This window comes from Hyperolius riggenbachi, chromosome 2, assembly GCF_040937935.1.
Source record: "Hyperolius riggenbachi isolate aHypRig1 chromosome 2, aHypRig1.pri, whole genome shotgun sequence".
NCBI lineage: Eukaryota > Metazoa > Chordata > Amphibia > Anura > Hyperoliidae > Hyperolius > Hyperolius riggenbachi.
The window spans coordinates 159,533,105-160,057,636 of record NC_090647.1 but is presented as its reverse complement, the minus strand read 5'-3'; the positions used below and the strand labels follow the sequence as shown (position 1 = coordinate 160,057,636).

The window sequence follows — 524,532 nt, the reverse complement described above, 5'->3', positions numbered from 1 at the left end:
TTAGGTATGTTTCCATGCAGTCTCGGGTCTATATCTGGGGTCTGTACTGCTCGTTAGGGGCACCTACCTAATACGGAGCACATCTGGCTGTCTATAATGGCGGGCTATCTAATAGGGGGACATCTAGCTGTCTATAATGGGGGGACACTTACCAAATTAGGCACATCTGGCAGCCTATAATGGGGGACCTGCCTAATATGGGCACATCTGTCTGTCTTTGGCCCAGTGCACACCAAAAACCTCTAGCCGAGATCCTCACACATTTTTGAAACAGCTCAAATTAATTGATGGGTCTGAATCAGGAAAGGTGTGGTCCATCAGGTAGAACACATTCTTTTCTTTCTCAGTCCATCCTAAACACTGGCATGGATCTGGCCCTCCAGGCCTGGAGTTCGACACGTGTGCTCTAGCAGATCTGCAAAACTCCAGAGGTTTTTGAAGCAGATTTCAGAGCGATTCTAGGCATGTTTAGAGACGTTTTGTAAACATGCCTAGTGTTTTTCGGAGCGTTTTTGTTTTGCATATTACAAATATTGTTACAGTAAAAGCTGTTACTGAACAGCTTCTATAACAAAAACGCCTGGAAAACCGCTCTGATCTAGTGTTTTTCAGAGCGGTTTTCCACTTTCCTATACTTTAACATTGAGGCAGAAACGCCTCAGAAATCTAAAAAATGCAGCAACCCCTGAGTTTGCGTTTGTGGAAAAAACGACTCGCTCTGGTGTGCACCATCCCATTCACTTTCATTAGCCAAGCAGTTTTCCCCCTGCAAGCGTTTTAAAAAAACGCTTCAGAACCGCTCTGGTGTGCACCAGCCCTTTAATAGTGGAAAACCTGCCTGATAAGGGCCACATCTGACTGTCTAAAGGGGCGCTACATATTATGGCACATCTGGCTACCTATGCTGGGTGGGAGAGCTACCGTATAGGAGCACAGGTGGAACCTGTATAGGGGCCAGCAAAATTTGAGGGGAGAGGGGCACACAATGGCATCTCTGTCTTTGTTGCTGGGGAACATTGTCCCGGTACTGCTTTTACTACATATGCAGTGGGTTGCAAAAGTATTCGGCCCCCTTGAAGTTTTCCACATTTTGTCACATTACTGCCACAAACATACAAACATACATCAATTTTATTGGAATTCCACGTGAAAGACCAATACAAAGTGGTGTACATGTGAGAAGTGGATCGAAAATCATACATCATTCCAAACATTTTTTACAAGTAAATAACAGTAAAGTGGGGTGTGCGTAATTATTCGGCCCCCTGAGTCAATACTACAATACTACCACCTTTTGCTGCAATTACAGCTGCCAGTCTTTTAGGGTATGTCTCTACCAGCTTTGCACATCTAGAGACTGAAATCCTTGCCCATTCTTCTTTGCAAAACAGGTCCAGCTCAGTCAGATTAGATGGACAGCGTTTGTGAACAGCAGTTTTCAGATCTTGCCACGGATTCTCGATTGGATTTAGATCTGGACTTTGACTGGGCCATTCTAACACATAGATATGTTTTGTTTTAAACCATTCCATTGTTGCCCTGGCTTTATGTTTAGGGTCATTGTCCTGCTGGAAGGTGAACCTCTGCCCCAGTCTCAAGTCTTTTGCAGTCTCCAAGAGGTTTTCTTCCAAGTTTGCCCTGTATTTGGCTCCATCCATCTTCCCATCAACTCTGACCAGCTTCCCTGTCCCTGCTGAAGAGATGCACCCCCCGAGCATGATGCTGTCACCACCATATTTGACAGTGGGGATGGTGTGTTCTGAGTGATGTGCAGTGTTACTTTTCTGCCACACATAGAGTTTTGCATTTTGGCCAAAAAGTTCCATTTTGGTCTCATCTGACCAGAGCACCTTCTTCCACATGGTTGCTGTGTCCCCCACATGGATTGTGGCAAACTGCAAATGGGACCTCTTATGCTTTCTGTTAACAATGCCTTTCTTCTTGCCACTCTTCCATAAAGACCAACTTTGTACAGTGCATGACTAATAGTTGTCCTATGGACAGAGTCTCCCACCTTAGCTGTAGATCTCTGCAGCTTGTCAAGAGTCACCATTGGCCTCTTGACTGCATTTCTGATCAGCGCTCTCCTTGTTCGGCCTGTGAGTTTAGGTGGATGGCCTTGTCTTGGTAGGTGTACAGTTGTGCCATACTCCTTCCATTTCTGAATGATCGCTTGAACAGTGCTCCGTGGGATGTTCAAGACTTTGGAAATCTTTTTGTAGCCTAAGCCTGTTTTAAATTTCTCAATAACTTGATCCCTGACCTGTCTTGTGTGTTCTTTGGACTTCACGGTGTTGTTGCTCCCAATATTCTCTTAGACAACCTCCGAGGCCCTCACAGAGCAGCTGTATTTGTACTGACATTAGATTACATACAGGTTCACTCTATTTAGTCATTAGCACTCATCAGGCAATGTCTATAGGCAACTGACTGCACTCAGATCAAAGGGGGCCGAATAATTATGCACACACCACTTTGCAGTTATTTATTTGTAAAAAAATGTTTGGAATCATGTATGATTTTCGTTCCACTTCTCATGTGTTGGTCTTTGTGTTGGTCTTTCATGTGGAATTCCAATAAAATTGATTCATGTTTGTGGCAGTAATATGACAAACTGTGGAAAACTTCAAGGGGGCCGAATACTTTTGCAACCCACTGTATTTGGTAAGAATGGACAAGAAAAGATTGGATCATTAGTGGCCACCATTAGAATGGAGCTAACATTCCACAATCAGTTCTTGTTTTTAGTAAGGCTGGATGGAACCAGCTTTACTTTGCCCCTTCACCATTTTCATAAGGATCTCCTTAGCCCCCTCCTTTGTCAGTGTGTCCCTGTACTTATGCTTGTACACATATGATGTAATCTCACACAACATATAAGTAGGGATGGGAGAACTCATGGTAGGGATGGAAGATGGCAGGAGAACTCATAAGAAGTAGGGATGGGAGAACTCATAAGTAGAGCTTAGGAGAACTCATGGAAAAGTATTTGCTCAATTTTATCAGCTGATAGATTTGTAAGGTTCTGATTTGCTCTGATGACTTCCTAGTTTAACTCCTGATCATGGCAATCAAATCAGAGTCATACAAATCTATCAGCTGATTAAACTGACCACATGCTTCTCCATGAGTTCTCCTAAGCATTGTTATCCCTATATATATAAGGGCACAGCCTGGTCTGCCAGGTTGTTCCAGCACTGGTGTACCTCCCTATGCACCAAATAAAGGGCAGCAGAAGAAGTATGTGGTAGGAGGGAAACCTGAAACAAGCATGTGCCAAATCCGCTCAGACTTCACTCAGAAACATCTGATCTGCATGCTTGTTCAGGGTCTATGGCTAAAAGTATTAGAGGCAGTGAATCAGAAGGACAGCCAGACAATGTGCATTGAGAAAAGAAATATGGCAGCCTACATTGGTATCTCACCTCAGACTTTCACACACACGTTTTCATAAACTGCTCATTCGTATGCATTAAATTATGCACGCCCGCAGCTGCTAATGATTGATTTTATTGCAAAACTGCATTGTGCAGGAAAAAATGAACAGGTCCAATCCTTTTTTTTTAGTGAGGTGGAAAACGTAGATGTAAACAAGCCAATTGATTGACATTGACTGTCAATTCCAATGCATTACTGCACCAATGGAAAATGTGGAAAAACACACACACTGTGAATGAGATGTACTACAAGACCAGTGCCTGGGAGGGTGTTGAATGTGGACAACAACACCTCCCTAACACTTACTGAACTCCAAGGGGTCTAGCTGAAAAATCCCTGTCACTGTGCTCCTGCTGGGGAACAGTGTACAGATTCCTATAGCATCTCGAATCTCGGCTCTGCCTGTTCAGTAAGCCAGCACCTATTTAGTAAGGAGTTCTTTGGGCGAGACTCCCTAACACTGCTACTGCCTACTGAGTGCGCTCTAGTGGCTGCCTCATAAGCAATTTGAGTCCGACAGGAGAAAAGCGCTATACAAAAAAAAGCAATTATTATGTAGGAGAGGACAAGGAGAGCTGAGAGGCGCTGGAGGAGGTGGCTGTTGTAATCTCTAGTAATAATGGCTGCCCAGATTTCAGAGTCGGATCAGATTAAACAGTTTAAAGCATCCCTTAGCATCTACATCAGTATAGCCAGTTGGGAATAACTGCACTGGTCCTACTGGACAGTGCAAGGTGTATGCTCAAAGACAAAGTGCTGCCATACACCGCTAACTACCTAACGTTTTGCCCTGAGATGGGGTCAGAAGTAGAGATGTCACGAACCTCCGATTCGGTTCGCATAAAAGTTCGCGAACCGCAATAGACTTCAATGGGGAGGCGAACTTTGAAAACTAGAAACATTTGTGCTGGCCAGAAAAGTGATGGAAAAGATGTTTCAAGGTGTCTAACACCTGAGATCTTTCAGTGACTACAAGAGGGGGGGAAAAAATTGAAAAATACCTTTATAGTTTTTGAGAAAATCAATTTTAAAGTAACTCCTTTTGACCATGGGAAAATTAAGCGCCCGCCGACTTTAACAGTTAATAGCAAAGCCGCTTTAAAAGCTAGAAACCCCAAACTTGCAGAAAATGTTAAGAAGAACAGTGGGAATAAGAAGAAAAAAACATTTTTTCAAAAAGACCTTATAGTTTTTGAGAAAATCAATTTTAAAGTTTCAATGTAAATTGGGGGACAAGGGGTTACAGAGGCTCGGGAGGGGACACCCCACGTTGTCATTTTTTTTTCAGATTTCCCACACTCAGCACATAAAAATAATAAAAAAAAAAAATATATATATATATATATATATATATATATATATATATATATATACACATATATATATATTTTTTCAAAAAGACCTTATAGTTTTTGAGAAAATCAATTTTAAAGTTTCACTGTAAATTCTCCTTCTGACCGTGGGAAAATATACCCCCGCCGACTTTAATGGTTAATTGCAAAGCCCCTTTAAAAGCTAGCAACACCAAAATTACTGGGAAAGTTAAGAAGAACAGTGGGAACAAGAGGAAAAATTTTTTTTCCAAAAGACCTTATAGTTTTTGAGAAAATCGATTTTAAAGTAAAAAAAAAAGAGTCGATTCATAAAAAAGAACCGATTCATTAAAAAGATCCGGCTCATTCATGAGCCGTTAGTATAGCAGAGAATGCGTCCTCGGAAGGACGTGAAGCTGCTGGCTCCCACTGCTATCTCTCCCCACCTGCCTGCACCTGTCAACCCCCATGGGTGCACTGAGTGCCAGCCTAGGTGGGGGTTGACAGGTGCAGGCAGGCAGGTGGGGAGAGACAGCGGAAGCTAGCAGCTATGCATCCGAAAGAACGCATTCTCTGCTATGTGGGTGGGGGGCTTCGGAGATCTTCAATCAACTTAATAGAAGATCGCAACATAAGAGGATACAGTTCGTTGGATCAATTACCGTGGATATTGGCGTGGGAAATTTTTTTTAAAGGTACAGGTAAGTATTTCTGGTTAATTAAGAAAATTAAAGGACTTTTTTTCGTGGTTGTGTTTTTATTTCATTTAACCCTTTGTGGAAATGGGTAAGGGGTACTTTGTACCTCTATACTCATTTCTCCTGGGAGGGGGTGGGCATCTGGGGTCCCCTTCTTAAAGGGGACTCCCAGATGCCACCATGAACCACCCCAGGGAGTCATCGCCCCCACCTCCTCCTGGGGCACCGGAGGTGGGGAAGAGCCCCTTGTCCATGGATTGGACAAGGGCTCCGGTGGGGGGGAGGGGAAGGCTTGGCCATCCCTCCCCCCCCTGGAGCCCCCCATACCATGGACCATGCGGGCTGGTATAGCTCAGGGTGCGAAGCCCCAGTCGGCCGGGGCTCCGCATTCTGGCTATCCCAGCCTGCATGGGGGACAAGGGGTTACAGAGGCTCGGGAGGGGATCATAACAGGTTTTTGTGACCCTAGGCTATGACCTCTTCGGCCTAGGGGCCCGAAACTCACCAGTTATGATCCCCCTAACAGCTCCTACAATGCTAGAAAATTTGCCACTGCTGAGCAATTGCCCTTTGAAAAGGTGTGAGATTTTGGAAAGTGAAATAGGGAGCCAATGAAAGCCTATGGGGGATTTTACCAATTTTGCACCCCTGTAACTCTGGTTTGCAGAGATGTAGGGACCCCATCTTTGAAATCCAAGTCTAACAATATGTCTTCTACCTGCATGAGACATTTCGTGAAATTCAGACGTTGCTAACGGCCATGGCTGCGATTTATGTACGTCAGCATCACTACCATTGAAATTGCCCAAATAAACAGGTTTTTGTGACCCTAGGCTATGACCTCTTCGGCCTAGGGGCCCGAAACTCACCAGTTATGATCCCCCTAACAGTTCCTACAATGCTAGAAAATTTGCCACTGCTGAGCAATTGCCCTTTGAAAAGGTGTGAGATTTTGGAAAGTGAAATAGGGAGCCAATGAAAGCCTATGGGGGATTTTACTAATTTTGCACCCCTGTAACTCTGGTTTGCAGAGATGTAGGGACCCCATCTTTGGAATCCAAGTCTAACAATATGTCTTCTACCTGCATGAGACATTTCGTGAAATTCAGACGTTGCTAACGGCCATGGCTGCGATTTATGTACGTCATCATCACTACCATTGAAATTGCCCAAATAAACAGGTTTTTGTGACCCTAGGCTATGACCTCTTCGGCCTAGGGGCCCGAAACTCACCAGTTATGATCCCCCTAACAGTTCCTACAATGCTAGAAAATTTGCCACTGCTGAGCAATTGCCCTTTGAAAAGATTTGAGATTTTGGAAAGTGAAATAGGGAGCCTAATGGAAGCCTATGGCAGAATTCAGCACTTTTGCACCCCTATAATTTTGGTTGGTTATCATCACCCGCCGACTTTAGCAGTTAATAGCAAAGGCCCCTTACATCCTAGCAACACCAAATTTGCAGGATATGTTAAAAAGATAGCAGGAAACAATATTTAAAGGACTTCAGAGGCCACAAATCTGAAAAAAGTTAAATACCTTTTCATAATCCAGATCCATGTAGGACGCCATCCGCGCCCTCCCGTTCATTCCCCCATGGCTCCCGCAGTAATACCGGCCCCGGTCGGGTCCCAACTCCCGACCCCTCCGAACAGGTCGGGTTCTCATTCCCCACTTAATATGGCCGCCACAGATTGCCGCGGCTGCGCAGTCCGCACAGACGCGATTGCACCTGCGCAGCTCTAGGGCCTCCTCCTGCCACGTCATCAATATGCGTGCATACATCGGACGCATCAGGAGGAGGACCTAGAGCTGCACAGCCACAATCGCATCTTTGCGGACTGCGCAGCCGCGGCAATCTGTGGTGGCCATATTGAGGGAGGAATGAGAACCCGACCCGTTTGGAGGGGTCGGGACCCGACCGGGCCGGTAGTACTGCGGGTGCCATGGCGGAATGAACGGGGGGCGCAGATGGCATCCTCCATGGATCTGGATTATGAAATGGTATTTAACTTTTTTCATACTTGTGGCCTCGTAAGTCCTTTAAAAAAAATATAAAAAATATATATATATGTGTGTATATATATATATATATATATATATATATATATTATTTTTATGTGCTGAGTGTGGGAAATAAATGAAAAAAAAAATTACGTGGGGTCCCCCCTCCCGAGCCTCTGTAACCCCTTGTCCCCCATGCAGGCTGGGATAGCCAGAATGCGGAGCCCCGGCCGACTGGGGCTTCGCACCCTGAGCTATACCAGCCCGCATGGTCCATGGTATGGGGGGCTCCGGGGGGGAGGGGCAGCCAAGCCTTCCCCTTCCCCCCCCCCCCCCGGAGCCCTTGTCCAATCCATGGACAAGGGGCTCTTCCCCACTTCTGGTGCCCCAGGAGGAGGTGGGGGCGACAACTCCCTGGGGGGGTTCATGGTGGCATCTGGGAGTCCCCTTTAAGAAGGGGACCCCAGATGCCCACCCCCCTCCCAGGAGAAATGAGTATAGGGGTACAAAGTACCCTTTACCCATTTCCACAAAGGGTTAAATGAAATAAAAACACAACCACGAGAAAAGTATTTTATTATTCTAAATTAATTATAAATACTTACCTGTACCTTTAAAAAAGTTTTCCCACGCCAATATCCACGGTAAACGATCCAACGAACTGTATCCTCTTATGTTGCGATCTTCAATTAAGTTTATTGAAGATCTCCGACGCCTCCCACATAGCAGAGAATGCCTCCTTTTGGACGCATAGCCGCCGGCTCCTGCTGTCTCTCCCCACCTCCTCACCTGTCACTCTCACCTAGCCTGGCACCAATGGCTGCGCTGGGTGCCAGGCTAGGTGAGGGTGACAGGTGCAGGCAGGTGGGGAGAGACAGCAGCGAGCCGGCAGCTTCACGTCCTGCTCAGGATGCATTCTCTGCTATACTAACAGTTCTTGAATCATCCGGTTCTTTTTAACCTATTTTGGTTCCTGGACGTAGTTTCTACGTCCAGGAACCATGCGCGCTACCTCCCGGCCGCGGATTCGGTAGCCAGGGAATCAATGTATCGGGCTATGGTGCCCGATCATTGATTCCTCTACCCCGCTGAAAAAGCGACAGCTTCTCTCAGAAGCTGCGCCTTTTCTGGCCGTTCCCTTCCCGATGAGTCACTGTAAGCGTATGTCACGCTTAGAGTGACGTCATGTAAACAAACTCATGGCCGCCATCTTGTGGCCAAAAAGTAATACTACACCTGTAAAAAAAAAAAAATTTAAAATTAACACACATTTACATTATAAATCTATTGTTTACCTCCCACCCTCCCAAAACTACCCAAATAAAATGTTTACAATAAAAAAAAAACCATTACAATAAAAAAAAACAAAACATGTAAATATTTACCTAAGGGTCTAAACTTTTTAAATATCAATGTAAAGATGAAATATTTCTATATTTTTTTTATTTTAAACTTGTAAATAGTGATAGATGCAAAACGGAAAAAATGCACCTTTATTTCCAAATAAAATATTGTCGCCATACATTGTGATAGGGACATAATTTTAACAGTGTTATACCCGGGACATATGGGCAAATACAATACGTGAGTTTTAATTATGGAGGCATGTATTATTTTAAAACTATAATGGGTGAAAACTGAGAAATAATGAATTTTTTCAGTTTTTTCTTATTCTTCCTGTTAAAATGCATTTACAGTAAAGTGGCTCTTAGCAAAATGTACCCCCCAAAGAAAGCCTAATTGGTGGCGGAAAAAACAAGATATAGATCAGTGCATTGTGATAAGTAGTGATAAAGTTATAGGCTAATGAATGGGAGGTGAACATTTCTCACGTGAAAACGACGGAACCTGAATGGGTTAATGAATCGGTTATTTTTTTTATGAATCGGCTCATTTTACTTTGAATCTTTAACATTGATTTTCTCAAAAAGTATAAGGTCTTTTTGAAAAAAAAAAATTTCCTCTTGTTCCCACTATTCCACTTAACATTCCCAACAATTTTGGTGTTTCTACTATGTAAGGGGACTTTGCTATTAACCGTTAAAGTCGGCGGCCATTAAAGTCTATGGGGCGAATCGAACTTCCGCAAAAGTTCACCTGGTGCAGGCGAACGCGAACCCCCAAAGTTCGCCTGGAAGCGTTCGCCGGCGAACCGTTCGCTACATCTCTAGTCAGAAGAACACCAGGGTGTATACGTAAGACAAATATACAAAATACTGCAACATCCCACCACCACAAGTATAGAGACCATTACAATGAATGCACTGTCTTCACCATCCATTCCCTATTCAGCCCTGTGATTGCTGTGATTAGTTTACAGTAATCACAGGGTAAGGAGACAATTAAATTGGCTTCTGACTGAAATGCAGAAGCTCTGTTGTCTCTGAGACAGCAGAGTGTGCGGGTGGCGAACAGAGGCGTAGCTAGGGCTTTCAGCGCCCGGGGACAAAGACTATTAATGCGCCCCCTAAGGGGAAGGCTGCGCCGCGCCAAAAAGGGGCGTGACTATATAATAAATGTGTGCGTGGTTATGGGTGGAGCCAAATGTACAGGAAGTTAGCAGGCTCACGCTCACCCACCCTCCCTCAGTATGTACCTTCCAGCATGTTCCAAGACAAATTCAGCAATCATGAGCCCCCCTCCCCCCCCATCAAGACAAATTCAGCAATCATGAGGCCCCCAACATGACCAACTCAGCAATCATGAGGCCCCCAACAAGACAAATTTAGCAACCATGAGGCCCCCAACAAGACAAATTCAGCAATCATGAGGCCCCCAACAAGACAAATTCAGCGATCTTGAGGCCCCCAACAAATCATGAGGCCCCCTACAAGACAAATTCAGCGATCTTGAGGCCCCTAACAAGACAAATTCAGCGATCTTGAGGCCCCCAACAAATCATGAGGCCCCCAACAAGACAAATTCAGCAGTCATGAGGCACATAAATAGACAGCATTTCACATAAATGGGCAGAATGCCCCCTTAATATGGTAGACACCTCTCACCTGTCAGCAGTTCCCCAAAATACACTCAATCCGACAGCAGTGGTTCCCCAAAAATAGGTAGCCCCAGGTCTATAGGTGTCCCCAGAATAGGTGGTCAGCAGTATAGATGTCCCCAGAATAGGTGGCCAGCGGTATCGATGTCCCCAGAACAGGTAGCCAGGGGTAGAGATGTCCACAGAACAGGTAGCCAGGGGTATATGTGACCAGTATATGTAGCCAGGTGTATATGTGTCCAGTATGTGTAGTCAGGGGGTATATGTGCCCAGTATATGTAGGCAGGGGGTATATGTCCCCAGTATATGTAGGCAGGGGGTATATGTCCCCAGTATATGTAGTCAGGGGGTGTATGTCCCCAGTATATGTAGGCAGGGGGTATATGTCCCCAGTATATGTAGGCAGGGGGTATATGTCCCCAGTATATGTAGGCAGGGGGTATATGTATCCAGTATATGTAGTCAGAGGGTATATATGCGCCCAGTATATGTAGTCAGGGGGTATATGTCCCCAGTATATGTAGGCAGGGGGTATATGTCCACAGTATATGTAGGCAGGGGGTATATGTCCCCAGTATATGTATGTTTTTGGGAGGGGAGCAGCGCATAGAAGAGGGAGAGCTGTGAGCAGCCGTGGAGAAGGGGGGGCCATCTCCCCCCTCCTTCTCTCACCTTAGGTGCTCTCCCTCCCTCGCTGTCCCCTCCATAACTAATGTCCGGGTGGCTGGTAGCGGCGGGCGGGACTTACCTGCGTCTCGTCGCAGCGCCGGATGGATCTGGCGCTACTCTCTGGTCTAGTCCAGACCAGAGCAGCGGCTGCAGGACCCGAACTTCCGGCGCTGGAGCGAGACGGAGGTAAGTCCCGCCCGCCGCTGCCAGCCACCCGGACATTAGTTATGGAGGGGACAGCGGGGGAGGGAGAGCACCTAAGGTGAGAGAAGGAGGGGGGAGATGGCCCCCCTTCTCCACCGCTGCTCACAGCTCTCCCTCTTCTATGCGCTGCTCCCCTCCCAAAAAAAAAAAAACTCTGCAGCTCAGCTGGGCGCCCTCGGGGACCCGGCGCCCCGGGGCACCTGTCCTACCCCGACCCCCCCTAGCTCCGCGTCTGGTGGCGAATAGTTGAAATCTACGTCCTGTCAGAGCCACACAGCCACAAGCAGGACGTAGATTCCAACTATGTCAGCCCGGAATAGGTTAAAGAAGGCTTGGATGCTTTCCTTGCATTGAAGGACATCTACGGTTATAATAGGTAACTCTCAGCGGTATTGATTTTTATCTGATTGCCATCTAGAGTCAGGATTTTTTCGGACTTCCACCTGGAAGGTATTTTTTCCTTTTTAAGGCTAATTGGCCAAAGCCTACTAAGGTTTTTTTTGCCTTATTCTGGATCCACTACGTCTGTAACTTTGCAGGTGCAGAACGCTCTTGGCCATGGCTGCAGGATATCTTTACCATTCTGACTGGACAATACAGATTTCTGGAAGAAAAACTGTTAGCGTGTATCTAGAAAGGAAGTGTTTCAAATGGATAGCATGGGGCAGCATACCTAGTCGCCAGGCAAAACATCTCCCAAGCAAGATTTCTGAACAGTGGTTTTCCAATGTGAGGAATAAAGTGTGTAGGGAAAGGTGACATGAGTACAGTGCTACTTATGGATTGAATAACGTGTTAGTAAGAGAGGCTTTTACCAAACTAGCAGTCATGTTAATTTACTAACTGCATTGGCACCTTGATTGCTATTTGTCATGTACAGACAAAAGATTTCTTAGGGCATTAGTTGCGCTGGTACAAACTTTATAACCACTAGAACTTTTTGATTACTGTAATTTTTGGATTAAAGGATTCCAAGGCACTAGGTGTGTCATTAAAGAAACTATTATTATTGATCACTACCTATGCATAGATGATTATGAGATAAGGACATGTGTACTAAAACAGGTCAATTCAGAAGCACTTGTGCCATAAAAGACACTATCACTGCTACAACTTTTATTGCTGAGTATTGTGCATACGCTAGTTTTGTGGATTACAGACACTTGTCATTGTTTAAAGTAATATTTTCTTTGCACCGGTCATGTACCGTATTATCATCATTACTGCAACTTTAAGGCTAGTGGCACACCAGGACGTTGCGTTTAGGGGACATTATAGGGCACATAACATGCCCCTAACGCAACGCCTGGTGCTCTCTGATGTGGACGTCAGACTGAGCCGCGTTGTGCAGCTCACTCTGGCGTCCGTGATGCCATGATGCGTACTCTTGGACGCATGCGGCATCACGTGGTCCCGCCGACCAATCGCCGCACAGAGCGATCCAGGAAGTAAACACTGCACGTCACACCGTGCAGTGAATATTAATTAGCCATGTGCCTGGCCGCTCCCCACTCCTCCCCAACACTACTGAGCATGTGTGCACAGTCTAACAGCATAGCCGCGTATAACGCACAGCATGCAGCACTCTCAACGGATGTGCTGCGTTACAGTGTAACGCAACGTGTGCACTGTGAATGGGCTGATTGATTTTTCATTACTGTGCGGTGGGGCTGCGTTACAAGCTGCACTAACGTGCGCCTGTAAAGTCTTAGTGTGTAAGCAGCCTAGGCCCATATGCAATTCACTTTTTCTCCATAGTTTTCTCCTAGGAGATATTTTTAAACTTGTCAATAAAATGCATTTTAAGCCACCAGAAAGCAAGAAAATGCTCAAAATAATTTTGACAGTACTTTTTCATCTACTTTTTGGTATTTTTTTGTTGAAAAGTGCCGGAAAGTTATTTCAAATTGAAGATGAAAAATTATCTCCTAGGAGAAAACTCAGATGAAAAAGAGAATTGCATATGGCCCCTAATGGCTTGTTTACCCTATGTGCTGTGCTGTCCAATACAGCGTATGACACATGGGCCTGATCCAATTCACTATTTCTCCTGAGATTTGTCCTTGGAGATATTTTCAAACTTGTCAATAAAATGCCTTTTAAATCACCAGCAAGCAAGCAAATACTTAAATAGTTTTAATAGTATTTTTCCACCTCATTTTGGGTACATTTTTAATTACAGAGTGGTGAAAAGTTATTCTAAGTAGAAGAAGAAAAATTATCTCCTAGGAGAAAACGCAGGAGAAAATGTTATGGGCTATGGTGTGTGATTTTTATACCCAATGATTGTTCACATCCAACTTCATTTTATTATTAAATCTAGACCTTACTATTAACTATTGTGTATGGACTAGTTTAGTGTGTCAATAACCACTGCTGGAACCGTTATAACTGGTAGCTATCAATGCAAAGAGGATTGTAAGGTGTGAATTGGTTTTTAGTTTTTTATTTTGTTGCTTTTTATTTTTTGAGACAGTGTAGTATTAAAAGATTTGCGTAGTTAAAGTCGAGGGACATCCAGCACTGCTTAAGGCCCGTACACACACCTGACTAAAGTTTGCCGAGGCAGCCGATAACAACCGCCTCAGGCAAGAAGCAGGCATGTGTACAGAGGCAGCCAACCTAAGACGCGCAAGCAATTCACCCGGCAGATCGACTCACCTCCAGCGACGACCAACTTCACTGTTCGCGCTTCCCCGTCTGCAGCCTGCACACGTGCTGCTCTGTCGTGCCTCCACCACCCATATAGCAATACAGCATGTTGTCAGCTACTCATCTGTACAGCTGACCCCAGTGATGTCACCCAAGGAGATCGGGTGCTGATCCCTGACGAGCAATATGAGTAGTTTGGTGTGTACGCACCTTTAGACCTTATTGGCACAAAAGATTGCTGGTAAACAATGGGTTACCATACCAGGTGGAGGGGGCGGGTGCAGGGCACTGGCTAGCCTGTCGGCCATTTCTCTCGCAGAAGTTTCTTTCAGCATGTGCAGAATGGTCCTGGCCATGGAATTGCAATCAAATCTGCTGTAGTGTGTGTCTCAGCCAATCGTGGACTTTAATTGGGGTGAAAGCAGCACCACAGAGGGAACCCGAGGACACAGAAGGACCTTAAATGCTATGGGGGGCTGGAAGAAGCTCGAGGTAAGTAAAAGTCAGCTTTAGTTTAGTGTATCAGAAATTGTCATACTCAAGCATATAAAGCAGGGCTGCCCATTGTGTCGATCGCCATTTACCAGTAGGTCGTGAAAGACTGCTGGGTAGATCGCAATTGGCATTTTAAAACAGTACGCAAGACGCTGACTGTGTACCGTCTTGTGCTGCTCTGCTGCCCAATGCAGAGCAGCACGCAGCCAATTAGAAGAGGCAAAGGGAGAAGTGCGGCAAGTGAGAGCCCCATCCTGCCCACCCCCCTTCCTTCCCTGCCCACCTCCCTGGTCCGCCCCCCTTCCTCCCCGGACGACGCTCTCCTCCAGCACATTGTCGGGATTCCCCCTCTCTGGCACTGCATGCCCGGACCTCAGATGAGCGGCGACCCGCAGTGGAGAGGAGAGCGGTGGGTAAGGGCGCGTATACAGGAAGTGCTTTTCCTGTATACACGCCATTACTCTCCGCTCTCCTCTCCACTGCAGTTTGCTGGTGGAGGGATGGGGCACCTTTGCCTAGCTATCTATGGGGGGGGCACCTATGCCTAGCTATCTATATGGGGCCCCCTATACCTAGCTATCTATATGGTGTGCACCTATGTCTAGCTATCTATATTGGGGGCTCCTATGCTTAGTTATCTATATGCGAACACTGGCAATCCAGCGCAAAAGACTTGGGCGCAGCCGACGTCACCATAGACCGTAATAGAAATTATGGCTATAGCGGCGCACAGTGAGTAACCTCGACGCCATCAGAAGACGGAGCTGATGTTACTTTGAAACACTGTAATTCGGCCGTCAGCAATAGCTGGAAGCCGAATTGCATCATTCCCCACCATCCACGTCGACCTAGAGAGGGAATAGTATTTAACACGGCCGGGACTTGTGCAGCAGCAGTATCGGCCATATACCAGCTGTATCCTGCGCCCAAGTCTCCCGGCGGCGATTTCTCTCGTACGCATGTATATGGGGGGCGCCTATGTCTAGCTACCTATATTGGGAACACCTGTACCTGACTATTTTAAATGTTGGTAGATCTCTTGAGCTCGGGAATTTTCAAAGTAGCTTGCGAGTCAAGAAAGTGTGCGCACCCATGATATAAAGTATACCACATTATTATTATTTATTGTATTTATAGAGCACCAACATATTACGCAGTGCTGGACAATAAATAGGAATACATACAATGTTAACAAGAGGTGTCATACAGAGAGGTAGTATAGGGCTATACACGCAAACAGGGTATAAGATACATGATCATGCAATTTTACAGAGACCCAGCAATTCAATCCAAGTAGTCCTTGGGAAGAGTGTCATTGGTGGGGTTGCAAGTTCAAGATGGACACATTAGGGTGGGGGGGAGACCCTGCCAAAGGCTTACTATCTAAAGAAGTACTGTAGTACTCTATCTTAATTCAGTCAATAATTGGGAATCATTTTATTTGTTTCAATGCTTCAGGAAGTGAGCACAAACAAGGTTCTAAGCTGGATCAAAATGCACAGTGCTCAATATGCAGGGATTTGCATTCAATAATCACACAACAGCGTGTACAGAAAGCATAGGTCTCACTAGTTAGTGTAGGTACAGTACTTATATTGTACTGTTCTGTCCACATTTCTGTGTAGTCTGCATGATGCTGTAGGGTTGCAGCCATACCCAAGCAAGTCACAGATAATAGGTAATTCGCTCAGTGATCAGGCAGCAGCTTGCGCAAGAAGCATAGGTCGCATCAGCTGGTGCTTTTGAGGTAATCCACGCAGGCCCATAGAAGTGTGCAGATAGCTACAATGTGCTGCCAGCCTGACCACCAACCATGGCTCATGGGTCTCCGAATAACGTATGATGCATGTGCACACCCACTTTCCACTATAGCCGGATACAGAATAACACAGGGGCCAAAAAACAGGTTATATATAACAGAAGTTTTATTTGGGTTTACTACACCAGGGGTTACTCTCAAATACTTATAAGGGTGCTTGGCCAGCACCTGGACATTTAGATCATTACAATGTTTATTATATCAGTGTTTAGAAAAACAAGATTATTCTGTAATATCTACTGGACCCCACACTCATAAAAATGTCTACAGTACACCATAAGTGTAATTAGAGATCACATGTCAAGGAGCTCTAACTCTCCCCTGCAACATCCACTTGTTAAAGAATACTGAGTGCTAGTCTGTTCTATTAGTAGCTTTTATGACAAATGAGGGGGTGGACAGCAGAGAACCCGAGGTGGGTTCTAAGAATCCAATTAGTATACAGAGGCTGGTTCTGCATACAATGACCAGCCTCTGTTGCTATACTGTTTTCCCCAGCCCGGCTCTGCGCTCTGCTGTCCCCCATAAATCAATCGCTGTGCTGGCGACACGCAGCGTGTCGCCAGCCGGCTGTTTACATGTGAAGTGTCAGTCTGCCGCTCCCCCGCCTCCTCCATAGCGCCGGTCCCCGCCCACCTCCCTTCTCTCCAATCAGCAGGGAGGAAAGGGACACGGGCGGGGACCGGTGCTATGGAGGAGGCGGGGGAGTGGCAGACTGACACTTCACATGTAAACAGCCATCGCCAGCACGGCGATTAATTTATGAGGCATAGCAGAGCGCAGGCGGGAGACTGGGGGAGACGGTATAGCAACAGAGGCTGGGTATTATATGCAAGCCTAGCCTCTGTATGCTAATTGGATTCTTAGAACCCACCTCGGGATCTCTTTAACCACTTAAAGGGACTCCGAGCTCACCCAAAAAAAGAAAGTTGTACTCACCAGGGGCTTTCTCCAGCCCAGTGCTTGTCGGGAGGTCCCACGCCGGCGTCCTGGCTCCTCTCCTTCTCCCCGCTCCGGAATGTGCATGCGCAGTACTTTCACGCCGGCCGCCGTGATGACGCGAGGCGGCCGGCGTGTGACGTCAGCCGCGTCATACGCGGAAGGAGCAGCCCGACACTCTGCCAAGTGTCGCCCGGGCTGCGGCCTGTCAGCCATTCCGGAGCGGGGAGAAGGAGAGGAGCCAGGACGCGGCGTGGGACCTCCCGACCAGCACTGGGCTGGAGAAAGCCCCTGGTGAGTACAACTTTCTTTTTTTGGGTGAGCTCGGAGTCCCTTTAAAGAGATACTGAAGCGAAAAAAAAATTATGATATTATGATTTGTATGTGTAGTACAGCTAAGAAATAAAACATTAAGATCAGATACATCAGTCTAATTGTTTCCAGTACAGGAAGAGTTGAGAAACTCCAGTTGTTATCTCTATGCAAACAAGCTATTAAGCTCTCCGACTTAAGGTGGCCATACACTGGCCCGATTTGCGCCCGTTTTGACAGCAGATTCCATCACTGGGATCGAATCTGCTGCCAATCATTCACGCTACACGCCGAATTTCGATCCATTCCGTCCGATCACGTCGATCGCGCCGTGCGGAAAATAACCGTCGATCGACCGCGGGTAAAGAGCGCATCGCTAGCGGCGTTCGAGTGCCCGACGACCGACGCAATAGAGCCGCATACATTACCTGCTCCGCCGGCGCGACTCCCGGGTCTCCGCTCTTCTCCGTCTCCGTTCTGGTCTGCTCTGGTCTCCGGCATGCTTCCCTTCTTCCTGTCCCGGCAGGAAGTTTAAACAGTAGAGGGCGCTCTACTGTTTAAACTTCCCCCAGACAGGAAGAAGGGAAGCATGCCGGAGACCAGAGCAGACCAGAGCGGAGACGGAGAAGAACGGTGACCGGGGGCAGTCGCACCAGCGGAGCAGGTAATGTATGCGGGCGGGGGGAGCGGCGGCAGCACCACCACAACAGATTGTGATCGGTTTCAGGCTGAAATCGGTTCACAATCTGTTTGCAGTAAAGGTAGCCATACGATCCCTCTCTGATCAGCTTCGATCAGATTTGGATCTGTCTGTTGGTCGAATCTGATGGCAAATCGACCAGTGTATGGCTACCTTAAGTTAGTCCTGGAGAGGGCTGTTATCTGACTTTTATTATCTCAACTGTAAGTGTACTGTTTACTTTTTCTCTGCTAGAGGAGAGGTCATTACTTCACAGACTGCTCTGAAAGACTCATTTTGAATGCTGAGTGTTGTGTAATCTGCACATATTATAGAATGATGCAATGTTAGAAAAAACACTATATACCTGAAAATAAAAGTATGAGAATATTTTCTTTGCTGCTAATCTTCTAGTAATTATTTATAATACACAACCAATTCACTATATCATATATTTTTTTCGCTTCAGTGTCTCTTTAAGGACTGCAGTCTTAAAACCCCTTAAAGAGGAACTGCAGTGAAAATAATGTAATAAAAAAGTGCTTAATTGTACATTAATTATGTATAAATGATTTAGTCAGTGTTTGCCCATTGTAAAATATTTTAAATCCCTGATTTGTATTCTGACATTTATCACATGGTGACATTTTTACTGCTGGCAAGGGATGTAGCTGCTGCTTGCTGTTCTGGCAGTTGGAAACAGCTGTAAACAGCTATTTCCCACAACGCAACAAGGTTCACAGACAGGAAACTGCCAAGAGTACGTACTCAGAATTTCTTTGTGGGAGGGGTTTCACCACAATATCAGCCATACATCGTCCCCTGATGGTCTGTTTGTGAAAAGGAATAGATTTCTCATGTAAAAGGGGGTATCAGCTACTGATTGGGAGAAAGTTCAATTCCTAGTCGGAGTTTCTCTTTAAAGAGGAACTGTAACATGAAAAGATTCCCTGGGGGGTACTCACCTCAGGTGGGGGAAGCCTCCGGATCCTAATGAGGCTTCCCACGCCGTCCTCCATCCGTCAGGGGTCTCGCTGCAGCCCTCCGTGGAGTCCGTGCAGCGGTGACGTCAATATTTACCTTCCTGGCTCCTGCACAGGCGCTCTGACGGCTGTCGGCTCCGAACTACACGGAAATACCCGATCGCCGTCGGGTCCGCTCTTCTGCGCAGGCGCAAGTGTCCTGCGCCTGCGCAGTAGAGCGGACCCGAATGAGATCGGGTATTTCCGTGTAGTTCGGAACGGAAAGCCGCCACAGCGCCCCCGCTGGAGCCAGCAAAGGTAAATATTGAACTGACAGTCGGCACAGTCGCCGGCTGTTCGGAGGGCTGCGGCGAGACCCCCGTGGGACATAGGACGGCGTGGGAAGCCTCATTAGGATCCGGAGGCTTCCCCCACCCGAGGTGAGTACCCCCCAGGGGATCTTTTTAATGTTACAGAGTCTCTTTAAGGACCAGACACTTTTTTTCCATTCAGACCACTGCAGCTTTAACGGTTTAGTGCTCGGTCATACAACCTACTATCTAAATTAATTTTACCTCCTTTTCTTGTCACTAATACAGCTTTCTTTTGGTGCTATTTGATTGCTGCTGTGATTTTTAGTTTTTATTATATTCATCTAAAAATACATGAATTTTGTCAAAAAAAAAATGATTTTTTTTTTTAACTTTCTGTGCTGACATTTTTCAAATAAAGTAAAATGTGTGTATGTATATATATATATGTGTGTGTGTATATATATATATATATATATATATATATATATATATATTTGTCTAAATTTATTGTGCTACATGTCTTTGATCAATACATAGACACTTATTGGATTTCTTTTTGTTTTGTTAAAGTTGTAACATTTACAAATTACTGCTACATGTCTTTGATTAAAAAAAACCATTCAGTGTATATTTATTGGATTGGGTAAAAGTTATAGCGTTTACAAACTATGGTGCCAAAAGTGAATTTTCCCATTTTGAAGCATCTCTGACTTTTCTGAGCACCTGTCATGTTTCATGAGGTGCTAAAATTCCAGGATAGTATAAATACTCCCCAAATGACCCCATTTTGGAAAGAAGACATCCCAAAGTATTCACTAAGAGGCATGGTGAGTTCATAGAAGATTTTATTTATTTATCACAAGTTAGCGGAAAATGACACTTTGTGACAAAAAAAAAAAATAATTAAAAAAAAGTTTCCATTTCTGCTAACTTGTGACAAAAAATGAAATCTGCCACGGACTCACCATGCCCCTCTGTGAAAACTTTGGGGTGTCTACTTTCCAAAATGGGGTCATTTGTGGTGTGTTTACTGTCCTGGCATTTTGGGGGTGCTAAATTGTAAGCACCCCTGTAAAGCCTAAAGGTGCTCATAGGACTTTTGGCCCTTAGCGCACTTAGGCTGCAAAAAAGTGTCACACATGTGGTATCGCCGTACTCAGGAGAAATAGTATAATGTGTTTTGGGGTGTATTTTTACACATACCCTTGCTGGGTGGGAGAAATATCTCTGTAAATGGACAATTGTGTATTTTGCTATTGTCCAAAGAGCTGATAAGACTGATAAGTCAATCCAACTGTTGGATTGACTTCTTATCAGTCTTACCAGCTCTTTGAACAATAGCAAAATACTTTTTTTAGGTGTTTTAACTTGTTTCACAACAAAAGTTGTGAAAGTATAAAAGACCGTGGTTGAGCGTGTGTATGGGGCTTTAGGGAATTATGGCAAATCACATCCCCACTTCTACCATTTACTACCTACCACAGATAAAGAATGGACCACTTTAGGAGAAGCTAATAAAACATGTCATCCACTCCTTCTAAAGGGCACATACCTTACAGGGAGTGCTGTAGGCATTTTTGCCTGGACATCAAAAACATAGTCTGGTGCAGAGCAGTTCCATCTATTTAAATTCCTTTACACATGACTGAATGTTTACTGACAGGTTCATATCCTATACGTTCTCTTTACCAGGCATAATGTTATCTTGTCAGTAGCAATGTCTGAGTAAACTAGTAGCGCCTAGTAAACTAAAAACCATGGTGGGCATCTTATGACATATGATTGATAAGCCTGCTGTGGAAAGTTAGTTGACAGAGAAAGTATCAGACATTCTACTCAGGTTTTACAGCTGAATATGGAGAGATATTGCTACTGGAACGCTTGAGAAATTGACGTGAAAGATGCCTGGAAAATAACCCTGAGTACTTTTGTTTACTTTAGCTTCATAATGATTGGCTGCAATGTATTAATAATGTCTTGTGGTAGAGTATCTTAGTAAATGGAAATCAACTAAAATAGAATTAGAACTGAATTAATGACAGCGTTTTTGAGAAAGTATTACAGACCTTTTGCAAATATGCATTAATATGGTACACTTGACACCTGTAGAGCAGGGACGGATCAAGAGCGCCTGGGGCAAGATACCCGCTTGCCCCCCCCCCTGGATCCGTCCCTGCTGTAGAGCAAAACCTGATCCATAGGGTCAAAAGGTTTAACTGAGCTTAATGACACAGCCTTTTGCTGCACAGACATTGATGTGGTAGGTACTTAGAAGGCATACTGATGACTGGTAGATAATATTGTTCATGCAGGACTTTTGAAAGGTCAGATGGACCAATGAGTCAGAAAAAGTCAAAGGTTCTTCTTTTTGAGGTAGGCTTAGTAACAAAATAAACACAGTGTCAGTGGTCTATACCTGAGAGTCTGTAAAGCTCAACTAATGAAACAATGGGGGGGAGGGGGGTAAACATATACGCATAGCTTTAGAAGACTCCTACTGGTACATTCCAAGTGCCGTATTGCTGACACTAATCAAAGATTGAAATAATTCTGGGCAAATTAGACAGAGAATGATGACAGCTGATCCTACTGAAAATGAGATGTTGTAAAACATTTGCCAATCATACACTTGAATTTCATGATAGATGTTCATCTTTGCTATTATTACTAACAGAAACCCTTGAAACCTTGACATAAGAATCGTGGTCCTTGAAGACTGGAGGTGGACAGGTTTGTCATGCTAAGGTTTATAATCATATGCAGTAAAGCATAGCAATTAGTTCTACATCACCTTCACTAGATCACTGACTACCAGATGATTTCCTGTGATCTGCTGCACCATAGCTCTTGTAGCATTATAAATGTAAGTTTGCATCAAATGATGGGAAATGTATATAATTATATTTTCATCATGAAATTCCACCTGAACATAACAGCATAATTAGTATACTGTAGGTAATGCCGACAGCTGCATCCAAGATGACAGCAGTATCTGGATAGTAATAGGAGACATAAACAATTATTGTTAAGTAAGTAAAATATAGCTTAGTTTTCTATATGGTTTTAACTGTTTGTTGTCCTTTTTAATTTGTATGTATCGTCCATATATAAATACAATAAATATTTCACCAAAGCCTTTGGAGTATACTGATTGGGAGAGAATACACCTTTCAGGAAGTCCCCTCTGTGGCCTCCACATGTGTGGCTGCAATGGTGGATGAGGAGGAGCCAGTTTTGCCAAAGTTGGCTTTGCAACAGAAATGGCCATTCTGCTTTAGCATAATATTGAATGAAAACAGTCACAAATGTCACCCTGATGTCACCCATTTCCTGATGTTCCCGATTTTTTGAGAGTGCTGACTTGTCTGCATACCATATACCCCAATGCGCTTAATTATATTTCACAAGGGTGGACCATCAGATTTATACAAACCTCTGACTGACCACTCTAATAACGACTTATTTTTTGGCTGATCTATTTGGCTGCAGTAGTATCTGAATCACACCAGAAACAAACATGCAGCTAATCTTGTCAGATCTGACAATAATGTCAGAAACACCTGGTCTGCTGCGTGCTTCTTCAGGGTCTATAGCTATAGCATCTATAGGTCTATAGCATCTCTACGCAATTGCAATCACCGGTAGCCACTATAATCATACTAAATTCTCAGAACATGCTCCGAGCCTCGAGTTTTGATGTAAATGTAAATATAATCTATGAAGGTTGTAAGTATGTACAGACACAGCTGCGCACACACTACAACCTCCGCACTAACCCTCTACCCATATTAACCACTTAACATCTCAGTCGTTTTCAGCTTATGCATCCGAGCAATGTTCACCTCCCATTCATTAGCCTATAACTTTATCACTACTTATCACAATGAACTTATCTATATCTTGTTTTTTCTGCCACCAATTAGGCTTTCTTTGGGGGGTACATTTTGCTAAGAGCCACTTTACTGTAAATGCATTTTAACAGGAAGAATAAGAAAAAAAATGAAAAAATTCATTATTTGTCAGTTTTCGGCCATTATAGTTTTAAAATAATACATGCCTCCATAATTAAAACCCACGTATTGTAATTGCCCATTTGTCACGGTTATTTCACCATTTAAATTATGTCCCTATCACAATGTATGGCGACAATATTTTATTTGGAAATAAAAGAGCATTTTTTCCGTTTTGCATACATCACTATTTACAAGCTTATAAAAAAAAAATATAGAGAAATATTTCATCTTTACATAGATATTTACAAAGTTTAGACCCTTAGGCAAATATTTATGTGTTTTTTTTTTTGATAGTAATGTTTTTTTTTGTTTTTTTTCATTAAACATTTTATGTGGGCATTTTTGGGAGGGTGGGATATATTTGGGGAAATATTTGTGTATTGTAATGTTTTTTTAAATGTACTTGTTTTTTTTTCTTTTTGGCCACAAGATGGCAATCTCGAGTTTGTTTACATGGCGTCACTCTAAGCTTACAATGTACGCTTAGAGGGACACAGCTTCAGAAAGAGCGAAGCTTCCGAGAGAAGCTGTTGCTTTTTCAGCGGGGGAGAGGAATCAGTGATCGGGCTCCATAGCCCGATACATTGATTCCGTGGCTACCGAATCCGCGGCCGGGAGTGCGCGTGCACGCGCGCGATCGGCCGCGGGAGCGCGCCTGTCCTCCTTGACGTTTTTATACGTCAAGGAGGACAAAGTGGTTAAACACAACTGCAGAGACATCAGGTGGGCATCACACTGGGGAGGCAGCAACAGGGCTTTATGCTTGGGAGGTTAGAGGTGGCATCATGGTTTTACACTTGGGGGGGGAGGGGGCTTGTGGATATGCAATTCATTAGAGAATCAGGGGTTTCCTGGTATTCCTGATTTTATTTTGTACACATTTAGGCTACGTAACACTGGGGCATTGCATCGGACAATTTAATCATATTGTAATGATACGTTCACATCAGTGCTTTAGCATATTGTGAGGCATGTTGTGCAGGACTGGACAAGGTGTATAGTGGCAGTGATGCATACTTTTTATGAGCTGGATGCTTCACTGTATGTATGCATCACATTGTACAGTGAAATTGCGAAAGTTTGGTCAACCTTGTTAATCGTTGTGATTTTCCTGTATAAATCGTTGGTTGTTGCAATAAAAAATGTCAGTTAAATATATCATATAGGAGACACACACAGTGATATTTGAGAAGTGAAATTAAGTTTATTGGATTTACAGAAAGTGCGCAATAATTGTTTAAATAAAATTAGGCAGGTGCATACATTTGGGCACTGTTGTCATTTTATTGATTCCAAAACCTTTACAACTAACGATTGGAACTCAAATTGGCTTGGTAAGCTCAGTGACTCCTGACCTACATACACAGGTGAATCCAATTATGAGAAAGAGTATTTAAAGGGGTCAATTGTAAGTTTCCCTCCTCTTTAAATTTTCTCTGAAGAGTAGCAACATGGGGGTCTCAAAACAACTCTCAAATGACCTGAAGACAAAGATTATTCATCATCATGGTTTGGGGAAGGATACAGAAAGCTGTCTCAGAGATTTCAGCTGTCTGTTTCCACAGTTAGTTACATATTGAGTAAAGGGAAGACCACAGGCTCAGGTCAAGTTAAGGCTCGAAGTGGCAGACCAAGAAAACTCTAGGATAGACAGAAGCGAAAAATGGTGAGAGCAGTCAGAGTCAACCCACAGACCAGCACCAAAGTCCTACAACATCATCTTTCTGCAGATGGAGTCACTGTGCATCGTTTAACCATTCAGCGCACTTTAAACAAGGAGATGTCGTATGCGAGAGTGATGCAGAGAAAGCCCACAGCACAAACAGAGCCACTTGAGGTATGTTAAAACACATTTGGACAAGCCAGCTTAATTTTGGAATAAGGTGCTGTGGACTGATGAGTTATTTGGGCATAACAAGGGGTGTTATGCATGGAGGAAAAAGAACACAGCATTCCAAGAAAAACACCTGCTACCTACAGTAAAATTTGGTGGTGGTTCCATCATGCTGTGGGGCTGTGTGCCCAGTGCAGGGACTGGGAATCTTGTCAAAGTTGAGGGACGCATAGATTCCACTCAGTATCAGCAGATTCTGGAAACCAATGTCCAGGAATCAGTGACAAAGCTGAAGCTGCGCCAAGGCTGGATCTTTCAACAAGACAACGACCCTAAACACTGCTCAAAATCCACTAAGGCATTCATGCAAAGGAACAAGTACAACGTTCTGGAATAGCCATCTCAGTCCCCAGACCTGAATATAATTGAAAATCTGTGGTGTGAATTAAAGAGAGCTGTCCATGCTCGGAAGCTGTCAAACCTGAATGAACTAGAGATGCTTTGTAAAGAGGAATGGCCCAAAATACCTTCAACCAGAATCCAGACTCTCATTGGAACCTACAGGAGGCATTTAGAAGCTGTCATTTCTGCAAAAGGAGGATCTACTAAATATTGATTTCATTTCTTTTTTGTAGTGCCCAAATGTATGCACCTGCCTAATTTTGTTTAAGCAATTATTGGCAGAGAGAAGGAGGAGAGCGCCGGCGCTGCTGTCATTCACTTTATTCAAAGCTCCATTACAAAAAACAGTACATATACGTGCATTTAAAAGTTGCAACACATACCAAAGATGACTGTGGATAGGGGCGGTTTGTGCAGGGGGTGAAGAGCTTTACAGCCGTTTTGTGCACTTGCGCTTCTACGGAGGTAATTAAGCAATTATTGCACACGTTCTGTAAAGCCAATAAACTTAATTTCACTTTTCGAATATCACTATGTCTGTCTTCTATATGATATATTTAACCAACATTTTTTATTGTCACAACCAACGATTTATACAGGAAAATCATGAAGATTAACAAGGTTGCCCAAACTTTCACACCCCACTGTACGTGTAATTCACAGTGCGACTTTTCCCCTCCATTGTGTTGTGATACTGCAACACCCCAGTGTGAACCTAGCCAAAAAAAAAATGTTGCTTTCATTATAAAAATGGCCATAGACATAGGTCAGTGCTTCACAAGCCTTTTTGCAATTTAATGTTATTAAAAAGTATCTGTTTTAGTTTGCAGCTCAGTACAAATTTACAGCTTTGACTGCTACAAATAACAACTTCGACCGTCAATTAGCAAAGCGCTCAAGAATCGCCCCAATGTGAACCAGCCCTTAGAGACACTCACTTTTTTTTTAACTATACCACCTTCATGGGGCAAACTATGTTATTATCCATCCGGTGTTAAAATTGTTCAAATAAACTTTTGAACCCAAATAAATTTAATACAGTGCATTTGATACATGTTTTATATGCACATAAAACAATGTAAGCAAGCTTAAATAGTGTTCACTATTAATCTCTTCGATATGTAGTGCAGATCTCAATGCACTGGATTTTTAAAATTAAAAGAAGGGTTTACCTTTTCATATAATTTAAAGTGGAACTGAAAGGGATTAAAAAAAAGTGTTTCACTTACCTGGGGCTCTGCCAGCCCTTTGCAGCCTTCCTGTCCCACACCGGTCTTCCACGATCCTCCGTTCTCCCACCGCCAGCTAGTTTCATTACGACTTGTAAGTCGACGGCAACTGCGCCTGCGCGCCCCAAGCCACACGTATCTTTCTGTGCATTCCCCGCAATAGCTTCCTGCGCTAATAGCACAGGACGCTATTGCAGGTGGGAACATGAATAAAGATACGTGTGGCACGGGGTGCGCAGGCGCAGTTGCCGCGTTGGCAGTAAGGAACTAGCTGGTGGCAGGGAACGGAAGATCATGGAGAACCAGCGCGGGACAGAAAGGCTGCAAGGGGCTGGCAGAAGCTCCAGGTAAGTAAAACACTTTTTTTTTTCTTTCAGCTCCACTTTAACCTCCCTGGCATTCTGGGTAATGCGTACATAAGTACGCATTACCGTTTTTGTTAAACATTTTTTTTCCCTTGCTGTAGCTAGTGTATTGCTAGCTACAGCAGTACGCCATGCCGTCTGCGTCTGCATCCACCCTCCCAATCCCTGCCGGCCATACTTACACGTCAGAGATCCCGCGAGAAGCGTGACTTCCTATCGTTGCTTCTCCCGTCGCCATGGTGATGATCGGACATTATGTCATGACGTCATCGACTTCATGACATCATGGGGCGCTCCGACCCCTCCCATTGCGCAGCCTGGCGGTAATGCGCCAGGCTGCGCTAGGCGTTTCTGGGGGGGGGGCAGCCCCTTTAGCGGCGCATCGCGGCGGATCGGCGGGTAGCGGTGAGCTCGTGCATACTGCTAAGGAGTTTTATGTAATTGTATGTGGACCTTAAGTATTGTCTCCAGTAAAGCATTTTTCCCCCGTTAATCTCATTATAATTTTGCCAGTAAAATAATACCTTGTTTAGCAGAACAAATAAAAGGTACATTTTATAATATAAATAAATATATTGTATTGTAATTCTTGATACAGTAGAGTCTTGGTTATTTGGCACGGACGGGGTTTGGCTGATGCTGGATAAGATTGAGACTTAAACTGATCCTGAGATGGGGATTAGCCATAAAATATACATACCTGGGGCTTCCTCCAGCCCCCTCTAGCCTGATCCTGTTTACCTTCCCCGCAATCCGGGGCTAACCTGTGCATGCATGGCGCTGCGCCGAGCGCGCTCCCGCCTCGTTCACGTCGCCTGGAGCAGGTGCAGAACGGTCCTGGCAACGGGAGGGAGGTAGGGGAGCGTGCTGGCTGGACTGCGATGCGCCGACTGGCCCCAACTGACGGATTTTACAGGGCCAGTACCGGGCGAATGGAGAGGGAGAAGAGGACGGCATGGGAGCGATTAGGCCAGAGGGGGCTGGAAGAAGCCCCAGGTATGTATATTTTATTGGTGGGGTCCCCATCTCTGGTACACTTTAAAGGGAACCTTAACTGAGAGGAATATGGATGTTTCCTTTTCAACAATACCAGTTGCCTGGCAGTCCTACTGATCTCTTTGGCTGCTGAATCATACACCTGAAACAAGCATGCAGCTAATCCAGTCTGACTTCAGTCAGAGCACCTGATCTGCATGCTTGTCCTTCTCAGTTTAGGTTCCCTTCAATGTTAAAAATAGGTCTGGCTATGGTTGGATACCCCGTGTTTACCTGATTTTTCTTTGATTCAAGATAGACTGTTTGTTGGCCTTAGCTGAAATCCTTAGTCTAATGCAGTTGTAGAACTTAACATCACTTGATTTTTTGTATGTTTTGTGTTTGTCAGCTATTACTCTTTCTCATGATTGGATATACTAAATTTTTGATACCCTGTATAACCTTGGTATAAAAACTGCTCTATCGTCAATATAATGATTATTTGTCGCATTTAAAGTTACACTATAACACTGTACTGGATATGTGATACGTCATCATGCTGTTTGTATTACTTTATTATGTTTAATGAAGGCTGTTAAAAAAAAAATAGGTCTGGCTAATACAGTACTATACCCCACTCTACATACAAGTCATGAATTATGTTTTCAATGTTAAAATGAAGTATATTAACCACTTCAGCCTTCAGTGTATTTACACCTTATGCATCCAAGCAATTTTTACATTTCAGTTCGCCTTCCAATTCATTCACCAATAACTTTATCACTACTCATCAAATCTAAATGGTTTGTATCTTGTTTTTGCCACCAATTAGGCTTTTTGATGGTGGCATTTGTTTTCAGTAATTATTTACTTTTCTATGCATTTTAAAGGGAAAAAAGAATGAAAAAATTCAGGTTTTCTCCAATTCAATCCCCTATAGTTTTAAAATAAACAATGCTATTCTAGATAAAACACACACATTTCTTTGATTTGACCATTTGTCCTGGTAATCTCAACATTTGAATTATTTCCCTAGTGCAATGTATAGGGATAATATATAATTTGGAAGTAATGGTGTATTTTTTCTCTGTTGTGTTTCTTGTTTTCACACTGTACCCTAGCAATAACTACAAGCCCTCATTTGCAAAATAAAACACTAATATACCCACATGGCATACATATTAAAAATGTTGAGTGCCTAAGATAAGAATGTATGTATTCTGTTTTGAATTCTATCTTTTTTTTATTTCTGCAAGCTTTTTATTTTGGTACTGAATATATGAAAATAAAAAAATGATTGTTTTTATTTAGTTTGTCACTAAAAGTTTTTCATAAGACATAGGTCTCAACCCAAAAAAAAACATAAAATCTATTCTACAACTCTGGGCATCTAGTATGCCATTGACGATGAAGTGTCCATGGGGCTTTGGACACAAAGGGCCTGATTCACAAAGCGGTGCAAACACTTTGCACGCCTGTAAAAAGCCCTTTATCACGCCTAAACTTAGTTTAGGCGTGATCTGAAGGAATTCGCGCGAACTCCTGCGCGCAAAGTTTTGCGCGCGCAGCACACCGTGCTTCGCGCGAAGCGCCCATTAAACCCTATGGGACTTTGCGCGCGTGCTTGCGCGTTTGCGAGCGCAAAACTTTGCGCGTGGGAGCTTCGCGCGAGTTATAGCACAAAGCGGTGATAACTTCGCTAGTGCAAAGGTTATCACGCCTAAAGTCTTTTAGGCGTGATAACTGAGTTATCACCGCTTTGTGAATCAGGCCCAAAGTATTTTAGCGCCATACTTTGTTTGCATAGCCCCAATGTCTGGACAACAGAAAAAGTCATAAATGTAATAATTACAGAAAGCTAACAACCGGGGCTACTCAAAAGTGGGTGTTTTGTAAGCTACCGACTCGTGTAATTTTGCTGAAACTTTCCCAAGTTTGATCATAACTTAAAAAATGACATCTTTTTTTCATAATGGATTGAGTTTTTCACTACCTATTTTTTATGTGACAAGGGTCCAAGCTGTATAAGACACATCAACATTCATTCTACAACTCATTATTATTAAAGTGAGGTCACATATACATCATTTGACAACAAACGGGATGCACAGCAATGTAGTCATGTAGTTTTGCTGAAACTTTCTTTTTGATCATAATTTGATAAAATTACATTTTCTTTGAATGATGGATTTTGTTTGTCCCTATCTCCTTTTTATGTAACAGGGGTCCAAGCTATAAGACACATCAAAATATATTCTACAACTCATTATGAATAAAAAATTTTTTAACAATAAACACATACATGTCATTTGATAACAAACTGGATGCACAGCAATCCATTATTCTCAAGGACCACCTATGGCTTTTTTTGTAGCCCCCCCTTTTTTTTGCACTAATTGTTACAGTGCCATTCTCTGTTTGCATTGCCCCAGAAGAGTCAGGGCATCAGAAAAAGGCCACAAATGTCACCACTGTGGAAACCTAACAATTAGGGCTGTTCAAAAGTGGGTATTTTGTAAGCTACCGACTCGTGTAGTTGCTGAAACTTTCACAAGTTTGATCATAATTTTGAAAATGATATTTTTTCATGATGGATTGAGTTTGTCCCTACCTATTTTTTATGTGACAGTGGCTCAAGCTATAAAACACATCAAAATGTATTCTACAACTCATTATGATTAGAATGATATCACATATAGGTAATTTGATAACAAACTGGATGAACAGCAATCCATTATTCTCAATGTGCGCCTATGGCTTTTTTGCAGTTCTTTTAGATAGGGACTGGTTAGTGTTAGGAGCAGGTGGTGGGTGGTTAGGGTTAGGAGTAATTGAGGGGTGGTTAGGGTAAGGCATAGTGAGTGGAGGGTTCAGATGAGAGTTAGGTACGGTGGGTAAAAGCTGAATATCAGTTAAATTACCGAAATTCTACTATAGTCAGATAAGGTTAGGAGTGGCACACCTTACCATGTAAATTCAGGGTGCAGAACCTTGGATGCAAAGCCAACATCCCATAAAGTTCAATAAAGTCTAAGGATAGGTTCGCACACCAGCTTTTCAATAAGCAAAAGGGTTATTTATTTCTTCATAATGTGTCAAACACTATGTATGACAATTGTTTCGGAGCCACTAAGGGTCCCCTTCATCAGATAGGTGCAGACAAACATCTAAAATTCTACTATAGTGGATTATAGAATATCGGTAAAATTACAGATATTCTATTACTATTATTTCATGCCCATTACTATCATTTTTGCGCCAATTTTTCCTCATGGTGCGATTATAGTTTATGCTTAACACCAACTTTCCCCCATCTAGGCCTAACCCCAGCAACCCCACACAGACTCCAAACACTAATCCTCCCCAATCTATACCTAACACTAAAGGGTGCCGTCATAGACACCCATGTAAAACGCTGCTAATAGCAGCTATAACAGTAAATTTGGGTGCCAGAGTCGCCCGATTAAATAACAGGCACGAGACCACCCACTACAGGATTAACTGCAGCTATAAATAGCAGGTGTCATGGCACCAGCTATTTGTATATTTCTATATGTATAGCAGCAGTTTTTATTGTGGGTGGTCCAGTCGGCAACTATTTTATGGGGCTGATCTTGGCAACCTAATTTACTGTTATAGCTGATATTACTGGCATTTTACATGGGTGCCTATGGCAAGACCCAAATTTAACAGCGCGCACTGTGCCCAAATTTAGGTGACCCCTCGAAGCAGCTCATGCCACCTCAGAGTACAGATGTGAGGTAACAGAGAACTGCTGTTAGAGAGGCACAGTTAGAGAGAGGCCACACTTGTGTCTGTGGAAAACACTGGCGTTTTTCCATGGTCAATTTTTTGCATCCTTTTTGCGTTGTTGCACATGCGTCATCCACCATAGACTGCCGGCACCTGCTAGAGGTCTATGGGAATTGAATGCGCGTCAAGATTTCATGTGGCAAGGAAACTTTTTTACTCACGCGAATTGCAGCCCGGAAAATAAACATGCACGTTGCCATTTAAGAGCATTATGTGCTATTTTGTATTGTGCTTTTCAGGATGCATCGCGCTTTTCAACAAAGCTTGACTATTTAACATTGTTACTTGTTTCTATGAATGACGACAGTTATAACTGGCTGAAACCATTCAAATATAAACCATCTTAACTACTATCCATCTTAAAGAGGGACTCCAGTGAAAATAATGTAATAAAAAAAAGTGCTCAATTTTTACAATGATTATGTATAAATGATTTAGTCAGTGTTTGCCCATTGTAAATTCTTTTAAATCCCTGATTTACATTCTGACATTACATGGTGACATTTTTACTGTTGGCAGGTGATTTAAGCTGCTGCATGCTTTTTTGGCAGTTGGAAACAGCTGTAAACAGCTATTTCCCACAATGCAACAAGGTTCACAGACAGGAAACTGCCAGGAGTACCACGGTCGTCAGGGTTTCTTGTGGGAGGAGTTTCACCACAATTTCAGTCATACAGTGCCCCCTGATGGTCTGTTTGTGAAAAGGAATAGATTTCTCATGTAAAAGGGGGTATCAGCTACTGATTTAGATAAAGTTAAATTCTTAGTCAGAGTTTCTCTTTAACTTCTGACGTTAAGATGGATCAGGGATCAGCCGCGAACAGCAATCGTTAACCGATCCATCTTCACTACCATGGTAAGAAAGGAGCAAACAAATGTTTTAACACATTAAAATCATCACGCCGATCTGAGTGATCAGTCATGACAGTCTCAAACGCCGCACATCGATAAACTTCGTTTAACTAATTGTCATTAAACAATGTTTGTGATATAGCAAAAACATTTATAGTGAAAAAGTTGCTCGGCGCAAAAAAAACAAACGACACAAACATTGTATCGTGGGTACGGACCTTCATGGACACTGATTGGTTCAGGGACCTCATGATCCCTTGGGGTGCATGAAAACGTTTTTTATTCGTATTATTGTTATTATTATTTAAAAAAAATTCACATTAAAAAACATTAATTTTATTTTATTTTTATTATTTTTTTTCCCTAAGAACACTATCTCTTTCAGATCATTGCGGCTTTGTCACGATCGCTTCTGCAGCGTGTACTGCTGGCTGCAGTCGTATTGCAGCCCAAGCAGTTCTGATGTAATTATATGCATTTGCTTGCATAGTTTGGTTTGCACTCAAACTAGTTGCTGATTCCATCTGCAGTTGCTCTGCAGTTCTGGCCAGCTCAGGATTGAATAATTACCATTCACCTGTGTGGGAATCTGCATGTCTGCTCCCACTGGATGACCTCAGTATAAAGATCTGCTTCCTGCAGGGCTCCACGGGCTATCATAGTTTTAGATCAGTCTGTTACTCTGTCTGGGACCCCCTCGTTCCTAGATCTCGCTTGGACTGCACTGACTCTTGCGAATGGGTCAGTGAGTCCTTCTAGTCCTGATCCTGTTAATCAGCATTTGTTACTTTGCTGGTCTTGCATCATATATTGGTTCATCGCCGATATATACGCATACTAGCGTGTTTGTTATTTTCCTTGTATTCGTGTTACGTTAATACATCAGTGTCACTGATATATACGTACTCGAACTGTTTATATCCTGTGTTCAGTCAGTCAGTTTCTAGCACGCTTTGGTAGGTTGCGCATATCGTGATCACCCGTGCTTAGTTAGTTCAGTCCTGTTCCTGTTACCTTGCGTGGATTGCGCTCACTTCTGCGTAGAAGTAGCGAATCCTTCTGAGTCCTGTTTCTGTTACCTTGCGTGGATTGCGCTCACTTCTGCGTAGAAGTAGCGAATCCTTCCTAGTTCTGTTCCTGTTACCTTGCGTGGATTGCACTCACTTCTGCGTAGAAGTAGCGAATCCTTCTGAGTCCTGTTTCTTGTATTGTTCCAGTTCCTAGCTAGTGTTCCTTGCTTATGTTATATATCGGTTCATCGCCGATATATACATTTGTTAGTCAGTCATTTGTAGCTTAATTGATAGCTGTAATTGTAATACACTAGGAATATCGTATCCATTGTATTTAAGTATTGTTTGTGGTTGCTTGGATCTACACCTGCTCTGTGCACCACATCTCCTACGGGAGTCAGTCCTCTCCTCCACTAAACTGGGAATATCCTGGTTCCTTGTGCTAGCGTGTGTACCTCCTTCACGTCAGGATATACACTATGTGCTGACTGTGGAGAATATACCATTTTGCAAAAAGGCTGTGTGCATCAATCACCAAGTGAACCCTTAAATACCTGGCTTAGCAGATGAGGCCTAATTAGATTATTAAATGAGGCATAGCTCCAGCAAATCTGCATTCGCTTTCACATGCCAGGATTTGCAGGGTTTTGCCAACTGATTCACCGCAAAATTTTTGCCCTGCGGGGGATTAGTTTGCGCAGCATTTAGCACTTATCCAGGATCGCCACGTGGAGGCCCCCCCAGGATCCCAGGAAAAGGGGGGCCAACAGGGCACTGGGAGAATATACCACCAAGCCTAACAGGCTGAAAGGGACACCGATCAGATAGAGGGACCACCTGGACATATATGTGATGCTCACATGGTTCCAGAGAAAACCGCGTGTGCACCATTTAAGTAACAAACACAAATTTCATTGCAAAAATGACATTTTCTTAAATCATTTTTTTCCTACTTCCTGACTCTGCTAGCAAGCACTGGCAGTTTTTCTAATTACATAGTCTCGCTCACCCAAGTGTGAAGAACGGGTCTCCTGGCCACATGGGACACCCTAGAGAGTTTATAAGCCATCCATCAGTTGAAGTCCGATATGGGCTTGACAAAACCTCATAAAGAGCATCCTTCTTATCAGGAACCGATCTCAGCAGTGGGGTCTCTTAGGGTTCCCTCAGCTGGGAGATCAAAGGAGGTAATCTCCCAGCTGGCTCAGCTCAGATAATACATAGACTACTATTTTTGTAATATTTTGTGTATTACAAAGATACCAGGTTCTGTGTTGGACTTCACGTGACAATGGTTCTGAGCAGACGCGGAGCTAGGGGGGTCGGGGTAGGACAGGTGCCCCGGGGCGCCGGGTCCCCGAGGGCGCCCAGCTGAGCTGCAGAGTTTGTTTTTTTTGTTTTGGGAGGGGAGCAGCGCATAGAAGAGGGAGAGCTGTGAGCAGCGGTGGAGAAGGGGGGCCATCTCCCCCCTCCTTCTCTCACCTTAGGTGCTTTCCCTCCCTCGCTGTCCCCTCCATAACTAATGTCCGGGTGGCTGGCAGCGGCGGGCGGGACTTACCTCCGTCTCACTCCAGCGCCGGAAGTTCGGGTCCTGCAGCTGCTGCTCTGGTCTGGACTAGACCAGAGAGTAGCGGCAGATCCATGCGGCGCTGCGACGAGACGCAGGTAAGTCTCGCCCGCCACTGCCAGCCACCCGGACATTAGTTATAGAGCGGACAGCGAGGGAGGGAGAGCACCTAAGGTGAGAGAAGGAGAGGGGAGATGGCCCCCCCTTCTCCACCGCTGCTCACAGCTCTCCCTCTTCTATGCGCTGCTCCCCTCCCAAAAACATACATATACTCGGGACATATACCCCCTGCCTACATATACTGGGGACATATACTCCCTGCCTACATATACTGGGGACATATACCCCCTGACTACATATACTGGGCGCATATATACCCTCTAACTACATATACTGGATACATATACCCCCTGCCTACATATACTGGAGACATATACCCCCTGCCTACATATACTGGGGACATATACCCCCTGACTACATATACTGGGCGCATATATACCCTCTGACTACATATACTGGGCGCATATACCCCCTGACTACATATACTGGGCACATATACCCCCTGGCTATATATACTGGGGACATATACCCCCTGCCTACATATACTGGGGACATATACCCCCTGCCTACATATACTGGGGACATATATCCCCTGCCTACATATACTGGGCACATATACCCCCTGACTACATATACTGGGCGCATATATACCCTCTGACTACATATCCTGGGCGCATATACCCCCTGACTACATATACTGGGCACATATACCCCCTGGCTATATATACTGGGCGCATATACCCCCTGGCTACATATACTGGGCGCATATACCCCCTGGCTACATATACTGGGGACATATACCCCCTGCCTACATATACTGGGGACATATACCCCCTGCCTACATATACTGGGCGCATATACCCCCTGGCTACATATACTGGGCGCATATACCCCCTGGCTACATATACTGGGGACATATACCCCCTGCCTACATATACTGGGGACATATACCCCCTGCCTACATATACTGGGGACATATACCCCCTGCCTACATATACTGGGCACATATACCCCCTGACTACACATACTGGACACATATACACCTGGCTACATATACTGGGCACATATACACCTGGCTACATATACTGGGCACATATACACCTGGCTACATATACTGGTCACATATACCCCTGGCTACCTGTTCTGGGGACATCTATACCGCTGGCCACCTATTCTGGGGACATCTATACTGCTGGCCACCTATTCTGGGGACACCTATAGACCTGGGGCTACCTATTTTTAAATACCTGGCTTAGCAGATGAGGCCTAATTCGATTATTAAATGAGGCATAGCTCCAGCAAATCTGCATTCGCTTTCACATGCCAGGATTTGCAGGGTTTTGCCAACTAATTCACCGCAAAATTTTTGCCCTGCGGGGGATAAGTTTGCGCAGCATTTAGCACTTATCCAGGATCGCCACGTGGAGGCCCCCCCAGGATCCCAGGAAAAAAGGGGCCAACAGGGCACTGGGAGAATATACCACCAAGCCTAACAGGCTTAAAGGGACACCGATCAGATAGAGGGACCACCTGGACATATATGTGATGCTCACATGGTTCCAGAGAAAACCGCGTGTGCACCATTTAAGTAACAAACGCAAATTTCATTGCAAAAATGACATTTTCTTAAATCATTTTTTTCCTACTTTCTGACTCTGCTAGCAAGCACTGGCAGTTTTTCTAATTACATAGTCTCGCTCACCCAAGTGTGAAGAACGGGTCTCCTGGCCACATGGGACACCCTAGAGAGTTTATAAGCCATCCATCAGTTGAAGTCCGATATGGGCTTGACAAAACCTCATAAAGAGCATACTTCTTATCAGGAACCGATCTCAGCAGTGGGGTCTCTTAGGGTTCCCTCAGCTGGGAGATCAAAGGAGGTAATCTCCCAGCTGGCTCTGCTCAGATAATACATAGACTACTATTTTTGTAATATTTTGTGTATTACAAAGATACCAGGTTCTGTGTTGGACTTCACGTGACAATGGTTCTGAGCAGACGCGGAGCTAGGGGGGTCGGGGTAGGACAGGTGCCCCGGGGCGCCGGGTCCCCGAGGGCGCCCAGCTGAGCTGCAGAGTTTGTTTTTTTTGTTTTGGGAGGGGAGCAGCGCATAGAAGAGGGAGAGCTGTGAGCAGCGGTGGAGAAGGGGGGCCATCTCCCCCCTCCTTCTCTCACCTTAGGTGCTCTCCCTCCCTCGCTGTCCCCTCCATAACTAATGTCCGGGTGGCTGGCAGCGGCGGGCGGGACTTACCTCCGTCTCACTCCAGCGCCTGAAGTTCGGGTCCTGCAGCTGCTGCTCTGGTCTGGACTAGACCAGAGAGTAGCGGCAGATCCATGCGGCGCTGCGACGAGACGCAGGTAAGTCCCGACATTACTCTCTCTCTACCAAACCGATCTGTTCTGCCGTACAGGTATATTTGTCTGTGGGTTAAATTATACTGTGTGTATGTAGTTTTAGAATAAAACTAACGATTTTATCGTTCAGTCTTGTGCCTCTTCTGGTCATCTGATTGCTGCTACAACGAACTTACCCTGAGGAGTCATTCTACCTCATTGTTTTATTATTTTCTTATAAATTGTTGATTTGCTAGCTAGGTTGTAAATAACCATTTTATTGGTGGACAGTGGTGGCAGTGAAATTACCCGATTTCCAGCGTGAAATCGATATTTTTAGTTTACCGGTTGTACATACAATTGTGATTGTACATGTATGGGCACTTCCAACCAATCTTAACCGTTTACTACGCACACAGTGAATTTGCCTCCAGAAGTCTCTAGTGCATGCTTTTAGCAGCGGGACGTCCCGGCCTCGGGACTCTGGCCACCGTACAGTGAACTAGCCGCAGCGTCTACTAGACGCTGCGCTAGTTCATTCCCCGCAGCCCCGCTCCAGCCTGCAATGTTCTCCTCCGGCAGGCACAGGCAAAGCAGGGCTACGGGAAGATGGCATCCGGAGGCGGAGCCCTGTATTGGAGACTATTTGTCTCCAGTACAGGGCTCCGCCTCCGGACGCCATCTTGCCGTAGCCCTGCTCTGCCTGTGAGAGGCTGAGCGGGAGATTGAACATCGTCCAGGCCAGGGGGAGCTGCACCTGAGGCACCAGAGGCCGGCTGCGTGAGGGGACGTCTTCTGCCAGGTGAGTAAATGCCTTTTCTTGCAGGTGAAGTGTTTGGCCGCATTGCGTGTATTTTGTACTGACATGTTTGCCCGCAGTGCGTTCTTGTACTGACATGTTTGGCCGCATTGCGTGTATTTTGTACTGACATGTTTGCCCGCAGTGCGTTTATCTTGTACTGACATGTTTGGCCGCATTGCGTGTATTTTGTACTGACATGTTTGCCCGCAGTGCGTTTATCTTGTACTGACATGTTTGCCCGCAGTGCGTTTATCTTGTACTGACATGTTTGCCCGCAGTGCGTTTATCTTGTACTGACATGTTTGTCCGCAGTGCGTTTATCTTGTACTGACATGTTTGCCCGCAGTGCGTTTATCTTGTACTGACATGTTTGCCCGCAGTGCGTTTTATCTTGTACTGACATGTTTGCCCGCAGTGCGTTTATCTTGTACTGACATGTTTGCCCGCAGTGCGTTGATCTTGTACTGACATGTTTGCCCGCAGTGCGTTTATCTTGTACTGACATGTTTGCCCGCAGTGCGTTTATTTTGTACTGACATGTTTGCCCGCAGTGCGTTTATTTTGTACTGACATGTTTGCCCCCATTGCGTTTATTTTATGCTGACATGTTTGCCCGCAATGCGATTATTTTGTGCTGAAATGTTGCCCATTGCGTTTATTTTGTGGTGTTTGGGGTAACTGTTGCTGCATTTATTATTTAATGGTCATAGTTGGCTGTGTTTGCTGCTTTGCGGTTATGGCATACTATTAAATAGCATCACACAGTTTCTGCACACCTATGATGTGAATCCACGTTTGACCACATCACGGCGTAAACACTGCTTTCTTATGCCTCGCTGTTGCATCATTCTGTTAGCTCCGCCCATAGAATGTCATGACCACGCCCATTTTTCGCGCGCGCTGCAGACATCATGCGGGCGCGCTTTACGGCTCTTTACGACGAGGAATACGGAAGAAGAGGACGCTTTGCCGGAGGACGACTGGCGGTCGGCCGAAAACGAAACTTAGCGGCGGAGGGAGACCGGAGGGCACCGAAGGACCGGCGCGGGCACAGGACGGCTGCAGGAGGCTTGGGAAAGCCCCCAGGTAAGTGAATTTATTTTTGCCCGCCGGTTAAGGTTGGTAGGCCTTATTTATCACTTCACTGGGGAAGCCTCTCTGTTTAAATCTTTTAGTTAGAGTACCACATTCACTTTCAAAACTCAATTCGTCTGAACAGTTTCTACGTGCCCTCAAAAACTGTCCTACAGGGATGCCCCGACGCAGTGACCGCGGGTGTGAACTCTCCCATCTTAATAGGGAGTTGGTGGACGTGGGTTTGCGAAAGATGTCTGTCCGTAACTTCCCATTATCACTGATTTCAATCATTAAGTCAATAAAATGGATATACCTCTCACTAATTTCTGATGTAAATTTCATTCCTATCTCATTTCTGTTCAACAGGGACATGAAGTCATCGAAAAGAGGTTTTGTCCCTTCCCACAAAATAATGACATCGTCAATAAAACGGACCCCAGTACACAATATGAGATGTATAAAATTCCATATCTTCAATAAAGACAATGGTGTCTTCCCACCAGCCCAGGAAAAGATTTGCATATGAGGGGGCACACGCCGTCTCCATAGCACTTCCCCTGAGCTGGTGATACAGTTTTCCACCAAAAAGGAATACGTTATGAGTCAGTGCAAAACGCAGTAGATTAAGCAAAGTATTGTTATGTTGTTGCAAGTGTCTTCCTCTTGTGTTTAAGAAGTATTTGACTGCCTTAATCCCCAACTCATGTTGTATACTGCTATACGAAGACTCCACATCAATGCTTGCCAGGAAAATTCCTGGTGTAACCTCAACATCCTGTAAACGCATTAAAACATCTTTTGTATCCTGTAGATAAGATGGCAATGATTCTACAAATGGTCGTAGAAATCTGTCGATATATTGGCTTACTTGGTCAGTAAGATTCTCACAACCTGACATTATCGGTCTCCCTGGTGGGGGAATTCTGTCCTTGTGAATCTTAGGAAGTGTGTAGAAAACAGCTAAAACAGGATGTTCTGTTGCCTTTTTCAACCTATCATAGTTATCAGTGTCCATCCCTCCATTCATAACACACAATTTTAACAAATCCTGTAATTGTTTTTGATGTTCACGTAAAGGGTTCATGGGGAGAACTTTGTATTGACTCTTATCCCTCAAAAGTTCTAAACACATTCCTTCATACATGGCAAAGTCCATCACCACTATATTTCCTTCTTTGTCAGCAGGTTTAATAATAATTTGATTATTTTTCTTTAGGAGGTCTAAAGCTTTTCTTTCCTCACCACTCAAATTGTCATGGATAGGAACTCTAAAAGTGTCAGATTCTAATTTTCTAAGTGCTCTCACTACCATATCGACAAAGGCGTGTATCTGCGGATACTGTGTGATAGATGGACAAAAAACGCTTTTATTCTTTAAACCACTTGGTGGCGCTAGATCTTGTGTGCCCTCAGTATTTTCCCTTAACAAATCCTCAAGGGCCTCTAAGGCCTCTTTTTCACCCTTAGAGGTCTTTTTATCTTTGGCCTCTTTGGTTTCAAACATTTTAATTAAAGCCAATTTCCTGGCGAATAAATGTAAATCCTTCACCCAATCAAAAGCATTTAATCTAGCTGTAGGTACAAAGGACAATCCTTTGGACAAAAATGAAGTTTGAACAGGGGATAACAGATAGGAGGACAAATTAATAACGCGCAGTGTAGTGTCTTCATTTTTGTTAGACTCTACCACTGGTGATTCATCCGGCCCCTTCTCTGGCCAGTGTACCCCCCAGTGGTTTCTGTCTCTCAGTTTTTTCTTGGTGTGTATATCTGCATTTTCTACACATTGTGTACTTGGTATCGTTGGAGTAGTGTCTAAAAAACCTTCCTGTGGACTTGTTTGTGGATGTTGGTGTGGAGGTTTCTTGTTTTTAATATGTGGTCGTCTCGGTGTTTATTTTTTGTTGTTCCTTCGTTGGCCTTTCGGTCTGGAAGGTTCAGTGGACGTATTAGACTCATTGCCCGATTGGGTCTCAGTGTCAGACACATGTGTTTGTTGGTTGTTAGGGGGAGCTACAGGTTTTTGTTTCTCTGCCCACGTATAGACTTTGTGATTTTGCAGACTTATAAGTCTTGTGATGTAATACTCTTTTTTAACTTTACCTATATTATGAATTAAAATGGCCACTGTTGCCATAGTGATAACACGCGCATATGGCGTGTGGTTGTTATGACTACAAAGCATTGCTACGTTTACAGCGGAAGTTCCTTTGTACGCATGACTTGTGGGGACACGTACGCTGTGACGCATGTAAATTTGGTAAACATGGACGCCAGTGACGCGTACATAGCGTCGCATGCAAATTTGGTGAACTACAGTACGCATGACAGGAGGTGACGCGTACATGACGTTGCATGCAAATCTGGGTCATACGTACGCTAGTGACGCGTACATTGTACCGCATGCAAATAGGTTCACCTTTGTTATACACAGAGAGGAGGGCTGCATCCCTTCCTTTTCGATCAGTTATATGGGTTCTATCAACCCTGAAACAAGCATGAATGAGATACGTGTACACACCCTGTTGGGCGTCTCCCTCTCCAGTCTCCAGTATAAAAACCTGTGCCTCACAAGGCAATTCAGCTCTGACTTGGGCTTTTGCTGGGGGAATTACTGTTGGTGGGGGGCTTGCACTTTGTAAACAATTACTGTATATATGTATAGCACTCTTTGATAAAGCCGTAGGGTGAAACATGTTAGAGTTCCATATTGAGCACTTTGTAAATAGCACCTCACTATCCGCTCTGTAATTTCTCCAGAATGTTTACTTTGCAGCATGTACCACACTATTAAGGGGCTCTGTAATCAGGTTATCAAGCCTATACCTGAGCTTTCCTTTTGTATATCCTGCATAGTTTAGTAAGTTTATATGTGACCTATATGTGGAATAGCTACACCACAATTGTTTTTGTGGGGGATCAGCAAAGACCTCCACATCATATATTGGTCTCTACCTCTATTATATTATAATTGTTTACACTTACTGAGGATTCATTGGATATGTATGTTTCCTCCTTTTGAGCAAGTAGCTCTTTTACATACAAGTTACTCACTTGTGCTCTTCAGTACCTATAGGGCCTGTCCTTTTGGACTTTAGTGTTGGCTAATAAGGATTTAAACAATGATGCTGGCCAGCTTCCCTGCTCGCTACACAGTTTTTTGGCATTCACTAAGTGCTTTTGAAAATAAATAAATCCCTGAGAATCCCCCATGAGACTAGGCGAAAACCTGTCACTTCTGTCAGATTTCTACTACCTACAGTAAGTGACTGCAACATAGGAGAAAAGTAATTTATGACTCATTTTAAGATGGAAAAAACATACTTTTTATTTGTATATGTTTGCACATATTTTACTTTTTACCGGTATGTTATTTTGTTATTTTAAACAAGTGATGCAAATCAAACATAACAGTTGATTGTGTGATTTCAAATGTTTGTAAATAAACATTACAATTTTTCGCCATAATGCCCCTTTAAAATACACCATAATTAAAAAGCATCAGATTAGGTATTTTAATTATTAAATATTTTTCCATTTAAATTTGCAGCCAGCAATGAATTTCTTAAATTGCGTGTAAGCTGAAATGACTTTCTTCCAGCAGGGAGTACCTCGCTGCTTTATGTTACCAATGTTATCTTTATAATCAGTAATACACCTACAATTTATTATCTCATAAGTTTTTTTTATTTCACTTCAGGTTTGCTTTAAAGCATAATCTGTTTAAAAAAAATTATGAAAGAAAAGTCAATCTGTTTACAAACTATTACTTTTTCTAAATAAGAGCCATAATATTTTAATTTTATTGTCAATTTAATAAACCTTGATAAAGATCATAGAATTGCTTCAAGAAAATTCTGATTGGCTGCATTGAAAAAAATACAAATCCCGATGTTTCTATGATTTTTCATTAACATTATGCTTGTTCTTTTCACTTATGTAAGAAAGTCAACCTGTTTACACTTACTGGTGCAAGAATACAGTGTCTAATATCCTGGAACCAAGATGTTACTGTTTGTGTGTTTAGAAGCTTTAAGGCTCATTTTCCACTCTACGTGCTTTGCTCTTGTGATCTACAAAGTGCAAGGGCACCATGCCAGCCACTGAAATAGCAGTGCCCTGTTTCCAGTGAGGCAATTTTATTTTGCCTCAAACCTAGCAGTGCATGTTGCATTTTTCTTGAATCTGTGTGGGGGTTAAAGGGACCCTGAGCAGGACCATAAAACAGGAAAATTAACTGACCTGGGGCTTTCTTCAACCTCTCGTAGTCAGTGAAGTCCCTTGGTGTCCTTAAGGCTCCCTCCGTTCTGCCCCTGGCGGCTCCCTTAGAGCGGTGACTTCATCCGAAGTTGTAGGCTAGGGCACATGCTTGGTGTAAGGATCCCTCCTGTAGCGTATTCTGTCCGTTGCTTTGGAGCTGCAAACGGACAGTTCAGACTTATCTGTTTGCATTCGGTTGTGCATTTGCAATGGGTCTCATTGTCATTTGCAATCGCTCTGCAGTTCTGGACAGCTCAGGATGCTGTCATCATTCCACCAATTGCTTGTTGCAGCTGAGCTGCGGACAGATAGCCCTGGATTTCCTGCATGCATGTTGTTACATAATTCTGCATGTATTTCTTATGGGGGTCCTTTGCATTCAAGCCAGCTCAGGATTGAGTGATTACAATTTAGCTGTGTGGAGATTTGCATATCTGCATCCATTGGCTGATTGGCTTGTTACTCTGTATAGTTCTGTTATTGTAGTTCTATGCGACCTTATTACTTGTGCTTTAGCTAGTTCTTGATAAATATATATGCAGACTTGCTAATATATATTTATCCGTTAGTTGAGCCGTTTTTTATTTTCCTTATTATTGTGTATTGCCTAGTTCCATGCTTGATGGACGTTCGCTGCATCTGCGGTGGATCAGTGAAGTCCATTATCCAGATAGCTTGCATTCTTCCATCACCACGTTGGTGACTGGCAGTATTCCTGCTACTCTAGTTTCTGGGAACGTAACTATAGGCTACAGTTGCTATTAGTTACGTTCTATCCCGTAGTCTTGCCTGGGTGGATGCTTGCTGGTGACTGTTGTTAGCCAGCTTGCTCTGCTACTGTGGACGTGACTGTAAGCTGCGGTTGCTACTAGTTACGCTCCAATCGTTAGTCCTGTCTTGTACCTGTCTGAATACTTGCTATCGCTAAGGCAGCACAGTGCGAACTAAGGCAGCGCAACATTGCACTGCGCTGCCATTGTGTTTTATTTGTAGCGATATCGGAAGCTGCAGTTGTTCTGGGCAGCCCGTGTAACCTCTTCCATTATCCAGCTCTTAGCCTTGTTGTGCTGAGTGGTCAGAAAGTATGACCCCCCAGCATTACACTTGGCCCCTCCACATGCCCGTCTCGCTTGCGCGCCCAGCGCCGAGAGCGTCCATGCTATATAAATAATAGATAAATAATATCAATAAAGCTAGGATATGACACTAGCTATGGTAGGAATTACAGGGGGATGAATAGAGGGTGGCCATGGAAGGAATGCACAGAGGGTGGGCACAAAAAGAATGCACAGAGGGAGGGGGTGGGCACAAAAGGAATGCACCTTGGGGCGGGCATGGAGGGAATGCACAGAGGGTGGGCAAAGGCAGAAGATGCTCAGAGAATGGGTATGAGGGGGAAGCACAAAGGGTGGGTGCAGGGGGCACACAGAGGGGGGGCATGGGTGAGGTACGCACAAAGCGTGAGCATGTGGGGGAAGCACGGGTGGGAGACGCATAGAGGGTGGCTATGAGGGGGAAGCACAGAGGGTGGACAGAAGGGGAATGCACAGAAGGTGGGCACTGGTGGGGTACACACAGAAGGTGGGCATAGGGGGAAGCACAGAAGGTGGGCACAGGCAGAGTACACACAGGGGGTGGGCATAGGGGGAAGCACAGAGGGTGGGCACAGGCAGAGTACACACAGAAGGTGGGCATAGGGGGGAGCACAGAGGGTGGGCACAGGCAGAGTACACACAGAAGGTGGGCATAGGGGGAAGCACAGAGGGTGGGCACAGGCAGAGTACACACAGAAGGTGGGCATAGGGGGAAGCACAGAGGGTGGGCACAGGCAGAGTACACACAGGGGGTGGGCATAGGGGGAAGCACAGAGGATGGGCATGGGGAAGCACAGAGGGTGGGTACAAAGATGGGGGGCATGGTCTGGGTACACACAGAGGGTGGGCATGAGAGGGAAGCAAAAATGGTGGGCATGAGGTTGAAGCACAGAAGGTGGGCATGAGGGGCAAGCACAGAGAGTGGGCACAAAGAAGATGGGCTTGGGCTAGGTACACACAGAGGGTGGGCTTGAGAGGAAAGCACAGAGGGTGGGCATGAGGGGGAAGCACAGAGGGTGGGCATGAAGGGGAAGCACAGAGGGTGGGCATGAGCAGGGTACACACAGAGGGTGCTCTGGGTGGGCGCACAAAGGGTGGACTGGGCATAAGGGGGAAGCATAGAGATGAACAGGGAAGCAGAGGGTTGTAAAAAGAGTGAGTAAAAGCATAGTGAAGAAGCCAGGCAGAGTAGATTACCTTCTCCCTCTGTCACTGTATCATCCTCTGTATATCCCCATATTTGAAGCAGGCAGGCTGATCTCTGGCTGTTTTTTCTGCTCTTCCGACTTCTGTGTGCTAGCTGACAGCTCTTTTGATCGTCTATGTTGCCCCCCTCCTCCCCCTCCTCCCTGTGAGGCTCAAAGTGCTCCTGGATCAAGACATGCTCCAGTGCTCCTTCACTCTTCTTAAATTTCGCGCTACAGCTACAGCTGTCCATGTGACATGCAGGCAGCCTGCCCCGACATTCACTACACCAGAGGAGGAAACAGGAAGGCGGTGCTCTGCAAATGTTATGATGCCAAACAGCTCTTGCCGGGACTGCTGCAAACTAATCCGCTCCATAGCAATAGCTGCCCGCCTGTCTGCACGCTGAGTAATTCACTTACTTCATGTATGGTGCAGACAGGCGGGCAGCTATTGCTATGGAGTGGAATAGTTTGCAGCAGTCCCGGCAAGAGCCTAGCCCAGCCCCGCCACGTCTGCCATGAGCCTTTGTAAAGCAGCCGCTAGGACTGGAGAGCTGAGCCAGACGCAGAGCGGTGAGTGACATCGCACTTCCGCTCCGCTCTGTTCAGAGAAGGGGAATGTCGGGTACTTCCGCCTCTGTGAGATAAGGCGCCTGTAGGCACGTGCCTACAGTGCCTTATGGTAAATCCGGCCCTGGATCTATATCTTGGTTTTTTTCGCCACCAATTAGGCTTTCTTTGGGTAGTACATTGTGCTAAGAATTATTTTTTTCTAAATGCATTTTAACATGAATATTAAGAAAAAATTGAAAAAATTAATTATGTCTCAGTTTTTGTCCATTATAGCTTTAAAATAATACATACTACCATAATTAAAACCTATGTATTTTATTTGCCCATTTGTCTTAGTTATTACAACATTTAAATTATGTCCTTATCACAATGTATGGCGCCAATATTTTGTTTCGAAATAAAGGTGCATTTTTTCAGTTTTGCATCGATCACTATTTACAAGACCCTTAGGTAACTATTTATGTTTTTTTTTGTTTTTTTGTTTTTTTTTAATTGTAATTTTTTTTTCATTAAAAATTTTATTACGGTAATTTTTGGTGTGGTAGATAAACAGTTAATTTTAAATTTAATAATCCTGCATACAAGTGTTGTACTCCTGTCTATAGCCTGATGAAGTGGGTTGAGCCCACGAAACACGTTGCATTTATTTGGAGTATGTGATTACATTTTTTTATGTGTTGAAAAATCAACATTTTCTTGTGTTTGCATTAAGGGGGTGAGTCCACCTACCGCCTCCCTATTTTTAAACTTTTTACCTATTTTTATACTACTGGCGCCTCTGTAACTTGACAAATGAAATGCCTAACCACCACCCTGCAAGATAATACACAACATGATTTTAAAAGTACTTTTTCAACTACTTTTGGTACTTTTTCAATTGCAAAAAGCTGAAAAGTTATTTTAAAGAGAAGATGAAAAGTTATAACCTAGGAGAAAAACTCAGGAGAAAAAGTTAATTGCAAATGGGCCAATATGTCAAAAAATAAATACGTAAATTACCGTAAAACAATTGGGGTATTGGCACAAATTAAGAATTGGATTTTAGATACATGATGTCTGGAATGCAATGTATTTTGTTCAACCTATAATTTACAACATACAGGCAAAAGACAAAGAGACATTTTTCATTTACTTTGGAATGTCCTTAGGTCTAATCCCGACATGAACACTACCGTAAGAAATAACATTTCTATTAGATACAGATGCATGTTTAACATCAAAGATTTTTTGTGATCCACTTTATCAAGAAAAATATTTAAAAAAAAAACTTTATGTACAGCATTCAGCATCAGGATTACAGCTCAGCATTCCTGTCTCTGTGGAATATGGGCTTGTTCTACTCTACAGTACAAAGGAGGCATTCATTTTTACACTTCAAATGCTATGATTTATGTGGCAAGATTTAGTTTATGAGAGAGCATTTCTAATTCAATATGAAAGAATTAAGGAATTTAGCGATTAAATAGCGCACAGAGTTTTTTGGATGGGCTCTCCCCCATATGGTGGCCGTCAGGCAGGGCTAGAAGTGAAACCGGACCTCGGAACGTCTCATCCCCCTCGCCGCTGATCCACCACGCCAATTCACTTCCTCTCAGGTGTCCCCGCCCTACTAGTTTCGTCGATAACGACTCATCAGGAGCTCCGGTCCGGTTTCACTTCTAGCCCTGCCTGACGGCCACCATATGGGGGAGAGCCCATCCAAAAAACTCTGTGCGCTATTTTATCGTATGGACATGTGAGTGTGCAATTTTAACTTTTATTAAACTAACTGAACGGTTTTACACTATGAGAGGCTTTGTGCTTTACTTTGAGGTGCATGCTTTATGAAGAAATTGCTTTACCATTCAAGTGTGGATCGTAAAGGCTGGGGATCACCTAAGAGTATCCCAAGGCGCAATTGACCCATCTGGCAGAGGGTCTGTGGATAAGGGTGAGTGCCCAGTCTTAAGGGTGTGGTGGAGGTGTATATGCACAGAAGCCTAAGCATTATTGAACGCCCACGATCGAGCTTGAAGAAATATACGAAACCGCACCGGATAGGTTATGGACAATTGATTCATGTATATGGTAGCAAGGACTCATTGAAGCAGTAGCGCGATCTAGTTTGTATAATTGTGTTAATTGTGATTGGTTGTTAGAACGCGCACCACCATTAGTGTAGACATTGATTTAACTTTGCTAGCGCTGTGTACTTTGTACGAATTTAAAAATAATATACCATAAATAGAACCCACACTTGTTTCCATTCCATTCAATGTCCACCAGTAGTTCATCCTGCTTTTGAATAAGGACATTTTGATGTTGTGCTAGTGGTAGGGGTTCCAAACAGGGAAGAGAGACACAAGCAGAATTCCTTGTAGCAGATCTTGATGTATATGCATCTAATTTATCAGTGATAACTGATGTTGCCTGCTTTTTGCATTTTAAATAAGTCTACAAAAATAAAAAACTTCCTTCTAATGTATCTTATATTTGACTTTTTTTGGCAGTATGGGACTGTCCATTTCCTGAAAAAAAGCTTGGTCTGTTGTAATTGAACATATTTATCCCACCCAGCATGGGTATGTGTAAAAATACACCCCAAAACACATTATATTACTTCTCCTGAGTACGGCGATACCACATGTGTGACACTTTTTTGCAGCCTAGGTGCGCTAAGGGGCCCAATGTCCTATGAGTACCTTTAGGATTTTACAGGTCATTTTGAGGCATTTGGTTTCTAGACTACTCCTCATGGTTTAGGGCCCCTAAAATGCCGGGGCATTATAGGAACTCCACAAGTGACCCTATTTTAGAAAGAAGACACCCCAAGGTATTCCATTAGGAGTATATTGAGTTCATAGAAGATTTAATTTTTTGTCACAAGTTATTGAAAATTGATTTTTATTGGGTTTTTTTTTCACAAAGTTTCATTTTCCACTAACTTGTGACAAAAAATACAATCTTCTATGAACTCACCATACACCTAACGGAATACCTTGGGGTGTCTTCTTTCTAAAATGGGGTCACTTGTGGGGTTCCTATACTGCCCTGGCATTTTAGGGGCCCAAAACCGTGAGGAGTAGTCTGGAAACCAAATGCCTCAAAATGACTGTTCAGGGGTATAAGCATCTGCAAATTTTATTGACAGGTGGTCTATGAGGGGCCAAATTCTGTGGAACTGGTCATAAGCAGGGTGGACAGGTTGTATTGGCACTGAAGTGCAGGAAGCGCAGGATGTTCTCAAATCTTGACCTGGACATGGCAGCAGAGAACATGGGAATGTGATGTATTGGGTGCGTAGACCAATTAGACCGCAATACATTCTTTTTGACTAGGCCCTCGTTAAGGAGAAGGCCCCAAAAAATGTTATGTTCGGAAACTTGGAGTGGTTTCCACCGAAAAGGCTGGGCATGGTAGTTTCTTGGATTGGCGGTTGCGTATTGTGTGGCATAACGGTTGGTCTAAGCCACAATGAAGTAGTAGAGACCAGCAGTGATCAGAAAAAAAAATTCTGTCACTGCGGTGGGGCAGGTGAGGGTTTGGCCGGGTGATCAGAAGCCTGCAGGGGGCAGATTAGGGACTGATCTGATGAATAGGAGTGCTAGGGGGTGACAGGTGGTGACAGGAGGTGATTGATGGGTGTCTCAGGGGGTGATTAGAGGGGAGAATAGATGCAATCAATGCACTGGGGAGGTGATCGGAAGGGGTTTGAGGGGGATCTGAGGGTTTGGCCGAGTGATCAGAAGCCCACACGGAGCAAATTAGGGCCTGATCTGATGGGTAGATGTGCTAGGGGGTGACAAGTGGTGACAGGATGTGATTGATGGGTGTCTTAGGGTGTGATTAGAGGGGGGAATAAATGCAAGCAATGCACTGGGGAGGTGATCAGGGGGGGTCTGAGGGCGATCTAAGGATGTGGGCGGGTAATTGGGTACCCGCAAGGGGCAGATTAGGGTCTGATCTGATGGGTAGCAGTGACAGGTGGTGACAGGGGGTGATTGATGGGTGATCAGTGGGTAATTAGAGGGGAGAACAATTGTAAATAATGCACTGGGGAGGTGATCAGGGGGGGTCTGAGGGTGATCTGAGGGTGTAGGCGGGTGTTTGAGTGCCCGCAAGGGGCAGATTAGGGTCTGATCTGATGGGTAGCAGTGACAGGGGGTGACGGGGTGATTGATAGGTGACCAGGGTGTGATTAGAGGGTAGAATAGATGCAAGCAATGCACTGGCGAGGTGATCAGGGGGGGTCTGAGAGCGATCTGAGGGTGTGGGTGGGTGATTGGGTGCCCACAAGGGGCAGATGAGGGTCTGATCTGATGGGCATGATGGGTAGCAGTGACAGGTGGTGACAGGGGGTGATTGATGGGTGATCAGTGGGTGATTAGAGGGGAGAACAGATGTAAATAATGCACTGGGGAGGTGATCGGGGGGGGGGGGCTGAGGGCGATCTGAGGGTGTGGGCGGGTGTTTGGGTGCCTGCAAGGGGCAGATTAGGGTCTGATCTGATGGGTATGATGGGTAGCAGTGACAGGGGGTGATTGATGGGTGATCAGTGGGTGATTAGAGGGGAGAACAGATGTAAATAATGCACTGGGGAGGTGATCGGGGGGGGGGGGGGGTCTGAGGGTGATCTGAGGGTGTGGGCGGCTGTTTGTGTGCCCGCAAGGGGCAGATTAGGGTCTGATCTGATGGTTAGCAGTGACAGGTGGTGACAGGGGGTGACAGGGCAATTGATAGGTGATCAGGGTGTGATTAGAGGGGAGGATAGATGCAAGCAATGCACTGGCGAGGTGGTCAGGGGGGGTCTGAGGGCGATCTGAAGGTGTGTGCGGGTAAGTGGGTGCCTGCAAGGGGCAGATTAGGGTCTGATCTGATGGGTAGCAGTGACAGGGGGTGATCAGTGGGTGATTAGAGGGGAAAACAGATGTAAACAATGCACTTGGGAGGTGATCTGAGGGCGGGTCTGCGGGCGATCTGAGGGTGTGGGCGGGTGATCAGGTGGGTGGCAGTGACAGGTGGTGACAGGGGGTGATTGATGGGTGATTGACAGGTGATCAGTGGGTGCTTACAGGGAAGAATAGATGTATACAGTACATGGGGGGGGTCTAGGGGGGTTCTGGGAGTATCTGAGGGTGTGTGGGGGAGTGATCAGGAGCCCCCAGGGGGGCAATTTAGGACCTAATCTATAGGATAGCATTGACAGATAGTGACAGGGGGTGATTGATGGGTGATTAGGGGGGTGATTGAGTGCAAACAGTGGTCTGAGGGGGTGATCAGGGGGGGTCTGAGGGGTGCTGTGGGCGAACAGGAGGCGGGGGGCAGGATCAGTGGGGGGGGGCAGGATCAGTGTGCATACTAGGGGGGCTGCCTCCTGCCCTGGTGGTCCCTCAATCACTGGGACCACCAGGGCAGGAGGCAGCCTGTATAATACACTTTGTATACATTACAAAGTGTATTATACACTTTGTAGTGGCAGATCAGGAGTTAACAACCCGCCGGCGCTTCTAAATAGCCGGCGGGTTGACGTCACGGGTGGGCGGAGCCTAATGCCGGCGGATGCGCGTGCGATCCCCGTCTAATTAGTCCCCCAGGTGCCGCCACCGCCGATCGGCGTTACGCGGTCCTGGGGGTGCCACTTTGCCGCCGCCCAGAGGTAGTGGGTGGTCAGCAAGTGGTTAAGGACTTTCAGCCTGGGATCCAGCAAGGTCGCTGTCAATTGTGTCATCTTAATGCTAGGAATACACAATGAGTTTTTTTGGCAGATTTACTTTCTGATCGATTTTCCGATTGTTTTTCGGATCGATTTCCAATCACTTCTATGAGAAAATCGATCAGAAAAATGATGGAAATCAGATCGAACCTGTTGGAAATTATCTATCGAGCCATCTATCTGCCAAAAAAACACATGGTGTATTCTCAGCATACCTGCAAAGTAATGATCAACGTGATCTGTATAGTGAAGGAATGGGGCCCTCGGCAAGATAGCAGATTTGGTTCTGCCTGGCTTCTTTGGTAAGACAAGATGAGGAATAGTGTTCAGAAAAGGTGCCAACCAGGTCTCAGGGCACCTACCAGGCCCTAGGGACCTGTGTAAGTTGCCTTGCGTCAGGATCTATGCCTTTGTTATCCTGCTGGTGGCAGCACTGGTGAACTTTGGTGCGGACTTCTTCTGTCCACCAGAAGATGGCTCTTGTCTTGCTGGGAGTTGTGCAGCAGATGGAACTGTGAGGTTATTCTGGACGTCACCTGATCAATGTTCTGCATATTTAGGGGGGCCTTCCTAGCAGCACATTGCTAGATAATTCTGGTACTCTTGCAGTGTTGGCCATTTTTTTCTGTGCTCCTTGATCCTTGTTCCTGTACTCTGAACTCCTGATATTGACCCTTGCTAGTCCGACTATTCTCTTTGCCTACTGTGTCTGTATTACTGTATATTCTGATTGCCTGGTTTGATTATTGCCTGTCTGTCTTCTCTCTTGTATGTTCATTAGGTTTATCCACTTCTATATATTGTGTGATCCGTGTTCCTGTGTGCGGCTATTGTATATATTGTGTGATCCGTGTTGCTCATTTGATATTGTAAATATCTGTATAGTTAGTTAAGGCACGTGCACACGCCTGATTCCTTCAAACGACAGAACGGCTGCCCTGTGGGCGGGTCTGACAACCCATCGTCTGGTATTGTAATTCATCGTGTTTGTCACTGATTGTATGTGTATTGTGGTTGCATATTTGAATTGCTGCACCTATGTAAATAAACATGTTTTCACCTTCAAATCCAGCCTGTGCAGACCTCAGTATTTTCTTATGTGATTTCTTGCTCCTGCCTTGTCTTGATAAGAATCTGCATGTGCAGATCCTTACGCCTTGTGGATGATCCTGCTCTGGATTTGCAAGATGATTTCTTAAAGATGCTATGACATGACTGTCAGTGGTTGTAACTGTCAGATGACACTTTGTTGGAACAACCAGTTAAAGCCTCTCTATATTTCAACAGTGCTTGTACTCTACTGTTACTACTTTGTTGCACAAAAGGCTTCAATTTTGCCAGTAAAACACCATTGATTGAGCACAATTTGGGCTGCAAATGTTTGTATAATTCTTCTTCAGTGCCCACCGCATATAACTACAACTCCTTCAGTTTTGTACATACCTACAGTATGTAGAGGGAAGGCTCAGGATGCCAGAGAGCCTTCCCGGGCGTCAGTCCGTCCCGCCATTCCAGCGTTGATCACTTAGGGTTAGGTGATCGCTTACAGCACCTCCACATCAACAAACAAATAGCAAATAACAAATAGACAAAGACACGACAGAGAACATTTATATTGTGCATTTCTTCTGGCAGACTCAAAGCACCAGAGCTGCAGCCACTAGGACACGATCTATAGGCAGTAGCAGTGTTAGGGAGTCTTGCCCAAGGTCTCCTACTGAATAGGTACAGGCTTACTGAACAGGATAAAACCAGTTTTATTAAACTGAAACAGCAGAGTATGGCTAATTGTATGTTGACCCTGATTGTAGCCTTTCTTTCCTTGCTGTGCTGGATTTTTCAGTGTGTAAGGTGGTGAAGAACTTGCTAAGCAGCCTCAGTGTACATTAGTTTTGAGCACTGCATTCCTTTGCTTCAAGCTTTTGAGAACATTTTCTAATTTCCATTTTAACTAGGCTTGTTTTTTTTAACTTTCCTAATGTTTATCTTAAAATATCCAGGACTTAGAATTTGTAAGGACTTTCCCTTTGTGCATTCAGTGATGCTTCATTTTCATTTAATGAAAGGCTTTCTTGATAACAAAATACATGTGTACCTAACATACACTGTTCCCTGACGCATTACCTTTTACCCAATAGCCAATCTGCTACTCCAATGTTACTAACAATGTTTCATTTTCTGATAATGCTTCCCTTTAATTTAAAGGCAAGTTACATATTTTGTAGATTAGAAGTAAGGAAAGATAAGATATACAAATGCAATGCCAGGCTTTTTTGATTTTTTTTTTTTAGCAGCTTATTCTTAACCTTCCTGGCGGTAAGCCCGAGCTGAGCTCGGGCTATGCCGCGCAGGAAGATATCTCAGCCCCTGATGGAGCGATTTGCTCCATTTAAAATGCTGTACGCGCAGCTAGCACTTTGCTAGCCGCGCGTACAGCTTGATCGCCGCCGCTCTGCGGCGATCGCCCGTACGCAGCGGCGCAAGAGGCCCCCCCCCCCCCGCCAGAGCCCTGCGCTGCCCGGACCAATGAGTTCCGGGCAGCGCTATGGGCTGGATCGGAGGTGTCTGACGTCAGGACGTCGGCTGACGTCCATGACGTCATTCCGATCGTCGCCATGGCGACAGGAGAAGCCAAACAGGGGAGCGCGTTATATACGCGTTCCCCTGTTTGCTATTGATGCCGGCGACGATCGCACTAGAGGGACACATGCGCCCTCTAGTGGTGTTTCATGTAGCTACCACTCTGGTAGCTTTACATGAAACACAAAAAAAAAAATTTAAAAAAAAAGGATTTTTGCCATTTTGGCAAAAAAAATTAACCGCCAGGAGGCTTAAAGTAAAAGTCGGCAAAAAGCCCTGATGCCCCAGTACACAACACAGCTTTCTGTTGTCCGCTACAGCTGACATCTGATCATGGTGGCTGTATATTGGAGGATGGGAGCAAGCAGTGCCTGCTGTCATGTCAGTCGAGCCCTTTTCAAGTACGTGGGGTTAAGGTTAAGCGTCCACTGGGGGGGAGTAAGGTTAAGTACCACTGAAAAGGGGTGAAGATTAGATACTATGGGGGGGGGGGGGGTCAGGGGGTAAGGTTAGGTGCTACCAGGGAGGGTGGATTAAGGTTAGGTGGCACCAGGGAGTTCTGTGTGAGAGTAGGGGAATTTGGGTCAGTAAAATATCATTAAATATTATCAATATTTTACTATATGAATGAATATCAGTCAATTTACCAAAATTCTTCTACTGACTCTTCCTGCCCCCTTTTCAATGGGTCCCTTTATTAAATATATGCAATGGGAGAAGGGAATGAAGGGGTACTTTGCAGGTCTTCAGATCATATCAGACTCACTTTAACCCCCCTGGCGGTATGAAAAATTCCGCCAGGGGGCAGCGCAGCACTTTTTTTTGTTTGTTTGTTTTTTTAAAATCATGTAGCGAGCCCAGGGCTCGCTACATGATAGCCGCTGCTCAGCGGCATCCCCCCGCCTGCTTCGATCGCCTTCGGCGATCTCCGATCAGGAAATCCCGTTCAAAGAACGGGATTTCCTGGAGGGCTTCCCCCGTCGCCATGGCGACGGGGCGGGATGACGTACGTCGGGACGTCATTGGAAGTCCCGAACCACCCCTCAGCGCTGCCTGGCACTGATTGGCCAGGCAGCGCACGGGGTCTGGGGGGGGGGCGCGCACCGCAACAGATAGCGGCGATCGGGCGGGGGCCGGCGGCGATCAGAGTGCTGGCGCAGCTAGCGAAGTGCTAGCTGCATCCAGCAAAAAAAAAATTATGAAAATCGGCCCAGCAGGGCCTGAGCGGCACCCTCTGGCGGCTTACCCCGTGTCCAGCACGGGGTTACCGCTAAGGAGGTTAAAGTCCAGTTCCAGGCACAATGGGTTTTTAAGTCATTTGCAAGTACCTAGTGGCATAGTTCATTTTTATTTAAGTATAATAATCTTGATTGTCTAACACCAGTTATGCCATTTTAATTCCTTTGCCAGGAGCCTCTTAATCAGACAATTCGTGTTGCACAAAATTCCAGAGCTGCAGGCTGAAATCTTCTCCCACAACTGTGCAATCTGATCAGCATGATGATACCCAGGTAAGGAGCAAAGCAGCTTCATCCACAGAGCCTATTGTTAACTGGTCCAGCTGGTTCTACTTCAGGAACACCTGCAATAGCCTCATTTGACACAAAAGGTAACAGCTGATCACTTTCTTTCCTAAGATATTAGATTATACACTATATTTAGATATCTGCCTAAAGTTGGATGTGCAAAATTAAGTCCAGGCAAAATAAACAGTGTCACGGACGGTTGCGGGGCCGCAGGCGCGTCCTGTAACCGCCCGTGAAGAAAAAGCGATCGCACTCGATTCCCTGCATCGATTGCGCTTCAAATCGATACAATCTGGGTTGAGTGTGTAGGGGGAGCTGAAGTCCTTTTCTTAGCAGAGAGAGCACCATCCTAAAGGCTGGATGGCTCTTTTGATATGCTAATGAGCCTGGGCCCAGAGAGTCCCTGGCTTCAAGCTGTGCGGATGGCCCATCCATCAGGTATAAGGTGACACCTAGCTGATCTCATGTAGATGTTAATTAACCAAGGGGTGATCAGGATGCCTAGGTGCAGCCAAGCAGGCTACAAATCTCCGGGAGGTCTTGACACCTTGCTCACTGGTAAAGATCAAAGGGGAAGTCAGCTGTTAGCAGCTAGAACACATCCTGAATAAACCTGAGTCTCATAGCATAATCCATAACTTCCCAGATCTGTCATATTTCTGGGGTTCCTGAGATGGCAGCTTCGCCAAACGTGGGGGAAGTGTAGCATGAGCCCCGGTGCTGGTTCTGAGGAAGTTTCAGAACATTCTGAGGTAAGGACTGCCAGTTAGGCAGTTTGAAAGTGCCTGATGATACCACAGGGGTCCCACCCCTCATGTCTGGTATCAGGGCGCTGAGTAAATCGAGACAGACCTGAAAATGTTAATAAATCTGCCCTGACCTGTACGGTTCTGTGAGATAGAGCCCATATATGGGTAGATATGATTTCTAGCCCCCAGGACAAGGGGAGGGCTCATCTCATCTTCTAAGGGGGTGTATGGCTCCCCGCCCTCACTCCCTCCTACTGAAGCAGGGGCATAAGAATGGCAGAGGACCCAAACTCAGTGTCCTCCACACTGAAACATCTTGAACTCATCAGATGCCAGCTTGAGGATATGCTGGCATCCACCTGGTCTGAACTCTGAACTCAAATTGAAACCCAGAACTCTGTTTTCCCACAAAAGGGACATCTTTCCAGGAACTAAGTATTTTTCTCCCTTCTTTTATTTTTTATACTGGCTATTACTGTCTTAATAATTGTGATTTTAATAATTGTCTGTATATATTAATTATTTATATTGCGTGAATAAATGACTTTCTCCAAGTCATTCACTGTCCGCTACCCTGCTTATCAGCACACACACAGAACTGATCCCGGGTCTCTGAAGATACGCTACTGTTTGTTTGTTGTTGGCTAGACAGAATACCGTGTGTTTAACCGTTTTATTCGCAGGACTAGTCAGTCAGTTAGTGGGCTCCACGGTCCCATGGTAACCGCGGTGGTGGCAGTTTACTCTGAACCAGTAGGTGACGTTGTAATTACCCGTGTCTCACAGGCTCCCTTCTGAGTTGTCTGCGGCTAATTCTTAACGGTTCCTGCGCATTGACTGCGACCAGAGTTCGCACGATCTGTGCGCTGGCACCGTTTAGAAGGCTAAGTGCGGTCAGCCACTAGGGCTCCTGTGACAGTGTTAGGCAGCGGTTGGGACCTGTGTTGTGCTGAAAGTATCTGCGATAGCGCTAGCGCTATCGAGAAACGAACTAATTCGTTGGTGTAGCTGGAAGGCAATATATTTTTTATATATACAGAGAGACTGTGTAGCCAGTACCCCTCCCCAAAAGTTTTATTTTATTTGGCATGGAAATGTCCGGGAACTACAAGAAAATGTGCCTGGCGGACCTGCAAAATCTTTGCCAAGAGAGAGGCATTGATGTCGGCCGCAAGACACAACAGGACCTGGTAACGGAATTGTTTCAATGGGATACCCAGCAACTGCGGGAGCCGGGGGTGTCCTCTGAAGTGGATACCAGCCCATCTGACCCAAGTCAAGGGGAACCAGAGACTGAAGATTCTGCGCATACGGAGGTTGAGCATCCTGCGGGCCCTGCTGCAACAGTTACGCAGGAGAATGTCAGTGTGGACCCCAATCCCAGAGTTTCTGAAAGTACTCGCCTGGAACCGGCCAGTACTGGACTGTCCGTTTGTACTGATCCGCTAATGCAGCAGGCATTACAAAAGCTGATGGACACTGACCTGGACAAGTACCTGCAGTACATGCGTGAGGAGCGCCAAATGCGGGAGGAACGGGAGCGGCAAGCCGCTGCAGCCGCAGAACGCCACGCAGAGAGGGATGCCGCTGAGCGAGAACGGGAGCGCCAATCTGCAGAGGCGCGGGAGAGACGACAGCATGAGCTCAACATGGCAAAGGTTCAACAGGCCAGCCGGAGTTCACCGCCCAACCTCCCTGCTGAAGGAGCTGCACCACCCGTAAGTGCAAAATTTAAATTTGCTAATATTGAAAAAGACACAGACATTGACTTGTTTTTGCGGTCTTTTGAAAAAGCATGCCGTCAGTATCGTCTGTCCCAAGACCAGTGGGCCAGACATCTGACACCTTTGCTGCGCTACAAAGCGCTTGATGCCTTCGCAGAATTGCCTGCGGAGAAGGATAATGATTATGCTGCTATAAAAGACGCTATCATTACTAAGTACCAGCTGACGCCAGAAGCCTATCGGAAAAAGTTCAGGGCCTGGCAGAAAAAGTCTTCTGATTCGTACCGAGATGTGGTCAGCAGCTTGCTCACCACACTCCGCCAGTGGACACTAGGCCTCACCAAAGGGTCTTATGGCGTCCTGGAGGACTTGATAGTCCTCGAACAATTTCTGAACATTTGCCCTGCTGATGTACGACAGTTTGTGTTAGAACGCAGGCCGGCTTCAGCCACTGTCGCTGCAGACCTTGCTGAGACTTTTGCAACTACCCGGGTGGCTGATACCCGCAGAACTGTCCCATCCAGCTGGAGAGGAGGTCAGCCCAATACCTCGGCAGACCCTCCTGCCCCTGTGAGCCGTCCGCCACAGAGGCCACCCAGCGCAGCTGCTGCACCCAGGCCTGCAGCGCCTGGAGAGGTCACCTGTCACTACTGCTGCCAGCCCGGACACATGAAATTCGACTGTCCGGAGCGGAGACAGACACCACCAGCACCTGGATCATCTGCATCACCTGTACCTCACCCACAGCAGAGGCAACCCGCCAGCGAACCACAGCCTGGATCATCAGATTTTGTCCTGTTTGCCCGCGGAAAGGAAATCCGCGACCGAACCGACCAGCAGCAACTTGTTAGAGTGAACGGCAAAGTTGTCACCGGATTTCGAGACACCGTAGCTGACATCACGTTAGTTCACTCACATCTTGTGTCAAAGGAGAGCATCAGCTCCAGCCGATCCCTTGCCCTTACTGGAGTAGAGGGCACCCTTTTTCACATAGCCCACGCGACAGTGAAGCTGGATTGGGGAGTGGGAGGAATCCAAGAAAGGGTTGTTGGGGTTATGAAGGATCTCCCAGTCCCTGTGTTGCTGGGGACTGATTTGGGCAAGCTTGTGTCCTACTATGAACCTGCCACGACCGCCTTGTCGCTCACGGAAGGAGACGGACTCTCCACCCACCACCAGGTACTTTATACACTTGGGGGAGCACCAGGGGGAGGCGGGTTGAATGTGCCCAGTTCAAGGGTACCAGGTTCAATAGTGCCTGCTTCAAAGGCACCTGAGTTTGATGTACAGACTGTCTGTTGTGATGATGCTGTAACTGTACCTGAGTTTACTGTACAACCTGTCTGTAATGAAAAAATGTCTATACTTGTCAATGTCATTACTGCATGCAATGATGACTTGAGTAATGTCCGTCTGTGCCATTCTGACAGTGTACCTGTGCTAGCAGTACCGCGCCACTGCACTGCTCAGAACCCGAGCTCAGAACAGGTGGAGGGGGTTCCGGCCTCCTCCCCCTCCTCTGACCGCAGGGATGAGACCTTTCAGCCGCTGGCCTCGTGTGACATGAGCCAGTTGGCTGAAACTAACAGCGCCGTATTCTCAGCCGCACTACAACGTGACCCAAGCCTGGAGGTGCTCAGGCAGCAAACCGCTGAGCCCCTCGCAGACGGGGCCGCTTTCAAGGTGTACTGGGAAGGTGGGAGACTGTACAGTGAGTCTGTACAGCCCCCTACAGGTAGATCCCACGCGAATACCAAATGGCTTGTGGTCCCGAGTGCGTTCAGGGGACGTGCTGAAATCCGCACATGGTAATCCTCTGACAGGGCACTCAGGGGTCCGCAGGACACTTGCCGGTATTCGGAAACAGTTTTATTGGCCCCGGATGAACAGGGATGTAGCAAACTACTGCAGAGCATGTGTCGTCTGTCAGGAGCTGGGAAGGTCCAGGGATCCCCGCGGGGTTCCCTTAGGTCCACAGCCACTTAGCAGGGGAACCCTGCGTGGGCTGGCTGTTGACCTAACCAACCCACTGCCCGTTGTCAGCAGTCCCGGCAGACACCACGTCCGACTGCAGTGGCGCAAACGCCCTGTCCAGAACGGTCCATGTCGGGTCAACCCTGAGGGTAGCAGACCGCGACCGGTCCAGGGGAACCGAGCCACAGGCTCCAATAGGTTTTCCCGCCGCACCAGCAACCCGAGACCCGTCAGCCAGGTTGGCCGACACGCAGCGGGCAGCCGACCCCAGAACGCCAACGGGGAACTAGATCAGATCTCGCAGGTTAGCGGCAACGACACACATCTTGCTGATGAATGTCTATCTGCCTTCTCCCCAGGGAGGGCTGTCACGGACGGTTGCGGGGCCGCAGGCGCGTCCTGTAACCGCCCGTGAAGAAAAAGCGATCGCACTCGATTCCCTGCATCGATTGCTCTTCAAATCGATACAATCTGGGTTGAGTGTGTAGGGGGAGCTGAAGTCCTTTTCTTAGCAGAGAGAGCACCATCCTAAAGGCTGGGTGGCTCTTTTGATATGCTAATGAGCCTGGGCCCAGAGAGTCCCTGGCTTCAAGCTGTGCGGATGGCCCATCCATCAGGTATAAGGTGACACCTAGCTGATCTCATGTAGATGTTAATTAACCAAGGGGTGATCAGGATGCCTAGGTGCAGCCAGGCAGGCTACAAATCTCCGGGAGGTCTTGACACCTTGCTCACTGGTAAAGATCAAAGGGGAAGTCAGCTGTTAGCAGCTAGAACACATCCTGAATAAACCTGAGTCTCATAGCATAATCCATAACTTCCCAGATCTGTCATATTTCTGGGGTTCCTGAGATGGCAGCTTCGCCAAACGTGGGGGAAGTGTAGCATGAGCCCCGGTGCTGGTTCTGAGGAAGTTTCAGAACATTCTGAGGTAAGGACTTCCAGTTAGGCAGTTTGAAAGTGCCTGATGATACCACAGGGGTCCCACCCCTCATGTCTGGTATCAGGGCGCTGGGTAAATCGAGACAGACCTGAAAATGTTAATAAATCTGCCCTGACCTGTACGGTTCTGTGAGATAGAGCCCATATATGGGTAGATATGATTTCTAGCCCCCAGGACAAGGGGAGGGCTCATCTCATCTTCTAAGGGGGTGTATGGCTCCCCGCCCTCACTCCCTCCTACTGAAGCAGGGGCATAAGAATGGCAGAGGACCCAAACTCAGTGTCCTCCACACTGAAACATCTTGAACTCATCAGATGCCAGCTTGAGGATATGCTGGCATCCACCTGGTCTGAACTCTGAACTCAAATTGAAACCCAGAACTCTGTTTTCCCACAAAAGGGACATCTTTCCAGGAACTAAGTATTTTTCTCCCTTCTTTTATTTTTTATACTGGCTATTACTGTCTTAATAATTGTGATTTTAATAATTGTCTGTATATATTAATTATTTATATTGCGTGAATAAACGACTTTCTCCAAGTCATTCACTGTCCGCTACCCTGCTTATCAGCACACACACAGAACTGATCCCGGGTCTCTGAAGATACGCTACTGTTTGTTTGTTGTTGGCTAGACAGAATACCGTGTGTTTAACCGTTTTATTCGCGGGACTAGTCAGTCAGTTAGTGGGCTCCACGGTCCCATGGTAACCGCGGTGGTGGCAGTTTACTCTGAACTAGTAGGTGACGTTGTAATTACCCGTGTCTCACAGGCTCCCTTCTGAGTTGTCTGCGGCTAATTCTTAACGGTTCCTGCGCATTGACTGCGACCAGAGTTCGCACGATCTGTGCGCTGGCACCGTTTAGAAGGCTAAGTGCGGTCAGCCACTAGGGCTCCTGTGACAAACAGTCAGTAGTTTTATGGCATATAACTATAAAAAAGTAGAGGATTGGCTCTTGGGTGCATGAGAAAATACAAAAATGGCAGTTGGCAGTTGACTGTGCCATGCAATCATTACTTCTTGCCCTTGTATGCAATCATTACTTTATGCCCTTGTAAGCTAGATGTCACATAATAAAGTCACATGGTCCAGCTTGCAGACAACCATTTCAGGCTGTTTTAGCCTTCAGGAGTGTAAAGTAGGGCTTATGAGAATGGTGTTGTAGATGTAGAATACCAGTCACTTCTGTAGACAGCTCCTTACACTCCTCTGTCTGTATCAATGTTACATAGTACTGGGTGAAGCATCTTCTTATCACGTTTACTATTGCAGCTGTGTATTTGTCCACCATAAGCATAGTTCCTAAGCATAGCACTGATTAGAAACAGGGCTCACTTATAAGGGTTAATACTTGTGTACAGAGCATAGAGCAGCAGCGCGTGTACAGAGCATGGAGAAGCAGCATGTGTACAGAGCATGGAGCAGCAGCATGTGTACAGAGTATGGAGAAGCAGCATGTGTACAGAGCATAGGGCAGCTCTGGGGAGTTTAACAGAGTCAGGTATCAGCACAGCCCTGTGCCCTGCTGTGTGAATGCTTCACTTTCCCCTTCATTACCAATGTTGCTGTCCTTATTATAATCTGTATCCAAATTGCTCCTGACCAACCCTGTTGTTGGTTTGTCGGTCGGACGGTAAATTGCATTATGGGTACCCTGCATAATGTCCTAGCATATTATAATACTATATTGTGCATGGCTGCGGGAGACTTTTCAGGAAACCCCCCTTGAAAATCCTGGGTTTGCCCCTGAGGTTAAAGGTCAGAGCAGAGAACTGAGGAGGACATGTATAGAGTTATTGCACAAAATTGGCCATATACACCTAGTACCTCTCAGTTATATAAGTGATTCTTTATTAAACATATAGAGCTGCCGGTATACACCTTTAGCGACCAAACTACAGACAGTATTAAAATCTATTTCTGCGCAGAAATTAGAACAATAAAAACCAAGGAACCATCCCACATTTCCCCTAGATCAATGCTCTAGGTTTGTGTGCATGGAGTCTGTCGTGGACTCCTCTGCTCCATGCACACAAACCCAGTCCACCCACAACTCACACACCACCCTGCACCATGCATACAGCAGCTGCCTCCCCCTATTGGGGATAAGTCCTATGTTATAAAGCAAAGCTAGATTTCTGGACCAGTTCTAGCCATCATGTGTACATAGACAAAAGCCAGTCTTATCATTCGCTTTCATGTGGAATATATAGAAGCTTCTATAGATTTAGTCAGTGTATATTGTTTAAATTATGCAAGATCTGATTGACAGTACTAGATACATTTTTTTTTTAGAAAACAGCTATTAACTTGAACCTACTGCTAACTGTGAAGAAATGTCCTTTCTTTAATTCATCCATATATGATATTAAAATGGGTCAACATATTCCTGTGAAACACTATAGCAATTGCTGAGTTTCAGTGGGAAACCATTGTTTCATTCATGTGAAATTGGGATTTACATAAGCCCTTCTTGGAACACATCCCTGTTGTAAATTGAGACACCAATGTACTATTGTCTATATTTGTTCATGAACATAGCCACTGCACAATGCCATTAGCTCCATTAATAGATCACACCACATTTACATGTCATATCACTGCAAGTCTCTTCACACTTGCTCACACCCAAATTGTAACCTTGGTACACAGAAATCCTCAAAAAACTAGATAAGTCATATATGTGCTGCATTAAGAAATCTACATAGAGATCAAAGCAGCAGGGACAGTCATACTATCCCAAGAAAAAAAAGTAGATGACTATACATAGAATATGTATTGTGCTGTCCTCATTTTGATTTAAGTTAATTTTATATAGCAAATAAAGAGAAAACTGTTTCAGGCATTTTCCATCTTCACTGCCTCAATCCTGATGTAATTTCCACCATTACTCTTTTTCCTCCCTTACTCTTTTCTTTTCTCCTAGTAACTGCATTGCCATATCTAGCTTGCTTTGTAAACACATGCAAGCACAGCATAGATGGGATTTCAGCAACTTTTGAAGAGGGGTGAGGTGTATTTTCCTTCTCAGCCTCATGTCATTCTGAGCTGCTTTCAGCCAATCAGTAAAGAGCAAGAATGTGGGAGGGGAGATAACAAGCTTTCTTCTCCCCGGCAAATTTACCAGAAAGGAGCTAAACTGACTGAGATAAGATTAATTACAGCAGAAATATTTATGATGACTACATAATAAATACAAAGCACTGCAGTGGGTAAATATAATTTGATTTTGTGGCTAACAATCCCACTTTAAATCCCACTTTAAAGGAAGTGGAATTGCAGTGTGGCATAACATTCAATAAAAACTTGTTCCCCTACCATTTACATATGGCCCAACTTGCTTTGGTCCCAAACTAATACCATCTATGTAAAAATCAAGGGTCTCCCCAGCATAGATTACTGCAAGGCTGCAAAGTACCACTACAATGGATATAGTCTATCAAATTCATTCAGTAAGCAAACCCTTTTCTTCTCTGCTTACAGTCACACTTAATTCTGAAAACAAAAAATGTTTGCTCACCCTCATCAACGGCAATTAAGAGATCAAAAGATGGCTAGGAAAGCTGTGCAGCATATAGCCAATAATCTTGTGAGCAACAGCCTATTGGCTTTTCAGTAATTATCCAGCAAATTATTGTTTGTTTGTAGAGTTTCTTGTAGTGTGGCCAACCTACTGGAGCAGAGGGATATTTTGACTTCAGTTCCACTTTAAGTAAATGTTTTTTTTAGCTACCAATTGAATGAGTGGTTTGCAGGTGCTCAAGACTGATTCTTTTTAGTATTTTTTTATATTCATAAAATTTTCTTGGTATTAAGTAGCACACTGAAGGTGCCCACTAATGGTACAATCGGGATTGTGATATGAGGGACTATCAAAAGTGTCCATGCAAAGTATATTCACTCAGTTTACCTTCCACTACATAGATTTGGTAAGATTGTACATTCAAGATTGTATAATTAGTGGGCACCTTTAGGCAGGGGACACACTTGCCTAAATTGTGCATATTTGCCACATGGCGTAAAACACACACCTGCGTATCACCTGACCTGCACCAGGTGACATGACATGCCAGAGCCATGCACAGACTCTGAATAGCTGCTAGGAGCTACAGGAAGGAATTATAGTCCCCGACTCCCTGTTATCCTCTCAGGCATGCCGGTTAGTTGAGACTTCCGGTTTCCTGAGTTCTGGATAACGGGGACTTCACTGTAGTAGGCAGTGTAGGAGGCAGTATTGTACTGTCAATACCCCACTAGAAGGCAGGAGAAATAGCAAAGGACTTCTGCAATCAATTCTCGTACACTCCAAAGACAAGTGATCACAAGATCATGTGACCGCACAGCATTCCAAGTATACTTGTTGGTGGCGGTGCTGCACTGTTATGTGCTATGAGACAACCTGTGCGCTGTGCTGTGCCTGTGCCTGTGAAGGTTAAAGCAGAATTACAGTCAAGTAGTCAGCACAGGCAGAGTTCATCAAGTCAGTTTTGCACAGAAATAACCTGTTTCAAGCAACATTATTTGTGTATATTTTTATATAGCATAAACCAGTGTGGTTCTTCCTGCCTTCCAGACCCACAAGCAATGACTCTCCTGTTAAACTCTACAAAATGCAAGAAACCATGTTGACTATGTAGTGCTCTTTACAGGGGGAGTATTGCAGTAGCTAGCTCTCCTGTCTCTAGCCATTGAGTCTCTTCACTCTCGTGTTGCCTGGCTGTGTGTCCTCTGGGCCCGCTGCCATGTCTGCTCTCTGCTGTTCCTCTCACCAGTGGCAATATTCTGCTTTATCCCAAAAACATACAGATAAGTTCATCGCTTCCCCCTAAAATTGGCCCTAGTCTATGATGGACATATGACTATGGTAGGGATTAGATTGTGAGCTCTTCTGAGGGACAGTAAGTAACAAGACTATATATTCTGTAAAGTGCTGTGGAAGATGTTTGTGCTATATAAATACTTAATTATAATAGTTCATTGTCACAGAGAACTAGCAGCAGAGAACAGAGTAAAAAGCTATACTGGAACACAATGGCAAGAGAAGAAGGCAGAAGACGTCAGTGGGATCATCAAGGGGTCCCTTTTCATACAAAATTCAGTTTACCATATATTCGAGTATAAAAATGCAGAAAAGCAGGTCAGACATGACCCTCGTTCTTTGGCACATATGTCTTTGCTTCTCAGCATGTAGTAATAATGTTGTCAACCCCTGATATATTTCACAAATCAGTCTTATAATGAAGTAATCAAATAATGGGCGTGAAATCAGAAACTGGATTTTCAGCAACGATTGTAGTCAACCCTTGCTGCTCAAGTGTGACTTATTACAGAGTCTGCAGGAAGACTAACAATAGAAAAAAAAAACAATTTATATTTGGTCTCGCCAAGAGTTGCCTGAAATTATTTTCAGATATGCGACATTACTTTAACTCAGCACAAAACACTGGCAACAGTCATTGCCAGTTGACACAAAAAGCTGAAAGTTTGATCTGTGAAGAGCTGTGTAAGGGAATAGGATAAATGTAAGGGAATAGGAAAAGGATAAATATTCATTCTGGGGCATCAGGAACTGGGGTCTGGTCAGTGGCGCAGCTAAGGAGCTGTGGGCCCCAATGCAAATTTTACATTGCCCCCCCCCCCCTAAGCACTCTATATGTAACAATTGATACGGCACACCAAAACCTGCCAATGGCTCCTACAGTGTCAAAGGTGTAAGAAGGGGATGGGGCACAGTTTGTTAATGATTATATGATGATACTGCAGTTGAAGGAAGGCCTTTCGGGACCCATCTGGCCCAAGGGCCCTGATGCATTCACAACCTCTGCAACCCCTATTGCCTACCCCCTCAGTCTGTGACTCATACAGAGCCTGGAGGGGGCGTGGAGAGGATGTGTATAACTTCTACCTATCACAGCAGAGCAGCACATTCCTGCCTGAGCTGACAGAGCTGACAAAGGAAAGAAGATTAGATTATATAACAGAGATAATACAGCCACTGTGCAACTATGAAAGGCTGCAGTAAGCCAGAGCACATTAGAACAGGTATAGAAACCTATAGGATAGAAGAAATAAGGCTGCAAATTTTGTTACAGTCTCTTTAAAACTTAAATGGTGTGTGTGTGTGTGTGTGTGTGTGTGTGTGTGTGTGTGCGTGCGTGCGTGCGTGCGTGCGTGCGTGCGTGCGTGCGTGTGTTTGTGTTGTTTTTTTGTCTGTTTGATACTCTGAAAATCAATCTGGATGTTAAAATATGGAAATACTGCATGTTGAAAGTGAAAATAATTTAAATGCTAGGGGCACCAAAACAATGTAATTTATTAAGCAAGTACAACAGACAAACTCCGATGATGTGGAGATATTACAAATAACAGTTACATTTGAATGAAATACAAATATTACCAATGACAAGCAAATAAATAATACCAATTATAGGCAGATATCAACAACATACAGATATTAACAACAACAGACAGATATTACCAAAAATAGGCTAATATAAATTACTGGCAGACATTGTCAACAATAAGCAGTTAACCTATTTTGGTTCCTGGACGTAGAAACTACGTCCAGGAACCATGCGCGCTACCGCGGCCGATCGCGCGCGTGCACGCGCACTCCCGGCCGCGGATTCGGTAGCCAGGGAATCAATGTATCGGGCTATGGTGCCCGATCACTGATTCCTCTCCCCCGCTGAAAAAGCAAAAGCTTCTCTCGGAAGCTGCGCCTTTTCTGGCCGTTCCCTCCCCGATGCGTCACTCTAAGCATGTGTTACGCTTAGAGTGACGTCATGTAAACAAACTCATGGCCGCCATCTTGTGGCCAAAAAGTAATACTACAACTGAAAATAAAAATAAATTAAAATGAACACACATTTACATTATAAATCTATTGTTTACCTCCCACCCTCCCAAAACTACCCAAATAAAATGTTTACTATAAAAAAAAAAACATTACAATAAAAAAAAACATGTAAATATTTATCTAAGGGTCTAAACTTTTTAAATATCAATGTAAAGATGAAATATTTCTATATTTTTTTTATTTTAAACTTGTTAATAGTGATAGATGCAAAATGGAAAAAATGCACCTTTATTTCCAAATAAAATATTGTCGCCATACATTGTGATAGGGACATAATTTTAATGGTGTAATAACCGGGACATATGGGCAAATACAATACGTGAGTTTTAATTATGGAGGCATGTATTATTTTAAAACTATAATGGCTGAAAACTGAGAAATAATGAATTTTTCCATTTTTTTCTTATTCTTCCTGTTAAAATGCATTTACAGTAAAGTGGCTCTTAGCAAAATGTACCCCCCAAAGAAAGCCTAATTGGTGGCGGAAAAAACAAGATATAGATCAGTTCATTGTGATAAGTAGTGATAAAGTTATAGGCTAATGAATGGGAGGTGAACATTTCTCACGTGAAAACCACGGAACCTGAATGGGTTAATAACAATGATAGTCATATTGCATAGACATGCAGATAATAACAACACAAGGAAGATATTATAAAGCAAAGAAAAAAATAATACCAATAATCATCAGATAGGTAGATTCCAGTTACACGCAGGCTGTGAAAGGTAGATTTTAGTGACAGGCAGGTAGTGATAAGCAGGCAAATGATAACAAGTAGCCACAAGCAAGTAGTGTTTGGTATGTAGTAACAGGCAGGAAGCAACAGCAGGTTAAAATGGCATTTAGTGATACTGTCTAGTAATTTGGCAGGTAGTGGTGAACATGTAGTGACAGGAGATAGCAAGAAGGCAGGTAGTGATGGCAGGTAGTAATTGATAGCTAGTGACAGCTAGTGTATTAGTGATATGATATCAGGCGTGGTAGTTTAGGCAGATAATGATTGTCAGCTGGTGATAGGAAAATCAAGACAGCAGCTAGTAATACAACAGTTAGCAATTGCAGGTAGTGACAGCAAATAGTGATAGGTAGGTAGTGAAAGAAGGTAGTGATAGGCAGGTCACACACAGCAACACCTTCCAAAGCCACCTGGCATGTGGCTCCCTAAGTCCCAGCTCAATGTCCTCCTCTCAGGTAATAACACTGCAGTTCCCAAATGTTGCAGTGCTAAAACAGCTCATCCCCCACCTCCTCCATGAATGGAGCTCCTGTAGCAGGGAGAAGCTTGCTGGTGACCCAACCAGCAATGAGGAGCAGCAATAGCTTCATAAAGCAGGGAGAAAATGTTCTACATACCACCAACCATGCTCTGTCAGTTGGCTTTAATAACTGGGCAGCTAGAAGAATATTATTATTATTATTTATTAGATTTATATAGCGCCAACATATTACGCAGCGCTGTACAATAAATAAGGTTACAGACAATGATAACAGGGGTGACAGAACAATACAGGTAATAGACAATAGTTACAACTAAATACAGGTAATAGCAAAAAGATACACAACACAATGCAGACAGTAGTACAATGCCAGATCATAAACTGGAGTGGTAGTGGTAACAAGTTCCAAATTCTGGGTAAAGTGCACACAGTTATGTATGATACACAAGGGGAGAGGGCCCTGCCAAAGGCTTACAATCTAGCCAATGGCGGGGTAGGGGAGATGTCCAAGGCACCATAACATGTTTTGAGGCAAAGGCCCTGTGCCGAAACGTTCAACTTAAAGTGCCCCTGAACACTCATATCATTCTGATCATTCATATGAAAGTAAACCTATAGCCATGTACTTGGTGCTTTGACATTGCTCAAAGCCACCTCTGTACCTTTCAGTGTCCCTCCATGTTCCCGCAATTTTTATTTAAATTATTTGACTGGGAAGCCCGTCTAAGGCCCGGTTCACACTTGCGGTGGCCCTCCGGAATCGCCGTGCCGGAGCCGCACCGCCTGCAGAACGGACGGAACGGACGCACGGCATAGCAATTAAAGCCTATGCGTCCGTTCACATGGGTCCGTTCTGCAGAACCGGAGCCGGACCGGATCCGGGCCGGATCCGGACTCCGGCCTCCGTTCCAACATGCGCTATTTTTTCATCCGGCCCCTCCGGCAGCCGTATCCGGGGCGGAGCCGGACTGCACCATCCGGCCAATACAAACAAATGGGAACCGGAGGCCGCACAACACACTGGCTGAGAAATCCGGATGTTCTACCCCACTTCCTATGCGGATTTTTGCGGCGATATTGGCTGGGGACACATGGGCAAGCATTTTGGAGTGGAGCAGCACGAGCTGGAGGTGTTGGCAGGATGTTGGCAGCATGTCGGAGGTGGAGGTGCGTGCTAAACAGCAGAGGGCCTGATTCCACAGGTCCCCCTTCTGCTGACCTCCCAGAGCCCAACATTTTTTTTTTTTTTACGTTAACTTTGCCAAACGGATCCGGATCGCATCCTGATTACCACCTGATGCAACCTGATCGGATCCGGATCAGAACCGTACGGTTCCGATCCGGATCCGGTCCGGATCCGGTCAGGTCATCCGGTCCGTTTGGCAAACAACCGCTAATGTGAACCGGGCCTAATACCGTTGAGGAGGAAGAAGCAGTCCTCCTTGCATGTCTGTGCCCAGACCAGTGTTGGACTGGGAGGTGGTAAGATGAGGAAATCACTAGCAGGCCAAGCATCAGCAATCATGTGCTACTGCTCACAAAGGATAGTTACAGGTTTCTACTGGGTGTGATAACACATGGCTTCTGCTGCTTGGCCAGCAGATGGATTTCCTCAGCTTAATCATCTCCCAGTCCGACACGGGCCCAGACCCTCCTAGTTTCCACCCTTTCCCAGTTCCTCATGTATCACGCTCCTGTCAATCTTCTTAGCAGCACGTCCCAGATCTCACTGCACAGAGAGAGCAGAGACGCATGGACGCTGCTGGAAGTGGAAGCGCTGGCCCGAAGCTGCTGCGAGGTCTGTGCCATTTTTAAAATGGAGGCGCTGTTTTTTCTCGCAAAGACAGCGGGTAAACAGGACATGGGAGAATTGAGAGAGATGCTGGGCTGAATTTGTGGGAAGTACGTATTTAAAATATATGCTTATTTCTTTAGTTTATTTTGAATTTGGGAGTACTTCCAGCGTGGCACTGGGCCACCCTGAAAGTAATGATGTGCTATTTCTGTGATTTGGAGATACTCTTCAGAATCTATTGTACAGAGAAGCATGTGCAGTCCTGAACATGAGTGATTTCTCAGGAAATGGCAAATCAAAACATTTATCAAATGAAGGCAAACCACAAAAACCATAAGCAGAATATCTTATTTTGAATATTTAATTTCCTTGACTTTTTCACTTCCTGTTTTGCATGTAATACTGAAGAATGCTGAAAACCTACTCACATTTCTCTGTAAAACGGTTTCAGCATTATACAAAACTAAGGAAGGCCATTGAGTTAGCTTTATCCCGTCAGTAATATACAGAATAAAAATAATATAACTAAATGACATGAGGAATTCAAAATATTACAGAGAGTCTGTTGTTGGTGCAAATTTGTGCTGCCCAATTAAATGAAATTTGAACCCAGTAGAATATGGATGGAGTCTGCCGCCTGTAGTCACTTTTTAAAGGACACCTCAAGTGAGAGGGATATGGAGGTTGCCATATTTATTTCCTTTTAAACAATACCAGTTGCCTGGCAGACTTGCTGATCTATTTGGCTGCAGTAGTGTCTGAATCACACCAGATCAAGCATGAAGCTAATCTTGTCAGATCTGACATTAATGTCAGAAACTCCTTGGTCTAATATATATTGTAACAGTTGTGCTTCTTGGACTGTTTTTCTCTTCTGGATAAGGGTACGTACAGACATACGATAACGATCGGTCGTTCTGAACGACGAACGATGTTAAAGGAGGTATCGGCCGATGATCGTTTGAAGAAAGGCTACTTTGAACATCGTTCGTGTACGAACGATCTTGGAACGAGCGTTGCGTGCGCAACATGATTTATAAACTGATTTCAAACACAAGTGTCAAAAAGAACTGTTTGAGCATATGCAAAGCTTTGAGAACGAACGATCAACGACCGATCGTTGTACAGACATTACTTTTTGAACGATGGTCGTTGGAAAAGATCTGGCAGAATGGATCGTTCTTTACCAACGACATATCTCGTTGGTCGGTCGTTTTAACGATCGTTCGTGCACTTTTTACGAACGATCGTCGGGCAATGCCGTCGGTAACGATCGTTTTAAACGACTATAGTCGCATGTCTGTACGCACCCTTAGTCAGAAACACCAGTCAGAAACACCTGCTCTGTATATACTTGTTCAGGGTCTATGGCTAAACGTATTAGAGGCAGAGGATCAGCAGGAAAGCCAGGTAACTGATATTGCTTAAAAAGGAATCAATATGCCGCACTATCTCTCTTGATTCAGTTGTCCTTTAAAGTTGAAACTAGCCACTAGCCAGGCTGTAATGCTGAACTTTTAAATTCTTTAGTGCCTGAGTGAGTTGTTTTCCTGAAACAAATATGCAGCCAGTAAAGTTAAGATCACACACTCATTTAGCTGGATCCTGTGGGTGACACGGCAGTGTAGGAGTGCTGCTGCACAATAGTGTCCTGAGGGATGCCTCTGTTTCTAAGGACAAGGATGAGTGACGTTGGCACAGCAGGCGATGGAGAAGCATCCAGTGGACGAATCTTTGCACAATCTGGGCCCTGGATACCTGGTGGACTTGTTACAACTGTATCACATCTCCCACAATCTTGGATCAAAAGGATCTAATAACTTGGTCACCCCTAGAGTCCATCCCAAAACCTTTGGAGACAGAGCCTTCTGTCATGCTGCCCTACACTTTGGAACTCCTTCCCATGCCGAATTAGAACATTTCCATCCCTGCAGGCATTTAAGTCCAAACTGAAAAGCCACTTGTTTACTCTGGCATTTACAAATCTTGACTATTTCCTCTGTAACACAGTCCACTCTGCAACTGTGTATTGATCTGAGACATATCTATGCGCTTTGAGTCCTGTGGGAGAAAAGCGCTTTACAAATCTTAACACAGTGTACTGGATCTTTAAGGAACGTCAAGGGGCCACCTTAACACGCTGTTTTCTCAGCTAAGACAATCCTGAAAGGTTGCCCAAAGTGTCCTCTTGTGTGTATACCTAGTCTATGTTGACAGTAAAGACATCAATCTAAATACTTATTCAAGGTCATTGATTAAGGGCGAAGGATAAGCCAAGCAGCCAGGCAAGTAGCATTTGAAAAAGGGATTCAGCAATATCTCTTTTCATACCCCTTTCAATTTTGGTTCCCATGTTAGTCATATTCTCCAATTAGAAGATCCTTCAAATGGTTTACAATATGCTTCCATTGATTTAGGGCAGTTTATTAAAGGTCTACTATCATAAAAAAATGTAAAATACATACACATATATACAGTACATTTCTCCCATGGTTGTGGTTGACTCATTTATGGCTTACATTATTTGTCCATTACTGAAGACTGGTTAACTGTCTATGTGGCTAAAACACAGTTCAATAAATGAATGTACATTAGAAATAGGCAGATAGACACCAGCAATATCAGCTGTTGGTGGCTTCACTGTAAAGCGGCCACGTCCAGCATGTTATCGCAAAGCATGCTCTGGATTAGTGAGGAAACAGTTCATATGTGTATGCTTTAACTTTTATTAACGAAGTTTCAACCGCACTTTGGGCTTGATTCACTAAATCGTGATAACTGCTATCAGAGCAGTTATCACAGGAACTGGCGCTCGCAAACGGTTTCACGTGATGGGCTTGATTCACTAAACCGTGATAACTGCTATCAGAGCAGTTATCACAGGAACTGGCGCTCGCAAACGGTTTCACGTGATGGGCTTGATTCACTAAACCGTGATAGGACAAATATCACACCTTATCAAAATTATCACACGTTATCAAAAGTTATCACACGTTGGGCTTGATTCACTAAACCGTGATAATACATATCACGGCCAAGCACGTTTTGACGTGCAATCGTGAATTTTTGCCCACGATTGCGCAAGACAATTTGCGCAATTGCACGTGAAAATTCTAGTGCAGCTGTGAGATGAGTTATCACGGTTTAGTGAATCAAGCCCATTATCAAAGTTAACACACCTTATCAGAGTAACAGAGCGAGTGCTACACACTTATGCCTGCTAATTGGCAATGGCACTTATCCTGCCCTGAGCCCCTGCGGGTTCGTAGCGCTCACTATGCTACGTTGATAAGGTATGTCAACTTTGATAACGTGTGATAGCTTTTGATAACTTTGATAACGTGTGATATTTGACTTATCACGGTTTAGTGAATCAAGCCCTATAAACGAACGTTTGCGCGCAATCTCGTGCCCGTTTTACATGAAAAGCGCACGTGATCATGCGATAACCATAGTTTATCACGTGAACTAATGCTGTGCGCGTGTAAACTTTTGTGAGCAGCAGAGCGCGTGATAACTGCTGTGATGGCAGTTATCACGTGATAATTGCTGTGATGGCAGTTATCACGTGATAATTGCTGTGATGGCAGTTATCACGTGATAATTGCTGTGATGGCAGTTATCACGTGATAATTGCTGTGATGGCAGTTATCACGTGATAATTGCTGTGATGGCAGTTATCACGTGATAATTGCTGTGATGGCAGTTATCACGTGATAATTGCTGTGATGCCAGTTATCACGTGATAATTGCTGTGATGCCAGTTATCACGTGATAATTGCTGTGATGCCAGTTATCACGTGATAATTGCTGTGATGCTAGTTATCACGTGATAATTGCTGTGATGGCAGTTATCACATGATAATTGCTGTGATGGCAGTTATCACGCTTTAATGAATCAAGCCCATTGTGCACAAACATAGAGCACCTGCACAGGATGAGCAGATGACAAGTGCAGAGCCACTACCCCCTCATTGGTACCTAACCCTTAACCCTTCCCCTGCTGGTAACTAACCCTTAATCACCCTCGTGGCGCCTAACCCTTACGCCCCTACACCCACCCCCCTTCCTCAAAGCCTTGATTAGCAGTAGTAAAATTACATTTAGACACCCAAGGCTACCGATAAAAAAGCGGGCGCTGGGGCTACCCACTATTAAAATTGTGGCCATAAATAGCACAATGACTTAGTTGAGATTCCTTTAAAAGGTATAGTTGCGTTCTCAACCATTTCTTACACAGAGTTGAACCAGAACACATAAACAATCCTATTTTAGAGTCACATCTTCTTCTGTGACCTCATGTTGACTCTCTCTACTGTAATGTAATTTTCTAGTTAAGGCCACTGCTGATCTTGTATGGCCTAGCTGCAGAGGCGGGACAAGGTCCTCCAGCACCCAAGGCTGAGACACCAAACTGCGCCCCTCCATCCATCCCACCCCAGCCGTCACACACTGATTGCTATTAGACTAAGAGGGCTACAGGGCCCACAACCTCCCCAACACCTTAATATCTAGTTATCTGGCTTGCAGTCACTGCCATGTATCCCCTATTCTTATTTCTTTCTGCTTCAAACACAATTAGGAATGACAGCTAAATGAATTGTGCGCCCCCTCCTACACTGCGCCCTGAGGCTGGAGCCTCTCCAGCCTATGCCTCGGCCCGGCCCTGCCTAGCTGAGTACCACATACAAAGCTGCCCTTCTCCCAGTACATCAGCTGCCTCTAACACATCCCTCTAGGGCTACTGTTGTCCTATAATGCTGCATTTAAGCAGTTCCTTTTATATTGCTCTCGGTGAGAATGCATTGTGAATTCATAACAAATGCATTACAAAGGCACCTTAATCACGTAGCACACATATAGTAAATCATAAAAGCAGGCTAATTCTTCTTGAATCATTCTTTCCTTGTCTCTGTTTAACTTGCTTCAGAGTCTGACATCTGACATCCATGTAAACTTTCCCTTATATTGTCAAAGTCTTTTTCATCATCCATCAATTTTCAGTAGCAGCTTAGCAGACCTCAAATGGATCTCTGCTTCTGTGGATCCAATCGCAATTCACTAGTCACTGAAGAAAAACTTAACCCACACATACCAATTGATTTAACAGTAGGGCTGGGTCACACAGTTGCCTGCTGGCACATAATTTTGCTGATGTCGAACTTTTGATCGACAACCGCGCAAGCGCATTCAACAGCAATCGATGGTAAACTCATTGAGATAAATGCTCTCATTCCTCTCAATGCAGGAGGTGGTGGATTCCAGCCATAAATGATGTGCACAGATGATGGTAGCATCTTATAGCTGTCTTTTCTTATAGCTGTCTAAACAACTTACAGTCTAGCTAGCCCAATCGTTAGAAAAAGGTTAAAAATACCTTGAGCAGGTTGTTTAGATAAGCTGTTATACTATATAAAAATAAGAATGAGCACTATTGTTTAATCAAGGTAGCATATGGTCAGCTTTACCACCTTCCCTCATAGTTACATGGTTATTTGGGTTGAAAAAAGACATACGTCCATCGAGTTCAACCAGAAAAGTTCAACTCTCTATTGCTGCATCTTTCATTCACCATCCTTCATGTTGATGAGCTGTGAGTCCATCCATGCACAGTTCATTCTTTGGAATTCCAGGCGCTTTCTGACAGACCTTTGGAAGTAATATGGAGGGTGGAGTCTCGTCAAGTATGGTTTGTTGGAAGGATGAGAACATGGCTCATTGGGACATGGTCATGCTCTGCCCTCCCATGTGACTATAAGACTACTTCTGCTCCAATGGAGAGGCTGGAGGATAGTCAGATGGGTGGGCAGGAATGTGGCAATGTTCACTGCAGGTTACACTCTTATATCAGGAAGTTTTCTGTTTTTTTTTTATAAAAGCCAAAGAGATTGTTTCACACATCTCCACAGAATGCAGATTTACTCCTAGTAGTCAGTCTGTGTTAGTCTGGCATGGGTTGATTTTAAAGGTGTACACATTTTTTGACTGTGATCCGGACTTTGGTTTAATTTCCCACTAAGTCAACTTTATTGACTTCTCTGGCTTAAAAAGATCCTCCCACCAGCCTGAAATGTATCATTATGAATGTGGCCTTTTAAACCCCTGAAAATAAATTGTGTTTTAAGAAGGCAATAGCTGGATTTTGCAATTCCTCGTCAGTAGAGGGCTTTTAAGTTCACTAGAAAATGACCTTGTGGTTCTGGTTTCCTATAATGTAATCGGGTACCTTGCTACTGTCACAAACCCTAAATAGTAACTTCATGCATTGTCCTGATTTAAGCCAAAAAGCAGAAACAGCTGCCTGCAAGTTGGGTTAAATGACTCTACAATATATAAAAGCTATAGGTGTGCTGGAAATCTCTAGTTCTGTTAGTTTTTAAATCTTTTTATTGTGGCACATATACAACATATCAGTAATACACATCAATATCAATAAATTACTGACAACATTTTAACCACTTAAAGGAGTTATCATACTTTTTAAATGAAAATAAGTGCTACTTACCCGGGGCTTCGTCCATCCCCATTCTCCCAGCATGTCCCTCGCCGCAGCTCCGCCGTCAGCCGTTTGCCGCCGCTGCCTCCCGGTCCCCGGCGATGACTTCAGGCCGACGTCCAGGTCGGCCTGTACTGCGCCTGATGTCAATCACCGCAACGTGGATCGGAGTGTACTGCACAGGCGCAGAACTATTGCACCTGCGCAGTACACTCCGGCCCACATGGTGGTGATTGACAGCGCCGCTCGCGCAGTTCAGGCCGACCTCTAGGTCGGCCTGACATCATCGTCGGGGACCGGGAGGCAGCGGCGACGAACGGCTGACGGGGGAGCTATGGCGAGGGACATGCTGAGAGATTGGGCTGGATGAAGCCGCGGGTAAGTAGAACTTATTTTCATTTAAAAAGCCTGATAACTCCTTTAAGGACCCCAGGCTTACACCCACCTAGTGACCAGGCTATTCTTTACAAATAAGTGCCCTTCAGCTTTAACTGCTCGCTGCAGATCCATACAATGTAGCACACAAATTATTTTTTCTTGCCACCAACAGAGCTTTCTGTTGGTAGGATCTGATCACTGCTGCAGGCCTTTTTTTATTTTTTTTATTTGTTATTTAATTTTAAATGTGTAACTTTTTTTTCTCTCCCCCTCTCTCCCACCCCCCAAAAGGAAATCAGGGCAATTGTCTCTCATAGGCATCAGCCTATGAGAGGGGATCGCATTCGGAGCCGCTCCAGGGGACAGCCAAGTGACAGGGCCGTCCCCAGTACAGCGCTGCAATAGATCGCAGCGCTGTATAAGTGTTAAAACCGGCCGTTTTGGGGTTTTTTTGTACAGTCTGCCAGCGGCGATTGCCTCTGACAGACTGTTGATGGAGCTCCACTCCGTCACTCAGGCAGGGATGCGCAACCCCCGCTAATCTCCTCCCCCAGGACTTGACTCCTTTCGGTATAAGGCGGTCCTGGGGGAGCCACTCTGTGGCCGCCAATCGGCGTTAGGCGGTGGTAGATTGGTTAACAATAAAAAGAAAGTAAACATAGCACATGCCATAGATAGGTGGTATATGGTGTTATCAGCAGACTTTACATTGGTAAATACTCTGACTATATCAAACACATATATATATATATATATATATATATATATATATATACAGTGTATATATATGTATGTATCTCAATGTGTTAGTCTATAGTGCTACAGGAAATATAACTTGGCTAAACTTGACCATTCAGAAGGTCAAAATAAAAGATCTAGTAATAAAAATAAAAAGTAGTAAATTACAAAAAATAAATATATACATGGAGGAGAAGGAAAGTAAAGCAGAGGGACACCAAGAGCCCCAATAGTGTAATTCGTCTTGGGGACAACAAAATAAATGAGAAGTTAAAATTATACTCACAAACCAGGGTTACCAATAGGCAACCACTGTATAGGCAGGTGGGGAGAACAATCCTGACCCCACTCAGGAATAAAAAGTCGCTCTCTGTAGACAGGAAGATAGGGTAACAACCCTCCACCCAGGGTGGACTCAATGTAGTGTACAAGATACAGAGGCGCCAAAAGAATAAAAGGTAATTAAATGAACTTAAAAAACCAACTGGTTAAACAGAGGAGGCAGCGGTGGTCTTACCCCCTCCAAACAGACACAGGCAAGGACTGCGATTCAGACAGTCAACAATTTATTCGGAACTCCAAAAAACAATGCAACGCGTTTCACGGGCCATACATCCCGCTTCCTCAGGCAAAATACAGTAGGAGTCACAGCATCTGTATTATAGGCGCCGAGCTCGCTGATATAATACAGATGCTGTGACTCCTACTGTATTTTGCCTGAGGAAGCGGGATGTATGGCCCGTGAAACGCGTTGCATTGTTTTTTGGAGTTCCGAATAAATTGTTGACTGTCTGAATCGCAGTCCTTGCCTGTGTCTGTTTGGAGGGGGTAAGACCACCGCTGCCTCCTCTGTTTAACCAGTTGGTTTTTTAAGTTCATTTAATTACCTTTTATTCTTTTGGCGTCTCTGTATCTTGTACACTACATGGAGGAGAAGGAGAACACATTATTCCCGTTGTGCCATGGGGTAAAAATAAGTCTTCCCTAACAAACTCTCATTGTGCTTTCAAAAGTTTCAGTCATGGTACCTGTAACACACTTGCCTTATGTACTAGTTCTGAATAAATACTCAGATTATATTTAGCAATCTTATCTGTAGTAGAATGTTCCATTAAAAAAAAAAAAGTTTCACTCTTTTATCAAAAAGAGGGCTTCTGCCAGCCCCCTGCAGCCACCCTGTGCTCACAACGTTACCAAATGATCTTCCGTTCTTCCGACACAGCTCAATTTCACTTCTGGCAGATGAGAGCGCGTACGAGGATGCATGTGGCCAGGGCCACGCAAGCGCAGTGGACGTCGACTTACGAGTCGGCGTGAAAGAAAGTGAGCCGCAGAAGGGGGATGGAGGTGTCATGGATGAACCATGAAAAAACGCAATCAATCGGTTTTCTGATAGTGTTTCACAATTCCAATCCAGATTGCCTGTCTGGGGACAGCAGAAGGCAAAACCTGGGTTCTGGTCTTTTTCCAGCTGGACACAACTGTTCCTCTGGGGATTACAATCTTTTATTTAATTACCAGGAACAAAAGGATCTTCCCTTTAGCAGCTAAATGTGAAACTATGCCACAAACAGTACCAAATGGTCCCCTTTCATGGCAGAGGGAGCTGAGCACAGCCAGCAAGCTTTCAACTCAGCATGAGGGCAGACTTGTAGGCACCGCTCTGGGCATATTTAAAATAAATGTATGGAATAATTTTTGCTTTTTTAAAAGGTACCATACCTATGCATAGGTATGAAAAGTATATCATTTGATTGGTAAAGTCCTGCTGACTATCCTCATATTCAATTGATGAAGCTGGCATAACCAGCAACCGAGTTATTAAACTTCTTAGTAACAGAAGTTACAATATTCATTTCTGCTATCCGTGCAATCTATATTCTTTGGGGCTTGTGGGTTTGTTATTATTATTTGTGTACGATGAACATGGTCTGAGATATAAAAATGTTGTATATTTTGGACCTTAAGATTCTCTCTGAGCAAATCTGTATAAAAGAAACAAAACATTTTCAGCAAACGGTCCTCCGTTTTTTAACATCACTGAAGCTAGCACAGGACCGTGAGGCTGGCTTTCTGAACATGAAACACAGGATCCCTCCATTTTGCTTTGATCTTCCACACAAAGGACATATTTCTTTCAAAACCTTAAGTATTCATTTTCTTTTGCTTTTCCCTTTTATTTTATCTGGGTCACTCTCTCTATAGTATTGTTGCTTTCAATAATTTTCTGTATATAATAATTATTGATATTGCATTTATAATAAAAGACTTTGAAGTCATTTTCTCAGCTGCAAACCTGCTTTAAGCCACACAGAAAGAATCCTAGCCTTTCTGAAGATTCGCAACCCTGAAGCATTGTATTGTTATAGTCAGAGATTTTCTCTCAGCCTGTAAATGAGGGTGGTGGCAGCCCTGTACCTAAAATGTTGTATAGTAAAGTGTTTGTGTCACTTGCATGCTCCTTCCTAGCCTGTTTGCAGCCCAATTTCAGCGGGTTCAGCCCATCGATTGCATCCACGAGGTTGGACAGTCTGTGGGTTGGAATAGATTGGCAGGCATTGAGTGGTCTGGCCACTAGGGGGCGTGGGACAGGAAGGAAGATCGCTTGGAAACGGAGTGGGCACAGGGTTGCCGCAGGGGGCTGGCCGAAGCCCCAGATAAGTTAAATTCTTTTTTTTTCCTCATCTTCAGGTTTGCTTTAAATACTTTTTATCGTATGAAGGCACTACAGTACTTCTCCATAATTTTCCTAGGTACAAAAGGCAAGGTCCTGGAACTTGCACATTTGCAACAATTCCATCCTGGCAGCTCCCATATTTTTATTCTCACAGATTCTTGTTAGAAGCAATCAATTTGTTGAACAGCAGCAGACTACTTAGAAAAGCCACTGGATAAGTGTTTTTTTTCCACTGAAGTTTGAAAAAGAAGTGAGAAGATAAGTCAGACTAAATTATGTTGTACTTATGGATTAGCGGTTTTGTCTCTAATTAAACAGAAGATGAGGTTTTGTTCCTTTGATCTGTTTTTCTGTTCTTAGTTTGCTACTATGAAATGTTTTAACTGAAAATGTGCTTTAATCCTTATCATTCCTTTGTAGACTTCCATTCACAGAATATGCAAAGTTAATTCTAATTAAAATAATATTTTGTAGGAAGATTAAATACTAAATGTATGTACCGGTAGTTATAGCCAAACACTAAATGTACTAAATCCTCTGCTGAAAATCTAGTGTGTGTACAGTGGCTCCGGATCCCTCTCAGTGCCCCGGTCAGCAATCTGCCTGATTGTTTGTCTCAGCTGTGTGCAGATTGAGGGCATTGTTCTCCTACTCATCCCACCCACTGCGTTCCAGTCCACCATGCACCACGCCATCGGCACTCCTCCACAGCAACAAACTGCATTGGTAGCCTGCAAGCTAGAGACATGTCTGCACAGACTTGGCCCCAAGCTGTCACCTGAGAGATTAAAAAGAAACCGTAACCAAAAATTGAACTTCATCCCAATCAGTAGCTGATACCCCCTTCCCCATGAGAAATCTTTTCCTTTTATATAAACGGATCATCAGGGGGCTCTGAATGGCTGATATTGTGGTGAAACCCCTCCCATAGTGTGATGTCAGGACCATGGTTCTGACATCACGCTGTGGGAGCCTTGTTTCATTGTGGGAAATAACAGCTGTTTCCAACTGCCAAAAAAGCAAGCAGCATCTCCTTCCACAGACTCTGGATCAACAGGGATATGTGAGGGAGCAGGCTGGAGTTGTACTTTGTACTGGTTGAACTCGATGGACGTATGTCTTTTTTCAACCAAAATAACTATGTAACTATGTAAGACATTACCTGCCAGCAGTAAAAAATGTCACCAAGTGATAAATGTCAGAATGTAAATCGGGAAGAGGAACTATTTTACAATGGGAAAACACTGACTAAATCATTTATACATAATTATTGTAAAAATTAAGTACTTTTTTATTACATTATTTTCACTGGAGTTCCTCTTTTAGCTCCAATCCCTGTCAGGTGACCGTCCTCATATGTGTGTAAAAATAAAAATAAAAATAAAAACCATTTATATTCAAATTGCTTTGGTTTCAAAGTACTTTAGGGCTACAGCCACTTAGAGTGCGTTCCACAGGCGACCAGGATCATTAGGGAGCCTTGACCAAAGACTCCTTACTGTTTTATGTATTGGCTTGAGCCAGGACTCAAAGCCTAGTCAAAGGCTCAAACCCTACATCAAAGCCAACAGCCTTGACCAGTACGCTATCCAGCTGACCGTGGGTTTAAGGCCTAGTACACATGGGCAGGCACTCAACTTCAATTGGATGAAGTCATCAGACTGCCTGATGATCAGAAGCTCTGCAGTATATTAAACTGAAACAACTTATAACTGATGTTTTTATCAGTCGTTTAACAATCAGACATAATGGTGCATAAGGATCAGTCCTGCATCTGAGATATAGTGACAGGAACAGGAAGGCACAGGAATTTTCTTGCGAGCACAAAATGAACAGAAGAGCCATCATACACATGTATGTTAGTAAGGCATTCCTGTCTGATCACTTACCAATAAGGAAATTGATCAGTTTGATTAATATACAAGACATTGGCAGTACATCTGTACATATGTAGTAGGCCTGAAGTAGGGGATAGGGTTAGGAATTAGGAAAAAATGTATGTTGGGGTAATACTGCTGTACTAGGATTAGGCATCACTAAGGATTTTAGGTTGGTGAAGGTTAGGGCGAGGCATCAAGAAGGATGTTAGTTTGGGGGGTTATGACTCGGCATCAGGAAGAGGATTCATTTACAGAAGTTAAAGTTAGGCACCAAGAAGAAAGTAGGTGTCAAAAACCTGAAGAAAAGATCACCACAAACCCAGTAGTAGAATATCAGTAACTGCTGCTTACAGATCTGCCGCTGGCTTTAGATGGCACCTAAATGAAGGACCACTGTAATCAAGGCTTGTCTAGCCTCTCAAAGGACCCCTAAGTCTTCACACATGATCAGGCATCCCCCTCCCCCCATTCACATTCAAGCCTTGACTAATGCTGCATACAATATAAACGGCAGCATGTTACTTCTGGCTTGTTATTCCAATTTAAAAGTACAGTTTTTCTGTACCAGAATTTATGGTCTTCCAAAATGATGTTAGTGCACAGGCCTAGAGATGCTGCATGTACAGGTAGTTTCAGTTGCCACTTACAATAGTTTGGGAGGTCTAATATCCATGACACTCCAAAAAGCAATGCTGCCTCAACACCTATATGAAAAGTAAATCCTTTGTCCAGTCCCCCTCCCACTTCTTAAAGAGAACCAGAGATGAAGCACCCTCTTGTATTTTACCTTATAAATCAGTGGGAACATGACAGTAAACACCTAATCTGCTCTTTGTTTCATTGTTTAATCTGACTGTTATCACCTCTGATAAGAATCCCCGACTGAGCACTCAGTCTAGCTTTGCTACGGAAAGATTATAGCTGAGTCTGTCTTCTCTGGTGTCTTTTCAAGCCCAAGCCTGCCCCCTTGTGGCTCTGCTATAATGACTCAGCTATAATTATTCCCTGCAAAGCCAGACTGAATGCTCAGTCTGGGATTCTTATCACAGCTGATAACAGACACTTTTAGCAGTGAGGATGAAACAGAGAGCATGGTAAGTGTTTTCTCTAATGTTCCCACTAATATATATGGTAAAATACACAAGGGTGCTTCGTCTCTGGTTCCCTTTAAATGACCCTTTTAGCCTGTTACATCCAATAGAGAGGCTTGAAAGACAGGAAGTGCAGGCTACCTTCTGGAGGAAAGGTGATATTAGGGTACTCTGGGGTTTTGATCCTCTTGAGGCTTTCAGAGTCAGAGGTTACTGTATCCCAAGTTAGAAGGTTTTGGACTTTATAAGCTCTAACATAAAGAGTGGCATACTTACATTAAACTGTGCATTCTTGTGTCTGAAAATACATACTAGGTTGTTTACAGGGCTTGGTGTGTGAATCACATAAAAACAAGAGCATTTTTGCTTTACTTGCAATTCATAGCTTTTATTTTAATACTGCCCTAGGGATACGGTTCTAGATAGAGTCAGACTCGCCCGTAATGAAACCAGATATGATTGAGCTCAGCCATTCTGTGTGTTTTTTAGTTTACTTTATGGCCATCGGGCCTAAGCCTCACCAGTCCTGACAGCTCCTCTATCCAGACTGCACCTCTCCTCCACCCTTGGGTCCCTCTATTTCTCTCACAGGTTAGGGGCAGACAGGAGTGGTCTAAGAGCATGGATGCCATACAGCCTTCTGTGTCACGTCTGTGTTTATTACAGTGTTGCTATTGGAGAAATTTACTAATTTCTTATATTGTCACCAGCAAGTGCAATGAAAGAGAATCTTCCTAATGAGTGTGTAAGCAGCAAACCAGACTTCACAGGGTGCTAATACTTCCTGGCTATCCAAAGCTAAAAAAAAAAGGAAAAAAGGAAACATTTTAATGAATAGTTCTATTTTAAAGAGAACCCGAGATGGGTTTGAAGAATATTATCTGCATACAGAGGCTGGATCTGCCTATACAGCCCAGCCTCAGTTGCTATCCCAAACCCCCATAAGGTCCCCCTGCACTCTGCAATCCCTCATAAATCACAGCCACGCTGCTGACAAACAGCTTGTCAGAGCTGGCTGTGTTTATCTCTATAGTGTCAGTCTGCTGCTCTCCCCGCCTCCTGCAGAGCTCCAGTCCCCGCCTGCATCCCTTCCCTCCCTGCTGATTGGAGTGAAGGGACGGGGGCAGGGACTGGAGCTATGCAGGAGGCGGGGGAGCAGCTGAGACTGACACTACAGATGTAAACACAGCCTCACAGCACGGCTGTGATTTATGAGGGATTGCAGAGTGCAGGGGGACCTTAGTGGGGTTTGGGATAGCAACAGAGGCTGGGCTGTATAGGCAGATCCAGCCTCTGTATGCAGATAACATTCTTTAAACACACCTCGGATTCTCTTTAAATTTTACACTTTCTATTTCTTCTTAGTTCAGACCAATATTTCGAAATCACACATTATTGACGAAAAAATACTCTTTATTTGCTGTGATAGCAGTTGGATTGACGTCTTATCAGTCTTATCAGTTGTCTGGACAATAGCAAACAACTTTTTTTGGGTTGTTTCAACTTGTTTCACAACAAAAGTTATTTGGTAATTGAGCTGCATAAAAGACCGCTGTTGAGCGTGTGTATGGGGCTTTAACTCCCTGTGCTCCCTGCAATGTTAATCCAGTTAAAAGATTTTTTTTCGCTAAAGGTAATCATGCTGTGCCTAATTTTTTAGATGCACAGAGCAAGTTTTGAGTTTAGATCCAATTTAAACTACTAGTGGCTGGAGGTATAAAGAGAACAAGAGAACGTTTCTAAACACACATTGGGTCTGATTGACAAACCTCTGGTAACATATTAAATGCACACACAGCAGCACCAGCATTTACACTAGCAACATAATGGGAATTTCACAAATAGCACAACCTGCATCACGTACACAACAATCGCGTTAGTAGTATAATACGTGGTATGCAAATAGCGTGGTACACATTGTACAAGCCATACTTGCATTATGTACTTAACTCGTGTAACCTGCATAGACACTGGTAAGTTTAACCAGACGTTCTTGAATCAGGTCTCTTGAGACTGACAGGCTATTTACATTAATCTGATTTCTTTCATACTATATATGTAAGCAAATAAAATGTAAAAAACTACAGATCTAAGATGTGTTTAAACTCACAGGCTGTGATGACTAATAAAGAAAGAGATCCTTCCGTTTACCCGAGACAATCACTTGTAGCTTTGTTTCTCTACAGCAAGGCAACATCCATATGTCACCACTTAATCATAAGTACACAGTGTAACCAGACACATCGAGATGTCAGACAAATGTTAGCTCAGTTAGGTAAGGCTGTAGTGAGACACCATGGTGCACACTCACTGTTGACATAAAACAGACATAAAGGTGAAATATGGGAAGGTTGAGCAAGCCAAGCATTATAGTGTAAACAGACATGACTGTTAGCAATGAAATCTGCTGCGTATGTAAAATCACTTTTCTTCCTCTCTCTAATAAGTTGTTCCCACACCTGCAGAAATTGACCAGTTGACCTGACTACTTAGTTACTCTATCTTTAGCAACTTTTAACAATCTGTGCATAAAGCAAACCTCTGGATTACCCAGGTCATAACGTTAATGTTCTTAAGATTACCACAGGACCATAGAAATTCAGTCATCCTTCCTGTATAGCCATATGGTGTCCAGTCATTGATGACTTAACATTGATAAGTAACAGGAATTTCAAATTCATACAACTGAGAACATTATTATTATTATATTATTTATTGAATTTATAAAGAGTCAGCATATTACACAGCGCTGGACAATAAATGCATATAATATTACAAAAGGATGTCATGTCATATGTAACATAACAAGGTTATACAACATAGGACAAAGTTATGCAAGGCAAACATGTACAAAATACATGATCATGCGATTTTGGGCTGGTAAGTTAGGTCAAGTAATTCAAGTAGGAGACAGCCATAGGAAAGGAGTACAATGATGGGGGCACACGATCACATAGAATACACTAGGGAAAGTGTGACGATTCAACACCGCTGTCCCATCAACGTGCTCCAGTTACCATTGGGGTAAAGTCGCATCCAATGGCTTGAAAGACTGTGAGCAAGCTGACGTTAAAAAGACCAGGTGCTGGATCACAGATGATAACGTGACAGAACACGCCAATTCCGTCTAATCTGCTACTGTTGCCATTTGGGGAATATTTGCATTTGAAGACTTAAAATATGGTGAAGAGGCTGACATTAAAGATTGGTCACACCGCTGCCGACAATGTGACAACCACCAATCCCTTATTACTAGGCTACAGTTGCCATGCAGGTCTCATGCACTAGAGACTCTGGTGGTGAATCCACTGTGTGTACAGTAAACGGTTAAGATTGGTTGATGGTTGTCGCATTGTCTTCAGCGGTGCAACCAATCTTTAATGTCAGTCTGTTCACTGTATTTTAAGCCTTCGGATGCAAATATTCTCTGAACGGCTACGGTAGTAGATGGAATTGGCGCGCTCTGCCACATTATCATCTGTGATCCAGCAACCGGTTGTAAGACCTGTCAGAATATCCACTCACGAATCAGCCCCAATGCCCCAATCTATCACCACACGCTTCACCCTATGTGGCGCGTCCCCGCTTGAACAGGAGGTGAGGAGACAACACCTACCCGACTTCGGTTACACCCAGGCCTTAAGTGTGCAAAGTATTGGGGCTGAATGCAGGGTGAGTGAATAAACCTCCAGGCCAAACAGGATAAGAGGTAACACAGTCCAGCACAATCAAAGGTCATACACAGTAGATCAGAATTATCGCGGTACAGAGGGAACAAACGGTATCAGGGTCAGAGTCCAGGCAGAGGTCGGTACAGGCGGCGTTCAAAGAGTAGTTATATTCCAAGCAAGGGTCAGTTCAGGCGGCAATCAAAGAGTAGTTATTTCCAGGCAAGGGTCAGTTCAGGCGGCAGTCAAAGAGTAGTTGATATCCAGGCAAGTGGGTACACAGAAAATCCACAGTAGTAATCACACCCAGCAAGCATAAGCTAAAGCTATCACGGGCAATGTGCTAGTGAGGAAGTAAGATTTAAATACACTCACTCACCCAATCAGTGGCCGGCCACTCACACAGCAACCAATCAATATGCAGCAAACCCCTGCCTAAGTGTCAGCTGTATCTCCAGCTGACACAACCAACAGCAGCCCTCTATCATGTCAGCTGACTGGCAGTGTCAGCTGACTACAGGATACGTCTTCTGAGCGTATAGGACGGGCGCTTGCCTCTATGCGTCCGTCCCCGCTCGTTACCTGAATGCGCGCGCACACCCCTGTTGCCATAGACGCTGGGGTTGCTGTGCGCGCGAGAGGACGGCGCGGACCCGGAAGTGCCAGAGTCCGCATGACTACCAGCGGAGACGGCAGCGTCGCGGGATCCCTGAGGTAAGTCCCTGACATTACCCCCCCCCCCCCCTGAGGAGTGGCCCCAGGACACTCTAACCGAGGTTTGTGAGGAAATTTGTCATAAAATTCTTTAATCAATTGATCAGCATGAACCTGTCTAGCAGGAACCCATGATCTTTCTTCTGGCCCATAACCTTTCCAGTCAATAAGAAATTGTAATGATTTTTTAACGATACGTGAATCTAAGATTTTCTCTATCTCATATTCAGGTTCACCATTGATTATTACAGGATCTGGAGGAGTAACTGATTGGTCGCAATTAGCAGCAGATTTCAAAAGCGACACATGAAATGAAACTACCCCCCTGAGGGAATTAGGCATCTTGACTCTATAAGTCACGTCATTGATTCTTTGAGATATTGGATAAGGACCAATAAATTTAGGTCCCAATTTGGTAGAGGGTTGTCTAAGAGGAATGTTTCGAGTAGACACCCAAACCAAATCCCCAGGAACAAACTGTGATTCGGAAGACCGATGACGGTCAGCGAATGACTTTTGTCGCTGCCCTGCCACCCTTAAATTCTCCTGAACCTGTTTCCAGACCAACTCCATGTGAGCAACCCAACTGTCAAGATCGGGAAGATCAGAGGAAGGTGGAGACAGAGAACAAAATTTAGGATGCAATCCTGTAACAATTTGAAAGGGAGACATCTTAGTTGAGGTATTTTCAGCATTATTGATAGCAAATTCAGCAAAGAACAAGTAGTCAGACCAAGTCTCTTGACAGTTGGCTACAAAACATCGCAAAAATTGCTCTAAATTCTGATTGGTCCTTTCTGTCTGACCGTTAGTTTCTGGATGGTACCCTGAAGAGAATGATAATGAAATTCCTAAACAATTACAAAAAGCCTTCCAAAATCGTGACACAAATTGGACCCCCCTGTCAGATACAATATTTTCAGGTATCCCATGTAACTTAAAAATGTTGCAAATAAAAAGTTGAGCTAATTCTTTAGCAGACGGTAATCCTGGCATTGGTATGAAATGGCACATCTTACTAAACCTGTCCACAACGACCCATACAGCAGTATTCCCCTGAGAGATGGGCAGATCTACAATAAAATCCATGGAAATATGTGTCCAAGGTTTTAGTGGAACAGGTAGAGGCATCAGAGTGCCTTGGGGACTGGTACGTAATACTTTACTGCGGGCACAAACTGAACAGGATTTAACATACGCACACACGTCCCTGCTCAGAGAAGGCCACCACACAAGTCTTTTTAACAGATTAAGTGTTTTCTTTTCGCCTGGATGCCCTGTAGTTTTAGACTCATGAAATTGTTGCAAGACCTGTAACCTGAGATGAGGGGGTACAAAAAGGCAATCACTCGGCTTCCCCGGTGGAACTTCCCTTTGCTCAGACTTTAACTTTTCTGAGAGATCTGGGGACAAATTAATAACCGCAATGATATATTGTTTAGGAATGATAGTTTCAGGAGACCCGGCCTGCGGATCAGGACTCCCAAAACTACGGGACAGAGCATCTGCTTTCACGTTTTTCGACCCAGGTTTGTACGTTATGGTAAAATTGAAACGCGAAAAGAACAGAGCCCATCGAGCTTGTCGAGGATTAAGTCTTTTAGCGTTCTCAATGTATTCAAGGTTTTTATGATCTGTAAAAACCGTGACAGGATGAATGGCTCCCTCTAACCAATGCCTCCACTCCTCAAACGCCAATTTAACCCCCAACAGCTCTCTGTTACCTATATCATAGTTCCGCTCAGCAGAGGAAAACTTTTTAGAGAAAAAGGCACACGGGTGGAGACATTCAGGAGAACCAGTGTACTGAGAAAGTACTGCCCCTACTCCTAATTCTGAGGCGTCTACTTCCAAAATAAAAGGTCGTTGCACGTCAGGATGGGTCAGAACTGGGGCAGAACAAAAGGTTTCTTTCAATTCTTTAAATGCTGCCTGTGCTTCAGGGGTCCAAATGGAGGGATCTGCACCTTTCTTAGTGAGATCCGTCAATGGGGACACTCTGAGGGAGAAATTCTTAATTAATTTTCTATAAAAATTAGCAAAACCAAGGAACCGTTGTAAAGACTTCAAGTCAGTGGGTTGGGGCCAGTTCAAAACTGCTGAGAGCTTGGCAGGGTCCATAGCTAGGCCAGAACTAGACATAACATAACCTAAAAAGGATACTTCTTGAATTTCAAATTCGCATTTCTCCAACTTAGCATATAAACAATTCTCCCTGAGTTTCTGTAAGACCCTCTTAACATGTTCCCGATGTTCATCTAGAGAGGAGGAAAAAATTAAGATGTCATCCAAATACACCACCAGGAAACGTCCTAAATAATCACGAAACACATCATTAATGAAATCCTGGAACACAGCTGGAGCATTACATAATCCAAACGGCATCACCAAATACTCGTAGTGTCCATCCTTGGTATTAAAGGCCGTTTTCCATTCATCCCCTTGTCTTATTCTTATAAGATTATAAGCGCCCCTGAGGTCTAACTTAGTAAATATCTTAGCCCCGGCTACCTGGGCAAACAGATCCTCAATTAATGGCAAGGGGTAGCGTTTTTTTACGGTGATTTTGTTTAAACCCCTATAATCAATACAAGGTCTTAATCCACCATCCTTCTTTTCGACAAAGAAAAACCCGGCACCCGCAGGGGAGGAGGAGGGACGTATGAACCCCTTGTCTAGATTTTCCTTAATATAGTCCCTCATTGCCTGGTCTTCAGGCCCTGAAAGGCTATATAACCTTCCCCTAGGTGGCATGGTTCCTGGAAAAATGTCAATATGACAATCATAGGACCTGTGTGGAGGTAACTTGTCAGCGGCCTGAGGAGAAAAGACATCAGCAAATTCATGATACACTTCTGGTAACTTCTCCTCCACACAAGTGGCACCTAGACATAAACGTGTGAGACAACCATTATTGCAATATGAGGACCATCTAACTAATTGACCAGACTGCCAGTCAATAGTGGGATTGTGCAACTTCAGCCATGGTAACCCCAAGATGATGGGGCTAGAGGGAATATTCAACACATAAAATTTCAAAATTTCAGAATGTAGTGCACCAATCTTTACAGTGATACCGGGTGTGACAGAGATTGGCTGACCAACTTGCAATGGAGTGTCATCAATGGCTGTCACATACAGTTTTTCAGAAAAAGCAGAAACAGGAATGCCGAGCTCCTGTGCCAAAGATAGATCCATAAAATTACCTGCAGCTCCACAATCAACAAACGCTTGACCTTGGTAACTCTTGCTACCCCAGACAATATCAATAGGTAACAACACACGATCATATTTGAGAGGAAATACCTGCTCGCTTAGGTGAGTTTCCTCGGCCTCACCTAAGCGCTGGAGTTTTCCTGTTTCTTTCTTTTAATAGGGCAGTCCTGAGCATAATGCCCCGAGCCCCCACAATAGAGGCATAATCCTTCTTTTCTCCTCCTGGCTTTCTCGATCACAGAAAGTCTAGAAACACCTAGCTGCATAGGTTCAGGATCATCAGAGGTGGATGAGGAAGGAACAGAAACTGGAACAGGAGCTGGAGGAACAGACAATGACCATGCTGGTCTAAAAGATGAGGATCTCTCCTGACGTCTTTCCCTGAGACGTCGATCAATCTGGATGGAAAGTTGGATCAATTCCTTCAAGGTAGCAGGAACTCCTACCCTGGCCAATTCATCCTTTAATTGCTCTGAAAGTCCCAACCTGAACTGATGTTTTAAAGCTGCATCATTCCATGCCGTGTCCCCGGACCAATGGCGGAACTCAGTCACGTATTCCTCCACCGGTCGCCTGCCTTGGCGGAGAGCTTGCAGAGCAGTTTCGGCAGAAGCTCCTTTACCGGGATCCTCATAAAGTTCAGCTAAGGCCTCAAAGAGTGTGGTGGCATTGGTAAGAGCTGGATGTTGTTGCTCTACTAGCCGAAGTGCCCAGGCCTGGGGTTCTCCCTGAAGTAGAGAAATGATTGCTCCCACTCGAGTGTTTTCACTAGCATAGGTTCTGGGGAGCAGTGAAAAATGTAGAAAACATGCGCTCCGAAAAAGTCTGAATTTTGAACGATCTCCAGAAAACCTCTCTGGTAAAGGAAGTCGGGGTTCTGGCACTTGATGGTCGAGAGGTTGCACATGAACAGGTGCAGCCTCAACTGGAGGAGGTAGAGCAGGTGCGGGTGCGGCCGCGGCCGCAAAAGCCGGGGTGGGAGGAGTTCCTGGAGCACGTAGCTGTTCCTGAATCTGCGAATAACTTTTCTGAACTTCTTCCACCGAAATTCTGAGTTGAGCCACCAGGTCACAGAGGACCTCCATTTGAGAACGTTCCCCGTCAACGTCCATAGCCGATTTTGGGGATGAGGCCCGTGATAATGTAAGACCTGTCAGAATATCCACTCACGAATCAGCCCCAATGCCCCAATCTATCACCACACGCTTCACCCTATGTGGCGCGTCCCCGCTTGAACAGGAGGTGAGGAGACAACACCTACCCGACTTCGGTTACACCCAGGCCTTAAGTGTGCAAAGTATTGGGGCTGAATGCAGGGTGAGTGAATAAACCTCCAGGCCAAACAGGATAAGAGGTAACACAGTCCAGCACAATCAAAGGTCATACACAGTAGATCAGAATTATCGCGGTACAGAGGGAACAAACGGTATCAGGGTCAGAGTCCAGGCAGAGGTCGGTACAGGCGGCGTTCAAAGAGTAGTTATATTCCAAGCAAGGGTCAGTTCAGGCGGCAATCAAAGAGTAGTTATTTCCAGGCAAGGGTCAGTTCAGGCAGCAGTCAAAGAGTAGTTGATATCCAGGCAAGTGGGTACACAGAAAATCCACAGTAGTAATCACACCCAGCAAGCATAAGCTAAAGCTATCACGGGCAATGTGCTAGTGAGGAAGTAAGATTTAAATACACTCACTCACCCAATCAGTGGCCGGCCACTCACACAGCAACCAATCAATATGCAGCAAACCCCTGCCTAAGTGTCAGCTGTATCTCCAGCTGACACAACCAACAGCAGCCCTCTATCATGTCAGCTGACTGGCAGTGTCAGCTGACTACAGGATACGTCTTCTGAGCGTATAGGACGGGCGCTTGCCTCTATGCGTCCGTCCCCGCTCGTTACCTGCGCGCGAGAGGACGGCGCGGACCCGGAAGTGCCAGAGTCCGCATGACTACCAGCGGAGACGGCAGTGTCGCGGGATCCCTGAGGTAAGTCCCTGACACCGGTCTTTTTAACGTCAGCTTGCTCACAGTCTTTCAAGCCATCGGATGCGGTTTTTCCCCGATGGTAAAAAATTGCTCCAATTTGACAGAACCACGGTGTTGAATCGTCACAGAAGGGAAGACCCTTCCAAAGGCTTACAATGTAAGGGGAGGGGAGATGGACACATAAGGTAGGGCTGTAGAATAAGTATTCAGCAGAGTTACTGTTTGATAGGGGGTAGGTAGGCCATCTTAAAAAGGTGAGTTTTGGAGCATACTTGAATGCGTTGAAGGAGGGGGCAAGTCTGATGGACGGTGGAAGGGAGTTCCAGAGGGTGGGGGTGCCTCTTGAAAAATCCTGCAGGCACGCATGAGAGTGGGAAATGCGCAGAGCAGTTAGGCAAAGGTCATTGAAAGACTAAGGGTGGCCTAAAGTATACCTGTGAACAAGCTCTGTGATGTAGGTAGGGCAGGTTTTGTGCACAGATGTATAGGCTAGGCACAGAATCTTAAAACGGATAGGGAGCCAGTGCAGGGATTTACAGAGGGGAGTGTGGATGCGGCTGAATCGCCTCAGAAATGCTGCAGGACCCGTTTGCATTTGGGTAAAAATCACATCGCTAGTGTGATCCATCCCGTACAAATACATTAGCCAAGCACTTTTCAAAGCGCTAGCATTTTTCAAAGCGCTCAGAAGTGCTCTAGGTGTGCACCAGCCCTTAAAGTGAACCAGAGATGAAAATAAACTAATGAGATAAACAATTGGATATGTCCTTCTACTCCTAAAAATAGCTCTTTTAGATACCTCAAGGTTTTATTTTATGTATAAACATTTACAAAGCAGATTTAATGTTACATAGTCTCTGCTCAATTGCAGTGTCTCTAGAGTCCCAGAGTGAAAATACAAGAACTATTGATCTTGTTATCTTTTCCCCTCACAGTAAAAAGCGCATATATCTGCTTAGCAAAGTGTTTTATAGCTGTAATTTGTTATTAGTGAGCTGACTGAGTCCTGAGTGAAAAACTGTCAGTTCCATAGCTAATTATAAACTCTTTCAGGAAGGGAAAAAAGAAAAGGAGCACATAAGTGTCTGTATACATGCTTGCCGCTTTATATGCACGTCTATCTCACCATGCCACATGTCATTTCTGGTACGCTGCATACTTTCATCTCGTTACAAGTTTATGGATTTATGACCTAATTTCCAGTGGTCTAAGTTTGCCTTTAAAGGGAAACTTAAGTCAAGTATAAAAAATGAGATTAACTCACCTGGGGCTTCCCTCAGCCCCCAGCAGCCGATCGGTGCCCTCGCAGCCCCGCTCTGACGCTCCAGGAACCGCCGGCGAACACTTCCGGTTTGGCCGTCACCGGCCGACAGGCATGGGAACGCGAGTGATTCTTCGCGTCCCCAGCCTGTATATCGCCCCCTATGCTGCTATTGCGACCAGCTGGCCGCAATAGCAGCATAGGGGGTGATATACAGGCTGGGAACGCGAAGAATCACTCGCGTTCCCATGCCTGTCGGCCGGTGACGGCCAAACCGGAAGTGTTTGCCGGCGGGTCCTGGAGCGTCAGAGCGGGGCTGCGAGGGCACCGATTGGCTGCTGGGGGCTGAGGGAAGCCCCAGGTGAGTAAATCTCATTTTTTATAGTTGACTGAAGTTTCCCTTTAAGCTTTTCTGTAATATACCAAATAGTGAACTAAAATGGGAACATAAATGACTAAATGTGAAAGCAGAGAACGTTCAGTAGCCAGCTAAAGTGACCGGGCACAGAATCTTTTAGGTTGCATTTGAGCATTCAAGGAGATACTCAAAAACAGGCATTCCACAGGGATGCCCCTAGCAGGACTAAAGATGTCTTCACCTGTGATAACTTTCACAGTGTAAATCAGGGTGAGGAAAGATGTTACAATAGGCAAGCACTGACTAAATAATGTATACAAGAATATTGTAAAAAAAAAAAAAGCAATTTTGTTTATTATGTTATTTTCATTACAGTTCCTCTTTAAAGGTCATTGTGCAGGTGCACAGCTTGTGAGTCAGACAATGGCAGCTTCTCTCACACTGTTATTTGTATTAGGATCAGATCATTGTTTACTATATATCAGAATGGAAACAGGTGATCAGCTGTGTGATAGTGAATGTAATTAACAGCATCTGAGGTAAGGGGCCCATACACCTAACGATTTTCCTGCCGATATACAGCAGATTCGATCACTGTGATCGAATCTGCTGTGAAATTGTTGCGCAAACGCAAACAATTGATTTCCGTCCGAAATCAATCGTACCCGTCGATTCCCGTCGAGCCGTCCGTGTGGAAGATTTGCTCGTGTGCTCGATCGCCGGCGGGTCGGGAGTGCGTCGATAGCGGCGTTCGAATGCCCGACGACCAACGCAATACAGCGGCAATACATTACCTGCTCCGGCCGGCGCGAGTCCTCGCGTTCACCACTGTCTCTTCTCCGCTGGGCTCCAGTGCTGCAGCTTCACTGAACTTCCTGTCCCGGGCAGGAAGTTTAAACAGTAGAGCGCCCTCTACTGTTTAAACTTCCCCGGACAGAAAGAAGTGAAGCCTGCCGGTCCGGAACCCAGCGGAGAAGAGGCAGCGGTGACCAGGGGGATTCGCGCCAGCGGAGCAGGTAATGTATGCTGGGGGGGAAGGAGAGGGCAGCAGCACCACCACCACAGATTGTGATCGGTTTCATGCTGAAATCAATTCACAATCTGTTTGCAGTAAAGGCAGCCACATGATCCCTCTCTGATCAGATTCGATCAGAGAGGGATCTATCTGTTGGTCGAATCTGATGGCAAATCGACCAGTGTATGGCCACCTGTAGACCTGATTCTGAACTCAGAACTTCCTCTCTGCTCTAAAAAATAAGCAATAGTATAATAACCTTTAAAGAAAATCATTTCTTTGTTACAGCTTACAGAACTCCTGCAGTAAATCTGCAGTGTGGCTACTTCCTGCTTTCATGGAAGCAGACAAAGGGCTTGATTCACAAAAGGGTGCTAACTTAGTTAGCACGCCTAAAAGCCCCTTAGCACGCCTAAAGCCCGTTAGTGCAAAGTTTCCCGGTGCGACGTTTTAGGCGCACCCGGTGCGACGGTTTCACCGCACCCAGTGCTACGTTTCGTGCACACCGCGCAGCGTTAAACTTTGCGCGCGACCAATAAAAGCTTTGAGTCCAAAGGGTTCACTTCCTGTGTTTACATATTACATATTAGCTGTGTCTGCCGAGGCCTGCCAAATTTCTGTGCTGACACATTTGAGAGATCAAATTACACTTGTGATTACCTACAGATGAGGAGGAATTAGACAGGTTCTTCTTTCTTTCTCTCTGTTTTCCTTGTGTCCTGTGTAAGAGTTCAGGTCCTCTTTGAGGTGCACTCCTCTTAATTTATGTCACCCGTCGGGGATCAGGACCGCTTGGGCGTCATCTCTGGCCGGCGCGGTTAAAGACACGTGTCTGCTGTGTAGCTGACAACGCCTTCACTGGGAGCGAAGGGACAATAGAGCGGCGCATGCATGATGTCACTCGGCAGGTGGGGGAGTGCCATGCACTGGCATCGTCAAAGCGATTAGCCATCCGTCAGGTTAGTAGATTCGCCAGGCGGATCGCTTGCGCGGTAGGCTGTCATGGGGTGTATCAGCACTGATTGGGATAAAGTTCAGCCCTTGGTTAAAGTTTCTCTTTATTTTTTTTCCAGTTCAGGTATGCTTTGCTAAAGTTTTTGTGTCTTATTTGAAAAGTTTTGTTCTAGTATTCCAGTATTCCAGTTTCCTTGTAAAAGCAAAAAATATGATTAATGTATACCTGATCTCAGGAACTATGGGCTTGATTTGCTAAAAGCCATTAAACCTGATGCACCCTGTCAATTTTACCGGTACATGCCTGCGTGCGTTACGTTAATAAGCGCAACCCATGGAACATGGGTGTGCATGCAGCAATGCTGCTTTCACTCATGTACCACAGGCCATGCTAGCAGTGCAATGCACACTACTCTGCTGGCATTAGTGCCATTGCCATGTGTTGTCTCTCATAGGGCTGTTGGTATGGTAACCTGGGCATTATCTTTTCATTAAAGAACAGGGGCTTCATTCATGAGCACAACCATTTTCTGGCACATAGCCACCCCCATTTTTCTATAAGGGTTGCAGGTTACCTCCGCCCAGGGGTGTTGCTAGCCCTAAAGATCAGTGGCACGTGCCCCGGATCTATTCTGGGGTGCCCGGATGTCCCCCAGGCAGAGTCAGCTGTGGTATCTCAATGGCGGGCATACTGGGAGCTGTGGTGCATCAATCTAGGGTATGCTGGGTGCTGTGGTGCATCTATGTGGGCATACTAGGTGCTGTGGTGCCATGCTGGGTGCTGTGATGTCTTTATGGGGGCATACAGGGAGCTGTGGTTCTTCTATGGGGGCATGCTGCGAGTTGTGGTGCCTCAATGGGAGGTCTATAAGAGCATGGGAGGGGGTGCACTAGAAGGTCAGGCAATTCTATGGGGGATCTGCCAGATAACCTGGCGGCAGGCCAGCCCACCCAGCAGAAAGCCAGACCAGCCAGCACAGAAGCCAGATAACTCTGCCTAGTTATGTTTAAGTGCCTATTTATGTGATATGCTGCATTTTTTTTGTATTCATGGATGGGAGCTTCATCCAACATTTTGCTGGGCAGGCCTACTTAGACCGCTATTAAATTCATGTAAATTTGGCTCCGCCCATGACCACACCCACATTCTGGTGCATGGTCACACCCATTCTCGGCGTGAGTGCCCAAAATTCCCCCGGATCTCTAAAGGTGGCCACTAATGATCCAATCTTTTCATCCAATCTTACCAAAGGGTAATTGAGTGAATATATTGAATGGATAAAGTAGACAGTTCCCTTATATTACATAGAAATTGTAAGATTGGATGAAAAAGATTGGATCATTAGTGGCCACCATTAGGATTCTAGCAATGCCCCTGCCTCCGCCCTGTTGCCCAGGGGTGCCACAGATCTTCCAGGATCCTAGCAACACCCCTGGTAACAAGTAAATAGTGTCAATCAGGACATAACTGTTCCAAGAAGTGGTTTGACTTCAGTGAAATCTTCTTGACTAATAAGTCAGAGGCTGTTTTTTGGGGTAATGATTGCTGCTTAACAGCTGTTATTTCAATTGGGCACTACCAATCCTTAGCCCAATAAAGCCATCATTGACCTGTCTTTGTAAAGAGGTCAGCAGATGACTTGTAAGTGGCTGTGTACCAGGCGCGGAGCTAGGGGGGGTCGGGGTAGGACAAGTGCCCCGGGGCGCCGGGTCCCCAAGGGCGCCCAGCTGAGCTTCGGGGGGTTTTTTTTGTTGTTTTTTTTTGCGGAGACGTGAGGAGAGCAGCGCAGAGAAGAGAGAGAGCTGTGCGGACGGTGGGGAAGGGGGGCCATATCCCCCCTCCTTCCCTCACCTTAGGTGCTCTCTCTCCCTCGCTGTCCCCTCCAATGTCTGTCCGGGACGGTGCTGGCAGCGGCGGGCGGAACTCACCTCCGTCTCGCTCCAGCGCCGGCCGGAAGTTCGGGTGCGCAGCCGCTGCTCTGGTCTGGACCAGACCAGAGTAGCGGCAGATCCATCCTGCGCTGCGAGAGACGGAGGTAAGTTCCGCCCGCGGCTCCCAGCACCGTCCCGGACAGACATTGGAGGGGACAGCGAGGGAGAGAGAGCAGCTCTTCCTCTTCTCTGCGCTGCTCCCCTCCTGCTGGGGAGGGGGACACCTGACCTGGCTACCTACTCTGGGCACATATATACCCCTGGCTACCTACTCTGGGCACATATATACCCCTGGCTACCTACTCTGGGCACATATATACCCCTGGCTACCTACTCTGGGCACATATATACCCCTGGCTACCTACTCTGGGCACATATATACCCCTGGCTACCTACTCTGGGCACATATATACCCCTGGCTACCTACTCTGGGCACCTATACCCCTGGCTACCTACTCTGGGCACATATATTCCCCTGGCTACCTACTCTGGGCACATATATACCCCTGGCTACCTACTCTGGGCACATATATACCCCTGGCTACCTACTCTGGGCACCTATACCCCTGGCTACCTACTCTGGACACCTATACCCCTGGCTACCTACTCTGGGCACCTATACCCCTGGCTACCTACTCTGGGTTCATATATACCCTTGGCTACCTACTCTGGGCACATATATACCCCTGGCTACCTACTCTGGGCACCTATACCCCTGGCTACCTACTCTGGGCACCTATACCCCTGGCTACCTACTCTGGGCACCTATACCCCTGGCTACCTACTCTGGGTTCATATATACCCTTGGCTACCTACTCTGGGCACATATATACCCCTGGCTACCTACTCTGGGCACCTATACCCCTGGCTACCTACTCTGGGCACCTATACCCCTGGCTACCTACTCTGGACACCTATACCCCTGGCTACCTACTCTGGGCACCTATACCCCTGGCTACCTACTCTGGGTTCATATATACCCTTGGCTACCTACTCTGGGCACATATATACCCCTGGCTACCTACTCTGGGCACCTATACCCCTGGCTACCTACTCTGGGCACCTATACCCCTGGCTACCTACTCTGGGCACCTATACCCCTGGCTACCTACTCTGGGCACCTATACCCCTGGCTACCTACTCTGGGCACATATACCCCTGGCTACCTACTCTGGGCACATATATACCCCTGGCTACCTACTCTGGGCACATATATACCCCTGGCTACCTACTCTGGGCACATATATACCCCTGGCTACCTACTCTGGGCACCTATACCCCTGGCTACCTACTCTGGGCACATATACCCCTGGCTACCTACTCTGGGCACATATATACCCCTGGCTACCTACTCTGGGCACATATACCCCTGGCTACCTACTCTGGGCACATATATACCCCTGGCTACCTACTCTGGGCACCTATACCCCTGGCTACCTACTCTGGGCACCTATACCCCTGGCTACCTACTCTGGGCACCTATACCCCTGGCTACCTACTCTGGGCACATATATACCCCTGGCTACCTACTCTAGGCACATATATACCCCTGGCTACCTACTCTGGGCACCTATACCCCTGGCTACCTACTCTGGGCACCTATACCCCTGGCTACCTACTCTGGGCACATATACCCCTGGCTACCTACTCTGGGCACATATATACCCCTGGCTACCTACTCTGGGCACATATATACCCCTGGCTACCTACTCTGGGCACATATATACCCCTGGCTACCTACTCTGGGCACCTATACCCCTGGCTACCTACTCTGGGCACATATACCCCTGGCTACCTACTCTGGGCACATATATACCCCTGGCTACCTACTCTGGGCACATATTCCCCTGGCTACCTACTCTGGGCACATATATACCCCTGGCTACCTACTCTGGGCACATATATACCCCTGGCTACCTACTCTGGGCACCTATACCCCTGGCTACCTACTCTGGGCACCTATACCCCTGGCTACCTACTCTGGGCACATATATACCCCTGGCTACCTACTCTGGGCACCTATACCCCTGGCTACCTACTCTGGGCACATATACCCCTGGCTACCTACTCTGGGCACATATATACCCCTGGCTACCTACTCTGGGCACATATACCCCTGGCTTCCTACTCTGGGCACATATATACCCCTGGCTACCTACTCTGGGCACATATACCCCTGGCTACCTACTCTGGGCACATATATACCTCTGGCTACCTACTCTGGGCACATATACCCCTGGCTACCTACTCTGGGCACATATATACCCCTGGCTACCTAATCTGGGCACATATATACCCCTGGCTACCTACTCTGGGCACCTATACCCCTGGCTACCTACTCTGGGCACATATACCCCTGGCTACCTACTCTGGGCACATATACCCCTGGCTACCTACTCTGGGCACATATACCCCTGGCTACCTACTCTGGGCACATATACCCCTGCCTACATATATTGGGCACATATACCCCTAACTACATATACTGGGCATATACCCCTGGCTACATATACTGGGCACATATACCCCTGACTATATATACTGGGCACATATACCCCTGACTATATATACTGGGCACATATACCCCTGGCTACATATACTGGGCACATATACCTCTGGCTACATATACTGGGGTCACATACCCCTGCCTACATATACTGGGCACATATACCCCTGGCTACCTGTTCTGTGGACATCTCTACTCCTGGCTACCTGTTCTGGGGACATCTATACTGCTGGCCACCTATTCTGGGGCTACCTATTTTTGGGGAACCACTGCTGTCAGATTGAGTGTATTTTGGGGAACTGCTGCCAGGTGAGAGGTGTCTACCATATTAAGGGGGCATTCTGCCTATTTATGTGAAATGCTGTCTATTTATGTGCCTCATGACTGCTGAATTTGTCTTGTTGGGGGCCTCATGGTTACTGAATTTTTCTTGTTGGGGGCCTCATGATTTGTTGGGGGCCTCAAGATCGCTGAATTTGTCTTGTTAGGGGCCTCATGATTGCTGAATTTGTCTTGTTGGGGGCCTCATGATTGCTAATTTTGTCTTGTTGGGGGCCTCATGATTGCTGAGTTGGTCATGTTTGCTCATGATTGCGGAATTTGTCTTGATGGGGGGGGCTCATGATTGCTGAATTTGTCTTGGAACATGCTGGAAGGTACCTACTGAGGGAGGGTGGGTGAGCGTGAGCCTGCTAACCTCCATGTACATTTGGCTCCACCCATAACCACGCCCATATTTGGCCACGCCCCTTCACCTTAGGGGGCGCATTAATAGTCTTTGTCCCCGGGCGCTGAAAACCCTAGCTACGCCTCTGCTGTGTACAGACACATATAGAAGCTTTGGTGATATATCTTCTTCTTCTTACATCACTGTCAGGTTGTATATACATTCTGATCTCTCATGTGACTGTGGTAGCTGGTATCAGGCAATACATCTTTATATGACACATTATTAAAGAAAAAAAAAGCCTCTTGCCATGCAACAGGAAACCTTGCATGTGGTGCAGAGATCTAATCTTCAGATAGCTTCAGGGTACAGTGAGAAAATACATTTATGAAACAAATACCTGCTTTTCAATATCAAACAATGCAAATTATGAATTTGGTTGAAGGCAGATTTTAATGTAATTCTGAGTAATGCAGTTATTTCACATTAGAGCTGGCACAGAATGGAGGTATTTCCATGAGTGTGAGATACAGCCTGGGACATAATGGTTTAGAGAGGGCAGAATGGTTTAGAGAGCACTCCTTTATTCCTTCGCACCCAGGCTTCACACTGCGCCATTTTATCCCATCTCACCTCTTCTGCCATTATCCCTATTCAGCCTCCTAGTACACTATAGAAGTGCTGATGCCACTAACTGCTTCTTACTGGCAGGTGGCAGTGAGCTCAGTATTGTCTCACTCATTCTATCTTTCTCTCTATTGTATTATGTCCTCTATCCTTACGCTCAATGTTTGCCTCTCTCCCCTCTTACTTTTGTTTCCTTTTTTCATGCTCTCTCTTTTTCTAATATAGGGTCAATTCATAAAAGGCTGTGCGGTAAAAAAAATCTGGTCGGGAAAATAGCACATTCGGTATTTTAGACTTTTGTGTGCTAATTCATAAAAATTTTCACAGCTGCGATAAAAGTGCGGTGATTTACCGAAGTAAACAGTCGGTATCATCAAAAGAGTAGCTGCCTGAGTTGTTACATTGCTGTTCTCCATGCAGAGACAGCAGCACAATAAAAGAAGCATCCCAGCTTCCCTTTAGATGTGCATGTTTCGTTATACTGCCTCTGCTTGCCCTGAATCTGTCTATTAGTCTTTCTTAACAATATATTTAATTGCCACCTGCTTAGAAGAACTTCAATAAACTTCACACATGCCAGGCTTTGTGATGTTCACCTCCAGCAAATACACATCTTAAAAACAGGAACCCAAGAGGTTAAACAGCCAACACAGCCGAAGGTATTCAGGGGAAGCCTTGTTTGTTCCTTTCGCTCTGCTGCTGCCTGGGGGGGGGGGGGGGGGGGGAGATCTCACTGGTTCTGATTGTGAGTCACACAGTCCCGCACAGACTTTGCTTTCTTATCACCACTTCAAAGCAGGCGGTATTCTTCTGTGCCATTATCGCCTGTTCTAATCTTTATGAATTGACATTTACTGACGTGTTGAGGTAATATCTGCACAAGTTGGTAATTTACCTCACTGCTCGGGAATTTCAGCTTTTTATGCGGTAACATCTTTTATAAATTGACATTTTCCTAAGTGCTCGGTAAAATCAGCTGTTTTCTGCATTACCAAATGCTTTATGAATCGACCCCTATATCTCATCTCTATTCTCACTTTTCTCCTTCCCATCTAATGTTTCACTCTTCTGACTCACCGCTGGTCCTCATAGCTCTCCTGTGTCGCACCTCTCCCTCTTTGCATGTGTTTTTGATATGTAATATGTTTGCATGTGAAGGTATCCTGGGACACAAGATGACAGTTACTATTTTGGTGGACAAGCTCATGTGTATGTGTCCCCTCCAGGCAAGATGCTGTAAACGGGCAGGATATCAAACAGGTTGGAAAACTTTGTCCAGTTGTTGTTCTTCCTCTGATAAACCAGCACCAGTGTGTCCATCAGTAGTTCAGCTCTTTATAACAGGAACAGCTGTGTGATTCTTTTTGTAGTGAAGCCCCCTGATTAAAATCTGTGAAGGTAGCGAGCCATGCATGGAGCCCTGATTGCCCTCTTCTGTTTTGGAGCGGCCTTAATGTTTGACCCTCACTATGTGCAAGGATCATTTTCTTTGGAATGGAAATCTTGCATTGCCAAAATAGCTAAAATGTTTAAGTCATTACTCCTATGCCACACATGGTTATATGGGATATTCTGAAAAAAATTACAAAATTAACTATAGCATCTGGTACCCTCAATTGTCTTGCTCATTATTATGTCACTTATATCGCTTGTGCTCACACAGTGTTAAGAAATCACGTTTTATTAAATGTCAGAAGAAAAAAAAGACAAATCAAGGTTATTGTAAAACATGTGGCCCTTGGATCTATCTGATCGGGAGACCGAAGGGAGACCTTATATCCCACACCGAGAATATGTTAATTCATATATTGATGACTGCTTATTTGTCACGTGCTTACTTTTGAAAAAGGAGAACCTCCCAGGGTGGAAGATATCCATAGAGTCAGATGTGTGAGGTCAATGGAACACTTGATGTCACTAGTCCATGAGAGATAAGCCCACTTCCGCAAGGTCTGGGACTTTGGGGATGTGAATTATGAGCAAGGAGTTGGTTAGGGTTCCAGAGCCGGGACAAGGTCCTCCAGCACCCAAGGCTGAGACAGCAAAGTGGGCCCTCCATTCCTCCCACCCCAGCTGTCACACACTGATTGCTATTAGACTAAGAGGTGCCCCAGGGCCCCCAACACCTTAATCTCTCGTTATCTGGCTTTCAGTCACTGCTATGTATGCCCTTTTCTTATTTCTTTTTGCTTCAAACACAAGTGGGAATAACTTGGTTTGTTTTATCATTTGGTTGATTATTGTGATATTTTGATTTTAAAAGGAAGGATTTATGTCAATGTTACTTTATCATTCAAGACATTTTCAGTATATACTAGCTGATATTGAAACGGTCTTATTATTCCTTGTCTGAGCAAGCGGTCTATGTGTTGATACAGTATGCATTTTGATGTATATCTGTCTTGCTATTCTTTCCCTGCCAATAAAAAAGTTATAAAAAAAACATTAAAATAAAAAAGTTCCTTAGAAAAAGAGAGAGAGAGAAAAAAGGCAAACACCCAACAGCTCCAGGCTCCTCGGCAAGCATGTATGTAAAAAAAAAAAAAAGATGCACAGCAATCATAATCTTCCACATGCTTCAGCAAGCATCATCATTTCTGCAAAAACATTCATTTTCATAAAGGTTCAGAATGTGCTCTTACACTAATGTAGACTTATCAGGTGTCCTAAACTAAACCCAACAACAAGCGTGGGTGAGTAAGTTCTGTGTGTTCTATATCTGCATAAATACTTCCCCCACACTAAATGGCAAGAAAAACTGTGTATATGAATGAGCCATTACCTTTTTTAAAATCAATGAGAATTACAGGGACACCTCAGTGGGTCAGCACTTTTGTGAACCAGGACTCAGCATGCAACATATGAAAGTGTTTGTGCTTAAAGGTAATGTTCAAAGTGATCGATCAAGACAGATTTCTGAACGCAAGTTCTTGAAAACTTGGCATTTGTGGACCTGGCGTTATGACACCTTGTTTAACACAAGTATCTTGAATTCAGTGACTCCTGCCTTCGGAACTCTGGTCACCTCACTGGTAAAAAGAAACTGGAACATGTGTCATAAACATGTTTTATCTGCAATGCACTAAATGTTTCAATTTCTTTTTAACAGAACAACTTTGGGAGCTCAGAATCCTGACACCTCACTTCCATAATAGACGCCTGTACAGTTTGCATTGACTTGCTTGCATTTTTCTCTATAAATGCACTTGTTTTTTGTATACATATATGTTTGATAAGATGCAAATTATTCCAGCTTGGATGCAAATGGTATGCAAATTTTAAATCAGATGCATGTCTTACCTATTTTGATTGGCCCAATACCTACCTGCATACAATTTGCATGTAAGCCAGACTTATTTGGCCATTTGTTTATGTTTTCTCTTTCTCTCAGTGTGGATTGGCCAGGGGGTGGGATGGAGTGTATGTAACACCACAAAAAGCCTTCCTCTTCACAGTGAAGCTTGCAAAGTGCCACTGAAGGTTCACCGTGCTAGTGCTGGATGTTTGCAGCTGTCTGCAAGCGCTCAGCAAATAAATAGGAGTGGCTGACAAGCAGTTAAGTGTATTCATGAGGCTCCAGGACTTTTCCAGAGCAGCCTCTACTCCCTGAAACTCCCTTCCATCCCCTATCAGACTCGCCCCCACCTTCAACTCATTCAAACAGGCAAAAAAACACATTTGCGCACCCTCGCCTACCCACCATCTTCCTCATTCCAAACACCTCCCCTTAAACTACATGCCATTCCTTCCACCTTGTGTCCTCCCACTTCCTCCTTAGATTTTTAGCCTGTTTGGCAAGGCCCTCCTCCCCCATGTTTTACCTCTTCACCACTGAATGGACACTATGGCAATTGGGTTCTAGAATTTTCTTCAGTCATAATAAAAACTTTACTTTAGAATACAGCAAAATCAGAAAATGATGCAGTAAAGTTACATTCAGTTTGTTAATTACTGTACATGTTCAGCTTTCCAATACTTGACTTGAATAGACAGATGGAGAGACATTCTCCTTCAGAACCCTTGACATATTTTCCATGACTTATTTGATGGTATGATGTTACAATATCAAACAGATGTCATTTGCACTAATAGCGTTGGATTATTTCTGTACCACTTCATCTTTCTGAAACTCATATTGGTAATGACAGAAATACATTCATTAGTACCTGTGAGTGGTGAAAAATCACTTTCAGATCACAGTTGTTCTTGATTTTGTTGGTGAGAATATGAAATAGTTATAATTGCCATAGGGTCTTATTTTCAATTAGGCATATTGGGCATATCCACAGGAACTAAAGTCATTTCTACATGTAAGCATCATACTCAAAAAAGGGTTTCCCAAACTGCTAAGTCCAACCACAAGTCACTATAACCAAAGGCACTGCAGCCTACAGTTGCCTTTTCCTCACTAGTTATTCAATGTATCTTGCTCTCTGCCCCTCCTGCTCACTGTGCCCCCCCCCCCCCCAATCCATGTCCTCCTTTGCTATCTCTTCCACACATTTCACCACTGAACTTAAAGCGGTATAAAACCCTGACATAATATTCAATAAAAACATGTTTTCCTACTTTTTATATGCCATACGGTTATCAGATTTGCTTTTGTGCATAAGTATTATTATTAATTTAGAAATTACAAGTTTCCAAAGTACACTTTTTTGCTTTGAGAGCTGACTTTGCATTTTATTCATAACTTTTTTTTTTTATCATGTTGAAATATAGTAGTGGCTGGATGGTGTACTGGTTAAGGGCTCTGCCTCTGACACAGGAGACCTGGGTTCAAATCTCGGCTCTTCCTGTTCAGTAAGCCAGTAATTCAGTAAGGAGCTCTTTGAGCGAGACTCCCTAACACTGCTACTGCCTACAGAGTGCGCTCTAGTGGCTGCCTCGCAAGCACTTTGAGTCCGACAGGAGAAAAGCGCTATACATACATAGGTATTATTATTATTAAATATAAGCTGAAATACTTTCTGACTGTCTGTCTTTGTTCAGGAGACTCTGCAGTGTCAGAGAAGTGTTTGTTTACATTTCTCACTTGATACAATTAAACACAAGATAACATTATCTCTAGTTTGGATTCTCCAGCTTTCCAGGCATTGAGCTTTTCTGTTCTGTGTTTAACTTTTTGAATGCTGTTCTAGTAAAACAAAATGCTGGTAGTATATAATATGCTGTAAATAATGTTTTAGAGCAAAGAAGAATTGCTGGGTTTCATTTCGATTTAAGAGCACATGGCTCATATTGCACTGCATGTATTATTGTGAGATTTACGGTCCTAGGCTGTTTTTGAATGTATATACTACTGAGATATAATTCTAACCTTGATGTCCTATCCAAATCATATTAAATCAAAAACAGCTTTATTGGCATGACCAAGATTCATACAGGCATTGCCAAAGGAAGTTGAAATCATGGACACGGAAGGAGATGGGATATCGGTAAAATGGGTAAGCAGTCTGTAGACCTTTTTATGTTTACAGTTCATTTATGCTCCTCTCAGTCTGTGGCATGTTGAGACATAGGCCTCGATTCACAAAGCCGTGATAAATGCTATCACGGCCCTGATAAACTTAGCACGCGGGTTAGCGTGCGTAGGTTTGCATGTGTAATAGTAAAAGTTTGCTGTTCATGTGCTAACATATGGGTTAGTGCGTGAACGGGGAAAGTTAATGTGCGCAAACCTTTACTATTACGCGCGCAAACCTGTACGCGTGCTAACCCGCGTGCTAAGTTTATCAGAGCCGTGATAGCATTTAATGCTATCACGGCTTTGTGAATCGAGGCCATAGTGTGCAAAGATTTTTGCTGTGGATTCTTTTTGTATGTATGTATGTGTGTTTCCCAGACTCAATTTCAAGGTTGTGAGCCGTCAGTCTGTAGACACTTAGTATTTGCCTCTCTTGAGAGTTTTGGAGATTTTCCAAGTATGGGGCCATTTTATATTCTCCCTGTAGGGAATGGTATATGGTTAGCTTTTGTTTTATTTCACTCCTCATAGTCCTATTTGCTCTTGGCTGTGGTGTGTTTTATCTGGGCTCTTTTTAGGACCCATGGATCCGTGTTTGGAGGGAACATAGGTTGACCGTTTCTTTCAGGGCACATGGCTTTTCTTGCTCTTCATTGTGCAACATGGCTGTGTAATGCGGTGAGTCAGGGCTTCTGCTCTGTAGGTGGGCCCAGTAGTACAGCACTCTCTTCTGTATCTCAAGCAGTAATGAGAATCTACCCAGCTCAGCTTGTCAGGCAGTGTTTAATGTACTCTGATGAACATGGTGGAGGTGTTTGCAGATTTCCAGATGGAATATTTCTGTTGAGCTAGGTTCCCATTTTGATTGATCTAGGTAGGTGATAAGGTCCCATACTTTCCTTCAGTAGAGTAGGATTGGGATGATGAGACTGTCAAAGACTTTCAGCTAGTCCTTTACAGGTGGTTTGAGGTGGTATGGTTCCTTCCTGAAGCACAAAACGTTCAGCATGCTTTGTCTTCTAGGGCCTCTATGCAGGGCCGGATTTGTACCTTTTACCGCCCAAGGCCCACTGTCACCAGCCTCCCCCCCCCCCCCCCACACACACACACACAACATCTCAGCAGCCCCAAACTTAACCTTTCCGCCAAGGAAAAGGTCTTAACATGAACCTGACACAAAATACAAAAAATACCTTAACAGATCCTCTCGGCGCCCACTGTTCCTGCCCTGGTATCCTCTGAACATATTCAGACCCCTCACTGCTGCCTGGGACCCTCATCTACCCTGTGGCTGCAACACTCCCATCTGTGTGCAACCATACTGGATCTGCACAAGCATGGTCCACACATGCCCAGTAGCTCAAAGCCTTTCGCGCATGTCTGTTTCCTCTGTGCTCAGGTGAGGCCTGGGGCACACTGAGCGGATTTAGATGCGATCCGCCGGCCGCATCCGCTTGCAAATCCGCTTGGCTAATGTATTTCAATGGGCTAGTGCACACCGGCGGTTTGAGGTTTTTAGCAAACCGCAAACGTGCCTCCTGCTGCACATTTTCTAAAAACCTCAAACCACCGGTGTGCACCACACATTGAAATACAATAGCCAAGCGTTTTCACTGCCTGATGCGGCCGGCGGATCGCATACAAAATCCGCTCGGTGTGCACCTGCCCAAATATCGGCTCTCTGCTCCCAAAACCGCAAGCGTTTTGCAGATCTGCTAGCGGTTTTGGTGTGCACTGGGCCTGACTTTGCGCTAATGGGAAAGTGAGGACCATATTCATGCGTGCCCTGTACAGTTGCACTTGCAGCCATGAAAAAAATAGGGTCCTGGGCAGCAATGAGGGGGCTGAATATGTTCATGAACCCCAGTATAGGTAGCCAGATTCTGTCCACCCCCTTAGTATAGGTAAACAGGTGTGTGTCCCCTTTTTTAGTATAGGTAGCCAGATGCTTCCCCCCTCCCCCCACAGAATAGGTAGCCAGATGCCATGCTCTCACCCCCTTTTAGCATAGGTAGTCAGATTCTCTCCCCCCCCCCCCCCCCCTGTATAGCTAGCCAGCAGGCATGTCCCCCTCCCCCCCCCCTTAGTATAGGTAGTCAGATTCTCTCCCCTCCCCCAGTATAGCTAACCAGCAGGCATGTTCCCCCCCCCCTTAGTATAGGTAGTGAGATTCCCCCCCCCCCCCCCCAGTATAGCTAGCCAGCAGGCATGTCCCGTTAGTATAGGTAGTCAGATTATCTCCCCCTCCCCCCCCCCCCCCCCAGGTATATTTCCCTGGAGAGCGGCTGTCCGATGTTGTCCCCTGTCAACTGCCACCCCACTCCCCCCGCCACCAGAAACCAGTGTGGATGTCTTCTCACCCCTTCCTCCCCCCAAACCCCGAGAGAGAGCGAGAGCAGAGTACCTCTCCAGCCTCCAAGCGCAGCCGCCGAAGTTTCCGCTGTCAGCCGCCGTGCATCTCTCCCTCTCCTGCTGGCGACTCCGGTCATGTGACTCACCGGTAACTTGCCAGCGAGCCACACATGTGAGAGACGCCAGCAGGAGAGGGAGAGATGCACGGCGGCGGCTGACAGAGGAAACTTCGGCGGCAGCGCTGGAAGTCTGGAGAGGTACGTACGTTACTCAGCTGCTCCCGCTCTCTCTAGGGATTTGGGGGGAAAGAAGACTTCCGCACAGGCTCCTGCTGGGGGCGGGGGGGTTGTCGAAAGTTGGCAGCATCTGGCGGCAGCCGATCTCCCAAAGGATGGGGGGGAAGGGGGTCTGGAGTGCGAAGCGCGGCTGAGCTGCGTGACCCTACTGCACGCACCTCAGGAAGCTTCTCCCACACGCATACTGTCTCCAAGCCATTGTAAAGGGGCTGGCGGGGGCGGCTGCTGATTTGCGGAGCGTTCTTCTGGTGACAAGTGCAGTCGGCCTGTCACCACCTGCCGCCCTTTAGATTCTCCTGGATTCTGGCGCCCTAGGAACAGGCCTTGGGGGGCCTTTCCCTAAATCCGGCCCTGCCTCTATGGCTGACTTAAGGCTTCCAGATTGGTTGATTTACAGACCAGAAGCAAGCAATCACATGCAAGGTAGATGTATTTGTCAGTTCTGATGATATCACAGTCATTGAGTGTAAAGGATGGACTCTGGGCTGACCTTTTTACTCTGGAATACCATGGTTTTGGTTTTATTTAAATTAATGGGGAGTGCCCATGTTGTGCTAAATTTCTACAGGATTGCCAGGCTGACTTGTAGATTGCTCTCTGTTGGCAATAGCAATAAGAGGTCATCTGCATACAGTAGGAACTTCACTGTTGTGTCATGTCGTATGAGTCCTGGTGCTGGTGAGGTGAAGCATCTAGGGCAGAGGCCAATTTATTGGTGTATATGTTGAAAAGAGTTGGACTCAGGCTGCAACCTGCATATTTCTAACCATGTGCTATGATCCATACAAATAATGCAGTGTGTAGATTGAGCTGCTAATTTATTGGCTGACAAAATTATTAACAATAGGTGCATGCAACAAAGTATTTCTGTCATTTTAGAAAAAAATCCAGAAAGGTATTTGTAGCTGTTAAACTTTATGTGAGCTTTATGATCCCGGCGTGTTTTTTAATTAATTCAACCTGACAAACCCTGAATGGATGAATGGATGATTCGAGATCCTAACAATATTTTAATTTTTGTCTCCATATTCTGGTAGAATATCGTGTCACACCTGAAAAGAGGTCTTTCCATGAGTGAGGCCAAGCAAATCTCCTGCATTCACTATATGCCAATCGCCTCTATATTCTTTACATGTATCAGGCAAAGGTCATTTACAGCAGGTCAGGAGTTCATGGTATTCAAGGGTGAGCCAGGGTGCACAAGCAGGCGTCAGTAGAGGCGGCAGTCAAAACAAGGTCAAAGGTCAGGCAATCCAAAATAATCACACCCAGCAAAGTAGCACACAGGTAACTAAACACTATCATGGGCAAGGGATCACTGGACAAGGGAAAAACTTTATTGGGACAAGAGACAAATCAGATGGGTCTATAATTATCCCTTGGTGGCACTGCTAGCAGCTAGAGGGGAATTGTTTAATCAATGATTTGTGAGTGGCCAACTGGCACCTATATTACGCTGGCAGTCAACTTGTAGTCCTATCTGGTCCCAAACCCCCAACAATTCTGCCTACATGGCCGCTGGGGATGCTGCGCAGCTCGAAGAGAAAGCTGGCTATTTGGCCTGGCTCCCAGAAGATCCAGTTACACCATGTTCATCCTTATTTTTTTTTATTTATTTTTTTTAGAAATATTAACCACTTCACCACTGAGGGGTTTTACCCCCTGAGCACCAGAGCAATTTCCACCTTTCAGCGCTCCTTCCATTCATTCGTCTATAACTTTATCATTACTTATCGCAATGAAATGAACTATATCTTGTTTTTTCCGCCACCAATTAGGCTTTCTTTAGGTGGGACATTATGCCAAGAATTATTTTTTTCTAAATGTGTTTTAATGGGAAAATAGGAAAAATGTGGGGAAAAAAATAATTATTTTTCAGTTTTCGGCCATTATAGTTTTTAAATAATGCATGCTACTGTAATTAAAGCCCATGAAATGTATTTGCCCTTTTGTCCCAGTTATAAAACCATTTAAATTATGTCCCTATCACAATGTTTGGCGCCAATATTTTATTTGGAAATAAAGGTGCATTTTTTTCAGTTTTGTGTCCATCCCTAATTACAAGCCCATAGTTTATAAAGTAACAGTGTTATACCCTCTTGACATAAATATTTAAAAAGTTCAGTCCCTAAGGTAACTATCTATGTATTTTTTTTAATTGTAAATTTTTGAATTTTTTTTTAATTACAAAAAAAAAAAATGGGGAGTGTGGGAGGTAATGAGTTAATTTTTTGTGTAAAAGTCATTTATTTGTATGTGAAAAATGTGTAGGGTGTAGTTTACTATTTGGCCACAAGATGGCCACAGTAACTTTTTGTTTTAATGCGACCTCCAAGCGTCCTTCCGGAAGCTTGGAGGAAGTATAAGGAGGCTGGACACGTGAGTTTTTTCTCACAATGATCGCGCTGCCCATAGGAGAGCAGCGGATCATTGTGGGGCTTAGATTAACGAACGGGAATGGATTTTCCCGTTCATTGATCTCCGGGAGAGTGGGCGGCGGCGTATTTACTAGCGGCGGGCGGCGTGTTTACAAGCGGGAGCGCGGACAGCGTCGGGAATGCGGAAAGTACGGATTTCTCCGTCCCTGGGGGTTAAAGGATGGAAAAAGGGACGGAGAAATCCGTACGGGCGGGGGTAAAGTGGTTAATGTCCAGTAATGTAGTCCTTGTTTTCTGTTTGCGCAAACAACATTTTGGGTCAGTTATATACTTTTCAAAAGTTCCTCTGGTATATTAACGAGATTGTTTGAGAAAATAATAGGATTTTTTGAATTTGCATGATGTAAGTTATTGCTATACATCATACAACACTGAAGACAGAGCAATTCTATGTTGGTTTTAGTTTTTGGGCTTTTAGGTAAACATGAATAAATATTAAGCAACTACTTATTTTATTCCCCAGTGAGTTAAAAGAATTGAATGGAAGCCTACATAGCATTGTAGATTGTTGATTTTCTCTTGTTTACATCCTTTATTCAAGATTTTAGATCTGAGAAACTGCCAATATTTTTAAGGAAGGCTTAATTAAAGCCTGAGAATGGAGTAATGCCAGGAGAATGCCATAGGAAGTAATGCCAGGAGAATGCCATAGGGGAACAAGGTGCCTGGTCCACAATTTGTAAGCCTTTGTTTCCCAGAATCTTTTTGTATGTGAGAAGTCAGAATTTTTTTAGAAATAAATTAAAACAGAAGATCTGACACTCTTGTCTACTACTATTCATTCTAAATACCTTTGTATTCTACCTGCTTAGTTGAGAGAAAGAGGCATAACTGTTGTAATGAATAGCTCACCTAGACTGTACTGTTGTAAAACAAAATGTGTTTAGTTGTTTAGAGAGCCAACAAAAGCCTTTTGGACATTCATTGTTACAAAAATAGTTTAATTTTTTTTTTTTTCAAATATGGATAAAGTTGATGACAGCAAATATTAAACCTTAGTCTTGTCTTTATCGCCTAAAGCTTACTTGCTGATCTCCTAAAAACAAATCAAGGGGTTTTTTTAGGCAGGTAGGCCCAGTGCACACCAAAAACCTCTAGAGGTTTTTGAAGCAGATTTTCAGAGCGATTCCAGGCATGTTTAGAGAGGTTTTCTAAACATGCCTAGTGTTTTTGGTAGCATTTTTGTGTAGCAGATTTCATAAATTGTTACAGTAAAGCTGTTACTGAACAGCTTCTGTAACAAAAATGCCTGGAAACCACTCTGATCTAGCATTTTTCAGAGCGGTTTGAGCTTTTCCTATACTTTACATTGAGACAGAAACGCATTTGCAAACCGCAAAAATGCTGCTGGATCCACCTTCGCGGTTTGCTAAAAACCTCAAACCACTGGTGTGCACCATCCCATTGAGATACATTAGCCAAGCGTTTTCACAAGCGGCAGCATTTTTGAAAATGCTACCAAAAACACTTGGTGTGCACCAGGCCGTAGTGAGGATTTTAAAATACATCTTTTGCAATACATGTTCACATCTATAGTAATTAAAGCTATTGGCCTGTAATTTAGTCAATTGAGCAAATTGTTATCTGATTTTGTTATTAAAGTTATAAGCACTTGATCAACTCTTTCTAAAATTAGTCTGCCTCTATTAGAGGACCACCATCATGAAAAATAGTACAATGTAAAATACTTGTCTACGTTATACTAATATGTTCATTTCTCCTAGATTAAGATGCACTGTTAATTACTTTTCTCCTATGTTGCTGTCACATAGGGCTCGCTTCCACTTAGAAATTTGCAGCATTTCCATGTACGTTAATTTAAATTAATAGACTGCTTCTGAATTTGCGTACAGAGGAATGAAAACATACTGCCTTTGGTATTCTTCCAGACAATGCATCTGAATCCATGGCACATATCCGAATGCATGGCCCAGCTAGAGGGAGTCAGATGGGTTTTCATGTCCGCTTAAGGACTGGCTTCTGTCTCAGACAGATGCACAATTGGAAAAGGGCCCTACAATAAGCAGTAAAAATCTGACAGATTTGACAAGTCTTGGACTTTTCCTTCTCCTCATGGAGGATTTGCAGGGTTTTCATTATTTTCAAAAGCACCTAGTGGACAGCAGATGCTTACTCCAACTGTCAAAATAGTGTGTAAATAAGAAGATAGCCTGGGAGAAATCTTTGTCTAGATCCTTTCAAGGAAGTATTTTTGTAATTGATAAAATAGATATAATAAAGCATCTCCCATGGTGAAGTAAGTAAGTCACAGGAACATATGAGAAAAGTAATTTATCTGGAAGACATGTACATTTTATAAGTATGTGTACACATTTATTTTAAATTTTAACATTTTTCGTGATAGTGGACCCTCGATTTTTGTATCTTTTATTACACTCTACTGGTCCTAGACTTTGACCTGCTTTCATACCTTTTAACAGGTAACATTCTTCTGAAATATTAATCTTGAATCCTTCCCAATTCAGGTCTCACCTAGGAGGAAACTCAGGTGAAAAGGTGAATTGCATATAGTCCCTTGACTCTTTTAGCATCTCTATATTTTCATGAGCATCACCTCTCCTTTTTTAACGCTCTACCACAGCCAGCTCATCATGCTTCGAGCCTGGAAATCTTCAAATGTTCTCTCAAAACACACCTGATCAGATAAGCCTATAATTTTCTATCGGTAGCAGTGGAGGCTAAGGGTTGGTTCACACTTGTTTAAAAACGTATCCGTGGCTCCGTTTTTGTCCCGGATCAAAACTGTAGCCACGATTACCAATGTTTAAAATAGCGGCCGTCTTCACACACTTTAAAAAACGGATCAGTAGGATCCATTTTGAAAAACCGAACGGAGAGTCCGGATTTGCAGGTTTTTCACGGACCCCGGATACATGCAGGGGTAGTGAAAGGCTACACAAAAACGGATCTCCCTCTACACAGAGAACTTTTGCACACAAAACAGAGGCAAAAAATGGATTGCCTGCTGCCTGCTCCTCCCCTCAACATAATTTCTTATCCAACAGAAACACACATGAAGAAAGAACATACGTTTAAATGGACTGGAAACGTATGCTACAAAAGGACAACATTTTGAAAAACTGATCAGTTTTGCATCAGTTTTTTAGAAAAACTGATCTATTTGAAACGGATCCGATCTGCAACTGGACAAGTGTGGACCGAGCCTTACTGCCTCATACTCTAACTCCTATGTCTCCTTCCCTAATGTTTCCAACCCACTACCCTCTAGACCAGGCATGGGCAAACTTGGCCCTCCAGCTGTTAAGGAACTACAAATTCCACAATGCATTTGCCTTTATGAGTTATGACTGTGGCTGTCAGACTCCTGCAATGCATTGTGGGACTTGTAGTTCCTCAACAGCTGGAGGGCCAACTTTGCCCATGCCTGCTCTAGAATGTAAGCTCGCAAGGGCAGGGACCTCCTCCTAGTGTCTCTTATTCTGATGTAGTCTATCTTATGAACATGTATTGGTGATGTCTCAAACCACACATCAACATTGTCTGTATATGTATTGCTGGTTGTCCTTATTGTACAGAGTTTTGAACCTCTTGTGTTTGGCGCTATATAAATAAATAATAACAATAATTATTATATTCTAATTTTTATTCAGATGATGCATGTGTTATATATGTGATATAGATCTATAGATTACCATGACTTTATTCTAATTTTTCAATTGTTTTCCATGGCTTTCCTACAGGGCAGGGCCGAGGCAGAGGCGAGAGAGGCTCCAGCCTCAGGGCGCAGTGTAGGAGGGGGAGTACAACTCACTCAGTTATCATTTCCCTATTGTGTTTGAAGCAGAGAGAAATAAGAAAAGTGGTTACATGGCAGTGACTGCAAGCCAGATAACTAGAGATTAAGGTGTTGGGGCCCCTGGAGCCCCTCTTAGTCTAACAGCAATTCGTTTGTACCGGCTGGGCTGGGAGGGATGGAGGGGCGCACTTTGGTGTCTCAGCCTTGGGTGCTGGAGGACTTTGTCCCGGCTCTGCTTCTCTGAACCAGGTTACCTTACATTTCGGGCTCATACCGACTAGGACGATTAGCGGTTGATTCCCACTAATCGCCAAAGCGCTATCACAGTTTAAAAGTGCTAGTGCTATTCTACCCTATGGCGGTGTTTTCACTGCCATGATTGGCTCCGATCACAGGCTTTTTGCGATTAGCGCCAATCACAAACGCATTACCTGCAGCATTTTTGGAGCGTTTCTGGAGCGATCGCGGTGCAGTGCTTATAAAGTGCTGGCCTCGATCGCTCTGAAATAGCGGAAGTGTCCAGTGATTTTTACCGTGCTAATTGCTATAAAATCACTCCGGCAAAGCATTTTGCAATATTTACTGTGTTAGGCCCTTCAGGGCATTACTTTTCAGACTCTACTACACTTAGTTTTTTTTTTGTTGTTTATGTGAGTTTTTATTGCTTTTTTTTTTTTTATGCTGTTCATTTACCACCACATCCTCAAGTAGCTCTGTCCTTAGCTTCCATATTGTAGCTGGGGAAATCTCTTCCACCCCCCAATGACTTTTTTTTGGGGTGGGGGGTGTTCATGAATTTCCTGGTATTCTTGATGAGAACGTACTGTGTATGAGAGGCAGCACACCGTCCAATGAGACAAGAAGGATGTGCCCTGGCTATCCGGTCACCAGTCGGATGTTCAATGTAGAAAAGTACAGCCGGCACCATCCAGTAGTATCATGCTCTTTTATTAATAATGCATAGCAATCACAGAATCACAGAAAATGACGTTTCGGGGCGCAGCCCCTTTCTCAAGTTGGTGACAGCCTGAATGAATTACAACAAGATACACAATATATACCCCAGCCCAAATTCAAAATAGCCAATCCTGGGCTGTGAACAGTAACAGCCAATCAGGGATGTCAGGACACAATGCGGACCTGACGGAGAACAGATATATCAGGGGGAGCCAATGGTACTGTGGGGCACCTTACCTGTGTAAACACCGCAGCTACAGATGAGTCCTACCGCTCACCACGATGGACGCCGCCATCTGAGCACGCCCCCCGCCCCATAGGGAGAAGGAGACGTGCGCCGATCCCTAGACCGAGTAGGCCGTTTATAAGGTTGTTGCCATACATAGATGTAGCCTGTGGAGTAATCTGCTGCATCACGTTGGAATTTTTGCCTCCTAATGGCTTCCGTTTTGCTTCTAATGGCTTGTCTAAATTCCTCGAGTTCTTGATTAACCTTCCGAGTTTCATCCTCAGATAAGAGCTCATGCAGTTTAGATACCAGCTCATCAAGTTGTTTGGTTGTTTGGTCAGTCCAAAACTGACCAAACAATTTGATGAGCCAGCTGCGTTGTCAGATCATTGAGGGTATCCCTCCTATGAAAAGAGGGGGGAGCAGACTGAAAAGGCTCCTTTATAGAGAAGCATTTTGGATAAAAACTCTTGATTGTTTAGAGCCTAGGGGCTTAAACAGAGAGTATGACCTGACACCGCTGCTGTGACCTGTTGTCCCTCTGTTTTGTGATATTTTTTGTTTAATTCTGTTTTGTTTTGCGTGTTGCACGCTTGTGGGCAGATAGCTTCGCCTTTATTTTTTTATTGTTTTGTGTTTATCATATTGCTAGCCACATCCCACAACAGTATTCCCTGGTAGTCTAGTGGTCTCCTTATGCCCCACAATATTTACTGGGGGTCTAGAAGCTGCCCCCCCCCCCATAGTATTCCCTGGCAGTTTAGTGATCCCCACACATCTCTCACAGTATTCCCTGGTAGTCCAGTGGTCACTGGTCACGTTACACCACAGTATTCCCTGGTGGTCTAGTGGTTTTCCATTTCCCCCACAGGATCTTCTGACAAGTGTGCACATGACTCTCTATATTTAATGAAAAATCCCAAATAATTTGTTTCTCATTTTTTGTTTTCTTCCTGGTTGCAAATGACATTCTTGTGTTTCATTCTCCTATTAAAATTGTGCTTAGCTTCCAGGAAAGTGTTTATGGATGCACATTAGATTAAACCCAGCCCTTTATTGATAATGCCTTTGTTTGCAAGTTTATTTAGTATTGCATGCATCTATTGCCTTATGCAACAAATGTACATTAACAAAATAGTACATCAACAAATCAGCCATGTGGGCTGCCAATACAACACAGCAATCACTAATAGTACTCCTTCTTGGCTTAGCTGCTTCCACACATTTGTAATGAACCATTAGGCCTGGAACCCCCTGAAATCAGCAAACGCAAAACGCAACCGCTAGCGTTTTGTCTGAGCGGTTTGCAAGCGGATTCATGTGCGTTTTTGGTCATGTTTTGCAACATTGTATTTTTTTGCCCAGCGGGTGCGTAGCGTTTTGTGTTTTGCGTTTTTATCCTGATTGGTCCTGTGAATTATTTTTGATTTTGTTACAGTGTGCTGAACCGCAAAACGCTAGCAAAACCGCTCAGTTTAGGTTTTGCTGAGCGTTTCCGCTAGCGGTTCAATACTTTACATTGAAGCGCTAACGCTCCCAAAATGCTGCAGGTCCTGCGTTTGCGTTTCTGAGAAACGCAAACGCTCCTGTGGAAGTTGCCCCATCCATTAACATTAGCCCAGCGTTTTGGCAAACTGCTAGCGTATCGCAGTGCTACCAAAACGCTGCCAAAAGCGCTCCTGTGGGTTCCAGCCTTTAGGTTGTCAGCCATTATGGATGTGTAGCTTCAGTGGGAACATCAGTCACTCCCTTCCTTCTGTTATTCATGTCATAGCACAAGGCTGGCTTTCAACTGTGGGAAGGAGTAGGAGAAAATGGACAGAAACTATATCTCTCATGTGGGGAGACCATTACCAATTACCGACTGCAACAGGTATTTTACATCTTTTATTACAAAAAATAATGCATTCAAAAGATTAAAAAAAACACACCAAACACTACCCATAATGCATCCAGGAAAAAGCTTCCTAAGCTACAATTAACCAAATGGTAAATTGGAGTCCTGCTAGCTATGCAACATTTCAGACAACTATTATGAACACTATGAAAATACAGTATGCTGTATTTGTATTGCAGAAAATGCTGAAAAATGTGGTGACAACAAGATCATTAAATTGCCATATTCATCATTAATATCTCTGGGCCTGTTTGAGTGGGAATTGATTGTTGAATTGTGTATAATAATGAATTGTTTATAAAATGATCTATTAACAAGGCAAAGAACTATACATATGCAACAATGCGGATTAATCACAAGCTCTAGATGGTGAAAGGAATTATTTAACAGCTAAACAGCTACTGTACAGAAAGGAACAAGTCTGATGAGCTCTCGATATTCATATGAAAATTGAAATATAATTTGTTTTAGATCATTAGACTATAAGCCATGAAACACAGTTCTCTGTTGTTTTTGTTATCTCATTTCTATTAAAACCCTATTTCAGCCTCTCATTTAAAAAAAATGCATATGTAATCAGTTTACACAAATTAGGTTTATGCTGTGCACTGCTGTACTAATTGTTAGAAATATAATTACATCTTTTCACATATTTAGATTACCTGGCTAGCGGAGTCCTGCGGCTTTATTTTCTGCTAAGAGCAATTTTACCAGAGAGACAGAACTGTCCACACTCCTCCCCCATTCTGTCATCATTTATACACGTAGTCAGGAAATGAAAAGTCAGAGGCCATTTTCATCCCTGCATACACAGATCAAGTGACCTCTCCCACCTGCTCCCTCTGCTCATAGATTCACTCTTTGTGGACAGCACTGCAGCTACAAGTCAATTTTTTCCCTGCAGCCAGGGAGAAATCTCTGGGTCACATGAATCACTTTTTCAAAAAGGACCTGCTGCATCAAATATAAACATTGTGTGAGTAATAGTCCCTTCTTTCACTTTACTAACAATGAAAAATTCAGGAGGGTGAACTATGGCCTTAAATGTAGTTAAACTATATTTACCCTACAGGTGAGTCATTGTACACATGTATACACCTTTAGGCAAATAGCAAGACAGAGAAGGTTTATCTTTGAGGAGCTGATGGGGTGCAGAGCAGTTACAGAGAGTGATTATGCTGGTATGACATAACACCGTATGCTGCCTATTGTAGAACAATTGTTTGATATTCAGTCTTTCATTTCTACATACAGGTTTATGAATGTAAGGGCTATAATCATAATCAGGCAACAAGGATGGTGAGACATAAGCTTCTGCTGGAAAGTGAGAGCATCCTAGATCAGTATGATCTCCAAATGCAGCTCTGCATAGAAGGTATGAATGGATAGTGCTTGATTATCTCTTTTGATCTTTGTTTTATGAGCGACGATGAATAGAACACCAGATGAAGGTTATAGGCCAGCCAGAGCACTAGAGACACAGGCGAATACTGGACTGGCGGTACAATCCTTCTGCAGGCATTGAATCTGCAAATAGCATCTAGTGTATATTGAACCATTTGTTGGTATTTTATTTAGTGCAGGCCTTTTGAACTGTGCACTGAATTCGCTGGTCTCCACACAGTTTTGGGCCTAAGTAGCACTTGACAAGATGAATGGTGCACTCCAAGCACTGGCGGATATCCCTTTCATGAATCTTGGCTGAAGTGCATTAACATCAAAGTTCTCTTGGAGCATTGCAGCTGTACTAAATCCACGTCTGTCACAGACGTATCAAAGGCTGCAAAGTATAAGAGAGATTAATTAGCATTTGAGAACACAGAGAAATGTTAAGGCTACTTTTAAACCAGTTAACATAATAAAGAACATTTCTATGCATAATGAGCAGATTTTTCATATATCATCCCCTAAAAATGATTTTCTTTTTGTCACAGTTCTGTTTTAAACCTATTAGTAATAGTTCTTATTTGAAGCAACAATCCTAATATGGTTAATTAAATTTGCAGGAATGGGTATATACCATGGGAAAGAGCTTTCACATTTAAAGTCATGAACAGAATAATACTACAATGTAAATAAATGAAGAATCTTGTTATAGTAAACGTTGATTATAGTAATCCTCTGGCTATAGACAGGAAACGTTTCCAACTAATGTAGATGGGCCATTGCTCTAAGATGGAAAGACGACATTGTACCAACTATAGCGGAATTCAAGCCATCCATTAATAATGATCTTCAACTATATAAAAGTGTCTATGAGACCAGAGGCTCCTTTAAGAAATTTTACAGGATCTGGACTCCCTGGTTATCTTTACTTGAGATAGATATGTGATGCCGTCGATACTATGTTTACTGTATATTTGTCATATGATGTGACATAATTACTTTATTCATTGTATTGGAAAGGGGTGGGGAGGGGTGGGATACTCCAAGGAAAAAGCGGAATGTACTGTTGTATTATGTTGTGTTATTTAGTAATGCTAAAACAATAAAAAACTGTTTTACACAAAAAAAATCCTCTGGTTATAGTAAACTCAGTCTCCAGGTCCAGACCATGCACCTGTATGAATATATAATGTATGACCAATTCTGATATAGTAAACTTCTGATTTACTAAACTACTTCACCAGGTCCCCTGAAGCATATCATAAAGTGGTCTTAGAAGATCAATACAATACAATACAATCACATTTGTAAAGCGCTTTTCTCCCATAGGACTCAAAGCGCAAGATCAGAAATTAAAAGTTTAATACTGGGACAGGGTTCACCCTTGTCAAATATAGAGTCCGAATTGCAATTTCCCGAATCGCGATTGTGGCACATTTTTGTTCGTATGCAAATTTGTGATCTTTCTGCTTTTAAAAGGTCAGGTCTGTTTCATTTCATGCTTCAATGCAAGTAAATTTAATTGTAAACAATTTCTCAGTTAATGAGATGTACTGTATTTTTCATGAAAATTAACATCATGGAAAAATCGCAATGTGAACTTTTACATAGAAACGCTTATAAAAATCGTAAAAACACGCATGAATATTAACCCATTATAGGCTTCGATAGAGTTATCTTGTTTGAGATTAGTGCACTGCTTTTGGCCTCAGTCTTGGAATGCTTTGATCTCTCAGCAGAAACTACAGAAACTGAAAGCAGAAGTCCTGTGCTACTGTCTCACAGTGCTCTCTAGTGACAAGTGGCCATAAATACACATTACAGCAGTACTAATTAAAAGCAAGGAAATGTAACAAAGAAGAAATAGAAAAATACTACAACAAATCGGCCTGGTGCGCTTGCAAGTCTCAAAATAAATTAGCTGCTAAAGGTTTAATTCATGCATAAAATGCAATGATAATTGTGAAGAGCCCCTAATATTTGTTTTTAATACAATTGTTCATTATTTGCCACTGCAGAATGTAATACACCTGCACACATTGCAACAGAGGTGCTGAAGTCCAGAAAAGATGGCCCTTGTAGTCACTCCTGCTTTCCTTGGTAATAAGTTGCAGAAATAGTGTACACATGTAGAATTACGGAAGTTATTAAACTACCTACTGAAAACATTTAACACAGCAGAAACAATGACTAAAACAACAAAGCACACCCAAATACAAAGCTGATGCACAGCATGCATGATTAGATTTCTGTACAATCTTCTTTATCTATCAGCTTTTTTAAATGCTCGTCTGTTCGACTTTGAGCAGATACAATCATTTTATGGAATAAAAAATGCCTTTGAACAATGACAGTTGAAACGTATGGTAAGCATAAGAGACAATACATAAAGGATATGTCATGTCAATGAAATGGTAGCCAAAGCTGAAAGGAAGGAAATCACTTTAAACCACTATTTTGTAAACTGCTGCTCACAGAAGCCGTGACACAGATCTATAGTCACATATCACGAATGCACATCTGTATTCACTTATTTCTTGATTGACAGAAGATCATTTTATCTTCAGTTCCTTTATTATAAAGCATAGCTGTTATTAGGATAATCCTTATCAGAGCTATTTATACTCAACTGACAGAATTGCTCTTTGAGCCAAGTCTAAAGGTCAAAAGATACAAGTATTGGGTGGCAAACATTACCCCTGTGGCATTTTGCCATTTGGTTCCAAATGCGTGTCTAAGTACAATCAGGAGTGCATTTCTGCAGGTATCTTCACAAATGCACCGACTGAGCTACTGTTGTTTCAGAAATATGGCGGCATAGTGGATAGCACTCTCGTCTTGCCGGGCACCATCTGTATGGAGTTTGTATGTTCTCCACCATGTCTGTATGGGTTTCCTCCGGGCACTCCAGTTTCTTTCCACATCCCAAAAACAGACAGTTAAGTTAATTGGCTTTTCCCTAAAAATTGGACCTAGAGCCTAGACTGTGATGGACATATGACAATACAGCAAAGTCCCCATTATCTGGAACTTAGGCAACCGGGAGTCTCAACTAACTGGCATGCCTGAGTAGGATAACGGGGCTCAGCTTTTGGGGGGCTTGGAGCATCAGGATGCATAGAATATGGCGCCTAAAATTCCATTCCTCCGATCCAGAGGACTATACTTTAGATCAGGTGTTTTTATGGCTACTAGAAATGGTCCGAACGGTTCGCATGCAAACGTATTTGCGCAAACCTCGGTGGTTCGCATTCGCGGACGAACGCGAACTTTATGGCGGTTCGACCCGCCCCCTATACTACATCATTAGGGTCAACTTTGACCCTATACATCACAGTCAGCAGGCACAGGGTAGCCAATCAGGCTACACTCCCTCCTGGAGCCCCACCTCCCCTTATAAAAATCAGGCAGCGTCACCAATTTCACTCACTAGTGTGGCTGCAGAAATTAGAGAAGGGAGAGGTGCTGCAGAGACATTAGGGAAAGCTTAGTTAGACTTGCTAGGTTGCTCTTTCTTGCTGATCCTTATTGCTAAAAAGCACTCCTCATCCTCAACAGCTGTTTTGAGAGCTAATGTTGTTCTTGTGATCTATTTTTTTGTGTGTGTGTGTCCCACCTCCTCTCCTCCTGCTACATCCTCTTCGCTGTCGTCGTCCTCCTCCTCCTTGGCTGAGTGGCAGTTCAACTCTACTGGTGCTGCGATCTCCTCTCCAGCTACACAGCCCCAGCTCCCCAGGGCCTATGCTGCATGCCACGTACGACGGTGTCACGCCATCTTAGACATGTCTTGCCTCAAAGAGGGGGGTCACACTGGAGCAGCTCTCCTGGCTGCTCTTAACAAACAGGTGGATCAGTGGCTGACCCCACACCAACTGGAGATCGGCAACGTGGTGTGTGACAACAACGGCAGCAATCTCATTTCGGCTTTGAATTTGGTAAAGTTGACACATGTACCTGCATGGCACGTGCTGAATCTCATAATTCAGAGATTTGTGACTAAGTACCCAGGCTTACAGGACGTCCTAAAGCAGTCCAGGAAGGTGTGTGGGCATTTCAGGCGGTCTTACACGGCCATGGCACGTTTTTCCGGTATTCAGCGGAGAAACAACTTGCTGGTGAGACGCTTGATTTGCGATAGCCCGACTCACTGGAATTCGACCCTCCTGATGTTCGACCGCCTGCTACAACAGGAGAAAGCTGTCAAACAGTATATTTACAACTACAGTCAAAGGACACAGTCTGGGGAGATGGGGATGTTCTGGCCGAAGTACTGGACACTCATGCGAAATGACTGCAGGCTCATGCGGCCATTTGAGGAGGTGACAACCCTGATGAGTCACAGTGAAGGCGCCATCAGCGACTTGATCCTATATTCTTTCTTCCTGGAGCGTGCCGTGCGTAGAGTGGTGGATCAAGCTGTGGAGGAGCGTGAACAGGAACAGGAGGAAGAGTTGTGGGTTCAATTCACATCAGAACCAGATGTTTCCTCAACACCTGCAGCAGCACAGAGGGGGGAGGAGGAGGATGAGTTGTGTGGGGACGAGGAGTCAGATGATGAGGAAAGTGTTGTTTTGGAGGAGGAGGCAGAAGAACAATGGTATTGTACTTGGCTGGGGGGAGGAGGAGAACTGAGCTGACATCACTGAGGAAGAGCAAGAAGAGATGGATAGTACGTCTGCATCCAACTTTGTGCAAATGGCGTCTTTCATGCTGTCCAGCCTGTTGAGGGGCCCCCATATAAAAAAACTCAAGGGGAATGACCTGTACTGGGTGGCCACGCTACTAGACCCTCGGTATAGGCACAAAGTGGCGGAGATGTTTCCAAATCACCAGAGGGCAGAAAGGATGCAGCACTTGCAGAGCAAGCTGGCAACTATGCTTTACAGTGCATTTAATGGTGATGTCACAGCACAATGGAATAAAGGTACCACTGCCAGTAATCCTTCTTCCATGTCCATGCAGGCAAGGACAGTACACTCCAGTGATCTCATGGTGATGTCGGACATGCAGACATTCTTTAGTCCAACGCCTCCCCTTAGCCCTTCCGGATCCACCCTCCACCAACGCTTGGTTTGGCAGGTAGCCGTCTACCTGGCCTTAAGTGTGGATGTAGACACTGTGAGCAGCAATGAACCCTTGGACCACTCGGTGCACAGGCTTGACCTGTGGCCAGAGCTATCACAATTTGCCATCCAACTTCTGTCTTGCCCTGCCTCAAGCGTCCTGTCAGAAAGGACCTTCAGCGCAGCTGGAGGCATTGTCACTGAGAAGAGAAGTCGCCTAAGTCACAAAAGTGTTCAGTACCTCACCTTTATCAAAATGAATGAGGCATGGATCCTGGAGGGCTACTGCCCGCCCTAAGACTAAGTCATTCCCTGCACACAGCATCTCTGCCTGCATGCCGTGTGACTGCCTGCCCCATGACTAAGTCGGTCCCCACACAGCATCCCTGCCTGCACGCTGCTTGACTGCCTTCTCCGCCACCACCAACAGGGTACAGGACTCCAGGCGGATTCCTGAATTTTTACGGCTGCTGCTAGCAGCGGCCGCTATAATAATTTTTCTGGTGCGTATACATACCTGCCGAATTTTTCTGTCTGCACTGCAGCTGCAACAACAAGACAAAAGCCATGTACATGTGTCAATTCCCCTTCGTGATCGTTACCTTGCCGCAGTGAAGGGGCTTGCATATCACAATTAAGCAATGACCGACGGCTATATATCTCGGGGGGGGGGGGGGGGGGGGAGGAGGCACACCCAAGATAATAAGGTCGTTGCTTCATTGTGGACAGACCAAATTCGATCAGCTTGGCAGTCACTGTTGTTCTGTCATTCAGCTACCTCAGCCCGGCGACCATATGGGCTTGAAAACCGCCACGGCCTGCACTCTGGCCATGGTGCGCACCAGTCCAGCACGGCCGTCACTACATAAACAGCTGTTTGCGGTGCGTTACACAGTGAGTTTGGTCTGTCAGTGTGAAGCAGTACTCTAATTACACTCCCTGATTGATGTATACACATGCAAGATGTTTTAAAGCACTTTAGGCCTGCAATTTAGCATGCAATGTGATTTCTGCCCTTAAAACGCTGCTTTGCGTCAAATCCAGATATTTCCCCGGGACTTTTGGCTTTTATCCCTCTCATCCATGCAAAAACTCAGATGTTAGACCCCTTGAAACATCTTTGCCATCACTTTTCTGGCCAGCATAAATGTTTCTAGTTTTCAAAGTTCACCTCCCCATTGAAGTCTATTGCGGTTAAATCGGAGGTTTGAGCCATCTCTAGTGGCTACACTTGTTATGGGTGTTTGTTATGGGTGTTTTATGACCCTTGTGAGATGGGTTCCAAGGCTGTGAAGGGCACCAAGGGTCGGGAAGGGGTGTGAACATTGCGGAGCCCTATCAAAGTTTGGCTGGGGGGCCCCATTCATTGTAGTTACCCCACTGGAGATTATACACTCTGCAAAGTGCTTCAGAAGATATAGAAATACTAAATAATAATAATCGCTACCTCTACCAAGACATACTCTTGGTGGGAGAGGAGCACTTTTAATTCATACCACAAACTGTATGCCTTTTCCATAAAGTTCATATAAACATCAGTTAGACAATAATGTGTCACAAGATATGACGTAAAGTAAGTATTCACAGGAATATGTTGGATGCTTTGGAGAGTTCATGGGGAGTTTAGTGGCGCACATAAGTTGATAGCATTACCAGTGGGCATTATGCATTACACCAGCATCTAGGAAGCAAAATGATAGGCAGCCATAAATGAGATTAGCTTTATACATAGATTAGTTATGAATGATTATCATGCCTCCTACGCTCATACTGGCTGCTGAGTTAGGGAATACGACAACCAGTTTTTACACACTCATCAGAAATGAAATTGTGCGAAGCTTAGCTCTGTTTTGTTGTCATATCAGTGTATGCCTGCTTTCACCGTTCAGCTGGAATGCCTAAGAAGAATATCAACTCTTTTCACAGTCAAAATTATGAAAAACAGATCAAATTATATTCTGAAACTATAGCATATAACATAGTCGCTTATGGCAGCTTTATTAAACGTTATACAGTTATTGTCATTCCAAGCTAAACTAACTGAGAATTCATGATTAAAATTAATCAATTAAAATGAAATGCAAAATAACCCATTACTATTAACTTCATAGTAATAAGTCATTAGATGCCGTAAATTAATTTAAATGTAAATATTGATTTTTGGCTATAAGCGGTCTTAAACGGAACCTAAATTGGAGGAATATGGAGGATGCCACCTTCATTTTCTAATAATGCCAGTTGCATGCCTGCTGAGCTCTGCCTCTAATTGTTTAACCCTTCCCCAGCCAAGCACGTATCTGGTACATTGTGGCTGGAAAAGGCCCCTGCCCCTTAACATAGGCCACACCCCCAAGAAAAAATATACTGAATGCTAATCTCTGTATCATGCCACTAATTGATCTTAGAATCTTACAATCTGATCACTGTCTCATGTCATCCTAATGGTGCCCATACATGGAACAATTTTTTCATTTTTTTTTTTTTTATTAGATAATTTAGTTCGATTATTCCATTAGATCGAAGAAACAAAGTTTTCCTCACTCCATAATAGAAAACACATGGGCCCATATGCAATTAACTTTTCACCTGAGTTTTCTCCTAGGAGATAATTTTCATCTTCTATTTAAACTAACTTTTCAACATTTTACAATTGAAAAAGTACCCAAATGTTGGGGAAAAAGTTCTATCAAATCTATTTTGAGTATTTTTTTGCTTAGAAACAAATTACCCCAGCACTGTCACTCACCCAGGGCTACAGCCTGGTCCACCGGTGCACAATCCACCTGTGGGTCACCACCTCCACATACAGGAAACCAGAAAAGGAATGTAGGAGGCACATACGACCTGTTTCGGGGTTTCCCCCCACCTGAGGAAGGGAGAAACCCTGAAACATGTCGTGTTGAGCAGCTTTATCGATTAAACGCAAGTTTAATTATCGCCAGTTGAGTCCCTCCTTCATTCCTTTTCTATTTTCTTGCTTACTGGTGGCTTATGAGTTATGAGTTAAAGGAATACTGTAGGGGGGGTCGGGGGAAAATGAGTTGAACTTACCTGGGGCTTCTAATGGTCCCCCGCAGACATTCTGTGCCCGTGCAGCCACTCACCGATGCTCCGGCTCACTTCTGGAATTTCAGACTTTAAAGTCTGAAAACCACTGCGCCTGCATTACGGTGTCCTCGCTCCCGCTGATGTCCCCTGGAGCGTACTGCGCAGGCCCAGTATGGTCTGTGCCAGCGCAGTATGCCCCTGGTGACATCAGCGGGAGCGAGGACACAGCAACGCAGGCGCAGAGAATTTCAGACTCTAAAGTCTGAAATTCCAGAAGTTGTCAAGAGGCGGGGCCAAAGCATCGTGAGTAGCTGCGCGGGCACAGGATGTCTGCGGGGGACCATTAGAAGTCCCGGGTAAGTTCAACTAATTTTCCCCCGATCCCCAAAAGTACTCCTTTAAGTTGTGAAAATATCACCTGGGAGAAAACGCAGGAGAAACAGTGAATTGCATATGGGCCAAGGTGTTGAAGCTGCGGAGGATGCCGAACATCTACTCGATGTGGCTGGGTACCACCTCTGGGTTCGGCATACTCCATGGCTTAAATATAATTTGGTTTCTATTACGGGGTGATGAGGAGCTTTGGATGCTTCATCTGACCATTACATGCTCTGATCCTATTTAAAGACAGTGTGGAGATGGGACTGTTGTCCTGATGAGCATGAAACTCTGCACATGGAGAGGATGTCCACAGGGAATGGAAAAGGGTGCCGCAATATCGCAGGCAGTCTAGTGGTCCCCGGGCTGCATTCCCTCTTCTCCTAGTTATGCCCCATCACACACATCTCCTAAATGTATAGCCATACCTGGGAACTCTCCAAATTTTAACTGGCAATGCCAAATTTCTTTCCACATTTTCTAATCATCACCATCCTAGGCAAATCTCTGTCATTCCCAAACAAGTGCAACATGTGGAGGCATATTATGGCATGCATAGTTTGCAGCATGTAGAGGCATATTATGGGATGCATAGTTTGCAGCATGTGGCGGTATATTACGGCATGCATAGTTTGCAGCATGTGGAGCATATTATGGCATGCATAGTTTGCAGCATGTGGAGGCATATTATGGCATGCATAGTTTACAGCATGGTGAGGCATATTATAGCATGCATAGTTTGCAGCATGGGGAGGCATATTATAGCATGCATAGTTTGCAGCATGGGGAGGCATATTATAGCATGCATAGTTTGCAGCATGAAGGGGCATATTATGTCATGCATAGTTTGCAGCATGTGGAGGCATATTATGGCATGCATAGTTTGCAGAATGTGGAGCATATTATGGCATGCATAGTTTGCAGCATGTGGAGGCATAATATGGCATGCATAGTTTGCAACATGTGGAGGCATATTATGGCATGCATAGTTTGCAGCATGTGGAGCATATTGTAGCATGCATAGTTTGCAGCATGTGAAGGCATATTGTAGCATGCATAGTTTGCAGCATGTGGAGGCAAATTATGGCATGCATAGTTTGCAGCATGTGGAGCATATTATGGCATGCATAGTTTGCAGCATGTGGAGCATATTATGGCATGCATAGTTTGCAGCATGTGGAGGCATATTATGGCATGCATAGTTTTCAGCATCTGGAGCATATTATGGCATGCATAGTTTGCAGCATGTGGGGGCATATTATGGCATGCATAGTTTGCAGCATGTGGAGGCATATTACAGCATGCATAGTTTGCAGCATGCCGAGGCATATTATGACATGCATAGTTTGCAGAATGTGGAGGTATATTATGGCATGCATAGTTTGCAGCATGTGGAGCATATTACGGCATGCATAGTTTGCAGCATGCGGAGCATAATATGGCATGCATAGTTTGCAGAATGTGGAGCATATTGTAGCATGCATAGTTTGCAGCATGTGGAGCATATTATGGCATGCATAGTTTGCAGCATGTGGAGGCATATTATAGCATGTATAGCTTGCAGCATGTGGAAGCATATTATAGCATGCATAGTTTGCAGCATGTGGAGGCATATTATGGCATGCATAGTTTGCAGCATGTGGAGGCATATTATAGCATGTATAGTTTGCAGCATGTGGAGGCATATTATAGCATGCATAGTTTGCAGCATGTGGAGGCATATTATAGCATGCATAGTTTGCAGCATGTGGAGCATATTACGGCATGCATAGTTTGCAGCATGCAGAGCATATTATGGCATGCATAGTTTGCAGCATGTGGAGGCATATTAAAGCATGTATAGTTTGCAGCATGTAGAGGCATATTATGGCATGCATAGTTTGCAGCATGTGTTGCATATTATGGCATGCATAGTTTGCAGCATGTAGAGGCATATTATGACATGCATAGTTTGCAGCATGTGGAGGCATATTATGGTTTGCATAGTTTGCAGCATGTGGAGGCATATTATGGCATGCATAGTTTGCAGCATTTGGAGCATATTATGGCATGCATAGTTTGCAGCATGTGGAGCATATTACGGCATGCATAGTTTTTAGCATGCAGAGCATATTATGGCATGCATAGTTTGCAGCATGTAGAGGCATATTAAAGCATGTATAGTTTGCAGCATGTAGAGGCATATTATGGCATGCATAGTTTGCAGCATGTGGTGCATATTATGGCATGCATAGTTTGCAGCATGTAGAGGCATATTATGACATGCATAGTTTGCAGCATGTGGAGGCATATTATGGCATGCATACTTTGCAGCATTTGGAGCATATTATGGCATGCATAGTTTGCAGCATGTGGAGGCATATTATGGCATGCATAGTTTGCAGCATGTGGAGGCATATTATAGCATGCATAGTTTGCAGCATGTGGAGGCATATTATAGCATGCATAGTTTGCAGCATGTGGACGCAATCATGACATGCATAGTTTGCAGCATGTGGAGGTATATTATGGCATGCATAGTTTGCAGCATGTGGAGGCATATTATAGCATGCATAGTTTGCAGCATGTGGAGGCATATCATGACATGCATAGTTTGCAGCATGTGGAGGTATATTATGGCATGCATAGTTTGCAGCATGCGGAGCATATTATGGCATGCATAGTTTGCAGAATGTGGGGGCATATTATAGCATGTATAGTTTGCAGCATGTAGAGCATATTACGGCATGCATAGTTTGCAGCATGCAGAGCATATTATGGCATGCATAGTTTGCAGCATGTGGAGGCATATTAAAGCATGTATAGTTTGCAGCATGTAGAGGCATATTATGGCATGCATAGTTTGCACCATGTGGTGCATATTATGGCATGCATAGTTTGCAGCATGTGAAGGCATATTAAAGCATGTATAGTTTGCAGAATGTGGAGCATATTATGGCATGCATAGTTTGCAGCATGCTGAGCATATTATGGCATGCATAGTTTGCAGCAGGTGGAGGCATATTAAAGCATGTATAGTTTGCAGCATGTAGAGGCATATTATGGCATGCATAGTTTGCAGCATGTGGAGCATATTATGGCATGCATAGTTTGCAGCATGTGGAGGCATATTATAGCATGCATAGTTTGCAGCATGTGGAGCATATTATGGCATGCATAGTTTGCAGCATGCCCCTATCTGCTACTAATCCTGTTGGTGCTGTCCAGGTGAGCTGAGGGAGTCAGACCACCATCTTTTTCCCCTAGTAAAACCTGGCTCTCTGCCACTGAACTTGATGGGGTGCTCCCTGGCCGCTGGACCCTGTTCCACTAATCTGCCCATATGCATAAACCCATACAGCCACCTGCTTCACTGTGGGCCAGCCACCCTGGTCCCCACATGGGTCAGCCAATCGCTCCAGCATCTTGTGCTGGCATCGCAAGGTCCTTTCACACTAAGGTCAAGACCTTGCAGCCATGGACCCACCAGTCACAAGCCAGTCATCTGGGACACTAACTAAGCAGCCATTTTATAGGCTGCAATCCCAAGGGATCTCACTCTCACTGTGCCATCTTTAGCTTTACTTCTCTCCCTTTCTTCTCCTCTCTCTCTCTCTCTTCCCAGGATGGACTGGGGGGACATCTGATTCAAAGTATCGCTGCGGAAGCGTTTTGAGTGCCTGGATGGCAGCAGATTCCCCCCTGGTCCTTTCTCCTGGGTCCATCTTTCTACAAGCTCCTCTATGCTTACACTCTATATCTATGCCTATATAAGTTTTGTACCTGCTGTAGGATCTACTGTATGTATCGGCAGAAACTGTATGTATTTACTGTATTGTACCTACTGTATGCTCAATGTACTATTTTGTTACTGTACCATCACCGACCCTGTATGTGCTAAAATCAATTCCGGGTACAGCTCACGTTGTACTTGGCGAAATAAATAAATTCTGATTCTGATTCTGATGTAGAGGCATATTATGACATGCATAGTTTGCAGAATGTGGAGGCATATTATAGCATGCATAGTTTGCAGCATGTGGAGGCATATTATAGCATGTATAGTTTGCAGCATGTGGAGCATATTACGGCATGCATAGTTTGCAGCATGCGGAGCATATTATGGCATGCATAGTTTGCAGCATGTGGAGGCATATTAAAGCATGTATAGTTTGCAGCATGTAGAGGCATATTATGGCATGCATAGTTTGCAGCATGTGGAGCATATTATGGCATGCATAGTTTGCAGCATGTAGAGGCATATTATGGCATGCATAGTTTGCAGCATGTGGAGGCATATTATAGCATGTATAGTTTGCAGCATGTGGAGCATATTACGGCATGAATAGTTTGCAGCATGCGGAGCATATTATGGCATGCATAGTTTGCAGAATGTAGAGGCATATTATAGCATGCATAGTTTGCAGCATGTGGAGCATATTATGGCATGCATAGTTTGCAGCATGTGGAGCATATTATGGCATGCATAGTTTGCAGCATGTGGAGGCATATTATGACATGCATAGTTTGCAGCATGTGGAGCATATTACGGCATGCATAGTTTGCAGCATGTGGAGCATATTGTGGCATGCATAGTTTGCAGAATGTTGAGCCATATTATAGCATGCATAGTTTGCAGCATGTGGAGCATATTATGGCATGCATACGTAATTTGCAGCATGTGGAGCATATTATGGCATGCATACATAGTTTGCAGCTTGTGGAGCATATTACAGCATGCATAGTTTGCAGCATGTGGAGCATATTACAGCATGCATAGTTTGCAGCATGTGGAGCATATTATGGCATGCATAGTTTGCAGCATGTGGAGGCATATTATAGCATGCATAGTTTGCAGCATGTGGAGCATATTACAGCATGCATAGTTTTTGCAGCATGTGGAGGCATATTCCATTCATATTCTTTCTCTTCATATTTCCCTCTACATCCTTCAGTAGATTTACATTAAACACTTGGCTCCACTTGATGCCCGCTCTAGCTGTGTCCCTGTGCTGCTGCAACACTCGCCTCTCTCCCTTCCTAGTTGTGTCCCCGTGCTGTAAGTACACTCTCCACGATCCATATGTTTGCAGATGTAGGCGGAAACAACACTCACCCTCCTCCCCACTGGCAGCGGCTCTTCTCTCTACATTACACCAGCAGCATCTCCAGTTTTGTTATAGTCCTCCCTTGATGAGGTCATCAAGGAAAGACCCTTAAAGACACGGATACTGGAGACACACCGCTGGTGTAGTGTAAAAGCAGAGCCACTGACAATTGGACGGAGGGTGAGTGCTACTTCTGCCTTCATCTGGGAACATCTGGATTGAGGGGAGGACAACGTACTCGCATAACAGGGACTAAACTAGGAAGCGAGGGGAGCACAGAAGAGGCGGCTAATATCACTCACAGAGGCACGGTCGGTGGGGGGGAGTTCAAGAAATGGGGGCTGTCTATCCATGTAAGGCGCCTGTAGGCATGTGCCTACAGTGCCTTACAGTAAATCTGGCCCCGCAATTGATACAATTGACTTTTCTGTCTGTTAGCAGCAACATAGTATCTGTTCAGGGTCGGACCTCCCATGATGCAGCCTAAAGCACCTGCTTCAGTCAGCGTTTACTTGTATCTGTTGATACTTTTTTATTCCATGGATTAAAAACCATAACTGTAAAAATTGAGGTAGCTCTGAAGTAACAGTACTGTGGTCCGATCATCATTCACATAAAAAGGACAATTGTGGGAGTTGGAAAATTCAAAGTGGAGGAACTACCTCCTGAAATCAGGTCACTTCTTACTGACACTTAGCCATAGTAGTCATTTTCTTTATATTCGCTTGGGTATTAGAGATGTCGCGAACCTCCGATTTTCGGTTTGCGAACCCCGTTTGCGAACCTTCACGGAAGGTTCGGTTTGCATAAAAGTTTGCGAACCGCAATAGACTTCAATGGGGAGGCGAACTTTGAAAACTAGAAACATTTATGCTGGCCAGAAAAGTGATGGAAAAGATGTTTCAAGGTGTCTAACACCTGAGATTTTTCAGTGACTACAAGAGGGGGGAAAAAAATTCAAAAATACCTTATAGTTTTTGAGAAAATCAATTTTAAAGTAACTCCTTCTGACAGTGGGAAAATTAAGCGCCCGCCGACTTTAGCAGTTAATAGCAAAGCCGCTTTAAAAGCTAGAAACCCCAAACTTGCAGAAAATGTTAAGAAGAACAGTGGGAATAAGAGGAAATTTTTTTTTTTCAAAAAGACCTTATAGTTTTTGAGAAAATCAATTTTAAAGTTTCAATGTAAATTCTCCTTCTGACCGTGGGAAAATATACCCCCGCCGAAATAATGGTTAATTGCAAAGCCCCTTTAAAAGCTAGCAACACCAAAATTACTGGGAATGTTAAGAAGAACAGTGGGAACAAGAGGAAAACATTTTTTTGCAAAAAGACCTTATAGTTTTTGAGAAAATCGATTTTAAAGTTAAAAAAAAGAGTCGATTCATAAAAAAGAACCGATTCATTAAAAAGATCCGGCTCATTCATGAGCCGTTAGTATAGCAGAGAATGTGTCCTCGGAAGGACGTGAAGCTGCTGGCTCCCGCTGCTGTCTCTCCCCACCTGCCTGCACCTGTCAACCCCCACCTAGGCTGGCACCCAGCGCACCCATGGGTGCACTGAGTGCCAGCCTAGGTGGGGGTTGACAGGTGCAGGCAGGCAGGTGGGGAGAGACAGCGGGAGCTAGCAGCTATGCATCCGAAAGGACGCATTCTCTGCTATGTGGGTGGGGGGCTTCGGAGATCTTCAATCAACTTAATAGAAGATCGCAACTTAAGAGGATACAGTTCGTTGGATCAATTACCGTGGATATTGGCGTGGGAATTTTTTTTTAAAGGTACAGGTAAGTATTTCTGGTTAATTAAGAAAATTAAAGGACTTTTTTCGTGGTTGTGTTTTTATTTAATTTAACCCTTTGTGGAAATGGGTAAGGGGTACTTTGTACCTCTATACTTATTTCTCCTGGGAGGGGGTGGGCATCTGGGGTCCCCTTCTTAAAGGGGACTCCCAGATGCCACCATGAACCCCCCCCCAGGGAGTCGTCGCCCCCACCTCCTCCTGGGGCACCGGAGGTGGGGAAGAGCCCCTTGTCCATGGATTGGACAAGGGCTCTGGGGGGGGGAGGGGAAGACTTGGCCGCCCCTCCTCCCCCCCCCCGGAGCCCCCCATACCATGGACCATGCGGGCTGGTATAGCTCAGGGTGCGAAGCCCCAGTCGGCCGGGGCTCCGCATTCTGGCTATCCCAGCCTGCATGGGGGACAAGGGGTTACAGAGGCTCGGGAGGGGGGACCCCACGTCATTTTTTTTTCAGATTTCCCACACTCAGCACATAAAAATAATAAAATAAAAAAAAAAAATATATATATATATATATATATATATATACATATACGCATATATATATATATTTTTTTTAAAGGACTTACGAGGCCACAAGTATGAAAAAAGTTAAATACCTTTTCATAATCCAGATCCATGGAGGACGCCATCTGCGCCCCCCCCCCCCCCCCCCCGTTCATTCCGCCATGGCACCCGCAGTAATATCGGCCCCGGTCGGGTCCCGACCCCTCCAAACGGGTCGGGTTCTCATTCCCCCCTCAATATGGCTGCCACAGATTGCCGCTGCTGCGCAGTCCGCATAGATGCGATTGCGGCTGCACAGCTCTAGGTCCTCCTCCCGATGCGTCCGATGTATGCACACATATTGATGACGCGGCAGGAGGAGGCCCTAGAGCTGCGCAGGTGCAATCGCGTGTGTGCGGACTGCGCAGCCGCGGCAATCTGCGGTGGCCATATTGAGGAGTGAATGAGAACCCGACCTGTTCGGAGGGGTCGGGAGTCGGGACCCAACCGGGGCCGGTATTACTGCGGGAGCCATGGGGGAATGAACGGGAGGGTGCGGATGGTGTCCTCCATGGATCTGGATTATGAAAAGGTATTAAACTTTTTTCACATTTGAGGCCTAGGAAGTCCGTTAAATATTGTTTCCTGCTATCTTTTTAACATATCCTGCAAATTTGGTGTTGCTAGGATGTAAGGGGCCTTTGCTATTAACTGCTAAAGTCGGCGGGTGATGATAACCAACCAGAATTATAGGGGTGCAAAAGTGCTGAATTCTGCTAAGGCTTCCATTAGGCTCCCTATTTCACTTTCCAAAATCTCACATCTTTTCAAAGGGCAATTGCTCAGCAGTGGCAAATTTTCTAGCATTGTAGGAACTGTTAGGGGATCATAACTGGTGAGTTTCGGGCCCCTAGGCCGAAGAGGTCATAGCCTAGGGTCACAAAAACCTGTTTATTTGGGCAATTTCAATGGTGGCGAGTCTGACGTACATAAATCGCAGCCATGGCCGTTAGCAACGTCTGAATCTCATGAAATGTCTCATGCAGGTAGAAGACATATTGTTAGACTTGGACTCCAAAGATGGGTTCCATACATCTCTGCAAACCAGAGTTACAGGGGTCCAAAATTGGTAAAATCCCCCATAGGCTTTCATTGGCTCCCTATTTCACTTTCCAAAATCTCACATCTTTTCAAAGGGCAATTGCTCAGCAGTAGCAAATTTTCTAGCATTGTAGGGACCCTTAGGGGGAACATGACTGGTGAGTTTCGGGCCCCTAGGCCGAAGAGGTCATAGCCTAGGGTCACAAAAACCTGTTTATTTGGGCAATTTCAATGGTGCCGAGTCTGAGGTACATAAATCGCAGCCATGGCCGTTAGCAACGTCTGAATCTCACGAAATGTCTCATGCAGGTAGAAGACATATTGTTAGACTTGGACTCCAAAGATGGGTTCCATACATCTCTGCAAACCAGAGTTACAGGGGTCCAAAATTGGTAAAATCCCCCATAGGCTTTCATTGGCTCCCTATTTTACTTTCCAAAATCTCACATCTTTTCAAAGGGCAATTGCTTAGCAGTGGCAAATTTTCTAGCATTGTAGGAACTGTTAGGGGGATCAAAACTGGTGAGTTTCGGGCCCCTAGGCCGAAGAGGTCATAGCCTGGGGTCACAAAAACCTGTTTATTTGGGCAATTTCAATGGTGGCGAGTCTGACGTACATAAATCGCAGCAATGGCCGTTAGCAACGTCTGAATCTCACGAAATGTCTCATGCAGGTAGAAGACATATTGTTAGACTTGGGCTCCAAAGATGGGTTCCCTACATCTCTGCAAACCGGAGTTACAGGGGTCCAAAATTGGTAAAATCCCCCATAGGCTTTCATTGGCTCCCTATTTCACTTTCCAAAATCTCACATCTTTTCAAAGGGCAATGGCTCAGCAGTACCAAATTTTCTAGCATTGTAGGGACCCTTAGGGGGATCATGACTGGTGAGTTTTGCCACTGCTGAGCCATTGCCCTTTGAAATGGTGTGAGATTTTGGAACGGTAAATAGATGGAACCCATCTTTGGAGCCCAAGTCTAACAATATGTCTTCTACCTGCATGAGACATTTCGTGAGGTTCAGACATTGCTAACGGCCATGGCTGCGATTTATGTACCTCAGAATTGCCACCATTGAAATTGCCCAAATAAACAGGTTTTTGTGACCCTAGTCTATGACCTCTTCGGCCTAGGGGCCCGAAACTCACCAGTCATGTTTCCCCTAAGGGTCCCTACAATGCTAGAAAATTTGCCACTGCTGAGCAATTGCCCTTTGAAAAGATGTGAGATTTTGGAAAGTGAAATAGGGAGCCAATGAAAGCCTATGGGGGATTTTACCAATTTTAGACCCCTGTAACTCTGGTTTGCAGAGATGTATGGAACCCATCTTTGGAGTCCAAGTCTAACAATATGTCTTCTACCTGCATGAGACATTTCGTGAGATTCAGACGTTGCTAACGGCCATGGCTGCGATTTATGTACGTCAGACTCGCCACCATTGAAATTGCCCAAATAAACAGGTTTTTGTGACCCTAGGCTATGACCTCTTCGGCCTAGGGGCCCAAAACTCACCAGTTATGATCCCCCTAACAGTTCCTACAATGCTAGAAAATTTGCCACTGCTGAGCAATTGCCCTTTGAAAAGATGTGAGATTTTGGAACTGTAAATAGGAGGCCCAATGAAAGCCTATGGGGGATTTTACCAATTTTGGACCCCTGTAACTCTGGTTTGCAGAGATGTAGGGACCCCATCTTTGGAATCCAAGTCTAACAATATGTCTTCTACCTGCATGAGACATTTCGTGAGATTCAGACGTTGCTAACGGCCATTGCTGCGATTTATGTACGTCAGACTCGCCACCATTGAAATTGCCCAAATAAACAGGTTTTTGTGACCCTAGGCTATGACCTCTTCGGCCTAGGGGCCCGAAACTCACCAGTTATGATCCCCCTAACAGTTCCTACAATGCTAGAAAATTTGCCACTGCTGAGCAATTGCCCTTTGAAAAGGTGTGAGATTTTGGAAAGTGAAATAGGGAGCCAATGAAAGCCTATGGGGGATTTTACCAATTTTGCACCCCTGTAACTCTGGTTTGCAGAGATGTAGGGACCCCATCTATGGAATCCAAGTCTAACAATATGTATTCTACCTGCATGAGACATTTCGTGAAATTCAGACGTTGCTAACGGCCATGGCTGCGATTTATGTACGCCAGCATCACTACCATTGAAATTGCCCAAATAAACAGGTTTTTGTGACTCTAGGCTATGACCTCTTCGGCCTAGGGGCCCGAAACTCACCAGTTATGATCCCCCTAACAGTTCCTACAATGCTAGAAAATTTGCCACTGCTGAGCAATTGCCCTTTGAAAAGATGTGAGATTTTGGAACTGTAAATAGGAGGCCCAATGAAAGCCTATGGGGGATTTTACCAATTTTGGACCCCTGTAACTCTGGTTTGCAGAGATGTAGGGACCCCATCTTTGGAATCCAAGTCTAACAATATGTCTTCTACCTGCATGAGACATTTCGTGAGATTCAGACGTTGCTAACGGCCATTGCTGCGATTTATGTACGTCAGACTCGCCACCATTGAAATTGCCCAAATAAACAGGTTTTTGTGACCCTAGGCTATTACCTCTTCGGCCTAGGGGCCCGAAACTCACCAGTTATGATCCCCCTAACAGTTCCTACAATGCTAGAAAATTTGCTACTGCTGAGCAATTGCCCTTTGAAAAGGTGTGAGATTTTGGAAAGTGAAATAGGGAGCCAATGAAAGCCTATGGGGGATTTTACCAATTTTGCACCCCTGTAACTCTGGTTTGCAGAGATGTAGGGACCCCATCTATGGAATCCAAGTCTAACAATATGTCTTCTACCTGCATGAGACATTTCGTGAAATTCAGACGTTGCTAACGGCCATGGCTGCGATTTATGTACGTCAGCATCACTACCATTGAAATTGCCCAAATAAACAGGTTTTTGTGACTCTAGGCTATGACCTCTTCGGCCTAGGGGCCCGAAACTCACCAGTTATGATCCCCCTAACAGTTCCTACAATGCTAGAAAATTTGCCACTGCTGAGCAATTGCCCTTTGAAAAGATGTGAGATTTTGGAACTGTAAATAGGAGGCCCAATGAAAGCCTATGGGGGATTTTACCAAATTTGGAGCCCTGTAACTCTGGTTTGCAGAGATGTAGGGAACCCATCTTTGGAGCCCAAGTCTAACAATATGTCTTCTACCTGCATGAGACATTTCGTGAGATTCAGACGTTGCTAACGGCCATTGCTGCGATTTATGTACCTCAGACTCGCCACCATTGAAATTGCCCAAATAAACAGGTTTTTGTGACCCTAGGCTATGACCTCTTCGGCCTAGGGGCCCGAAACTCACCAGTTATGATCCCCCTAACAGTTCTTACAATGCTAGAAAATTTGCCACTGCTGAGCAATTGCCCTTTGAAAAGATGTGAGATTTTGGAAAGTGAAATAGGGAGCCAATGAAAGCCTATGGGGGATTTTACCAATTTTAGACCCCTGTAACTCTGGTTTGCAGAGATGTATGGAACCCATCTTTGGAGTCCAAGTCTAACAATATGTCTTCTACCTGCATGAGACATTTCGTGAGATTCAGACGTTGCTAACGGCCATGGCTGCGATTTATGTACGTCAGACACGCCACCATTGAAATTGCCCAAATAAACAGGTTTTTGTGACCCTAGGCTATGACCTCTTCGGCCTAGGGGCCCGAAACTCACCAGTTATGATCCCCCTAACAGTTCCTACAATGCTAGAAAATTTGCCACTGCTGAGCAATTGCCCTTTGAAAAGATTTGAGATTTTTGAAAGTGAAATAGGGAGCCTAATGGAAGCCTATGGCAGAATTCAGCACTTTTGCACCCCTATAATTCTGGTTGGTTATCATCACCCTCCGACTTTAGCAGTTAATAGCAAAGGCCCCTTACATCCTAGCAACATCCTTCCTGTTTGACTAACATGCTCAGCTTTTATGAGGTAGTGAATGCTAATATGGATATTGGGAATGCTGTAGATGTAATATACTTGGACTTTGCAAAGGCCTTCGACACTGTTCCCCACAAAAGTCTGGTGCAAAAGTTGAGGATGCAAGGACTGGGGAAGAGTCTGTGTTCATGGATAGGGAACTGGCTAATGGACAGAAAACAAAGAGTTGTGGTCAATGGATCGTACTCAAAATGGGAGACTGTTTGCAGTGGGGTCCCACAGGGGTCTGTTCTGGGTCCAGTGCTCTTCAATTTATTTATTAATGACCTAGTAGATGCAGTAGTGAGCAATGTTGCTATTTTTGCAGATGATACAAAATTGTGCAGGATCATCAACTCTCAGGAAGATAGTGTCATATTGCAACAGGATCTGGATAGGATGGCTATATGGGCACATACATGGCAGATGAAATTCAATGTTGACAAATGTAAGGTCATGCATTTTGGACGTACTAATGGTCTAGCACCATACAAAATAAATGGGATACAGTTGGGGACATCAAACTTGGAGAAGGACTTAGGAGTACTCATTGACAACAAGTTAAATAATCGTACTCAATGCCAAGCAGCTGCAGCTAAAGCTAACAAAATTTTGGGATGCATTAAAAGGGAAATAAAAACTCGAGATGCTAGCATAATATTGCCCCTGTTTAACTCTCTAGTAAGGCCACATCTGGAATATGGAATTCAGTTCTGGGCACCACATTACAAAAAAGATATTGCAGTTTTAGAGCAGGTGCAGAGACGAGCAACAAAATTGATGCGTGGGATGGTAGGTCTCACTTATCGAGAAAGGTTAGATAAACTGGGTTTATTTAGTCTAGAGAAAAGACGCCTTAGAGGGGATCTAATTAACATGTATAAATACATCAGAGGGCAATATAATACCTTGGCGGATGAGCTTTTTGTCCCTAGGCCTTCTCAAAGGACTAGAGGACATGATCTGCGCATGGAGGAAAAACGTTTTAACCATTTATTTAGGAAAGGGTTCTTTACAGTAAGAGTTATTAAGATGTGGAATGCATTGCCACAGGAAGTCGTTATGGCAAACTCTATACCTGCATTTAAAGGGGGCTTAGATGCTTTCCTTGCGTTGAAAGACATCCATGGCTACAATTACTAGGTAATGCCTAATGATGTTGATCCAGGGATTTTATCTGATTGCCATCTGGAGTCGGGAAGGAATTTTTCCCTTTAGGGGCTAATTGGACCATGCCTTGTAAGGGTTTTTTCGCCTTCCTCTGGATCAACAGGGATATGTGAGGGAGCAGGCTGGTGTTGTACTTTATACTGGTTGAACTCGATGGACGTATGTCTTTTTTCAACCAAAATAACTATGTAACTATGTAACTATGTAACACCAAATTTGCAGGATATGTTAAAAAGATAGCAGGAAACAATATTTAACGGACTTCCGAGGCCACAAATGTCCGCATCTTTGCGGACTGCTCAGCCGCGCCAATCTGTGGCAGCCATATTGAGGGAGGAATGAGAACCCGACCCGTTTGGAGGGTCGGGACCTGACCGGGGCCGGTATTACTGCGGGTGCCATGGCGGAATCAACGGGGGGCGCAGATGGCGTCCTCCATGGATCTGGATTATGAAATGGTATTTAACTTTTTTCATACTTGTGGCCTCGTAAGTCCTTTAAAAAAAATAAAAAATATATATATGTATATATATATATATATATATATATATATATATATATGTGTATATATATATATATATATATATATATATTTTTATATATATATATATATATATTTATTTTTTTTTTAATTATTTTTATGTGCTGAGTGTGGGAAATAAATGAAAAAAAAAATGACGTGGTGTCCCCCCTCCCGAGCCTCTGTAACCCCTAGTCCCCCATGCAGGCTGGGATAGCCACCCTGAGCTATACCAGGCCGCATGGTCCATGGTATGGGGGGCTCCGGTGGGGGGAGGGGCGGCCAAGCCTTCCCCTCCCCCCCCAGAGCCCTTGTCCAATCCATGGACAAGGGGCTCTTCCCCACCTCCGGTGCCCCAGGAGGAGATGGGGGCGACGACTCCCTGGGGGGGGTTAATGGTGGCATCTGGGAGTCCCCTTTAAGAAGGGGACCCCAGATGCCCACCCCCCTCCCAGGAGAAATGAGTATAGGGGTACAAAGTACCCTTTACCCATTTCCACAAAGGGTTAAATGAAATAAAAACACAACCACGAGAAAAGTATTTTATTATTCTAAATTAACCATAAATACTTACCTGTACTTTTAAAAAAGTTTTCCCACGCCAATATCCACGGTAAACGATCCAACGAACTGTATCCTCTTATGTTGCGATCTTCAATTAAGTTGATTGAAGATCTCCGACGCCTCCCACATAGCAGAGAATGCCTCCTTTTGGACGCATAGCTGCCGGCTCCTGCTGTCTCTCCCCACCTCCTCACCTGTCACTCTCACCTAGCCTGGCACCCATGGGTGCGCTGGGTGCCAGGCTAGGTGAAGGTAACAGGTGCAGGCAGGTGAGGAGAGACAGCAGCGAGCCGGCAGCTTCACGTCCTGCTCAGGACGCATTCTCTGCTATACTAACAGTTCTTGAATCATCCGGTTCTTTTTAATGAATCGGTTCTTTTTTTTATGAATCGGCTCATTTTACTTTGAAACTTTAAAATTGATTTTCTCAAAAAGTATAAGGTCTTTTTGAAAAAAAAAAATTTCCTCTTGTTCCCACTATTCCACTTAACATTCCCAACAATTTTGGTGTTTCTACTATGTAAGGGGACTTTGCTATTTACCGTTAAAGTTGGCGGCCATTAAAGTCTATGGGGCGAATCGAACTTCCGCAAAAGTTCGCCTGGTGCAGGCGAACGCGAACCCCCAAAGTTCGCCTGGAACCGTTTGCCGGTGAACCGTTCGCTATATCTCTATTGGGTATAGCTCCATGAATAAAATATATTTTGCCATTCAGTTTTTATTTAAAGGACACCTGAACTGAGAGCAATATGAAGGCTGCCATACTGATATCCTTTTAAACAATACCAGTTGCTTGGCTGTCCTGCTCATCCTCTGCCTCTAATACTTTTAGCTATAGACCCGTAACAAGCATGCCGATCAGATATTTCTGACTGAATGCTCTACTGCAGCCAAAGAGATCAGCAGGACGCCTGGCAACTTGTATTGTTTAAATGGAAAAAAATAATGCAGCTTCCATATCCCTCTCAGTTGAGATGTCCTATAAGTTAAACTGGGATGATGTATTTATCATTGTGCACTCAGTGGCATTGGTCAGGTTCACTTCAGGAATCCATTAAATTCTTACAATGCAATTGCTGCAGTAAACTGGAGACGATTTACTTTGTACGTTATCTTTTATGTATAAAGTTTCTTTCAGCGCATACAAATGAACTTACTTTGCGAAATGCCATATATAAATAGATTTCAAAGAAGCCTTCCCATACAAAGCAGGTGTAACAATTCTGCAGAAACAGCATTTTATTTATCACAAGCTAAATCTAAACTACCGTGTAGCTGCATAATCATTAAAATTACATCAAAACTTGTTTAAAAAAAAGAGGTACAGGTTTAGAAGGTCAATTATAAAGCTGACTGCTTCTGGCAACATCTGTCATACAGGATAAGTGGCAGTTATGGGAACTAGTATTCTGATGGAAAAACAAACATGCTGAATCTATTCTTAAAGGGCAAATATGCTAAAATGTAAGATACATGTAAACACATACAAATAAGAAGTACGTTTCTTCCAGAGTAAAATGAGCCATAAATTACTTTTCCTATGCTGCTGTCTCTTATAGCAGGTAATAGAAATCTGACAGAACTGACAGGTTTTGGACTAGCCCATCTCCTCATGGGGCTTTCTCAGGGTTTTCTTTATTTTCAAAAGCACTTAGTAAATGGCAGTTGCTCCGTCCAACTGCCAAAAAAGTGTGCAGTGATCAGGGAGGCTGGGCAGCATCTTTGTATAAATCTTTTGCAGAGAAAGGCCATGCTGAGAATCCCCCATGAGGAGATGGACTAGTCCAAAACCTATCGGTAATGTCAGATTTCTACTATCTACTGTCAGTGACGGCAGGAAAAAAGTAATTTATGGATTATTCTACTCAGGAAGAAACATACCTCTCATTGGTATGAGTTTACATGTATTTTAAATGTTACCATTTTTCGCGATAGTAGTCTTTTAACCACCCTGGCGTTCTGATTAAATCGCCAGGGTGGCTGCGGGAGGGTTTTTTTTAAATTAAAAAAAAACTATTTCATGCAGCCAACTGAAAGTTGGCTGCATGAAAGCCCACTAGAGGGCGCTCCGGAGGCGATCTTCCGATCGCCTCCGGCGCCCAGAATAAACAAGGAAGGCCGCAATGAGCGGCCTTCCTTGTTTCGCTTATATCGTCGCCATAGCGACGAGCGGAGTGACGTCATCGACGTCAGCCGACGTCCTGACGTCAGCCGCCTCCGATCCAGCCCTTAGCGCTGGCCGGAACTTTTTGTTCCGGCTACGCTGGGCTCAGGCGGCTAGGGGGGCCCTCTTTCGCCGCTGCTCGCGGCGAATCGCCGCAGAGCGGCGGCGATCAGGCAGCACACGCGGCTGGCAAAGTGCCGGCTGCGTGTGCTGCTTTTTATTTCGTTAAAATCGGCCCAGCAGGGCCTGAGCGGCAGCCGCTGGCGGTGTTGGACGAGCTGAGCTCGTCCAGACCGCTCAGCTGGTTAAAGCACACATATATTACTTGATTTACAGCATCTATAATCTGGCAAAAACTATCCAATCAACAATTCAAAAACAATCAATCCAGCATGCTGGAGAGATTTAGCTTGAAATGGCTCAGTCGGGTCAAGGCATTAGCGTCGTTCAATTTCCAGATGACCGTTGGAACAGATAAAGCCCTGGCCGGCTACTCCCATATACCGTATAATGTGTACCCCCCCCCCCCCCCCCCCCCCCGCAGCCTGTGGTGTATGTGTAAGCAGTGCATAGCTCATTTTGAAATTGGCATGTTTAAGGTATAAATCATAGAAGCAGAAGAAATGAGTGATGTGTCACACAAGGCATTTCTGATATGGTGAGCTTTTACATACCTCTATGTATGCTGTATTTAAAGGATGCATCCGAAGACAACTAAAATAAAAAAAATTACCTTCCTGGGGCTTCCTGCAGCCCCTGCTAGCTGTCCTGTGCCCACACCGTAGCTCCGCTCCACGCTGGTGGTCCGGGGTCCCCTCTGGTGCAAGATGCCGACTGCGTGAGCAGCTCTAAGAGTCGCGGTGACGTCATCCAGACTGTACTGCGCAGGATGATGTCCGTGCGAATCAGTGAGCCGCACAGTGGAACGCAGCAAGATAGGGGATGATGCCGACCTGGCCTCTGTAGCAGAAGGGACTGGGAGCCAACGGAGCTGCGGCGAGGGCACAGGTCGGTTGCCAGGGGCTGGAGGAAGCCCGGGGTAAGAAGATTTCTTTTTTTTTTCCTCAGACCTTCCCTTTAAGCTGTCCATATTCATTCAGCCACAGATTATCTAAAATGAGCTCTCCTAAGCAGTCACAGACTCTTATTCAATCCAATTTTGTTCCTAAGTTTTCTCCAAGATAATTTTTTATCTTCTGTTTGAAATAAGTTTATAGCATTCTGCAATTGAAAAAGTACCGGTAGGTAAAAAAGTATTGTCAAGAGTATTTTCTTGCTTTCTGTTCCATTTCATTTGCCAATAGCTTAATTACTACTAATCACAATGAAATTATCTATATCTTGTTTTTTTTTTTACCATCAATTAGGCTTTTTGGGGTTGACATTTGTTTTCAGTAATTAATTTATTTTCTATGCATTTTAAAGGGAAAAACAAGGTAAAAAAAATGAAAAAATACACTTTTTTCCAATTTCATCCCCTATAGTTTTAATATAAACACTGCTACTGTGCATAAAACCCACACATTTTATCTGCCTATTTGTCCTGGTTATCACAACATTTTTAATTATGTCCCTAGTTCAAAGTATTGTGACAATATATTATTTGGAAATAAAGGTGTATTTATTCTATGGTGTTTTTTTTCACTATTTTCCAGTGCACGCGCGTGGGAATGCACGTGCACACGCGGGAGCACGCGTAGCGGCAGCAACACTGTTTGACTTATAAAAACTTCCTGTAACCGTTAAGAGGCTCTAGCAGGACATTTTTATAAGTCAGCTTGTCACTAAGTGGTTAAAAGACATTTTATTGATAAAATGTGAAAATATCACCTATGACAGACATGTCCAAAGTCCAGCCTGGGGGCCAAATGCAGCCCGTCAAGCCATTTTTGATGGCCCCCAAAGCTCTCTACAGTTGTTAATGCATGTGTCCCACAGGCCAAAGCTGCAGTGTCACATGCAGGGGCCAGCAGCAGTAACAGGCACTGATTAGCAGCTGCCACTGTGCCAGCAGCAGTAACGGCCACTGATTAGCAGCTGCCACACTGTGCTAACTGCACTTGGTATTTACAGATTGGCGAGCATCACCTGTGCAATGTGAAAATGCCTGATCAGGTTACTGTCATCGCATAGCTATGGGCAGTTTTACCCTTGTGACAAATATAACTAAAATACCCAACATTCCATAATATTATCATTGTATTCAAAACATGAAAATGCATGATCAGGCTACTGTCATCTCATATCTATGGGCATGTTTTACCCTTATGAAAAATATAACTAAAGTACCAAACATTCCATAATTTTATCATTGTATTAAAAATATGAAAATGCATGATCGGGATAAGCCCTGTACACACACCAGGTTAAAGTTGGATGAGGCGGATGATACCACCTCAGATGATAATCAGGCATGTGTACAGTGGGTCCCTACCCCCGACTGCAACCTGGAAAGCGATACACTAGGTAAGTTAACTTGCTCAAGCGATAGCCAATACCATTCTTCTCACTGCTCGCCCCGCCCACCACGCGACGTCATTTTGGTGCCACTCCTTCGGCTCTCCGCCTCCCCGAATAGCAACAGAATGCACTGTCAGCTGTACAGATGACTCCGCATCTGTACAGCCTCAGCCCAGCGATGTTGTCTGAGGGATTGGGTCATGATCCCCATCGAGTGACATCAACCAAGAGTGTGTATGGGCCTTATTGTCATCTCATTTCTGTGGGTACCTTTGCCTTGTGACAAACATTGATTACAAATTAAATACCAAATAATTTATAAAATAAAATTCCAATATTTATATAATTTTATTCAAAATATTACTTATGAACCAATATGTGCTTTATTATGCATTTGTTATTTAAGGAAGACTTTCTTGTGAGATAACGGCATGCAGTGACGGCATTATCTGGCTACTGAAGCTGAGCCTTTACAACTGGCTTCCTTGTTAAAGGTTATCTGATGTGATGCTGGGTTTGTTGGCTGTGTGACAGGGGTAATCTGTTGCACATCAAGAACTCAGATTGAAAATAACATGTGACCCCCTGGCTGTTTTAGCATTTACAGCCAGCTGGTTCTGTAGGGCCGAACTGAGAATGTTAATAAACAGCCGAATGAAAGGAAGTTGTTGGATTGTAATTAACATATGCCATTAGTATCTGTCTCTTTGGCCAGACACAGCAGACTGGCTGAACCCACACATACAAATGAGTGTCTGCCTGAACTGCACAGAGAAGAAAGAGAGATGATTTCATTGTTAAAGTCTGGTGTTGTCAGCAGCTTTAAATCACACTAGTACTTAGTAACAAAAACACTAATGGCCATTGTGTTCCAGAACAATAACAGAGCCTTTAAATGCTCTTTAATTTAATAAATATTAGTGCATTCTTTTAACTAGGTTCATTCAACATAAAATTTTGAATTATTTGAAGCAGTAGGGGCTGGTGTGTTGATAATATAATAAAATATACTCATGCACTGATGGTGGAGTGCAGCTCTAGATATCCAACAAATAAAGCTAATGTAACGATTGGGTGCTGCAACTCAGACGTCTGATTATTTGTGATCTGCAGAATCACCAATAATACAGACGCTATACCTGATTATGTGGTGATCTGCAGTATCACCAATAATACCAGTATAGCTAGCAGAGAGCAAAGTGTGGTGTTTGGTGCAACAGTATATGAATATATAAAGTCAGCGCAGGTCTATAGTAATACAGCTTTCATCATTTTTTGGTATACAGGATCTTCGAACAAAAGGGTAAAGAAGCAAGGCTTACCAGATTCCAACAACCCACATTATAAGGTTGTAAACGAGTTTGATAGGTGGTCCACAGAACTTTCAAATGGTGTCGTTTCACCAGCGATGTTGCACACTACAGATTCCTCCGGAATATAGTAGATATCCTGAGATCGCAGAGACTCACCAAAGGGGAGTCCAGTAGGATAGTGACATGAAAGAGATGTACGGCACATCTAAGTGTAAACCGTCTTTATTACATAACAAGTAAAACAATTAAAAACAAGGATAAAAGAAAACTCACATACGGGGCCCGTGCACTGGGAACCCCGAAAAAGTAGCGCGCATAAAATGGTCAATAGAAGACCTCAAATAAAATGGTGCCGCCTGTCGCCTTCCCGACCGGTTTCGCAATCTTGCGTCATCAGGGGAGGAATGACCCTCCCTGATGACGCAAGATTGCGAAACCGGTCGGGAAGGCGACAGGCGGCACCATTTTATTTGAGGTCTTTTATTGACCATTTTATGCGCGCTACTTTTTCGGGGTTCCCAGTGCACGGGCCCCGTATGTGAGTTTTCTTTTATCCTTGTTTTTAATTGTTTTACTTGTTATGTAATAAAGATGGTTTACACTTAGATGTGCCGTACATCTCCTTCATGTCACTATCCTACTGGACTCCCCTTTGGTGAGTCTCTGCGATCTCAGGATATCTACTATATTCCGGAGGAATCTGTAGTGTGCAACATCGCTGGTGAAACGACACCATTTGAAAGTTCTGCGGACCACCTATCAAACTCGTTTACAACCTTATAATGTGGGTTGTTGGAATCTGGTAAGCCTTGCTTCTTTACCCTTTTGTTCGAAGATCCTGTATACCAAAAAATGATGAAAGCTGTATTACTATAGACCTGCGCTGACTTTATACAGTATATTCATTGCTTGTGTGGACTTTTGGACATTGTCCTTCTCGGCTGCGGTCGCCTTCTGCCTTGGCGCTGACACTTGTTGTTTATTGGTGCAACAGTATAGACTCCTCCAGTGGAGCTGGAGGGTCTACCAACACAAGTAACAATAGACCTTTACCAGAGGAGCTGGCAAAGTACTAACAATGAGAGAATCAAATAAGTTTGGCTAAACCTTGCCAGAGGAGCTGGTAAGGTACTAACAGCACAAATGACTAAATAGTTTAACTAGACCTTGCCAGAGGAGCTGGCAAGTTACTATCAGTCACTGGAGCTATATAACTAAGTCTGAACCTTACCAGAGGGGCTGGTAGGTTCTAATAGCAAAGAGCACCTCACCAGTGGCTAGGGCCCACTGGTGAGTAGAGTAGTCAGACAGGCTAGGTTCGATAACAGGCAGACAGAGATAGTACAAAATCGGCAGGCGAGAGAGTAGTTAATATCAGGCAGAGGTTCAGCAACTAAGTCAGAAAGGCAGAAGTACAGAATCGTTTAGCAATAGAAAGGTTAGAGAGTAGCCAGAATCATACACAGGTTATCAGAATACAATGTAATAATAACTAACTATAGATAGATGTATATCGCAAACACTGCATATACATCTATCATCAACAGGAACCTCCCTAGGTCTGAGCGCTAACACGAGAGTATTCGCAACAGCAGACAAGTTGCCAAAGATCTGTAAAGGCTTAAGAAGCCGAGGAGAGCCCAGCGCCACGCCCCTTAGCAATCAGCCAATCCGAGCGGCGCGAGTCACTCCTGACGTCAGCCGACCGGCATGTCAGCTGACGCGCATTCTTCCAGCATAAAGGTCCTGACTCCGCGCGCGCCCGCGCGATACAGAGACCCTATGAGCAAGAGATAATGCTGTTCCCGGCGTGCTGGACGCCGCCGGGACAGATAAGGCCTGTGAACAGGGAACAAAGGCGGCTGCGGGTATAGCCTGTGTATCCGCAGCCGCCATAGTCTCAGATGTTACAGCTAACAGATATGATACAAGCAATCTCCAGTCATAGTTAATTCAAAGTTGATTAGGGCCAGATCAGGTGATAATGGCTTTCTCTAAAAAAAAAAAAAAAAAAGGTAGAGCTACCAGGGGAAACAAAAGGTTAGTTAGACATGCAGGGAAGATTGGTCATTGCAGTACTCAACCTTACTATGAAAAGCTGCACTTGGCACAGCCAAACGTTTCTGTTCATGTTACACAGAATGGAGAATAGAGCTACAATACAGATACTGCTGCCTCCTAGCAGCAGTGATTGGGTTTGCATTGCAATAATGGGGGCAGGTTTACTAACAGACATGCTCCAGTACTGGGCCAAAGGCTGGAGGCCCAGAACTTTACCTTGTACGTTAGGCCAATGAGGGCTTTTAAGTTTAACTTGCTTGTGGCCCATAGATTTTTAAGTTATCTGGTGGAAGCCCTGTTGGGAGCGAGGCAGGTAATTTGGGCGGCGCCTGGTAATTTGGGTGCTGGACTGGTAGCCAATAGGAGTTTATGAGGAAGGGACGAGTAATGTTAGGCATAGGGTAGGAGGAGGGTTAGTGGTAGGAATAGGTAATGGCAAAGTTAATGGTAGGAGTAGGTAGAGGGAAAGTTAGAGTGAGAGGTTGGTTAGGTAAAGCGATACAGTAGTATAATATCGTGAGTACTGCTGATATTCTGCTATCGCCTTCATCCGACGCCCACATTTCCTGGCACCTTTTTGAGGAACAAATGGTTATGTTGGATTTCTCCTCTTGTGATCACTATTGCATCCCTTCTATGCAATGTCTTAGTGATTGCCTCAAGCCTTTCAGTAACTCCCCTTAACTAATACACTGTGCTCTGTATTATGTTTGCTTTTTGTTTACTGTTTTCCAACCACTGCGTAGTGTATTTATGCCCTTCTGGACTACACTTTACAACCAAGGATGTATATTACCGTATCTCTGTTTTTCGGTGGCGCACACACACGTGTGACCTCGCACAGCAGAGTACTGATTGTTAAATGGAAACATGTGTACCCAAATCCGATGAAAGTGCCTGTTATGAATGACCACCAGCATCAGCAAGATGCCTGTGGTCATTAATAAAATGAAACTAAAAAAAACATATACAAAACACGGTTCAATACTCAGAATGAAGTGTGAGGATATTTAGTGAAAAAAAATTAAAAATACATGTACAAAACAATAAAGTACAGTAATACATTAATAGCTACCTTAGGGACTTAGCTTTTTTTTAATATGTATGACTTGAGGATATATTACTATTATTTTTTCAAATAAGGACTCGTAATTACTGATATAGTATAAAGAAACACAAAATGGAAAAAAAAAACACCTTGTCGCTATACATTGTACTAAGGATAAAGTTTAAGTATGTGGTTAAGTTTAAGTTGTAATAACCGAGGCAAATAAAATGTGTGAGTTTTATCTGTAGTAGCACCTTTTATTTTAAAACTATAATAGCTGAAAACTACATAATAATGAATTTAGAAAAATGTATTCCCTTTAACATGCATATAAAATAAAACAGTGCTTAGCAAAAAGTACTACCCAAAGAAAGCGTTATTTGTGGCAAAAAGAAAACTATATATAGATAATTTTGGTAGAATAAGTGGCAAATTTATTGGTGAATTAATGGGAGGTGCGTGGAAGGTGAAAATTGCTATGATTTTACTTACCATTCTCCGTAGTCAAATGGTACAAGCATTTAGTAATGGTAGAGAAAGTGCACAGGACCAGCTGCTGAGGCTCAATGGAGTGCTCTGAGCCCAGATAAGTCCATTGTAGTGTATTAGGAGAGAAAAGCACGGCTGGGCACATCCAAAAGTAAAACGCCAGTTTATTGAAAACCATTAAAAACATACAGTTCAATGGCAGAGACCACAAGGAGAGAGAGTGTATAAGCCAGTCAGAGGTCGACAACTGTTTTGCACCCTTAGCTGGGGGGCTTCATCAGGAGCGCCTTCAATAAAATGGTACAAGCATACATGTCTAGGAAAAGCTTTAAATTATGCCTGAATGCAAGACAGCATTAAGTCTGATGCTTGTAAACAGAAGAAAGTGGACCTAGTGAAAAATAGAAGAAAAGTTTCCTGAGTGGCACGCCTTACCCGAATGCTGGGTGCTTAACCTTGAGTGCAAAGCCACATCACCAATGTGCATCAATAGTAGCAAGCAAAGTCAAGTTAGCACAGCGTTTTCTCAATGCAGTGTTTTATTGCAGAAGTCAGGAAGTCTGCCGGATATAAATGCAGCAAGTCCAGTAATGTGAGGGAACCCTAATAGTAGCCCTGATCTGAGCTGGTTACCAAATAACATGAAAGAGGGCTAATAATACAATTAAGATCTAGGTGTATATAAATGAGAATGAAAAGCAGATATGACAAACTACACCCTCAAAACATCAACAAAAACTAATTTATACTGTTAAGATATTAAAAACTATTAATTACCGCTATCCGTATATCCACCTACCCTCCTACCAAGGTGCATTTCTACCATGATCAATCAATCAATCAATCAATAAATTATCATACACTTCTCACAGACAGTGTCACTGCAAACGTGCACAAGTGATTATACTAAACCTATACACCGTAACATAAATAAGCAAATTGCCTCCAGGCAAAAATAGCTTTCTTCAATTCCAGGCACAAGTCCAGACACATCTGATCAGAGTGGTTTCAATACACCTGTTACTTGCTTTCCCCAAATAAATAAACATCTGCATTACATAGCATATACTCATAGCTTACAACTGTCCCTCTTTTGGAGGGATAGTCCTCTTTAGGAACCAAATCCCTCTGTCCCTCTTTCAGGATTCATGTAGAGTTCTTTGTAAAAATATGTATTTTTCTACTGAAAAATGTGTTATTTCTCATTTTTTTCTTATTTTAATCTATTAATATGAAGGAAAATGCATCAGTATACGTCCACCTGGCAACACAAGCAACTTCATTGGATGGTGGTCCAGGCTGTTGAATGGCTAGGCCTTGCATGCGACCCAAAAAGGTAACAGTATCCACCAGAGAGTGGTGATTAAGCAGTGGGCAGTGGTAAGACATACTTTTAAATGTATTTAAAGACAATTGTTGTATTGTATTGTGTGATTCTGAGGAAATGGAAGCGCGCACATCTCCTGCTTGATTGGCGGAGCTCAGCTCTGCCTTCAGTCTCCCAGCGGCAATCGCAGCTAGGAGACTGTTAGACAGCGAAACCGCCGTCTATTTAGTACGTACAGCCCTGCAATCTAAGGGAGTGCTGTACAGGGGACAGCCGAGTGACACGGCTGTCCCCTCCAGAGGGACAAAAGCGATCCGCTGTGATAGGCTGAAGCCTATCACAGCCGATCGCGCTGATTGGCTGGTAGACGGAGGGAGGGAGGGGGGAAGAGGGAAAAAAAAAGTTTAAAAAAAATTACAAAAATAAAAGGAATAAATAAATGTTTTAAAAAAAAACATTGGGGGAGCGATCAGACCCCACCAACAGAGAGCTCTGTTGGTGGGGAGAAAGGGGGGGATCACCTGTGTGCTGAGTTGTGCGGCCCTGCAGCAAGCCCTTAAATCTGCAGTGGCCATTTTTTTTTAAAATAGCCTGGGGTTTTTTTTTGGGGGGGGGGGGGGGGGGGGGTAAAGCCTGTGGTCCTGAAGAGGTTAAAGTGTGCCCATGCTCATTCTGTTTACTTGTCTTTTTTGGACCCTCCCTTCATTTGAGATAAGAAAGAAAGGCACTTTTAAGACACACCTCTGCCGCACTTCTACTCATGCCCTTGTCACACCCCCCAGTCATGCATACTATAAAAAATTTATAAGCAAAAGACATATTTTTATCATTTAGACTATACTGGACCTTTCTATCATCATTAATGTTCCTTCAAATTCATATTATCAATTTAATTTAAAGAATAGGAATAGAGTAATAACTACATATATTTCCATGATATACATTATATATATATATATATATATATATATATATATATATATATATATATACACTGTTTCTAGGGGCAGGTGGGGAAGGGCATTCCCCGAGCATAGTGGTGATGACACCTTGGGGAGTGCTGTCATTATGATAAGGGACGCGTGGATCCCAGCAAGGTGAGCTACGCACTCTGCATGCGCCCCTGCCACTCTCTGGATAGCTAAAGGGGGGCTCTGGCCACCAAATTGGAAGACTCTTTGGCCACTTAATGGAGGGCTCTCTGGCCACCTAACGGGGGTGTTCTCTGCTGGCCACCTAACAGGGGATCTCTGGCCATCTAAAGGAGGGCTCTCTAGCCACCTAGGGAAGGCTCTTTGGCTCGCAATGGGGGGTTCTCTGGCCACTTAACAGGTGGCTCTCTGGCCAACTAATGGGGGACTTTCTGGCAACCTAACAAGGGACTCTCTGGCCACATAAAGAAGAGGCTCTCTGGCCACCTAAACGGGGGCTCTCTGGCTACCTAAATGGGTCTCTCTGGCTACCTACAGAGAGGCTCTCTGGCTACCTACAGCATGGGCTCCATGGCAACCTACAAAGTTGGCTCCCTGACTACCCCCAAGAGGGAGGGGCTCTCTGGTTACCTATACTGGGTGTTCTCTTAGCTTTCTGTACTGGGGGGGCTGCATTTGGCTACCTAATCCTGGGGGCTCTTGTGGCTACCCATACTGAGAGGACTGCATTGGACTACCTAATATTGGTTGCTACTGTGGCCTGAGAAACCCCCATGAGGAGATGGACTAGAAGACTAGCAGTCAAATTAGTTTTTAGTACCTACTGTAAGTGGCAATGAGCTATGAGATAAAGTAATTTATAGTGTGTTTTACTCTAGGGTAAATTTACATGTTATACGTATGTATTCAAAATTTTACAATTCTTTACAATAATGTTGCTTTAAGGCAAGTTTTCCTGACTAAAAGGAAGCTTGCTAATGTATTGTACTGTATTCGGTTATAACAATAAGCAATACAGCAGTCACCTTCTTCATATTTTGCGATTATACTTTTTAAAATAATATTTCTGTAAAAAATGGTACAGAGTAAATATTTGATTTTTTTTCCAGATTTATTATCATTGTGGAACATTTTATTCCTGTCGAGTAAGGTGAATGTGTAATGAGCTGTTTTTTTTAATTAGACTGCTAGAACTGGATTTTGCTTAACAGTAATGATCTATTAAAGTGGACTTATTTTTTAGTAAGTAAGCATAATATGTAACACCCAGCTAAGGAAAATCTAAATACTGTCCATGATATAATCCCAGATGAGGCCTGCAAACACCAAAATAAAAACTGCTTTTTTATATTCCTTTGTGGTTGTGATCTCTATTAATTTCTTCTTCTGGGGCTAGGTTTTGGGTTAAAATTTTATTCTGATAATATACATTGTGTGTGTAGCTCACAGTGTATGCTCAGTTTACAGGATGGGGATGACACTAATCTCCCATACTGCTTCTTTGGGATTATTGCCTCACATAATGGAAACTCTAGGGCACTTTTTTCTCTAATAAACATTGAAAATACTTGGATTGTACAGAGTGATATGAAAACACTTTGTACATTCAGCATGGAATGCTGGTAAGTCCACTTCAATTGCAATACAAGTTTTCATTGATCCATTAAATCATTCATCTTTATTTGAAGTACTGTATCTAGATTTTTGTGTATGATCATTGAAAAGGTTTAGTATCATGTATGATGTTTTTATTTTTAATATGTTAAGTACCAAAGACAAAAAATAATTATTAAAACATTTACATTAGGTAAGTATTACATTTTACAAAGGAATATCAGAAGATGTAATTCAAAACAGCCAGTAATAGATCTCAACGTAAAAAAAAAACCAGCTGTAATAATAAAAGTAAATAACATAACAATTGTAAGGTGACTTTCAGGCAAGACCCCTTCCTCCCCCCCATTACTAAAGGTAGATAAGTAGATAAGGTAAGACTGTAAAGGGGCCCATACACCTAACGATTTTCCCGCCGGGGGGGGGGGGGGGGGAGGGGGGTGCGGCAGATTGTGATCGGTTTCATGCTGAAATTGATTCACCATCTGTTTGCAGTAAATGCAGCCATACGATCCCTCTCTGATCAGATTCGATCAGAGAGGGATCTATCTGTTGGTCGATCTGATGGCAAATCGACCAGTGTATGGCTACCTTAAGATGACACTGTATGGGCAGCACAGTGGCGTAGTGGTTAGTGCTATCCCCTTGCAGAGCTGGGTCCCCGGTTCGAGTATCAAAAATATTTAATACAAAGTACAGCACTGTATAAAGTTACTCACCACAGCTCACCACAACTTTTTTTTTTGTGTAACTAAAAGAAACTTATCTAAAGATGAAAATTTTGAGGATTTCAGGAAAATGTGACATTGCACAGTCCCTACACTCCCATTAAGTACAATTATAGTAAGTTAAAGACTGCAGCGTCAAAGGAAGAAGGGTCAACAGCTTGACACACGTATCTATTTTGTGCTTGTATATCAAGACATTGCTTGCTTATTAAGTTCATATTTCATAAAATATGTTGCTTGTCTTGCAAAGTGCTCTTAAACCAAGTTACTTACGCTCTAAGGTTTTTCTGTACTCCTCTGGCCCTCTCATTCTGCCACATAAGTGAGACAGACCTCCACCCTATTGAATCCATAATTGCAGAAGGAGTTCCCAGGCATTTACACAGTTCTTTTTTCTTTGTTTGTTTGTTTTTTAACCAGGAAACTCAATAAATGATCCAAGGACTCATCATGGGTGCACACTTTATGAAATATATTTTGAAACAAAGCTTTACTATAAATTAATAAAAATAATATGAAGTAGTTTCTACACCTGGGGAAGTAATAGAAACATTTTATAAAACTAACTGAAAATCAGTATATATGTAAAACAAGAAGGTAGACAATCGAGAGCCCCCAATCGTGTATTATTGATAATACAATGTAAATATGGTATGCAGTGAATAATACTCACAAGTATGGGTTGCCAAGACCAGGCAACCACCCAAAAATCAAGAGGGGAGATTAGGCCTGTCCTCACTCAGGCTAAGAAGTCGCTCTCTTTAGAAAAAAAAAAGAAGGGTGGTCACCCCCATCCACCAGGTGAATAATTATCACTTAGACAATACAGTACAGAGGCGCCAACAGAGTAAATGTATCAAGTCAAAAAGGTATAAAATGAGGGGTAAGGGTGGACTTACCTCCCCAATAAAAACACAACTATTGTATAAGATCAAGAAAAACTGTATTTATTCTTACTCCAAAAACAGTTTGCAACGCATTTCACGGGTCTCAAGCCCGCTTCATCAGGCAAAAATACACTATGCGCAACTTTTCATTTTATACCCTTTTAACTTGATACTTTTACTCAGTTGGTGTCTCTGTATTGTATTGTATAAGTGAAAATCAGTATAGTTTTTAACTTTGTTACTGTACTCTTTATATGTACAATGTGCTGCTTTTGTTTCTTTTTATGTCTAAATGTTATATCGGTGGGTATTTCCAACTCCATTTAACAATTTTAGAAAAATAACAATAATAATAACAATACTTGGCATCTCTAACAAGGGACACATTTATTTTGTTTTTGTTTGTATTTCTAACTTACGTTGTTTAAACTGGAGGCTTAAAAAAGATATTGTTCAAGGATTGTGATATAGTTTAACCTGTTTTCTGTGTTAATCCATAATTATGGCTTTATCTACATGACCTTCCCCTTTATTTTTCTTGGAAGCCATTTCTGAGTCACAAATATGTCTGCAAAAATTACAACACAATTGATAATGGTTCTTCAAAGTGTGTCATCACAATTCAGCTCATGGATGATCCTATAATGGCCCCTGTTCAATTCATTTTTCTCCCAAGAGATTATTTTTCATCCTATCTACAGATTATCAGATTATCTTTTTAGTACTTTACAACTAAAAAAGATACTAAAAACTGGGCAAAAAAGTAATCTCAAGTGTATTTTCTTGTTTGCTGGGGCTTTAATATTATTACTATTGATTTATAAAGTGCCAACATGTTCCGTGTCACTGTACAAAGTAAGAAACAAACATGGGATACATAATAATACATACAATGGTGTACACCAATAATATAAAATACAAAGTTGGTACAAAATACAGAATTGGTAATTACAGTGACAAAAGTAGCACAATGAATAAAATGTATAAAAAATTGCAAAAAGGGTTAGAGCCCTGGCCTTGTGAGCTTACAGTCTAAAGCAGGGGTGTCAAACTCAATCACACTAGGGGCCACAATCTAAAACATTGTCTAAGTTGTCGGCCAAATTTTATATCAGGGTTTAACATTTATTGAACAGTCTCAATCTAAGTGGTGTAACTATAGCGGTATGTAGATTAGAGCATGTGACTTCCAGGAAGAACAGAAGAGACACGACTCATCGCTGGAGCAGGTAAATATTATACTGCTCCACAGCGCTACTCTGCTATATGGGGGGATGGTTTTGTTGGTAAGGTGCATGTGCTTTACCAGCCACATGAGGGGTTGAGAGAATGGATCTCAGGAACAGGCCTTGGGGGTCTTGTGGGTTATTGCTGCACCCCACTTCAAACTGACAATATTTTAGTCAGAAACACTATCAACGGTGTGCTTCTCTGGATAAGGAGACTGTGTACTGTTGTTCTTTTACTGCTTACAATGATGCACATTTGAAACACTTGAGGGCCACATTAAATGGCATGGAGGGCTGCATTCGGCCCGCGGGCCTTGTGTTTGACACCTGTGATCTAAACCAGAGCTCCCCAACCCTGTCCTCAAGGCCCACCAACAGTACATGGTTTGCTGGCAACCACACACAATCACAGATGGAGTAATTGGTGTTGCAGCAGAGCTGATTAATGACCTCTTTGGCTTTTTACAATACATGCAGTGTTGGTGGGCCTTGAGGACAGGGTTGGGGAACACTGATCTAAAGGACAGATTATTTAAAGGGTATTTTATTGATAAATATAGAAAACTATCACCAGTGGGTAAATGTAATTGAACATGTGAGCATAGCACAGGCATGTACGTGGAACATGGGTGAATAATGGGAGAACAGGCAAAACCTAGAGCCACAAGTGGATAAAAGTCATTAGTCAACTATGTAATACAAAGTACAGTACTGGAAGAAAAAGACAAACGGGAGCCCAAATAGTGCAGTATGTCACAAGTATTGAGTATCAAAAGTACTTCTGAAAAAAGGGTACTCACAAAGGGGGGTTGCGCTAGGGGCAACCGACCACTTCAGGCACGTGGAGTGTGTTACACCTGACCTGACTCCACTCAGGTCTGCCAGCAGTCCTGAACTCGGTCGCTCTCTTAGCAAAAAACTTTGCGCACCCAAAACAGGTGCGCAAGGCCCCACTCCTGAATAGGTGGGGGGAGTAGGGTACAGCAAAGGAAAAAAGGCACCCAATATATATAAAACATCAATCAAAAGTACCAGAGCCGTCTATATGCCAGATTCGGGGCACCTCGAGTCTGGCATATAGACGGCTCTGGCACTTTTGATTGGCCTGAGGAAGTGGGCACAGTCCCATGAAACGCGTTGCCTGTGCTTAATTATCCATTAAACTTCCTTAATTAAGTGAGTTTGTCATCTATGAGGTAAGCCACCTCAACCTTCTTTATTTTATTGATTTTAAAGTGTTTTATATATATTGGGCGCCTCTTTTCCTTTGCTATGTAATACAAAAGAAGAGAACTTGGTGTGCAGAATAATATGATTTAATATAACAGTAAATTTTCCTAGCTGCAAGACAAGAAGAGGCAATCTGACCTTTGGTTCAAGAATAATTAACATGTTAACCCCCGAGATGTGGATCAAAAGCTTAAGGACACACTTCACAAATGCCCCTTAACTTCTGTGTTTTGATAAATGAACAAATTTGCCTGAATCGCCCTATTTAAAAAGCATCAGTACAAGAAATTATTCCTTATGAACATTAATCATTAAGAATTTCTCTGAAGAATGGTGATCAATTGAGAATAATGAAGATGCTCTTGTGATTCTCATCAAGGATTTCAGAGGAATGTGTTTCTGAAGTATTATGCAGAAACTGCTCTTCAGAGTTACAAGGCAATCACTTTTCAGTAAAGAATTAATTGTATGTAGATACTGTATTATTTCAAGACGCATTTTAGTCATTTAACAATTACAGTGTATAATGTCATTATTAGGCGTATTATATGATAGAGCTGTAGAATAATAACTCATACCATTACCCAGAAAATATTCTACAAAGCAATGTCCAAATGGCGGCCGGTGAGGAGAACCTAACTCTGTGGCTAATACCAGATGAACAATAGTGATAAATAGACACTGATCCCCTCTGTCAGTTCAGTAAGATACCTGCTCTACAGGTATCTACACAGGAACAATTTCTGAGGTAGCAACTAGCGCAGCTCCAATACTGTGGGTCAGTGATGGGGATCTAGGAAGGAGAGCAAGGAGCGTGCAATTGTGCATTAACCTTTTTTATTTTCAAATCATAAAACCATATTGCATTTGCTAGACTGTAATAGTTGCAGGCTTGTAATGAAATCAAGGATTTACCTGCAGTGGTGCCTAGTCCGGTCTTTCCTCCTTGAGCTGTGGCCAGCAGTGTGAGTGTAAATTGGTGTACTCAAATCTATTGGGAGAGGAGCCAGCTGAGAGGTGGATCCAGTGTCAGTGTGTTACTGCATCTAAAGGCGTTTTTGGCGATCTCAGCCTTCGTCGGATGATGAAGGCGGAGATCGCAGAAACGCGTTCTGATGCAACTGATATTATATTATATGGCTGCAACTTTTACATTCTAGTAAGTGCAATATGGTTTTATGATTTGAAAATAAAAAAGTTCCACTGGTCCCCTCTGTCTCTGCCAAGCAACTCCCCATGCTCAATATCATGGCGTCTGTGCTGTCACTTATCTCAGCAATCTGGGGACCTACAAGCTATGTGAGGTAAATTAAATTTACCTCAGATCAGTCAATCTGTTTGGATACGGATAGCACAGTCCCCCTTAAAGCAGACCTGAACTCAGAACTTCCTCTCTGCTCTAAACGATAACAACAGCATAATAACCTTTAAAGAAAAACATTTCTTTGTTACAGCTGAGAGAAATCCTGCAATAAATCTACAGTGTGTCTACTTCCTGCTTTCATGTAAGCAAACAGTTAACATCCTGTGTTTACAAATTAGCGTTTTTTCCCGACTAATTTTTTTGCATACTTTAGCGGTTAATAGCAAAGCCCTTGTACATGCTATTATCACCAAAATTGCTATGTATGTTAAAGAGAAAAGTGGGAACAAGTCAAAAAAATATTTTTTTAAAAGACCTTGTAGAAAATCAATCTTAAAAATGCAAAGGAAAAATGTTTTTTAAACTCAGAAAAATGACAGTTTCAAAAACATTTTTACTTTGCATTTTTAAAATCAATTTTCTCTAAAACATTTGAAAAATGTGCCTTGTTTCCAATATTCTCCTTAAAGGGAACCCGAGGTGGGAATAATATGGAAGCTGCCATATTTATTTACTTTTAAACAATACAAGTTGCCTGGCAGTCCTGCTGATCTATTTGGCTGCAGAAGTGATCTGAATTACACCAGAAACGAGCATGCAGCTACTCTTGTCTGTTCTGACAATATTGTCAGAAACCCCCGGCCTGCTGCATGCTTGTTCAGGGTCTATGGTTGAAAGTATTAGAGGCAGAGGACCAGCAGGGCACCCAGGCAACTGGTATTGCTTAATAGGAACACACACAATTGCTCACTACCAGTTCAAGCAATTTCCTACCTTTATCTGGTCAGCAGGCACGAGTCGGCCAATCAGGTGTACGGTCATACACCCTTGTGTATTGCTTAATAGGAAATAAACATGTCAGCCTCCATATTATTCTCACCTCAGGTTCACTTTAACATACATAGCAATTTTGGTGACAATAGCATGTATGGGGGTTTTGCTATTAAATAACTCTTAAAGTCAACACAAAATTATGCAAAAATTACGTGAAAATACGGGTACTGATTACATTTACAAATTAAATTCATGACAATTTTTTCTGAAATTTCACATTACGATTTTGCATCATAATTGCATCATAATTTTGCATCATAATTGCAAATAACAATGCAAAATTATGAATATGCAAAATATGTGCTCATCACTAATAATGTGTTTTGAACCATGATCCCACTGCTGGGTGGTACATGCCTGCGATAAACACTTGTCTGGTTATTGATTTTGTAAAAGATATAATTTCTCCTGGCATTTCTGTGGAGTAAGGTAAAAGGTAGAAAACCACTCAACTCCCAGTAAAGGACAGTGCAGGAACCTGGAGACTGGATTCCAAAAGCAAATGAAGCCAAAGAGTTCATGGAGTCTGTGGAGTAGACATGAATATGTGCAGTGCCACCTTAGAATGTACTTTGGAGCTAAAATATGAACCACTTGTAAGATAATGCTGAAGGTGGAGGTACCCAAAAAGTATATAATACAATTCAAATCAGTAACAAATTCTATTTCTCCAAGACATGAACTACATGGATTTCTTTGCTACTCAGATATCCTCTTCAAAATCCCTTAAAGAGACACTGAAGCGGAAAAAAAAATATGATATAGTGAATTGGTTGTGTACTATGAATAATTACTAGAAGATTAGCAGCAAAGAAAATATTCTCATATTTTTATTTTCAGGTATATAGTGTTTTTTCTAACATTGCATCATTCTATAATATGTGCAGATTACACAACATTCAGCATTCAAAATGAGTCTTTCAGAGCAGTCTGTGAAGTAATGACCTCTCCTCTAGCAGAGGAAAAGAAAACAGTTGAGATAATAAAAGTCAGATAACAGCCCTCTCCACGACTAAACTTAGTCGGAGAGTTATGGCCCATACTCACGGGCTGCAGAAGTGGCCTGTCGCCAGCACACGTGAGCGTGCTAGCAACAGGCCGGCGACAGCTTCTCTCCAGGTCCCTCCGCGTACACACGCGGAAGAGGGACCAGCGGCGAGACGGAAGCTGTCGCCGACGTTCCTCCTCCCCCCGCCGGAAGCTCCATTTACCTCTATGGAGGTTGCTGTCGCTAGTCCGCGTACTCACGCGGACTAGCGACAGTTGCGGCGGAGGTGCGGCGGCGACTGTTGCCATGCGATTGAAACTTTCAATCGCATGGCGACAAGAGCGACGGGCGACAGTTCGGGGTGCGCGCGCGTGCAACGGCCCATACTCACGGGCGACCTGTCGCCGCAACACACGCGCGCCGCGTGTTGAGGCGACAAAAGTCCCTCGTGAGTATGGGCCATTAATGGCTTGTTTGCATAGAGATAACAACTGGAGTTTCTTAACTCTTCCTGTACTGGAAACAATTAGACTGATGTATCTGATCTTAATGTTTTATTTCTTAGCTGTACTACACATACAAATCATAATATCATAATTTTTTTTTCGCTTCAGTGTCTCTTTAAGGTGTGTACACACATACAGTCTTGATTGGCCAAGGTTACCACTTCCATGTAGTATGAGGGCCAACAGATTCTGAATACTTTGAACAGATTGTTTAGGTAGGCTCTCGTGCTACATGGAAGAGGTAAAACTGGATTTGTGTAAAGGCCTTTAAGAATTTCTAATATCTATATACTGCAGCTTTTTGGTATTTCCTTTTTTAGATCTATACAATTAATGAAGTGAGTGGCAACATGGGATAAACGTGCCTTCACTGCAATAATTAGTTTCATCGTTAGTAGTAACACTGCATACATCAGTGTTCAATGTGTGAACTCTCATCACAGATGGCAAAATCTAAAACACTGTTAACTATTTCCAGTGAGTTGCAGATAACAACAATAGAACAGAAATATGCAGATACTTTGGCAATAGAAAATAATCACATATAACCTATTTTAAGCCTAGATATAAAGTAGTAGTAAGTGGTTAAACTGGACAGTTTATTTGTTAAAACCCAACTACAGTCCAAATGTTCTTCCTCGTTTGAGCAGCAAAAACTTAGCAATTCTATCAGGTTTTATTACTACACATCCCCCCTATTAAAATTATCTTTTTACTTCCTGTCTGTGGTAATAACATTGGAATTATGGGGACTCTCCATGGCACAGACTTGTGTGATAAACCAAAAATTCTCTGAGCATGAAAATGTCTACTTACCTAGGAAAAGATAGAAATGTAGACTATTAAAGCCAACACTACCGATCAATAAGCTAGTAGTTGCTCAATGAATCCATAAGCTAGACATTATGACTAGATACATTTGTATCCCTCCGCGGGTCACTGGAGATTTTCATGATAAGAGAATTTTTTTGCATAACCCAAACAAAGTTAGCAAGCAAAACCCAACAAAAAGGAACAAGTCTTACCTTTTACACTAAAAAAATTGTTTTATTACTAAAAATTAAAGATATTTTAATTGTTATTGTTAAACATGCAGTTTGGAGGGGCCTGTGGAAAAACAGAGTCCTGCAATAAACTGTGTGACTGGCAACATGGGACCTTACATAATAACTACTAACCTAGGATTACTACTTAGGAAATATAATGTAGGTTGCTGATTCAATTGTAACATAGCATTCACAACCCACGCATCAGAAATAGTTGGAACATGAAAATAAAAGGGCCAGAAAGGAGGGGGGAGGACTGGTTGTCAATTTTTAGGGGGATATATATTTGGAAAATGAATAGATCAACAGATATGGATGTGCATAAATAAAAACAATACTTAACTGATCACTGGTTATAAAACAGAAGGGTGTCATAGCAGAATAGCAAGTGGCATCCCAAAATAATAATCTATTAAAATTATCTCTTCTTCGCAGTTCATTTGTAGTTCGTTTGAAAACAGCCATCCAGTCAATGTGTTTTGTGAATCTGTATTCACTTCTTCAGGAACATAGATCCACCAAGGAGTTAAAGAAAGTGTATCTTTAAAATGAATTGCAGATGACAAGGAAGTAATGTGCAATTCTAATGGCGGCAGTTCATAATAAACAATAGTGCATACTAGCAAATGCTAAGAAGAGCAATCATAATGGTGAATGTGAAGAAGTGTCATCATGCAAATGGCTGTAGAGTATGCTGACCATGCCATTATGAAATGCTCTATTGTTTGTTATTTACATGAGCTGCTATGGATTTTAGAGGTATTTCATTTGACCTCTTAGCACAACCATCCTGCTGAAGAAGTTTATAGGATGGTTCAAGAAACCTGTTGCATTGAAATGAACTATATCACAAGTCTCACAGATACTGAAGCTAAGATGAGATCATTTTAATAGAGTATTACTTTCAGGGTGCCATTTTTTTTTTTTTTTAATGACACCCATTTAAGGCGTACGCAAAAAAAAGACACCAGGAAATTTGAGTGCTGGGAAAAAGACGATAGTAAAATATCGGCAACAATTACGGATATTCTACTATTTTACTGTAACGTACTCGGGGAGCGTGAATCCTCTGTGTGGCCGGATTGGCGCAGCCCTGGAGACCAGATGGGTGCGCCCAAAGGTGACTGCTGAGTGCGACTGGAGAATACAATGCGAGGTACAAGTGCAACAGACAGAAGACATAGGCCTCGATTCATCAAGACTTATTGAATCAATTACTGACAGCTCGGTGAAATACCGAACTGGATAAGTTGATTTCAGGATTCATCAAAGTTATCTACAGCTGTTAGCGAGCATTCGGTAATCATTCGGTAATGATGCGATAAAACGGAAGAAAGTGCAATTCATGAAAATGAAAGTGGGCGTGGTTTAGCGTTACATTTAGGATTAGTTATCTCCTTCACTGATCTGTCCTTATTCCTGTCAGATCATTGCTGACAGAGAAGATGGAGCCATTTGAAGTGGTTATGTATCAGCTGAGAGTGATTCAAAGGCGCAGAAGAGCAAGAATAAGGTCTAGAACCATATCAATTTGCAAGAGAATGGATTTATTTGCTATACCAGGACATCTGCATTTCTCTTGAATCATCTTGTAAGAGAACACAGGCAGTGCCAGGGTTAACTAAATTGCTAGCTGCACTAATTTTTTTCAGAAAAGGCTCCTATCAAGTCGTAGCTGGCGAAATTGTGGGATTGTCCCAAGCCACTTCCAGAATCCTGGTCCAGGTGTTAAGCCCTAGTCGGAATGTTGCTACGTGGTGTTCAAAGGACTGCCTTTTTACCCACAATTCCATGGGAATGTTATGGCCTTGTGTTAAATTACCGGTGTAAAATGGAAATATCGACACGTTACTGAATGGTTACTGATATTTTATCGAATGCGGAAAAACCTTGATGAATACAACTAGAAATCGATAAACTTCAAATTCGGTAATTTAACGAACTGGAAAAAGTTATCACAAAGACAATGATGAACCGAGGCCACAGCAAGGGATAAGCTAGGAGTTTGTTATCAGGAATCAGTCTGAATCAGGTGAGGTACAGGAACATAGGACCAACGGATAGTCAAAGTTTTGCCAAGGATCAAAGCCAGGATATCAGTTCATAATGGTAAGTCTTTCAGGACACAGGAACACATGAAGGGCTTGATTCACAAAGCGGTGCTAACTGTTAGCACGCCTGTGAAAACCCCCTTAGCACGTCTAAATGAGCTTTTTGTGTGCAAAACTTCACACGTGCAAAACTTTATGCGCGTTAAACTTTACGCGCGCACTACGCGCGCAGGGCGCTCCGCGTGAAGTGCCCATTAAAGAGACTCTGTAACAAAAATTTGAGCAGTATTTTTTCCCTGTCGGATTTGTCGGCTGTGTCTGGAAGGCTGCCAACTCTTCAGTAATGTGAACAAGTTAACTCCTTCCACGCCCCTCCAGTGCTCCTGTGATGATTATTCCTCACAATGTCCCTGCTCTCACTGTCAGCTTGTCTGCTATCTGTGAGGCTGAGAAACATAGACTGATAAACTGAACAAAGAATAGCTGGCTGAGGAGGAAGCTGCCCGTCAGGCTGACACGAGTGCAGAGCCAAGACTCCAGGCTCTAAAAACACAGCTTGTCATGCTTCATTGGCACAGAGCTCTGTCAAAACTTGCACATAACCTCTGGAGACTGAATTCAATGTGTAACTCACTGAATTCTCTGTGTACTCACTGTGTATTAACTGAGTTCACTGCTCTGCTGATGTACTTCCTGTTCTGTTTTGGTGGCCATCTTTTCTGTTTACAAAACAGTTTATAAAACAGTTTTTTTTTACCCTCTTTATTACAGCGGAGAGCAGCAAAAATGTTACAGAGGGGGCTAGGAGATGACCCCAAACAGGCAGGGATGTTTGATTATACTTCATTTTGTGAATACAGATTCTCTTTAAAGCCTATGGCACTTAGCGCGCGCATAGGACTTTGCGCGCGTAAAACTTTGCGCGCAGTTCTGAGCGTGCAATCTGATTGAGAAAACCGGTGCTAACCTACTTAGCACCCTGGTTAGCGCGCCTAAAGACTTTACACTTGCTAAGTAGGTTAGCACCGCATAGTGAATCAAGCCCGAAACCTGATGCTCAGGCAGCAAGCATCAGCAAAGGAAGTCCATTTAAAACATAGTCCAGGAAGTTAGCTCACATGCTCTTGTGCAAACAGGGATACATAGCACGTTCCAGACATAGGATGGCTCGGTAACGTCTAACGGTTCTACAAGGGATAACAGTTCTGAGCTGAGGCATGACATTTACAGTGGTAATTTTCGTAAGTACTCTTACACAGATTCTCTCTTCTCCAACCCAGGGGCCCAATTTTTCTGTTTCCCATTTGAGATATAACACATGCCCCTTGGTGCAGAAGTTCAGTTGTAGTCACAACAATCTTTGAAACACCAATTCCTATATTACTGGCTGAAATATGCGACAGTACAGCACAGAACTGTGTATAATGAACTCTTTCCTTACCATTAACTATGTAATGCATTATCTGTTATATTGTCATATTGTTAGAAAAAGAAAGGGGGAACAACTGTCATCTTGTAATGGAACCCAAAGCATTGGCTGACTACTGTTATATATTCTCAGAAGAAAAAGATATATACATGTAAATGATTACTCATGAGTAAATAAATCCTATTTAGGGAATGTATCCCATTTCTTAGAGGGAGTTAAAAACAATTAAGAATCACACACACTAAATTCTGTGGGGTGGGGTTACAAAAAAGAGCGAACTACAATTGGGCCATATTACAGTTCAGTTATATCTAAATTATAAATTATTATGGCATACGATTTAATTTATTAATGATTGTAACATATGTCTTTTTGACCGCCCGGTTAAATGATATTATGCACTTTATTAACTACAGAATGCAAGAAAACTAGGCAGCGCCCGTGTAGCCAGTCCTGCGACCTATCACTCATTACTTTAGGTGAGCTCTGCATTGCCATTCTCTTTTCTTACTGCTACCTTTCTTTTGCACATTATCACTGTTGCACCTTATGGGAGATAATCCCTCTCTCCACCTATAAACTGTTTGTACTTTTTCATCGATTTACCTTCATTCTTATCTACTTCACTCCTATGCTATTTTAGCTTCATCATATTGTTATATTGCATTTTTTGTACTTTTGTATCTGCACTTGCACTTATCAATTTAACAGTAGCAGCTTGTTAATGAGAATCCTTACCATCCTATGTATTTGTTTGTGGTCCTCTGGGGATTATCTGTGATACAGTCCCACCATTATTTATATAGTAATTTCTTGTGGTACTGGTTTATATATTTCACAGAGACCCCAGAACAAACCACTTTGAATATATCATTATTTGTGGAGCTCACTTTTATTATCATATTACTTAGGGGCTTATGGCCCAGGTCTGGCTACCTTGTTTTGAAATCATTGTTTTTAATCTTGTAGTTGGCACACAATAAAGAATCTTTTGTATTTTTTGACATCCTGTTTGCATTTTGCTCATTTGCGTGTTCAAATATATTTATATAAGGGGGATTTCTAGTTTTCTTGCATTCTGTAGTGTATTGGTTAAGGTCGGTGACCTATTTCCCCCGCATTGGCCTATTATGGCAATTAGAGATATACTAATCATCTAATGATGTCTGCTCGTTTGTTTCGGTGTTGAAAAATGCACTTTATTAATGGAGATATCTTTGAACTGTAATATGCTCCAACTGTAGCTTGCGCTTTTTTTGTAACCACTACCCCACAACATGTAGTGTGTGTGACCTCTCAACCCCAATGCAGACGTAGGGCCCAGGTAGGCGGTGCTACCATCAAAGTATTTGTAGGAAGCAGGTAGTGTCTTCAAAATAGCTCTAGTCAAAGCATCCAGTTTACTGAGTAAGACCCACAGGTAAGTATGCCACATTTGTCTGTTTTGCTTTTACTGGCGCTATTTCGGGGACTCTTCCTCCTTCCATACATATATACAACTATTGATTGTAAACAATTTAGTATTAATTTTTTAGCAATGTAATAGTATCCTAGCAAAGCATCAGTAACATGAAATGTATAAAAGTCATGCTGTGCTTGTACAGGCCCAACCAATTTTAAACCTCCATTTAGGAAAATGACTGCATGCTGCTTCAGAAGGAAAACACTTTTAGTCACTATATTTTTATCTCAATGGGGCATCTTTTGTTTACTTATATTTTGTTGCCCTGTAACCACCCCTGAGCTAAAATAGGCGCTGCAGTCAGAGAAACCTGCAAATAGAAGTGTTACTGAAGACAGCTGTGAATAGACTGAGCTGTTAGATAATAGGATGGATGAAACCAGGGATGACATGGAAACACTGCTTAATGCACAGTAATATCGTGTGCTGTACAGTGTGCTTGTAAACCTAATGGAGCAGGCATAATATTAGAAGAGCTGATTTCTGCTATGCATGATTACATTTTAAACAGGAAGACTGAGATTCTACTATATCATTTATCACAGCTAACAAGAGACTATAAACTGTAAGTGAAATGAAGGCTAACAGCTTACAGGTGGACGGGCAGATATCAATAGCATAAAAGACTAGAGGTCAAATTCACTTTAAATTGAATAAGTTATCCTGAGGGACCTCGTTCACAGTCAGCTTAAAGTGACACTATAGTAAGAGGGATATAGAGGCTGCCATATTTATTTCCTTTTAAACAACACACATGCCTGGCTGTCCTGCTAATATTCCGCCCCTTACACTTTCAACCACAGACCCAGAACTAGTACAGTCACTCTGTGTTATCTAGCACTGACAGGGATCGACCGATGACGGATAAGTGTAATTTCTGGTTGCTTAAAGGAACACTATCGATTGAAATATTTTTTTTCAATTTAGATAGGAATTGTTTGGGAAGTGCTGCTAAGTACTGGTGTATACATTTCACTGGCAACCTCTTTGTTTACTGTTATCAAAATACTTTCACACTTTCCTGATGCCAAAACTGACGGCAGAATGAGCCATGAGGTAAGGGGGAATTCCCCTCACACTTCATCTGTTAACCTGAGTGTGTAACTCTGTGTGTGTGAGAAAGTTCTCAGCAGCTGCAGCTGCTGTTTCCTGTGTCTCTGACTGAAGTGTCTGAAGAGGGCAGAGGAAATGTAACTTGTTATAAACATTTGTAATTGTTTGTGACACCACAGCTTTTCATACTGTTTTTTGCTTTCAGAGAAATATACTCTATAGTCTGCTTCAATGCACAGCCAGTGTTGCATATCAGACACCCCTTCTGCAATTGATTTGTTCCAAATAAAGCTAAATCCTACACTCAATGAATTACAGCTTTTGCCTCTGCTATTTAACATGTAAAGTAGGAAAATGTTTACACAGCTACTTAGACATTAGTTGCACATGTCATTTTAGAACACTTGAGTATTGATAGTGTTCCTTTAAGAGTTACTATTAAAAACAGGCCTAACTAATACTCTTACTATTCACTCCCATCAAAAAAAGCTGTATCAATGTTGAAATACAATATTTAAAAAAAAATATGACAAATAAAGACAAAATTAACGTAATGTAATACAGGTTAATTATTGTATAAAGTAGTGTAAAAGTATATTTATGCATACTGCAAAGCCTAGTTGCTTGAGAGTTCTGGTTAACTGAGAGTTTACTGTATGAAAATGAGTTTCTCTGTCTAAAGTAGGTAATAGGGTGTGGGTAATTGTAAAGTACATGTGTGCAATGCATGGGTAAGTGTACAGAATGTGTGACATAGGCCTTGATTCATAAAGCATTACCGCTTGAAGTAATGCAGAAAACAGCTGATTTTACCATGCATTTAGGAAAATGTCAATTGATAAAGTCTGTTACCACATGGCAAGCAGAAATTACCGAGCAGTGAGGTAAATTACCGACTTGTGTGGTAAATACCTCAATACAGCAGCAATATTTCTGCTGGAATATTGTGCAGTATTTGTGTTCCAATGGTGTGAATATTGGATGATAGTATTACTATGACTGTGGTAGGGGTTAGACTGTGAGCTCCCCTGACAGTCAGTCAGTGACTGTAAAGTTCTGCAGAATGTGTTTGCGCTATATAAATGCATAATGTAAAAACATTAGACTAGGACTAAGGCACGGATAACATTGTGGGCTCTTTAGTGGGACAGTCAGCGACATCAGTAATTACATTGCATGCTAGGTTTATTATTTCAGTGATAATGACAGTGGCTGAACATGCAAACATAGGTAAAAATGCCCACTGAGCACGATAAAATGGATCCCACTGTGAGCACAAAAATGCATGAGCTAAAATGAACACATATTGTAATGTGAACGAACCTTTATGCGTAGCGGGGGTATTGTTTGGAACTGTGTGTGAAAGTATGCTAAATAAGTTTGAGCCTTTCCTTCAGGTATTGGGAAGTGTATAAAAACGTACGTGTTAAAGGTATACATATTTAATGTGAATCTATGGTAACTGTGTTGATTTGTTTTGCTGTAGGAATTTCCAACTGGCTTTGGGGAGTATATAATAATTTAGTGTGTTTCGGCTGACATTTTTTTCTGTGCTGTGTTGAATTCTTGGTATGAGGTTTCCGTTCTGTCATACGGGAATGTACAGTATAATGATCTGTGTGTTTTCAACATATGTTTTAAGACAGTGAATGTGAGGAATGAGTTCTTGTGTTTGCAGGAACATGCAATAAGAAAACCAGGAAAACAGGAAGATCTCTTCTGCATCTCCTACAAGATAAGTCACGTGATGTCAGTGACAAAATAATCTGACCATGTAGGAGCTGCTAAGAGAAAACACTGTTATCTTTGTTATGGATTTACATTGGCTTTGATAAGAATCCAATCAATTGTACAGAAGGTCACACATAACATATTTAATACTCCATGTTCATTTATATTTATAAAGCAGACAACAAGACACAATGCACTTCTTCTCATTGACTGGAAAGGGACATTTTTAATGGTATCAGAGTTTAAAGGACACCTGAAGTGAGAGTGATATGGAGGCTGCCATATTTATTTCCTTTCAAACAATACTAGTTGCCTGGCAGCCCTGCTGATCCTTCATGCACTAGCAGTGTCTGAATCATAAACTTGAAAAAAGCATGCAGTAAATCCAGTGGCCTCCTGGACGCAATAGCAGCATAGGGGGTGATATTATGGCTGGGAACGCGGAGAATCACTCGTGTTCCCATGCCTGTCGGCCGGTTGACGGCCAAACCGAAAGTGTTCGCCGGCGGGTGCAGGGGCATCTGAGCGGGGCTGCGAGGGCACCGATCGGCTTCAGGGGGCTGAGGGAAGCCCCAGGTGAGTAAATCTCATTTTTTTTGACAGACTTAAGGATCACTTTAAAAGTGACTTCATCCTACTACCACTTACTGAATCTGAGAGAGCCTAAGTGCTTTAATTTCTATGAGGGAAAAACGCTATAGAAATGTTATTGTTATTGTTATTGTTACAAAGCTCTTCTAGTATGGAGAAAGTGGTTATCTTACTCATATAGAATGGTACATGATTCACAGCTTCATATAATCCACTATCATGAGTGGTTGTGTTAGAAAAGGAGATGTACTTGAATAATTAAAGGGCAATTAACCTCTTGCGGACAGCAGTAGTTGAAATCTACACCCTGTTTCTGTCTGCTTATTCCTGCCAGGGCATAGATTTCAGCTACTTTCGCTGTTTGTGCCACTCTGACATAGCTGAAGCCGAAACACTTTCCTGTAAAAATGACAGCATAGTTCTGTCCGCTGGTCAAAAGCCGACATAATTCTGACTTCTGACCCTATGATTAGAGATGGCCTGAACCTCAGATTTTAGGTTCGCGAAATGCGAACGTGAACTTCCGCAAAAGTTTGTAAGCCGGAGAACTTGGCGAACCGCAATAGACTTCAATGGACAGGCAAACTTGAGAAACTACAAACACTGTTTCTGGCCACAAAAGTGATGGAAAAGATGTTTCAAGAGGTCTAACACCTAGAGGTGGGCATGGCAGAGTGGGATACACGCCAAAAGTCCCAGGGAAAATTACGGATTTGACGCAGAGCAGGGTTATAATCCCTAAAGGGCAGAAATCACATTGCATTCCTAAGTTGGAGGCATAAAGTGCTTGAAAACATCTTGCGTGTGTATACATCGATCAGGTAGTGTAAGTAGTGTACTGCTTCACACTGACAGACCAAACTCACTGTTTAACGCACCGTCGCAAACAGCCGCAAAGGCTGTTTATATTTGTGTGCTACTTTGATTAATGTGTGCATACCATTGGTGTTTGTGTTTTGCGATCAGGTGCCTTTGCGATGCAGTTGTCCCTAGTTGGGTGTTGGGCTTCCCACGACTCAGTTTCTTTTGGCAGAGGTTGCAGATGGCATTGCTGGTATCAGAGGCACACAAACAAAAAAAATGCCACACTGGTGAGCTTTGGAATGTCAGCATTCGGGTGATGGCAACAGCAGGCCTTGAAGGGCGTGTTGGCTGGATGACCCCAAGTGTATCACTAACTGCATCATGTGTGAATAACTCCTCTGACACGTCAAGTGGAGCAGCTGGGTTGCCAGTGGTAGTAGTATTAAGTTTTTGTGTGAAACCAGAAGCAGAGCAGGAGGAGGAAGGTGCTTCAAGGAGGTTCTGTGCGGAAGCTGTACAAGAAGTGGTGCGCTGTTTAAGCCAGTAAACCACGTCCTCAGAATCTTGGGGGTTGAGGGTACATTCCTTCTGAACACTGTGCTTTGGTCGATGGCCGCACAAAATCACGCCAGCACGACCTTAAAAATACCTGTGGGGTTGCCTGCCTCTGCCTGTTATTTTTCCCATATTGGGGGTATGCAGTACTATTAACAATATTCAATAGTGGTAGACAGTGTGTGTAATCACTAAGAGGTACACCATCAGTATCAAATACACAGCAGCAGATACAGTAAAAGATATGCACTGCACTAATACAGTGTGCAGTGAGTCACACAGATGCAGTGACTTGTATAATGCAGTGTGCAGTCACACAGATGCAGTGAAAGGTATGCAGTGACTTGTATAATGCAGTGTGCAGTCACACAGATGCAGTGAAAGGTATGCAGTGACTTGTATAATGCAGTGTGCAGTCACACAAATGCAGTGAAAGGTATGCAGTGACTGGTATATTACAGTGTGCAGTCACACAGATGCAGTGAAAGGTATGCAGTGACTGGTATATTACAGTATGCAGTCACACAGATGCAGTAAAAGGCATGCAGCGACTGGTATAATACAGTGTGTAGTCACACAGATGCAGTGAAAGGTATGCAGTGACTGGTATAATACAGTGTGCAGTAACACAGATGCAGTGAAAGGTATGCAGTGACTGGTATAATATAGTGTGCAGTCACACAGATGCATTGAAAGGTATGAAGTGACTGGTATATTACAGTGTGCAGTCACACAGATGCAGTGAAAGGTATGCAGTTACTAGTATAATACAGTGTGCAGTCACACAGATGCAGTGAAAGATATGCAGTGACTAGTATATTACAGTGTGCAGTCACACAGATGCAGTGAAAGGTATACAGTGACTGGTATATTACAGTGTGCAGTCACACAGATGCAGTAAAAGGCATGCAGTGACTGGTATAATACAGTGTGCAGTCACACAGATGCAGTGAAAGGTATGCAGTGACTGGTATATTACAGTGTGCAGTCACACAGATGCAGTGAAAGGTATGCAGTGCCTGGTATATTAAAGTGTGCAGTCACACAGATGCAGTGAAAGGTATGCAGTGCCTGGTATATTAAAGTGTGCAGTCACACAGATGCAGTGAAAGGTATGCAGCAACTGGTATATTACAGTGTGCAGTCACATAGATGCAGTGAAAGGTATGCAGTTACTAGTATAATACAGTGTGCAGTCACACAGATGCAGTGAAAGATATGCAGTGACTAGTATATTACAGTGTGCAGTCACACAGATGCAGTGAAAGGTATGCAGTGACTGGTATAATACAGTGTGCAGTGACACAGATGCAGTGAAAGGTATGCAGTGACTGGTATAATACAGTGGGCAGTCACACAGATGCAGTGAAAGGTATGTAGTGACTGGTATATTACAGTGTGCAGTCACACAGATGCAGTGAAAGGTATACAGTGACTGGTATATTACAGTGTGCAGTCACACAGATGCAGTGAAATGTATGCAGTGACTGGTATAATACAGTGTGCAGTCACACAGATGCAGTGAAAGGTATGCAGTGACTGGTATAATACAGTGTGCAGTCACACAGATGCAGTGAAAGGTATGCAGTAACTGGTATAATACAGTGTGCAGTCACACAGATGCAGTGAAATGTATGCAGTGACTGGTATAATATAGTGTGCAGTCACAGATGCAGTGAAAGGTATGTAGTGACTGGTATATTACAGTGTGCAGTCACACAGATGCAGTGAAAGGTATGCAGTCACTGGTATACTACAGTGTGCAGTCACACAGATGCAGTGAAAGGTATGCAGTCACTGGTATACTACAGTGTGCAGTCACACAGATGCAGTAAAAAGTATGCAGTGACTGGTATAATACAGTGTGCAGTAACACAGATGCAGTGAAAGGTATGCAGTGACTGGTATAATATAGTGTGCAGTCACACAGATGCATTGAAAGGTATGAAGTGACTGGTATATTACAGTGTGCAGTCACACAGATGCAGTGAAAGGTATGCAGTTACTAGTATAATACAGTGTGCAGTCACACAGATGCAGTGAAAGATATGCAGTGACTAGTATATTACAGTGTGCAGTCACACAGATGCAGTGAAAGGTATACAGTGACTGGTATATTACAGTGTGCAGTCACACAGATGCAGTAAAAGGTATGCAGTGACTTGTATAATGCAGTGTGCAGTCACACAGATGCAGTGAAAGGTATGCAGTGACTTGTATAATGCAGTGTGCAGTCACACAAATGCAGTGAAAGGTATGCAGTGACTGGTATATTACAGTGTGCAGTCACACAGATGCAGTGAAAGGTATGCAGTGACTGGTATATTACAGTGTGCAGTCACACAGATGCAGTAAAAGGCATGCAGCGACTGGTATAATACAGTGTGTAGTCACACAGATGCAGTGAAAGGTATGCAGTGACTGGTATAATACAGTGTGCAGTAACACAGATGCAGTGAAAGGTATGCAGTGACTGGTATAATATAGTGTGCAGTCACACAGATGCATTGAAAGGTATGAAGTGACTGGTATATTACAGTGTGCAGTCACACAGATGCAGTGAAAGGTATGCAGTTACTAGTATAATACAGTGTGCAGTCACACAGATGCAGTGAAAGATATGCAGTGACTAGTATATTACAGTGTGCAGTCACACAGATGCAGTGAAAGGTATACAGTGACTGGTATATTACAGTGTGCAGTCACACAGATGCAGTAAAAGGCATGCAGTGACTGGTATAATACAGTGTGCAGTCACACAGATGCAGTGAAAGGTATGCAGTGACTGGTATATTACAGTGTGCAGTCACACAGATGCAGTGAAAGGTATGCAGTGCCTGGTATATTAAAGTGTGCAGTCACACAGATGCAGTGAAAGGTATGCAGTGCCTGGTATATTAAAGTGTGCAGTCACACAGATGCAGTGAAAGGTATGCAGCAACTGGTATATTACAGTGTGCAGTCACATAGATGCAGTGAAAGGTATGCAGTTACTAGTATAATACAGTGTGCAGTCACACAGATGCAGTGAAAGATATGCAGTGACTAGTATATTACAGTGTGCAGTCACACAGATGCAGTGAAAGGTATGCAGTGACTGGTATAATACAGTGTGCAGTGACACAGATGCAGTGAAAGGTATGCAGTGACTGGTATAATACAGTGGGCAGTCACACAGATGCAGTGAAAGGTATGTAGTGACTGGTATATTACAGTGTGCAGTCACACAGATGCAGTGAAAGGTATACAGTGACTGGTATATTACAGTGTGCAGTCACACAGATGCAGTGAAATGTATGCAGTGACTGGTATAATACAGTGTGCAGTCACACAGATGCAGTGAAAGGTATGCAGTGACTGGTATAATACAGTGTGCAGTCACACAGATGCAGTGAAAGGTATGCAGTAACTGGTATAATACAGTGTGCAGTCACACAGATGCAGTGAAATGTATGCAGTGACTGGTATAATATAGTGTGCAGTCACAGATGCAGTGAAAGGTATGTAGTGACTGGTATATTACAGTGTGCAGTCACACAGATGCAGTGAAAGGTATGCAGTCACTGGTATACTACAGTGTGCAGTCACACAGATGCAGTGAAAGGTATGCAGTCACTGGTATACTACAGTGTGCAGTCACACAGATGCAGTAAAAAGTATGCAGTGACTGGTATAATACAGTGTGCAGTCACACAGATGCAGTGAAAGGTATGGAGTGACTGGTATAATACAGTGTGCTGGGCCTGGCACAGTACAGCAAGGGCCAGCTGCAGCAAACAGAGCTGTACTTATGAAGTGTCAGTCACTGTGGCACGCACGCAGAGCCGGGACAAGGTCCTCCAGCACCCAAGGCTGAGACACCAAAGTGCGCCCCTCCATCCCTGCCACCCCAGCCGTCACACACTGATTGCTATTAGACTAAGAGGGCCACAGGGCCCAAACCTCCCCAACACCTTAATATTTAGTTATCTGGCTTGCAGTCACTGCCATGCATCTCATTTTCTTATTTCTTTCTGCTCCAAACACAATTAGGAATGACAGCTGAATGAATTCTGCGCCCCTCCTACACTGCGCCCTGAGGCTGGAGCCTCTCCAGCCTATGCCTCGGCCCGGCCCTGCCACGCACACACACACACACACACACACACACACACACACACACACACAAACACATCAGAAGAACATTAGCTCTCAAGAGAACTGTTTTGGGGTGCTTTTCAGCAACAAATATCAGCAAGGAGCAAGCTAACAAGAGCCTATCTAACGCTTTCCCTATCTCTCCAATGTCTCTCCCTTCTCTCATTAGCAGCAGGCAGCAGAGAGAGTGAGAAAATGGCTGACGCTGCTGCCTTTTATAAGGGGGGGGAGGGGTCCAGGAGGAAGTGCAGCCTAATTGGCTGTCATGTGTCTGCTGACTGTGATGTAGAGGGTCAAAGTTTAGCCCAATGATGAGGTATAGGGGGCGGGTCAAACTTGCTATGTGTTAGCAGTTCGCCTCGAACGCGAACAGCGGAAATTCACCGTTCGGGCCATCTCTACCTGTGATCACTGTGAGCCAATCACAGTGATCACAGCTTCATTTCAGTAAAATAAAAGTCTCTGGTCCATAAGGGGCCAAAGGTCATGTGTACAGAAGTAGTTAAAGGGAACCTTGACCGACAGAAAAAAAAAAAGCATTCTGCTCGCGCCTTCACTGTCGCAGTGCCCCTCTTCTGGCTGGGCAACTCGGCGAGTCGATGACAACTGTGCATGCGCGGCCCTGGCCGCAGGCATCCTCTTTTGTGCTTCCGTCCTCAGGAGCGTTTTGTGCATGCGTAGTAGAGATTTCCCTGTACTGCGCATGCACAGAGTGCTCCTGTCCACGGGAGTGCAATCAAGAGGCGCGCAGACCGGGGCACGCATCCAGAAGAAAGAAGGGCGCTGCGTTGGACCGGAGGATCGTTCAGGAATCAGGGATGGCGCGGGCACAGGGGGGCTGTGATGCCCTGTGCCTTGTGGTAGAAACCCCAGGTAAGTTAAACTTTGTTTTTTTTCTAGAATTTATTTTAACATAAGTACACCTCATAAACAAGGATGAAATAGGCATGACTCTCTGCAGGAAGAATTCCACGACATAAATAAAGAAAAGTTATTTATGTTATTTTTAAGCTGGGGTTCTGAGATTGATACATGCATTATTAAATACCTCCTTGCCATTAGAACCTGGCTTAATGCTACTGGGCTGGTTAGGGAAGTCAACCCTCACAACACACAAACAAATACTAATCTACCTGATCAGTTTCTATGCCCGATAAGACTAAATACGACCACCCCTCCGACCGTGGGCATCTGGGAGCAATTCATAAACAGAGCACCGCCTCTATGCAAAACATATTTAAACAGGAACAGCCCTAAAAAAATACCGGTACTGCAAGATTTATTTAGTCAGGAAAAGACTTTAGACTCAACTAGTAATGACTTTATTGCAATCATTGATTAAAGGACCACTCCAGTGAAAAAAAAGTAAGCAGTTAAAAATCAGAACCGACAGGTTTTGGACTAGTCCTTCTACCCATGAGGGATTCTCCAGGTTTTCTTTTATTCATAAGCATTTCCTGAATGGCAGTTGCTAAGTCTAACTGCCAATATAGTGTGCAAGTGAGTAGGGAGACTGGATGGTACCTTACTATTTTGGCAGTTAAACTGCCGTTCAGGAAATGCTCTTCAAAACAAAAGGAAACCCTGAGGATCCCCCATGAGGAGATGGACTAGTACAAAACCTGTCGGTTCTGTCAGATTTTAACTGCTTACTTTTTTTTGCTGGAGTGGTCCTTTAAGCAATTGCTAAAGTAGGAGGGTCTGATAGAGGGTTCTGGCTGAGAGCAGCATTAGTCATCTCTATCTTTTTCAAATTCTCTTATCTTCATCTTTTTCTTCTTTTCATGAATAACATTAATTAATATGAAGGAGTCGTTATCTGTTTAGTTCTAAATATGAAGAGAAAATGATTCAACGCCTGCTTTGCCATTAGAACATGACCTCTGTGGCTGTTAATTATAATATATTCCATACACTCTAAACAAACATGAGATGGAACTAGGGCTTAAAGGAAGATGACATTCCATATTAACTGAAAACAAAATCATCTAACAAGGAATTACTTATTTAGCTTACCTATGGTGTTTTTTTTACTGTTCACTGTCAGATTTAAAAGAAATGTGATATGAAAAAAGAAAATAATGTTTCTGCTGCTTTCCAGCTTTACTGTTTCTTAGTAACACAAGGTCATATCACTTATTTTTTTTTCAACCCAGCTCAGTGTTATTTTGTTTTTCTCCCTACTGCCACAGCCTATTGTACCTCCCACAAACACATCACCTAGACAACAGGCTTACATCACTGTGTAAAATCTTCAATTCCTTTCTGGTCATAGTGCCCTTATCTTATCCGATATAGGAAGCTTTTTATTATTTGCATGCTGAGATAAGCTTGTTACTGTAACAAAAAAAATTCTTCACAGTAGCACTGGCACTGCACAGTTATTGCTGTTATGCAGAGGCAACCAGACCAGGTAACAAGGGGAAACAAATGGGGGACATATAGGGACATGTTTCGAAAAGAAGGAGGGTTTACATACATTTTTGGGACTGTTTTGGCAATTTTCTATTTTTGGATTTTACAATCCCCTTTAAATTAACTGTTGGTGCTAACAGTATTTGAAGCAAATACTACTGTATGTATATGTGCAAGGTATCACAATGCAGAGATCATTGTTTGCTGAAATTTAATAATCTCTCCCAATGTTGTCACGTAGCAGGTTTTAGTTTAAAGGACCCCTTTTATTTTTAAGTTTATTATAACACTTTTCAGAATTATTTTTTTGCAATTCTAATTCTTACAGGCAACATCATACACCAAATTGTGTATCTTGTGATGACCCAAGAATTTGATCTGTGGTTGCTTGACAAATGTATAATATTACCCGCAGTATAAAGCAGATCATCACAAAGACGAGATGATGAACTGGAATGCACAGGGAAAGCTGAGTGACCCCAGCCACTTGATTACAGAGTAGATATGGTATTCCATAGCTATGCGGGCTTACTGCTCTCATGGCCCATACTCACGAGGGACTTTTGTCGCCTCAACACGCGGCGCGCGCGTGTTGCGGCGACAGGTCGCCCGTGAGTATGGGCCGTTGCACGCGCGCGCACCCCGAACTGTCGCCCGTCGCTCATGTCGCCATGCGATTGAAAGTTTCAATCGCATGGCGACAGTCGCCGCCGCACCTCCGCCGCAACTGTCGCTAGTCCGCGTGAGTACGCGGACTAGCGACAGCAACCTCCATTAAAGTATATGGAGCTTCCGGCGGAGGGAGGAGGAACGTCGGCGACAGCTTCCGCCTCGCCGCTGGTCCCTCTTCCGCGTGTGTACGCGGAGGGACCTGGCGAGGAGCTGTCGCCGGCCTGTCGCCCACACGCTCACGTGTGCTGGCGACAGGCAACATTTGCAGCCCGTGAGTACGGGCCATCAGTCTGGAGGCAACGTATAAAGTAGAACACGATCTGGAAGTGCACAACAGAGGTAACATTTCCTTATTTCTCAAATTAATGTATATCATATACACCCAGTGGCTGGAGATACATTTTTAAGCACATTGATCACCTTTGCAGAATCTAATATTGAACCTTTGTCTGGCAGATCGAATATAATTAGAGTCATGTAGAGTATTGTTGTTTGTAAATACTATGTTATGTTTCTGTGATAACATTAATTAATGTGAAGGTGTCATTATCTGTTCAGCTCTAAATATGAAAAGAAAATGATTCAAGACCTGGTTTGCTATTAGAACATGACCTCTATGTCTGGTAACATTTCTGTAATTTACCAGCACCCACCACAAAACAAAATCTTTACTGGCTTTGAATATATACTGTATATGCAGTTTAGTGTAACCCGATCTGGTGTTTGGACCAAAGGGCGCCTCAGTTGAAACATGGGCCAGGATTGTCAGATGTATGGAGGAGTGTACAGGTATATCACTGTCATTTTATGGCCCCACCACACATGCAATAATGCAGTTAAAGAGGAACTCCAGTGAAAATAATGTAATAAAAAAGTGCTTCATTTTTACAGTAATTGTGTATAAATGATTTAGTCAGTGTTTGCCCATGGTAAAATCTTTTCTCTCGCTGAATTACATTCTGACATTTATCACATGATAACATTTTTACTGCTGGCAGGTGATGTCACTGGAAGGAGATCCTGCTTGCTTTTTTGGCAGTTGGAAACAGCTGTTATTTCCCACAATGCAAAAAGGCTCCTACAGGGTGATGTCAGAACCATGGCCCTGTCATCACACTGTGAGAGGGGTTTCACCACAATATCAGCCATACAGACACCCCCCCCCCCCCCCCCCGGATGATCCGTTTGTGAAAAGGAAAAGACTTCTCATTGGAAAGGGGGTATTGGCTATTGATTGGGATGAAGTTCGATTCTTGGTTACAGTTTTTCTTTAAATGTATATGCTCCTCTGAGGCACTGAGGGATGGGAGTACTTTTGAATGCTGCTGGAGGAGTACCGAAGACACAACTGGTCACACAACTTTAATGGTGGACGGTGCCAGAGACTGAGGACCGGGAAGACTCTATGGGATTCAGAGCCTTCCCTCTACATAGCTATGTAACAGTGAGTTTCCTCATTTCAGGGTTGTTTTAAGTCTTAAAGGCAGAAAACACATTTGTTAGATTCATGCATGTTTTGCCACGCACTGTAAAACTTGCACTGTTGCACTGGCCATTCTAGTCAATGGTCTCACTCAGACAGGGCACATTCTAGGCTAAATTGCTCCCAGGGTAAGGGTGTAAGAATCCACCACCCCCCATGTGTGATGCTGTATTTAGTCTCCCAGTATAGGTTATCCAGGTATAGATGGATAGTGGCTGGTTAGTGTAATGGTTAAGGGCTCTGCCTCTGACACAGGAGACCTGGGTTCGAATCTCGGCTCTGCCTGCTCAGTAAACCAGCACCTATTCAGTAAGGAGTTCTTTGGGCGAGACTCCCTAACACTGCTGCTGCCTACTGAGTGCGCTCTAGTGGCTGCCTCGCAAGCGCTTAGAGTCCAACAGGAAAAAAGCGCTATACAAAAAAAGGAATAATTATTATTATAGTTGACCCCAGTATAGATTGCCAGGTATAACTATACCTGGCAACCTATACTGGGGTCAACTATGCCTCAGTATAGGTTACCCAGGCATAGGTGCTCCAGTATAGGTTAGCCAGGTGTAGGTGCCCCAGTATAGGTAGCCAGCTATAGGTGCCCCCAATATAGCTATCCAGGAATAGGTACCCCCCCCCATATAGTTTAGCCAGGTATAGGTGCCCCCAATATAGGTATGCCAGATATAGTTGCCCCCAGTATAGGTTAGCCAGGTATAGATGCCCCTGTAAAGTTTAGCCAGGTATAGGTGCTTCCAGTATAGGTTAGCCAGGTATAGTTGCACCCAATATAGGTTAGCCAAGTACAGTTGCCCCAGTATAGGTAGCCAGGTATAGTTGCCCCCAGTATAGGTTAGCCAGGTATAGGTTCCCCCTAGTATAGGTTAGCCAGGTGTAGGCGCCCCAGTATAGGTAGCCAGCTATATGTGCCCCCAATATAGCTATCCAGGAATAGGTACCCCCCCCATATAGTTTAGCCAGGTATAGGTGCCCCTGTAAAGTTTAGCCAGGTATAGGTGCTTCCAGTATAGGTAGCCAGGTATAGTTGCCCCCAGTATAGGTTAGCCAGGTAGAGGTGCCTCCAGTTTATGTAGGCAGGTATAGCTGCCACGCTAAAGTTCAGCCAGGTATAGATGTGGGAGGGGAGAGCAGCAGGCACACAGGACTCACCAACGGGGAGGGGGAGTGTGATCATATACAGGTTTACACTATGTCGAGTTACATATCTTTTTGAGGTACAAGTGGAACCAGAAGTGGAGCATTAGGAAGAGGATCACAGGAATTTGGTTCATCGTTTATGTGCGTTCAGCTGATCTGTGACAAATCGGCCTTTCAACATTGGTGAGAGTGTTTATTTCTACCAGAGACTTAAGACAGTATAAGAGTGGAACTACCTACAGAAGGTTCATGCTGGTGAACTTTTAAGAGGAGTGAGCGCTGTATAGACATTCTGATTTCAATACGGTGTATATGTATTTTTTATTTTTAACTTAAAAGGACATTCTTTCACTTCATTGTCTTATTCAATAAAGCAGTTTAAGACAATAATGTAATTACTAGTCCAGTAGTCATCAGCAACCAATCCGATTTCATCTTACTGAATCCATTAAAATAAGAGAAGACGTTCCATTGGTTTCTGTGCATACATACACTCTGGATGGCACCTTGATTGATTCAGCTTATGTGGTGCATATTAAGCACACAACAGGATGTAATGGCAGCCTTAACGTCTGTCCTTGTCTCTGCAGAATAAACTAGTTTAGGTCCCATGTGGCTGTAACGCCAAGAATGGGTTAAGTTCTTCTTCCATCTGGTTGCCAGGGCTACCCTGTTGTTACTCAGCAATTATGCAGCGCTGATTTCTCACATCATTTTATATTTCATCAGTTAGTTTGCACAGTGTTACATTTTAGCCTAAGAGAATTTTAGAGAAAGCTAAACTGATTGTGAACAGATGAAGCAAGCTGTTTACTTGTATGTTTATGTGACCTTCGCCTCGGGGTTTCTATACTTTATACTGTATACAATTAACATGTTGCTAAAGCAATGCCAAATAAGGCAGCTGCATGTATTGTTTTGACTTAAACAGCATATTCTTTATAGATATGACTAGTAATTAATGTCTGGGCACATCACTTTTCTCATGAGCAATATGCAAGCACGTAAGCCAAAGAAAGCTGACTGCTGCCTTGAAAGTAGTGCAGGAAATGGCTGGTGAATGGACTCCTGATGGGGTATTATTATTTTTATAGCACCAACATTTTCTGCAGCGCTCTACAGAGCACAAAACAGACAGTAGTGGGGAGCATAGATAGATACATGAGTAGTTCAACACACTGTATCAAGGCATCCAGAAATACATGTACATAATGCATACAAACTGGATGTGTGGTTTGAAACATCATGTTCATTTGATAAAGTACAACAGAAACAGGAAACACTATGGGGTGGACCCTGCCCTTGCAAGCTCACAATCTATTCTAGTCTAGAGGGTAGTGGGGTGCAGACACTAGTTGAGGCTTTGGGAGGTTTGCAAATGAGACCGTGAGCCACAAAATCTAGCTACAACAAATTATAAGCTTGTTTGAAGACGTGCGTTTTAAGGGTTTGTTAATCCTCCAAAGGGTATGTTAGGCTTTCAGGGTATGTTAGGGTTGTTACCTTTAGTTACAAAGGATCAAAATAGATTATCATGGCTGTTCTTATCATTGACCATGTAAGAGCCACGTTTTTTGACCTTTTAAATCTCTGTAGACAAAGGCCAATTTGAGGCTATAGGAGGAGGGCTATATTAATGGATAACTAAACCTTAGTTTTGTAGATAATCCCAGCCAACTTGTGTATTGCTTTTTAGCAAGTAGATGGAGATTTATTTAGATGCTACATAGTAACTCGTTTTAATTTTTAATTTATTTATTTTATTCCAGAAATAGAAAAATAAATGGGCCAAACCTCATGAAAAATATGTTTTCTTGTGAGTTATAAGCTGTCATCATCCATACAAAGGGAAACTAGAGAATACAGATTAGAGAGCAGCCCTGTATCAGAAGCATATATCACTAGAGTGCAATAACAAATCTAGAATTCCTCTAATGTGTTCCATTGTGTAAAGATTGCTAAGTCCTGTTAATATACTTGAATCAACAGTGTTGCCCCTGGTTGGTATAGCGTTTATTTATTGGCATGCTAAAACAATTTGTGTGGGTTTCTAAAAGTTTTACTGGATATTTTAGAGACAACCGTGCCCTAAATAGACACATTAAATGTGGTACTCATTAACTGTACAGATAATAATAATAACTCCTATATTTGTATAGTGTTTTTCTCCTGTCAGACTCCAGGTGATTTGCAAGGCTGCCCATTCAGTAGGCAATAGCAGTGTTAGGGAGTCTTGCCTGAGAATTCCTTACTGAATAGGTGCTGGCTTACTGAATAGGAAGAGCCAAGACTTGAACCCAGGTCTCCTATGTCAGAGGCAGAGCCCTTAGACGGCACTTGGCCCCAGAGAGCAACCACTGCTGTGGGGACACAGCTGAGCAAAGTTTCAAAAAGACTGATTTGGGCCATGGATACCACAGAATGATATGGAATTACATGTAACATCCTTTAAAATTATTTTGCCCTTTGAGACATATGGGCTTGATTTACCAAGACCAGTACCAATAAAACGGGGGCAGATGTGGAGCAGTTGCTCAAAGCAACCTATCAGATTTCAGCTGTCAAATGAAACAAAGATTCTGATTGGTTGCATTGAGCAGCTGCTACACTTTTTTCCCACTTTTTTTGGTGTTGTATTTCTAGTACATGTTATACCATAATAGACCTATCATTTCTTGTTCCATTGCTTTCTTATTAACATTGCCTTTTTTTCTAGATACATGGGCAGAAGGAAACAGATTGCCAACGGTGGAAAAATAGACCAATGTGGGGAACCATGAGAGTTATCTTCTATGCACCAATTAACCATTTGATGACCACAGCGCTAACCCCCCCCCCCCCCCCCCCCTCCCCCTAAAGACCAGGCCATTTTTTGCTCAGCTGGGCTCTGCAGGCTTTTCAACCTCCTGCACAGCCCAGCTATGGAGCCCAGCGATCGGACTCACCTCCTTTTTTTTGTCCCTAATGCTGGGAATACATGGTACGTTTCTGTACCGTGTATCGAGCCGCACGATAGATTCCGACGCGTCCTCGCGGGCGCCCGGATCGATTCCTTCTCATCCCCGCGGGCACTTCTTATCTTCTTTTCATTTTATTCTATTGTTCTGCACGTGGTATCGAGTGCAGAATCGATCCGGCGGGGTATCGGGCGCGTCGGATATTATCAATCGAGCCATCAGCGGCTCGATACGCGGTACAGAAACGTACCGTGTATTCCCAGCATTAGGGGACATGCCGCCGGAGGGGTCCGATCGCTGCGGCCGTTTGTTTATTATTTTTTTTCCCCAGCCACTATGAGGCTCTCTCTCCCTCCCTCCCTCCTTCCTCCCCTTCCCTCCTCCCCTCCATCAGCAGAATTGGAACAGGACGGTGATCCGTCCTGTTCCGCCTCTCATAGGCATCAGCCTATGAGAGGACGGCGCTCCCCGGCCAATCAGAGGCCGGGGATCGTCGATCTCATACAGCGCTGCCGGGGACCGCAGCGCTGTACAGTTGTAAACAAAGGGGATTTCTTTCCCCTTTCGTTTATAAACAGCCTGCTAGCCGCAATCAGCGGCTAGCAGGCTAATCACGCAGGGAACGATCGTGCATGTGCGCAGCCGTTCCCTGTGAAACTGCAGCCCCAGGACTTGACGCCAATTGGCGTTAGGCGGTCCTGGGGCTGCTGCCGCGGTCACGCCCGTTGACGTGAGGAGGTCTTTAAGTAGCTAAAAACCAAGGATGTATTTACAGAATGAAAACATGAGAGCTGTACAATATTTGATATCACATCATAGTGTAGAATCACAACATAGCAGTACATGTATCACATATATACAATCCCCAGATGTCACTATTTTCCTGGAACAGCTAATTATGTGTCCCTGGAAGTAAATCTGGTATTCAAATAGTCAAGCAAAAAGTTCCTGGAACTTTTTGCTTGACTATTTGAATACTGGCTGCTTGGGCTCAGCACCCACAGGTTACAGCACCCACACCTACGGACAAGGTGTGCCACCTCTGCAACACAATCGCATGGAAGTAAATCTGAGGATTACATACAGAACAAATGCAAAGTCTTGCACATCTTCAGTTCTATATTCTAACTATAAAGCACAGAAAACAGTTTGCTATTTTAATGTGTAAAGTAAACACAGTGAGGCTGATTTACTATGTTTAAGGATTGGAAATTGTGATCTTTCATCTTAGTATGCGGCTGTGGTCCTGATCGTTGGGCAAGATACAAATACAGCCAACCCAGAGATCATAGCTGGGATAAGCATAATAACTAGCATATAACATTGTTTTATTAGCTGTTTCATAAAGATTATATAGTGCCCTAAATGTTGTTTGAATTCTGTTGGGCAGAATGGGTTACATTTAGTGACAACAAGCCATACGAGTTATGATTTGTGATGATACCTCTTCATCCTTGGCATCACTAGGGCCTGTTTTCATTGTCCATTCAGAACCGTACACTATTAAATGCGGAGTAAGTAGGAAATAGAAAATGAAGATGAGTAAAAATAATAGTAAGGAAGTACAGCCTGCAAGTGGGAGCAGGAAGGACGAACCAGGAGCCAGAGTCTGGTGTCACCCTCGGGACATCAGTGGTACACTAGTAATTCACTGTTACTACTTATATTTTGGCCAAAATGTTATATGGATATTAAAGAAGTAGGTGGGGTTTGTTTTGGATATTCTAAGTACAGGGGGAGACAGATTTTTTTCAAATTTTGGCATCCTGTCATGCAATAATGCCCTTGTCTTTTCAAACACCAATATATAAAACTCACTTATTAGCTAGTCTTACTTTGACTTGCTCTAAGCTGAATGTTTGCTTTTTCCAAGCTGCTGCAAAAAAAATTTTGTTTCTGTGAAGATCTATGAGATCAGCTTAAATTGAGTATCTTTCCTAATAATGCATCTTCAGGATGCTTAGGCCCCATTTACAGTTAATCAGTTGCTCTAAGTTATAACTGAAAGGACAACTGATTTTCAAAGTAATGCCCATGTTTCCCAATGGCTCAGTTCACACTATACACGTTTTAACTGAAAGATTTTTCATAATGCACTGCTATGGAGAAGAAGAAAAATGCGTACTAACTGATTAAGGCCTCGATTCATAAACAGCAGTGCGATAAACAAAATCTTGTCGGGAAAATACCGCACTCGGTATTTTCCCGGTCTGTGTGCTAATTCATAAAGTTTTCCCCAGCTGCCCTTGGAGGTCGGTAAATTACCGCAGCCCATTGAGCGGTAGAGTAGAGCAGTGTCCTGATTCCCTCTTTGCCCTGCAGAAATGAATCACACAGACGGCTCTCTCTGGCTCTCCCACTGATGACTCAGACAGATGAGTCACACAGTCTTTCCCTGCCTGCAGAAATTACTCACACAGACGGCTCTTTCCACTGATGACTCAGACAGATGAGTCACACAGTCTTTCCCTGCCTGCTGAAATGATTCACACAGAGGGCTCTTTGGCTCTCTCCACAGATGAATCAAACAGACCACGGATCTCTGCACTTTGCATTAATCAGAGCTGTCAGAGCTGTCGGTAACTTGTTAAGACCTCACCAGAGGTGTCGGTAACTACCGCCAGGCTTACCGCTTGTTGAAGGCTTTATGAATTGATATTTGCTGACAATTTACTGACATGTGTTGTCGGTAACTGCAGCCAAGTCGGTAATTTATCTCCCTGGTCGGTAGTGTCAGCTTTTCATGCGGTAACAGCCTTTATGAATTGACATTTTGCTAAGTGGTCGGTAAAGTCTGCTGTTTTCAGCATTACCGCATGAGGTAATGCTTTATGAATCGAGGCCTATGTGTAAATGGGGCCTTACAGAAAGTTCTACCTGTAACATTGTATATGACCGGATTTGCTCGGATCCATAAGCACTTGCTTTTAACACAATTCCAGAATGTAAAACACTTAGAGGTGGCGCCACTCAAGACCAAACCACCAATCCACATGAAACTCTGTGAATCTCTATAATACAACCGAGAGCACAGTTCACATAAATCCAATATGAACACTGTCCTCTAACAGCTTCAATCTCCGTGGTACACCATAGACACAGTCCATATAGATCTGGTATCAACATTATTCTCTGGCAGCTTCATAAATCTTCACAAATACTTCGCACTGGGTTGATCTTCATAATACAGACACGGTCCTCCACCTCACCCTTTGTGCCAGACTCACCGTCTGCTTAGACCCTCTGATGGGTCAGATGTAGCCTTTGGGACCGTTTATTGGTCGTCCCCCACCTCTCTGGCAAACTCCTGGGCACCACCTGGATCACCATCCACCAATGAGGTCTTCCTTATATATTGCACATCTCTTCAATACACCTCAATAAAAACAGGCCTCTCATAGTGTAAAACTGTATAACATTTAATCAGTATAAAATCCTATTACACTCACGTTTTCCAAGCATTAAAAACAGCACAGAGTTTTTCTTGCAACGGGCTCTCCCCCGTAATGTAGGCCGCAGGCAGGCTTGTATCTGTAGTCCCTCCACTGTATCGCCGCTGCTGTGCGCTCCTTCCCGGCTTGATACACATGGGACGTCCTCCGCTCGGTGCGTACTTCCTCCTCGCGTGGTTAGGCTCCGCCTGACATGTTTCGTCACCATGTGACTCATCACTACTGTCCTCTTTTTGCCCCCCCCCCCCCCCCATTTGTTAAATGCTCATTTTAAGGGAATAATTTGATAAAGACAATGATTTTAAGAATATAAACATTTATAATTAAACTCACCAATTTGGGTTTCAAAAGAGGACAGTTATTAAAACAAATGAAGAAAAATAAGATAGATATTGGATTTATACAAGTAACACATTTTAAAACAGGTAAAGTGCCAACTCTAAAAGATAAAACGTATGATCGATGGATCTCGGGATCATGTTTAAATAAAAGGGGGCCACTAGACACAAGGGAAATTTAGAGGGGACATGGAGCCACTAGACACCAGGCAACTGTACAGGGAAGTGGGGGGGGGGGGGGGTACTAGACACCAGGGAACTGTATAGGGGAAGGGGTGAATACCACTTAACACCAGAAAACTGTATAGGGGAGGGAGGATGCATTAGACACCAGGAAGCTGTATAGGATAAGGAGGAGGGTTAATAGACTACAGGTATTTGTATAGGGGAGGGAGGGGATCATTAGACACAATGAAACAAATAAAGGAGGGAGGTGGCCACTAGACATTGAGGTTTGCCTGCCACTTGTATTTTGTATATGAGTTTAACACCTCTGCTCTAGAATCTGATTTTTAAGCTAAGTATGCATGTTACCTGACCCATTCTGATAATCTGATGCATGTAGAGAAATAGATCAGGAAAACATCAGATTCATCACAGATATAATGCAAATGCAAATACTTGAAAAATAGAGGTGATCTGATGAATTTTGGAGGGGAAAATATGGAGTGTAACCTAAACTAAAGTGAAAAAAAAAAGAATTTCACTTACCTGGGACTTCTACCAACCCCCTTCAGCCACCCTGTGCCCACGCTGTCCTGGAATGATCCTCCGGTTCCCCGCAGTGGGTGAATTTCGATTTTGGCATGCGCTGGACGCTCCCGACAGCGTGATCGAGGACGCATGTGGCCAGGGCTGCACAGGCACAGTGATTGGTGACTGGCTTTGTCGCCAAAATCAAAACGTACCCACTGCGGGGGACCGGAGGATCATTTCAGGACAGCCCGGGCACAGGGTGGCTGCAAGGGGCTGGTAGAAGCCCCAGGTAAATTAAAATCTTTTTTTTTTTCACTTTAGTTTAGGTTCCCTTTAAGTGGCTGATGCCTGCACCTGGAAGTATGATGGTGAAGTACATTAAAACTCAGTGTAACACATCAAACTAAGAAAATAAACAATTTCAGTAAACAAATGTCAGTGTTGTTTGTGTTGTTCAGTAATGTAATGTTATTATCTCTCTGTAACAATTTGATGCCTGCTATGAATTTTCAAAACTAAACAATCAAATATCCTTGTTCAAACACAGCAAGTCTGAAGAAAACAAAACGTGTCTCTAAAATCTATTTAACCACTTGAGGACCGCGGGCTTTACCCCCCTTAAGGACCAGACTCTTTTTTTCCATTCAGACCACTGCAGCTTTCACGGTTTATTGCTCGCTCATACAACCTACCACCTAAATGAATTTTGGCTCCTTTTCTTGCCACTAATAAAGCTTTCTTTTGGTGCTATTTGATTGCTGCTGCGATTTTTACTTTTTATTATATTCATCAAAAAAGACATGAATTTTGTCAAAAAAATGATTTTTTTAACTTTCTGTGCTGACATTTTTCAAATAAAGTAAAATTTCTGTATACATGCAGCGCGAAAAATGTGGACAAACATGTTTTCGATTAAAAGAAAAACCCATTCAGCCTATATTTATTGGTTTGGGTAAAAGTTATAGCGTTTACAAACTATGGTGCAAAAAGTGAATTTTCCCATTTTGTAGCATCTGTGACTTTTCTGACCACCTGTCATGTTTCATGAGGGGCTAGAATTCCAGGATAGTATAAATACCCCCCAAATGACCCCATTTTGGAAAGAAGACATCCCAAAGTATTCACTGAGAGGCATAGTGAGTTCATAGAAGATATTATTTTTTGTCACAAGTTAGCGGAAAATTACAGTTTGTGACAAGAAAAAAAAAAAAGTTTCCATTTCTGCTAACTTGTGACAAAAAAAATGAAATCTGCCACGGACGCAACATGCCCCTCTCTGAATACCTTGAAGTGTCTACTTTCCAAAATTGGGTCATTTGTGGGGTGTGTTTACTGTCCTGGCATTTTGGGGGGTGCTAATTTGTAAGCACCCCTGTAAAGCCTAAAGGTGCTCATTGGACTTTGGGCCCCTTAGCGCAGTTAGGTTGCAAAAAAGTGCCACACATGTGGTATTGCCGTACTCAGGAGAAGTAGTTTAATGTGTTTTGAGGTGTATTTTTACACATACCCATGCTGGGTGGGAGAAATATCTCTGTAAATGACAATTGTTTGATTTTTTTTTTTACACACAATTGTCCATTTACAGAGATATTTCTCCCACTCAGCATGGGTATGTGTAAAAATACACCCCAAAAACATTATACTACTTCTCCTGAGTACGGCGATACCACATGTGTGGCACTTTTTTGCATCCTAACTGCGCTAAGGGGCCCAAAGTCCAATGAGTACCCTTAGGATTTCACAGGTCATTTTTGTTTCAAGACTACTCCTCACGGTTTAGGGCCCCTAAAATGCCAGGGCAGTATAGGAACCCCACTAATGACCCCATTTTAGAAAGAAGACACCCCAAGGTATTCCATTAGGAGTATGGCGAGTTCATAGAAGATTTTATTTTTTGTCGCAAGTTAGCGGAAATTGATTTTAATTGTGTTTTTTCACAAAGTGTCATTTTCCGCTAATTTGTGACAAAAAATAAAATCTTCTATGAACTTACCATACTCCTAACGGAATACCTTTGGGTGTCTTCTTTCTAGAATGGGGTCATTTGTGGGGTTCCTATACTGCCCTGGCATTTTAGGGGCCCTAAACCGTGAGGAGTAGTCTTGAAACCAAATGTCGCAAAATGACCTGTGAAATCCTAAAGGTACTCATTGGACTTTGGGCCCCTTAGCGCACTTAGGGTGTAAAAAAGTGCCACACATGTGGTACCGCCGTACTCAGGAGAAGTAGTATAATGTGTTTTGGGGTGTATTTTTACACATACCCATGCTGGGTGGGAGAAATATCTCTGTAAATGACAATTGTTTGATTTTTTTTACACACAATTGTCCATTTACAGAGATATTTCTCCCACCCAGCATGGGTATGTGTAAAAATACACCCCAAAACACATTATACTACTTCTCCTGAGTACGGCGATACCACATGTGTGACACTTTTTTGCAGCCTAGGTGCGCTAAGGGGCCCAACGTCCTATTCACAGGTCATTTTGAGGCATTTGTTTTCTAGACTACTCCTCACGGTTTAGGGCCCCTAAAATGCCAGGGCAGTATAGAAACCCCACAAGTGACCCCATTTTAAAAAGAAGACACCCCAAGGTATTCCATTAGGTGTATGGCGAGTTCATAGAAGATTTTATTTTTTGTCACAAGTTAGTGAAAAATGACACTCTGTGAAAAAAAACAATAAAAATCAATTTCCGTTAACTTTTGACAAAAAATAAAATCTTCTATGAACTCGTCATACACCTAACCGAATACCTTGGGTGTCTTTTTTCTAAAATGGGGTCACTTGTGGGGTTCCTATACCGCCCTGGCATTTTACAGGCCCAAAACCGTGAGTAGTCTGGAAACCAAATGTCTCAAAATGACTGTTCAGGGGTATAAGCATCTGCAAATTTTAATGACAGGTGGTCTATGAGGGGGCGAATTTGTGGAACCGGTCATAAGCAGGGTGACCTTTTAGATGACAGGTTGTATTGGGCCTGATCTGATGGATAGGAGTGCTAGGGGGGTGACAGGAGGTGATTGATTGGTGTCTCAGGGGGTGGTTAGAGGGGAAAATAGATGCAATCAATGCACTGGGGAGGTGATCGGAAGGGGGTCTGAGGGGGATCTGAGGGTTTGGCCGAGTGATCAGGAGCCCACACGGGGCAAATTAGGGCCTGTATGATGGGTAGGTGTGCTAGGGGGTGACAGGAGGTGATTGATGGGTGTCTCAAGGTGTGATTAGAGGGGGGAATAGATGCAAGCAATGCACTGGCGAGGTGATCAGGGCTGGGGTCTGAGGGCGTTCTGAGGGTGTGGGCGGGTGATTGAGTGCCCTAGGGGCAGATAGGCGTCTAATCTGATGGGTAGCAGTGACAGGGGGTGATTGATGGGTAATTAGTGGGTGTTTAGGGTAGAGAACAGATGTAAACAATGCACTTGGGAGGTAATCTGACGTCGGATCTGCGGGCAATCTATTGGTGTGGGTGGGTGATCTGATTGCCCACAAGGGGCAGGTTAGGGGCTGATTGATGGGTGGCTGTGACAGGGGGTGATTGATGGGTGATTGACAGGTGATTGACAGGTGATCAGTGGTTTATTACAGGGAAGAACAGATGTAAATAATGCACTGGCGAATTGATAAGGGGGGTCTGAGGGCAATCTGAGCGTGTAGGCGGGTGATTGGGTGCCCGCAAGGGGCAGATTAGGGTCTGATCTGATGGGTAACAGTGACAGGTGGTGATAGGGGTGATTGATGGGTGATTGATGGGTAATTAGTGGGTGTTTAGGGTAGAGAACAGATGTAAACAATGCACTTGGGAGGTGATCTGACTTCGGATCTGCGGGCGATCTATTGGTGTGGGTGGGTGATCAGATTTCCCGTAAGGGGCAGGTTAGGGGCTGATTGATGAGTGGCAGTGACAGGGGGTGATTGATGGGTGGCAGTGACAGGGGGTGATTGATGGGTGATTGACAGGTGATTGACAGATGATCAGTGGGTTATTACATGGAAGAACAGATTTAAATAATGCACTGGCAAATTGATAAGGGGGGTCTGAGGGCAATCTGAGCGTGTAGGCGGGTGATTGGGTGCCCGCAAGGGGCAGATTAGGGTCTGATCTGATGGGTAACAGTGACAGGTGGTGATAGGGGGTGATTGATGGGTAATTAGTGGATGTTTAGGGTAGAGAACAGATGTAAACAATGCACTTGGGAGGTGATCTGACGTCGGATCTGCGGGTGATCTATTGGTGTGGGTGGGTGATCAGATTGCCCGCAAGAGGGCAGGTTAGGGGCTGATTGATCGGTGGCAGTGACAGGGGGTGATTGATGGGTGGCAGTGACAGGGGGTGATTGATGGGTGATTGACAGGTGATTGACAGGTGATCAGTGGGTTATTACAGGGAAGAACATATGTAAATAATGCACTGGCGAATTGATAAGGGGGGTCTGAGGGCAATCTGAGCGTGTAGGCGGGTGATTGGGTGCCCGCAAGGGGCAGATTAGGGTCTGATCTGATGGGTAACAGTGACAGGTGGTGATAGGGGGTGATTGATGGGTGATTGATGGGTAATTAGTGGGTGTTTAGGGTAGAGAATAGATGTAAACAATGAACTTGGGAGGTGATCTGACGTTGGATCTGCGGGCGATCTATTGGTGTGGGTGGGTGATCAGATTGCCCGCAAGGGTTAGGTTAGGGGCTGATTGATGGGTGGCAGTGACAGGGGGTGATTGATGGGTGATTGACAGGTGATCAGGGGGGATAGATGCATACAGTACACAGGGGGGGGGGGTCTGGGGAGTATCTGAGGGGTGGGGGGTGATCAGGAGGGAGGAGGGGGCAGTTTAGGGCATAAAAAAATAGCGTTTACAGATAGTGACAGGGAGTGATTGATGGGTGATTAGGGGGGGTGATTGGGTGCAAACTGTGTTCTGGGGGGTGGGCAGGGGGGGGTCTGAGTGGTGCTGTGGGTGATCAGGGGGCAGGGGGGGGAAATCAGTGTGCTTGGGTGCAGACTAGGGTGGCTGCAGCCTGCCCTGGTGGTCCCTCGGACACTGGGACCACCAGGGCAGGAGGCAGCCTGTATAATACACTTTGTATACATTACAAAGTGTATTATACACTTTGTATGCGGCGATCCGGGTGCTGGTAACCCGCCAGCGCTTCCGAACGGCCGGCGGGTTACAGCGCGAGGGGGCGGGGACAGTCGCCGGTGGCTGATCGCGTCACGAATGACGCGATCACTCCGCCCATGCCCGTACAAGGACCGCTGCCAATTGTACATGCGGCGGTCCTTGTAGGATCCACTTGCCGGCCGCCACTGTGATGGAGAGCATGACAGTTTACCTCTCAGGGCCAACTTCATCTGAATAAATCTGTGGGATAAAGTGGTGTTATCTTTACACACATATACAATAGATATCCTTAAAGCAAAGGTACTCGAATTGTATACTGTGCTGGTCTTTTCTAACTTCCAGCCAAAAAGTTTTATTACCCAACAGATAGAGCAGCTCAAGCTATAAGTCATGTCCCTAATATAACATGGCTATGGCACTAAACCAGTGTGAGCAATAGTGACAGAGGAAGGGTAGACACAATATAAAACTCAGGTCTCTAGCCATGGGCGTATAAATCACCCCTGCCATCGCAGGGGAGTCCTAGAGACTTTGGGGGCCCCTCCACTTCCCTCTCCCCAACCGCAAGTGCAGCCAATTAGCAAAGAAACCTCCCCATTTACTCACAAAAAGGAGTGTGTGTAATTTTGTTCTGCTTCCAGAGGCTGCTTAACAGCAGAACACTCTCTGTTGCCATTCGCCAGCTCCCGATCCGTGGGGTTCAGGGACAAAGGGGGCTCCATGCTATCATGTTTGCAGGGGGGGCCTGTAAAGTTTAGTTATGACCCTGTCTGTAGCAATCCATCAGCAGTGGGATACAGGTGCAATTTATAATCAGGATAGTAAAAAAAAAAAGTTAACTTTTTTTAAAGGGTTACCATTTCCCAGGACAACAAATTATAGATCATCCATAAAATAGCAATTCAGACACAGCAAACTTTGATTGCTGCTAATCTGGGGTTATCATCATGTGTTTATTCCCCATGGTCCTGAGAGGAGGTAGCTGGAGTGATTATTGGCTGTCTGGGTTTTACAGATGCTGGAGGGTGGAGGGAGCCTGTGGCCACCTTCATGATGATAATGGGGGTATGAACAAAAGTATGGAAAGGGTTGGTAATAAGTAGGGGGAAATGGTGGTAAAGTGTGAGCAGAGGGAGCCTGGTTGCTGATGTTTCCTGATTGTGAGGTTGATAGAAAAGACTGCGGTGCAGAAGAAGGAATCTGTTGCTTAATTCTTTCCAAGATAATAGTAAGCAGCCAATGTTTTGTCTTGTAGCCATAAGGACACCAAATTAACACAAAATGATGGTGTTTTCTTCTGTCTCTTCTGCTCCTTCCTTACCTACAGTGAGTGTATATTCATGCGAAGCAAGAATACTTTACCAAGCTCATCGGAGCACAAGCTTCCAACCCCCGGCGTCTTTTTGCCACTTTCAACTCCCTGCTTAAACCCACCCCGCAGCCGTGTCCGGCCGAACATAGCCCCCTATAGGGTCCCAGCATAAAGGGAAAGCATGCCCCGAGCGCGGGGGGGGTCGTAAATGCCCCCCACCCCTCCCCGCTAAGCTCTCCCTTCTGCCGGTACCCTATAATTAAATTTAAGTGCCCAAAAGTACCTGAGGAGGAGGAGGGCAGGAAGAGGGAAGCCGGAGTTCTTGGGCGCTAGTACCATCTTGTACTTCCGCCCTCTCTTGACGCACTTCCTGTTTACATTTGAAGTCGCGTCAAGAGTGCGCAGAAGTACCGCGATGACGCGTACGAGGGTACGTGTCATCATGTAGATGACGCGTACCCTCGTTCGCGTCATCGCGGTACTTCTGTGCCCTCTTGACACGACTTCAAATGTAAACAGGAAGTGCGTCAAGAGAGGGCGGAAGCACCAGATGGTACTAGTGCCCAAGAACTCCGGCTTCCCTCTTCCTGCCCTCCTCCTCCTCAGGTACTTTTTGGCACTTAAATTTAATTATAGGGTACCGGAAGAAGGGAGAGCTTAGCGGGGAGGGGTGGGGGCATTGCTGACCCCCCACCCCCACCCCCCCCGCGCTCGAGGCATGCTCTCCTTTTATGCTGGGACCCTATAGGGGCCCCAAAGGGACATGTTCGGGTTGGGTTCGGGGTTCGGCTCGAACATGCCGAACATCAGGGGCATGTTCGGCCGAACCACACCGAACCCGAACATCCAGATGTTCGCCCAATACTATCCTTCACCACCCTATCCTCCTCTCACCTCCTTCACTCCTACTACCACTGAGGAAGTCAACCACCTACTGCAGACTTCCCATACAACTACTTCCCCCCTTGACCCCTCCCTTCTGATTTACCCCAGCCTCACTTAATGGAATTGGCCCCAGTCTTCACTACCCTGTTTAACCTCTCCCTATCCACAGGCACCTTCCCCTTAGACTTCAAGCAGGCCACTGTACTACCCCTGCTTAAGAAACCCTCCCTCGACCCCTTGCTACCCTCCAACTACCGCCCTATCTCCCTCCTCCCCTTTGCCTCAAAACTCCTTGAGCGTCTGGTTCACAAATGCCTGACCTAGTCCCTCAATGCCAACTCACTGCTAGACCCACTGCAATCTGGATTTCGGCCTGCCCACTCAACCGAAACTGCTCTCACCAAAGTGGTCAATGACCTTGCCTTAGCTAAAGCTGAAGGTAAATACTCCATTCTCCTCCTCCTTGACCTTTCATCAGCTTTTGACACAGTAAATCATCCCCCTACTCCTCCAGTCCCTCCAGTCCATGGGCATTCACGATCTCGCCCTGACCTGGTTTTCATCCTACATCTCCAACCGCTCCTTCACGACCTCCTTCAATTAGTCCTCGTCCACCCCCAACCACCTCTCTGTGGGAGTCCCCCAAGGCTCGGTTCTTGGCACCCTACTGTTCTCCCTATACACATCCTCTATTGGTAAGGTTATCTCCTCTACGGGTTTTAACTATCATCTGTATGCAGATTGCAGATGACACCCAGATCTACCTCCACACCCCTGACATATCCACCACTACCATGGACAAGGTCTCCTCCTGCCTATCAGCCATCTCCTCCTGGGTGTCCGCTAGGTTCCTGAAACTAAATCTAGACAAAATGGAATTTATGATCTTCCCACCTCGGCCATCCATGAACCTCCCAGATGTGCATGTCACTGTTAACAACACTACCATAAGCCCTACCTCTCAAGCCCGCTGTCTGGGTGTCACCCTGGACTCCGCACTCTCCTTCACTCCGCACATCCAAAACCTCACAAAGTCTTGCAACTTCCACCTTCGTAACATCTGTAAGATTCGCCCTTTCCTGACCTCTGCCACCACCAAACTCCTCATCCATGCACTCATAATTTCCCACCTTGACTACTGCAATGCCCTTCTGTCTGGTCTCCCTATGACCCGAATAGCCCCACTGCAGTCCATCATGAATGTGGCAGCCAGAATTATCCACTCCTCCCATGGCTCCACCACGGCGGCTCCCCTCTGTGAATCCCTCCACTGGCTTCCTATCCAGTCCAGAATCAGATTCAAGATACTGTGTCTGACCTACAAATCTGTCCACAAAACCTGTCCAACCTACATTTCCGATCTTACTCAGAGGTACACACCTAGCCGCTCACTCCGTTCCGCCAATGAACTTCGCCTGACCGCCCCCCGCATCACCCAGTCCCATGCACGCCTCCAGGACTTCTCAAGAGCTACTCCAACACTATGGAACTCCCTATCTCCACCCATTAGGGCAGCCCCCTCCTTCAACATCTTCAAGAAGGCCCTCAAAACTCACCTTTTCACTCTGGCCTACCACCCCTCACAATTGCTCTAAACCCACAGCTGAACTCTGGTCGCCTACCTTTCGTGTCCCTACCTCTCCCTCTAGACTGTAAGCCTTTGGGCAGGGTCCTCCTCCTTTTATGTCCTACCTGATCATGCACCTCCATTACTGTGAACCCATGCTATGCATCTGAGTGAACCTAACTTGCCTAATCTCCATGCTCCATCCAGTGACTGACCAAGCATTACCTTGTACTCATACTGTGCTGCGTGATCTGGTTTTTCTTGTATTCCTGTATTGTCATATTGCTGTATGTCACCCCTAAATATTGTCTGTAACCTTAACTAATGTCCAGCGCTGCGTAATATATTGGCGCTTTATAAATACAATAAATAAATAAATAATTAAATAAAATGAAGATCATTCCCTTCTGAGGTAGCATGTAATACCTTTCTCTCCCATGGCACTAATATGATAGCACGCTTCACAGCCTATAGATCATCATTAGCCCTGTGAAACATGCAAAATGAAAAAAGTAGACAAACAACATTTATGCCTTCAAATTTTCTGCATGCAAGAACGTGACCAAACTCTTGTAATGGTCTATGGTGAGCAGTGGTTTCTGTAAACTTAGCTGGAAGTGTATCCCTTAATATCACAGTGGCCATGACAATGTAAATTACCTCACAACATGCCAGGACTATATGGAAACAATGCCCTGAAAAAAAACTCATAGCATATCTCATAGCAATCTCATAAACTCAAACTCCTAGTTCATACACAAAAATGCAGCTTGCAGGGCATCTGCAAATTGGGAAGAATTGCAACACCGTAATGAGAATGGAACTCAGTGATTTATATTATAGGCAGAGTGTCGACTAGAGTCAGAGTTTGAAGGATATTAAGATCTGCTTTTTAAGAGCAATTGTTATAATAGATATAGATAGATATAATAAATTCTGAATAAAAGTTCATGGGATTCTCTTTTAATAGATGTGCTACAGCTAAAGAGACACTGAAGCGAAAAAAAAAAAATGATATAATGAATAGGTTGTGTAGTACGGATAATTACTAGAACATTAGTAGCAAAGAAAATATTCTCATACTTTTATTTTTGTTATATAGTGTTTTTTTTTTTATAACATTGCATCGTTCTCTAATATTTTCAGTTTACACACTACTCAGCATTCTAAATGATTTTACAGAGCAGGCTAGTGAACTTTTGACCTGTCCTCTGTAGAGAAAAATAAAATACAATGACTGACAATTGAGATAACAAGCTTCAGAAGACAGAGCTCTCTGTGACTTTGAAAGTCGTGGAGCTCAATGGCTCTTTTGCATAGATCACAACTGGAGTTTTTTTTAACTCTTCCTGTACTGGAAACAATATTAGACTCATATCTCTGCTCCTAATGTTTTATTTCTTAGCTGTTCCACACATACAAATCATTATATCATAGGGTTTTTTTCACTTCAATCTCTCTTTAAGCCTGTGAACTCTATTATGTTCATCAGTAGCTGTGCTAAAGTGACACTGTGATGAGTACTATAGTAAAGTCCACACCCATGTAATACACTGACTGTACTCAGAGCTTGTCCTGGGTTTAGCTAAGCCTGTGAACTGAGTAATTTCTTAGTTGTGCTAAAGTGACACTATAGTGAGTTTAAATGTACTAATCTAAGGCCACATCCATGTAGCACACTGACTGTAGCTTGGTCTGTTTGTATGTTTTGAGAACATGGGTAGCACAGAGTGTGAGTACAGTCAGTGCTCTACACAGGACTGTGTTTAGTTTAGTAAATTTAAACTCACTACAGGGCTACTTTAATTAGTATGTTCAGTATGAAAACCTGCCAAAGAAATCTTTATAGCATTATGAAAGTTTGCTTTTTTAGTCTACCGAGTTAGTCAATAATACTGTTGTCCTTATTCAAAATGTTTTGCCACACTTCCAGTGATAGCATAGCAGTGAATAAGAATATATTTACATACTAACCGGTGGTGCGTGGTACGCTGCATGGCGCAGGTGAGCGCACCATCTCTCTGGATGGTGTATGCCATCCCGATGCACACATGCTTCATGCCGCTGCACGCATGCACGCCGTGCTGAAGCAGGTGCACGCGCCACCCAGACCAAGGCTGGATTTATACTTTTTGTGCCCCTAGGCCAAGTATGTTGTGTCTTCTCTTTTATATGCAGCAGCATCCCTCCCATTCCATGTTTAGCCCCCTCCTCCATGTGAATCATCCATGTACTGCAGCCCCTCCCATTCCATGTTCAGCCCCCTCCACTATGTGAATCATCCATGTACTGCAGCCCCTCCCATTCCATGTTCAGCCCCCTCCTCCATGTGAATCATCCATGTACTGCAGCCTCCCTCCCATTCCATGTTTAGCCCCCTCCTCCATGTGAATCATCCATGTACTGCAGCACCTCCCATTCCATGTTCAGCCCTCTCCACCATGTGAATCATCCATGTACTGCAGCCCCTCCCATTCCATGTTCAGCCCCTCCTCCATGTGAATCATCCATGTACTGCAGCCCCTCCCATTCCATGTTCAGCACCCTCCTCCATGTGAATCATCCATGTACTGCAGCCCCTCCCATTCCATGTTCAGCCCCCTCCTCTATGTGAATCATCCATGTACTGCAGCCCCCCTCCCATTCCATGTTCAGCCCCCTCCTCCATGTGAATCATCCATGTACTGCAGCCCCTCCCATTCCATGTTCAGCCCCCTCCTCCATATGAATCATCCATGTACTGCAGCCCCTCCCATTCCATGTTCAGCACCCTCCTCCATGTGAATCATCCATGTACTGCAGCACCTCCCATTCCATGTTCAGCCCCCTCCTCCATGTGAATCATCCATGTACTGCAGCCCCCCTCCTATTCCATGTTCAGCCCCCTCCTCCATGTGGATCATCCATGTACTGCAGCCCCCCTCCTATTCCATGTTCAGCCCCCTCCTCCATGTGGATCATCCATGTACTGCAGCCCCTCCCATTCCATGTTCAGCACCCTCCTCCATGTGAATCATCCATGTACTGCAGCCCCCCTCCCATTCCATGTTCAGCCCCCTCCTCCATGTGAATCATCCATGTACTGCAGCCCCTCCCATTCCATGTTCAGCACCCTCCTCCATGTGAATCATCCATGTACTGCAGCCCCCCTCCCATTCCATGTTCAGCACCCTCCTCCATGTGAATCATCCATGTACTGCAGCCCCCCTCCCATTCCATGTTCAGCCCCCTCCTCCATGTGAATCATCCATGTACTGCAGCCCCCCTCCTATTCCATGTTCAGCCCCCTCCTCCATGTGGATCATCCATGTACTGCAGCCCCTCCCATTCCATGTTCAGCCCCCTCCTCCATGTGAATCATCCATGTACTGCAGCCCCTCCCATTCCATGTTCAGCACCCTCCTCCATGTGAATCATCCATGTACTGCAGCACCTCCCATTCCATGTGCAGCCCCCTCCTCCATGTGAATCATCCATGTACTGTAGCCCCTCCCATTCCATGGTCATCCCCCTCCTCCATGTGAATCATCCATGTACTGCAGCCCCCCTCCCATTCCATGTTCAGCACCCTCCTCCATGTGAATCATCCATGTACTGCAGCCCCCCTCCCATTCCATGTTCAGCCCCCTCCTCCATGTGAATCACCCATGTACTGTAGCCCCTCCCATTCCATGGTCAGCCCCCTCCTCCATGTGAATCATCCATGTACTGCAGCCCCCCTCCCATTCCATGTTCAGCACCCTCCTCCATGTGAATCATTCATGTACTGCAGCCCCCCTCCCATTCCATGTTCAGCCCCCTCCTCCATGTGAATCACCCATGTACTGTAGCCCCTCCCATTCCATGGTCAGCCCCCTCCTCCATGTGAATCATCCATGTACTGCAGCCCCTCCCATTCCATGTTCAGCCCCCTCCTCCATGTGAATCATCCATGTACTGCAGCCCCCCTCCCATTCCATGTTCCGCCCCCTCCTCCATGTGAATCATCCATGTACTGTAGCCCCTCCCATTCCATGGTCAGCCCCCTCCTCCATGTGAATCATCTATGTACTGAAGCCCCCCTCCCATTCCATGTTCAGCCCCCTCCTCCATGTGAATCATCCATGTACTGTAGCCCCTCCCATTCCATGGTCAGCCCCCTCCTCCATGTGAATCATCCATGTACTGCAGCCCCCCTCCCATTCCATGTTCAGCCCCCTCCTCCATGTGAATCATCCATGTACTGCAGCCCCTCCCATTCCATGTTCAGCCCCCTCCTCCATGTGAATCATCCATGTACTGCAGCCCCCCTCCCATTCCATGTTCAGCCCCCTCCTCCATGTGAATCAATTATGTACTGCAGCACCTCCCATTCCATGTGCAGCCCCCTCCTCCATGTGAATCATCCATGTACTGCAGCCCCTCCCATTCCATGTTAAGCCCCCTCCTCCATGTGAATCATCCATGTACTGCAGCACCTCCCATTCCATGTGCAGCCGCCTCCTCCATGTGAATCATCCATGTACTGCAGCCCCTCCCATTCCATGTTCAGCCCCCTCCTCCATGTGAATCATCCATGTACTGCAGCACCTCCCATTCCATGTGCAGCCCCCTCCTCCATGTGAATCATCCATGTACTGCAGCCCCTCCCATTCCATGGTCATCCCCCTCCTCCATGTAAATCATCCATGTACTGCAGCCCCCCTCCCATTCCATGTTCAGCACCCTCCTCCATGTGAATCATCCATGTACTGCAGCCCCCCTCCCATTCCATGTTCAGCCCCCTCCTCCATGTGAATCACCCATGTACTGTAGCCCCTCCCATTCCATGTTCAGCCCCCTCTTCCATGTGAATCATCCATGTACTGCAGCCCCCCTCCCATTCCATGTTCAGCACCCTCCTCCATGTGAATCATCCATGTACTGCAGCCCCCCTCCCATTCCATGTTCAGCACCCTCCTCCATGTGAATCATCCATGTACTGCAGCCCCCCTCCCATTCCATGTTCAGCCCCCTCCTCCATGTGAATCACCTATGTACTGTAGCTCCTCCCATTCCATGGTCAGCCCCCTCCTCCATGTGAATCATCCATGTACTGCAGCCCCTCCCATTCCATGTTCAGCCCCCTCCTCCATGTGAATCATCCATGTACTGCAGCCCCCCTCCCATTCCATGTTCCGCCCCCTCCTCCATGTGAATCATCCATGTACTGTAGCATCTCCCATTCCATGGTCAGCCCCCTCCTCCATGTGAATCATCCATGTACTGCAGCCCCCCTCCCATTCCATGTTCAGCCCCCTCCTCCATGTGAATCATCCATGTACTGTAGCCCCTCCCATTCCATGGTCAGCCCCCTCCTCCATGTGAATCATCCATGTACTGCAGCCCCCCTCCCATTCCATGTTCAGCACCCTCCTCCATGTGAATCATCCATGTACTGCAGCACCTCCCATTCCATGTGCAGCCCCCTCCTCCATGTGAATCATCCATGTACTGCAGCCCCTCCCATTCCATGTTCAGCCCCCTCCTCCATGTGAATCATCCATGTACTGCAGCACCTCCCATTATATGTGCAGCCCCCTCCTCCATGTGAATCATCCATGTACTGCAGCCCCTCCCATTCCATGGTCAGCCCCCTCCTCCATGTGAATCATCTATGTACTGCAGCACCTCCCATTCCATGTTCAGCCCCCTCCTCCATGTGAATCATCCATGTACTGCAGCCCCTGTTTCATGAATAACTCCCTTAGACATCAGTTTCCCCTTTTCTTGTGTTCCTCCCCATTTCCAGCCTCATCTTTCATATGCAGCAACCTCTCTCTCATGTTCAGGTGCCCCGTTGGCTGCATCCACCCAAGGCCCGGGCCTTTGTGGCATTACCGGAAATCTGGCCCTGATCATGACACACACCATCCCACCCTGCACACAACATCCAGTCAGTGCTGGGGCCAATTACAGCAGTTAAACACAGCAGGGCAGAGCAGGAGGAGGCGTGTGCGGGATAGAAGGACACACATACAGTACACACAGCAAAGCGTTAATAACTATGTTTCATAAACTCTGTGAAATATCTTTACTTTTGGGCTACATGGAAAACATGCAACAATAAATCTGTGATCTCACTGGCACAGAATGGTTAGCGGAGCACATTTCACCTTCTCACATGTTTACACAGAGAGAGCACAGGAAAACCTACTCGTTTCTCTTTCACAATTAATTAGGTGGAGACTGCACCATGCAGACATGTCAAAAAGTATTACAGGAATCCTGCAACAATCCACTTCAGGACAAGAGACTCTAGAACAGCTGCATTCCAAGCATGACTGTTCATACATCATCTGGAATCCAGACTGCGCTGATCACAGAGGAGGGAAACAGCAAAACTCATAGACTAACCCCGCTCACACAGCCAAGGACAGTAAGAGGAAATGAGTCAGACAAGCAACAATATGACTTGCCTATTTAGATCAGGAATGCAGAAAGAAAGGACTCCCTTTTCCTCCGAGCCAGATTTCATTACGCTCTCCCAGGCCAGTTCTGTGCCACCGCCTTATGACCTCACAGTTCAGTATAGCTAATTCCATTTTAACAATTACTTTTTAGAGGCCAGTGCGTATTTTACAATATTCTCGTTCCTGAATACTTAAAGAGGAACTCCAGTGAAAATAGTGTAATAAAAAAGTGCTTCATTTTTACAATAATTATGTATAAATGATTTAGTCAGTGTTTGCCCATTGTAAAATCTTTCCTCTCCCCGATTTACATTCTGACATTTATTACATGGTGACATTTTTACTGTGGGCAGGTTATGTAGCTGCTGCTAGCGGTTTTGGCAGTTGGAGACAGCTGTAAACAGCTATTTCCTGTCTGTTAACCTTGTTACATTGTGGCAAAATGTCAAAAGTACCACGGTCCTCAGAGCTTCTTGTGGGAGGGGTTTCACCACAATATCAGCCATATAGAGCCCCCTGATGGTCTGTTTGTGAAAAGCAATAGATTTCTCATGTAAAAGGGGGTATCAGCTACGGATTGGGATAAAGTTAAATTCTTGGTTGGAGTTTCTCTTTAAGATGCCCACTAATAATTCAATACTTTTTGTACAATCTTACCACTCTCTATGTAATATGAGGGACTTCCTGAAGTATCTGTTTAAAGTGTATTCAGTCAGTTTTCTCTTCAACTACAATGTATTTGGTAATACAGTAGAACCTCATTTTAGTAAACTCTGATATATAGTAAACTTCTAGATATAGTAAACTCAGTCCTGAGGTCCCAGCAAATGCGACTAAATAAATATACAATGTATGACCAATTCTGATATAGTAAACTTCTGATACAGTAAACTACTTTTCTTGGTTCATCAGAGTTTACTATAAAGGGATTCTACTGTATTGTACAAAAAAAGATTGTATCATTAGTGGGTAGCTTTAAAGGGGCACTACTGCGAAAAATTGTAAAATTAAAAATATGTACAAACATATACAAATAAGAAGTACACTTTTTCCAGAATAAAATGAGCCATAAATTACTTGTCTCCTATGTTGCTGTCACTTACAGTAGGTAGTAGAAATCTGACAGAAGTGACAGGTTTTGGGCTAGTCCATCTCTTTATAGGGGATTGTCAGGGATATATTTATTTTCAAAAGCACTTAGTGAATGGCAGTTGCTCTGTCCAACAGCCAAAAAACTGTGCAGCGAGCAGGGAGGCTGGCCAGCATCAATGTTTAAATCCTTTTTTGGGAATATCTTTATAAAGAATAAAAGTCTTGCTGAGAATCCCCCATGAAGAGATGGACTAGTCCAAAACCTGTCACTTCTGTCAGATTTCTACAACCTACTGTAAGTGACAGCAACATAGAAGAAAAGTAATTTATGGCTCATTTTACGCTGGAAAAGGTGTACTTCTTATTTGTGTATGTTTTCACATATTTTAAATTTTACAATTTTTCGCTGTAGTGCCCCTTTAAGATGTTCATTGACAATAGTATACAAGCTTGATACTATAATCTTACAATTTCAATGCATTAGAAGGGTAAAGTGAATAAATATACATTATTCTGAAGAGACAAATGAAATACTGTAACATGTTATTGGTTCACTCCTCTAATAATACATCAGTGAAGTACACAAGAGGTAGCGCAAGACAATAAAGTTCCAAGGTTAGCCAGAATAAAGTCAGCTGGTTTGCAAACAATTTTCTGTCAGCTTCATATTATTCTACAACTATGGATAGGCAGGGACGGATCAAGACCCAGTTGCGCCTGGGGCAAGGTCAGGCTTTGGCTCCTAAAGGTCAGGTTTTGGCGCCTAAACTGCCATTCATTTTGCCGCCTTTTTAACAAACTGCGCCTGGGGCAAGATACCCGCTTGCCCCCCCCCCCTAGATCCGTCCCTGTGGATAGGACAGCCTCCACCACACCCGTTGTGTGAAACTCACCATCCTCTCAGACCTCCAATGAGGTTGCCATGTGCACAACCGACCGTTGTCCAGGACGCTGTGCCATCACCCACGTGTGTTCTTCTAGCATATCCAAGCTCCAGACGGTGAGTCTCACATAACAGGTGTGGTCGAGGCTGTCCTGTTCATTGTGGTAGAATTGTATGAAGCTGACATAAAAGTGTTTGCAAACCAGCACACTTTGTTCTGTGCAACCTTGGAACTTAAATCTGCGGCGTTACCTCTTGGGATCTTTAATGAAGCCCCACACCTCAGCGAAACAATAGTTCTCACCGCTCCCCCTTCTGCCGGGAAAAGCTTCATCACATGTGATCGTTGTCCCTCTGCCCTCCCGCATAGAAACCTGCCCATTGTCAGCCAGAAGCTGATGGCGCATCGTGGCTGCTCTGTTGTCTGGCAGAGGTCAGTATCCAATCCCTTTGGCGACAGTGCTCAAGAAATCTTCATGTGAGTATTTAGATTTAGTCCCTCATATAACATACACTGTAATATAAATGTACAAATTAAAATTGTATTATTAATGGGCACCTTTACACAATGAAGAAATGTGTGAAAAAAATAAAAGAAATTTGCCAACTTTTTAAGTTCTTACCACAATTAACAATAACAACAACAACAACAAATAACATTTGTAAAGCAATTTTCTCCCGTATGACTCAAAGTGCATTGGTTGTTGATTGGTAAATTGTGGTACAGAGGAAGTACTCTATAAGTTCAGATAATCCAGGCTAAACAGGTGGCTTTTCAGTCTTGATTTGAATAACTCCAGGGAAGGGGCTGTCTTCACTGGGTGTGGTAAGGAGTTCCAAAGTGTAGGGGCAGCATGACAGAAAGCTCTGGCTCCAAAGGTTTTGATGTGCACTCTAGGAATGACCAAGTTTATGGAACCTGCTGATCTTAGGTTGTGAGGGTTGTGGTGCAGCTTCAGCAAGTCCTTCATGTATCCAGGGCCCAGATTGTGCAGGGATTTGAATGTCAGCAGTCCAATCTTAAAGAGTATTCTCCATTCTACCGGTAGCCAGTGCAGTGAGTGAAGGATCGGTGTAATGTGACAGTGGCGAGGCTGGTTTGTTAGTAATCTGGCAGCAGAATTCTGCACTAATTGCAGGCAATACAATAAGCCAATATTACTATTTTACAAATCTGCATTATTTTTTCTAACGGTATAGCTGTACGGTGTACATTTCCTGCCAATGGGATAGTCTGTGCGTTTGGTTGGCTCAGATGCCCCCTCCTTTCTCTATTGTGTAGTTTGGGCTTTTGATGTGAGCTGTGCCCTTGTAGAATTATCTTTGTATATATATGGTGGCCTGATGAAGGATTTCAAAGAAAACTTGAAACGAACGTGTGTCGTTCCCTATACCTAAACTCAATGTTAATCCCATTGTGTAACGATCGGTGGGCGCAGAGAGTATCTGATTACCGGTGATCTGCAGTATCGCCGGAAATACAGATATATACCAGATTATAAGTGATCTGCAGTCTCACCGATAATCCGATATACAAACTAACCTCTGTTCGCCTGAGTAGAGTGTAGTGTTTTGGTGTAACAGTAACACTAGGAGGCCTAGGCCTCAGTGCAGCAAGGAGAACTGCACGGATTCCTTCCGTAGACCTGAGCTCTCCAAGACGGGAGGAGTCAGACTGACAGTAGGAAGGAAAGTCCGAGAGTGACACTCAGGAAGAAGTGTCACTAACAGGACTGGGAACCGCCTCCAATCGTGAGGTCGGTTCTCGAGGTCAGACAAGCCAGGTCGTACACACACGGACAGATAAAGTACAAATACAGTAGGCAAAGGCGGAGTCAAAGTACAGGCAGGGTTCAGCAGCGGGGTATCAGATATATCGGGGTACAAAATCAGGAGGCAGAAACAAAGTCTAGGAACGAGCCGAGGTTCGGCAACAGAGTATCAGAAATATCGAGGTACAAGGTCAGAGTTCAGGAGGATAGTCGAGGCAGGCAAAAGTCATAACATATAATCACAATCAAACTAGTACTTTAGCTATCAAATATCTAGCTAAGTGTAGGATTACAGCTCCAGCTGGTCCCGGCACACTTCAGGATCTGACTACGGATCTGGGTGCTCCCACGTATGTGATCGCACGCCAGACAAAGAGCAAGTGAACAACCAGCAGTATATATACTCTAGGACCTTTCCAGGACCTCCCTAATTGCTGGTCCAATGAGAGCAGTGAAATTTGTCAGCTGACCCAGCTGGTCAGCCGACACCCTTCTAACTGCTATTTAAACTCTGCCTCTCTGCTCGCGCGCGTGTAAGTCTGAATCTTGGTGGACTATCAGTCCCAGCCACACCAGTACTGTCATGCAATGTATCTAGTGCGGGGGCCGCCTCTGATGCGGATTCCGCCGTTCCCAATGCGGATTCCGCCGCACTGCCTATGCGGCATGCAGCGTTTTTTCCGCGTTGTGACGCCATGCTGGACGCGGAAACAGCCGCCTCACCTTGAGAGACGGCGGCATTTCCGCGTTTCCTTACAGTACCCCCTCCCCGAGGAGTGGACTCCGGACAACTCCTACCAGGTTTCTCGGGATGTAAGGCATGAAACTCCCTCCTTAACTCGTCTGCATGCATGCGTGAACCCGGTACCCACTGTCTCTCCTCAATGCCGTACCCTTTCCAATGTACGAGGTACTGTACCGAATTCTGTACCATGCGTGAATCCAATATCTTTTCTACCTCGTACTCAGGTTGGTCGTCCACCACCACAGGAGGAGGAGGAGTGGGACCCACATGGACTGCTGGTTTAAGCAGGGATACGTGGAAGGACTTTACCCCACGCATGCTGGCGGGAAGATCAACGGAATACGTAACGTTGTTGATCTTCTTGGCCACTGAAAATGGACCCACAAACCTGGGGCCCAGTTTATCTGAGGGCTGTCTCAGGGTTAAGTGACGTGTGGACACCCAGACCAAGTCTCCTGGCTGGAACTTCCACTCCAATGAGCGTCTTTTGTCAGCCTGACCCTTTTGACTCTGGAATGCCCTTTCCAGATTACTCTTCACCTTCCCCCAGATGACTTTAAATGCCCTGTGCCAGGCTTCCAGGGTTGGAAACGGAGAGGAGGCAACTGGCAAGGGGGAAAACTTGGGCGATCTCCCCGTTACCACCTGAAAAGGCGAAAATCCGGAGGAGGAATTTCTCAAGTTATTTTGAGCAAATTCTGCGAAGGGCAAAAATCTGACCCAGTCGTCTTGTGCCTCCGCAACATAACATCTCAAAAATTGTTCTAGAGACTGATTTATCCTTTCAGTCTGGCCATTAGTCTGTGGGTGGTAGCCGGACGAGAAAGACAGCTTCATGCCCATTTGGTGGCAAAATGCCCTCCAGAATCTAGAAATGAATTGGACTCCCCTATCCGACACTATGTTTTCCGGAATGCCATGCAGCCGGAAAATGTGGATGATGAACAGGTCGGCCAATTCCTGAGCCGAGGGGAGTCCTTTCAAGGGCACGAAATGGGCCATCTTGCTGAAGCGGTCGACTACCACCCAAATGACCGACATGCCTTCAGACCTGGGGAGCTCACCCACGAAATCCATGGACAAGTGGGTCCATGGCTCACTCGGGGCGGGCAAAGGCTGTAAGGTACCGACAGGTGCCAGCCGGGAGGGTTTACTCTTAGCACATACTGCGCATTCCCTAACAAATTCCCTGCAATCAACAGACAGGGAAGGCCACCAGGCACACCTGGCTACAAGATCCTGTGTTCTGGCAACTCCAGGATGTCCAGCATTTTTATGTGCGTGGAACATTTCAAGGATCTGAAGACGAAAGGGCAAGGGAATAAACATGACCCCTTCAGGCTTCCCTTCTGGGATGTCCTGCTGGAAGGGGCTCAACGTCTCCTTCCAGTCTTCCCAAGTATCAATTGCAGCCAGCACCAATTTTCGCGGAACAATCGTCTCAGGGACGGAGGCCTGTGCTGTTTCTGGCTCAAAGCACCTGGATAGCGCATCTGCCTTAGTATTCTTACTGCCCGGTGTGTACGTAATCACGAATGTGAACCTTGAAAAAAACAGGGACCATCGAGCCTGACGAGGGCTTAACCTCTTAGCCCCCTCGATGTATTCCAGATTCTTGTGGTCGGTAAAAACCGTGATAGTATGCTCCGCTCCTTCTAACCAATGACGCCATTCTTCAAAGGCTAGTTTAATGGCTAAGAGTTCCCTGTTGCCTATATCGTAGTTTCTCTCTGCTGGAGAGAATCTCCGAGAAAAATAGGCACATGGGTGCAATCTACCCTGTAAGCCTGAGCGTTGAGACAGCACAGCCCCCACCCCGACTTCTGAGGCGTCTACCTCAACAATAAAAGGGAAGGAAGTGTCTACGTGTCTTAGTATGGGTGCTGTGCAGAACAGCTCCTTCAAGGTCGAAAATGCCTGTAGGGCCTCAGGCGACCAGTGAGTAGTATCCGCCCCTTTCCTAGTGAGACTGGTGAGAGGTGCAATAACGGTGGAGTACCCCTTTATGAACCTCCTATAATAGTTTGCAAAACCCAGAAAACGTTGCAACGACTTTAACCCCACCGGCTGAGGCCACTCCAGAACAGCGGATACCTTGGCAGGGTCCATAGACAGGCCCGAGGTGGAGATTATGTACCCCAGAAAGGCGACAGATGTAACTTCAAAAATACATTTTTCCAACTTGGCGTACAGCAGATTTTGTCTCAACTTGTTTAGCACAAATCTGACATGGACCCTGTGCTCGGAGAGGTTGTTGGAGTAAATTAGTATATCGTCAAGGTATACAAGCACAAACCTACCCAACACCTCCCTGAATACCTCGTTAATCAATTCCTGGAAGACTGCTGGCGCATTGCACAACCCGAAGGGCATCACTAAGTACTCGTAATGCCCATCGGGTGTGTTGAAGGCCGTCTTCCATTCATCGCCCTCTCTAATGCGGATCAGGTTGTATGCACCCCTCAGATCCAATTTTGAAAAGATCTTAGCGTCTGTGACCTGCGTGAATAAATCGTCTATTAATGGCAACGGATAACGATTCTTCACCGTGATTTTATTTAGGCCCCGATAATCGATGCAAGGTCGAAGGCCTCCGTCTTTTTTCTTAACAAAAAAGAAACCGGCCCCTGCAGGCGAGCGGGAGGGGCGAATGAACCCCTTGGCCAGATTGTCACGGATGTACTCCTGCATAGCCACCTTCTCTGGTCCAGACAAATTATACAGGTGACCCCTAGGGGGCATACAACCGGCACGGAGATCGATGGGGCAATCGAAAGGGCGATGAGGAGGTAACCTATCAGCAGCCCTGGGACAGAATACATCCGAGAACTCGGAGTATTGCTCGGGAACACCCTCCACATGTACCTTGGTCTGACCTAATACCACTTTTCCTAGGCACTGTTGGGAACAGAAGTCTGACCAACTGGTTAATTGTCCTGTCGCCCAATTGATCTGTGGCGAATGAAGCTGCAGCCAAGGCATACCTAGGACAATGGTGGAGGTGGTCATATGTAACACAAAAAAACGTAAACTCTCCCTATGCAGTACCCCAGTAACGACTTCCACCTCTGGTGTCTGGGAGAGCGGACGGTCCCTTTGTAACGGGGAGTCGTCCACGGCAGTAACCTGGATAGGAGGTTTTACTGGGGTGAGAGGAATGTCCAACTTCTCTGCAAATTCGGAACTCATGAAGTTAGCCGCGGAGCCAGAATCAATAAAGGCCTCTGTGGCTTCAGATTTGTCCCCCCATGTAATCGTACAGGGGAGGAGCAATCGTCTTTCTTTCAGGGGTGCGAGCTGGGCGCCTAGGGTGTCACCCCTTATCACTCCTAGGCGGTAGCGTTTCCCGGCTTATCCTTATTAGGCTTAATGAGACAGTCTCGTACCCTATGCCCCCCTTCACCACAGTATAAACATAGTTGTTCCGACAATCTCCGTCTTCTCTCCACTTGGGTCAACTTAGACCGACCGATCTGCATCGGCTCAGGTGGAGGCAAGACCGGAGATGATGAGACAGAAGGAGACGGAGTTACTAGGGGTGCAGCGGGAGGCACTGTGTAAGAGGTCGGCCTAAGCCGATGACTGCCCCTAGTCTGTCTCTGATGGCGTAGCCTACGGTCGATTCGAATGGCCGATGAGATGGCCTCGTCGACTGTTTTGGGTTCGGGTTGGCTTAACATTAGGTCGGAGACCTCATCCGACAACCCAGACAGGAAGTAATCTAACAGGGCATAAGTGCCAAACCTGGCCGTAACTGACCACCTACGAAATTCGGCCGCGTAATCCTCGACTGGACCCCTGCCTTGCCGTAAAAGTTTGAGCTTCCGCTCAGAGGATGCAGCAAGGTCAGGGTCGTCGTAGATTATGGCCATGGCCTTAAAAAATTCCTCTACCGAGGTCAGAGCAGTATCGGTATAAGGCAGGTTGTATGCCCATGACTGGGAGTCACCAGACAGCAAAGTTTTAATAAAGGTGACCCGTTGGGTCTCAGTCCCCGAGGATCGGGGTCTCAACTCGAAATACGATAACACTCTACTCCTGAAATTCCGGAAGTCAGACTTGTGGCCGGAAAATTTATCAGGTACAGGCATACGTATGTCAGTACTAGGAGAGGATCGCACTGAGTCAACTGACGTCTGGAGGGTTTGCACAGAGCCTGACAGGACATCAATCATAGTCTTGTGGCTACCCAGCACTTGGTTGATGTTTTCCACCGAAGTGGCAAGTGCGCCCAGACGGTCAGTATGTGCGTCCATTTGCATTTTTTGGGTCTGGCGTTCTGTAACGATCGGTGGGCGCAGAGAGTATCTGATTACCGGTGATCTGCAGTATCGCCGGAAATACAGATATATACCAGATTATAAGTGATCTGCAGTCTCACCGATAATCCGATATACAAACTAACCTCTGTTCGCCTGAGTAGAGTGTAGTGTTGTGGTGTAACAGTAACACTAGGAGGCCTAGGCCTCAGTGCAGCAAGGAGAACTGCACGGATTCCTTCCGTAGACCTGAGCTCTCCAAGACGGGAGGAGTCAGACTGACAGTAGGAAGGAAAGTCCGAGAGTGACACTCAGGAAGAAGTGTCACTAACAGGACTGGGAACCGCCTCCAATCGTGAGGTCGGTTCTCGAGGTCAGACAAGCCAGGTCGTACACACACGGACAGATAAAGTACAAATACAGTAGGCAAAGGCGGAGTCAAAGTACAGGCAGGGTTCAGCAGCGGGGTATCAGATATATCGGGGTACAAAATCAGGAGGCAGAAACAAAGTCTAGGAACGAGCCGAGGTTCGGCAACAGAGTATCAGAAATATCGAGGTACAAGGTCAGAGTTCAGGAGGATAGTCGAGGCAGGCAAAAGTCATAACATATAATCACAATCAAACTAGTACTTTAGCTATCAAATATCTAGCTAAGTGTAGGATTACAGCTCCAGCTGGTCCCGGCACACTTCAGGATCTGACTACGGATCTGGGTGCTCCCACGTATGTGATCGCACGCCAGACAAAGAGCAAGTGAACAACCAGCAGTATATATACTCTAGGACCTTTCCAGGACCTCCCTAATTGCTGGTCCAATGAGAGCAGTGAAATTTGTCAGCTGACCCAGCTGGTCAGCCGACACCCTTCTAACTGCTATTTAAACTCTGCCTCTCTGCTCGCGCGCGTGTAAGTCTGAATCTTGGTGGACTATCAGTCCCAGCCACACCAGTACTGTCATGCAATGTATCTAGTGCGGGGGCCGCCTCTGATGCGGATTCCGCCGTTCCCAATGCGGATTCCGCCGCACTGCCTATGCGGCATGCAGCGTTTTTTCCGCGTTGTGACGCCATGCTGGACGCGGAAACAGCCGCCTCACCTTGAGAGACGGCGGCATTTCCGCGTTTCCTTACACATTGTTTTGATTGTGCTATGTTCACTGTATCAAGCCAGACCATGTCACTTTTGGTTACATGAAAAGTTTCTTTTTGACGCTCATGAAGACTACCTACACGAATGAAAAAAAAGCTTTTTAAATATTTTTGTATTGTGCCAATAAAGTTTTTGATTACATACTGCAATATTGTGTTCAAGTATTTTCCTTGAAAAACAATAATTCTCTCAAATTGAACGGTTGCTGACAAATGGGTGTGGTGGATCGCCCATAAGAGACGCTCTTTTTTTTGCCTTTTTGATTGTAAAAAGGGCCTTCCCAAATACACATTACCTTATTTTTTCTAACAAACAGCTATAGGTTTCCTCTGTTATTGGGTACACAGGTTTTCCTCCGCACTGCATATTTATTATTTAAAGATTAACTTTGTGTTATTATACATTTTATATCAGCTGCTACCTATTCTTAGAATCACCATCCTATTGTTTTTATTATTATTATAATTATTATTTCTACTCTCTAGCTACTCCCTAGCAATAGGGAGACAGCAATGCTATCTAAACAAATAACCATAACCCTTGTCAGCAGCTGGATCATGGCTGCGCATCTTTTATGATCAGGCCTCATCAGTCAAGGCTGGCCAGGCCAGGTTGCTGGGAAACCTGCAAAGCTAGACATGTACTGTTCGTCATTTACAGTAACAACAAACATGACCTCACCTAAAAGGAACTAACAGGCCGCAGACAGAGCTTTAGCAGGCAAAGTGAATTTGAGGCAAACAGCAGAAATCCTAGTTGACAGGCAAGATGAAGGTGAGACAGTTGGCAGGATCACAGTCAGGAGGCAAGCTGAGATATATGCTGGGGATACACGGTACGACCCGGCGGATCGATTAGCCGCTGGATCGACTCCCGCTGTGTCCCTGCTCGTCCCCGCCGCCGTCCGTATCGATTCCCGCTCGTGCCCACGGGCACTTCCCTATTTTCCGCTCGACTCCCCGCTATTGTCTGCCCGCAGGGATCGAGTGGGATCATCGGACCTGTCGGAAATTATCAATCGAGCCATCAGCAGCTCGACTGAAAGGGGGAAAACGTACCGTGTATCCCCAGCATAAGGCAGGCAGCATGTATGATGGGGATGGTCAACAAGCCAAGTTTTGTATGGAGGATCGGATCAAACAAGCCAGCTAAAAGCAAACAAGCCAAAAGTAGGAATCAAGGGGAATGAGACCCATCAGAGTCTGACAGGATTGTAGGTTGGGATTTCTGAGGGTTAGGCTGGACAGTGGGATGAGGCTCTTCTTAGAGTCAGGCCGGGCAGCGTACTCGGGCTCCTCAGAGGCAGACTGGACAATGGACTGAGACTCCTCAGAGTCAGCCTGGGCAGTGGTGTAACACTCAACAGATACAGTCTGGGTAGTGAACTTGCATTTGATGGAGGCTGGCTGGACAAAAGAGTGACACTTTATGGAGGTGGGCTTGACTGTAGACTGGCACTTAACACAGGTAGGCTTCAAGGCTGGACAGAACTATGGCACCCAGTGGAGCCATGTTATACAAGAAGCATACATTTGGCATAGTCAGGATGGAAAGGAAGGCATAATCAGGCTAGATGGGAACGTAGCACTCAGCAGAATCAGTCTGGACAGGAAGCTGGCAAGTACTCAGTAGAATCAGGCTGACCAGGAGTCCGACTTGGAATTAAGCTTAATAGGAGTCTGAAACTAAACAGAATCAGGACCTTGCTATGCCCAGAAAAGATCTCAGCAGAAGCTGACCAGCTCTCAGCAAGGCAGAATGGATGCCAGGTAAAGTCTCAGCAGAGGAAGACCTCATGCCAGGTAAGATCTCAATAGGGATATGCTTAATGCCAGGCAAGGGCATGGGCAAACCAGACACCAGGTTTTGGGCAAGGTTGCACAGAATGCTATATCTCTGATGCACAAAGACACCGATACCAAGACTCTGAAACAGGATGACTGGGATGCTTCTGTTGTATAGCAGGTGAACTGAAATGCCAGAACTCTTATGCAGAAGGACTGGGATAACCAGTAACTGAAGGAATACAGGCTTTAGCTGGAGGATGGTGGTGTGGTGTGCAGGGAAAAGATATGTACTAATTGGCTTAAAGTAATCTGCATACCTCAGTCCAATTATTTTAATAAACATCAAAGGCTGTTCTTAGAAAAAAGCTACTCATGAACATCCTCCCATTTAGCAAGAATAATTAGCCTGCATTGGTCATGTGCTATAGGAAGCCTGAAAATATATACTGTATCAAAAACTCTTGAGGACTGTAAAAATATTGGAAAGGACTCTTGATTGCCATGATTTTGGATAAATTGGTCTATTATGCTCCTTGTTTCATTATATGCTGGATTCTGCCTGGCTGTTAGGATTCCAGTGGGCTTAGAATGTAGTCAATTTTTGTGCAACAATTGGGCCTGAGTGGGCAAGTCTGGCTAAGGCCAGTTGCAGGGAAACTACCAAAAGCTAGATTTGTACACTGAGTACTGCACAGTCTTGTAAATGTAGTCATGGTGGGGGACTACTAGATGATGATAGATGGATAGATAGAGAGATAAATAGATAGATAGATAGATAGATAGATAGATAGATAGATAGATAGATGCAGTGGGTTGCAAAAGTATTCGGCCCCCTTGAAGTTTTCCACATTTTCTCATATTACTGCCACAAACATGAATCAATTTTATTAGAATTCCACATGAAAGACCAACACAAAGTGGTGTACACATGAGAAGTGGAACGAAAATCATACATGATTCCAAACATTTTTTTTTACAAATAAATAACTGCAAAGTGGTGTGTGCATAATTATTCAGCCCCCTTTGATCTGAGTGCAGTCAGTTGCCTATAGACATTGCCTGATGAGTGCTAATGACTAAATAGAGTGCACCTGTGTGTAATCTAATGTCAGTACAAATACAGCTGCTCTGTGAGGGCCTCATAGGTTTTCTAAGAGAATACTAGGAGCAACAACACCATGAAGTCCAAAGAACACACAAGACAGGTCAAGGATTAAGTTATTGAGAAATTTAAAGCAGGCTTAGGCTACAAAAAAGATTTCCAAAGCCTTGAACATCCCACGGAGCACTGTTCAAGTGATCATTCAAAAATGGAAGGAGTATGGCACAACTGTAAACCTACCAAGACAACGCCATCCACCTAAACTCACAGGCTGAACAAGGAGAGCGCTGATCAGAAATACAGTCAAGAGGCCCATGGTGACTCTGGACGAGTTGCAGAGATCTACAGCTCAGGTGGGAGACTATGTCCATAGGACAACTATTAGTCATGCACTGTACAAAGTTGGCCTTTATGGAAGAGTATTACAATCAAAATGCTGCGCCGCCAAAAAAGAGGGAACAATCAATATATCACAAAATGATTATATCACTTAAACATAATATACATAAATGTCCATAGATCCAGAGAAATAGTTGGAGTGCGCTGTGTTGAATCCTCAAATGGTTTCTTTAAATCAATGACATCCACTGCGCGCTACCAAATCTGTAAAACAATCTGACATAGCGTAACCTGTTTTTTATGCCATAAATGCTGCACCCACATCAACCGTGTAAATGGTGAGATAAGTGTCCGTGCAAGAAACTCCCTCCACCTCAAATAACAGAGCAGCTCACCAGATGATGACCACCAATCTACAGGTGGGGTTCAAGCTCAATATGTGGTACTCAGGGACTCATCAGTAATCCACATCCATGTTGTCATAAAAAAAGGCCTTTATTCAGACTCCAGAAGAATACTGGGCATATCACAACGGCAGGGCTGTCCGGCGTTCACTGTAATGCTGCAAGGCCCGTTCGCGGCGTCCCGCTCGTCTCCCCACAGTCAGCTGCTGACCCGGACTTCCGTATTGTGCGTCAGGCGCCCTACGCGTTTCGTCAATGCGACTCATCAGGGGCCCCTGATGAGTCGCAGTGAACGCCGGACAGCCCTGCCCTTGTGATATGCCCAGTATTCTTCTGGAGTCTGAATAAGCTATAAATGGCTTATACTGTTTGGTCATTTATGTACCTGAGGGAGGTGAATGCACCCATTTCCTTCCTTTTAAACGGCTTTTAATATATTTTACCCTATTTTGGCGCCTCTGTTACTTCCTTCGACTTACAAAGAAAAATCTGCCTTGCTCACACTTTTACATTTAAAGACCGATCACACTTGGGGCTCCTGCCTTAATTGGTTAAAGAGATTGTTCAGATATTCTCTGTAGTGTCCCCTATTCCTCCCACTGATCCCACTAGTTTTATTCAAAACATGAGGCCTCATGCTGCCAGTTACTTATCCTTATCTGCACTAGACACAAGCTGTTCATACACATGTTCAACAAAAGTCTTTTAACTACTTAAGGACCACAGGCTTTCCCCCCCCCCCCCCCCCCCCCCTCACCCCAGTGACCGGGCTATTTTTCACAATTAGGCCACTGCAGCTTTAAGAGCTCGCTGCAGGGCCATATACTCAGCACACAAGTGATTCTCCTCCCCCTTTTCTGCCCACCAACAAAGCTTTCTGTTGGAGGGCTGTGATAGCTCCCAGGATGTTTATTTTTTTCTATAAATATTTTTTTTTTTTTCAATAAACAATTTTTTTTAAAATTATTTTAATAACCCTCCCCCCGCCAGCCAATTAGCATGATCGACTGTCATAGGCTTCAGCCTATGACAGCCGATCACGTATCTGCAGCTCAGGGGGACAGCCGTGTCACACGGTTGCCCCCAGTACAGCACTGCCGTAGATCGCAGCGCTGTACACTGTAACAGTCTCCTAGCCGCGATTGCCACTGGGAGACTGATGATGGAGCGGAGCTGCATGCATTAGCGCTCAATCTCCTGCAAAACAAACCCCTAAGACCGCACGCCGATTGATGTTAGGCGGTCCTGGGGCTGCCACCACGCCCACACCAATTGGATTATTTAGTGAGTGCCAAGCCACTATAGCTGTGGCAGTGCCCAAATCATGTGCACCACATGGCACCTAATTTACCTGTCTCAGGTTGTGGTTGATAATAAACAGCTCAGACGATAATCCAGCGTGTAAACAGCAGCCCCTGACCACCCTACCAGTAGAGTTGGGCCAAACCTCCGATTTTAGGTTCGCGAACCGGGTTCGCGAACTTCCGTGGAAGGTTCGGTTCGCGTTAAAGTTCGCGAACCGCAATAGACTTCAATGGGGATGCAAACTTTGAAAAAAAAAATTATGCTGGCCACAAAAGTGATGGAAAAGATGTTTCAAGGGGTCTAACACCTGGAGGGGGGCATGGCGGAGTGGGATACACGCCAAAAGTTCCCGGGAAAAATCTGGATTTGACGCAAAGCAGCGTTTTAAGGGCAGAAATCACATTGAATGCTAAATGACAGGCCTAAAGTGCTTTAAAACATCTTGCATGTGTATACATCAATCAGGTAGTGTAATTAAGGTACTGCTTCACACTGACACACCAAACTCACCGTGTAACGCACCGCAAACAGCTGTTTGTGTAGTGATGGCCGTGCTGGACTGGTGCGCACCATGGCGAGAGTGCAGGTTTTGGTGGCTTTACAGCCCATATGGTCGCCTGGCTGATGTAGCTGAATGACAGAACAGTGACTGTCCAGCTGATCAAATTTGGTCTGACCACAATGAAGCAACGACCTTATTATCTTTTGTGTGCCCCCCCGAGACACTCATCTAGGCGCCGGTCATTGCTTCATTGTGATACGCAAGCCCCTTCACCACGGCAAGGTAATGATCACGAAGGGGAATGGGCGCATGTACATGCCTTTTCTTTTGTTGTTGCAGCTGCCCGCAGTGCAGCCAGAAAAATTAGGCAGTCATGTACACGCACCAGAAAAATTATTACAGCGGCCGCTGCTAGCAGCGGCCTAAAAAATTCAGCAATCCGCCTGGAGTCCCGGACCCTGTTGGTGGTGGCGGAGAAGGTAGTCAAGCGGCCTGCAGGCAGACATGCTGTGTGGAGGGACTGGGAGCGACTTAGTCTTCTTGGGGCAGGCCAGGCAGCCAGTCACACGGCGTGCAGGCAGAGATGCTGTGTGTGCGGGGACTGACTTAGTCTTGGGGCGAGCAGCAGCCCTCCGGGATCCATGCCTCATTCATTTTGATAAAGGTGAGGTACTTAACACTTTTGTGACTTAGGCGACTTCTCTTCTCAGTGACAATGCCTCCAGCTGCGCTGAAGGTCCTTTCTGACAGGACGCTTGCGGCAGGGCAGGAGAGAAGTTGGATGGCAAATTGGGACAGCTCTGGCCACAGGTCAAGCCTGCGCACCCAATAGTCCAAGGGTTCCTCATCGCTGTTCACAGCAGTGTCTACATCCACACTTAAGGCCAGGTAGTCAGCTACCTGCCGTTCCAGGCGTTGGTGGAGGGTGAATCCGGAAGGGCTACGGCGAGGCGTTGGACTAAAGAACGTCCGCATGTCCGACATCACCATGAGATCGCTGGAGCGTCCTGTCTTTGACTGCGTGGACACGGGAGGAGGATTAGTGGCAGTGGTACCTTGCTGGCGTTGTGCTGTCACATCACCCTTAAAGGCATTGTAAAGCATAGTTGACAGCTGGTTCTGCATGTGCTGCATCCTTTCCACCTTCAGGTGAGTTGGTAACAGGTCCGCCACTTTGTGCCTGTACCGAGGGTCTAGTAGTGTGGCCACCCAGTACAGCTCATTCCCCTTGAGGTTTTTTATACGGGGGTCCCTCAACAGGCAGGACAGCATAAAAGACGTCATCTGCACAAAGTCGGATACAGTACCCTCCATCTCCTCTTGCTCTTCCTCAGTGACGTCACGTAAGTCAACCTCCTCCCCCCAGCCGCGAACAATACCACGGGAAGGTTGAGCAGCACAAGCCCCCGGCAACGCCTGCTGCGGGTGTTCTCCTGCCGCCGTCCCCTCCTCCTCCTCCTCCCCCAAAGAAACACCTTGCTCATCATCCTCTGAGTCTGACTCATCTTCTGCACACGACTTCTCTTCTTCCTCCTCCTCCCCCCTCTGTGCTGCCGCAGGTGTTGAGGAAACAGCTGGGTCTGATGAAAATTTGTCCCATGCCTGTTCCTGCCGTAACGGTTCCTGGTCACGCTCATTCGCAGCTTCATCCGCCACTCTACGCACAGCACGCTCCAAGAAGTAAGCGTAGGGAATTAAGTCGCTGATGGTGCCCTCACTGCGGCTCACCAGGTTGGTCACCTCCTCAAACGGCCGCATGAGCCTGCATGCATTTTTCATCAGTGTCCAGTTGTCGGGCCAGAACATCCCCATCTTCCCAGACTGTTTCATTCTACTGTAGTTGTAGAGGTAGTGGGTGACGGCTTTCTTCTGTTCTAGCAGGCGGGAGAACATGAGCAGGGTCGAATTCCAGCGAGTCGGGCTATCGCAAATGAGGCGTCTCACCGGCATGTTGTTTTTCCGCTGAATTTCCGCAAAGCGTGCCATGGCTGTGTAAGAGCGCCTCAAATGCCCACAGACCTTCCTGGCCTGCTTCAGGACATCCGCTAAGCCAGGGTACTTTGCCACAAATCTTTGATCAACTAGATTCATGACATGTGCCATGCAGGGTATGTGTGTCAGCTTCCCCATATGCAAAGCGGCAAGCAGATTGCTGCCGTTGTCGCACACCACGTTGCCTATCTCCAGGTGGTGCGGGGTCAGCCACTCATCCACCTGTTTCTTAAGAGCAGCCAGGAGAGCTGCTCCAGTGTGACTCTCCGCTTTGAGACAAGACATGTCTAAGATGGCGTGACACCGTCGTACCTGGCATGCAGCATAGGCCCTGCGGAGCTGGGGCTGTGTAGCTGGAGAGGAGAACTGCCACTCAGCCAAGGAGGAGGAGGACAGCGAAGAGCATGTAGCAGGAGGAGAGGAGGTGGCAGGAGGCCTGCCTGCAAGCCGTGGAGGTGTCACAATTTGGTCCACTGCGCCCTGCTTGCCATCGTTCACCACCAGGTTGACCCAATGGGCTGTGTACGTAATGTAGCGGCCCTGCCCGTGCTTGGCAGACCAGGCATCCGTAGTCAGGTGTACCCTTGACCCAACGCTCTTCGCAAGAGATGACACCACTTGCCTCTCAACTTCACGGTGCAGTTGGGGTATGGCCTTTCTCGAAAAATAAGTGCGGCCTGGCATCTTCCACTGCGGTGTTCCGATGGCCACAAATTTACAGAAGGCCTCAGAGTCCACCAGCCGGTATGGTAACAGCTGGCGAGCTAACAGTTGCGCCACGCCAGCTGTCAGATGCCGGGCAAGGGGGTGACTGGCCGAAATTGGCTTCTTCCGCTCAAACATTTCCTTCACGGACACCTGACTGCTGCTGTGGGCAGAGGAGCAGGAACCGCTCAAGGGCAGAGGCGGAGTGGAGGAGGGTGCCTGTGAAGGTGGAAGGGAGAAAGCGGCAGAAGCAGATGATGCACCTGAAGGAGGAAGAGGAGAAGGAGGGTGACTTTTCTTTTGTGTGCTGCTGCTGCTTTTGCTCAGGTGGCCATCCCATTGCTGTTTGTGCCTTTTCTCCAGGTGCCTTCGTAAGGCACTTGTCCCTACGTGAGTGTTGGCCTTTCCACGGCTCAATTTTTGTTGGCAGAGCGAACAGATGGCTTTGCTCCGATCTGAGGCACACACATTAAAAAATTTCCACACCGCTGAGCCACCCTGGGATGTGGGCACTATGGGGACCTCAGCAGCTGATGCTGAAGGGCAAGTTGGCTGGCTGTACATAGGTGGCGATACATAGTGCCGGACACTGCCACCAGCTGTTTCTGACGAAGAGCTGCCCCAGCTTCTTTCAGCAACTTCTCTCCTCCTACTACTCTCTGACTCCCCCTCTAAACTGTCCCCCTCTTCATCTCCTCTATTGGGAACATACAGAGGATCCCTATCATCGTCATCATCGTAATCATCCTGCCCAGCTTCGCTTGCCTCAGACAAATCCAAACATGCACCTTCAGTAGGTCCTTCATCCTCCTTACACGTTACATCCATAGTGTTGCCGCGTAACTCAGACGTATGAGCTGGTGAAAATTCATCTGGCTGTAACAACAATGGCTGTGCATCAGTGATTTCAACACTAAATAATTCTTGCGAAGTGTCAAATGCAGCGGAAGTGGTGCTAGTAGTAGCGCTGGTGGCTGAGCAAGATGAGGTTTTCTGTGTTGCTAAATACTCAACCACGTCCTGACAATCTTGGGAGGTGATGGGACGTGCCTTCTTCCGAGCACTGTACTGTGGGCCAGGTCCACACGAAATTACATTTACACGACCTCGCGCAGACCTGCCGGGTGGCCTTCCTCTGGCTCTGGCACTACCTCTTCCTCTACCTGTTTTGTCCATATCGGGTATGCACGGAGTGGTATATCACACTGCGTGCACTCACGTAGGTAGGTGGGTTCACTTAACTGCACAGGTATGCGCACTGATGCGGTGGGTTCACTGAACAGAACAGGTATACAGTGGCGGGTTCACAGAACAGGTATGCAGTGGCAGGTTCACTGAACAGAACAGGTATGCAGTGGCGGGTTCACAGAACAGGTCAGGTATACAGTGGCAGGTTCACAGAACAGGTATGCAGTGGCAGGTTCACTGAACAGAACAGGTATGCAGTGGCGGGTTCACTGAACACAACAGGTATGCAGTGGCGGGTTCACTGAACAGTACAGGTATGCAGTGGCGGGTTCACTGAACAGTACAGGTATACAGTGGCGGGTTCACTGAACACAACAGGTATGCAGTGGCGGGTTCACTGAACAGAACCGGTATACAGTAGCGGCTCCACTGAACAGAACAGGTATGCAGTGGCGGGTTCACTGAACAGTACAGGTATACAGTGGCGGGTTCACTGAACAGAACAGGTATACAGTAGCGGGTCCACTGAACAGAACAGGTATGCAGTGGCGGGTTCACTGAACAGTACAGGTATACAGTGGCGGGTTCACTGAACAGGTATACAGTGGCGTGTTCACTGAACAGAACAGGTATACAGTGGCGGGTCCACTGAACAGAACAGGTATGCAGTGGCGGGTTCACAGAACAGGTATGCAGTGGCAGGTTCACTGAACACAACAGGTATGCAGTGGCGGGTTCACTGAACAGTACAGGCATACAGTGGCGGGTTCACAGAACAGGTATGCAGTGGCAGGTTCACTGAACAGAACAGGTATGCAGTGGCAGGTTCACTGAACAGGTATACAGTGGCGGGTTCACTGAACAGAACAGGTATACAGTGGCAGGTTCACTGAACACAACAGGTATGCAGTGGCGGGTTCACTGAACAGTACAGGTATACAGTGGCGGGTTCACAGAACAGGTATACAGTGGCAGGTTCACTGAACACAACAGGTATGCAGTGGCGGGTTCACTGAACAGTACAGGTATACAGTGGCGGGTTCACAGAACAGGTACGCAGTGGCAGGTTCACTGAACAGAACAGGTATGCAGTGGCGGGTTCACTGAACACTACAGGTATACAGTGGCGGGTTCACAGAACAGGTATGCAGTGGCAGATTCACTGAACAGAACAGGTATACAGTGGCGGGTTCACTGAACACAACAGGTATGCAGTGGCGGGATCACTGAACAGAACCGGTATACAGTAGCGGCTCCACTGAACAAAACAGGTATGCAGTGGCGGGTTCACTGAACAGTACAGGTATGCAGTGGCAGGTTCACTGAACAGAACAGGTATGCAGTGGCGGGTTCACTGAACACAACAGGTATGCAGTGGCGGGTTCACTGAACAGTACAGGTATGCAGTGGCGGGTTCACTGAACAGTACAGGTATACAGTGGCGGGTTCACTGAACACAACAGGTATGCAGTGGCGGGTTCACTGAACAGAACCGGTATACAGTAGCGGCTCCACTGAACAGAACAGGTATGCAGTGGCGGGTTCACTGAACAGTACAGGTATACAGTGGCGGGTTCACTGAACAGAACAGGTATACAGTAGCGGGTCCACTGAACACAACAGGTATGCAGTGGCGGGTTCACTGAACAGTACAGGTATACAGTGGCGGGTTCACTGAACAGGTATACAGTGGCGTGTTCACTGAACAGAACAGGTATACAGTGGCGGGTCCACTGAACAGAACAGGTATGCAGTGGCGGGTTCACAGAACAGGTATGCAGTGGCAGGTTCACTGAACACAACAGGTATGCAGTGGCGGGTTCACTGAACAGTACAGGCATACAGTGGCGGGTTCACAGAACAGGTATGCAGTGGCAGGTTCACTGAACAGAACAGGTATGCAGTGGCAGGTTCACTGAACAGGTATACAGTGGCGGGTTCACTGAACAGAACAGGTATACAGTGGCAGGTTCACTGAACACAACAGGTATGCAGTGGCGGGTTCACTGAACAGTACAGGTATACAGTGGCGGGTTCACAGAACAGGTATACAGTGGCAGGTTCACTGAACACAACAGGTATGCAGTGGCGGGTTCACTGAACAGTACAGGTATACAGTGGCGGGTTCACAGAACAGGTACGCAGTGGCAGGTTCACTGAACAGAACAGGTATGCAGTGGCGGGTTCACTGAACAGTACAGGTATACAGTGGCGGGTTCACAGAACAGGTATGCAGTGGCAGATTCACTGAACAGAACAGGTATACAGTGGCGGGTTCACTGAACACAACAGGTATGCAGTGGCGGGTTCACTGAACAGAACCGGTATACAGTAGCGGCTCCACTGAACAGAACAGGTATGCAGTGGCGGGTTCACTGAACAGCACAGGTATACAGTGGCGGGTTCACTGAACAGAACAGGTATACAGTAGCGGGTCCACTGAACAGAACAGGTATGCAGTGGCGGGTTCACTGAACAGTACAGGTATACAGTGGCGGGTTCACAGAACAGGTATGCAGTGGCAGGTTCACTGAACAGAACAGGTATGCAGTGGCGGGTTCACTGAACAGGTATACAGTGGCGTGTTCACTGAACAGAACAGGTATGCAGTGGCGGGTTCACAGAACAGGTATGCAGTGGCAGGTTCACTGAACACAACAGGTATGCAGTGGCGGGTTCACTAAACAGGTATACAGTGGCGGGTCCACTGAACAGAACAGGTATGCAGTGGCAGGTTCACTGAACACAACAGGTATGCAGTGGTGGGTTCACAGAACAGGTATGCAGTGGTGGGTTCACAGAACAGGTATGCAGTGGTGGGTTCACAGAACAGGTATGCAGTGGCAGGTTCACTGAACAGGTATGCAGTGGTGGGTTCACAGAACAGGTATGCAGTGTTGGGTTCACAGAACAGGTATGCAGTGGTGGGTTCACAGTACAGGTATGCAGTGGTGGGTTCACAGTACAGGTATGCAGTGGTGGGTTCACAGAACAGGTATGCAGTGTTGGGTTCACAGAACAGGTATGCAGTGGTGGGTTCACAGTACAGGTATGCAGTGGTGGGTTCACAGAACAGGTATGCAGTGTTGGGTTCACAGAACAGGTATGCAGCCAGGAACAAGCTAAGCCTAACTAATCTTTCCCTATGAGAGACAGTCTGCAGCAGCTCGCCCTACTCTCACTAATGCAGGCACACGAGTGACCGTAATGGCCGCCGCTGCCTGCCTAATATAAGGGGGGTGGGGCTCCAGGGGCTAGTGTAGCCTAATTGGCTACACTGGGCCTGCTGACTGTGATGTAGAGGGTCAAAGTTGACCCTCCATGTGCATTATGGGGCGAACCGAACTTCCGCAAAGGTTCGCCTGCGGGACGCGAACGCGAACCACGGAAGTTCGCATGGAAAAGTTCGCAGGCGAACCGTTCGGCCCAACTCTACCTACCAGGTGGATTTGCGTAACGTCATGAGAGTTTGCCTCAGCCCCTGTAGGCATCTCTACAGCCTCAGACCAGCAATGTATCCCAAAGGAAAGGATCCCGATCCCCATCAGGTTATATCAGCCCATCGTGTGTATGGGACCCTAGTCAATGGGAGCCTAGCAAGGAAGGACGGGGTGGACAAAGTTTATGACTCCGACCCAAGCTTCACTTTATAAACAGTTGGACATCAGTTGACTTTAAAGGAGTTGTCAGGGGAAATAAAGTAAAATGAATGGTACTTACCTGAGCAGTCAGCTCCGGCCACGTGGCGGTGATTGACAGCGCCGATCGCGCAGGCGCAGTACAGAGCGACCTCTAGGTTGCTCTGACGTCATCGCCGGGGACCGGGTCGGAGCTCCGGCGAACGGCTGCGGGCAGAGCTGCGGCGAGGGAGGTCCTGGGAGCTTGGGGCTGGAGGAAGCCCCCGGTAAGTACCACTTCTTTTACTATTTTTCCCCTGACAACTCCTTTAAGGCCAAACCTGTTCAAATACCGAATGGCTTTAAGTCACTGGATACCAGTTACAATTCTGACACACAGTAGCACGGTAATCAGAGCTGCGTAATATGTTGGCGCTTTATAAATACAATAAATAAATAAATAATAAATAATTTCTGTCAGTTATTTTACACACAAATGTCATGCTATTTCACCCACTAGAGTGCATTATAATAGCTCTTTATTCATTGAAAAAGAAAAAGTGCCATCTATTAGTAGCAAGGACATTTTCTACTGTTCATTATTGCTTTAAAGTTTCCTCTTGCTATGCTAGTGTGTTATTTATAAAGATGTTCTATTATGTAAAGAAGAATTGGTTAGAACTTAAAAACTCTGTACTTATTACCAGGTGTGGCTTCCTGCCTTTCATGAATAAATGTTTTCCAATAAATGAATATGACAACCAGTCAGTGCATGGCCTATTGGCAGGGTAGAATGCACCAAAGCTCTTTATAAAAACAAATATTAATGTATTATAGAAAAAAAATCTGCATAGTCAGTTTTACCAACCCATATTTTATCAGTACTGGATTTATACTTTTTGTGCCCCTAGGCCAAGTATGTTGTGGCTCCCCATTCCTGTGTAGCAGTGCTTCTCTCTTTCATGAACAGCTCTCTTGGGCATCAGTTTCCGTTTTTCCATGTGTTGCTCCCCATTTTCAGCCTCCTCTTTCCTATATAGCAACTCCTCTTTTATTATCAGGTACCCCCTTGGGCTGCCGCCGCCCAAGGCCCAGGTCATTGTGGTCTTTCCAGAAATCCGACCCTGCATTTTATGCCTCCTAGCCTATTCTAAAATCCTTAAAGAGAGCCCAAGGTGGGCTCATGAAATAAAAAAAAACTAGGCTACCTGATCCATGGGGCCTCCAAAACCGACGCTCCCCACCGCTCCTGTGGGCCGCAATGGCCCACTTTCAGTTTCGTGACCTGTGGGTCACGACGCTGGAAAGAGAGATTGACTCTCTCACCAGCGCGCAGGGAGATGGGGCGTGGCCAGGGAGAGAGAACTGCCCAGTGGCAGCTCTGGAGACCCTGCAGGAACTCCCCTGGCGGGCGTTTTGAACAGGGAATCCCTCTACCAAATGCTTACCTCTGAGATGGCGACAAATATTTTCTCTACTCTCGGGGGGCTATATAGTGTGGGGGCGGGGGGGGGGGGGGGGCAGAAAGCGGCGGTCTGGGGACACAGAGGGATGTCATGAGGCAGACAACATGCCTCTGTGTCTCATCTGCCCCCCCAAACAGCGCCTCAGGTTCTCTTAAAGGAGCTCACAAATTATGCAATCTTATTTGTACACTCTTACCACTCTAATGTACTATGATGCAATACCTACAGTAAAGTATCCATTCAAAGTACATTTTCAGTTTACTACCTACTAGATAGAATTGTACAATCAAGATTAGTTCATTATATGACACCTTTACCACCACCACCCTTCCCCAGCAGAGCCGGATCATCCACAAGTCAATTCTAGGGAGTTGCGTAGGGTCTGGAGAGAGTCTAGGGACCTGGTGGATGCTAGCCCCCACCAAAACTTACTGAAAAAAGCTAGATGACTATCAGCTGGGGGCAACAAATGATATCTTGCCCAGGGTCTCAATTTATCTTAATCCATTTCTGCCACCCAGCCTATTTTCCTGTTCACTTTCATATTCTCAAACATGCCCATGTGTAATGGGCACCAATTCACTATTTTTAAATAAACTGAAAATATAACACATTGAATCACTAGTGCCTTTCCTATAAAAGCCCTGGATTACAGCTGTTTGTGTAGTGATGGCCGTGCTGGACTGGTGCGCACCATGGCGAGAGTGCAGGTTTTGGTGGCTTTACAGCCCATATGGTCGCCTGGCTGATGTAGCTGAATGACAGAACAGTGACTGTCCAGCTGATCAAATTTGGTCTGACCACAATGAAGCAACGACCTTATTATCTTTTGTGTGCCCCCCCCGAGACACTCATCTAGGCGCCGGTCATTGCTTCATTGTGATACGCAAGCCCCTTCACCACGGCAAGGTAATGATCACGAAGGGGAATGGGCGCATGTACATGCCTTTTCTTTTGTTGTTGCAGCTGCCCGCAGTGCAGCCAGAAAAATTAGGCAGTCATGTACACGCACCAGAAAAATTATTACAGCGGCCGCTGCTAGCAGCGGCCTAAAAAATTCAGCAATCCGCCTGGAGTCCCGGACCCTGTTGGTGGTGGCGGAGAAGGTAGTCAAGCGGCCTGCAGGCAGACATGCTGTGTGGAGGGACTGGGAGCGACTTAGTCTTCTTGGGGCAGGCCAGGCAGCCAGTCACACGGCGTGCAGGCAGAGATGCTGTGTGTGCGGGGACTGACTTAGTCTTGGGGCGAGCAGCAGCCCTCCGGGATCCATGCCTCATTCATTTTGATAAAGGTGAGGTACTTAACACTTTTGTGACTTAGGCGACTTCTCTTCTCAGTGACAATGCCTCCAGCTGCGCTGAAGGTCCTTTCTGACAGGACGCTTGCGGCAGGGCAGGAGAGAAGTTGGATGGCAAATTGGGACAGCTCTGGCCACAGGTCAAGCCTGCGCACCCAATAGTCCAAGGGTTCCTCATCGCTGTTCACAGCAGTGTCTACATCCACACTTAAGGCCAGGTAGTCAGCTACCTGCCGTTCCAGGCGTTGGTGGAGGGTGAATCCGGAAGGGCTACGGCGAGGCGTTGGACTAAAGAACGTCCGCATGTCCGACATCACCATGAGATCGCTGGAGCGTCCTGTCTTTGACTGCGTGGACACGGGAGGAGGATTAGTGGCAGTGGTACCTTGCTGGCGTTGTGCTGTCACATCACCCTTAAAGGCATTGTAAAGCATAGTTGACAGCTGGTTCTGCATGTGCTGCATCCTTTCCACCTTCAGGTGAGTTGGTAACAGGTCCGCCACTTTGTGCCTGTACCGAGGGTCTAGTAGTGTGGCCACCCAGTACAGCTCATTCCCCTTGAGGTTTTTTATACGGGGGTCCCTCAACAGGCAGGACAGCATAAAAGACGTCATCTGCACAAAGTCGGATACAGTACCCTCCATCTCCTCTTGCTCTTCCTCAGTGACGTCACGTAAGTCAACCTCCTCCCCCCAGCCGCGAACAATACCACGGGAAGGTTGAGCAGCACAAGCCCCCGGCAACGCCTGCTGCGGGTGTTCTCCTGCCGCCGTCCCCTCCTCCTCCTCCTCCCCCAAAGAAACACCTTGCTCATCATCCTCTGAGTCTGACTCATCTTCTGCACACGACTTCTCTTCTTCCTCCTCCTCCCCCCTCTGTGCTGCCGCAGGTGTTGAGGAAACAGCTGGGTCTGATGAAAATTTGTCCCATGCCTGTTCCTGCCGTAACGGTTCCTGGTCACGCTCATTCGCAGCTTCATCCACCACTCTACGCACAGCACGCTCCAAGAAGTAAGCGTAGGGAATTAAGTCGCTGATGGTGCCCTCACTGCGGCTCACCAGGTTGGTCACCTCCTCAAACGGCCGCATGAGCCTGCATGCATTTTTCATCAGTGTCCAGTTGTCGGGCCAGAACATCCCCATCTTCCCAGACTGTTTCATTCTACTGTAGTTGTAGAGGTAGTGGGTGACGGCTTTCTTCTGTTCTAGCAGGCGGGAGAACATGAGCAGGGTCGAATTCCAGCGAGTCGGGCTATCGCAAATGAGGCGTCTCACCGGCATGTTGTTTTAACGCTGAATTTCCGCAAAGCGTGCCATGGCTGTGTAAGAGCGCCTCAAATGCCCACAGACCTTCCTGGCCTGCTTCAGGACATCCGCTAAGCCAGGGTACTTTGCCACAAATCTTTGATCAACTAGATTCATGACATGTGCCATGCAGGGTATGTGTGTCAGCTTCCCCATATGCAAAGCGGCAAGCAGATTGCTGCCGTTGTCGCACACCACGTTGCCTATCTCCAGGTGGTGCGGGGTCAGCCACTCATCCACCTGTTTCTTAAGAGCAGCCAGGAGAGCTGCTCCAGTGTGACTCTCCGCTTTGAGACAAGACATGTCTAAGATGGCGTGACACCGTCGTACCTGGCATGCAGCATAGGCCCTGCGGAGCTGGGGCTGTGTAGCTGGAGAGGAGAACTGCCACTCAGCCAAGGAGGAGGAGGACAGCGAAGAGCATGTAGCAGGAGGAGAGGAGGTGGCAGGAGGCCTGCCTGCAAGCCGTGGAGGTGTCACAATTTGGTCCACTGCGCCCTGCTTGCCATCGTTCACCACCAGGTTGACCCAATGGGCTGTGTACGTAATGTAGCGGCCCTGCCCGTGCTTGGCAGACCAGGCATCCGTGGTCAGGTGTACCCTTGACCCAACGCTCTTCGCAAGAGATGACACCACTTGCCTCTCAACTTCACGGTGCAGTTGGGGTATGGCCTTTCTCGAAAAATAAGTGCGGCCTGGCATCTTCCACTGCGGTGTTCCGATGGCCACAAATTTACAGAAGGCCTCAGAGTCCACCAGCCGGTATGGTAACAGCTGGCGAGCTAACAGTTGCGCCACGCCAGCTGTCAGATGCCGGGCAAGGGGGTGACTGGCCGAAATTGGCTTCTTCCGCTCAAACATTTCCTTCACGGACACCTGACTGCTGCTGTGGGCAGAGGAGCAGGAACCGCTCAAGGGCAGAGGCGGAGTGGAGGAGGGTGCCTGTGAAGGTGGAAGGGAGAAAGCGGCAGAAGCAGATGATGCACCTGAAGGAGGAAGAGGAGAAGGAGGGTGACTTTTCTTTTGTGTGCTGCTGCTGCTTTTGCTCAGGTGGCCATCCCATTGCTGTTTGTGCCTTTTCTCCAGGTGCCTTCGTAAGGCACTTGTCCCTACGTGAGTGTTGGCCTTTCCACGGCTCAATTTTTGTTGGCAGAGCGAACAGATGGCTTTGCTCCGATCTGAGGCACACACATTAAAAAATTTCCACACCGCTGAGCCACCCTGGGATGTGGGCACTATGGGGACCTCAGCAGCTGATGCTGAAGGGCAAGTTGGCTGGCTGTACATAGGTGGCGATACATAGTGCCGGACACTGCCACCAGCTGTTTCTGATGAAGAGCTGCCCCAGCTTCTTTCAGCAACTTCTCTCCTCCTACTACTCTCTGACTCCCCCTCTAAACTGTCCCCCTCTTCATCTCCTCTATTGGGAACATACAGAGGATCCCTATCATCGTCATCATCGTAATCATCCTGCCCAGCTTCGCTTGCCTCAGACAAATCCAAACATGCACCTTCAGTAGGTCCTTCATCCTCCTTCAGAGGAGGGACAAGGTCCTCCAGCACCCAAGGCTGAGACACCAAAGTGCGCCCCTCCATCTCTGCCACCCCAGCCGTCACACACTGATTGCTATTAGACTAAGAGGTGCCACAGGGCCCACAAACTCCCCAACACCTTAATATCTAGTTATCTGGCTTGCAGCCACTGCTATGTATCCCCTTTTCTTATTTCTTTCTGCTTCAAACACACTTAGGAATGACAGCTGAATGAATTGTGCGCCCCCTCCTACAGTGCGCCCTGAGGCTGGAGCCTCTCCAGCCTATGCCTCGGCCCGGCCCTGTCCTCCTTACACGTTACATCCATAGTGTTGCCGCGTAACTCAGACGTATGAGCTGGTGAAAATTCATCTGGCTGTAACAACAATGGCTGTGCATCAGTGATTTCAACACTAAATAATTCTTGCGAAGTGTCAAATGCAGCGGAAGTGGTGCTAGTAGTAGCGCTGGTGGCTGAGCAAGATGAGGTTTTCTGTGTTGCTAAATACTCAACCACGTCCTGACAATCTTGGGAGGTGATGGGACGTGCCTTCTTCCGAGCACTGTACTGTGGGCCAGGTCCACACGAAATTACATTTACACGACCTCGCGCAGACCTGCCGGGTGGCCTTCCTCTGGCTCTGGCACTACCTCTTCCTCTACCTGTTTTGTCCATATCGGGTATGCACGGAGTGGTATATCACACTGCGTGCACTCACGTAGGTAGGTGGGTTCACTTAACTGCACAGGTATGCGCACTGATGCGGTGGGTTCACTGAACAGAACAGGTATACAGTGGCGGGTTCACAGAACAGGTATGCAGTGGCAGGTTCACTGAACAGAACAGGTATGCAGTGGCGGGTTCACAGAACAGGTCAGGTATACAGTGGCAGGTTCACAGAACAGGTATGCAGTGGCAGGTTCACTGAACAGAACAGGTATGCAGTGGCGGGTTCACTGAACACAACAGGTATGCAGTGGCGGGTTCACTGAACAGTACAGGTATGCAGTGGCGGGTTCACTGAACAGTACAGGTATACAGTGGCGGGTTCACTGAACACAACAGGTATGCAGTGGCGGGTTCACTGAACAGAACCGGTATACAGTAGCGGCTCCACTGAACAGAACAGGTATGCAGTGGCGGGTTCACTGAACAGTACAGGTATACAGTGGCGGGTTCACTGAACAGAACAGGTATACAGTAGCGGGTCCACTGAACAGAACAGGTATGCAGTGGCGGGTTCACTGAACAGTACAGGTATACAGTGGCGGGTTCACTGAACAGGTATACAGTGGCGTGTTCACTGAACAGAACAGGTATACAGTGGCGGGTCCACTGAACAGAACAGGTATGCAGTGGCGGGTTCACAGAACAGGTATGCAGTGGCAGGTTCACTGAACACAACAGGTATGCAGTGGCGGGTTCACTGAACAGTACAGGCATACAGTGGCGGGTTCACAGAACAGGTATGCAGTGGCAGGTTCACTGAACAGAACAGGTATGCAGTGGCAGGTTCACTGAACAGGTATACAGTGGCAGGTTCACTGAACAGAACAGGTATACAGTGGCAGGTTCACTGAACACAACAGGTATGCAGTGGCGGGTTCACTGAACAGTACAGGTATACAGTGGCGGGTTCACAGAACAGGTATACAGTGGCAGGTTCACTGAACACAACAGGTATGCAGTGGCGGGTTCACTGAACAGTACAGGTATACAGTGGCGGGTTCACAGAACAGGTACGCAGTGGCAGGTTCACTGAACAGAACAGGTATGCAGTGGCGGGTTCACTGAACAGTACAGGTATACAGTGGCGGGTTCACAGAACAGGTATGCAGTGGCAGATTCACTGAACAGAACAGGTATACAGTGGCGGGTTCACTGAACACAACAGGTATGCAGTGGCGGGTTCACTGAACAGAACCGGTATACAGTAGCGGCTCCACTGAACAGAACAGGTATGCAGTGGCGGGTTCACTGAACAGTACAGGTATGCAGTGGCAGGTTCACTGAACAGAACCGGTATACAGTAGCGGCTCCACTGAACAGAACAGGTATGCAGTGGCGGGTTCACTGAACAGTACAGGTATACAGTGGCGGGTTCACTGAACAGAACAGGTATACAGTAGCGGGTCCACTGAACAGAACAGGTATGCAGTGGCGGGTTCACTGAACAGTACAGGTATACAGTGGCGGGTTCACTGAACAGGTATACAGTGGCGTGTTCACTGAACAGAACAGGTATACAGTGGCGGGTCCACTGAACAGAACAGGTATGCAGTGGCGGGTTCACAGAACAGGTATGCAGTGGCAGGTTCACTGAACACAACAGGTATGCAGTGGCGGGTTCACTGAACAGTACAGGCATACAGTGGCGGGTTCACAGAACAGGTATGCAGTGGCAGGTTCACTGAACAGAACAGGTATGCAGTGGCAGGTTCACTGAACAGGTATACAGTGGCGGGTTCACTGAACAGAACAGGTATACAGTGGCAGGTTCACTGAACACAACAGGTATGCAGTGGCGGGTTCACTGAACAGTACAGGTATACAGTGGCGGGTTCACAGAACAGGTATACAGTGGCAGGTTCACTGAACACAACAGGTATGCAGTGGCGGGTTCACTGAACAGTACAGGTATACAGTGGCGGGTTCACAGAACAGGTACGCAGTGGCAGGTTCACTGAACAGAACAGGTATGCAGTGGCGGGTTCACTGAACAGTACAGGTATACAGTGGCGGGTTCACAGAACAGGTATGCAGTGGCAGATTCACTGAACAGAACAGGTATACAGTGGCGGGTTCACTGAACACAACAGGTATGCAGTGGCGGGTTCACTGAACAGAACCGGTATACAGTAGCGGCTCCACTGAACAGAACAGGTATGCAGTGGCGGGTTCACTGAACAGCACAGGTATACAGTGGCGGGTTCACTGAACAGAACAGGTATACAGTAGCGGGTCCACTGAACAGAACAGGTATGCAGTGGCGGGTTCACTGAACAGTACAGGTATACAGTGGCGGGTTCACAGAACAGGTATGCAGTGGCAGGTTCACTGAACAGAACAGGTATGCAGTGGCGGGTTCACTGAACAGGTATACAGTGGCGTGTTCACTGAACAGAACAGGTATGCAGTGGCGGGTTCACAGAACAGGTATGCAGTGGCAGGTTCACTGAACACAACAGGTATGCAGTGGCGGGTTCACTAAACAGGTATACAGTGGCGGGTCTACTGAACAGAACAGGTATGCAGTGGCAGGTTCACTGAACACAACAGGTATGCAGTGGTGGGTTCACAGAACAGGTATGCAGTGGTGGGTTCACAGAACAGGTATGCAGTGGTGGGTTCACAGAACAGGTATGCAGTGGCAGGTTCACTGAACAGGTATGCAGTGGTGGGTTCACAGAACAGGTATGCAGTGTTGGGTTCACAGAACAGGTATGCAGTGGTGGGTTCACAGTACAGGTATGCAGTGGTGGGTTCACAGTACAGGTATGCAGTGGTGGGTTCACAGAACAGGTATGCAGTGTTGGGTTCACAGAACAGGTATGCAGTGGTGGGTTCACAGTACAGGTATGCAGTGGTGGGTTCACAGAACAGGTATGCAGTGTTGGGTTCACAGAACAGGTATGCAGCCAGGAACAAGCTAAGCCTAACTAATCTTTCCCTATGAGAGACAGTCTGCAGCAGCTCGCCCTACTCTCACTAATGCAGGCACACGAGTGACCGTAATGGCCGCCGCTGCCTGCCTTATATAAGGGGGGTGGGGCTCCAGGGGCTAGTGTAGCCTAATTGGCTACACTGGGCCTGCTGACTGTGATGTAGAGGGTCAAAGTTGACCCTCCATGTGCATTATGGGGCGAACCGAACTTCCGCAAAGGTTCGCCTGCGGGACGCGAACGCGAACCACGGAAGTTCGCATGGAAAAGTTCGCAGGCGAACCGTTCGGCCCAACTCTACCTACCAGGTGGATTTGCGTAACGTCATGAGAGTTTGCCTCAGCCCCTGTAGGCATCTCTACAGCCTCAGACCAGCAATGTATCCCAAAGGAAAGGATCCCGATCCCCATCAGGTTATATCAGCCCATCGTGTGTATGGGACCCTAGTCAATGGGAGCCTAGCAAGGAAGGACGGGGTGGACAAAGTTTATGACTCCGACCCAAGCTTCACTTTATAAACAGTTGGACATCAGTTGACTTTAAAGGAGTTGTCAGGGGAAATAAAGTAAAATGAATGGTACTTACCTGAGCAGTCAGCTCCGGCCACGTGGCGGTGATTGACAGCGCCGATCGCGCAGGCGCAGTACAGAGCGACCTCTAGGTTGCTCTGACGTCATCGCCGGGGACCGGGTCGGAGCTCCGGCGAACGGCTGCGGGCAGAGCTGCGGCGAGGGAGGTCCTGGGAGCTTGGGGCTGGAGGAAGCCCCCGGTAAGTACCACTTCTTTTACTATTTTTCCCCTGACAACTCCTTTAAGGCCAAACCTGTTCAAATACCGAATGGCTTTAAGTCACTGGATACCAGTTACAATTCTGACACACAGTAGCACGGTAATCAGAGCTGCGTAATATGTTGGCGCTTTATAAATACAATAAATAAATAAATAATAAATAATTTCTGTCAGTTATTTTACACACAAATGTCATGCTATTTCACCCACTAGAGTGCATTATAATAGCTCTTTATTCATTGAAAAAGAAAAAGTGCCATCTATTAGTAGCAAGGACATTTTCTACTGTTCATTATTGCTTTAAAGTTTCCTCTTGCTATGCTAGTGTGTTATTTATAAAGATGTTCTATTATGTAAAGAAGAATTGGTTAGAACTTAAAAACTCTGTACTTATTACCAGGTGTGGCTTCCTGCCTTTCATGAATAAATGTTTTCCAATAAATGAATATGACAACCAGTCAGTGCATGGCCTATTGGCAGGGTAGAATGCACCAAAGCTCTTTATAAAAACAAATATTAATGTATTATAGAAAAAAAATCTGCATAGTCAGTTTTACCAACCCATATTTTATCAGTACTGGATTTATACTTTTTGTGCCCCTAGGCCAAGTATGTTGTGGCTCCCCATTCCTGTGTAGCAGTGCTTCTCTCTTTCATGAACAGCTCTCTTGGGCATCAGTTTCCGTTTTTCCATGTGTTGCTCCCCATTTTCAGCCTCCTCTTTCCTATATAGCAACTCCTCTTTTATTATCAGGTACCCCCTTGGGCTGCCGCCGCCCAAGGCCCAGGTCATTGTGGTCTTTCCAGAAATCCGACCCTGCATTTTATGCCTCCTAGCCTATTCTAAAATCCTTAAAGAGAGCCCAAGGTGGGCTCATGAAATAAAAAAAAACTAGGCTACCTGATCCATGGGGCCTCCAAAACCGACGCTCCCCACCGCTCCTGTGGGCCGCAATGGCCCACTTTCAGTTTCGTGACCTGTGGGTCACGACGCTGGAAAGAGAGATTGACTCTCTCACCAGCGCGCAGGGAGATGGGGCGTGGCCAGGGAGAGAGAACTGCCCAGTGGCAGCTCTGGAGACCCTGCAGGAACTCCCCTGACGGGCGTTTTGAACAGGGAATCCCTCTACCAAATGCTTACCTCTGAGATGGCGACAAATATTTTCTCTACTCTCGGAGGGCTATATAGTGTGGGGGCGGGGGGGGGCAGAAAGCGGCGGTCTGGGGACACAGAGGGATGTCATGAGGCAGACAACATGCCTCTGTGTCTCATCTGCCCCCCCAAACAGCGCCTCAGGTTCTCTTAAAGGAGCTCACAAATTATGCAATCTTATTTGTACACTCTTACCACTCTAATGTACTATGATGCAATACCTACAGTAAAGTATCCATTCAAAGTACATTTTCAGTTTACTACCTACTAGATAGAATTGTACAATCAAGATTAGTTCATTATATGACACCTTTACCACCACCACCCTTCCCCAGCAGAGCCGGATCATCCACAAGTCAATTCTAGGGAGTTGCGTAGGGTCTGGAGAGAGTCTAGGGACCTGGTGGATGCTAGCCCCCACCAAAACTTACTGAAAAAAGCTAGATGACTATCAGCTGGGGGCAACAAATGATATCTTGCCCAGGGTCTCAATTTATCTTAATCCATTTCTGCCACCCAGCCTATTTTCCTGTTCACTTTCATATTCTCAAACATGCCCATGTGTAATGGGCACCAATTCACTATTTTTAAATAAACTGAAAATATAACACATTGAATCACTAGTGCCTTTCCTATAAAAGCCCTGGATTAGCTAAAGTGAATCCGAGTGGGTTAAAAAAAAAAATGAGATACTTACCAAGGTGAGGGGAAGCCTCTGGGTTGTCCAGAGGCTTTCTGTGTCCTCCTCGCCCCCACTGTTGCCGTGCATGGACTCTCTAGGCATATCTGACAAGAGCTTGTTGGATATGTTCTTGTGGCCATGCTTCCTGCCATAAATGAGCGCAGTCATACTGCATCTGCACAAGTACGACTGTGCAGTACGCTAAAACCACTTGTCCATGAGCGGCTTTGTGCTACTTCCCAGGTGTGGTCATACTCACACAGGCAAAGTACCACCACACTCATGCATGAAGTGGAGCCCTGAACTGTCAGAGGGTCCCTGACAGCGATGGTGGTCCCAAGGAGGCCATGGGAGGCCTCTGGACGATAGAGAGGCTTTCCTCTTCTTAGCTAAGTACCGGTATCTATTTTTATTTTATTTTTTAAATGCCCTGGGTTTGCTTTAAGGGCATCTCTAAACTACCAATCACTTTCCAAAATGATGCAGGAAAAACTATTTAAACTGTATAAATTTTATATTTAATTGAAAAGTGATGAAATCCCTTTAAATAGTTACAGCCTAGCTGAAGTTCTGTCTTGGCCCAAAAAAAATTGACACCATCCCCCTCCCAACAAACATACTTGTATTATGATGAATCAGGCCAAAAGTTGACCGCAGAGACAAGGCCTGTACTGTATATTATCATTAATAACAGAATTATCCAGGGATGCATATGTTTGTCTGACTCTTCTGCTCGCCATTTTTTTTTCATTTAAATGTAAAATTACATTCCATATAAATCCATGCAGAGTTCTAAAGATAAGCTGAGATCTCACATTGGCTTTGGACCAACTAAAACAGCCAGTGTTATGCCTCTGAAATAAAATAGGATATACTGTTGCTACATAGATTTACAATTACTTTCAAGTCTTCTTATCAAATTACATGTACAGTTGGCATGGTTACTCTTTCCCAGATCCAAAGCAGATGCTAGTGCATAATATTATATTTATTATAGAAAGTACTTGGATCATCTTCATACTGTGCATGTCCTGCTTTCCCTGTGTTTGTTCTGTCAAACTCTTCATCTTCTGAGCTCACATTTCACAAGTGTAATCTGCTTTGATAGAAGATATCTTCTTCTGAGGGCCATTTGGGGCCGCAAAAAAGACATGTGGAAAATACTGGTAAATGCCAGAATGGAAAAAAAATACTCTCTAACTGATTTGCAGCGATTTATACACAGTAAATTACATTTGTATTGGCTTACATGCCTGTAGATTCAGTTACTTTGTCAAGTACATAAATAATATACAAGAACCTCCACAAATGATTTTTTTAGCCTCCCATTTTTTTAACCACTTTGTCCTCCTTGATGTATAAAAACGTCAAGGAGGACAGGCGCGCTCCCGCGGCCGATCGCGCGCGTGCACGCGCACTCCCGGCCGCGGATTCGGTAGTCCAGGAATCAATGTCTCGGGCTATGGTGCCCGATCACTGATTCCTCTCCCCTGCTGAAAAAGCGACAGCTTCTCTCGGAAGCTACGCTTTTTCTGAAGCTATGTCCCTCTAAGCGTACATTGTACGCTTAGAGTGACGTCATGTAAACAAAATCGAGATTGCCATCTTGTGGCCAAAAAGTAAAACTACAAGTAAAAGTAAAAAAACATTACAATACACAAATATTTCCCCAAATAAAACACTGTTTATATCCCACCCTCCCAAAAATGCCCACATAAAATGTTTAATAAAAAAAAAAACATAAATATTTACCTAAGGGTCTAAACTTTTTAAATATCTATGTAAAGATGAAATATTTCTCTCTATTTTTTTTTTTTTATAAGCTTGTAAATAGTGATGGATGCAAAACGGAAAAAATGCTCTTTTGTTTCCAAATAAAATATTGTCGTGATACATTGTGATAGGGACATAATTTAAACGCTGAAATAACCGTGACAAATGGGCAAATACAATACATGGGTTTTAATTATGGAGGCATGTATTATTTTAAAACTATAATGGCCGAAAACTGACAAATAATGAATTTTTTCATTTTTTTTCTTATTCTTACTGTTAAAATGCATTTACAGTAAGGTAGCTCTTAGCAAAATGTACCCCCCAAAGAAAGCCTAATTGGTGGCAGAAAAAACAAGATATAGATCAGTTCATTGTGATAAGTAGTGATAAAGTTATAGGCTAATGAATGGGAGGTGAACATTGCATAAAGTGAAAACGACTGAGAGCTTAAGTGGTTAATGTTGTAGTAAATTTGCATTAATTAGCAATGCACAATGTTTTGTGCACTGCACATCTATCTAAACATTTTGTAATAAGTACATTTAAAACACTTGGCTGGCTTAGTCACACAGCTTTTCTTTAGAGAGGACAGTGCAATTTTACTAGAAAGAAAGCAGTCCAAACTACTCCTTCCATTCAATCATCACCCATTCATAAAGAAGTCAAAAGGAACGGGAAGGGGACAGCAGCCAGACTCTCCCACTGAGTACAGATCACCTGACCTCTCCCATCTCTAGCCCCTCCTCCCTCCAAGTTTATCTTTGTGGCCAGCACTGCAGCTAACTTTCTGGTTTATTTGGTCACCCGTGTAAATCCACCCTCCCTATCCTCCACCACCACCCCACCAACACAGATACCATATATAGGGCAATTATAAATAAGGCAATCACTTGTTTAAATGCTAAAAAAATAGATTGTTATAGGATAAAATAAAGTACTTTGTCTAGTACAAGTGCTAGCCTCTGAAACATTGACAGGGGTGTTACAACACAGAAACAGTGGGTGTGAATAAATTAAAGGTATGGTCAAATATTGGGCATAACTTAAAAGTATAAGAATCTTGGTTACATGCTGTGCACAGAGTATTAATGTCCTTTTATCCATACATTACTGGGCCATAAGTAAGCATCACTTCTCCTTATGCCACAGTGTCATCACTGGCAATCAGGTAGTGATCGGTAGATTCTAGTGATAAGCATGTACTGTACTCTTAAAATCCACGGACAAATGATAAGTGATAGGAAGATTCTAGTGGCATGCATTAAGTGACAGATATAAAGTGACAAGTAATGACAGATAATGGCTTGACAAGCAGTGGGTGATGGACAAGTAGCATGTGACAAGTAATAGGTAGGTGTGTGTACCATTGGATGCCAAATAGGGAAATGAGATGGGAGGAGGAGGGGTAATGGGAGGCAAGAAAAAGTAAAAATAAAATGTTGGAGGAATGGATAGCACTCTTTCCTGGCACAGCATTTGCAGCTATGTAGTGCATTGTTAACCACTTGAGGACCATAGGCTTTACCCCCCTTAAAGCGGACCCAAATCAAACATTTTTTTAATTCAAAATATTTAGTTGCACCACTCTGACACATACAAATATAATCACTCCTTCAAGCCTATGAGCATTCCAGTGCATATTTTTCACCCTCCTCTTTGCATAACTAGGGTTATACAGGTGGCAGCCATTAGCAATTCCTCCTTTGTTGGACACCATCTACTCCACCAGTTTGCTGGATTATTTGCCGGCAATATGAAAGGAAGGGAGGGGTTTCTCCAATAAATGTAAAATATTTTACATTTGTCATCACGCAGCTGAAAAAAGGCTCCTATTTATTATTATAATTTAGAAAATAGATTTTATTTCTGAAATCTTGTATTTTTAGTTTGGGTCCACTTTAAGGACCAGACCCTTTTTTTCCATTCAGACCACTGCAGCTTTTACGGTTTATTGCTCGCTCAAACAACCTACCACCTAAATGAATTTTGGCTCCTTTTCTTGTCACTAATAAAGCTTCCTTTTGGTGCTATTTGATTGCTACTGCGATTTTTATTTTTAATTATATTCATCAAAGAAGACATGAATTTTGTCAAAAAAATGATTTTTTTTTAACTTTCTGTGCTGACATTTTTCAAATAAAGTAAAATTTCTGTATACATGCAGCACAAAAAATGTGGACAAACATGTTTTTGATAAAACAAAACAAAACGATTCAGCCTATATTTATTGGTTTGGGTAAAAGTTATAGCATTTACAAACTATGGTACAAAAAGTGAATTTTCCCATTTTCAAGCATCTCTGACTTTTCTGACCACCTGTCATGTTTCATGAGGGGCTAGAATTCCAGGATAGTATAAATACCCCACAAATGACCCTATTTTGGAAAGAAGACATCCATCACTGAGAGGCATAGTGAGTTCATAGAAGATATTATTTTTGTCACAAGTTAGCGGAAAATGACACTTTGTGACAAGAAAAAAAAAAAAAGTTTCCATTTCTGCTAACTTGTGACAAAAAAAAAAAATGAAATCTGCCACGGACTCACTATGCTCCTCTCTGAATACCTTGAAGTGTCTACTTTCCAAAATGGGGTAATTTGTGGGGTGTGTTTACTGTCCTGGCATTTTGGGTGGTGCCTAATTGTAAGCACCCCTGTAAAGCCTAAAGGTACTCATTGGACTTTGGGCCCCTTAGCGCACTTAGGCTGTAAAAAAGTGCCACACATGTGGTACCGCCATACTCAGGAGAAGTAGTATAATGTGTTTTGTGGTGTATTTTTACACATACCCATGCTGGGTGGGAGAAATATCTCTAAATGACAATTGTTTGATTTTTTTTACACACAATTGTCCATTTACAGAGAGATTTCTCCCACCCAGCATGGGTATGTGTAAAAATACACCCCAAAACACATTATACTACTTCTCCTGAGTACGGCGATACCACATGTGTGACACTTTTTTGCAGCCTAGGTGCGCTAAGGGGCCCAAAGTCCTATTCACAGGTCATTTTGAGGCATTTGTTTTCTAGACTACTCCTCACGGTTTAGGGACAATAAAATGCCAGGGCAGTATAGGAACCCCACAAGTGACCCCATTTTAGAAAGAAGACACCCCAAGGTATTCCGTTAGGTGTATGGCGAGTTCATAGAAGATTTTATTTTTTGTCCCAAGTTAGTGAAAAATGACACTTTATGAAAAAAAAAACAATAAAAATCAATTTCCGCTAACTTTTGACAAAAGATAAAATCTTCTATGAACTCGTTATACACCTAACAGAATACCTTGGGGTGTCTTTTTTCTAAAATGGGGTCACTTGTGGGGTTCCTATACCGCCCTGGCATTTTACGGGCCCAAAACCGTGAGTAGTCTGGAAACCAAATGTCTCAAAATGACTGTTCAGGGGTATAAGCATCTGCAAATTTTGATGACAGGTGGTCTATGAGGGGGCAAATTTTGTGGAACCGGTCATAAGCAGGGTGGTCTTTTAGATGACAGGTTGTATTGGGCCTGATCTGATGGATAGGAGCGCTAGGGGGGTGACAGGAGGTGATTGATGGGTGTCTCAGGGGGTGGTTAGAGGGGAAAATAGATGCAATCAATGCACTGGGGAGGTGATCGGAAAGGGGTCTGAGGGGGATCTGAAGGTTTGGCCGAGTGATTAGGAGCCCACACAGGGCAAATTAGGGCCTGATCTGATGGGTAGGTGTGCTAGGGGGTGACAGGAGGTGATTGATGGGTGTCTCAAGGTGTGATTAGAGGGGGGAATAGATGCAAGCAATGCACTGGCAAGGTGATCAGGGCTGGGGTCTGAGGGCGTTCTGAGGGTGTGGCCGGGTAATTGAGTGCCCTAGGGGCAGATAGGGGTCTAATCTGATGGGTAGCAGTGACAGGGAGTGATTGATGGGTAATTAGTGGGTGTTTAGGGTAGAGAACAGATGTAAACAATGCACTTGGGAGGTGATCTGACGTCGAATCTGCGGGCGATCTATTGGTGTGGGTGGGTGATCAGATTGCCCGCAAGGGGCAGGTTAGGGGCTGATTGATGGGTGGCAGTGACATGGGGTGATTGATGGGTGGCAGTGACAGGGGGTGATTGATGGGTGATTGACAGGTGATCAGTGGGTTATTACAGGTAGGAACAGATGTAAATAATGCACTGGCGAATTGATAAGGGGGGGTCTGAGGGCAATCTGAGCATGTAGGCGGGTGATTGGGTGCCCGCAAGGGGCAGATTAGGGTCTGATCTGATGGGTAACAGTGACAGGTGGTGATAGGGGGTGATTGATGGGTGATTGATGGGTAATTAGTGGGTGTTTAGGGTAGAGAACAGATGTAAACAATGCACTTAGGAGGTGATCTGACGTCGGATCTGCGGGCGATCTATTGGTGTGGGTGGGTGATCAGATTGCCCGCAAGGGGCAGGTTAGGGACTGATTGATGGGTGGCAGTGACAGGGGGTGATTGATGGGTGGCAGTGACAGGAGGTGATTGATGGGTGATTGACAGGTGATTGACAGGTGATCAGTGGGTTATTACAGGGAAGAACAGATGTATATAATGCACTGGCGAATTGATAAGGGGGGGGTCTGAGGGCAATCTGAGCGTGTAGGCCGGTGATTGGGTGCCCGCAAGGGGCAGATTAGGGTCTGATCTGATGGGTAACAGTAACAGGTGGTGATAGGGGGTGATTGATGGGTGATTGATGGGTAATTAGTGGGTGTTTAGTGTAGAGAACAGATGTAAACAATGCACTTGGGAGGTGATCTGACGTCGGATCTGCGGGCGATCTATTGGTGCGGGTGGGTGATCAGATTGCCCGCAAGGGGCAGGTTAGTGGCTGATTGATGGGTGGCAGTGACAGGGGGTAATCAGAATCTAAGGGGTGGGGGGTGATAAGAAGGGAGCAGGGGGCAGTTTAGGGCATGAAAAAAGAATAGCGTTTACAGATAGTGACAGGGAGTGATCGATGGGTGATTAGGGGGGTGATTGGGTGCAAACAGTGTTCTGGGGGGTGGGCAGGGGGGGGGGGGCGGTCTGAAGGCTGGGGTGGGAGATCAGGGGGGCTGTGGGCAAAAAAAAAATGTGTGGTGTATACTTACTACTGCTTCCTCCTCGCTGGTGGTCTCTGGAACAATGAGACCACGAGGCGAGGAGGAAGCGTGTATAAAGCACTTTGTTTACCTAGCAAAGTGCGTTATACACTTAATTTCGCTCGATTGCGGATTTCCTCCGCCCGCCGGCGCTGCTAATTGGCCGGGGACTGGAGTCTAAGTCCCCGGCCATCGATCCCCGGCGGAGGATCGCATCACGGATGACGCCATCGCTCCGCCCATGCCCGTACAAGGACCGCCGCCTCTGTGCATGCGACGGTCCTTACGGGATCCACTTTCCGGCCGCCCCTGTGCAGTGGGCGGTCGTTAAGTGGTTAAATGCAGCAAGGTGACTCCTGACCAGTGACTGCTTGTGTGATATAAGCCTTAGAGCTGAGTGGGGACATAAAATATCTCCAACCATTTTCTGTCTGGCAGTAGTTCCACTTTAACTGGTGTTTTGGTGCATATTCTGCCTTAACATTTTCCCAGTAAAAATGTCACGTTATTTTATATTGTTGTCACTGGACATTAGTCCTATGTTGGCAGCACTGTGAAATCACAGGCTGAACCATTTCCAACATCACAATGAGCCCGGGATGGCATTAATGTACTAATCATCCTGTCTCATCTGATCTCAGTCAAAAGGTCACCACTTGCAATAGTTTGAATATATTCCACCTCTTACTTCAAATACAGGATGTGAAATCACTACCTTCCTGTATGCATATGGCAGGAATCTGGACAGGAAACCCTCTAAATCTCATATAACTACAGTCAATGTGCTCATTCTGTTTTTGAGCTGGTTATTTTAAAAGATGGTAATATAAATTATTCTATATAAAAAAAAAAAAATCAAATGCACACAAAAAAAGGGATGTGAAGGAAGAGCAATAAAAATATTGCTTTATTCCTTATAGCAGTGTTCCCCAGCCCTGTCATCAAGGCCCTCTTACAGTTCGTATTTCATAGTTACAGGTGGGGTAATTAGTTCCTCAACAGCGCTGATTAACACATGGACTGTTGGTGGGCCTTGAGGACAGGGTTGAGGAACTCAGCCTTACAGACTATAATGTGAATGAACTGCTTGGAAAGAATGTGTTAGAAGGGGCTATAGTTGTGCATAGGGATGGCAATGCTTAGGAGAACTCATGGAGAAGCATGTGATCAGTTTGATCAGCTGACAGATTTGTAAGTTGCAATCAGATCAGATAAAGCAATGCACAACACAGAGTCGGACACATCCACTTAGGCTGAAAGAGGATCCAGCACTGAGCCAATGGGGAAGCTGCCTTTTATAGACAGAGCACTGCTAATTGGCATGAGTTTTCATGTGCCACACATGTGCATTCACGTGCACCAGAGCCTGCACCGTACATACGTGTGCACGCCTTCTGCTTCAGATGCAAACCAATGATCTGCGGCGCGCACTTAACCATCTGGAAGATGAGGCAGAAGCATAGCCAGTTGGAACTGATGGTTCGTCAGGGTCAGTGGCGTAGCTAAGAAGGTGTGGGCTCCGATGCAAGTTTTACATTGGGGCCCCCAAGCACTCTATACATAACAATTAATACGGCGCACCAAAACCTGCCAATGGCAACTACAGTGTCAGAGGTGGAAGAGGGGGATGGGTAACAGTTTGTTAATGATTACCACTAATCAAAGTATCTATAGAAGTGATTATTATGAGCACAGGACCAATAAAGAGCTAATTCTGAAGTTGAGGGAGGGTCTCCCTCTGGCCCAAGGGCTCCGATTCGGGCACAACCTCTGCACCCCCTATTGGTCAGGGTCATGGGCAAGGTGAGACTGACATGCATATTGAGGAGTGATGCATCATGGGAAAACCACAGATGGTCACTTACAGCTGAACGATCGCAAATACCTTCTGTTTTAAGAAGGCAAAATTTCATTTTTAATTATACTAAGTAGTCTGAAATCTGGGTATTGCAATTTGCATTCTGATACGTACCTGCATCCAATTTCTCTGTTTCTAGCAATTTTATTTAAATAAATGGTAAGTGCTTACATGGATAAAGCAGATTCTACACACAAAGTGCTGCTTAGAAACAGTATACTCCTTCCCAGGACTAAATTAAATAAATACATCAGCATGATCTGATACATTGGTGGCAGATGAAATTGAATCACTTTTTCATTACGAAAACTCCACTTGCAGTATCTGTCTTAGTCACACAGTGATGAGTCACTGAAAAGCTATCATGACCATGAATTGGAATGCTAATCTTCTAGGCTGCTAATGGAAAGCACATTTTGATAATGAATTTGACATTGTTATGACCAGTATAAAATGTATAGTTATTTAATACCTTGAAGAGACCTGTGACACTGAAGTTATTGCTTGCTTCATATACTGCTCATACTGAAGACTGAAATTGAACTCAGGATTATATCGCTCCAGTGATGAACAAAGCATAAACTTCAGCATGTACCTAATAAATGTTTAAATGAATGAAGAAGACGGACTCCGGCACTCCAAAGCAAGAGGTAGTTTATTTAAGCACGGTTACATGTGCAACGAGTACAAGCCGCCTGTGTCAACAGCTGTTTTGCGTGTAGTAACGCCTCCTCAGGACACCAAGGCCTATAACTAATAAATGTTTAAAGTGACTCTGTAACAAAAATTAAAACATTTTTTCTACCATCCTACAAGTTCCTAAACCTATTCTAATCTGTTCTGGCTCACTGCAGCACTTTGTACTATCACGGTCTCTGTAATAAATCAATGTATCTTTCCCCTGTCAGACTTGTGGGCCTGTGTCTGGAAGGTTGCCAACTCTTCCGTGCTGGTCTGTTCCTCTATGCACACTCCAGTGTGTGTTTTATTTACATAAGCCAGCAGCGTCTCTGCTATCTTATCAGTGATAGAAGAGAGCTGGATAAAAATCCTCCTCTGTTAGGCTGTGAAAGTAGCTGGCTGACACATACTGAGGAATTACAAACACAGGCACAGGCAGAGCTGTCTGCAGGAAGCCTGTAATGTTCAGTGCATGAGAGAAGAAGGGGACAGAAGGTAAACACACAAATGATCTTTTGAGATTCAAAAGGAAAGCTGTATACAGCCTGCTTGTGTATAGATGTATTTTCTATGTGTGGACATATTGTACATCAATCCACTTCCTGTTTTGGTGGCTATTTTGTTTGTTTATAAACAAACTTTTTAAAACTGTTTTTGACTACTTTTAATGCGGCGGGGAGTGGCGAAATTGTGACAGAAGGTAATAGCAGGGGAGTAGCAATAGGGGGTGCAGAGGTAGCGACCGCATCGGGGCCCTTGGGCCAGAGGGGCCCCAAAGGGCCCTCCCTTAACTTTAGTATTAGCCCTCTATTGGTCCTGTGATCATAATAATTACTTCTATAGATACTTTGAATAGTAATAATCATTAACAAACTGTTCCCCATCCCCTTCTTGCACCTCTGACACTGTAGTTGCCATTGGCAGGTTTTGGTGCGCAGCATTAATTGTTATGTATAGAGTACTTGGGGGGCCCAATGTAAAACTTGCATCGGGGTCCACAGCTCCTTAGCTACGCCACTGGGTAATAGGAGATGTCCCCTAACACACTGGTATGTTTACTTTTGTGCGATTTTAATAATACAGGTTCTCTTTAAGTAGAGTATAAATTATGTTTCGTGAGTGTAAATTAAAGACTGCTTTCTGGGCTAGTAAAGGTGGCCATACACTTGTTAGATAGCAGCAGATAGATGATCAGATAGATTTCTGATCTATCTGATGTGTTTAGGAACATTTTTTACTAGGAACAGATTTCCAATAGATTTCAGTATGAAATCTATTGAAAATCGATCTGATGGCATTTTTTTGCCATCAGATTTCTATTAGGTCCAATGCAAACTGATAGGCCATCTCAACAAATTGGCCTAGATTTTCCAGCATGTCAGATCGATTGAAATTGATCAAAATCGATCGAAATCGGCCACAAATCAATCGATTGGCCAATCGATTTCGATCGATCGGCTGCTAATCGGCTGAGTGTATGGGCCCCTTAACAGTGTTTTTTCAATGTTTGTTCTTCCTAACAGCCCAATAGATCATTGTTACATTTGCCTTTCCTTTTAGTGTTGTTGATTTACAAGTACATCTCCAAAAGCATATATGCCATATCAACTTGATGAAATCTTTCTGCAGCTACTTTCGTAGCTAACGGGAAGCAAAAAAATAAATAAATAAAATGAACCAGATACTTACCTAAGGAGAGGGAAGGGCCTGGGTCCTATCGAGCCTTCCTGCTCCTCTCATGGCCCCTTAGCGCTGGCTCCCTCATTTTAATACCCCACCGGAGGAGGCTTCAGAAGTCTTTGGTAGCCAACTACTTCCGAAGAGGGGCGGCTCTGTACTGCGCCTGCGTGAGTGCGCAAGAAAGCGTGCTCGCACATGTGCAGTAAGGAGCCGCCCATCTTCAGGGGCACTCGGGCTACCAAAGATTTCCTGAAGCCTCCTTTGACAGCAGAAAGCAGTGTTTGACCAATTGGTCGAATACTGCTACCGGGGGAGCCAGCACTGGAACAAGGAGTCTGTGAGAGGAGCGGTAAGGCTCTATAGGGCCCAGAGCCTCTCCTTAGGTAAGTATCAGGTTCATTTTTGTTTTATTTATTTTTCTGCTCCCATTGAGTAATTTATTTGCCATACCTTACTTAGTAAGCATAAAAATCTTTTATCAATATCATGAACTTTTTAATCCTATAACACCACTTTTTGTCACCTGTGATTGGATTCCTCAAGCTGCAAATTGGCTTCAATGTGGTTGGTCTTACAAGTCTCAGTGTGTTTCCTCAGCATGTGTTAATTACTTTTATAGTTTTGTAACCTACAAAGATGCATTAGGGCCCGTTCACACTGCACGCGTTTCCAGCCGCGTTTTGGAAACACGTGCAGGTGGCCGACACGCACGACATCAGACAGACCATAGAGTGCACTGTCTGATGTTCACACTGCATGCTTTCCGGACCTGTGCGGTCCGGGAACGCATGCTGCACGCATTTTTTGTAAAAACGCATGGCTGTTACATTCACTTTTCAGTGATGGGATCAGCCACACAACGCACACAAACGCGGATGGTGTGCGTTCGTACGCGTTGCGTTCGCACGCATGGCCATCCGCGTTTGTGATGTGAACGGGGCCTTAAAGGACAACTGAAGTGAGAGGGATATGGAGGCTGCCATATTTATTTCCTTCCAAACAATAGTAGTTTCCTGGCAGCCCTGCTGATCTAGTTGACTGCAGTGGTGTCTGAATAACACCAGAAACACGCATGCAGCTAATCTTGTCAGATCTGACAATAATGTCAGAAACACCTGATCAGCATGCTTGTTCAGGGTCTATAAGTAAAAGTATTAGAAGCAGAGGATCAGCAGGATAGCCACTGTCAACTGGTATTGCTTAAAAGGAAATAAATATGGCAGCCTTCATCTCCCTCTCTTTACAGTTGTATTTTAAAAACATACACTTCAAAGTGCAGTTCCAGCCAAGTTTCTTTTTCTTGTGTAGGGTACAGTGTGGAAGGGGCAGAACCTCAGGATGACACATTTAGGAAAATAGACTAATGTAGCAAGTGTAAACATACATATATCCAGGCACATCGCCTCTAGTTAGGACATTAAATAAATTATTAGGGAAAGGGAGGTGCTGAAGGGGGTGTGGCTAGAAAACAGCAAAAATCTATTAACCCTTCGCACACTCACATGCAAATGTTCACACAATTGCATTCACAGATTCACTCATCCAGGCACAACTGTTATCCCTACAGCTAAATTAAAAGCCAGGGTTTTAGTTCACAGAAGAATGCATTCTTATGCTTAATCACCTATACTGCGCAGAAGTACCCAGGTAAACATAGGTGTCCTAACTCTGGCCCTGTAACATGCATAGTGCAGACATGCAAACACATTCATTGCATCAAACCTATCAATGGATTAGGAGCACACATCCTAACTTCCTCTCCTGGGAAAGACAGTGCATCTTACCAATCGCACAAGGGAGCTAATGTTATGTGTCCATGTGCACAATGCGCATACACCAGCATAAGCTGTCTGCATGCTGACAAACATACAGGGGAAGGGGGAGTGCACCGAATTGGACCCTAGCCACAGGGGTCAATGATAAGAATAAACATACATATATCCAGGCACATCGCCTCTAGTTAGGACATTAAATAAATTATTAGGGAAAGGGAGGTGCTGAAGGGGGTGTGGCTAGAAAACAGCAAAAATCTATTAACCCTTCGCACACTCACATGCAAATGTTCACACAATTGCATTCACAGATTCACTCATCCAGGCACAACTGTTATCCCTACAGCTAAATTAAAAGCCAGGGTTTTAGTTCACAGAAGAATGCATTCTTATGCTTAATCACCTATACTGCGCAGAAGTACCCAGGTAAACATAGGTGTCCTAACTCTGGCCCTGTAACATGCATAGTGCAGACATGCAAACACATTCATTGCATCAAACCTATCAATGGATTAGGAGCACACATCCTAACTTCCTCTCCTGGGAAAGACAGTGCATCTTACCAATCGCACAAGGGAGCTAATGTTATGTGTCCATGTGCACAATGCGCATACACCAGCATAAGCTGTCTGCATGCTGACAAACATACAGGGGAAGGGGGAGTGCACCGAATTGGACCCTAGCCACAGGGGTCAATGATAAGAATAAACATACATATATCCAGGCACATCGCCTCTAGTTAGGACATTAAATAAATTATTAGGGAAAGGGAGGTGCTGAAGGGGGTGTGGCTAGAAAACAGCAAAAATCTATTAACCCTTCGCACACTCACATGCAAATGTTCACACAATTGCATTCACAGATTCACTCATCCAGGCACAACTGTTATCCCTACAGCTAAATTAAAAGCCAGGGTTTTAGTTCACAGAAGAATGCATTCTTATGCTTAATCACCTATACTGCGCAGAAGTACCCAGGTAAACATAGGTGTCCTAACTCTGGCCCTGTAACATGCATAGTGCAGACATGCAAACACATTCATTGCATCAAACCTATCAATGGATTAGGAGCACACATCCTAACTTCCTCTCCTGGGAAAGACAGTGCATCTTACCAATCGCACAAGGGAGCTAATGTTATGTGTCCATGTGCACAATGCGCATACACCAGCATAAGCTGTCTGCATGCTGACAAACATACAGGGGAAGGGGGAGTGCACCGAATTGGACCCTAGCCACAGGGGTCAATGATAAGAATAAACATACATATATCCAGGCACATCGCCTCTAGTTAGGACATTAAATAAATTATTAGGGAAAGGGAGGTGCTGAAGGGGGTGTGGCTAGAAAACAGCAAAAATCTATTAACCCTTCGCACACTCACATGCAAATGTTCACACAATTGCATTCACAGATTCACTCATCCAGGCACAACTGTTATCCCTACAGCTAAATTAAAAGCCAGGGTTTTAGTTCACAGAAGAATGCATTCTTATGCTTAATCACCTATACTGCGCAGAAGTACCCAGGTAAACATAGGTGTCCTAACTCTGGCCCTGTAACATGCATAGTGCAGACATGCAAACACATTCATTGCATCAAACCTATCAATGGATTAGGAGCACACATCCTAACTTCCTCTCCTGGGAAAGACAGTGTATCTTACCAATCGCACAAGGGAGCTAAATTGTGTGAACATTTGCATGTGAGTGTGCGAAGGGTTAATAGATTTTTGCTGTTTTCTAGCCACACCCCCTTCAGCACCTCCCTTTCCCTAATAATTTATTTAATGTCCTAACTAGAGGCGATGTGCCTGGATATATGTATGTTTATTCTTATCATTGACCCCTGTGGCTAGGGTCCAATTCGGTGCACTCCCCCTTCCCCTGTATGTTTGTCAGCATGCAGACAGCTTATGCTGGTGTATGCGCATTGTGCACATGGACACATAACATTAGCTCCCTTGTGCGATTGGTAAGATGCACTGTCTTTCCCAGGAGAGGAAGTTAGGATGTGTGCTCCTAATCCATTGATAGGTTTGATGCAATGAATGTGTTTGCATGTCTGCACTATGCATGTTACAGGGCCAGAGTTAGGACACCTATGTTTACCTGGGTACTTCTGCGCAGTATAGGTGATTAAGCATAAGAATGCATTCTTCTGTGAACTAAAACCCTGGCTTTTAATTTAGCTGTAGGGATAACAGTTGTGCCTGGATGAGTGAATCTGTGAATGCAATTGTGTGAACATTTGCATGTGAGTGTGCGAAGGGTTAATAGATTTTTGCTGTTTTCTAGCCACACCCCCTTCAGCACCTCCCTTTCCCTAATAATTTATTTAATGTCCTAACTAGAGGCGATGTGCCTGGATATATGTATGTTTATTCTTATCATTGACCCCTGTGGCTAGGGTCCAATTCGGTGCACTCCCCCTTCCCCTGTATGTTTGTCAGCATGCAGACAGCTTATGCTGGTGTATGCGCATTGTGCACATGGACACATAACATTAGCTCCCTTGTGCGATTGGTAAGATGCACTGTCTTTCCCAGGAGAGGAAGTTAGGATGTGTGCTCCTAATCCATTGATAGGTTTGATGCAATGAATGTGTTTGCATGTCTGCACTATGCATGTTACAGGGCCAGAGTTAGGACACCTATGTTTACCTGGGTACTTCTGCGCAGTATAGGTGATTAAGCATAAGAATGCATTCTTCTGTGAACTAAAACCCTGGCTTTTAATTTAGCTGTAGGGATAACAGTTGTGCCTGGATGAGTGAATCTGTGAATGCAATTGTGTGAACATTTGCATGTGAGTGTGCGAAGGGTTAATAGATTTTTGCTGTTTTCTAGCCACACCCCCTTCAGCACCTCCCTTTCCCTAATAATTTATTTAATGTCCTAACTAGAGGCGATGTGCCTGGATATATGTATGTTTATTCTTATCATTGACCCCTGTGGCTAGGGTCCAATTCGGTGCACTCCCCCTTCCCCTGTATGTTTGTCAGCATGCAGACAGCTTATGCTGGTGTATGCGCATTGTGCACATGGACACATAACATTAGCTCCCTTGTGCGATTGGTAAGATGCACTGTCTTTCCCAGGAGAGGAAGTTAGGATGTGTGCTCCTAATCCATTGATAGGTTTGATGCAATGAATGTGTTTGCATGTCTGCACTATGCATGTTACAGGGCCAGAGTTAGGACACCTATGTTTACCTGGGTACTTCTGCGCAGTATAGGTGATTAAGCATAAGAATGCATTCTTCTGTGAACTAAAACCCTGGCTTTTAATTTAGCTGTAGGGATAACAGTTGTGCCTGGATGAGTGAATCTGTGAATGCAATTGTGTGAACATTTGCATGTGAGTGTGCGAAGGGTTAATAGATTTTTGCTGTTTTCTAGCCACACCCCCTTCAGCACCTCCCTTTCCCTAATAATTTATTTAATGTCCTAATTAGAGGCGATGTGCCTGGATATATGTATGTTTATTCTTATCATTGACCCCTGTGGCTAGGGTCCAATTCGGTGCACTCCCCCTTCCCCTGTATGTTTGTCAGCATGCAGACAGCTTATGCTGGTGTATGCGCATTGTGCACATGGACACATAACATTAGCTCCCTTGTGCGATTGGTAAGATGCACTGTCTTTCCCAGGAGAGGAAGTTAGGATGTGTGCTCCTAATCCATTGATAGGTTTGATGCAATGAATGTGTTTGCATGTCTGCACTATGCATGTTACAGGGCCAGAGTTAGGACACCTATGTTTACCTGGGTACTTCTGCGCAGTATAGGTGATTAAGCATAAGAATGCATTCTTCTGTGAACTAAAACCCTGGCTTTTAATTTAGCTGTAGGGATAACAGTTGTGCCTGGATGAGTGAATCTGTGAATGCAATTGTGTGAACATTTGCATGTGAGTGTGCGAAGGGTTAATAGATTTTTGCTGTTTTCTAGCCACACCCCCTTCAGCACCTCCCTTTCCCTAATAATTTATTTAATGTCCTAACTAGAGGCGATGTGCCTGGATATATGTATGTTTATTCTTATCATTGACCCCTGTGGCTAGGGTCCAATTCGGTGCACTCCCCCTTCCCCTGTATGTTTGTCAGCATGCAGACAGCTTATGCTGGTGTATGCGCATTGTGCACATGGACACATAACATTAGCTCCCTTGTGCGATTGGTAAGATGCACTGTCTTTCCCAGGAGAGGAAGTTAGGATGTGTGCTCCTAATCCATTGATAGGTTTGATGCAATGAATGTGTTTGCATGTCTGCACTATGCATGTTACAGGGCCAGAGTTAGGACACCTATGTTTACCTGGGTACTTCTGCGCAGTATAGGTGATTAAGCATAAGAATGCATTCTTCTGTGAACTAAAACCCTGGCTTTTAATTTAGCTGTAGGGATAACAGTTGTGCCTGGATGAGTGAATCTGTGAATGCAATTGTGTGAACATTTGCATGTGAGTGTGCGAAGGGTTAATAGATTTTTAATGTAGCAAGTGAGTAATCACTCTCCAATTTAAAATCAATTGATTCACAGCCATCAATACTATGGGTGCACACCCACATCCAATATTGATTGGCGAATGATTGGCCAATTTTGCCACTTTCACGTAGTATGAGGGCCAACAGACTTTCAATACTATGAACAGATTGTGTAGGCAAGCTATCAGGGTCCTTACAACACTGTGCTCATAGCATTACAAAAGGACTGCAACGGAAATGTGCTAAAAAGATGTGTTGCACATTAGACGAGCGAAAGGAAAGGAAAGTATGCTTCACTACCACTGTAAACACGCACACTACCCAGGTACTACAGATTGTGCTAACTGCACAATGTGTGCTATATAACTGGTGTAAGTATCCATGTGCATTGTGCTGCCTGCATACTGGAATTTTACCACGATTTAGTAAACATGTCCAATAGATCCCTGAAAACTCTTCTTTGCACTTCAGGGGGCCAACTACCTGACAACGGTTGTTGGGCAGACTGGCACACGTTTGCTTTAAAGAGACTCTGTAACAAAATGTTCAACCTTATTTCTTCTATCTTATAAGATCCTATACCTGTTCTTGTAACGATCTGCTCAGCTGTCTGCACGGGCAGACAGCTGTTTGTCCATTCCTTAAAGTGAACCTCCGGACTAAAAATCGACTCAGCAGCACTGAAAAGGCTTGGTGTTTCTTTAACAGTTTCAAAGCATCAGAACTTTGTTTTTTGTTTGTAAACACTGCCTAAAACTGGCGATTAAAAGCCAGGATCGTGGTGGGGGGCGGCAGAAACGGCAAAGATGGATCCAGGAGATCACAGTGACTTGATTGGTATGTTTTTTACTGTACAAATCGGACAGTACAGATTCTCTTTAAAAAGGTTCTGTCCATCTGAGAGAGACATTAATTAATAAAGGTTATGCCAAAAACCATTTTTCAGCTTTAAAAATAACTTGTACTGGGGGCTCCTTTCTAGAATGATATAAGAGAAGTAGAAACTGGACAAAAAAGTGGATGTGATGAAAAGAAAAGTGACATTTCCTCTGACTTCTGGGGATGATTACCGGGAAATATTTCTTCAGATTGTAAATATACAAATGGCTGAAAAAGGATCATGCACAAGTTAAGACACTAAATCCTGGTACACACTTTAAATTATGATTAGAAAATCACTGACCAATTTTACCACCTGTGTTGTATGAGGGTTAACAGTGTTTGAATACTATGAGCAGATTGTATAGGTAAACCCTCATACTACAGGGAGGTGGTAATATGGTCATTGATTGGCCAATTATAATTAAAAGTACGTACCAGGCTTTCCAACATGGGTCAACCAAACTGGTGGACCGAGATTATTTTGGGCACCTTTGTAGGGGTGTACAGGTGTTAACCAATAATTCAGCACTCAGACATTCTGGAAAATCACGCCTAAAGAGTGTACAGTTCTTAAATTTGTCCATTGCAGAGCAAAAGTCATTTATGGAGTTCATTGAGGAACATATGAATGCACCACACATGTAGAGAAGAAACTTACCTTTCGGAATTAAAAAAAAAACCTTGCCTAAAACTTGAAGCGTTGCCAAAAGTGAATGTTGCCTTGTCTACTTTCACATATTTCGTTGCACCACACTCTTGATCTGTGTTGATGTTTAAGATGCCACCAGAACTATTTGCCACGTGTCAAAAAAAGAAGTGTCTTTGAAAAGGATACCAGGATGCTGTGAAATGGATTGTGGCCTGTGGTAATAAAGCACCTAGACGTTTATAGTCTGGCTTCATACAGACAGTATACGGTGATGGCAGAATGAAGGGACAGCCTTCTTGCCCAAAATCTAGAGCTTCCAGATACAGGGGCAGGCTTTATGTAAAGCGATGCCAACTGATTGCATCAGAGTGGGTTACCCTGACTGATGTAAAACCAGATGCACTGCTTCAGGAGCAGAAATAAGTGAACCCACATCTTGAAGGTGCCTTGTATCCTTGACTGTTAAACATTTCTATTGCCAATAGAGGTAGTAATGAAAAATAAGATCTGAATCACATAGTCTCAACAACTTTGAGAATGATTTTATTTCCTTAAAAATGATGGAGCTTTAATATAAAAAAAATAGAAGTCCTGAGGACAGAATATGTGAGACAGTAATGCAAACAATTCAGGTATTCTAACTCTTCTTTTCTTTGTTGCTATCTCTGGAACTCGGGAGATATTCCCTCAGTTTTTATATGTACAGAATGTAAAAAGGACAAAGAACAACATACTATTTCCCCTTTACCATGCCATCTAATGATAGGTAAGTGGGGGCTACATAGAAAAGACTGCTGAACCAAGCAGCATTTGTGTTGTCTTCATGTCATCCCTGAATCTTTCAAAGTAAAGCAAAGTGAGATTCTCTCGAATCCCAACTAAAAAAAAATTCCATAAGCAATAGCACTTATACATTGAATTTATCTAAATTTAGCTCTAAGTAGCAAGACTCAGCTTTGTGCAAAAGGTGAATGTACTAGGTCAAATAGCGTTACCTATTGATGTTAATTCTGTTCCCATCAAAAATGCAGAACTGCTCTGCTGGAGAATATGGCTACTGTAAGAAAAGTTTTGTCCTGTTACTATACTTAAGCAGAAAGAAAATGTTCATTATCAAATATGTCACATCTGAAAAACCGCTAACCTTGGACTACTGAGACTTGAAATCTGTACCTAAGGTATTTCCTCTGTCAGGTTTAAGGACTTATTGGTCAGCGTAGAACAAAACCTATTTATCTCCTAATGAAGGGAAAGTCCTATACCTGCCTACCTGAATCATAACCAGATTTAAACTAGCAAAATGGAAGTTATAGAATCTCCTATTATTCTGAGAATAACCAACCAGTTTGAACAAATTGTCTTTCAAATGGAAAACAGCATATGACTACAGTAGTATAATGTGCTTGGATATGATCCTACAGAAACTTTTTACAATATTCTAGTCCAGGGGCGTCGCTAGCCCTATTTTGGGGGGGGCACGTTCCCCCCAATCTGTCCTGGGGTGCCACGGATCTCCGCCCGCCGCTCACCCCCTCTGTCAGCGCAGCCACCGCCGCCGCGTCACACTCAGTCAGACCTCAGCATCAGGCGGCGAGCCGGCGATTGTGCGGGCGCTAGGACCCAGCGCCCGCACTGATATGCGGAAGTGACATCACTTCTGCATATCGAGCAGGTGCGTCCGGCGCCCGCTGGTACTGGTCGGGTCGCCGCTGATCCTGAGGTCTGCTGCAAGGTAAAGGGGGAACGGGAGGGGGTGGGAGCGGCGGCTAGAGGGAGGGCCTCCCTGTCACTCACTCCCTAAAGGGGCTCCCTGGCACTCACTCACTTCCTAAAGGGGCTCCCTGTCACTCACTCACTCCCTAGGGGGCCTCCCTGTCACTCACTCACTCCCTAAAGGGGCTCACTGGCACTCACTGCCTGAAGGGGCTCCCTGGCACTCACTCACTACCTAAAGGGCCTCCCTGTCACTCACTCACTGCCTGAAGGGGCTCCCTGGCACTCACTCACTACCTAAAGGGCCTCCCTGTCACTCACTCACTGCCTGAAGGGGCTCCCTGGCACTCACTCACTGCCTGAAGGGGCTCCCTGGCACTCACTCACTGCCTAAAGGGGCTCCCTGGCACTCACTATCGGGGTCCCTGTCACTCACTAGCTAACCTGGGGGTCCCTGTCACTCACTACCTAACTTGGGGGGCTACCATATTAAGGGGGCATTCTACCTATTTATGTGAAATGCTGTCTATTTATGTGCCTCATGACTGCTGAATTTGTCTTGTTGGGAGCCTTATGATTTGTTGGGGGCCTCAAGATTGCTGAATTTGTCTTGTTGGGGGCCTCATGATTTGTTGGGGGCCTCATGATTGATGAATTTGTCTTGTTGGGGGCCTCATGATTTGTTGGAGGCCTCATGATTGATGAATTTGTCTTGTTGGGGGCCTCATGATTTGTTGGGGGCCTCATGATTGCTGAATTTGTCTTGTTGGGGGTCACATGATTGCTAACTGCGAGACTATGGGAAAAGCTGAATCCTTATCATATGAGACAATAGCATTAAACCTACTTTTTTAGCTTTTTAAAACAGAAAATAAAACTGGGAGGTTCTAAAAAATTGAATACATTTTTTAGGAGTAGGATGGATGAAATTGTTTATCTTCACAGTTTATTTTCAACTTGGATTTTCCATAATGTTCATGTATGAGTTAAAACGTTTGTACAGTATTTAGTTTAAATTACTGTTGCCACTTTGCGATAGATAAGTGACTTTTGGGTTGCAGTTTGGGCACTCGGCCTCCAAAAGGTTCGCCACCACTGTCATAGTCTAATGTCCCACCATTGCTAGGTTCATGTAAATTTGTCTCCACCCGTTACCACACCTATATTCTGGTCCATGGCCCACCCATTTTTCGGTGCGGCGCGATAAGCACGCCGCACAAAGTGATCCTCATATTTTTGGCACGCTAGCTACAGTGTGCTGAATTCTGCTGCCTACAGTATATGCTGTTCTCTAGTGCCTGCACTGTGTGCTGATTTACCTCCAGTGTGTACAGTGTAAGGTGTTACTCTGTGCCTTTACTGATTGTAAACCAGCTATATTGTATGCTGATCCCTGCTACTTTCAGTATGTACAGTATTAGCTGTAAAGCCTGGTACACACATACAATTTTGATTAGCCAATTTTAGCTCTGTTCATAAAATGCATTGTCTGTTGGCCCAATTACTGCATGGGGGTGGTAAAATTGGGGGTCAGTGATTGACCAATCAAAATTGTATGTGCGTATACATCTTTGATCTATGCCTATACTGATTGTATATTATCCAAATAAAGGACAGGGGGCTCCATCCAATATTTCGATGGGCAGGCCCGTTATCTGTAGCTTACACCGCTGCTAAGTTCATGTACATTTGGCCCCACCCATGGCCACGCCCACTCACCTCATGGCAACGCCCATTTTTTTGCCACGGCGCTCTGCGCGCGCCGCATATACCTCCCCGCCTGGTGCCCACAGGTGCCCCCGATCTCCAAGGACCCTAGAAACGTCCCTGTTCTAGTCTGATTTCTAAAGATTCTAGTCTGTTTTCTTAAATACTTGATGTTAACTTACAGTGAACCTTAAGTCAAAATAAACCAAATAAAAAATAATTGTGATCTATCCTCCAACTCCTAAAATGACTTAAATACCGCACAGTTTTAGATTAGGTTTAAAAAAAAAAAAAACCTTTAAAAAGTAGTATTGTTTTGTCTCAGCTCAATGACACTGTCTGTTCCATGTTTAAGGGAGCTGAAAAATATTAACTATTGACTGTCTATCCTCTACTGTCCAGTTCTCTGCCAGGAAAATATTTTATGGCTGTAAATCTTTTTCAGAGAAGGGCGCTTTAGTATGAATGGGTCCCGACTAAAATACCCCAAAAGACTGTGGTTAATAAAGATAAAAATAATAAAACCAGTATCCAGGATTATTTTAATTTAACTTTACTAATCGCTACGAGCAGCTATATCCTGCAGCCCTCCTGTGCCCGCGTCAGTCCTCAACGATCCTCCATTCCCTCCCTGCAGTTTTGGTTTTGCCGACTAGGAGTTGGCAGGCCACCGCACCTGCGCGGCTTTGACCAGGCATATTCTTGCTCGCGTTCCCAAGAATTAATTTTGTGTCTTGCAATTTGTTATCCATTTATTTCATCATGTTACATTTGTCACTGTAATTGCCAATTCTGTATTTTGTACCATTGTCTATATTTGGTGTACACCATTGTCGGTATTATGTACTCCATGTCTGTTTCTTACTTTGTACAGCGTTGTGGAATATGGAAGGAGGAGCCTAGAGGAATGCTAACACCACAAAACGGAAGGTGGCAAATTAACTGAAGGTGCGCGGTTCTGTGTCTGCGGCCAGAGCTGCAAGCTTGTAAAAGTGGTTGCCATTTTCAAGGAATGAAAAGGTTTGGAAGACATCCCTTGGTTGAATCGTTTCTGCAAACTTGAGATGAGCAATTAAGCAAGTGGCCAGTTGTTGAGTAGGATCACGAGGGGGGAGTGTAGGATCTTGTTTTTCCCTTCTTGGTGGTAGCACATCCCACTGACGTGCAGCACAAATTGTCTATTATCTCAGTATATCAGCAGTACTTGCCACTATGTGCAATATGTGATTCTTTACAGGGCGTCTGACTGTACTCCGTGTGGAGGTGACTGGATGCAGAGGCGCAGCTGGTTTTTAACAATGTAATAATAAGAAAACAAATTACAAATTTGATTGTATTGTTCACACATGAAAAAAGAATGAAAGGTACTTTACACTGTAATTCCACCAGATGTCAGTGTTGTACAAACTGATGTAGAAACAAAACTTACATCCAAATCCAATCCAAAAAAACTTTCATCAAAACTACATCCTATACACAAGGAACAATTTCAGGTAGTATTATTGATTTATATAGCGCCAGCATCTTCCGTTGTGCTGTACAACAGCATGCAGGGTATAGCAATACAAAAAACCAATACAATAGTTAATACAAGACAAGAGTGGATTACAGCTAATGCAGTGAACAAATCAACTACAGATTTACACAAGGGTGGGAGGTATGTACACCCATTACACTGCATTTTGTGACAAAAGGGGAAAAAAGACCCAGCCAAAAGGCCTCACAGGAAGATTACTCATGCTTCTGGTACAGCCACAAGGTGAGTGTTGACCTGTTTTATGGCTACCTGCAGTACACTTTAAAGAGACACTGAAGCGAGAATAATTCTCGCTTCAGAGCTCATAGTTAGCAGGGGCACGTGTGCCCCTGCTAAACCGCTGCTATCCCGCGGCTAAACGGGGGTCCCTTCACCCCCAAACCCCCCCCTGCAAAATCAACGACCAAATTGGTCGTAAATTTTGCTCTTCCTGGAGGCAGGGCTAACGGCTGCAGCCCTGCCTCTCAGCACGTCTAACAGACACACATCGCCGCCTCTCCCCCGCCCCTCTCAGTGAAGGAAGACTGAGAGGGGCGGGGGAGAGGCGGAGGTACGCGTCTGATAGACGGGCAGGAGGCAGGGCTGCGGCGGTTAGCCCTGCCCCAATGCGGAAGAGATTCCGCGATGTATGGAGGGGATTTGGGGGTGAAGGGACCCCGTTAAGCCGCTATCTATGAGATTTATTCTCGCTTCAGACTCTCTTTAAGATGATCTTGCACATTATACAATAAATATTATTATTAAACATTGTCTAACACTCCTCTTCTACTTAACTTAAAAATGATTTTCAGTATGCAAAAATAAATAAATCTATTACACTAAGAAGCAGTCTTCAGCTGGGGTTGTCTTTTTCATGTGACCATCCAGATGTTTTAATTGTACAGGGCACATGGATCATTTAGAACACCTACTATTTACGATGAAATATTTACTAGGAGCACAACGTGGGGCATGTGTCTGTCCAGGCCAGACATGCGCAGTATGCCCCGACTGTCAAAACTTATGAGACCCATTACTGAGGATCCAGAAGGAGGAGGACAGCAGAGTGGGAGCGATCAGGCCGGAGGTAGCTGGAGGAAGCCCCAGGTATGTATACATTTCTTCTATCCCCCCCTTCTCAGGTTCCCTTTAATGCATAAAAAAGGGAGTCTGATTTTTCACGCAAGTTTAGCCACTATATAAGAGGGAGCCAGCCAATCACAAGCTCACAAACCTAGCAGACCTGATAGGGGACGGATAGTCTTATATATGTGCTGGACAAGCATCAGATTTCTGGCTGTAGAGCTCAAAAAAGGGCTGCTGCCCAAAACAGCAAAGCTGTCATATACACCAGGTGGGGTCCAAACTTTTAGGCCAAGAGCTATATCGTCATTCGTGAGAGTCCTAGGGTGCCGAACTAGCAAAATTAAACACTATTTTTGTTGATTGTCAATAATTCTGTGAAATATTGTCAAATAAAACATTTCCAATGGAAATAGTAACCTAAATACTGTAACATCTTCTAATCAGTGGCTGTTACTGCTACTGGCATAGTGGTGGCTGCTAATCAGTGGCTACTACGATTACAATGGTGGCTACAGGTAAATAAAGGGGGAGGCTGAGCGATGACAAAAGGTGGCCCCTGCCAGGGATTGGCTTCTGAGTAAGGAACTATTCAAATTCAAAATTAAAATGAGGCTCGATTGCTTCAGGTGCGACCATGGGAAACGGGGGGTTACTTACCCAGAAGCTTCTATGCATCTCAATTCACTCGCACGCGACCTATGGGACGCGTTCCATGACTAGCTACCACACTTCCTCCTTCAACCTGAATATACACAGACTGTCACTTATGGATTTAAATAAAATAGCTTTTTAACTTTTTTTGATGGTAGCATTGACTTTTCACCATATTTAATAAGGTAAATTAATGGCAGAAAGAAACAGTTCGACTTTTTTTTACTCACCAGATTTAAAAAGATGGAGGAAACATCTATGAGGCAACTGTCTGTCTCTCTCTCTCTCTCTCTCTCTCTCTCTCTCTCTCTCTCTCTCTCTCTCTCTGTATCTAGTGCACTCAAACTGTCTGTGGAGGGATAAGGTGCATACACACGTGTGAGTACTGGTGCCCGCAGGGATCGTGGGGCCCAATGCTGTACGGTGGGAAGGAGGGCAAATGGATTAAAAGGAGTAAGTACAACAACAGCGGCCTTAGCCTGCCCTGCAGTTGGCCGACAGCTCACCGATGCATCAATGGGGGGTGGAAGATATTGTACACATGCTGGATTCTTGGCAGAGGTGGCCTCAGCCGGTACATCCCCAGACCCCAGCAAGGGCTTTTAAAATCTGTTTAAACTCAGTCCATGCTACACAACCTTCAGTAGCAGGAACACCATCTGCAGCAATGTTCCACAATAAAATTATAAGCAATAAACAATATTAAAATATTAACTATTTATGGTCCTGGCAACAGTATATCTACACCCCGCAGGACTTCATTTAAAGTCGCAGAGACATACTTCTTATTTATATGTGTTTACATGTATTTTTAATTTTTTTGTGATCATGTTCCTTTAAGGACTGCTTTAATATATATGTCATAGGGTATATTACTATTATTTTTGCAAATATGGAAGTTTTGCGAAATGGAAAAAATACACCTTTATTTCCAAATAAAATATTGCCGCCATACATTCTAGTAGGGACATATTTTAAATGATTTAATAACTGGGACAAGTGGACAAAAAATGTGTTAGTTTTATGCACAGTAGTGCATTTTATTTTAAAACTATAATGACTGAAAACTGAGAAAGAACACATTTTTTCCATTGTTTTATTATTCCCATTAAATTGCATTGAAAATTAAATATTTCTTAGCAAAACATACCACCAAAAGAAAGCCTAATTGGTGGTGAAAAAAAACACATTTTGTTGTGATAAAGTTATTGGCAAATGAAAGGGAGGAGTTTTGACAGGTGAAAATTGCTCTGGTCCATAAGGGGAAAAACACCTTAGTGGTTAACTAGTTAATTGCAATAACATTTTCCGATTAGCCAGAGATAAGCAAGTCTGTACTGCTCTCTACAGTAAAAATTAACGTTTTTACACACATGGAATGTTTGGGAATGCTTTGAAGTGTTCTTATATGTTCCTAAAACTAGTTACTGAAATTTTATTTTAAAGAAATTGCTTACTTTCCCTGCAGGACCTTAATACTAGCAGGTTCAGAAGGATAGCCGCTAATATTGCCTCTGACCCCTGTCATCCTGCTCACTCCATCTTCCAGCATATGCCTTCAGGATTAAGATAGCGTTCAGTCACTACAAAAAAAACTTCCAGCCACAGGAACAGCTTCTTCCCTCAGGAGGTACATCCCTCAGGAGGTAGCCATGCTTAATGCAGAACCACGTTAGAGTTGCTAGGACTGGAAAGCATTACAGCATAGAAATGAAAATAAACACTTCTCACCCTGTTCGCTACCACTTTAACTTATATAATGTCCTTGACTTGCAGTTTCCTACACTGTGTCCTTGTATTGGTTTTGTTACGCAACAGCCAAGTCAAATTCCTTGCAAACATATTTGGCCAAATAAAACTGATTCTGATTCTTTTACTTTTGGGAGTATATTCCCACTTTGGAGGACCTTGTTCAGGCATTGGGCACTACTGCTCTGGCACGTTTCCCACAGTTGCAGCTACTTCCAATCTGACTGACTAGAAATTTTAATTAGCAAGTAAGTGGATCATAAGCAGTTAATACAAGGACAATACTACAATAAATTACAATGAGCACAATTTATGTCATTTACTCAATCAATACATACATTGACATTTTCAATTTTTGCTTGAAAATCTATGATTTTCACATTTGCAGAGCTAATTAACTTAATGGATTACATATTGTTCTCAATGTGATAAGCTGTGCATTCCTTTTAAGAACTAATGCTTTGACAAACATGTGATGCTGTATCTAGATGGCTAATTTAGTTATAATACATTGGTTATCTCCATATAGGTGACCAGGCTAAAAAGCCAATGGCCTATTATTATTAGAACTCATTTAACCCTGATATTTTTCAGTACAAGTCTGTATGGCTGTCCTCTTCTCTTGACACCAATTGCTGTACTTGCTCCTTTTTAAATAGATCAGGGTTGGAGAAATGCACTAACTTCACAGACCATGTTATCTCTTTTATAGACAACTAGCTCTGGCTCTTATCTTCTGTATCTGTGATACCCATAAAATATTCGTACAACTGACAGAAAATTTTCATTAAGGGGCCCATACACCTAAAGATTTCCCCGCAGATATACAGCAGATTCGATCACTGATCAAATCTGCTGTGAAATCGTTGCGCAAACGCTGACAGAACGATCGATTTCCATCCAAAATCAATCGTTCCCGCCAATTAGTCCATGCGGAAGATTTTGGTCGATCGCCGACAGGTCGGGAGTGTGTCGATAGCGGCGTTCGAATGCCCGACGACCGACGCTAGCGGCAATACATTACCTGCTCCGGCCGGCGAGAGTCCCCCTCTGTCCCACCGCTTCTTCTCCGCGCTGGGTCCTGGCCCGGCTGCAGCTTCATTGAACTTCCTGTCCCGGCAAAAAGTTTAAACAGTAGAGCACCCTCTAATGTTTAAGCTTCCCCGGACAGACAGTTTAATGAAGCAGCAGCCGGTCCGGAACCCAGCGCGGAGAAGAAGCCGCAGGGGCAGAGGGGGACTCGTGCCGGCCGGCGCAGGTAATGTATGCGGGGGGGGGGGGGGGGAATGCGGTATCTTCACAGATTGTGATCGGTTTCATGCTAAAATCGATTCACCATCTGTTTGCAGTAAAGGCAGCCATACGAGCCCTCTCTGATCGGATTCGATCAGAAAGGGATCTATCTGTTGGTCGAATCTGATGGCAAATAGACCAGTGTATGGCTACCTTTAGACTTATCAAGATTCTTTATGCCTGGTACACACCATGCAATTTCCCATCGGATAGATGGGTTGAATTGATTATTTCCGACAGGTCCAATTTGATTTTCTGTTCGATTTTGTATAGAAATAATCAGAAATGGATCAGAAAATTGATCGAAATCAGATCGGACCTGTTGGAAATAAACAATTCATTTAGCTGTTGGTAAATTGCATTAGAGTCTACACTTAAAAGCATGGTAGAGCACAAAATAAAAATATTAAAATGAAAAGAGTGCCCTTAAAAATGTATATTATGCATTTCACACTGGAAATAAAGCACAATTCCAGCCTTACTGCTAACTCTGTTTCTCAAACCCTTTATGAACCTATGCCAAGAACGAGCCGCTGAGCATTCTGGGGCAGTTTTTTTTTTTTTTTATCCCAACAGTTTTAGTTTATGGTCTGCAGCTGCCTCCCTCTGGTAGCATTCACAAAATGTGTCTAATTTTTGCCAGAGAAGGACTGAGCTGCAGAAGTCTTCAGTATCGCTGGGGCTGTAGCAGGGATAGAAAAGAAAAATCTGCCCCAGAATGCACAGCAACTCATTCTCTCCATAGGGTTTATAAAAGGAGCTTGAGAACCAAAGGATTAGAAGGCTGCAATCAAGCTCCTTGAAGCTGCCCCCCTACAATCAGCACAAATACAAAATCCGTCTTGCTTGGTTAGTGCTACATTTGTGCCCATTTGTGCTGCTTTCATTTTGAAGATCATAGCACTCATTTCCAAAAAAATACAGCCCACATACAACAACCTACAGACATGAGACTGGTGTGGGCGGGTAGAGCTGTGCATGTGCTTATTTGTGCTGCAAAAATCATCTTTTATAGTTTTTGAGATATTCACGTTTTTATAAAGATCAAAAGTTCACTCAGCCCCACCACAACATCGCAAAGGCTGATTGAGCCTGAGAGAACTTTTGCAGCACAAATGGGCACAAACGCAGCACTAACCAAGCGTGATGGATTTTTTTTGTGTGTGCGGAATGTAGGGGGGGGGGGGGTGTCGGTTTAGGTTCACTGAGGATCAGTTTAAAGATCAGTGCCTTGTCCACTCTTCTCACTTCGCATGATTTTTATTTTGAGTTTAATCCTGCTTACGCATCCATCACTTTTAGTCAATCAACTTAAAAAATAAAGGATAAATTTGTAGCAGGGTCGCGAACTCATCCCTTTAATTACTGACATGTGAATTATAGAGGTCTTGTGGCTAGTCAGATGCAGTTTAGGTACTGATGATGTCTAATTGGCTTTAAAGAACAGTCCTACAAAAGTAGTGTTACGAGTTCTGCTGCAATCATGCCGTTGTAATTTGGGGGCACAAAAGTAGCATTTAGATCTGATCAAATATACTGTATCTTATGTGTTTTCATATTACACTTTCCCCACCATTGCACAAAAGATTTCAAATGTGTTTTTACAACATAAATAGAAACAAACTGGCCAGTAGATGGCTGAGCAAATACAGTGTAAAAGAACAGAGAATAAAATGAATATCTAGAGTTGATGCTGTATTACAAATGGCAGAGAAATGTTATCTTCATCATTTTCATGCCCGAAGGAGAAAATACGGTGGCATAGTGATTAGCTCTCGCCCTGCAGCGCTGGGTCCCCGGTTTGAATGCCAGCTAGGGCACTTTCTGCACGGAGTTTGTATGTTCTCCCCGTGTCTGCGTGGGTTTCCTCTAGGCACTCTGGGTTCCTCCCACATCTCAAAACATACTGTACAAATAAGTTAACTGGCTTCCCCCTTAATTGGCACTAGCCTATGATACATACACTACCCTACATACATTTCATACATAGTTTACAATGGACATTTGGACATGGGGATTAGATTGTGAACTTCTCTAAGGGACAGTTAAATGTCAAGACAATATACTCTTTAAAGCGCTGAGGTAGATGTCAGCGCTATTTAAATACTAAATAATAATAATATACTGACTGCTACATTTGAAATAAGTTAAGGTGATCATTAATAAATGTAAAACAAAAAGGTCAGATAACTTTTATAAAGGCTTAAAGTTTATATAGTCATATATTAGAGATTCAGTACGATTCTCTGCTGGTGGTTGCTGCTTGTTTTGTAATCACCAATGAGACATTAAAAAAGGTTTTTGGACTAGCTGGACTAGGTTTTGGACTAGTACATTTCCAAGTTTCATTACTCTTTTCAAAAGCACTCCCAGGAAAGGACCCATACAACGCCGGTGATCAGCAAAGTGCAAAATGTGGGCTGAAAGTGCCAGAGTGTTAATGAGGCCCAAAGATGCCACAAGCTTGTCTTACTAGTGTGCACACGATTCTGGCAGTTGTACTGTGCCACTGTCGTCCAGGGATTGCTTCTTAAAAAGGATTCCTGAGAAAACACGTTTTAAACACTCTTACTGGACACACCCACAGCAAATCAGCCACAGTGCTACATCTACTGCCACCCCCTTCTCTGTGATCTTTAGGTCCTTCCTCAGTAGATCACCAACTTCTGGAATTCTCTACCCCAGGTTAAAGCTATGGAAAACACTGATAAACAAAAGACAACTGAGAGACAAAAAAATGTAAATTGTACAACCTTTTTAATTATCAAAAAGGTCATTAAAGAACATATAACAAAAATATGCTCTGCACACCTTCGCAGAGTTTGGCATTGAAAACAGCAGCATGCAGAAGATGCCAGTTACATACTTTGTACTCCACTCTGGAGATATATAATAAAGGACACAGATAAACTATGGCTACCTTTATTTTACAGTAAGAATGAATATCACTTTATTTGCTAGGTTTTTGGGGTTTTATTAGTTTTTGTTTTTTAAAGTAAGTGAAGACCCACTCAGTCCCTGAAGTATCATTTACATAATTAAGTTATGGTTTAGCTGTTGGAGCACATTTTGCCTCACTGTAAAAGGTGAACACGCACAATGGTTCACACCTGGAGTGATTGGGATTCGATCCTATGGTGACCATTCGTGGTCTGGGCGCTGTACAGACACCTTGCTCTGCTATAGCAGGGCAAACCATCTGTTTTTACGGGGACAGGGGAAGAACAATGGTGCAGTGCACAACTAAGTGGCTTTTGCTGGATGTCATAAGGAGGAGAATATTGTCGTAAAAAAATATGGCAAATCTTAAAACGAGTTTGGGGGACACCTGTACACATGCTTGATTCTTGGCTTGGCTGGGGTGTACACACCATAGATTTATACAATTACATTAATGAAAGGGTCAGGACATGAGTACATCATATTTATACATGCAGACTGCCATTCAGATCCAGTACTATGACATTCCATTTGTGCCTCCTTTTCCTGTTGCTGTGACAGAACTGGACTTCTTCTGGTCCTCTTCTTATTTTAAAGAGACACTGCAGCGAAAACAAATTGATATAATTTGTATGTGTTATACAGCTAAGAAATAAAGCATTAGGCGCAAGACATAAGTCTAATGTTGTTTCCAGTACAGGAAGTGTTAAGAAACATCAGTTATCTATGTAAATTGCCATTGAGCTCCACGACTTTCAAAGAGAGCTCTGTGTTCTGAAGGTTGTTAACTGTATTGTTTTTTATTTAGAAGAGAACAGTTCAGGACAGGTCAAAAGTTCACTGCCTGCTCTGTAAAAAAAAAAAAAAAAAAAACATTTAGAATGCGGAGTAGTGTGTAAACTGCAAATATTAAAGAATGATGCAATGTTGTTATTAAAAAAAAAAAAAAAAAAAAAAAAGCTGTAGAACTGAAAATAAAAATGTTCTAGTAATTATCCGCACTACACAACCAATTCATTATATCATAATTTTTTTCGCTTCAGTGTCTCTTTAATAAGCAATCTTCATATAGACCAGCTGGAATTTTGGCAGTGTAAGGTACTGGATGTAAACTTGCAAAGCTAAAATCATACCTAATCCATGGGGAGGAAACGTGGTACTCCTCTCCCCAGAAAATCCCTCTTCTGGACCTCATTCCTTTTTCTTTGCTTCCCGGGTCAATATCCTTCAGTCAAGTCTGTGCCATTTGTCTCCATTACTGGTAAGTGGGTTTAAGTCCTGCTAATTCATGCTACCTCCATAACTAATCATATTGGTGAGTACTGAAAACGGCTGGACCAATGAACATCTTGAACAAGGCAGCAAAGGATCTTCACTGCAGTGAGCACAGCATTGGATGATAAAAGATCCAACAAAAAAAAAAAAAAGCAAAGGAACAGCAGGTACTGCGGAATCCTTGTTGGGAAAGCATCACCTTTTCTCCTCACAAGAGCTTTCATTGTGAGGGATAGCTGACTAAGGTCTTCCTGGACCTACATTCCTGAGTGTAACACTAAAAAAAAAAATACCAAGTAAATTTAGTAAATATAGTCCATAAATTAAACAGCAAATGTCTCAACACAGCTAGCATCAGTCTCCCAGATCTCATCATTGAGAGGCTCCAGTGGCCTCAAGAATGGGCGTGGACAAGGCTTCACTTTAGCTACGGCTTTGTGCTGTCCGTTGCTCAGTGCAGCCTTAACCTGTGTCGTGTGCATTTCTTCAGTCTTGCCACAAGAATTGTCACTTTCTTTAAGTTGCCTGTTGTCCAATGAGCAGTCAAAGAAGTTATTTTGGCAGATATATCTCACACACTGTAAAATCACATTCCTCTCATGTCGTATGTCATGTGCCAGAAGCTACAAAGAAAAATAAATAAGGTAGTTAATTATACATCAAAATAATAATGACACTGAAGTAGTACAAGCACTCGTAAATAAGAACAGAAGAAAATATTAACTTTGCTGCACAAGGAATGTGATTATAAACCGAGGAAGGATATGGCAAGCTCTCCATAACTATATTCTAGAAAGCAAACACTTTTCCCTGTGTTTGGTCAGTTGAATATAGCTGTCAGATTTAAACAATTCAATGCCTGCTAATGAAAAAGTTTCTATATATTCAGAAAAACCAAATGCTTTACATAACGTCAGTCTCTTGTAGGAGTGTGGTCTCAGCAGAAACAGCAGTTATAACCTCTGACATGTTACATGTGACTTGCATATCAATAGGGGCAAGGGTTTAAACTGTGAGTGGCAAAGAGAAAGTTAAGAGAGGTTTGTACATCAAGGGCAAGGAGATCTGTACAATCAGAAACACTGAGCTTGCTTGGAGTTTAGCGTTAAACAGAGCTTAGGTCTACTTAAAAAAAAAAAAAAAAATACATATCCTTATTTGCATATTCTGATATAAACAAGGTCTAAAAGCAGAACAGACTTCAGAAGCTTCTGTAAACAGCATCATACAAGGGCTTAAAGTAGTATAACATAACAACTTATCGTTATTGTTCATTACTGTTGGAGGATTTATACAGGACACATTCAGCCATATGCAGTAGAAAAGTTTTAGTTACCATTTCAAGAAGAGTAGGTCGCTTCCTGGTCCGCATGTTGCTGTATCTATTAGTGGGATGGTTTCTCTGAGGCCCTGTCTTCTGTACTGTCTTGCTTTGTGAGTCCACATGTGAGGCCCCCGGGATTGGCTCGGTCTTTACGTTTATTGCTTGGGGAGAAATAATATTAGGGTTTCTTGCAAGGATCTGCCGGTTTTCCTCTATAGCTTTAGACACTGTCTTAAAAGGAAGCTCTGAGAAGAAACAGAGAGAAGACTTCATTAAAATAACATACCTTAAATAACAATATTAAAAGTTATTCATATAAAATGCAAAACATCAAATTATACAGTACTGTGAATTTATACAATGCAAAAAAAAGTTAAAACAACTTAGTAAGGTGGATATTGAAAAAAAACTTTAAGATGGAATAAGAACAATTACACACTAAAAAGTATCTTGCACCTCTCATGTCCTGTTCTGGCCTTGCATATGCATTTACTATGATGTACTGCTTAAAGGAAATCTTAAAGTGGACCTGAACTCTTGCACAGGACAGAAGGAAAACATAGTATGCATTTAGAGAGAGTTTAATTCCCCCCCTCATCTATGACTAATCACAAGTTGTAATTTGATCTCCTCTCTGCCACAGCAGAGCAGCGAATTGGTAAACACAGGATGTCAACAATATGTCTGCTTCCATGAAAGCAGGAGAGCGGCTTCCTGTAGAGGCGATGTGCATCGCCGTTACCAGGGGAACCGCTCTCCTGCTTTTTGCGGGGCGGGCTGCTGTGAAGCACAATAATACGCATGGAGGCAGAGAGGAGGCGGCCGCCAGCTAAGCTAACAGAGGGGGGGGGGGAGCGTATGCTGGGGCACTACACTACCCATACTGGGGCACTACACTACCCATACTGGGGCACTACACTACCCATACTGGGGCACTACACTACCCATACTGGGGCACTACACTAGGTATACTGGGGCATTACACTAGGTATACTGGGGCATTACACTAGGTATACTGGGGCACTATACTAGGTATACTGGGGCACTATACTAGGTATACTGGGGCACTATACTAGCTATACGGGGGCACTATACTAGCTATACGGGGGCACTATACTACCCATACTGGGGTAACTAAACTCCCTATACTGGTGCAAGTATGCTTGCTATGCCGCCGCACCCCCCTAACCTCAACCTAAACCAGCCCCCCCCTTCGCCCACTGCGCCCGACACTGCTCAACCTGGACACCAACCTAGCCCCCCCCGGTCCCCAGAAAAAAAAATTGGGTTGGATAGCGGTCCCCGGGCCAAAAACAGTTGGGGACCCCTGCGCTAGACCATCAGTCACCTACAGACGTACACGGAACCTAAAAGATATATTGGTACACAGTATGTTCAATGCAAAGGCTGGAGGTGAGACCCACTTGGCTCCCCCCAAAGCCAAATGGGTCTTAAGTGCGCCCACTGCAAGGCCTGTCCCAATATGCAGACAGTCAAAACGTTCATCTCTCCAATCTCTCCAGCGAATGGACGTACATTTACCAGACAATCGTTCATAAATTGCAACACAAAAGGTGTGGTATATGCTGCAAGGTGCACATGCAATACAATATATATTGGCAAAACCACTCGCGCCCTTAAAGAAAGAGTCCTAGAGCATGTGGGTGATATAACTAAAAAGAGGGACACAAGCTTAGCATGGCATATGAGGGACACCTGTCGGACCCCAGACAAATATCTTTCTGGGGAGTCCAACAGTGGAAACTAGGCATACGTGGGGCAATTTAGATAAGAAATTACTACAATTAGAACCAGAGTGGATTTTCTGTATGGATATGTTGGCCCCAAAAGGTTTGAATGAGGACTTTGCTTTGGCTAGCTTCCTGTAGCCCCCATACAGCATTTACTTGCATCTTGTACTCCTGTACATACTTTTCTCCCCATGTAACATGAACCAATTGATTTAACGTAACATTTGCATTGTACGTGTATTGCTGAATCTGTATCCCCAGGACTTTGCTCCTAGTCTATCACAGTGTTGTGGTCTGTCTACTGGACTCTTCTATTCCCTTCCCCTCCCCTTATCTATGCACAGAAACATATGTATGCCTATCCACGCTATGATGCTAGCCTACTGTGGACCCAAATTTGCACCCAATAGAGAGATATACTGGCACTAACAAGGGTACCTTCTGATTATGGGTCTGTGAGCGCTTTACCTAAGCGATGTGGGTATATGCGACGATATGGTCGCATCCACAATGGTAGGAATATGCATGAGTATTGCGCATTGCTGTTTATATTGTGCATTCACATCGCATGGAGATTGTCCCATAGCTATACAAATACAAGTACATGCAACGATGTGGTCGCACAACATGCATCCATATGCATATTTAGGGCCAGAGTAATATTACTACACTCCATCTGTAATGCACCCACAGGGCATGTGTAGTCCTAGCGATCTAAACGAGGCGCACATTTGTACACAATCCGCCACATCCAATTAGTAGCATTAGCCTGATCACGGGCAAAAGCTTCTCATTACCATGGTAACCAGGGCTGTGGAGTCGGAGTCATGTAGTCGGGGCAATTTTGGGTGCCTGGAGTCGGAAAAAATGCAACGACTCAGACTCTAACTCCTAATGAATTTAAACTGTAATTAAAATAGAAAATATGATAAAATGTTCTATTTCTTAGATAATAGTCATCATAAATAATTTATACATACAGTAATAGCTGTGCTTAGTCCACAAAAATGAAATAAACCAATCAAAATTAGTTACTTGTGCTGTTTCAATAAAGCAGTCCCTGTATTTTTAAAGTCAGATATACACATCGGATTGTGACTGTATATAGGATGTGTACACAGGAATCTCATATATACTAAATAACATATATACTGTAAGTATAAAGCCTGATGTGTAGCCATGTCACTAATAGAGATGGTCAATGAGATGGAAAGAATTCTGCGGTGATGCTGATTTATGAAAATGTACTCTTTGCTCATGAAATCAAATAATTTGATAGGTTGTTAAAATTTGGTTTGGTGACTACGAATTAAATGGTACCTGAGAAGGATGAAAAGAAAAGTTTTATACATACCTGGGGCTTCTTCCAGCCCCCTTCAGGCTAATCAGTCCCTCGCTGTCCCCCTCCGTCACCTGGATCTTCTGCTATGAGTCCCGGTAATTCAGCCAGTCAGCGCTGTCTGGCCACGTGCCGCTCCTACAGCCAGGAGCATTCTGCACCTGCGCAATAGTGCTGCGCAGGTGTAGTACGCTCCCAGAGGCGGAGTGTGTGCATGCAAACTAAGCAAGACTGGCTCAAGTACCTGGACTCATAGCAGAAGATCCAGGTGGCGGAGGAGGACAGCGAGGGACTGATTAGCCTGAAGGGGGCTGGAGGAAGCCCCAGGTATGTATAAAGCTTTAATTTCATCTGTCTCAGGTTTACTTTGTTACACAGTAGTACTATACTCTACATATGCACTCTCCACAGAGCTGCAGGGAATCCACTGAGAATGTTGTGCACATTGAACACAGAGGTGCTGTCTATCACCCATAAACATGGTTCAGATTGTACATGAAGAATGTGTAATAGAGGAAGAATCTCCTCATTCTCCTGCCGAGTACCTGCACATCACTCTTACATGTACCCACAGTTACATTGCCTAGGGCCTGATAGATGTTCTTTGTTCCAGTCTGTACCTTTTACAAGTACTCTTACCAAGGACTAGTTTTAGTTTATGACTAAAGGGAATAAATATGGCAGTCTCCATATCCTTCTCACTTCAGTTGTCTTTTAAAATTCCTAAGCGTTGGCAGTTAAGAGACGAATTTCATGTTACATACTTTCAATCAACAAGATTGTAATATGCAAATTAGAGGGGGTCGGTGGAATCCTAAACTGAGGAGTCGGAGTCGGTGGATTTTTGTACCGACTCCACAGCCCTGATGGTAACCACCATAGCGGGCCGCATACGTATATACGCATTGAACCCGACTACGTGATTGACGTCACACAGAATCGGAAGTTCAGCAGCGGTACGTGATGGCCGCTAACAGGTGAGACTACTGGCATCTAAATCGCACACAGCGTTGTGTAGCCAGTGCCATTTGAATTATACCGGGCGCAGGTTTGGACTAAAAGCCAGCCAGCACACTCACAGTTAATATCTCTGCATGAGCTAATGGGAATGGGCGGAGATGTGTGAGAGCGTCGCCTGGAAGGGGTAGGTCAGTCCCAGCCTCCACAACATATTTAAACCCATTGTATAGATGGACACTTCAGCTCTGACCAGGGCCGCCACCAGCAATTTTGGGGCCCCTCACAGATTATCAGGCATAGGCCCCCCTTCCTGGGCCCACCCACTGGTTGCTGGGACCGCCCACTAGCCACCCCACCCCCATGTCCGTGCACAAAGTGCGCTGCAGCAAAAAATGTGCATGGCTGACACTGAAGAAAGCGGCATGCACAGTGTGATGCGGCAAAAAGTGGGCGTGATCATGGCATGTTGTGGGTGGAGCCAAATACTAGCAAAATACAGGTAGTCCCCCGGTTAACAAATGATAGGCACTTGTAGGTCCGTTCTTATCCTTTATCCATTCTCTTTTGTCCCACTTTTCTTCCTGTGCCTCTTTTGTCCCCCTCTGCCTTACCTCAGTTTGTGCCTCTTTTGTGTCCCTCTGCGTGACCTCATGTTCCTGTCTCATTTCTTCTCCCTGTGCCTCTTTTGTCCGCCTCTGTGCCTCTTTTATCCCCGTGTTAACTTTTGTCCCCTTCTGTCTCAGCTCATCCCCCTGCCCTAGCCAGGTATAGGTGGCCCCAGTATAGGTACCCAGCTATAGGTGGTGCACCAGTATAGGTAGCCTGGTGTAGATACCCCCAGTATAGGTAGCCTGGAATAGCTGGTGCCTCAGTATAGGCCAGCAAGGTATAGGTGCCCTAGTATAGATATTCAACTATAGGTGGTGCCACAGTATAGGTAGCCTGGTATAGTTGCTCCCAGTATAGGTAGCCTGGTATGGGAGGTGCACCAGTATAGGTTAACCAGGTACAGGTGTCCCCAGTATAGGTAGCAAGCTATAGGCGCTCCAGTATAAGTAGCCAAGTATAGGTGGTGCCCCAGTATAGGTAGTGGCGCAGTATAGGTAGCCTGTAGCCAGATATAGGTGGTGCCCCAGTATAGAAGGTCCGCTGTAGCAGGTTCACTCATCTGCTCCTCATGTTCAAGCGCTGACGTCACTCTTCTCTCAGCACATGCGGCCCTTCCAGCGCTTTGGGGGGCTCAGGGCCCCCAGAAGCCCTGGGCCCCTCTCTGCAGTGTCAGTTGCCCCCCCCCCCCCCCCCGATGGCTGCCCTGGCTCTGACTTGAGCCGTTTGATGCTGGGGGATACTTTGGTGGTAGTTTGGGGTTCTCTATTATTTTTGCACTTTATCTTGCTCTTGACAAAATCTGTTTAAGATGAAACATGTCGACCACTGTTAGCACTGTATATATGTATTGCACTATATAATCCTTGTACTATTCCCCTCGCTTGTTTTCAGTAAATGTGTGAGGGAGACCTGCAGCGACTCTTTAGATGCAAAGAGCTGCCATATTTGAGCATTCTGGACAGCTCTATTGCATATCTATTGCACTTGCATAAGCCGCTGCAGGGTAGTCCAATTGCACACCCCACACAATACTGTCTTGATTTTATTAAAGAAATAATAGTGCTGTGCAACCAAAGACTTCAGGGCTAGCCACACCCCACAGCTTGTGTGCTTAGACCAGTTAGCTGTTTGCACAATCTGACAGTGAACTGTGGGGGGGGGGGGGGGGGGATAAGCAAAGTCACCCACTTTGGTCTGCAATCTATGCACCAACATATATTTTAAAACCTATAAGTATTGGAAATAAAGGATGTAGTAGTCTTTCAGTAGACCTGTGACAACAAGGGGGTGTGAACTAAGACAGCACTCGAGTACATTTTTAGGAACCTCGAGTCAGATCTTGACTCCCGTGTTGCACGATTCATTTTTCATGTACGAATACCGGCCTTGTTCAACACATTTCCAGTGTCAGTTTCCTGTATTCGGTCTCCTGATCACCATAATCTAAGTTGAAATTGAGACTGGCTTGCTGTTGAATAGAGTTAGTCTAGAAAACGCTATCTTTTCTTATACAGTAATTCCCTGTCACTTTGGTTGGCATAGCACAACTTTTATCAAGTGGTCTGCTTTGTGCTGAGGAGAGAACGACCACACTGCAAGCAATAATGACCTAATGGATGTTGCCAGGAAGGGATTTTTTTATATATTTGCTGCAAAATGTACAACAATGTAATACATGAAACTTTTTGCAATGCTATTTAATAGAAATTTACTTTTTTTTGTAATTTAAGGCTGAAGGAGGGTTTTAAAAGAGAATGTCCTGCTTCCATTTGTAACATTTTAGAATGAAAGCAGAAGAGAAATCGCTCTAACTAAATCCCCCACCCATCTACAGAAAGCATGAAACCTTGGCAAATTGCCGCATTGCGGCTGCAGGGTTAGCATTCTGGCCTTGTAGCCGTTTGGTCTCTGGTTCAATTCCTGGCTAGACTATTAATTTGTATGGGTTTGGGTTTCTTTCTAAAAAGCAAAAGAATATTGGTACGTTAGCCATATTTCTTCAACCTGGCCATATATGGTGATAGATTGTGAATTGTTCTAAGGAACGGTGTGTGGCGGGACCCTCAATGCTCTCGTTAAAAGCACTGTGTGTCCATGCTACAGAAACATATAAAATACCTGGGTCCTGCTACTGAATACAAAAAATTCAACCCTGCATTAAGGGGGCAATTAAAATATTAAGATATGGGCCCATATGCAATTCACTTTTCCTCCTAGGAAATAATTTTCATATTCTCTTTAAAATAACTTTTCATCATTTTACAACTGAAAAAATACCCAAATGTTGGGGAAAAAGTACTATCAAAATTATTTTGAGTGTTCTCTTGCTTGCTGGGGATTTAAAATGCATTTTGTGACGAGGTGTAATAATATCACCTAAGTGAAAAGTTAGGAGAAAAAATGAATTGCATATGGGCCATGATGTTCAAAATGAATAGTTATTGGGTAGGTTAGAGGAGTTTGCGGAGGGGGTAATAGTAGTGGCGGGAGATTTTAATCTCGTAATGGACCCCCAAATAGATACCTCCACGGGGAAATCATCCCTTACTAGGAGAGCCCATCAAAGGGTTAGGAGGGATTTTAACAAACGCCAATTAGTGGATATCTGGCGAATTCAGCATCCCACATTAAAGGACTATACGTATTATTCGTCACCACATAAGTCATACTCTAGGTTAGATTATTTTTTTATCTCACACAGTCTCCTATCAGAAGAAATAGAGACGAAAATTGAATCCTCTGTGTTATCAGACCATTCCCCGGTTACTCTTAGGGTGGGATTTAGACTGAGGGAGAGGGGCCCATGGAACTGGAAATTAAATGAATCTCTGTTGAGAAAAGAGGAAATTGTTCGGACGCTAGGAGAAGAATTAAAACAGTATTTTGAGGAGAACGCTAAAGGTGAGACATCGCCAATAGTGGTATGGGAGGCCCATAAGGTGGTAATGAGGGGAATCCTAATAAGGGAAGGGAGTAGAATAAAGAAGGCAAGAGAGGGGGAAATAGCGGGATGCCTGGCAGAGATAGCAAGACTGGAGGCACAACATAAAAGCACGTTAGCTGAAAATACATGGTCGGACCTTACAAGAGAAAGGGAAAAACTTAAGAACTTTTTATTTACTAAAGCGAAATTTGCAGCAACTAGATGTAAAAGAAATTTCTATGAATTCGGAAATAAGGGGAGTAAAATATTGGCCAGACAATTAAAGCAACAACAGACCGCGAATTATGTTCCCTTCCTTTGTGATAACAGGAGCCAGAAGCATTACAGGAATGAGTCATTGTGTGAGATGTTTCGTAAATACTATGCCAAATTATATGGGATTGAGGAGGGTGAACTGGGGAATGGGGAGGGCGTGCAGGACTATGTGACGGCCTCAGGCATGGGAAAATTGCATCCTATGGATGCAGAAAGTATAGAAAGAGAAATTTCGGTTGCAGAACTGGACAGGGCATTGGGGCAAATGCCGGGGGGAAGGGCACCAGGCCCTGACGGGTACACCCTTGATTATTATAAAAAATTTGGAGAGACCCTGAAACCTTACTGGGTGAGGCCGTTAAATGCCATTAAGGCAAAGGACAATCATGAGGGGAAATTGGGACGGGACTCACTGGTTTCACACATAACTGTAATACCGAAAGAAGGGAAGGATCTGGCATCCTGTGCGGGATATAGGCCCATATCCTTATTAAATATTGATTTAAAAGTCCTAGCAAAAATTTTAGCGAATAGGCTGGCCCCACTAATAAAAGAGTTGGTGCATTATGACCAAGTGGGGTTTATACAGGGAAGGGAGGCAAGGGACAATACCCTTAGGTCGGTGGATGTGATTCAGTGGGTGGGGTCCTCACCTGGCCCTGTCGTCCTGCTATCCACGGACGCGGAAAAAGCGTTCGACAGGGTCAGGTGGGGATACATTAAAGTGGTCCTGGAACATATAGGGTTGGGAGAAAATATGAGAGCCTGGATCACATCCATGTATAGAGACTTGACAGCTAGAGTTAAAGTTAATGGAATGCTGTCTAGCCCCCTGGAAATAACAAACGGAACCCGGCAGGGCTGCCCGCTTTCACCCCTGGTGTTTGCCCTAACCTTGGAGCCCTTTTTGAGAACAATTAGAGGAAATATAGATATTACTGGAGTAAAAATAGGACCAACGGAACATAAGATCGCGGCATATGCGGATGACCTTTTATTCTATGTGACAAATCCAAATATAGCAATGCCCAACCTGATGAGGGCATTTAAGGAATATGGGAAGATTTCAAATTTTAAGATTAATTGGGATAAATGTGAGGCGATGAGTATGGGGATGAGGGAGGAGGAGGTTGAATTATTAAAAGCAAATTTCCCATTTAGGTGGACGAAAGACTCATTAAGCTATCTGGGTATAAAGTTGGCTAGAAATATACAGGGAATTATAGGGTTAAACTATTACCCACTCCTTAATATAATAAAGAAGGACCTAGAAGGTTGGGCAAAACTCAGACTTTCATGGTTCGGAAGGATCAACGTACTTAAAATGAATATCATGCCGAGGTTGCTGTATGTCTTTCAGGCCCTCCCTGTTCCCCTACCCAGAAGTTATTTTGATGAATTAAAGAGGGTGTTTACAAAGTTTGTGTGGCAAAATAGAAGGGCAAGGTTAAAATTTGCATTTTTGGCGCAATCAAAAGACAAAGGGGGACTGGCAGTGCCTGACCCCATGAGGTACTATCAGGCAGCGGTATGTACGAGGGTGGTGGACTGGAATATAAATGAATCATCAAAACAATGGGTCTCGTTGGAGAGTGAATTATTTGAGGGGGATTTGAGAGAAGCACCATGGCTTACATATATTCCAGATACATATAGAATCTCGGGATCATTGGTGGAACATACTCTGAGAAAATTTAAGAAAATAAATAATAAGAAAGATATGTCCAGGGGTCCCTCTCCTTTAATGCCGTTACTGGAGAATATTAGATTTCCACCAGGATGCCAAAAAGGGAGCTACAGAGAGTGGAGGACGGGAAGGAGGCCACAAATCCGTACCCTGATTTCAAATAATAAGTGGTTGGATGAAAAGGAAATTGCGGAACAACTGCAGGTGAGTAGGATAGATACATGGAGTATGATCCAGTTCAGACATTTTTTACTTACACTGGGCTCGAGAGAGACCCTATCAAGGGAGTTGACTCCATTTGAGAAGTTATGTATATCAGAAGAAAGAACTAAGGGGACCCTAGCAAAGATATATAAAATACTAGAAGAAGAGGAAGATCATACCTCAAAATATAAAGTGAAATGGGAGAGGGATATGGGGAGGGAATGGACGACTTCCCAATGGAAAAGAATAGTTAAAATGACATATGGGGCCTCGATGTCCACCCGGATACAGGAATCGGGTTATAAAATAGTGATGAGGTGGTATTATACACCAGATAGGTTAAATAAGATGAGTGGGGTAAGTCCAACATGTTGGAGGTGTGGCAAGGAAAGAGGGGATTTTATGCATATCTGGTGGACATGCGAGGGCCTCACGAGATACTGGGAGAGTGTAAAAAAAATGGATCTGGGAGTTGGCGGGGATACCAACCTCGGCAGGACCCGAGGTATATTTATTACATTTAGTGGAGAAAGGGATTAGAGAGTATAAGGGGTCACTGGGGATGCATTTAATTAACGCGGCCCGGATCTTAATCGCAAGGAACTGGAAAAGCCAACAAGCCCCAACTATAAAGGAATGGTTTGTGGAGGTAGACCAAGTATATAGGATGGAAGAACTTTCGAGCATAATTAAAGGAAAAGAAAATTGGGGATGGGACAAATGGTTGGAATTTACAGAAACTGATGAATATCGTAATAGGGTAGCATGAGATTAGTGACAAGAAAGGTAGTTTGCCCTGTGGACAGGGAGAGTTAGGGGGGAAACTGGGGGGAGATTGGAGGAACAGACAAGTGGGACCGCATCTTTATTGGTGGTGGTGTTATTTTGTTTTATTTTTCTTTATGGTAGGAGGCCTTCTTTGTCACTCTAACTTTTCCTTCTCTTTAGGAGAAGATATTTAACTTGAGGACGTGACCTAAGCGTTGGCCCATATATAAAAGGATGGATAGGAAGGAGAGGGGATTAGTAATGGAAGGAAGGGGGGAGGTGAGATAAGAAGAAGATTAGCTCCGGGAACAGAGGAAATGGGTCAAGCTTGGGATAAGCTATGTTGGGGAGGAAAAGAGATTTCTTTTGGAACACACTTGGTAAAGATTGTATATTGGATTTTTTGCAAGAGTTTGGAAAATATATGTCTTTGTATAAATAAAGAATAAAAAAAAAAACAAAATGAATAGTTATTGATACTTTCAGGTAATGTTTTACTGTGTACTTACTATTGTTGCATTTCTAGAGCTAGTAAGCAGAGGAACAGGCCTTGTATTGATAGCTATAGTTCATTAACAGGTTTTACAAGAGTAGCCGGTAATCCATCAAATTAAATCAACGGCTGTTAAAGTACCAATAGACCAGGTTTGTGCCATGATCATGGCACAAACCTGTAATCTGTGTCTACTGGGCAACAACCCCATGCCTTTGAGGAAAAAAGGGGTGGAAATCAAGTGAAAGTAGCTAGAGGTCCACAGTAAAATATTGTTCGAAATGGACAATCCAGACAAGACTGTCTACCCATCATTCAAAAACAAAACAAAAGAATACAGAAAACCCCTCGCCTTCAACAGCCTTCATTCAGGTTCTATGCTGAAAGATGAAGAAGACTCAGATTCGGGTAGAATGCCGGCCCCCTGCCCCTAAACGGTCTGCCCAGGAGTCCTGTCAACGAAGCCCCAGCTGCCTGACCAGATAGCTGCATGGAGACCTCTCCTAACATTTACGTCCGGGGACAGGAAACTAAACTGAAGGTATTTGCCTAATGCTGCTATTTTATAGAGGTGGCCGCCTGTTTGCAAATTGAATCTTTTGCAGCTTCCTGTCCGTAAGATGGAGGGAGACAAGTCTCACTAAGGAGTACTGTCTGAGCAGACGTACTGGTAAAGGGGCTCTTTCATACAGGCAGCTGAAGGTGGTGAATTCACCCAGTCATCTGCTCTTCTGCCCCGGCCGGGCACTTGTTAGCGCTTGGTACCAGTATTGGAAAGGCAGCAGCCCCCATGGAGTCACATATGAGTGCAGCCACAACCTGGCTCTCTGCTGCCGTGTAAAGCCACCACAAGTCAAGCAATGACACGTGGCGTTACAAACTCTGCAATTTGGTTTACTTTTAATTGCACCTAAATGGCGCTTATGGCTGGCAGATGGGATGTTGAACTGCCTGAAAAGCATGCAGTTTAGTCTGAAAGAGGCCTAAAGATGGAAAAGAAAAGCTGGTCCACAAAGAAAAGGGGCGGGGTCTGTGTATATAAACAATTCAGGCTTTCAACCATCCATCTCTTGGTCACCAACATTTTTCATTGCTACTGGCACCTATGATACGCCTTTCTGTTCCACAGAATACAGCTGAATTTTCAGGATCTCAAACACATTTACAGATTAAACAATGTAAAATAATTTCACATGTTCCAATCATATTTGCATGTCTGTCTGTCCTCATATGTTTATTGCAACCCTCAGGTAGCAAAACAAAATTTTGCTTGCTGAATGCTTCTTTTTCCTAGACAAGGGTGATTTCTGTTTTACTAAATTTCTTGCCATGATAAGTGACCAGTCAATAAAACCTTACCCTCTGGTTCGCAGTCACTGTCCGATGCACTCCCATAGCTGGCGATAAGACTACTAAGGCCAGATGTCATCTGCTTGGGAATGACAGTCAAGCCACTATTGCTTTGCTGCTCTTCACCACTATCAGATTCTGAGGAAGGAGACAACAGGATATTCAATTAGAAATACAAATGTTCAGCTTAATGAGAATAGTTAAAAAACAAAACAAAAAAAAAACTCAAAAATTTCATCAATATTAGTATAAAATGTGTGTCTTATTGGCACATCACAGGTTGCAGAAGAACTGGTTAACAACAGACGGACACAGATAAACAGGTAAAGGGAAAAGAAGGAGTGACTGCTACACTGGTTAGAATAAGCTCCAGAAGAGGGACAGACCATTAAAACATATGGGCTAGTGAGCTGGACTAACAGAACTTCTGTGAGGTACAGGATAACAGTACTGTACTAGTAATTAACCACTTCGGTACCAGCATCCTCTGCCCCCTTAAGGACCAGAAGCTGCTGGTACACTAAAACGCGCATACCGAAGAATCGCCGCAATAATGCGTCACTCCCGCCGCAGGCTACTCTCTCTACCATCTCTATGATGGCAGAGCACTGTGCGCCGGTCAGGAGCCGCTTTCATTGGCTCCTGACCCTGTCACTAATGTAAGCCAATGGGATTGGCTTATAGTAATGACAGGGCCAGGAGCCAATGAAAACGGCTCCTGCCCGGCTCACAGTGCTCTGCCATCAGAGGCGGCAGGGCAGCACATTGCGGCGGATAGAAAGCGGCGAGAGCAGCGGGAACACGCGGTGAATGGTGCGTCCGGTCAGAACCGCAGCGCCACCCGCCCGACGTAGATTTAAACTGCGTCGGGCCAAAATTGGTTAAGCTGCCCAGAAGACTTGAGAGGAATATTTACATTTACAAAAGGTTACATAAATACTGATTAAACCAAACACACTCCATAAATAACACAATTCACGCAATGTACACAAGTAGTTTGATCGGTAGTGTAATTAAAATAATGTACATGGAATACATAACCCAAGTTTGTCAGTGCGCTGTGCTCTGTTCTGAGAAAATGATGACAGCCAAAACTGCCTGCTGCCACCTGAAAAATGAAGCCCCAAATGGGCACAATTCACTAAAATCACGCTAGTGAAAATAAGGCAAGTGAAAACTTACCACTACACATCTGTATTTTAAGGGCCATATTCTATTGCTGAACCCGCCAGCGCTAAGCACTGGCGAGTAACTTAGGCGATGGGGGCATCGCCTAATCTCCCATCGCCCAATCTTATTAAACTTTAGACCCCCCCAGGCGGAAAAGAACTCGCTTGGGCGATATAATCGCCCAGCGAGTTCTTAACACGGTATCCAATTACCCTGTTCATGCCTCCGGGAAGCGATGCTTCCCGGCAGACATGAGCGTTAGTTTAGACCTGCAAAAAGCAGGTCTAAACTAGCTAACGCACATCGTCGCCGCTGCATCTGGGGGTCTCCTTTAATAAGGAGACCCCCCAGTGCTCCCCGTCGGGTCGCCGCACACTTTAGAAGCCCCCACGCAGCTCTGCAAAGGCTCCCGTCATTATACATACGCCGCCGATCACACGGCGCCTATCGCCGCAAAATCTGTCACGTAATTACAGTGTATCTAACACTAATTACTGTCCGCATAGGAGCCCGGGTAAAGCATCTTTGAATCTGCAGCCTGGGTTCCCCATTGGTCCACTGTCTGAGCCATTTTATTGGCCATTACAGTGTTAGATACACTTAGGGCCTGTACACACTGCTGCGCTTGCGTTGCGTTTTTAAAAACGCAAGGTCTTTTGAAAAAGAATGAAAATCGTGATGACTTGTACACACTGGTGCGATGCGTTTTTAAAAAAACGCAAACGCAGTGCCTGCTACACTTTTTTAAGCGCAGCGCATGAAAAACGCATGCGCTTGCGTTTTTGCCTGCGTTTTTCAGAAGTCAGTATCCCAGAAGACTCTGCAATGTCCTGATTCCTGTTGAAATGTAAACTAGAAAAAAAACAAAGGATTCTTTAGCCAATCAGCAATTACAAGAAAAACGCAAACGCACAAAAAACGCAGGCAAAAGCGCATGCGTTTTTAAAACTACAGGCACTTTAAAAACGCATGCGCTTGCGTTTTTGCCTGCGTTTTTCAGTGTGTACAGGCCCTAATTACGTGACGGATTTTGCGGCGAGAGGCGTCGGGTGATCGGCGGCGTATGTATAATGACAGGGGAGCCTTTGCAGAGCTGCGTGGGGGCTTCTAAAGTGTGCGGCGACCCGACGGGGAGCTCTGGGGGTCTCCTTATTAACCACTTGATGACCCAGCCTTTACCCCCCCTTAAGGACCAGCGCTGATTTTGCTGATCTGTGCTGGGTGGGCTCTACAGCCCCCAGCACAGATCAAACACCAGGCAGAGCGACCAGATCGCCCCCCTTTTTTCCCCACTAGGGGGATGATGTGCTGGGGGGGTATGATCACTCCTGCCTGCGTGTGGCTGGTGTGGGGGGGGGGCACCTCAAAGCCCCCTCCACCACAGGATTCCCCCTCTCCCTCACCTCCCTCCCTTCCCCGGAGATCGGAGGCTGCACAGGAACGGATCTGTCCTGTGCAGCCTCTAACAGGCTCCTGCCTGTCATGTGACATCGATCCCCGGCCGCTGATTGGCCGGGGATCGCTGATCTAGTACAACGCTGCTACTGTTATCAGCGTTGTACAAATGTAAACAAAGCGGATTAAGGGGGAGGGGCGACAACAGCGGCAGCTCCACAGATTGTGATCGGTTTCAGGCTGAAATCGATTCACAATCTGTTTGCAGTAAAGCTGGCCATACGATCCCTCTCTGATCAGATTCGATCAGAGAGCAAAGGATATAAGTCCAGGCTCGCACATCAAGTTCAAAATGCAACAATCTTATTTTTTTTGCTCCATCAGCACAAAATTGTGACAATTGTTTCTGGGTCAATCAGGTCCCCTTCCTCAGACAGTGCAGACTGGACTTACATCCTTTGCTATGTGAACTGGTGCCTTGGCACTTACAAGCTCTGCACCCGCTCTTGGGCATGGTGTGCCACATCTACCTGTCTGTTTCCAGATTCGATCAGAGAGGGATCTATCTGTTGGTCGAATATGATGGCAAATCGACCAGTGTATGGCCACCTTAGGAGGGATATGGAGGCTGCCGTATTTATTTCCTTTTAAACAATATCAGTTGCCTGGCAGTCTTCCTGATCCTGTGTCTTTAATACTTGTAGTCTTGGACTCTGAACAAGCATATGCAAATCAGGTACTCTGACTCAGCTCACTCAGGTTTTACTGGATTAGGCATATGCTTATTCTAGGGTTTTGACTCAGACACTAGGTATGCAACACACGTTACAAATAAAACCCAACAAGTATAGTTCCACCCCTACATAAATTGCCAAATATACAAACAAACAAATTAGGGCTTTAGATGAACGAATAGTAGTATTTTAATTCTTCATATCTAAACGGTCTTCACAGTAGTATATAGATATGTTAAACCCATGTATATCAACATAGAATATGCATGTGTAACAATGCACACATTGCATACTAGAGAAACCCCATGGTTCATCTGTAAGGTATCATATATACATATAGGTTAGAAAGGAAACATTTCAAAAGGGTTAGAAAGGTAAGAAAAGAAGACCTCCATGTGTTTATACAGAAAGGTATATATCCAAAAATTCCCTAAATATACACTACCCCCTACATAAAAGTGTCCGCAAAAGGAGAGTGCCACAGTATAATATATGATTGAACAGTTAGCAGTGAAGCCACAACAACTTTGTGACACATGCAAGGAAGAGTGCCCGAATATATATCGTGCATATAGATAAATAAATACCTGTAGAAGACCCAAACAAATGGACGGCGTCCACAAGCCACCACCGACTGTGCAAGTACGGAAAGTGTAATAGCAGAGAATGGGCAGGATCTAAAAAAAAACCCCATCAGCCAATCGGAAAGGTGCTGGGTGGAGCGTGCAGGGGGAAGGCGGAAGTACAGACATCAGCACGCCGCGGTGACACGCACGCTGCATCCATATGTGGAGCGCACGGAAGTGTAAACACCCCGCGCTGTCTTCCGTATGGCCAGCTGGGAACGTGGGTCAAAAACGTCCCAGCATAGACGTCATGCAGGACTGCGCAGACTCTCACCATGTCACCAGTCATGCGCAATAGCAAAACACAGCACCCATGCATCAGATCGATACTGGACTACGTGGCCAGCACACAAGTCTAGCTAAGCTCCCCCTACAGGTCAAAAAGATTAAGACAACATGAAAGTATAAAACCCTCCACCACAGATACCAAAGTATGGCTAGTGTAGACACCTAGCCTATAAACTCCCCCTATATATTGCTGGGCAGAGGTGGAAAAGGGGTCAGTAGGGGAATAGCAATATCCCTCGCCCTATATGTGAACTAACACCCAGCATAACATAGGCCAAGAAAAAAAGAAAGGGTGTATAATCCCCAGGGGTAAACCCGGCGCAGCTCCCCAACCAGCACAAAAAAAGTAGTAGATGAATACATACAGAAAGGATCTCCTAATATAAGAGAACCAAACCACATGTATATAAATATATACACATGCAGATGGCAAATTGCAAAAAAACGGGATCCGAAGACCAGATTCCCAAAATTCAAAAAATGCCCTGTCCCTGCGATATACATGTCCTGTACATAAAAAAATATACAAATGACCCTACAAAAACATCTTATAACTAATTGTATCATTGAGCCCAGGTTTTTCTTCTGCCTTCAGCTCCCAAATCCATCTCGCCTCCATTTGGTAAAGTTTCCTATCTATGTCCCCACCTCTCAGATTGGGGTGCATCCTATCTAATACTGCAAATTTTATGAATCTTCTATTTCCTCCATGGGCTTCTATGAGATGTTTGGCTATTGCTGACTTTTCGCCCTTTTTACCTGTATCATACATATGTTCATATATTCTGTCTTTTAATTCTCTCTTTGTTTTACCAACATAAAAAGCATTACATCTACAGATGGCTATATAAATTACAGCCGGAGTACTGCAGTTAGCATAATGTCTAAGTTTAATGGTTTTACCTCTAGCTTTTATCTCCACATTTTGTCCCCTGAGTATATACTGACAATAAGGGCACCCCCCACATCCGTATGTACCCCTAGTTTTGCATGGTTCCCCACGCATTTTCCCTGTGTAATGACTGTTCATAATTTGAGCACCAATTGTACGAGATCTTTTGAAGACTATACGTGGATATTTAGGCACCGCTTTCCCAAGCATTTTGTCCTGTTTCAAGATAGGCCAGAACTTATTGAGTGTCTGCTTAATAATTTGATGTTCCCCACAATACGTTGTTATCATGGACAGAGTAAAATCTCTCCCATTTTGTATACTTGTTGTTTCTACCCTTTTTCCATACAGGAGTTTTTTTCTCTCTTGTCCCAAAGCCCTATTGTAGGCTCGTTTTAGGCTTTTTTTTTAGAGTATCCTCTTTGCAGAAGTCTCTTTTGTAGTTGTTTAGCCTCACTGCTGATGGGGTTTTTTTTTAGATCCTGCCCATTCTCTGCTATTACACTTTCCGTACTTGCACAGTCGGTGGTGGCTTGTGGACGCCGTCCATTTGTTTGGGTCTTCTACAGGTATTTATTTATCTATATGCACGATATATATTCGGGCACTCTTCCTTGCATGTGTCACAAAGTTGTTGTGGCTTCACGGCTAACTGTTCAATCATATATTATACTGTGGCACTCTCCTTTTGCGGACACTTTTATGTAGGGGGTAGTGTATATTTAGGGAATTTTTGGATATATACCTTTCTGTATAAACACATGGAGGTCTTCTTTTCTTACCTTTCTAACCCTTTTGAAATGTTTCCTTTCTAACCTATATGTATATATGATACCTTACAGATGAACCATGGGGTTTCTCTAGTATGCAATGTGTGCATTGTTACACATGCATATTCTATGTTGATATACATGGGTTTAACATATCTATATACTAGTATATATACACTGGTTACTATTACAGGCACTACTTTATGATCCACTGCATGGTGCTGGGATATATAAAATGAGCTAGTTTGTAGTTTCTGTCTACACGGTGGTTCAGTGTGTGGTCCTCTGTGTCTGAATGCGGATAGATCTGCACATAGGTGTCTGTACACTGGGATGCTGGCCGGCGCGTTTCTGTATACCGGTATTCATAGTATTCATAATTGTTGCAGATTGCGGTCTATGGTATAGACTAGGATTCACATGTGGTAAGATTGGATCTTTGTTTTTTATCTTGATCCTGTATCCTGCGATGTATATGCGCCTAGAACGGTATGTAACATGAAAACTGTTCATTGTGTGTTTTTAACAGATGTACATGTATACTGTATGCCTCTGAAGAAGCGATCTTTGATCGTGAAACACGTGTCAGGCAGTCGTTTTGGTTGTGATTTGGAGTTCTGGAAATTGTGTTTACCTGTGTGTCCGCAACTGTGAAGACCGTTTAGATATGAAGAATTAAAAGACTACTATTCGTTCATCTAAAGCCCCAATTTGTTTGTTTGTATATCAGACACTAGGTATGCTAGAAGATCAACAGGACTGCCAGGCAACTGGCATTGTTTACAAGGAAATAATATGGCAGCCTCCACGTCACACTCACATCGGGTTCCCTTTATCAACTCCACTCTGTCCACTTGCTCTTTTCTGAAATGCTGTAGCCCAACTTGAAAAGGTCTCTTTGGGATTCAAAAGTCCAGATGTTAACAATATTTGTATGATCATATTAAAGTCCACAATGTCCATATTCTTTAAAAAAAAAAAAAAAAAGTGTAACAATCCTGTATACAAGGCTATTTTCTTCTCCAGTTCTTTTGGACTTTAAAAATACAAAGGTCTCCTTTTTTTAGACTTGCTTCTTTTCAAGTGTTCCTTTGTTACCACAATATGCCAAGAGTTTTGTAATCCAATCGTTCTGTATTCCTAAAGATTTATAATCCAATAATTGTATATTCCAAAGCTGCCTGCCAGGAGAATTGGGCACAGGGTGAAGACGATGAACAGCTTACCCTGCTCTTGCACAAGTCCTGGCGGCGTTAAGTACTATTCCCCCTCCAGGCCACCATGGATAGTGGGGGAAAGATGTAATTCGGCTTCCAGCTACTTCTGGCGGCCGACTTACAGTGTTCTTGTTAGTAATTTGTGCACAGTCTTGACGGCACACAAATTACTCACTGAGCGCCGCTATAGCCATAATTCCCATTACGGCCTATGCTGGTGCCGGCTGTGCCCAAATCTCCTGCGCTGTTTTCCAGGCTCCATTCCAAAAGATTATAGCCCAAGAATGTTATATTCCAAGGGATTTGTAATCGAGAATGTTCTATCCCAGGGATTTGTAATCCAAAAGCTTTATATTCCCAAGGATGTGTACAGTGTACTGCAGTCTTAGTTCTTTCTCAGAGCCCCATGAAATCTATAGCTTGTTGCAGAACTGAAATGTCTTTCAGATATATCCGTACAGGCATCTGCAGTAACCCCGTGGATACAATTTATCCTCTTCTATCTTTGTAATTCCAGAAACATTAACATTTTGTCTTTCTCAATCATCTATATGTGGATTGGTATACATGTTATGTTGTAAGGTAAAAACCTTATAATCCAATGATACTGATATTGTAGCAGCAGCCCTCTCCTTGACTCAGCACAGATGCTACTTTTGGCTTTGCAGCTACTTAATGTAAGATTTTACAAATATGATGTCAAGCTGAATTATACAAATGACTGGATTTTGCCTATGTTTCAGAGTAACAAAGTCTGGGTACCATCTACATATTCTAAATACATGAAAAATAATAATTATCCGGACATCAATATTAATGGATTAGACAGTTTATTTAATACAAATGTATACTGACCATAATGGAATACACTTAAATTGTGAAGAGATACTACAAACAGTCACAACCGAGCCAATTTTGTCTGGAGAAACAAAACTTGTGTTTCAACGACTCTATTCTGTATCCCAAAAACATGATGGATTGGGTAGGGAATAAAATCGACTTTTAGTGGTTTATGAACTAACCCAACTCCAAAACAATTTGCCTAACCTGGTTCCTGTACCCAAAAACCTCCTCCCTTGACTGACCATAAACCAGGTCATCTAGATAAGGAATGCATGGCAAACATGCAAGGAGCCAAGGCTTTCGAGAAGGGAAGTGCCCAAAATTGGAAGTGGAGGATGCTGGTACTCTGCACAGCTATTTTTTATGGGGCACAAAGGTACACATCCTGCAGGTGGACTGAAACAAAAACATATTTCCTCTGCAGGAGTGACTGAACTGAAAACACTCTCCACCCTGAACCTTTTGTACTGCAAGGATTTGGAGCATTTAGATTTAGAATATAGTGGAACTTCAGTCGATAACATTATTTTATCGTTCTTAAAACAAAATGATCAGGATTTAATGGCTTCTACAGAGAATAAATAAAGAAGCATGCTCCCTACTGGAAGAGTCATTTAGACTTTGTTTTTTTTTCTTTTTTGGGGGGGGGGGGGGGGGGGGTCGGTCTTCCCGAGAACAAACCCACCCCTTCCTCTACTTTGGGAAAGAACCATTCTTTGTCAGAAACCTGACCCTTTGTTTGATTCTGTGTCATTTTCACAAAAGGTTTCTTAGTTTAAGCAGACTTCTTTCTTTACCCATGGTTGGCTCCTCTCTTCGCACGCTGCTCCGCCTTTGCAACCAGCGGCACAGAGACTAGCATGTTGATGTCATAAGCCCGCCACTGCACATACTAGCCCTCTAGTGCGGCCATGCGCATGACTTCGGACACTCAACCCCTGGACTTGGATGACGACCATGCCAGCCGGGACAGTATTTAGGAAGGACTAGTTTCAGTCCTAAAAGGACACACTGGAGGGTGCAGGATCAATGGGCACCATAGTCTAACAGCAGGCAAGCCCACCAGCTGGCCAGGCATCCCCCACCACTGACCACCGCGCCATACATAAGGAAAAAATTTAAACTGCAGTAAAAAAAAAAAAAAAAAACAACGAACAGAGCTTTATCTCCTTTGGGTGTTTCTGATGGAAACACAAAAACTGAGGGATGAGGGGGAGGAGCTGGGCTCTTAATCTACTTTGATATGCAATGTATTAGATTTACAAACTGTTAAGAAGGTATTCAAAAAGCCAAGCACCGTGTATGAGCATACTGTTGCAATTCTCCACCCAGAGCGCTGCACAAGATTTCAACCAAGGTAGAGCAGCAGGATGCAAATGAGGCCACGTATAATGTTTAATCTGCCAGCAGACAAAGTTCTAATTCGGCTATGAAAAAAAATTCTGGTGACTGAAGTTCTGATTTCATTTTTGCTCAGCTGCATCAATCAAGCAAACTACTCAGCAAAAACAGAAGCACGTACTGCATCTAAGATGACCAATGTGAAAAGGAAGTGATGCAGAATCTGTACATCACGGACAAGTTTAAAATAACGAACAATGTAAGCATGTTTAAAAATACAGTTTAGTAACATATTTAAGAAAAATCACAAACCTGGACCACTGCCGGCAAGCAGGTCTAGGGGGTTTGCAGGCACCCCGCAGGCACTACCAGCTACTTGCTTCTGAGGGACATCTGCATTTTTAATGTCAGTTTGTACTGACTCTTCTTGATTCTTGTTTTCTCTGAACATCTTATTGTTTCTCCGCCATTTGTTTTGTCTCCAGGACCTCTTATTCCTACCGCTGTTTTCACTGTCTCTCCTCATCCCCTTCATTTTACTGCAGGAAAACAGTCACAGAAAGATTTGCTGGACACCAGAAAATATTAGGCCAACCATGATTATAGATAGTATGTATTGGACCATTCTTATATTTATCATGTACCATATATATTGCTAGATTTTATAGTGTCTAGGGTAAAACATCCTATGTAGCAATTTCTTCTGAAGAATTAAGCACATGACCCACTAAATGCATTGTCAGAGCGCCGCCTAAACAATTTTTGACCAATATAAACTTTGGCTTTCTTCCTGGAACTTATGCCAGCACTTAACATCCAAGTAATCCCCAAAATGCCACAAGTTATCCCTCCTACCCGCTTCATAGCAACATACACATCAGTAGCCTCTAGACTAGTGACGCGTCTGTACAGAAGTCTGCTCCAAATTTTTGCCTGAGGGATTAAGTCCTAATCCCTACGGGTGACTGTAAAAGTGTGTATGTAGCTTAAAGGGAACCTTAACTGAACGGGGGTTATAGTTTTACTTACCTGGGGCTATTACCAGCCCCCTGCAGCAGTCCTGTGCCCTCGGCGCCGCTCTGGAATCCTCTGGTCCCCCACTGTCATTTAGTTTCGTTTTTGACGACTCACCAGTCGCCGGCCGCCATGCGTATTATTGGACGCATTCACCAATGCAATTAGTGCTATTGCGGACCGCAACGCGTACAAAAATACGCGTTGCCGCATATCTACGCGTGCGGAATGCGGCAACGCGTATTTTTGTACGCGTTGCGGTCCGCAATAGCGCTAATTGCATTGGTGAATGTGTCCAATAATACGCATGGCGGCCGGCGACTGGTGAGTCGTCAAAAACGAAACTAAGTGACAGCGGGGGACCAGAGGATTCCAGAGCGGCGCCGAGGGCACAGGACTGCTGCAGGGGGCTGGCAATAGCCCCAGGTAAGTAAAACTCTTTACCCCCGTTCAGTTAAGGTTCCCTTTAAAGCAATCGGAGCAGTACATTTTTAACCTCGCCCTAACTGAGGTTCCTTGTTGTGCTGGCTTTAGTAATGCAGCAAGCATTTATTAATATCACATAGGGGATGCTTCATAGCCCCGTGGCCATATGGAAGCCTCCATCTTCTGTGTCCCTTGCCACAGATTCCAGCAGTATTTTGTATGTATCTGGCTGTGTAATGTATGCCAGGAATGGGCGATTTATGCCAGGACATGTAGTTATTGATGTGGCTACATCATGTTACCACATCAATGGAAACTACATCTCCCGGCATACATTGCGTGATAAATGCGTCACAGAATGAGTAGTCTACCTATCACACTACTTCAAAACTCACTCTTGTTAGATAAGAGAGCTGCAACAATCACTTCAGTAAGTATCATACCAACCCAAACTGAGCTGTCTTCAGCACTTGTCCTCGGGCTTCTTTATATTTCTGAAGCTGGCGTTTTCGTGCTATGTTTGCTAGAGTCGGGTAGTTTCTGCAATCAGCCAAAACATATCAAGTTATACAAAGGATTCTAGTTAGAATGATATCAAAAAAGGTACTGTGGGTCCAAAATAATAGTTGTATAAAAAAAAAAAAAAAAAACTACTACCTGGAAAAAGTATGAGGCTCAGCCAGGATTTATTTTTTTTAAATATCCCTTCCCTTTTTGATTAAGAGATAAAGTAAAGCTTATGTATCGCTATGAAATCGTGAACTGTTAAATAATGGGAATTAGTTTAAAATAAAATAAAAAAATACACCTACAATGGCCCAGTAATAATCAGCTGTAGTGTATGGTTCACAGGGGTTTACCTAAAAGGCACTTAGCACCCCAGGTAAAAGACTGTTCAGACACTTGGGGCATGTTCACTGTGGCTGTTGCATTTCCTGCGACAGCAGAAACTCAATGCGTCGGATACAGTGTAGCATATAGTCAATGAAAAGTATGCTTCACTTCTACTGTTAACACGCCATTTACAGTTAATACACTGAATACAGTATGTAACCATATCACAAAACATGCTCCACACTGAACATCTCATAGGCGGTGCACTGCGGGGCAGTAAGCCATGTTACAAAGTGACCGATACAGCACACTGCACCACTGTGAACGTGGCCTTAGGTTGCATCTGAACCGCCATACTGTGCTCCAACATGTGCTGTTTATAACTCACTTCTCCTGTTGCATGTATGAGCCCATGTAAAGCCATTTCAAATTGTTTTAAGACAAACATTTGTGTGCAAATTAATGTGCAAGATAACACATTAAGGAGTATTCTTAAGCTCAGGTAAACTTTTTTTATGTTGCGTTTTTAAAAGCAGAGCTTTGCTGGCGAAAATGAAAAGATTGTTAATGATCATTCTGGACAACTATCTGCCCGTAGAGATTCATACACGTTCAGTTTGGTCAAGCTGTGTGTTCAATGTTATGGCGTTAGGCCTGGTCCACACTAGGTCCGGAAACTTATCCGTGGCTCCGTTTTTAAAACCTGATCAAAACCGGAGCTACTGATAGCAATGTTAAAAATAGCAGCTGTCTTCACCCAAACAAAAAATGGATCCATCTGCGTTTGCGTGGACACGTTTTTAAAACCTGAACGGAAGGTCTGGATCTGCTGCATTTTCACGCAAAGGATCTGGTCCTGATACACAGAGGGGTAATGGTAGGCTATAGGAAAACGGATCCCCCTCTACTCAGGCAAATTTTGGACAGGCAGTGACGCGTAGTGATGTGAAGTTCGGCTCTTTTCAATGAATCAATTTTTTGGAATCAATAAAAATAACCGGATCATGAACCGAAGCGGAGAAGTAGGAGTAGGTAAGCTCCTAGCTCGCTGCCATTATACATTTTAACAAGTTTTGGAAACTAGCTGGAGGGGTAGCGGGGAAAGGGGGACCCTTGTCCTGCCTGCTATACCATTTCAGCATGGTGGCTGCCTCTCCACCCATGGCTGGGCATACGTTTCCATGGACTGGAAACATATGCTACAAAAAAGGCATTTTTAGGAAAAACGAGGGAAGAGAAAAAAAAAAAAAAGTTTAGAAAAATTCCGATCTGCGAAGGACCTAGTGTGGACCAAGCCTTAGGAAAGAGACAGATTCCTGTCTTTGCCCTGGGACAAAATAATCAGCAGATACATTTCTGCTGCAGGCCACTACTTTCTGTATTTTGACGACCAAGGAAGGCGGGGGTAGGGAGGTGCTATGAAAATACAGGGTACACTGTACCCTGTACTGTATTCTATAATTCTTTGTTTCTCCGAAACAGGGTCCAGCCTCCATTTTTCCAGAGACATTCACTGAGAAACTGCATCATAAATCAAAAATGGTAAATATAAAAAAGTCATCCACTTCTCTTGATAAGCACATGAAGCATGCAACTGCTCATTTTATGAGCTGGAGAGGGTGGTTATCTAAAGGGTATGGACCAATGACCTGCCATATTGTAAGTTGCCATTATAGAACCCTTGCATACAGGTCTAGGTACCCACAGAAGATGTACTCCAGACTAGAGTAGGGCCGAACCTCCGATTTTAGGTTCGCCAACTTCCGCGTAAGATTCGGTTCGCGTAAAAGTTCGCGAACCGCAATAGACTTCAATGGGGATGCGAACTTTGAAAAAAAAATATAAATTATGCTGGCCACAAAAGTGATGGAAAAGATGTTTCAAGGGGTCTAACACCTGGACCACCAGGTGGAGGAGTGGGATACATGCCAAAAGTCCCCGGGAATCTGGATTTGACGCAAAGCAGCGTTTTAAGGGCAGAAATCACATTGAATGCTAAATGACACAATTACAAAATTGGATGAACACCAGCTGGCTGAGGCTGAACTCTGACAAAACAGAGGTGTTGGTGGTAGGTGGTCCACACATGATGGATAAAGTTCAAAACGCTCACCACCTCAAACTAGCAATTGGGGGAGATACTGTACAGTATAAAGACTCTGTGCGAAACCTTGGGGTGATCCTGGATGGAAATCTAAAACTCAGACAGCAGGTATCAGCTGTCGTCAAGTCTTCCTTCTTCCATCTAAGAAATATAGCGAAAATAAAACAGCTTATCCCAGCTGAAGACCTACCTGCCCTGGTTCACGCATTTGTATCCTCCCGCCTAGACTACTGCAACGCCCTGTTAATCGGATCTACAGATAAGGTTCTGCGCCCCTTACAGCTAGTACAGAATGCTGCAGCCAGACTCCTAGCCAATGCCCCCCGCAGCTCACACATCACCCCAGTACTGCAATCTCTTCACTGGTTGCCAGTAAAATGGAGAATCAATTTTAAGATCTGCCTGCTGACATTCAAGGCTCTACACCACATGGGACCCAAATACATAGCGGATCTATTGGAACTTTATGCCCCTCCACGCACCCTCCGCTCTGCCAACAAGATGAAGCTGGTTATTCCCAGGATACACTTAACATTTGGTGCTCGGGCCTTTTCCTATGCAGCCCCTACTCTATGGAACTCACTTCCACAATCAGTACGAGAGGCTCCTTCTCTGGACAGCTTTAAAAAAAGGCTAAAAACTCACCTCTTTTCCCTAGCCTTTGAGACTGCATAATGCAGGGTCACAGCGCTTTGAGTCCCCAGGGAGAAAAGCGCTATATAAATATTATTGTTATATAAATATTATTGTTAAAGTGCTTTAAAACATCTTGCATGTGTATACATCAATCAGGTAGTGTAATTAAGGTACTGCTTCACACTGACACACCAAACTAACCGTGTAACGCACCGCAAACCGCTGTTTGTGTAGTGACGGCCATGCTGGACTGGTGCGCACCATGGCGAGAGTGCAGGTTTTGGTGGCTTTACAGCCCATATGGTCGCCTGGCTGATGTAGCTGAATGACAGAACAGTGACTGTCCAGCTGATCAAATTTGGTCTGACCACAATGAGGCAACGACCTTATTATCGTGGGTGAGCCCCCCGAGACACTCATCTAGGCGCCGGTCATTGCTTCATTGTGATACGCAAGGCCCTTCACCACGGCAAGGTAATGATCACGAAGGGGAATGGGCGTATGTACATGCCTTTTCTTTTGTTGTTGCAGCTGCCCGCAGTGCAGCCAGAAAAATTAGGCAGTCATGTACACGCACCAGAAAAATTATTACAGCGGCCGCTGCTAGCAGCGGCCTAAAAAATTCAGCAATCCGCCTGGAGTCCCGGACCCTGTTGGTGGTGGCGGAGAAGGTAGTCAAGCGGCCTGCAGGCAGACATGCTGTGTGGAGGGACTGGGAGCGACTTAGTTTTCTTGGGGCAGGCCAGGCAGCCAGTCACATGGCGTGCAGGCAGAGATGCTGTGTGTGCGGGGACTGACTTAGTCTTGGGGAGGGCAGCAGCCCTCCGGGATCCATGCCTCATTCATTTTGATAAAGGTGAGGTACTTAACAGTTTTGTGACTTAGGCGACTTCTCTTCTCAGTGACAATGCCTCCAGCTGCGCTGAAGGTCCTTTCTGACAGGACGCTTGCGGCAGGGCAGGAGAGAAGTTGGATGGCAAATTGGGACAGCTCTGGCCACAGGTCAAGCCTGCGCACCCAGTAGTTCAAGGGTTCCTCATCGCTGTTCACAGCAGTGTCTACATCCACACTTAAAGGGGAACTGAAGAGAGAGGTATATGGAGGCTGTCATGTTTATTTCCTTTTAGACAATACCAGTTGCCTGGCAGCCCTGCTGATCCTCTGCCTCTAATACTATTATCCATAGCCCCTGAACAAGCATGCAGCAGATCAGGTGTTTCAGTGGTTCAGACTTATAAGTCTGATCTGACAAGACTAGCTGCATGCTTGTTTCTGGTTTTAATCAGATACTACTGCAGAGAAATAGACCAGCAGGGCTGCCAGGCAACTGGTATTGATTAAAAGGAAATAAACATGACAGCCTCCATATACCTCTCTCTTCAGTTCCCCTTTAAGGCCAGGTAGTCGGCTACCTGCCGTTCCAGGCGTTGGTGGAGGGTGGATCCGGAAGGGCTACAGCGAGGCGTTGGACTAAAGAACGTCCGCATGTCCGACATCACCATGAGATCGCTGGAGCGTCCTGTCTTTGACTGCGTGGACACGGGAGGAGGATTAGTGGCAGTGGTACCTTGCTGGCGTTGTGCTGTCACATCACCCTTAAAGGCATTGTAAAGCATAGTTGACAGCTTGTTCTGCATGTGCTGCATCCTTTCCACCTTCAGGTGAGTTGGTAACAGGTCCGCCACTTTGTGCCTGTACCGAGGGTCTAGTAGTGTGGCCACCCAGTACAGCTCATTCCCCTTGAGGTTTTTTTATACGGGGGTCCCTCAACAGGCAGGACAGCATAAAAGACGACATCTGCACAAAGTCGGATCCAGATGTACCATCCATCTCCTCTTGCTCTTCCTCAGTGACGTCACGTAAGTCAACCTCCTCCCCCCCAGCCGCGAACAATACCACGGGAAGGTTGAGCAGCACAAGCCCCCTGCGACGCCTGCTGCGGTTGTTCTCCTGCCGCCGTCCCCTCCTCCTCCTCCCCCAAAGAAACACCTTGCTCATCATCCTCTGAGTCTGACTCGTCTTCTGCACACGACTTCTCTTCTTCCTCCTCCTCCTCCCCCCTCTGTGCTGCCGCAGGTGTTGAGGAAACAGCTGGGTCTGATGAAAATTGGTCCCATGCCTGTTCCTGCCGTAACTGTTCCTGGTCACGCTCATTCACAGCTTCCTCCGCCCTTCTACGCACAGCACGCTCCAAGAAGTAAGCGTAGGGAATCAAGTCGCTGATGGTGCCTTCACTGCGCCTCACCAGGTTGGTCACCTCCTCAAACGGCCGCATGAGCCTGCATGCATTACTCATCAGTGTCCAGTTGTCGGGCCAGAACATCCCCATCTTCCCAGACTGTTTCGTTCTACTGTAGTTGTAGAGGTAATGGGTGACAGCTTTCTCCTGTTCTAGCAGGCGGGAGAACATGAGCAGGGTCGAATTCCAGCGAGTCGGGCTATCGCAAATCAGGCGTCTCACCGGCAAGTTGTTTTTCCGCTGAATTTCCGCAAAGCGTGCCATGGCTGTGTAAGACCGCCTCAAATGCCCACAGAACTTCCTGGTCTGCTTCAGGACATCCGCTAAGCCAGGGTACTTTGACACAAATCTTTGAACAACTAGATTCATGACATGTGCCATGCAGGGTATGTGTGTCAGCTTACCCATATGCAAAGCGGCAAGGAGATCGCTGCCATTGTCGCACACCACGTTGCCTATCTCCAGGTGGTGCGGGGTCAGCCACTCATCCACCTGTTTCTTAAGAGCAGCCAGGAGAGCTGCTCCAGTGTGACTCTCCGCTTTGAGACAAGACATGTCTAAGATGGCGTGACACCGTCGTACCTGGCATGCAGCATAGGCCCTGCGGAGCTGGGGCTGTGTAGCTGGAGAGGAGAACTGCCACTCAGCCAAGGAGGAGGAGGACAGCGAAGAGCATGTAGCAGGAGGAGAGGAGGTGGCAGGAGGCCTGCCTGCAAGCCGTGGAGGTGTCACAATTTGGTCCGTTGCGCCCTGCTTGCCATCGTTCACCAGGTTGACCCAATGGGCTGTGTACGTAATGTAGCGGCCCTGCCCGTGCTTGGCAGACCAGGCATCCGTGGTCAGGTATACCCTTGACCCAACGCTCTTCGCAAGAGATGACACCACTTGCCTCTTAACTTCACGGTGCAGTTGGGGTATGGCCTTTCTAGAAAAATAAGTGCGGCCTGGCATCTTCCACTGCGGTGTCCCGATGGCCACACATTTACGGAAGGCCTCAGAGTCCAACAGCCGGTATGGTAACAGCTGGCGAGCTAACAGTTCCGCCACGCCAGCTGTCAGACGCCGGGCAAGGGGGTGACTGGCCGAAATTGGCTTCTTCCGACTTCCGCTCAAACATTTCCTTCACGGACACCTGACTGCTGCTGTAGGCAGAGGAGCAGGAACCGCTCAAGGGCAGAGGCGGAGTGGAGGAGGGTGCCTGTGAAGGTGCAAGGGAGAAAGCGGCAGAAGCAGATGATGCACCTGAAGGAGGAAGAGGAGAAGGAGGGTGACTTTTCTTTTGTGTGCTGCTGCTGCTTTTGCTCAGGTGGCCATCCCATTGCTGTTTGTGCCTTTTCTCCAGGTGCCTTCGTAAGGCACTTGTCCCTACGTGAGTGTTGGCCTTTCCACGGCTCAATTTTTGTTGGCAGAGCGAACAGATGGCTTTGCTCCGATCTGAGGCACACACATTAAAAAATTTCCACACCGCTGAGCCACCCTGGGATGTGGGCACTATGGGGACCTCAGCAGCTGATGCTGAAGGGCAAGTTGGCTGGCTGTACATAGGTGGCAATACATGGTGCCGGACACTGCCACCAGCTGTTTCTGACGAAGAGCTGCCCCAGCTTCTTTCAGCAACTTCTCTCCTCCTACTACTCTCTGACTCCCCCTCTGAACTGTCCCCCTCTTCATCTCCTCTATTGGGAACATACAGAGGATCCGTATCATCGTCATCATCCTTCCCAGCTTCGCTTGCCTCAGAAAAATCCAAACATGCACCATCAGTAGGTCCTTCATCCTCCTCACACGTTACATCCATAGTGTTGTCGCGTAACTCAGACATATGAGCTGGTGAAAATTCATCTGGCTGTAACAACAATGGCTGTGCATCAGTGATTTCAACACTAAATAATTCTTGCGAAGTGTCAAATGCAGCGGAAGTGGTGCTAGTAGTAGCGCTGGTGGCTGAGCAAGATGAGGTGTTCTGTGTCGCTAAATACTCAACCACGTCCTGACAATCTCAGGAGGTGATGGGACGTGCCTTCTTCCGAGCACTGTACTGTGGGCCAGGTCCACACGAAATTACATTTACACGACCTCGCACAGACCTGCCGGGTGGCCTTCCTCTGGCTCTGGCGCTACCTCTTCCTCTACCTGTTTTGTCCATATCGGGTATGCACGGAGTGGTATATCACACTGCGTGCACTCACGTAGGTAGGTGGGTTCACTGAACAGAACAGGTATGCAGTGGAACAGAACAGGTATGCAGTGGCGGGTTCACTGAACAGAACAGGTATGCAGTGGCGGGTTCACTGAACAGAACGGGTATGCAGTGGCGGGTTCACTGAACAGAACGGGTATGCAGTGGCGGGTTCACAGAACAGGTATGCAGTGGCAGGTTCACTGAACAGGTATACAGTGGCAGGTTCACTGAACAGAACAGGTATACAGTGGCGGGTTCACTGAACAGAACAGGTATACAGTGGCGGGTTCACTGAACAGAACAGGTATACAGTGGCGGGTTCACTGAACAGAACAGGTATACAGTGGCGGGTTCACTGAACAGAACAGGTATGCAGTGGCGGGTTCACTGAACAGAACAGGTATGCAGTGGCGGGTTCACTGAACAGAACAGGTATGCAGTGGCGGGTTCACTGAACAGAACAGGTATACTGTGGCGGGTTCACTCAACAGGTATACAGTGGCAGGTTCACTCAACAGGTATACAGTGGCGGGTTCACTGAACACAACAGGTATGCAGTGGCGGGTTCACAGAACAGGTATGCAGTGGTGGGTTCACTGAACAGAACAGGTATACAGTGGCGGGTTCACTGAACAGGTATACAGTGGCGGGTTCACTGAACAGGTATACAGTGGCGGGTTCACTGAACAGGTATACAGTGGCGGGTTCACTGAACAGGTATACAGTGGCGGGTTCACTGAACAGGTATACAGTGGCGGGTTCACTGAACAGGTATACAGTGGCGGGTTCACTGAACAGGTATACAGTGGCGGGTTCACTGAACAGGTATACAGTGGCGGGTTCACTGAACAGGTATACAGTGGCGGGTTCACTGAACAGGTATACAGTGGCGGGTTCACTGAACAGGTATACAGTGGCGGGTTCACTGAACAGGTATACAGTGGCGGGTTCACTGAACAGGTATACAGTGGCGGGTTCACTGAACAGGTATACAGTGGCGGGTTCACTGAACAGGTATACAGTGGCGGGTTCACTGAACAGAACAGGTATGCAGTGGCGGGTTCACTGAACAGAACAGGTATGCAGTGGCGGGTTCACTGAACAGAACAGGTATGCAGTGGCGGGTTCACTGAACAGAACGGGTATGCAGTGGCGGGTTCACTGAACAGAACGGGTATGCAGTGGCGGGTTCACAGAACAGGTATGCAGTGGCGGGTTCACAGAACAGGTATGCAGTGGCAGGTTCACTGAACAGGTATACAGTGGCAGGTTCACTGAACAGAACAGGTATACAGTGGCGGGTTCACTGAACAGAACAGGTATACAGTGGCGGGTTCACTGAACAGAACAGGTATACAGTGGCGGGTTCACTGAACAGAACAGGTATACAGTGGCGGGTTCACTGAACAGAACAGGTATACAGTGGCGGGTTCACTGAACAGAACAGGTATACAGTGGCGGGTTCACTGAACAGAACAGGTATACAGTGGCGGGTTCACTGAACAGAACAGGTATACAGTGGCGGGTTCACTGAACAGAACAGGTATACAGTGGCGGGTTCACTGAACAGAACAGGTATACAGTGGCGGGTTCACTGAACAGAACAGGTATACAGTGGCGGGTTCACTGAACAGGTATGCAGTGGCGGGTTCACTGAACAGGTATGCAGTGGCGGGTTCACTGAACTGAACAGGTATGCAGTGGCGGGTTCACTGAACAGAACAGGTATACAGTGGCGGGTTCACAGAACAGGTATGCAGTGGCAAGTTCACTGAACAGGTATACAGTGGCAGGTTCACTGAACAGAACAGGTATACAGTGGCGGGGTCACTGAACAGAACAGGTATACAGTGGCGGGTTCACTGAACAGAACAGGTATACAGTGGCGGGTTCACTGAACAGAACAGGTATACAGTGGCGGGTTCACTGAACAGAACAGGTATACAGTGGCGGGTTCACTGAACAGAACAGGTATACAGTGGCGGGTTCACTGAACAGAACAGGTATACAGTGGCGGGTTCACTGAACAGAACAGGTATACAGTGGCGGGTTCACTGAACAGAACAGGTATACAGTGGCGGGTTCACTGAACAGAACAGGTATACAGTGGCGGGTTCACTGAACAGGTATGCAGTGGCGGGTTCACTGAACAGGTATGCAGTGGCGGGTTCACTGAACAGGTATGCAGTGGCGGGTTCACTGAACAGAACAGGTATGCAGTGGCGGGTTCACTGAACAGAACAGGTATACAGTGGCGGGTTCACAGAACAGGTATGCAGTGGCAGGTTCACTGAACAGGTATACAGTGGCAGGTTCACTGAACAGAACAGGTATACAGTGGCGGGGTCACTGAACAGAACAGGTATACAGTGGCGGGTTCACTGAACAGAACAGGTATACAGTGGCGGGTTCACTGAACAGAACAGGTATACAGTGGCGGGTTCACTGAACAGAACAGGTATACAGTGGCGGGTTCACTGAACAGAACAGGTATGCAGTGGCGGGTTCACTGAACAGGTATGCAGTGGTGGGTTCACTGAACAGGTATGCAGTGGTGGGTTCACTGAACAGGTATGCAGTGGTGGGTTCACTGAACAGGTATGCAGTGGTGGGTTCACTGAACAGGTATGCAGTGGTGGGTTCACTGAACAGGTATGCAGTGGTGGGTTCACTGAACAGGTATGCAGTGGTGGGTTCACTGAACAGGTATGCAGTGGCGGGTTCACTGAACAGGTATGCAGTGGCGGGTTCACTGAACAGGTATGCAGTGGTGGGTTCACTGAACAGGTATGCAGTGGTGGGTTCACTGAACAGGTATGCAGTGGCGGGTTCACTGAACAGGTATGCAGTGGCAGGTTCACTGAACAGGTATGCAGTGGCGGGTTCACTGAACACGTATGCAGTGGCGGGTTCACTGAACAGGTATGCAGTGGTGGGTTCACTGAACAGGTATGCAGTGGCGGGTTCACTGAACAGGTATGCAGTGGTGGGTTCACTGAACAGGTATGCAGTGGCGGGTTCACTGAACAGGTATGCAGTGGCGGGTTCACTGAACAGGTATGCAGTGGCGGGTTCACTGAACAGGTATGCAGTGGCGGGTTCACTGAACAGGTATGCAGTGGCGGGTTCACTGAACAGGTATGCAGTGGCGGGTTCACTGAACAGGTATGCAGTGGCGGGTTCACTGAACAGGTATGCAGTGGCGGGTTCACTGAACAGGTATGCAGTGGCAGGTTCACTGAACAGGTATGCAGTGGCGGGTTCACTGAACACGTATGCAGTGGCGGGTTCACAGAACAGGTATGCAGTGGCAGGTTCACTGAACAGGTATGCAGTGGCGGGTTCACTGAACACGTATGCAGTGGCGGGTTCACTGAACAGGTATGCAGTGGTGGGTTCACTGAACAGGTATGCAGTGGTGGGTTCACTGAACAGGTATGCAGTGGTGGGTTCACTGAACAGGTATGCAGTGGTGGGTTCACAGAACAGGTATACAGTGGCAGGTTCACTGAACAGGTATGCAGGTATCCAGTGGGCTCACTGAACAGAACAGGTATGGTGGGCTCACTGAACAGAACAGGTATGCAGCCAGGAACAAGCTAAACCTAACTAATCTTTCCCTAGGAGAGACAGTCTGCAGCAGCTCGCCCTACTCTCACTAACGCAGGCACACGAGTGAGCGTAATGGCCGCCGCTGCCTGCCTTTTATTAGGGGGGGGAAGGGGGAGTGGCTCCAGGGGCTAGTGTAGCCTAATTGGCTACACTGGGCCTGCTGACTGTGATGTAGAGAGTCAAAGTTGACCCTCATGGTGCATTATGGGGCGAACCGAACTTCCGCAAAAGTTCGCCTGCGGGACGCGAACGCGAACCACTGAAGTTCGCATGGAACCGTTCGCAGGCGAACCGTTCGGCCCAACTCTACTCCAGACCTAGAAACGCTGATTTAAAACAAACAATCACATTACAACACAATGATGTATGACCAGCGTACATCTGCTTCAAGATAATTTAAAGAGAACTGGAAAATGACAGAGTGAAACCAGTTTTGCCCACATAATTTAAAAAGGTAAAATTATTACATGTATATAAAAACTTACTTTCTTCTCTCCTCCCGCCACTTAGCAATTTCATCTGGAGTGTCCAACTTAATTCGTTTAGCGCCAGGTCCATGCATCTAGAATAAATAATTCATAAATGGATCTCCGTAGAATTCACAGGAGAGGCTTACAGCTGAAGTGAGAGCAATATGGAGGATGCCATATTTATTTCTGTTTAAACAATACCTGTTGCCTGGCAGCTCAGCTGATCTATTTGGCTGCATTAGTTTCTGTGAACAACATTAATAAGGAGCATAGTGATTTTAATAAAAGCCAGTGATAGTGAAAGATTTTTCTTCTGACGTTTTATCTGAAAGATGTGGCCCCAAAAGCTTGTGATGGCGTCAAGACACAGAAAACTCCATCTGCACAGAGGACACCGGCCAGTGAAGTTGTGTTGTAGACCATTTTATTTTTTGTCCTCCCCAATTAGCCTGTATTCTAGACTAGAGGAGGAAGGGATCATCACTCTCACTCCTACTCTGCCCAAGCAGCAGGTTTGTTAGAGGAGCACTTTCGCTCCTGAATGGTCTTCAAGTGACGTAAAGCACATATACCTGATCAATCAATTTTCATTGGTTGTTTGCCATTACTGGGTAGAGTAGGATTTAGTTTATCCTATCCTGTTGTGATTTCGCTGCTTAAAATGCGGCCTAATGTGGAGAACAAAAAATAGAATGGTCTACACAGAGCTTCACAGGCTTGTGTCCCCAGTGCAGATAGACTGTCCTGCAGTCAATAGCTTTATGGCACAAATTTGGCCTCAATTCACTAAACTTATCTCCTGTCTTTCATAACTCTTCTAGAGTTGTTACCATGGTGATAAGGCATGTAGTATTCAGGAAACATTTTACCTCAGGCAAGCCTAAAGTTAACTCTTCTGTCTTTAAATTAACTCTCCAATCCTTAAAATAACTCCAGAGTTAAAGACAGGCTGTTAATTAGCTGCATATGAAAATAACTACAGAGGAGGTAAATTAACTACAGAGGAGGTACATTAACTACAGAGGAGGTAAATTAACTACAGGAGAGGTAACTTAAGGATTGAAGAGGTAAGATAACTCTCTCACGTGTGGAGGTAAGTTTTCTCTTGCCTTATTATCTCTAGCATGATCTTAGTGAATTGAGGCCATAATGTTTCAGGTAAAAGCATTAAAAAATTTTTTTAAGGAAAATAAAAAATCTGATACTACGGTATCTGGCTTTTATCGAAACAGCTATGCTCATTATTAATTACAATAAATTCTCAGATTACGACTGACTGTTCTTAAAGGGAAGGTTCAAGCAAAAAAAAAAAAAATGAGTTTCACTTACCTGGGGCCTCTACCAGCCCCATGCTGCCATCCTGTGCCCTCGTAGTCACTCACTGCTGCTCCAGTCCCCCGCTGGCAGCTTGCCGATCCTCGGAGGACGGCGGGCCGCATTGCGTACATTTTTACGCATTCCCGCTAGTGCAGGAACATTAACACAAATTTTTACGCATTACTGGCTCAATGCGTAAAAATTTACGCACTAAACCAGTAATGCGTAAAAATGTATGTGTTAACGTTCCTGCACTAGCGGGAATGCGTAAAAATTTACGCAATGCGGCCCGCCGACCTCAGAGGTCGGCAAGCTGCCAGCGGGGGACTGGAGCAGCAGTGAGTGACTACGAGGGCACAGGATGGCAGCATGGGGCTGGTAGAAGCCCCAGGTAAGTGAAACTCATTTTTTTTATTTTGCTTGAACCTTCCCTTTAAAAGCCAGGAAAAAAGATAAATAAAACAATGTGGAATGGTTTCCTATTGTAGGCAGAAGAGTGTTCTGAGAATTACACACAACTTTAATGGACACCAAAGGAGGTGTGGGGAGTGATCAACTAAAGAGTGTGGGAAATGTAGTTGCACCGCTGGCCACCAGAGAGAGTCTGAGAAGCTCATAATTTCAGCTTGCATGCAAATTGTATGCAGCTTCAAACCTAGCCAATCAAATGCACTTCTTACCAATTTTGATTTCCCCCAGATCCATGCCACATACAAAGCTGGCATTTTTAGCATCTCAATCAACATCTCTACTGGCCAGAAAGAGTGCAGTGGGAGGAGGTGGATTGTGGTCAGCTAATCAGCTACCCTCCACTGGCAACAGGATACTACTGTATGGTGTCTGCCAGCTGCCAAACAGGTGCATTCAATATTAATTGCAAGACGTACAGATGTGATAAGCACAATATAGCACATTTATTACCATATACACTAAAGAAAAAAAAGCCTGTACTTGGGCTTATAAAAGCATGCCACAAAATATTTTATGACCTACACTCACCTAAAGGATTATTAAGAACGCCTGTTCAATTTCTCATTAATGCAATTATCTAATCAACCAATCACATGGAAGTTGCTGCAATGCATCTAGGGGTGTGGTCCTGGTCAAGACAATCTACTGAACACCAAACAATGCCAGAATGGGAAAGAAAGGCGATTTAAGCAATTTTGAGTGTGGCATGGTTGTTGGTGCCAGATGGGCTGGTCTGAGTATTTCACAATCTGCTCAGTTACTGGGATTTTCACACACAGCCATTTCTAGGGTTTACAAAGAATGGTGTGAAAAGGGAAAAACATCAAGTATGCGGCAGTCCTGTGGGCGAAAATGCCTTGTTGATGCTAGAGGTCAGAGGAGAATGGGCCCGACTGATTCAAGCTGATAGACGAGTAACATTGACTGAAATAACCACTCATTACAACCGAGGTATGCAGCAAAGCATTTGTAAAGCCACAACACGCACAACCTTGAGGCAGATGGGATACAACAGCAGAAGACCCCACCGGGTACCACTCATCTCCACTACAAATAAAGAAAGAAAAAAGGCTACAATTTGCACAAGCTCACATAAATTGGACAGATGAAGACTGGAAAAATGTTGCCTAGTCTGACAAGTCTCGATAGAGTCAGAATTTGCGTAAACTGAATGAGAACATGGATCCATCATGCCTTGTTATCACTGTGAAGGCTGGTGTAATGGTGTGGAGGATGTTTTCTTGGCACACTTTAGGCCCCTTAGTGCCAATTGTGCATCATTTAAATGCCATGGGCTACCTGAGCATTGTTTCTGACCATGTCCATACCTTCATGACCACCATGTACCCATCCTCTGATGGCTACTTCCAGCAGGATAATGCACCATGTCACAAAGCTTGAATCATTTCAAATTAGTTTCTTGAACATGACACTTTCAAGAAGTTCACTATACTAAAATGGCCCCCGCAGTCACTAGATCTCAACCCAATAGAGCATCTTTGGGATGTGATGGAACAGGAGCTTCGTGTCCTGGATGTGTATCCCACAAGTCTCCATCAACTGCAAGATGCTATCCTATCAATATGGGCCAACATTTCTAAAGAATGCTTTCAGCACCTTGTTGAATCCATGCCACATAGAATTAAGGCAGTTCTGAAGGAGGAAGGGGGTCAAACACCGTATTAGTATGGTGTTCCTAATAATCCTTTAGGTGAGTGTATAAATTATGTGGGGTCCATTTAGAAAAGGATGTTAATCATATTCATCCTTCAGTCTCCAACAGAAAAATCAGCTCATTTATACAGCAAAAAGATACGGTATTTAGGCTGGCCACATATCTCAACTGTGACCATTCATTTGCACCTCTGATTTGAGAAGAAGATCTATGGAAAATCCAATTGTCACATTAAGAACAATTGATTATTTGTGATAGTTTCCAAATAATATTCTTAATGGACTATTGTAGTGAGAAGTATATGGAGGCTGCCATATTTATTTCTTTTTAAACAATATCAATTACCTGGCAGCCCTGTTATTCTATTTGGCTGCAGTGATGTCTGAATAACACCAGAAACAAGCATGCAGCTAATCTTGCCAGATCTGACAATGTCAGAAACACCTGATCTGCTGCATGCTTGTTCATGGTCTATGGCTAAAAGTATTAGAGGCAGAGGATCAGCAGAATAGCCAGGCAACTGGTATTGCTGAAAAAGGAAATAAATATGGCAGCCTCCATATCCCCCCTGCTTCAATTGTCCTTTAAGTGATAATTTAAAAATGTATAGTTTTGGGCATTGTTTTACAATTTATACACATGTAGCATCAACACCAGGATTAAAAACGCCCCAAAACCGCTCTGGTGTGCACCAGCCCAAATTCAGATTCGCCAGACAACTTAATAGGCATATGGTGCCATTAACTCACTGTTCCAAATAATGAAATAACAAAACCATAGTTTGCTAATACACTATTTACACATTTTGCTATGGCTGAGTATTGGAGTGCAGTACTACACTTTAACCTCCAGAGGTCACTGTTAAATGCATTTCTGTCCACTACCATCAAAGCTGAAAATACATCATGTCTAATTTACAGCAAAATACATCATCAATAAACTTTACTAGATACTGCTTGGATACATTTTATTTCATCTTTTATGCAGTGACATGACTGGTTACATTTTAACTGAAATAGCTGGTATATGAAAAATGACAAACTATCACATCAAATCACTAAATCAAACCTTGTCACTGTAACATATAAGGCACATTTATTATTGAATACTTCTATACCAACACATATCTTTAAAATATGGCTTACATTTTTCCAGTGAAGTTGCACTAATTTCTCATGTGCACTGAACTTGCATCCAGCTTCCTTACACTGTAAAGACAAAAACAGATCAACACAAGCCAGATGAACTTGTTTACCACTTGAGGACCACAGATTTATACCCCCTAGTGACTAGGCCATTTTTTTTACAATTCTGCACTCTGCAGCTTTAACAGTTTATTGCTCTGTCATACAACTTAGCAGCCAAATGAATCTCACCTCCTCTTCTCACTAATATACAGTGGAGGAAATAATTATTTGACCCCTCACTGATTTTGTAAGTTTGTCCAATGACAAAGAAATGAAGTCTCAGAACAGTATCATTTCAATGGTAGGTTTATTTTAACAGTGGCCGATAGCACATCAAAAGGAAAATCGAAAAAATAACCTTAAATAAAAGATAGCAACTGATTTGCATTTCATTGAGTGAAATAAGTTTTTGAACCCTCTAACAATAAAAGACTTAATACTTAGTGGAAAAACCCTTGTTTGCAAGCACAGAGGTCAAACGTTTTTCGTAATTGATGACCAAGTTTGCACACATTTTAGGAGGAATGTTGGTCCACTCCTCTTTGCAGATCATCTCTAAATCCCTAAGGTTTCGAGGCTGTCTCTGCAACTCTGAGCTTGAGCTCCCTCCATAGGTTTTCTATTGGATTAAGGTCCGGAGACTGACTAGGCCACTCCATGACCTTAATGTGCTTCTTCTTGAGCCACTCCTTTGTTGCCTTTGCTGTATGTTTTGGGTCATTGTCGTGCTGGAACACCCATCCAAGACCCATTTTCAGTTTCCTGGCAGAGGGAAGGAGGTTGTCGTTCAGGATTTCACGATAAATGGCTCCGTCCATTTTCCCGTTAATGCGATTAAGTTGTCCTGTGCCCTTAGCAGAAAAACACCCCCAAAGCAAAAGGTTTCCACCCCCATGCTTGACGGTGGGGACGGTGTTTTGGGGGTCATAGGCAGCATTTTTCTTCCTCCAAACACAGCGAGTTGAGTTAATGCCAAAGAGCTCTATTTTGGTCTCATCAGACCACAGCACCTTCTCCCAGTCACTCACAGAATCATTCAGGTGTTCATTAGCAAACTTCAGACAGGCCTGCACATGTGCCTTCTTGAGCAGGGGGACCTTGCGAGCCCTGCAGGATTTGAATCCATTGCGGTGTAATGTGTTTCCAATGGTTTTCTTGGTGACTGTGGTCCCTGCTAATTTGAGGTCATTCACTAACTCCTCCCGTGTAGTTCTAGGATGCTTTTTCACCTTTCTCAGAACCATTGACACCCAACGAGGTGAGATCTTGCGTGGAGCCCCAGAGCGAGGTCGATTGATGGTCATTTTGTGCTCCTTCCATTTTCGAACAATCGCACCAACAGTTGTCACCTTCTCTCCCAGCTTCTTGCTAATGGTTTTGTAGCCCATTCCAACCTTGTGCAGGTGTACAATTTTGTCTCTGACATTCTTGGACAGCTCTTTGGTCTTTCCCATGTTGGAGAGTTTGGAGTCTGCTTGATTGATTGATTCTGTGGACAGGTGTCTTTTATACAGGTGACTAGTTAAGACAGGTGTCCTTAATGAGGGTGACTAATTGAGTAGAAGTGTCTAACCACTCTGTGGGAGCCAGAACTCTTAATGGTTGGTAGGGGTTCAAAAACGTATTTCACTCAATGAAATGCAAATCAGTTGCTATCTTTTATTTAAGGTTATTTTTTCGATTTTCCTTTTGATGTGCTATCTGCCACTGTTAAAATAAACCTACCATTGAAATGATACTGTTCTGAGACTTTTCATTTCTTTGTCATTGGACAAACTTACAAAATCAGTGAGGGGTCAAATAATTATTTCCTCCACTGTAGCTGTCTTTTGGAGGTCTCTGATTGCTGCTGCTACTGTTTATTTTCAATTTAAAAAGTGTTTTTCTTTTTTGGTCTCCCACCCCTTCCCCCCTCCTAAATTTGCCATACACTGCGATCCATACAATACACTACACATACATAGGCATAAGCCTAATGGATCACTTTTTTAAATCAGGTACAGTGTAATCAGCCTGGATCCTAAACCCATAGGGTGTGCTAGATCTGACAAGGCTGACCTCCAGTGTGAAGGAATAAGGTATACTGGGAATAGTGGTTTCACCATAGATGGCAGCCTAGTTATGTTCTGTATGTTAAAAACATGCATGCATGGCTGCATACCTTCACATGCTGTGCGACGTGTTCATCATATTTTTCCTGATGGTGAAAGCCCTGATCACAGGTGTCACAGTAGTATGTGTAGTCAGGTTCCTTCCTCTGTTTTTTCTATAGGCACAAATAAAATAAGACATGAAACATGGAGCTCTGTTTCATCATTATAATTATCATTATTGCTAAGGTTGGTAAAATAAAAAGAACAAAAAACAGATAAGCTGGCCATTCACAAGCAGTGGTCAATACTCCCTCAAAGTTGATAATTTCCTGAACTTGCACATCTGAAGTGCATAAGCAAAATCTTTTACTGGGCATGCCCAGTTCATGAACTCACACTTTCCCAGTGCATAAGTGGCTGCGAGATCTTCCGGAAAGGAGAATTTGACTACCCAGCAGTCGAATAATAAAATCTATGGAATATTGAACAGGAGGGTCACCAAATGCAAACGCTTGTTAAAACTTATAAAAGCACCCATTATTTTAATGCTTTATTTCAGTTCAGGTATCCTTTAAGCCTGTTTTTCCTGCCCAAGTCTATCGTTCGTCAAGGTGAACTTTTTCTTGAAATATGGGAATTCTCAGTCTAGTGATGCTTTATAGAGGCATCATTGAATGTTCCTGAATTCCCATTCACTTATTTTGTTTTCAAAAATTAAAAATAGTTTTAAAGGAAACCTGAAGTGGTTTATGGAGGCTGCCATATTTATTTTTAAGCTATACCAATTGCTTCGATGTCCTGCGGATCCACTACCGCTTATACTTTTCGCCATAGACTTAACAAGCATGCAGTAGATCAGGTGTTTGACATTATTGTCAGATCTGACATTAGCTGCATGCTTGTTTCTGGTGCGATTCAGACACTACTGCTGCCAGGCAAATGTTATTGTTTAAAAGGATGTAACTATAGCAGCCTTTATAGTATTATTAGCAAATGTTAGCATTAGATACTTTTTTACTTTTTGCTTAAAGGAAACCAGAGACGAGCCGGAGAGATACATAGAGAGCGCACTTCTCTTGCGCAGATTGGCCAAAGTTACAGGACCCGGTACTGGCGATACAGAAGACTGAGGAAGGCAGCGTGGGAGTGATCCGTTTGCATGGGGCTGGAGGAAGCCCCAGGTATGTATAAAACTTTGTTTAAATCGTCTCTTTGGTACACTTTAAGGTTCCCTTTAACGTTTGCAATCCATGTTTTTTTCTTGAAATAATCACTTATTAGGAGTGATATAAACAAACGCTGTAAATTATACAGACTTGGATTTCTGAATCCGGGTCAGCCTAAACAGACTTTATTAGTGGTCTTGACCATCAGCTACGTACAGATGCTAGATTTTCATCACCTCAGACAATTGTTCCTGAGGTGACAGTACAGGTTTCTGTCATCAGTACAGGTTTCTCTTATGGTTGTTTTGTGGCCCACATTACCAGAACACTAAATGACCAGTGTTTTAAGATTGCTCAGTGCCCGACACTCATTATCCCTCTTCCACATCCATAGAACAGGCTGCTCAGCATGTCTGTCCAGTGACAGCTTCTGAAATGTTCTCACAGAAAGATGACCAATTATCGCTTTGAGCAACAATTATTGAGCATCTGTACAAGTCTTTAGGATAAGTATAACCCATAACTATCCCAGTTCTTTCTTTGAGCCAAAGTTGTCTACACGGAGAAGAACAAGATGGACAGGCAGAGAACACTGGTCTGCCTTCAAGAAAGGATAAGATATATAAAAGCTGTTAAAGCTGTATACACTACTGCTGAAGTGGGACTCATTCACAGCGGTGCACTGCGGTGTAGCAAACGCTTTGTAACGTGGATTACCACACTGCAATGCAACAGCAATGTGACGTTCACAGTGCAATGGGAGCGATGTGGTGTAACGGGTTGTGTCATCGTACTGTTAAACATGTGTTAACAGCAAAGTGAAGCATTGTCTTCATTGACTGTATGCTGCCCTATACCCAATGTGTGATGTCACAGGGAGTGCAACGCAGCACCCTCTGCAACGTGGCCTTAACCTTCAGCTAGCACAAGTAAAAGGAATGACTGGAGATCAACTGCTACTTGCAAAGCCACTTCTTTCTTTGCCTCATATTTATAAATGAAGTCCTTATATCGGTGCACCAACACTTACTAGCAAGCACAGAGAAAATCAAGGAGAAAAAAAAAAAAATTGCGTGTGAGTCCTATTTCACCCCGCACCCCATTTTGCGAGAAAAGTGCCAGCTGGGTGAAGTGGGGTTCATTTATAGTTAAGAGTGTGCTGTGATAAATGATACGCTGTTTGCTAGTACCATTGAATACCTTATGTCCTTTGTTTCCATGACAGCCATTTCCTGATGGCACGTGCCTTCTATGACTGAAATCCTTAGGTCCACCTGTAACAAAGAAATTGATCTACGTAAGACTGTTATATATACATTAGTTATCTAATAGAAGCAATGGCTTGTTCATGAACTCCACATGCTCCCAACCACTTGTTTCTATAGTAACCAATCCATTTGAGATCACAGAAAGAACCGTGGATACAGACTGTTGCGAGCCACATGACATTACTCAGACTTGTTCAGATAATTTGGATGACATTTGAATCCGCATTTTTCTTGGATATTACTAGTTATGTCATCAGCTGAACGACAATTGTTTGAAATACAACATGCATATGCTGTTGAAGTCAAATTAGAAGAAGTCGGTGGAACTTGGATACCAAATCCATAAACACTGCAAGCTCTACAAGACTTAATTAATTGTGTGCTTTTCTGCCAGGATAACAATTAAGCTATACATCTCTGAGAAATCCAACTGGAAAAAGAACAATTTTGACCACAGTTCCAGCAAATGAAAGAGAATGGCAACCTCCTCCCTCCCGTATCAGCTCTAATATAAGGTTTTAATGCAAACCTGAAAAAAATAAAATTATGATATAATGAATTGTATGTGTAGCGTGAATAACGAATACTGTAGAACATTAGTAGCAAAGAAAAGAGTCTAGTTTATTTACAGTTATATAGCTTTTTTGTAATACCGTTGCATCATACATGTCATATTTGCAGTTTAGAAACCACACTGTCCTGTCTTTTAAGCTATGCAACGAAGCAGAAATAATGAATCTTTGAACATGCCTGCAGTAAAACCTTATCTCAGGTTGTCTCTCACTGTTTCATGGCTGTTTAAATGCTTCAGAAAACAGGACATAAGCTGACCCAGTGGATCAAATGCAAGTTGTGCCAAAATACCCTGACAGCACTGTTTCGGCGAACACCTTTATCAAAGGGTAAGTGGAGGATTCCCCAATTAGTGCTGGGGAACCCTACACTTACCCTTTGATATAGACACTCTGCTTCTTACCCTGTTACTGGCATATTGCAAACTTTTTTCAGTCATTGGCCTCAATTCACTAAGATCATGCTGGAGATAATAAGGCAAGAGAAAACTTACCTCCACACAGTAAGAGAGTTATCTTAACTCTTCATTCCTTACGTTACCTCTTCTGTAGTTAATTTACCCCTTCTGTAAATAATTTACCTCCTCTGTAGTTATTTTCACACGCGGTTAATGAACAGCCTGTCTTTAACTCTGGAGTTATTTTAAGGATTAAAGAGTTAACTTCAAGACAGAAGAGTTAACTTTAGGTTTGCCTGAGGTAAAATGTTTCCTGAATACTACATGCCTTGTCACCATGGTAACAACTCTAGAAGAGTTATTAAAGACAGGAGATAAGCTAAGTGAATTGAGGCCTATGTCTTTGTTTGGACCCAACTCAGGCTGTTTTTTCCTGTACCTTGCTGTAGCCATTTTTTGCTAGAGTGATCCATGGTTGAACTTTGTTTATTTACCACTGTAAATGTGTATAACTATATATGAATACTGTAAGCTGAATCCGCTGTATTCTTTTTGCTGTGTATAGACCACTGCTTGTGATTTTTTTGTATCTATGTACAATACACTACTTTATACATTTCATTTGCTTGGTGTGCTGGTCATTTTTAAATATATATGTACTGACTCCACAGCCTGGATTGTGAAACAGCTTCAGTTTTTCAGCGTACAGTGTGAAATAGGCCATAGGAAAGCATGGACATTATCTTCACCCGGGCAGCACATCAGTTGTCCAGTTATAATTGACAGCAACTGATTCAGTGTGAAAGGACTGACCCTTTTCAAATCAATTGCTGTCAGTTATAATTGAACAGACAACTGATGTGCAGCTCAGGTGAAGATAATGTCCATGCTTTCATATGGCCTCTTTCACACTGTACGCTGAAAAACTGAAAGCAAACCTGTTAGATCCACAAGTCTAAAAGTTATGTTTTTAACTCAGTAGAGGAAAGCCTCTGCACCTTACAAAAGTTTCCAATATCCTCCTCTTGACCACCGATCACAGCACTAGGACTCTCAGAAGTTTTGCGGCTGTGCTCTAGTACACAGACAAGCACGGCCGCACAGTGCAGGCTGGCTAGTGGTCGCCCCTAGATCCTGACTAAAGTTTATGATGTTAACACTTACGGAATTGGAGTGGAGGAAAGGTAAGGGCTTATTTCCACTGGGCTCCCATTGTGCTGCGTAACCGGAATCGCCAAGCTGTGCCATGGGCAGAAATCAGCAGAAATCTATAGCATTCTGTTCAGATTTGCATTGAAGTGCAATCTAGATGGCAAACCAGTAGAAAAATAGGCAGAGTTTTCCCAAACAGCTTGCAAGTGGGGAAATGCTGCAGATATAACCCGGATTCCGGATTAGTGGAAATAGGCCCTTAATGGCGGAGCAGTGCTTTTCAGCGCTGCTAGATTTGGGCGCAGCCGGCGCCTCCATAGACTACAATAGGAATCATTCCTATTGCAGCGCTCAGTGAGTAACGTCGGCTCCGTCAGAAGACGGAGCCGAGGTTGCTTAAAAAAACACAATAATTCAGCCTCCAGCAATCGCTGGAAGCCGAATTATTTCATTCCCCCACTATCCATGGCGGCCTGGAGGGGGAATAGTAATTAAATCGGCCCGGACTTGTGCAGAAGCAGGATCAGCCTTATACCGCTGAATCCTGTCCCCAAGTCTATCGGTGCCGATTTCAAATGTACTCCTTAATGGGAATATCCACGGAGATGATAAAACAATTTAAAAAAATGACATACTTACCTGGGGCTTCCTCCGATCCCTTGCAGCCGGCATGTCCCTCGCAGCAGCTCCGCTCCCAACCACTACCCCGGGGTCCCCACCGATGCAGAGGCCAACCTTGCGAGGTCTCCCTCAACTACGCCACTGTCAATCACTCGCATGTCGACTGTACTGTGCAGGCACAGTAGTTCTGCGCCAGCGCAGTACACTCCAAACCACGTGCGAGGATTTTTGAATGCCAGTCTGGTTGAGGGGTGCCATGGCCACTGCTCACAACAATCTGGTCGCAACCACTAGGTTGTAAGAAGAAGTGGACCCAGCAAAAACCACATTGCACGCTACTAACATAGTAGGTTTAGGAAAATTGCGGAGACAGTAGCCGAAGCAAGTGCCGTGCCCAAAAGGCCATGAGTAATGGTTCAGGTGTGCAATTTTAAGCCTTGTTCACATTGCGTTCCGTTCGCAATTTTTTTTGGTACTTATCCGTTAGCCGGGCGCATCCGGCAGGTGGCGACAAAACTCCACCAGATTTACATCTTTCCCTACTATCCATGTCGGCCTGGAGGGGGAATAGTAATTAGCGCCACCTGCCGGATGCGCCCGGCTAACGGATAAGTACCTTTTTTTTTTTTTTTTTGTGAACGGCTTTTCTAAGCGGTTTTGCGGAGCGATTGCATTTTTACACTTCCTGACGTAGGTCAGGAAGTGAACTCCTTGATCCAGAAAATAATAAATACAATGCATTTATTCTTAAAACCTCAAATGCAATCGCTGCACAAAGCAATTTTGTGAGTGTTTGCGTTTTTTCCTATTCCTTCCATTGAGGCAAAATTGCTTCAAAAATGGCCAATGCGCCGCTTTTCTCAGCGGATCGGAAACAAACCACTCAGATGTGAGCTGTCTCATAGAGGATAATGGTGTAAGCGCTATCAATGCGATTTTAAAAAAATCGCCAGCACTTAAAAAGAGTGAAAACCGCCTCTAGTGTGAACGAGCCATAAGGGTGGTAAAATCTCAACGATGCCCACACATCAATACCCCCCATTATTTCTAGCAATTTCACACTTTTAAAATGACATTTTCCTGGGATTTATAACAAAATCTCTGAACTAAGATCAGGCATATAATAATACAAGAAATGCTGCCACAACTTTCCATTCCTTGCATTAGTTAGATCAGCTCATAATGACATGTTCAGCACTGATCTGATATCAGATGCCGCACTCCTGCGTGCCCTTTAATGCGGTGCCCGCTGACCTTGCTGCCCACTGGAGTGCTGTTGCCGGTATCCTGGCTGGGCACCCCAGAGATTCCACCCTCCATAAACGGGAGCCGGAGCAGCGGCTGGTGGTGCCCGCTCACCTTGCTGCCCACTGGAGTGCTGCTGCTGGTATCCTGGCTGGGCACCCCAGAGATTCCACCCTCCATAGACGGGAGCCGGAGCAGCGGCTGGAGACCAGATCCCGGAAAGCGAGGCAGTCGGGGATGGCCAGGCGCCAGGTACGGATCCTACAGGAGCTAAAAACACAGGCGGACGCAAAAACGGAGTTGGATAGGGAACACGCTGCTCCATGCTTGCAGAAGCACGGCGACAACGTGCTGTGCAGCCACTTCCGGGTGCCATTAGAGGTGCTGCGTAAACGTCACATTATTAACTAAACATTTTTATTTTCATCATTCATACATTCTATATTATACATTACTTCAACGCATAGCCGATAATGTCCAATTGCTCTTATTATATTTTTTATTTTTTACGTTTAAGAGGAAAAACTAATGAAAGGGCATGCCCAACTCAAATATGGCCACTAGTGATAAGTGCAAGAGTACCGTGGAACGCAAACTTCCTTCTTCCTTCCTTCTCAGCTGCAGATAGGCGCCCGAATGCTATGCTGCAGAGAGGCTGTTGATCTGCGAGCTCGGATGCGCCCCCTGCAGCCTGGTCGCCGCAGTTACCCTCATCCCCTCATCTTGCAGTGGTGTTGTCAATCAGACATTACAGTGGAACTCCTGGCATGCACTTTAGGGTGCCGGAAGTAGTGTCGCATTCGGTGAAGTCATATTAGTGCGCTGGAGTAGTTCAAGATGTCCCGGGATATAATCGGTCCTGCTCTTCCACCGGGATTTCGCTCTGCCAGTGATCAGGAGGAACAAGAGGAGGGTGAGATGGGGTCATTTCAGCTATACTGTGTGTAATGAGAATATTCTGTGAATACTGATGGAAAGAAAGCTGTAGATGCTCCATATGGCATCCATTAATAGTGAGGAAACAAGTGGTGTGGTAATATACAATATGTATCCCTTGAGTGTTTTTTTTTCAAGTCTCACACACGCTATAGTACATTTAGCAGAGGGGGCCACCTTGGCAGGAGGGGACCCAGCAGAAAACCTCATTAGGAAATTCTGCAAATGTTATTGGATGGACAGCACCTTCAAGAACTGCTACGTTACAGATAGTTTGTAGTGAACTATGCCCACACTATTTGGGCAATCACAATGTGTCATGCTCTAGTCTAGAGGGTGCTGTTATTGCAGAACTGTTCCCTATGAGGTTTTCTGCTGGGTCCCCTAAACTACAGTGACCAGATGTCACAGTTTATCTGAGATGTGTCCCAGGCACAAATATGTCCCAGGTGGACCGGCAGATGTAGGTGGACCATCGGACCATCTCATACTGCTTAATTGCATGTGGGGAGATTCTGTATAATTTAGGGTGACCATATTTTGATTTCCAAAAAAGAGGATGATCACAACAGCATATGGGTGGGGCCAAATATACAAGACCTTAGCAGTGTGCTGCCCAACTTCGCGGGCATGGAGGACAGTTTTTTTTTCCAGACCACATGGTGGAGGGCTGGCCGACCACAAAATGCAATCAAATTCGCAGAAGATTTCCCCACAAATGGAATCAGATTGGCAGCATATTTTTCTACAAATGCAATGAGATTGGCAGCATATTTCCCCACAAATGCTATGAGTCTGGCAGCACATTTCCCCACAAATGCTATGAGATTGGCAGCACATTTCCCCACAAATGCAATCTTATTAGGGGAGGGTGGCAGAGAACAGTCATCAGGTGAGGGAAGGGTGGTATAGAGACTGGAGGGGAGGGTCAGCAGGGGAGGGTGGTATAGAGGTGACCGGGGGGAGGGTGGCATAAAGGGTCAGCAAGGGGGTGGGTGGCAGAGAGGGGAAAGGAGGGGAGGGTGGTACAGAGGTGACAGGAGAGCGGGTGGCAGAGAGCTAGAAGCAGGGGAGTAGAGGGTGGCAGAGAGAGATGACCATAGGAGATGGGAGTGTGGATGATAAATTACAGCAACCTGCTGAAAGTGAGGGGAGAGAGTGGCATGTGGCAGAGAGGTGACTGGCTGCAGCCTGCTGAGGGTGAGGAAACGGTCCGCCAGAGTAGGGGGGTTGAGAAATCAGAATGAAAGAGCAATAAGAGTTCATAGGATAGTAAGGAGCTGCAGCAAATAGTACCTGACATCTGATCCTCGACCTCCAGCTCTCTGCAGCGTGGCTTCCCTATAAGTTCTACTTCCTGTGCACTTAGCTTTTTGCACAGGAAGAGCATCATTGTGGTGGAGGGGGGGTCAGCAAGGCTAAACTGAGAGCCCTGCTTGTGACTGCTCTACAGTCAGTTCAGCACTCACCCTTCCTTGCCACAGGTTTTGCCCTGCCCCCAGTGAGTCTCATGTGTACATCTTTGCACATCTTTGAAAAGTTGTTGCTGCAACATCTAGGAGTCGGGACTGCCTCTCTCCCCTTTGCACGCAGAACAGACCAACCTCATTCCCCCTCCTTCACTCACTCACCATGCTCTCCCCCCCCCCCCCCCCCACCTGCGTCTCATCTCCTATGTGCAGAGCGCAGCGTGTCGCTGATACAATCTCTCTCACCTGCCCCTGAAGTTCTCTCCGTGACCGTGCATCACCCACCAGCCGCTCTCTGCTTGCTCTTCCTGCACATCCCGTATAATCACGTGACCTGCAAAGAACAGGAAGTTGTGAGAGCCGCCGGCGGGTGATGCACGGTCACGGAGAGAACTTCAGGAGCAGGTGAGAGAGATTGTATCAGCCGCACGCTGCGCTCTGCAAATAGGAGAGGCACAGGAGGGGGGCATGGGAGGAATGAAGTCAGGCCCCCTTCTCCATATCTGCAGACTCCTCACCACATATTGCACTGCTGTCACTGTACTTCTGCCTGGGTGTCACCCCATTACCATGGTGACACCCAGAGTGCTTCGCCCTCTGCACACGCCTCTTGGGAGGCCACTGCTCAGGCCCTAGCCAACTCCGCCCCTCTGCTCCGCAATTTGCTCTCAGTGGATGGGGGCAGAGCAGCAGTGATTGATTGCCGAAGAGCCGGTTTGGGGAGCCAAACAAGCCGGCTCTTTAAAGGGAGCCGAGCGGCCAGAAGAGCCGATGTAAGAGGCGGCTCGTTTTCGGCTCCGAACGGCTCTTCCCCCGACATTTCAAAAAAACGTCCGGACGCATGGTCACCCTAGTATAATTATATTTTGGGTAGGGGAGTACAATGTTAAAAGTGAACTTGTGCTTGTCGTATTTCCTCTTGTGGCTGCACTCCTGTCCGTGTACAAGGGCTGATGTACTGTCTGTACCAGTGCCATTTTTACAGACAGGCACTCGGGGCGATCGCCTGGAGCGCTGTCTTAAGTAAGGGTGTGCTCCCATGCTGAGTCCTGTCTCCCACGGCCTGTCCCCTTTGAAGAGACTCTGTAACAAAATTTTCAGCCTTATTTCTTCTATTCTATAAATTCCTATACCTGTTCTAATGTGGTCTGGATTACCTTTTTCTAGTTGCACTGTCTCTGTAAAATATCTAATCTTCTTTTCTTTGTCATGCTTTGCCGATCCAGGGAGGAATGGGCTGCCTCTGTTGTAAGGAATATAAGTTATGCACGCCCCCTGCAGGCTCTTAGTGGTTTGTTTACTCCTCACAGACAGTGATGCAGTTTGGGAGGCTGAGGGGGGAAGGGAGCTGCCTGTCCCATGCAGAGAAACTGTGAGAATCCCAGGCTGGAGTGCAGAGAATTCACCATGTAATAAAAACTTCTAATATACTGCAACATATACACACACACACACACACACACACACACACACACACACACACACACACACACACACACACACACACGTGTATCGGACAGTACAGATTCTCTTTAAACCATGAGAGACAGGCTTTGTGCACTGCACGGCCCTGTACTGTGTGGCTCCTACTGACTGGCCCTGCCTTTTGCAGAAGTTGACCAATCACGCAGCAGGTAGGGAGACGGGAGTATGTGAATCTGCCCTTGAACGCCAACTTTGCTTGTTGTCATCAGGAGGAGAGCGGCAGGCAGGAAATATAGCAGTGGAAGAGATTCTGCCCTTTGTTGCTCAAGTCAAGGTGGTAGAGGTTGTGCTGAAGAGCCCTGACAGAGCCAAGGGGCTATGAGTGCTGGGGTTGCAGTGGAATATTATGACCCTGCTGTTTGTCACACTTGGTTGATGTCATCACTTGCCATAGGATTGGTGCAGTGTGGAGACTGTAGCATGGGACTTGGCTAGTATGAGAAATGATGAGCACAATTCCTTACTACTAAACAGCATTGAATAGTAAACTGATTTAGTGTCCTTAGATTTTAGTCTAAGTCAAGTTGGACTGTTTATTCAAGTGGAGTTACTAGATCTCAGCATCTGATGGTGACTGGTTACACCATCTGATGTGAAAGGCAAAACACCAGGATCAGTGCTGGAGACTTTGGTGACTCCGTTGTTACCATGCACATGCAAATACGATACAATAAAATTTGATGATCTGTGTGTGTATGGTGAGGTTTGCCAATATTTACAAGGCAGAAGTCCCCTATACACTTTGACTCCATAAATACTTCATGTTTTTTACATAATCTTGCACATAGTTTTTGTAGTTGTCTTCTACCTGCTGGATGGCAACACTTCCAAAAGCCATGGCATTTATAACTGTCAGCAATAACCACCTTCGTACCATCACATGCGGTGACAAATGCTTGCTGACATTTACAGTCCACGTGGAACTGAACAGTGGGCTCTGTGGTTGGTCTGATGTTAAAGCACACTGCTCTGATGCAAGGAAGCCCAGTTGCATTCTGGAACTGTTGTTTCAAGAGTGCTGAGCGGCTTCTATCACTCCGCAGTAGAGCTTCCTAGTGCCTTGCAGGGCCATCTTGCATATATGGTCAGCCCCAGGTCTGGAGATTCGCAAACTGCTGCAGTTTCCAATGGCATACAACTATCGACTGACTTCCAACTGCCATTTTCACCTACCAGGTAGCACCAGTGGATCTTATGCCGATGATGTCATACAAGCATGGTTTGAATCCTCTGAGGTTATTGGTCAGCTGAGAGATGGCTCTCCTGACCAAATACTAATTCCTTATATTTTCTCTACTGTTTACAAGTTAGGGCTCGTTCACACTACAAGAGCTTTTCTAAGCACTTTGTGATCTTAAAAGCTCTTGCTAATGTTATCCTATGTGTGTGTTCTCACTGGAGTGATGTGATTTTGTAAAAATCCCACATAGCATAGCATTAGAAAGAGCTTTTCAAATCACAAGTGCTTAAAAAGCTCTTGTAGTGTGAATCGGCCCTTATTAACATCTTTTTAACCACATTTGTTAATAATTCTATGATAATTTCTGATATAATTGTAATGAATACAAGTAAAAAAAACGTAGCTGTTTATCTTGATTTATATTTTTTTTAGTAATTTAGTAGGTAAACTCTTTTGAATATATGACTCGGGTGCATTGCCTGGGGTGCCAAATAGGCCAGAAACGGTTGCGGTCCGTACCTATGCAGTAGCATGAAACCACTCATGCATGAGGAGCTTTGTGGTACTGTGGAGTTGCAGACCTTATTCGCAACCTTCAATTAGCCAGTTGCTTGTTTCAGGTGTGTGACTTAGACACTACTGCAGCCAAAGAGACCAGCAGGACAGCCAAGTAACCAATCTTGTTTGAAGGATACATCCAGGGAGATTAAAAAACAAAAATCCACTTACCTGGGGCTTCCTCCAACTACTGCGCCTGCGCAGTACAGTCCTGATGACGTTGGCCAGACCACGTGACCCACGCAGTGGAGTGCACAAGAAGCCGACCCGGACGCCGACCTTGGCTTCTGCTGCGGAGGACACCGGAGCTGTGACGAGGGCACAGGATGGCTACCGGGTGGTGGAATAAGCCCCAGGTAAGTGGATTTTTGTTTTTTAATCTGCCTGGATGTATCCTTTAAAAGAAACTAAATATGGCAGCCACCAAATACCTTTCAGTGCAGGTGTAGTTTAAATAAAAAACAATTACAGTGATACTCTGAACTTATTAAAAAGATAAAATTGATCAAACTGGATTAATCGCTGGTTCACACTGCAAGAACTTTTTTTTTTTAGCTCTAGTGATTTGAAAAGCTATTGCTAATATAATGCTATGGGTGATATATATAAAATCACATGACTCAAGTGAGAACACACACACACAGCATTACATTAGAAAAAGCTTTTACACACCTGAAACAAGCATGCAGCAAATCCAGTCAAACTTCAAGCATCTGATCTGCATGCTTGTTCAGGGTCTAAGGCTAAAAGTATTAGAGACAGAGGATCAGCAGGACAGCCATGCAACTAGCACTGTTTAGCCATTGCTGCCTCCCAGACGTGAGTCTCAAGTCCGCACCAGGTGCTGCTGCGGCAGCAGGGACGTGAGGCTCACATCTGTGCAGTCTGCTGGGCTGTGCGGGCAGAAGCTTGCGATTGTGATGGTCCCGGCATCAGGGGGTTATTGGTGGCATGGGACAAAAATTCCCTGAGCCAATCCGTGCCGCCGTGCTGCTTCCCGCCCGCTCGTTTCCACCACTCCCTTTGTTCCTGTTCATTTGTCTTCCCTCTAGGCCACTGTGATCGCTGGCATCAATGAGTTGCCTGCGTCACTTCCCAAGCAACACTGTAACGCATTACTTCCTATTAGGCGTACTTATTGTATGCTTATAGGAAGTAATGCGCGAGGACATCTTGTGTCCAAATAGTAAAATTACACCTACAGACATTAGGGACTAATATGTATGTCCAGAGGATATATTATTAATTATGGGCATGTGATTAGTGATTGATGTAGAACTGAAAAGATACACCTTTATTTCCAAATAAAATATTGTCAACATACATTGTACTAGGGATATAATTTAAACGTTGCAATAACCGGGACAAATGGGTAAATAAAATGTGTGGCTTTTAACCACAGTAGAACATTTTATTTTAAAACTATAATGGCCGAAAACTGGGAAATGATAATTTTTTTTTCTGGTTATTCCCTTTAAATTGCAGTTAGAATAAAATAATTCTTAGCATAATGTACCACCCAAAGAAAGCCTAATTGGTGGCAGAAAAAACAAAGTATAGATAATTTTGTTGTGATAAGTAGTGATAAAGTTATTGGGGAATGAATGGGAGCGCGGAAATTTGAAAATTCCTCTCGTTCATAAGGTGAGAATGACCCGCGGGCTGAAATGGTTAAAAGGAAATACATATGGCAGCCTCCATTTCCCTCTCACTTCAGATGTCCTTTAAAGCACAGTTCCCCAACCCTGTCCTCAAGACCCAACAGTACATGTTTTGCAGAAAACCACAAACATGCACAGGTGGAGTAATTGGCGTCCCAGCAGAGCTGATTAACTACCTCTGTGGATTTCCACAAAACATGCACTGTTGGTGGGCCTTGAGGACAGGGTTGGGGAACACTGCTCCTTAGCTGTAATTCCGAGTCAGGCTCGGGACGGAAAACCGCAGAACATGGTGGTAATCCCGTGCCTGAGTGAGTTTAATGCAGCAGCTGCTGCAGGCCTCTGTGTAGTGTGTTTTTCGGCTTGTTTTTAGTGTCTAAAAGCTTGTGAAAAAAAATGTTATGGCTTTTAGACCTTAAATCAGGAAATAATCATAACGCCAGGGAGGTTAAAGTGGACCTGCACTCTTGCACAGGACAGAAGTAAAACATAGAGAAATGCACCCTGTTTGTATTTAGAGAGTTTAGCCTGTTTAATTCTTTTTCATTCCCCCTAATCACAAGTTGTAATTTGTTCTCCCTACAGTGTCACATGCAGGGATGCTCAACTTCGGATTCGGGTGAAACCCGGATAGTTGCTATCCGGATTTTCACCCTCCTAAATACAATCTTACCTCTCTGACGTCTTCTTCGGTCCGTCCCTCTGCGCCTCCCACGATGCGCTCCAATCCGGCGTCACATGAGTACAAACACTTCCTCCTTCCGGGTTGATGGAGGAAGTGTATAGTCACGTGACGCCGGATTGGAGCGCATCGTGGGAGGCGCCGAGGGACGGACCGAAGTAGACGTCAGAGAGGTAAGATTGACCCAGCCCTCACAGCTGATTGTAATTAGGAGGGTAAAAATCCGGATAGCAACTATCCGGGTTTCACCCGAATCCGAAGTTGAGCATCCCTGGTCACATGACTGCCACGGCAGAGATTGCAGATAAGCTCATTTGAAAGTACAGTCCATGAAACAGGAAGTAGAAACAGTGCAGATTTATTTTAGGATTTGTATCAGCTGTAACAAAGAAATGTTTTTGTCTAAAGGTTATTATGCTGTTTTATATCTGTTAGAGCTGTGAGGATGTTCTGAGTTCAGGTCCGCTTTAACTTGGGCAGCTTTTCCTTGGGTCAGGTATATTTAAGGGCCTGCCTTTACTAGAAATAGTTCACTACAATGTATTGCCTCTTCACCAGTGTTCCCCAGGCTCGCAGTTTATTAGTGTGATGCTTTGGGACTATAAGTGTCCAGGCACATATAATTAGAGATGTGAACTGAAATTTGATTAGGCATTTTATGTTCTATCTACAGTAATGTGAACTCCACTGGGCTGTACAGGATATGTGAACAGGAATAATCAGATTTGGAAGGTTAATGGTGGATAACTGTCAGCTTGATTGATTAATCAGTTGTCAGTTATCATTAGTTTCAGAATCTGATTAGCCCTGTGCAAAGATCACGATCTGCCCACAGTAATAATGGTTCATTTGGTGCAAGGGAGGAAAAAATCGCCTAAAAGTAACATTTTCAGTCCATGTTTTCTTGTAATGTGTGACACTACATATCATTTGTTTCACTAAGGTTTGGAGCCACTGTCCTAAGGTAAAATCCAAACACTTTTTAAATTAATTAGACTGTAATTTTATGCATATTTAGTGCTGACCTGACTTCCTCTGCACTCTGTGGGTTGTTTTGAATAATTTACAACACCAATTGTCCCTCTAAAGGGCACTTAAACTTCCGTCTAGTACCAGGTTTGGTAGGAATCCAATTAACCTTCCAGTGTGGATTTGGCACGTATGAGGAAGCGCACACAAACATTGCATTTATATCATTCTTGCAGTGGCTGAGAAATGTTTTTTTTTACCAACTATTGTTTATGTGACTGTGTCTGACCACTGGAGATTGCAGGCAGAACTTAGAATATACATACCGGTAGCTTTCAATTACAACCTGTTTGGTAGGCTTGAAATGAGGTTATAATGTCCATTATTGTATGGGCACCAATTTCAAATATTTGATACATAGAGGCTGGTCTTGACATTTGTGCTTTATTGTGGGACAGGGCAAATTGTTGTCTGTTATTGACGGATGGATGAAATGACTGGTCCTGAACCTTTTTTTATGGTTTGTCTAATACCTTGATTGAGAGAAGTAATGCTGGACGGTGTTAAGAGTATACATAAACACAAGGCTTTTAAAAATATTTTCTTACATTAAAGTGTTCCCTTTAGGTAAAAAGGTGCTCCAAATGGGTACTTGCCTAGGTAGAGGGCAGCCTCTGGATATCCCAGAGACTTCCCCCTCCCCCTGTTCCCCTTCTCCTGGCCGTTACAGTGCAAAGACACCCAGAATGCAAGTTGACAAGAGTTTGTCTACAGAGCTCAGGGGCACACGGCTCGTGCCTGCACACTGGCATGAAGCTGAACAGGCTCGGCTCTTTCCACTGAGCTCCGTGCTCATGTGCAGGTGTGAGCCGTTCTGTGCTCGTTCTTTTATGGGAGCACCGCAAGCTTCACTGGGCCAGATTTATCAAAGTATTACCAACAGTTTTTTCTTCTTAAACTGTTCTAACCAGTAGGGAGAACAGTTCTGCATGATAATAAGAACCTTCTTAAATCTTAGGTAATAGTGTCAGTTTAGCATGAATTTCTAGAGCTGCACTACAGTTAAGAAAAGTGCAAATCTGTCCTTAAACTTCTGCAGAATAAGAAGTGCTTGATAGCAGTTCTACAGATTCTACAGTGCAGCAGTGGAAGCTAGGCATGATTTGTGAGATGCTCCTCCCCCCTGCTGAATTCTTCATCATAGCCTGCTGCTATCAATACAGCAGATGTTTTGGTTACCTCAGCAACAGCAATTCCCCTCACACACCGTTCTGTCTGAGACACCTTCCTAACTCCTCCAATTTTACAACAGGTTTAGAAGGAATCTGCATCTAATCATTTCTTAAGATGCCTGAGACAGTTCTGTTTGGATTTCTAAAAGCCTACCAATATTTTGCCTCAGACACTCTTGATAAATGTCCCCCACTGTGTCCCAATGCTGGAAAGGTGAGGTAGAGGGCGACTGGGGAAGCTTCTGGAGGTTAGATGTCGCCACTTGTGATACATTTCACTTGTGATATAAATCAGGGTGGGGAAAGATTTCACGATGGGCAAACTCTGATTAAATAAGTTGTAAATGAATATTGTACAAAACAAGCAATACTATTAAGTTATTTTCAGCACAGTGAAGGGGGCCATTCATCTGTAAACTTGGCAACCGATTGACCATCACATTCGATTATTATTGAATCGGATCAAAGTCGGTGCCTCTAAAAGCATACCCGATCATCCGTTCGACCAATTTCGGGACTAAATTGGTTGCCTGTATTGATCGGACATGCTGAAATATCTCGGGCCGACATGCTCGATCAGGTGCGCGGCAGTAACGGCGTATGCAAATTTGTGTACGGTGAACACGATGGAAACCCTGGCTGCTATCCCCCCCCCCCCCCTAATGTTTTATGTCCAGCCCTCCCCAACCCCATGACCCTCCATGTTATACTTTACCTGTTCTGAGTGTCCGTGCCCTATTTCCACATTCGGGCCAGACATACAAACCACGTTTTATAACGCCGGCAACCATGTGGGACTACAAATGCGATAGTACAATGCGTACACTCAGTGCGGACGGTGGACAGGGAAAGTATAACTGCACGGGGGAATATAAAATGGGGACAGTGGCCAGGGGCGCTGTGTGAGGCTATACAAGGCCAATTCCATGAAGATTTCATGCTGAAATTGATTAGGAATCGATTTTGCAGTTTATGGCGGCCAACAGATCTCAATTTGATCAGAGAGAAGTTGATGCCCCTCATAGGTGGTTTGGTGGGGATGGGGTGCGCGTTTAATGCAGTTAGGGAGCTGGGAGTTTGTGTGGAAGGAATAAATTGAAATAAGATTTTAAATAAATGTAAAATACAGTTGTATTTAAGCCCTTCAGTACCAGCGGTCTCTGGCCCTTTAAGGACCAGAGACCGCTGACACCAAAAACCACTACATACCGACGAATTGCTGCACTGAGTCGCTGATACCGCCGTACACTCCGCACTCCCCGCACACCTGTCGTCTCAGCCCATCGGCTCTTCCATGACTATGACAGAGCTTTGTGAGCCGGTCAGGAGCCAGTTTTATTGGCTCCTGACCCTGTGATCAATGTAAGCCAATGGGATTTTCTCACATTGATGACAGGGCTAGGTGCCAGTGAAATCTGCTCTGCTGTCATACCGACATCACAGCGAGTGAGCTGTAGATGGCAGAGAGCGACTCAATCGGCAGGAGCGTTCGGTGGTGGCGGTGAGGTGAAATCTACACCCTGGCAGGAATAAAAGCCTCCAAACAGTGCGTAGATTTGATATAAAATCAGTACAGGTAGTCCCCTACTTAAAAACGTCTTGAGTTACAAACAAAATCGTCCTTATGTACAAAATATACAATACTAATTTTTTTATTACATATTTTTTGTTAAATGTTACAGTATTGTATAAACTGTTTAAAACACTTTTGAAAACAACCAAAAACCCTAGTTAATACTATATGTCCAAATCCAGAGTTGCCCGAAAGTGAAACATTATCCACGTTTCCCCCATGCTTAACACAGGACTCAACTTGCACACAAATGTAACTTACAAACAATCTCTCGGAACGGAATCTGTATGTAAGTATGGGATTTCCTGTACAAATAAGACCCCCTTATAAGTGGTTATCATATGTATTGCTAAAATAAAAAAGTTACAAAACAAACTACCTGGTTACTAAAGGCAACAGTAGCACTTTTTGTTTGCTCCAAACTTCATAGATCACACACTGTATCTCAGACCAGATGCTTACAACGTAGAAATGTGGATAACTTCACCTTTTCTGCCTTGAATCTAAAAATGTGCCTTGCTCATCTGTGAGTAGGAGGGAATTGTATCCTCACTTTAGCTGGATCCTGCGTGCTTTGGCATCCCATAGCAGTGCACAGCAGATGTTTCAAGGCTGAGTGCCAGGCACATAATATACACAGATAATTGCGTTAGTAGCTGCAGAATGTGAAGTGTCCCTGTGGAATGAGAATGAGGGCTCACAAGTGAATTACACAATGGAGTCTAGCTAAACTATTCCTATCTGGATATTCATATTAAGCTATATCCAAGGGTTTGTGAGTGCCATCTGTTTGACCTGAATTTGATTTCTGGAAAAAATTGTATTTTTTTATGTTCATGTAAATGAAAGGGAATGTGTACTGCATACTTGTAAAATACTGAAGCTTCAAATTGGGCCATCCTTGAATTACTGGCTGCTGTTTACTTCATTCCAATGCTGGCAAGGATATAAATGGCAAACATTATTATAGTTTGCATACATTGGGTTTGGAATACACACATTCTGCTGGAATCATGGTTTATTTAGTCATTGTGATAGAATCTGTCTGATGCAACTTAAATTCCCTGAAAATGTTTCAAGCTTGTTCAATTAAGAGGCTACTTAACCACTTAAGGACCAGCCTATGCTGGTTCGATATGTGATGCGTGGGCTCTCCAGCCCACCGCACAGATCGCTTTGAAGCCAGGGCGACCAGACTTCCCCCCCCCCCCCCCTTTTTTACCCACTAGGGGGATGTCCTGCCGGGGGGGTCTGATCGCCGCCGGCCATCTGCGTTTTGCGGGGGGGGGGGGCTCCTCAAAGCCCCCCTCCGCAGCCATTTCCGCCCTCTGCCTCCCTCCCTCTCTCCGTAATGCGCAGGACGGAGTTCCGTCCTGCGCATTGAAGGATAGGCTTCCGCCTATCAGATGCCGGCGATCCCCGGCCAATCAGAGGCCGAGGATCACCGATCCGCCTTACGGCGCTGCTGCGCAGCAGCGCCGTATGATGTAAACAGCGGAGATTTCTTCCCCGCGTGTTTACATTTTGCCGGCGAGCCGCGATCGGTGGCTCTCTGGCTGTTCACGGAGACACCCTCCGTGAACTGACATGGAAAGGCCGCTCGATCGAGCGTCCGTTTCCATGGTAACCCACTTAAGACCTGCTGACGCCTATGGGCGTTAGCTGGTAGTTAAGTGGTTAAGTGGACCTGAACTCTTGCACGGGACAGCGGAGATTTCTTCCCCGCGTGTTTACATTTTGCCGGCGAGCCGCGATCGGTGGCTCTCTGGCTGTTCACGGAGACACCCTCCGTGAACTGACATGGAAAGGCCGCTCGATCGAGCGTCCGTTTCCATGGTAACCCACTTAAGACCTGCTGACGCCTATGGGCGTTAGCTGGTAGTTAAGTGGTTAAGTGGACCTGAACTCTTGCACGGGACAGCGGTAAAACCTAGAGAAATTCACCCTGTATGTATTTAGAGAGTTTAGCCTGTCTAATTCCCCCCTCATCCATGACTAATCACCATGACTAATGATTTCTCAGCTGTCAGCTCAAGAATCTCCACTGCCATGGCAGAGCAGCTAATTTTTAAGCACAGGATATTAACAATATGTCTGCTTCCATGAAAGCAGGAAGTAGACACACTGCAGATTTATTGCAGGGTTTGTATCCACTGTTACAAATAAGCGTTTTTAATATATTTTTTATAAATTATATATAGTTATATTAATTATATCGATTAATATAATATTTATGAATATGATTATTTCATATAATCATATTCATTGTGCTGTTGTGTATCTTTTACAGCAGAGAGAATGTTCTGAGTTTAGGTCCACTTTAACCAGTTAAAACTAGGTTGATATTGTTGCTATGCCACAATGTTCAGCCAGCTTTATTGACACGACTAATCAAAATCGATCACTGCAGTAAGCAGACAGTGCTCTCTGATAGTTATTTCAATCTGTACATATTGATTGCCTGTCAAGTTAGCCATAGAGTTAATGGTGTGTGGCTAACTTGATTGTGACACAGGTGGCAGTTAAATCAGTTTTGTATTAGAATGGATTACAGTTAGAGCTTCTGTCAGATTTGTATCTTTTGCAGAGATTTTTCCCCTTCCCCCTTTCTTAGTGCCTATATAAGATATATCACTGGAAAATAAACAGGTGGGTAATATATATGTTTCTTATTAGGACTCTGAGAGCTGATATGGAGGGATAGTTTACTGGTTAAGGGCTTTGCGCCTATTCAGTATGGAGACCTTGGGCAAGACTCCCTAACACTGCGACTGCCTACTGAGCATGTTCTAGTGGCTGCGACTGCCTACTGAGCATGTTCTAGTGGCTGCGACTGCCTACTGAGCATGTTCTAGTGGCTGCAGCTCTGGCGCTTTGAGTCTGCCAGGATAAAAGTGCAATATAAATGTTCTGAATCTTGTCTTTTAAAGTCTGTTATGCGGTTGAGGATAGGTCCTCTTTATAAGATAGAAATGCCTTTGCTCACTCTACTCAATACTGCACTTCTTTGTGTTTATTTTTATACTTGGGGCAGGGCTGTCCAACGCCAGTTTTCGGGAACCATATCCATGTCAGAGAATCCATTGAGCATATCCATTGGTCAATGATTTGCCAATCAAAATTGGATATGTGAACAAGCAAAATGCTCCGACTCCTAATACATTTAAACTGTAATGAAAGTGAACCCAAGCCAAAGCTTGGGTTCTAAACAAGATCTTACCCTGAAGAGAGTGAAGCCTCAGGATCCTATTGAGGCTTCCCTCTCTTGTCAGTAGCCCCCATTGCAGAGTTTAGCCCCCCTCCACATTGGGGCCATGCAGCTCCTCTTCCTTATTCAAGGCCGTGCTGTAGCTACGGAAGCCCTCCCACTCATACCCAGTAACACTGAGCCCGCGGCTCCAGCTCACTGCACATGCACGGACAATGCCTTGTCCCTAATCTCCCAGGGGGCCGCGCTCAGCGACGGGGGCATTAGAATAGAGCAGGAAGCCTCAATAGGATCCTGAGGCTTTCCCTCTTCGGCTCAGGTTCACTTTAAAAGAGAAAATATGATAAAATGTTCTCAGATAATGGTCACCATAAATAACTAATATACAGTGATGTGAAAAACTATTTGCCCCCTTCCTGATTTCTTATTCTTTTGCATGTTTGTCACACTTAAATGTTTCTGATCATCAAAAACCGTTAACTATTAGTCAAAGATAACATAATTGAACACAAAATGCAGTTTTAAATGATGGTTTTTATTATTTAGTGAGAAAAAAAAAACTCCAAACCTACATGGCCCTGTGTGAAAAAGAAATTGCCCCCTGAACCTAATAACTGGTTGGGCCACCCTTAGCAGCAATAACTGCAATCAAGCGTTTGCGATAACTTGCAACGAGTTTTTTACAGCGCTCTGGAGGAATTTTGGCCCACTCATCTTTGCAGAATTGTTGTAATTCAGCTTTATTTGAGGGTTTTCTAGCATGAACTGCCTTTTTAAGGTCATGCCACAACATCTCAATAGGATTCAGGTCAGGACTTTGACTAGGCCACTCCAAAGTCTTCATTTTGTTTTTCTTCAGCCATTCAGAGGTACATTTGCTGGTGTGTTTTGGGTCATTGTCCTGCTGCAGCACCCAAGAACGCTTAAGCTTGAGTTGACGAACAGATGGCTGGACATTCTCCTTCAGGATTTTTTGGTAGACAGTAGAATTCATGGTTCCATCTATCACAGCAAGCCTTCCAGGTCCTGAAGCAGCAAAACAACCCCAGACCATCACACTACCACCACCATATTTTACTGTTGGTATGATGTTCTTTTGCTGAAATGCTGTTACTTCTATGCCAGATGTAACGGGACACGTACCTTCCAAAAAGTTCAACTTTTGTCTCGTCGGTCCACAAGGTATTTTCCCAAAAGTCTTGGCAATCATTAAGATGTTTTTTAGCAAAATTGAGACGAGCCTTAATGTTCTTTTTGCTTAAAAGTGGTTTGCACCTTGGATATCTGCCATGCAGGCCGTTTTTGCCCAGTCTCTTTCTTATGGTGGAGTCGTGAACACTAACCTTAATTGAGGCAAGTGAGGCCTGCAGTTCTTTAGATGTTGTCATGTGGTCTTTTGTGGCCTCTCGGATGAGTTTTCTCTGCGCTCTTGGGGTAATTTTGGTCGGCGGCCACTCCCTGGGAAGGTTCATCACTGTTCCATGTTTTTGCCATTTGTGGATAATGGCTCTCACTGTGGTTCGCTGGAGTCCCAAAACTTAGAAATGGCTTTATAACCTTTACCAGACTGATAGTTCTCAATTACTTTTGTTCTCATTTGTTCCTGAATTTCTTTGGATCTTGGCAAGATGTCTAGCTTTTGAGGTGCTTTTGGTCTACTTCTCTGTGTCAGATAGCTCCTATTTAAGTGATTTCTTGATTGAAACAGGTGTGGCAGTAATCAGGCCTGGGGGTTGTCAGGAACCGGCCCGCGGCACGCCTGCGTATACGGTTCCCGACTGCGGGTTTGACCAGACTGAGAGGGGAAGCAGCCTTAGTCAAGCTAAAACAAGGCTGGGACCCCTCAGAACACCTCTCACTGCCACCACTAGCGATTCGCTAGACACTTCCACTCTGCTGTCGAGTTCACATCACTGTATATACAGTAATAGTGCGTAGTCCACACAAAAAAAATAAACCAATGAAAAAAACATGTTATTTGTGTTGCTGCAATAAAGCAGTCACTGTATTTTTTTAAAATCTGATATACATACAGTATGTAATTGTGACTTTCTATTTGTATAAATAGGAATCATCATATATAATAAAGAACATCTCTGCTGCCCCATGTGCAGTTGCCACTAATGGGGATGGTCAATGAGATGCAAATCTGTGTTGATGCAGATTTATGCACATTTTTTATGTTGAGTTATGCACTCCCTTTGCTCATGAAATTTGATTTAATTTTATATGGTGTTAAATTTGGGGATATACTAGTAGTACTATAAATATGCACTCCCCAAAGAGCTGTTGTGAATCCACTAAGAATGCTCTGCCCAGTAAATGCAGAGGTGTTGTCTATCACCCGTAAAAAATGGTTCTGATTATACATGAAGAATGTGTAATGGAGAAAGATTCCTTTCATTCTCCTGCTGAGTACCTGCACATCACTCTAAAGGTGGCCACACACCATACAATAAAATGATCTGATTTTACAGCAATTCGATAAAAACGATCGGATCTCCCAAAAAAATCGAAAAGCTTTTTTTTCATTCGACTGAAAAATCCGATCGGATTTCCCGTTTTGTTCGATTTTTATCTATTCAGAATGCCTGATATTTTTCTTCAATCTTTCTATAGATTGTATGGTGTGTGTGTTAGATTGTCAATTTATTAATATACACACCCTAGCAATTTTGTCAGTTTCCAATCATTTTTATCATAATTGGGGAAAAATTGAACATAGGTGTGTGGTACATTGGTTATATTTTTGAAATGTTACAATCAGTCAGAAAAATTAATTGAAATTCTTAAATTGAACAGATACTTAAAAAATTGTATGGTGTGTGGCCACCTTTACCCACAGTTAGATTGCCTAGGGCCTGATGGATGTTCTTTGTTCCTGTCTGTACCCTCTACAAATGCTCTTGCCAAGGGCTACTTTTGATTTCTATTTAACAACTACACTGTACTCTACAGCATTATCCTAAGTTTAGTAAAAATACATCTCTGGTGTACATAAAAAAAAAACAACAACACAGAGGTACACTAACGCTTACAAGTTAGAATGTCCCAACACATTGACTGCTTAAAGTGAACCTCCGGACTAAAAATCGACTCAGCAGCACTGAAAAGGCCTGGTGTTTCTTTAACAGTTTCACAGCATCAGAACTTTGTTTCTCTTATCCAAGCCTCATTTTTAGCTGCACAGAAGAAAACTGCCCGGGCTTTTTTCCACTGATGCTGTGCAAAGCATGATGGGATTTCTGATGTTGTTGCTCTCGTTCTGCTGTTTTGGTGCATTTTTTTTTTTTTTTTACATTTTGAATTTGACATTTGAAGCCTAGCGTGTGCAGCTGGGAGTGGTAATCAGGACACAGGACAGTTGGAACTGTGTCTCCTGCTCCTTGTCACCTCCTTTCAACCAAAAAGATGGCTGCCCCCATGACAAAGATGGCAGCCCCCATGAATGACAAACATTTGCCTGTTCTTTTAAAACAGGGTGGGTAAAAAATTATATTACCTATCTATTCTAATTAACATAACTAATGTAACTTAATGACAGTATGTTTGTTTAGGCTGAAGTTCCCCTTTAACCCTTTGGGGACCACCCCTAGTAAATCCTAAGCCGCACTTGTGGCTGTCTAAGGCTGATGCGGCATAGGATTTACACCACCTGCTTGTAGTGCTCCCAACGTGATCATGCGCAACTGAGAGGGGAGATTAAGCATATGACGGCTGACATCTCCCCTCAGTGATCAGGAACCACCGTGTATGGCTCCTGATCACTTGATCATAGTGATCACTATTAGAGCTGCGGGGGTAGTGGGGGGGGGGGGGAGAGGATCCACTCAGCTTCCTAACGTTCCCCCGGCGATCGGTGCTCCCCTCCGTTCTGGCTGGCATCCCCGCTAGCTCTGACTTAAGTGTTAGGTCCCGGCTTAATGGCGTCATCAAGCCACGACATGGAACTGAGAGTCAGTGCTAACGAGGATGCCGGCGAGAGCGGAGGGGGTTAGAGCTGCTCATCGCAGGACCCAGGAAGCAGGGCTGTGGAGTTGGTACAAAAATATTCCGACTCCTTAGTTTATGAGACCACGACTCCAACTCCCACTCCGGGTACCCAAAATGGACTCGACTCCGACTCCTTAGTCTAATACTTAACAGGGCTTTGGATATTGTACAAAAATCATCCGACTCGGACTCCTCAGTTTATGAAATCAACGACTCCAACTCCGACTCCGGGTGCCCAAAATTGCCCCAACTCCGACTCTGACTCCACAGCCCTCTGCCAGGAAGGTGAGTACAGGCTGCTGGCTAAACTGGGGACACCTGGCTACACGGGGGGGGGGGGGGCACACGACACACCAAGCCTAGCTATCCATAGTGGGGATCCGGCTGCCTGACACCCCCCTCCCTCCCCCCCCCCCCCCCGCAAGTAAAATGGCCTGATCCTTAGGGAGGGGGGGGGGGGGGTCAGCTGGGTTCTGGTGCATAGATCTGCCCCGTGCAGAAAATGGCCCTGACATATAGATATAGAAAAGGTATATGCTTCGTTCTGCAAGGTGGCAGGGCTACATGTTGGAACCTAGCTGATATGGGGTTCCGTTATATAGACGTCATGCTAGGGCATTCACGTTGGGAATTCACTAGCATCTTTTTGTTCCTAAATGCAGACACTATCTTTAGGAAGCTTTAACATTTCTGAGCTTTGGTAGTGGGGAAATGCTTCTTATGTTACATACTTTCAATCAACAAGATTGTTATATGCAAATTAGAGGAGTCTGAGTCGGATTTAGAAACTGAGGAGTTGGAATTAGAGTCGGATGTACCCTTGGCTGTGTCCACTACACTTTCTATTATTTTACAACAATAATAATAATAAACACAAAGCTTCTGTGACATTACAACCAGTTCTAATTAACAGCTCAATATGCTGGCGGGTTAAAGGGGAACTGAAGTAAGAGGTATGTGGAGGCTGCCATGTTTATTTCCTTTTAATCAATACCAGTTGCCTGGCAGCCCTGCTGGTCTATTTCTCTGCAGTAGTATCTGAATAACACCAGAAACAAGCATGCAGCTAGTCTTGTCAGATCTGACTTTAAAGTCTGAAACACCCGATCTGCTGCATGCTTGTTCAGGGACTATGGCTAATAGTATTAGAGGCAGAGGATCAGCAGGGCTGCCAGGCAACTGGTATTGCTTAAAAGGAAATAAACATGGCAGCCTCCATATACCTCTCTCCTCAGTTCCCCTTTAAGGGGGACAAGCATCCTGTTCAGATGCACCCTTGTAATGCTGCTGACCTAATGCTAGGTACAAACTATTAGATTTTCTGGCCACTTTACTGTCAGATCAATTATTTCCAACATGTCTGATCTGCTCTCTGATCGATTTCCGAGCATTTTCCGTTCAAGAAATCGATCGGAAAATGCTCGGAAATCGATCAGAAAGCAGATCGGACATGTTGGAAATAATCGATCTGACAATAAATCGGGCAGAAAATCTCATAGTGTGTACCCAGCATAAGATTTCCTGGAGGAGGCTTTAGTCATCCCAAATCAAAATTTTGCTCATTGGTTCCGATATTTATTCCTCCTAATCATGGTAAATGGGACTTTGAGCACCGAACAAATGTTTATTTTGTTTGCTCACGTCCTAACATCAACTTTTTTGTGTAGTTGCAGGCCCTGTCTTACCTCCTGGATACAAGTACAATCAAAGCTCAGAGTCCTCTGAGGACAGCGACCAGGAGACATCGAGTCACAAAAAACACAAAAGACGATCTGCTGGCCAAGATAGAAATGAAGCTGCTAGCAGGTTAGTATGTCATCTTGTTTACTTACAGATGTTCTTGCATTTTTTTTCTTGTGATAGGCATTTTTGTGAATCATGCAATTTGCTTGTAAATAAAATGTACTGTACATAGTATTCAATATTCAGTATGTGTTTTCCTCCTTAGTATTACCCATACAGTTATCATACTTGCTTTTTTTTTGCACAAGTAATATTGTCTATTTACAAATTACTAATTCCCAAAGTACAGGTGATCTGCTATAAAAGCTGCAATTGCATTTGATTGCACAGCTGCTATATTTATATATTAAAATCTATCTAGTGATCATTTCTCACCTCTCTTTGCTTCTGCTTTGTGTGCAGCTGAGTTTCTGCACTGCTAGGAATGTTTACTAATTGTGACTGAGAAGGAAATGTAAAGAAAATACAATGCGATCACCTCATTGGCATCAGAACTAAGGTTCCCGCTGAAGAAGAAAGTGCTGTGTAACTGTTTGAATGTTATTCTGCTACCAATGTTTTTTCTGGTAGTAGTTTTTATGCTGTAAATAACCTTTTAGATCAAAGAAGAAATGCTGCGTTTCATACCACTTTAAATGTTATGAAACGCTCTGTAACCCAAAGATTTAGTGTACGCAGAGAAAAGAGATTTTTAGCAATTTTGTTTGCATTACAGTAGTTGCACAAATGTATTTCATAAGTGTTTTTGTGTATTACAGTGAAATATTGATTAGTGCACCTTTGGTGCAATCTAATGTTCAACTTTTCAGTTAAATTAGAAAGACAAAGCAGAGGGAAATAAGTAAATCAGAACTATGACTAGCTCAGCTCGGGGTAACCTGCGTAGGAGGATTTCTCAGGCCCCGCTGGGCCGATTTTCAAATTTTTTTTTCCCTACACGCAGCTAGCACTTAGCTAGCTGCATGTGGTACGCGATCGCCGCCGCCACCCGCCGATTCGCTGCTACCCGCACCCCCCCCCCAGACCCCTGCGCAGCCTGGCCAGTCAGTGCCAGGCAGCGCTGAGGGGTGGATCGGGAGATTCCCTCTGACGTCCCGCCCCGTCACCATGGCGACCGGGGAAGCCCAGCAGGAAATCCCGTTCTGTACGGGATTTCCTGCTTACTCTGATTGCCGGAGGCGATCAGAGTGAGTGGGGGGGATGCCGCTGCTCAGCGGCTATCATGTAGCGAGCCCTGGGCTCGCTACATGATTTAAAAAAAAAAGTGCTCTGCTGCCCCCTTGCCGCGGGAATTGGACCGGCAAGGGGGTTAACAGCTGGAGAGCCAAGTTTGCAGATCACTGGCCTAGTGGATGTATGTTGCATTCCATATTGATAGGATGACTTTTCTGCTGTCTTTTCAGGCATGTGGGGAAAACACCAGATGACGACGATGAATTTTTTGGCCCTGCTCTCCCGCCGGGTTTTAAGAAGCAGTCAGACTCCCCAGAAAGGTATACTGTTTATTGTCCTCTGAGAATTCTTCAGGAAGAGGCCACAGTCATGGATCACTGATGTGCTGCTGCTCGTTACAGCCCAGTCAGCATTTTCTGACCTCTGTCTGCAGAAGAGCAATGGAGAAAAATCAGCTCTGTTAGACAGCTGTGCTGTTCTGGTTGCATAACTCAACCTTTGTCTGTAGGTGGAAAAGGGAAGAAATGTAAAAAAGAAAGAGAGAGCCTAATCTTACACAGCAAATTGTGTTAAAATGCAAGGATACAGAGGCGCCAGTAGGATAAAACAAGATAAAAGGTTTAAAACGGTTTAGGTGGCGGTGGTGGACCGTCCACACACAAACAGACAAAAAAATCGCTGTTGATTGTAGAAAAAAAATTCACAATTTATTCACATACTCCTACATAACATGTGTTAAAAGTTCATGCAGGTGAATAATCAAGTCAGCCAAAAATGGCGCAGGAGATTTTGGCGCACTAGGCACTGCCATAGGACGTAATGTGAATTACGAGTATAGGGCCCTCTCACATACACATGCCAAAATATGAGATAGGTGAAAAAGGGTACTTTAACATTGCAAAACCTTCCTTGCATTTTTTTAGAGTTTTCTGTTAGTTTAGGAGCAGATGGGTACTGTCCATATGCACTGGAACAGGCTTGAGCTCTTCTTAATGCTGTTACAGCAAATTCAGATGATGCCCAATAGCATACGTCATATGCATCCTGTCATATACAGATTTGGGGGTGTTTATTTGAGAGAAGTTATTCCTACAGAAATGTTATTTTTTTTAGTTAAATGTCACCTGGACGTCTCTTATATTCTTGACAGCTTGGAACAAAAATACGGTCCAGGCTTTTTAAATTCACTCAGGCTTACACGATCTGCATTCTTCTTCCAGATAAATGACTCAGAAAGTATTGTAGCCAGAGAGACTCTGCATTACAGCCAGTCACATAGCATTTCAAAAAGGTCAGTAATGACATCGTCCATGATTTCTCTCATAACCTGTTTGCTTTAAGTCTAAGCTCCAGACAGAATAAAAGGAAAACATTGATTGCTAAAGCCATTTGGCAGTTTAGATGACCATTATATGTATACATACAGTACATACATACATAATGTATGTTTGTACCACAGTTAACACACAGAGCTATTTTTTTGTTGCAGGTATTGTTAATCCAGTGGCTCTTAACCTTTTTCTGAAAGGTTTTGTACTACCACACCTCCTCATAATGCTCAAGGTTTTCTTTATTCTATATGGAAGATCTCCCTGGCAAGGAACTATACAAAGGCTGCTCACTGACCTACTCACCGATGTACAATTTTTCATAAAAAAATGGTTAATGGGCACCTTAAAGTGAACCTAAAGCCCCCCAAAAAACCTTTAACTTCCCTGGGGCTTTTGTCGGCCCCCTGCAGCCCCCCTTTGCCCGTGCCAGGACAAATCGACCCTCTGGTCCGCCCCCAGCGAAATGCGCAGTTTGACCTTTTATCTACTTTTTATTTATTTTTTTGTGTGTGTGTGTGTTTTTTTTTTTAGTTTTTGTTTTATTTTAATTGTAGGGTGCTAAAAAGTTATTTTAAACAAAAGGTGAAAAATTATCTCCTAGGAGAAAATGTAAAAGAAAAAGTGAATTGAATAAGGGCCTATGTCTGTTGCGTGAGGGCGCAATGGACAATATAATCGCATCAAAACTCAATGCAATTGTATTTCACTGGGGCCTTTCAAACTGGTCATTATGGAGTGCAGTGTGATAAGTCATGACAGAACAATACAGTGCATGCAATGCGTTACTGGGCAACACGCATAGTTTGGGGTGTGGTGCAAGCATAAGTCTATGGACTGTATGTTGCACTGTACATGTGGCATCGCATTGGAAATGTGTGCTGTGACTGGTCAACACCGTTGCAGTGCAATCCAGTTTCTGTGAATAAGTGTGAAAGTAACACAAAGTAGGGACACCGAGAGCCAAATATAGTATAGTATGCACTGGTAGTGGAAATGAAGTATGATAGAGTAATAAGCTATACTCACAAAGCAGGGTTACCTCAAAGGCAACCACTGTATAGGCAGGTGGGGAGGTTAGACCTGACCCCACTCAGGATTAAGAAGTCGCTCTCCGTAGATGAGGTAAAAAGGGGGACTTAATATAGCGTAGTATGGATACAGAGGCGCCAAATGGATAAAATAATCTAAAAAGTTTAAAACATGAGGAGGCAGTGGTGGACTTGCCTCCTCCGGGCAGACACAAAAATTGCCAATGTGTTTGTCAAATACAACAAGTTTATTTACATATTCCAGGGTGCCTGGCTCTATTACTGACCACATATGCTAGTGCTCCGTTATTGCCTGATGAAGCAGGATCAAACCTGCGAAACGTGTTGCATTGTCCCCCATAGTATGTAAATAAACTTGTTGTATTTGACAAACACATTGCCAATTTTGTTTGTTTGCTCGGAGGAGGTAAGTCCACATCACTTCCTCCTCATGTTTTATACTTTTTTAGATTCTTTTATCCTTTTGGCGTTTCTGTATCCATACTATACTAGTGTGAAGGTAGCCTTATCTGATGTCTAAAAAGCCAAAACTCTGCTTAGCCATCTACCGGTCTCTTTGCAGTGTCAGTAATGCTGTATATCTGCATTATTGGTCAAAGACTAATTGTATATGCTGTGTAACAAAAACAAAAAAACCTTTAAAAACATTCCTGAACAGACGTGGATACACATAGTACTTATAATAGGAACATGCTGAAAATCTCAGAAGCTAAGTTTTTATTTTTGGTGGGAGAAGAATGAAGCATATTTCACATCACAATGATATAGCTGCTATGCACACAATAGAGTTAAAATGTTATTCCTTAAAGAGACACTGAAGTGAAAAAAAAATTATGATATTATGATTTGTATGTGTAGTATAGCTAAGAAATAAAACATTAAGATCAGATACATCAGTCTAATTGTTTCCAGTACAGGAAGAGTTGAGAAACTCCAGTTGTTATCTCTATGCAAACAAGCCATTAAGCTCTCTGACTAAGTTAGTCGTGGAGAGGGCTGTTATCTGACTTTTATTATCTCAACTATAAGTGAACTGTTCACTTTTTCACTACTAGAGGAGAGGTCATTACTTCACAGACTGCTCTGAAAGAATCATTTTGAATGCTGAGTGTTGTGTAATCTGCACATATTATAGAATAATGCAATGTTAGAAAAAAACACTATATACCTGAAAATAAAAGTATGAGAATATTTTCTTTGCTGCTAATCTTCTAGAAATTATTCATAGTACGCAACCAATTCATTATATCATATATTTTTTTTTCGCTTCAGTGTCTCTTTAAATTGAAAACATGACAATGCAACACATACAATTTATTATCTCTGGAGTTTATTTTCAGTTGATGTTTACTTCTAAAAGTACAGTCATTGCTCAAGAATAGCACAAGTCTGTATTAATTATACAATTTTTTGTAAGCCAAATAAAACTAAAAGCCTTAGTCACACTAAAATGAATAGTTCTTATCGACTTCAGTGTGTGGTTACAAACAGAAGAGAAAATGTAATCGTAGTCTTCGGGTGGCCACTAACGCTACAATTTGCAGAACAATCATTTACAAATGATCATTTGTATGAGCGACCAGAAATAATTAATTCGGACCACTAATAGGCAAACCTCTCCTAACTAATCCAATCAGATTGACGGGATCAATCTGAAAAATCTGAGTGATTTTATTAATCTACTAGTGAGCTTAGCCCGTTTAAAAACTGGCTAGGTCTGTCACCACTCATCCGCCGCGCGCTCTCGTGCGGGTGCGCACACACACGCCTGTTCCTCCTGGCCCCCGGCCGCGTCATACTCTCAGCTCTCCTGTGTCTCTGCGTACCTTCCTGTTCATGGGCGCAACAAAAACACGCGGACACACACACACACACACACACACACAGGGACACGTCACTCCTGTCCCGCAGAGACACTTGCATTTTATTAGGTAGGATTCAGATTGGTTAGGAGATTTTCGTCCATTAGTTAACCCAAACGATCATTTCTGATAAATCATGAATAATCGTTTGTAGCGATTGCTCTCTTAGTGGCCACCTTAACCACTTGCCAACTGCGTCATGCCAGTGGGCGATTGCATGCGCCGATGCGTGCGCACCTTGGCTCTGATGGCTGTGCTCCGCCTTCAGTCTCCCAGTGGAGATCACCGCTGGGAGACTGTTAGACGACTAATGTGTGTCTTTTTTTGCTGTACAGCACTGCGATCTAAGGCAGCAATGTACTGGGGACAGCCGTGTGACAGGGCTGTCCCCCAGGGAGACAGGAGAGCGATCGGCTCCCATAGGCTGAAGCCTGTGACAGCCGATCGCACTGATTGGCTGGCAGGGGGAGGGAGGGGGGAAAATTAAATACATAGGAAAATGTATTGAAAAATAACATAAATATTTATAAAAAAAATTAATAAACACTGGGGGAGCGATCTGACCCCCACCAACAGAAAGCTCTATTGGTGTGGGGAATCACTTGTGTGCTGAGTTGTGCGGCCCTGCAGCGAGGCCTTAAAGCTGCAGTGGCCCATTTAAAGAAAAATGGCCTGGTCTTTAGGGGGGTTTAACACTGCGGTCCTCAAGTGGTTAAAGAGTAGCTGTCAGCCATACTATCTCAGAAAAAAAACATATAGAAGTAGATAAATACTTGCTCTACTTGCATAACATTTGTATTCCACGGTCCACGGTTTCATTTTAGTGATTTTTCTACAGTAAAAAATAAGAAAATCCTTCTTAGCATTTCACATTTTAAGTGTGGCTATTTTGAAGCCAATCCTGATGTCATTTCCTCCTTTACTCTCCTCTGCCTGATTGTGTATGCCTCCACTATAGAAAGTGCATTGTCTCAGCATGAGAAATACTGACCAATCAGAGAGGAGCAGATGTGTGGGAGGGGAAAACAGGAGGGAAAGAGGCTTCAGCCAATCAGGCTACATTCGTTAAGTCTGAGGAGGAAGTATAGAAGCAAAAAAGGACAACCCAGCATGCCCTGCAACTTCCTTTTTGCGTACCAAATTTTGTGTGCACCAAATAAGAGTCAGGTAAACAGGGTAATGATCGTTTATCAACAAGAAAAGTAATAGTGATTTTAACTTTTGGATTACCTGGTTAGCATCCTTATTACTTGTTTACCAGATAAAAATAAAGAATTGATTTTATGCCCGACAGTTACACTTAAACTCTGTACCATGTCAACACTATAGGCAGGACCTTGTTGTACAGATTTGTTGATTTTTTTTAATGGTCTCTATTTCCTGTGCTTTGTGGCTATTTATATTTTTTAGACAGCAGGAAGAGGTGGTAACGCCTCCCAAGACAGGCTGCATCTGACTGTTATTATAATTATTATTATTATTATTATTATTATTTAGACAGCAGGAAGAGGTGGTAACGCCTCCCAAGACAGGCTGCATCTGAATGACTAACAGCCTAGGTGTGCAGAGCCTAATTATAGGCAGAATACAGATCTTGTATACTAAACAGATGTACCAAATTAACATTAATGGAGGAAGTTGGCTTCCAAAAACAGTTTGCATGCAGAATGTTCTATACTGGAACCTTCCACCGCGATAAGGCTATTTTTCTGGAAGGGACCCTAAACTCCAACTAATTACCAAACATAATGTGAACCTGGAAGCAGCTGGCCATAAAATGGTTTACACGTTTTGTTTTTAGACAACAACCGCATCTGAAATGACTACCAACAGAGGCGTGCAGAGCCCCCTAGAGCCAACTACACACCTAGTATTCAAAACCGATGCTAAACTATGCACTAGAGCACTAATCTTTGAATAAAAACTAAATGCATTCTGTTTTTATTCAGAGATTAGGGCTCTAGTGCATAATTTCTGTTTTCTGTTTTGAATACAAGGTGTATATTTGCCTCTAGTGGGCTCTGCACGCCTCTGTTGGTAGTCATTTCAGATGTGGCATGGTTTTAAGATGTACTGCCAATTCTTCCTCATTAATATTGATTTATAAAGCGCCAACGCATTCCGTGACAATGTACAAAAACAAACTGGGTACATAAAATATAGAAAAGTACATAATACAGAAGTGGAAGACATAGTACAGTAATCACAGTGACAAATGTAACATGATGATCAAAATGTAAACCAAATACCAAGACACAAAAGGATGAGAGAGCCTTGCCCTTGTGAGCTTACAATCTAAAGGTCTAATCTATGTTTTTCTTCTTTCCATGTATAAATGTTTTTTCTTTCTCAGTTTTTCTGATAAAATGTGTATGCTTTTAGGCCTGTTATAGGTCCTGCCTTACCTCCTGGTTTCAGAAGACAACAATCAGATGATGAAGATGATTCAGATTTAAAAGGATCTGAAGACACAAAGTTCAAGGTAATTTGATGAAAATACCTAGTATGCTTTTTAATATGTGATTACATTAATGTGTGCTTTTTTTTTAGCATTTCAGTTTTGATTGCATGCATGCATTAACCCTTTAGCAGCCAATCTATTTAAAGGCTTGTACGTGCTCCAAGCCAATTTATTTTAGCATTTTTTTTATTTCTTATTAGTTACATTTTCCTGCTTCCAACTAGTACTGCTGTAAAAGTGTATTTGTGGCCAGTTGTCACTAGGAGGCAGTGTTAGACAATAACAGAGGACTTCTGCTTTCAGTTGCTATATCATCTGCTCTGCAGAGAGAGATCAAAGCATTCTAAAGAATTTACAGCACAACGAGTTCTGCCGACTGAAGTCAAAAACAGTGCACTTATCTCAAATGAGATAACTCTACAGAAGCTGAAAATGGGTTATGTATTCCCCAAAAAGGCACAACCTTTTGAAAAGAAGTGCAGCTTAAAAAACACAGATGTCAAACGTCTCAGTGGTAGAACTATATACAGGACAGCGATATCGGGACAAGCAATAAAACCCCCAACGCTGTTCCCCCTAATGTCCAATATGTGCCCCGTGCAGTATACATTACCTGTCTGTGCCCGCCAATGGCTCCGGGCTCCATCCATACATACACCCCAGGTGGTTGCCGGAGTAACATGGGCGCGTAACGAAGTGTCCCTGCCATAAATAGGTTTTATGTTGTGCTTGCCATACAACTCATTGTTTTTTCCATTTGATTCTTGGCCAATTCGATCACTTTGATTAAATCTGCTGGTCATCTATAGCCCCAGCATAGCCATTAGGTCTGAACGATCTATTGTTCGTCTTTTCCTAAATCGTTATTTCGGTCTCCAATCACGTGATTGTCAAAGCTGTGGACTTTTAACCTCCACCCTGTTCTCTCGCTCTCTCTCCCTTCCTCCGCAGCGATAGCAGGCTGCCAGTGCTGTTACTCACCTTGCATCTCGCCCGCTCAGATTGCATGACCAGCTCCGGTTACCTCTATCCAAAGTATGGGGATGCATGGCTTGATGACTTCAAGGCCATGGAACTGGTGGTGCGATCTGTGCGGGCTAGAGGCAAGGTGAGTAACAGCACTGGCTGCCCACTATTGCAGTGGAGGTGGTGGGGGAATCCTGTACTGTGGCACCTACACTGGCTAACCTGAACTGCGGCACCTATACTGGCTAACCTGTACTTTGGCACCTATACTGGCTAACCTGTACTTTGGCACCTATACTGGCTAACCTGTACTGTGGCACCTATACTGGCTAACCTGTACTGTGGCACCTATACTGGCTAACCTGTACTGTGGCACCTATACTGGCTAACCTGTACTGTGGCACCTATACTGGCGAACCTGTACTGTGGCACCTATACTGGTTAACTTGTACTGTAACGCCTATATTGGCTAACCTGTACTGGGACACCTATAGCTGGTTAACCTGTACTGGAGCACCTATACTGGCTAAACTATACTGGGGGAGCCTATACTTGGCTACCTATACTGGGGCACTCATACTTGCCATCGGTGTGCCTATCCATCGTCGTGAATCGAATTGAAATTGCAATTTCTGACAGAAAAATGGCAGTTCAATCCTTTCCTAAAATCGTTCAGCCCTAATAGCCATTCTTTTTCCTGTTGATCACTTCTATGCAGCTTATCAATTTACAGTATGCTCAGACATATTGGTACATTCCTGTGTGAGGTGTTGGTAAGGGGTGGTGTAGGATCTATGGCATCATAGCATAGCTTTAGTTTTTTTTAACCTTTAATAATGTAAACAGTAAGACAATGTGTTGTCTTTCTATTAAAGCTGAATGTACTTGATTTGTCCTGGAATTAGCTCATTGAGTCATGACAAAGGCGGTCTTCCCGGAATTTTAAACCAGCCCTTAAAAAGGACCACTTCAGCGAAAAAAGTAAGCAGTTAAAATCAGACAAACAGGTCTTGGACTAGTTTATGTCCTCATGGGGGATTCTCAGTGTTTTATTTGTTTTCAAAAGCATTTCCCGAATGTCAGTTCAGTATGCAAGTGAGTAGGGAGGCTGGCTGGTATCTTACTATTTTGGCAGTTAAACTGCTGTTTGGGATATGCTTTTGAAAACGAAGAAAACCCTGAGAGGAGGCGCATGCGCGAGCCGCGGGAGATGGCCGCATAGGAGAGGAGCTCCGTATTCCACCGCCGCCAGCAGCGATTCCCTCTGCTTACCCAGCCTCACAAACGGGCGGCTTTGCACGGGACGACCTCCGCAGCCTATGACAGGCAAAGGGGCCCAGAAAAACACCTCTGCAGCGGGCACCATGGAAAAGTTCCTGCGCCCCCCTCCCAGCCAAGATGGCGCCGGCCACGCAGCTCTACAGGACTCTCAGCTCTCTGACCAGGCAAGTGCAGGGGGGAACACGCAGCCTCTCACAGCAGACCTGCTGGAACAAACATTAAACAGACACTACCACAGCCTCCATGACTCCCTACAAAATGTTATACTATCTGCTGTGCAGGAGCTCCGGGCAGACATATCAGGGCTGGGGGAGCGCACTCAGGCATTAGAAGACAAGATGGATGCTCTAACTGTTAAACAAGCTGACCTAGCTGAGGAGCAGCAACTCATGCAGTCTGACATAAAATCAATACGCACAGCACAAGAAGACATGGAAAACAGAGAGCGGAGACAAAATGTACGCATTAAAGGGGTATCCATGTCCTTAAAAAGTGAACACATTGTGACCCACTTGAAAGAACTGTTCCATACTATTCTGCCTGATATGCCAGAAGAAATGTGGAGGATTGATAGAGCCCACAGATCTTTAGGTGAACGGCGCCCTGGTACTTCAAGACCCAAAGACATTATCGCGAAACTGCACTACTATGAGGCCAAAGACGCCCTGTTTAGAGCTCTTAGAAATACAACCACCATTTCATTTAAAGGAGACGATATAGCTATATACAACGATTTATCATTAATAACACTGGCTAAACGCAGAGCTCTTAGACCAGTTACGCAGCTACTCAGGGATGCCAATATCCCATACAAATGGGGTTTTCCTTTCCGACTGATTGTAAACAAACAGGGCCTGACCCTCACTTTATCTGATTTTGACGATGCACCTTTATTTCTTAAACAAATGGGACTTAAACTCCCTAACACATCTACACCTGCGTCCCGCTCGTCACCTATGTCATCACCCCCACGGAAGATGCGACATGTCTCAGAATGGTCGAAAGGTCCGATCCGCAGTATTACCTACCCTGACAGAGCTGACAATATGGAAGACCAACCATCTGGAACCTGAGCATGGGCCCTAACATAACTCTCTGCGTCTCCTACGGAGACAGGATATTGCCCTCAAACTGCCTGCCCACTTCACATAACCAGCTTATCTGTTCTCTCCCTCTTTAACCATTAAGCTTTATTCGATTAGCTGCCTCTTAACCATAGAAGCGAACTGAATACACTCCCAAAGCTGGCGGTGGAGACCGGTTTCTCTCACTACTATACCACACTCTGTTTACTATGTTGATTGTTATTTGCCTTCTCCTGAGACTCCTCATGTACCTCCGGGGGACCTTTTCTCAATTTGATCATTCGTTTCTACGAGTGACCAACTTGGGGAGGTCTCCATATAGGCAACAGTTTTATGTTGCCCCTACAACAGACCACTGTAATAACAGTGGCATGTTCTGCCAGATTAATGTTCAGATTATTATAAATGTTTTTAGTTTTGCTTTTCTTATTATTGTTACTTCTCCATCTATATTAGGTATCGTTTTTAGGTCTATTGGGTCTGTCTTAGGAATATATGCAAACGCTCACATCATCTTTGATAATGGTTAACTTTCTGACCTTAAACACCAAGGGACTAAACACACCTCAGAAGAGGTTCTCTCTGTTTAAAGATTTACGAAGACTAAATATCGATTTGGCTTTCATACAAGAGACTCATATATGCAAAAAAGATCCGCCTCGTCTCTATAACAAGCTATATTCTGAGGTGTGTCTAGCCTCAGGTCCCAAAAAGAAAGCAGGGGTAGCTATACTCTATAAAAAAACACTCCCTCTACAGATCTCTACGACTGTCGCAGACCCCAAAGGGCGTTATCTAATCCTAATTGGTTCCTTATTAGGTAAACCTATCACTTTGGCTAATGTATACGTCCCCAATCAGGACCAAATACCGTTTCTAACAACCTTTCTTAGGAAACTAAAGTCACTAAGGGCACTCTACTGATAGGGGGAGATTTTAACCTAGCTTTCTCTGACATAAAAGACCGATATATCCCTCCTAACAAGACCACTACATCCTTCCACAATCGTAATTCTCGTAAATTCAGAACACTACTGAGACAATATAGACTATTAGACCTATGGCGGATATCCAATCCCACCTCTATAGAATATACCTTTTTCTCTCCACCACATGCATCCCACTCCAGACTAGACTACCTGTTTTCAACAGCCTCTATATTACCTTTATTGAAGGAAGCTGAAATACAACCAATCGCATGGTCGGACCATCAAGCTGTTACTGTAGAGATTGACCTATTCTCCCATAGTCATAAACCGAATTTTTGGCGGTTAAATGAAACTCTACTACAAGATAAGGAACTTTTTTCAAGACTAACAAATGATCTGCAATCCTACTTTGACATAAATAAGGGCTCTGTTTCCTCGGTAGGGACTCTCTGGGAAGCTCATAAAGCTTTTATCAGGGGACTATTCATCTCGGAAGCTACTAAACGTAAAAAAGCAGCGTCATTCAAACTCTTAACTCTTCACTCAAAACTTAAACAGGCACAAAACCTTTATAAAGATGATCCCTCCCAGACGCACTACACCACTCTACACACTATAAAACAAGACATCCAAGCCCTCCAATCCGCACAATTAGAAAAAAGCCTGAGATGGACCAGACAACTCTTTTTTGAAAGAGGCAATAAACCCCACACCATTCTCGCTAGAAAATTAAACCCAAAATCATCCCAACAACTCATTTACTCCATTAAAGATCCTCAAGGAACCACACACTTTCATCCTCAGAAAGTTGCCCAAATCTTCACAGAATACTATCAGCAACTCTATAACCTCCCCCAACCACTCCACCATCCTACACATATGCTTAAAATAGACGAGTTCCTAAATCAACTACCTCTACCAAAATTAACGGAAGATAACGTCCAGCTTCTAAATTCCCCCATAACAACTAAAGAAGTCCTAGATGTAATCAAATTCTTACCTTCTTCTAAGGCCCCTGGCCCTGATGGCCTACCATATTCCTACTACAAAAAGTTTAAATTCATCTTAGCTCCCTATCTGACCCTCTTAGCTAACACACTTATGGAAGGGAAAATTGCCCCCAACTCATTTTTAAGCTCCCTAATCACCATGATCCCTAAGGAAGGGAAGGACCCACAACTTCCACAAAGCTACCGCCCAATATCACTTCTTAATGCGGATCTTAAAATAATCACTAAAGTTCTAGCTAATCGCTTAAATCCAATCCTCACATCCCTAATCAATAATGACCAGGTTGGTTTTATAATGGGCCGCCAAGCAGGAGATAATACAAGGAAGGCAATCAATTTGATAGAACTAATGAATAGATCTAAAGAGCCTTCTCTGCTTCTGAGTCTAGATGCAGAGAAGGCTTATGACAGACTATCTTGGCCATTCCTCTTCAGAGTTATGGAACATCAGGGGTTCGATGGACCCTTTCTAACTCTAATACGATTCCTCTATTCCTCTCCATCCACCTCAGTAAAATTACCTTTTGCGTCCCCAACACCCTTCCCTATCCTCAACGGTACACGGCAAGGATGTCCCCTCTCCGCTCTATTATTCGCCCTTAGTATAGAGCCACTCGCTTGTGCAATACGACAGAACCCGGATATTGTGGGCGTTAGGCAAGGAACTCGAGATTATAAAATTTCGCTTTTCGCGGATGACATCCTCCTAACCCTGACTCAGCCGCTCACTACACTTACTGTCCTACATACTATACTACGGAACTTTGAGTCCATCTCAGGCTTTAAACTCAATCAGGAAAAAACTGAGGCACTACCTATCAAGATCCCACAAAACCTACTCGAAACCCTACAAAACACTTTTCATTATAACTGGAAGACACATGCTATCAAATACCTGGGTATTCACCTGACTCAAACTTATTCTACATTATATAAAGCAAACTATCCGTCTCTGATCCAATCTATACTCTCAGACCTACACAAATGGACGGCATATAAAATATCATGGATTGGCAGAATATACTCCCTCAAAATGAATGTCCTGCCACGATTATTGTATTTATTTGAGACCCTCCCCATTCAAGTACCACCCTTACAGTTTAAAATATTACAACGTGCTTTCTTAAAATTTGTTTGGAATAACTCCAAATCCAGAATTAAATCCACTATTTTAATGGCATCCAGGGAACAAGGAGGTCTGGGATTACCCAACTTAAAACTATACTACCAAGCGGCACATTTAAGACAACTTTCTGAATGGTCTGATCTCAAAACATTCACTAAATGGGGCTTTATTGAAGCAATGAGTATTTTCCCAATATCATTACCAGCTCTAATCTGGCCCCAGACCCCGCCAAAGATCCCTACTGCTCAATTACTCCCTACTATTAAATTCACTCTGCAAATATGGCGGGCAACCGCAAAAACTGCCAACCTTAGATCCCCCTTATCCCCACTTTACCCTATACTAGGAAATCCAGCCTTTATCCCAGGTATGGCAGAGGATTTTATGGGCAGATGGTTCACCCTTCAATATACTAAACTTAGCAATTGGACTGACATACGAACAGGAAAAATAGTAACTAAAGAAGCAATAGAGGAGAAAGTACGATTCACAACTAAGCTCACTATGGAATACAATCAAATTTACCATTTTTTGAAATCCCTTACCAAGGACAATAACCCTATACCTACTTACACTCCATTCGAACGTCTATGTGATTATAAAGGGCATCAAAAAGGCCTTATATCAGCAATTTATGTCTTGCTTCTTGATAAATCCGGTTCTGCAAAACCTAATCACTCATATATGACAAAATGGGAACAAGCTCTGAACCAAACTATAAGTCTAGAAGACTGGTCCTCTATCTGGGAAAACGCTAAACACACCTCTATGTGCACACAAGTGAAAGAAAATATTTATAAAATATTATTCAGATGGTATAGAACTCCTGAAGTATTAGCTAAAATTTATCATGATGTGTCTAACACCTGTTGGAGGGAGTGTGGTCACATAGGTTCCCTGGAGCATATCTTCTGGTCTTGCCCAGCTATTCAACCTCTATGGATAGATATCCAGACTCTGATCTTAAAAGTAACAGGTATACATATTCCCATGGATCCTATATATATGCTGTTAGGCAAACCTATCCCTAAAGTCAAAAAATATACCATGAGATTAATAACTCATATTCTCACGGCCACTAGACTCTCTCTGGCCTCCAACTGGCGCAGTCTTTGTAGTCCCACAACACCCGAGATTATGGCTAAAATCAGATGGACCAAGCTAATGGAGTTTTTAACAGCTCTATTACGAGATTCAGAAACCACCTATGATAAAATATGGGATCCATGGGAAACATATTTCTTGAACTATATGCCCCCATGATTGAATTGGAAGTTTGAATGGTAACAGGGACCTGAGGAAACTATACCTTAAACATCAACTACTAAACGGAAAGACAGACCCTCGCAAATAGACCTTTTCCTCCTAGTTCTATTTTTCTCCTTATTCTTTTTAAGTTTTATTTTTTTTCTCTCAATATATACCTCCTTCTCTTTTGCCTTACAATGTTAATAATACTCCTTAAGGCTGTTTATAGCACCAAGGTACAAATAGAAACCGACATTGTTAGAAGGACGATAAAATGTCATAACCTCTGATATATATGTACCTCTCCTGCTTACAGAATCCTGTATATGTGTATATATCTACATATGTATAATGATCACTCAATGTTTTTGATATAGCTGTTTATGCTTTGTGAATTCACTTAATAAAATTTTGTGTTAAACGAAAAAAAAGAAAACCCTGAGAATCCCTCATAAGGAGACACACTAGTCCAAAACCCGTCGGTTCTGTCAGATTTTAACTGCTACTTTTTTTCGCTGAAGTGGTCTGTTAATCTGCTAAATTTATCAAAGGAAACTTGAAGTGAAAAGCCTTAAGGCCTGAGGCTATAGAATGGGGCTGAATATGTATTTGGGCATTATTATTATTATTACGCAGCGCTGGACATTAAATAGGGATACATACATTGCAACAAGGGGTGACCGACAGAGAGGTAGCACACGGTTATGCAACATAGCACAAGGTTATACATGCAATCTGGGTATAAAATGCGTTTTACAGAGACCCGGCAAAACAAGTCAGAGTTAATCTACAAGAAGGGTGTCATTGCTGGGGTAGTAAAATTAAGAAGGACACACTAAGGGAAGGGGGAGGCCCTGCCAAGGCTTACAATCTAAAGGATGGGGGAGGGACACATAAGGTAGGACTTTGGAAAAGGTGGTGGACTGAGAGTGTTAGAGTGTGGTAGATGTGGGATAGGCCATTTTAAAGAAATGTGTTTTGAGGGTTTGCTCGAAGGTGTTGAAGGAAGGAGCGAGTCTGAGGGGGAGTGGAAAGGAGTTCCATAGGGTGGGGACAGCTCTTGAGAAGTCTTGTAAGCATGCATGGGAATGAGAAATGCGTGGGGAGGTCAGGCAGAGATTATTGGAGGACCGGAGGGGGCAGGCAACCGGGATGATGCCGCATCAGACTTCCAATACGACAAGTGCAAGCCACTGGCACACTAGGGCTCAAGACTACAGGGAATTGTAAGGAAAGTACCCTAAAAGTCAGCCTTACTTACAGTTTGATTTTTGTAATTTCTTTAGAAAAAGTTCTGCTTTAAGATGCTGATTAAAAGGTGATACAACCGTTCCTTCATTCCTATTCCATCAAATCTGAATGATCCTGACTCTACTAATCAGCTTTTCTTACTTGCAATGGTTCTGTAATTGGTTTTTGCCTATGAAATTTTAAGTGTAATAATGCATTTTCAATGGTTTCCTGCATTTAGTATTCTCCACAAAAATCCCAAGTGAACATTTCATCCAGTCCTTATAGTGCGCTTTTCCCTAAACACTCTCCCCAGGAAATGCCAAACATTTTTGTTAGAGCTTATAATTATTATTTATTGGATTTGATATTCTCCCATGCAAGCCTTACCACAAAGGGCAGAGACTAATCTCACATGTGCAGGAACAGGTGCGCTTCTGCAACCTTCATTTCATTACGACATAGAATGGACATGTTTTCTTTAATGAGTTTATTAAAAGCTGTAAGAGCCTACAGTTCTCAGGAAAGATAATGAGCACATTCTTTTTATGATGCACTTGAACCAAAATGATGGTCCTTGTACAACACCTTAATGTGCCTTTTGCTAGCCTCACTGATCATCAGGTGGAAAAATGTCTTCTTAACAAAGTAAGCATTTTTTTATGAATTTGATTTTGAGAATTAAAAAAAAAACATATGTTCTGAAATACTGTAAATATTATTGTTAGTGTGTGTATCACACACCAGTTAAGGCATGGTTTGCCTTGCTTAAAGTGAACCAGAGACGAAGCACCCTTGTGTATTTTACCATAGAAATCAGTGGGAACATTAGAGAAAACATTTACCATGCTCTCTGTTCCATCCTCACTGCTAAAAGTGTCTGTTATCTAGCTGAGATAAGAATCCCGGAGTGAGCATTGAGTCTGGCTTTGCTATAATGACTCAGCTATAATGATTCCTGAGCAAAGCCAGCAGGGGGCAGGCTTGGACTTGAAGACAGCAAAGAACACAGTCTCAGCTATAATTATTCTGTAGCAAAGCCAGACCGACTGCTTAGTCGGGATTCTTATCTTAGAGGTGATAACAGGCAAATTAAACAGAGAACAATGTAACAAAGAGCAGATTAGGTGTTTACTGTCATGTTCCCATTGATTTATAAGGTAAAATACATGAGGTTGCTTCATCTCTGGTTCTCTTTAAAGGGAACCTTGAAGATAGTTAAAAAAAATAGTTTCACTTACCTGGGGCTTCTGTCAGCCCCCTGTAGCTGCCTTGTGCCCACGCTGGTCCTCAACGATCCTCCGGTCCCCCACCATGGTGTAGTTTCGGTATCTCCGACTTGCATGTCCACGGCCACTGCACCGCTCTGGCTACGTGCGTCCTTGTTCGCGCTCCCGGTGACAGGAGCGTCCTGCGCAGTGCAAGTTTTTCAGGTGCTGGTTCAGTGACCGTCAACTTGCAAGTCTGTGATACCGGAACTGCACCGTAGCAGGGCAACTGGAGGATCATTGAGTACAGCGTGCACGCAGGTTCACTTCAGGGGGACCGGCAGAAGCCTCAGGTAAGTGAAAACTTTTTTTTTTTTTTTTTTAACTATCTTCAGGTTCCCTTTAAATCGTTAATCCAGTTTGGAGAGTTCATGGACACCTGAAAAATAATGATGCTGTTACTGATATTGCCTCTTATATGGAAATTGCCTGGCTGTCTTGCTTGTAGACAGAGCTGGATCGCTTAAGATAACCTAGGAACCTGGCTTTTGATTAATGGGTGTTTGGGATCCTGTCAGAACCCCCCACATTTATTCTACCCAGGGCTTTTTGCTTGTCACCTGAGTGCTAGGCAATCATGTAAGCAGGACACCTGTTGCTTAACCTCTGCTGTCAGCAACACCCTATTTTAGACCAAAATTTTAATAGGATCTTCCTTCATGTTGACAGTAACTGCCCTAAATGACCTGAAGGGCAGTTCTTTGCTTTTGGGAACAAACCAAACAATGACTAGACACCAGCTTCATATAACTAAAGCTGCTGAGCTTTGACAGTAAGGAAATTCCTTGTATGTTACATTTTATCAACCAGCATGGAAAATACATTGGCCTATTTAAAATAGAGGATTCAGAATTTGAAAGACTGGGGAATCGAAGAATTAATGTACCAAATCCACAGCCCTGACTGTAGCAAGTAATAACTAGATAATTCCCAACAGTGTTGATCCAGGGATTTTATCTGCTAGACATCTGGAGTCGGGAAGGAATTTCCCTTTTAGAGCTGATTGGTCCACGCCTTGTAAGGGTTTTTAGTCTTCCTCTGGATCAACTGAGATATGTGAGGGTGCAGGCTGGTGTACCTTATTTTCTGATTGAACTTGGAGGTATTTTTCTAGTAGTAGTTCCTCTTCAGGTATACTGTTAAAACAGTAAAAAAAAAAAGCTCCTATTTTCTTTTTGGCTTTCTTCCCGTCTACTTCTGTAGCCCTGGATATTCATAGATTTTGTAAAACCATCTGAATACTGGCCATGGAAAAAATAGTAATTGTAATTGCACTATATCAAGAGTGGAGAGTACAGGATATATTTGCATGACAGGTGTTTAGGTGAATTTATTCACAACGGTATTATCTCTGGCATAATAGGGAAAATCTGGTGCATGGATCAGTAGCTTTAACATTTACTCTGAGACTTTACAGTAGAGGCCATTTCATGACAAGCTCCATCTGTCAACATTCTGTGCTGTTAGTCCCAAGTGTGGATTGAGGAGAGAAATGTTAATTCACCTGTCAAGGGATTGTGGAGCCTGCCATGCTTCATTTCCCAGCTGTCAGCTTGAGAAACGGCAAACTGAAACCACTGTCACGGGTTTTTGGGGAAAAAAATGCATTGCTGCATAACTTTTTCTTTTTCTTCTCGAAATCGATAGTTTCAGCTGTAGACTTTTTTTAGTTGTGAAGCCTTTTAGTTCAGTTTTTTACTGTATAACTTGTATAATAGCAAGTGTTTACCAAATACTCGACATGCTTCCTTTATTCATATCCTTAGTAAAGTGCAGCTAAAAATAAATTCACAGTCCCATCAACAGTGAAAATAAAGATGTATGTAACTGCATTGGCAGTACATTGTTATCAGATGCATAAGTACATTTGTATACATGAACATTTCCTCCTCCTGTGTAGGCAGTCAGTGGCAGAACATGTTTTTAAAGTCCCAGGTCAGAAGCCTCTTTAGAGGTAACTTCCTACACCACAGACTTAAATAGCTGTAGGCGACATTCTTCTCAGACAGTCCAATCTGTGCCTAAAGAGGAACTTTAACCCACTATTGAACTTCATCTCAATCAGTAGCTGACACCCCCTTTCCCACGACAAATCTTTACCTTTTCTCTAAAGCTGGCCATACACTGGCCCGATTTGCGCCCGTTTCGACAGCAGATTCGATCACTGGGATCGAATCTGCTGCCAATCGTTCACGCTACACGCCGAATTTCGATCCATTTCGTCCGATCCCGTCGATCGCGCCGTGCGGAAAATAACCGTCGATTGCCCGCGGGTAAAGAGCGCATCGCTAGCGGCGTTCGAGTGCCCGACGACCGACGCAATAGAGCCCGCATACATTACCTGCTCCGCCGGCGCGACTCCAGTCTCCTGGTCACCGCTGCTCTGTCTGCGCTCTGGTCTCCAGGTCCAGCATGCCTCACTTCTTCTAGCCCGGCAGGAAGTTTAAACAGTAGAGCGCCCTCTACTGTTTAAACTTCCTGCCGGGCTAGAAGAAGTGAGGCATGCCGGACCTGGAGACCAGAGCGCAGACAGAGCAGCGGTGACCGGGAGACTGGAGTCGTGCCGGCGGAGCAGGTAATGTATGCGGGCGGGGGCAGCAGCAGCAGCACCACCACAACAGATTGTGAACGGTTTCAGGCTGAAATAGGTTCACAATCTGTTTGCTGTAAAGGTAGCCATATGATCCCTCTCTGATCAGATTCGATCAGAGAGGGATCTATCTGTTGGTCGAATCTGATGGCAAATCGACCAGTGTATGGCCACCTTAATAGTGCATCAGGGACATCTGTATGGCCGATATTGTAGTGAAACCCCTTCTCACTGTGTGATGGCAGGGCAAAGGCCTCGACAGTTCCCTGTCAGTGAACCTCATTGCATTGTGGGAAATAAATAACAGCTGTTGTGAACCACCAAGGAAGCAGCATTTCCCTCTGTGTGTATATCAACCTTTTAGCTTCTCACATTGTTAGGGGATGTGTTTATAGATCAGGGCAGTTTGTGCTGTCCGTTTTTTTTCTATTTTTTTTCATGCCTGCCAGCAGTAAAGATGCTGACCTCCAGCCTCACAATGGGTCAGACAACCTGAACGAATTACACAGTGCATATCAATCATTTAGTGATTTATCTTCAATTTTTAATTGCTCACTTTGCACTATGTTGATTTAATTTATTTTCCCTACTACTATCTTTTGGTGGTAATCCTATTTATTATTATTTATTGTATCTATACAGTGCTGACATATTAAGCAGAGCTGCACAATAGATAAATGGGTTAACATACAAGGTAGGACATACAAGAAGCTTACAACAAGACAAGATCATGCAGATAATAGTAGTTCAGTGTCTTTGGTCAAAATAGAGACTGTTCTAGTCCACAAGAGGGGTGACGGACAGTAAGATTGCATAATCAAGCTGGAAACACTAAGGAGGAGGACCCTGCCAGAGGCTTACAATCTAAAGGGTTATGGCTACTGCAATTTGAGAAAGGGCTATGCCCGAAACAACGTTTGTCATTGTTCGAGCCATTGATGTGATGCAATAAAAGAGCTTATATTTACTTCTGCAGTGGTGCCGGCCTTGTTGTTGTCTAATCTAAAGGGTGGAGGGAGAGACGGTAGGTGCATCTATTGAGAGGATGCCCAGCAGAACATGTTATGGTGCTGATGAAGAGGGGGTATGCAAGCATGAAAAGGTGAGTCTTGAGGACTCGTTTGAAGGTATTAAAGGTGGGGGAAAGTCTGAAGACTGGTGTGAGTGAGTTCCAGGGAGTGGGGGCAGCCCTAGTGCAGTCCTGCAATTGTGCATAGGAGTGATATATGCATGGTGTGACAAGGCACATGTCATTGGAGGATTGGAGGGGGCAGGCCAGTATGTGCCTGTAGACATGATCGAAGATGTAGGTCAGGCAGGTGCACTGATTTGCAGGCCAAGCACAGAACTTTAAAGTTGATTCTGAAGCAGACGGGGAGCCATTGGAGGGCTTTACAAAGAGTTGTAGAGGCAATGCGATCAGAAGAGTTTATCAGTCTGGCTGCCACATTTATTACCGATTGAAGGGTAATATAGTTAGAGGGGAGGCCAGACAAAGGGAATTGCAATAGTCTAGGCGGGAGATGACAAGGGCATGGATGAGCATTTTGGTGGTGTCAGGAGACTGGTAGGATCTGATCCTGGAGATGTTGTGGAGGTGGAAGTTGCAGGATCGGCCAATACTTTGGATGTGGGGTGCAAAGAAAAGTGCATAGTCCAGGGTAACACATCTAGACGGTGGTCTTGGGAGGTAGGGCTAATGGTAGTGTTATCGATAGTGATATGCTTATTATTATTATTTAGCATTTATATAGCGCCGACATCTTCCGCAGTGCTGTACAGAGTGTATTGTCTTGTCACTTTACTGTCCCTCAGAGGGGCTCACAATCTAATCCCTACCATAGTCATATGTCTAGTGTAAGCACTGGGTCCCCGCTTCGGATCCCAGCCAGGTCAACATCAGCAAGGAGTTTGTATGTTCTCCCCGTGTCTGTGTGGGTTTCCTCTGGGTACTCTTGTTTCCTCCCACACCCCCAAAAACATACAAATAGGTTAATTGGCTTCCCCCAAAATTGGCTTCCCCCAAAATTGGCCCTAGACTACGATACATACACTAGTAGGTAGTAGATTTGAAGGCAAATAAAGGAGGCACGGCTTCTTTAAAATTCCTTTATTCCGGTGGGGGAAATAGCAGGTACACAGCAGTGGGGGTAAAAAGAGCCTGACAGCTGTTTAGCTGGCTTAAACCAGCTTCCTCAGAGGCAGAGTGTGCCTTCAAATCTACTACCTACTAGTGTATGTATCGTAGTCTAGGGCCAATTTTGGGGGAAGCCAATTAACCTATTTGTACCGGAATAAAGGAATAAAGAAATTTTAAAGAAGCGGTGCCTCCTTTTTTTTGCCTTCAAATCTACTGGATACAACAAACTTGTGGATGAGCACGCTCCTTGTCCTGGGTCCGGTGTGTCTGCCCTGCTGCGTTTGGTGACAGGTACTGTCTTTTTTCTTCTCAAATTTATTATACACTAGTAGGTATTGTAGTCTAGGGCCAATTTTGGGGGGAAGACAATTAACCTAGCTGTATGGTTTTGGGGGTGTGGGAGGAAACAGGAGTACCCGGAGAAAACTCACGCAGACTCGGGGAGAACATACAAACTCCTTGCCGATGTTAACCTGGCTGGGATCTAAAGCGGGGACCCAATGCTTGCAAGGCAAGAGTGCTAACCACTATGCCACTTTGCTGCATACCTGGGAGGGGTGCAGCTGTGTGGGATGGGAATATCAGTCTTGTCCAAATTAAGCTTCAGGAACCTGCCGGCCATCCAGGAGGAAATGGATGTGAGGCAGGTGGAGACCTTGCCCATGGTGGAGGAGGAGAGATCTGGGTGTGAAGGTATATCTGGGTGTCCTCGGCATACAGGTAGTAGTTGAAGCCCATGGAGGAGATGATTTCCCCAATTGATGCAGTGTAGCGTGAGAACAGTAAAGGTCCCAGGACGGAGTCTTGGGGAACACCAACTGAGATGGGCATGGGAGTGGATGAGGAGCTATTGAAGGATGTTGTGAACGAGCGGTTGGAGGGGTAGAAGGAGATCCAGGCTAAAGGTGGGAACACACATCAGATAGAAGTCTTTTTGGAAAAAATGAAAGATTACAGACCAATTGTACCCCCTTCCATGTAGTATGAGAGCATACTCTACGCAGTCTATTCTATTGAGCTGAACTCCCCATCAGATAAAAATCTTTGCAAGATGCTGTACACAAAGATGCTGTACACAAGCAACAGATCAATATCTGCAAAAGATCAGTTCCTCCAAAATATCCATTTCTGCAAATTGCATTCATAGTCTATGATGACTGCAGATCTCATACACACGTTGTTTAACAGACATTCATCTGCATATCAGATCCACCAGGATGGATCTTCAGATCTGCAGATTGTCTGATCTGAAGATGAGTGTCTGTTAAACAAGGTGTGTATGAGATCTGCAGATATCATAGACTATGAATGCATTTTGCAGGAGCAGATCTTTTGCAGATACTGATCTTTTGCATGTGTGCAGCATCTTGCAAAGGTTTTATCTGATGGGGAATTCAGCTCAAAAGAAAGAGACTGTGTAGGTATGGCTCTCATACTACATGATAGTGGGTAAAACTGGTCTGTGATTTTTCATTTTCCAAAGACTTTTATCTGATGTGTGTACCACCTTTAAAGCGGAACTGTAAAGTGTTTTTAAACACATTGTTTCACTTACCTGGGGCTTCCCCAAGCCCCCAGCAGCCGTCCTGTCCCGCGCCGTTCCTGCCCGAGCCACCGTTCTCCCGCCGCCAGCTACTTTCAGTTTCACCGCCGGGCCACTGCGCCTGCACGGCTCTGGCCACGCGTATCCTTTCTGCGCGTCCCCTGCTATTGCAGAGGGTAACGCGATGAAAAGATACACTTGGCAGGGCTGCGCAGGCGTCGACTTAGAGGTCAACGGCAGGACGGCGGGGGAACGGAGGCTCGGGCAGGACCGGCGCGGGACAGGACGGCTGCTGGGGGCTTGGGGAAGCCCCAGGTAAGTGAAACAATGTGTTTAAAAACACTTTACAGTTCCGCTTTAAGGCTAGGTCCTGAATGCCCATTGATTGCAGGGAGTGGAGGAGGAGGGAGTGGTTGACAGTGTCAAATGTCAAGGAGAGGTCCAGGAGGAGGAGAATGGAGTATTTACCTTCGGCTTTGACAAAACAAGGTCATTGACCACTTTGGTGAGGGCTGTTTCTGTAGAATGGGCTGCACGAAAACCAGATTGCAGGGGATCGAGAAGGGAAGTGGGTCAAGCATTGGTGGGCTGAGCCGTTAGATAATGCAGAGCCAAACTGAAGTATCCGCCGCAGGTTCACAGGGTGCTATTAACCCATTTAAAGTGGATCCGAGATGAACTTTTACACATTGCATAATTGTGTTCCTTTCCTATTGTTTGTTTATAGGGCATTCCTCAAGCCAAATACTTTTTTGTTTTAACCACTTCCCAACTGAGGGGTTTTACCCCTTGACCACCAGAGCAATTTTCACCTTTCAGCGCTCCTTCCATTCATTCGTCTATAACTTTATTATTACTTGTCGCAATGAAATGAACTACCGTATTTGTCGCCGTATAAGACGCACTTTTTCTCCCCCAAAAATGGGGAGAAAAAGTCCCTGCGTCTTATACGGCAAAGGCAGGGAATCCCCAACTTAATAACGCCCGCCGATACGGACCGCGACCCGCCGTCATGTTGGGGATTCCCTGCCTTTCTGTTCCTGCCTTTCTGTGCCCGCCTGCGTCTCCTGGCCCCCCGGATGCAGTGTTAATAGCGGCGGCAACTTACCTTTGGCAGGCTCCCGCGCTGATCCTAGATCATTGCGCTGCCCCCCGCTAGCCTCCTCTGCCTCCCCCCTGTGTATTTGGCCCCCCGGGTGAAGAAATAAAGTATCGGCAGCTTACCTCCGCAGTGCGCCCGCGGTGACTGCAGACGTCCGTCTTCCAGGCACTTCTCGCTCTAGTGGCCGGCTTGAACTGATGACGCGCAGTTCAAGCCGGCCACTAGAGCGAGAAGTGCCTGGAAGACGGACGTCTGCAGTCATCGCGGGCGCACTGCGGAGGTAAGCTGCCGATACTTTATTCCTTCACCCGGGGGGCCAAATACACAGGGGGGAGGCAGAGGAGGCTAGCGGGGGGCAGCGCAATGATCTAGGATCAGCGCAGGAGCCTGCCAAAGGTAAGTTGCTGCTGCTATTAACACTCCAATCCGGAGGGCAGGAGACTCGGGCAGGTGGGAGGGAGGAAGGCAGGGGGGCAAATGAGGGCACATGGGGGCACAGAAAAACACATGAGGGGGCACAGGAGCACACATGGGGGCACATGAGGACACATGGGGGGGCACAGGAGCACACATGGGGGGCACAGGAGCACACATGGGGGGCACATGAGGACACAGGAGGACACATGGGGGGCACAGAAGGACACATGGGGGCACATGAGGACACACAGGAGAACCCGTGGGGGGCACAGAAGGGCACATGAGGACACATGGGGGGCACAGAAGGACACATGGGGGCACATGAGGACACACAGGAGAACCCATGGGGGCACAGAAGGGCACATGAGGGGCACAGGAGGACACATGGGGGGCACATGAGGACACATGGGGGGCACAGAAGGACACATGGGGCACATGAGGACACACAGGAGAACACATGGGAGGCACAGAAGGGCACATGGGGGGCACAGGAGGACACATGGGAGGCACAGAAGGACACATGGGGCACATGAGGACACACAGAAGGACATGTACAAGACGCTCCTGGAATATGGACGCACCAGGTTTAGTATTTTCTTTTTCCCTGATTTTTGCCCTCTAAACCTGGGTGCGTCTTATATTCCAGAGCGTCTTATACGGCGCGAAATACGGTATATCTTGTTTTTTTCGCCACCAATTAGGCTTTCTTTAGGTGGGACATTATGCCAAGAATTATTTTATTCTAAATGTGTTTTAATGGGAAAATAGGAAAAAATGTGGGAAAAAATGTATTATTTTTCAGTTTTCGGCCTTTATAGTTTTTAAATAATGCATGCTACTGTAATTAAAACCCATGAAATGTATTTGCCCATTTGTCCCGTTTATACAACCGTTTAAATTATGTCCCTATCACAATGTTTGGCGCCAATATTTTATTTGGAAATAAAGGTGCATTTTTTTCAGTTTTGCGTCCATCCCTAATTACAAGCCATTGTTTATAAAGTAACAGTGTTATACCCTCTTGACATAAATATTTAAAAAGGGGGTGCGGCGCGGCCTGGTAGCGGCGGATCGACGGCGAGCGGCGGCGATCGTATAGAACACGCAGCTAGCAAAGTGCTAGCTGCGTTTTTTTTGTTTTTTTTTAAATGATGCAAATCGGCCCAGCAGGGCCTGAGAAATCCTCCTGCGCGGCATAGCCCCAAGCTGAGCTCGGGCTTACCGCCAGGGAGGTTAAAGGATCATTATAAATAGACAATTGACTCCCACTACTCGGTAAACATGATTTATTAAGGCATTTCTAAAGATAAAAAATCACCTGCGGTTAGGTCATTTATGCACACTTTTTCTCCTAAGGTTTCTCCTAGTTGACATTTTCACACCTAATCAATAAAATGCTTTTTAAGCCACCAGCAAGCAAAAAAACACTAGGAATAATTTTGATAGTAATTTTTCACCTACTTTTTGTTACTTTTTCAATTGGAGAGTGCTGAAAATTTACTTTAAAAAGGTGAAAAATTATTCTCTCCAAGGAGAAAACTTAGGAGAAAATGTGAATTAAATAAGGGCCACTGCTTCCTTTTCACGAGATGGCATTTGATACACCTTAGTCTTTGGGTAGGTGTGCTTTTTAACATCCAGCTCTTTGCCAGACCAATATTTTACAAGGTCCTTTTTCATTTTGGGAGATCACTGTTCATGTTGTCCACTGATGACGTTGGTCTTTGATTTTAATATGTAAGAATGCCAACTAATAGATTCTTAAAGAATTTTTTGGCAATAATAAAGCCAAGTACAGCTGTGTTAAGAATAATAGCCGTGTGTTTCACAAAGTGAATAAAGCACAAAATCCTTACAGAAGCTTTTATTTCCATAAATTCATTGGGAACACTGCACATTCTATTCCATTCTTAACGTAATGGAAAATATGTACTGCATTACTGTAAAAAAAAAAAGTGAAAAAATAGGGATATGTTAGTCTATCAAAGAGTACCCGAGCCGAAGCTTGGGTACAAAATTAGATACCTAAAGAGAGGGAAGCCCCATCATCCTATTGAGGCTTTCCTTGGTGTTCTGATGTCCCCCATCGCTGAGCGTGGCCTCCCACAAAATTAGCGACAATGCATTGTCGCTAATCATATCAGGTCCGCACATCTCTTCTTCCTCCAGCGTGGCCGCACAATACCCGGCCCAGCTGCAAATGCGCAGTAGGACGGGGATGCCGGCTCTGTAGAACTGCGGATGAGCGGACGGGCTCATGCAGCTACTGCGCAAACCAACTTCAGGAAGAAGAGCTGCATGGCCCCGATGTGAAGGGGGGCCACGCTCTTCAACGGGGGGCTTCAGAGCAGGGAGGGAAGCCTCAATTGGATCCTGAGGTTTCCCTCTCCTAAGGGATCTATCTGATTTTGATCCCAAGCTTCGGCTCGGGATCACTAATAACTCAGAGAAACGCGAAATATTTTCAGTTTATAAGCTGTTTTTAAACTGGTGTTTACTTATACGGGGTGGCACACGAAAGACCGGCCCCTCTACCTGCCACGACGTGTGTTTACAGGTGAATGCTTGGGCACCTCTTCCTTGATCCCTGCTGTATGTCTCCTCCCTGTCTATATTGAAGCCTGTGTCGCTTGCATTTGCTGCTTTATGGGTAACACTCTCTTACGGCAGCAAATGCAGGCAACACAAGCTTCGGTAAAGCCAAGGAGGACACACACAGCAGGGATCGAGTAAGGGGTGCATGGGGAAGAGCCAGCCAGCATCTGCCTGTAAACTCATGCCATGGCAGGCATAAAGCCGGTCTTTCGTGGGCCACCTTGTACAAGCTGAGAACTGCTGCAGATTGGTGTTGCATAGAGTTAACCAATTTCTGGCACCTGTGAACAGGTATTCCAGCACAGGATGATTGGACTACATTCCACATTTCTTCTGCATTGCTTGGTTTTCCTCAGCTGTTGGTTTGACGTAAAACCAAAAGCATTCCATTAGATTTGGCCTGGCCACTCTATAACGTAAATAATGTTGCTCTTTTATTAGTGTATTTGGGGTCATTGCCTTGTTTAGCCACTTCACCCCAAAGCGTTTTTTACACTAGCGCAGGGGTCCCTAACCTTTTCGGGCCTGGGGACCACTTTCTGACCAAATTTTTCTCCGGGTGGAGGGGTGGGGTTGGGGGGAAGGGGGGTTCGGGGTGTGTCCTAGTGGACGGTGTCGTGCGCAGCGGGTTACCGGGGGGGGGGGGGAGGGGGGTTCGGGGTGTGTCCTAGTGGACGGTGTCATGCGCAGCGGGTTACCGGGGGGGGGGGGGGGGTGACTGGGGTGTGGTGGCATAGCTAGCATAGTTGCCCCAGTATATGGAGTCTAGTTGCCCCAGTATGGCTAGTATAGTTACCCCAGTATAGCTAGCATAGTGCCCCAGTATAGCTAGCATAGTGCCCCAGTATAGCCAGTATAGTGTCCCAGTATAGCTAGTATAGTGCCCAATATAGCTAGTATAGTCCCAGTATGGGCAGGTAGTGCCCCAGTATAGCTAGTATAGTGGCCAGTATAGCTAGTATAGTGCCCAGTATGGGTAGGTAGTGCCCAGTATAGCTAGTATAGTGCCCAGTATAGCTAGTATAGTGCCCCAGTATAGCTAGTATAGTGCCCCAGTATAGCTAGTATAGTGCCCCAGTATAGCTAGTATAGTGCCCCAGTATAGCTAGTATAGTGCCCAGTATAGTGCCGCTACAGGAAGCCGCTCTCTCTCCTGCTCCCTGCATCATCATCACAGCAGCCGCGGGGCACGTTGCTGTGAATCATACATCGGCAGGAGAGAGGGGAATATAAGGGAGAAAGCGGCCGCCGGCTAAGGTAACCGCAGCGGCGGCCGCTGGGGGGGGGGGGGGGGGCGCGGTTGTGGTTGGCAAGAGGACAGTCCCACGGCCCAACTGCAAACATCCCACGGACCAGCAGTGGGCCGCGGACCACAGGTTGGGGACCCCTGCCCTAACGGACAAGAGCGATTTTCACCTTTCAGTGTTTATCTCTTTCATTTGCCAATAGCTTAATCTCTACTAATCACAATGAAATGTTCTATATCTTTTTTTCACCACCAATTAGGGTTTTTTAGGTTGAAATTTGTTTTCAGTAATTACTTTATTTTCTGTGCATTTTAAAGGGAAAAACAATAAAAAAATGAAAAAATACACTATTTCTCCAATTTCATCCCCTATAGTTTTAATATAAACACTGCTACTGTGTATAAAACCCACACATTTTATCTGCCTATTTATCCTGGTTATTACAACATTTTAACCACTTCGGGACCACAGTCTTTTCGCCCCTTAAGGACCAGAGCCTTTTTCTCCATTCAGACCACTGCAGCTTTCACGGTTTATTGCTCGGTCATACAACCTACCACCTAAATGAATTTTACCTCCTTTTCTTGTCACTAATACAGCTTTCTTTTGATGCTATTTGATTGCTGCTGCGAGTTTTACTTTTTATTATATTCATCAAAAAAGACATGAATTTTGTCAAAAAAATGACTTTTTTAACTTTCTGTGCTGACATTTTTCAAATAAAGTAAAATTTCCTATACATTTGAGCGCGAAAGTTATTCTGCTACATGTCTTTGATTAAAAAAAAAACATTCAGTGTATATTTATTGGATTGGGTAAAAGTTATAGCGTTTACAAACTATGGTGCCAAAAGTGAATTTTCCCATTTTCAAGCATCTCTGACTTTTCTGCGCACCTGTCATGTTTCATGAGGGGCTAAAATTCCAGGATAGTACAAATACCCCCCAAATGACCCCATTTTGGAAAGAAGACATCCCAAAGTATTCAGTGAGAGGCATGGTGAGTTCATAGAAGATTTTATTTTTTGTCACAAGTTAGCGGAAAATGACAGTTTGTGACAAAAAAAAAAAAAAAAAAAAAGTTTCCATTTCTTCTAACTTGCGACAAAAAAAAATGAAATCTGCCACGGACTCACTATGCTCCTCTCTGAATACCTTGAAGTGTCTACTTTCCAGAATGGGGTCATTTGTGGGGTGTGTTTACTGTCCTGGCATTTGGGGGGTGCCTAATTGTAAGCACCCCTGTAAAGCCTAAAGATGCTCATTGGACTTTGGGCCCCTTAGCGCAGTTAGGCCGCAAAAAAGTGCCACACATGTGGTATTGCCGTACTCAGGAAAAGTAGTATAATGTGTTTTGGGGTGTATTTTTACACATACACATGCTGGGTGGGAGAAATATCTCCGTAAATGACAATTTTTTTATTTTTTTTACACACAATTGTCTATTTATAGAGATATTTCTCCCACTCAGCATGGGTATGTGGAAAAATACACCCCAAAACACATTATACTACTTCTCCTGAGTACGGCGATACCACATGTGTGGCACTTTTTTGCACCCTAACTGCGCTAAGGGGCCCAAAGTCCAATGAGTACCTTTAGGATTTCACAGGTCATTTTGAGAAATTTCGTTTCAAGACTACTCCTCACGGTTTAGGGCCCCTAAAATGCCAGGACAGTATAGGAACCCCACAAATTACCCCATTTTAGAAAGAAGACACCCCAAGGTATTCCGTTAGATGTATGGTGAGTTCATAGAAGATTTTTTTTTTTTGTCACAAGTTAGCGGAAATTGATTTTAATTGTTTTTTTTCACAAAGTGTCATTTTCCGCTAACTTGTGACAAAAAATAAAATCTTCTATGAACTCGCCATTCTCCTAACGGAATACCTTGGGGTGTCTTCTTTCTAAAATGGAGTCATTTGTGGGGTTCCTATACTGCCCTGGCATTTTAGGGGCCCTAAACCGTGAGGAGTAGTCTTGAAACCAAATGTGGCAAAATGACCTGTGAAATCCTAAAGGTACTCATTGGACTTTGGGCCCCTTAGCGCACTTAGGGTGCAAAAAAGTGCCACACATGTGGTACCGCCGTACTCAGGAGAAGTAGTATAATGTGTTTTGGGGTGTATTTTTACACATACCCATGCTGGGTGGGAGAAATATCTCTGTAAATGACAATTATTTGATTTTTTTTACACACAATTGTCCATTTACAGAGAGATTTCTCCCACCCAGCATGGGTATGTATAAAAATACACCCCAAAACACATTATACTACTTCTTCTGAGTACGGCGATACCACATGTGTGACACTTTTTTGCAACCTAGGTGCGCTAAGGGGCCTAACGTCCTATTCACAGGTCATTTTGAGGCATTTGGATTCTAGACTACTCCTCACGGTTTAGGGCCCCTAAAATGCCAGGGCAGTATAGGAACCCCACAAGTGACCCCATTTTAGAAAGAAGACACCCCAAGGTATTCTGTTAGGAGTATGGTGAGTTCATAGAAGATTTTTTTTTTGTCACAAGTTAGCGGAAAATGACACTTTGTGAAAAAAAAAACAATACATATCAATTTCCGCTAACTTGTGACAAAAAATAAAATCTTCTATGAACTCATCATACACCTAAAAGAATACCTTGGGGTGTCTTCTTTCTAAAATGGGGTCACTTGTGGGGTTCCTATACTGCCCTGGCATTTTAGGGGCCCTAAACCGTGAGGAGTAGTCTTGAACCCAAATGTCTCAAAATGACCTGTGAAATCCTAAAGGTACTCATTGGACTTTGGGCCCCTTAGCACAGTTGGGCTGCAAAAAAGTGTCACACATGTGGTATCGCCGTACTCAGAAGAAGTAGTATAATGTGTTTTGTGGTGTATTTTTACATATAACCATGCTGGGTGGGAGAAATATCTCTGTAAATGACACATTTTTTTATTTGTTTTACACACAATTGTCCATTTACAGAGAGATTTCTCCCACCCAGCATGGGTATGTGTAAAAATACACCACAAAACACATTATACTACTTCTCCTGAGTATGGCGATACCACATGTGTGACACTTTTTTGCAGCCTAGGTGCGCTAAGGGGCCCAACGTCCTATTCACAGGTCATTTTGAGGCATTTGTTTTCTAGACTACTCCTCACGGTTTAGGGCCCCTAAAATGCCAGGGCAGTATAGGAACCCCACAAGTGACCCCATTTTAGAAAGAAGACACCCCAAGGTATTCCGTTAGGGGTATGGTGAGTTCATAGAAGATTTTATTTTTTCTCACAAGTTAGTGAAAAATGACACTTTGTGAAAAAAACAATAACAATCCAATTTCCGCTAACTTTTGACAAAAAATAAAATATTCTATGAACTCATCATACACCTAACAGAATACCTTGGGGTGTCTTCTTTCTAAAATGGGGTCACTTGTGGGGTTCCTATACTGCCCTGGCATTTTACGGGCCCAAAACTGTGAGTAGTCTGGAAACCAAATTTCTCAAAATGACTGTTCAGGGGTATAAGCATCTGCAAATTTTGATGACAGGTGGTCTACGAGGGGGCAAATTTTGTGGAAACGGTCATAAGCAGGGTGGCCTCTTAGATGACAGGATGTATTGGGCCTGATCTGATGGATAGGAGTGCTAGGGAGGTGACAGGAGGTGATTGATGGGTGTCTCAGGGGGCGGTTAGAGGGGAAAATAGATGCAATCAATGCACTGGGGAGGTGATCGGAAGGGGGTCTGAGGGGGATCTGAGGGTTTGGCCGAGTGATCAGGAGCCCACACGGGGCAAATTAGGGCCTGATCTGATGGGTAGGTGTGCTAGGGGGTGAAAGGAGGTGATTGATGGGTGTCTCAAGGTGTGATTAGAGGGGGGAAATAGATGCAAGCAATGCACTGGCGAGGTGATCAGGGCTGGGGTCTGAGGGCGTTCTGAGGTGTGGGCGGGTGATTGGGTACCCGCAAGGGGCAGATTAGGGTCTAATCTGATGGGTAACAGTGACAGGTGGTGATAGGGGGTGATTGATGGGTAATTAGTGGGTGTTTAGAGGAGAGAATAGATGTAAACAATGGATTTGGGAGGTGATCTGATGTCGGATCTGCGGGCGATCTATTGGTGTGGGTGGGTGATCAGATTGCCCGCAAGGGGCAGGTTAGGGGCTGATTGATGGGTGGCAGTGACAGGGGGTGATTGATGGGTGGCAGTGACAGGGGGTGATTGATGGGTGATTGACAGGTAATCAGTGGGTTATTACAGGGGAGAACAGATGTAAATATTGCACGGGCGAATTGATAAGGGGGGGGGGTCTGAGGGCAATCTGAGCGTGTGGGCAGGTGATTGGGTGCCCGCAAGGGGCAGATTAGGGTCTAATCTGATGGGTAACAGTGACAGGTGGTGATAGGGGGTGATTGATGGGTAATTAGTGGGTGTTTAGAGGAGAGAATAGATGTAAACAATGGATTTGGGAGGTGATCTGATGTCGGATCTGCGGGCGATCTATTGGTGTGGGTGGGTGATCAGATTGCCCGCAAGGGGCAGGTTAGGGGCTGATTGATGGGTGGCAGTGACAGGGGGTGATTGATGGGTGGCAGTGACAGGGGGTGATTGATGGGTGATTGACAGGTAATCAGTGGGTTATTACAGGGGAGAACAGATGTAAATATTGCACGGGCGAATTGATAAGGGGGGGGGGGTCTGAGGGCAATCTGAGCGTGTGGGCAGGTGATTGGGTGCCCGCAAGGGGCAGATTAGGGTCTAATCTGATGGGTAACAGTGACAGGTGGTGATAGGGGGTGATTGATGGGTAATTAGTGGGTGTTTAGAGGAGAGAATAGATGTAAACAATGGATTTGGGAGGTGATCTGATGTCGGATCTGCGGGCGATCTATTGGTGTGGGGGGGTGATCAGATTGCCCGCAAGGGGCAGATCAGGGGCTGATTGATGGGTGGCAGTGACAGGGGGTGATTGACGGGTGATTGACAGGTGATTGACAGGTGATTGACAGGTGATTGACAGGTGATCAGGGGGGATAGATGCATACAGTACACGGGGGGGGGGGGGGTCTGGGGGGGGGTCTGGGGAGAATCTGAGGGGTGGGGGGGTGATCAGGAGGGAGTAGGGGGCAGATTAGGGACTTAAAAAAAAAATAGCGTTGACAGATAGTGACAGGGAGTGATTGATGGGTGATTAGGGGGGTGACTGGGTGCAAACAGTGGTCTGGGGGGTGGGCAGGGGGGGGTCTGAGGGGTGCTGTGGGCGATCAGGGGGCAGGGGGGGGGAAATCAGTGTGCTTGGGTGCAGACTAGGGTGGCTGCAGCCTGCCCTGGTGGTCCCTCGGACACTGGGACCACCAGGGCAGGAGGCAGCCAGTATAATAGGCTTTGTATACATTACAAAGCCTATTATACACTGTTGCAGCGGCGATCCGGATGCCAGTAACCCGCCGGCGCTTCCGAACGGCCGGCGGGTTACGGCGAACGGGGGGCGGAGCCAGTCCCCGGCGGCTGATCGCGTCACGAATGACGCGATCGCCGCATAGCCACTCCCGCAGCCGCCCCCGCCGATGGGCGTATTGCGGTCGTTTGGGACCGGTCTTTGCCGCCGCCCATCGGCTGGGGGCGGTCGTTAAGTGGTTAATTATGTCCCTAGTACAAAGTATGATGACAATATATTATTTGGAAATAAAGGTGTATTTTTTTTTCTATGGTGGTTTTATTTACTCACTAATCTCACGCGTGGGAGCGCGCACACACACAGTGACAGCAGCACTGTTTGACTTATAAAAACATCCTGGAGCCGTTGAGAGGCTCTAGCAGGACGTTTTTATAAGTCTGGTTGTGTTAAGTGGTTAAACACCCATTTCAAGGGTATTGCCTTTGGCTAGGTTCACGCTGCACTTAAAATCAAACTATTTTTTGTAAATCAGACTGACGGTAAATGAACGTGTCAAAAAACTCTTTGATATATATAGGATTCGTTCATACATGTCCCGTGTTAAATTACTTTTCCATACACTGCACAGAATAATAATACCATACAAAGGACTACCACAGGCACCAATGGATACCAAAATGGTAGTAAATAGATGGCTGGTCAAATATCTGAAAAAAAAATAAAAATTGCTAATCTTGCAAATTGTAGACCTTGCCTTATGCATAAGGCAACATGACCTCTTCAGGTACTTTGATGTGGTCAAACTGATCCATGAACCCTAGTAAGCACTAAATAGGCCTCTTACTGTGTTTCCCCAAAAGTATGACAACCCCTGAGTAAGTAAGCCCTAGCATATATTTCGAAATACAAGCCCTCCCCTAAAATGTCCTGTTCCAGCCCCCCCCCCCCCACTTCCCCTGCTGCATTACCTCCTGCCGGGTCCCCTTCTTCAGAAAGACCAATCCCCATACTCAGCAGCACCTCTGCCCGACGGCATAATTCAAACCGCAGATTAGCAGTGAACTGTAATGAAGGCAGCTAGACTGTTACAGTGATACTCTAGCTGCTAGAGTATCACTGTAACAGCGTCGTATTACTGTATCTGCGCCTCTGTATACAGGAAGTAATGTCACTTCCTGTATATGAAGGCACTGTTATAGTGATACTCTAGCTGCCTTCATTACAGTTTACCACTACTACCACTAATCTGCGGCTAGAATTATGCCGCCGGACAGAGGAGCTGCCGGACAGAGGAGCTGCGGAGCACGGGGATCAGTCTTTCAGGAGGAGGGGGCCAGCAGGAAGTAATGAGGGGGGAGGGGAAGACTGGCTATGTGCGAAGGGGATCTGCCTATACGGAGGGGGGGGGGTGTCTGGCTATACACGAGGGGTGGGGGTAAATCTGGCTATACATTAGCGGGGTATGGCTATACACAAGGGGGATCTCACTACCCCCACAAAATATAAGACCTCCCTGAAAATAAGCCTTAGCACATTTTTTGTGGAAAAATTAATATAAGACAGTGTCTTGTTTTCAGGGAAACACAGTAGAAAGCGCACCGTATCGGGAGGCTTGTGCCACAAAGCTTCACTGTCTTCAGTGTACTGTGGCTTGAAATCAGTGTTTGGGGTCATCTGACAAACTGTGTGCGGTCCCTAGACTCAAAAAATAACAGTTTTGCTGTCAATGTTGCACAGTTTCTTTTTAGGCCAGTCAGTAAGTTCTTTGGCAGATTGTAAACTCTTCAGCACATATCTTTTTTTTTTTTTTTTTTTCCAACAATGGGCCTTGGCTGACAAATTGGTGTCTTCTAATTATAACCATTCATGCAGGTAACTTTAGACCTTCTTTGATCTTCCTGGACCCGTTCATTGGCTGATCCTTTGCCATTTTGGCTATTCTTTGATCTGTTTTTCAGTTTTCTGTTTTCTTCCATGTATTTCAGGTTTTGGTTGCCATTTTTATTTTATTTTAGCTGAGCCTCACATTACTTTCTCCACTTTTTTGTCTTTTGCTCTACAATCAACTTTTAATCAGAGCCTTGAATGACTCATTTTACTTGGATTTTCAGAGGGAAATGAACTATAACCATTGTAGTACACAACATTTGCTGCCTTCCTTCCTAAATAAGGTCCATAAATTGGCACTTATCATTTCACAAAATGAATAAATGACCTCACTAATTGAACTCCACACTGCTATTATGAGCCACTTTCAATTAGTGATTCAGCTACACAGACTTGGCAGCATATATGTCATGACTGTGTGGTCTATTGGTTTTCTATTACTCTACTAAACCTACTAGTAAATTACTTGCCAAGTAAAATTCTAATTGCTAACAAAATTAGTGGTTGATCAAGTTAGTGATGTTGGACTGGTATTATTTTGACCACGGCTGTACGTATACACATACTATTAGGGCTCTTTTCCACTATGAAATGCGATCGCGATTGCGATCGCGATTCCGATCGCGATCGCAATCGCGTTTCAATTTCCACCATGCGATTGCGATTGCGATTGAGCTACTATACTCATTATAGTCCAGCTCAATCGCATACAAAACGCGGCAGAACGACGATTGCGATTTGACCAAAATCGCATCGCAATCGGATCGCACTAATGGAAATTGCAGCTGCAGTTTCCATTAGTTTCATGTACCTTGCGATTTGCGATTAGAATCAAATCGCAAATCGCAGGCTAGTGGAAAAAGGCCCTTAGTGTCGCCCACAAGGACTGAGTTTAAGCAAAACCAATGGTGTACCAACAATGGTACATAATACTTTGTCTCTAATAATAGATTTAATTGTGTATTATTTTTTTGTGTGAAAATATACAATAAATAAAACCGATATGTTGAAAAACACCCCACAGCCCTTTTTAGCTTTGTTGAAGTTAAACACGTTTATTTCATTGACTAGCATTAGTATAAAGTGATATTGAAGGATATAAACGAAAATATAGAATAAGATTACACAATTATATTCAAATACCTATTTAGATTATTGACGAATATCATTAGTAGCTTAATATGTATATACTGTATTCAGATCAGTATCTTTTTAATGTATACTTACTTTGTTGATATGCAAACCTTAAAGTGGATCCGAGATAAACTTTTACTCATTGCATAATTGTTTCTTTCATATAGTTTATAGGGCATCCCTCAAGCTTAATACTTTTTTTTTGTTTTAATACTCTAATTCCCTATAAACTAAACAAGCCTCACCCACAGCTTCTCCAGTGTGTTGACACTCTCCGACTCATGTAGCAAGGGCTTATGGGAGCTCAGTCTGGGCAGGAGGAGGTGGTACTAGCCAGAGATTTCAGAAGCAGAGGGGAGGAGGAGAGGGGAGTGACGTTTTCACAGGCTGAGGGCTCGAGATGCAGATCAGCTTGCCTGTATTAAACAGAACATGGCTTCTCTCATTGTATCACAGGAAGAAATAATCATATACTGTTGAAGAGATTTGCTGTGTAAAACACACACACACACACACACACACACACACACACACACACACACACACGCGTATTCAGCCCCCTTGAAGTTTTCCACATTTTGTCATATTACTGCCACAAACTTGAATCAATTTTATTGGAATTCCATGGGAAAGACCAATACAAAGTGGTGTACACGTGAGAAGTGGAACGAAAATCATAAATGATTCCAAACATTTTTTACAAATAAATAACTGCAAAGTGGGGTGTGTGTAATTATTCAGCCCCCTTTGGTCTGAGTGCAGTCAGTTGCCCATAGACATTGCCTGATGAGTGCTAATGACTAAATAGAGTGCACCTGTATGTAATCTAATGTCAGTACAAATACAGCTGCTCTGTGACGGCCTCAGAGGTTGCCTAAGAGAATCTTGGGAGCAACAACACCATGAAGTCCAAAGAACACACCAGACAGGTCAGGGATAAAGTTATTGAGAAATTTAAAGCAGGCTTAGGCTACAAAAGATTTCCAAAGGCTTGAACATCCCACGAAGCACTGTTCAAGCGATCATTCAGAAATGGAAGGAGTATGGCACAACTGTAAACCTACCAAGACAAGGCCGTCCACCTAAACTAACAGGCCGAACAAGGATAGCGCTGATCAGAAATGCAGTCAAGAGGCCCATGGTGACTCTGGACGAGCTGCAGAGATCTACAGCTCAGGTGGGTGAATCTGCCCATAGGACAACTATTAGTCGTGCACTGCACAAAGTTGGCCTTTATGGAAGAGTGGCAAGAAGAAAGCCATTGTTAACAGAAAAGCATAAGTCCCGTTTGCCACAAGCCATGTGGGGGACACGGCAACCATGTGGAAGAAGGTGCTCTGGTCAGATGAGAGCAAAATGGAACTTTTTGGCCAAAATGCAAAACGCTATTTGTGGCAGAAAACTAACACTGCACATCACTCAGAACACACCATCCCCACTGTCAAATATGGTGGTGGCAGCATCATGCTCTGGAGGTGCTTCTCTTCAGCAGGGACAGGGAAGCTGGTCAGAGTTGATGGGAATGTGGAAGAAATCTTCTTGGAGTCTGCAAAAGACTTGAGACTGGGGCGGAGGTTCACCTTCCAGCAAGACAACGACCCTAAACAAAAAGCCAGGGCAACAATGGAGTGGTTTAAAACAAAACATATCCATGTGTTAGAATGGCCCAGTCAAAGTCCAGATCTAAATCCAATCGAGAATCGGTGGCAAGATCTGAAAACTGCTGTTCACAAACGCTGTCCATCTAATCTGACTGAGCTGGAGCTGTTTTGCAAAGAAGAATGGGCAAGGATTTCAGTCTCTAGATGTGCAAAGCTGGTAGAGACATACCCTAAAAGACTGGCAGCTGTAATTGCAGCAAAAGGTGGTTCTACAAAGGGGGCTGAATAATTACGCACACCCCACTTCTCAGTTATTTATTTATTTTAAATGTTTGGAATCATGTATGATTTTCGTTCCACTTCTCACATGTACACCACTTTGTATTGGTCTTACACGTGGAATCCCAATAAAATGAATTCATGTTTGTGGCAGTAATATGACAAAATGCGGAATACTTTTGCAAACCTATATACACACATATATATATATATATATATATATATATATATATATATATATATATATATATATATATATATATAATACAGTGGGATGCGAAAGTTTGGGCAACATTAATCGTCATGATTTTCCTGTATAAATTGTTGGTTGTTACGATAAATCATGTCATTTAAATATATCATATAGAAGACAAGCACAGTGATATTTGAGAAGTGAAATGAAGTTTATTGCATTTACAGGAAGTGCGCAATAATTGTTTATATAAAATTAGGCAGGTTCATAAATTTGGGCACTTTATTGATTCCAGTAGATCATTAAACCTTTAGAACTAATTATTGGAACTCAAATTGGCTTGGTAGGCTCAGTGACCCCTGACCTACATACACAGGTGAATCCAATTATAAGAAAGACTATTTAAGGGGGTCAATAGTAAGTTTCCCTCCTCTTTTAAATTTCCCTAAAAGAGTAGCAACATGGGGGTCTCAAAACAACTCTCAAATGACCTAAAGACAAAGATTGTTCAAGGTTTAGGGGAAAAATACAGAAAGCTGTCTCAGATATTTCAGCTGTCTGTTTCCACAGTTAGGAACATATTGAGGAAATGGAAGACCACAGGCTCAGTTCAAGTTAAGGCTGGAAGTGGCAGACCAAGAAAAATCCTGGATAAACAGAAGCAACGAATGGTGAGAACAGTCAGTCAACCCACAGACCAGCACCAAAGACTTACATCATGTTGCTGCAGATGGAGTCACTGTGCATCTTTCAACCATTTGGCGCACTTTACACAAGGAGATGTTGTATGCAGAGGAAGCCTTTTCTCCGCCCACAGCACAAACAGAGCCGCTTGAGGTATGCAAAAGCACATTTGGACAAGCCAGCTTAATTTGGAATAAGGTGCTGTGGACTGCTGAAACTAAAATTGAGTTATTTTGGCATATCAAGGGGCGTTATGCAAGGAGGAAAAACAACACAGCATTTGAAGAAAAACACCTGCTACCTACAGTAAAATATAGTAATGGTTCCATCTTGCTGTGGGGCTGTGTGGCCAGTGCAGGGGCTGGGAATCTTGTCATAGTTGAGGGACGCATGGATTCCACTCAGTATCAGCAGATTCTGGAGACCAATGTCCAGGAATCTGTGACAAAGCTGAAGCTGCGCCAGGGCTGGATCTTTTAACAAGACAACGACCCTAAACACTGCTCAAAATCCACTAAGGCATTCATGCAGTGGAACAAGTACAACGTTCTGGAATGGCCATCTCAGTCCCCAGGCCTGAATATTATTTAAAATCTGTGGTGTGAGTTAAAGAGAGCTGTCCATGCTCGGAAACCATCAAACCTAAATGAACTAGAGATGTTTTGTAAAGAGGAATGGTCCAAAATACCTTCAACCAGAAGCCAGACTCTCTCATTGGAACCTACAGGGAGCGTTTAGAGGCTATAATTTCTGCAAAAGGAGGATCTACTAAATATTGATTGCATTTCTTTTTTGTCTCATTTTTGTTTAAACAATTATTGTACACTTTCTGTAAATTCAATAAACTTCATTTTACTTCTCAAATATCACATTGTGTGTCTCCTATATGATATATTTAATTTTTATCGTAACAACCAACAATTTGCACAGGAAATTCATGACATGGTTAACAAAGTTGCCTAAACTGTAGTGTGTGTGAGTGCGTGTGTGCGTGCGTGCGTGTGTGTGTATAGATAGATAGATTATATCTATCTTGCACAAGTTACTTGTTATAGTTTTTCATCTCGGATCCGCTCTAAGGCCACAAAAGGTCATTTTCAGTAATCGGCTCTTGTGCCATTTCAGTTGTTTACACTGACAGTTGGTTTGCTTAAAGAGGAACTCCAGTGAAAATAATGTAGTAAAAAAAGTGCTTCATTTATTACCATAATTATGTATAAATGATTTAGTCAGTGTTTGCTCATTGTAAAATCTTTCCTCTCCCAGATTCACATTCTGACATTTATTACATGGTGACATTGTTACTGTGGGCAGGTTATTTAGCTGTTTCTAGCTGCTCTGTCTGTTACAGATAGCTAATAACAGCTATTTCCTGTCTCTGAACATTGTTACATTGTGGCAGTTTGCCAGCAGTACCGCAGTATTCAGAGCCTCTTGTGGGAGGGGTTTCAGCACAAAATCAGTCACACAGCGCCCCCTGATGGTCTGTTTGTGAAAATCATTGTCTTTCTCATGTAAAATGGGGTATCAGCTACTGATTGGGAAAAAGTTCAATTCTTGGTTGGAGTTTCTCTTTAAGACAGCAACACCATGTGCAAACAATCCATGTTTACCTTTATTCCAGAATATTTGCATTGATCCTCCTGTTCTGTTACAAAGTAGCTTATTTTCTCAAACTAGGAAATCATGATCTGAATGTGGTTGTTTAAAAAAAATAAGACGAAAGGTGCATACTGTACATATGTACATGCTTAGCAGAATCTGTGTCACCTGCTTGGGTTGAACTCAATCCTGGGAGTAGCACTGTGGGGAACCAGTTCTGCACAGGCATGACCTTGGCAACGACCAAAACATTTTTTTCCCTTTCTCTATATGGAGGAGGGCCGATGGAGCAGCTGCTGCTGGTGGGGTAATGACGGGGACAATGGACTCAGCCGCTGATTGATGCTTAATGATCTGGCATGCTGGATCATTAAAGGCATCTGAGCACCTGAGTGCTCCTACGTTAAATATTTAAAACAAACTTCTCCTGCCTGTGTCCTTTTGGGGTGGGCAGCGTGCATCTACTGTACTTACCTACATGGGACTCTCCGTAGTGGGGACCCAGCACTACAAGACAAGAGTGCTATCCGCCATGCTGCCTAGTGTATGATAAATGTGGTTAGGTTGGGGCTATAATTTTTTATATTCATCTGATTCAGTGTATGGAAGATAAGCAAACCAAGTCCTTTGGGATTGTTCATTTTGGAGATCTATATTTACATTCTGACATTTATCACATGGCAACATCTTTACAGGTGGCAGGTGATGCCTGTGGAAGGAGATGCTGGTTGCTTGGCATTTGGAAACAGCTGTTATTTCCCACAATGCAACAAGGCTCCCACAGTGTGATGTCAGTACCTAGGTGCTGACATCACACTGTGGGAGGGGTTATACCACAATATCAACCATACATAACCCCCTGGTGTTCCCTTTAAGAAAAGGTTAAGATTTCTTGTGGGAAAGGGGGTATCAGCTACTGATTGGGATGAAGTTCAATCCTTGGTTACAGTTCCTCTGCAAGCAAAAATACTTGATTTGACACATAGGTACAGTATTTCAAACTATCATTTATAAAATGAGGAACTTAGGAACTCCTGTGTTGCTGACTGTTATATATGACTTGTTAGTCTCTCTGAATACGTTTTATAATTAGATGTAAACTTCCTGAAAATACCATCTGGTTAGATTTACGGTAGGTGAATTAGAGGGGAAGTAACAAAGGTCTTATGTGGGTTCACACTGTATTTAAAAATTGGATAAAAGTTCTCCTTTTAGAAATGATGGCAAAATGGAGAATTGTTTCTGAGTATGGTATGTGCTGTATGTTAAAATGATGATTTATTCACCCTTGTGTTATATTGTCATGTGTACACTTTATGTGCAAGTACGTAAGCTGACCTCAGCGGGCTGAACTGAAGTTTATCTTTATCAAATGTTTATATTTCTAGTCTGCAGATGATGGAAAAGAGGAGGATGGGGATGACGATATGATAGGCCCTGTTCCCGCTAAAGGCCCTGTGCAATCCAGCACTATTGAGGATATTGAGCAGAGAGCTTGGAAAATGAAACAGAAACTTACGGGAAAAGATGTAAGTTGAATGGTTGATATACATTATGTCACTGTTGTAACTCAGCTATTTATTTGTTCTATTTATAAAGCGCAAACATATTACGCAGCGCTATTATGTGCTATGTGCATGTACAGGTAGTCCCCTGACCTACAAATGCCCGACTTACGTACGACCCGCCGATACGAACGGCATGGATTCTGTTTCCATGGTAACAAGTAAAAAAAAAAATTCAAATTGGACTTGTAGCTTTTGAGAAAATCGATTTTAAAAAAATCTAAGAAAAAATGGCTTTTAAACTTGTATAAACAGGTACAAAGGGCAGAGGTGACACAGAGGGGGACACTGGAGGCACAGAAGAGGTACAGGGGGGCACAATGTTCCGACTTAAGAACAGATTCAGGTTAAGAACGAACCTACAGTCCCTATCTCGTTCGTTAACCGGGGACTACCTGTACTGTATTTCCTTGTGTTCTTTGTATATACATACATATTTATGCATGTATTAAACAAATACAAAAATATCCTATGCTTTAACGAGCAGGTTTTTGTTTTGTCAGCATGTGTTCATAATGAACTTTATTATGATAGTAACACATGGCTTACACATACTGCAATGTACAGTAAATACAAACACCGATATAGCAGTGGGTATTAAAGTGTAACAGCAGCCATAACTGTGTTCTGTTAAATGACTTTATATGAGCCATGATCATTTTATCTGGATTACTAATCTTAAAGTGAATCTGATGTGAGAGGAATAAGGAGTCTGCCATCGCGATTCCCTTATAAATAATGCCAGTTGCCTGGCTGTCATGCTGAGCTTCTGGCTACCGTTGTTTGAGTCACACACCGGCAACAAGCATGCAGCCAGTGGAGTCAGACGAGTCGAAGCATTTGTTCTAATTTATGGTGTAATGACCCAAAGTTATCAGAGCAGACAAGTCAGGCAACTGGTATTGCTCTGCATTCCACCCACTTCAGGTCCTCTTTAACCAACTCAGTACCAACCTGAAAAAACCCTTAATGACAGACCAGGTTTTACTATTCCCACCATGTGATCACTATTTGGTTCACAGTAACCTCTGGGGGTGGAGCCAATGAAATTGGCTCCTGATTGGTACATAGAACTCAGCTGTCTAATGAAAGCAAAGTTCTCGGCGGTACCTGCACCATATCGTGGCGGGAGCGTGTGAAGCTGGTGTGGTGTAAATCTGTGCTTTGTCACACGAAGCATCTATAAAAATGCCGTAGATTTAGTTATGTGCAACTGTCATTGGACATTAGAACAGCAAAGTTGTATCCAAATGAGTAGGTTCTCTTCCTAGATCTTTGACTTCTATACAATACAATATCTATACAATATATTGATAACCAATCCATAGCCTACTGACCTTAACCAGCCTGCAGCTTTGTCTTATGAGCAGCGCATCACCCATAAGCCTCCTTGCATAGCACCGAGTGTGAAGGAAGCTGCTTTAGGGTCTCCGAATAGCAAGTGTTTAGGCTTCTACTAAATGAGGAAGGGGAGTGTATCGACAAGCCAGGTCTTTACATGGTGAAGGTCATAGGTCCAACCACAGCAAAAAAACCTGCATAGACACAACAGGGCAGACGTGAGAATAACTGTGAATGGGGCTGCAGTTGTACAAAATAAAGGTATGTGTCTGTCTGTGTGCTAATATCAGACAACAAGGAAGCTGCATACAGAGAGGGAGTTGGGAACCTGACTGTATAGCATGACATTAACCAGGGCTGTGGAGTCGGAGTCGGGGCAGTTTTTGGGTACTCCTAATGCACCGACTCCTAATGAATTTAAACTGTAATTAAAATAGAAAATATGAAAAAATATTCTATTTCTCAGATAATAGTTATCATAAATAATTTATACATACAGTAATAGCTCTGCTTAGTCCACAAAAATGAAATAAAACAATCAAAAAATAGTTAATTGTGCTGATTCAATAAAGCAGTCCCCGTATTTTTAAAGTGAGATATACACATCTGATTGTGACTGTATATATGATGTGTACACAGGAATCTCTTATATATGTTACGGCCAGAACCCGAAGTTTGGCCACTTCTAGTTCTGGCCGGCCACTTCGGGGTTCAGGCCGGCCAATGTGCGAAGTGCGGCCAATGTGAGAAATGGAATGATTCATGTAACATTAATGTATCTTCTGGCCCCAGCGCAGCGGCCAAATGTATCGCAACTTAGTTAATTGAATGAAATGAAGCCGGCGGAAATGTAACAGATGAAGCCGCAGGCTTTTTCTCTGCCCCTCTCTCCCCCCCCCCCCCGCCTCTCTCTCCTTATTGTGGGCAGCCAGCTCCAGAGTCGTTCGTCGTGGCAGGGAATCCTGCCGATCTTGCAGAGTGGGTACTGGCAGAAGCAATGTCTGCAGCCTCCCCGCTCTCCTTTCCTGGCGCCACGAACGACTCTGGAGGGGACACGCGTGCTGACCATAGTAAGAGAAGGAGAGAGAGGCGCGGTGGGGGGGGGGGGGGGGAGAGAGGCAGAGCAAAAGCCGGCGGCTTCATCTGTTACATTGCCGCCGGCTTAATTTCATTCAATTAACTAAGTTGTAATACATTTGCCCGCTGCGCTGGGGCCAGAAGATACATTAATGTTACATGAATCATTCCATTTCCTACATTGGCCGCAGCGCAGCAGCCACTTTGCACATTGGCCGGCCAGAACTATAAGTGGCCAAACTTCGTGTTCTGGCCGTAACATATATACTAAATAACATCTATGCTTTAAGAATAAAGCCTGATGTGTAGTTGTGTCACTAATAGAGATGCTTTATAATGACTCTATAATTGCTTTATAATTACTTTAATAAAATAATAATTGCATACCCATATGTAGCTTTTGTTTAAAAAAAAAAAAACAAGATGTAGGTAAACTATAAAGACCTTACTCTTTACATTTTTTAAACCAGCACATCAACGTTACCAAATGATATTGAGGGAAATGGCTTTTTCTTGCTACAAATAAGAAAAGCTGCTCCCAGATCTTTATTTCCTGCGCCTTTGCCGGGGAAGAGGATGTAGAAGCTCAGGGAGGAAATGAGCGTAATTTGGCTTGTTATCTTTAGAAACGTTATTCACAAAAGCTAGATGACTCTCAATGAGATTTCATGATCATTAAAAGATTTGAAGTTAAAAACAAATTGTGCAACCAGTACCAGATTATGAGGTCTCTGCACAGTGACAGGATGTACACGGAGTATGCAAGGTCCTGTTAGGTAAGCAGGGCTGCTGGGGAGTACAGATCAAAGTCACAGCAGCAGACTGGTAGAGTAGGATGAAGTGAGTTAACCAGTAACAGCAATGCATATAGATAGATAGATAGATAGATAGATAGATATTGACTCTTACAGAATTGAATTATATTCTAACCAACCCTTTGAGCATTGTTTTCATTATTGTATTTTTCAGGGCATAAGATGCTCCGGACTATAAAACACACCTACGTTTAGAGGGAAAAAATCAGGGGGGGGGGGGGGGATATACTAAACCTGGTGTGTCTACAGTGCAGGGGCGTCTCATGGACCTTTTACCTCCAAACTGTCTCTAAGCTACTCAATCTAAGTTGCACTACACTATTCTACACAGTACTCTTCGTTACATACTATACTACACTGCACAGTACACACTAACTAGCCTACACAGTACATACTACACTACACACTATACAGTACAGTGCACATTACACTATACACTAGACTACATATTACACAATATACTACACTGCGCAGCACACATTACACTACACACTGCAGTACACTAGACTACACACCAGTATTTCAGGTTTCACCCATCCTGTTTTGTGCTTCTCTCCTCACTCTGGTCCTGCTTCATTATGTTCTGCTCTTCACTGTAGCTATCACTGAACGATAGGACTGCCTGCTGCGATACAGCACCAGTCCTCCTCGTACTTCCGCATTAGGGTTTCCCCCTATACAGTGTGACCCTGACATACGTGTGCTGCTAGTGTCACGCTGTATGGGGGAACCCCTAATGCGGAAGTACAAGGAGGACCGGTGCTGTATTGGGGCAGGCGGCTGCAGCGTACAGGGATGAGCTGCAGATGATGAAGAAGATGTGTAAGTGCTTCCCTGCACCGCTAGTTACTGTAGCTTCTGAATATAAGGCACACCCACTTTTTCCCCCAGTTTATATTATATGTCTTCTATTAAATATTGTATCTTACACCTGTTAAGATTTATTATTTATTTATTTATTGTATTTATAAAGCGCCAACATATTACGCAGCGCTGGACAATAAATAGGGATACATACAATATTTAGGGGTCACATACAGCAAAATGACAATACCTGAATACAAGAAACATCAGATCATGCAGCACAGTATGAGTACAAGGTAATGCTTAGTCACCCACTGGATGGAGCATGGAGATTAGGCAAGTTAGGTTCACTCAGATGCATAGCATGGGTTCACAGTAATGGAGGTGCATGATTAGGTCGGACACAAAAGGAGGAGGACCCTGCCCAAAGGCTTACAATCTAAAGGGAGAGGTAGGGACACGAGAGGTAGAAGACCAGAGTTCAGCTGTGTGTTTAGAGCACTTGTGAGGGGTAGTATACACCTGTTAAGATGGCAAAGTTCTCGGGTAATCGAGATAATCAGTGTTGGAGGTAGAGGCCTGCGCGGGTCCACGTTTTCATACCCGTGACCCGCTACCCGCAACCAACCCGCGACCCGCTTTCTGGTGAATTTGATACCCGCAACCCGACCCGCAGAACCACTACCCGCACCCGACCAGCGACCCGCAGGACCGCTACCCTACCCACGACCCGCTTTTTTACATTTTCTTCTAAAGTGCACATTTAAAGTAACATTTAAAGTAAAGTAAGCAAAAGACACAGTCAGAATTAACATGTCCGCTTTCAGCACCCGCAGACCGCTACCCGCACCCGACCCGCACCCGCAGCTTAAATCAATTCGGGTACCCGCACCCGACCCGCAATTCGGGTTACCCGCGGGTACCCGACCCGCTGCAGGCCTCTAGTTGGAGGTGTGATCAGGGTTGTGGTGATGATACACATATGGTGGAGTTGCCCGTTGGTAAGAGGACTATGGAAAGGACTGGAGGCTTTTTGGTGTAAACATCTTAAAAAGGATATTTGGATCCTACCGATTGAAGCAATTTTTGGTATAGTTGACAATTAGAAAATTAATCTAGTAAAAGAACTGAGAGAAATTTGGTTCTTTAGTGGCAGGTAATATCATTGCCCAGAATTGGAAAGGTAAAGAACCCATTAAAATGACTGATTGGTTGGCGGGTATGTCTGACTTCTGGGAGGATGTGGCGCCTGCAGAAGGGGGTGTTATGTGGTGCCTATATGTATGAAGTGCTGGTATGTATTTGTGTGTTGTTATTTATATAGTGAGATGTATTTAACTATCTGATTTGTTTTTCACAATTGGTATCCTAAATATGCATATAATTGTATTAACAAAATAAAGGAAAGCATACGCATACTTTGAACTATGATGCAAATTGTTTACCAGACATAAAGAGGTTTTCGATGAAGCCTATTTGTTGAGTCTGGCGGCTCTGATATAGAGCTGAGTTCGAAAAAAAAAATGGTAATCTGCCCTTCTTCGCTTCTTATATTGCCAAATCACTTGTAACAATTGTGGCAGCTGCGGCGAACGGCACCGCCGCTGCAGCTGCCTCCGGCTTCCTACCCTCTGCCGCTTCCGTGCCAAGGGCGTCTAGCACGCCGAGGACATGTATTACGGTCACACTCCAGGCCGCATTGACGCGTGCGCGCATTGTGCGTCCGCCGTTACTGATTGGCTGGCGGCAGGGGGGCGTGTCTCAGGATCTCCTCGGGCTCTTAAGCCCAGAGGAGTCAGTAGTCCCTTGTCTGCTGTCGTGAATACCTCGTGTGTTAGCGCTCAGACCTTAGACTAGATCCCAGGTGTTGATATCAAGGACTTCACACCTAGACTAGGATATTGTTGATATTGTACTGATTACCTGTGTATGACTCTTGGCTAAACTCTGACTCTGATCTCGCTTTCTGATTCTGTACGTCTGCCTATCTGCCTTATTAGTTGCTGAACCTCTGCCTGATTACCGATTACTCTCTTGCCTCACGATTCTGTACCGATACTTACCTCTCTGTTGCCGAACCTTGCCTGTCAGAACTTTCTACTCACCAGTGGGCCCTTGCCACTGGTGAGGTGCTAGCTTCACCAGCTCCTCTGGTGAAGTTATTCTTTAGTACAGTACTGTTTGCGTTTTCTGCTCCTAGGCTGCAGTACAGTCTGAATCACCTGCTTCTCAGGCGATCATTAGTGCAGTGCTGTTTGTATCCCCTGCTCCTAGGCTGCAGGACAGTCTGAGTCACCCGTTCCTCGGGTGATCACTCGGCTGCAGTACACTGAGTCACCCGCTCCTCAGGAGATTCGGTCTCTTCAGTATTGTATCTCCAGCTTGCTGGAGCTTGAACCCTATTACACGGTCAGTGTACCGATAGTACCTCACCGGCCCCTCTGGTGGGGTCTCATAAAACTATTAAAGTTACGGTTGCACCAAACACTACACACTCAGCTCTTTGTGTTGCTATACTGGAATTATTGGTGATTCTGCAGATCACACATAATCAGGTATAGCTTCTGCATTATTGGTGATTCTGCAGATCACCAAATAATCAGACACCTGAGTTGCTACACCCAACCGTTACATCACTTTTTAAAGTCAACCTGTGTCCAAATCTTGTTAAATATAGCAAACCGTACACAGCACAGTGTAGCCTTTTTTTTTTTTTTTTTTCTTTGGAGTTGACTTTTTTCACATGTATATGGAGCAAAGCTTAGGTTTGCTTTAAAGGGCAACTGTAGTGAGTGGTATATGGAGACTGCCATATTTATTTCCTGATAAGCAATACCAGTTGCCTGACTATCCTGCTGTTCCTCTGCCTCTAATACATTTAGCCATAGACCCTGAACAAGCATGCAGCAGATCAGGTGTTTCTAACATTATTGTCAAATCTGACAAGATTAGCTGCATGCTTGCTTCTGGTGTGATTCAGACACTACTGCAGCCGAATAGATCAGCAGGGCTGCCAGGCAACTGGTTTTGTATAAAAGGAAATAAATATGGCATCCTCCACACACCTCTCACTTCAGTTGTCCTTCAAAGAGGAAAGCTGTAGATCGATATCTATTTGCATTCTCACTGGTTTCATTTCTGTTTCAGATAACTGATAAATCATAACTGATATATAGAAAATATAAGGATAAATACCCAAGAGCTTTCACCTTTAAGTGGTAGTTTCTTCATCTCTGACAAGTTCCTTAAATAATAAGCTTCTTGAGCTACCTGAGAGGGGGGAAAAAGCAGAATGTACCAGGAGATATTGCATTGTTGGCACTTTCACCTACATGTCATTTGTTATAGCACAGTGATGAGCAGCTCTGTTACTATAATCAATGATTTCCTCTGTGTTTGAGCATATGTAGGTACAGCTTTACTTTATGGTTTTGTTTTTAATAAAGGATGGCCCCAAAAACCCAACCAGGGAGTCATGGATGACAGAGCTTCCTCCAGAGCTGACCAACTTTGGCCTAGGCCCAAGAACTTTTAAACGCAGAGCTCATGAAAAGTCTGGTGACCGGTCTGACTGGACAGATACTCCTGCTGACAGAGAACGCAAAACAAAAGTAAGTACAGTGTAACTGATTAAAATACTTCTATATTCTGGTAGGAAAGAAACAATACTGGTGCTGCATGCAGTGCCTGGAAGTGAATAGTACTCAAGGTAATTAACATGATACCTCAAATAGCGATTAATATTCACATTTATAAACTTGTGTTCCTGGAATAGTCACCACTATTTTTGGCTGAATACTTTTTTAGATGCAAACCCATGAGAACACTCATTTCTCATTACTATGCTCTACACATGACCCGAAAATAAAAGAACCCGAGGTGAAAGACATGGAGGCTGCCATATTTATTTCCTGTAAGACATAACCAATTGCCTGGCTGTGCTACTGACCTTTTTGGTCAGTAGTGTTTGAATCACACACCTGAAACAAGCATGCAGCTAATCTCATCACATTTTTGCCAGAAACCTCTGATCTGCACGCTTGTTCTGGGTCTATGGCTGAAAGTATTAGAGGCAGAGGATCAGTAAGACAGCCAGGCAATGTGCATTGTTCAAAGGGAAGTAAATATATTAGCCCTATATGTCTCTATACTCTTGTCACTTTGTTTAAATACTGGGTTTAATTCATCTAAAAGATCTGAATGCAAAATTATGGACTAATTGAGTAATGTTTAAGAGTTGATCACTTTGATAGGTAACTCTACCACAGCAGATTCTTTCACGTTGGTAGCCAGTATTGTTGCTCCAGATTTCACAAGACTCTTTCACACAGGCAGCATGATTTGGATAGGATACCACTTTTAAACTCTAGAGATGTCAAGGGAAGTGTGTTAAAAAGTGGCTAAGAGACGCCTTGGGTACCTGTCAGAAACAAATGGATTGGCTTTCCTGTATGAATGTTATTCAGGCGGAGAATGAAAATATGTTTGAAATAAGTGTTTGAAAACATTAGATAGTAACAATTTAGCTTTTCAGGGGAAGTGAATTTTTTACCAGCCATACATTCATCAAATTGTTTGGGATCCATGATGTGAAGAATTGTTGCAGCAAAATGCTAACAATTTCTTAAAGTGGTGAATGATCCTGCAGAAAGGGGCATTGCCCTGATTAAGAACATGCACCACAGAAAAGTAGTCACCAAGTGAACAAAAGCAAGGGTAGCATCTTATTACTGTTCAAATTGTGCCACCTCCTAAAATCATTCAATTTGCTTACAATTTGTCATACATCATTTTTATATCATTAGGATCCAGAACAACAGAGTACCCAAGCAGCTCGAGGCGACCCAAAACCACTAGGAAAGTATAGGGGACTAAAAGAGACCGAGAAGCCCTTCTACTAAAACTGAAAAGCTGAATTATCTCAAGTACCTTCTGTTTTAAGAAGGTAAATCACACTAAGCATTGCTTTTTAGTTGGAGAGCCTTACGGTCTCTTTTAGTCCCCTATACATTCCTAGTGGTTTGGGTCACCCCGAGCTGCTTGGTTACTCTGTTGTACTGGTCCAAGCCCCTATCCCATAGAGCCATATCAATCCCTGCCATGTACTGAGGAGGACCAACAGTCCGAAACAGGCTGTCTACATGTGGGGTTGACGTGGCTCTGGAAAATGTAAAGCTATAGGCTTGCTATACACCAGCGGTTCTTGATGCAAGCCTGGCTTTATGGGCATAAATAGATTTTCTTATTTAGTAGCGGTGCATTGTGGGTAACCACAGATGTTCACTTAAAGTGAATGGAAACCGCATTTTAAAAAAAATGAAGCAAATACTTACCTAAGGAGAGGAAAGGCTCTGGGTCGTATAGAGCCTTCCATCTCCTCTCTCGGTGCTCTCTATCCTGTGCTGGCTCCTCCCCCCCCCCCCCGTTTCAATCCCCCACCGAAAGGGTATTTGGAAGTCTTCGGGAGCCGTGTCCTCCCGAAGACGTGCGGCTCCATACTGCACAGGCGTGAGCGTGCAAGAGAGCGTGCTTGCGCAGGTGCAGTACAGGGCCGCCCTTCTTCAGGAGCACTCGGGCTCCCTGAAGACTTCTGAAGCCTCCTTCGGCCGGGTAAAGCAGTATTTGACTAAATTAGTCAAATACTGCTACCGGGCGAGCCAGCACTGGAACGAGGGGACCAGGAGAGGAGCCGGAAGGCTCTATAGGACCCAGAGCCTTCCCTCTCCTTGGGTAAGTATCTGTCTCATTTTTTTAAATGCGGTTCCCATTCACTTTAAAGCTGAATTATCGCAAGTACCTTCTGTTTTAAGAAGCCAAATCACACTAGGATCCAGAACATAAGCAACATTTACATTTATTTTTATAAGCTAAAAAATAAAATATAAAATGTAACATCCCAACATGCATACATGCCCACATAAGTACATCATACAGGAGGCATTAAGTACACAGGGAGACACTGGGTGAGAAACACATACAGAACATTCAGGTGTGAAAGCAGCACCATATGATACTTTGTTTTTCTACCATTATTGGTCATCTGGTTTGGGGGATGACTTGTGTGCTACCTATCTAAAGGTACGTACACATGTGTGACTTATGTCGCCCGTCAGGGATCTGGACCCGATCCTTTGGGTGACCTCATTGAGCTGGGCTGCTAGAAAAACAATCCACAGCTTCCTGCTGGTGTTCATCTGCTCACCCACCAACAAACAGCCTTTCTTCGGCCTCCATAGAGGATGCTGATTGCCATTGCAGACAGCCAATTGAAGGCTTCTGAGCACATGCATGCAGTGGTCAGTACAGAGAAAGGGCCCTGAGGAAGGGCAACGCCCGAAACATGTCGTGTGTATCTTGCACTTTTGTCTGCTCCAATACAGTTGTATGCTGAACCTTTGGTTCCATTCTTGAATTGTAGTCAGTACAGAGGTAGCGAGAGAGGTTGTCTTTCGCTCCTCATACACTCTGGCTGCCGTGCAAGCGCGGCTATCACACAGTGATGAGGAGGAAGCACACATTTCAAAATGCCAGCAATGGAACAGTTACAAATACAGGCGACCCCTGCCACTCCTCTATGCCAACTCCCGTTCTATGGGAGTCGGTTTGAATGAAAAAAAAAAAGTTAATAGAAGCATCAAAAAATGATCACAACTGTTTTTCATCACTACACTGCTCATTATATGACAGGAGTTGGGGCAAAACACAAGCTTTCATAGTTGGCTTTTAGTGAAATCCCCACAGTTTTGCAATTTTAAGGTAAGGACGATTATTCTTAAATTGGTGCACTATTTGTCTGGGCAGTATACCACAGTGTAGTGTGGCCCTCCCCATTTTTTCTTTTTAGAGATTTAGCCCTTTCTAGGATGCTCTTTTTATACCCAGCCATGAGTCTGACCTGCTGCCAATTAAGATCGTTGGGAGATGTTCCACCAGCATTTTTTGTTGTAGCTTTGTACAATTTTCCTCTTTTCCCCACTGTTTTGAATGGTTTGGCTAGCATCAATTTTAAAATAAGCATATCGTGTTAACAATGAGATTAACCAAGATTTGATATGTGCTAACGTTTGCAGCACAATCATGGTTTATATGTGAGTATATATGGTGTACTTTGTTAATACAGTAGTTTCAAATTATAACTACATAAAAAATTAAAAAAAAAAAAGATTCCCATATTTGCTTTTTCACCTTGAAGCAGCACTGTGGTGCATAGATGGCACCTGTTCATTATCCAGCTGCAGACCGTTCTAAAATTATACCGGAGCTATATTGCTCTTTTTATCCTACTGGAGTTAACCAATCCTAATGCATTATAAAATGTTTTGCTCTCTCCAGAATTAAATGCAGGAAAAGAAAATTAAGTATTCTCAAAATAAAATTGTACGAAAATTTGCACTCATTAAAACGGGTGACTCTGATTCAGGATATATACATCAGTGATCTTTTTTCCAGATTAACATGGGTTAAAAATGCTTAACACAGAAGATTATTTGCTGGCATCATGAAGTGGAATTCACAAGTATACGTTAAGGGTCGGTTAACACTTGTTTCAAAACCGTATCCATGGCTCAGTTTTTTTGACCTGGACAAAAACGGAGCCACGGATACCAATGTTAAAAATAGCGGCCGTCTTCACACACTTAAAAAAATGGATCCGTGGGCTACGTTTTAGAAAACTGAACGGAGAGTCTGGATTTTGCAGATTCTCACGGTGCCCGCATACCCGCAGAGGCAATGAAAGGCAACACAAAAACAGATCTCCATCTACACTGAGAACTTTTGCACACAAAACGGATGCTAAAGCAGATTGCCTACTGCCTGCTCCTCCCCTCAGCGTCATCTTTGAGGACCTCTTATCTAATAGAAACACACAGGAAGGAAGGACACGTTTTTGACATATGTTTAAACGGACTGAAAACGTGTACTGCAAAAGCACAACATTTTGAAAAACGGATCCGTTTTTAGAAAGACTGATGCATTTAAAATGCATTCCGATCTGCAACCTGACAAGTGTGGACCGACCCTAACGCTCGTTCTTTGAATCAGTGCAGAGAGGAATGAGAAAGCCTCAAAGTGTAAAAGCCCAAAATAGCTAATAGAATCTTAGGTTTACTGTTAATGAAACAGGATATTGCCACACTCTAAAGCTGGTGCTTGGTAAAAGTTTGATGTAGAAACTTTATGGAATCCACCCTTTCTTGTTTCATGCTTAGCACTTACTGATTCTCAATACTGACAAACAATAATGCCCAGTCACAGTTGCTCTGTGTAGTCTCAGCTGATCCCTTTGCTAAGTCCATGCAGCCAATGGTCAGAAATTTGCTTAGACGGTGTGAGGAATTACTGGCATGCAAGAGAAAGGTAATTATTCCACAACTATGTATATGTTTTTTTTTTCCTTAAGACCCCTGACCCGAGCAAAGCTACCTAAGGTAAACACAGAGTCATGTTCATGCTGGGTCCACATATCTCTATGCGTTGCTTGTTCCTCTTCTTGTTCCCCACCTGGTCACCAATGATGCAGGGGCATGCTTGATAAGCTGTTCCCTCCTATCACCCTCCCATTCCCTCCTCTTCCCCACCCCATTCTCTCCCCTTGAGGCAGGGAATAGGATGGAATGGGAGGATGATGGGAGAGAGCATCTCGTCAAGCTTTCCATTTCCTGTCTGAAAATTTGACTCTATTTAAAAGTCAACATTTTCAAGGAGTGATTAAGGAGACTCTGGGTACTGCAGAGAGGAACAGACAATGAATAAAGGTAAGTGGTTCCAGTTTGCACACATCTCAGTGCTTACCTTAGGTGGTGTTGCCTCGGGTCAAATGTACTTTAAGTCACTTTTTTTTGTAAGACTGAAATCATAAACTCACAAATGTAGTTAATACCTCATTCATCTGTTATACTGTACTATTAAACTGGGCGGATCATTAAAAGATAACAGGAAGGACTGATTTTTATCCGTCACATACAATAGTTATTAGATATTTATTTGCAGTACTCTACGATCTTTATCTTCTGTCCTTATGTTAAGGAGAAGCAGGAAGGCAAAGTTTCCAGCAGCAAAACTGAAGAAAAGCCAGAAGTATCTGAAAGAGACAGAAGACTTTCAGAACAAGTCAGCACCTATAATGTAAGTACCTGTGGGCATGGCGTGCTGGGGTCTTTGTGCCTGGAAAAAAGAATGACACAAGTCATTGTAGATATGCCGTATGTATTGCTATCTTAACCACTGCATGATAAAGGACGTATATATACGTCCAGTGTATTTGTGGCCAATGCACCACCAGTTTGTTACTAAATGTGGCACATGTGGTATCATTTTAACCGTGACGAATTGTAGAATACATTTTGGTGTGTCTTAAAGCTTGGATCCACATCACATCAAAATAGGTACGGACAAACTCAATCCAACATAAAAAGTAAATTTCAAAATTATGATCAAACTTGGGAAAGTTGTAGGAAAACTACAAGAGACATATGTGGTAACATTTTAAAAAGTGATAAGTAGTAGAATAGAGTTTAGAGAGTTTTAGGATTGAGGCCCATGTCTTGTGTATTCTTTTTAGTCACAAACTTAATCAAAAGCAATTACATTTTCGCATATTCTGTACCAAAATAAAAGACTTGTAAAATAAAGTTACAGAATATAAAAGAAAAACCTATTGTTACCTTAGGAAATTGGCTTTTTAAGTATCTATGCTGTTAGGGTATATTACTATTATTTTTGCAAATAAGGTCCTGTAATCTTTGATAGTGTACAGTGAGAAAGCAAAAAAAACACCTTTATTTCCAAATACAATAATGTCACCATCCATTGTACTAGGAACACAATCTAAATGATGGATAAACAAATACAATTTGTGGGTTTAACTTATAGTTAGCACTGTTTATTGTAAAGCTATATTGGATGTAAATGGAGAAATACTGGTTTTTTTTTTTTTTCGTTTTTTTCCCCCTAATTTTCCCTTAAAAATGCATTGGAAAATAAGGTAATTACTAAACAAAATGATCACATGCTAAAAGTCTAATTTGTACTGAAAAAAACAATATATAGAACATTTAGGTGTAAGAAGTAGTAATAAAGTTTTGGTGAATTAATTGGAGCAGCGTCGATATGTGAAAGTTGCTCTTGACCTGAAGTAGTTAAAAAGGGATGGTACCTTAATGAAATCTAAGTTGAACCTAGGAGAACAGTGTTTGAATCTCGGCTCCTTCTGTTCAGTAAGTCAGCACCTATTCAGTAGGAGACCTTGGGCAAGACTCCCTAACACTGCTACTGCCTATAGAGCGTGTCCTAGTGGCTGCAGCTCTGGCGCTTTGAGTCCCCCAGGAGAAAAGCGCAATATAAATGTTCTGTGTTTGTTTGTATTTCTCAAATTATTAGGGCTATTGTTGGCATAAAGCTTTAAAAGGTTGTGTTTGCATCTCCCGGTTGGAGTTCTCATCCCTGTGTGTACACACTAGACTAAACTCATCCAAAGCAGGCGGAAGACTGCCTCGGGTGAAAATGTAGAGTGTGTACAGCAGTCATCATTCCCCTCGGCACATTAGCAAGTGGTCCCCCTGGCTGATCAGCTCAGCTGAGCGATAGCCAAGGGCATTATTTTCCCCACTCACCCCACCTGCTCTTTGCTGCTTCTTTTGTATGCTGCTCCATTGGCCCTCCTCCTCACTCCATAGCAACAGAAAATGTTACTAGCCCTGTTATAGACCCCCTTTGCTACCCCAGCTTCAGAAAATTGTAGCCACTTTATCGGCAAGTGCTTATAAAGTGGTTTCATTTGTGTGTCAATTTGTTTTAAACATATCTTGAATATGTGGTTATAGCCACAGGACGCAAAATAAGCTTAAAGGGAAACTCAAGAGAGGCCTATGGTGGCTGCCATATTTATTTCTATTTAAGCAATACCTGTTGCCTGACAGTCCTCCAGATTTTTGATTGCTGTAGTATCTGAATCACACGCCTGAAACAAGCATGTGGCTAATGGGGATGGTCAATGAGATGCAAATAATTTTGAGTTGATGCAGTATTATGGAAATTATGCATGCAAATATATGCAGCTTGAACATGAACCTGCTGAGGTAAAATTTGATTGTTCCATTTTCAAGCTGCACAAATTTGCATACAAAATGTGCATAATCCTGCATCAACTCGAAATGATTTGCACCTCATTGACCATCCCTAAGGCCCCATTCACACTTGAAAGGGCAAAACGCCGGTGATTACCGCCAGCGTTTTGCGGGAGTGATTTTTCTATGATTTCACGCTGCAAAATTACTTGACACTGCAGCGATTTTTCCGCGATCGCGTTTAGCGCTTCTATAGCACTGAAACGCCATTGCCGGGAAATTGCCTGAAAATGGTGCAGGTTACGCGTTTGCGTCTCGCGATTTTGGGTGATTTGCTGTGATTACCTCAAATCGCCTAAGTAAGAACGGGCCCATAGGGTTTTATTACACTAGCGCTTTCAAAAGCGCTAGCGTTTGAGCGTTTTGCCTAAATCGCCGGCAAAACGATCTAGTTTGAATGGTGCCCAATGGCTAATCTAGTTAGACTTCAGACACATTATCTGCTGTTTGTTTGTCTATGGCTAATGGTATTAGAGGCAGATGATCAGTAGGACGGCCAGGCAATCAGAATTTTAAAAGGAAATAAATATGTCCAACCTTCTTATTCCTCTCACTGTAGGTGTGTTTTACGTGTCCAAATAATCCATTTTGCTTTCAAATCAACAATAACTTCTATTTTATATTTTCAAACAAATATTTCCTGTGCAAGAGAGTCCTTGGTTCAAATCCCAGCTGGGGGCACTATCTGCACAGAGTTTATATGTTCTCCCCGTGTCTATGTGGCTTTCCTTTGGACACTCCGGTTTCCTCCCACATCCCAAAAACATACAGACAAGTGGCTGAATCCTAGAATTGGCACTAGACTCCGATGGACATGACTATTGTAGGGATTAGATTGTGAGCCCTTCAGTCAGTGACAAGACAATACAGGGACAGTCAGTGACAAGACAATACAGTCTGTAGAGTGCTGTGGAAAAGGTCTGCGCTATATTAATGCTAATATAATAATACCATAATAATGTTGCTGTGGAGTACCTCTGTAATGTGAGGTTGTGTTTCCTCTTCTCAGGACACAAAAAGATCAGAATCTCTGTTGGATCTACACCGTAAAAAGCTGAAGAGAAAGGCTGACGAAGATCAAGATAAACCAAAGGAAAGAAGAGCATTTGACAGAGAACAAGATCTACAAGTTAATCGCTTTGATGATGCACAGAAGAAAGCATTGTTAAAAAAATCCAAAGAGCTAAATACAAAATTCTCACATGGTAACAGCAGTATGTTTTTGTAAGCAGACAATGCTAGAAGACTGTGAATATATTCTATTATGAAGTGCAGTTTCTTTCTATTTTTTGCTTCTTTTGAATCCCCGATTTTACACAGGACACGGTTATACAGTGTGTGTTCTTTATTCTGTACCTGTTGCTACACTTTCACAGAACTGAGGTCCAGGGAACACTGGCCGTCTCTATCAGTGTGTTAGGAAATACATCATGTGTTTTTCATTTTTTAAGGGAGGGTAATTAAAGGGGTTATGTGGTATTCTAAAAATCAAACAAGCTGACCCTTACCTGGGTCTTCTATCGGCCCCCTGCAGCTGTAATGTCCCACGACATCCTCTGATCACCCGTTCCCTGCCGTCGGCCCCGGTCTACTGTAGACAAATAATGCTCGCTCGTGTCATCGGGAGCTTACTGCATGGCGTTTTCTTGTACTGCGCCTGCGCAGTAAGCTCCCAATGACGCGAGCACGGGCATGGCCGTGCAGCCGCAGTGTAATCACTTGCGTGAACACACCGGGATCGGCGGCGGGGAAGGGCGCATCAGAAGAGGACGGCGTGGGGCATTACCGCTGCAGGGGGCTGATAGAAGCCCCAGGTAAGTGTCAGCTTGTTTGATTTTTACAATACCACAGAACTCCTTTAAACACAGCAGAGTGAAACATTTTATAATTTCCTTTTGTAAAATTATTAGTACTATCCATAAATGTAATTTATTATTTGTGAAACATTTATGGTGAATTGCTGTGCTGGTGTATGTAGGTGATCCTCTGTGTATGTAACTTTTTTTTTTCTACTGTGGTTGGCAGACCGGTGAAGTCTACACACCACCACCGTTCAGGGACCACACTTCACACTTACAGGCATGTTCCGTTACCTTGGTCAGATCTTTCATCTGATCGCCATGTTGTAAATATTATAGAACTTTGGTTTTATCCAATGAGATCAGGCTGTCAATCTTGATTTTTACACTTACTTGCAATTTTATTAATATGGAAATTTGTCATGCAATAAAATGTCCGCCTTCATGACCCCATGCTTTGTCACTTTCTTATAGCACAAGCTTGATTGTGTAGTACTCTAAAGGAAATTAATTACTGGTACAAGTTTACCCAAGCCCAAGTTCAACCTTCCCTTGTTTTCTATATGTCATATTTGCTGTGGTTTTTTAATTTTTAATTATGTTTTCATTACTGGATTATGTATCTGTAATTTGCTGGTTTCAGGCCTCATGCATTCCTGTGTATAAAAGCCTCTGGTAATTGCTACAACTGCCCTGCCTAAAGCCTGGCACACTCCATGCAATTTCCCATCAGATAGATGGATCAAATAGATAATTTCCAACAGGTCTGATCTGATTTCCGATCGTTTTTCTGATCGATTTGCATAGAAATTATCTATCAACCCATCTATCTGATGGGAAATTGCATGGTGTGTACCAGACTTAAAACAACAGACACACCTTAGATTGTTGTTCTAATGACAGTTTAGATCGAGACAACTAATTTCAGTGCAGAACAGTGCCAATAATTTGGGCAACACAATAGGCCATAATGCGAATTACAGCTATGGTAGCACTAAGTTACTGATTTGAGTGCTGGCAATAGCCAGAGCTCAAATTGGCAAAAAGACGAGGTAATTTGGCTGCCGCCATAAGCTCAGAGTGTGACTAGTATTTAGCGTGGGCAGAACTTTGGCTACCTCAGGGTGAGCCATCTATCTGCTTCACCCTGGGCCCAAATTTGCCTGCAGCATTTTTGAATATGTGTTTATATATGATTACTATACGGTTCGATTGAGGAGGAACACCAAGAGATGGCGTCCCCCTGCAGGCGCAATAATGACGTCTACTTAGGATTTACTGGTTTTGTCAATTGCTGATAGTGTAACCAATTAGGTCAGAGAACACCTTGTGCACACCAGACATAATCACAGCTGATTGCTTTGAGCAATGAAAACGGTACCGGTAAGATGTGTAGGTTGCATTGTTGTAATTGACATTCATAGACCATCTAAAGGCTCATACACACATGCACAACCAACTGCACAACATGACCAACCGCAACACAAACACACAAATATGTACACACACGCCAACCAACTAAACCACTAACTCACTTAAAGAGGACCTGAACTTTACACAGGACAGGAGGAAAGCATAGAGAAATGCACCCTGTATTTATTTAGAGAGTTTAGCCTGTTTAATTCCCCCTCATTTGTGTCTAATCTCAAGTTTTAAGTTGATCTCTCCCCTGCCATGACAGATAAGCTCAATTGAAAGCACATGCTGGTAACAATATGTCTGCTTCCATGAAACAGGAAGTAGAAACCGTGCGGATTTATTTTAGGATTTGTATCAACTGTAACAAATAAAGGTTTTTTGTTTAAAGGTTATTATGCTTTTGTATATCTTTTTAGGCCTCATTCACACTTTATGCGCTTCTGTCTGCTTTTTTTCAGCAATATGTATCTATAACATTGAGGTGCTGAAAAAAAGCAGAGAGGAAGTTCTGAGTTCAGGACCACTTTAAATACTATGCGTGCAAACTATATGACAAACTGCACAACATGTCTGCATTCAAAAGCAACGGTTGTTCAAAAGATTTGTACGCACGTTCCAATCTGCATGATAATTGGGCAGATTGATCCACTGGTTGAAACTAGCAAACCTGTTATTAGTTGGTCGTTTGCCAGTCATACACACGCCCAACTATCTTCTAACAGACTAAGTTTGAAAGATTGTTGGGGCATGTTTATGAGCCTTAAAGGAATACTTAAGTCAAAATAAAAAAATGATTTTTACTCACCTGGGGCATCCCTCAGCCCCCTGAAGCTGTATGGTGCCCTCGCAGCCTGGCTCCGATCCTCCTGTCCCCGCCGGCGGCTACTTCCGGGTTCGGCGACAGCCGCCGACAGGCTGGGAATGTGAGTGATTTTCCGCGTTCCCAGCCGCTATATCGCCCTCTATGCTGCTATAGCGTATAACATATACGCTATAGCAGCATAGAGGGTGATATAGCGGCTGGGAACGCGGAGAATCACTCGCGTTCCGAGCCTGTCGGCGGCTGTCGCCGAACCCGGAAGTAGCCGCCGGCGGGGACAGGGGGATCGGAGCCAGGCTGCGAGGGCACCATACAGCTTCAGGGGGCTGAGGGATGCCCCAGATGAGTAAAAAATCATTTTTTATTTTGACTTAAGTATTCCTTTAAAGGGCAACTGAAGTGATTGAGAGGTGGAGGCTGCCATATTTATTTACTTTTAAGCAATATCAGTTGCCTGGCTCTCCTGCTGATCCTTTGCCTCTAATACTTTTAGTCATAGCCCCTGAACAAGCATGCAACAGATCAGTTTTTTCTGACATTGGCCTCAATTCACTAAACTTATCTCCTGTCTTTAATAACTCTTCTAGAGTTGTTACCATGGTGATAAGGCATGTAGTATTCAGGAAACATTTTACCTCAGGCAAGCTTAAAGTTAACTCTTCTGTCTTTAAATTAACTCTCCAATCCTTAAAATAACTCCAGAGTTAAAGACAGGCTGTTAATTAGCTGCATGTGAAAATAACTACAGAGGAGGTAAATTAACTACAGAGGAGGTAAATTAACTACAGAGGAGGTAAATTAACTACAGGAGAGGTAACTTAAGGAATGAAGAGGTAAGATAACTCTCTCACGTGTGGAGGTAAGTTTTCTCTTGCCTTATTATCTCTAGCATGATCTTAGTGAATTGAGGCCATAGTCAGATCTGAGAAGATTAGCTGCATGCTTGTTTCTGGTGTGATTCAGACACTATTGTAGCCAAATAGATCAGAAGGACAGCCGGGCAACTGGTATTGTTTAAAAGGAGATAAATATGGCAGCCATATCACTCTCTCACTTCAGTTCCCCTTTAAGGGCTCGTTTCCACTATTGCGTTGTGAAATCGCGAATTTTCGTGCGAAAATTCGCATGGATGACGATGTATGCGAATTTAACCATGGCAATGCCGGTGTGCTTTTCCATTGATTTCATGCGAATTCGCATGAAAATTCGCATACCAAAACAGCATGCGAATTTCCTATTAAATACATTAGCGGCAATTCGCATACATTCCACTCGCAGGCGAATTCTGCGGCTCTTTTGTGCGTTTTTTCACCGCTGAAAAAATCGCACCTCAACAACGCTACAGTGGAAACAGGCCCATCCACTTGCATTACATGTGCGAATCCGCATGCGTTAGACGCATGCGGATTCGCAATAGTGGAAACGAGCCCTAAGAGGACTTTGAAGGAAAATTCACTGTAGCCCTTAGAATTTCACTTGTATTTATTTTTCTTTCTTCAAACATTCTTTTAGTGTTTGTTTTTTGCCGTCTGTGTTGTTTGAGTAAATGCGCCTCTCAGATTATCTTTAGGCCATTGTATGCTGTACAACATTTTTATAGACAACAATATAAAAATTGAATCTAACAAATCTTCAAAAAAAATCAAGGCCCTCTCATTCAAACTTTGAATGTTTCATTGAGCGAACCTTTAGAAGCTGTGTACTTTACCTGATCAAGTGGATGGGAGCACAGAGTGGGGAACCGAGGTGGGAGCAGAGGCGACTGTACTCTAAAATCTTACCGCTGTTTGGTGAATGAGAGCCTTGGTTTGAGGCCTACACCTGTACTTGCTCCAGTTTTAATTAAACCTTGTTTGATGAATCAGGCTCATTGTCTCTCCTGGGCAGGAATATCCCTTCTCTTAGGGCCAGTGCACACCTAAAAGAGGTAGCATAATGGGGTGTACAGTAAAGCTGCAAGTAAACAAGTTTTGTAACAAACGTGCTTGGAAAATCGCTATGTTCGGCTGGATCCACACTATAAGCGCTTTTGTGAGTGCGTGTGATTGCTAAACGCTTGCTGAGCACTTTTCCCCATTCACTTTCATTAAAATCACCATAAAATCTCGTAAAAATCACATAATATATACAAAATACATAAAAAATCTTTATTTTATGTGATTTTTATCATGATTTTAATTAAAGTGAATGTGAAAAAGCGCTCAGCAATCACAAGCGCTCACAAAAGCGCTGAGGGCCCATTTACACCAGAAGCGCTTTTCTGAGCGCTTTGCGATTGATGTGTGTTTTTTAAAATCACTACCATTCACTTTCATTAAAATAGCGGAAAAATCGCTGCGATTTTTGCATATGCGATCGCAAAAATTGCAATTAATGAAAGTGAATGGGGGCGATTTTAAAAACCGCTAATCAATCGCAAACTGCTCAAAAAAGCGATTTTAGTGTGATTGGGCCCTTATAGTGTGGATCCAGCCTTCTAGCACTTTCCAGGGGGATTTTCCACTTTCCTATAGTTAACCTTGAGGCTGAATCGCCTCAGAAATGCTGCAGAACCCGTGTTTGCGATTCTCTAAAAATCACATCGCTCTGGTGTGATCCACCCCATAGAGAATCATTAGCCAAGTGCTTTTGAAAGCGCTAGCGTTTTCAGAATCAGAATCATTTATTTCGCCAAGCATGACTGGGTCATGCCTGGAATTGGTTTTAGCAACACAAGGCAGCTCGCAAACAATAAGTTACAGCAGCAACGGCGAAAGCAAACAGTGCAAGACATAAAAACATAACAGTGCAAGAAGACGGTAGGACGCTACTACAGATACAGTGACATTTCGAGAAACAAAAACAAGATAACACAGAATGATACAGTAATAATAACACTCTTGTAACATGGGGTGCGACAGCTAGAGAAGGTGTTTCCTTAAGTGTGGGAGGGGCGCCATGGAGCTTATAGAGAGTTCAAGAGTCTCACCGCTGCGGGGAGGAAAGTGTCACTGCCTGGTGGGGATGGCCCGGAACCTCCGACCTGATGGGAGCCATCGGAAGAAGTGATGACCTGGGTGTGACAGATCGTTGGCAATCCTTGTTTATTTATTTATTTATTGTATTTATAAAGCGCCAACATATTACGCAGCGCTGAACATTAATTTGCCCTAGAGCACATCCTGGAGTTGTGAATGAGCTCCAGTAGGGGAAGGAGTTTCTCAATTATTTTCTACGCTGTTTTGATGACCCTCTGAAATTTGTATCTGTCGCTGGCAGTAGTGCTCAAGTTCTTGGGCCGTGCCGAAGTAAGAAAAGTCTCTGCTGGGCCTTCTTTTGGGTTGAGATGGTGTTCACCTTCCAGCTCAGGTCATCGGAGATTATTGTGCCCAGGAATCGGTCACTGGGAACTCTTTCAACTTCAGACCCGGCAATAAGAATTGGGCGGGGGGTGGTGCTCTGTCTTGTGAAGTCAATGACCATCTCCACAGTTTTGATGGTACTGAGCACCAGCTTATTCTTATTCTCTGCACCAGTGGCAGATTCTTTCCACCTCTTGGCGGTAGGCCTGTTCATTGTTCTTACTTACTAGGCCAACAATAGTGGTATCGTCGGCAAATTTGATGACCTTGACAGAGTTGGCCTTGGATGTGCAGTTGTTAGTATAGAGTGAGAACAGGAAAGGTGACAGGACACATCACTTTGGGGCTCCGGTGTTGGTGATTCTTGGTCTGGAGAAGATGCCGCCCATCTTAACCATATGGGACCTGTCTGTAAGTCTGTGATCTAGCAGCGGAGGGTGGGGTGGATGCCAAGTTCCACAAGGTTGTCATGCAGTTTACGTGGACAGATAGTGTTGAAGGCCGAACTGAAGTCCAAGAGGAGCGTCCTGGCATAGAAGTCCGGTCTGTTATGTACTCTAGGCATATATTGATAGCATCATTAAAAAGTACTCAGAAGCGCTCCAGGTGTGCATCAGCCCTTATTCAGCAAGTGATCACATTTGAAACTGTTCACAGTCGCATTTTTTACATTTCTGATTAGGGATGGGCAAGGAGATGCAAATACAGTGGGATGCGAAACCTTGTTAATCGTCATGATTTCCCTGTATAAATTGCTGGTTGTTACAATAAAAAATGTCAGTTAAATATATCATATAGGAGACACACACAGTGATATTTGAGAAGTGAAATTAAGTTGTAAGGTCCGTATCAGGCAAGCGGCGGAATGCCGGGCTGCAGCTCTTACTTACGGGTCTCGGCGAGCCGCTGACGTCAATGGAGCGCAGGAGGCTTCTCAGATTTCATTGGATAGGCGGAGGACGCGCTCTCAGTACGCACTCCGCCAATGTAAACCGTGACACTGACTTCCCTGCTTGCGTGTCAGCTGATTAGCTGACACTCTGGAATACTATTGGTTTGTTTTCAATTCTGCTTTCTGTTGATTGGTTAGTCCTAGAATTTAAACTTGGTGAACGCCCCCAGTCATCACCCGTGATAGCATTAGCTTTGGCTAGTTGGTGGGTAGCGCTCACTATCTGATTGATTCCTGTTGCTGACTATTGCCTTGTATCCTGACCACGCTTAACCTTTGATTCCTGTTGCCAACCTTGCCTTGTACCTCGACTACGCTTGTCTTGCCGCCCGGATTGACCTTGGAGACGGATTTGCATGAACTCGGCCTGCCTTGACTACGCTATCTCTGGAAAGTGCCCATCTGGACTCCCTTACTGTCACCAGGAACTCCTGGAACTTCTGCTACTTGGCTCACTCGTCTGAATAGCCTCATCCACTAGGCCTCAGGTGACTATCTTGTATATTCATATCTACTGTGCCCAGTATTGCATTGCCAACAATTATCAGGTTGTCTGGTGATTAGCTATCTGTAAAACTGTTTGCTACATCTACGTGCAGGGTGTATTGTGTTAGGCAGGAGTTTGCGCAGGTGTTACGAGCTGGGCTTTGGGTCAGTCATATGAGCATACAGTCTGACCTGTGGTTATTGATCAGACAAGCCTGACAGAATTTTATTGGATGTACAGAAAGTGTGCAATAATTGTTAAAACTAAATTAACTGGTGCATAAATTTGGCCACCACTGCATCATACAGGCCTATTTCTCTATTAAACTCTGACTACAAGTTGCTTACTAAAGTATTAGCCAATCGTCTTAAAAAAGTAATACTCTCCATTGTTAACGAGGACCAGACTGGCTTTATGCCTGGCAGATCCACATCCATCAATCTCAGACGTGTACAGGTCATGGCCCAATTGGGGAATGATAGTCTGAGAGACTGGGCCTTTGCCGCATTAGATGCGGCAAAGGCATTCGATTCCATTGAATGGCCATTTTTACTCGGTTGCCTGCGAAGGTATGGCTTTCCGGACAGCTTTATAAATTGGGTGCGGATGATCTATAGGGCTCCTACAGCAAATCTTGCAATTAATGGTTCACTTACTCCCTCGTTTTCATTGGCCAGGGGGACGCGGCAGGGATGCCCTTTGTCCCCTATGCTGTTCGCCCTGGCCATTGAACCTCTGGCACTTATCATTCGAGCTGACACTTGCTACAGGGGTATTAAGATAGGTATGCTGGAGGAACGCATTGGTCTTTATGCAGACGACATGATCCTTTTTATGGACACTCCGGAGATCTCCATGCCCAGAGCAATGTCAATTATCGGTAGGTTTGGGATTTACTCGGGCCTACTGATAAACTGGCCTAAGTCAGTTGTGACATACTTCTCAAGGAACCCCCCCCCCCCCCCCCCTTTCTCCAAATTTGGGCTGCCCTGCGAATTATTGCAGATGAATTCAATTATTTAGGTTTAATTATTACAAAAAAAATGACAGATGTTCTCCCTAGGAATCTATACCCATTGTTAGACTTAGTTAAAGCCAAATTTAGAGTTTGGTCAAAACTCCCCCTCTCAGTACCGGGGCGAATTAATCTTATTAAAATGATACTTTTACCTAAGATTCTATATATTATAGAGCATGTGGCAGTGACCATTCCTAAAAAGTTCTTCAGACAACTTAATTCACTTATGTCCCCCTTTATTTGGGGTAGCACTAGGCCCAAACTTAAATTAACTACACTCCAGCGTCCAAAGTCTGAAGGTGGACTGGCACTCCCGGACTTTTTTATATATTATTTAGCAGGACAGCTCAGATATATTACAACATGATTTACTGACCCCCCCATGCCTAAGTCCGAACAGCACATCCAAACCTCCCTTGGCAGTCTTTCAATGTTCGGATTTCTTGAAGCAAAACCCTTTCCTTTCATTGGCAAGATTCCAGCTCATACTTTAGCTCACAACATATGGACACAAACTAAAGTGTTATTGGGTTTCACTGAAACATTGATTGAAATGCCACTCTGGAATAATCCTGCGCTCCCTGAGTTGCTTTTGCTCCAGGATCCTTCCTGGTGGATCAATCTTGGGATAGTTGCTTTGTATGACATTATTAACTCCAATGTTTTAAGCTCTTTTGAGAATCTATGTCTTCGTTATAATGTTCCAAGAACTGGTTTCTATAGATACCTTCAACTTAGACATGCACTTCAGGCCCAATTTGGTTCAGAAGCATGGCATATGTCTAAATACCCTTTAATTGGAATTTTTAAGACACAAGGCCCCTCTGGTTTGATCTCAGTACTTTATACCTTCATTCAAAGTTACCATACCTCCACACCTTCCCCAAGTGGGTTGGATAAATGGATTAAATACATCCCTTCATTAAATGAACAGGACTGGGATGAAGTATGGGAACTCCCTCGCCAAGTCTCTGTAGCTGCGAATGACAGAATTATTCAATTATATCTTCTTCATCAGGTCTACTTATCACCAAAGCGATTGATTAAAATGGGCAGGACCATTACGGACTCATGCCCTAGATGCTCTGCATATGCTGCTGATTTTTGGCATATGATTTGGCAATGTCCCAAATTGCGAGCATACTGGAAGGATGTATTTGTGATATTGGAGTTGGTTCTGGGGCAAAGCATCTCTCCCAATCCCAGTGTCGCATTGCTTGGTATATTAGACGAAGAGGTATGGTCTAAAGACCACAGACCTATTATTAGGAAGGCATGCTTCTTCGCCAGTAAAACAATCGTTCTTAACTGGCTTAACCCCTCCCTCCCCACGATAAAATGCTGGAAATCCCTAATTAATCATAATCTTAATCTGGAAAATATCACCTATAAAAATAGGGGGACCCTTGTTAAGTTCCATAGAATTTGGAGTTTGTGGATGGATAGTCCTTTGACTGTATCCCATGACTAGAGTTGGTCATGGTGATGCAGAAACAAGTGCTAAGCGCTCTCTGGCCTCTGAGATATAGGTTATTGTATACAGGAATATTATTATTTTTTTTCCTCTTTCCTTTTTTTAATTTATTCTTATTATGCATCTTCGGTGCACAGGTGGATGTTTGTTTGTTTGTTTGATCTACTGTTTCTTATGGGGTGATTGGCATCTTCTTGTCAAGTACCCCGATGTGCTTTGGTTATGTCACTAGAAAATGGAATCTCCATGGAATGTATAACCTGTAACTTGAATCCTCACCTTCGCTGTCAGATCAATACCTCTTTACTGTATCAACAATATTTCGATGGATAATCCCTTGTATCCTGTACATGATATACTTATATGTATTCAGTGACATTTGTTTAATAAAACCACCGCAAAAAAGATATGAAATCAATATTTAGTTGATCCTCCTTTTGCAGAAATTACAGCCTCTAAACACTTCCTGTAGGTTCCAATGAGAGTCTGGATTCTGATTGAAGGTATTTTGGAGCATTCCGCCTTACAAAACATCTCTAGTTCATTCAGATTTGATATCTTCTGAGCATGGGCAGCTCTCTAACTCACACCACAGATTTTCAATTATATTCCGGTCTGGGGACTGAGATGGCCATTCCACAACGTTGTACTTGTTCTTCTGCTTAAATGCCTTAGTGGATTTTGAGCAGTGTTTAGGGTCGTTCTCTTGTTGAAAGATGCAGCCCCAGCGCAGCTTCAGCTTTGTCACTGATTTCTGGATATTAGTCTCCAGAATCTGCTGATACTGAGTGGAATCCATTCGTCCCTCAACTTTGACAAGATTCCCAGTCCCTGCACTGGCCAGACAGCCCCGCCGCATGATGAAACTACCATATTTTACTGTAGGTAGCAGGTGTTTTTCTTGGTATGCTGTGTTCTTTTTCCTCCATGCATAACGCCCCTTGTTATGTCCAAATAACTAAATTTTAGTTTCCAGTTTACAGCATCTCCTTGTGTAAAGTGCATGATGCACAGTGACTCCATCTGCATCAAGATGATGTTGTAGATCTTTGGTGCTGGTCTGTGGGCTGACTCTGACTGTTCTCACCATTCGTCGCTTCTGTTTATCCAAGATTTTTCTTGGCCTGCCACTTCGAGCCCTAACTTGAACTGAGCCTGTGATCTTCTATTTCCTCAATATGTTACTATGGCCTAGTGCACACCAAAACCGCTAGCAGATCCACAAAACGCTAGCGGTTTTGGGTGCGGATCAGTGAGTTTAGTCCCAGTGCACACCGAGCGGATCTAGATGCGATCCGCCGGGTGTTCACCGGCCGCATCAGCATCCTCATGGCTAATGTATCTATGGGCTGGTGCACACCGGTGGTTTGAGGTTTTTAGCAAACCGCAAACGTGCAGCAAGAGGCACGTTTGCGGCTTGCTAAAAACCTCAAACCGCCGGTGTGCACCAGCCCATAGAGATACATTAGCGGATTTTCAGGCGGATTCGGCCGGCGGATCCGCCCGGTGTGCACTGGGCCTAACTGTGGAAACAGACAGCTGAAATCTCTGAGACAGCTTTCTGTATCCTTCCCCTAAACCATGATGGTGAACAATCTTTGTCTTCAGGTCACTTGAGAGTTGTTTTTAGACTCCCAAGTTGCTACTCTTCAGAGAAAGTTAAAAAAGGTGGGAAACTTACAATTGATCCCCTTAAATATTCTTTCTCATAATTGGATTCACCTGTGTATGTAGGTCAGGGGTCACTGAGATTAGCAAGCCAATTTGAGTTCCAATCATTTAGTTCTAAAGGTTTTGGAATCAATAAAATTACTAATTTTATTCAAACAATTATTGAACACTTTCTGTAAATCCAATAAATTTAATTTCACTTCTCAAATATCACTGTGTGTGTCTCCTATATGATATATTTAACTGACATTTTTTATTGTAACAACCAATGTTTTATACAGGAAAATCATGCCAATTAACAAGGTTGCCCAAACTTTCGCATCCCACTGTGCTTCCAAGTTCTGCAGGATTATGCATATTTATGCAACTTGAAAATGAACAAAAAATCAAATTCCACCTTGACAGGATGTGATTTATCCGTTATGAAGCTGCTCATATTTGCATATATAATTTGCATAATTATCTGCATCCTTGATGCACACAATGGCTATCATTCATAAAGCATTCCCGCATGCGGAAATGCGTAATACCGCTGACTTTACCGAGCACTGAGCAAGTTTTGTATTCATAAAGCCTCTTTCCGCATGCGGAGCTGACATTCCCGTGCAGAGTGACAACGTACCGCCTTGTGCGGTGTGGATACGCAGTTATCCAGAAAAAGTATCAAAATGTTCATTCATAAACATTTCCGCATAGCGGTATGCGGAAGGGGATTACCGATCCCCTGGATGTAGCGGGAAGCTTGCGGAGTACATGTAAGTGAATGGGACGGACCTCCCACACATCAGCAGAGAGAGCACCGCATGGAGGGACTCGGACAGCTTTTCTGTTTCCGCATGCCTACCGCCCGCCTGCCGACACCATTCTCCAGAAAACCTCCGCACTGCTACCGCCCCAGGCACAAAGTTTATGAATGACCACCCAGAAGGATAAACTACCGACGGCGGTATTCTCCCGCACGGGTTCCCCTTACCGACAGCCTGTTCATGAATGATAGCCATTGCGTGATTGCTAGCAACAAATAGCGCATGTCCATGGCTGCTAAAAAATGCTTTTATTCATACACAGTTTGGACTTAGGCGGGGGGAAAAAAGACAGCTGCAGGATTATCCTTCAAACGATAAATAAATAAGATGTGAGTGAGCCTATTGATTTACATGGTCTGTCAGTTCTCATTACTTTTCCCATTTTGGCAAAGCGCACATGAATAAGGCAAGTACGATCCATGCTCAATCATGATATATACTGTACCTTCTCTGCTCCTTGTTTCTGATAAGTGTTGATCCCAAATCATACTGCCATCTTTTCCATAATATAAAAAGAAATCCGGAAAAAAATAGATATTACACACATGAATATCATTTTCTTAAAATAGCAAATTATGGTACTGCATGTAATATATGAATTGTAGAGCTAAGCTAATCACTTTATTCTTGGAAAAGAGCCATGCCAACATCTACACTAGTTTAGACTCGTGCCAGTCAAGGGAAGCAGAAATCTGATGCAGTTGCTACGGACATAATTATGTTACAATAAAACAGGACATTTGCAAATATAGATGGCAACCTATAGGCATTTATTTAGCTATACCACTTACATGGCTTTGCAAGGTTTAATGTTATCCATAGATTAGGCAATTTTATTCTAAATCTTTACAGCACAGGGCAAGCCAGAGTGACATTTTAACGAATCATTTGTGAACAAAAAGTAAAAAAAAAAAAGTTCTCTCCAGGACAACTACGGTATATGTGTTTTATTTGCTATGTGTAAGTGACATAGTTCACAGATGTAAAGCAGGAAGGTATATATATACTGTGGACTGTTGCCGGCCTCCGTAGAAGCGCATATTGCGCAAAATGGCTGTTAGGCTACCAGTAACCTGCACCAACCATAACCACCTGCCTGATTGGATTGGTATGTGCACACTCTTCTGAATTCTTCAATGTTTGGAATTTGGTACATGCACATCATGTGTTCAGCTTACTGTATGTTGCACAATAAATGGACCCGAACAGCAGTGCCAACCTTTCCCTGCACCTTCATTCACAAACTAAATTATTTTACTGCACTGGCCTTAGTGAATTGAGGCTAGAGTGTATACTTAAATTAGAGATGATAGGGTCTTTAACTACCTGCGGACCGGCGTAGTTGAAATGTACGTCGGGCAGGGGGCGCTGCGGTTCTGAGCGGACGTAAATTCTTGTCCCATTTACCACGCGCCCCCGCTGCGCTGTCCGCTCTGTCTCCGCCGCAATGTGCTGCCCTGCCGCCTCTATGACGGCGAGCACTGTGAGCCGGGCAGGAGCCGTTTTCATTGGCTCCTGGCCCTGTCATTCATGTAAGCCGTTCCCATTGGCTTACATGGGGTGACAGGGTCAGGAGCCAATGAAAGCGGCTCCTGAGCGGCGCACAGCGCTCTGCCATCATAGCGACAGCAGAGAGAGCAGCCTGTGTAGGGGACAGAGCAGCGAAACCGGCGGGAGCGACAGTAACTTGCGGCGATTCGTCAGGAAATGGCGGTTTACTGTACCAGCACCCTCTGGTCCTTAAGGGGGCAGAGGGTGCTGGTACTCAAGTGGTTAATGTTTTGAAAACAAGCTGAGGAGAGCGACCATCCAGTGCCTGCACAACAGAACACCTGGAAAACCGAGCGGGGTCCCTGAAGAGATTCAAACTATACAGTTGTGTTCAAAATTATTCAACCCCCACTGAAATTGAGTGTTTTGGCCAGTTTGACATTGATTTTGATCTTTTCAGTCATCTTGTTTACAATTCAATCAAAGAGGCACTTGTAAGTCAGACAAATATAACATAACATTTATAATGAAATAACCACAAATGTCTATTCTGTGCTCACATCAATATCCGTTTTATTCAACCCACAAGTGACATTCATTCTTAGTGCTTAGTACAACATCCTTTTCCAGTTATAACAGCTTTTAAACGTGAAGCATAGTTTGACACAAGTGTCTTGCAGCGATCTGCGGGTATCTTAGCCCATTCTTCATGAGCAAAAGCCTCCAGTTCAGTCACATTCTTAGGCTTGCGCGCTGCAACTATTTTCTTTAAGTCCCAACAGAGGTTCTCAATCGGATTTAAGTCTGGTGACTGCGATGGCCACTCCAAAATGTTCCAGCCTTTAATCTGCAACCATGCTCTAGTGGACTTGAAGGTATGCTTGGGATCAATGTCCTGTTGAAAGGTCCAATGTCTCCCAAGCTTCAAGTTTGTGACGGACTGCATCACATTTTCATCCAACATCTCCTGGTACTGAAGAGAATTCATGGTACCTTGCACACGCTGAAGCTTCCCTGTACCTGCAGAAGCAAAAAAGCCCCAAAGCATGATTGACCCCCCGCCATGCTTCACAGTAGGCAAGGTGTTCTTTTCTTCATAGGCCTTGTTCTTCCTCCTCCAAACATAGCGTTGATCCATGGCTCCAAACTGTTCTAATTTTGTTTCATCAGTCCACAGAACATTATCCCAAAACTTTTGTGGTTTGTCCACATGACTTTTGGCATACTGCCGTCGACTCTTCTTACTCTTTGGAGACAGCAAGGGGGTACGCCTGGGAGTTCTGGCATGGAGGCCTTCATTACGCAGTGTGCGCCTTATTGTCTGAGCTGAAACGCCAGTACCCGCATCTGACAAATCTTTTTTCAGTTCCTCAGCAGTCACACGGGGACTTTTCTCCACTTTGCGCTTCAGGTAGCGCACAGCAGTCGAAATCAGTATCTTCTTTCTGCCACGACCAGGTAGCGTTTCAACAGTGCCCTTTGCCTTGAATTTGCGAATGATGCTTCCTATGGTGTCTCTTGGTATGTTTAACATCTTTGAAATCTTCATATAGCCATTGCCCTTCCTGTGAAGAGAAATCACCTCTTCTCTTGTCTTCCTGGACCATTCTCTTGACTTCACCATGTTTGTAAACACACCAGTAAATGTCTAGAAGGAGCTGAGTATCACAGTCATTTTAAATCTGCCCAATTGGTGCTTATTATGCTTGATTGCTGCTCGTTAACATCCACAGGTGTTATCAATACCTGATTGAAAACACTTGAATGAACTTCTGTTCTTAAGCGTGGTAGTCTTTAAGGGGTTGAATAATTGTGTCAATGAAGAAATCACACAAAAAAAAACATTTAATACTGTATTACAAAAACAACTGATGTCATTTTAGTTGCATTTGGTTCTTTAAAAAGTCCCTGTAAGATTTAATTCTGAACACAATTACAAATGTACACTAAATTCCCTAAAACCCTTTACAGCATTGGGGGTTGAATAATTTTGAACACAACTGTAGATAAGAATAAAAACCTGAAGGGTTCTTAAGGCCCATACTCAAACGCGGCGTTTGCCTTGTCGCGTGCCTGTACCGACATTAAGAGATCGCAGAAACAAACTTTTGTCACTTTAAAAAAAAAAATTGCGGGTCGCCAGAAGAAGCATGCAAAGAATCGCGAGGTGAGTGTAGGCCTTAAGAACCCTTCAGGTTTTTATTCTTATCTATAGTTTGGGATGCGCAGCGATAACGACACCCTGGCCAGATTGGATCTTTAAGATCCTTGACGACTCTTGCGCAAAGTGGCGTGATAGTTTAAAATTTTGTTCGCGCCCATCATGTGTTTCCGCAGGCAGGAAGATGGGTCGGGGAACCTCATTTGTCAGGAGGCGTCGCTGTGAGGTTCCCCAATCCATCGCCAGGTGAGTATTCAGCTTTACTGGAACCTACTCTAAAGTTGGGTGATAATGAACAGATGGCTTTTTTTTTTTTCTTTACTATACTAGATTTCCTTTTATTTGATTTGATTTATATGTACAAGACCTAAATAATCATTTTTTATTTTGTTTTGTCATGTTGTAACGATTGTGGAATCGTCTCCGTGGTCAGCGCACCAGACGTGCGCTGACACGGCAGATTTCCTCCACAAGCGTATAAATTTGCAGGAACCCAGCAGTAGGTGCAATGCACCTGCAGAGGGAAATTCCTGACGGCAGGTGGAGCTGTGGAGTGCAGAGGAACAGCTCCTCTGCTCTACCACACACGCCAGACAGGAATTGTACGAAGGGAAGAACTGTAATCGCAAGAGAAGCGATTGAGAGTGAGCACAGAGACAGATTGTGTGTGTGTGCATAAAACTAGTCGCCAACCCGCGACTGTGCACACACCACAGCAGATACGAAGCAGGAACGCGATCGCGAGAGGTGCGATCGCCAAGCGTGACACAAGGCAGATCAGAACAGAATATGAGGGTAGCAAAGGCACAGCAAATAATACAATGAGAAGATGCGGAAAATAACAAACGCTAGCTAACCGCGAACACCGCACTCATTCGCAACAGTGCACGCGGTTATGCGCGGTCTGCACGTGATAAGCACAATAGAGACAAGCACGCCTAACTAACCATCGACAGACAAACATGAAACAGAGGACGCGAACGCTTGCTTAACGGTTACCTCACCGAGCCTCCAGCAAGTGGTCGTAGCAGACAAGACAGACACACGAAAACAGGGACAAGCGAGAGATAGGATCCACAGCACTAGCGAAAAGTGGCTAGCGTGATCCAGGTACAGGGTAGCAGAACAGAAGGATCCACAGCGCTAGCGAAAAGTGGCTAGCGCGATCCCAGGAGACAGAACAGAAGGATCCACAGCGCTAGCGAAAAGTGGCTAGAGCGATCCCAGGAGACAGAACAGAAGATCCACAGCGCTAGCGAAAAGTGGCTAGCGCGATCCAAAGAGACAGATCAGAAGAGATAGCTGGTAGCAACCGCTGCACCAGCTATACTCCAAGAACAGAGATCAGAACCATTTCCTGTCGACCACCGTTGGGACAGGACAATGGCAACAGAACAAACAAACAGATAAACAATCCTAACTGCACTAGGGAAATCTGCCTAGCACAGCTTCCAGGAATTACTCTAAGATAACTTCAACAAGAAGTAGCATGGCTGACACTCTCTAGGAGTGTGTACTACAAACCCTGGAGGAATGACCAGCCAAGGACTGTGGGTAATCCCAACCTTTATACTGCCAGTCATCACAGGAGGCAGGTAGGGGATTTGCATAACGAATTTATGCAAATTCCTCAGCAGCAAGCTGCAGAACTGACAAAATGTCTCTCTTAAAGAGACCTGCAGAATGCAGACATGAACAGTGATCAAAACGCTGCCTGTCTGCACAGGCAGCTGAGCAGATTCTCACACATGTGCAGAGATTTGTGTTACTTTTAAATCTGAGTTTAGTAAGACTTATAAGAACCTTTTTCGTCTGTAATCTGTTGCTTTGCGCTTGATCATCAGTGGATCCTTGACAATGCAGGAAAAGTAGCCAGATGCAGAAGTGTGAGTACATTCATTACAATACAAAACCACCATCTGTTTTGTCATTCAGTTTCCACCAAACTGCCCGTGAATTGCTTTCCTCTATAAACCAGCACAACAATAAATGCTATTGAAATAGATGTAAATAACTGCTCAGGGGAAACGGGCAACAGTGTTTGGGCTCGTGAATAGTTGTGTTTTTGCTTCTGAAATACAGTTTAAAGCCATTTTTGAACGATCTTGAAATCCGCATATTGAATTCCAAATTGGATCTCGATAGCAATTAAAATTTGAATTTTTCATTGCTTTGCGATGAATTACATTGGGTGTTGTGATTTTGTAACTGTGGCATATCCTATTCTGTGATGTCTTCAATCGTTATTTTTTCTCATATTCTAGTGCCTTGCAAAAATGTGACAAAACCGTTATAAATGCATGTAGTTCCTTTATTCATTTAACTATGCTTCCTGCTGTTGCTGCTGAGTCCGAGTCACAGGCACACGTGGAGGGTATTGTCACTTGAGTGCTTTTCAAGGTCATTCACTTGAACTTCAGCTGCAGGGCATCAAACATTATTTAAAAAAAACACTTGGATATTGGCGCATTGACTGCAGATTCAGCATGAACAGCTGATCCCGCCATCGGAAAGGAATGGGTAGTTTTTGTGTTTGGGCATGAGGGAGGAGAGGTAAGGCCCCTTTCACACTAAAGTTTATTAAAAGGAACCAAGGGCCACTTTTTTCTGCAGTTTGTCCTGGTTTCTAATAGCTATAGGAGCTGCCATGTTCCCCGTACCCTTTTAGCTGCCCATCATCTATCCACGGGAAGTTGTGAAGATAGCATCTGTGGCTTCCCACAAAAGTGCAATAAAATCATTAGATCAGTCCTTATCCGCCTGAAATTTCTGCGGTCAAGCAGACCTCGGAAGTAGGGTAATAAAGGCCTTTGCTAAACTTTTAAATTTAAAAAGAAAATGTAAAATTGAAGGGTTTGGATTTGAAATGAACGTGATGTGCTTTAACTGCAGACTGACTGCTTTAATTTGAGGGTATTTACATCCAAATCAGGTGAACGATTTAGGAGTTAAAACAGTTTGCATATGTGCCTCCCACCTGATAAGGGACCAAATGTAATGGGACAGAATAATAATCATAAATCAAACTTTCACTTTTTAATACTTGGTTGCAAATCCTTTGCTGTCAATTACTGTCACGTACCTGGAGTTGTGGAGACCGTTATGCTGAGGGCAGCAGCTCCTGCGGCTTATCAAGCAAAGGCCCTGAGCTGGAAACAGGGCACCCCGATTGACACGGGGCAGGAGTACTCGCAGATCCAGTAGTTGTAGCAGATAGGAACTGGAGACTCGCGCAGGATGGGTCTGGTACTGCAATGACCCGTACACTAGTGATGATGTTGACACGCGGGTCCTGTAGTGGAAAGACAGTGAAGTAGATCCTTCAACAGGCCGGGGTCGGTAACAGAGCGGGTGGTCAGACAGGCAAGGTTCAGCAGTAGAGCGGGTAGTCGTACGTAGCAGGGGTCAAAGCCAGAGCGGGTAGTCAGACAAGCCAAGGTCAGCATGGAGCAGGATCAGGAAACAGGCAGACAGAATGTCAGGTCACGGGCAGGGGCGAGCCTGGGGTGCCTGGCACCTGGGTGCAAGATTTTCTCTGGCGCCTATGGGAGTGGTTAAATTTACCGCGCCCAACCACATAACCACACCAGTGTCCTGCCTAATCACACCCACACCTTCCACCTCTTTCCGCATGCATGTGATACCCCATTCCTACCCCTCTTCCATGGGCTTGCTCCTGGCTGGCTTTGGCTTCCTGCGAGTCTGCTAGTCTCTGGACTGACTCAGGCTGAGAGGCTCTGCGAGTGCGACGCAGTCACACACTGCGTATTTATGGCTGCCTGTGGCCACCCTACTCTCGCTGTCGTAGGCTCCTCCCCCCGCCAAGCCCAAGCGTGAGGTGGGCTGCCTGTATCTTTCCCGTTGCGCCGCGCAGCCTGCCAGTGTTGCCAACCTTTCACGTTATTTTTTTACTGACAAATACCTAAAAATTTACTGACAAAAGATTATTTTTACTGACAAAATTTCCCCACTAAATGCACATAAGAGACAGCTTTTCCCCATGTAAATGCACATAACAAGAGACAGCTTTTCCCCATGTAAATGCACATAAGAGAGCGCTTTTCACCAGCAAATGCACATAACAAGAGACCGCTTTTCGCCAGCAAATGCACATAACAAGAGACCGCTTTTCACCAGCAAATGCACATAACAAGAGACCGCTTTTCACCAGCAAATGCACATAATAAGACAGCTTTTCACCAGCAAATGCACATAAGAAGACAGCTTTTCACCAGCAAATGCACATAAGAAGACAGCTTTTCACCAGCAAATGCACATAAGAAGACAGCTTTTCACCAGCAAATGCACATAAGAGAGATTTTCACCAGTAAATGCACATAATGACAAACAGACAGTGTCCCCACAATATATAGCCAGGGATATATGTCCCCAGGATAGGTAGCCAGGGGGTATATGCGCCCAGGATAGGTAGCCAGGCGGTATATGCGCCCAGGATAGGTAGCCAGGGGGTATGTGCGCCCAGGATAGGTAGCCAGGGGGTATGTGCGCCCAGGATAGGTAGCCAGGGGGTATGTGCGCCCAGGATAGGTAGCCAGGGGGTATGTGCGCCCAGGATAGGTAGCCAGGGGGTATGTGCGCCCAGGATAGGTAGCCAGGGGGTATGTGCGCCCAGGATAGGTAGCCAGGGGGTATGTGCGCCCAGGATAGGTAGCCAGGGGGTATGTGCGCCCAGGATAGGTAGCCAGGGGGTATGTGCGCCCAGGATAGGTAGCCAGGGGGTATGTGCGCCCAGGATAGGTAGCCAGGGGGTATGTGCGCCCAGGATAGGTAGCCAGGGGGTATGTGCGCCCAGGATAGGTAGCCAGGGGGTATGTGCGCCCAGGATAGGTAGCCAGGGGGTATGTGCGCCCAGGATAGGTAGCCAGGGGGTATCTGTGCCCAGGATAGGTAGCCAGGGGGTATGTGCGCCCAGGATAGGTAGCCAGGTGGTATCTGTGCCCAGGATAGGTAGCCAGGGGGTATGTGCGCCCAGGATAGGTAGCCAGGTGGTATCTGTGCCCAGGATAGGTAGCCAGGTGGTATCTGTGCCCAGGATAGCTAGTGAGTGACAGGAGCGCGCCCCGCCGCCGCCGCTCCCTCCTCCGCTCCCCCCTCACCTTTCAGCAGCTTCAGTCAGACCTCAATCAGCGGGCGACCCGACCAGGAAAAGGGCGCCGGACGCACCCGCTCTATATGCGGAAGTGATGTCACTTCCGCATATCAGTGCGGCGTGCTAGGTCCTAGCGCCCGCCCGCCTGATCGAGGTCTGACGCGGCGGCTAGAGGGAGGAAGCTTGAAGCGGCGGCGGCGGCCACAGGGGGAGAGCGGGGCCGGGCGGCGCCTCTCAGAGGCAGGCGCCTGGGTGCCTTGCACCCGCAGCACCCGCCCAGGCTCGGCCCTGGTCACGGGAATCAAACTAGCTGCAATACTACAGCACAGAGGTCTGGGCTCTCCAGGCTTAAACAGGCCTCTTGGCGCGCAACGCGCGCACAGCGTAATGTGTCACGCGCACACACGCAAAACAGGAAAGACATGCATAAAGCAGACATCCCTGCATGCGCATACACAACATTCACATCAACGCCTTTTGGTGCCAACGCTTACGCCGCACAACGCAACGCGCACTGGCAAGCACCGACACGCCACCCGTAAGGCGGCCCGCCGAGACCCCCCAGGATGACCGTCAGCATCCGTATGTCCCAGCCGCCTCGCCTGGACAGGTAACTGACCGTGACAATTACAGCCTGAAGTCTGGAACGCATAGACATCACCAGACGCTGAGTTTCATCCCTGGTGATGCTCTGCCAGGCCTCTACTGCCACTGTCTTCAGGTCCTGCTTGTTCTTTGGGACATTCTCCCTTCTGTTTTGTCTTCAGCAAGTGAAATGCATGCTCAATCCTATTCAGGTCAAGTAAATGACTTGGCCATTGCATAAAATTCCACTTCTTTCTCTTCAAAAATTCTTTGGTTGTTGTTGCAGTATGCTTTGGGTCATTGTCCATCTGCACTGTGAAGTGCCATCCAATGAGTTCTGAAGTATTTGGCTGAATACTTTTGAATACATCCAGCTGCTTTTGTCAAAGTCATCAATCAAGAGAAGACTTCACCAGAGTGAATACAGAGGGTTCACCACAAGATGTAAACCATTGGTGAGCCTCAAAAACAGGAAGGCCAGATTAGAGTTTGCCAAAGGACATCTAAAAAGCCTTCACAGTTCTGGAACAACATACTATGGACAGATGAAACCAAGATCAACTTGTACCAGAGTGATGGGAAGAGAAGAGTATGGAGAAGGAAAGGAACTGTTCATGATCCTAAGCATACCACCTCATCACTGAAACATGGTAGTGGTAGTGTCATGGTATGGGCATGTATGAGAGCAGTGTGCACATGAGAGCAAACAAAGTTGAGCTGCACAGTCAGTCTGGCTAGATTATAACATTTCTGGCCCTTTTTCCTTTGGTAATTTTTTGTTTGGTTATAACTGACGAGACATCCCTCTCTCCTACTCCTACTCCTACTATATGTACAAGAATGTTCATAGATGTGAGAATGCTTATAATCCGACCATAGCCAATGATAAGCTCTTATTTTTCCTTTATTAATCCAATATAACAAAACCCCTGTGTCTCTGCGTCCTCCTGTGTCCGTGCTTCCAGACCTGACAGTTTGCTGTTTGTGAACCTCATTGTATTATGGGAAATAACAGCTTTTTCCAACTTTCAAGCGAGCAACATCTCCTTTTATGCATATACTTTGGACAGCAGTGTGGGATGCGCGAGCGGGGCACGTCTGTGCGTTGCAGAGGTAGCGGCTGTGGCCTAGCGCCGGTTTTTTAATAGGCAGGCTTTTTTACTAGTAAATACAATATTGTCTGATATTACATGGTGATTGTTATCCTAGAATTGACAAATGCGGTAAGCGATTCATATAACTTTGTACTTCATAAGATTTGTAATTGTTATTGCATTAGTTGAGTAATTTTTATAAATCCTTTATATTCCCTATTGTCTTACACCTATAGACATCAACCATGTCTTGGCAGAACTGGGCAGCACAGTGGTGGATAGCACTCTCGCCTTGCAGCCTTGTTTAAATCCGAGCCATGGCATTATGCTCTCCCTGTGTTTCTGTGGGTTTCATCTTGGGACTCCAGTTTCCTCTTACATTCCAAAAACATAGAGCTAACTTAATAGACTTCCCCTTAAACTGGGCCTAGACTGAAATGGACTTTTGACCGTAGTAATGATTAGATTGTGAGCTCCTCTGAGAGATAGTGCACATGACTATATACTCTGTAAAGCAGTGTTCCCTAACCCTGTCCTCAGTGCCCACCAACAGTGCATGTTTTGTAGAAATCTACAGTGGTAGTTAATTAGCTCTGGTGTGAATGTTTGTGGTTTTCTGCAAAACATGTACTGTTGGTGGGCCTTGAGTACAGGGTTGGGGAACTCTGCGTAAAGCGATGCGGAAGATGTCAGCACTCTATAAATACTAACTAATAACTATTATGAGTGAAAATGGCTTTGTTAAGATTAGTTTGGAAATCAATTTTTCTGACTATATTTACTTAATGCAAATTCTTAGTTAAGTGAATGATCCACTAGCAACATTTAAAAATAAGTAAATAAAAAAAGCATAGAAGCATATGTTGCTGGAGCATTCCAGTGCTTGGTAGTTCAACTGGATGTAAACAATCAACTATTGTTGGCAAGGTACTGTAAAAAAAATCTCTAGGAGAAAGCAGTGGACATGCATAAGTCAGGCGACAGATACAAAATAAAATACAGGCTTTATCAAACGCTAAAAGCATAATAAATCCATACAAGCGGAAAGTGTTCTGCTAGGTGAGACACTAGGTCAGCGGTTTCCATGTGTCGCGGCAGCCGCTGGTATGTGTCGCCGCAGTTTCCGTGTCCCCGCTCTGGCTCCTCTCAGCTGCTCACTCGGGTTCCCTTACATCCCAGGTGTGACGTCACTCCCAGGATGCAGCGCGCAGCTGTCAGTGCAGGAAGATGGCGGAGGGCGGAATGGTGGATCTGGAGACTCGGAGAGCAGAAGTGTCAGCGCTGCTGAAGACCCCGCTGCGGAGAGGGGACACTTGGTGAGTGGACTGCGGCCAGGAAGGGAGCGGGACGGGCGATGGGGTTCGGATGGGAGGCTGCATGGTGTCGCTTACGGGCTCAGGAAGGTGGCTGACACCGGGAAACATCTGTATCATGCCCGGTAGCGTTTAGCCGGACATCGGAGTGACCTGCTAATTGCCACGCATGGTCACCCAGCCTATGTGTGTGGCTGGGGTCAGGCACAGCTGTCTCCGTGCGGGCCTGCAACATGGAGAGCGGTCACCCCTGCTGGCACCTGTCACCGGTGCCTCTGCTCATGCAGATCATTTCCAGGCATGCCCTGCACTCAGCTCCTTAGCCTGCTGTCCCTTCACTGTGTGCTCCGGCTCCTGGGGACAGCAGTGCAATGCACTCACTAGTTTGGCCATATCTTCTGAGTAAGCTAGAAAATAGAATTCCTTAGGGCTCATTCACACTATGTGCTGCGCTGTCAGTTTTGACACAACGCACATAGTGTACGATCCACATGGCAAAATGAAAGTCCATAGACTTTCATGTTACCATTCATACTACAGGTGTGCGTTCCCATGCATTACGATGTAACGCTTCTGGGGACATAAAATCGCACGACGCACACGTTTCCCGACGGGTACGGCTGCCGGCGTCTGCGCTCTAGCGCTCCCCGACGTGCATTCCGTGCGTTGACCGTGCGATGGCAACGCAAGCACGAAATCGTGTTCGTGCTTGCGTTGTGTACGTTATATACATTTTATAAGGGTGTCCAGCTCAAGCCCTTTTATGGACACTGTAGAAATCCCTGGGGTATGATGTTGCTAATTCCCCTTGGGGAAAGTTATCCATTGCTTCCTGTACCCTGTGGTGTTCAGCAGTAGTAGATGACACTGATTAGCAGCTGCAACTATGCCTGCAGCAGTGGCAGCCACTTATGAGCAGTTGCCAGCAATAGCGTGTCACGGAGATGTGAACGTTTGGCGTGATGTGTCACGACTTGAAAAAGGTTGGGAACCACTGCACTAGGTAGAGTAGGATGGGGATTGAAGCACGATTTCTTCAATATTAGGACAATTTAACTACTTGCCGACTGCTCCACGCCAATTGGCGTAAACAGTGCGGCATCCCCAGGACCGCTCCACGCCGATTGGCGTGAATGGCCTTCTATGGGGCTAGCAGGAGATCGCGCGCGCATCTCCTGCTTGGAAATCGGGAGAATGTTAGACAGCGGAACCGCCGTCTAATCACTTTGTACAGCCCGGTGATCTGACGCAGTTCTGTACTGAGAACAGCCGTGTGACACGGCTGTCCCCTCTGTCAGTGCGGAAGAGATCCCCTGTCATAGGCTGAAGCCTATGACAGCCGATCAAGCTGATTGGCTGGTGGGGGGGGGGGGGAACGGGGGGAAAAAGAAAGTAAGAAAGAAATAGTAAAAATCAAATATTTATTAAAAAAAAAAATGTGGAGAGGGGGGGAATCAATCAGACCCCACCAACAGAGAGCTCTGTTGGTGGGGAGGAAAGGGGGTGGAATCACTTGTGTGCTGAGCTGTATGGCCCTGCTGCTTGGCATTAAAGCTGCAGTGGCCAGTATAATGAAAAAGAGCCTGGTCTTTGGGGGGGAGGGGGGGGGGGTTGGTTTAACACTGCGGTCCTCAAGTGGTTAATATATGAAGGGTGAGGAAGAAATAACAGTGCTGATGGAAAAGGTCCAGTGGGGAGGGAGAGGTTGAGTTGAACAGTTCATCTAGTACAAGGGCCAGGATGCAGCACTGAGTAAAGCCTGGTACACACTTTCAATTATGATTTGGCCAATAATTGACCAATTTTACCACCTGTGTGGTATGAGGGTTAACAGATATTGAACAATATGAGAAGATTGTGTAGGTAAACCCTCATACTACATGGAGGTGGTAAAATTGATCAGTGATTGGCCAAATCATAATTGAAAGTGTTCCAGGCTTAAGTTGGAAAGGAGACAAGGACAAGTGGACAGGTAGTGAAAGGAAATTGTGTCAGAATTCATGTAAACTAAAAAGAGGGTGTGGAAGTAGTTACATATGGGTGGGTGGATGTTGTGAAATAGTGGGCTGGAATATCGCATCTGATTGTGTTGACTTTTTTCCCTCCTAAGGGCTGATTCACACTACAAGAGTGTTTTCTAAGGGCTTGTGAATTTAAAAGCTCTTGCTAATGCAATGCTATGTGCGTGTTCTCACTGGAGCAATGTGATCTTGTCAAAATCCCCCATAGCACTGAATTAGCAAGAGCTTTTAAAATCACTAGCACTTAAAAAGCGCTTGTAGTGTGAATCAGCCCTTAATGTAAGCTGTTATTTCTTTGGCATGGAAACTAGTAGTAAGGAGATGGAGTATAGAATCGAGGAAGGAAGCCTTACTAACAGATATACACAAAAAAGAACCTCTTTGTACCTGAATGAGCTGATCAATAAGAAATATAAAAATGCTTCATCTCCTATAGTAAGCCATCCACTCTCTGTAAGGTCCCTTTCACACGGGCAGCTGACAAGCGGTAAAGTCACCACCTGTCGGCTGCTCTCCTGCATCGGCTGAACACTGGTTAGCACCAGCGGTACCGGCGCTAGACAGGCACCCCCTATGGAGTTGGATCTGAGTGGTGCCGCAGCTGTACTCCATGTGCCGTGGTCCTTTGCCACCACGTAACACCACCATGTGCGATCGATTGACACGCGTGGTGTTACTTCAGAATCAGAATCTTTATTCTCGCCAAGCACGACTGGGTCGTGCCCGGAATTGGGCTTGGCACGTACAGGGGACTGATACAGATACAAAAACAGATGCATTATTTACAAAGCGAAAATCAGAAATCAAAAATACACCCAAAGGAACAGGCAGAAAGTACTCTGGAGCTAGATCACCGTCCATGTGCAGTGTGCCTCAGTTCAGCGTGCTATAGTGTGGCTTGAATTTGTAGGGTGGGGTTGGGGATGGGCAAATTTGTGAGAGAGAGTTCAGAAGGCTGACAGCAGAGGGAAAGAAACTGTTCTTATGTCTCGAGGTCTTGGTGAGGATGGACCGGAACCGGGGTCTTCGGCTCGAGGGAAGCTGACTAAAAAAGCGGTGGCCTGGGTGCGAGGGGTCGTTGGTGATCTTTAATGCTCTGGTGTTCAGCCTGGAGTGGTAGAGGAGGTCCAGAGTAGGAAGGGCTTTCCCAATGATCCTCTCTGCTGATCTGATGATCCTCTGCAGTTTGAGCCTGTCGCTGGCGGAGGAACCGGCATACCAGACCAGGATAGAAGAGCATAGGACAGATTCAATTGTAGCAGAGTAGAAGTTAGACAGAAGTTTTGGGGCCATACCAAACTTTTTTAGTTGGCGAAGAAAGAAAAGTCTCTATTGGGCTTTCCTCTGTGTGGAGGCAGTGTTGGCTTTCCACCTCAGGTCATTGGAGATGGTTGTGCCCAGAAGGCGGACGCAGGAAACTCTTTCCACTTCCTTGCCGTCAATACGCATTGGAGGTAGGGTGGGAGCACGCCTCCTGAAGTCAATGATCATCTCCACAGTTTTCGCTGTGTTAAGGACCAATCCGTTCACTCTGCACCAGTGGCAGATACTGTCAACCTGGTGGCGGTACGCCTCCTCATCGTTATTGGTGATGAGACCGACGATGGTTGTGTCGTCTGCAAATTTGATTACTTTTACAGAGTCTGACGAGGATCTGCAGTTGTTCGTGTACAGAGAGAACAGAAATGGCGACAGGACACAGCCTTGTGGGGCTCCTGTATTTGTGGTTCTAGGTAGTGAGGAGATGGTTCCTACCCTGACGACCTGAGATCTGTTGGTGAGGAAGTCTGTGATCCACCGGCGTAGGGACGGGTGGACACCTAGCGTGACGAGATTGTCTTGTAGTATTTTGAGGCTGATGGTATTGAATGCTGAGCTGAAGTCCAATAGGAGGATCCTGGCGTAGGAGTCTGGTCTATCCAGGTGATCATAGACGAGCTCCAAGCAGAGGTTGATGGCGTCATCGGTGGACCTGTTAGCTCTGTACGCGAACTGGTGTGGGTCCAGCAGTCCCTCTGTGGCGTACTTGAGGAGGGGGAGCACCATGCTTTCAAAAGCTTTCATAATCACGGACGTGAGTGCCACCGGTCTGAAGTTGTTGAGGTCGAGGATTCCCTGCTTTTTGGGGACAGGGATAATGGTGGACCTCTTGAAGCATGCTGGGACTTTGCCTTCCTGGAGGGACCTCGTGAAGATGGAAGAGAGTGTCGGAGTGAGCTGACGGGCGCAGGTTTTCAGGCAAGCTGGTGACACTCCGTCCTGACCTGAGGCTTTCCTCGCATTTAGCCTTAGCAAGTGTTTCAGTACCTCAGCCTCCCTCACTGATGGTGGGGGTGAGTCTGGGCCTTTGGAGTCAGTGGCCGGCGACTGTACGGGTGGCTGTGGGAGACCTGCACGAGCTGGATGGTTCTCGAATCTGCAATAGAAGTCGCTGAGACTTACACTGTAATTAGGTTGCATTTAAATTGCACCTGAATTACACTGGCGGGAGGCAGACAGGATGTTGAACTGCCCGGTAAGCATGCAGTTCAGCCTCCCATCTGAAAGAGTCCTCATGCTTCAATCTGTAGTGATTTGAAAAACTCAAGAGTTCCCGATTGTCTTTATGTATCGGGTTTAACTTGGTAAAGCTGGCATGTGCACAATTGATTTATGTGAAATATGATTTTTTTGTCCATTAAATCCATGCAGAGTGTATTCAGAAATCGTTTGTGCATTTACACTTCATTAGTAAAATATAGTGGCAGGTCTGGTCTGCTAAGTGTACTCTTGGCATTCTTCCCAGCAACTTGTATATAGCCTTGGGATATGAATATGCCAACAGAGATCAGTAAAACTTAAATCTTAAGATGATTGTATGCTAATATACAATACTGATCTGGGTTTCGTTTAGCAAAAGACCATAAAAACCTTTGTTTATGGAGAGGTAATTTTGAAATACTTGTTACTCTTAACAGAATGTATGACTTGGTCATAACTAATTGGCTTATATTAGGTTAGGTATCAATTGTAAAAGCTCTACAGTTCAAGCATAGTGCTGCTTGCATATTATATGTGGCAAATCAAGAGCAGTGGAGGTCAAAAACAATCATTGAGATCATGGAAGTGAGCCATAATTGACTGTCCCATTTCAACAGTAGTGGCAGACCGTTTGCTTTAGCATTTTGCAAAGTGAATCAATGAGCAAAGCTCCTACAGCATTTAAAATGTATTTTCTTTTTTTCTTTTTTATTATCATTTATTTATATAGCGCCAACACATTCCGCAGCGCTTTACAAAGCACAGTGAGACAACACAGGGAACATAGGTACAACCAAAAAATGTACAACAGAGTCTCGAGCAGCACAAATATTGCAACAAAACCAGTAAACACCAGGAGAATGACCCTGCCCTTGTGAGCTTACAATATAAAGGGTAGTAGGAGACGTGGGGGTGGGGGGGGGGGGGGAATGGATGAGGCAGTGAGCCTTTGCCTTTGATGACATTGTGAACAGGTAAGTAAACCGGGGCTAAAAGTTTTAATAAGCTTGTCTGAAAAGGTGTGTTATAAGAGTGCGTTTGAAAATGTCAAGGTTTGGAGCAAGACATACAGGCTGTGGAAGAGAGTTCCAGATGAGGGGTGATGCTCGTGTATGTGTGTATGTCCTGGATGTGAGCATGAAAGGAGTTGATCAGCTTAGAGGCCAGGAGAATTTCTTGGGAGGAGCGAAGGTTGTGGGAGGGACAATATCTAGAGATTAGTGAGGAGATGTATGGAGGGGACAACTCGTGAAGGGCTTTGTATGTTACAGTCAGGAGTTTGAACTCGATCCTCTGGGTAATGGGTAGCCAGTGGAGGGAACGGCACAGTGGGGCTGCATCAGAGGAGCGTGTGGAAAGGTGAATGAGGCGGGCAGCTGAGTTTAGAAGGGATTAGAGAGGTACTAGCCTGTTTTTTGGTAGACCACACAGCAGGGTGTTGCAGTAGTCTAGGCGGGAGATGAGTAAGGCGTGTACAAGCATTTTAGTGGCCTCTTGTGTGTGGAAGGAACATATATGGAATATTGTGATGATCCGCTCGGCTGCCTGCGCAAGCAGGCAGCCTTTTGACCACTGTTCAGGTCTGCATTCTGCAGGTCTCTGGAAAAGAGACCTTTTGTCAGTTTTGCAGCTTGCTGCTGCTGGGGAATTTGCATACGTTGGTCATGCAAATTTCCTAGCCACATCCTCTGAAGGTTTGTACTATAAATACCATGTGATATCACAGACCTTCGCTGGTCATAACGGTCATAACGGTTTGTTAACACACTCCTGGAGTGTCAGCCTTCTCTGTTGGATTGTTTAAGAGTAGCTTAGAGTAATTCATGGGACTGCGCTAGGCATCCTTGTTAGGAGCAGTCAGGACTGTATTATCTGTTTGCCTTGTTCTGTCTGGGAGTGTAGGCCGGGGCAACGGTTGCTACCGGTAACTCCTTCTGTCTTGCGATTGTCCTGTTGCCGGCGGTGGTCGACAGGAGATCGTTCTGTCTGTCTGGATCGCACTCGCCCTAGCGTTAGAGGCGGTGGATTCTTGTATCTTGGAGCTGACCTTAGCTACAGTCGCGACTGGTTACTCCTTCTGTCTGTTGTGTGTGCTTGGATCACACTGCTCTGACGGAAGAGCAGTGGATCTTTCTCGTACTTGGTTTGCACTGGCTCTGACAGTAAGAGCAGTGGTTCCTGTGTGACTCATTCCTGTTGTTCGTTTGTATGTCTGTCTGTCTACGCCTGCTGGTGCTTACGGTAAGGCAACCGTGTAGCAAGCGTGTCTGTCTTGTGTTGGTTAGTTAGGCGTGCTTGTCTCTGTTGTGCTTAACACGCGGAGACCGCGCTGCAAACGCGTTCGCTGTTGCGAATGAGTGCGGTGTTCGCGTTTAGTTAGCGTTTGTTATTTTCCTTATCTTCTCTTTGTATGATTTGCTGTGCCTTTGCTACTCTCGTGCTCTGCCTTGCTGTAGCCTTGTGTCACCTCTGGCAATCGCCTCTCTCACGATTGCGTTCCTACTTCATATCTGCTGTTGTGTATGCACCGTCGCGGGTTGGCGACTAGATTAGTGCACACACATACAATCTGTCCCTTTGCTCATTCTCATTCGCAATCGCTTCTCAGGCGATTGCGTTCTCACTCGGTTTCCTCTGTTGTGTGTCCACCGTTGCAGGTTGGCGACTAGATTGGTGCACACACATACATTCCTCCTCTGTGCTTATTCTGTCTTGTGTCGCTGTTAGCAATCGCCATCTCCTACGATTGCCTTCTTGCCTGCTCTTCATGGTTGTGTGTTCGTCGTCGCTGGGTGGTGACTAGATTGGTGGACACACATACCCTCTGTCGCTTCACTCTCTCTTTAAGGGCTACCTTGCCCTGTGTTCTTCCCTTCATACAATTTCTGTCTGGCGTCTGTGGCAGGGCAGAGGATCTGTTCCTCTGCACTCCACAGCTCCATCTGCCGACAGGAATTTCCCTCTACAGGTGCATTGCACCTTTTGCTGGGTTCTCTCAAATTATACGCTTGTGGAGGATTTCCCCAGTGTCAGCGCGCGTCCTGGGCGCTGACCACGGAGAGAATTCCACAATCGTTACAAATATATTTTTGAGCTGGAAATAGCAGGCGGTGGTTAATGAGGCAATGTGAGGTTTAAAGGAGAGCTCTGAGTCAAGTATAACCCCCAAGCAGCGGGCCTTAGAGGTCGAGGTTATTGGGGTGTTGTATACAGTTAAGGTTGCAATTGGTGTGGGTAAAGATAGTGATGGTGGAAAAATTACAATTTCTGTTTTACTCATGTTGAGTTTGAGGAAGCGGGAGACATGAATGCAGAAATGGCATGTAGACAGTCTGGGACGCCAGATAGTAGTGAGGACAGGTCAGGGGCTGAGAGATAGATTTGGGTGTCCTCTGCATAGAGGTGATACTGGAAACCAAAAGAGTGAATTAGTTGTCCCAGGCCACGAGTGTAGATTGAGAAAGGAAGTGGCCCAAGAACTGAGCCTTGAGGTACACCAACAGACAGTGGGCGTGGGGAGGAATTAGTGTTAGAGAAGGAGACAGTGTAAGAGCGTCCAGTGAGATAAGAGGAGATCCAGGAATGTGCTTGGCCCTTGATGTATTATTTACATTGAATATAGGAACACAATTACTTTTGCTTTTAGCATATTAAAATTGACAATATCGTAAATATGAGGAGGCAACATAGGAACCACTCTTCGTCGCTTGCGCTGACCAGCAATTTGCTTTCATTTTTCACAGGAAGCATAGCTTTCTGGTGGCATGAAAGTGGGAATTGCATTGGTGGAAAAAAACTCACTGGGAGATTAAATTGCCTAAGCAAACTTGTATCCAAACACCCTGGATCCCATTGCCATATTTTAGAACTCGCTAGCGTTAGGATTTAATTAGGACCCCTGTACTTTTACTAGATTTCAAAAGGATCACAAATGATTGTCTTTGATGATGAAAATCTAGCATGCATATATAAATTTGGGTGCCTACACACTTCCAATTTTGGTTGGCATATGCATGCAGTATGCGAGTTTACCTACTTAATCTGTATATAGTATTCAAAATCTGTTGACCCTCATACTTGCAATGAAAAACTGCGCTGGAGAATTTGGCGCTGCCATAGCGTCAAAAGATGGCACCCAAATTACTTTAAAAACAGCGTCATTTGGCTGCCGAATTGCATCTTTCCCCGAGTCCATGGCGGCCTGGAGGGGAATAGTAATTAATGCCGCCGGGACATTTGCAGGAGCAGGGTAGGTTGTTTTTCAGCTATACCCTGTGCCCAAATCTCCTAGCGGCTTAATTATGTACGCCTCCTACTGCATGGAAGTGGTAGAATTGACCAGTGATTGGCCAATCAAAATCCTTACAGGCTCTGTCTAGTAAAACTCCCTGCCCAAAAACTGGAGGTAAGGGAAATGGACTTTACAGGCCATTGGCAATGAGTTTATGTTCTGAACAATGATCTTATATCAATTTGGTTGTAAACAAGAAATTGGCACACCATGTCACGGCATCTTTACTACAAGCTTCCATTAGCCTGCTCTAAAGCTAATATTACAGTTTTTACAACAGGGCGTATCTCAATCTTCGACAGTCTCCTTCAATACGGACCACTGCTGAGATATTTTGACAGAATGCTTGATTTCAAGCTGTGCCTAGGGTTTGTTTTCTGAAAGTACAACGGTTGATAATTTCCCCCTAAATTAAGTTAACAACTGCAAAGATGAAGAATGCGCATTCACAAACAAAATTACTAGTTTGAAGCAAGAAAAAAAGGAAAGAAAGAAGTGCAGAAATTACTGCCATCAAAAGGAAATGATGAACGGTTTCAAAAAAGTCGCTTTGCATTTAAAGTACACATTTGCATTTTTCTTACGCTTTAAGCAGTTAGCACTTAAATCACCAAAAGAAAAACTTTGCTAAATTAAACTTGCTTGATTTGGAAATATAATTTCCTTCGGTTTCCCTGCTGTGGCTTTCCAATTTTAGAGGTGTTCCAAGCATTTTGCTAATGAAGATATCTACTTGTGATCATAATCAAAAGCCCAGTTGAGAATATGGGCAGTGTATTGCCAGGAAACCTTGGCAGACATAATTTAATCTTGCAACTGCTGGCCTATAGGCCTATAATACTAACCCGCACACTCAGTCCACCATTATGGTGGTATAATTTCAGCTTAGATTCAAAGTGCTAGCCACTGTTTTAATAGCTATTGACAGTGCACTGTTGATGTTCCTACTAAATTGACCTTTGGTAATCTCTCATTAAAGGGGTACCATATGTGTTGTCTGCTGTTATGACTCATACAGTTGACAGTGCAAGGCCTTACAGCATCGAGGACCTGATTTTCCAAGTGCAGAGGCAACTTGCCCTTTGGGACAAGGGACACCCAGACCGCGAACAGCTGGCTTCTGTCCCACATAGTAGTATGCGAAAATTAAAATTGAGGCTATTCCAAGCCAGAAGCTGTAGAAATACACTGTCCAAACAGCAAGCTCTCTCCTTAACAATGACCACAGCGTATTTACAGATCATTCAGACCTCTGGTGTATATATAGCTTATCTTTAATGCTACATTTAGAACTTCCCCTTTAAAACGGAAACTGATACAAAACGTATACAAACGGAACAGAAACGGACCGGAAATGGATTTAAACCGGTCTGCAACGGATCCATTCGACGGACAACGGATCCGTTGGAACTGACAGTTTTGGCACGAAACGCTAATGGGAGCCGGGCCTAATACACTACTCAGCATTCTAAATGTTTTACAGAGCAGGCTATTGAACTTTTGAACTGTCCTCTGCAGAAGAAAAAACAATACAGTGCCAGACACTTGAGATAATACGCTTCAGAAGACAGAGCTCTCTGCGACCTTGAAAGTCGTGGAGCTCAATGGCTCTTTTGCATAGATGACTGGAGTTTCTTAATTCTTCATGTACTGGAAACAATATTAGACTTACCGTATGTCTCTGCTCCTAAAATAAGTTTTATTTCTTAGCTGTACTACACAACCAATTCATTATATCATATATTTTTTTCACTTAAGTGTCTCTTTAAGGGTCATCTTACACTATCCACATTGAGTTGCGATATGACGTAACACAACTTTGCCTAAAAGACGGATTGCGCTTTAGAAGTTCCATGCGGCCATGCAGTAAAGCATATAGTACCATTGAAAGTATGCTTTACTGTCACTGTAAATGCGCATGTTGTCCAGTAAATGCACAGCATGCTGCACCCCTGGAAACCCCCAAAGTCGGAAGGAGGATGTATCGGATCAAATCAGATGAAACGTGCCGTGAAGAGCAGATAGTGAACCCTGTCCACGTATTCAGTACTGAAATGACACTGAACTGTGGTGTCTGGAAATGTTTAGGTGTTCTGAATTTGTTATGCCGAATTCAAAAACCACTAATAGCCACAAATTATGAGACCTTATCTGTATGCATCTCATGGTGACCCACATTGTCTGAAAGCCCATCTGCAGTGGGCATATAGCAAGTCTGACCCCATGAATCAACTTACCCATAACAAGAGTAGCCACAAACCTTCACAGGGAAGTGGGGGTGGGCTCTATCAGAGGAAGGAAGGGTAAGAACTTGCCTCTGCTCCCCCAGTACTCACACTACTGAACAGCAGCTGGGCTATTCCTGCTACATAAATACGGTGTACATTTTTCTAACCACTTAGTGTGTATCATTTTTAAAATGTGAGTTTTCAACTTCTAGATATTTGTGCTAATGTTTAGCTAGTAACTGCTTATCTCTTCTGCAATAATCAAAAGTCATTCTCCGCTCAACATTCATTTTCTGCTCTTACAGATAGAAGCTTTCTGTTCATGATAGATACTAGCTGAAAGGTTCCTGAGCTTCTCATTCTCACCATCTCTGCCAGTACAGACATGTTTTTAAAAGGAAATTAGGCAAGCATGAACAAAAAAGAGAAAGCAGCAGACTAATGCTCTCTTGGAGAAATGAATTGGAAGGACGCCGTGCAACAGATGTATACAGCGCAAGCAATTTACTTCCAACCACACTTCAGCATCACTTTGAAAAGAAATCATTACTTTTTTACTTGACCTATATTACATTGGCTGCCTCTCCTCATAGAAAATACATAAACATTGCTTCTCTGAGATGACAGGTTGATCTTTCCTACTTTGCGTTTCTCTCTCGCTATCTCTTCATTCAGATCAGATTTATTGGCTGCAGCAGCACCAAGTTACATGTTGGCATTTGTAAAGTAAAGGGGAAATAAAGCAATATGGATAATATAGAGGAGATGAGTCTGAAGCTGTAAGGGAGAAATAGAGATTTAAAAGGTCCAGGGACGTAACTACAAACCATGCCCCCCCCCCCTGATGTTCACACCTCTTCTGTTTCGTACCCATGGTGACCCTCACAGCCAGGGTGGGGGGCCACCTTGAAAGGCTCATAAAACACATGTGGCCATCATAATCTTCACACCCATAACAAGTGTAGCCACAAAAACACCGGATCTGAAGGATGGAGCCCTGCATGGAGGAAGGGAAGGTTAGTAGATAGGGCCCCCTACAGTTCTGGGCCCCCCTGCGGTTGGAGGTACTGTTCCCCTGTAGTTACACCACTGCTAGGTCCTCACAGTCCACTTATATTGTTTGCAGCTTCATTTATTAAACTGTCCCTTGATTTTGTCTTCCTTCTACCACCTGATTTCCCTTAAAGAAACAAAATACCCACGTATCTTGCACTTCTTGCACTTCTATATTTTCACCTTTCAGGTAATGATCCCATCGAGAGAATTCAAACGTGCGCCGATGTCATTTGCTCGTTGCTAATTGGGGATTGCACATTTTCCGATGGACATTTCCCAGTGTGAGTATAGAGTACAGTAATGCTGAGAGACACAGTCATGGGGAGCAGAGAGGACTATCAGGAAGCTGTCAGAGCTGCATTTTGCTCCAATATAATTACACGTTGGTCTAAAGATATCTTGGGGTAATTTACCATTCATGTTTAAAAGTTCTCTTCATGTTTAAGGGCTCAGCTCTGTTCAGTGTTGCACCTTGACGTACCTTGTACACCAATCATTGCTGATTGTCACCATTATCGAAATCTGGCTTATCTGGCTTGTCTGGCTAGCGCTGTCCTTGAACCTGGCATATAACTTTGATAGCATGCCTAGTATCCCTAGATGACCAGTAAGATGCAAATTATTGTGGCCTGCATGCAAATTATTATTATTTAGTATTTATATAGCACCAACATCTTCCTGCAGCGCTGTACAGAGAATATTGTCTTCTCTTAACTGTCCATCAGAGGGGCTCACAATCTAATCCCTACTGTAGTCATATGTATCGTGTAGTGCATGTATCATGTAGTGCATGTATCGTAGTCTAGGGTCAATTTAGGGGGAGGACAATTAACTTATCTGCATGTTTTTGGGATGGGGACTGAAACGTACACAGACACGGAGAGAACATATAAACTCCATGCAGATAGTGCCCTGGCTGAGATTTGAACCGCGAACCCAGCGCTGCAAGGCGAGGTTGCTAACCACTATGCAACAGTGCTGCGAGGATGCTGACTACTACGCCACTGTGCTGCATATTTAGTGTCAAAAGGTATTTACTATACACAATAGAACACCAGTCCTGCATAGCAGGTCAAATTGTCACAAGTCTTAAATACAAAATATTCAGTACAGGCTAAACTTGTGAAATCTGGTTGTAATACAACTTGCCTAGGGCTGTGTTATAAAAAAAAATCAGAAAACACAAGAAATGAAAAAAAAAAACAACTATAAGGAAAAATCAACTACTGATGAGAGACAATAGGATACAGATGCATCCAGATATAAAACTGTCTGTGCACCCTATGAATGGCAGGTTCCAAAACCAGCGTGGGCTTCTGCCATTGAGATGCTATATAGAATTTAGCTGCTATGGCAATAGACTTAAGCGATGGGCAGGGAATTTAGTGCCATGTTTATGTGCCCCAACAGGAGAAGAGCAGGGTTCTTGGTGAAGGGTCTCTGCAACACTTGTGAAATCAATAATGAGACTTTTCTCCAGAATTTGGAGGCTGTAGGACACTCCCACCACTTATGATAAAGGGTACCCTCCCCCCCACATTCTCTAAAGCATAATAAGGAAATACCAAGCAAGAGCTGGTGTAGCCTGGAGGGAGTCATACTGTATAATGTCTTTATAACAATCTCACATTTATTTCAATGGTACAATAGTACAGACTACCTTTCATTAGCATATGGAAACATCGTTGCCACTTAGCAGGCGTAAATTGTTCCATTAGATCATTCTCCCAAGCTAACAATTTGTGTTCACCTGCATGAAAATTTAATGCAGGCTGTATGCAGCTTAGAATTGGGAATTGGAATTGGGCTAATCAAAATTGGCAGGTTTTGCATTTGATTGGTCCATTTCCAAGAAATAGAGAATTTGCATGAACATTTCAGTTTTCAGAACTATTCACATCTCATTGACCATCTCCACTCACTAAACTAGTTTGATAGCGGACAGGATTAAGGCTAGGTTTACATTGAATACACCAAACGCACTGAATCCGAGTATTCATTGCCACCCAGACTTTGTGCCATTTAATGGTATGGCAATACATCCATAGAAGCACCCAACGTACTGCTGCATGCATTCTTAGTGCACATTGGATGTATTGCCATTCCACTGAAAAAAATGCATGGAATCTGTACAGTAACAGATAGGCTTATGCAGTGCAATCAGTGTAACCAGCAGTAATTAAAACTCTGAAGGTGAATGTAGAGGTGCCTGCATGTCCTCTAGCATGTTTCCCCCCAAATAAGCCCTCCCCCAAAAATAAACCCTAGCTGTATACAGATAAAAACTCGGACGCTATGCTAGTGTAGGGGGAGGTGTGCAGTCTCCCTTGTGGCTCTAGTATCCTAACATGGTTGGCATCCTTTAATAATAATAATAATAATAATAATAATCTGAACATTTGTAAAGCGTTTTTCTCCTGTTGGACTCAAAGCACTCAAGAGCCACTGGGACGCGCTCAGGAGGCCACCCTGCAGTGTTAGGGAGTCTTGCCTTGAACTCCTTACTGAATAGGTACTGACCCTAGCCAGGATTTGAACCCTGGTCTCCCATGTCAAAGGCAGTGCCCTTAACCAGTACTCTGTTCAGCCACCTTTGACCCGGTCACCACACATGCGCTGTATGCTGGGTCGGTTCCATGACCAAGCTCCCCTATCGTCATATTCAATGTGCGCGCGCTGATGCGTCCCTGGTGCACATTGATTATGATGAGAGGGGAGCTCGGTCATTGAGCAGACCCAGCATACAGCGCATGCGTGGTGACTGGGTCAAATAGCGACGACCATGTTAGGATACTAGAGTCATTTACAGGTGAACGGAGGAGAATGTAGCCACAAGGGAGGTGCGGAAAGAGACTGCACACCTCTCCATACACTAGTATAGCGTCCGATTTTATACCTCTCAAAAATGTAAACCCTTAGCACAACTTTTGTAGATAAAATTAATACAGTATGAGGCAGTGTCTTATTTTCAGGTAAACGGTATGCTAGGAAATCAGAATAAACAATTTAAACCTCTTTAAAACTTCAACTTGTTAAATCACATTGCTTCAGCATTTTCTACTGTACAATTCTCTATTGTAAAAGCATCACCAGGTCACAGTAGTTCTAATAATCTGAACTGTGGATTCCTCTGATGTTATCCTCTATCACATTGTTAATGAATAACATCCTCCTGCAGCACTCTTAGTTTTATTTCCCAGGAGGCAAAATTATCCTCATTTATCTGATTCTGTTTTCTTATCATTACCACAATAGCATCAGCATATGCCATATGCAGTACTGTTCTGTCTATTAATATGCCCTTGCCTATTATCCTATTATTAATGGGAAATAACCGGATATATGAAATAACACTTCCACCTAGGTATGTCAGTTATTGTATTTTTGAACAGTCACATCATTCCAATCAAAAATACAGTTTCAATATCCATTCTATGATACAACAGTGTAATGGCACCAGTCTGGTTTGGGCTCCTGCAAGCCTTTTGTCAAGCATGTACAATGTATAGGTAAATATGGAACAATGAATGGTCCCCTGTAAAGATACATAATAGCTATGTGACCCCTCGTAATATGGGCAGCATTCAGAAAGATATGTGGTTTGTGCTAAAAAATATGGATAAATATGGTCAGTGGCTCTGCCTGCTTTTGTCTGCTTCCTCTGTTGTCTCTCAATTCACAGTTTTTACAAGAAAACACAGAGCTGTGCACAATTAGTTACTGCTGTGACTGCTCATGTAATATGAGGTGTATATACTTGTTTTGGCACTGTAACATCTTCTTCTTTAGGGCTGGTTCAGAAGGACGTCTGAACCAGCTGCCCACATCTTGGTCCAAATGCTTTGCTGCAAGCTTGCGGAAAAGCATTTGTTGTCTTTCGGCAGCACTTCCCGATGTGTGCTGTTTTTCATTACCGGAGGGGACAAGGAAGCGTGGCGGTAAACGATCCTATTGGCCACATGTAGTTTCCAGGATCGACTAAGCCCCAAGTAGGTGAAGGCGAAAATCGGGGTTTTAAACTTGGCAGTTGTGCAAATGATGGTAAATGGTGGTAAGCGATAGTACTGATGACCATCGGTTACCATTGCAGAACCGTCCATCTGAACCAACCCTTAGGGTCAGCTGGATATCATACTGGTAAGGCTGTTGCCTTTTATGTAGGATTTGAGCCTTTGTCCAGGGTTTGAGTGATAGTTCAAGCCAGTATGTAAACCAGTAAAGAGTCTTTGGGTAAGGGCCCTACCGATCCTGGTCACCTGTGGAGCGTGGCCTAAGTGAGTGGCTACAGCCTTGAAGCACTTTGAGTCTGTCAGGAGAAAAGAGCTTTAGAAATTTTCTGTGTCTTGTCTAAACCACTTCCTGCAAAATTGACATTTATAAATGTCCTATTTGTTGTAAAGTGCACATGCATTTATACCCTTCACACTATGGCATGCAGTGGTTAAAGTTAATTTATGTCAGTATATTTTTTTCTCTGTTTATCAATATAAAAACTTGGTACCAAGTGTGTGGCATCTGCTGCGGAGTAATGTTTAGAAGTCATGTCTTCTGTACTTATAGGCTCTTGAGCTGTAAATCATCCCTGAAGAGGTTAGTTTGTGACTTCAGGACAGTGAATGAGTATGTAAATCAACACACTCAGAAAGGCTAATTTATGGTACAACTATAACCTATTCATTTTAGAGGGTCATATAATCCACCCCTTGTAAAATTACATTAACCCAACCTTTATCAACCTCTTTACCCTGGAGTAACCCTCAGAGTTCTAATATATCCAGAATAATACGAAGACATTGGCACCTTCTGACAGACAGCTTTCCTGACGTTGAACAATTTAGGAACCCCCCACTAATATCTTATAGGAGACCACCCACACTTAGAGACCGACTAGTGCATGCTGACTTGACGCCAGCTAGGGAGGCAACCCAGACACATAAAAGAGGTACCTATCCCTGTTTGAACTGTGTTCACTGCAGCTCTGTGATTAAAGGCCCCTGTATATTACATCCCCACTTAGGTACAAAAATTGCCATTAAAGGATGGCATACGTGTGATTCAGATTATGTAGTCTATGCTCTTAAGTGCCCTTGTGGTTTATTATACATCGGACAGACCACCCAAAAACTTAAAAAGCGCCTATCATCTCACAAACATGCTATAAGGGAACGACTCACTGATCAAGCCGTACCATATCATTTTGCTCAGATGAATCATCATGTCAGCCAACTTAGGTTTATGGTGATAGAGAGGGTCTCGCCCTTAAGGAGGGGGGGAGATCGATTAAAAAAGCTGCTGTGGAGGGAGGCCTATTGGATTAAGAGACTGGACACAATGGAGCCTAGGGGTTTAAACAGGGAACTTGACCTTGCCCCCTTTTTATGATTGCTCCATTGTGCCCAGCCTCTCCTTCTATTGTTGTTATTGATTTCCCTCTATTGATGTTATTGATATGATTTAGGAAATCCTATATGTACTGGATCTGATGTATGTCTGTTGGGCTCAATATGCTGATATTTTTTTGGGACATTATGAGTCTATTTTATATTGCTGTTGTTTTTCCTTCCCCCTCCCCCCTTCCTCCCCCCCCCCCTCCCCTCCTCTTTTCCTTTCTTGCTGTTACTGCTTTCTAATATCATTGGATATAATTGTAGTTTATATCTGACGGCCCTGGGTATAGGATCAATTTGAGACTGGATCCTATGCGTGGATACTTGTACTTGGATGTAAATATATATGTTTATGCACGGATGAGTATAGCCTGCCCCTCATTGGCCGACGGCTCCGGCCTCATAACATCTAGATGTGACGTATGCGGACGCTGGTCCGCATGCGTCCACGGGTGTTTCTATGACACGCTGTGCTGTATGCGGACGTTAGTCCGCATGCGTCCACAAGTGTCCGCCTTGACACGCTCTGACGGAGCTTCGCTCCGCCTTTTGCGTGACGCTGCGCCAGTTCCCCATCAGGTCCGCGTTGGGCGGATGGATGGGGTGGGTGCAGCAATGGGCGGACCCAGGAGGTCGGGGGCTGGGCGACCATGGGAGGCAGGATAGGTGGGAGGTACCTGTCTGCACATCCTATCAGAGCAGCCATATACGAGTTCTCCATCAGGTCCGACAGATAAGGACCATTATGATTGGATAATAGTGATTTAAACTGATTGGCTGACGTTAACCATGTCTAGTATAAATACCAGTGTGTCTGTTACATCATTGTGACTTCCAATTCAGCTTGATAAAGAGGCGTGCAGCCTTGAAACGTTGTATTTATGATTGGAATACAATAAAAGAGCAGAAGAAATAGAGACGGTGCCGGCTTCATCTTCTTCCCTGGAGTAACCCTTCAAATAATTTTTAAATTTCAGGGAACCCCTACAATAACGAAGGGAGAGGGGATTTATTTTATAGTACAATTGGTCATTAAAAGTGGGTTAGGCTAAATACTTTTAACTATTGTAATAGTCCCCATTCCATGTTTCTTTCTTCACGCTTATAGCGCAGGACACTATAGCGGGTGGAAACGAGAAGAAAGCTCTGCGTGGCCCAGGGAGTGCAGGCGCAGTTGCCGTCGACTTACAAGTCGACAGTAACAAAATTAGCTGGCGGTGGGAGAACGGAGGATCATGGAGGACCAGTGCAGGGCAGGACAGCTGCAAGGGGCTGGCAGAAGCCCCAGGTAAGTGAAACTCTTTGTTTTTTTAAGATCTTCAGTTCCGCCTTAAGTTATGGAAAGAGTTTTTTGCGAGTTTAAATTCGTTTTTTTCTTTTACACTTTATATTGTGCTAACAATCATAAAGAGTTTGTCCCAGACAGAGCTAAGTCTGTGCTTTGTCAGCACAGGTTGCTCCCGGCGACAGGAGTGTGAACAAGGATGCGCACAGCCAAGGCAACGGAGGTGCAGTGGCTATTGACTTTCAACTTGTCGTAAGTGAAACTGAGCCGCGGCAGGGGATTGGAGGATCGATGAGTACTGGCGTGGGCACAAGGCAGCTGCAGGGGGCTGCCCCAGGTAAGTGAAACTTTTTTTTTTTTAATCATTACAGGTTTCCTCTAAAAGGGAACCTATACTGTACTAAATAAAAAGAGTTTAACTTACCTGGGGCTTCTACCAGTCCCCTGCAGCTGTCCTGTCCCGTGCCGGTCCTCAACAATCCTCCGTTCCCCTGCCGCAGCTTAGTTTTGGTTCTGTTGATCATTTGGTGGTCCACTGTGCATCCTCGGCGGCAAAAGCGCTCTGCGCAGGTGCAGTATGAGGTTTACTTTTACTGTGCTTGTACAGGATGCTCTCACCGCTATAAATGCACAAGAGGATGCGCAAGAGGATCCAGGGCTGTGCAAGCGCAGTGGACCGCCGACTGATCAGTAAGCAGAACCGAATCTAAGCCGCAGTGGGAATCGGAGGATCTTTGAGGACTAGTGCAGGACAGGATGGCTACGGGGGGCTGGTAGAAGCCCCAGGTAAGTGAAACTCTTTTTGTTTAGTACTGTTTAGGTTCCCTTTAAGCAAATAGTTATAGACAAATGTCTGCATAATTGTCACTCTTTTGCAACTGAAAATGTTTCAATAGGTATAAAGGTCCGTACATGTGGATGAAGTGTCTCCTGCAGGATTGGGACTGGATCAGAGGTGCGCTGAGCCCCCCCCCCCCCCCCGAAACTGCAAACGCACCTTGAACCCAAACAGAAGCTCTGCATATACACCAAAAGCAAAGCTGTTAAGTGGGAGCAGCTGACCAAAAATGAATTAAATTAGTACATGGCAAGGAAATGAACAGCGCTACTTAAAAACAGACAAGTGCCTACCTGCAAAAGAGTGCAAGCCCCACTTGTGGGATAATATACACACCGAGCATACACATGACCTGTCTACCACTGGAGGATGTTGGTTTCCGTAACAGCTTGCATGCAACCTATTAAGTACTCGTCCCTCCAACATCCTCCAGTGGTAGACAGGTCATGTGTATGCTAGGTGTGTATTTTATCCCACAAGTGGGGCTTTCACTCTTTTGCAGGTAGGCACTTGTCTGTTTTTAAGTAGCGCTGTTCATTTCCTTGCCATGTACTAATTTAATTCATTTTTGGTCAGCTGCTCCCACTTAACAGCTTTGCTTTTGGTGTATATGCAGAGCTTCTGTTTGGGTTCAAGGTGTGTTTGCAGTTTCTGGGGGGGCTCAGCGCACCTCTGATTCGAGGCCATTGTGAGGCTGGTGATGCGCTGATCCACCTTTTGCGCAATTTTCAATTTTCGATTTTACTTAAATAGCCGCACACCGGCTATGCATATACATAGGTTAGGATTTAGTTAGTGGTAGGTCCCCTCCCATGGAGGATTGACTTCTTCGCAGTGGGAGGGACGAGTACTTAATAGGTTGCATGCAAGCTGTTACGGAAACCAACATCCTCCAGTGGTAGACAGGTCATGTGTATGCTCGGTGTGTATTTTATCCCACAAGTGGGGCTTGCACCCTTTTGCAGGTAGGCACTAGTCTGTTTTTAAGTAGCGCTGTTCATTTCCTTGCCATGTACTAATTTAATTCATTTTTGGTCAGCTGCTCCCACTTAACAGCATTGCTTTTGGTGTATATGCAGAGCTTCTGCTTGGGTTCAAGGTGCGTTTGCAGTTTCTGGGGGGGGGGGGGGGGGGGGGCTCAGCACACCTCTGATTCGAGGCCATCCGGAGGCGGCCTGGTGATGCGCTGATCCACCTTTTGCCCATACAAATATCGGTGACAGAAGGAAACTTGGACACTGGGGCCACCTGCTATAGGAACTGCAAGTAAAAATAGCAGGAGCTCGTGTCTGCTATTTGTAACCGCAGTGTTTCCATAGTGGGTGGCCCCGGTGCCCACTACAGCACCCAATGATACTTAGACCTCGTTCACATCATACGCACTTCCGTGCGGATATGGAAGCGCGTATGATGTGCTGAAACGCAGGAACGGCAAAAGGGCATAGACTGCCCTTCTACCTGTAACGATCGGTGAAGCACAGAGAGGATCTGATTACCGGTGATCTGCAGTATCACTGGGAATACAGATATATACCAGATTATAAGTGATCTGCAGTATCACCGATAATCCGATATACTAGCTAACCTCTGTTCACCTGAGTAGAGTGTAGTGTTTGGTGTAACAGTAACACTTCAAGGACTAGGCCTCAGTGCAGCAAGGAGTACTGCACAGGTTCCTTCCGCAGACCTGAGCTCTCCAAGACGGGAGGAGTCAGACTGACAGTAGGAAGGATTGTCTGAAAGTAACCCTCAGGACGAAGGGTCGCTAACAGAGCGAGGAACCGCCTCTAACGGTAAGGTCGGTTCTCGAGGTCAGACAAGCCAGGTCGTACACACACGGACAGATACAGTACAAGATCAGAAGACAAAGGCGGAGTCTAAGTACAGGCAGGGTTCGGCAACGGGGTATCAGATATATCGAGGTACAGAATCAGGAGGCTGAGGCGGAGTCTAGGAACGAGCCGGGGTTCGGCAACAGAGTATCAGAAATATCGAGGTACAAGATCAGAGTTCAGGAGGATAGTCAAGGCAGGCAAAGGTCATAACAGATAATCACAATCAAACTAGTACTTTAGCTATCAACAGAATCTAGCTAAGTGTAGGATTGCAGCTCAAGCTGGTCCCGGCACACTTATGGATCTGACTACGGATCTGGGTGCTCCCACATATGTGATCGCAACGCCAGACAAAGAGCAAGTGAACAGCCAGCAGTATATATACACAAGGACTACTCCAGGACCTCCCTAATTGCTAGACCAATGAGAGTGGTGGAAAATGTCAGCTGACCTGCCTGGTCAGCTGACTCCCCTCTGGCTGTTATTTAAGCTCTGCCTCAGTGCGCGCGCGTGTCATTCTGAATCTAGGTGGACTATCAGTCCCAGCCACACCAGTACTGTCTTGCAATGTATCTTGTGAACCGCGTGTGGGAGCCGCCTCCAATGCGGATTCCGCCACTCTCAATGCGGATTCCGCCGTACCCAATGCGGATTCCGCCGTTCCCAATGGTTTTTCCGCGTTGTGACGTTCTGCTGGACGCGGAAACAGCCGCCTCACCTTGAGAGACGGCGGCTTTTCCGCGTTTCCTCACAGTACCCCCCCCCCCCCCCCGAGGAGTGGACTCCGGACAACTCCCACCAGGTTTCTCGGGATGTAAGGCATGAAATTCCCTCCTTAACTCGTCTGCATGCATGCGCGTCCCCGGTACCCATTGCCTCTCCTCAATGCCGTACCCTTTCCAATGTACGAGATACTGTACCGAGTTCTGTACAGTACGTGAATCTAAAATTTTTTCCACCTAATATTCGGGTTGGGCATCTACCAACACAGGAGGAGGAGGAGTGGGACCCACCTGGACTGCTGGTTTAAGAAGGGATACGTGGAAGGGCCTTACCCCCCGCATGCTGGTGGGAAGATCGATGGTATAAGTAACATCGTTGATCTTCCTGGCTACCGGGAATGGACCCACAAACCTGGGACCAAGCTTGTTAGAAGGTTGTCTCAGGGTCAAGTGACGTGTGGACACCCAGACCAAGTCTCCTGGTCGGAACCTCCACTCTAATGACCGTCTCTTGTCGGCTTGACCCTTTTGACTCAGAAAGGCCTTCTCCAGGTTACTTCTTACCGTCCCCCAAAGGTCCTTAAATGACCTTTGCCATGCCTCCAGGGCTGGGAACGGAGTGGCGGCTACTGGTAATGGGGAAAATTTGGGTGATCTCCCCGTCACTACCTGAAAAGGAGAAAATCCGGAGGACGAGTTCTTTAAATTATTTTGAGCAAATTCTGCGAAGGGCAGGAATCTGACCCAATCGTCTTGCGCCTCTGCCACATAACACCTCAAAAACTGCTCTAAGGACTGATTTATCCTCTCAGTCTGGCCGTTAGTCTGTGGGTGATAGCCTGATGAGAATGACAGCTTTATGCCCATAAGCTGGCAAAAAGCCTTCCAAAATCGGGAGACAAATTGGACTCCCCTGTCTGAGACTATGTCTTCAGGAATGCCGTGTAATCTGAAGACATGAGTGATGAATAACTCGGCCAATTCCTGAGCCGAGGGGAGTCCTTTCAATGGCACAAAATGGGCCATTTTGCTAAAGAAGTCGACTACCACCCAAATGACCGCCATACCTTCAGATCTGGGGAGCTCACCCACAAAATCCATGGACAGGTGGGTCCACGGCTCACTCGGGGTGGGCAAAGGCTGCAAGGTACCGACAGGTGCCAGCCGGGAGGGTTTACTCTTGGCACATGTCGCACACTCCCTCACGTATTCTTTGCAATCCGCTGCCAAAGAAGGCCACCAGGCGCATCTGGCTACCAGATCCTGTGTTCTATATGCTCCAGGATGCCACGCATTCTTATGCGCATGGAACATCTCTAGAACCTGGAGGCGAAACGGCAGAGGAACGAACAGAACCCCTGCGGGCTTCCCTTCCGGGATGTCCTGCTGAAAAGGAATCAAAGTCTCTCTCCAATCCTCCCAAGTTTCAGTTGCTGCCAGTATCAACCTCTGGGGAACAATGGTCTTTGGAACGGAGGGCTGTGCTGTCTCTGACTCGAAGCATCTGGATAAAGCATCCGCCTTAACATTCTTGCTACCCGGGGTGTACGTAATAATGAAACTGAACCTACAGAAGAATAACGACCATCGAGCCTGACGAGGGCTCAACCTCTTAGCCCCCTCGATGTACTTTAAGTTTTTGTGATCGGTGTAAACCGTGATGGTATGCTCAGCTCCCTCTAACCAATGTCGCCATTCCTCGAAAGCCAATTTAATGGCCAGGAGCTCCCTGTTGCCAATATCGTAATTCTTCTCTGCAGGAGAGAACCTACGAGAGAAGTAAGTACACGGGTGCATTCTACCCTGCAAGCCTGACCGCTGAGACAGCACAGCCCCCACCCCAACCTCCGAAGCATCCACCTCAACAATAAACGGGAAAGACGTATCCACATATCTGAGGATGGGTGCTGAACAGAATATGCCCTTCAGGGTGGCAAAAGCATGTAAAGCCTCAGGAGACCAGTGAGTGGTATCTGCCCCTTTCTTAGTGAGACTGGTAAGGGGAGAAATGACCGTGGAGTACCCCTTTATGAACCTTCTATAATAGTTGGCGAAGCCAAGAAAGCGCTGCAAGGACTTCAACCCAACCGGCTGCGGCCACTCCAGAACAGCGGAGACCTTGGCAGGATCCATAGACAGACCTGTGGTGGAAAATATGTACCCCAGGAAAGCGACAGATGTTACCTCAAAAATGCACTTTTCAAGCTTTGCGTACAAAGAGTTCTGCCTTAGCTGAACCTCACATGGTTCCTATGTTCAGAGAGGTTGTTGGAGAAGATAAGGATATCGTCTAGGTAGACTAGAACGAATTTCCCCAACACCTCCCTGAAGACCTCGTTAATGAGTTCCTGGAAAACGGCCGGGGCATTACATAGCCCGAAGGGCATCACCAGGTACTCATAATGCCCGTCTGGTGTATTAAAGGCCGTTATCCATTCATCGCCCTTTCTTATGCGTATCAGGTTGTACGCGCCCCGCAAATCTAGTTGGCGTCGGTAATCTGTGTGAACAAATCGTCTATCAGTGGCAGCGGATAGCGATTCTTTACTGTAATTCTGTTAAGGCCGCGGTAATCAATGCAGGGTCGCAGACCCCCATCTTTCTTTTTAACAAAAAAGAAACCTGCCCCAGCAGGCGACCTGGACGGGCGAATGAAACCCTTGGCCAAGTTTTCACGGATGTAATCCTGCATGGCCAATTTTTCGGGCCCTGACAAATTGTACAAATGACCCCGGGGGGGGGGTACACAACCTGAACGGAGATCGATGGGACAATCGAAAGGGCGATGTGGGGGCAATTTGTCAGCTGCCTTGAGACAGAACACATCGGAATATTCAGAGTACTGGTCTGGTACCCCTCCCACCTGAATTCTGGTTTGCCCCAATGTCAACTTTCCCAAACAATGTTGAAAGCAACGAGGTGACCAGGTGGTTAACTGACCCGTGGCCCAGTCTATTTGAGGTGAATGGACTTGCAACCACGGCATGCCTAGGATAATAGTGGAGGTTGACATATTTAACACAAAAAACGGTAATTGTTCCCCATGCAGTACCCCTATAGTGAACTTCACCTCCGGAGTCTGCGACAGAGCACGATTCCGTTGCAGAGGGGAATCGTCTACTGCCGTGACCTGAATGGGGGGTCTCACAGGGGTGAGGGGAATACCCAACTCCTGAGCAAACTCAAAGTTCATAAAATTCGCCGCTGAACCAGAATCAATAAAAGCCTCAGTGGCCACAGACTTGTTCTCCCATGTAATCGTACAGGGGAGAAGCAATTTTTTCTCTTTAAAGAGGAACTCCAGTGAAAATAATGTAGTAAAAAAAGTGCTTCATTTTTTACCATAATTATGTATAAATGATTTAGTCAGTGTTTGCTCATTGTAAAATCTTTCCTCTCCCAGATTCACATTCTGACATTTATTACATGGAGACATTGTTACTGTGGGCAGGTTATTTAGCTGTTTCTAGCTGCTCTGTCTGTTAGACAGCTAATAACAGCTGTTTCCTGTCTCTGAACATTGTTACATTGTGGCTGTTTGCCAGGAGTACCGCGGTCTTCAGAGGTTCTTGTGGGAGGGATTTCAGCACAAAATCAGTCACACAGCGCCCCCTGATGGTCTGTTTGTGAAAATCATTGTCTTTCTCATGTAAAATGGGGTATCAGCTACTGATTGGGAAAAAGTTCAATTCTTGGTTGGAGTTTCTCTTTAAGGGGTGAAAATTGTGTGCCTAGGGTGTCACCCCCCACTACTCCTAGGCAAACTCGTTTCCCGACTTGTTAGGGCAGTTTCGCACCCTATGCCCTGCTTCTGCACAGTATAGGCACAGTTGTTCCGTCATTCTCCGCCTTCGCTCCACCTGGGTCAGTTTTGATCGACCAATCTGCATTGGCTCGGGTGGAGGCAAGGCCGGAGAAGGTGAGACAGATAGAGATGGCGTTACTAGGGGTGCAGCGGAAGGTGCCGCATAAGATGTCACCCTGACACGGTGACTACCCCGAGTCTGCCTCTGATGGCGTAACCGACGGTCGACTCGAATGGCCGTGTTTCCTCACACTACCGTTCACATCTACTGCACTCCGCAGCAGTACGATGCGCTGGGAAGCGCTTGCATACTGCTGGCTGCATTTTGCCCGGAAGCACACAGCTTATCCCATCACTGTCAATGGATGGGACCAGCAGCGCAGCGGGCAGCGGCGCAGATGGAGTGCGATCGGATGCGCTGCATTCAGATCGCACGGCCATCTGCGCTCCTCAGATGTGAATGCGAGCTTGCAGTGTGTGTGAGGGAGGGGGGGGGGGGGGCAGTCAGTTATGGTTAGGGGTCAAGCGCCAGGAATAGTGTTTGGGCTGGGGGTTAAGGTTAGGTGTCAGATGAGAGGGTTTTGTGTGTGAGAGTAGGGTCAGGTTTAGCTGTAGTAAAATATTGGTAACATATGCTGATATTTTACTATCAAAAATGTACCGATATTCTACGATCATTTATTTACTAGTGCCCTTTTTTCATATATGCCTTCAGAACCTCATAACAGAAGTACGGTGGTATTACTGAAGTACCTCCTAATTACAAAATCGGACAGACCAAACATAATTTTCTTCCATTGGCGTAGCAATAGGGGTTGCATAGGTCTCAAATGCACCGGGGTCCTTGGGCCAGAGTAGCCCCGTAGGGCCCACCCTCAACTGCAGTATTAGCTCTTTATTGGTCGTGTTCTTGTAATAATCACTTCTACAGATGCTTTGAATGGTAGTAATCATTAACAAGCTGTTCCCCATCCCCTTCTTGCACCTCTGACACTGCAGAGTCCTTCACAGGTTTTGGTTATCCATGTCAATTGTTATGTATAGAGTGCTTGGGGGGCCCTAATGTAAAACTCGCACTGGAACCCAAAGCTCCTTAGCTATGCCACTGGATTCTTCCTACCTTTTTCCAACTCTGTTTCTGCTTTTCAGGGAGGAAAAGATGACAATTATTGGCTGTGAAAAATGTCATGCCTCTGGAGTGTCCTAGTTTCTGACTTAAGAATACAAAATCAATGCTAAAGATTTTTTTTTATAAAGAAGATGCCTCAGTATAAGGCCACTCTAGCAGTAAGGTGAGAGATTAATATGAAGTAGAAATGCTGTACTGTAAATAAATAATCATATGCAGTTCAAACAACATCTTTGTGCTAGTCTTTAACAAACGTTGCTAAGTACACAGTGGAACTTATTTTGACAAGATGATTTGTATAATACGTTATAGTCATCAGCAAGCTATTACAGGCCTTATTAGCTTTTCCATGTAACATCCAGCTGTGTATTGTTCTACATTATACTAAATTATTTGTAAAAAGACACTACAATCTGTATAACAATTCATCCAAAATGTACATATAAAAAAAACACAATTTATGAATGTGCATGCGCTCATACTATATGGAAACAGTAAATTGGCCAATCAAAATCAGATGTGTGTACTAGGTGTCACGAGGTATGGAGCTGTTGACCTCACCACTGGGATATACCACTCCAGCACAGAGTCTAAGTGACCACGGGTCTTCATCCACGACCCCTTGAGGGGGAAGCAGGAACACCCCCCTAACGGGGATGTCGGACTTCGCTGCCTAGTGCCCACCAGGTTGCGCTGGAAGTAGCCCACAGTGATTTGGAGAACAGGAAGACACTGCTTGATGGAGAGCGTAGTCAATAAACAAGCCAAGGTCAGGGCAGGCGGAGATCGAGGATGACCGGATAACAAGCCAGAGGTCAGGGCAGGCGGAGATCAAGGATAACCGGATAACAAGCCAAAGGTCGGGGCAGGCGGAGATCAGGAGTAGTCGGGGTCACGAGCCAAAGGTCAACACAGGAGATCAAGGAGATAATAGTTCAGCACACTAGAAACACTAGCCAAACTGCCAGAACAAGCAGCACTGCAGTGAAGGGCAGAGCAGCTTATATACTGGTGGTGATTGAATCTGGCGCCAGAATCAACACCTGCGCATGCGCAGTGTGCACCGCGCCGTGCGCGTCATCCTTGCGCAAGCGCTGTGCGCAATGCCGTGCGCGCGCCCCCATGTGTGCATGCGCGCACCGCGCAACGCTGAGCGCCATGATGGATGCAGAGGGACTACAAGACCCAGCGTTTTCCCGCGCGCACGCGTAGAGACTCCTGCTTGAGAATACTGTGGACCCCGGACGCGGTGAGTATGACACTAGGCTTGACCAATGATTGGTCAATTTTACCACATCATTGTAGGCCAACAGGTTGTGAATACTATAAACAGATTGTTTAGGTAAGCTCATATACTACATGTTACATAGTTACATAGTTATTTTGGTTGAAAAAAGACATACGTCCATCGAGTTCAACCAGTATAAAGTACAACACCAGCCTGCTCCCTCACATATCCCTGTTGATCCAGAGGATCAAGGACATGGAGGATGGAGGTGGTAAAATTGTCCAATCATTCATTGTCCAATCAACATTAAATGTACCAAGCTTTAACCACTTGCCGACCGCACGCTTATACCGTGCGTCGGCAAAGTGGCAGCTGCAGGACCAGCGACGCAGTATTGCGTCGCCAGCTGCAGGCTGATTAATCAGGAAGCAGCCGCTCGTGCGAGCGGCTGCTTCCTGTCAATTCACGGCGGGGGGCTCCGTGAATAGCCTGCGGGCCGCCGATGGCGGCTCGCAGGCTAAATGTAAACACAAGCGGAAATAATCCGCTTTGTTTACATTTGACGGCGCTGCTGCGCAGCAGCGCCGTAAGGCAGATCGGCGATCCCCGGCCAATCAGCAGCCGGGGATCGCCGCCATGTGACAGAAGACAGCCTGTCACTGGCTGCACAGGACGGATAGCGTCCTGTGCAGCCCGGATCTCCAGGGGGGGCCAGGTAGGAGAGGGAGGGGAGGATTTCGCCGCGGAGGGGGGCTTTGAGGTGCCCCCCCCCCCCCCCCCCCGCAACACCCGGCAGGCAGGAGCGATCAGACACCCCCAGCACATCATCCCCCTAGTGGGGAAAAAAGGGGGGCGATCTGGTCGCTCTGCCTGCACGCTGATCTGTGCTGGGGGCTGCAGAGCCCACCCAGCACAGATCAGCTGAAACAGCGCTGGTCCTCAGGGCCGGATTTGGGGAAAGGCCCCCAAGGCACGTTCCTAGGGCGCCAGAATTCAGCTTAGTTAGAGGGGCGGGTGGTGACAGGTTGATTGCACCTGTCACCAGGAATTGCTCCGTATGTCCGCAGTTGCATTCGCCCCTTCACTGGCCTGAGGCGAGCCTGCAGCAGCAGCAGTGATCAGACCAGGCTTAGCAGACGGGCAGCTCATTTTAGAAGTGAGGCTGTTAGCGGCCGCCCCGGCGCCTCCTCCCCTCCGAGCGCCTGCGGGAACTAAGTCACTCACCTCACTCCAGACTTCCAGCGCCGAAGCTTCCTCTGCCAGCCGCCGCTGTGCATCTCTATCTCCTGCTGTCGATCCCCGTCATGTGACTCGCCGGTAATGTGCCAGCGAGTCACATGACGGGGATCGACAGCAGGAGATAGAGATGCACAGCGGCGGCTGGCAGAGGAAGCTTCGGCGCTGGAAGTCTGGAGTGAGGTGAGTGACTCCGTTCCCGCAGCCGCTCAGAGAGGAAGGCAATGTCCGCACTGGATTCAACTTTTTTTTTCTTTTGACGACAGTGTCTGGTTGCGGGCCGGGGGGGGGGGGGGGATGCGGTGCAAAGGGTCTAAGCACCTATACTAAAGCCTGTGTGGAGGGGGGTGGGGGGCACAGTATCTGGCTGCCTATACTAAGTGCGGAGGGGGGGGGGAGCGAGCACAATGTTGAGCTACGTATAGTAAAGGGGAGGGGCAGGTGGGACAACATCTAACTACCTATACTAAAGGGGGGGGAGGGGAAGCACCTGCCTGTCTAATTTGGGGGGGGGGGGCAGCACTTAGCTACCTATACTAAAGGGGGGGGAGGGGCAGCATCTGGCTGTCTAATTTGTCTAATTGGAGGGGGGGCAGCACTTAGCTACCTATACTAAAGGAGGGGAGGGGGGCAGCATCTGGCTGTCTAATTTGGGGGGGCAGCACTCAGCTACCTATACTAAAGGGGGGGAGGGAGGGGGCAGCATCTGACTACCTATACTAAGGGGGAGGGTGCACAGCATTCAGCTACCTATAAAGGGGTGGGGGAGGGTGACAGGGGAAGGCATCTGGCTACCTATACTAAAGGGGGGGGGCAATGGGGGACAGCGTCTGACTATTTATACTAAAGAGGCTGGGTGACCAGGGACCACATTAGGCTACCTATACTAAGGGGGGGAGGGGCATAACATTTGGCTACCTACACTAAAGGGGGGGTAAAGGAGAACAGCACCTGACTAACTATACTGGAGGGGGGAGCACCTGTCCCACCTATACTAAAGGGGTGGACATAATATATGGCTACCTGTACTGGGGGGTCATGAACATATTCAGCCCCCAAATGCTGCCAGGGACTAGCTTTTCTCATGGCTGCACTCCCATGTACAAGTGCAACTGTAATGGACATGCACGAGTATGGTCCTCACATTCCCATTAGTCCAAAGTTACTTGTGCACAGAGGAAACAGTCATGCACAAAAGGGTTTGAGCTACTGGGCATGTGCAGACCATAGTCGCACAGATCCGGTACAGTTGCACACAGACGGGAGTGCAGTCACAAGGAAGAAGAGGATCCCAGGCTGCAGTGGGTCTGAATATGGTCACAGGGTCCCAGTGAAGGAACAGTGGACACTGGGAGGATCTTTTCTTTTTTTTTTCTAAGGCTTTTTACTCGGGAAAGAAAAGTGTGTATAAGTTTGGGGGGGGGGGGGGGGTGTCGAGATGAGGGAGGGAGGGCAGCTGGTCATAGTGGGCCTTGGGCGGTAAAAGGTACAAATCCGGCCCTGCTGGTCCTTAAGGGGGGGGTAAAGGGTGGGTCCTCAAGTGGTTAAGCAGCTATCCATATGAAGGATGATGTAGTTTAATTGTTGAACTATGCCCCATCCAATTAACTAGTAACTAGTGTTACTGATATACATGTTAAAATACACATATATGTTGCAATATACTTCTATATTGAATACTGTTAGCATGTGAAAAATTAAACAACTTCCCATGTAAGTGAATTTCCATTTCCCTGTGTAATGGGAATTTCCATATATGGCAATATCCAGTCATCTCTGTCCTGTTAAAGCGGACCTGAAGATATATATATATAGATATATATAAAGAGTTCCACTTACCTGGGGCTTCTGCCAGCCCCCTGCACCATCCTGTGTCCACGCTGTTTCCAAACTATCCTCCATTCCCCCGCCCAGGCTCAGTTTTGTTCAAGCCAACTTGTAAGTTAACGTCCACTGCGCCTGCGCAAACAGGCTGTGGGAGAGAGATCCAAAGGAAGGGGACAGCCCGTGAGAAGTCCTAGATGCAAGAGTGGGAGGAGGTGACCAGGCTAGGGACAAAAGGGTCTCATTTTAGGAACGGATGGTCCGGGCAGGGAGGTATGTATGGTAACAACTTGAGTAGACAGTGGCGTAGCTATGGAACTATGGGTCCAGGTGCGAGTTTTACATTGCCCACCCCCCAGCACTCTGTATGTAACACTTGATACGGCGCAACAAAACCTGCTAAGGTCATCCACAGTATTAGAGGTGCAAGAAGGGGATAGGCCCCTCTGGCCCAAGGGCTCCGATGCAGTCGCTACCTCTGCAACCCCTATTGCTACGCCACTGTGAGTAGAGCTTTGTATGCAAGCGTGAGAAGTTTCAACTGGAATTTTTGGGGTAATTGGTAACCAGTGGAGGGATTGGCAGAGAAGGGTTGCCTCAGAGGATCTGGAAGAAAGGTGGATGAGACGGGCAGCAGAGTTTAGTAGGGACTGGAGAGGTGCCAGTCTGCTTTTCGGTAAACCACAGAGTAAGGTGTTACAGAGTAAGGTGGGAGATGATTAGAGCATGTGCAAGCATTTTGGTTGCATACTTGTATGTTAGCATTTATATAAATAAATGTATCACGGATAGAGATGTGGCGAACGGTTCCCGAACCGTTCGCCGGCGAACATCTCTAAATTCATGGGCCTCTTACTACTTCCGGGTTGCAATGACCCGGAGTAGTACGCCTGCGCTGCCCGGCGGAGCGCGTCCTAGATCGCGCTCCCGTTGCCGGGCACTCTCTGCGCATGTGCGTGACGTCATGAGTGACGTCACGCTCATGCGCAGAGAGCGCCCGGCAACAGGAGCGCGATCTAGGACGCGCTTCGCCGGGCAGCGCAGGCGTACTACTCCGGGTCATTGTGACCCGGAAGTAGTAAGAGGCCCAGAGAGGTTCGCCAGGCGAACTGTTCGGCCCAACTCTAATCACGGATGCTGCAGCTATCACCTTCATTTTATGATACTTGCCACTGATGCCTTGAAGTGAGTTAGTCTGACTACAAAAGAGCATTATAATTGATGATCAACCTTACCACCATATGCAAAAGATCCAAGTAAGCAACTGTTTAACTTCTCCTTTCTCTGTTATTAGATATTAGATTATATTTTTAGATCTGGGCCTGCTGATAGCACAGATCTAAAAGCGTGCTTAATTGAACTATTGGTGTGCTGATACATTGGATTGGTGATTTTGTATAAAACGCTTTTCAAAGCGATCTGTTTTTTCACTTCCTGACGCAAGTGAACTCTTTGACACGGAAATGAATAAATACAATGTATTTATTCTTAACCACTTGCCGACCAGGGGTGATTTGCCTGATCTGTGCTGCGTGGGCTCTCCAGCCCGCAGCACAGATCAGTATTATGCCAGGGCGATCAGACTTCCCCCCCTTTTTTCCCCATTAGGGGGATGTCCTGCCGGGGGGGTCTGATCGCCGCCGGCCATCTGCGTTTTGCGGGGGGGGGGCTCCTCAAAGCCCCCCTCCGCAGCCATTTCCGCCCTCTGCCTCCTTACCTCCCTCCCTCCCTCTATCCGTAATGCGCAGGACGGAGTTACGTCCTGCGCATTGAAGGATAGGCTTCCGCCTATCAGATGCCGGCGATCCCCGGCCAATCAGAGGCCGGGGATCGCCGATCTGCCCTACGGCGCTGCTGCGCAGCAGCGCCGTATGATGTAAACAGCGGGGATTTCTTCCCCGCGTGTTTACATTTTGCCGGCGAGCCGCGATCGGCGGCTCTCCGGCTGTTCACGGAGACACCCTCCGTGAACTGACATGGAAAGGCCGCTTCCATGGTAACCCGCAGACGACCAGTTTACGCTGATCGGCGTTAGCTGGTCATCAAGAGGTTAAAATTGCTGGGGAAATCGCTATACAAAGCACTTTTTCAAGCACTTTTTCAAGCACTTTGCGATTTCCCTATACCTTCCATTGAGCAAAAAATGCTCAGAAAATGGTACAGGCAGCGCTTTGCAGAGCCCCCATACAACCGAGGCCCCCTGGTTGTATGGGGGCATTGGGAAGCCTCCCCGTGGCGCTCCTAGATAGTGCTAATGTAGCATGAACTAATTCCCGCAGCGCAACCACTTTGCGGTATTAGTTTTAGACCCTGCATATTTTGGCATGCAAAAGCAATGCATATTTGCATGAGCAATGTCTCGTGATTAGCCAATAGGTCAAATTTAAAGTAAAAAACACAAGGTTAGCGCTCCTGGAGACAATTTTTCCACAGTTCAAAATTGAGGTGCGCGCTCACACAATCCAGTGATTATAGATCGATCCAAAGTACCAATTACACTAATGAGCAGCGCTCAGAGCCTCTATTTTGGAAAAAGAAATATTGGAAACCTGATGCAGATTAACAGACCAGTCATACGTCCTCATTTTATCAAAGGTGCAAAGGTCCAGGTTCCTCATCACTTGTTCTCATAGAGCCAACACAATATATGCAGAAAAAAAGAGATAAAAGAATACCAATAGTGTAACTCTGTCAATATACACGATCCACCACCTCCATATACACTATGGCCAACAGGCCGTGGCATTATGATTACTGTAGCACCTCCGGTGAGCAGCCTGACATTCCCCCACAATGTCTGCACTCACCCACCAATCCTCCAACAATCTCCGGAGGCAGGATTCATCGTTTTGGGGGTAATTCCAATAAAGATTACATCAGCCACACCGCTCTACAAACTAAAATAACACCTCATAGCGTAAAACCGTTTAATGTAAGACATTTTAAAATTCATAAGATACACTCACAAGGAGAGACTTGGAAAAGCATATTGTATTACAGATGGGTCCCGGGTGACCTCCCGTACAACTGCCGCTTGAAATCCCCGCGTCCTCCTCCTATTGCGTTCCACACCAGCAGCGTCCGATGTAGCTCCGCCCTACGCGTTTCGTCAGAGGTTCTGACTCATCAGGGGCTGACGTCAGACGTCACGCTGGTCTCTAAAGTACCCCATGGTGCCCTCACCCACCGCGTCATCTAAATACGTCCGTAGATGCCAAAGTGCTGCGTAGCTAATTCACGTCATGCGCCTCACTACCCGGAACAGTTACTATAGATACGCATCCACCTTATAAGTGGATGCGACGTAAAAGTCGCACTAAGTCCCGTATGGCTTGTATTTAGGATACACCCACTACTGCGTAGCAACATACCCGTAGTAAAACATTCAAATGGCTACATTCGCTACATGTATGGCCCCCTTCCTCCCATCACCATCCTTAATGGGAGACGGGGGAAAGAAAGTAAAGAACTGAAAAAACACCACATAAAGAATATAAAACCCAATAAAAAACTAATTAAAAACAATGGACTAAAGGAGGTTGGAAAACTCCTTCCATAACCAAAAACCGCAATCTCCAGCGAGCAGTTGGCAGGGTGACCACTTACATTCTGCATCATACACATAATGATACAAATCAGTCTGAAATCCATGTATCCTATTGCTGACTATCAATATCCCATCAATCATTTTTAATAAAACAATTAAGATCAAGGTCAATATTTAACCCTAGGGCGCCAATCTGCATTAGGTTTCCAATATTTTTTTTCCCAAATAGAGGCTCTGTAATAGGCCAAATTTGCAAAGCCAGATTTATCAGGTTCTACTTGGTTGATGCACACATTTTCTCTTTGTTGTAATCAAGATGAAACATTTGCATCAGGCAGCAGAGATTACAGGGGAAGCATTTTTGTACTGTGGCAGCAAAAAGTCTAGAACCGGCCCTGTATGCAGGTGTGTGTACGTAGCATAAATCATTGTGCCTGGACCAGCACCTCGTAACTGAATTTTGCATTAGCTTGGATAACAACAAGCATATGGTGATTAAACAATTAGCCATTATGAACTGATTAGCCATGCTGCTATACTTCAGTGGTGGAAGCACTTAAAGGATCACCTTTCCCAAAAGATAGTGGTAGGGGAAAAAGTAATTCAAGGCATAGCAAAGCGAGAAGTTAAAAAATAGAACGTAGATAAAGAAATGATTGTGTACTTGCTGTGTTATTCATTCATGTTGTTTGATCCTCTATGAGCCTGCAGGTCAGCATCTTTAGTGCTGGCAGGCATGAAAAAACTGAACAGCACAAAATTCCCTTGTCTATAAAAATGCCCACTAACAATGTAATAGGCTAAAAGGTTATTGTTTTTTTTTTTTTTTTTCAAATGCACAGAGGAACGTAATGCTTGCATGGCAATGGCACGTTATCTCCCACAATGCTTTGAGGTTCACAGAAAGGAAACTGTTATTGCCAAGGGAAAAACATCACACTGTGGGAGGGATTTCTGCACATTATCAGCTACTGATTGGTATAACGTTCTAACCTGCATTAAAGCTGCTCTTTAAGGTCAGCAGCATGTATCTGAATGACAAAAGTGCATTCAAGGAGACCATTCACTGTGGTTTATAGATGTTACGGCCAGAACCCGAAGTCTGGCTACTTCTGGATCTGGCCGGTCATAATGCGAAGTGGCCGGCTAATTCGGCCAATATACAAAACGGGCATGAATTGCGGACTTTGGCTGGCCAGAACGCGTTGTGACTTAAGGTAGCCAGCCAAGTCCCGAAGTTTCCTTCACCGCTCCCCGCCGCCAGGAAGCCCCGCTACTTAGACCTCCGATCAGGGCGACCAGACTGGGGAGGCAGAGACAGGCATAGTAGCTCACACGCGACCCACAGGACACAAACACTTCAATGCAGAAGTGACGTCATTGATCACTTCCGCATATGAAGTGTATGGGTCTGGCCGGGTAGCGTGCACGTTGCTCTGCCTCTCTGTGGTCACCCTGATCGGAGGTCTGAGTAGCGCAGGCAGCCTCCAGCAAAGCCCCCCCCCAGCCCAGCAAAGCACACCCAGCCTAAAAGGCACCCAGCAAAGGCCACCCCCAGCCCTGCAAAGCAGCCCCTCCACCATGCAAAGCATTTCCAGCCATGCAAAGTACCCAGCAAAGACCCCCCCCCCCCCCCAGCCATGCAGAGCCCCCCAGCAAAGCACCCACAGCCATGCAAAGACCCCCCCCCAGCCATGCAAAATGCCCAGCAAAGACCCCCCAGCCATGCAAAGCACCCCCAGCCATGCACCCCCCCCCCCAATCTGTGACTAATCACCACTGTAATTTGATCTCTCTCCTGTGTCACCTGACTGCCACAGCAGAGCATCTAATTTAAAATCACAGGATGTTAACAATATGTCTGCTCCCCAGAAAGCAGGATGTAGACACACTGCAGATTTATTGCAGGATTTGTATCAGCTGTAACTAAGAAATGCTTTTCTTTAAAAAGATTATTATGCTGTATCTTTCAGAGCAGAGAGGAAGTTCCGAGTGCCATTCATGGTGCTGGACAGGACCCGGGATGTTCTGGGATTTGTGTGTTTTGGACTTTGGCCGACTGACTTTGGTCATTTTACAAACTGGTCGGCCAATGTCAGAAATTCTCAAAATTTTGGACTTTGGCCGATGTCAAATCGGCCAGTTCTAGAAATGGCAGGCCCATTCCCACTTTGGCCGATTTCTGGTTTTGGCCATAACATAGATATCAACATTGCCAAAGTTAATGAACTGTTTCGAGAAGACAGAAGCCACTAAACAAGGTGTGAGGTCTGGTGTTCCAACAAGGAAGCTTGGTGAAAGCAAGACAGAAACAGAAGAAATACAAGCAGGATGGACTAGCAGGAAACAGAAGAGGAAACTCTGTAACAGGATAAACTGACAAAGAAATAACAAAGAATTAAAAATATTATTATATAATAATAATGAATTTAAAATATTATAAACAGTGTTGCTCGGATATCTCATTATCCTATTCGAGTTTGGTCGAATTCGGATAGTAAACTATCCGAATTCACTCGAAGTTCAATATTCGAGTTAATCGAATATCCGATTCGACCTCGGATATCCGACGTCAATATCCGAGTCTGTATTTGAGTAAAATATTCGAGCTGGCCTTAACCACTTGAGGACCCACCCTTTACCCCCCCTTAAAGAGACTCTGTAACAACAAAAACCTCCCCTGGGGGGTACTCACCTCGGGTGGGGGAAGCCTCCGGATCCTAATGAGGCTTCCCACGCCGTCCTCTGTCCCACGGGGGTCTCGCCGCAGCCCTCCGAACAGCCGGCGACTGTGCCGACTGTCAGTTCAATATTTACCTTTGCTGGCTCCAGCGGGGGCGCTGTGGCGACTTTCGGCACGGAAATAGACGGAAATACCCGATCTCCGTCGGGTCCGCTCTACTGCGCAGGCGCCGGAAACTTGCGCCTGCGCAGTAGAGCAGACCCAACGGCGATCGGGTATTTCCGCCTACTTCGGCGCCGAGAGGCATCAGAGCGCCTGCGCAGGAGCCAGGAAGGTAAATAATGACGTCACCGCTGCCCGGACTGCACGGAGGGCTACAGCGAGACCCCCGAGGGACGCAGGACGGCGTGGGAAGCCTCATTAGGATCCTGAGGCTTCCCCCACCCGAGGTGAGTACCCCCCAGGGGCCGTTTTGGCGTTACAGTTCCTCTTTAAGGACCAGCGCTGTTTGTTGGGATCTGTGCTGGGTGGGCTCTGCAGCCCCCAGCACAGATCAGCAGGCACGGAGAGCGATCAGATCGCCCCCCATTTTTCCCCCCTATGGGGATGATGTGCAGGGGGGGTCTGATCGCTCCGGTCTGCAGGCATGTTGCGGGGGGGGGGGGGGGCACGTCAAAGCCCCCCTCCGCGGCGAAATTCCCCCCCTCCCTCTCCTACCTGTCATGCCCAGTATCCGGGCTGCACAGGACGCTATCCGTCCTGTGCAGCCAGTGACAGGACGTCCCCTGTCACATGGCGGCGATCCCCGGCCGCTGATTGGCCGGGGATCGCCGATCTGCCTTACGGCGCTGCTGCCGTACAATGTAAACAAAGCGGATTATTTCCGCTTGTGTTTACATTTAGCCTGCGAGCCGCCATCGGCGGCCTGCAGGCTATTCACGGAGCCCCCCGCCGTGAATTGACAGGAAGCAGCCGCTCGCGCGAGCGGCTGCTTCCTAATTAATTAGCCTGCAGCCGGCGACGCAGAACTGCGTCGCTGGTCCTGCAGCTGCCACTTTGCCGACGCACGGTATAAGCGTGCGGTCGGCAAGTGGTTAAATAGCTTGTAAAACTTGTATTGGAGGTCAATGATGCATGAAACCACCTTTTTTATGAAGAAAAACATCAAGTGATTATGTGGTGATGTAGTAGTTATAAAAAAGGTATCAAAAATAGTAAATTAACTTCATGAAAAGTGTTTGCATGAGAAGGTGTGTACAAAATGGTTGTTGGAACAGTCTTCATTTACGTCGTCTTCATCTTTTTCTTCTATATCTTCTTCTTCTATATCTTCTTCTTTTTCTTCTTCTCTATCTTCTTCTACTCGAATCTTCTTCATCTTCTACTTCTTGTATCTTCTTCAATTATCTTTTTCTTCTTCTATATCTTCTTCTTCTTCCTCTTCTTCTTCTTTTATATCTTCTTCTTCTTCTATACCTTCTTCTTCTTCATCTTCTTCATCTTCTTCTTCTATATCTTCTTCTTCTTCTTCTATATCATCTTCTTCTTCTTCTTCTATATCATCTTCTTCTTCTTCTTCTATATCATCTTCTTCTATATCTTCTTCTTCTTCTTCTATATCTTCTTCTTCTTCTATATCTTCTTCTTCTTCTATATCTTCTTCTTCTTCTTCTATATCTTCTTCTTCTTCTTCTATATCTTCTTCTATATCTTCTTCTTGTTCTTCTTCTTCTATATCTTCTTCTTCTTCTTCTTCTTCTTCTATATCTTCTTCTTCTTCTATATCTGCTTCTTCTTCTTCTTCTTCTATATCTTCTTCTTCTATATCTTCTTCTTCTTCTTCTTCTTCTTCTTCTTCTATATCTTCTTCTTCTTCTTCCTCTTCTTCTCTATCATTATATTATGTGTCTTGGCTTAACTTTCTTTTGTAATATTTTTTATTACTTCATTTGTGGAAATATTTTATTTTAATAACACCATAGTTATATTTGTGTTGATGGCATAATAGGTAGGTAGTGGCACATTGCAAGCCACAGCGCCTTTTTCTGTGTACCCTGGCGGTGGTAAAACACAGACATCAGCAGGAGGAGGAAGTAGTTGCAGGTTTGCAGCTATTTGTAGTGTGTGGTAATAGCTGTTGGTAGGAGAGTGAGTGGGCAGGTGGCAGCAGAAAATAGTTCTTCTTCTGTTCTCCCTGGCAGTGGTAGCAGCACACAGACAGTAGAAGCTCAATGCAGCTACAGGAGGAGGAGTAGTGTGTGTCAGGCAGTGTGATGTGACTGACATAATAGGCCCTGGTTCCTAGCGGTGGTACCAGGGCTGTAAATAAACAGCATGAGGTTCCAGACAGCAGTCATGAAGCCCACATTGTGGCCAATACACAATTGGGACAGCACAGTTTTCAACCTGGACACCTCTAAAATAATTTAATTTTTTTTTCAAAAATAATGCAGCTATTTTTGAGCGTAATAGCTGGTGGCGCATGGGCAGCAGCACCTTGTAATGTGTTCCCTGGCAGTGGACACACACACACAGCAGGAGGAAATACAGCAGCAGGCAGCGTGAGGAGGATGAGTGTGTGTGGCAGACTGGCATTTGGCAGCAGGCAGGAGGGCAGGCAGCGAGACATAGTAGGCCCTGGGTCCTAGCGATGGTTCCAGGGCCGTAAATAAACACCGTGAGGTTCCAGACAGCGGTCATGAAGCCCACATTGTGTCCAATACACAATTGGGACAGCACAGTTTTCAACCCGGACACCTCTAAAATAATTTAATTTTTTTTCTTCAAAATAATGCAGCTATTGTTGAGCATAATAGCTGGTGGCGCATGGGCAGCAGCACCTTGTAATGTGTTCCCTGGCAGTGGAGACACAGACAGTAGGAAGAAATACAGCAGCAGCAGCAGGTGTAATACTAATGTGTGTGCGCCACTTCATGTCCCCCTCTCGCCGACAACAGGGGCCAGGAATTCACCTTCCACCCAAGCCTGGTTCATTTTGAGAAACGTCAGTCTGTCCACAGACTTGTGAGACAGACGAGATCGCTTCTCAGTGACGACTTCACCGGCTGCACTGAAGCAACGCTCTGACAGTACGCTGGAAGGGGAGCAGGAGAGCACTTCCAGGGCGTACTGCGCAAGCTCGCTCCAGATCGGCAGGTGCTTGACCCAATACTCCATGGGATCAACAGGGGCTACGCTGTCAAGCCCGCTGAAGGACCCCATGTAGTCAGCCACCATGCAGGTCAAGCGCTGCCTGTGACTGGAGAAGGATGCTGCTGTAGGCACCTCCTCTCTAGTCCTTGGCAGCTCTACACTCATGTAGAGCTCTTGGGTAAGAGACAGCAGGTCTGTGGTGAACGTGTGCTTGCTGCTGGTGGATGCAGGCACCTGCTGCTGCCTCTGTGCTGGCTGGACAGTGGGGGTGGATGTCTGAGGGAAGGCTTCCTCCAAGCGCTCAACAAGGGACAGCTGCAAATCTCTCATTTGTTGCGCACGGTCTCCTCCTACAGGCAGGAACTGGCTGAGCTTCCCTTTCAGACGTGGGTCCAGCATCATGCAGATCCAGATGTCCTCCCTCTGCTTCATCTGGATCACCCTTGGGTCCTTGCGCAGGCACCTCAGCATGTGCGCTGCCATTGGGAAGAGTCTGGCCACGTCTGTTGGCACATCATCGGCAGCCCCAGAGCCGACAGTGCTGTCCTCCTCTGCCTCCTCCACCTCATCCTCTCTCCACCCCCGCACCAGTCCAGCTGCGCTCTGCTGCTCCCCCTCATCAGCAGCAAGGTCAGGGATCTCCACCAACTCCAAGTCCTCCTCCTCCTCAGAAGTGGCCTGTGAAGCTGCCTGCAGCTCCTGCTGGTCCAAGGCTGCCGCTCCCTCTTCCAGCAGTGCATACAGGGCCCTGTCCAGCACACCTTCCAAGGGGACCCACTCGCACACCATTGCATGGTCCCTGCTGACCATGTTGGTGGCCTGCAGGAAGGGTGCCAGGACTGAGCACACCTGCTGCATGTGCCCCCAGTCCTCTGTGGAGATGATGGACGGCAGGTTGGTGGCGGCACGCCCAGTTGCAGTGATGGAGGCAACTGTTGCACGTGCAAGGTAATGGCTGACAGACTGCCTCTGTTCAACCAGACGCTCCAACATCGCCAGGGTGGAGTTCCAGCGAGTTGGAACATCGATCATGAGCCGGTGCTGTGGCAGGTGCAGCTCCTTCTGCACCTCTTCCAGGCTCGCTACGGCTGCAGGCGAGAGCCGGAAATGACGCACGACCTTCCTTGCTGCCTCAAGGAGTCGGTCGATCCCCTGGTAGGTCCGCAGGAACTTTTGGACTACCAGGTTCAGGACGTGCGCCAGGCAGGGGATATGGGTCAGGTCTCCCCTGCTGATTGCAGCAACCAGGTTTGCCCCATTGTCGGACACCACCTCTCCGACTCTGAGGCCTCTGGGGGTCAGCCAATTCCTCTCCTGCTCTCGGAGTTTGGCCAGGACATGGTTCGCCGTCAGTTTGGTCTTCCCCAGGCTGACCAATTCCAGCAGCGCTTGGCAGTGGCGGGGTTTCACGCTGCTGCTGAGGCGGGCGGTTTGGGCTGGTGTGCCGGAGGATGGAAGCGGATCAGAGGAACCTGCTGCAATTCCGCTGACCCTGCATGGTGGCACCACCCACTGCGTTGTTGGTGCTGCTGCTGCTCTGACAGTGCCCGATGCTGCTCCCCCATCCTCACCCCCTTCCACCAAGCTGACCCAATGCACAGTGAAGGACAGATAGCGGCCTGTCCCAAACCGGCTGCTCCACGAGTCCATGGTGACGTGGACCAGTTGACCTACCGTGTGCTCCAGCCCTCTCCTGACATTGGCCATCACAGAGCGGTGAAGTGCAGGGATGGCCGTGCGTGAGAAAAAATGTTGGCTGGGGATTGGCCAATCGGGGGCTGCACACATCAGGAGCGCATGCATGTCGCTCCCCTCCTGCACAAGGGAATAAGGCAGGAGTTGGGAGCACATGGCCCGTGCCAGCAAGCCGTTCAGCTGACGCACGCGACAGCTGCTGGGAGGCAGAACCCTGACCACCCCCTGGAAGGTGTCGCTGAGCAGGGTCTGGCGACGCCTTTTGCTGGCACGGGAATCAGTGGAGGGAGCAGAGGAGGCCACTGAGGACTGGCTGCCAGAACAGGCCTCAGTGTCGGTGGCAGGAGTTGCAGAGGGAGGAGGAGCAGTGCGTTGCTGACGCACTCCTGCTGGTGCTGCTGGAGGAGGTGGAGGAGGGCGGGTGGCTGCTGCCGACGGCTTCGCAGTGGTGGCGGGTCTGCCACTGCCAGCTTCCTTCAACTTCACGAACTCCTCATGCTCGTGAAAGTGTTTCCCTGCAAGATGGTTGACCAGAGAGGTGGTGCCAAACGCAGAGGGCTCCTTCCCTCTGCTGAGCTGCTTGCGGCACTGGTTGCAGGTGGCATACTTGCACTCCACATATGGCAGGGTGAAAAAATTCCATATTGGGGAGGTGAAGTTTCCCCTTCGGCTGGAAGGTGCTGCTGCCGCTGGTCTCCCTGTGGTGGTTGGGGGGGTTCTTGGTGCGGCTGGTGGCGGCACTGGCAGAACTCGTCTCCGGATCAGCACGCTGTGTGGCCTGCATACCACGCCCACTTGTGATCCTGCCCATGCCTGCGATGCTGATCCTTCTAGCAAGGCCCACAGACGCATCCTCCTCCTCCTCCTCAGAGGTGATGACATCCCTACTCCCAGGACCTTGCACCCAGTCTCTGTCCTTCACCCTGTCGTCATCACCCTCCCCCTCCACAAACATGTCCTGCTGGGATCCCACAAACTCCCCTTCTGCATGCATGGGCGGATGGACAGTCACCACTGTCTGACTGTCCAAAGCATCATCCCCCAAAGTGCCCATGAGCATTCCTTCCTCCGCCAATTCTGCCGCAACAGCATTCCATAACCCCACTGCGCTTGGGGATAAGAAGGTGCTGAGTGACAGGGTGCTGGTGTCGCCCGCTGGGGCTGGAGAACTGCACTCCTCCTCCTCCTCCTGCTCCTCAGGCAGTGCTGGTCGGCTGCTGCTGCTCTTGCGAACAGGAGTGGTGGTGGGGGTGGAGGACTCGGTTCCAGAGCTAATGATGGCCTGCTCATCCACCATCAGTTCCACCACAGAGTCTGCGTCCTTCTCCTCAATAGGACGGCTACGACCTGGCGGTGGGAGGAACATCTGGGCCACACGCTGCTGCTGCTGCTGTGTCTCTGCAGCGTGACTCCCAGCTGTTGGTTCGGCCAAGGCGTCCACGACCAGTGGCTAATGGCGGAATAGCCACTGGTGCAGACGCAGAACTGCGCATGGTGGTGGTGGCGCGGCTGCCACGCCCACGACCTCCTCTCTTGGCGATGCCCTTGCTGCCCCTGCCCAAACCGCGGCTGCCAGTGCCAGACATCGTATATTTTTAAGATTATACAAACGAAAAAAAAAACTTATGTATGTAAAGGTGGGTGGGACAAGTGGGGTACTTTAATGGGGTGGGACTAGTGGTGGTGGGTGTGTGAGGTGACAGACAGGTGTACTCTACAGCAGAGATCGGTGTATCGCTAACGAGAGAGCACACAAAGACCCTAGCTGACGCTGACTGATGGTGTCCCTATACACAGACTACAGTACAATTCAGCGAATACACAATAGAAGTAATATATAAACAATAGGACTGGTGTAGCACTAACGAGAGGGTGCGGACAGAGCAGATGTGCACTGCACACACAAAGACCCTAGGTAACGCGGTGACGGACGGTCCCTATACACAGACTAGAGTATAGTACACTACAGTACTACTAACTAAACAATAGAAGAATCTAGCTAAATAATAGAACAGGTGTGACTAGATTACAGAGAGCAGATACAGGACAGGTATAGCAGTAAAGCTGGGCCTTGCTAACTACAAAATAGTACAATAATCTATCTAACACAGAAGTAGTAGTACAGGAGTAGAGTAGGACAGGTGAGAGCACAGGTAACTAGAGACTTGAGCACAGAGCAGGGCAGGCTGCCTTGCCTAGGCACAGGGCCTAGCTGCTGGCTGCAGCAGCACCAGTGACAGACTGTCTCCCTCCCTAGTCCCTAGCAATCACACAAACTAAACTGCCTAAAATACAATCTATCTACAATACAAAGCAATACAGTTGAATATCAAGTCTTGGAGTGTAAAAACGCTTGGTTTAGAACAATAGAAATGCACTTGCACACAGACAAAAAGCACTGGAGCAGTCTCTCAGTACTATCAGTCAGTAAGTCGCAAGCAGGACGAGTGAGGCAAGATGGCATCCGGTATTTATAGAGGGGGGCTTCGCCAGGCTCCCCCTCTGTGATTGGCTGCAGTCAGAGGGCTGGGAGCCCTCTGGTTCGCTTGTGAGGACTCGAGGTGACGTCTGTCGTGACGCTATCCGAGCTCGTGACACTATCCGAGCTCGGATAGCTAGGATATCTCCGGATAGCTGATTGCTATCCGAGTGTGCTCGGATAGCACAGCCAGGATAGCTAATACTATTCGAGCTTGGTATTCGAGCTCGAATAGTGAAAAAAGAGCTAGGATATCCGAGTACCTCGGATATCCTAGCTCAGATGAGCACCACTGATTATAAAGACTGCCTGTAATGAGGAATAGGCATCAACCAATTAAAGTGGATCCGAGATAAACTTTTACTCATTGCATAATTGTGTTCCTTTCATATAGTTTATAAGGCATTCCTCAAGCCAAATACTTTTTTTGTTTTGTTTTAATACTCTAATTCCCTATAAACTAAACAAGCCTCGCCCACGGCTCCTTTTGTGCCTTGGTACTGTAGCAAGGGCTTATGGGAGCTCAGTCTGGGCAGGAGGAGGAGGAGGTTACTAGCCATTGATTTCAGAGGCAGAGGGGAGGAGAGAGGAGGAGAGGGGGCTGAATTTACACACAGGCAAGCTGATAGCATCTCCAGCCCTAAGCCTGTGACAATGTGGCAAACAGAACATGGCTGCCCTCATTGTATCACAGGAATAAATAATCATAAACTTTTGAAGCTGTTTGCAGCTCGATATGCTGTGTAAACTATCCAAACTTTAGATAAGATATATAGACAAGTTATAGTTAGTTTTTCATCTCGGATCTGCTTTAAACTACAGGGCTGCAGGTTGACCTCTGCTGGTGGCCACTGGAAATGACTATGACATAGTACTGTACTAAAAGCAGATGGAAATTGTTCCTACAGATATCCTAACAACAGGAGTTGGGCTTTGATATCAAGAACTACGGTAGTTAAGGCGACTATATATTTTTTCCATTATACCTTGAAGGAAGCCCATTCATTGGTGGGAACAAATCCCTTCACAGCTCAAACTTTCCTGAGTTCCATTAATGTTTCTCACCAATCATCTGCATTGAGTGGCTTGGTACTTTTTCAGATAATAAGAATAATCAGCACGCATTCGAACATCTATACATCTGTCTGGACTGAATAGGTCACAAGCCTGTCAATTGCCAGCCATTGTTCAGCACTCTGGCAGAAGCAAAATAAAATCAGAGCTTATTGATCATGACATGTAATTGCTGATTACAGAAACAAATCTGAAAGTGTCATGTAGGAAAAAAGTTTATAAAATGAATTTGACTATGGTAGGCATTTCTAAATATGGAATCTGTCCATAGGACAACTATTAGTCGTGCACTGCACAAAGTTGGCCTTTATGGAAGAGTGGCAAGGAGAAAGCCATTGTTAACAGAAAAGCATAAAAAGTGCCGTTTGCAGTTTGCCACAAGCCATGTGGGGGACACAGCAAACATGTGGAAGAAGGTGCTCTGGTCAGATGAGACCAAAATGGAACTTTATGGCCAAAATGCAAAATGCTATGTGTGGCGGAAAACTAACACTGCACATCACTCTGAACACACCATCCCCACTGTCAAATATGGTGGTGGCAGCATCATGCTCTGGGGGTGCTTTTCTTCAAGCAGGGACAGGGAAGCTGGTCAGAGTTGATGAGAAGATGGATGGAGCCAAATACAGGGCAATCTTGGAAGAAAACCTCTTAGAGTCTGCAAAAGACTTGAGACTGGGGCGGAGGTTCACCTTCCAGCAGGACAGCGACCCTAAACATAAAGCCAGGGCAACAATGGAATGGTTTAAAACAAAACATATCCATGTGTTAGAATGGCCCAGTCAAAGTCCAGATCTAAATCCAATTGAGAATCTGTGGCAAGATCTGAAAACTGCTGTTCACAAACGCTGTCCATCTAATCTGACTGAGCTGAAGCTGTTTTGCAAAGAAGAATGGGCAAGGATTTCAGTCTCTAAATATGCAAAGCTGGTAAAGACATACCCTAAAAGACTGGCAGCTGTAATTGCAGCAAAAGGTGAGTCTACAAAGTATTGACTCAGGGAGCTGAATAATTACTCACACAGCACTTTTCAGTTATAATTTTTTTAAAATGTTTGGAATCATGTATGATTTTCGTTCCACTTCTCACGTGTACAGCACTTTGTATTGGTCTTTCACACGGAATTCCAATAAAATTGATTCATGTTTGTGGCAGTAATATGATAAATTGTGGAAAACTTCAAGGGGGGGCGAATACTTTTGCATACCACTGTAAATACATTAATGGTTTAGCTTTTGCCAGGGTTTCTAGAGTGTGGAGTTTAAGTGAGGATTGGTCTTCACCAGCACAACCCCGCAAAGGATGATGGGCCACCAGTCACCCCTAATGGGTGGCGGACTACTTTGCTGCCAGGTGCTCACCAGGTCAGGACTCCTAGGACTGACTGACGGGACTGACTGAACTGAATGGACTCACACGACCGGTCGGAAAGGACGGGATGGACTAGAGAGGACTGGCTGGATGGGACAGGCTGAACAGGTTCTGGCTGGATTAGTACCAGAGTAATGGAAGGGGAGACAGGATAACTACTGGAATGTCCAGCCTGGAAAGGACAGACAGGATGGGACGGACGGGAAGGGACAGCCTGGGCTGAACTGACAGGACTGGCTGAATTGACAAGACAATGATAGGGCTGATGTGACAAGCTCAGACTAACTGGCGTGGCAGGGCAAACAGAATGGCACAGGGCAGACTGGCTGGCATAGAGTGACACTGGGCAGACTAGCAAGACTGAAACCTTGCACAGTTAGGTGAACAGTGCTTTTTGACTTCCGGCGATAACAACCGTCACAGGGGAATAGATATTTAAGATCTCTGACGCCTCCCACGCAAAGTGCCACGATCGTTTGAACTTTCGTACGTGCCTGTTCTGTGCTGTTGCGTGAAGTCACGTGTTCCGCAGGTAGGGAGATGGATCAGGGAATCTCGTTTGTTGGGAGGCATCGCTGTGAGGTTCCCAGATCCACTGTCAGTTGAGTATTTATCTTTAGACTGCCAGACAGTACCAGCTTTGTTCAAACTGTGTTTATTAATTAAATGTCTTGGCCAAATATACATGTACCAAACGTAAGTCAATAGGGATGTCATTGAGGTGAAAATAAATTTCAGATGATTGAGAATTATGCTAGTTATTATGATACAGAATTATACTAATCACTATGAAAATCTATTGTACAATGGGCTTGTAATAAGATCCGCTGGCCACTCATGGCGGCGAAACGCAGAGACCCACGCTGATGCGCAAGCCTCTGGGTCCCAGCCTGTCTCTGATGTCACTGGAGCGCACGGCGCTCAGCTTCCATTGGATAAGCGTCGGACGCGCTCTCAGTACACCCTCCGCTGCTGTAAATATTAACCACGTGTGTGCATAGTGTGTCAGCCTCTTTGCTGACATGCTCTCTGTTGATTGGTTACTTTGGATTCCTTTACTTTCTGATTGGTTAGTCTTAGTATAAATGTAAAGTGAGCGCCCTCTGTCATCGCCCGTTATACCCTATGCTGGGCTTGTTGCTGAGATTGCGCTCACACCAAGTGCTTGTCTTGCTGCCGGCTTGTGTCTGTTTCTTGACTAAGCTTCTTCCAGATTGTCTTACCATTACCGACCCGGCTTTAACCTGACCACGCTTCTATATTGTATTATCTGTTACCAACCCCGGCTTGTTAAAGGATTTGCATGAACGCTGCCTGGACTGACTCTGGCTTGATTGACCACACATCTGTCTAGTGATTATACTTCAGCCATTACCAGCTATCTTGCCATCATCTGGATTACCTCAGCCTATAGGCCTCAGGTGAATATTCAGTATACAGTGTTTGCATTGCTTATTGCTGTGTTTGGTGATTGCTGTCTGCCAGGTTGTATGCTACATCTGCCTGCAGGGTATTGTAGTTTGTATTAGGCAAGAGTTTCCACAGGCATTAGGACTGGGTTAATAGGTCAGTCATATGGGCATACAGCAGGTGACCAGGCAAGCCTGACAGGGCTAATGAAATCTTGGAAGACTGAGAGAGGAGCCAGGAGGATGCCGGGGGACCTTGTGAGCTACGGTGGGCTGGAGGAAGCCCAAGGCAAGTCTAAATTGTGTTTTTAAAGAGAGTCTGAAGCCTCCCCAAAACACTGTTTTTACTTTACAATCCTGTTAAGCTTTAATGCCCCACCTGAAACACCGCATCCCTCGGCTGAACAATCAATTAATCCCCCCAAAATCCTGGGGCAAAAATCCACGACTTTCCAGGTTGTAGATTTTTCTGCCCCGGGGAGGCAGAGCTTTGGGCTGTAGCTCTGCCTCCAATCCAATCAATCTGCGCTGATTGCTACCTCTCCCCACCCTTCTCAGTGAAAGAAGACTGAGAGGGGTGGGTGGAGGCGGAGATCCGTGCAGATTGACCGGAGTAGAGGCAGAGCTACTGCCCAAAGCTCTGCATCCCCGGGGCAGAAAAATCCACGACCTGGAAAGTCGTGGATTTTTGCCCCAGAATTTTGGGGGGATTAATTGAGTGTTCAGCCGCAGGGATGCGGCGTTTCAGGTAGGGCATTAAAGAGAACCCGAGGCGGGGCTCTCACAACGAAATCCCCATACAGAGGCTGGGTCTGCCTACAGAGCCCAGCCTCTGTTGCTATTTATATCGCCCCTAAATCCCCCCTGCACTCAGGGAGACCCCATAAATCACAGCCGCGCTGCGCGGGCTGTGTTTACCTTTGTAACGTCAGTCTCCGCTCTCCCCGCCTCCTGCAGAGCTCCGGTCCCCGCCCACATCCCTTCCCTCCAATCAGCGGGGAGGGAAGGAAAGGGGCAGGGAGCGATGCAGGAGGCGGGGGAGAGTGGAGACTGACGTTACAAAGGAAAACACAGCCCGCTCTGACAAGCTGCGTGTCAGCAGCGCGGCTGTTATTTATGGGGGGATTGCAGAGCGCAGGGGGGGGGCTTAGGGGTGATCTAAATAGAAACAGAGGCTGGGCTCTATAGACAGACCCAGCCTCTGTATGGGGATTTTATTCTCAGAACCCCACCTCGGGTTCTCTTTAAAGCTTAACAGGATTGTAAAGTAAAAACAGTGTTTTGGGGAGGCTTCAGACTCTCTTTAAACCCTGGTCAGTATTCCTTAAAATCTGAATCATCACAGAATTATTTGCATATTTCAAGTAAAGTTTGCTCTGAGTCAAAACTTTGTACTAAACACATTTTTAGATGCCTGTAGTAAAGGAACATTAGGAAACAAAAACAACTATAGACATACGCTGTAGGAGAAAGTAGTTTTGTAGTAATATTATTTTATTATTACTGATTTACACTCACCTGAAGGATTATTAGGAACACCAGTTCAATTTCCCATTAATGCAATTATGTAATCAACCAATCACATGGTAGTTGCTTCAATGTATTTAGGGGTGTGGTCCTGGTCAAGACAATCTCTTGAACTCCAAACGTAATGTCAGCATGGGAAGGAAAGGGGATTTAAGCCATTTTGAGCGTGGCATGGTTGCTGGTACCAGACAGGCGATCTGAGTATTTCACAATCTGCCCAGTTACTGGGATTTTCACGCACAACCATTTCTAGGGTTTACAAAGAATGGTGTGAAAAGGGAAAAACATCCAGTATGCGGCAGTACTGCGGGCGAAAATGCCTTGTTGATGCTAGAGGTCACAGGAGAATGGGCCGACTGATTCAAGCTGATAGAAGAGCAACGTTGAGGTATGCAGCAAAGCATTTGTGAAGCCACAAAACGCACAACCTTGAGGCGGATGGGCTACAACAGCAGTCTGTGACAAACAAACTTAGCCACTCCATTCCTCCTCTGTCAGGACAGCAGTGGGAGGGAGGAGGGGGCCTAGCTTCTGCTGTGCAAGTCAAATGAAAAACTGCTGCTCTCCTGCCTCCCCCCACCTCACTCACTGTCAGACTCCTGGCACAGCACAACAAGCTGCTTTTCCCCAATGATGTCCTCTTCATCTCACTTGCTCTCCTCTTACTTTTCCTCCTACTCTGCATGCTGCTCATGTAAACACAGTACAAACATGCTGCCCCTCTAATCTCTGTGCCTGATGCAAAAGTTTCACCTTGCTTCATGAGAGAATTGGCCCTGGGTCAAATGGTTATCGGGGAGGCCACAGGACAGACAGTTGCAAGTCCGTGGCATGTAAATGCGAAAACCCAGAACACATACAGATGTATGTGGCTGTCTAAGGGTTAATTCAACAGAATTCTGAACAGTTACGTTTTTTTTGCAAATCATCTATTATTCTCAAGGCCCAATGCAGGTACTTTTTAAGCTTGTAATTCCGCCTCAGGTGATGGAATTTGAACATAATATTAAAAATTGCTGGTTGTGCTGAATTTCAGCAAGATAGTGAGCCTGCAGGTGTCTGTTTCTCATCTTTAAGGTGAGGTAATAAAATGGCAGCAAGCTTCATGCTGTGTAATAGATGGAAGAATCAATCCACTCCTGTGACATGAAAATGACAAGACAACAGATGTAAAGCTAACCGTCCGCAGCTGTCGCCTCTATGTGCAGGAGAACGGTTACCATTCAGCGGGATTTCTTCAGTGACAGAAAATAACCTGATTTGCTGCTCAGCATTATTATTTGCTGTCAGTGAGAGATGGCATTTGTGTTCTGTCTGAGTAGAACTATCATGAATTTCCAGGTGTGTCTCTCTGTCTAGCTAGCAGTGGTGTGAGAATTTTGGTGACCTATGGATAAAATGGATAAATGGTTTTGACATTATAAGTGTGCAACATACACAAAAGAAGAATTATGTCCAAAACGTTTTACTTTTTGGACAAAGGGGCAAGGGTTAGAACCGCTGTCATATTTTATTTCTGTCTGGCTCACTGGCCACTGGACCAGAAAGTAGGGATACTGTATCTGGGGACCCAGATTGTAATGAAGGGGCTGATTCAGCAAACTTCTCTGCCATTTACACCAGTTTTCACTCCTATGGGAGTTTTATTGCCCTAGGTTTGGAGTGGTTAGTTAAAGGAACACTATCAAACCAAGTGTTCTAAAATGACAGTGTACAAATAATGTCTCAGTGTAAGAGACAGCGGAGCCGCCGCCAGAACGCACGTGGCGGCGGACTCCGCGTCTCAAACAGGGACCTCCGCAATCTTGCCGGCGGGTGGAGTAGGGCAGGCGGCGGAGTCCGTGAACTTGGCGGACTCCGCCGCACAGTTGCTGCCTGGGGGGTCGCCCGCTCTCTCGCCGGCTCTGAGTCTCCGCATGGAGACAGGAACTTTATTCTTCCAGAAGGGGAGTCAGCTGACCAGGCCAGTCAGCTGACTCAAGCAGTAGTGTGGATTGGCTGGGGCTCTGGGGCGGCGCTGAGTAGCTCTCTGGCTACATATAGGACTTGCTGCTCAGTAGCAAGTTGTCTGCTGTCGTGAAGACTTCGGTGTAAACGCTCAGACCTTAGCTCAGTCTCTAGGTGTTGATACCAAGGACGTCACACCTCAGTTAGGATTATATTGTATATTTATCTGTGTTTTGACTCTGGCTATCCCTGACTACTCTCTTCTCTTGCCGATCTTGTACCTCTGCCTATCTGATTCAAAGTTGCTGACCCTGCCTGTTTACCGACTCTGTATCAGCCTTCCCTTACTGTACTGTTGCCGTCTCTCTATTGCCGAACCTCTGCTTGTCTGACCTTTCTCCCTCCAGTGGAACGTCTCCCACTGGTGGGCTATCTCTGAGGCTTGCCTCTCCGAGACGCCTGCCCTAAGCAGACGATTACTGCCTGGGGCCGAGAATCCTCTCTCTGTCTGGCTTGAGGATCTCACACACGGGGTTCCCATTCAGAGGTAACCACACCTCTGAGGAATTACCGCGTGGTGGATTTTTCCACATATCGTGTGTTTCATTACTGTCTCATTGTCTATTATTGTATTTGGCGTCCAGAGGTTAGTTGCACTCGTATTATTGGTGATTCTGCAGATCATTAATAATCGGGTGACATCTGTATTGTTGGCGATACTGTAGATCACCAATAATCGGATTCTCTCTGGTTGCTGACACCAATCGTTACACTCAGTAGCTGTGTAAACATTTTCCTACTTTTCATGTTAAATAACAGAGGCAAAAGCTTTAATTCATTGTGTGTAGATTTTTGCTATGTTTGAAATGTCTCATTTGCATAGGTGAATCTCTGCAGTCTGACATGCTAAGAACAGTGTAGTATTGAAGCAGAGTTATATGAAATGCCTCTGGTGTCAGGTGTCATATACTATTACAAATGTTTATGTTGCACATAAGATACATTTCCTCTGCTTTCTGCAGACAGCTCTCAGATACAGGCAGCTGCTGAAAGCTTTCTCTCAAACAACAGGGTTATCAGATGTAGTGTGAGGGAATCCGCCCTCCTCTAATGGTTCACTCAGATTTTGGTATCACTGAAGTGTGAAAGGAATTTGATAGCAGTAAACAAAGAGATAAGCATTCAAATGTATACACCCATACTTAACAGCATTTCCGAAACTATTTCTATCTCCATTGAAAAAAACATGTTATTCGATAGTGTTGCTTTTAGCGATCCAACTCTGCCTAATTAGTATTGGGGTCCCTTTATCGATAGAACCTGTTAGTTGAGCAGTACGAGGCTTAAGAAGGCTGCAAGCAGTACAATACAAAAGCATAGTTCTGCATTATCCCTAAACAGTCCCTAAAGAGGGACTGTAACCAAGGATTGAACTTCACCCCAGTCAGTAGCAAATTCCCCAGTTTCACGTGAGAAATCTTTACCATTTCTCAAACAGATCATCAGGTGGCTCTGTGTGACTGATATTGTCGTGAAACCCCTCCCACAGTGTTATGTCAGCATCTAGGTGCTGACATCACACTGTGGGAGCCTTGTTGCATTGTGGAAAATAACAGGTTTTTCCAACTGCCAAAAAAGCAGCTGTTGAGGATTATGTACTATTATTTCCTGCCTGCTGGTGGGGTGTAACTATTGTGGAATTCTCTCCGTGGTCAGCGCACAAGACGTGCGCTGACACTGCAGAAATCCTCCACAAGCGTATAATTTGAGGGAACCCAGCAAAAGGTGCATCGCACCTGTAGAGGGAGATTCCTGTCGGCAGATGGAGCTGTGGAGTGCAGAGGAACAGCTCCTCTGCCCTGCCATTGACGCCAGACAGAAATTGTATGAAGGGAAGAAACGCAGGGCAAGATAGCCCTGAAAGAGAGAGATCAAAGCGACAGAGGGTATGTGTGTCCACCAATCTAGTCGCCACCCTGCGACGATGAACACACAACCATGAAGATCAAGTGAGAAGGCAATCGCAAGAGATGGTGATTGCTAACAGCGACACAAGACAGAATAAGCACAAATGAGGAATGTATGTATGTCCACCAATCTAGCCGCCAACCTGCGACGGTGGACACACAACAGAAGAAACCAAGTGAGAACGCAATCGCAAAGGAAGCGATTGCGAATGAGAATGAGCACAGGGACAGAATGTATGTATGTGCACCAATCTAGTCGCCAACCCGCGACGGTGCACACACAACAGCAGAAACAAAGTAGGAACGCAATCGCGAGAGAGGCGATTGCCAGACGTGACACAAGGTTTAAACAAGACAGGGGACTAGAGTAGCAAAGGCACAGCAAACCATACAATGAGAAGATAAGGAAAATAACAAACGCTAACTAAACGCGAACATCGCACTCATTCGCAACAGCGAACGCGTTTACTGCGCGGTCTCCGCGTGTTAGGCACAATAGAGACAAGCACGCCTAACTAACCCCCACCACCCAAACATGAAACAGAGAACGCGAGCGCTTGCTTAACGGTTACCTCACCGAGGCTACAGCAAGCGTTCGTAGCACACAAGACAGACACACGAAAACAGGGACAAGCGAGAGATAGTATCCACAGCACTAGCGAAAGTGGCTAGCGCGATCCAGGAAGACAGAACAGAAGGATCCACAGCACTAGTGCAGGATGCCAGTGCGATCCAGGTAGACAGAACAGAAGGATCCACAGCACTAGTGCGAAGCGAGTGCGATCCAGGCAGACAGAAAAGAGTAGCAGACCAGAAGGATCCACAGCACTAGCGCACTAGCGCAAGGCGAGTGCGATCCAGGAAGGCAGAACAGAAGGATCCACAGCACTAGCGCAATGTCTCAGACAAGACAGACAGATGAACGGGAAACAGGATAGGAAAGATCCACTGCTCTTTCCGCCAGAGCGAGTGCGATCCAGGTAAAGTAACAGAGCTAGCAGGATCCACTGCTCTTACCGCCAGAGCGAGTGCGATCCAAGTATCGAAACAGGGTGATGAGATAGCTGGTAGCAACCGCTGCTCCAGCTATACTCCAAGAAGCAGATCAGAAGGATCCACAGCCGCTACCGCTAGAGGCTAGTGCGATCTGAGCATAGCAAGAGAGCTTAGCAGGATCCACTGCTCTTTCCGCCAGAGCGAGTGTGATCCAAGTATAGAAACAGAGCGAGCTGGATCCACTGCTCTTTCCGCCAGAGCAAGTGCGATCCAAGTACGACAGACAGATGAACAGAAGGGCCTACCAGTAACAACCGCTGCTCTGGTTAGCACCCCACAGACAGACAGAACAGGCAATACAAATAATACAATCCTGACTGCTCTAGCAAGGATGCCTAGTGCAGTCCCAGGAATTACTCTAAGCTAATCTTTAAACAATAAGCATGGCTGACACTCCAGGAGTGTTTCACAGGACAAACCCTTCTGACCAGTGAAGTACTGTGGAATCACATAGTATATATAGAGCCAGCCTACAAAGGATGTGGCTAGGCAATTTGCATGACAAACGTATGCAAATTCCTCAGCAGCAGCAAGCTGCAAAACTGACAAAAGGTCTCTTTTCCAGAGACCTGCAGAATGCAGACCTGAACAGTGGTCAAAAAGCTGCCTGCCTGCGCAGGCAGCTGAGCGGATCATTACATGGGGGTATTGAGTTGGACTGCCCTGGACTTCCACTATTCACCAGCAGGTGGCTTGTCATCATACACAAGGACTTACAGTTCCTTGTCTGGCCTGCAGAGGCCTCTAATTGAACTCTGATCATTTACCACCAGCTGCATCCTGTTACATGGACTATATAAGACTGCCTCTTCCTCCAAACAATTGCCCGATCGTCATTCATTATAGGTCTTAGTTCCTGGAAACTCCTGATACATAATTCCTGATCCTTGTACCTTGCTGATCTGTTTACCTGTTGCTGAACCTTGCTAGTCCTGTCTTTGCTTCTACACATTCCTCTGTACCTTGTTTATATCTGATTTAGTGCTGCGGATCCTGATACTCCATCTTGACCTGTCTTTGTCTGCTCCATGTGATACCGCGCTATTGTATATATTATCCTATGTATATTTGCTTGTAAATAGTTAGTCAGATAGTCAGGGTTTGGTTGTATGTGTGCACACTATTTTGCCTAGTTTATGAGAGATTCACTGTATCAATTGGGTTTGCATATGGTTTACATCTTATTTGCATGATCTGGTTTATAATAAACACCTTTTGCACACTACAATTCCTGTCTCAGTGTCAGTATTCTGCCTTCTGTGATCATTCCATGCAATACTTGTTTGTTCCGTAACAGCAGCATCTCCTTCCCCAGACATCACCTGCCAGTAGTAAAGATGTCCTCATGTGATACATTTCAGAATGTAAATCAGGGAGAGGAAAGATTTTACAATGGGAAAACACTGACTAAATCATTTTAAATAATTATTGTAAAAATAAAGCACTTTTTTCATTACGTTATTTTCACTGCAGTTCCTCTTTAAAGGGAACCTAAAACTTACAGTATGTTAGCACTTCTATAAATAAAGTTGAACAATAATAATAACCTTACAGAAGTTATGGTAAGTTCATACCCACATGGAGGGAATCCAGAGGCTTTCTGGTCCATCTTAGAGCTCTCCCTGTGTACAAGATCCTTCCAATCATATCTGATAAGAGCTCCCTGGATATGTTCTTGTGGCCAGGCTCCCCTTCATCTTTTCGCACATACAGTGGTGTGAAAAACTATTTGCCCCCTTCCTGATTTCTTATTCTTTTGCATGTTTGTCACACTTAAATGTTTCTGCTCATCAAAAACCGTTAACTATTAGTCAAAGATAACCTAATTGAACACAAAATGCAGTTTTAAATGATGTTTTTTATTATTTAGTGAGAAAAAAAACCTCAAAATCTACATGGCCCTGTGTGAAAAAGTGATTTCCCCCCTTGTTAAAAAATAACTTAAAGGTGGTTTATTACACCTGAGTTCAATTTCTGTAGTCACCCCCAGGCCTGATTACGGCCACACCTGTTTCAATCAAGAAATCACTTAAATAGGAGCTATCTGACACAAAGAAGTAGACCAAAAGCACCTCAAAAGCTAGACATCGTGCCAAGATCCAAAGAAATTCAGAAACAAATGAGAACAAAAGTACTGTAATTGAGATCTATCAGTCTGGTAAAGGTTATAAAGCCATTTTTAAAGCTTTGGGACTCCAGTAAACCACAGTGAGAGCCATTATCCACAAATGGCAAACACATGGAACAGTGATGAACCTTCCCAGGAGTGGCCGGCCGACCAAAATTACCCCAAGAGCGCAGAGAAAACTCATCCGAGAGGCCACAAAAGACCCCAGGACAACATCTAAAGAACTGCAGGCCTCACTTGCCTCAATTAAGGTCAGTGTTCATGACTCCACCATAAGAAAGAGACTGGGCAAAAACGGTCTGCATGGCAGATATCCAAGGGTCAAACCACTTTTAAGCAAAAAGAACATTAAGGCTCGTCTCAATTTTGCTAAAAAAACATCTCAATGATTGCCAAGACTTTTGGGAAAATACCTTGTGGACCGATGAGACAAAAGTTGAACTTTTTGGAAGGTGCGTGTCCCGTTACATCTGGCGTAGAAGTAACACAGCATTTCAGCAGAAGAACATCATACCAACAGTAAAATATGGTGGTGGTAGTGTGATGGTCTGGGGTTGTTTTGCTGCTTCAGGACCTGGAAGGCATGCTGTGATAGATGGAACCATGAATTCTACTGTCTGCCAAAAAATCCTGAAGGAGAATGTCCGGCCATCTGTTTGTCAACTCAAGCTGAAGCGATCTTGGGTGCTGCAGCAGGACAATGACCCAAAACACACCAGAAAATTCACCTCTGAATGGCTGAAGAAAAACAAAATGAAGACTTTGGAGAGGCCTAGTCAAAGTCCTGACCTGAATCCTATTGAGATGTTGTGGCATGACCTTAAAAAGACGGTTCATGCTAGAAAACCCTCAAATAAAGCTGAATTTCAACAATTCTGCAAAGATGAGTGGGCCAAAAATCCTCCAGAGCGCTGTAAAAGACTCGTTGCAAGTTATCGCAAATGCTTGATTGCAGTTATTGCTGCTAAGGGTGGCCCAACCAGTTATTAGGTTCAGGGGGCAATTTCTTTTTCACACAGGGCCATGTAGGTTTTGAGGTTTTTTTCTCACTAAATAATAAAAAACATCATTTAAAACTGCATTTTGTGTTCAATTATGTTATCTTTGACTAATAGTTAACGGTTTTTGATGAGCAGAAACATTTAAGTGTGACAAACATGCAAAAGAATAAGAAATCAGGAAGGGGCAAATAGTTTTTCACACCACTGTATGTGAGCACAACAACGCTGTTTGCTCGCTATTGCAAGGTCATATTTGTGCATGGCAGGCTGCATTAGTTAAGTCTGAGAGGAAGTAGAGAAGCAACAAAGGACAACCCAGCATGCCCTGCAACTTCCTTTGTTTGTAACAAATTTTGTGTGTACCAAATAAGAGTCAGGTAAACTGGGGATTGATCATTTATCAACAAGAAAAGTAATGTAATTTTATTTAAACAATTATTACACACTTTCTGTAAATCCAATAAACGTCATTTCACTTCTCAAATATGTGTGTGTCTCCTATATGATATATTTAACTGACATTTTTTATCATAACAACCAACGATTTATACAGGAAAATCATAACGATAAACAAGGTTGCCCAAACTTTCGAATCCCACTGTAGATATGAAAAATCCATAAAAATTAAATAAAAAGGAGGTATGTGACTAAAAAGTTGAGTGCATTTGGCCTTATGCTCCTTTTCTCCTCCATCTGAAGCCTGGCATTGCCTTCATTTGCAGCTCCCTGCTCCTGACAGACTCTCATCACATGCCTTTCTGTCACATTGACATCTGGCAGATCACTTTCAAATCAGGAAAATGCAGCATTACACTGTATAAGGCCTCTTGCACACTGCAAGCGATTCCGATTCAGATTCCACTTTTTAATCGTTTTTTACATCCGATTCCGATTTGCAGTTTGCTCCCTGCACACTGCAAATCAGAATCTGAATCGGATGTAAAAACTGATTAAAAAGCGGAATCTGAATCGGAATCGCTTGCAGTGTGCAAGAGGTCTACTACCTTTTATCGATTGAGTAGATTACAACAGCAAGCTTGTGAGACAGCTGAGGTCTCCTCACCAGGAATCATGTAATACAATGTCTTACGCTTTGTACACACATGTACAAACAGGTAGGATACTAAATGTATCATTTTGGTGTCCATGTACAATATGGATTTTGTACATATCCTAGATCTTTTTACCAAGGATAAAGAAACATGGTAATGATGATAATGTCCACTTAAGAAAATAATCAATTTTAAATAAAAAAGTACAGGATATAGATAATAAGCCTAAGCGCATACCTCCCAACATTTTGGATTTAGAAACCGGGACACTTAGGCCACACCCCTAACCGCACCCCTAACACACCCCTAGTCCCGCACACCATAAAGATTTTTTACGAAATTTTTCTTTTAATCATTAATCCTTTATAGTAAATAAATCTACCCTGCCTGTGGGTGGGGAGGAGGGTGCCACTGTAGAGGAGGCAAAAAAAAATTATAGAGGCGCCAGCCGCCAATACGGGATGCGGGATGCCTGGCATTACATACATTCCTCCCTCCCTCCGAATGTGCCCCCCGGCCCCCGCCTGCTTGCAGAGTAAAGTGTGCGCAGTGGAGCGGGCTGTCATCTAATCTTACCATTGATTCTCTGCTTCCTGCGACGTCACAGGAAGCGGAGTGAAGTCCGCTGCCGGTAGGTGTGAATCAATGGTAAGATTAGGTGACAGCTCGCTCCACCGCTCCACTCCACACAAGGCGGCACATTCGGAGGGAGGGAGGAATGTATGTATGTGATGCCAGGCATCCCGCATCTCGTATTGGCGGTTTGCGCCTAAATCATTTTTTCCCCCTCTCTGCCCATTGCCGGCCGGGACACAAAGGGGTCATAGCCGGATAGCGGGAGTGCCCCCCCCCTTAAGTGGGACAGTCCTGCAGGATTTGGGACACTTGGGGGTCTTGCTAAGAGATTAACCATTTAAAGCATGGGGTCTACTCATTGAGGGCTAGTTCACAGTGCTCAGTTGCGTTGCAGAATTATTCTGCATGTCAACTCACTGCCCATATAATTCTATAGGCCTGTTCACAGTACTACATTGTAACGGATTACGTTATTCTAACTCGCTGCATGCAGGCTTTGTATTAAAGTCTATGGGCTTGATTCACAAAGCGGTGCAAAGTGTTTGCACGCCTGTGAAAAGCCCTTTATCACGCCTAAACTCAGTTTAGGAGTGATAAGAAGAAACTCGCGCGATCTCCCGCGCGCAAAGTTTTGCGCGCGTAGCGCACCGCGCTGCGCGCGCAGTGTGCCGTGCTTCGCGCGCAGCGTCCATTGAGCCCTATGGGACTTTGCGCGCGGGAGCTTCGCGCGAAGAGCAGCACAAATCGGTGATAACTCAGCTTTGCACCGCTTATCACGCCTAAAGTCTTTTAGGCGTGATAACTGAGTTATCACCGCTTTGTGAATCAAGCCCTATGTGTCTAGTCTCCATTACTGTTCACACTCATTATAACACATGCATTATGCAACTGACCACTGTGAACCTAGCCTAAATGTATGCATGTTTTCAGACTAAGGCCCCTTCCACACTTCTGTACATTGGGAAATAGAGGCGTCGTTGCAATGCATGGCTCTGCCATTTTGATGCGATTTTGATAATGAATGAAAATCGCACTGAGTTTGTATATTTTCATCGTAAACCATGCATTACAATTCCACAGTGAACTGCTACACATAGACTGGCACTTCTGATGTCCCAGTGGATTGCATTGCATTCCTGAAAATGTGGTGGAAGCCGCATTATGTGGGTAAGAGGCTTAAGGCTTGGTTCACAATCGTGCACTTCCTCGGCACTGACCCCTGGTCTGAGTGTCACCATCGTGTCTGTTATATGAGACATGCCATACATAACATGGCCAACTTAGTCTGGCGTTCAGAATGATCGTGCACCGCACAACCTTGCATTCTGCTTTCTGCAACAGAGTCCGCTGCAATGAACATGTGTGACCGGATCTTACGCTTAACACAGGGATCCATAAACATGTTCATTTGTCCACTGCTCTGCAATGTGGCAAATGGAACAATTTGAATGCAAAGGTGAACTCAGGCCTCTTTTCCACAGACTGTTGATAGGCAGTGAAATGCCTCTCAAACTCTCACAACTGCTAACTGCTGCCTGGTAACTGCTTGCTGAGCACACAGCTCAACAGTCCATGGAAAAGAGGCCTGAGCCTCAAGTTTGCCAGACATTATACAATATGATTATTCAATACAATCAAATACAATTTCTCTCTTAATTGACGTCAAATAAACTTTTCTGAGCAGTTGGAGAATTGGAAACCATATTTAAAACAATCACTTTATTTATGAGTTGGTTTCATCACTACTTTTTTTTTACAAATAAAACATTGGTTTTTTTTTACAAGAAAAGCCAGTATACAGGTACATTCAGTTTAAAGTCTCCAGGGCACCAGTTGTCATATAGTTATAAATAACCATACATTAAGTTATCATATGAGTATGACGAGTAACAATTAATATAATATACCATCATGTGGTGTATTGAGGCAATAAGGAGAAGTAAAGAGAAGAGAGAAAAAGAGGAGGATAAGGCCTCTTTTCCACGGACAGTTGATAGGCAGTGAAATGCCTCTCAAACTCTCACAACTGCTTGCTGCTGCCTGGTAACTGCTCACTGCTACCTGGTAACTGCTTTCTGAGCATACAGTTCAACTGTCCGTGGAAAAGAGGCCTTAGAAGAGATAAGGTAAAGGGGGAAGAGGCGCCCAGAGCAGATAAAATACGTTAAAAACAAATAAAATGAAAAAAGTGAGGTGGCTTACCTCAATGAAGACAAATTCTTGTATTAATAGAATTTTATTGCACTGCCAACGCGTTTGGTGGGTGCATACCCACTTCCTCAGGCCGAATAGCAGTGCCTAATAGTGCTTGTAGCCATAAATAAGGTGCCTTTTTTCATTTTATTTGTTTTTATCGTATTTTATCTGCTCTGGGCGCCTCTTCCCCCTTTACCTTGTGCCTTCACCCTCCTTTTGGAGGGGGATCAACCCTCTTTGACCAGTTTAGGTCATTTGAGGTTTGCTTTTTATCAAGAGTGCGACCATCACCAGCTCTGTCTGGTCACCCGAGTAGAGTTGGGGTTATACATCTCCACCTGCTTCTAGTGGTCGGTTGCCCTTCTGCAACCCACCTTTGTGAGTATAATACATTCGCATATTTTACATGCTTCTGGTACTGTGACATACTGCACCATTTGGGCTCCTGTTGTCTCTGCGTTTTCTCTCTGCAGGGTGCATTTTTTATTATCCCTACTTTTTGTCCCTTAGAAGAGATAGAAAGGAAGAAAGGAAGAAAAGGATCTCCAGTCGTCATTGCCAATCCATTTCAGGCACCAACGTTATGTTCCGGGTTTGTGTTGCTATGCTTCAACCAGGGGGTCAATATTGTCTAAAATTTGTTTGGGTGGTTCCTATTTGCATAGGTCAATTTATAGCGTGGAAGAGCTGAATTTACAGATTGTTTCCATAAGTTAATGGTTGGATTCATCACCACTTAACGTTTGATCATTACGATCAAGTTGCTAAATTAATCATTTTATCACGCAGAGCCAACATGAGAGGATAGTGGATTTTTCCTAAAATGTTCCAGTCGCAACCCATTACTCCTCCCCGCTGCATCCCCACCGCAAGGGCCATGCAAGTCTATGGAGACTCGCCAAAAAGGTAAGCAGGACAGCACTCAAAGCTGTGTGGCGTGAACAAAGGACTATGGTGGTCCGAAACAGTGGACCGTAGCCACTATACAGCTTTTATTATGTATGTTTTGTAAGATCCAATAAAGCAAACTTTTTGGTAAAAGAACTGTGCCTAATCGTCTTGGAAGATTTAGAGTCTATGGATACTTGCACACTTCATGCGATATGATGCGGTGCGCCACAAGTATCTACATCGATGAAATGCTGATGCAAAGGCTGCAGTGTATTACCACATGATCCGTGCCTACTGCATGTATTATGCAGTGATGCAAGTCAATAGGCAACGCAGTAAGTGTGAGCGTCAGGAGCGCAGTGCGATGAGGCATGCATGCGCAGACTGACAGGAATCCCAGTGATGTACCTCCTGCCCAGCAGGGAGTACGTCACTAGCCAGGGGGCGCCGCTATGCACATGACCCTGTCGCTGCACTATGGTGCAGGGTCATATGAAGGCTGAATTCTGCGGTGCAAAGCGACGAGTGCGTCGCACCGTTTATATTAGGTGTGCAACCGGTCTCAAGCATACTCCATTTGCTTTATTTATCAGCCTGTGAAAACATCAAATTTCAATCAGATTTGTTTTCTAGTACAAGGACAATAATGAGTGATACACCAGAGTTATCATTAGAACATTCACGTAGCGCCATTAACATTTCTGTGTGCAATATTACTGGTACTGACGGCAGCAGAGTACCGTGAGTTGCACAATTAGTGCGACTCGTTGCACAATTAGAGCGACTCATGATGCATGAGTAACACAAGCTTGATACATTAGCGCTTGCGCTACTTATGTACTGTGGGTAATGCTAATTGAGCAACGTGCAGTACTCTGCTGCCTTTAGGACCAGTGATTCTGCTGTGCGCTGTCTGTGCAAGGAAATATAAATAACGCTATCTGGATCAGGTCGATTGCATCTTATGGTAATCGGAGATCAGTACACTGAAGTCTTTGCACACTGGTCTTTGCCTTATTAAATTAACCTCACATTTTTTGTAACTGTATATCCTGTTCAAGATGATTTTTTTTTGTCTGCATATTATTAATGGTGCATTTTTCTGATATGATATAAAATATTCTACCAAGTTTTACAGACAAATTATACTCACTGCGTGCATTAAAGGAATGTAGTCATAAAATGATTTCTGATCATCTTGCATGAATAGATTCATATAAATGCAAATCATTATTTTGGCATGTTCGCTGTAGATAACATGCAGCAAATAAGTCCCTTTTGAATGTTTTAACAGGGCCGTAATTATAGGAGCTTCTGATGTTCTACCAGTGAGTTAACGTTATGGCTTCAGCTATCAGCACATAAAAAACTATGACAACGTTACATAATTCAGAGCAGCATTAAAATATGCTCCACATCGTCCCTAGTCAAAGGGAACTGATTGCTAGCAGAAAAATAGATCACGGTTTCCTTTGTTCACTTTTCAGTTTCAAATTAACTGAAAGTGAACCAATAATGAAAGGCTGAAGGAGGATTTGTACCTAGCAACAGCGGCAAAGTATTGTATAGCGTTCATTTTTTGATGAAGAACCTTTATGCATGGGAACTCATTTCCTGATATAGCCACAGACTCACTGCTGGTAATTAAAGGAAACCCGTACTGAAAGGAATAAGGAGGCTGCTATAGCTTACTGCTCATTCTGCACATGCCTAGTTGAAGTATGCAGATCAAGCTTCCTGAGTTCTCTTGGAATTCACAGGTGGCATCTTTTTTGCAGGGCAGGTACTTAGTATTACATCACAGACAAGCAACTAACATTTCAGCACCTCAGCCCTCACTCTCAATAGCAAATTAAAAATGCATGCTAACAATGTGGCTTATTACTAAAAAAAAATCCATTCTGCCTCTTCTTTTTACATTTAAATGTTTGTTAGAGGCTTTTATTGCGCTTCTTCCACTGCGTGCCATCCACAGAAAGAGCAGAAGAGCAGGCGATAAGGATTGCTGTATTTAATTAGCAGTAGCAATGTGCGTGTGTGGGGGGTGGAGATAGGACACTGTACTTCAAATAGTTTACAGAAGTTACACTTGATTACATCCACACCTTCCCCTGGATAAATTAGGGCAGAGGGAAGGATGGGGGGCAGCTCCTACAGCTATTAGAAACCAGGACAAACTGAACGAAAAAAAAGCAGTTCGGATCCCTTTAAATTTCCAGATAAATTAAATTCCAAATTAGTTTCCAGATACCATCCCACACATTTACATTTGCTTTGCGCTTGAAAATCTCCTGTCCTCCATTTGGGCCACCTTCCCTCGCTCTCACATCCAGGACTTCTCAGAAACTCCACTTCCTTTGGAACTCTCGTCCATGTCTTGTCTGCCATGCTGAAACCTAAAACAAGCATATAATCAGTCATAGTTCTCCCCAGTGCAGCTATATCAACTCTGGCTATTTGCTCTAAAGTGCATTCTGCTCTACAGAAAGGGAAAGGGGAGAATGAGAGTGACAAGGCCTTGTTGATTGTGGCTCCGATGGTTAGTGTAGGAGTTCCCAGGACGTGGTAAACACAGGTCTTCACCAGAGCACTCCACAAGGGATTATGGGCTGACATCCTTAGTGGGTGGAGGACTACTTTCTTGCCTGGTGGTGGCCACCAGGTCACAACCCCTGACATTGCCCCACCGATGGCGGAAAGAAAAGGAGGGCGGACTCTGCATTGTGAAAAGGGCAGAACAGACTGGAGATACTAGGAGGATGGATTGTAAAAAGAGGGACTGGCAGGATAGACTGGAAGGACAGGAGGGACAAGAGAGACTTGCAGGATGGACTGGACAGGAGGGACATGCAGGAAAGACTGGCATGTTGGACTGGAAAGACAAGAGCAACTGGAAGAACAGACTGGACAGAAGGGACTGACACTAAGGAATGGAAGGACAGATGAGACTGGTAGGAGGGACTGGAAGGACAGGAGGGACTGGCAGGATTCCCTATCTGGCAAGACCAACAGGACAGAGTGGCTGTGAGACTGACAGGACTGTGTGAGTCAGAACAGAATTGCAACATGGTGCTGCTGCTGAGACAAAACAGCACTGACCATTGTTTGGCCAGGGGTTAAAATGACTGTGTCCTTCATGCCAGACTGCTAGTGCTGTGAATCTGGCTCCTGCAGTACAAGAGGGGCGATATGCCTGGGCGTACTCCCTAGATAATAAGACAGTGTCCCACCAGAACTTCTGAGACATCGTCCGAGGACACCATGAGCGTAACAGAGAGTGCCAGCTGCCATGCATGTAGCAGAAAATAGCAATAATGATGGCCAAAATTTTCCAGTGGGCCCCGTCACTAACCGTGGGCACATCTGTACACGCTTTGAAAGGTACCGGAAAATTAACCATGATTTGGGGTGCCCTAATTTGCCAGAGTATACAGACTTTTCCATTAAAACAAGCTACACAATAAGCATATTTCATAAACAATAAACTGCAGAAAAAATGCATGACAATATTACAGTTGCATCAGCTGCCATAGACTAGTGGATCAACTGGTGAACACTTTCATAAGGTGAACTCCTGGAATGACTTGAACTGTAGTTTACAGAAGTTACATTTGATATCGGGGTCTTACCTGACTTCACAAACTGTGCGCAGGAGTTCCACCAATGCCAGGGGAAGCAAATCAGGCAAGCAATCAGGCACACTGGAAAACCATGCTCAGTCACAGTTGTTGTTTCTTAAGGCTAGTAGCTTGCTCCCACTTGTCCTCCCCCTCCTGCCCTCACCAGAGAGCAGAGCACACTGAACCATGGTTCATTTGTATTTTTTCCATTCAAGCGACACAAGTGCTTCCGAAGCCTCCGAAGCATCCCTGAAAACATATTCGAGTTGAAATGAGGAGACAGAGGATGCTCCATCATTACATATTGCTTCTTTGCTCTGCCACTTGTTGCTACCAAAAGGCTCCTATACATGCTAGAGAAAACCTGGCGAGATACTTCTTCTGCAGGCTCTCAGGAAAGTATTGTGTGTGTGCACAGGTGTGTGTGTCTTACAACCTTGTTTAGCATTCCATCCGAGATGTTCGGTGAGGTCCTGAAAAAGTATTTAATGTGTATAGGTGTCCAACAAACTCGATTAGCATTTTGACCCACATGGGCCCTTATTCAATTACCTTTTCTTACCCCATTTATAGAATGCAGGTGCTGAAGAGTTATTTTGTAGATAAGATAATGTATCTTCTGGGAGAAAATACAGAAGAAACGTGGACAATTGACAAGAGCATTTCATTTGCGCTTAAAGTGAACCTCCGGACTAAAAATCTACTCAGCAGAACTGAAAAGGCTTGGTGTTTCTTTAACAATTTCACAGCATCAGAACTTGTTTTTCTTACCAAAGCATCATTTTTAGCTGCATTTTTTGCTAAGTTCCACCCACCAAAAAAAAAAAGCCCGGGCTTTTTTCCCCTGATGCTGTGCAGAGCATCATGGGATTTCCTATGTTGTTATTCACGTTGCCTGGCAACTGGGAGAGGTGATCAGGACACAGGACAGTTGGAATTGTGTCTCATGCTCCCTGTCACCTCCTTTCAACCAAAAAGATGGCTGCCATCATGAAATCAAACATTTGCCTGTTCTTTTAAAACAGTGTGGGTAAGAGATTATATTACCTATCTGTTTTAATTACGATAACTAATGTAACTTAATGACAGTATCTTTGTTTAGGCTGGAGTTCCTCTTTAACCTACCCATTGGAAGTCGTTTGATTGTGTGCAGCCCCGTCGTCCCTTCTCCTCTTCATTGAACGGTACACTTTTCTTGGCTATACCTGGGAAGCGTGTCTGTACACTGCAATGTTGCAGTAACAATCGAACAGTAATCATTACTCAATGTGTACAAATCTAAATGCACTATGCTGCCATTTTCACTGCACACTTCCCACACCCTAACAGCCCATTCTCCCACTCATTGGCTTACTGTGACTTTATTAACCACTTCCAAACGAGCAGTCTCTGGCCCCTTAAGGACCAGAGACTGCTGGTACCAAAGAACCGCGCCTCCCAACGAATGGCCACATCCCCACTGCTCCTGCCTCCTCCATCCCTCGCTATGATGGCAGAGCTGTGCGAGCAGGTCAGGAGCTGCTTTTATTGGTTTCTGAATTCTGATGCTGTCATCAATCAAAGAAATTGGCTTACAATGATGACAGGGTCAGGAGCCAATGAAAACAGCTCCTAACCGGCTCACACAGCTCTGCTGTCATACCGACAGCAGGGCAAGTGAAGTGATCTGTGGCAGGAAGAGAGCGGCGCAATCGGTGGTAGCATGTGTGCAGGATGATTGAAATCTATGCCCTGGCAAGTATTAAAGGATCAAAACAGGGCATAGATGTAAATTATCAAGGTCCGGAAGTGATTAATTCTATGTTCTATGTGCACAGAGGGAGATATTATTTGCTTGGCAGTTAGAAAAAGACATTATTTCCCACAATGCAACGAGCTTCACAGACAGCAAACTTCAGTACCATGGCCACGACATCACACCGTGGGAGGGGTTTCACCACAATATCAGCCACACAGACCTCCCTGATGATGTATTTGAGAAAATGTGAAGATTTCTCATGGGAAAGGGGGTATCAGCTACTGATTGGGATGAAGTTCGATCCTGGGTTAAATACTGATTGGGATGAAGTTCGATCCTGGGTTAAAGTTCCTCCTTAAAATGTGAAATGCCCACAGCTTACTTCACAACTGCCCTCCTTTTCCATTCTTCTTTGGTTTCTTTCTTTTTGGTCATGTTGCCCCGTACACGCAGGGGATTTATGTAACATGGAAGGGATAGGTACACGATGCCTTGGACGATGGTGCTGTGGCGATGCTGTACAGATGCGTCACTAGCCTCTAGGCTTGTGACACGTCTGTTGCTATGGAGTGGGGCAGAGGAAGAATGAGCGGGACACGATGAAGCAGATTTTGTGGGCAGAGGAAGTGAAGAGAACAATGCGATCGCGGAGTGCTTGGGAGTCAGACCTCCAGGCCTGTGCCTTTTTTCCAATAACTTCAGTTTTTATTTGTAATTGTTCGGGTAAGAGATTTTTTTGTCCTTGGACCCTGTTGGTACACAAGGAGGACCCAGCACATTCCCTTCTCTTGGCTTATGAGTGCCACCCTAACGATTGTTGCTATGGAGTGGGGCAGAGGGGGAATGAACGACACACAACTGATTGGATTTCTGTAGGCAGAGGGAGCAGGGAGAACAATGCGATCGGCCAGTGCTTGGGCGTCGGGATTGCTAAAGATCCGGCATGCTGGATCTTCAGAGAAAGAGAGATGTAAGGATTTGATTCCCAAAAAGGGATTGTTGGGAGCTATGTGTGTGTACGCATGATACGAAACAGATCTGTAATACAGTGTATTGACTTACTAAAAAGGGTGTGGAAGATTTGCTGTTTACTCATGCAAAGCAGCTAGATATCATTAAGGCCTCATTCACACTAGGGCGTTTTGCTCTTTGCTGATCGCCGATGCAGCACATGTAATCCTATCGGATCGCTTACACTGCAGCGTGATAGCTGAATTTTTTTAACTGGAATGAGGATCTCAAAACGCAATTGCAGAAAAATCTCCAAGAATCTCAATGAAAAACTGCGATCGCTAAGCGACTGCGGTTTCAAGTGTAAATGTGGCCTAAGGGCTGGTTCACATGGGCTTCTGCTGAGCTTCGGCTTAGCGTTTAGTTCAAACGCTGTGTTTTTTTTTACAGGAAGTATATGGAAAGGCTGGACTTTCTGTCTTTATGGGCTTTCAAACGTCTTCTAGATGCTGCATGTTGCTTTTGAGATGAGACGCTGGGATCAACTGCCAGGCTTTCATGAAAGCCTGCAAAAGCTTGTAGTAAACGCTCCTATTCACTTGCATGAGAGGGCGGTAGATCCCTAAAAACGTTACTTTTAAAACGCATGCCAGCAAAACGTCCGTGTGAACCACTTGGATGCCACTGGATGCCCACCTGAGACTGCAAAATCAGCCTCAATGCCGAGTGATTTTGCAGCGGTTCCAGAACAATTTAGAAAGCGATTTTGGACCATCACTTTCCTATACTGAATTAATTCAGTGAATTACTCCAAAAAGATGCAGGTTCCACATTTGCAATTGCTCGGTGGGCTCTGCTCCTTTGACTTCAATTAGCCTAGAACATTTGGAAGCGGTGCCAGTTCCAAAGTGTGGCTAAGAACTCTAGTGGGCTATAGCACTAATACATATTGCCACTGAAATGCATGGTGCTCAGAGAGGACTGTGTTCTAATCTATAGAACAGTACGGAACTCCCATGCATATTTGTTTGTGTAAGCCCATCTGTGCGTTAACCACCACTTCTGCATATTGCATGTAGTAGCTTACGAGTTTGTTTTTATATTCATGAATATGACTGCGATAAAACGCTTATCAGTGGTCTCTGCCTGCTTGCAGCGGCACACAGACGCTCATTGTACAGTGCCATATGATAATGTGCGAGCTAGACTGCTACATTGCTTTTCTGCTTGAATCCAACAGGGGCAAGCAAGCATGAGCGCTTCCGGAAGTGTGTCCCATCCTGCGTTCCGTACTGAAGTGTGCACCGGCTTGTGTTCCTTCCTGTGTGTACATCTACTTGCTACAGTGGTGGAAAGGAGAGACTGATTGTAGTGCCATGGCTGCGGATAAAGGAGAGCTGGACCTTAGCGGAGCCAAGCAGAACACAGGCGTGTGGCTGGTGAAGGTGAGAGAAGCCCTGCTGCCCTGTCCTGACCACAAATACAATTGTGCTTTGTGTGCTCAAGCTGCTGAACCCACTATACGTGCTGTTCATGTGTTCTGTTCATGTGACCATGTATCCCCCAGTACCCTTGTTTTCACATTTGTTGTCTGCTGTTTTGTGTAATTCAGGTATTCTTCCTATGCTCAACCCAGTAGTTGCTGTTCAATTTACCCCATATATCCCCCTTTTTTTTTTTTTTTTTTTTTTTTTTTTTTTTTTTACATTTGAGCCATGTCTGTTGTCTTTTCCTGATCTGTGAGGGCTGGTTCAGTCGGGTAACAATTTTGCATTATGAATTTTCTGTGGCTTCATTTTTTGATACTCATTTGTGGGAAAGAGAATGGAGATCTGAGTTAAAATGCTGCTGCAGCTCGCCACGAGGGTATTGTAAGTCTATGGGGATTTGCACACTATGGCGACGTTGTGCGGTGCAACAGAAGTAGGGGAATCAACGCAAACTCTGCAGTGCATTGCTACATGAACCGTGCCTACCACATGGATTGTGCAGCAATGGCAGTGTATGGGGACAAGGCGAGTGTGAATGCTTGATTGTGGGTGCGTCTAGCAGCCGCAGGGCGAAGAAACTCCAGTGACGTACTTCCTGTCAAACAGGGAGCATGTAACTGAGGAAGCGGCGGAGCTACGCATATTACCCTGTCGGTGCACTCTACCGCTGGTTAATATGCAATAAGACATGGTGCGGTGAGATTGTCATGCACTGGGCTCTTCTGCTGGGCTCTCCTGCAGGGAGCACCATGAGTAAAAGTTGCAAAAATGTTTTTTTTTTCCTACTAGGTTTGTGGTAGGTTTAGTATTTTACACTTAAGTGGAACCTTAGATGAAAATAACATTTTATACATCATATTATTATTATTATTATTATTATTATTATTATTATTATTATTTATTGTATTTATAAAGCGCCAACATATTACGCAGCGCTGGACAATAAATATATACAATGATACAAGGATGACATACATAGGGTTATACACATAGAACAAAGTTATACATACAAATTGTACAAAATACATGATCATGCAATATGGGCTGGTTAGGTAGGCCCAGTAATACAAGTACAGGCTGTCATAGGACAGGAGCACATGATCCTGTAGATTACACTAGGGAGTGGAGGGCCCTGCCAGAGGCTTACAATCTAAAGGGAGGGGTGGAAACACTAGGGGGGGGCTGTTAAATTTTCCTTAGAGAGTTACTGTGTGGTAGGAGGTGGGTAGGCCATCATAAAGAGGTGGGTTTTGAGGGCTTGCTTGAATGTGTTGAAAGAGGGAGCAAGTCTGATGGGTGGTGGAAGGGCATTCCAGAGGGTGGGGGCAGCTCTTGAGAAATCCTGCAGGCGGGCATGGGAGTGTGAAATGCGTGGGGTGGTGAGGCGAAGGTCGTTGGAGGAACAGAGGGGGCGACCTGGTGTATACTTGTGAACAAGCTCCGAGATGTAGGTAGGGCATGTTTTGTGCACAGATTTATACGCCAGGCATAGAATCTTGAAACTTATCCTGAGACGGATAGGGAGCCAGTGCAGGGATTCACAAAGGGGAGATGTGGATGCAGAGCGATGCAAGAATGGATGAGTCTTGCAGCCGCGTTCATCACTGATTGAAGGGGGGCAGTGCGTTTCAGGGGGAGGCCAGAAAGGAGTGAGTTACAGTAATCAAGGCGGGAGATGATGAGGGCATGGATGAGCAGTTTGGTCGTGTCCGGGGTTAAGAATGGGCGGATCTTGGAGATATTACGGAGGTGGAAATTGCAGGCTCTTGTGATGTTTTGGATGTGTGGGATGAAGGAGAGGTCAGAGTCCAAGGTGACACCCAGGCAGCGGGCCTGGGAGGTAGGGAGAATGGTTGTGTTGTCGATTGTGAGGTGGAAACCAGGGATGGGTGCAGCAGCATGGGGTGGAAAGATCAGGAGCTCAGTTTTGTCTAGGTTAAGCTTTAGGAACCTAGCTGACATCCAGGAGGAAATTGCTGAGAGACACGAGGAGACCTTGTTTATGGTGGTGGCTGAGAGATCGGGGGTATGGAGGTAAATCTGAGTGTCATCTGCATAAAGGTGGTAATTGAAGCCCAGGGAGGAGATAAGCTTGCCAATTGAGGAAGTGTATATGGAGAAAAGAAGGGGGCCTAGAACAGAGCCCTGGGGGACCCCAACTGAACGGGGGGCAGGAGTTGAGGAGGAGCCATTGAAGGAAGTGGTGAAGGAGCGATTGGATAGGTAGGAGGAGATCCAGGCCAAGGCAAGCCCATGGATGCCCATGGACTGTAGTGATTGGAGGAGGAGGGAGTGGTCAACAGTGTCAAATGCTGCAGAGAGGTCAAGGAGGAGCAGGATGGAATAACTGCCTTTGGCCTTGGCAAGGATAAGGTCGTTGACCACCTTGGCAAAGGCTGTTTCAGTTGAGTGCGCAGGTCGGAATCCAGACTGTAGGGGGTCAAGTAGGGTATTGGTGTTGATGTATTGGGTGATGCGCTGGTGGACTAGGCGTTCGAGGAGTTTAGAAGCATAGGGAAGGAGGGAGATTGGGCGGTAGTTTGAGGGTAGGGATGGGTCGAGTGAGGGTTTTTTTCAGCAGGGGAAGCACAGTGGCCTGTTTGAATGCTTTGGGGAAGATGCCTGTGGAAAGGGAGAGATTGAACAAGGAGGTGAGGACTGGGGCCAGGTCAGGAAAGTGGGGACGAAGAGTATTCGCGGGTACCGGATCACAGGGAGAGGATGTGGGGGGGGGGGGGGGAAGCCACTAGCAGCAGGCTAACTTCATCAATGGTGGCAGGAGCAAAAGAGGCGAGGGGTGGATGAGACAAGGGAGCCGCTGGGAGGGAAGGCAAGGGGACAACCTGAGACGCATTGGTAAGGGAGGGATGGAGGAGGGAAATTTCATTGCGTATTGTTGCAATTTTAGTGGTGAAGTGGTTGGCAAGGTCATTGGCTGAGAGGGAGGAGCTGGGAGGGGGAGGAGTGGGGTTGAGGAGGGAATTGAAGGTAGCAAAAAGCTGTCGAGGGTTGGAAGCTTGGGTTACAATCAGTGCTGCAAAGTACCTTTGTTTAGCCTCAGAGAGGGCAGTGTGGAAGAGTAACAGTTTGGCCTTGTAATCTAGGAAGTCAGCATTGAGATGTGATTTCCTCCATTTCCGTTCGGCTGCTCGAGTTTCTTTCCTGAGGTTACGTGTGTGGGTGTTGTGCCAGGGTTGGGGGGCTTGATAGGGCGGAAGATTGAGGGGGCAGCTTGATCTAAAGCAGATGAGAGGGCAAGGTTATATTGTGCAGCCGCTTCATTGGGGCATGTTAGGGTGGGTAGGTGGGAGGAGAGGGAGAGAAGGGGACTTGCTAGGACATTTGGGCTGAGATTACGTAGGTCTCTCTGCCATCGACCAGGCTGAGGGGTGGGGAGAGAAGTTGTTGGTGGGGAGATAGTGATGGTCAGAGATAGGGAAAGGTGCGATGTCCAGGTTGCTGAGGGAGGTGGACTTTGAGAATATGAGGTCAAGAGTATGACCAGCGCGGTGGGTGGTGGAATTTGTGTGCTGAGAGAGACCAAGGGATTTGGTGAGGGAGAGTAGCTGCTTGGCAGCAGTGGAGATAGGCTCATCGATAGGTAAGTTGAAATCCCCGAGTATGATGGTGGGGAGGTCAGATGACAGGATGTGGGGGAGCCAGGAGGCCAGGTTGTCCAGGAAGAGTGAAGTTGGAGCAGATGGGGGGTGATATAGGACCGCAATGATGGCTGGGAGAGGTTGGTACAGGCGGATTACATGGGCCTCGAAGGATGAGAAGTGCAGGGAAGGGGGCGGTGATAGGACCCGGAAGGTGCAGGATGCAGAGAGAAGCAGACCCACTCCTCCTCCAGACCTGTTGTCAGGTCTGGGGGTGTGACTGAGATGCAGTCCCCCATAGGAGAGAGCAGCGGCTGCGGTACAGTCAGAGGGGGTGAGCCATGTCTCTGTGAGGGCGAGGAAGGTGAGGGATTTAGAGAGGAAGAGCTCATGGATGGATGTGAGCTTGTTGCGGACAGATCTGGCATTCCATAGACCACAAAACAGAGGGAGAGAGTGCCTGGGGGTTGTATGGATGGGAATGAGATTATTATGGTGTGGTCTGCGGATGCAAGAGGAGTGTGGAGGGGCTGGAAGGGGGTTGGCTGGGAGTTTGGGGACCAGTGGGGGTCTAGGAATGGGTGGGTTGAGGATGGAGGGAGAAAGCACTGGGACCAGCTGGAGAAGCAGGTGGAGGAATAGCATGTGGTAGTGGTGGAGGGGTGACAAAGGGTTGGTAGGAATATGGTGGGTGAAGTGTGGGTGAGCCAGAGAAAGGACTGGGGGGAAGGGGTGCATATCTGGGGCTTCCGCTTCCTGGATCTTCCATGAGGGTTCCCGATATCTTCGGCAAGTCGGGGCTTACTGCGCAGACGCAGAACTCTCCTGGCCGCGGGAGCGACTGGCCGAAGACATCAGGAGCCCTTACAGAAGATCCAGGAGGCGGAGGACAGCGCAAGGAGGAGATAAGGCTGAAGGGGGCAGGAGGAAGCCCCAGGTATGTATAATTTTTTTTTTTTTTCTTTTCATCTCAGGTACACTTTAAAATATTCACACACAAATTATCCTTTCAATTTTATGAATTTGGAAGGTGTTTCCTTTGGAACCCTAGGCTTTTGTAGGTAAGTATAGTTACTATGGGGTCTGTTCGCTACAATATTTGTAGCATGCTGCCTTTGACACTGACACTTAGAGAACTCCTTGGTGTGTCACAGGGTACTTATCCGTTAGCCGGGCGCATCCGGCAGGTGGCGCTAATTACTATTCCCCCTCCAGGCCGACATGGATAGTAGGGAAAGATGTAACTCTGGTGGAGTTTTGTCGCCACCTAGAGGATGCGCTCGGCTAACGGATAAGTACCTGTCACAGTATAAAACTGGCATCGGGGTCTACTTTACCTGGAACCCACCGCTCCAGTCATGACCATCTGAGGAAGCCCTGATTGGAGGGTGATACATGTTGTGGGCACATGACATAACTATGGTGGGCGGTACCAGGACATGTGAGTAGCAATGTGCTTTACACTCAGACTAGCCTGTGTCATATTGTGGGTTTCTACTGGAGATTGTAAGCCACTGACCAGATCTCTGATACAGCTATAGCAATTGCAGCAGATTCAACCATCAGATAGATTTCTGTCAGATGCCTGTCAGGTTGAATCTGACAGGAATCCATCTGATGTGTATTACAACAGAGAAAGAACATGTGTGCATCAACCAAGTGAACCTGACAAATCTGGCTTTGCAAATTTGGCCTATTGGCTAATCACGAGACATTGCTCATGCAAATAAGCATTTGCTTTCGCATGCCTAAATATGCAGGGTCAAAAACCAAAAACCGCAAAACAATCGCCCTGCGGGAATTAGTTCATGCTATACAGCACTATCCAGGGGCGCCACGAGGAGGCTTCCCATTGCCCCCATACAACCGGGGGGCCGCGGGGGTCCCAGGCACTCTCACCGCCTGGAACCCACACAGCGGCACCCCGGAGGTGGAGGCTGGGGGGTGCAGGCGATCTCCCCAGCGTGGCCAGCGCCGGGAAGAGCCGCCCGCACACACCTCCCAAGATTAAAAACAGGCACTTACCTCAACGTCCATTGCGTTCTGCTATATGCGCATAACCTGGGCGCGACACATAAGGGGCGGACAGGCGTAAATAGCCTGCTCCAGGGCTCTCGCCTCCTAAAACAAGCCACTCACTACCTGCCCTCAGAAAAAAGAAATGCAATGCTAATTACAACAGAGAAAGAACATGTGTGCATCAACCAAGTGAACGCTGGGGAGATCGCCTGCACCCCCCAGCCTCCACCTCCGGGGTGCCGCTGTGTGGGTTCCAGGCGGTGAGAGTGCCTGGGACCCCCGCAGCCCCCCGGTTGTATGGGGGCAATGGGAAGCCTCCCCTTGGCGCCCCTGGATAGTGCTGTATAGCATGAACTAATTCCCGCAGGGCGATTGTTTTGCGGTTTTTGACCCTGCATATTTAGGCATGCGAAAGCAAACGCTTATTTGCATAAGCAATGTCTCGTGATTAGCCAATAGGCCAAATTTGCAAAGCCAGATTTGTCAGGTTCACTTGGTTGATGCACACATGTTCTTTCTCTGTTGTAATTATCCATCTGATGTGTGCCACACACTAGGAACAGATTTCCAATAGATTTCATTTTAAAATATATTAATCTATTGGAAATCTATCTAAATGCATTATTGGACCATTAGATCCAATGCAACTCTATGGCCCATCGATCTGCTGGCAGCAGCAGATCGCTGGCAGCAGCAGATCGACCTAGATCTTCCATCCTGCCAGATAGATCAAATCCATCTAAATCGGCCACAAATCGATCGATACATTTGAAAGAATCGATTTCTGATCGATCAATTCTATAGAAGTGTATGGGCCCCTTAAGTGCAAGCATCCTGATGGTGATGAGAGCCTGTAGGAGACTGCAAGCAGACACAGTTGCTTCAACTTATTTACAACTACATACTGCAGTTGACAGCACTGTCAGTGCATACACTTGCTGTGATACTGAAGCCTTACTTACTCAATAGCTGTGTGAGTGGTCCCATGGTCTTTGAATGGTCCATAGCACAGACCCCAAAATCAGGACTGTACATACGGCTGGCCAGACTTCTTAGGTGTGCTAGTGTTTGGTATGAGTGAGTGGTGTATGCATCACAGCAGGCTATGTGAAATCCAACCGTTTTGATGCCATATCGCTGATGCCCTTGTTTTATGGTGGGATAGGGAGTTTTCATAGTTTATGCTCCATTGTATTAATAAAGGTGATGTTTACTTTGTAGACGCCTCTGGATCTGTTGATGTTGGTCTATGTCAGTGATCTGCAAACTTGGCTCTCCAGCTGTTAAGGAACTACAATTCCCACAATACATTGCACAAGTCTGAAAGCCACAGTCATGATTTATAAAGGCAAATGCATTGTGGAACTTGTAGTTCCTTAAAGCAGGCCATACACTGGTCGATTTTAGCCATTGATCGGCGGCCGATTCGACCGTTTTGATCGAATCGGCTTTAAATCGATACAGCAGAAAGCATGATCGATCAGCATCGGCCGATTTCAATCTATTTGATCGATCGGTCCGGGTGGAAATTCTGGGTCGATCGGCTGCTGGCAGCTGATAGATGGCCCATAGGGTTGCATTGGGTCAAATTGTGCAACATTGTATTTAGATCGAATTTCATTCTGAAATCTATTGAAATTCGATTCCTACTTTGTGGCACATATCAGATACATTCCTTTCAGATTCAACCTGATAGGCATCTGACAGAAATCTATCTGACGAATCTGCTGCAAATCTATAAGTGTGTGACCACCTTAAAGCCCCATCTACACCATGGGACATTGCAGCGATCCGGCGGCTCGATTAGCCGCCGGATCGCCTCTTCCGCGTGCCCCGCATTCGATTGCCCGCTCGTGCCCCGCATTCGATTCCCCGCTCGTGCCCGCCGGCGCCGCTTATCTCCCGCACGATTCCCTGCCATTGTCCCCTCGCGGGGATCGAGCAGAGAATCTGCGGTGCGTAGATCCGTCCTGTCGGATCTTATCAATCGAGCCGCATCAGCGGCTCGATTGATAAGGAGCATCGCGGCCGCATCTACGCGTGTAGATGCGGCTTAACAGCTGGAGAGCCAAGTTTGCAGATCACAGATATGGGTGCAATTTACAACCAATCCAGCCAGCGCTCCTTGCCATTGTTTTGTATTGGAGGTGGGGGATGAGTCATGTTTTCCAAAGGCCAGTGAGGTTTTGAAAGTGAAGAAACTGTTAAGTTTAAAGAGAACCCGAGGTGGGATTTAATTATATTAGTGGGGCACAGAGGCTGGTTGTGCACACTATCACCAGCCTCTGTTGCCCTATGGTGTGCCCCCAGGACCCCCCTGCGATCTGCTGTCCCCTCCACCGTGCTAGCGACGCGCAGCGTGTCGCCAGCACAATGTTTACCTATGCGATGTCTGTTAGCGCCGCTCCCCCGCCTCCTCTGTATTGGCGCTACCCGCCCACGTCCCTTCCCTCCCGCTGATTGGAGGGAAGGGACGCGGGTGGGTAACGCCGATACAGAGGAGGCGGGGGAGCGGCACCTCTGTGCCCCACTAATATAATTCCCACCTCGGGTTTTCTTTAAGGTCAACATTATTCTCGACCATGTGATGAAGATAGTGGTGCATCTGATGGACGCGAAAAAATTCAGTAAGAAACATGTTAGTTTCTCTTGCAAAAAAAAGTGCCTTAGGTTTCAATCTCAATGTCTCTTTTTACAAAAAAAAAAAAAAAAAGTTTAAATAGCTTAATTTTAATGTCACAAGTAGACACACAACTGCTACATTCCTAATGTCATAATTCCCCTCTTGGACCTAAGACTGGGAGACTTTCATGTGACCAGTTTCAGAGTGGGCTTGAGTTTCTGAAAGGTAAAAACCTTTCTCAGGTTGTTACTGATGCCTGTCATTCATTAAAATGATAATTGAGAGTTAGCAATACCAGCCCATTTCCAAAAACTATATTGTATAGCAGTGGTCTGCAAACAAATTCGTCAAAAGAGCCAAAGATCAGCAATAGAACGATTACAATTTATTTTGAGGGCCAAATTTCTTTTCAAGCACCATATTTTTAGGAGTCAGTTTAAACTAGCCACTGACATTCATTCAATAAAGCTCTCTCGCCTTGCAGCGCTGGGTCCCTGGTTCGAATCCCAGCCAGGGCACTATCTGCAAAGAGTTTGTATGTTCTCTCCGTGTCTGCGTGGGTTTCCTCCGGGCACTCCGGTTTCCTCCCACATTCCAAAAACATACAGATAAGTTAATTGGCTCCCCCTAAAAATTGACCCTGGACTACTCTACTTACACTACATAATATAGATATATGGCAATGGTAGGGATTAGATTGTGAGCTCCTTTGAGGGACAGTTAGTGGCAAGACTAAAATATAATATATATATATATATATATATATATATATATATATATATATATATATATATATATATATATATATATATATATATATATATATATATATATATATATATATATATATATATATATATAATCTGTACAGCGCTGCGTAATATGTCGGCGATATATTTAAAACATAATAATAATAATAATAATAATAATAATAATAAATAAAACAAGTTATAGTAATAAGATTTTATCATGGCCAAAAACTATAATTCACATTAAAATGGAAATATGACAAAAATACTCACATTTAACGTGAAGAATGACCTTGCATTTCCTTGGAATTTTGATAATGATTAGAACGAAAAGTTATGGTGATAAGCCCCCACATTGCCAGTGCCTTGCAATAATAATGAATAGCACTCACATTGACACACAGTTACATTAATAATGGTGGGTGATACTGGGCCGAATTACAGGGTGACACTGGGCTGACTCACAGGTTGATATTGGGCTGAGTTATTAGTACAGTGCTGAAAGGTCTAAAGTTGGCCAGTCGACATTATTCAGCCTGCGTGGGACTACAAGAACCAGCAGAGATCGACATAGTATATTATATCTGTTACTATTACATAAGTTGCAGGTACACCAAAATAAACCATGTAGATCCCTGCTGGTTCTTGTAGTCCCATGCAAGCACAATAATTTAGACTGGCCAACTTTAGACCTTTCAGCAGTGTACTAGTTATGGAACATGAGGCCCCCTAGTAGTACTTGGCCCGCCCATTTACATCCAACACATTAAGAGCTATAATTACAAGCAGCAGCCTGGGTATTGTACCATTACATCTCGCTGCTGCTGATTCTGCTAGCAATCCATATCTGTATCCTGGACACTATTTTCCAACAAAGTGTATGCATATGAACAAGGAAATTCCTATAATATGAGGAATAGCTAATCCCTCCATATAATGAGTACCAGAGAGACCCATCATAGGACCTAAGAGCTTATCTAGACAAACAGTTTGACATCTCACCTATAATTAAACCCCTGGGCACCCTAGTGCCTAATTGAAAATATCAGAGCCGCACCCAAATGGCTAAAGAGCTGCATATGGCTCTAGAGCAGGCATGGGCAAACTCGGCCCTCCAGCTGTTACGGAACTACAAGTCCCACAATGCATTTGCCTTTATGAGTCATGACTGTGGCTGTCAGTCTCCAGCAATGCATTGTGGGACTTGTAGTTCCTTAACAGCTGGAGGGACAAGTTTGCCCATGCCTGCTCTAGAGCCACAGATTCAGACCCCTGCTGTATAGCATAGCATTGTAGATGCCCCCAAAATAACTAAACTAACTAAAGAGGAAAATAGTCAAAGCTTCTCACTTCTCAGAAGACTCAACCACTTACAGTTAACCGGTTTTTATTAAGCACTAAAACAGTGCAAGTCTATGCCCAGTTTTTTTGAGTCAAAATAGCAGCACCACTAGCATGTGAAGTAGAGGCGCTCACACACTAGTGCTGTTTTGGCATTGATACCTAAGGAAGTTTAGGTGGACCCATCAGGGTTGTGGAGTTGGTACACAAATTATCCTACTCCAGGTACCCAAAATGGATCTGACTCGACAATGACTCCTTAGTCTAATACTTACCAGGGCTGTGGATCTGGTACAAAAATTATCCAACTTCTCTGTTTATAAAACCACAGACTCCAACTCCGACTACAGGTACCCAAAATTGCTCCGACTCCACAGCCCTGTGTGTAGAATAATGCATCTTCACTGTAGAGAACAGTAGAAGCTTGCTTTTCTCTTGTCATCGGCAAATGTAATTATTGCCGGGTAAAACTTTCTGTAGGGCTCATATGCAATTAACGTCTTCTCCTGAGTTTTCTCCTAGTAGATCATTTTTTTTCATCTTCTCTTTAAAATATTTTTAAATATAAAAAGTAAGCGAAAAGTATTATGGAAATTATTTTAAAGAGAACCCAAGGTGTGTTTAAAGAATGTTATCTGCATACAGAGGCTGGATCTGCCTATACAGCCCAGCCTCTGTTGCTATCCCAAACCTCACTAAGGTCCCCCTGCACTCTGCAATCCCTCATAAATCACAGCCATGCTGTGAGGCTGTGTTTACATCTGTAGTGTCAGTCTCCGCTGCTCCCCCGCCTCCTGCATAGCTCTGGTCCCTGCCCTCGTCTCTTCCCTCCAATCAGCAGGGAGGGAAGGGATGCAGGCGGGGACTGGAGTTCTGCAGGAGGCGGGGAGAGCAGCAGACTGACACTATAGAGATAAACACAGCCAGCTCTGACAAGCTGTTTGTCAGCAGCGTGGCTGTGATTTATGAGGGATTGCAGAGTGCAGGGGGACCTTAGGGGGTTTGGGATAGCAACAGAGGCTGGGCTGTATAGGCAGATCCAGCCTCTGTATGCAGATAATATTCTTCAAACCCACCTCGGGTTCTCTTTAAATATTTTTTTTCTTGCTAGTGCATTAAAAGGCATTTAATTGAAAAGTTGTGAAAAATCACCCAGTGTTCTCCCCAGGCTCTTTTAGTTTTGGTGCGCACCCGGCTGTCATTGGCTCATCTCCTCCTATGCTGTAAGCAGAGTTGCACAGAGAAGCGCCGGCCCTGCATTCTCTCATCTCGCCTCACCCGGCTACTTTTTCATGCCACCCGGCTACTATTTCATGCCACCCGGCTGGAAAAAAAATTCTTGGGAAAACACCGTCACCTGTGAAAAAAGTCAAGAGAAAAAGTTAATTTGATATAGGCCCATGTGTCACTTTGCCCCTCTCCCTCTGCTAGATGGACATATCGCCCTGATAACAGCCAGGAGTCACTTCAGCAGAAAAGGAGGGGGCAGAGTGAAGACACAAGCGCAGGGAGAGTCTTGACTTTGCCAATAACCAGAGATAAGCAAGCTTATACTGTTTTCTGCAGTAAAAATAAACAATTTTACACACAGGGAATACGGTCAAATGTTCTTTTATGTAACTAAGAGTAGATACTGAAATTTTAGTTTTGGGAGTATAATCCCAATTTAATATCAGTACACAATAAGTGGTTAACCACCCTGGCGTTCTGATAAGATCGCCAGGGAGGCTGCGGGAGGGTTTTTTTTAAATTAAAAAAAAACTATTTCATGCAGCCAACTGAAAGTTGGCTGCATGAAAGCCCACTAGAGGGCGCTCCGGAGGCGTTCTTCCGATCGCCTCCGGCGCCCAGAATAAACAAGGAAGGCCGCAATGAGCGGCCTTCCTTGTTTTGCTTACACCGTCGCCATAGCGACGAGTGGAGTGACGTCATGGACGTCAGCCGACGTCCTGACGTCAGACGCCTCCGATCCAGCCCTTAGCGCTGGCCGGAACTTTTTGTTCCGGCTGCGCAGGGCTCAGGCGGCTGGGGGGACCCTCTTTCGCCGCTGCTCGCGGCGAATCGCCGCAGAGCGGCGGCGATCGGGCAGCACACGCGGCTGGCAAAGTGCCGGCTGCGTGTGCTGCACTTTATTTGGCGCAAATCGGCCCAGCAGGGCCTGAGCGGCAGCCTCCGGCGGTGATGGACGAGCTGAGCTCGTCCATACCGCCCAGGTGGTTAAATCTTTTGAAGACAAGTGACTTTGAAGCTGGAGTACAAAATAAGATCCTTACCTAAAGAGAGGGAAGCCTCAGTATCCTATTGAGGCTTTCATTGGTGTTCTGATGTCCCCCATCGCTGAGCGTAGCCTCCCAGAAGATTAGCGACAAGGCGTTGTTGTTAATCATATTAGTGCTGCGCACCTTCTCTTCCTTCAGCGTGGCCATGCTGTGGCTACTGTAAGGCCAAGCTTGTAACAGGAGGAGGAGCTCGGAACTGATATGGAGGGGGCCACGCTTGGTGACCGGGGACATTGGACCATTGAGGAAGCCTCAATAGGATCTTGAATTTTCCCTCTCTTTAGTTTAATATCTTATTTTGAACATGAGCTTAGGCTCAGGATTGCTTTAACCACTTCCCTTACTTTGGGGCGCCTTCAATTTTATCTTGTTAGTTTTATTGAAGTACTGCAGTTGTACCACTGCTAAGATTAGGGTGCAACTTGTCTAATCCACAGGGGGGGCAGAGACCCAAGTAAAAATTTGGGATGTGAGGAGACTCAGTTGCTGGGATTTTGAAAGTGAAATCTTCTACCATTCTTCTCTGGCAAAGGATTTCAGCTTGTCAACAGTTCAGGGTCTCTTTTGTTGTATTTCTATTCTCATAATGCACCACATGCTTTCAGTCAGTAGCAGAACTAGACTGCTGGGGTCAGTTTAGCACCTGGGCTTTTTTTTACTACTAGTGTATTGCTAAATAATTTTGGCTGGGAACACACTTAGAAACGCTAATGTTGCGTAAAATGCAGCGTTTATGTGTATAATGTTAGTCAATGGGCCGCATATAAAAACGCTTTTGTATGCGTTTTTAACAACTAGCCAACCGCGTCACGCCGTTGGGCGTGGCCGCGGCAGCAGCCCCAGGACCGCCTAACGCCGATTGGCCTAAGGTCCTGTCGGCCTGTTTTGCAGGAGATCGCACGCACATCCCTGCTTGGGTGGTGGAGCTCTGCTCCGCCTTCAGTCTCCCAGCGGTGATCGGCGCTAGGAGGCTGTTAGACGTGTGACACGGCTGTCCCCCTGGGACACAGGAGAGCGATCGGCTCTCATACGCTGAAGCCGATCGCTGTGATTGGCTGGCTAGGAGGAGGCAGGGAGTTTGGAAAAAATAAATAAGGAAATTTATTTAAAAATAACAAATATTTATATAAAAAAACACTGGAGGAAAAAAGGGGGGGGTAATCATTTTGTGTGCTGAGTTGTGCGGCCCTGCAGCGAGGCATTACAGCTGCAGTGGCCACTTTTGCAAAAAAATGGCCTAGTCTTTAGGGGGGTTAACACTGCGGTCCTCAAGTGGTTAAAATATGCGTTTTTAAAGACACTGGTTTTGTTGCATATTTTTCAAAAAGCACACAATGAAAGTCAATGGTGATGCAATTTAATGCGTTTTGTATGCGTTTTTCACGTTTTTTTATATGTCTTTTAACCACCCTGGCGTTCTGATAAGATCGCCAGGGAGGCTGCGGGAGGGTTTTTTTTAAATAAAAAAAAAACTATTTCATGCAGCCAACTGAAAGTTTGGCTGCATGAAAGCCCACTAGAGGGCGCTCCGGAGGCGTTCTTCCGATCGCCTCCGGCGCCCAGAATAAACAAGGAAGGCCGCAATGAGCGGCCTTCCTTGTTTTGCTTACACCGTCGCCATAGCGACGAGCGGAGTGACGTCATGGACGTCAGCCGACGTCCTGACGTCAGCCGCCTCCGATCCAGCCCTTAGCGCTGGCCGGAACTATTTGTTCCGGCTGCGCAGGGCTCAGGCGGCTGGGGGGACCCTCTTTCGCCGCTGCTCGCGGCGGATCGCCGCAGAGCGGCGGCGATCGGGCAGCACACGCGGCTGGCAAAGTGCCGGCTGCGTGTGCTGCTCTTTATTTGGTGCAAATCGGCCCAGCAGGGCCTGAGCGGCAGCCTCCGGCGGTGATGGACGAGCTGAGCTCGTCCATACCGCCAGGATGGTTAAAAGAAAAACAATGTTTTCTGATGTATTTCCGCTTCCTGTTGTCTTCCTAGTGATAAAGCACAATAGAAAAACGCATGCAAAACACATATGCGTTTTGTACAGTCCTGGACAAAAGTTTTGAGACTGTCAAAAATATTGGAAATGAGAAAAGTTGGTGCTTAAAGGGAACCTGAAGCGAGTAAAATTATTTAAAATAAACACATGACGTAGCTGCAAATGAATATTACATACTAATCTCATCCTCAGTTCCTCTCAGAAGCGCACCATTTTCTTCTTATTGTGATCCCTTCCAGTTCTGACAATATTTTGTCAGAATTGAAATATACCAGTTGCTGTCAGTTACATATCAGCAGCTGTCAGTTACAACTGAATGTGCAAGGTAATGTCCATGCTTCCCTATGGCTCAGGTGGGTGATATTTCAGTTTAACAGTGTGCTGACCAGGAAGCTGTTAGGGGTAATGGCCATTTTTAAGATGGAGTACGGAGAATTCCACTGATCACAGTAGATAAATGGGACGCAGGATAGGAGAAAGAGGTTGAGGAGTAGATTACACAGGAGGTAGGTATGACCTGTGTATGGTTATTTTTAAAGGGGCACTATGGCGAAAAATTGTAAAATTTAAAATATATGTGCAAACATATACAAATAAGTACGTCTTTTCCAGAGTAAAATGAGCCATAAATTACTTTTCTTCTATGTTGCTGTCACCTACAGTAGGTAGTAGAAATCTGACAGAAGTGACAGGTTTTGGACTAGTCCATCTCTTCATAGGGGATTCTCAGGGATTTATTTATTTTCAAAAGCACTTAGTGAATGGCAGTTGCTCTGTCAAACTGCAAAAAAACTGTGTAGCGAGCAGGGAAGCTGGCCAGCTTGATTGTTTAAATCCTTTTTAGGGAATATCTTTATAAAGAATAAAAGCCTTGCTGAGCATCATCCCCTATGGAGAGATGGACTAGTCCAAAACCTGTCACTTCTGTAAGATTTCAACTACCTACTGTGAGTGACAGCAACATAGGAGAAAAGTAATTTAAGGCTCATTTTACTCTTGAAAAAATGTACTTCTTAAAGCGGACACAAACCAAACATTGTTTTAATTCAAAATATTTAGTTGCACCACTTTGACACATACAAAGATAAGTAAACACTCCTTCAAGCCTATGAGCATTTCAGTGCATGCTTTTCACCTTTTCTCTTTCCATAACTAGGATTATACAGGTGGCAGCCATTAGCAATTCCTCCTTTGCTGGACACCATCTACTTCACCAGTTTGCCGAATTCTGTCTCGGCAATATAAAAGGAGGGGAGGGGTTCCTCCAATAAATTAATGTCCAGCGCTGCGTAATATGTTGGCGCTTTATAAATACAACAAATAAATAAATAAATATATTTGTCATCATGCAGCTGAAAAAAGGCTGCTATTATTATAATTTAGAAAATAGATTTTTTTTTCTGAAATCTTGTATTATTCATTTGGGTCCACTTTAATTGTATATGTTTGCACATATTTTAAATGTTTACAATTTTTCGCCATTGTGCCCCTTTAATTTTTTTATAATAGCAATTTGCATATACTCCCGAATGTTATAAAGAGTGTTCAGATGAATTGCATAGTCCTTTGTCATGAAAATTAACTGGATCCCCAAAAAAACCTTTCCACTGCATTTCATTGCTTTCATTGAAGGACCTGCTGAGATCATTTCAGTAATCGTCTTGTTAAAGGAATACTATCGATACCCAAGTGTTCTAAAATGACAATGTACAAATAATGTCTAAGTAGCTGTGTAAACATTTTCCTACTTTTCATGTTAAATATCAGAGGCAAAAGCTGTAATTTATTGAGGGTAGGATTTAGCTATATTGGGACAAATCAATTGCAGAAGGGGTGTCTGCTTCAATGCACAGCCAGAGTTGCATATCAGACTACAGAAAGCAAATATCAAACTCTGAAAGCAAAAACAATATGAAAAAGCTGTGACAATTAGTTACATTTCCTCTGCTCTCTTCAGACACTTCAGTCAGAAACAGAGCTCCCAACAGCTGCAGCTCCTGTGTCCTGTCTCTCTCTGTCACACCCAGAGCTGCACATAGAGTTAACCGATCAAGTGTGAGGGGAATTTCTCCTCTCCTCATGGCTCAGTCAGCCGTCAGTTTTGGCGTCGGTAAACTTTGAATGTATTTTGCTAACAGTAAACAGAGAAGTTGCTACTAAAATGTACTTAGCAGCACTTCCCAAACAATTCCTGTGGCAATTGAAAAAAATGTGTGAATCGATAGTATTCCTTTAACTCAGGTGAGAATGTTGACGAGCACAAGGCTGGAGATCATTATGTCAGGCTGATTGGGTTAGAATGGCAGACTTGACATGTTAAAAGGATGGTGATACTTGAAATCATTGATCTTCCATTGTTAACCATGGTGACCAGCAAAGAAACGCATGCAGCCATCATTGCGTACAGGAGCAAATGCAGATCCACGGCCGACTCTGTCAAGGTCATCAAGTTCACAGACGACACCACCATTGTTGGCCTTGTCACTAAGGACAATGTCCAGGAGTACAGCTAGCAGGTGGAGAGAATCTGCCAGTTGTGTAAGGAGAACATGCTGGTGCTTAATACTGCCAAAACTGTTGAGCTGATCATTGACTTCAGGAAGTCTGCTCCTCCCCCCTCCTCCAATCTACATCCATGGTACCGAGGTGGCTAGGGTACCCTGCGCCCGTCTCCTAGGCGTAACCATCTCCAGGGATCTCAGCTCGAAGTCCAACATCACTGCCATCCAGCGGAAAGCTCAGCAGAGACTCTTCTTCCTCCACCAACTGAGGAAGTTCGGTATGGCCCAAGAGATTCTGACAAGTTTCTACTTCTCCACCATTGAGTCAATCCTCTGCTCCTCCTTTTTAGTCTGGTATGCCGGCTCCACCGCCACCGACAGGCATAAACTACAGAGAGTGATCAGGTCAGCGGAGAGGATCATTGGGAGACCCTCCCCCGACTCAACCACCTATATAACACAAGACTGCGCTCTAGGGCGTTGAGGATTGCCAATGATCCCTCCCACCCAGGCTATCGCTACTTCAGCCCGCTTCCCCTAGGCCAGAGGCTTCAAACCATCTCCACCAGGACTGCCAGACACAGCAACTCTTTCTTTCCGTCAGCGGTCAGTCTCCTAAACTCCCTCCACATATTTCCATCAGAAAACTCCCACAAATAGCCGAGGCCACGCCTTGGCCAGTCAGCTAGCCCGGATCACTCTGGACTAATCAAACTAATCTGAATCATTAGACGCCACTACCTTAATTTAATTTCATATCATAGTCTCTAAAATTGCCCTGCGCGTAATGAACTGGCCACTGTAGCCCCCTATGGTTAACTGCACTCTGTCTCTGTATGTCTCCTGCTGTCTATGTATTCCCTATTCCGAGCCTTGTATTGTGCCAAACCCAATTCCAAGCATGACCTAGTTATGCCTGGCGAAAATAAAAGTTTCTGATAAAAATGGCTTCACAGGCAAGGTTATTGTGGCTACTAAGATTGCGCCTAAATCAACAATTTATAGGATCATCAAGAACTTCAAGGAAAGGGGTTCAGAAAGTCCAGCAAGCGACAGGATTGTCTCCTAAAGAGGATTCAGCTGCGGGATCGAAGTGCAACCAGTGTAGAGGTTGCTCAGGAATGGCAGCAGGCAGGTGTGAGCGCATTTGCACGCACAGTGAGGAGAAGGCTTTTGTAAGATGGCATGGTGTCAAGAAGGGCAGAAAAGCAGCCACTTCTCTCCCAAAAAAACATCAGGGACAGATTGAGCTTCTGCAGAAAGTATGGTGAATGGACTGCTGAGGACTGGGGCAAAGGCCTTGATTCATAAAAGTGCTGTCGGTAAGGTAAATTAGAGCGGGGAAACACCGCTGTCGGTATTTCAGCTTTCTGGGTGGTATTTCATAAAAATGTTGCTCGTTGTTATAGGAGTGCGGAGATATTCCGCTGTAGGCTGGCGTTAGGCTGTCGGTAGGCATGTGGAAACAGGAGAAGCTGGCCGAGTCCCTCCGTGCGGTGTTCTCTCTGCTGCTGCTTGGGAGGTCTGTCCCATTCACTGCAATGTATTCCGCACGCTTCTCACCACATCAGAGGTAGCGGTAATCCCCGTCTGCATACCGCTTCCTCTAATCTTTATGAATTGACATTTGTTACTTTTGTTAAGATAATCACCGCGCAAGGCGGTGATCTATCACTCTGCTCGCGAATGTCGGCTTTTCATGCGGAAAAAGCCTTTATGAATACAGATTTTGCTATGTGGTCGGTAAAGTGACATGTTTTCAGCATTTCCGCATGCGGGAGTGCTTTATGAATCGAGACCAAAGTCATATTCTCCGATGAAGCCCCTTTCCGATTGTTTGGGTCATCTGCAAAAAGGCTTGTCAGGAGAAGAAAAGGTGAGCGCTACCTACCATCAGTCCTGTGTCATGCCAACAGTAAAGCATCCTGAGACCATTAACGTGTGGGGTTGCTTCTCATCCGAGGGAGTGGGCTCACTCACAATTTTGCTAAAAAACACAGCCATGAATAAAGAAGGGTACCAAAACGCCCTCCCAACAGCAACTTCTTCCAACAATCCAACAACAGTTTGGTGAAGAACAATGCATTTTCCAGCGCAATGGAGCACCATGTCATAAGGCAAAAGTGATAACTAAGTGGCTCTGGGACCAAAACGTTGACATTTTGGGTCCATGGCCTGGAAACTCCCAAGGTCTTAATCCCATTGAGAACTTGTGGTCATTCCTCAAGAGGCGGGTGGAGAAAAAAAAAACCGAACTAATTCTGTGAAACTCGAAGAAGTGATCATGAAAGAATGGGTTGCTATCAGTCAGGATTTGGCCCAGAAGTTAATTGAGAGCATGCCCAGTCGAATTGCAGAGGTTCTGAAAAAGAATGCCCAACACTGCACAGACTCTTTGCATAAATCTCATGTAATTGTCAATAAAAGCCTTTGAAACATATGAAGTGCTTATAATTATATATCAGTACATCACATAAACAACTAAAACAAAGATCTAAAAGCAGTTTAGCAGCAAACTTTGTGAAAACTCATATTTTTGACAGTCTCAAAAGTTTTGGCCAGGACTGTATATATGCGAACTGCAAACGCTAACTGCAAAAAATGCATTCACAAACGCACAGAAAACACACTTAAAACGCACAAATGCACAAGGAAGAAAACGTGAGCTTTCACGCACTGACAAGTGTGCACCCAGGCTTCATGTTTTCAGTGTAATAAGACAATCCCTGTGGTGCTCAGAGACATGTCCAGCCAGCATAATTTTAATCCTCCTTGGCTATATTGAATGTCTTCCAAGCTATCACTGCATAGACTAGGGAGAAGTGCAGAGTTGGATTTCAGGGCAGCTTATTTGCTCTTCAGGAAACCGAATTCCCCTGGGAAGAACTGGAACTCGAAGGCAGAGCAGAACCAGTGCAAAAATGGAGCAGATGTCAAGGTCAAGGATCCTAATTGGTCACTCTGAGCAGCTGGCACTTTTCTGTTTTGCATCAGATTTCCTCCAATTTTGTTTGCTCTGGATTTGATAACTCAGCTCCACTCAGATTCAGAAACTGTTTCTTTTTCAAGTAAGGATCATTAACCTTCTAAATCTGATTAGCTTCATAGAAAGAATGGGTTCAGCCCAGGCGAGGTGACACTCACTGTAGAACAGAGGAGTTTTTGAAATCCAGAAATTGGTGCTACTACAGAAAACACTCTTGGCATGTTGCATTTATACAGAGCTGAGGAGGTTTCCTGCTGCAGTAGAATATAATAATTTAGCCAAAATATTCAGTGTGGCTGAAGGCT

The 524,532-nt window shown here is 44.8% G+C and overlaps 3 protein-coding genes across 9 annotated transcripts in view; 2 read left to right on the top strand and 1 right to left on the bottom strand.

Annotated features, from left to right (window-relative positions):
• Nucleotides 1-123,126: 123,126 nt before the first annotated feature.
• NUFIP1 (nuclear FMR1 interacting protein 1) lies at nucleotides 123,127-328,163 on the bottom strand. 6 transcript variants are annotated; one of them, XR_011026135.1, is made up of 11 exons: nucleotides 327,819-328,163; nucleotides 323,754-323,827; nucleotides 321,456-321,560; nucleotides 319,253-319,315; nucleotides 314,660-314,736; nucleotides 303,015-303,107; nucleotides 301,440-301,666; nucleotides 291,861-291,989; nucleotides 279,504-279,736; nucleotides 278,026-278,790; nucleotides 123,127-123,358 (listed from the first exon to the last, which is right to left on the bottom strand). XR_011026135.1 is itself a non-coding variant. In XM_068267762.1 (10 exons), exons 1-10 carry the CDS (start codon nucleotides 328,132-328,134, stop codon nucleotides 278,491-278,493), a joined length of 1,512 nt encoding a protein of 503 aa, XP_068123863.1. In that variant the 5' UTR covers nucleotides 328,135-328,163; the 3' UTR covers nucleotides 277,860-278,490. The 6 variants fall into 6 exon arrangements, 2 of the variants coding, with proteins under 2 accessions (XP_068123863.1, XP_068123864.1); XR_011026137.1 differs by lacking the exon at nucleotides 123,127-123,358 and adding an exon at nucleotides 246,439-246,483; XR_011026136.1 differs by lacking the exon at nucleotides 123,127-123,358 and adding an exon at nucleotides 276,652-276,674.
• Nucleotides 328,164-328,428: 265 nt separating this feature from the next.
• Nucleotides 328,429-409,892, top strand: GPALPP1 (GPALPP motifs containing 1). Of its 2 annotated transcripts, XM_068267760.1 has the most exons (8): nucleotides 328,429-328,722; nucleotides 348,423-348,561; nucleotides 349,902-349,991; nucleotides 356,296-356,395; nucleotides 392,306-392,446; nucleotides 399,966-400,130; nucleotides 405,547-405,645; nucleotides 408,655-409,892. In XM_068267760.1, the coding sequence occupies exons 1-8, from the start codon at nucleotides 328,647-328,649 to the stop codon at nucleotides 408,871-408,873; spliced, it is 1,029 nt and encodes a 342-aa protein (XP_068123861.1). In that variant the 5' UTR covers nucleotides 328,429-328,646; the 3' UTR covers nucleotides 408,874-409,892. The 2 variants fall into 2 exon arrangements, with proteins under 2 accessions (XP_068123861.1, XP_068123862.1); XM_068267761.1 differs by lacking the exon at nucleotides 349,902-349,991.
• Nucleotides 409,893-503,927: 94,035 nt separating this feature from the next.
• Nucleotides 503,928-524,532, top strand: part of GTF2F2 (general transcription factor IIF subunit 2) — a 268,355-nt gene continuing 247,750 nt past the window's right edge. The window contains exon 1 of the mRNA XM_068265221.1: nucleotides 503,928-504,098. Within this exon, the coding sequence (XP_068121322.1) occupies nucleotides 504,030-504,098 (69 nt within the window). The 5' untranslated portion in view covers nucleotides 503,928-504,029. The remainder of the gene's footprint in view (nucleotides 504,099-524,532) is intronic.

Excerpts from the sequence above, each read along its gene's own strand:
- NUFIP1 (XM_068267763.1), bottom strand. The coding sequence starts at position 328,134 with ATGGAGCAGCGTGTTCCCTATCCAACTCCGTTTTTGCGTCCGCCTGTG. Across the intron at positions 321,561-323,753 it reads ATGGAAACAAAGGACATAAG|AAAAAACAGAGGAAGGAACC; the intron begins GTATTCAATGGT and ends TTGTGCCTATAG. Across the intron at positions 278,791-279,503 it reads GACCTACTCTTCTTGAAATG|CTTCTGGCACATGACATACG; the intron begins GTAACTAAAACT and ends TTTTCTTTGTAG.
- GPALPP1 (XM_068267760.1), top strand. The coding sequence starts at position 328,647 with ATGTCCCGGGATATAATCGGTCCTGCTCTTCCACCGGGATTTCGCTCT. Across the intron at positions 392,447-399,965 it reads AGAAACTTACGGGAAAAGAT|GATGGCCCCAAAAACCCAAC; the intron begins GTAAGTTGAATG and ends TTTTTAATAAAG. Across the intron at positions 405,646-408,654 it reads AACAAGTCAGCACCTATAAT|GACACAAAAAGATCAGAATC; the intron begins GTAAGTACCTGT and ends TCCTCTTCTCAG.